The sequence below is a fragment of the Biomphalaria glabrata genome, chromosome 12 (genome assembly GCF_947242115.1).
Source record: "Biomphalaria glabrata chromosome 12, xgBioGlab47.1, whole genome shotgun sequence".
Classification (NCBI taxonomy): Eukaryota; Metazoa; Mollusca; class Gastropoda; family Planorbidae; genus Biomphalaria; species Biomphalaria glabrata.
The window spans coordinates 27,125,203-27,567,254 of NC_074722.1; the positions used below are offsets into that span (position 1 = coordinate 27,125,203).

A 442,052-nucleotide genomic window follows, 5' to 3' on the forward strand; every position below is an offset into this window, starting at 1 on the left:
ATTATCTGATTATCTCTTGGAAATGAGATGAAAGCTTTACATCAGCTGTGGTAGGAGCGATGTCGCCCACACATGTTATTCTCTTTCCATGAAGCTGATGTATCCAAAGCAACGATAAGAACTGATATAATTTCAAAGTAGTCCGAGTAGGGGTTTTGGTAGACCTAACCCTTCATATTTTTAAGGATTCATTTCTCTTCTTTGGTAGCAAAGAAAATAATTAATTACCAGTAATAAATGAAATCATTGTTCTCGTTTTAATTGAATCATGTCTTGTGCGAGCTTAGACTTAATCTGAGAGTGAGTGTTGGAGAATTAACGTGTACAAACTTTTTGCAAGAGACAATGAATTGACATTAGCTTTGTAAAAAGTCTTAAAGTAAATAGGATGATTGTTTATACTTTTTTTTTGTGTGTGCTGAAGATAAAAAGTGCTACAGAGAAAAATGACTTGGGCTTGTGTAGTACTATGTGAACCAGGAATCATGAAAGTACCAATAATAGTGCCACGCACATAAAGTCTTTATTTTTTCTGTGTCTTTTCTGTATTTCTCTAATGGTTGAGCCGCGGCCTTGGTAAGAGTTCTCCAGTTGCAGTGGCTTAGCTAGGGTGGGGAGAGGAAGGGGGATAATTAGTAACCACCCACCCCGGGCCTCGACTTGAAAAAAAGGGGGGGCCAAATGAGTGTTTTTTACATTAAAAATTAAATATTACGCAATATGCAGGGGCCCCCAAAGAGGTTAAGCCCCCCTCCCACAGGCTTCCAAATGATGGCAAATTCCTAGCTACGCTTCTGTCCAGTTGTCTCTATTCGCAACCATATTTTGACAACTTTAAGTCTGAACAAAGTCTGTCCACGTTTCATAATGACCTGTTTAATTAAGACAATAAGACAACAATGCACCAATATTCTGTAATATCTCAACTCAGATTCCCCCGGCAAAAAAGCGCTGTGACATTCCAGTCTAGAAGTGAAACAGTGCGTTACTTAGTGTGACTCAGTTTCACGCGAATGTATGTCACAGTGTATACCTCCACCTCTCCCCAGTTTATTTAGCCAAAGAAATCGTTGGAGCAGACCCTGCTTTCTTCATATCTAAACTTCGAATCTCAAACTGGTATCTAAAAGTCTTATCTCAAACTGGCATCTAAAATTCTTATCTCAAACTGGTATCTAAAAGTCTTATCTTAAACTGGCATCTAAAAGTCTTATCTCAAACTGGTATCTAAAAGTCTTATCTCAAACTGGCATCTAAAAGTCTTATCTCAAACTGGCATATAAAAGTCTTATTTCAAACTGGCATCTAAAAGTCTTATCTCAAACTGGCATCTAAAAGTCTTATCTTAAACTGGTATCTAAAAGTCTTATCTCAAACTGGTATCTGAAAAGTCTTATCTCATAACTGTTATCTCAACATTGTATATCAGATGCGTATCATTACCTCGTATCTCAACCCTATATCTCAACCCCGTATCGTTACGTCGTAGATTTGTCTCGTATATCATCCACCTATCAAAATCTCGTATTTTTTCTTCGTATATCGCAATGTCGTTTCTTAGTCTTCTATTCTGAACCGCGGATCCCAATTTTTTGTTAACCTCGTATCTCAATCTCGTATCTCAATCTCGTATCTTAACCTTGTATCTTTAACTTGTATCTGAAGACAGATATGGAAACGATCGCTATATATTTTAAATTATACCTTAAACCAAGAACGAAATCGTACCACTAAGAATGAGGCATAAATGAGTTAATGCAACATGCAATACAAGCAAGAGATAGACAAAGTCGTGATTCACTGCAAGATATACACCAGGTCTCTTCCGACTGACAAGCCAACAATCATAATGATTTGTTCCTAGCCGCCATGCTTTATAAAGCTCTACATGTGTCTCTGTTAGCAAAGAAAGAGAAGAAAAAAAAAACCTACAAGAACACAAAAATCGTTCATTTCGTTGGAAGCATAAACTAAACAAATAGATTTATTTATTTGGATTAACACTTCACACTGATTTCCCTCCTTAGACAGGGAGATAATTACATTATTGTATCTACTAATGTTTCTCTTTGGTTGAGTTACCTCCCCATTCCCGGACCAGCTGATGGAAGAAAATCGATTGCAACAGAAAAAGGATTGAACAAAATAAGATTTTTAGATAAGCAATTGAATAGTGTAGCTCTCTTTCTGTCTCTCTGTCTCTCTCTCTCCACTAACACATTTTTTTAAACCAAGTAGCCCCTTAAGTATTTTTCCATGTACCTAACTCCTCCTCTCCCCCCTCCCCCCTTTTTTTTCTTTCACCAAATACTCACTAACACACCAGCCCATGCACACATACACTAATGTTTCAAAAGTAATTCTTGTGAAAATGTTTAATAACTCTCTCCAGTACCTGTATTTTCCGACCAATCTGCACAACCCCCCCCCCCCACCCCAAACCCCTAGAGTAGGTCCGCTTGTTTGCAATGAAAGAGACTGCTAGTTTGTTTTATCGAATGGATGAACCAAAAAAATGGCATGTAGTGTAAGAAAGACAGAGGATTGTCTGTATAGGTTTAGACATTGGGGCTTAAATGGAGGCTTTGGAGCCAAATGACTCTAGTACATATGGACACTTCCATACCCACCCTTCTCACTTTTATTAGCCGTTTATCATTTATCATTCTTTAACCCCTTATCTCCCGCCTTTGTCCCATTTCGCTCTTTTTTGAGTACCCTTTTCCGCCCTCTTGCTTCATCTGTCCACAACAACCGTATCGTCCTTTCTCTGTCTCTTCCTTTCTCTGTCTCTTCCTTTCTCTGTCTCTTCCTTTCTCTGTCTTTTCCTTTCTCTGTCTATTCCTTTCTCTGTCTTTTCCTTTCTCTGTCTCTTCCTTTCTCTGTCTTTTCCTTTCTCTGTCTCTTCCTTTCTCTGTCTTTTCCTTTCTCTGTCTCTTCCTTTCTCTGTCTTTTCCTTTCTCTGTCTCTTCCTTTCTCTGTCTTTTCCTTTATCTGTCTCTTCCTTTCTCTGTCTCGTCCTTTCTCTGTCTCTTCCTTTCTCTGTCTCTTCCTTTCTCTGTCTTTTCCTTTCTCTGTCTCTTCCTTTATCTGTTTCTTCCTTTCTCTGTCTCGTCCTTTCTCTGCCTCGTCCTTTCTCTGTCTCTTCCTTTAACTGTCTCTTCCTTTCTCTGTCTCGTCCTTTCTCTGTCTCTTCCTTTCTCTGTCTCGTCCTTTCTCTGTCTCGTCTTTTCTCTGTCTCGTCCTTTCTCTGTCTCTGCCTTTCTCTGTCTCTTCCTTTCTCTGTCTCTTCCTTTCTCTGTCTCGTCCTTTCTCTGTCTCTTCCTTTCTCTGTCTCTTCCTTTCTCTGTCTCTTCCTTTCTCTGTCTCTTCCTTTCTCTGTATCTTCCTTTCTCTGACTCTTCCTTTCTTTGTCTATTCCTTTCTCTGTCTATCCCTTTCTCTGTCTCTATCTTTCTCTGTCTTTTCCTTTCTCTGTCTCGTCCTTTCTCTGTCTCTTCCTTTCTCTGTCTCTTTCTTTCTCTGTCTCTTTCTTTCTCTGTCTCTTCCTTTCTCTGTCTCTTTTTTCTCTGTATCTTCCTTTCTCTGTCTATTTTTTTCTCTGTCTATTCCTTTCTCTGTTTCTTCCTTTCTCTGTATCTTCCTTTCTCTGTCTCTTTCTTTCTCTGTCTCTTCTTTTTGGTTTCCCCCACCCCTCTCCCTCCACACACACACAAGTTCTTGTTTTAATTTTTGTGAGCAATCGGTCTTAACACACAGAGAATGAGAGAGACAAAGAAAGAGTGAAAAAGAGAAAGAAAAAAAAGAGAAAGAAAGAGAAAGAGAAATATAAAGAGAAAAAAAAAGAAATACAGAAAGAGAGAAACAGAAAAAATAGTTAAAAAGACACAGAAAGATAGGGAAAGAATGAGAAAGAAGAAATATAGAATAAAAAAGAGAAAGAGAGAAAGATAGAGAGAAACAAAGAAAGAGAGAAAAGAAAAGAGAGAGAAAGAAAGAAAGAAAGAGAGAAAACAATAGTAAAAATAGAGAGAAAGAGAGAGAGAAAGAGAAAAAAGAGAAAGATTTAAGAAATAATTATAGAAAGAGAAATAGATTAGTGGCTTAGTGGTTAAGCGCTTGGCCTCTAAATCTGGGGTCTTGTGTTCGAATCTTGGTGAAGACTGGGATTTTGAATTTCGAAATGTTTAGGTGCGCCCATGAGTTCACCCAATTCTAATGGGTACCTGACTTAAGTTGGAAAAGTAAAGGTCGTTGTGCTGTCCACATGACATCCTGCTCGTTGACCTTTGGCCAAAGGATGTTAACATCATCTGCCCTATAGATCACAAGGTATAAAGGGGGACATTACTATTCTCCTGTAGGTCGTTACCTAGAACTGACTGCATGGAAAGTTACGAATTAAAGATTATCGTGACAACATTCCCAAGAGCCAACTGCAACGCCAGACAGCCACCAAGAGATTTTTTTGTCAAAGTTATTATAAAACCTGGACAAGAGTATAATCAATATCCAGCACAGAACACTATAAGTGTACAGTTACTACATGACTACCACTAAATACTTTTGTCTGAGAGAATCAACTTGTGTTGTCAGTTTATTGAACTTCTGGTTTCAAGCAAAATTACTGAATACAAGTATATCTATATTTAATGATGTGCGCCTAACGATGACTATTCAAAAGTCATTAAAGTATAAATATTAAATTATAAAACATATATTATAAAATGACCATCCTAACGACCGACCACATTTACTTTCCCCAATGTTTGGTGGACTCAAGGGCGTCCTAAAAATCGCGAAATTCAAAATCCCAGTCATTACCCTCTCGGTTCGGTACCACTGTGCCACAACGCCCCTGAACCTAAGCATTAAGAAAAACTAACAAAAGAAAAAGTACTCAATCAACAGAGCTAAGAATATAGTAACACAGAAGAACTAACTAGCTAGGTCTTTAGAACTAAGAAATACTAAACAGAAGAACTAACTAGATCTTTAAATCTAAGAAATACTAAACAGAAAAAATAACTGGGTCTATAGAGCTACGAAATACTAAACAGAAGAACTAACTAGATATTTAGAGCTAAGAAATACTAAACAGGAGAACTAACTAGATATTTAAATCTAAGAAATACTAAACAGAAGAACTAACTAGATGTTGTGTTTTTAAAGACAAACTTATAAAATTCAATAGCTGATGATCCACTCCACGTACACTTAAGATAATGACTCTTTAATATGAGATTTTAAACTGGTCCGTTATTGAAAAACCTCTAGTGATACTTTCTGTGTTCAGGGGTAGGGGAGTGCTTATTGTCTATCATATACGGGCGGGTAATTAGGCCAACAACTCCTCAAGTTAAACCACTTAGAAGTCACAATGATTGTCTGGTATTAAGTCCGACAGCAGCAATAATATCTACATTGCAAACACTCAAACATACCGGAATACACACAACTTGATGGGAACAATGGGGTTTGATACTAGTTAGAGAAAACATTTTGGTCGTTGTACTGACCACACGCTGACCTTGTGACTAATGGTCACACATACGGTTAACTTTGTCTTTATTTCATGATGGAAAGCTCGATCTCAACAAGAGAGAAAAAAAATCTGCTGCATTATACGTCCTCGTAGGTTAAATAGAAACGCCAATTGGAAGGTACATCTCCAACATCTTCTACATGGTGCCGCCATAGCCTGTATACAGCAAGAGATGCTGATGTGGTAGATCTAACATCAACAATTCAGCTTCCTGCCCCTACCCTCCTCCCTTCTTGTTGTTTGTATCTCTCGCTATCATGTGGCTGACCTACAACACTTATCTTGACAAAAGAGGTTAAAAGGATGTTGCCAAACTACACATACAATTTTAGGCACTTCACCCCCCCCCCCAGCACACTCTCTCTCTCAATGTGGCACAACACATGCGTGTGTGTGTTTCTCATTAGCTTGTGCTTCTTAACGCATCCAATTAGGCCAGGCTTGTCAAAACAAGGTCAAGTGACTTGGAACCCGACAATTTATCACGCGCTGCCCCCCTTCCCTCCTCTATTCTTCTCGTATTTCTCCCCTCCCCCCCCCCCCCCCATTCACAAAAAAACGAAATATACAGAAGTAAGGAGTCAAGTAGTCCCCCCCCTACCCCCCAGATAGCCCTGATGTCTGACACGTTGGTCAAGTCTCATTGCAGTCTGGCCACTTGTCCTGAGCTGAAACTGCATTTATAATCTGTGCCTAACACAGAGATTCTTTTGGTGCAGGGCGACCCGGAAACAGTGTTGAACCGAAAGGCTATATAGTGCAACACAGGACCGCTGAGTGCACACGGAGATGCTTGGCCTAGTCATTTAATATGAGATGATATAGAGGTATATGTATCATCTCAAACTATTTGCATTTCGATCTAGAACAATTTCGGTGAGCATCGTTTATTGGGAGATGGGGAAACTAGGGTTGGTCATTGTTCTTGAACTCTTTCTCTCCGTAATTATTTACCACATTCTAGTGGAATCAACGTTGGTATTGTCCGTTAGGAGAGAAAGAGTTAAACATAAGGAGCATCTTTCAACTTTGTCAACACTGACGCTTCTCATTTTTAGATGCACAACTTACGACCCGCGAGCCATATCCGGCCCGTACAATTTTTTTCGAAATTTGTTTTATTGTTCACCAATATGGCATGTTTAAATATACAAAAAAAAAATGTCGGGGTGTGTGGTTGGAGTATTGCATCGGCACATACTAAAAAGATTCGGTATTTCTAGTTTCAAACCAATAAAAATATAGAATATAAATAGTTTTTTTTCCGATACAAATCTTCAATGTCGTAAATCCCGAATAATGGTGCAATAAAATTTAAGATAACACAACAATGAAGTCCAATAAGTATACAAGTCGTAATAAGCTAGAGTGACACATTGACATTGACATATTGAGAAAAGATAGCTAAACACTACAGCAGTATTTTTAACACAAATTTAGCACGTTACCCAAACCTTACGTATCAAAGATTTCACCACAAATATGTGGATAAAAAGTAAAGCAAAGTACCCCTTTCAGACCTTGCGATCTAAAGGGCAGATAGCCTAGAGGTCATCTGTTTCTGTGGCCGACGATTAACGAGGGTATCATGTGGCCAGCACAACGACCAACCACCTTTACTTTTCCCATTAGAGCTGAGTGGACTCAGAGGCGCCCATAGATCACGAAATAAAAAATCCCAGGTTTCGAACCCGAGACCCACCTTGCCTCCTAATATGTTGCTATAGTTATATAATTACAATATATGTACAACAGTAAATGACTGGGCCTTAACTCTTTCTCTGCTAACTGACGATACCAGCGTTGATTCCACCAGAAAGTGGTTAATAATTACGGAGAGAAAGAGTTAATTAATGTGATACAGACTGTAGGGCTAACAAGGAAGAAAATGAAAGGTGAAGAGAGAGTTGAATGGCTGCCCCAATGATCCAGTAGTTTTCAGAACAGGCAAAGGTAATCACACCTGAAAGCTTCTCTTTAGTGATCGGAGCTGGCCGTGTAGTTTGGAAAACAGGATTATATTTAGGACAAGAGCAGGTTTGACCTGGTTCATCTTGCTATGCATTATCTCAAATTACTTACATGTGATTTTGGCTGTTCATTTTCCTTCTTATAACTCCCAACACTAACAGCTGCAAGCCTAGAAGATCAATCCTAATATTGTTTCCCTAAGCTTGGATATTTAAAGCAACATTTGACCATCTTTATACCTTGTCACCTAGACCTTGCTAAAGCGCTTTGTTATGAAAACTCATCTATAGCTGCTGCACTTTTTATAGGAATAATGAAGGAAAGGGGAGGATGTAAGTGTACTGACATTCAGTGGACATGTCATTGGTCATTTCATATGACTAATGTCATGAGTGAGTCACTCCGTACACCAAGTTTAACTTAATAATGAAACACTTGATTCTATTAGAACCAATATTTATAGAGTTTTAATTACATTTTTTAAGATCCAAAGCATTTGCTAATAATTAAACATATGTTAGTGGGCTTATTATTAGGAGTGTCATCCAATCTCTCATATAGGCTGGTGGGGGCATTTTTAGTTTTAACTCTTTATCGCCGTAATTATTTACCACATTCTGGTGGAATCAACGTTGGTATCGTCAGTTAGGAGAGAAAGAGTTAATAAACCAGTCCGTTATTGTTTTGATGACACGTGTTTGATGTCTCTTTCTCTCTGTAATTATTTGTCCACGTTTCGACGAAATTCTTCATTTTGCTCATTACTATTTCACTACCCTGTTAAGATTAAGCTTGAAAAACTTTTTCTTTCTTTTTTTTATTAGAAAATGTTTTATTTGATATATAATTAAAAGGGAATGCATGCTCATTTTATAGAACACAAAGTAAAGTTTATAAAATCAAACATTAATTAATTTAATGAGGTCAAATTAACCATGGTATCGTAAATTAGGAGAGAAAGAGTTAAAACCACGGGGTTATTTATATATAATTGTAGGATTAAAGGTATCTTTGGTTCACGATAGAGCCACAACAAGAGAGAATAACTGACAAATTCTGTTTGCATTGACAAACGTTCTGTATCGCATGGGCAGCGTCCCAAGTGACTTCATCAAAAACGAAGGATTACAACATGGCCAGTAATTGCCTGGCGATTTCAATGAATCATTGGGGCTCACTGGGTCCAGTGCTTGGAATATTCGACGGGAGATCGTTACTGGGTCAAATTATACGTTGTTAGGAATTAATTAACTGTTTTTTTCCATAGACTCGGTCAGTGTCATATTATGACCTTTCCATATTTGGGAGGGAGTAAATGGACAAGAATGGGATTTCTGCTTTGGGTATTTGTTTTCCATGGAGGCTAATAAATATGCGTTTGAATACATAAACTATTGTGTGTATCCCGTGACACATGTTTTGAAAGAAAGGTGGTCTAGATCATGGTCTGGATGTGTATATGTGTTAGGCCAAAAACAAGTAACACAAAATAAAAAAAATAAAAAAAGACAAGTCCACCTTTATCAAGCTGATGACTTTTTGTAAGAGCGATAACCATGCTGTAGATATCTAATGAATGATGGATTAAAAAAACAAAACAAGATTACAAACACAGTTTATGTGTATTAAGTTTTTAATGTAAAAAGCATTCATTTGGGGCCCCCCTCAAGTGGGGGCCTGGAGGGATTTTCAAATTCTCCCCCCCTCCCCCCACCCTAGCTACGCCACTGGTCTGCTGCTATGCCGTCCGTGGAAATAGGTAAGTCCATTTGGTAGAAAAGTGAGGGACATCACTGACCTACATGCTCAGAACAGTTGGACTTATTCAGTGGTGTGTGTGGGGGGATGTCTGTGTGAAAGAAGGTGTGATGGTCAAAGCATAAGTGTAGGCGAGGAGGGGGCGCAGAAAAACAAAAAGGTAGAATACCACGAGGCGAAGTAAGATGAGCTCAATTTTTAAAGGTTTGAGAAGCTCCGTGTAGTCTCACACTAAACGACCTGGCAACCTCTCTCTGGCTGCTTGCCAAATAAGAGATGCAATTGTAAGATTTATCCATTACAATAAGACGATTCCAGAATGATTGAACACAAAGGAACGTCCACACACACACACACACACACACACACACACACACAAAAGAATCGTTCGACGCAAAATGCGTTCGCAGTCTCTATACCAAAACCAGTTCTATCATTAGTCAGTCCAGAAATGACCGAAGTCATGGAGAAAACCCCATCAAAGGTTGGAAACGTGTGCCTCCAGCGGGAGCGCCCAATGCAATTATAAGGGCGCTGAAAAAAACATTAAAAGAAAATAGTACCTGAGGTACTAGAGGAAAGGAAAGAACCAGAAAGTTCTGAGGGTGCCATAGTTATTTTGTTAAGACATTTGGCAGGAGAATTCTTTCAGTTTATTTTACACATCAGCAAATGTAGGTAGAAGAGACTGTTAGACTCTAGACTTTATTTCGTATGTTTTATAGAGACGTAAGGCTATATGAGTCGCACTCTACCCAGCAGCCATTAATTAGGTCAGGAAACTACTCGTAGTCAAAGACATTATTTATAATAGTTCTATCTAGCAAATAATCCATTTTTATTAACAAAACTAATTACAAAAAAAAAAAAAAATACTGCAAAAACAAAAAACAAAGCTTAAATGAAGTGTAATTGTTTCAATTTATTTGTATCAGTCATTTATAAGTACTTATAATTACTTATATACAGTGCTTTTGTTTTGTAAAAAAAAAAAATAGGTGCCGGTACTCAGTGATTAGGTGCCGGTACTCAGAAGTTGATTGCCTAACTTTTAACTACAGAAAATTAATAATATACGTTAAAATACAAGAAAAGTAATTTTTTTTTTTCAAAAAGGTGCCGGTACGCCGTACTATTGAGTACCGTCACAAAAAAAAAGCCCTGCTTATATAACTTATAACTTATTTTTTAGATTAACGAGTGGTATTGGTCTGCGTGAGCCAATTATCACTTTAAAAATGCTTTGCGCATGCTGGAGGCAGACGCAGACGGCGAAAAGAAAATCTTAATCGACCACCGGTGGACAATGGTTATTCTTCTCCTAGATGTGGCAAAATATGTAGGTCACAGCTGGACTGCGTATCCACGGGAAATTCTGCACTCCTAACTAATCTTCGGACTCGAAGACAAGCCTTATTATTATATATTACACCGCTGAGGTGGTCCCTAGTAGTCAAACTAAATTCCCATTGATAGGACCAATAAAAATGATCTAATTACCAAGTGAAACGAATATCGCTGACACAGTCCGACACTCCTAGTGCTATTATGGGACATGATTTCATTAAAATCGTTTTACTGTTATAAAATACTCTTCTACTCCATCCGGCCATTCCTTAGTCCATTTGATATTTCTCAATGGCAAGATAGTTGGACTTCAAATCTGGAATCAAAACAAAAGTCTTTCGGGTTTAAATTTCATATGCACCCATGCTTGCTTAGCTCTATTTAAGATATTACAAGATCTTTTACTATGTACATAAACTTTCATTGCCAATAAAACACACAACATAAGTAATGTGATGGTCCTCTGAAACCGCAGGGGCTCCAGAGTGTTTCAAACTATCGGTATTATTCAAGGATTGTTCACTGGTCAGGGCGTAGATCTAATTGAAGGCAGGAGGGCTGCTGGTCGTTCATAGTTCAGATAGATAGACAGACAAACAGACAAACAGACATACAGATAGATAGATAGATAGATAGATAGATAGATAGATAGATAGATAGATAGATAGATAGATAGACAAACAGACAGACATACATACAGATAGATAGATAGATAGATCGATAGATAGATAGATAGATAGATAGATAGATAGATAGATAGATAGATAGATAGATAGATAGATAGATAGATAGACAGAAGGCTCAAAAGTAAAGTAGCAATCATACATAAAACACTAAACCATAATCTTCAAATACAAAAACAAAATTTAATAATATACTCTGAAAGACACAAAGACAAAGGAACATTCCTCATCCCATATGCTAGGACAAATTTGTACAAATACTCCTTCTTCCCTAGTGCTATTAGAGCATGGAATGGGTTGCCTGAGCTAGCCAGGTAAACCAGTGACTTGGCAGAATTTAAGTCATTGGTTAATATGCATGACTAAATGCATGACCCGTAGGACGTAATCATCTTCTTTTTTGAAGTAACGTCTGTATTATATAAGATAAGATAAGATAGATAGATAGATAGATAGATAGATAGATAGATAGATAGATAGATAGATAGATAGATAGATAGATAGATAGTATAAAAAGTAAAACAAAATAGTGAAAAAAAGAATTTAGAGAGGTTGTGAGAGAGGATATGAATAAAATGAAAGAAAGAGAGAGAAAAAAAAAGACGGAAAAAGAGAGAGAGAGAGAGAGAGAAGAATAAACAAATAAGTTCTACTTTTTAGTGATTTGTATTTCGTAGTCCGGCCTAGGCTTCTAGCCAGTTAGTCGATTGGATGTTACGCAGAGTTTAATGGCGCTGAAGACAGGAGGGAGGGCGGCACCCAGAGCACGATGTCTCTTTCAATCATTCACACGCCACTGCCTTCCAGGGGTAGCAGAGAGTGAGAGACTCCGACAAATAAGGAAGAGGGGAGGGGGACTTGGCGAGACACTTATTTCTATTGGGATTGTCGTTGTCTTCATAAATCATTGGCATTCCGTGGACACGGGAAGTTGGGGTGGAGCAGACGAACTCGGGTTGGCAACATAGTTGCAGTAAAGGTGCATATATATATATATATATATATATATATATATATATATATATATATATAATATATAATATAATATAATAATATATATATATATATAATAATATATATTGTTTTTACTATAAATCATTCGTGTATTTAAGAATAACCTTTTAGTTAATTGGCTTTACTTTTTAATGCAAGGATTATACCAACTCACTCTGTCTGTTTATCTGTCTGTCTGGTAAAAAGTTTGTACACATTATTTCTCCCACACCTAATCTCGGATCAAGCTGTAATTCTGCACAATTTTTTCTTTCACCTAACAACACAAGATTCAGTTTAAAAAAACAACAACAATTATTCAATCAACTATTGATAATTAACTATTTTGTTTGGTGTCGAACAAGGGAAAGAAATTGTACTTGACTGATGTGGTGATATAAGTTGAATGAGTCCCCTTTAAGCTATGTAGGAAGATATAGGCGGCCACGTTAGAGTTTTAAAGTAAAAAAAATGTATAAATATAAAACCTTCTATTTTCATAAGCACTTCCATGACACAGTGGTTAGTGTGTTGGCTTGAGGAGCATTAAATTGGCATGAGCCCTACAGTTCCAACTTTTTTTCTTTCTTTGATGTTATAAATGCTTTTAAAATGAGATCACGGTAACCTTCACACAGATATCCCTTCTTTCTCCCACACCTTCTCAGCTGGTCCAGACAAGTGATAGGATCATAGTGCATTGAGACAAGTGATAGGATCATAGTGCATTGAGACAAGTGATAGGATCATAGTGCATTGAGACAAGTGATAGGATCATAGTGCATTGAGACAAGTGATAGGATGATAGTGCATTGAGACAAGTGATAGGATCATAGTGCATTGAGAAAGCTAAAAACATGAATTTGCGTTAAACCAAAACAGTTCTAATTGGACAGATTTATTATTGTTAGCCTAGATCTATTACAAATTTAATAATATGGCTGGTAGAAACTAATTGATATAATTATTATTTGTTTATTTTCTCAAGTTCTCCAAGCGTCCCGAGAACTTATTTTATCTGTTTATACCACAACTTTACTGTTTAGGTTAGATGGCTAGATGGCCATTGGTTAGGAGCTGGTGTACATTGATGACTATAGACCTATTACTCAGTAGTGAGAAGCAGAGATACTGCAATGTGTGTTCTTCGATGACAACTTGGTAAATGTTGCCAATAACACAGAAATTCCAACCTGTTTCTTTTATTGTGTAACATGTCACGAACTTGTGTCAACTAAGTTAAAAAAATAGATCTACACGAGTTGAAACTCTGTCTTGTCCTTTTTTGTTCTATTTCTTCATCTTCTCCATATGCGCTTTGTTACGCACTCTCTGCTCTACTCTTTCTTAGCTTTTTTTTTTCTTATCCTCTCCTCCCTACTTTGTGTCCTTCCTCGCCTGTCCTATTTTTTCCTTTGTCGCTCCCTCTCTGCCCAGTAATTTTCCATTGTCCTAAACTCTCTGTCCTAATGTTCTCCTTGTCCTAAACTCTCTGTCCTTTGTTTCCTTTTTCCAAAATCTCTGTCCTAATGTTTACTTGTCCTAACTTCTATGTCCTTTGTTTTCCTCTGTCCGAACCCTCTGCCCTATTGCTTCCATTGTCCTGTTTGTCCTAATGTTTCCCTTGTCCTAATGTCTCTGCCCTATTGTTTTCTTTGTCCGAACTGTGCCCTATTGTTTCCATTGTCGTATCTTCTCTGCCCTATTGTTTATTTTATCCTATCTCTCTGCCCTGCTAATTCCTTGTCCGACCCTCTCTGCTCTCTTGTTTCCTTTACCATACCTTCACTCTACTACCATCTCCATTATTCTACGTTCTCCGTCATTCAGTTTTCTACTTTCTACCCTCTCTCTCTCCCAAAAGACCTCCTTGCACTATCCACTCAGTGCACTAAGCTTTGTCATAGAGTCCCTGCTACTAATGATATTTTCAATTTATTGTAAGTCTCATAGACTGCATAACAGAGACGTCAGATCATATTGACTTTGAACAATACTTTTTATTACTATCGAAAATGAAACCTGCCAATTATGCGTTTATCTCCCAACTCTACTCTCAAAGAGACATCACCTTTTATTAATAAAACAAACGCGAGAAAACTTTCTTCAGTCTGCGGTAATCCGAACAAGACAAGCCAAGAACCATCACTCTATGGAATACAAGTTGTGACATAAGCAATTCAATTATCTCCCCTAACTCCTTAATTCAAGCAGAAATGCCATTTCTTTCGGGCCCTAAAGAACAATAAAATAAAAAAAACGGCAATTCGTGGTGGGTAGAAACTCATTCCATCGCCTTCTGTAAGAAACATTTATAGCTCGCACGTTACAGTGCGTTCCTTTTATATATTGTCTGATTGATTTTTACAAGGAAAATACTTTAATCTTGCCAGTGGTGGGACGCTGGATTCATATCTACACTGGGAATAAAGAAGCAATAACGTCTGACCGGAGTCTGGGTAATAATGGATTGGCTTAGGTCGGTACATACAATAGTGTTTTCAACATACACACGAGAGTGTAACAGAGGCGTTTCTGGTGGCCCAGTGGCGAGGAAGTCTTCACTCCCACCTGGCTTATGTCGCTATCTCTTCTTTGGAGACAACCCAATTCCGACCAATGTGTTGTTGTATCAATAGGTCAGAAGGAAGGAGAAACAGAAATTCTCAAACTAGATGGAGGGTCCCCGTTACCCTTTGTACTCTCGTGAGCTACACTCCCCCTGTAGCAATAGCAAACTATATCGTAACAGTTGAATTCATTCTAGAGACATGAAGTTGTTTTTACAAAGCTTACATTAACTCCCTCTGTCTGTCTGTCCGTCTGTCTGGTACAAATGTTGAACACGTCACTTCTTCCAGTTCCCATTCACTGATTCGGCTCAGTGTATGTTGCATGTGAATTACATTTGAACTAATGAAATAATTAAAAAATTAGTGAATTATAAAGTGGTAATTAATTGCGTTTGAAAAGGGAAATAGATCGTATATCTTTACTATAAAGTAGAATGTGAGGTGTATGTATGTTACTTATAGACATCAAAACCGCTTGACCAATCTTGATAAAACTTGGCAGGAATGTTTCTTGGGTACCAACTTAGACCTTAGTGTATGTATCGTAGCCCTAAAACAAACTTAAGACCCTAAAAAAAAATAAAGTTGTCCGACTCTATTACAGCTATAGTATTTTATGGATCTAGGCCATGTCTACAATGTTGACATGAGAAAAGATCGAAAGGATTTAGTCCTAGATCTAATTTTAAGAAATACACTTTGCGCAGATAGTTTTTTTACTTTGACACATGAAAATACAAAAGAAGATCCATTGATTTCATTATATAATAAAATTAACCTTCAATTTTGTGTTTCAAAAGCATTTTTTGCATTAATTAGTTCGTTATATCTGTGACTACAGATTTCCTGGCGAACATTCTTTCATTATACAATACTGTAATGAATCGCGTACTAAAAATTAATTCGTTTAATTGTTTACTTTATAATCCCATCCCTAGATCTAAAACTCTAATTCAACACTAAGATGATAAAACTTCTCTTCGCACAGATAGTTTTATACTTTAACACATGAACATACTAATTATAGTCCATTCAATTCATATTTTGATCAAATAAACATTCAAATTTGGTTTTCTAAAGCATTTTTAAGAGACTACATTCGTTTACAAAAGCTGCGAAGCCGAGTTGAGATAGGCCTAGATCTATATTCATTCATGAATCGCGTACTAAACATTATTTCGTTTAATTATTCACTTTATAATCCCATTCATTTAACAAAGCTATCGTTCTTTTCGTTTTTAATAGATATGAATGTATCGGTTTCGGGTAAACCCATTTTCGCAAACCAAATTTTATATTCGTAGCGAAAGAGAAAAAACTTGAAAGGATCATTAGCTAAGTTTAACATACATCTAAATCCAATCCACTAGATTAGTAAACACAAACTTAGACCCGCAGGCCGCGGGTAATGTCAGGCTAGTATATATATATATATATGTATGTATGTGTGTGTATGTGTGTGTTTAGAAATGTGCAGTTCTACCCCTTAGATAAACTTTGTTTTTATTTGTATGTATTTTTTTGATATTTTTTTTTTTTTATTATTTTCCTTTCTTCTTATCTATAAAAACCTTTCGAGGTTAGAGCCCTACAAATTAATTGAAAGTGACTACAAAATTAAGAAAAAAAAACATCCTGTCCTAATAGTCTCTCTATATTGTATTAGTGGTATAAGTTTCGAGGTCATGGAATTTTTTTATAATACACCATTTTAAGTTTGTCTTTAAAGCGTTTTTGAATATTGTGAATACTTTATAAAATAGACTCTAAAAATGTACTTCGTAAATGTGACTGTGTACCACACAGCTATCAACAGTTTCCTGGTACAAATAAAATCTTCCATACAATTCTTTGCTAAACTTTAGCACCTATGACATGGACGTTGTAGATTTAAAAAAATCTTTTCACAATAAATTAGCCCCTAACTTTTTTCCAGTCGTCATATGTAGTTTCACATATTTAGCACCATATTCGTTTTCAACGTATTCATATTAAACAGAAAATTATTTAACATACACTGACATATATAACATAATATATGTAGCCCCAATATGTAGCACCAATATTTAGTCCCCTATTATTTAGAACTCATATTTTAGCCTTTTTTTTTGGACCCCATGTTTAGCTCCCACGAAAACAGACACAAAAATATTTAGTCTACGACTTTACCGTATATCTGAGAACATTTTGTATACAACCTTTAACTTTTACAAAGCCTCACAAGTCCCCTAGCTTACCAATACTCCAGAGGGAGATAGATCGTTTTAATTTTTTTCAACTCAATCTTGTACTTTTAATCAAACAATCGAACACTGCCAACTAGTAATAATTAGAACTAAAAAATCAAACCCTTATTATATCTTTTGCGTTACAGCAGTTCCTTTAAAAAAAAATCATTACATCCTAATCCTATGCACGTGTTAAACAAGTATGGACAACATGATTAGAGAATTTAATCTCTGCTGGTCATTGGTTTTCCTGGCTGATTCAGGCAACCCGTTCCATGCTATGATGATACTAGTAAAGAAAGAAAACCCTGTATTTAAATCTTTCACTCATTGAGAGATTCTACATTTACCTGTGACCTTCTGAAAACAGGTACATCCAAAACAAACAGGTTCTTCAGCAGACGAAAACAACAAAAATCCAATTCCCGAAAGAATGAGTAGAACATAGAACTTCACAAAACTTTACTGAACTCCTCTTGCGGAACAAACTTCACTTTTTTTTTCCCCTTATTTCTAAAGATCTACATTGACTGTACTTTATAATAATCACTAGAATCAAAGAGAACATGAAATTAAACAACATCAGAGAAAAGTGCCAGACTCCAGGCTCAACATTTTTTCTCTCTCTCTCTCTCTCGCTTGTATGTGCGCGCGATGTACGCGATATAAACTCAGTACTGACTCCCAAGGTTTCGAATCGCCGCGTTAGACCTCACGTACAGTTCTCTTACACTAGCTCTACGCACCACTAGTTTACCTCGGGCTTTCGAAGCCACTTCGCTCAAACACACACGCACACGAATCTTTACTCACGCGGGGCTGCGCCCTCTTTCACCCCTCCCTTTTCACCACCATTCCCTTTCCCATTTCTTTCCTTCCTTATCGTATCGTCCCGTCCCGTATAGCGCTCGCCGATTCAAGACCTCGTGTTCTTTTTTTTTCTTCATGAATTCGGATACGATGGTTAAGCATTGGTGAAACAGAAAGAAAATCTGAAAGAGTTGAGTGGATCTACAACTTCTTCTTTCAATGCTCAAGTTGTTTGTTTGTTTTTTGTCCCTATATTTTTTGCTATATTGGTCTGCTTTTATTTTGTAAGCAATTTTTTGTAATTTACATGTCTATCTATTTATCTCGTAACACTATCGGCAACCATTTCGCGTATTTGAGATTTTCATCGCTAAACTAAACAAAATCAAGGACACTAAAAATTAAGATTTCAATGACTTGGCTTGGATACCTATGAAGGGGGCTCGAGGTTCGACACCCGACTTCTGCAGAGTTGTGTTTACTGAGCGCCTAAAGGCAGCACGGAAAAACCTTCTCCTAGATACCCCCGCCCCCCCCCCCCCAATTGGTCCACAAATGAGATTGGACCAAAGTGCTCTGAGCATTGCTATAAGCATGAAAGTAGCGCTATAGAAAAGCTTTATTTTTTTTAATGTTACCAACTATAAAACAAAAATGAGTTACAAAGGGCAGAGCTTTAATAATTTGATTTCGCGGTTCTAAAGTTTACAAAAATTATCATATACCTTAAAAAACAAAAGCTAGAAAAAAAAAGTTGTTATTCATTAAGTAGTTTCATAAATGGCGGGAAAACTATAAATAGAAAGCTTTTTGGTGGGTCTGGTCTCTGGTGTACAAAGTAAAGGCAGTTTTGATTAGCTAGGTTTTTAAACCCAAGTCAAATGTTGCTGTATGTGCACTTTCCAGTGATATGACTTCATCTACTTAATAAGTTTGAAGTTCAATGTAGAGTCATTGAAGTTTTTTAGTATGTCGCCAACTTCTCAAAAAACATTTTTTTCTCCATCTATGAAACTATCTATAGTTGAAAATCTTTGTAAGTAGCATTGTGATTCGCTATTAACAAGGAGCTCTCAGCAATTTGATAAATAGACTTTAAGGAATACCCAGAACCTTATTTATGTCTTAATAACAAGGTATATTTATCTCAGAGGGTGAAAATGTCGTCTTGAGGTTTGCCCTTATACTGAATCTCTCTAACTTGTTTACAAACAAATGTCGAATGTCACGTCTCTAAAACTGTTGCGTCATCAGTTTCTGTGCTTAACACAAGAATTTCGGTTTGAGATTATATTAGTAAACGTTCATGATTTATCTGACATAATCAGCACGATTTGAACCCGTCATATTTGGTCAAATGTTGGGGGTTATGTTTGTTTGGTCCTATTGACTGAAAAGTTTCCGATGTAACTAAGGGTAAATTCATTACAGTTATAAAAAAGGTGAAACGCCTGTTGAAAGAATGTTGGGGTTTGAATTGAAGTCACTGAGAAACAGAAGGACATTTGTTTGTTGTAGTTTTGAAGTGTGGGATTTATTGGTTAAATTGTTCACCATTTTGTCCTTTATTTTGTTATTACACTAGTGTTTCTACATATATACATCTGTCAGTACTGCATAAGACTTTATTCTATTTCTGTTTACCAAGCAAAATTTAAAAATCCTTTTTAAAACAAACAAAACTTACCTAAAGGGAAGAGCTCAACAATTATAACTACACCATGACGGTGACATAGAATATGTTTCCCCTTTTCTATAACAAATGGAACAATTTATTACCAATAATTAATTGACTAATTGTTTTTTTTAATTGATTCATATTTGGTTAGGTACAATAAAAATTGTTTAAGGTTTCAACTTGATCTGTGGGAGAAATAAACCTGTACAATTATCTAAGAGGACAAAACTCCACATATTTAGCCATATATGTGAATACTGAATGATTAATTTTCCTTGTTGGTTTCAAACTAAATAATTAATTACCGGTAATTAATTGACTATTTTGGTAGATTTTTAAAAATTAATTTATTGTCTTTGCCAATGAATAATTGTGTGCAAAGTTTCAACTTGATCTGAAAATGGGTGTGGGGAAAAAATATGTTTAAAAGTTCAACCAGACAGACAGATAGAGAAAGTAATACGGCTACAAAGGTTTAGTTGAACTTTCAGTCTGGGGATAGAACCCAGCAATCAACCTATCAATATACACCAGTCTAGGAACCCAGCAATCAACCTATCAACATACACCAGTCTAGGAACCCAGCAATCAACCTATCAATATACACCAGTCTAGGAACCCAGCAATCAACCTATCAACATACACCAGTCTAGGAACTCAGCAATCAACCTATCAATATACACCAGTCTAGGAACCCAGCAATCAACCTATCAACATACACCAGTCTAGGAACCCAGCAATCAACCTATCAATATACACCAGTCTAGGAACCCAGCAATCAACCTATCAACATACACCAGTCTATGAACCCAGCAATCAACCTATCAATATACACCAGTCTAGGAACCCAGCAATCAACCTATCAGCATACACCAGTGTAGGAACCCAGCAATCAACCTATCAACATACACCAGTCTAGGAACCCAGCAATCAACCTATCAACATACACCAGTCTAGGAACCCAGCAATCAACCTATCAACATACACCAGTCTAGGAACCCAGCAATCAACCTATCAACATACACCAGTCTAGGAACCCAGCAATCAACCTATCAACATACACCAGTCTAGGAACCCAGCAATCAACCTATCAACATACACCAGTCTAGGAACCCAGCAATCAACCTATCAACATACACCAGTCTAGGAACCCAGCAATCAACCTATCAACATACACCAGTCTAGGACTTCTCATGTCTTTAATAATATCCAAAAGTTTTTTAGCTAGGGGTTTATGCCGACATTGTTTAATAAAAAATAATTTTTCAATTTACGCATCGCTGAATTGCTTGAATCTTTGTTTTTTTCCCCAGTGTCTATGATTTGAACTTAATATGAAATATCAGAACTGACCGGAGCATTCAAACAACATTTAAGGAAAGTGGCTGTTCTCACCAACAGAGGTCGACTCGTGATGAAGGGGCCTGGCCCCAGGGAGGATGTGTCAAAACTGAAGGGTGAGCTGCCCTTAGAAAAATGTGTCGAGGTAACTGAATACTGGTAGTAAGTCAACATATGGCATTACGTTCTTAGCCCTGGAGGGAGAGAGAGAGAAAGAGAGAGAGAGGGAGAGAGAGAGAGAGTAAGTTAGAGGAAGAGTGTGAGAGTAATAGAAAAAGAGAGAGAGAGAGGGAGGGGGGGAGAGAGTTATAAAGAGAGAGAGAGCAAGAGGGAGATAAAGGGAGAGCTAGAAAGAGTGTGTGAGAGTAAAAGAGAGAGAGAGAGAGAGAGCAAGTTAGAGGAAGAGTATGAGAATAATAGAAAAAGACAGAGAGAGAGAGAGAGAAAAAAAAAATAGAACGAGAGCGAGAAAGAGAGAGTGTGAGAGTATAAGACACAGACAGAGAGAGAGAGAGAGAGAAAGCGAGAAAGAGAGAGTGTTGAAAGTAAGAGTTAGAGGAAGTGTGTGAGAGATTAAGAGAGTGAGAGAGACGGGGAGAGAGGAAAGTGTGGGTGAGCGCAAGGGCTGTGAAATAAAAATACGTGAAAAAGAGAAGGGCTTACTTCCAGGAGCGTCTTCGGAGCTCATACAAAATTATTAATCATCACTTAATATAATGAATTCTTACACACATACACACACATTCTCGCACACTCGTTTACGCACAAAACACACACAGATCTCCACAGGCACGTTTATACATATTACACTCCCCATTAGCCAGTTGCAAGTCCACGTTGGTAGGGAAGGTGATGCGGAGTGATACACTTCAAAGTTTCAGACTTGACCGCTGTGCTATGTTCTAGTTCGGATGATGAAGAACCTTTTGTCACAGAAAAGACATTACACAGAATAAGCCTACGCCGCATAAACAGTTCATATCAATTTGCATTTTATCGTGCATTATTTCAAGATAAGATTATGTAGATTGTGATATTACACTTGGTAAATAAGTATTAATAGTTTGGCATGGAGTAAACTCCGTTTTAAGCCGCCTCTTTCCCCGCCCACAGGGTAAATCGTCAGGTGGGTTGAAGAATGGTTGTAGAGAAAGAAATAGAGATTGATTATAATGGAAACAATTACATGCCTTTTGTGTTTTTTTATTTTGGTACACCTGAGTTTTTGTTCTAATTTCTCCTGGGCTGCAATGCTACGGTGGAAATTATATAGACTTGCTACTTCAAAATATCGATTTAAAGTTGGTAAACATAATATGCATAAACATTGAAATATATTGTTTCCCTTGACTTCAAATGTTATTTTTATCAACCCTTTAAGTCTAATCTATTTTTAGACGTCAGCTACAGGGAGTCAGTCTGAAAAACGGGGATTTCCGGTAGCTTCTCGGATTCATTTTCTATAATTGAAGCTCAGTAGGGGCGCGGACCATGTCAGAAAAAGGATAGAACATTAAAAACAAAAAGAACCAGTGCCGGCGTATGAAAGGTATAACCAGGCATTAGCCACGTATGTCGGTTTTTATCTCGAGCCCATGTCTCAAGTTTTCGAGATGCGCAGAACAGAAGGAGAAAACGTAGAGAGTTTTTTTCTTTCACTTTCATACAAACTGTCACCTTGACTTATGATGGTCTGTAAGGGGAGGGGGTGGGGGATATACGAAATTTATGGGAGAAGAGGGCGTAGAAAAGTCCAGTGTCGGCGACATCGGATACATTGCCGCCAAAGTCGGGTGCTATCTTCCTTAGGGCGAAGCCAGATGGAGCGAAGGTGGAAGGGGTGTGTGGTTGTAGTTGTAACAGTTGTAGTTTGATAAAATGAGCATGGTCTACCTTTTACATCAACTTACTAATACAGACTTGTGACAGGAGAGAATCTCATTTGAACAACATTTGCTTACAACCAAAAACTGCAGCAAAAAAAAATATTTTTTTTTTATTTTTTTGGCAAAATATGTAGGGCACAAATGGGTCTTGCGTAGTAACGTAAAACTGTGCACTCTTTCTTATTCTCTGGACACGTTAACAGGCCTTCAAAAATAGTATTATAATTATTATTGGTTTTTATTATTTGTTATTATTATTATTATCGCCCGCAAATAAGTCATTCTCTAGGATCTATATTAGTTAAGGATTAAGAAACCATTGTGGTCTCCCTTCAACTGCCCCAAACCGAGACCAATCTTCACAACGTCACAACCTGTGGGCAGTTTAGACCAATAGCTCGTTGCCATATCACAGGTCTGTGCCTGGGACATTAAAGGTGCCCCTGAGTTAACCCAACCAACTCTAATGAGTACCTGACATGAGTTTAGGAAAAGTAAAGGCAGTTGGTTGTTTTGTTGACCACATGATATCGTTTGCCCCATAGATCGCAAGATCTCAAAGTTGTACCAAACATTTTTTTTACTTTAATGGATAGTCAAAAGTTTGTCAACACTTAGTGTGCAATAATTTAGAACAGACCAAATATTAGTATTTTCTCAGCCTTATCTTATCTTATATAATACAGACGTTACTTCAAAAAAGAAGATGATTACATCCTACGCGTCATGCATTCAGTCATGCATATTAACCAATGACTTAAATTCTGCCAAGTCACTGTTTTCTTGGCTAGCTCAGGCAACCCATTCCATGCTCTAATAGCACTAGGGAAGAAGGAGTATTTGTACAAATTTGTCCTAGCATATGGGACGAGGAATGTGCCTTTATCTTTGTGTCTTTCAGAGTATTTTTTAAATTTTGTTTTTGTATTTGAAGATTATGGTTCAGTGTTTTATGTAGAATTGCTACTTTACTTTTAAGTATTCTATCCTGAAGGCATTCTAAATTTAGTGATTTTACTAAAGGTGTTACTCTAGTCAAGTGTGAATATTCGTTTGTTATGAATCTCACTGCTCTATTTTGTGTCTGATCCAGTTTCTTAATGTTTTCTTGAGTTTGGGGGGGGGGGGGGGGGTCCCAAACAGAGGATGTATATTCTATTATTGGCCTAACCAACAATAAATAACATTTTAGTTTTATGTTCTTAAATGATTTATAGAAATTTCTTTTAATAAACCCTAATGCTTTGTTTGATTTTCTGATAGTCTCATCAATATGGGGATTCCATGACAGTTTTTCATTTATTATAACACCTAGCCTGCCTAGCTCGAATGGGTATTATCTCAGCCTGCCTAATTCGAATTGGTATTTTCTCAGCCTGCCTAATTCGAATGGGTATTTTCTCAGCCTGCCTAATTCGAATGGGTATTTTCTCAGCCTGCCTAATTCGAATGGGTATTTTCTCAGCCTGACTAATTCGAATGGGTATTCTCTATGCCCTTTTAAACTCTAATGAGTATTTCCTTAGACTGTCTACTGAAAAGGGCAATGTTTGAATAAGTCTTTGGACAAAGATGGTTTGTGGATGTGATGTCTCATTCTGAATAAGGGAACGACCGGTGTTCACAGTGCTGGAATTACCTATAGGTGACAACGTCTATAGCCTAGCGCCCTAGGCCGTCAGCTTGCTTGGGGGTCTCCTCAATTTCTCGGATATTTTCAATCATTTTGATGACAGAGCAAACGAATTTTAGTCTTATGTTGATTATAAAGAGGGTCCCATATCTCAAATACGGTTAGGACATTATAAAGTCTAGATCCGGCCCAGGTTGATCATCATGATGGTCACACAACACCATCGTACACATCTAGCCACTGATAGAAGGATAACGTATACTTTTTAGAAGGTTTAAAAAACTTATCTGCTAGTCATGGGTAAATCAGCTGCCTATCTACGTAGATATATGGAGTCATGGAAAGTTGAATACATAGGTACTGGTGCCTTCTTCTAAGAGCTTATCTCTAGTTACACCGTTACTTCAAATAAAATAATCATGTAATCATGTAATCATGTCTACATCCTCCCTTTCCCCTTCCTTTTTTTACACAAGCTACCCTAGCCATCCATTTCTAAAAATAGATCATTGCCTCTACAGAGCAAGAGAGTGCCGGTGCTGGAACAATATTTACGCAGACGGCGGCGTCCGCGCTGCCCAGGAACCTCTAATGGTAGCTTATTTTTTCTTACCCACTTTCGCCGGTGTCAGCCAAGACAAGCCAGGAAACCTGCTGCCAATACAATGCCCCAAAGCTGTTTGTACATGGCTCCTGGCTCGGCTCCTCCTGCTGATGCACGATACTAGAAATGTAGGAATGGAATCGATTCGGATTCCTTCTGTTCTGTAATCGGTGAAATGATATAGATATTCGAGTTTCTTATGTTGATGGCCTTATTCAGTTCTCATTCCTTACGTTCCTATATGGTCTAATCTGTCCAACAAAAAAAAAAAAGGATGTAAAATGAACAAAAGAAAAAAATGAATAACTTTTCAAAAAGAGTTAGTGCTTCACAACAAACTCATAGGTTGCCCCCTTCCGAAGGGTCCTCATTGAAATGGAAAAAGGAAGGTTTCAATATTTTTTAGCAAGAAAATCAGAAGATATGAACTATAGTCTTCATTGGTGGTTGTCTTAAAACCTTGCCCTAATAAACTCCTAGTCAGAAACAGATGACCTTAACAGCATCTGCCTAGGAGTTCGTAAAGTCTAAAAGAGGAATTTTACTTTAATTAGTTGTTAGTTTTTCTCCTTAAATACGTCATTGTGAATTTAGTGTAATGGTTGCACTGCCTAATCATTGTCATTCTGCACCATATAACTATTGGTGCAGATTTTCAAGAACCGATTCACTGCCTCCCCCCCCCCCCCCAAAAAAAAAAAATCGAGTACTATTGAACTGGGGCCTCTGACTTCATTATGAACTTTCAAGGGGCCGGATAGCATCTCTTTACGGGCTGGATATGGCCCGCGATTCGTAGTTTGGCCATGGCTATGCTAGAGAAAATGATCTCCTGAAGTTTCAGCATGACGCGTTGTACTGTCCGGTAGGCGATGTCTTTATGGAAGATGCTCTGCTTCCTCCAGCGGATCAATCTTTTCGGTGAATTTACTCACGCTTTATCATAGCAATAGGAATAGATACGTTGATCCATGAATTTTACTTTTTTTTTCACGTGGCGCGATGCTACTGCTCTCCCCACTCTAGCCGGCGCCTTCGACATAGGGGTCACGGAGGACACGCTCTAGCCCTCTGAATGGGAATGGGGCGGTCCTATTTCTATGGATTAATCATAGCTTTTGAACAAAATTAGTTGAATATCTGTATAAAATAAGGTACTTAATCATATTTGATCCCATTTGTATATTATGTCCCACCACAATCTAATCTCAAATTTTATCAGTAGTAAATATAAAATGGAAAATGGTTGTACCAGGTGCGAGGGACGATACATGCAATCGCCCCCCGCCCATCGGACAAACCAATATTTTTTCTTTTTGTATTTTAGTTAGGAAATTACAAAATTAAAAAAATAATCTGTCACTAATATAATTTATATATGGCTATAAATTAAACTTATATCAAGTCGCCCCACCCCTATTCTTTAATGCCAAACCAATCATTTGCAGAAATTATAAAAATGAGCGAGGATTAATCATTTTCACTCTACCGCCCCTCCCCTTTTAGACAAAAACATGACGTTTTAAAAAGAAATAGTCAAATTTAGCGACAGAGTGTATGTAATTGCACATGAATTTATCATAATTATTTTAAGAAAGTCTTTGTTTTTGAAAATTTAGAATTCATACGAAATGTTTCAATATAAGCTTAACAATGAGATGAGTTCTGAACCCAAATATTATTTCCTAGTTGCCTTTTTCCAACCTTTACTCAATCTGATATTTTTCTATTGTATAAATTATAGATACATTTGGAACTATAACTCACAATTTATGCTTGTATCCTAAAAATGCAAAAAAAAAAAAAAAATTGAGTTCAATCTAATCGGTCCACTTAATTTCTCCTCACACTTCCGAATTTTTTTTTATTTTTTTTTAGAGCTCTGAATTCTAGTTCTGTTACAAAACGAAGGTATAAACAGGCCTATTGAACAAAATTGTAAAAAAATATTATTTTTCGAATATATTTTTTTTCTGCGGTGATCCTCAAGGCCTTAATCTAAATCTGTGGGGTATCTGATCTTTTCAAGGAACAAATTGGTTGCATTTGCAATATAGTAAGAGCCTATAAACTATGATAATATTAAAAATATTAGAATATTTTTCAAGTAAAACATTATTCAAAATGTTCTTGAAAATTAGATATTATTTAGCATCTTTATTTTGATGTCGTATGCTGACCAAAACAGGCCTACTACAAGAGGTCTCGCTTAATTTAAAGATAATATTACGATAAATACGACATACTTACGCTACTTGTGTCTCGATTGTCAGTCACACATCAGGATCGCCCATGTCCCCATGTTAATTTATTTTAGTTAATTTAGCCTGCCGTTTTTAATAGGATGGACAATGAGATGTAGCTGTCAGGAGAATATGTTTCAGCAATGAAGAATGCAAGAAAACGCTTGACGTCGGGACTTTGATTTTTTAAAATTCTTATATATATATATATATGCTTAAGCATTGTGTTTCCTGGGGGTTAGGGCTAGGGATTGGAAGAAAATCACCCCTCCCCCACTGCAAAGTTCTGGATTGGCTAGTGCTCTACAGGGAGTTAGTGATGGGATTATAGAGTCTACACTACAATCTGCAGTGGGCCAGTGTTGTGCGTACTAATATGTTGTGTTGGGCTTGTGAGACCGCAAGTTGAAGAATGCTTACTTGACTACCAACATAATATCTATATTATAATATTTGTTGAATTCAATAATTTATTATTGTATTCATTGTAAATAACGTCATCCCAGTAAATAGTGGTGACCCGACAAAATAGCGCCGACAAAATAGCGCGGACGATATATATAAAAGTACCGAATTATTTAGTAATTTAATGTCCTGGGTAGCATTTTTGTTGATGTCTCTATCTAAATATTAATAGATCTGAATGTATGCCATATTTGTAGAGAACGAGAGTTCTTTAAATTTTATATCATTTCCGTGTTTCACCAATGTTTAAAATGCATAACTTGCTAAAAAATAGGATTTTGAAATGTGGTGACCCCGTTCAAGCAGTGATGGAATCTCTACGTGATATTTCCTACAATTTAACTTTGTGACAAGTTTGTGTGTGTGTGTTTGTGTGTGTAAATCTGACAAGTATCTTTGCCTGTTTTCAAAGTATACTTTTGGAATATAAATGATATATTTTGAAAATATTCATTTTAGCATATTATAATTTTTGCTTACTGTTTGCATATTTATTTTTTAAGATATAAATGACTGTAAAATAATGATAACATTTAAACAAAAAAATATTGGCTGTGTTCATATTTTAAGTTATCAAAAGTAGTTCTTTCAAAATGACTGAAATATATTTTTTACTGCGCTATTTGTCGGCGCTATTTTGTTCGCGCTATTTTGTCGGCGCTACTTTGTTCGCGCTATTTTGTCGGCGCTACTTTGTTCGCGCTATTTTGTCGGCGCTAATTTGTCCTCGCTATTTTGTCGGAGTACCGTAAATAGTATAATCATAGGCCAATCTAGTCTATTATTTATTGTATGCATAAAGGTGCATGTTGAATGTCTGAGGCCTGGGTAAATGAGCTTCAAAGGCTTAAAACGCTACCCTGACAAGCAAGACCCCCGAACGCACCATTTCCATCGTTTGCATGACTAGTTGTATCTTCGAAATCGCTTCTGAGCACCATGCAGTGGTTGTGGGTGTGTTCTACTCTCTCGAGTTTCGTGTAGTAGAGTCGCCATCTGGGATCGTGGTTCAATCGAATCCTAGTGAAATAGATACCTATCGGACTACTGACTACCGCTACATAGCCCGAAGTCGTTTAACCTTGGGCTTCCTTCGTGGAGTCGTCCTTTGTTGCATCAGCTGATTGTAAAGCTTTATGCTTGCTCATGTTCACCAAACAAATAACATGTAGATCTACTTTCACCTTCATCTTCACCTATCCTTTAGTATGTTGGACCGTTGGGGGACCACACAAGATTCGTCGACCGTTCTTCTCCATTCCTTTTTGCTTTGGATAGAACCTCTTTGAATGACAAGGCCCAACTATTCTTTAATGCTGTCTTCTTATCGCTTTCTCTTTCTGCCTCTTCTTCTCTTTCCTGATACTGCTCCCTGAAGGAAGGTATTGCGAGCCCTGAAGACCTTGTTTGCGTTTTTGACAGTAGTTAGCATGTCATCGAGGGTTCCAATCCATGTAGTAACCCTGCCTGTAATCTCTTTACATTTCCTAAAAAAATAGTGTTTTTTTTTCTATATTAGCTTTTTTTTTTGTATTCATGTGGGCAACGCCTATGCTTGTGCATCCCCCCCCCCCAACTAGAATAAAAACCTTTTACGATCCAGACGCTTGCCCAACGAATAAAAAAAAACCATTCCTTTTGTTTACATGTAATGTCTTTGAGTTCTCAGCAGAGCCTCAGTTGCGCAATCTCATTCCTTTGGAAATCTCCGAATCCAAATATAGCCACCAATTAGGAAGTCCAAAGTCCAACATCACGTGAAGCAAAGTTCATTCCAAAGTTTAAAGCATGGACCAATTTCTTTCCTCTTTTTATTGTTAAGGGAGGAAGAGGGAGGGCAGAGGTTAAAATAGAAATGTTCCATGTTCTAGATCTTACAAATAGATGGGCTTTTAGTTCCACTCCCCCCCCCCTTCCCTCTCTTTTGCAAACGGTTTTGGCTAATGCCAGACTTTACATGCTTTTAATGACTGCGGTCAATGTAAAGAGTATGTGTTAGTGTGAGCGTGTGTGAGAAGTCGTATGGTGTTCTATTTATACATTTCACGTTCAGCGTCATCAAGAGACCAGCGGTGTGTGGATGGAAATATAACATGGGCGAGGACACATAAACTCTGTTTCTTTGAAGAGAGACAGACAGACAGAGGGAGAACGAGAGAGAGCGAGAAAGAATGAGTGAGAGAGAGAGAGAGAGAAAGAAAGAGCAAGATAGAGACAGAGAAAGAGAACGAAAGAAAGAGAGTGCCAAAAAGACAGAACGAGAAAGAGGGAGAGACAGGATGACGGAGAGGGAGAGAGAGCGAGGGAGACAGAGCAAAAGAGAGAGAGAGAGAATGAGAGCGTTTCTATGGAGTCTTGTAAATACAAAGATTAAGATGGTCAAGGAGAATTATAACAAAAGGTAACGCCTTTTTCATATCTTCAACTCTCAGGAGCTGTTGTTGGACTACTACAGTAGTAGAACGACCATTGTTCATCTCATAAATAAATTTGAATGCCTAGGCGTTGTCGCCCCCACACTGGTCTCGCCCCCTACTCTCCACACAGCTGATGAGTCCAATGGCAGGCACCCAGTAGAGTTTGCAGGTCGAGGACAATCTGCAACACCATCCCTTATTATACCAAGCGTTTTTCTATTCATTTATAGTTTCTGAATGTCACGATAAAAAAAAAACGGAAACAAGAAGATAGAAAAAAACAAGATTACACAGAGTTTGTGTTATCACACAAACTCAGAGGCGGCCCCCATCGAATTCAGACTAGAAAGATATTCAAGCCATTGTCATGTTTTGATTGTTTCGTGGGCCGCTAAAAAAGGGTAACGACCTGAATTCAAACTCATGGTTCAAGCCGTCTCAGGCTGCTCAAGCCTACACGGTAACCACTCTGCTAGTGGAGAGCTTATGAACATTGAAGATTGTATAGTTATCTTTTGTTTCTATAGTCTCGACCTATTTTTCAGGCTTGTGTTCACTAATACTCAGACGAGACCTATAAAGGGAACTAATTCAGCTTATACTACCACTTCACAAATTTTCCCTTGTTTGAGATACCAAACAAAATAATTAATTACCAATAGTTGATTAACTAATTCGTTAATTTTTAAAATTGATTCTTGTGTTGTCAGGTAAAAGAAATAATTTTTCGAAATTCCAGCTTGATCCGAGACTGGGTGTGGGAGAAATAACTTGTACAAAATTTTGACCAGATAGACAGACAGACAGATTGAGTTGATATAAGCTTTGTATAAAGAAAATAGCCTCCTTTCAGTTTTAAATCCTTTTATGCGTAAAAATGGCCATAGCACATACACGCAGGCTCAAGCTCCTGATCACACACACACACACACACTATAAATATTTATAGAGGACACAGTAAAGACCATCAAAGGAATCCAAGGCTGATAACCCCCAACTGTGTATCAAAAGTAACTGCTGCTGACCCGAGTAAAAAAAAAAAAGGAAAACGACTAGGCTTTGTAGTTAGTTCCTGATTAGCTAATTGATTTTTTAAAACTTTATTCGACTAGTCAGGCCCTAGTGCTATCTACAGAGCTGGAAGTTGGAAGTCAGAGATTAAAAGAATGATACATACAGAAGGGGGAGATCACTCAAGAAGGTCATACTAAAATTAAACCTATAAACGAGACATTTTTTTGTTTTTGATCATGTGAAAATAGTATGGTCAAAACCAATCATCAGGGGAGAGGCATGGTATGAGAGATATACAGGGAGAGGCATGGAGTGAGAGAGATACGGGGAGAGGCATGGAATGAGAGAGATACGGGGAGAGGCAGGGAATGAGAGAGATACGGGGAGAGGCATGGAATGAGAGAGATACAGGAGAGGCATGGAGTGAGAGAGATACGGGGAGAGGCATGGAATGAGAGAGATACAGGGAGAGGCATGGAGTGAGAGAGATACGGGGAGAGGCATGGAATGAGAGAGATGCGGGGAGAGGCATGGAATGAGAGAGATACAGGAGAGGCATGGAATGAGAGAGATTCGGGGAGAGGCATGGAATGAGAGAGATACGGGGAGAGGCATGGAATGAGAGAGATACAGGGAGAGGCATGGAGTGAGACAGATACAGGGAGAGGCAGGGAATGAGAGGGATACATGGAGAGGCATGGAATGAGAGAGATACAGGGAGAGGCATGGAATGAGAGAGATACGGGGAGAGGCATGGAATGAGAGAGATACAGGGAGAGGCATGGAATGAGAGAGATAGAGGGAGAGGCAGGGAATGAGAGGGATACATGGAGAGGCATGGAATGAGAGAGATACAGGGAGAGGCATGGAATGAGAGAGATACGGGGAGAGGCAGGGAATGAGAGTGATACAGGGAGAGGCAGGGAATGAGAGAGATACAGGGAGAGGAAGGGGAAAAAGTTGTAGAAATTGAGAGGAAGAGAGAATTAAGAAAAACATTTTAAAAATACGTTTTAAAGACAAAGCTTATATTTAGCGTAGGTGTACTAATTACTTTGGATCAGTCATGGAATTAAATTTGTAATAGATCAAGATTAACAATAATAAATCTGCGCGATTATAAATATTTTCACCAATAGTTTTTGTTTAGCACAATTTCATGATTTTAGCATTCTCAATACGCTATGATCCTATTACCTGTCTGGACCAGTTGAAAGGGGTTGGGGGAGAAAGAACGGGGTATCTGGGTGACAATTTTTTAAACGCATTTATAAAAAAAAAAAAAGACGAACGATCTGAATTAGAACTCGAGGGCTAAAGCCTTTCAGCCAATACACTAACCACTCTGCTAGCGAATCGATTATGAAAACAGAAGAATTTAAAATTATCTCTTGTTAGCTTCAAACTTTAAAACGTCGACATCCAAAGCATAAAGGGGGCTAATTCAACAATAATAAGTAAACTTAACTATTCTAGTTTTTTTCTAATTGTAACAATATTACCGGAAACTAGATATATATGACTAGAGTAGTAATGTAAGGATTTAAAAAAAAAACTAACTTTTATTATAAAAGTTTAATTTTTTGGTAGAATGAGTAAAATATTATGGACAAGTGAGCCAAACAAAAAACCGAAATACAAAGGAGAAATATGAAAATAACTCATACGTTGCCCCCTCACTCTAAGGGTCTAAGGTGTAAAAGGTTTCACTATGGTCAGCACTAGTATTACAAGCTATGGAAGCTATGAGTCACTGCCCTATTAACATCCACACTATTACGTCCCACCTTATTTAACAGTCGGGAGAGGGAAGAATGTGTTAACGATCAGTGTAGTGTTAGGCCGGCTGACGCAGGATACCCGCAGGATACGGAAACATTATTATTGTTATCTTTATTCAACTAATAATGGATGGCTGCCTGGTCGTGCGGTTTGCGCGCTGGACTGTCGTTCGGATTTGTCGAGGGTTCAAACCCTGCCCGCTCCCATCCCCCGTCGTCCTGCGGGAGGTTTGGACTAGGAAGTAAACTATCTTCAGCTCTGGAGGAACGTCCGAAACATGTCAAACAAACCAATACCTTCATGGAACCTGAAATTTTCTGGCTGGAAAGAACCTGGACACCGATCTTGATAACGAAAGTGTTTCCGCTTTGATGTCAAAAAAAAGTTGAGACACTAGAATTACTTTCAATAGACTGATTGAAAAGAAGCTTTGTCATTGATCTTGTTAGTACATAAAACAAAAATGAAGGGAGTCACTTTATTCATTGAGTTTCTCAAACATTAGTAATACTTTCGATTTTTACTTAATGGATATTTAGACATTGGCCTGGATTTATAACAACAAAACTAATACAAGCCATTTTTTTTATTGTTCATTAAAGAAACAACAAAGGAACCCCTTTGTCCCCCATTTTGTCGTCCAGTTTTTCTACATTGGGTGAAATTTAACCCAAATTATTTGTATTCATGAATAAATCATTATATAGAGAGATGTAGATCTATATACGAAACGTGAATAACCTCGTTGGTGACGCATGTTTTATTTTTATAAAGTTGTCTGCGTTTGCAAAGGCGAATAATATTCCACTTGGGCGACACACCTCAGTAAGTTCCGCCTGATGCGTCCTTCCCCCCCCCCCCCCCTTACAGCATCCTGTAGTGGTCACTAAACTGGAAGAGTTACAATTATCTAATTAAAGCAGCTGACCTTTCTCAGGATGCCAAAGAACCAGTAAAGCCACGGTCTTGTATGGTTGGAGTTGAAGTGTTAAGATAAGCCCCCCTTCCCTTCCCTTCCCAAAAAAAATAATATCGCCAACACTAATAAAAAAAAGTACTAAATCATTCTACTGACAGGATTTTAGACAAGGCACATATCCTACTATTGGTCTAGTAAGAGTTAAAGTAAAGTGACCCTATCAGACCATGTGGTCTATAGGGCATATGATGAAAAGGTCATCTGTTTCTGTGGCCTAGACTTAACGAGGGTGTCATGTAGCCAGCTCAACGATCCCCCCCCTTTACTTTTCCCCAACTAATGTCAGGTGTCCATTAGAGCTGGGTGGACTCAGAGATACCCTAAGGATCCCGAAATTCGAACCCGGCATCCCCACATTTTTTAATTAATTAGTTGAAATTTCAGTTAATAAACCCTGATGCTTTTATTGTATTGCAAAGTTAGTTCTTCTATAATAATGAACATTCTGCACTTTAGATAAACCGTATTCTCTTGCCCTGGAAATCTGTGAAGTCGGCTGATGTACCGTACACACTTTTCAGTGTTGTTGTTGCTCGTCGCCTTAGAGTTTGATGTAATGATTCAAAGATTTGATTTTGTGAGACACAAGTCTAAGTGCTTTAAAGCACGCTGTCAAGTGTATGAAGTGTATGAACTAAATAACATTCACGTTACGACCTGAAAAACATCATTCAGCTGAAGACAGAGATAACCTCAACAGACACACACATACACACTTGTTACGTTTGACTAGTTAGAGTTTCACCCTCGTACGGAACATGGCCATCAAAGAATATTAATTAAAAAGAATGAAAATATAATTTACATTTATAGCCACTGAAAAAAAAATTCGTAGCATCTAATAGCATCCCATCTCATAGCATCTCGTAGCATCTCATCTGTTAGCATCTCGGAAAATCGTATGCCATCTCGTAACATCTGGTTGCATTTCATCTCGTAGCATTTCGTAGCATCTCGTAGCATCTCATTTCGTAGCCTGTCATCTCGTAACATCTTGTAACGGTATCCTCTCATCTCGTAGCATCATAAAATCTCTTAGCATCTCATCTCGTAACATTTTGTAGCATTTTGTATCTCGTATCTTCACATAACATATCGTAGAAACTCGTAGCTTCTCATCTCGTAGCATTTCGTAACATCTCGTAAGATCTGAACAATGACATGCAACGTCACAACCTGTGGGCAGTTTACACCTAAAGATCGTTGCCACGTCACAGGTCTAAATTGCCAAGCGGTTGTGACTTGCCGGGTCAGTGCTGAGGCCTTCTATAACGGATGGTCTCGGACAGACAGACAGACAGACAGAGTTTATATAAGATTTTTAAAAATAAAAGAGTAGTCCTTATTTTAACCATCTACTACAAACTACAAAGGAATATTGCTAGAACCTTTGATGTAAATAAATGACCACACCATTATCGACTCGGGGCTTAAGTTAGAAGTCACAGAGTAGCAATTCATTACAGAATAGTAGCAGTCCCTTTCACCTTACCTTCACCTATTTTAAAACATATACTTTTATCCTGTACATCGTTATTATGATGATGAAAAAAATATCATAACATATAAATAAAAAAATGGAGATTAGAGATGGTAGCGGGAATATCAATATGCTAGTTACAGTGGGGAAATTAGCGCTAGACTAGAACAGAGAAACGAGGTGCTAGACTAGAACAGAGAAACGGGGTGCTAGACTAGACCAAAGAAACGAGGTGCTAGACTAGACCAGAGAAACGAGGTGCTAGACTAGACCAGAGAAACGAGGTGCTTGACTAGACCAGAGAAACGAGGTGCTAGACTAGACCAGAGAAACGGGGTGCTAGACTAGACAAGAGAAACGGGGTGCTTGACTAGACCAGAGAAACGAGGTGCTTGACTAGACCAGAGAAACGGGGTGCTAGACTAGACCAGAGAAACGAGGGGAGACAAACTAGTGGTGAACTTGCACGTGCTAGTAAAACATTGTTTCTATTAGACGGTTGAAGAGTCCACAGGTTTTAACAATTTCTGAAATCAGTTATGAATTTAAAAAAAATAATAGAGCGAAGAGGATTTTTTTAGTAGAAAACAAATGACTTTTGGACAGTTTTAGCTAATTAAGTTGAAACAAAACTGCAGCGTGTTGACGAAAGATGTGCAGCCAACACTTCCAGAACAAAAAATGAAAAGGACTCGTTCTCGCTGTAGAGCACAACATCTTCTCTGTCTGGCGGTGCGTAGGTCTAGGTAATAATCTCAGTTATGATGCACCGTGTTTGTGCACGAATGGACAATGTCCTGAGGCAGGCTTATAGCTCGTTTTACCAGCTCCAGTTGTCTGGACTCAGTTCAGTCACTGGATTCAACTGGGAAGGGGCGAGAGAGTGAGGCAGATACAGCGCAAATCTCCATCACGTTAATAAATTTTCATATATATATATCGTTTTAATTCGCTTGTTAAGATATTTGAAGATAGAGACAGATAAATGACGTAAAATATGAATTGGCGTGTTATTGTTTGTTGGTGGACAAGGTGGACAAAGGAAATGTTTCAGGGACACCCCCAAAGCTTCTCTGAAAGCCTCAGCATTGACCCTGCCGCCTGGGAGCCTGACCTCCGTGACTATGTCGAAGGTGCCTCTGGGAGACGGAAGCATATGGTAGAGCATCATTGCGCTGCGCTGTGAAAACTGGCGCACAAATTGCTGAGGACAAGAGAACAGCGCTGACAGAAGAGAAGAGTCTGAGAAAAAAAAAAGCAAGGCCAATGACATTAGCTTAAGCTGGAATAACCTGCCCAGTATGCTACCGAACATTCCAGGCTCACATAGGTCTCACCAGCCACATGAGGAGGCACACCCCAGTCCAAAACTCTCAGCCCCCAGGATGACAAAAGTAGTCATCACCGAACCACGATGGACGAACTATATATATATATATACAATTTCAGACTAAATTTGTTAGAAGACCATTGTTTCTTCGATTTGGTGATTTCTAGTCTGATGATCAATGAATTGTTCATAAAGTACATTACTGCTATCGGCGCTATATGAATTTATTTGTTGATTTAAAATATAGATACAGAACGGTTTATAATTCTTTGCGTTTTTTTTTAGTATTTCATTAAGGGCCACCTTATTCACTTCACTTAGGGCCTCCCTACTTGCTTCGCCTAGGGCTTCTAATTATCACAGGCCGACTCTAATGACAATAATGTATAAAAGTTATTTATTAAAATAACAAAATAAAATTCTATAGCAGGATTTAACTTTTGAAAAAAAAACGCATAATTAACTTTTTGAATACACTGATGTTTTTCAGTATTTTTACAGATTTAGAATTTAACAGTTATGCTTATTATGTGTTTATTGGAATGATAATATAGCGCACTGTGCATCCTGTAGCCTGAAAGATTTATTACACAAAAGTAGTTGACTCATGCATGAATAAAGAAGTTACAGTCGATTTGCATCTTTGTACTTCCATTTTTCTTGGATCGGAGTTAGATAATTCCACGCTCTAGTTTAAGCTTTAAAAATACTTTTAATGAACACAACAGCAAACATTAGACAGCCCGGGGCTGTCTGAAACAGCATACAATACTTGGCAGAAGCGTGCTGGATCGGCTAAAACACAGCACAGACCACCGGCAAACGTGTGTACCTACGTACCGACAGGTAAATACAGGTAACTGGCAAACGAACAACTTATATTATGGAATTTTTTTATTCCTTGAAGGAAAAAAGCTTTACTCGAGTGATCCCCAATGAACCCGGAGTGTCCATTAAAGAGGTCACGATGGAAGTTCTTTCTCTGTAAGAGCTGAAAGGAAACTAGACAACGGCGAAGATTTGAACCGGTGCCAAACAAGTGCGGGATAAAAGAGAAAAAAAAATATAGCTTCCAAAGTTCGCTGTAACTTATCATATTATCCAGTTATCATAATATCATCAATTGTGTGTGTGTGTGTGCGTGCGTGTTTTATAAGCTATCCGTTTTGTTAATTGAACGAAATGATATAAGGAGAATAGAGCGACTGATAGGTACAACTGGTCCATGTTACAAAACTAAATGATATAAAGAGAATAGAGCAACTGATAGGTGCAACTGGTCCATGTTACAAAACTAAATGATATAAGGAGAATAGAGCAACTGATAGCTGCAACTGGTCCATGTTACAAAACTAAATGATATAAAGAGAATAGAGCAACTGATAGGTACAACTGGTCCATGTTACAAAACTAAATGATATACGGAGAATAGAGCAACTGATAGGTACAACTGGTCCATGTTACAAAACTAAATGATATAAGGAGAATAGAGCAACTGATAGGTACAACTGGTCCATGTTACAAAACTAAATGATATAAGGAGAATAGAGCAACTGATAGGTGCAACTGGTCCGTGTTACAAAACTAAATGATATAAGGAGAATAGAGCAACTGATAGGTGCAACTGGTCCATGTTACAAAACTAAATGATATAAGGAGAATAGAGCAACTGATAAGTGCAACTGGTCCGTGTTACAAAAATGAATGATATAAAGAACAAGTGTATGAATAGTCATCGTAATATAACAAAATCCAGTGAGAAGGGGGGCTTAAAGGTAAAGCAAAAAAAGTAATGGTAAATTAATCTAGGCCTTTATTTGCTGCCCTATATTTGTTTAGGTCTATACCATGGTGAAGGGGCACTGCAGCTGATTGGTAAAGCTCTCCGGCTCCAAACCAAGGAGTCTGGAATAGGAGTCGCAATGAAAATTGGAACTTTTTATTTTAGTACTTTATTGGGGCGCTCCAAAGTAACCCAACTGTAATGGATGCATTAAATTAATTAACAAAGGTAGGGGAAGGAAAGGCGATCGGTCATTGTGCTGGCCACATGGCACCCTTGTTGACAGTCAAGAAGAACTATATATTAGCTTATCATTATCTGTACCGTGGACTGCTAGGCGTTCCCAGTATAGACGAACTCATGGAAAACAAAACGTTTCTACTCTCTAAACATATCAACAGTTGGTCAAGATCTTTCAAACTGTCTGTGGCATTTTACGTCTCGAGAGATGATCTTTCCATTTGCAACTTCTTGTGTGACTAAAGAGGCCAATCCTTGATACACTGCTGCGGTCACAGGTTGGGCATACGAAATCACCAGGCGCCGTTGCATTTTCACAATTCTTTCTACTTTGTTGTGTATGGCATCTGCAGTCCGGGACACTTCCTTTATGCTCGGTCTCAATGTGGATTTATCTATAGGCCTTCATTGCTGCTGGAATCAGTACACTTTTATTAAAACCCCTTCCAGGCCAGAATCCTGTTGGATTAGTAATGGCTTTGATTTTTTCAATGTCTAATGGTTGTATCCTATTATAATTGTTATTCGATCATGAGTACTATACTTAATGTTATTTTTTCCCAGTGGGTCATTCTTAACATGAAATTACTATGACTAGATTAAAAGTGTGTTTTATTTTTAAGTTACTTACTTTAAGTTCTTTCTAGTTTTTTTTTTTTTTTTTTTTACTTTGAGTAACTTTTAAAAAAATATTAAAAGAATCTTTAAAAACAAAAACAAAGCTGATCTAAGGGGAAGAACCGAAAAGTCAATGTCATTTATCTTAGTATTGCAGGAATGATCTCCCTTTTTTTCTATATAAGCAACATTAATTAATTACCACTAATTGGTGGGTTATTTTATTGCTTAATGTATTGTCAGCGGCAATAAATAATTCTGAAAAAATTCACCTTCAATAAAAATTGGGTGTTTGGGAGAAATAACGTGTACAAAAATTGTACCAGACAGTGTGAATTGATATAATCTTTGTTTAAAAAAAGGAAACCGTCGCCTTATTATACCAGCCCCTGACTTTGAAAAAAAAATGTTTTGAAAAAAAAAAGCTTTGCAATAATAGTTCGACAATTTTCAGAGATTTACTCTATAAATAAACTGTCTGAAAGTACCAGCAAGAAAAAGAGACAGACAGGCAGACAAAGAGATAGAGAGACAGACAAAGGGATAGAGAGACAGACAAAGAGACACGGAGTGATAAAGAGAAAGAAGAAATCGAGCGAGCGATTCAATGAGGTAATCAAAGTCAAGCGATGTTATGTCTATGCATTTATATGCGTCTTGTGTCTATGTATTTATGGGCGACCTGTGTCTATGTCTATTTATGACTATTTGTCTTCTATTTTCACAGCCACATACTGTAAACGTTCAAGTGCCTTGGGGAGATAAATGTCACTCTAGCGAGGTAACCAGCGGGAAGTGTACAATATCAGGCGAATTGAGACAAGACGAGATTTCAAAACAACTTTTCAAAACTTCGAGAGGCAGACTTGGAACGGGGCTTCTAGCTGATATCGACCTATCTCCCAATATGACCATGCCCCTACTGAGAAGCCTTTTTATTAAGATATCGACTTCACTGATGACTGATTGCTTCTTCAAAGCAAAAAAAAAAAAAAAAAAAAACAAGAAAAATTTTAAAATACTTTTCTCCAAGGTGAAAAAATACAGAACCACTACCCTATTTCTCAATACTTCAAGGTTTAACTCCTCTTTTGTATATAAAACCAAATTAATTAATTAACACTAATCTATCAGCCAATTGGTTAATTTTTTAAAATTAATTTTTGTGTTGTCAGATAAAAGAAATACTTGTGCAAAATTTCAGCTTGATCCGAGACTGGGTGTAGGAGAAATAACGTGCACAAACCTTTGACCAGACAGACATACAGATTGAATTGATATAAACTTTGTTAAAACAGAAATATTCTTGCCGTGACAAAGTGCAGACTAATTGAGTGCTTCGCCATTATAAATGAAACTCGAATATAAGATTTCTGGATCTTTATATTGGAGATATTTTAAAGTGTTTTTATCAGTATTAAATTGTCCGTTTTGTTTCGTTTTTCTTGATTATTGTACTTGTAAACTTGCAATTAAACTAAAGGAAAAGAACTTAACAACTCCAAACGATGGCAAATTCCTAGCTACGCCACTGTACACAAGTAGCGTAGAAGAGTTACAATGTCAGCACTTCAGATTCCTTTTAAAGTAACAAAACAATTTCCTTAATGGTAATAAAATATACAGAAAAATCTCTGTTATTTGATTTAGTCTCCCATGTTGTTGTTGTTTTTACTATTGATAGTAAATAGTTATAAAAATGTATTTAAGAAAAAAATACGTCTTGCATATTTAATTCTAACAACAAAACGGTTTGCTTTCAGAAGATGGGAAAAAGTCATTGCACCAGAGCTTTGCGAGATGAAACATATCATGGAATCGGATTTTCATATTTTAAACAAGTTTTTGAGATCTTAACGTGACAGACAGACAGACGGACAGACCACACAAACGTAATAGCGAATTTTCCTTTTTCGGGAGCCGATCAAAATTCTTTCTGTTAATGTTATATAAACCCAAATGTATAATCTGCAATAAGCCTGATATAACAAATCGTGTTAAATAAAAAATATTAGACTCAGCTGTATAACAACGGTGTTACTATAAATAAACCGTAGATAACCAGGCCGTAGTTGAGTGTGTATTGTGGGCGTAGGGTAAGTTTACAAACATAATACAGGCCTTAAGAAACCTAGAAAACACCCCGACCCCGACCTCCCCATCGCCCAAATACTCACCTGCCGTTTTGTTGAGAAGAACACATCCTGTGGACAATGCATCCCCTGAACATCCCGAGCTGATTGGCGTGAAGCAAAGCGTCTTGAAACTTTAATTACATTTGTTTGTGATGCTCAGAGATTTGTGTGTGCGTGCGTGCGTGGGACTTGTTTTCTGTAGGCGAGCAGTGTCGAGTAGTCTCGTACTCAGTCAAAACATTAAGTACAGTGAATAAGTTTTCTGTAGGTGTGCAGTGTCGAGTAGTCCGTTGCTTGATCATAACATTAAGTACAGTGAAGAACAGATCCCTTTTAATCGTTCTCAGTTTATTGAATGGATGGCTGGAGGTGGAGGCGCGGTGGCTGAGCGGTAAAGCGCTTGACTTCCGAACCGAAGGTCAAGGGCCGGAATCTCGGTGAAGACTGGGATTTTCAATTTGGGGATCTTTGGGTGCCTCTTGTGAGCAACAGATGACCTTTACATAATCTGCCTTATAGACCGCTACCAACCGCCTTTACTTTTCCCCAACTATGTCAGGTACCCATTAGAGCGGGGTGCACCCAGAAGCGTCCTAAAGATCTTGAAATTAAAAATTACAGGATTTGAACCCCTCGGTTCATAAGTCAAACACTTTACCACTCAGTCACCGCGCCTCTTCCTACTATTTAAGTCTAAGTAGCTTTAAAATCAATGAGTCACACAAAATCGTCGCCGAGACAGGCATTGCCCTAAGTTTTCTTTAACTCATTGGGTGGAGAGCGCTGCACGTCGATTCATACGGCGCCTTCGACATTGGGGTCACGGAGGTCACGATTCATACATACCAAGATTCAGACGTTCATCCACCTGGCTTTTAGATCAAACCTTTTCTCATAGTAAGAAGAGCTCAGATCCAATCAAGTTAAATGAGGAGAGTGATACTGAAACATTTCAGGGCAGAAAAGGATGTAGGTTTTTGATGGCATTGATCAGCCTCGTGTCTAGCAAGCTCGATGTTTTCTAGCGGGGCCCGTTTTGTCCACGCAAAATAGGTCACCTTAACGATGAATCGTCACTAGGAAGACCTTTGACCGTTCTAATGTATTAGAGATGGGTAGACTCTGGTAGAATCGCATTGGTGAAGACGCATTGAAATGTTTTCGTCAAAAGAACTTAATGTATTGGCTTTTTTCCCCCTACCCCTCTTGCGGAACCGGTCTGAAAGTTCCTTACAAAATGAGGCGACATCATTTACTTGAACTATTTAATTTTTGAAACATTGGTCATGTCTCCAATTTTACTTAATAATAGGACGCGTGGTGGCCGAGGGCTGAAGCGCTTGGATTCCTAACCGAAGGGTTTTGGATTTGAATCTCGGTAAAGACCTATTTTTTTTTTTAATGTGGGATTTTTAGAGCGCCCACGAGTCCACCTAACTCTATTCGGACATAAAAACAAATTACCTCTGCATCATCTGCCCAACATCTCGAAACGTTTGAATTGGACAATTTACGCGGTTTTTTTTTTCGTTTTTTTTTTTTACTAATACTTAAATATGAATTTATAACTCTGATTCAAATTTTACAATTTTTTAATTATTTTTTTTTTTTGTAATTAAAAGAAACAACATTTTGTAAAGGCGATTGGTCGTTATACTGGACACATGACATCCTTGTAAGCCACGGGCCACAGAAACAGATGACATCATCTGCCCTAGGCCCTAGACACCGAATGGTCTGACAGGGAGACTATTTTTTTTTAGTACATTGCCCTCCCTTGCTTTCCTATCTTAGTAGTCAATATTATTCTAGTTACTAAACAATCCAAATAACTTGAAGCATACAATAACATCTCAGTAAATAGACATGTCAACATTGCAATTTTAGTACATTTTTTTTAAAAGGGAAAACATGTACACATTTGATTGGATATAGAGTCATAGTCTCTAATATAAAAGCATAATAAATGTAGGGTCACGCTCTTTTTTCACAAATTCCATTCCTGGTTCTCACGAAAATGTAACGACAGACAATGTTGTATTTTGTTGAACATAGCGCCTTAGGATACAAACATTACCAGGAACAAAATAAGCTATGTTAATTGTAGTGCGCGTCACTTCCCAGGAAGACGCTCTCTCTCTCTCCCTCTCTCTCTCTCTCTCTCTCTCCCTCTCTCTCTCTCCCTCCTTCTCACTTTTTTTTTTTCTCGCTCTCTCTGTCTATATTCTCCCCCCCCCCCTTTTTCCAGTCCGACCTCATTTGACTTCCAAACATTTCCTCAATAGTTTTTCGGAGGTTTTGGCGTATCCCTCGACACAGCTTTCAGGCAATTAAACTTCTGACACCTAACAGTGGAAGTTTCGGCGCCCCGCTTTCTCCACCGGCACCCTCCCTCCGCCCGTTTACCGAAGATACACAAGAATATAACGGTAGTGATTACAGGAACAAATAATGGCGACAATTACACCCTGTCGCCCAAAAGGTCAAACTTGTTGAGCTCTGCGTTGGCTGGTCCATAAGGCTGAAGGGTCATCGTGTTTTTGGTCTGGTTTTTCTCTAAACAAAAGGTGACTGCATGGAAAATGCTAGCTTTTAGAAGGGGATGGTTAGTGGTCAGGTTTACTTACATGTATTGTTTTGGACATAAGATGTTTGGGACAGTGTGACTTTTTTTTTAACTTAACTGTTTTGGACATTTAATGTTTTTGACATGTGTTGTTCTGGACATTCGATGTTTTGGACATGTAATGTTTAATGTTTGGAAAATTTATTTTTGGCATGTTATGTTTTGAATATGTACTATTTCGGACATGTGATGTTTTGGACAGTGCATGTGATGATTCGTACATCTATTTCTTTGGAAATTTGATGTTTCGGAAGTAATTTATTTTTAAATACAAAATTCACGGTAAAAATAAACCAACAAAAAAAACAAACAAACATTAAAATATTTTTTTTCAAAGATAATACTTCCTTTATACAACTTATAGCGCGATATTTTTTTCTCTTAATAGCGAATAAATGTTAGATTTAAAAAAAAAAGGAACACTTTACCTCCCCCCTCCCCCAACAATCCAGGGAGAAAGAATCCTAGTTAGGTGAATGTATCGATCTACTACACTTTATAATATTCCAATGATAAGCCTTTAGATCTTATCTTACAAGTAGATACGCAAACGTTTGTTGAACATTTCTTTATTTAGCTCTTGAATCAATAATTTCTTCCATCCGGGAATTCAAGAACGCGATAGTCCTTTCGAAACCGATGTTTGATCTAGATCTAGTGCTCAAAACCAAATTTACATTTCTATTTTATACTTTGAAAAATGAAATGGTCAAACTAGTTTTTTTCCCCCATTTGGTCGACGAGCCAGTATTTTTTTTTTTCAGCGATGTACATCCACTGTTAAATTTATATGAAAATCGTTAAAGCCGTTTTTGAGATCAGCGTCCAGGTTCCAGCCTCCAGACTCCAGCTTTCATCCTTCATCTTCCTGGTTTCATGAAGGTAATGTAATAAAAGTCTCGAGAACCATTTCCTTAAAGCTCTTCTTTTAGAAACAGTTGCCCTACTGATGAACCAAGAAAAAGAAAAAAAAAAAGTTCCTGCTTCCTAAGTCAGATCTCCCAACATCATTCCATAGCTCTACACCAAATGAAGAGCGATCGTAGACTGTAATAGTAAATGTAGCTTTTCAAACTGAGTACATTAAACTTTTGAGTCTTTTTTTTTTAACACAAAGATTGAAATTTTGCTAAATTTTGTGTACACAAAATTGGCGCAATTTTGATTTTAGAGGCGTCGCTGGGAAGGGGAGGGGTTTGATGAGGAGGGGGGGGCTGCACCAGCTGACACCTATCACAAAGCTTTAAAAGCAGAAACAGTTTTGAAGAATTGCCAATAACTAAATTACCGATTATTTTACTCAAGTTTCAATTAACATATATTTTATTGTGGAAAAAATGTAATAGTTGGTTGGGCATTGGATTGACAGCTTCACGCACCGGGTATCACCGACACTTGTGATACCTCTGCTTGGTCTATAGAAAAGTACGATTGTCTTCCTGTGCTCTTAGAATGAGACTGTATAGATCTTTAATCCTAAAATCAAGTTATGTTTTTAGTTAAGGCTAAACATAACAAGAATTCATAGCAGAACTGTAAGACTTCAGTCCTAAGGGCGGAATACAACCCAACGTGAAAAATAAACTGGCACTACGAGTCGCGATAAAAACCTAGAACTGACCTGTGGCAGTAATGCCACACACATATCTTCTTGGCCATGTTTACAAATCCAGTTGACCACCGGCTAAACCCATCCGGAAGATCGCACACGATAAACAAAACATGAAAAAAAAAAATCAGAGATCAAAGACGAGAGGAACCGGCACAAAGTCTTTCCAAGCGGAGTGTTTGTTTTCGACTCCTCAGGGCAACACAAGTTGGAGGGGCGGTTGTATTGTGTCCTCCTAGCTCCAGACTAACCCCCAACACTCAGATAGAAAAACACAACAGCGAGAAAATCGGTCTGTGAGCCTGTGTGTGTGCGTGTTTCGTTCTGGACACTGGCCAGTGACCCTGATGTCTCGAGAATAGATTCAGATCATCACAAAGAACAAGTATTCGTGGCTTTAAAAAAAAAGGGCATTGGAACTGAATGGTAACATAGAGGGAAAAACAAGAGAACTTAATCAGGCTTGAGACACGAGTACATCGACTACCATCAATTACTTTATATTGATATTCGATTGCTGTATTTCAATATGCAAATCAAAACAATTCGATTTAATTGTTCTAGACTAAAGATTTAAGATCGTATTAAGTAAAGTAAAGTTTCCCTTTCAGATCTTGAGATCTATGGGACAGATGATGTTAAGGTCATTTGTTTCTATGGCCAAAGGTTAACAAGCAGGGTGTTATGTGGCCAGCACAACGGCTAACCGCCTTTACTTTCCCCGACTAAAGTCAGGTACCCATTAGATTTGGGTGGAGACACTCATTAGGGTGACCCCTCAAGTTGGGACCCGAAGGATTTTCAAATTTGCATACCCCTCCACTCTAGCTACGACACTGATTATCATTATTGTTAATATTGAACGTTTTCAATGTAATGATTGTTTAAAGATATGATTCAGATTGAGCTTGGCCTAATGAATGGGATATAATTATAATCTAATTATTCTAATTAATAGTTTAACAAGGGATAAAACGGTTCGTGAAAGACCATTCTCTCTTCCATTGCCTCTAGAAAAATATGTAATTTCTCATTCACGTGACTAGATTTATATAAATATTTCTTATAAAAATTTCCATTAACATAAGAGGTAATGTATAAGTTGCATCTAAATTTTTGCTAACTGGAAAATAAGGCGTATCGGAGTTTAATTATCTTTTCTAGTTTTTTACATGACCAGACATACGAACAGACGACACAATACTAAGAGCGGAATGTTACCATTCATGGAGGCCAATAAAAAGGATGTAAACAATTCTTAATTTTTAAATGTTTTTATATGCTTAATTTTGTTAACCAGATTTTAAACAAATTGTTTTAAACCAACAAAAAAACAAATTATAAACATGCACAATTTACAGACCGAGACTAGAATTATATTTATAATTGTACATTGACAACACAGTAAAGAGTGTAGTGTCACTGCTTTAATGTCAGTGACCATTGCTAAGCACGTAGAGCCTATGGTTAGACTATGTTACAAGATCGTCAGATCCTGCAAGACACTAGAGGCACAGCACCGAGAGAAAAATTGTAAAATAATGAAGATTTAGGAAAAAAAATGATAAGATTAACTGACGTGGCTAAAGAACGGACAGGGTTTAACAAGGGTGAAGACCAGTGCGAGACAGGAAACAGAAGGAACTTGTCAGTAAGTTTAGAGGTGAGCAAAATAAACTTAACAGCAAAACTCACTTTGATAAGGTTTGCAAATTCAGGTCTAAAAAAAAACAACAATGTCATAACGAGGAAATTTTAAAACAATTTTAAAAAAATGGAGGGTTTCGAAATGAAAAAGAAATAAATTAAGAATTATTCATTTTGTAAAAAAATACAACAGATCTTTAAAGAAGTGTAGGGAAGCATCGTTTTTAAAGTGTTAGCGACAACATCAATGATTCGTCGTTTTTTTATGCCTCTTACCTACACCACCATCTTAACATCACCATCCTTACACAACCATCCTTACACCACCATCCTTACACCACCATCCTTATACAACCATCCTAACACCACCATCGATATACAACCATCCTAACACCACCATCCTTATACAACCATCCTTACACCACCATCCTTATACAACCATCCTAACACCACCATCCTTATACAACCATCCTAACACCACCATCCTTATACAACCATCCTTACACCACCATCTTTATACAACCATCCTTACACCACCATCCTTATACAACCATCCTAACACCACCATCCTTATACAACCATCCTAACACCACCATCCTTATACAACCATCCTTACACCACCATCCTTACACCACCATCGTTATACAACCATCCTTACACCACCATCCTTACACCGCCATCCTTATACAACCATCCTTACACCACCATCCTTACACCATCATCCTTATACAACCATCCTAACACCACCATCCTTATACAACCATCCTAACACCACCATCCTTATACAACCATCCTTACACCACCATCCTTACACCACCATCGTTATACAACCATCCTTACACCACCATCCTTACACCGCCATCCTTATACAACCATCCTTACACCACCATCCTTATACAACCATCCTAACACGACCATCCTTATACAACCATCCTAACACCACCATCCTTATACAACCATCCTTACACCACCATCCTTACACCACCATCCTTACACCACCATCCTTACACCACCATCCTTATACAACCATCCCTACACCACCATCCTTATACAACCATCCTTATACAACCATCCTTACACCACCATCCTTATACAACCATCCTAACACCACCATCCTTATACAACCATCTTAACACCACCATCCTTATACAACCATCCTTACACCACCATCCTTACACCACCATCCTTACACCACCATCCTTACACCACCATCCTTACACCACCATCCTAACACCACCATCCTTATACAACCATCCCTACACCACCATCCTTATACAACCATCCTAACACCACCATCCTAACACCTCCATCCCTACACCACCATCCTTACACCACCATCCTTACACCACCATCCTTACACCACCATCCTAACACCTCCATCCCTATACCACCATCCCTACACCACCATCCTTAAACCACCATCCTTATACAACCATCCTAACACCACCATCCCTACACCACCATCCTTATACAACCATCCTAACACCACCATCCTAACACCTCCATCCCTACACCACCATCCTTACACCACCATCCTTACACCACCATCCTTACACCACCATCCTTACACCACCATCCTTACACCACCATCCTTACACCACCACCCTAACACCTCCATCCCTACACCACCATCCCTACACCACCATCCTTTTACAACCATCCATACACCACCATCCTTACACCACCATCCTTATACAACCATCCTAATACCACCATCCCTACACCACCATCCTTATACAACCATCCTAACACCACCATCCTAACACCTCCATCCCTACACCACCATCCTTACACCACCATCCTTACACCACCATTCCTACACCACCATCCTTACACCACCATCCTTACACCACCATCCTTATACAACCATCCCTACACCACCATCCTTACACCACCATCCTTATACAACCATCCTAACACCACCATCCTTACACTACCATCCCTACACCACCATCCTTACACCACCATCCTTATACAACCATCCTAACACCACCATCCTTATACAACCATCCTAACACCACCATCCCTACACCACCATCCTTACACTACCATCCCTACACCACCATCCTTACACCACCATCCTTATACAACCATCCTAACACCACCATCCTTATACAACCATCCTAACACCACCATCCCTACACCACCATCCTTACACTACCATCCCTACACCACCATCCTTACACCACCATCCTTATACATTCATCCTTACACCACCATCCTTATACAACCATCCTAACACCACCATCCTTATACAACCATCCCTACACCACCATCCTTATACAACCATTTCACCATCTTTCCACCATCCTTACACCACCATCCTCACAACACCCTTCCACCACCATCCTAACACTATCATCCTTACACAACCATCCTTCCACCATCTTTCAACCATCCTCACACCATCCTTACACCATCATCCTTCCACCATCTTTCCACCATCCTTCCACCACCATCCTCACAACATCCTTACACCACCATCCTCACAACATCCGTACACCACCATCCTCACAACATCCTTACACCACCATCCTCACAACATCCTTACACCACCATCCTCACAACATCCTTACACCACCATCCTCACAACATCCGTACACCACCATCCTCACAACATCCTTACACCACCATCCTCACAACATCCTTACACCACCATCCTCACAACATCCTTACACCACAATCCTCACAACATCCTTACACCACCATCCTAACACTATCATCCTTACACAACCATCCTAACACCACCAACTTAACACCACCATCTCAATAATCTCCAGGAAACCTGGGATTTTAAAAACTATTGGAACAAAAGAGAAATGGACAAGCTCTCAATCGAATCACAAGAAAGACGACTCCTATTATAAGTTATCCCAACGTGATCAACGTCTAATCCTTTCTCCTCTAACCGGACAGACCAGAATGAGACAGCATGTGTTCCGGAAGCTTAGAAATGGAACTAGCGAGATCAGCTCTTTTGGAATGTCACCTGAGAATGCTGACCATATTCTTCAAAACTGTATTCTTTATTAAGAGGGCCGAACAAAACGCTGGCCCAAAACACCAAAATAAAAAGAAAACTAAGCAGAGCTCCCTGATTTGGAAACCACTGCGCAGTTCATCTCATATATTGGTTTAGTCGTCTGAACACTCCAACATAAAAATGAGAACGAGGAAGAAGAAGAAGAAAAAACTATTGAATGCGACCTTCATCAATCAGACTCATTTCAGCCGGAGGGAACATTCCAGACGCTCACCTCCACGAAGCTCCCAGGACAACCCAGACTGGTCACATGCCGGCCACATGTGGTCATTCTGTGTGACTATAATGGACGCTAACTGGTCGAACCATTCTGGTAGTTACCGTAGTGGAATTGACCTGAGATATATGCTGTGGGTCGTCGAGTACAAAGCCGTTACCTGACACGCTCAGAACGACCCAACAAGAAGCGACCAAACCAGAAGCTAAGTTAGAGATTCACAGTTAGTTGGGTTTTTAAAATATTTTTTATTCTTTGGCACAGACAAAGACACTCTATCTATCTATCTCGGATTCTATCCATCCATCATCTATATATATATTGTTATGGCACGATAAGGAATTAATTATTTGTTTCGGCAATAGGGGAAAGTTTTGACTTGGTGACGATGACGTGATAACACTTAAAAAAAGACAGAACGAAACAGGAGTCCATATAAGTAAGACGCTTTCATAACAACATAGAAATAAAGAACATTTCATACACGGCTAGAAGTAGGTCACATTTGACTGTTCCCTTCATGATTATTAAACGTGTTTGATGGTCAACACCGAGTCGACTACCTTTATTGATTGTTTCGGACTTTCGCTGGTGTTACTGAATTATTTTTGCGCATTACCAGTTCGTTGTTTGTATTCGACACCGCGGAAGCGCTTAACAATATGTAAGTAACTTGTAAGTAAAAATGCATATATGTTTTTAGAGTACTACTAAAAAAAACAACCAAACATCCAGAAAATTGATAATTATTTTTTACTACATATGTTCAGCATCTCACAAACTGTAAATTTACATTGAATTACGAATAATATCAGACGATTTATTAACTCCGAGTAGCCCACGATATCAATTAAACCTTTCAACTCAATAAAGCAAGACGCACTTACTAAGAAATATTTGTAACATATGGTCGGTTAAGAACTACCCCTCACTGAGCGCGCGATTCTCCAATTAGTTTTGGCCTTCATAATTTCAAACCTACTTCTAGTATCCGGAAACATGGCTTTAGACTCACTGGACTTTATTCTAGACGGAACAGATCTCAAGGACAGCAAAAAAAAAAAAAAAGTTTGTGAAAGTCTGAACTTAAATCACTGCACGCCCGTTCTGCTACAAGATCAACTACAGAAGAGGGTGGGGGTGGTAAAAGGAGGTACTCGGAGGTAGAAAGGGAGGATCGGGAATATGTTGATCTATGTTTCTTTTTTTTTGTTACGGATGAATTCACTTCTCTTTTTAATAATCTCATTTCTAGTTCACATTTCCCGCGTCGTGTCTAAACATCAACAAAGATTTAAACTCCACCAATAAACACCAAAAGTTTAACAACAATATTATCCTAAGATTCCAAGTTTTTAAATTTTCGTTTCGTTCATGTTTATTTGTTCCGTGTTTCAAACCGAAAGTGGGTTCGTTTAAGTTTACCTAAAGGGAGGTGACTGCGATAATATGGATCAAGATGGCAAGGGAGACGATTAGGGTATTTTGTTGCTGCCGTCATAACATGGTGTCATATTAAGTCCTCAAACACCGGATTTGTCTCAAAGCCAGGTATGTATGCATGACTGCATATGCATTTCGTTTAGTAAGGATTGCTACTTAAAACATTGCAAGTACACAAAAACTGAAAGGAAACTTCCAACAAATGCATAGTAGTTTAAAGAACATCATTCGTTTTTATTGAGATATATAATGCCAGGTCCACAAAAATAGCTGTAGATGGTGAAGCAACCAACCACATTGGCTATCACCAACTCATGTTAGTCCCCAATTACAGCTGTGGTGATTCAGGAGTGTCCTAAAATCCGGAAAATCACCGAGACTTGGTTTCGACCTCAAAACCCCTCGATTTGAAAACCAAACGTGTATTTTTGTATAGCCTTAAGCCGTTCTAATCTTGAGACTATTACCCTTGGACCAGAGCGAGGGCCTGCTATGAAATACACAGATTGTCAATGTCAGTTTGTGGTTTGAATGACTTCAAATTATTAACTCTTTCTCTCCGTAATTGTTTTCCTCGTTTCGGTAGTATTGTTTATTTTGCTTATTTGTATTTCACTATTCTGTTATGATAAAACTTCAATAACTTTTTTTGTTTGTTATCAGAAAAATGTTATATTTGGTATTGAATAATAGGAGAATGCATAATCATTTTAAACAACACAAATTAAAGCTTATAAATTTAAAACCAATTTAGTTTAATGGGGTTGGGGGGGGGGGGTCAATTCAACGTTGGCATCGTCAATTAGGAGAGAAAGAGTTAACTAACGTAATAATGTGTTGCTATTTATAGGGCTTTGGTTGGATATTAATCAGCAAGGCAAATCAACGACTCAGCAGATTTTAAGTCAGTGATCAACATGCATAAAACATAAAATGACTAGGACGCAATTATCGTCTCTTTTAAAGTAACGTCTGAAATTTATAAGATAAGATATGAATTTTACGAAGAAATAAAAATGATGCGTAAACTATGCCTGTTTAAGATCAAGAGTGTCTATACCAAATTTAATTATAGAAGATAACATTTCGGAAAATCAGACCAAAGCTTTCCAAGTATGGCTATTTGGCTAGAGATTCTTTTCACATAGATATATACAGATTGTAAAATCTTTAGGAAAATCGTTAGAGCCGTTTTAGAGAATCGTATCAAGATTACAGATTTTGTCAATAAATTTGCAAGCTGAATAAAGGAATGGTAAAAATAAAAACAACTTTTAAAACACACACATGTACAATCAGGCATTCCTTAATTAAAGACAAATAGCAGGAAGTATTAGAACTACGAAAAGCTTTTTTTAGTTTAATGATCTAATTAATAAGTATTTTGCTAAATCCCAGTTTTTTACTTCAATAGTCCTAATTTAATGTCTAATTGCCAACAAGAAGCTAAACTTGTCTATTGTTTTAAACAAGATGCCAAAACTGATAAATTAAATGGTCCATAATTTCAATTTGATTATTGTTTCTGAATATCGGAATCTTGTTTGGACTAGCAGGCTCAAAGCTTTACATAATAATAAGGTGTTTGATTCTATTTACTTAGCATTGACATTTAGGAAAATTATTGAATTTAGAGTAGAGAATTATTTAGTTTGATTTTTAGATGGTTGTACAATACTTCAGCAGAATTCCAGAAATGGGGGTTGGTGATATTTGATATTGTGTTATCTGTTATATGATTGATGAAAAGAAATGTGTGTTTATTTGTGTTTATATATTTATGAAGAGTATATATGTATGGTTATGCATGTATGTATGTGTAAGTATATTTGTGTATTTACTTTTATTCCCGATTAGCCCTTTATTAGTTGTTGAGATGCCATTCTTATATCATATTTGTGGCTCTTGAAATCCATCACATCAAGAGGCATATAAAGCCCCAAAAAGAGGCAATGAAAAGAGGCCTAAGGCTCAAGGATTCCTATAATGACAAAGCTAAAACTGAATAGCGCAAAATTCTAAGGTTTCCTTAAATTAAAAAAAAAAAGTAATATTTTGAGCTTGATTTTGCGAGTCAAACATTTAACGTAGTTCGCACAAATGTTATCGCTGCAATGAAATTGTGGACTAGGTTTTAAGCAATACCCAGAGATGAACATTCTATTCAGCTCCTTTTTACCTGACACAACTTGGCGGTAACATAGTAGTTTATATGATCTCTTTGCTCAAAGTGGTTTCGTTTTTAGATTCTGTAGTAGTCGGTTTGTTGTGTCTGTTGAATAGTTAGTAACTAAGCTTATCACAGATAGTTCAAGTTCAAGAATTTACATTTTTCTATTAGAATTCGGCCACAGTGATGACGATAGAATGTTATATCTTATGAATAATAATCAATAAAGCTTGAATAAAAACTTACACATTTGTTATAATGATAGGCGTCCATCAACACTAATTATAGGCGCTTGCTTTACAATTATCCATTTCAGTTTTCCACACAACACTAAACAAATGGACGACCAGGTCAGTCGATTAGCATTGTCTTCCTTACCTGAACCCATTAGAGGGAGATGTGGGGAGTGAGGGGAAGAGGGAGATACTCGACCATCTGGTCGTACTATCTTGACCTCTCCCTCTCTTAGATAACGGGCCTGTAAGGACTTGTGACCAGTGTCCATGCTTGTTTCCCCTGTCTTCCATTTCTCCGGTGATAATGTTCTTAGACAGGGTTACGGTGAGGATCAAACGAAGTCTCCAAGTTTGTCAAATGATTTATGACAGAAAATTATCTTTCCATTTTTTTTTTCAAGTGCTTAACGGCAATAGAGTTACAGCTTGGGTTATAGGCTCTCAAAAAGTCAGAGGACAAAAGGAGTTGGGCGTTAAAAAAAAGCCTTATTTTATTTTCTCAATGTAGATGTTAATGTTAAAATGTATTCTTTTTTTATAATACCGACGCTGATTCTCCAATACTGTTCTAACGATTTTCCTTTGAATTTAACAGTTGATGCATATCGCTGAGAAAAGAATTAATAGCTCGTTGGCCGCATGTGGAAAACACTAGATTGACCGTCATTATTTTTTCTAAGTCAAACATAAATAAATGTACATTTGGCTAGAGGCCAAATCTAGGTCTAGACTGACTAGAGCCAACACAGCTTAGTCAGCCGTATTACCGTACTTGTGCGATAACAGTTAATTTAATTTAATTAATTGTTTTTAAAAAGTTGCTTCTATTTTTACGTAAATCTAATATAGATCTCTAGATCTAATAGTAAATCTAGAATCTAGACTAGATCTTAAAAATTTTAAATGAGAACGTTGGGTCTAGTCTAGACCTAGATGTCCATATAACAAACATACCAATAAATAATAGCATAAAAAATGCGGAAGTTCAACTTTAAGGCAATCAAGCAGCTAACTATATCACCCGTTCGATGCCCGAATTGAATAAAATAGTTTTTTAAAAATATTTTTATTTCATTTGAAGTTTAATGATGAAGGTATTGTCTTTTGAAAAAAAAAATTTTTTAAATGTTTTTCTTGTTTTAAATTCTTGAGAACAAAGGGTATAAGTCTTGTTAGTGTATATACAGTGGATATTTATTTGTTGAAGTTTTTGAGCTCAAAGTATATGGATCAATTATTGTGAGAATTGAGGTGAACTGGGGAACATTTATTTTTGAAATGAAAATCTTGGGTTCAAACTGCTCTTGAACGCTCTTCAAGTGTTTACTTCCTGTCCACCTAGCATAAAGGTTTACGCTTTAATTGAGCAACAAATAGGCAACAACAACAATAGCTTAGGGCCACCACTTGCCTGGGGGGGGGGGGCAATCAAATATTTTTTTGAAGAAAAAGCAAACGAATAAATTGTCTCATGTTGATAACAAGGGGCCCAATATCTGATGTCTAAATCCAGTCTTGAATTTAAGCCACCATGTAAGAAGTCCACCAATATGACCCTTCCATCAGCATAAAAAATGTTACTCTCATTACCCTAATTTCTTAAGTTTTCCTTTTAATTGGTAGAGCCCTGAACGACTGTATACATAAAACTGTGTCACTGACCTGATTGAATTCAGTCAGACAGAAATTCAACGAATTGACTTTAAAACTCGTTACATCCTCATAAAAGATTTAAAAGTTAGCAAGTCTGTTGTAGTGTCACTGTCGAAGTGTCACTGTCGTAGTGTCACTGTCGTAGTGTCACTGTCATCGTGTAACTGTTCTTGTGTCACTGTCGTAGTGTCAATGTCGTAGTGTCACTGTCGTAAAACCACTGTCGTCGTCTCCTGAAAAGCAAAAAAAAGTCAAGTGATGTCCATACATATCTTTGTCAGGGTTCATGAACTGTTTATTAACACATAATACAATATAACAACATACAAATTCTTACAAATACTCCTTTGTTAGTGCTATAAGAGCCAAGATAAGCAATGAGTGGACAAAGTTTAAATCTGTAGTAAACATACGACAAGATAAATACATGGATAACCTAATCATGTGCACACCCAGGGGAGCATAGGGCTGCAGCCACACCTCTCCACCAAACTCGGTTCTGAGCAGCTTTCTTCATCTGCTCCCATGTCATTCCATCCATTCCATTCCATGTCATGTCACCTGTTTCTTTTGGCCGACCCTTAACGATGGTGTCAAGCGTCCAGCACAGTGACTAACCGCCTTTACTTCCCTAAAGTATGTGAGCTATTTATTAGAATTGGAATCCAGAAATCCACAGTACAAACAACGACGAGACCACAGCTAAGTATTAGAGTCCTTTTCATACATACACTCACGTGGAAGCATTAGTATAACAAGCAAAATACAAAAATACTTTTGAAAAAAAGGTTTGTATAGGCGAAAAAACTGCGCATTTACAGCCATGGTAAAAAAAAAAGTAAAGTTTCCCCTTTCAGACCTTGTGGTCTATAGGGCAGATGATGTAAAGGTAATCTGATTCTGTTTATTATTTACAGCCATATTTTCTCAATACTGTAAGATTGATTTCTTTTATTAAATATCTAACAAAATGATTTAATTACTACTAATTGATTAATTAATTAATTTCTTTTTTTTTTTATTGATTCTTGTTTAGCTAGGGACAATATAAAAAGTTGAATAATAAGTTTCAACTTGATCCGAGAATGGGAAGTTGGGGAGGGTGTACAAAATGTGTGCCAGACAGACAGACAGACGGACGGATGGACAGACAGACAGATGGCGGACAAGCAGACACAGACGGACAGACGGACAAGCAGACACAGATGGACAGACGGACAAGCAGACACAGACGGACAAGCAGACACAGATGGAAAGAGCTTTGTAAAAATGGCCTTAATGTTTGATCTATTTTTACCTATATTTTTGTACACACTAAAAAAAAAAAATCCCTTCTCAAAGAATCTACACCCAACAGTTCACAGGAATCAATATGTAATAAACAAGTGTGACTCCAGAAATAAAAGAAACCTTTCCCCAAGGTAATAGATCTTTTTGTTTATTTTCGTTGTTTTTTCTTTTGATGGCAATATAACAACGAACTGTTTCTTCTCTTTCTTTACTCAGAAATCAGAACACGTTTTTACCAAACTGTGGGGGAAAGTGAGTTATTCATGTGAAAACGACGCGCAAGTTTCGCTTAATGCGTGGTGACCTCTATAAAGTGCGCCGGCCTACGGCGCACGGTCAATTAGTCGCAGCCTATAAATAACTGATTCAACTGGCACTGAGGCTGAAAGGGTGGGGGGGGGGGGGGGGCTGGGGGTATCAGCGCGTGAAGACAAAATGGCGAGGAAGTAAAACATTTCTAAATTGGTCAATGTTTGATGTTTTGACAGAGACTGTTTTTACATTGATCTTACATTCAAAACATCGTTCTATTTTCTTTTCTTTTTTTTACAAAGCTAATAACAACTCACTCTGTCTGTCAGTCCGTCTGTCTGTCTGTCTGGCAAAGGATAGTACATGTTATTCTTCCCACGCTCAATCTCGGATCTAGTTGAATGTTTGCACAAGTATTTCTTGAATCTGACAAAACAAGAATCAATTTAAAAAAAAAAAAAAACAGTTAGATAGCTATTGGTAATTAATTATTTTGTTTTGGTATCAAACATGAGAAAAATTTTGTACTTAGCAGATGTAGTGGTATAAGATCTCAGCCTTAAAGTAATTTTGTAGTTTCTGTAAGCAAGTTGTTACATAGTTGTATTTACATATATACTTGACATACCTTATGCTCTGTAATAAATATGTGCAGTGGAAATCTAATCCACCATCGTCTGTAGCCAGACATGCACTGTGCATGTATGAGCGGCCACTTCGAAGCTATTAGTCTTAAGTACTTGACCAGGTGATGAGATGATTAAAAACACTTCACACTTCTGACTGGCAGTGGCCTGATGACGACATCGGGACACTTCATTTACTCACAGTGATGCGCGCGCATCTAACACCGTACTTACAAGTAGTTGCAAGCAGCTGGTATTGAACCATTTCCCAACTTTGTGTCAGGAAACATTATTGCAAAGCAGTGGCGAAGCTGGGGGGGGGGGGGAATTTGAAAATACCCTCGGCTCCCACTTGAGGGGGGGGGGGCTCCCAAATGACTTTTTATTTACATTAAATATTAAATATTACGCAAAATGCAGGGGCCCTCAAATAGGTCAATCCGCCCCGGGCCCCCAAATGATGGAAAATTCCTAGCTACGCCCCTGTTGCAAAGGTATATGCATTTTTAAAAAATCTTTTTCATAAGCTTGTTGTGTTGATCACAGTCTGAAAATGCAAACTTAAACTGCATGGCCGTATCGTGAGTTCCTCAGGGCTCACAAAGAGACCTTCCTGCAGAGAAAAGAAGAGGCGCTTTATTAAATCTGGCAGCTTTTAAGAAGGATAAAAGCAGTTATTAAGTTTTGCTGAACTAATGTAACTATTTGTAGTTTGTTCTGTTGTTAATTTGATCGAAATTTAGCACTTTAAAATATAGAATAGTTGCAGTGAAAAGTGGCAGACATAGAAAGCGATGGGAAGACAGCATCAAAGAATGTAAAACCCGATCTATTCTAATCAAGAGAGTAATTTAGAAAGTCGGCCGACATATCATGCGTGGTGCCCCAACTGTGCATCAGAGACAAATGGAAAGTTGAGGATGAAACAGGTCAAAGTTCAACGTCCAATGTGAGGTAGATCTAGCTAGATGAATGGATTGCCAGAACATAAGCTGGTAGGAAAAGATGAATCAATGGGCTAGCTGATTTTAAACATCAGATTTTCGTCAGGAGAATCGTAGAGCCTTCATTGTACACAGTGGCGTAGCAAGATACGCGTACTCTGAGTTGAAAAGACAAACATTTACGAATCATAGTGTCACGGTCAATTAAAAAAACAACAACAACAACAAAGAAACATTATTATACATGTAGGCTACCGTTAGGGGAGCGCTGGCTGAGTCATTAAGCGATTGGCTTCCGAACCTGATGTCCTGGCTTCGAAGACCAGGATTTTGAATAAATGTACTTTTAGGGCGCCCATGAGTCCACACTACTCTAATGGGTACATGACTTTAGTCGGGGAAAGTAAAGGTGGTTGGTCGTTGTGCTGGCAACATGACACCCTGCTCGTCAACCGTTGACCCATAACATCATCTGCCCTAGAGATCACAAGGTCTGAAAGGGGAACTTTAGTTACTGCTTAACGTACAAAAAAAAAACTATTGCAAATATTGCAAGGACTAGGCGATGGGTGCCGGGCCTAAATCGCTTTAAGAGCATCTGATATAAGTGAGTGAATGTGAATGTTCAAAGTCCGCGTGATAAAATTGTCTAAACAAACCACAGAAAAAAAAATAGTTTAACATTTCTGGGTATTCCAGTCACACACATTTCCTGGCACATTTCATATTTATAGAATAAGTTTTTATTTATTCTCCCGCCCACTCACCTTATCTCCTCGAGACTGCTCAGAGCAAAAATTATATTGTGTTTTTTTTTATGAACAAATACCCAGAACATAAGTTTTAAAAACAAACAGTCCATAAAACTGTTTCCAAGTCCTTAAAATTGTTCTTGAATTTTTATTCTGGTACGATCTGAGAACAACTTCAGCGTAAGCTAAACAGTGGGCCCCGCTTGAGTAGAAACAGACTAGTCCAATAGATGGCTGCTCGTGTGGTATGATCTCTGGAGTCTCGTCTCGATTGTTAAGGGTTCAAAGTTCGAATCCTACCCGTCGTCGTTTTTCTTCTGCTCTTACTTTTGTTACTGTTGTTACTATTGTTACTATTGCTACTACAGTTACTGTTGTTACTGCTGTTTATGTTGTTGCTGCTGTTACTGTTGTTACTGTTGTTATTATTGTTAGTACGGTTACTGTTGTTACTGCTGTTTATGTTGTTACTGCTGTTACTGTTGTTGCTGTTGCTGCTATTGTTACTATTGCTACTACAGTTACTGGTGTTACTGTTGCTACTGCTGTTACTGTTGTTACTGCTGTTACTGTTGTTACTGCTGTTTATGTTGTTACTGCTGTTACTATTGTTACTTTTGTTACTGCTGTTAATGTTGTTACTGCTGTTACTTTTGTTAATGTTGTTACTATTGTAACTATTGCTACTTCTGTTACTGCCTTTACTTTTGTTACTGTTTTAATGCTGTTACTGTTGCTATTGTTGTTACTATTGTTACTATTGTTACTGCTGTTATTTTTGTTACTACTGTTATTTTTGTTACTGCTGTTACTGTTGTTTCCATGTAAACTGAAAACAGTAAAGATTACAGGAACTCTGTGCAAAAGGGTACGAGTCGATAAATAAAAAAAAAACATCAAGCGTTTTTTTTTAATTTTTTAATTGATAATTTTTTTTTTGGTAAATATTTTGTCAATGATAATTTTTGCACGTTTTTGCACTGCAAGTTTTCTAAGCTATTCCGTTTTGTTGAAAAAATGAATTGAATATAAAGGAAGCATTAGGCTTCTACTATGATTGAAAACTAATTTAAAAACAAAAGGGGCAACTAGTGGTAATAAAAAAAAATAATATGAGGATAAACTGCCACTTATGGAGATATTGTTAATATTTTAGCTTAATTCTTTTCTATTTTAGTTGGCAAAAGTGGATTTTTATTTACCGTCCTTTACAATTTTTTTTAAATTTATGGTGGAAAAATTCCAATAATTAAAAAAAAAAAACTTAAATCTAGTTGTAAATACCCAGCTAAATGCGAGTAGTGCGTTCTTCAGATAATAGCTCTCATTTCTTTGCTTACATTCCAAGGGACTGAACTGTGACTGGAAAGGTTGACTCCAATGTTTACGGTTATCTGCCCGCGTCGGTTATCAAAGCTGTCCTCCCGATCTTTCCGCGGCCGACAGATGGCTGGACGTCCAACATGACCAGAGATGATCTTTCGCAGGCCCCTGGGTCCTCGTCATGTCATACAATGTTACATCTGTGCGTGTATCTGTGTATATGTGTGTGTGTCAGTGTGTGGTGGTTAAAGGAAGGGGGGGGGGAGATATGTCCAGAAGGCATGGGGAGGGCGGGGTGCAGTGAAGATTTAAATCTGGCGTAAATTGTGTCTGAAGAACTAGCAGATGCTGGAGTAGCCCGTGCATTTCTTTTCTTACTTTTAATGAGAAATTAGCTTAACCCTGCAGGCTAGTCACGGTATTTTCTTATCCCGACTCATCACAGCAGTCAATTCTGAAAATTTCTATGATATCCAAGTTTCAGCGAGGTTTGGGCCACCTTTCTTTTTTTTTTTTCAAGCAGGAAATGGGGTCGGAAGATAAGATCTTCCGCAATTATTGACTGTCCTTAATACACTACGAATAAATTAAAATTACAAATTTAGTAAATATGTTAATATTTTTTAAATTTTTTTTTTAAAGGAAACCTCAGAATTTGCGCTATTCAGTTTTAGCTTTATCATTATAGGAATCCTTGGGCCTTAGGCCTCTTTTCTTTGCCTCTTTTTTTTTGGGCGTTATGTGCCTCTTTTATGGGCCATCTTGCCTCTTTTGTGGGCTTTTTTTGTGTGTAAGTTATCATAATTCACAAGTATTAAATCATAAATAATTGAAAAGTGATTAACCTAAAAATATAATAATAGTAATAGAAAGATTATTTAATATCAAAGACATACTACCTAACCAATGAACCCCCTAAAGACAGAAAAATGATACAAGTATACTCTACTCCAGGACAATCAACACAATATCAGATATCCCTGACCCCCAACACCCTATTTCTGGAATATACATGAGCATTGTGCAGGTATATGATAATCAAACAAGATAATTCGCAGGCAATTATGCAAATCATGCTTACCAAATGAATATTTAAGACCTTTGTCCTTATAGATAAATTTTTCAGGTTCTAAACTAGCTCTACGAAATTTGCATTTCGTTGGGTTGATTGCCTTGGGTTTACATTCTAATATTCGACAGGGTTTTTTTGTTTAATTTCAGTCCACCCTATCTTTTCCCTTCTATAATAGGTGATGAGTTGAACGCTTGTTTCTACAAAGCTTATATCAACTCACTCTTTCTGTCTGTTTGTCTGTCTGTCAGGTAAAACAATTGTACACTTTTTTTTCTCTTTCATCCAATTATTTCGTGTACCTTGCAAAACAAGAATCAATTTAAAAAAACAACATTTAATTAATTAATTTCTAGTAATTAATTATTTTGTTTGTTACTGAGCAAGGTGAAGAAATTGTACTTGACAAATGTGTTGGCATAAGCTAAATTAGTCCCCTTGAGACGCCTTGAGAAGGCTTGAGCCATGAGAAACAAGGTTGTTGTTTTTTTCATGCATTAAAAAGCGATCTCCGTAACATTCACGCGATTTGACCTTTCTCCCCAGCTAGTCCAGACAAGTGATAGAATCATAGTGCACTGAGAAAGCAAGAAGCATGATTTTATGCTAAATAAAAATATTTGTAAAAATATTTCTAATAGTTCAAATTTATTATTGTTAGTCAAGATCTATTACAAATTCAATTACATATGACTGATCCAAACTATTTAGTACAATTGCACTTAATATAAGCTTTTTTTTTTAATAATATATTTTTTTTTTCATGTTCATTCTCGTTTCTCGCTATGATAAAAGATAATGATAGTATAGTCAAGTTATCTCTGTTGTATTAACATTCATAAAATCAATACTATTATATTCCATCTACGTACACATAGATAGCGTTCGTGTCGACAGGTAGACATTCTAGTTAGAGTAGACATTTTGTAAAGGAATAAAAATTTTGTTTTTAAAAATATGTTTTACATTTCTTCAGCTCCGCTCAACTCAAGGCAAGCCAGTTGAAGCAATTAAATATGCTGAGGTCAGGTTCTGGATGGGGTTTGGAGGTAGGGTGAGGAGGGAGGGGGGGTTGCATATAGACAACTGGGAATAATTAAAGATCTGAGGGTCTGGGATTCTGGTTTCGGAACCTTTGCATGCTTAAGGTATGGTCATAAAGTCATCAAAGACGAATGAGAGAGGAGAGAGAGAGAGTGAGAGAGAGAGAAACGGGGGATTGTGGGTATCTTGGTTTAACAGCTTATGTAGTAGATGTGTGCGGGTCGTAGCTTGATTTTAGGCTGTAGCTGTTTTTTTTTTTGGCTGTGTGGGTTGTAGCTGCGTCTTTTGGTTGTAGCTTTGTGATTTAGCTAAAGATGTGTGCTTGGGATGTAGTTGTATGTTGGATCGCAGCTGTATGTTGGACCGCAGCTGTATGTTGGACTGTAGCTGTATGTTGGACTGTAGCTGTATGTTTGGGCTGTAACTGTATGTTTGGGCTGTAACTGTATTTTTTGGGTTGTAGCTGTGTGAGTTTAAGCTGTGCTTTTGAAGTGTAGCTGTGTGTTTGGGCTGCAGATGGATACTCTCTTATAGTCTCTATGTAGCTGTGTGTCTGGGCAGTAGATGGATGCTCTCTTATAGTCTCTATGTAGCTGTGTGTCTGGGCAGTAGATGGATGCTCTCTATATAACTGTGTGTTTGGGCAGTAGATGGATGCTCGCTATATAGCTGTGTGTTTGGGCAGTAGATGGATGCTCTCTATGTAGCTGTGTGTTTGGGTAGTAGATGGATACTCTCTATGTAGCTGTGTGTTTGGGCAGTAGATGGATGCTCTCTATATAGCTGTGTGTCTGGGCAGTAGATGGATGCTCTCTATGTAGTTGTGTGTTTGGGAAGTAGATGGATGCTCTCTATATAGCTGTGTGTTTGGGCTGTAGATGAATGCTCTATATGTAGCTGTGTGTTAGGGAAGTAGATGGATGCTCTCTATGTATCTGTGTGTTTGGGCAGTAGATGGATGCTCTCTATGTAGTTGTGTGTTTGGGAAGTAGATGGATGCTCTCTATATAGCTGTGTGTTTGGGCTGTAGATGAATGCTCTATATGTAGCTGTGTGTTAGGGAAGTAGATGGATGCTCTCTATGTAGCTGTGTGTTTGGGCTGTAGATGGATGCTCTCTATATAGCTGTGTGTCTGGGCAGTAGATGGATACTCTCTATGTAGCTGTGTGTTTGGGCAGTAGATGAATGCTCTCTATGTAGTTGTGTGTTTGGGCAGTAGATGGATGCTCTCTATGTAGCTGTGTGTTTGGGCAGTAGATGGATGCTCTCTATATGCTGTGTGTTTGGGTAGTAGATGGATACTCTCTATGTAGCTGTGTGTTTAGGCAGTAGATGGATACTCTCTATATAACTGTGTGTTTGGGCAGTAGATGGATGCTCTCTATATAGCTGTGTGTTTGGGCAGTAGATGGATGCTCTCTATGTAGCTGTGTGTTTGGGTAGTAGATGGATACTCTCTATGTAGCTGTGTGTTAGGGAAGTAGATGGATGCTCTCTATGTATCTGTGTGTTTGGGCAGTAGATGGATGCTCTCTATGTAGCTGTGTGTTTGGGCAGTAGATGAATGCTCTCTATGTAGCTGTGTGTCTGGGAAGTAGATGGATGCTCTCTATGTAGTTGTGTTTTTGGGCAGTAGATGAATGCTCTTTATGTAGCTGTGTGTTTGGGCAGTAGATGGATGCTCTCTATATAGCTGTGTGTTTGGGCAGTAGATGGATGCTCTCTATGTAGCTGTGTGTTTGGGCAGTAGATGGATGCTCTCTATGTAGCTGTGTGTTTGGGCAGTAGATGGATGCTCTCTATGTAGCTGTGTGTTTGGGCAGTAGATGGATGCTCTCTATGTAGCTGTGTGTCTGGGCAGTAGATGGATACTCTCTATGTAGCTGTGTGTTTGGGCAGTAGATGGATGCTCTCTATGTAGCTGTGTGTTTGGGCAGTAGATGGATGCTCTCTATGTAGCTGTGTGTTTGGGCAGTAGATGAATGCTCTCTATATAGCTGTGTGTTTGGGCAGTAGATGGATACTCTCTATGTAGCTGTGTGTTTGGGCAGTAGATGAATGCTCTCTATGTAGTTGTGTGTTTGGGCAGTAGATGGATGCTCTCTATGTAGCTGTGTGTTTGGGCTGTAGATGGATGCTCTCTATATAGCTGTGTGTCTGGGCAGTAGATGGATACTCTCTATGTAGCTGTGTGTTTGGGCAGTAGATGAATGCTCTCTATGTAGTTGTGTGTTTGGGCAGTAGATGGATGCTCTCTATGTAGCTGTGTGTTTGGGCTGTAGATGGATGCTCTCTATGTAGCTGTGTGTCTGGGCAGTAGATGGATACTCTCTATGTAGCTGTGTGTTTTGGCAGTAGATGAATGCTCTCTATGTAGTTGTGTGTTTGGGCAGTAGATGGATGCTCTCTATGTAGCTGTGTGTTTGGGCTGTAGATGGATGCTCTCTATGTAGCTGTGTGTTTGGGCTGTAGATGGATGCTCTCTATATAGCTGTGTGTTTGGGCTGCAGATGGATACTCTCTTATAGTCTCTATGTAGCTGTGTGTCTGGGCAGTAGATGGATGCTCTCTATGTAGATGTGTGTTTGGGCAGTAGATGGATGCTCTCTATGTAGCTGTGTGCTTGGGCAGTAGATGAATTCTCTCTATGTAGCTGTGTGTCTGGGCAGTAGATGGATGCTCTCTATGTAGCTGTGTGTTTGGGCTGTAGATGGATGCTCTCTATGTAGCTGTGTGTTTGGGCAGTAGATGGATGCTCTCTATGTAGCTGTGTGTTTGGGCAGTAGATGAATGCTCTCTATATAGCTGTGTGTTTGGGCAGTAGATGGATACTCTCTATGTAGCTGTGTGTTTGGGCAGTAGATGGATGCTCTCTATATAGCTGTGTGTTTGGGCAGTAGATGAATGCTCTCTATATAGCTGTGTGTTTGGGCAGTAGATGGATACTCTCTATGTAGCTGTGTGTTTGGGCAGTAGATGAATGCTCTCTATGTAGTTGTGTGTTTGGGCAGTAGATGGATGCTCTCTATGTAGCTGTGTGTTTGGGCTGTAGATGGATGCTCTCTATATAGCTGTGTGTCTGGGCAGTAGATGGATACTCTCTATGTAGCTGTGTGTTTGGGCAGTAGATGAATGCTCTCTATGTAGTTGTGTGTTTGGGCAGTAGATGGATGCTCTCTATGTAGCTGTGTGTTTGGGCAGTAGATGGATGCTCTCTATATGCTGTGTGTTTGGGTAGTAGATGGATACTCTCTATGTAGCTGTGTGTTTAGGCAGTAGATGGATACTCTCTATATAACTGTGTGTTTGGGCAGTAGATGGATGCTCTCTATATAGCTGTGTGTTTGGGCAGTAGATGGATGCTCTCTATGTAGCTGTGTGTTTGGGTAGTAGATGGATACTCTCTATGTAGCTGTGTGTTAGGGAAGTAGATGGATGCTCTCTATGTATCTGTGTGTTTGGGCAGTAGATGGATGCTCTCTATGTAGCTGTGTGTTTGGGCAGTAGATGAATGCTCTCTATGTAGCTGTGTGTCTGGGAAGTAGATGGATGCTCTCTATGTAGTTGTGTTTTTGGGCAGTAGATGAATGCTCTTTATGTAGCTGTGTGTTTGGGCAGTAGATGGATGCTCTCTATATAGCTGTGTGTTTGGGCAGTAGATGGATGCTCTCTATGTAGCTGTGTGTTTGGGCAGTAGATGGATGCTCTCTATGTAGCTGTGTGTTTGGGCAGTAGATGGATGCTCTCTATGTAGCTGTGTGTTTGGGCAGTAGATGGATGCTCTCTATGTAGCTGTGTGTCTGGGCAGTAGATGGATACTCTCTATGTAGCTGTGTGTTTGGGCAGTAGATGGATGCTCTCTATGTAGCTGTGTGTTTGGGCAGTAGATGGATGCTCTCTATGTAGCTGTGTGTTTGGGCAGTAGATGAATGCTCTCTATATAGCTGTGTGTTTGGGCAGTAGATGGATACTCTCTATGTAGCTGTGTGTTTGGGCAGTAGATGAATGCTCTCTATGTAGTTGTGTGTTTGGGCAGTAGATGGATGCTCTCTATGTAGCTGTGTGTTTGGGCTGTAGATGGATGCTCTCTATATAGCTGTGTGTCTGGGCAGTAGATGGATACTCTCTATGTAGCTGTGTGTTTGGGCAGTAGATGAATGCTCTCTATGTAGTTGTGTGTTTGGGCAGTAGATGGATGCTCTCTATGTAGCTGTGTGTTTGGGCTGTAGATGGATGCTCTCTATGTAGCTGTGTGTCTGGGCAGTAGATGGATACTCTCTATGTAGCTGTGTGTTTTGGCAGTAGATGAATGCTCTCTATGTAGTTGTGTGTTTGGGCAGTAGATGGATGCTCTCTATGTAGCTGTGTGTTTGGGCTGTAGATGGATGCTCTCTATGTAGCTGTGTGTTTGGGCTGTAGATGGATGCTCTCTATATAGCTGTGTGTTTGGGCAGTAGATGGATACTCTCTATGTAACTGTGTGTTTGGGCAGTAGATGGATGCTCTCTATATAGCTGTGTGTTTGGGCAGTAGATGGATACTCTCTATGTAGCTGTGTGTTTGGGTAGTAGATGGATACTCTCTATGTAGCTGTGTGTTTGGGCAGTAGATGGATGCTCTCTATATGCTGTGTGTTTGGGTAGTAGATGGATACTCTCTATGTAGCTGTGTGTTTAGGCAGTAGATGGATACTCTCTATATAACTGTGTGTTTGGGCAGTAGATGGATGCTCGCTATATAGCTGTGTGTTTGGGCAGTAGATGGATGCTCTCTATGTAGCTGTGTGTTTGGGTAGTAGATGGATACTCTCTATGTAGCTGTGTGTTTGGGCAGTAGATGGATGCTCTCTATATAGCTGTGTGTCTGGGCAGTAGATGGATGCTCTCTATGTAGTTGTGTGTTTGGGAAGTAGATGGATGCTCTCTATATAGCTGTGTGTTTGGGCTGTAGATGAATGCTCTATATGTAGCTGTGTGTTAGGGAAGTAGATGGATGCTCTCTATGTATCTGTGTGTTTGGGCAGTAGATGGATGCTCTCTATGTAGTTGTGTGTTTGGGAAGTAGATGGATGCTCTCTATATAGCTGTGTGTTTGGGCTGTAGATGAATGCTCTATATGTAGCTGTGTGTTAGGGAAGTAGATGGATGCTCTCTATGTATCTGTGTGTTTGGGCAGTAGATGAATGCTCTCTATGTAGCTGTGTGTCTGGGAAGTAGATGGATGCTCTCTATGTAGTTGTGTTTTTGGGCAGTAGATGAATGCTCTTTATGTAGCTGTGTGTTTGGGCAGTAGATGGATGCTCTCTATATAGCTGTGTTTTTTGGCAGTAGATGGATGCTCTCTATGTAGCTGTGTGTTTGGGCAGTAGATGGATGCTCTCTATGTAGCTGTGTGTTTGGGCAGTAGATGGATGCTCTCTATGTAGCTGTGTGTTTGGGCAGTAGATGGATGCTCTCTATGTAGCTGTGTGTCTGGGCAGTAGATGGATACTCTCTATGTAGCTGTGTGTTTGGGCAGTAGATGGATGCTCTCTATGTAGCTGTGTGTTTGGGCAGTAGATGGATGCTCTCTATGTAGCTGTGTGTTTGGGCAGTAGATGGATACTCTCTATGTAGCTCTGTGTTTGGGCAGTAGATGGATGCTCTCTATGTAGCTGTGTGTTTGGGCAGTAGATGGATACTCTCTATGTAGCTGTGTGTTTGGGCAGTAGATGGATGCTCTCTATGTAGCTGTGTGTTTTGGCAGTAGATGGATGCTCTCTATGTAGCTGTGTGTTTGGGCAGTAGATGGATACTCTCTATGTAGCTCTGTGTTTGGGCAGTAGATGGATGCTCTCTATGTAGCTGTGTGTTTGGGCAGTAGATGGATACTCTCTATGTAGCTGCCGTGTGAGAGCCGGCGGTACACCTTACTCCATATACTAGTTCTATCTTACATGACTATGTTTCGCTTGTGGTACCGTACTTGTCCTTGTAATTAAGTTTAGTCATATGATAACATGGGCGTAACCAGGAGAGGGGTTGGGATTCAACCCGCTCCCCGAAAAGACCCCTGCAGAGGGGGTCGAAATTTAGTGACTGACTTTTTGCTTTGATTTTGATTATTTTAGGAGAGATTTTAATACTAAACCATCACTTTCCCCAGGGCAGCCAAGGAGGTTTTGAGTTTAAAATCCCCTACAATGGGGTTTTCCAGTTAAATCCCCCTCTTCTATTCAGTAAAACTATTTACACTATATCTTTTTATCCTCTTCCACAATTCTAGGATCTGACAAGTTATCAAACCAATCTATCACTTTAAAAAATATCACAAAAAAGTTAACGTTTATAAAACAAAATTAACTTATATTATTTAAATATACCAAGAAGCTTACACTTTACTATCTACCACACTTTCTCTTTTTATATCTCCACTGCATGTTTTGCTGGTCTACACTCTGCTATGGCAACATTCAAATAAAAATACGTCCTTATTTACACGGAAACCCCATCATCTCTTTTTAAATATATACACATTCGTTCTTAAGTCTTAATGTGTGCTAAATCCTGCTTGCTGTTTCCGCAACCGCCCTCTATTGGCTTCATTAAGTCCGAGAATCGACATGAATCCGGTAACACTTCAACTCCAGACACTCAGATCGTCATTAAGTGTTTTAGTTTTACTAGCAGCGATTCCATTTGGAGGGATGGTCTTCACCAAGTGATCACGTGTTTCGGCACCTGGTCGAAATTGTGGCTTGTTGGAAAAAAGTAATATATTATTTGCTGTGAGCGGGTAATAGTCTATTTATGGACATCTTGTGGCCAACTGTAACATTGGAGTCATGTGGACAGGCAAACTGTAATAACTGGCAACATGAGGCCAGCTGAGAGAGAGAGAGAGAGAGAGAGAGAGAGAGAGTATTATAGAGCGTCATGTGGCAAAATGATTAATTGACATCATGTGGCAACCTGTAAACTTGGACGTCATGTTGCGACCTGTAAATTTGGACGCCATGTGGCAACCTGTAAATTTGGACGTCATGTAGCAACCTGTAAACTTGGACGTAGTGTGGCAACCTGTAAACTTGGACGTCATGTAGCAACCTGTAAACTTGGACGTCATGTGGCAACCTGTAAACTTGGACGTCATGTGGCAACCTGTAAACTTGGACGTCATGTGGCAACCTGTAAATTTGGACGTCATGTAGCAACCTGTAAACTTGGACGTCATGTGTCAAACTGTAAATTTCGACGTCATGTGGCAACCTGTAAACTTGGACGTCATGTGTCAAACCGTAAATTTCGACGTCATGTGGCAACCTGTAAACTTGGACGTCATGTGTCAAACTGTAAATTTCGACGTCATGTGGCAACCTGTAAACTTGGACGTCATGTAACAAACAGTAAACTTGGACGTCATGTAACAAACAGTAAACTTGGACGTCATGTAACAAACAGTAAACTTGGACATCATGTAGCAGACTTTAAACTTGAGCGTTATGTAGGAAACAGTTAACTCTATGCAGCAAGCTGTAAACGTGGGTGTTATGTGGCTTTAAAAAAAAAAAAAATAATTGAAGTACGGTCGGGGGCTATGCGATTGAGAACTCGAAATCCTCTCAACTTATAAGAACTTTTTCAAATTCAGGGATGCACTGAATAGTGTGTGTTTATTTTTGTTTCTAGAATAATACACCGTGCACGTTGGCGTGAATTTAATAAAATAAAATAAAAAAGGGTGAAAAACTCAACAAAATAAAGACAGGACATCCAATCTATTTCTTTGTTAAAACAAAGAGAGGTGAACACCGAGAGAAGAAACATTGTGACGGCCACGAGTTGAACTTGTTGGTGGGGGTCAGAGATGAAACTCAAATAAATATTCTAAAGAATGTGGTTAGTTTATCAGTGTCAGCAGTGTCTTGAGATCACTGGGAAAATAAACAATGCGTCAAAATGCCCTGGCTTGCACGGCTTTTGACTACATCATCTGCTTGTTTGGAGATTGTCTAGGCTACTCTGATAGCCTCAAAAGCAAAAACTGTTGTCGGCTGATAATGAGAGGATAAATAAATTTAATGCTGCCTGGTTTACGCTACCTAGCGCCACCCCCCCCCCCCCAACTACTTTTTTCCCTCATAAACTGGGTAGGAACACCGAGGGGAACAACTCAGTATCGCTAGTAGTGTCGTAAGTTTTTACACGGTTGTCTTTCTTAGTGCAGACGTTTATATATAATTTTATTCATAGCCCAATCATGCGCGACACCACACAAAAGTCATGGAAAGATAGCTCTTTTTATTTCGGCAAGTCAGTCTAGAGTTACCCCTACGAGGAGACAGAGAGCGCGGCTCAGAAAAAAAAAGGGGGGGGGGGGAAACAAGTAATCTTTCTCTTTGTACATTCTTTATATTTGACTACATTTATGTGTGTATTTTTTTCACATACGCCAATATCTGGTGTCATTAAAATAGTTGCATGTGTTTTTTGTAGCTTTATTTTGATTTTGCCCCTTCGTATTGCCCTTCGTTCCCTATCCATGGCCACGGCTTCACATAAATTTCGTGGAGTCAACAGGTCGTTCAATGTAGTCAAAGTTCTTGCATCAGGTAAACTGTTTATTTCTATCAGTCGCATATTTCTGGAAAAATGTCATCGACGAAACTGTTGCTCTCGAACTTCGTAAGATGGCTGTAAGCTTTGTTTGCGAACATTGGTATAACTATGGCGACGCCCTATCCATAGTTCTTACGGAAGCACAGTCATACACTCTGCTCGACAATACGCTGCCTACATAAATACTTCCGGCGTTTATGGTGGCGAGGCTGAAATTGTGGCCGTGTCTCAAATACTTCCCGCTACTATCACTATACACTTCCGAAAACGCCGCATGACTCTCCTCGAGTTTACAATCCGGGTCAAAGTCTCTCTATATCCCTGCTCTTTAGCGGTTGCATTCACCGCAACGTACTGGAGTGTAAAACTATCGCAGCTGTTACCTCACAAACTTTCCTTATTCCCCGGATATCACTGACTTAATCAGATTTAAAAGTTGCCTTTTACCTTTACGCGCAGACAATTCCATGTTAGATTAGCTTTTGCCATGACAATTAATAAAGCACAAGGCCAAACGTTCAAAAAGATATGCCTGTATCTTCCAAAATCTGTTTTCAGCCATGGACTATTGTATGTTGCTCTCTCCAGAGTTTCTTCTTTTCATTCGCACAGTGCATGCTACGCCGTGGGTCGACTAGTTGATTAATAATTGTTGTCCGCAACAAAAGATGGCCTTTACATCATGGGACAGATTAAATTATTCTGAAAGGGAAACATGAACATTTGGAGGTTTTAGGGTGTGCTCAATTGGTCACTAACAATCTGACAGTTAGGGAAAGTAAAAGCGGTCGGTCGCTGTGCTGACCACTTTAAAACCTCGTTAATCGTCGGCCACATTAATAGATAGCCTTTTACATCAGGGCCTGCTTTAAGTATAGGCAAACAAGGCAGCCGCATAGGGCCTCCGATTGGGTGGAGGTCTCGCACAGTGCTAAAAAAATATTTAGAGAAACAATTGCAAAAGATTACTATTGGTTTATTAAATACTTTGCATTTCAATACATATTATTTTGCACACCATATACTTGGTGTTGGTCGTTGTGCTGGCCACATGACACCCTCGTTAACCGTAGGCCACAGATACAGATGACCTTTACATCATCCGCCCAAGGTCTGAAATGGGAACTTAATACATCAAATAGCTTGTATGTTATAAATGATCGTCCATGTATGAAGATCTGCAATACATTTCTTTTTGTCTTTCCCAACTAACAAAGTATATACCATACGTCTTGAATACGATTATTGACTTACATTTCTTTTATCAGGTTTAGTTCTATTTAATTTATAAATACAGCTTTTTATTTTGTGAGTTTTACTTTTTTTGTAGATATTATTTGATTATAAATTTGCATAGCTACAAAAATATAAATACAGAAACAACTCATATAATCGAGCAAGAATAACATATTGGGATTACGCTGAAAGTGGTAATGATATATATATATATATGTATATAGGTTAGGGTGATATATATCCAAAGCTTACAACAGCTCTGGTAAATTTTTATTCATGCTATTTCTACCACACCCATTCTAAGATAAACTTTACACAATTATATGTTGTACCTAACAAAACAAGAGTACATCCAAAATAGCCCACATGATTTCAATTTGATTATTGCCTATGAATATCGGAATCTTGTTTGGACTAGCAGGCTCAAAGCTTTACATTAATAATAAGGTGCTTGATTCAAATTACTTAGAAATGACATTTAGGAAGATTGTTAATTTTAGGGTAGAGAATTATTTAGTTAGATTTGTAAATGGTTGTACAATACTCAAGCTGTATTCCAGAAATGGGGTTGGTTGATATTTGATATTGTGTTGTTTTTAGATAGACGAAAAGAAATGTGTGTTTATTTGTGTTTATTTGTGTTTATATATGTATGAAGAGTATGTTTGTATGTTTATGCATCTATTAATCAATGTGTAAGTATATGTGTGTATTTATTTAGCTATTTTATTACCTATTTATTAGTTTTTGATGTGCTATTCTTATATCATATTTGTGGCTCTGAATAATCCATCACATCGGATAGTCTCAGTATCTATTTGGTATGTGGGTGCGGTCATAATAATAATTTTATTTATAGAGCGATGTTAACAAATAAAATGTAGGCTCAAGGCGCTGTAATAACATTACAAACACAAACACGACAATAGAAATCAAAAACTAATCTAAAAAAGTTTTAAACAAGTAGGTCTCATGCATGTGTTAGTGTGTAAGTGTTGGTGTATACTTGCTTTTATTTATGGTTGGTTATCCTTTAGTTGTTGATATGCTAATCCTTGTATCATTTTTCTGTCTCTGATAGTGTCAATAGTTTTAAAGTATGTCTTTGCTTTAAAATAATATTTTCATAACTATTATGTAAAGTAATGAAGTATAGGTTAATCATGTTTCAAATTTTCTCTTTAATTCTTTATGATTTAATATTTGTAAACTGTGAGACCTTACAAATAGAAATTAAATTTAAAAAAATGAAAATAAAAAGCCCACAAAAGAGGCTGGAGGGCCAAAAAAGAAGAGGCATATAAAGCCCAAAAAAGAGGCAAAAAAAAGAGGCCTAAGGCCCAAGGGTTCCTATGATGACAAAGCTAAAATTGAATTGCGCAAATTCTGAGGTTTCCTAAAAAAAAAAAGAATTATTTTTTGTTTATTGTTTATTATTTGTGGTATCGGAAATGGAAACAAATGCTACTAATTGAGAGATATGACTGTATATGTGGTTATTTCCATTGTAACACTTGGTACACTTCTTTTCTTCTCTTTCCTATTCTCGGATCAACTTGAAATTTCGCATAAGTATTAATAGTCGATAGCAACCCATTAATCAATAAAATCAAATTAACCAACTATTTCATTAATTAGTGGCAATCAATTACGTTTGTTTTCATATAGAAAAAAGGGATCTTCTTCCTGCATTAATGAGATATATGGAAGTGAGCTTGGGAATAGCTTTTTTTAAAGATATATTTTTACCTCGTTTTAAAACCAACTCTGTACAAATATATTTTATACATATGCCCAACCTGCGACTATAGCCACACGATAAGGATTGGCCTCTTTAGTCACACAAGAAGTTGCAAAGGGAAAACGTTTGCCCTCGAGATGTAAAATGTCACAGATCAGTACACATATTTTAGTTCGTCGTGAAACTCATGTGGAAAGTTCCGCTTAAAGTTTATAAGTACATCACAGAATCTGAATACAATGCCACGATGGATGGAACAAGCCTCCATAAAATAGTATAACGCTTCGAGAATACCACTTCAATTTGGGGCCACATAATATTATGTAGAGATGGCAGATGAACACCCTACTGATTATAACAGATATATGATCTCAAATTGGAAGAAAAACTTTGTAAGATTTAATAATTAAAACTTATTTTATTATTTGTATTACAATTTTTAACAAAATCCTTATTACAACATTTATAATAATAATAGCAATAAAAACAATAAATAATAAGCAAAAAATAAATATACTAAAGTTTCTGTATCTCATTTGTGACGTCAGCAGACCTGCCACATCATCAACGTGTGCAAGCGTAGATACATTTAAGGCAACTACAATTCATTTTTCTTTCTCCCAATCCGCGCAACGCTAGAGAACGACCATTAGGCCTTGTTTTATAATAGAGTAATAACAATAACAATAATAATCATAATAAAATAATAATAAAATAACAATACTAATCCTACATTGTTAAAACTCTACAAATGTTTACAATCATATTTGCCTTTTTTTTTTTTTTTTACTCTGTCTATAACTGTTGCATGGCTTCGTTAGACGGCTGGCACACTAACAAGTTGGAACAATCAAAGGCAGAACTAACCAGAAACTTCGCGTACCTTCGACTGCTGAGGATCTGTGCGACTTTGATGGCAGAGAACATCTGTGATTTGTTTTCCCAGGCTCTAGAGAATCGTTCTGTCCCGTTGGTATCTGAGTAGAGAATACACGCAAGAAAATATTTTAAAATCCTTTTTAAAAAAAAAAAAGCTTAACAAAAATGGAAGTACCTCGTCCTTGTGGCTATATTTACAAATAATGCACAAGTTATTTCCCTAGTGGATATAAAACAAAATAACGAACTGCCAATAATTAATAATTGACTGATTGAGTATTGTTATTTATTGAGTCATGTTTTGTTAGGTATGATAAATAATTGTTTAAAATATCAGCTTGATCGGAGAATGCGTGAGGGAGAAATATGGTTAACACTTATTTAAGGGGACTAAACCCAACAAATGTAGCCAACTCTGTGAATATTGAAGGATTAGTTTCCCTTGTTGCTATTAAACAAAATAATGAATTACCAGAAATTAATGGTCTAATTGGTTATTTTTTTTTTTTTAAATTGATTCATATCTTGTCTATGCCAATGAATAATGGTGCGAGAATAGGTGTGGGAGCAATAACGTCCTTACCAGACATACAGAGTTGATGTAACCTTTGTAAATAAGACCAAGCAAGCTAAGACTTAACATTAATTAAATAAGACATAAACTAGAAGAAGTGTCAAACATTACAAACTTAATTAAAGTTAAACATGTAATTTTAACAAGTGTTGATATTAGTGTATAGTGAAAGCGGCTTTTAAAAAAAATTATAATTTCATCACATGTGCTTTGTATCACAACATCTGTTTATGAGAAACTGGACATGAGATGGAAACACAGCAAGCCAACATTTCTACAGGCTTTCCTAATAAATAGATAGGAGTGTATATGTATCATCGCTGTCATGGAGTGAGTGTGAGTGTGTATGTGTGTGTTTCTATGGTGACGGTGAGAAGACGTTAGCGATTGGTTGGTGACTATGCAGTGTGAATGATGCAAGACAAGCGGCCCTGTCGTCAGCTGACTTGTGTACGCAAGGATGAAAGAGTGTAAAAACTTGTTTTTATTGCGAGTTAGTTTTGTTTAAAATATAAGTTTATTTAATTTCAACTTAAGTTTGTCTATATTGAAATAACTGTTAAATGTACTTGTATACACAAAGAAGTTAGTCCAAGTTGTTTCAAGTTTTATAAGTTGTAATATAATACGCCTCCAGTGGCTTAGTTATCTACCAGCAATCTGGTACTGTTAGTCTACAGTTGTTATGGCACGATTAGGCGCGAAAAGTTATTTGTTTCATAAAAATGGAAAGTTTTGCTTAGAGACTGTCACGTGACTATTAAAAGCAAGACTAGGATTGAGAAAATTTGTAGTGAAAAGTAAACAGAAGACTTTTGACAGCTTCAGAGTAAGGTGGGCTTTACCTACACATAACACAGCGAGGAGGCACCTAACAAACAACAATCCTCTCATCGTCCATCCTTTAATTTCCTTATGGAGTAATAGGCTTCAGGAAAAAAAACAAACGCCTCTCTCTTGCTACTCTTTTTAGTTGCCTCCCAGTTTATCTGCTTTCTTATCTACGTTAACACTGCTCATTGTTCATTTCGGTCTTTTTCTTGCCTTTGTGCCAGGCGGATTCCAATCCTAAGCCTACCAAGCTCTGTTGTTGGCATCTTTTCCTAAGGCGTGGCTACTCCGTGTATTTATATCCATAACAAACACTTAATTGGTAGAATGTAAATGAAATGCTTGACACAAATCATAGACCACGCGAATTAAGTTGGCTAAGTGGGCTAAGTGATTAACGTGACACGATGAGTATCTTATCTAAGTCATTCAATGATTCAGGAAGTCATTCTATCTAGATTTAGTAGTCCCGTGTAGGCCTACATAGAGACGACATCACTGGCATAAAAACTGTTGGGTCACATAGTCTGTAATAGCGACGTATTTAAACCTACAAGTACAACTTACCAAAAGTGCTTATACTAAAATTAAAGATGGTAGACGGTCTGATGAGGCCTCCGGGAATAGCCATGCGCACAGCGAAACATCTGGCAGAGCAGGAAGCCTGGCAGTCCACTCTGACTTTACAAACACTGTCTTCTGCACTGTCCGAGGCTAAAAAAGAAGCCAAATATAAACTTAAAAAAAACGTAATGGTCTTACTGAAAGTCCCATCGTTACAGAAGGCCACAATACTGACCTGCGACGTTGCAACCTGTGTGTACTAGAGACCGGTTGCAAAAAAAGAAACGGTATTCATTCTAGAAGACTCTACTAAGAAGATGAAACAAGGTCTTCTTCTTCTTCAATTGAGCGTGACTCTTACTAAGGTCTTTACATCTTGCGAACATTTTATATTTCAAATCTCCTAATGGAGATTTTCGCGATAGGCAAATTAAAACAAGAAAAATATTTTATAAAGGACAATAGCTCCTTTATACAACTTTTAGAGCAATTATTTTGCTTTTTTTTTTTTTTTTTTTTTTTTAAAAGGATTTTAAAACATATATTGCTTGTTCGTCACATATAGATATCTAAGACTGTTGACCATTTACTTAACACTAATGGTGATAGCATTCTATTGTTTTTTAAGGCTAATATCTTCATATATTATACTATCAACGTCCTTTCGATTGAGTAATTGTTAGTATGCAGAAAAGAATTCACCACATTTATGTTAATAGAACGTAGCTTAAGGCAAAGTGAACATTAAAACCGACAATTCGAAACAATATATTGGACTATAAGAGAGATAGGAACGGGTTGCCTGAATCAGCCAGTCAAACCCCTGACTTTGCAGAGTTTAAGTCTCTAATTAACATTCATGATTATATTTATCACCTCATTCATGATGCCCACGGAGTGCCTGATTTTTCAATTACGGATATCTATGGTATGATACTCCTCCAAGAGTGATACGTCGGAGTACTCCAGATTGCTACATCGGTCTAACGGCCGATGCATTAAAAACTTGAGTTCAAATGGTTAATACATAATGGGGAAGTATGATGCCCCTCAACACCCAATGCCCTGTGCGGCACGCACCACCCTCACATTGCTAGGCACGACTCTGGCTATTGTTCCGTTCAGCCATTCGATACGTGGAATCCTAGATCTAGGAAAGGAATGTTCTGTCTTTGTACTCTCGGGGGATAATCCCACATACCAATTGATATAGACGGCATTAGACGGACATACTAATTAATATAGATCGACATACTAATTAATATTGACGGACATACTAATTAATATAGATCGACATACTTATTAATATGAATGGACATACCAATTAATATGGACGAACATACTAATTAATATGGACGGACATACCAATTAATATGGACGACATACTAATTAATATGGATGGACATACCAATTAATATAAAATGGACATACCAATTAATATGGACGGATATACCAATTAATATGGACGGACATACCAATTAATATGGACGACATACTAATTAATATGGACGGATATACCAATTAATATGAATGGACATACCAATTAATATGGACGAACATACCAATTAATATGGACGAACATACCAATTAATATGGACGGACATACCAATTAATATGGACGGACATACCAATTAATATGGACGACAATTTAATTGCTATGGACGAAACACTGAGTCTTTTCTGTAAGACATGTATTTGACATTTCCGCTGATAGACTGACCTGGGTATGTGACGTTACATCTCGGGTGTCTGGGCCTGGCACACAAGGCATCGCTGTCAATCTCACATGGCTGAGGTACTGGGGAGACAATGTGATAAGATTCATAAGTGAAACTAAAACACACAGGGGCAGACAAACCATGGTTGAAAACGATAAATTGTGTGTACAATTTTAAACAAATCATTTCAAATAAAGGAGACATGCCTTTGAAATATAAAATGTTCGCAAGATGTAAAGACTTCTAAGAAGCTTAGTAAGAGTCACGTTCAACTGTGGTACAGTGTAGAATTTACTTTGCCTTAAAATGAAGATGAAAAATATTCCTTGTACGTTGTAACTATGTGGAGGTTCTATATTTGTTGAGGTAGACAATGGTAGTCGAAAATAGTGTATAAATTTTGTACAAACAAACATTATCTTATCTTATCTTATCAAGTCTTTGAATTTAAACCAGAGTTTCTAGGATCAAATTATTCTCTAATCTGTAATAGTCAATCAGAAAGCATAGACAAGGGAGAGCACTATCTTATTGTTGTGAGATATTCTTCTCAACTGATTGCTTAGTAATTGGAAAGCAAAACTTTAAAGTCCCTCTGAGAACACCAACAAAGTAAACAAGTAAATAAATATTAAAAAAAAAAAAGCTTATCTAAAGGAAGATCTCGTCCCCCCCCCCAACTATATCAATCACTAATGTAGAAGTTATTTCCCTTGTTTGATAGCAAACGAAATAATTAATTACCAATAATTAATTGAGTAATTGTTGATTTTTTAAAATTCATTTATGTTTTGTTCGATGCTATAAATATTTTGTTTAAATATCAACTTGATCGGAGAATGCGTGTGGCAGAAATAGCGTTAACAATTATTTTAGGGGATCAAACCCTACTAATTTAGCCTTATCTGTGAATACTGAAGGATCAATATCCCTTGTTGGTATCAAACAAAATAATATTAATTACTAATTGATTAATGTTTTGTAATGATTCGTGTCGACGCAAATGAATATATGTGTAAAGTTTTCATGTGGTCTGAGAATGGGCGTGGGAGAACTAACGTGTACACACTTTTTACCAGACAGACAGACACAGTGAGTTAATGTAAACTTTGAAAAAAAAGATATTTATTCCTACTTTCTGTTCAAATATTAAAGTAAACTAAACATTCACCTTTTATTTGTCATTGAAAAATAAGAAAAACAAGTGACTATAAGGATTGAATACACAACATTAGGGTTATTAGCACGACGCCGTCGGCACGCTAGCTACTTAGCTAACTGATCATACTGAACAAAAAAAGTTCAACATATATTGATCTAGATTTATAAATAACATCTAATAACATCTAAATTATTCTAAATGATCATAAAATAACAACCACCTTTAATTCTCATTTTTTCCACATAATCTTAAATAATAACATTAGTTGAACTATGAATGAAGTTTTCTTTTTCAAATTTAAATAAAATGTGTTGTCACGCATCATAAGCTTATGTGCACAATTTCATCTCGAAGCTATATCCATGTGTAATTACAATGTTTCCTTTGTGACTTTCTAGGACGAACGTTTAAAGCTAATTCAAAATAAAGTTCCCCTTTTCAGAACTTGCGATCTATGGGGCAGATGATGCTAAGGTCATCTGTTTTTTTTTTTGTTTTTTTTTTTTTGGGGGGGGGGGGGTGGGGGGTGCAAACGATTAACGATCAGGGAGTCATGCAGTAGCGGATCCAGAACTTTAGAGTGAGGGGGCGATTTTTTTCAAAATTCTAAGCTAACGGCCTATGCATGTGCTCGTACAGCACATATATAATCTAAAAATTGTTACAAATATAAATAATTGTTATATATTATTAACATAGATAATACATTCGTATACAGTTGTGTGATTTCTTTACTTAAATTCATCCGCCCTCCCCATTCGGGGAGGGGGGGCGGCCGAGTAGGCGAGGCGATCGCCCCTACCGTCCCCCCTGATCCGCCAGTGGTGTCATGTGGCTAGCACAACGACCAACCGCCTTTACTCTCCAAAACAAGTCAGGTAACCATTAGAGTTGGGTGGACTCAGGGGCGCCCTAAAAATCGTGGAATTAAAAAAAAATTCTAACCCAGGACTGTAAAGGTGGAGTTTTTCCCATTAGATAACTTTGATTTTTCTTTTATATTTTTTTTTAATAGAACTTTTCAAAAATGTTGCTTGTTTCTAATGTATTCATTTTCTTTGGTAAGTTTTTGTGTCGGAATCGTCTTTTCTAAATCGGGATACGCTTAAAGTTTATTGGATTTTACACCTAAAATGTCTTACTCTCTTGAAATGGCGACAAGTTTCGCTTCTTCTCAGACTGTAAAGCGATGCTGTCCATTCCTGGATCATAGCTCTGAAAAAAAACAACATTTCAGGAAATAAATTTTAAATCTATGAAATAAAGGGAATATGGTATAGAGAACACAAGAGTAATGGATTTATTACCACGGTAAAAAGTTGTTTTTTAGTAATTAGTTTTGTGTGTCCGTCAGTCTGTCCGTATGTCCATTCGTCCCGTTTAGATCTCAGAAACTAGTGGAGAAAATGAAAATCGGACCTCATAATATTTTAGATCATTCAAAGTTCTGATGAAACGGCTACTTTTTCTTTTCCGAAAGTGAACCATCTAATTTTTTAAATTATCTATGCAAGCAGATTTTTCAAAAAAATACCGATGACACCACTTTTAAATGAAAACCTTCAGGGAAGGTTACCCGACACTGTCTGGGAGGTTTTCATTCTGTTTTTAGGTGATCAGTTGGATCTCTACTCTACTTTCTAGGTGATCAGTTGGATCTCTACTCTACTTATTCCAGAAGAGTTAGAAGAGTGTTATCAAAGACGAAGTGTTGTCCTGTTTGCTTTTGTGTGGAAAAAAACGCCAAAGAATTGTTTACAATTTTATTACTTTAAACGATCATAACAAGGCTTAATATAATATGGCTTAATATTCCTGGTCCATTGGTCCATTGGTGACTTCGATGGGGGCCGCCTCTGAGTTTGTGTGATAACGTGAGTGCATTGTTACACCCGTGGAGTCTGGAAGCGCATGAGACGCCCTGACCGCACTTCCCCGAGGTGGAGGCAGTCCAGGCCTGAGCCTGAGCAAGCTATTATAGCACAGTGCAGGACAGGCCACTGTCCTGTTGGCTCATATTTCTCAAGGCTATGGCCAAATTTTGATTCACGGTGCCCCCGCTGCGAGGAAGAAGAGGAAACCGTGCATCATATTCTGTTTGACTGCCCCAGACTTGCTGATCTCCGTCTCGACAGGTCCTAACCCAAAAATTCTCGACCTGTATGGTGACGTGTACGCACTACGAAAAACAGCAGGGTTTCTGTCCGGGGCTTTTGCAAGAGAGGATTTGAGCCTCTAAAGCACTCAATCAAACGGAGTTTGATGATGATGATTATGATGATCAATAAACTGAAAGCAACATTATAAGTTGTAGTATTTTATAATTGTGTAGATCAATGTCTAATTTACTAGCATATGAAGCCCTATTGCTAAGTATTGCTCAAGTATTGCTCAAGTATAGCATGGAATGGCTTCATGAATACAGTGGACTGATAACTTAATAACACCATATCGCGTCTCGTACATGTTTATTTTAAATTATTAAATGTTTACGATTAAAAATTTATAAACTGTTTTTCAAAATATTCATTAATTAAATCTAAATCTACAATCTGAAATCCATTTTTAAGATTTAAAATTAAGGAGAAATTCAAAATATTAAAAAGAAATATTTGAATGAGTGTTTGTAGCCAGAACTTTGCAACATCTAAAGTATCCTGACTTTTCAACATCTTTTCAAGTTTTTGCACTCTATAAGAGACTCACTGACGTACGGACGGACAGACAGACCACACAAAACTAATAGCAGATTTTCTAATTTCGGGGACCGCTAAAAACAAAGTTAAATAAAAGACTAAACGGCTGGCTTCATTATAAATAGATTTCTTATATTATCTTATTATATTACTAAAACACCGCCCTGTCACTAGAAGACAAACATTGCAATTAAGACTTACTTGGTTATCTCTGTCATTTTGAGCATCAGAAACTTTAATGTCTTCCCTAGTGACACGTGACTTTAGTGGACCACTTTTGTGACGCCATGATATCGTGGACAAACGAGGATAAAACCGATAAATATCTAGATGAAAAACAAATTTTTTTTTATATCTATATAAGAAGTAAAATACAACAATGGAAATCGTTACATAAAACGTTTATATATATATTTTTTCGTTTTTACAAAGCAGTAATGAATCCCACATGCCTGTCTCATACACATTTTGAACACGTTATTTCTCCCACTTCCCATTCTCGGATCAAGTTGAAACTTTGAGAAATTATTGATTATCGGAGAAAACACATGAATCATTCAAAAAAAATATTAGTTAATTAATTGCTGGTGATTAATTATTTTGTTTGATTTCGAATTAAGGGGAATAAAATCTACTTAATGAGATTTGTGGATGTATATATGGATTTAATCCCCTTATTACGTTCTGACACTTTCTTTCTCCCACTTCCCATTCTTGGATTAAGTTGAAATTTTGCGTAATTATTCATATTCAGGACCTGGTCCTGGCAATGCTTCTTATCCCCAATCAGGCGTCCGGGTGAAAACGCTCGTTAAAAAAAGAAGAATAGCCCGACTGAGAAGCAAAATAAGAAAGCCAAATGGAACCGAGGTCATTGCACTGACAATGGGCGGTTTCCATGAAACACACCCGCATGGAAACTGTGGTATAGAGGTAAAGAGACAAGGAGAGTGTCTCCTCGGGATGCTCGGCCTTTGACCTAGTATCTAGTCCAAATTTGTAGGATAACGCCTTCCATCGACCTAGAGTTTCAAGAGACATAGTCTCAACCCTAATGACAATTACAAATTTGATAGGAGCTTGTTGTTATCAATCGGAAGTTAAATTCTACTAGGTTTAATCAAACTCTACTGGCAGCATGACGCAGTATGTCAATCAACTGCCACAGAAACTCTATAACGTAAAAATTTAGATCCAGAAAATTCTTCAATATTGTATTCTTAGGAACATCGTATCTAGAATGTACATTTATGTTGTTAGTTGGTCGTCGATTTGTAGCTCCATCAAAGTAGTATTACTAAACTGATGTAGGTGTATCAAATTTTTAGTGAAATAAATTTGAAATGACTTGTACAAACTATCACCCATGTGACTTATATACATACATTATGACAGACCAGCTCAGGATTTCATCAGAAATACACTATTAAAAAACAACAACTTTGTTTTCCTTGTAGTTACCTTGGAAAGACACACATACACTCCAAAACTTAAAAGATCACGATTGTCCGAACATAAATTATGAATATCACTAGGTAACCGTTCACATTCTCTAAGAGGCTGTAAAATTCAAACCAAACAAACCAAACAAACCGAAGCTTCCAGAATGATCTATCAGGAGAGGGATATATAAAAAAAAAGGAATAAATTGCAAAGCTTTCTGAAAGACAATGAGATAAGGTCAAGTATTCAGTTCTTTTACTATTCAAGTAAGTAAGTTCCCCTTTCAGACCTTGCGATGTAAAGATAATCCGTTTCTGTGGCCCACGGTTAACGAGGGTGTCATATGGCCAGCACAACCGCTTTTACTTTCCCCAACTAATGTCAGGCACACAAAGAACCGAAATGTTTGTTTCCCATGCCCTTGTTATTGTTTATTCTACAAAACAACAAGTTCAAGTGGATTAGTTTTAACGTTTTAAACAAATGACTAACGTGAGCGAATTTAATTAAATTCTAATAATGTACATTCTCAAAAATGTTCTTCTTCAGCATTGCAATTTTCTATCCAATGTCTCCAAGACACTCCAAGACACTCTGACACACGGTGCAGAACAAAGTCTCATCTTCATCCATGTTTGTGACTGTCAGATGAATGTCATCTTTGAAATCCTTTCTTTCTTTCTTTCTTTTTTTTTTTTTTTTTTTTACCAACCTTGTTCTTAACAACATCCCCCCCCCCTCACCAAAAAAAAAAAAAAGAAATCAACAGATGTTTATGTAAGTTAGATTTATACTCTGAGGAATGTTTTGGTATTGGTATTATTAACCAAGCAACTTCAACCATATAAAAGATAGTTTAATACAGTGGCCTAAAGAGGGATTTGGGGGCCCTGTGGGTTTGGCCTCTTAAGGGGCCCCTGCATTTTGACATTCGACATCATGACATGAGATGACGTACTTAATAAATGTATGACTTATGTATGGAATACATGAAATATAGTCACTAATTTACATAACAACATGAATAGCAAGATAACACGGCATTACCTTAATATTTAATGTAAAACAAATTTCGGACACTCATTTCGGGGGGGGGGGGGCATTTCAAATTTAGACCCCTCCCCCTCCCTCCACCATGGCTACGCCACTGATTTAATAACTGTCAACCTACTTTTGTTCCATTCTTTATAACTCCAAAGTTAGATATGTGTAATAACTAACACATAAATTTGGTTCAGTTAGTTAATCTAAAATACAGCTGCACAGGTACAGTCTTTGATATACCACTTTCTTAAATACAATTGTTCCCTAAAGAGTGAACTTATGGGTGATCACGAGGAACCTATCAATCAACGCTCCTTACTATTGCGTCAAGCAACATAACTTCTTATTATCTTACCAGGTGACTGTTGTAGAATGGCGTGCAGCGAATGGACCAGAACTGTTGCCGTTAAAGACACAGAAAGAACACAATAGCAGAGAACGGCCATGACCTTCACACAATATGACAGCGCCTGCCCTGCAGAACACCTCTTAGCTGAAACGAATGGTCAGAACAATGATTAAAATGTGTTAGCCAATTAATTTAACTGTATTGATAAAAAAAAGTATTATTTTAAGATGCGAAACAATCATTAACATGAATTTAAAAATTAACGTCCCCCTCAGACCTTGCGATCTATAGGAAAGATGATGTAAAGATCATGTTTCTGTGATATACGGTCAGCGAGGGAGCCATTTAGCCAGCACAACAACCAACCGCCTTCGATTCCCCAATTTTCGTCAGGTATCCCTTAGAGTTGGGTGGAATCAAGGACGTCCTTGATATTCAAAATTCCAGTTTTCCCCAAGATTTGAACCCGAGATCTTTCAGTTCGGAAGCCAAGCGATTTACCTCTCAGTCACTACGCCCCCCCCCCTTTTCCTAAATATGAAATTAGCTAGATCAAAAATGTGTTTTACCAATGTATGAGTAGGCCTACTTTGCTATTTTAAGTGCCATGAAATAACGTCATCATTTTTTTATCATAATTTAATGTTTTTTTTTCCAAATCTCGTTTAGATGGACATAGGTCTTCTAACTACATATTACATATGTATGAAATCAATAACTTTGACCATGAAGCTATGAACGAAAAAGCATTAACGCATCAACTAAACAACATTAATGTACTGATTAAACAGAATGAATATACAACATTAAATAGTACCTCTACAGAAGGAGATCCAAGTCTGTACAAAGATCAACTACCAAGGCACGCGAGACCAGCTCCTTCAACAGTCACTGACCAGTGTCCAGCATACACATCTTCAGCTTCAGTTATATACTCGTCTGCCTTTTTTCCCCCTCGGCGTCAGGGAGCATTTGACACTGTGAGACAGATAAATGAAGTCTGTCCACCAGGTTTTCTGAACAGACTTAATGACAGGAATACTATCTCATCTTTGTCATTTCTGGAAAACCACATTCGTATAACCATGACATAATGGCAGTTTAATGACTGTGTTTGTATATGTGTGTGTGAGTGTGTGCGTGTGCCAATTTATTTAAACAAAATAAAAATTCATCTTTTTCAAATAAAAACATTTTCTTATGTAAAATTTTCTTCGAAGAAAAATGTTTTAAACATTTCGTGACTGAATAACAAGACGTTGTAAAGACCAGGCTTAGACTCCTACTTAAGCATCACACTTGTTAAGTTTATCTGAATCTATGGGGGAGTCAAGGGAGGAATGTTATGATTCAGTATCAATGCGAGCTCACAGCAGCTTGCTTAGTAATTGCAAAGAAGTATGAAGTTGTTCTTAATATCATAAATAACAATTTGTATGATTCACTAAGACTAAGACTAAGACTGCTTTATTGATCCTTATGGAAATGTGTTGTGATTACAAGGACTCTTTTCTCATATAAAGACAACACAACAGAAACATTCACATAAATACAACAGACACAACATAAAGAGTTCATTGAGCGACTACATATATCTTGGTCCTTTTCATGTTTCTTGATCAACATGTGGCGTTGATAAAGCCTGACCGAATAAGGAACGAACGAGTTTTTGTACCGCTCTGTTTTTGTCTTGATTGACAGCAGTCGCCCACTTCGCGACGACCTGACGTAGTTCTGTGTGAGCGGGTGGCCGTTGTCTTCCAAGACTTTTTCATCTTTTCTTAAACATTTTTGTTAAAAAGTTCCTTAAAAAATGGTAATGTTGTGAGTGTAATTTTAGATGCCCTTTTTATGATGTTTTCTAGGCGCAACAGTTTAGATGAACCGTTGCCTTGCCAACAAGTTATTCTGTGTGTTAGCAGATTTTGCAGTCGCGCCGTAAAAAGTATTTTGGATCTTCTTATTTAGTTTAAAGATATTGAGTTTGTATAGAAAAGAAAAGTCGCTGGGCTGTTTGCTTTTTCAGAGTTCCAAGGTGGTCTTCCCACGAAAGCTTGTTATCAATAATGAGCCTAGATATTTATATACCTTCACTTGTTCTATAGATGTAATGTTTATTTGCAGTTTGTGTATCGTTTTGTTTTTTCTTTCTGAAATCTATTATAAGTTCTTTAGTTTTTGTGACATTCAGTTCTAGAAAGTTGTCAGTGCACCAGTTTGTAAACTCTTCTATCGAGCTTCGATACTGAGTTTCGTCTTCTGAAATAAGACCGACTATGGCAGTATCATCAGCGAATTTAATAAGTTTAACTGAGTCTTAGATGCTTCTTATGTCATTAGTGTAAAGAGTGGACAGTACAGGAGAAAGTACACAACCTTGTGGAGCGAGCGTACATAGTACTTGAGTTGAAGATTTGGTGTTGTTGACTTTAACATACTGGGGACGTTGGGTTAAGAAGTTTAGAACCCATGCTTGTACGTAAGGGCTTACATTTAAGTTACTCAGTTTGTTTATCGTTAGATGTGGCTGTATGGTATTGAAAGCCGAGGAGAAGTCTACAAATAGAACTCGTGCATATGTTTTGGGTATATCGAGATGCTTATCAAGCTGGTCCAAAAGCAATAGAATCGCATCCTCAGTTCCCCTAGCTTCTTTATATGCAAATTGGTGAGGGTCTAGGCTGTTTATTGACTTTTGCCAGAAGTTGTTTAAGCATATATTTTTCTAAACATTTCATAACTATAGGTGTTAGTGCTACTGGGCGGAAATCATTTAAGCTATCTATTTTTGCTTTCTTTGGTACTGGTACAATCTCTGAAGTTTTCCAGATGTGTGGATTACGCACGTTTACGAGTGGTTAAAGATGTGAGAGAAGATAAAAGAAATTTGTTCCGCACATAACTTGATCAGCTTGCCACTAATTTTGTCTGGTCCAGAAGCTTTTGTTACGTCTACTCTTTTAAATAACAAGGTCACTTCATCTTCAGTTACAAAATTGACGTAGGGCTCTTGTTTTCCTTTGGACAGAGTGTTGAAAAGTTCTTTGTGTAGATCAACAAAACCTTCTTTGTCGAAACGAGAATAAAAATCATTTAGCTCGTTGGCGAATTTCTCCTCATGATCCACTGAAATTCGTTCTCGTTTTGAGGTGCACCGGTTATTTTTTTTAATCCTTCCCAGCATGCTTTGAGTTGTTCTTGGCAAAGAAATTCTCATTTTTTTCTTTGTATGTTTTTTTCCCTTCAATTATTGCTTTTCTCAGTGTAGTTTTAGCATTTATGAATTCTTCTTTGCTAGCCTTATACTTTGTTTTCTTTTCAGTAATAAGGTGTTTCATTTTTTTTGGTCATCCAGGGCTTATTGTTTCCATAGACTTGTATTGTTTTTGTTGGAATTGTTAACTCCTCTCAGAATGATAGATACGAGTTAACAGTTTCTGTTAGTTCGCTTATGTCTGGACAGTTCTCAATAAAGATTTCCCATTTAGTTTTCTCAATGCATCCTCGTAGTTTTTCCACAGCCTCTTCAGACCACATCTTGACCGTTTTTATAACTCTCTTTGTAGTTTTAAGAGAAGGTTTGTAATTTGGTATAAGATGCAGTTATACACGGCCAGATTCTCCAAGTGAGAACAAACTTTTACATTTGTAAGCCTGCTTAATGTTTACGTAGCATTTGTCGAGCGTTCTACCCTGCCTTGTGGGGAGGGAGACGTACTGGCAATAGTTTGACAGTGTGTTGTTAATATTCAGGTTGTTGAAATCTCCAGTTACGATACAGAGTCTGGGTGTTTTGATTCTACATTGTGAAGCACATCAAAAATTACGTCCGAAGCAATCGCTGTGTCAGCCTTCGGTGGTATGTACACAACAATAGCACACACCTGTGTGAATTCTCTAAGCAAGTAGTAAGGCCTAAGTGTGACGCACCTAAGTTCAATGCTAGGGTCACAAATTTTATTCCTGATGTTTACATTCTTGGCGTTGCAGTATTCCTTGTTTATATAGATTTCGTAGCGGTAGCGTTAAATCTGGATAGCTCTCTCTAGCTTGGTTACAATCTCCGTACTGTCGGTAGCGCCAAATCTGAATAGCTCTCTCTGGCTTGGTTACTCACAATTTCCGTATTGTGGGTAGCGCTAAATCTGAATAGCTCTCTCTGGCTTGGTTACTCACAATTTCCGTATTGTCGGTAGCGCCAAATCTGGATATCTCTCTCTAAATTTGTTACTTGCAGTTCTCCCATTTCCCTTTGTTAAAACTGAATCATCCTCAGTTTCTGATCCATACAAAACATTTCGATACTTGTACTAGTCCCTAACGTACTTTTTCAAGGGGGAGTTTCGGCATTTGATCTTTTCTGAAAGTGATGATTTTTTAATAAATCGAATCTTCACACAAAGTAGGTGCTAATAAGTCAGAAATTCCCAGCAGTGAAAGAAATCGCACAGACAAACGCCATCAAGGTATGTGTTTAGATTTAATCATTACAACTCAAGGATCGAGGTTCTGCTGGTTCTTGTCTGAACATGGCCAACGTGAACACATGGTAGACAAAACTGAACTCTCGGTAAGTGTGTACTACTTTTTACAAAGCTTATAACAGCTCACTTTCTCTCTCTGTCTGTCTATCTATCTGTCTGTCTGGTACAAAGTTTGTAAACATTGTTTGTCCGACATCCGACCTCTGATCAAGCTGGAAATTTGCACAATTATTTCTTTTACCTTACAACAAATGAACAGTTTACATGTAGCTGCTTCAAAGTAACTTTATACAAACAATAGATCACTATACGATCTTCTCCATTTTCATAGGTGCGTCACTAGCAAGGTGGTTAGAATGTCAGCTTGAGGAGTCTAGAGCCATGAGTTCGAATTCAGGTCGTTACTCCTTCTATTCGTTTTTTTAATGCTTTAAATAAATAGAATACGGTAGAAATACCAGCCAGATATTCTTTTCTTTCTTCCCGTTTCCCAGCTGGTTCAGACAAATGATCGGATCAGAACGTAGTGAGAAAGCTAAAAGTATGAAGTTGCGCTCAACATAAACAATTGGTCAAAATATTTCTAATCGACAGATTTATTGTTGTTGGTCTAGAAGCCTAGATCTATTCCAGTTGAAATTACATTTAATTACTGATCCAAATTAATTGATATAATTAAACATTATATAAGAATTGATTTATAAAAAAAAGTATTTTTTTAAAATGATTTCCAATTGAATATAATTTAGCTGACAAGAAAGAGGTGCTCGGTTATTCTGGTACAAGATTTGGGATGTAATATCTTTCTCCTATCTTTAATTGAATGTTGTGTTTGAGCAAGGTAGGTCTATATTCATTCTTAAATCCATTTAGTTCATTCTCCCTCTTATGCAATATTAAATTATGGGAGGTAAATATAACAATTTAATTTTTTACAATCTAACAAATAATTAGCTTCAGTTTTTTTCTAATATAAAATTATAATTTTTTTTATTATTATTTATTATTATTAGTACTTATTAAATGAGTAATTTAAAATATAAAAATATATCTGAATATTTATATTTAAAGTATCACGCTCAAACTACTTAAAGTACATTACATTTTGATATAAATTCAAAATTCTAAATTATAGTGTTATACAGCCACTGTAGTAATGCTGTTCTAACTTTTTTGAAACCCTGAAACTTAAGTTTGCATTGATTCCATAATTGATTGCATTGAAATGATATAAATATTAAAAAAATAAAATCCTCTAGAATGATTACGAAAGGGTTGTTTACCTTTCAAAAAGAAAACATTTCTTGTCAAAATGTTATTGTAATTATTTTTCTATTCAACATTCTAATTAATTTTTCTGTTTAGCCTAGAGTAACACCTTTAGTAAAATCACTAAATTTAGAAAGCCTTCAGGACAGAAGACCCAAAAGTAAAGTAGCTATTCTACATAAAACACTGAACCTTAATCTTCAAATACAAAAACAAAATCTAATAAAATACTCAGAAAGACACAAAGATAAAGGAGCATTCCTCATTCCATATGCTAGGACAAATTTGTACAAATGCTCTTTATTCCCTAGTGCTATTAGAGCATGGAATGGGTTGCCTGAGCTAGCCAGGAAAACCAGCGACTTGGCAAAATTTAGGTCATTGGTAAATATGCATCACTGAATGCATAGCGCGTAGGACGTAATCATCTTCTTTTTTTGAAGTAACGTCTGTATTATATAAGATAAGAAGATAAGACAGTTTTTTTTTTTCCTCCAGTGATAGTTATTGCTATGATTGACAAGAATGTCACCGTGAAATCTATTCCTTATCATGTATATAAGTATTGCCCAAACTTGCTGATATACCAACTAGAATGGTTTTGTTTCGCCGCTATATGTTACACAACTTTATTTACTTTCACTGTGTCGTTAACGACTAAGTCAGACTAAGACAAAGACTAAGACTGCTTTAGTGATCATTTTGAGAATGTATTTAGTGATAACAAGGACTCTTTTTATCAATGGAAGACGTTACCAACGTAAATATAACAGACATAACATACAGAGAAGATTTATGAGTGACTACACACAGAATACTTGAATCTTTTCACGTTTAGTCAAAGAGTAGCGGAGAGGGTGGCGGTTGTCTTGAAGTATTCTTCCGACTTTGCTGAGACATTTTGTCTTGAAAGTTCATTTAGAATCTGTAGTGTTGTGCGTGTGGTCTTGATGCACTTCTTATGAACTCTGTACAGGTCCGGTTATAAGTAAACGGAGGTCCGTTCACGTTAGCGACAGTTTTAATAAAAATTAATTTAGTAATAATAAAACTTATATGTAGAAGCATATCAAATTTTAGAAGAAAAAAATACAATGCTTTTAAATTTTATATAATTTTTCTTCTTTAAAAAAAAATAATTAAATATGCATATTTAAATTTTTAAAAAATATATTTTTTAGATGACACGTTACCATGCCAACAAATTAATGCACATGTTAGCAGATTCTGCATTGTCGTAAAGTAGAAATGAAGCAAGATGTTATTTTGTTGTTTGAAACAGTTTAAATTTGTATTGAAAAAATAGCCGCTGTTCGATTTTCTTTGCCAGAGTTTCAAGATGATCTTCCCACGAAAGTTTATTGTCTATAATGACACCCAGATATCAGAATGAGCTCATTTGGTGCTCTGCATATTATTTATCTGCAATTCAGCTTTCAGTTGTTTGTTAATTTTGAAATCTATTATAAGTTCTTTAGTTTTTGTGACATTCAGTTCTAAAAGTTGTCAACCCATTAGTTTGTTAGCTTCGATACTTAGTTTCCTGGAATAAAACCGACAATGGCAGTATCATCTGTAAAATTTAATGAATTTAGCTGAGACAACAAATGTTATTAGAGTAAAGAGTGTACAATTTAAAGAACAATGAAAGATGATGATCGCTGCAGACTTTTATTTGAAAAAAATAATCATAAGCATTCTATGAGAATGACCAGTGTTGTTAACAATCATGTCCACTATTTAGAGCTGAACTTGCCTAAAACACACTATTTATTTGAGACCACAGTGTGAATAGTGACATCGCAGTGGCGTAGCTAGGGTGGGGTCCAAATTTTGAAACCCCCCGAACTTAGTTTTTTACATTAAATGTTAAATATTACGCCATTATCTCATAACATGTCATGATGTTAAACGTCAAAATGCAAGGGCCCTTAAAGAGGTAACCCCCCCCCCGGCCCTCCAAATCGCATTTATTCTTAAGATAAAAAAACTTTATAATCCTACAAGTGTTAACTGACTCTAAGAAGAAAACTAAAAATATTAATAACAATGCTTGCTAAAACAAATCTCTTTCTATCTTTGTGAATATATTTTCTGTTTCTTTTGACAAAACGTCTATACCTTGACTTAGTCTACTTCTTGGCTCATTTAGTCCTAGAAACTTTTGATCCATAAACTTTCTAAATTTCTCATAAAATCTTCATTCATAATCATCAGGGAAGAGGGTGAAATTTTGTAGAATCTTTTATTTCAGCAAACTAGACAGTGTTTTTCCTCCATCACCGGGATATGCTCAAAAGACGAACACTCTAAGTCTTGACTGGAACCCACACAGACTGGGAACGTTCGCGTCTTTCTTAGGCCTTCACTTCTAATCCTAATTTTCAGAGGCTCCAACATAATCTCTCAAAACTGGAAGAGATGTGTTGAAGTAGGAACTGTTCATCAATCGAATGTTCACAAAGTCAAATTCTCGTTTAAAGACTTTTTAATAAACATTTGTTGTAGTCGAGTTGTCCAGAAGATCAGAAACGTCTTCCACATACAACAGACCTGAAAGACAAATACATTTCAAAGTATTTCATTAGTTGAAGAATGATTTACAAGCTGGAATGTTTTGGAAAGGAATCATTTTATTTAAGTAGACCAGTAGCGTAGCAAGCTAAGCCTACAGGTATGACCATAGATCTAGAGAGTCCTAAATGCCCTACATTACGGACAATTTCCTGAAAAGACTTTTGTCACCCACTTGTACGCCTTGGTTGCTACGTCACGGTTGATGACACTATCTCTTAAGTCTTACCTGCCCAAGCAGCCGTCATAAAACACGCCAAACAGCCTGCAAGCCATGACATCAATATAATTTTTGATAGAACCTTTAGATAATTATTTAAAAAACTCATCTAAATGCTGTTTTAGATTTGTTTTGTAATTATTTAAGTATAACATAAGCGAGATAAGAAAAATGAGAAGAATGAAAAAAAAAAGGTCCATGAGATAAAAGATTGTCGCTTCCCGAGTGAAGGTGCCATAACAAAAATTGCTTCCATTATTTTGAATCAATCACGCGCAAAATATATATAAAAATCACTTCTTTTTTTTTTAAACAAAGCTTATATAAGAAGCAAAGAAATGCACAACTGCGCTCTTATTTCTCAGTGCTTCAAGATTTAGCTCCCCTTTTCTATAGAAAACAAAATTAAAACATTAATTACCACTAATTAATTATTTTCTTTATTCATTCGTGTATTGTCTTCGACAGTAAATAATTGTGTAAAGTTTCGACGTGATGCTAGAATGGGAAGTGACAGAAATGACGTGTACAAACATGTGTACAGCCAGACAAACAGAGTGATTTCATATTACAGTTGTATTAACAAGACACAATAGCAGAAAGTTATTCTCATGATCATGTTTTTGTTTCTTGGTTTCTAGATGGTGCGGTGAAGTGGAAAGTCTACCAACAGTACCGCCCCGTCCATTTCATACTGACAATTGAGTCTTGTTTTTCTTTAATAAGGTCCTAGCAGCGTAACATGCTCTCCTGCGTTTTGATTCCTTAGCATGTCAAAACAAAATGAGCAGCGATGTGGTCAATTGCCACCCACGTCAAGGAAGATGGACTATCGTACATGTCATACTGACCCAGACGAGGGCCAGGGCAACGGCAGCAACAGGTGTCACTTTGCTCTTAACACAAAACAGAGATACAGATGGTATCTTTCTGGAGATAGAAATTTAGCTTTTTTTTATCTGCAAAAAGGCGCGTGCCTATGATTAATCTAAATTATTCAGTCATTCGTTAACGCTGAATTGTGACAAGATTATAATTCAATGATTTTTAATGGCGTCAATGGTTTAGCTGGTTTTAGCAACTGGTTGTCATTGTGGGTAGTACAATTAATGATGCGGCTTTACTGAGACAAAAATTTTAAAAATTAAAGAAGAGATAGATACAATGTTTTAGATCTCTCACTCTCTCTCTCTCTATATATATATATATACAGATAGATAGATAGATAGATAGATAGATAGATAGATAGATAGATAGATAGATAGATAGATAGATAGATAGATAGATAGATAGATAGATAGATAGATAGATAGATAGATAGATAGATAGATAGATAGATAGATAGATATGAGATAATGTGTAAACGATTTGTACCAAAAAGAGTGAACTGATATAGGATTTGTAAAAACTTCAACATTGATTTGTTTTTCCAGGATGCAGCATGGAAAGTAATTTTCATAAAGATCTTTTTTTTTAATGAAAATGACATATTTAAGGGCTCTTACCATTTTTTTCTCTGGGGCCATAGCAGAGAGCCCACCAAGAGACACGCCCACGGAAGTTGGATTGGAGAAGCCACACAGTGCGTACATAGCAACAATCTCTGAACGTTTCTGCAAATAAAATTTTTCGGGTAATTAGATCGCTTTCACCCACAATCTTAACAGAGCTGACACACATACACAGCCGATAGGCTTCAGTAGACAAATAGATGACACACATACACAGCCGATAGGGCTTCAGTAGACAAATAGATGACACACATACACAGCCGATAGGCTTCAGTAGACAAATAAAGGTTCTATATATATATATATTTTTTTTTTTTTTTTCATGTTATTGTGGTGTCACTGATGGTCCTGGAGAAGGTGCACCTGTTTTTTTTTCCCTTCTGTAGTGTGCGAATACTTTTGAATTTGTGCAGAAGATTCTGTACACAGAGAGGGAGGACTTTGAGGGTTTGTCAGCTGTTACGAAGCTGTGCACAATACTAAAGATACAAAGAACTGCCATCGTTTACTTTGGCCATCCTGGCGTTGAAGACTTCAAACCCATGAGATAGATATACACGTATTGGGTCATTGTTTTATGCTTAGAAGAGTTTAGGTTACCGTGATCACACGTCCAGCTTTGACCATCTCCGACAGCCTCTGGTAGGCCACAAGTTCATTCACGAAGGTTTTCAGGGCAACCACCTCACCGATCACCTTGCAGTCGTGCCACGGTACTCCCAGAAGATAGACCACTGGCATTAGCGGGTAGGCGATAATTCCCTATAATGGACACAAAAAAAGTGCAATGTCTTATTAATACAGTAAAGCCCATTTGTTTGTATGGCCGGCGGTTAACGAGAGTGCCATGTGGCACCCAGCCACACTCCTCTTATAGTCTATCATAGTCTAATATTTCTCCTGTTTATTGAATATTCATAAAAGATAGGCTTCGTTTCCCTACAACTATTTTCAACATTAAAATCCTAAAGTTGATTCGGGTCTAATACTAGTAGACTAAAATCCTAAAGTTGATTCGGCTCTAATTGGCCTTCTTGCAGTTTGCGTAGTCATGTCAAAACTCATTTTTTAACTTGTAAATCTTAGACAGTGCTATTTATTATTGCTCTAATTGTAGTGGCGACATTTGAAGCCATTATTTAGCTTTCAGTTTGTTGACTGTGACAGTATGACGAGTAGAGGCAAACAAACGTTGACGCTAGCTTCGAATCTTATTGCACATGATTCACTAAAAGTTTTATTGTCGCTAAGTAGAGGATCTTCAATCTTCATTGTTAGGAGTTAGTGTTATCCATCATATTTTACATCTCTAGAGACGAGTTAACTTACATCTCAAGTGACAAGTTAACTTATATCTCTAGTGGCAAGTCAACTTACTTACATCTCTAGTGACAAGTCAACTTATATCTCTAGTGACAAGTCAACTTACATCTCTAGTGGCAAGTCAACTTACATCTCTAGTGACAAGTCAACTTATATCTCTAGTGAAAAGTCAACTTACATTTCTAGTAGCAAGTCAACTTACATCTCTAGTGGCAAGTCAACTTACATCTCTAGTAGCAAGTCAACTTACATCTCTAGTGGCAAGTCAACTTACATCTCTAATGGCAAGTCAACTTATATCTCTGGTGGCAAGTCAACTTACATCTCTAATGGCAAGTCAACTTACATCTCTAATGGCAAGTCAACTTACATCTCTAGTGGCAAGTCAACTTACATCTCTAGTGGCAAGTCAACTTACATCTCTAGTGGCAAGTCAACTTATATCTCTAGTGACAAGTCAACTTATATCTCTAGTAGCAAGTCAACTTACATCTCTAGTGGCAAGTCAACTTACATCTCTAGTAGCAAGTCAACTTACATCTCTAGTGACAAGTTAAATTACATCTCTAGTGGCAAGTCAACTTACATCTCTAGTGGCAAGTCAACTTACATCTCTAGTGACAAGTCAACTTACATCTCTAGTAGCAAGTAAACTTACATCTCTAGTGGCAAGTCAACTTACATCTCTAGTAGCAAGTCAACTTACATCTCTAGTGACAAGTTAAATTACATCTCTAGTGGCAAGTCAACTTACATCTCTAGTAGCAAGTCAACTTACATCTCTTGTGGCAAGTCAACTTATATCTCTAGTGGAAAGTCAACTTACATCTCTAGTGACAAGTTAACTTAATCTCTAATGGCAATTCAACTTACATCTCCAGTGACAAGTTAACTTAATCTCTAGTGGCAAGTCAACTTACATCTCTAGTGACAAGTTAACTTAATCTCTAGTGGCAAGTCAACTAACATCTCTAGTGACAAGTTAACTTAATCTCTAGTGGCAAGTTAAATTACATCTCTAGTAGAAAGTTAACTTACATCTCTAGTAGCAAGTCAACTTACATCTCTTGTGGCAAGTCAACTTATATCTCTAGTGGAAAGTCAACTTACATCTCTAGTGACAAGTTAACTTAATCTCTAGTGGCAAGTCAACTTACATCTCTAGTGACAAGTCAACTTACATCTCTAGTGACAAGTCAACTTACATCTTTATTGATAAGTCTACTTACATCTCTAGCGACAAGTCAACTTACATCTCTAGAGGCAAGTCAACTTACATCTTTAGCGACAAGACAACTTACATCCCTAGGGAAAGTTAACTTACATCTATGGTGAGACCCTCTATGTTCACCAGGCTTCCAAGGTAAGTTACCACAGCATTCAAGAAGGCAAACAGACTTAAGAAAGCGATCAGGGCTGCAATGACTGAAGCAATGATGGACACCGCATCCTGGGCTCCTGTGATGGCAGCGTCCACCACATTTTCCGTGCGCTTGCTGCAACAGGAAGTGTAAACCTAGTCAACAAATAAGTTCTTGCTTGGGGAATAAGTTAATGTGGCCAACACTTTAAGGAAATACTTTAGATCTAGATCTAGACCTAGTTCTTTCTCTTTTACTTTGAACAATTATAATGGTTAAACTAGAGTTCTCTATGCGTGGACAACGAGCTACTAATTGTTTTCTCAGCTATATACAAACACTGTTCAATTTCTAGGAAAATCCTTCGAACCGTTTCTGAGATCAGCTGTCCACCCACCCAGGTTCCAGTTTCAATGAAAGTGTGACTTGAATAGAGGTATTGTAAAAAGTAAACAAAACTTAAATCGTCAATAAGAAAGAATATTTAGTTATTTGCTGACTTACGAACTTTTAGAGTTGATGTCCCGTAAAGTCTTGGTCTGGGAGATTTCCGTTTCTGGACATATCAGTTTTGATATGGCCATACCAGCAGGTGCCGACATCAAGACAGCTGTAATGATGTCAGTGGAAGACATCTTTAGAAAAAAAAAAAGAACACAAACAATTTTAACATTGAAGCAATTAAACCTAAAAGAAGATGTTTAAACTAAGTTTGTACTAGTAGATAGATAGATAGATAGATAGATAGATAGATAGATAGATAGATAGATAGATAGATAGATAGATAGATAGATAGATAGATAGATAGATAGATAGATAGATAGATAGATAGACAGACAGACAGACAGACAGACCGACCGACAGACAGACAGACAGACAGACAGACAGAAAGAGACTACTAAACAGCATGTATGTTATTAAGTATTTCTAAATGTTGGGCTCTGATTGTTTTAATGTAAACATATATTTTTGTATATTTCTTCATATCTTAGCATCAAACATAAATGCTGACTAGGTTAGTCTCTAGCTAGGTTAGTCTCAAGCTAGGTTAGTCTCTTGCTAGTTTAGTCTCTAGCTATGAGAGTCTCTTGCTAGGTTAGTCACTAGCTAGTTTAGTCTCTAGCTAGGTTATTCTCTAGCTAGGTTAGTCTCTAGCTTAGTTAGTCTCTAGCTAATTTAGTATTTAGCTAGTTTAGTCTCTAGCTAATTTAGTCTCTAGCTAGGTTAGTCTTTAGTTAGGTTAGTCTCTAGCTAGGTTAGTCTTTAGCTAGGTTAGTCTGTTGTTAGTTTATTCTCTAGCTAGTTTAGTCTCTAGCTAGGTTAGTCTCTAACTAGGTTAGTCTCTGGCTAGGCTAGTCTCTAGCTATCCAAACACTGAGACAACATTCTATTTCTCTCTATGTCTTCTGCTGTTTTCTTCCTACCCCGTAGGTGACAAAGATGGAGAACACATCGACGGTGACCGAAGCAAATCCTGCCGTTAGAATGGCGAAAAACTCGGATCGTGTCATCAGATGGAGAAATGGCCGAATGGTCAGAGAGGCTTCTGGCTGAAGAAAAGAGTACAACAAAATATAAGATGACAATCAGAATTTTAACAAAGAACAAGCCAAATATAAAAACGGTTTAAAAAAAAAAAGAAAGAAAGCTTATCTAAGGGGAATAACTCCCCATTTATAGCCATGTATCTCAATAATGTAAGAATTATTTCCCTTTTCGAACTCGAACAATCTCAATTAATTTACTAATCAATATGTTATTTTTGATTGATTCATGTGCTGTCTTCGTTAATAAATAACTGTTACGAGAATGGGAAGTGGGAGAAATAACGTTCTCGACAATTGTACCAGACAGATTGAGTGAGTTGATAGAAGCTTTGTGAAATGTTGAATTCATATGTGTGAATACATTCATTCTCCATTGAACATTTACATTCAATACGATTGATTCAATGTTATATTTCAGCTCATCCGTTCCTCCACACCCATACATATACATATTAGCACACACTCACACATCTAAGAAGTAGAGAACATAAAAGATTCCTCCCCCGTAAGCAGAAAATCTGCTTCTAGTTTTGTGTAGTCTCTCTGTCTGTCTGTCACGTTTAGATCTTAAAACTAGAACCGCTAATGTAAATCTGATTTCACCACGTTTCGCTGCTTGGGATGTGCAACTGAATTCATCCAATGACAAAACAGGATTTACATCGGTACAAGGACCTACACAACACAAGTAGTCCACACTCTCTAAAATTACCTGGCCTAAGAAAATACACGCCGCAGTGCTTGTACTCTCAGCAGCAGTCGTTCCCATGGTGACAGACATTGCATAAGCTATGCAGTCGATGATCCATTGCATGGCGCCAAAATGATAGAGTATGGACATCGCTGAGCTTATGAAGATCAGGGTTGGCATCAACTTTAATTAAAGTGATGATATTAATTAAAAATAAATACTAGGGTTAGGGTTTGTATTAGGGTTAAGTCGCCGAACAAAACAATGTTCATTAAAAAATTTAACGGTTGAGAACGTTTTTGCAAAGGAATTCACAAAACATTCGCTGAAAATCCTTTCCCGCAGCTTCTAAAAAGTCCAATTAATATCCCAACATGCATTATTTCAATATTGACTATTTCAGGTTAATATGAACACAAGGACGGATCCAGCCAAATCTATCGACCCAACCCTCAAGTTTGATGTGGGCTCCGCACTTTACACACATATTTAAGACTTCTGCCTCACACACACAGGGATGTATTTAGACTTGAAAAGGCCCTAAGCTTTTTAAGATATGGGACCTTTTTTGCGGGCCCTTTATAAGTCCAGATATTATGTGTTAGGGCTAGATATTTCTCGGGCACCTAAGTTATAGCTAGGTGTTGCCTAAGGTTAAATCCGGCCTTGAACACACACAAATGCACCGTGCCAATGCGTTTTTAGACTAAAATACGATGAGATGGAAAACTTTCTCATAAACCTGGACATTTTAACTAATATTTTAGAAGTCTTTTCCGGCATCCGGTATCAAGCGCTCAGTTTCCGGACCGCTTGTTAAGTTAGTTTTATTTACAAAGCTTAAATAAACTCACTCTATCTGTCTAGTAAAAACATTCAACAAGTTATTTCTCCCACACTCATTGTTGTAGAAAGATAAAACTTTGCAAAATTATTTATTGGCATAAAAAAAGACACGAATCAATAAAAGAAAACTAAACAATTAGTCAGTTAATTGCTTTTGTTTGATACTGACAAAGTAAATTAATCCTTCAGTATTCACAGATATAGCTAAATGGATAAGAATTGGTCACCTTAAATTATTGTTTACCTCATTTATATATATATATATATATATATATATATATATATATATATATATATATATATATATATATATATATATATATATATATATATATATATATGAGAATAAAAAAAAGTAATGAAAAAGTAATGTTGAGGCCTTTCTCTGTAAGTTTGGAGTCTGGGTGAACGCAGTAAGCTTTCCAAGTGGGGTTTGGGGCGTTTTCTTGCATTCTTCACTGCAGTAACGCATTCTTCTGACCTAAAGCTCATTATTCATCCTATTAAAAAAGGACCTTTTGAATAATGTTTTATTTGAAAAATATTCTAATATGAATTTATAGGCCCTTAATACATTGCAAATGAAACCAATTTGTTCCTTGAAAAAATAATATACCCCACATATTTAGGCTATGAGGATCGCCGCCGAAAAAAAAATTCGATAAATAATATTTAAAAAAAATATGCTTATTTGTAAGTGATACATTTTGTTCAAAAGCCATGTTTGTAACTTTGTTTTGTTACAGAACTATAATTCAAAGTGGGAGGAGAAATTAAGTGGACCAATTAGATTCTACTTTAAATATTTTGCATTTTTAGGATTCAAGTATAAATTGTGAGTTATAGTCCCAAATTTATTTAACTAGAAAAATATCAGATTGAGTAAAGGTTGTAAAAAAAGGCGACTAGGAAAACATTATTTGGGTTTAGAACTCATCTCAATCGTGACTCTTATACTGAAAAATTTCGTTTGAATTCTAACTTTTCCAAAGCAAAGTCTTTCTTAAAATAAGTATGATAAATTCTGTCGCCATATTTGACTATTCGGTTTTAAAACGTCATGTTTTCGTCTGGAAAGGGAAGGAGCGGTAGATTGAAAACGACTAATCCTCGCTCCTTTTTATAATTTCTGCTAATGATTGCATTTGGCATTGAAGAATAGGGGTGTGGCGACTCAATGTAAGAATTTAATTTATAGCATTATAATAAGTGACAGATTTTTTTAAATTTTGTAAATTCTTAATATAATACAAAAAGAAAAAGTATTAGTTTGTCCGACGGGCGGAAGACGATTGCATGTATCGCCCCTCCCACCTGGTACAACCCTTTTTCATTTTATATTTACTAATCATAAAATTTGAGGTTAGAGTGTGGTGCGACATAATATACAATGGGTTCACATATCAATATGTAGCTTATATTATATAGATATTCAACTAATTGTGTTCACAAACTATGATTTCTCCATAAAAATAGGACTGTCCCCCCCCCCCCCACTCAGAGGGCTAGAGTGGGAAGGGCAGTACATGCAATCGCACCCTACCCCACCGAATTGGCCAAGATACCAGAAGGGGAGCGACATAATATAAAATTTATATATTAATTCATTAATTTTGTTCACAGACTATGATTTGTCCATAAAAGTAGGCCCGCCCCCCCCCCCCCACACTCAAAGTGTTTAGGTGGGAACGGTAGTAGATGTATTGCTCCCCTCCCACTCAAAGTGTTTAGATGGGAACGGTAGTAGATATATTGCCCCCCCCCCCACTCAAAGTGTTTAGGTGGGAACGGTAGTAGATGTATTGCCCCCCCCACTCAAAGTGTTTAGGTGGGAACGGTAGTAAATGTATTGCTCCCCTCCCACTCAAAGTGTTTAGGTGGGAACGGTAGTAGATGTATTGCCCCCCCCACTCAAAGTGTTTAGGTGGGAACGGTAGTAGATGTATTGCCCCCCCCCCCCACTCAAAGTGTTTAGGTGGGAACGGTAGTAGATGTATTGCCCCCCCCCACTCAAAGTGTTTAGGTGGGAACGGTGGTAGATATATTGCCCCCCCCCACTCAAAGTGTTTAGATGGGAACGGTAGTAGATATATTGCCCCCCCCCCCACTCAAAGTGTTTAGGTGGGAACGGTAGTAGATGTATTGCCCCCCCCCCACTCAAAGTGTTTAGGTGGGAACGGTAGTAAATGTATTGCTCCCCTCCCACTCAAAGTGTTTAGGTGGGAACGGTAGTAGATGTATTGCCCCCCCACTCAAAGTGTTTAGGTGGGAACGGTAGTAGATGTATTGCCCCCCTCCCAACCCAATCGGCAACAGGTAACGACATAATATAAAGATCGGTTAAAATATCAATAACAAGTTTTAATGATTCTGTAAGCAAGATGTGATTTCTACAAATAAATTGGACCGCCCCCCCCACTGGAAGGTTTAGGGGGGGGGCGATTGATGTCATTGCCCCTCCCGACCCCACCAAATCGTCCAACATACTAGAGGGGGGGGGGGAGAAATAATAAAAAAAATAAGTTGAAATATATGTAATAAATTCGTACACAAATTGAGTGAATTCTATACTAAAATTCTTCCGCCCCACCCCCATTCGGGGGAGGGGGGGGGTCGGCCGAGTTGGGGGGTGAGGAGGAATCGCCCCTACGCCCCCCGGTTCCGCCAGTGTAGCGGGGTTTGAAGATAAAAAATATTTCTTCAATATAAAAAAAAAATTACTCACTCAAAATGCTATGAGCGTTTAAACCCCCTTAATGCTAAGAAAAAGCCCTCTTCAAAATAAAAAAATAAATAAAAAAATTTTACACTATAATTCTTTAAGCGTAGTCAAGCCAATAGGGGGTTTTGAGTTCATACCCCCCCTCCTCCAGATGGCTTTTTTTTAAAGTTTAAAACACCCTCCAGATGATTTTGAGTTTAAAATCCCCCTACAGAGAGTTTCGAGGTTGATAACCTCTCTTATCACTTTATTCTAAAGCAAAATACAGTCAACAAATTTCAATACCAGAAATAGTGCTTGGTTCCGCCCCGCGCTGACTCCATTGCTGGCAAGAACGAGGAGTCTACAATTTTTCCACTAACTCAAATAAGAACCTATTCTAGAGTACAATAAGAATCCGAAAGAATGAAGGTTCAGAATGTAATAAACATTAATTATGTACACACATACATTCACACACACACATATATTTTTTTTTCTCGGGGAGAAAAATCACCCCAAACCCCCCACCCCGAAAAAAAATCCTGGCTACGACCATGAAATGGAAGGTTAGTGTTTACATTAGTAGACGATTTGAAGTTCTTTTTCAAGGATACATTTTACGCTATTTAACTTATATATATACTTTCAAAATAATATTATGTTTATATCAGCATGGAACTAAGTAGTATTTGATATACTGTTAGTTAAACTAAAGGATATTTAGCAAAGGTAAGTTCAATATTCTAATTTTAATCCTAAGTAGTTCATTAAAATTAACTCTACTAAAGTAAATCCAAAGTTAGATAGAGTCTTAGAATAACGTCATTTCTGTAATTTCGTTTCTTCAGTAGGTTATGATAGCTATCACCACGATAGACTAATTTAATGGTAAATCGTTAACAAGTTTGTAAATATCACGGATTGAAGGGTCATTACAATTATAAAATATATTGTCTGATAATTACAGCTTTAAAAGTTGTTGTGTTTAATTATATGTTTATTTAAAATGATTATAGCCCTATACATATTTCTTTTAGAATATCATATGAAAATGAGAATCTTCTAACTTAAAGATTTAAAAATACACATTTTAAGAAACGAATTTACGGTTAGTTTATAAATTTATATTTTTTCTTATTCATTTTTTTATTACCTCCCTCTAATTATGGCACATATGATCAAGGGCTGGTCTGGAACTTTTAAAAAGCAAAAGAATTTTAAAATGCGCTTAAAAAAATAACAAACCCTATATAAAGGAAATAACTGTACATTTATAGCCACATCTATCAAAGTAAGATTTATTTTCATTAATCAATATGAGACTAAAATAATTTATTACCAATAATTAAATGACTAATTGGGGAATTTTAAAATTGAATCATGTTTTATTAGGCGCAATAAATAGATGTGTAAAGATTCAACTTGATCCGAGAATTTGTATGGAAGAGGAAAACAAACGTGTACATTCATCTAAGGGGACAAACCCCACATATTGAGCCAAATGTATAAATGCTGTGCTGAAATATTGATTTCCCTTGTTGGTATCAAACAAAATAACTAATTACCAATAATTAAAAGACTAATAGGTTAATTTTTTTGTTGATTCATATTATATTAGATACAATTAAACAATGAGTGTGGGACAAAAACAGGCTCAAAATGTGGCCCAGACAGACAGACAGATAGACAGACATCGCTATTTTTTTTTAAAAAGGGCCGAGTGATTTTAAGTAAAATTCGCACCAGTATCTGTACTGACATGGATATACGGACATATTGATTAATTAACCCCCCCCCCCATCTCAAATAAATGAGGGCCTGTAAATTGAGTGAAATTGCATCAATTATTTAGCAACTATCTTGTGATTTATTTTAATTTCTTAAATATTGACCATATACTTGAATCGCCCATTTAGTATATTTTCCTTATAAAACATAAGTAATAAATAACGACTCTTATTAATTAACTTCTTTGTTTATTTTTCGATTGATTCATGCATTGTCATAAACAATGAATAATTGTGCAAAGTTTCAACTTGATCCTAGACTGGGAATTGGCAGAAACAACGTGTAAAATATTTTGACCAGACAGACAGACGGCTTGACAAATACTAAAATTATTGGAGATTTTCAAACATGGCGGAAAAACTATAAATAGCAAGCTTGTTGGTGTATCCGGTGTACAAATGACAGGAAGTGTTGATGAGCTGGATAATTGTCGGGCACTTTGTATCACTGCGGAATCACATTTTCTAAGAGTTCCTATTATCAGCACTACACAACTTCACTATGGCACTTGTTGTTTTTTGAAAAAAGCAATTAACTTGCGGTAATGAAGATTTAATACGAACATCATCTGCTACTCATTGAGATATTCTTAAAATGTTAGCAGAATCCTTTTGTAATTAGTTGGCCAACGTGGCTTACAGTTTAGCCTCCTCCTTAACGTTGCTTACAGTTTAGCCTCCTCCTTAACGTTGCTTACAGTTTAGCCTCCTTAACGTGGCTTACAGTTTAGCCTCCTTAACGTGGCTTACAGTTTAGCCTCCTCCTTAACGTGGCTTACAGTTTAGCCTCCTTAACGTGGCTTACAGTTTAGCCTCCTCCTTAACGTGGCTTACAGTTTAGCCTCCTTAACGTGGCTTACAGTTTAGCCTCCTTAACGTGGCTTACAGTTTAGCCTCCTTAACGTGGCTTACAGTTTAGCCTCCTTAACGTGGCTTACAGTTTAGCCTCCTTAACGTTGCTTACAGTTTAGCCTCCTTAACGTGGCTTACAGTTTAGCCTCCTTAACGTGGCTTACAGTTTAGCCTCCTTAACGTGGCTTACAGTTTAGCCTCCTTAACGTGGCTTACAGTTTAGCCTCCTTAACGTGGCTTACAGTTTAGCCTCCTTAACGTGGCTTACAGTTTAGCCTCCTCCTTAACGTGGCTTACAGTTTAGCCTCCTTAACGTGGCTTACAGTTTAGCCTCCTCCTTAACGTGGCTTACAGTTTAGCCTCCTTAACGTGGCTTACAGTTTAGCCTCCTCCTTAACGTGGCTTACAGTTTAGCCTCCTTAACGTGGCTTACAGTTTAGCCTCCTTAACGTGGCTTACAGTTTAGCCTCCTTAACGTGGCTTACAGTTTAGCCTCCTTAACGTGGCTTACAGTTTAGCCTCCTTAACGTGGCTTACAGTTTAGCCTCCTTAACGTGGCTTACAGTTTAGCCTCCTTAACGTGGCTTACAGTTTAGCCTCCTTAACGTGGCTTACAGTTTAGCCTCCTTAACGTGGCTTACAGTTTAGCCTCCTTAACGTTGCTTACAGTTTAGCCTCCTTAACGTGGCTTACAGTTTAAGCTCCTTAAAGTGGCTTACAGTTTAGCCTCCTCCTTAACGTGGCTTACAGTTTAGCCTCCTTAACGTGGCTTACAGTTTAGCCTCCTCCTTAACGTGTCTTACAGTTTAGCCTCCTCCTTAACGTGGCTTACAGTTTAGCCTCCTTAACGTGGCTTACAGTTTAGCCTCCTTAACGTGGCTTACAGTTTAGCCTCCTCCTTAACGTAACTTACAGTATAGCCTCCTTAACGTGGCTTACAGTTTAGCCTCCTTAAGGTGGCTTACAGTTTAGCCTATTTAACGTGGCTTACAGTTTAGCCTCCTCCTTAACCTGGCTTACAGTTTAGCCTCCTTAACGTGGCTTACAGTTTAGCCTCCTTAACGTGGCTTACAGTTTAGCCTCCTTAACGTGGCTTACAGTTTAGCCTCCTTAACGTGGCTTACAGTTTAGCCTCCTCCTTAACGTGGCTTACAGTTTAGCCTCCTTAACGTGGCTTACAGTTTAGCCTCCTTAACGTGGCTTACAGTTTAGCCTCCTTAACGTGGCTTAAAGTTTAGCCTCCTTAACGTTGCTTACAGTTTAGCCTCCTTAACGTTGCTTACAGTTTAGCCTCCTTAACCTGGCTTACAGTTTAGCCTCCTCCTTAACGTGGCTTACAGTTTAGCCTCCTCCTTAACGTGGCTTACAGTATAGCCTCCTTAACGTGGCTTACAGTTTAGCCTCCTTAAGGTGGCTTACAGTTTAGCCTATTTAACGTGGCTTACAGTTTAGCCTCCTCCTTAACCTGGCTTACAGTTTAGCCTCCTTAACGTGGCTTACAGTTTAGCCTCCTTAACGTGGCTTACAGTTTAGCCTCCTTAACGTGGCTTACAGTTTAGCCTCCTTAACGTGGCTTACAGTTTAGCCTCCTCCTTAACCTGGCTTACAGTTTAGCCTCCTCCTTAACGTGGCTTATAGTTTAGCCTCCTCCTTAACGTGGCTTACAGTTTAGCCTCCTTAACGTGGCTTACAGTTTAGCCTCCTTAACGTGGCTTACAGTTTAGCCTCCTTAACGTGGCTTACAGTTTAGCCTCCTTAACGTGGCTTACAGTTTAGCCTCCTTAACGTGGCTTACAGTTTAGCCTCCTCCTTAACGTGGCTTATAGTTTAGCCTCCTCCTTAACGTGGCTTACAGTTTAGCCTCCTTAACGTAGCTTACAGTTTAGCCTATTTAACGTGGCTTACAGTTTAGCCTCCTCCTTAACGTGGCTTACATTTTAGCCTCCTTAACGTGGCTTACAGTTTAGCCTCCTTAACGTGGCTTACAGTTTAGCCTCCTTAACGTGGCTTACAGTTTAGCCTCCTCCTTAACGTGGCTTACAGTTTAGCCTCCTTAACGTGGCTTACAGTTTAGCCTCCTCCTTAACGTGGCTTACAGTTTAGCCTCCTTAACGTGGCTTACAGTTTAGCCTCCTCCTTAACGTGGCTTACAGTTTAGCCTCCTTAACGTGGCTTACAGTTTAGCCTCCTTAACGTGGCTTACAGTTTAGCCTCCTCCTTAACGTGGCTTACAGTTTAGCCTCCTTAACGTGGCTTACAGTTTAGCCTCCTTAACGTGGCTTACAGTTTAGCCTCCTTAACGTGGCTTACAGTTTAGCCTCCTTAACGTTGCTTACAGTTTAGCCTCCTTAACCTGGCTTACAGTTTAGCCTCCTCCTTAACGTGGCTTACAGTTTAGCCTCCTCCTTAACGTGGCTTACAGTATAGCCTCCTTAACGTGGCTTACAGTTTAGCCTCCTTAAGGTGGCTTACAGTTTAGCCTATTTAACGTGGCTTACAGTTTAGCCTCCTCCTTAACCTGGCTTACAGTTTAGCCTCCTTAACGTGGCTTACAGTTTAGCCTCCTTAACGTGGATTACAGTTTAGCCTCCTTAACGTGGCTTACAGTTTAGCCTCCTTAACGTGGCTTACAGTTTAGCCTCCTCCTTAACGTGGCTTACAGTTTAGCCTCCTTAACGTTGCTTACAGTTTAGCCTCCTTAACGTGGCTTACAGTTTAGCCTCCTTAACGTGGCTTACAGTTTAGCCTCCTCCTTAACGTGTCTTACAGTTTAGCCTCCTCCTTAACGTGGCTTACAGTTTAGCCTCCTTAACGTGGCTTACAGTTTAGCCTCCTTAACGTGGCTTACAGTTTAGCCTCCTTAACGTGGCTTACAGTTTAGCCTCCTTAACGTGTCTTACAGTTTAGCCTCCTCCTTAACGTGGCTTACAGTTTAGCCTCCTTAACGTGGCTTACAGTTTAGCCTCCTTAACGTGGCTTACAGTTTAGCCTCCTTAACGTGGCTTACATTTTAGCCTCCTTAACGTGGCTTACAGTTTAGCCTCCTCCTTAACGTGGCTTACAGTTTAGCCTCCTTAACGTGGCTTACAGTTTAGCCTCCTTAACGTGGCTTACAGTTTAGCCTCCTTAACGTGGCTTACAGTTTAGCCTCCTCCTTAACGTGGCTTACAGTTTAGCCTCCTTAACGTGGCTTACAGTTTAGCCTCCTTAACGTGGCTTACAGTTTAGCCTCCTTAACGTGGCTTACAGTTTAGCCTCCTTAACGTGGCTTACAGTTTAGCCTCCTTAACGTGGCTTACAGTTTAGCCTCCTCCTTAACGTGGCTTACAGTTTAGCCTCCTTAACGTGGCTTACAGTTTAGCCTCCTTCTTAACGTGGCTTACAGTTTAGCCTCCTTAACGTGGCTTACAGTTTAGCCTCCTTAACGTGGCTTACAGTTTAGCCTCCTTAACGTGGCTTACAGTTTAGCCTCCTCCTTAACGTGGCTTACAGTTTAGCCTCCTTAACGTGGCTTACAGTTTAGCCTCCTTAACGTGGCTTACAGTTTAGCCTCCTTAACGTGGCTTACAGTTTAGCCTCCTCCTTAACCTGGCTTACAGTTTAGCCTCCTCCTTAACGTGGCTTATAGTTTAGCCTCCTCCTTAACGTGGCTTACAGTTTAGCCTCCTTAACGTAGCTTACAGTTTAGCCTCCTTAACGTGGCTTACAGTTTAGCCTCCTTAACGTGGCTTACAGTTTAGCCTCCTTAACGTAGCTTACAGTTTAGCCTCCTTAACGTGGCTTACAGTTTAGCCTCCTTAACGTGGCTTACAGTTTAGCCTCCTTAACGTGGCTTACAGTTTAGCCTCCTTAACGTAGCTTACAGTTTAGCCTCCTTAACGTGGCTTACAGTTTAGCCTCCTTAACGTGGCTTACAGTTTAGCCTCCTTAACGTGGCTTACAGTTTAGCCTCCTCCTTAACGTGGCTTACAGTTTAGCCTCCTTAACGTGGCTTACAGTTTAGCCTCCTTAACGTGGCTTACAGTTTAGCCTCCTCCTTAACGTGGCTTACAGTTTAGCCTCCTTAACGTGGCTTACAGTTTAGCCTCCTTAACGTGGCTTACAGTTTAGCCTCCTTAACGTGGCTTACAGTTTAGCCTCCTCCTTAACCTGGCTTACAGTTTAGCCTCCTCCTTAACGTGGCTTACAGTTTAGCCTCCTCCTTAACGTGGCTTATAGTTTAGCCTCCTCCTTAACGTGGCTTACAGTTTAGCCTCCTTAACGTAGCTTACAGTTTAGCCTCCTCCTTAACGTGGCTTACAGTTTAGCCTCCTTAACGTGGCTTACAGTTTAGCCTCCTTAACGTGGCTTACAGTTTAGCCTCCTTAACGTGGCTTACAGTTTAGCCTCCTCCTTAACGTGGCTTACAGTTTAGCCTCCTTAACGTGGATTACAGTTTAGCCTCCTTAACGTGGCTTACAGTTTAGCCTCCTCCTTAACGTGGCTTACAGTTTAGCCTCCTTAACGTGGCTTACAGTTTAGCCTCCTTAACGTGGCTTACAGTTTAGCCTCCTTAACGTGGCTTACAGTTTAGCCTCCTTAACGTGGCTTACAGTTTAGCCTCCTTAACGTGGCTTACAGTTTAGCCTCCTTAACGTGGCTTACAGTTTAGCCTCCTTAACGTGGCTTACAGTTTAGCCTCCTTAAAGTGGCTTACAGTTTAGCCTCCTCCTTAACGTGGCTTACAGTTTAGCCTCCTTAACGTGGCTTACAGTTTAGCCTCCTTAACATTGCTTATTTTATTTTGTGTCATTTGTTTGTTATATCGACACAAATAGATGACATCAGGGCGACTTGTTCTCGGGTTCAACGGATGGACCAAAAAAAAAGAAGAAAGGACGCTAGAAGGTCAGCACGCACTAATGTCCAGGCCAACGGACACATATGTTCGTTTGTCATCCAGGTCAGGTGTATTGCAGGTGGACAGAGAGACGTAATTAGTTACAGTTGACACTGTAGTTGTGATCATCAGTCTTCTGTGTGGCTAGGTCAAAACGACACCATTGGCCGAAATTCCCCATCAATTTAAGCATAGCTTTTAAAAGTTGTATTCGTATTGGTTTGTCTGTGTAACTTCATAAGTAAGATCAAGTGTTGGGAAAAAAACATACATTTTGGATGATTATTTTAAGGCCTTCAATAACTCAATTTCAATTTACCTTTATATATATATATATATATCTTGTAAGTTAACGCTGCATCAGCTGCTTTCAGAAGAGGGAACTGCTGTCTGAACGACGTTTTTTTTCCAGCCAGAGTTAATGCCAGACTTAATGTAATTTTTAGGAGATGATTTATAGTCACTTCTCGACTGAAGTGGGCCACAGAACTCATTACTGTACTTTTAAAGAAAAACGTAAGTACGTATGTACCTTCAGAATTGTAACTCAACTCTTATTTTATATGAGTAGCGCCCAGAGGAAACATCTTTCCCACAGACACACAACAAAGAAATAGACATAGAGCTGCAATATGCATAACTCTAACTTTAATGTCACGTGATCTACGCGTGAAGGTTTGCAAAGAAATGTAGTCAGAATTGTTTATATGTATTACACATTGGCTTTTACTAGCTTCGAGTTTATACACAGTTTATATTCATCTTTTTTAAAAACTTTACATACACAGACACAGAATTTACCTTGAAAACGAAGAAAAAATCTTCGTATTTTTCCCCGAAGACAAAGGTCACTCCAGCCAACACGTAGTTCAGAAATATTTCAAACTGATGACCAATGAAGCGAAACGCCTCAGCGCCAACGGACGTCCTGAGTACAAAAAGCCCAAGTAGCATCTGCATACCAAGCCCCCAGATCACAGGGCGCCAGTTGATCTTAAAAAAAGAAAATATCAAGTGTTAGTGTCACATAATCTAAAAGTGGAACTAAAACATTATTCTTTACATGTGTATAATGCACATGTATCTTTATAGGTTTATTGTGTTCTTCATTTTAGTGGGAAAAAGAGTGGGTTGTAGCTTGAATGCAGAGAGAAGGAACATATTTTATTGTTATTTAAAAACAAACAACTTTAATATCAATTATCTACAACCAATATGAAAGAAATAGAAATAAATTTGCTAGCAATTGTGATAACTTTTCAAAATATAATTAATGCGATAGAAACAAATCGACAGGTAAAATGTTCTTATTATTTACACCAGGACAGTCACTCACAAGAACACATACGTGAAATTACTGCATTATTTATAATACAAGGAAAGGTTGGGGGATGGACACCATTGACACTTTTGACTTTTTCATAACTTCACGAGAATGGACTCGATAATATGTTCTAAGGGAGTCTTTGAGCGCTTATTCTGTCCATTGGTTAGATGCCAACTATCCAACATTTCCTTGGAAAGCATATCTTTCATTTAACTTGTGATGATGGCAAAAATTTTAAAGGAGATTTGGGAAGGAGTTGGCAGTTTTTGATAATTAAAAGCTTGAGTTTTAAAGAGTCTCGACATGTATGTTTTATGACTATCTAGAAAGTATAAAAGTCGTAATACAATAAAAGTTGATGACAGGAAGCTTTAAGTATCTGTCAGGACGGACTTCTGGTCAGCCTGGGTCTTCTGTGTTAACTGTAGAGGGGAAGACGAGCAATTCAGGTTGTTGACTTCAAAACTGTTATTGTTTTGGATTGTTTTACTGTTTGAGATGTTTTTTTGAATAAAGTAGAGTGGTTTTGTTCCTAGTCCAGGACAGTTGGACTTTTAGTTATAGATAGAGTTGAAGGTAGACTCTAATTATTTTCTGTATAGTCATTGTTCAGTCTATGGGATATTGAGCTGTTATATTTTAATTGATACTGGATATTTCATTTTTCAGAACCGAGCCTGCATGATATTACTGCACATGTAATAAACATGTTATATGTCAGTGAATTGGCATTCTAAATCTTTATTCTGTCGTTAAAAGTGTCATTACGGTATTGCCTAGGACTTGGGTACATTTAGTAATCAGCATTGAAGAACATGTACGTATATTAGAGAAGAAAACAGCCTTGACAGTATCCTTTATTATGTACTTCCTCCAGATAATTAATCGAGAAACCGCAAACTCTCAAAAACAAAACTTATGACGCCACAGTTGAAGAAAGAGAAGTGTATAATTAATGTTTATTCACGTTTAGTTGGGAATTTCGGCGCTCGACAAGACAGACGACATCTTTCAGAGATAGCGAATAAACATAGTTTTTTCTTAATTAAAGGGGCCATCTTGTACTTTACACTAACCCCTAGTTAGAAACTTAGAATCAGTCTGGGGTGTTAGCTTGCAACATTTAATTATACGGAGAGTAAGTACAAGACACCATTTACTCGTTCACCCATATTTACACCTTGATTTTTATTTTTCAAAATTCATTTTTTTGTCATTTGATGTACACAATTCAACTAATTCAGCTGAAGAGTACAGAATCACAAAAGAGATACCGCCTTGACGAGAACGTAGCCGTCAGGATTTGTAAAATCTTGTCTAGCACCCTTATCTAGAACCTGACGACTTGCTAAACGTGTTCAAGCAACCAGCTTATATTGATACTATTAAATCAGAAAACTTAGAACCTGATAACTAAAGTACCCTAAACCTATCGAAAGATTACATAAAGGTATCAGCATACTTTGAACCTGTAAATCAGATCCTATCTACCAGGTTGTTTGAGCCATTCAGCATAATTAGAACCTATAAACCAGATCACATGAACCTATCGACCAGATTGCTTGAAACTATTAGCATAATAAGAGCCTATAAACCTGATTACAAATAGCATACCTTGAAATCTAAGAATCAAAATCCTTTGAATCTATCCAAGAGAATTATTTAAACCTATCAAGCAGCATACTTTTAAACTAATACATTGCATATCATATTATAAACATACCTAACAGCATAATTCGAAACTATCCAATAGCATACTTTGAATCATTGAAACAGCATACTCTGAAGCTATGGAAACAGATTACTTAGAACCTAAGCAAACATATTTAGAATCAATAAAATCGCTCAAACAGCTCACATCTGACCACTTGACATGCTTACCTTAGGACCAACAACCAGTTTACCTTAAACGCATCAACTAGGTTCATGGGCGTAGCCAGGGGGGAGGGGTTCAACCCCCCCCCCCGAAATGAAATTCCCCCCCGCCCCGAAGGGAACGGAATTCAGTGACTGATTTTTTGCTTTCATTCTGTTTATTTTAGGTGAGATTTTAATACTAAATCATCACTTACAAAAGCAAAGCACAGCGAATAGGGTTTTGAGTTTAAAACCCTCTAACAGGGCCTACCACAGGTCTTGAGTAAAAAAAAACATCAGAGGGTTTTGAGATAAAAATCCCTCTACCAGGGGGTTTTGAGTTTTAAACCCCCTACCAGGGGTTTTGAGTTTAAAACCCCCTACCAGGGGTTTTGCAGTTAAATCCCCCTCTTCTATAAACAAAACTAAAAAAAAATGCAAACAACAATCCCCAAATTCCAAGAAAACAGCTGTAACGCCTCCAAAAATTACGATAAATCCCCTCTCAATATAAAAAAAGCAAATTACACACTCAAAATTCTCAAAGGGGTCTTGAGTTTAACCCCGACTTCCTCCACTTGGGGTTTGAAGCTAAAAAGTACCTCTTCAATATAAAAAAAAGCAAATGACACACTATAAAATCTATGAGCGTAGCCAAAGGGGTTTTGAGTTTAAAACCCCCTGCCAGCGGGGTCTGAAGCTGAAAAATACCTCTTCAATATTTAAAAAAAAAGCAAATTACGCACTCAAAATGCTATGAGCATAGCCAAAGGAGGTTTTGAGTTTAAACCACCCTTTAGAGGGTTTTGATGCTAAAAAATACCGCTTCAATATAAAAAAAAGCAAATTACACACTTAAATTCTTTGAGCGTAGCTAAGCTAATGAGGGGTTTTGAGTTTAAATCCCCCTCCTCCAAATGGCTTTTGTTTTAAATTGAAAACCCCTCCAGATGGTTTTGAATTTAAAATTCCCCTACAGAGCGTTTTGAGTTAAAAAACCTCTCTCTTCAATATTATTTTAAAACAAACTAGTCACCAAATTCTATGACCGTAGCTAAATGGGGTTTTGAATTTTAAAAAACTCCAGAGAATTTTTAGTTTAAAACCCCTCAACAGATGATTTTGACGATAAAACTTTCCTTTTCGATATAAAATCTAAAGCGAAATACAGGCATGTAATTACAAGAGCGTAGTCAAGAGAGGTTACACATTTCTACCAGTGGCTTGGGCTCCATTAATAAAGTCTAAATAGTCATCTGCCGAAATTGAAAAACACTAAATGTGGCTCAACAAAGATGGCTAAGACGGATTTTAGGAGTCAGTTATAGAGATCGGGTCTAACTCAAAGAAATCATATGCCGAACTGGGAGTCGAACCCTAAATAAGGTTGTGACAGAGCGTCGCATGAGTTTTTGAGCGACATGTTCTCCGACAAAATGAATTACGCAAAATAAGAGTTGCGAAACACCTTGCTGGAAAATGTGCCGAACGGCGCGAGAGGGTCTAAGTCAGTAAAAATAGCACATTAGGTTTTTGAAATAAAACTTTTTAATAGCAAGATCTTGAACTGTAGATACCTCAGAATATGCATTTTGTTGGCTTTCAATACCAGAAATAGTGCTCGGCGGCGGGGCTTCGCCCCGCGCTGGGAGAGCGCTGAGAGCTCCCCCAAACCCCCTTGCTAGCAAGGGCGGGTAGTCAGCGAGTTTTCCACTAATTCCAGGAAGAATCTATTCTAGGGCGCAATAAACGTCTTCCGAAAGGGTCAGAATGTAATATAATATAATTTTATTCCGCGGGATCCCCCCCAACCCCCCCCCCCCCCGAAAAAAAATCCTGGCTACGCCCATGAGTCTAGGTTACCTTTCAAATATCAACTAACTTGCCTAGCATCTATCAACCAACTTACCATGCAAATATTAACCAGTTTACCTTGAAGCTATTGATGGGAATACCTCTGTCAACCAGTTTACCTTGAAGCTATTGATGGGAATACCTCTGTCAACCAGTTTACCTTGAAGCTATTGATGGGAATACCTCTGTCAACCAGTTTACCTTGAAGCTATTGATGGGAATACCTCTGTCAACCAGTTTACCTTGCATCTATTGACCTGCATATATTGTACCTATTATATAGCTTGCATTTGCACCTATCAACCAACTTACCTTGCACCTATCAACCAACTTACCTTGCACCTATCAACCAACTTACTTTGCACCTATCAACCAACTTACCTTGCACCTATCAACCAACTTACCTTGCACCTATCAACCAACTTACTTTGCACCTATCAACCAACTTACTTTGCACCTATCAACCAACTTACCTTGCACCTATCAACCAACTTACCTTGCACCTATCAACCAACTTACCTTGCACCTATCAACCAACTTACCTTGAACCTATCATAGGATATGCACCAACAAAAGAGGACGATACAAAATAGCCCCAGCGCCGGCTTTAAATTCTCCAAGTTGGAATAGTTCTTTACGACAACATAAGTGAGCATGGCTCCCACACATAGCAAATAACACACACTGAAAAAAAATGTAAAGAAAAAAAGGTTCCCCTTTCAGACCTTGCGATGTATAGAGCAGATGTTTAGGTCATTTGTTTATTTGGCCAACGGTTAACGAGTGGCCAGCACAACGACCAACCGCCTTTGCGTTCCCAAACTAAAGTCAGGTACCCATTAGAGTTTGGGGGATTTTCAAGAGTATTATGAATTATCTACTTTGATAATTGGTTACTGATGACTGTAGACCAGTAGGGAATCAGCGAAATTATCATTATTGATAGGTCGCCTAAAGATAGTTTTGATTTAGTAATGGGAAGACAACATCAAAGAATGGACAGGCCTTCGCTGAAAGAGATTCTATCCAAGCCAAAAGACAGCGTGGAATAGAGAAAAATGGTCAACAGATTTTGAGTGGTGCCTAAAGGTTCAACAGACAAAGGTGATGGTGAGAACATGAGGTAGTTTGACCCGCTCACTCTGAAAAATGTTTCTGCATCTTTTAATTTCTCATTGTAGGTAAGTTAGAAGAAAGTTCAAAACATATTTTCTTATGTTTCTTACAATTTTAAAATACTATTCATTGATTTCAAGAATTGTTTGATTATTTACGCTGAGGTTGTCATTTGTAGTTCAACCAAATTTGTATTTGATTGGATCAATAAAAATTATCTTATCTTATTATTTGAAAATTAAAATTGCACTTAGAAATTTAGAATAGGATAAAGACATATGGGCCTATAAATGTAGTCTTTAGAAATACTGTTGTTCCTTTTGTTTATTTTTTTTACAAAGCTTATATCAACTCACTATGTCAGTCTTGTAAAAAATGTGTACACGTTATTTCTTCGATACCCAAACTCGGTTCAAACTGAAATTTTGCACAATTATTTCTTTTACCTGACAACACAAGAATTTTTTTTTTAAATTAACCAATTACTTAACTACTGGTAATTAATTATTGTGTTTGTTATCTCAAACAATGGAGAGAAATTGTACTTGACTGAAGCTGAATTAGTCCTCTTTACAGGTTGCCGCTTTAAATTGAAACAACCAATATATAGCTATACAATCTTTTCTAATCGCAAGTACCTCACCAGCAGAGTTGTTAACACGTCGGCCCGATGAGGTGTCAGCCAAGAGTTCGAATTCAGGTCGTACCCTCCCCCCCCCCTTTATTTTTTTTTGTAAATGCTTTTAAAAACCAAATAACGTCGAAATCCACACAGATATCCCTTTCTTTCACCACCCTCCCCAACCGCAATTGTCCCAACTGGTCCAGATAAATGATAGGGATCACAGCGTAGTGAGAACGCTAAAAGCATGAAATAGCGCTAAACAAAAACAAATGGTAAAAAATATAATTAACGGCACAGATTTAGTGTTGTTGGTCTAAATTCTAGATCTATTACAAATGTAATTAAAAGACTGATTTAAACTAATTGATAATGAGATATATATATATATATATATATATAGATAGATAGATAGATAGATAGATAGATAGATAGATAGATAGATAGATAGATAGATAGATAGATAGATAGATGATAGATAGATAGATAGATAGATAGATAGATAGATAGATAGATAGATAGATAGATAGATAGATAGATAGATAGATAAATTGATAGATACATGGGTACATAGATACATAGCGAGGTATAGATTTATGTATATGCAGTATATTCTACAAGTTTGTATATTAAACATGTATTCTTTTTAAAGTGAAAAAAAAACGACTTACATTTGAATCGCTCTCCTTTCTAATAAGTTAGATAATTTCAAACTAAAACGCCGCAATCCATCACTGACACGTGACCACTTTCTTTTACTCTCTGATGACGCAAACGTCCGCCAAAAACGAAGCCCGAGTCTTTTTGTTACTATGACAACAGCGAGCAGAGTCAACACAAGGAGAGGGATGGCTTGTTGGAAATTAAGAACCAATGCCGCTGTAAAGTAGGCGAAGTAGCCGAGGATTGAGATGATTACAGCGACAAGTTTCAGTGTCTCTCGATGCTTGAAGCGCCATGAAGTTGGAGACCTCCGAGACGTCACATCTGGAGGCACCTCGATGTCAACTACCGCCACCGAGACGTCTGTTTCCTGTGTTGTCTTTTTCAAGTCGCTCGTGCAGCCGAGTGTCGTGGTTTGTGCGATGCCAGCCCCGCTGTAAATATCTGTGGGCTTGTGTTGCTCTTTTAAAATGATGTCGTGCCGGAAGTAATTTAAAGGTAGGACTCCATTGCGAGTCTCTTCGTTAGGTGTCTCCATTGCACTAGCCTATATCACCTTATAAGTTGTTTGGAACATCGAGGTAGAAAATATCTGCCCAGAGGCGACTACTAAAGCGTATTGATAGGCCTATACTAGGTTCTAGTGCAAATGAAGCAGGTACTCATTCTCTAATTGCTATGTGTTAGTTGTTAACTAGGAAAAAGAATTTTTAGGTGATATGATTTTCTTTATAAACACTAGAACGATTTTTAAATTCTGGTAAGTGGGGGAAAAAAGACAATTTAACATTAGCTTAGTAAAGATTTAAGATTAGCTTAGTAAAGATTGAAGATTAGCTTAGTAAAGATTTAAGATTAGCTTAGTAAAGATTGAAGATTAGCTTAGTAAAGATTGAAGATTAGCTTAGTAAAGATTGAAGATTAGCTTAGTAAAGATTTAAGATTAGCTTAGTAAAGATTGAAGATTAGCTTAGTAAAGATTGAAGATTAGCTTAGTAAAGATTTAAGATTAGCTTAGTAAAGATTGAAGATTAGCTTAGTAAAGATTTAAGATTAGCTTAGTAAAAATTGAAGATTAGCTTAGTAAAGATTGAAGATTAGCTTAGTAAAGATTGAAGATTAGCTTAGTAAAAATTGAAGATTAGCTTAGTAAAGATTTAAGATTAGCTTAGTAAAGATTTAAGATTAGCTTAGTAAAGATTGAAGATTAGCTTAGTAAAGATTGAAGATTAGCTTAGTAAAGATTGAAGATTAGCTTAGTAAAGATTGAAGATTAGCTTAGTAAAGATTGAAGATTAGCTTAGTAAAGATTGAAGATTAGCTTAGTAAAGATTGAAGATTAGCTTAGTAAAGATTGAAGATTAGCTTAGTAAAGATTGAAGATTAGCTTAGTAAAGATTGAAGATTAGCTTAGTAAAGATTGAAGATTAGCTTAGTAAAGATTGAAGATTAGCTTAGTAAAGATTGAAGATTAGCTTAGTAAAGATTGAAGATTAGCTTAGTAAAGATTGAAGATTAGCTTAGTAAAGATTGAAGATTAGCTTAGTAAAGATTGAAGATTAGCTTAGTAAAGATTGAAGATTAGCTTAGTAAAGATTGAAGATTAGCTTAGTAAAGATTGAAGATTAGCTTAGTAAAGATTGAAGATTAGCTTAGTAAAGATTGAAGATTAGCTTAGTAAAGATTGAAGATTAGCTTAGTAAAGATTGAAGATTAGCTTAGTAAAGATTGAAGATTAGCTTAGTAAAGATTGAAGATTAGCTTAGTAAAGATTGAAGATTAGCTTAGTAAAGATTGAAGATTAGCTTAGTAAAGATTGAAGATTAGCTTAGTAAAGATTGAAGATTAGCTTAGTAAAGATTGAAGATTAGCTTAGTAAAGATTGAAGATTAGCTTAGTAAAGATTGAAGATTAGCTTAGTAAAGATTGAAGATTAGCTTAGTAAAGATTGAAGATTAGCTTAGTAAAGATTGAAGATTAGCTTAGTAAAGATTGAAGATTAGCTTAGTAAAGATTGAAGATTAGCTGGAGAAATCTTGCACGAGAGGAAGAACAAAAGAAGTGGTTGTAGTGGTGTACGTTGCAACTTTAACCCTATCCACATGAATTATTATCCGATTCTCTTCCCGGGCTTGCTACCCTGCCTCATAGTGGCGCCCGGGTGGAAACGATCGTAGGAGGAAACGATTAGGCTAAAGGGTAGCAAAACAAGACTCCTGTGGGCGGAGTTGTAATAAAGCTCCCACAACCTTGTCACAATCCAGGCGCTGTTCCTCAAGGGGCCTTACATAATAAATGGCGTGACCCGCACGGTTAGCCTGTTATAGAAAAGAAAAATGGCGGGGGTCTTAGTAGATCTTTACTCGGCCTCTTGCCGCGAGTCTGACCCACCCACCAGACAAAACAGTGTACACTGTTTTCATACAGGCCGGTGAGAGGGAGCTCTTGTTCACTTTTGCTGGCCTGGAGTTCCAAGAGCCGAAGGCTCAACTCTACCTAACAGTTTAAGAAGAAGAAAAAGAAGATCCGATTCTCTTGGGGTATTTCGTGGCTTTCTCTGTATGTATTTCCTTACAGCTAAGGTATTTTTTTTACATTCATTGGGAATCTGTTGGATACAAAGAAAAAGTTTAATCAGAATTACTTATTGCCAAATAAAAATCACAGTGGCGTATTTAAATCAAACCTTTTGACTGCGAGCTTTATATTGAGATCTAGTTATAGCCTTAAAGTTGAGTTAATAACATGGTAATTTACTAATAATTGTATGTTAATTTAGTATCGTGTAACATTTCGACCAACAGTTCAACAAAATTGGACCTGCGTTGTATTTAGATTTTTAAAACTAAAGATCACAAGAGACAATACAGTCACAGAATCCTATAAGGCAATCGTTTTCTACAAAGCTTTTATTCCTTATCTCAACTCACTTTGATGAGTTTGATCAAATTAAAACTTTATGTCTTATTAATTGTGCTTAACATATATGAATTAATAACAAATAACTAATTAATTAACTAATTAGTGGTAATTGATTAATTTTGTTTGATATTGAAAAGAGGAAATTTACAATATTGAGAGGTATGGCTGTAAATGTAAATTTCTTTTTTTTATTTGCTTTTTTTTTAAGGTGTCTTGTTTTTAGATTTCTATAAGTAGAGATGTACCCAAAAAAATAGTTTCAGAAAATTTGAAAATATTTGAAAATGAATGTCATACAAACTGTCAGACATATAACATAACCTTGTAAATAGTGTGGATCTGTTTTAAATGTCAATCAACAATTACTTTCTTACAAACACTAAACACCAGTGAGGCAGAACGTGGCTTACTTTTCCAAAGCTGTATCAGCTAGTGTCATAAAACCTAGTCAATAAAACTGTTGCTACAGCCAATCAGAAGCGAGTGTCATTAAATCCAGTCAATGAAACTGTTGTTAGGCCTACAGCCAATAAGAAGCAAGTGTCATTAAATCCAGCCAATGAAAACGGTAATTAAGATGACTCCCAAATAGATTTCAAAAGATCCCTGATGCTTCCATAGAATACGTAATGTAAGGCTTATTGACTAGATATCTTCTTATTGACTAGATATCTTCTTATTGACTAGATATCTTATTGACTAGATATCTTCTTATTGACTAGATATCTTCTTATTGACTAGATATCTTCTTATTGACTAGATATCTTCTTATTGACTAGATATCTTCTTATTGACTAGATATCTTATTGACTAGATATCTTCTTATTGACTAGATATCTTATTGACTAGATATCTTCTTATTGACTAGATATCTTCTTATTGACTAGATATCTTCTTATTGACTAGATATCTTCTTATTGACTAGATATCTTCTTATTGACTAGATATCTTATTGACTAGATATCTTCTTATTGACTAGATATCTTCTTATTGACTAGATATCTTCTTATTGACTAGATATCTTCTTATTGACTAGATATCTTATTGACTAGATATCTTCTTATTGACTAGATATCTTATTGACTAGATATCTTATTGACTAGATATCTTCTTATTGACTAGATATCTTCTTATTGACTAGATATCTTCTTATTGACTAGATATCTTATTGACTAGATATCTTCTTATTGACTAGATATCTTCTTATTGACTAGATATCTTCTTATTGACTAGATATCTTCTTATTGACTAGATATCTTATTGACTAGATATCTTATTGACTAGATATCTTATTGACTAGATATCTTCTTATTGACTAGATATCTTCTTATTGACTAGATATCTTCTTATTGACTAGATATCTTCTTATTGACTAGATATCTTCTTATTGACTTGATATCTTCTTATTGACTAGATATCTTCTTATTGACTAGATATCTTCCTATTGACTAGATATCTTCCTATTGACTAGATATCTTCCTATTGACTAGATATCTTCCTATTGACTAGATATCTTGTTATTGACTAGATATCTTCTTATTGACTAGATATCTTCCTATTGACTAGATATCTTCCTATTGACTAGATATCTTCAAACTGACTAGATATCTTCCTATTGACTAGATATCTTGTTATTGACTAGATAACTTCATATTGACTAGATAACTTCATATTGACTTTATATCTTCTTATTGATATCTTCATATTAACTAGATATTTGTATGGAAAAACATTTTGATTAAAATGAATAGATCATTAAAAAAACTGAGTGATAGATAGATAGATAGATAGATAGATAGATAGATAGATAGATAGATAGATAGATAGATAGATAGATAGATAATTTATACAAATGCAATATATTCTACAAGCTTTTCTATTAAACATTTAATCGTTTTAAAGACAAAGTGGCAAATGACTTACATTTGAATCGCTCTCCTTTCGAATAAGTTAAGATAATATCAAACTAAAATGACGAAATCCATCACTGACACGTGACCACTTTCTTTTAGTCGATGGTGACTCAAACATACGCCAAAAACAAAGGCCGCGTCCTTTTGTTACTATAACAACAGTTAAAACCATAAGACAACGGTGCAACAAATCGCTATCATCATGAATTCAGTATCGTTTGTATTCAAGTGTGTACGAGGCTCATGATTTTTGTCAAGTCTAGACTCTTGCTTCTGCAATTGAGACGTGGTTTATAATGCAAGGTCAATGTTCGGCTTTATCACTTCGATAACTTTCAGAGGAGGCGCTTGGTAAGAGGCGTGTCAAAAAAGAAGGGTATTTGTGGCTTCGGGGTACAGTAAAGGATAGTTATGTAAAGTTCCCCTTTCAGACCTTGTGGTCTATAGGGCAGATGGTGTTAAGGTAAAAAAAGAAGGGTATTTGTGGCTTTGGAGTACAGTAAAGGATAGTTAAGTAAAGTTCCCCTTTCAGACCTTGTGGTCTATAGGGCAGATGGTATTAAGGTCATCTGTTTCTGAGGCCTACGGTTAACGAGGGTGTTATGTGGCCAGCACAACGACCACCCGCCTTTACTTTTCCCCAAGTATAGGTCTGAAAGGGGAACTTTTATTAGACGTAACTGTATCAATTAGATTGGATCAGCCATGTAATTAAATCTGTAACAGATAGTTCTTATCAAAATAGAAGGTTTTATGGTTATGTAGTGTTACTTTCAAACTTTTAAGCAGCGACCTAATTCTCTACACAAAGTATAAAGGGAACTAATTTAAGTTATACCACCTTGACTGTCAAGAATAATTTCTTTCCCTTGTTCGATACAAAGCAAAATAAGTAATTACCTATAGTTAATTAAACAATTTTTTTTTAATTCATTCTTTGTTTTGTCAGGTGCAAGAAACAAAATGTGCTAAATTTCAGATTGATCTGAGAAAGGATTAGGGAGAAATAACGTGTACACACTTTTTACTAGACAGACAGAGTGAGTTGATATAGGCTTTGTAAGAATGTAATGAGGAAAAAAAAAGTACTAATTGACATTGTCACATCTTATCATATGTGTGTGTGTGTATTAGCAAGAGAGAGAAAGAGAGAGAGAGACAGGGAGAGAGAGAAAGAGAGAGAGAGAGAGAGAGAGAGAGAAAGAGAGAGAGAGAAAGAGAGAGAGAGAGAGACAGGGAGAGAAAGAAAGAGAGAGAGAGAGAGAGAAAGATAGAGAGAGAAAGAGAGAGAGAGAGAGAGAGACAGGGAGAGAGAGAAAGAGAGAGAGAGAAAGAGAGAGAGAGAGTTGCTGGCTTGTGTATAAGTGTGTATGAAATCCAGTTGACGTGTGAAAAAAAAAAACCCAGCTGATTCCTGTGACTTGAAAGTGTGAGGTCAAGTCGTTTCTTATCTAACTGGGTTGATATAGAGAGGAAAGGGGCGGCCATATAACTGCTGAGACCCTATGCACATCACACATAGCTGTCTACAGCATGACATGACATCACCCTCAACTGTTTTTGGAAGGATTTTCATTTGACTTTCATATTTAGGGTTGGGCATTGTCTTAAACTGGGTCAGAATCATATTTCATTCTTAAATGGGCGTCATTAAAACATCTTTAACAATCATTAAGATTGGATTACAATTTAAAGATATGTAATTGTGATATAAACATTAAAATACTCCTTTCAGAACTAACGTTCTGATCTCATCTGTGTTTATGGCTGTTGATCGTATTCTTTTCGACCCGCCCCAGACAGGTCTTGAAAAGCAGAAATTCTCGGCCTGTATGGTGACATGTATGCGCTATGCAAGACAGCAGGGTTTCTGTCCGGGGCTTTTGCAAGAGAGGATTTGAGCCTCTCAAGCCCTCACTCAAATGGAGTTTGATGATGTTTTACGATCTAAATACGACAGACCGACAGACATATAAACACAATACTAATTGCGTCTTTTCTTCTTAAGTGGGTCACTAAAACAAATTCAGAAGGTACGCCTATGTATGAACTACTTAAAACCTTAATAAGTAACATTATTATTTTTTAAAAAGACTACTCCTCCTCCTCTAACTGCAACCGCAATTTCACAAATTTATCTTAAAAATCAAAATTTTTAGTCCCCCAACCCCCGAAAAAAATTGTAGTTACGCCCATGCATAAGTCTTGTTTTGTAATTCAATTCCAAACATTTCAAATATGGTATAAAAGAATCAATAACAGGATATGCATATAACTTACAAGAGTAACAATTTTAACATGAAACATCTAATACTTGCCTTCAAAGACGCCCACGACTCACCCCGCCACTACAAAAATTGCTCCCAGACTAAAGTTATGAAATAGCTCTTTCCTCAAAGTCTTAAAAAAAAAGTGTCCAATGTAAGAGGTCCAAATTAATCTGGTAAAAAGGTATACGCAAACATTTAGAATTGTCAAGCAAATGTCTATCATCTCATCTCAGCTCTGCCTGTGGTCCCTTCTTGGGCATAAGCCACCAACAAGCTTGCTCAAGGCGTCTCGGTTCTGGGCGAGTCTCTCCAACTGTCCCCATTTCTTGCCCATCTGCTTGGCATCTGCTTCGAAATCTCGGCGCCATGTATTCCTGGGCTGTCCCCTTTTACTCTTTCCTTGGGTGTTCCATGTTAGGGCTTGCCTTGTTATGTTGGATGCAGGTTTCGAAGGGTTAAACCTATTCATCTCCAGTGTCTCTGCGGATATCTACTTCAACGGGCTGCCTTTTTGTTCTTTGCCTCAGTTCATCATAAGAGATCTTGTCTGACCAGTGGTTGAATACCTGGTGCTCGTTTATGGTGGTGATGGTGGTTCTCCACTTATTTTTTAACTTCTCAAAACAAGAGTGACAACTCACAAACCACTTTGTCTAGTTTAATGTAAAAAACTTCAACGAGTCTAGTAGAATCGTTCAAAAGTTAAGTGTTAAACAGAAAAACAACTATAAACCATGTAAATATTTTTTCTTTTGTCATAAAAATAATACAATAGACGTCACAAATTAATGGCAATGTCTTCGATTCCAAACAATAAGGATGAGTGCAGTGTTTCACATAAATATGCAGACCCCGTTCCGACCTGCAAACTTTCGTTCCTCTCATGAAGACAAAGCCATTGTACGCTGTTTGTGTATATGAGCTCCGATATATATCTTATGCGCCTGTCTTCAATAACGGCTTTTCTTTGAGTCTCAAATGTTTGTCCCGCAGTTTTTGTGAGAGCCTCCCAAAATAATTATAAAATAAATCCTACTTTTTAATAGAACATCTTAATTTCTTCTTCAAACTATTTGCATATTATCAGTTATACTTGACAACTTTTACAGGCTATAATAATCTCTATAATTTCACAACCTCTAAATACCATAGAGCAGTGTTTCTCAAGCTTTCTTCTAAATGGAACTCTTCGTTTATTCTGAGTATTCAACGGAACACCTTGCTTATTTTTTTAGAGAGATTAATTCACGTGGTGGCCAACTAGTTAATTATTCCAGTAGTTCGTGGACACACCTATTCCGGCCTCTCGCAACACTCAGGGTTCCGCGGAACACAGTTTGGGATGTAGAACAAATCTAAAACTATTTACATGTTCATATTTACTGTTCAAGCTAAAGATTGGAATCGAACCCATTTGATTAATTTTATGTTCGATTCGATTACAAGTATGGTTAGGGTTCGAATCGGTCAGGCCAGATCAAAAGTTGGGGTTAAGTTCGAGGTTATAAAACTGTATGGCTCCTTTGGCCCCGGAAGACAATGGATGCGTCCAGATGAATCACTGGTACTGGTTTCGTCTTGAGACGAGGCAGAATCTGGAGTGACTGATCAAGTCAATTCTGGAGCGGTAGAATTTGCCACAGTTCGTGCATCTTTATACCTCTGTCCTTGGGCTAGCTGATAGGGCAGCTTTCTTCTTCTTTCTCTTGACAGATGTAGCTTCCTTTCTTTTACTCTCATCGAGATTCGTACCAGCACACACAGTCCATGTTGTCCGGTCTTGGGCTATTTATTAGGTAATAGCAAAACTAAGTGAATGTAATAAGATTCAATTCAATTTATGAGTTAAAACAATTTTGTATACCATATTACCTATTACTACAAACAAATCGCTGATCACGTAAAAAAAAATGCTTTAACAAGGCTTAATAAGTATTGAAAGTTGTTACAAAGGATGAATAAAAGATTTTTCATCCACGCTGGACAGGAAAGCTGCCTTAATAAAGCGTACTGTCACTGTCACCAAGGGAACTTAGAGCCTTTTCAACAGCTAAGTTCAGATTACGACCTGCACAGCCAATTCTAACATTAGTTAAGATAAAAGAGCTTCATATTAGCTGTGGGCTAATGACATTTCGACACGGAGACGTCTGAGAGCTAGGGTGAACAGCACATTATGTAACGCATGTATTGTTAATACAGGAGGGGGCCACAAGGGGCTTTGACATAGCCATGGGTAATTAATTTTAATTGAAATATCCTCTACTTGCTCAGTGATCAAGGTAGCACATAAATAAGTAAATTCTCCCAGTAGTGTTAGTGTTACTAACCTTTTATCTTACATTTGAAGGCCCTCTTACTGGCCAGCACACATTTCGCGTTTCGGAGCCTAGAGGTGAGAATTGTGTGATCCATAGCTAAGAGTTTTTAATATACCCCCCCCCCCAGGTTTTCTTTAACACCAGAGACAAGCAAGTACGTTAGCGTTATGGCAAAGTCATAAAAACTTCACAAAAGATAAATATGTTAGTAATGACTTTTAGAGCTTCGATTGTAGGTTATCATATGTCTGTCTACTGTGTGTGTGCGTGTGGGTGTGTGTGTGTGTTCTTGGTCGTAACAGTGAGAGAGTCAGAGAGTGTGATAGAAAGAGATGTGTAGGCCGAGTGAAAGAAAAATGGAAAAATTAAGATTCAGGCTTCTTTTTTTTTCTCTCGGACTTTTATTAGAGGGAGGCGTGTTGGGGCAATCACTCGGCTTCAGAACAATGGGGTCCCGAGTTCGCAACTCGGTGAAGGCTGAAATTTTGTCTTACAGAATTTAGGTCGTGACACTCTCGTTAACCGTTGACCAAAGAAACACATGACCTTTGCATCATCTGCCGCATAGATCGTAAGTATTTCGAACCCGGTATTACCGGTTTGGAAGCCAAGCGCTTTGCCGCTCAGCCACCGCGTCTCACATTTCATCTTAAGGATATGTTCAGAATAAAAGATATTTTATTTTTATGACTAGCATTTATTTACTTTTCTATTGCGTATTTCATCATATGTGATAAAAGGCGAGATGGATCATTGCAAACATCGCCCGGACCCGGTACAAAACCAGTCACGGCTACAAAACCAGTCACGGCTACAAAACCGGTCACGGGTAAGCAGGTCACAAGATACAAAACAAAAAGAAAGGCATTTTCATTAGCAGTTACTAGTTACTACCATGAAACAGTGAACTTAAAAGGAAGGGGATTGTCTTCTTCTTTGAAGGGACGTCTCTAATTTATAAGAGTAGGTAGAGACTCTAGCCGTATTAGCGCTTGCAGGTCCTTGGGCATAATTTTTGGGACTTGGAAACCAAATGTGAGTCACTTTCTATACATATAACAAAGTATGGGTTAAATCTAAAAGTGGATGGAACCAGTCATACCGTCGCCCCTGTTCGCCGACAGTTTGGCTTTTAAGCTAATGTGATTACTGCGAGAAGCAGCCATGGATCAACCAATCTGTTAACAGGCAAGGAAAAATATAATTCAATGCTTCTCTCCCTTGCTTTCATCTATTTTTGCTCTTCCCAGTTTAAAAAATAGAACGTTTAATTATAGATCACGTGACAAATGTTGTCACTGTGCGATACATTATTTCCAAATGACAATCGATCATGGCTTTGCAACTTTGCATCAAGTAACTGAGACTAACATTCTGGTTTGGTTTAGAGACACATTCTATTTTTATCTTAATTCGTCTTGTAAGTTACAGACGTTTTTTTTTGTTTTTTTTTTTCATAAATAAAGATTATTATGCCATTGGACTTCTTTATTTTGCTTTCTCATTTATAATGCTGGAGGGCTCAGGTGACTAGTCCAATACATGAATGAGCTGTAGTTTGTCGAGTAGGCAGCCTTCATGTAGTTTTTGACGGCTGGGGACGACACTGAGAAGGGTGTGGTGGGTGAGAGGGCGAACGACCGCAATAACAGCCGTAATGATCAGGGAAAATGGAAACACGACAAACTGTTGACGACAATTCGTTCACCGACAATTTGTTCATGACTGGGCTGGCCTCATGTAATTGGAGGCCCTAGGCGAAGTGAATAGGGGGCCCCAAATGAATTACAAAAACTTAAAGTTAAGACATACGCTATGAGTTAAAAGCCTTCGCGCATCTATATCTACATAATAATTATAGCTTTTACACAGCGCTACTTTAATGCTTAAAGCATGCTCAGAGCGCTATGGTCCAGTCTCATTTGTGGGTCAGTGGGGGAAGGGGGTATCTGGGAGTAGGGTTTTCCGAGCTGCCTTTAGGCGCTCAGTAAACATAACTCTGCTCGAGTCGGGTGTCGAACCTCGAGCCCCCTTCATATGTAGCCAAGCCAAGTTCAAGCGTACTTAGCATTTCGAATGTGCTTCATGGACGATTCATGATCATTAGACTAGACACTTCACCAAGGGAAGGAACACTGGTCTTCTATACATATATAGTTTAACAAGTGGATCTAAATATTTGTGAATAAACCTTGAAACATAGAAGAAACTAAGAGATAGGCTAGGAGGCCCCAGGCGAATGCCTAGTTTGTCTGTGCTTAACTTCGACCCCGTTCACGACTATTCGTTCATCCGACAATTCTTTTACCATACTAATTGTTCGCCGGACAATTCATTCACCCGACAAATGGTTCACCCGAAATATCGTTCACCGACAACTGCCTCACAGACAACTTGTTCACCGACATATGGTTTGCACGACAAACGGCTCACTGACAATTGATTCACCAACATATAGTTCACCGATTAATCGTTCACTGGATTGTAACATACTGTTAATATTCTTGTTGAGTGTTTAATTGGTTTAATGTTCATCATATATTCCTCATGTTTTAGAAAAAGTAACAAAAAAACTCGGATTAGGCCCAAATCTTGTCTCGCTCTAGCAATAAAATTATTTTGGAAATAATTGCAACAAAAGTTTTAATGTATCAATGCCCAGTATGTACTTTTAATGTAAACAAATTAAACACACCTCCCCGGGCATACTACACTACCTCATTGTGGGGCCCGGGTGGAAACAATCGTTAGAGGAAACGATTAGGCTAAAAGATAGCAAAACAAAGACTCCTATGGGGGTGCCTTAGGGGGGTGCAAGAGCATCCTCATTGCATTGTGCGGGGATGTACAGATCCCACAACCTTGTCAAGAATCCAGGCGCCGTTCCTCAAAGTGCCGTTGCATACATGTCGCGTCCCGCACGGTTAGCCTGGTGTACAATAGGTCAATGGGGGGTGAGTCCGGAGAGACCCTTGTCACTGGAAATGGCAGCGTCAAAAAAGACCCTCGGCCAGACAGAACACACTGTTCAATCAGGCCGGTGAGAGGGAGCTCTTGTTCGCTTTTGCTGGCCTAGAGTTTCAAGAACCTTTGTCTCAATTCTACCTTACAGTTAAAGAAGAAATACACTTCCATTGAACGATATTAATCACTAACTGCCCAAATTATTTATTCAATAATAAAATTATCAATGTATTCAATAGATCCAATATTCATTCACAAGATTAAAAAAAAACCCACGGTTGTTCAATGTCTGATATTTAACCTTTTATTTCTGTCTTTTAGTCACTTCAAACATATAAACTATAGTCAATATACTCTGAATATTTGTTTTAAATATACATGTGCATTTTATAAATATATTAGACATATAAGTATAACAAAACGAGTATTAAAAAACGATGAGGACGCAAATATATATAATGAATTAAAAAATTCACATAGAATATAGACGTTACTTCAAAAAATAACAACAGATGATGACGTCCTACGAGTGACCCTTGGTCAATCTAGTCAAGCGTGTTAATCAATGACTTCAACTCTGCCAGGTCGTTGTATTTCCTGGCTGATAGCATATATGCATATCGTCCTTTTTTTTAATGTCTGCATTTATACCTTAACAAATATCAACTTTGTCATACATTATTCGTGGGATAATTCCATGGCGTGGATACTAACACTGAAAATACAAGCAATACTAAGAAAGCTTTGCTCAACACTAGGATAGCAATTTTCAGTTATAGAGACGACTGCAAATACTTTGTATATAGAATCTAAATATGACATAATATTTAATAATTGGGGGGGGGGGTAGGGGGCATTAAAAAGATTTCGTTGTTGAAGTGGAGTAAAAAGTAGTTCCCCTTTCAGACAGGGGCAGGTGATATAAAGGTCGTCTGTTTCTGTGGGTGGACTCTGAGGCGCTCTAATATTCCCTAAATTAAAAATCCCAGTTTTCACCAGGATTCGAACCGAGCATCTTACCACCCAGCCAACGCGCCTCAGGTGGAGTAGCTGGTTTAATAATATCTGAAAAACGTGAAGACAGAGAAACATTTTACATTATATCAAATGAAAAAACCTACCAAATTTCTCATCCAAATTGTAAGCACTGTTGTAAACAAATTTTAATATATAAAACAAATAAATATATGTCACAAAATATAGAACGTAAGTATAATCTGCGTGTAAATTTGATGAATGTGAAAGTATTCATGTGTACACGTTCACTCACTTCGTTCTGTGACATAGACTTCTATGATTAAACTGTATACCATTACAAATAACATAAAGATGAAAGTTGAAGTTCTAGTGAATTAAATGATTACATTATTCATACGGAGTACTTTCAACATGTGAAACCCAATTATAACCAACAGAACAAAAAAAATCTTTAAGTCCTGAACTCTCGCACAACCGTGTAAGGGACATAACAAATGCAGTGTAAGGGACATAACAAGTGCAGTGTAAGGGACATAACAAGTGCAGTTTAAGGGACATAACAAGTGCAGTGTCAATGGTCTCAGGCCAGTGTAGGTAAGATGGCGTGAGTCAAAAGGGAAAGCATAACCAAAGAACGTCGAATACTCGCATAGACATCAGTATATGAAAAATGGTCAGCGTCTTGACCACTAGTTCTCAATCATTCGTGATTAGATTTTAAAGAAAAAAGTTCTCCTTTCAGACCTTTTGATCTGCAGGGCAGCTGATGTAAAGGTAATCTATTTCTGTGACGAGGGTGTCATGTGGCCAGCACAACGACCAACCGCCTTAGCTTTTTTCCCCAACTAATATCAGGTACCCATTACAGCTAAGTGGGCTCAGAGGCGCCCAAAGATCCCGAAATTAAAATTATCAGTGTTCACGAGGATTCGAGCCTAAGACTCCGGTTTGGAACCCAAGCGCTTTGCCACTCAGCTACCGCGCCACCTTAACATCATCTGTCGTATAGATCGCAAGGTCTGAAACATATCTTTCGTACTGTCCTTTTAAAGTAATGTCATTTTCTCATTTAACTGTCAAATCAATCGACATAAAACAACTGTTTGTGATATTTTATTTTTTTAGGTCTATGGAGTCACCTGTGAGATTGCTTGGTTTGGCTTCAATAATTATACTGAATTCAAGTCATAATAAAATAGTTTTGTCTTCTCTGCATTAAATGTTTAACACAATGAAGGTGCAGGCGTGCTAACAAAGGTCAAGTAAATTCTGTCCAAAACAATGTTTGTGTGTGCTTTCAACCTAAAACAATCAAAAATAAAATACTCCCCCATGTCCACCACTTTACGGCTCCGTGGGTGATTTGGCCGCTTGCTTTTTCTTCTCCAGCGCCTTCAGAAGCTTCTCTCTCTTCTTCTCCTCTTTGGCCAGACGCTTCAGTTCTTTCTGGATCGCTTTCCTGACGACGTAGCTCCTCCAGAAGGACTGGATGGTGATTACCTGCGTCAGGAATCTCTTGTCCTCCCTCAGGTTCCACTCCTGCTTTCTCCTGGCCAACAGCCTCTCGTCCATCAGGGCCATGTACTCTTTCTCCAGCTCAGCAAACCTGTCCTCCGTGTCGGCCAAAATTTTCCTCTCTTCACAGTAAATGATCTCTAGCTTCTCAAACTCATCCTGAATGGTTTAGTAAAGATTGTATCGTTAAAGTGCGAAATCTGGTATTTCATAGAATGCATAAATTTGCACTTTTCCGGAAATATATATATACAGGGCCTGTCCTACAGTTTGCGGGGACCTATGAGAAGCGGATTGCGCGGAGCCCAGTCTGGGTAGGGATAAGGATAATAAGTGAAAATTAAGATTTTTTGTTAGAAAATAAATTCGTCTTTGCATTTAATTCATACATTACTAAGTGCAAAGCACTATCAAATTAACTTTACGAGCAATCTACAATTGAGGGTAGATTTGCAACATAAAGCCGATAAACATTTAGATCTGACTTTTTATTTACTATCGACTAGCAAAATATAGCTTTGATTTTTTTTTAAGAGATCGAGATAAATTTAGATGTATATTTAAATCCCGTTGACTATTACAGTAAATTAAGTATTGGAACTTACTGTCTTTTGTTAAAATTCGCCCCATTATTTTTATTAAATGAAAGCTGACAATGCCATTTTTTTAATTGCGAGTAGGATTGACGTTTTCTATATTGAATGACACACCAAAATTACAATTTTGTCTATTTTTCAGAACATGTTTTGAGTTTTCAGGATATTTTAATAATTTCAGGAGATTTTCATGACTTTTTTTTCGTATACTTTGCAATTTCAGAAGATTTCTAAGGGTTCCTGGAAAATCAGGAGACCGCGGAAACCCTGTCATAAGTTAAAATGATTTAATTTAATAATTTACAACTAGAGTTAGCGCGGGGCCTATGAAAGTGCGGGGCCCACTGCGGCCGCATAGGTTGCAGTGCCCTAATTCAGGCCCTGTTTATATATATTCTATTTCGTAACCAAGTAACTTACAGTGGAACTAAAATGATTACTTATTAATCTAATCTAAAAAAGAAATATAACTGATATTATGACAAGTTATACATCTAACATATAATTAGAACAATTCAAATCAAATGAAAGATGCATTTCCAAAAACACACAGGATTCTTAAAAACCACTGTTACATCAGATCTGAACGAAGTCTCCTTAAACTCCTTTCCATTAGGACTAAAACAGAAAGATTTAAAAACTCCTTTATCCCATTTTCGGTCAGAGTGCTGATTTCAGTTTCAAGCGAGATTATGAATTCATGTTAAAAAATTATACCCATGCCAGTATTAACTCTTTCTCTCCGTAATTATTTTTCCACGTTTCGGCGGAACTCTTCGATTTGCTCATTACTATGTCACTCCCCTGTTTGAGCTTCAATCACTTGATCGTTTGCAATCGGAAAATATTTAATTTGGTATAGATTTAAAGGGGAATGCACGCTCTTTTTTTTTACATAACACAAAGTAAAGTTTATAAAATCAGACATTAATTTAATTTAATGAGGTCAAATCAACGATGGTATCGTCAATTAGGAGAGAAAGAGTTAAAGATACTTACCATCTTGTTTCCCATCTCTGTGTCATATTTTTTGATCAACGTCTCTAGCTCAGTTTCAAGTTTGTACTTATCCTGTGGGGAAACAAAAAAAAGTTATTTAATTTAATCTAGTTATCATATAAAAGTCCTGTCTAGTTCGATGTTGCAGGTGTTTAAGATTGTTTTTTTAATATTTGGTATGCGAGTATACATAGATCTACATAATTAAGCATTTTTCTGTTTAATTATATTCGTGGCTTTTCACCTTTGACCGGCGGTCCCCCATCAACCAGTCGATCATTCCATCACATCTGTTTTCATGAGAGACGACCCGTTGTGAGGGCCGAAAATCGAGCCCACGAGGGGGGGGGGGGGTTCCACGGTGTTCCTATAATGTACCGCCACTAGCTAAGGTAGGGTCATCCCCACTCGTATGATCCTTGCAGGGGAACGGTAAAGGCAGATGGGACTCATTAGTGAGCCTTTCTTACAGTGTGCTCACCCAGTTAGTCTATCCAAAGGGACATTCCAACGGGGTACCACGCTAATGGCTGGTGTATAAGCGACTGGAATAGACCAGACGAGGAATATGTCTTCTTTTTTTTTTTTTTTTTTTTTTTTGGGGGGGGGGGGGTTGAGGGGTTCGTCCATTAGGCAATGACCTAAAATGATTTGACTTTGTTGTTTATCAATGTAATATTTTCATTCATCAATCACAAACTCACTCAGAAATAACAGAAATCTTTTCAGCTCTTTGTCAGTGACACTCTTTTGGCCTCATTTATGAGCAGACTTTTGTCTGTTCAAGGCTGCTCGAAAAGAGGGCAAAAATCTGCTACTTGAATGGACTCTAAGATCTGCAACTTTTGTCGGTCTCATCCTCCCTTTTATCATCCTCTGGGCACGCAGGTGTTCTGGTAACGTAAACCCCCATCCTATTTTTACAAAGCTTAAATCTACTCACTCTGTCCCCTGTCTGGTACAAAGTGTGTACAAACTATTTCTCACAGACCCATTATCGGATCAATCCGAAACTTCGCATAATTATTCATTGGCATAGACAAGACACGAATCAACAAAACAAAAGAAACCAATTAGTCAATTAAATTACTGATAATTAATTATTCTGTTTGACACCAACAAGGGAAACTAATTCTTCAGTATTCACAGGTATAACTAAATGTGTTGGGTTTAGTCCCCTTAAATTATTGTTAACGCTATTTCTCCCTCACCCAATCCCCGATCTAATTGACACTTTAAACATTTATTTATTGCACCTAAGAAAACATGAATTTAAAAAAAAAAAACAATTAGTCAATTACTTATTGGTAATTAATTATTACGTTTGATATCGAATAAGCAAAATAAATTACATTATCGATAGATATAGTTTAATGGCGGAGTTCTCCCCCTTTAGATAAGCTTTGGTTGTTTTTTTTTTTTTTTTTTTTTTAAAGGATTTTTTTTATTTTACTTGTTTTTTTTTTTGCTTTTTTTTTTCCTTCTAAGGTTTGAAAATTGCTTACAGTACGTAAAGAGGCTTCGTCTGCTCTGTGGGTCTTGGAGATCTCTTCCATTTTGGACTGAAGGGCAGCAATGTCCTCGCGGACCATCCTGGTTCTCTGTTCACTGTTCTTGCTACAGTTGAACTCAATCTTCTCGGCATTTCCCAGCGTCCGTCGTATGTTCTCATTAGAAAAAGCTTCAATTTGCATAATGTCTGTCTTCAAGTTCTCAATCGTTTCCAGCTTTGCTTGGAACTAGTTGAAACAATAACAAATTTAAAAAAAAAAGACTTTTCTAAAAAAAAAAAAAAAAAAAAAAACTAAAAAAGTATGAAGAATAGGAGACGTGGCGGTAAAAGCAGTGGGGGCGAGGTTAATCTTGCGAGGCTTCATTGAGGCGGGAAAAAAATATTTGTTAAAAATAATGGAATGAAACAGTCAAATTTGTAATTTTAATTAGTCACTTAAGAAAATATTTAAAAAAAAATAATAAACTGAAATTTCCTTCTTTAAACTCTACCGAAATCTTTTATTCAGCTATAGAGGACTAGATGTTACATCGACTATAACGTTAAAACTGCATAGCTTAAAGTCTTTCCTGACCTGTTATAATTCAAAAATAATTTTCTTTTAGTTTTACATTAGAAGAGTTCTTTTCCACATTATGCATTCTATAGCTACAATATAAAAGCTTTATAAATCTACACTGTTGTCTATATCCATGAACACAAAGTTTTTGTATGTTTAATCCATCTGCTTCAGCACCTTTAAATTATTCACTAAGTTAAATATCCTCTCCGATAAAATTTTCTATCATGTCGCCGGTTGATGTATGACAGAACCTTAAGATAACTGACGTGTGTTAAACGTTACAACAGGCTTAGGAGATATGTAAAGAAAAATTAGTATAGTTTACCCTACAAATCGGTGTTTGTTTCTGACATATGTATGGTGTAGTGAATTATTTTGATTAAAAGTTGAAGTATTGGAATCAGGTAATTATGTTTTACCAAATGCATTTATTTTAAGTGATGGATAAATCTTTAAGACGCGCGGTCCCCTAACCGCGAGGCTGTGAGCAGTCGCCCACGCCGCCAACGCCTTGTGCCGCCTCTGGGTGGAAGTAAGGGGCAATAGTTCCTTACCTAAAACTATGGAGAGTTGATGAAGGAAACCATACAATAGAAGGTGGATCACAAAGGAGTAGGGGCAATGGCATAGCAAGGGCAGATGATGTAAAGCTCATCTCTTTCTATGGCCAACGATTAACGAGGGCGTCATGTGGCCAGCACAACCACCAACCGCCATTACTTTTCCCCAACTAATGTCAGGTACCCATTAAAGCTGGATGGACTCAGAGTCGCCCAAAATCCCGGAATAAAAAATCCCAGCCTTCACCAGGATTCAAACCTGCGACCTCAGTTAGGAAGCCAAGCGCTTCACCGCTCAGCCACTGCGCCTCCCTCAGTCATTGAAATATGTAGTTTATGCCCCAATGTTTTATATGTTTTATTATGCCGAAGATCCTGAAATTAAAAATCCCAGCATTCACCAGGATTCAAACAAGGGATCAAGGTTCGGAAGCCAAGCGCTTTACCGCTTAGCCACAGAGCCTCCATATATATATATATAGTTAAATGAAAATGTCGGTAAATCGTATATTGCAGACGATCATTTAAAAAATATTACTTTTGTCAGTTGATCCTTTGAATGCATACATTTAGGGTCATACTGCACTCATCCACTGTACATCCAGATTAGAACATGAACATATCTTATGGCTTCTTAATTTGTTATTGAATTCAATGAGAATACCTCGTCGTCCATCTCGCTCCGAGCGGTCTGTAGCTCGTCTTCCAGCATGGCTATATACTTCTTGGTCCTCTCTTCCCGCTTATAGACACTGTCCAGATACTCCATCCTGGTCTTCTCTTCCTCAGGGGACACCAAAAGCCTCGATTTCAAAATACCTCCCAGCTCGCGCATGAGCTCCAGAAGCTCTACGCTGCGAGGGTTGCGTACAATGGTGTACTTTCCGAGGGTCTTGGACGCCATTGGATTGGTGGTGAATAGGCGAAGTACATTTTTAATCGAATGCACAACCTGTTAGAAATAAATGATTTGACGTTTAGGCTTAAGTCCAGCATCAATCAATTGGTCAACCATCCTTCCATCTATATCTCTATCTCTCTATTTCTCTCTCTCTCTCTCTATATATATATATATATATGTTGTTTTTTTTTCTCAATATATATATATATATATTTATTTCTCTCTCTCTCTCTCTATCTATCTCTCCATTTCTCTATCTATCTATCTATCTATCTATCTACCTATCTATCTATCTATCTATCTGCATTTCGGTCTATCTGTCTTATGAACTTTCTATATACGCATCCATATATCTAACACCCTAAAATGCCCAGATTGGTATCAACTAGGAGTGCACTTGATAGTAGCTCCAGCCATTTTTCACTATCCGAACCTATTTGGCTCCGGCCGAATATCACTGCAAGATAGTTGGATAGTAAAAAGTACACAGTAGTACCTACTTTTCTATTAATATGCGTGAAGTGGACGTGATTTTCTTTATGTATGTTATGGAATGCATTAAAGTTTATAGTTACAATAAAATAATGTGCTTAAAAATATAGGAATATGAACCAAACAATTTTATTATAAAGCCAAGGCATGTTAATATAAATAGAAATGAAACTTTTTATTATAAATGCGCATTACATACTTAACAGTAATGGCTGGCTTTTTTTTTTTACTTTGTCTTGACCTCTGAGAGTGCTAGCGACTACGTCACGCTGACCATGCGTCTGTTTAGCTGTGCGGGTATATCTCAAAGAGGTAGAGATGAACAACTCTCACCCCCTTTTATTTGTTTAGTCCATAACGTTGAGTTCATAGATTGACAGGTGACCACATTAACCCAGGAAGGACGTATTGTCTGCATATTGATACTGAGGTAACTGGGTTTGTTTACTTGGTAGTAAATCTTAATTAGGGGGGCTGGACCCCAAGCCACGCCTCTACACGGGTAACCGTTACGCTGACCAGATGTTTGTCTAGCTGTTCGGGTGTATCTCCAGAGAAAGAGATGAACAACGCCCACCCCCTTTTATTTCTCTTGCCTATAATATTGAGTTCATAGATTGAAAGGTGACCTCATTAAGTCAGGACGGATGTAGTTTGTTTACTTCGAGGGAAATGTCAATAAAGGGGCTGGACTACAAGCCACACATCTATACTAGTGCCGAGTTTGCTTACCTGGAGATAAATCTCTAGTAGGAGGCTAACCACACCTACATGAATGACCCTTTCTACACGAACCATCAGTATACTACTATATTTCATAGCCCAGTAAACCATGAACTAATTATGTAGGTAAAGGTACAAGGCTCAGATTTGTGTAAAAGACACTGAACGAGACTGTCTTTAAAGGGGGAGATAAACACCCCTTATCCTTACTCCATTTGTTTATGTCAGTAGCCTAATAAGGAAGATATTTCTTTCATACATTCTTGCATAATAAAATAAAACAAAGATATACACGAGTGTGTGAGTGTATTGTTGCCTTGTATTAAAACCTTTGGAAAGAAAGTTACTTTCATGTTTTAATTCTAAAGACGTATTAAAAAAGGGAAAACCTTACAGCGAAGTTAAAATCACATAAAAGAAATTGATCCAGACAACCACATTTGGATGCGCAAAAGAAATTTGCAGAATCAATGAAGAAACACTTGACCTCTGTAGCCAGTTCACATGCTTGACTGACCATGCCGATGTGTTATTTTCTTGCTTGACCACTCAACACTATAGCGTATGACAAAGGAATAAACACGCGTGAAGGTCATCAACATCCTCAACCTTACACACTACACTAGGACTACATGTTTAGGCACACTATATCTATATGACTAGGTTGTTAAAACATGTTGGACACACAGCAACTTTATTTATTTAGTATAGAGGGTGTGGATAAAAAAAATGCTATCCGGTGCCCCCCTAGTATCAACACTATTTTTAAAAAGCTTCTGGTTCTCAACCGCTGCACTATTGAGGTAGAAGCTCCGCCAACTTTCCTTAACAAAGTAAAGCGATAATTATATTATGTTAAACAACTAGAAAGAGATGTCTAGCTATAAAACACACACACGCACACACACACTCCTGCACACACACACCTGCACACACACACCTGCACACACACACACGTTGACTAACTTTTCTAGAAATCTGTGCCAGCTGTTTAATCAGCTCTTCGATCTGCGGCTCGTAAATGGAGAGCGTGATCTCCAGGTCCATCATGTCAGTCTTTGTCAGGGTCTCCGCGGAGCGGAACGACAGCTTCGTGTATCTCCTTTCCATGTTCTTAGTGCTGCTCTCCTGGCTGTCATCGTTGATGACCGTCACGTCCGACAACTCTGAGAGCGCAATGTCCCCGTTGTCGCCAGCCGTATTGCTGTCCTGAGCATCGCTTTCCGAGGCTTGATAGCTGGGCTTGTCGTCCATGGTTTCAGGAATGAGCTTTAGGATCCCAGGCTGGTCTGTCGACTTAACATTCAGCATATCTCGCGTTTCGGCGGAAGGTTCCTCGCCGTCTTCTTCTTCTTCCTCCTCCCCATCCACCATCATCGCGGCTTCCATATTTATCGAATCGATGTAGTCGAATAAACTTTGCTTCGGGTAGTTTAAGTTCAAGATCGAAGCCTGTTGGTGATCCTCTGCACTGGCTTTCAGCATCTGGATACGTTCGACGACTTTTGCCCTGGAACTTATCAGATGTTCCAATCGATGCCTGGTGTCTTTATACGCCGACTGGATCCTGCAGTGGCGCTCGATGGCCTCGATGAGCTCCGGCCCAAAGGCAAACCTTAGAACGCTGATGTTTTCAATCATAAAAGGCAGCGCTGTTACAATTTCCGCCCGCCGCAAAGCTTCGTTGTAGGCCGAAAGAATGCGTATAGCGTCGATGGACTTCAACAGTCTACCTTTGGTCTCATTCTCTTTGGCATTGACCGTTTTCTTTCGTCCCAGCTCGAAAACTTGCTTAAAGGCATACCTACTAGAATACGTGCGTACTGATTCGTTGAGGCTGTTTCTTTTATTCTTTGAAAGGCCGATAGAGCTGTGGTATTCATTCTGGTCTTCCATCTCATGGAAAGCCCTGCGTCTGTTATGTCTTAGTCAGATCTATCCAGTCAAGGCGAATTATAAATGTTATTTTAATTAAATCTGTTATAAAGTTGTTAAATTAGACAGTATTGTAAATCATTGTTTTAGTCATAAGGGTCGATATTCATTGCTTTGTTTATATTACGTCCATTTCCGTTTCATTTTCCGGTTTGATTTTTAAAGCTTGTTTTGAATGCTTGGATATATCTGTGGTTTCGGTTTATTTTGTAATCGAGATTATTTAAGAAAAGTGATCGCATTGACGTCATTCAGTTCAATAGCAAAAGAATCTATTGGAGATTTTCAAGATAGATAAAGAATGTCGAGAGCTCTAAATTGAACTTCGATGCAGCAGACTAAATAAAAGCTTCAAACTGAAGAGCTCAGACTATTCGATTCTAAAATAATAATAATAATAAGGCTTGTCTTCGAGTCCGAAGATTAGTGAGGAATACAGTATTCCCCGTGGCTGCGCAGCCCCAGCTGTGAACTAATCTAGCCTACTATATATATATAAGCTAAAATACGACTGATCTATCACGAGATCTCAAATAAACAATCGTAGGCCTACATATCCGCTTCAAATTTCGTACACAGGTTCCTTTTACCCCTAAGAACGCTTTTGACAAATGCGCAACCTGACCGCCACTATTCTCGAAAACCGCAAGCTCTATCAAGCCTTTGTAGTTTGTTTTCCAAAAGGCCGCACGCAGTCTAATTAGAAAGAATTTCTAATCATGCGATTAATACTTTCTTTTTCTTGAATATAAATTTGTCGATGAATTGACCGTCGTGTCTTTCGATGCATTCACTCAGCACGTCTGCGAGGAAGCCTTTTTATTGTTTACAATCCAACGAGCCGAATAGATCTTCTACGAGTGGCAAGCTGTGCATAGCTATCCAGCCACTTTTTAAAGCAGGAATCAGCACGTTTGGTGCTGCTCGGTTGTAACAGCATTGACTTGAAGGAGGCTATGACTATAGGTCTTAGTTTACGGGAATGCACATTCTTCTTAGGCATTCTGGATTTTGACAGTCTAATTCCAAAGAATAAAAGACAAACCCCTATTCAATAACATTGAATTTGTTTATATTCACTAGCATTGAATTTGTCTATATTCAATAACATTGAGTTTGTCTATATTCACTAGCATTAAATTTGTCTATATTCAATAACATTTAATTTGTCTATATTTAATAACATTGAATTTGTGTATATTCACTAGCATTGAATTTGTGAATATTTAATAACATTAAATTTGTCTATATTCACTAGCATTAAATTTGTCTATATTCAATAACATTGAATTTGTCTATATTCACTAGCATTGAATTTGTCTATATTCACTGGCATTGAATTTGTCTATATTCACTGGCATTGAATTTGTCTATATTCACTGGCATGTGTGACCAACCAGTCCAACTTGTGATCCCGAATCTCAAAGGCTGACAAAAAACCCAGTCTATGACATTGAATTAGGCAATATTCACTGGTATATGCGACCAGCTAGTCAAGTTGTGGCCTTTGAAAAATTTACAATGACGTCATTTGTCCACGTCTTCGCTTATATTTCATTTAGGCCTACACTGTAGAAATATTAAGTTCACATCATCTCTGAAACATCTTTATGTGGGGAGTCGTTTTTAACTTATCGATTAACTTCTTGGAACCATAGCTCCCCAAGCAAAGCAATCTCGAAGTCCTAGTCAATGATGGTATCAGCAAGCTCAAGAGCTTTGTTACCGCATGACTGATGAGTGTTTGGGTGCACAAGACTGGATGATCTAGTTGTCGAGAAGGGAGTAGTGCATGTTGAAGACATTGTCCAGGTTGTACACACTCTAGGAATAATGCCGATTTCTGTCACAACATGAGTTTTGATAGCCAATGTTCCCAACCTAATTTAGGTGATAGCTTGATCTTATTTGAACAATTAGCCTAGTATTGATTGTAAATCTAACACTAATGCCATTATTTGTATCAATCAATGCAAGCAGTCGCGTAGATATAATGGGGAAAGGGAGTCAAAATTTGAAAATCCCCCCGAGCTCCCAATATTTGCCCCCCCCCCCCCCCAAAAAAAAAAATGAGTGTCCGAAATTTGATTTACATTATATATTACGCCATTATCTCATGTTGTGATGTCGAATTTGAAAATGCTGGGACCCCTAAGGTCAAGCCCCCCCCCCCGGGCTTCCAAACCCCTAGCTACGCCATTGAATGCAAGACATAGGCCCTATTTGATCATGGTTAACATACTGTTGGCAGGATTTTTTAAAAAGCCGAATTTCTTCCACCTCCTATGCTTAAGGTGGATTTGTAAAATAAGGTGGCAAGATAAAATATCCAATGTGCAAGTGTTTCAGACGCCTCGGCTGGCTTGGTCATGTTCATATAATGCTACAAGTTCGATTCCCACAAGACATTCTGTATAGTGATCTAATAGAAGGCAGGAGAGCCGATGGTCGCCCACTTTTAATGTAAACTGATGTATGCCAACGCGAAATAAGGCTCTTCAAAATCGACACTAACAGTTGGGGGAAAGTGGCACAGGATAGAGCCACATGGAGAGCAAGCATAAAGGAAGGGCCCTGTATTACAAAAGGCTTACACACCAGAAGTAGAAAGAAGGGTGAAAGAGCAACAGTGCCTGGTGATACAGATAACCAACCTGTGACCGCAGCTGTGTATCAACGATCAGCAGCTGTGTATCAACGATCAGCAGCTGTGTAACAACGATCAGCAGCTGTGTATCAACTATCAGCAGCTGTGTATCAACGATCAGCAGCTGTGTAACAACGATCAGCAGCTGTGTAACAACGATCGGACCCTTTCGTCACATGAAAAGTTGCAAAGGGAAAAGATGATCGCCCGAGAAGCAAATGCCACAGATATTAAAATGTATTGAGTTTTGGCTTCCAAATTTAGGAAATGAAGTATTAGACACTGCCTCTGAATGGCTAAACTCTCACTATCTGTAGAGAAATAAGTGTTAATTTTCTGTACAGGTAATTTTAAGTAGCCACTACCTTACTCTAATTAGAAAATTGTTTTCAAGGATCATAAATGACAAAGAAGAACACCTGTCATGTTTATTTTGTAAACAAATCAAAACTGGTACATTTGAATTCAGAGTTTCACAGTTTTATGAAGTTTTAATAAAAATCACAGAGAAATGAAACATTTTTATTTTTACAAATGTGTGATTATTACATGCTAATACAATAAATTAACTCCCTTTAAATATAAAATATGAATTTAAAAAAAAAACAAAACGTTACACGTTACACAAAGCACGACAAATACATTGTCTTTCATAATTTAAGAAAACAATCTTCCCTGACCAGTAAACAGTAATCATTCCTGGAACATAACGAAATGTCATATAACAGATAACAGTACTACAAATAGTACAATAATTAAAAAAGAAAGCAAATATCAGAGTACAATATATTAGCAACAGTACTGTTGTTACTGATATCTAAACTATGCATGCATCTTTAGCCTTTGCATAAATGTGTTTCAATAAATTGATAACAATTAAAAAGTGGAAATGATTACAGAAACTATTCTCAGGCAAAAGAAATTAACAGCCAAGCTATCCTCAAACCATATTTGTAACTATACAGAGCTTAATGGTAATGAATTACTTTATTGAAATGGCCACAATACATTAACTGTATTGTACATCAACTGTATCATTGTAAGAGCACTACAGTAGAACCCACTTGGCCCTAAAATATTTGGCTATACCAAAAAAAAGGCAAACTGGAAAGATTGCCCATATCCAAAGAGGACAGGCTAAAATAGGCAGTAATAGCAATAACAAAAGTTATTTATCCAATAATTTATATAGATAATATTTGGTTTATTTTACTATTTTTTTTAACTAAAACTGATCCTTATAAAAGTAAACATTCTTAAATACTCAAATAAATCACTAAACATAATTTTTTTAAAGACTATTGCTCTTTGTGTGTAAAAAGAGATTCTTACCAGACGGGTGTAGGTGGATCAAACTAGTGACATGTTTTAAAACAATTTATCACAAAAATCATATATACTTGATAACATAGAATCCAAAAAACAAACCGATATGTCCTGAGTCTTCAGTGTGTACTGATGACAAAAATTATTTCTTTTTACCTCCCTTTTTCCCCCCTTTCTTGGCTTTTGCCTTGAGTGCCTTGCGGACTTTGTAAGACCTCCAGAATGCTTGAATTGTAGTGGCAGCTTTTACGACCAGCTCTAGTTCTCTCTGGGCACGCTCTAACTTGCTCCTGGCCACTCTCCTCTCTTCCATGATGCTCAGGTACTCCTTCTCCAGGGTGGCAAATCTCTCTTCCAATTCCAGCAGCTGTTTCTTCTCTCCTGCATACACGGCATCTATTTCTTCATATTCATCCTGAGGAGAATTTTTTTTTCTGTAAGTTTTTCTCAAATGATGCACAGTCCAATTAAAAGACAAATTTGATTACTTTTTGATAGATTAAAATGTAAATAAGTAGCCTGTTGTGGACTACTGACATGGACAAACAAGGTTATGTCTATCTATGATTCCAAAACACAAGGGATTGACTAACACATGAAAATACATATTTAATAAGATAGTCAAAGTAAACTGACAACAATGCTGTAGAAAAACAACAATACAGGCTAAAGAACCACAACTAACCAGAAAACTGCATCATACTATTACTATATATTTTAACGCAACAACAACATTGTCCCATGGACCATAACCCAACCCAAACAAACATATGAAATCATAGCAATTGAACAAGCCCTTATCCTACTGTGGTTCTTTTAAGTAAATAAAATTTATTGTCAGAACTATGAGTTATAAAACATTAGGCCTTAAATTGCATGGCTGAGGGAGGCACAGGGGCTGAGCGGTAAAGCACTTGGCTTCCGAACGAGGTCCCATGTTTGAATCCAGGTGACGGCTGGGATTTTTAATTCTGGGATTTTGGGCGCCTATGAGTCCACCCAGCTCTAATAGGTACCTGACATTAGTTGGGGGGGGGGGGGAGTAAAGGCAGTTGGTCATTGTGCTGGCCACATGACACCCTCGTAAAACCCTGGGCCACAGAAACAGATGACCTTGACATCATCTGCTTTATAGATTGCTAGGTTACAAAGGGGAACTTTTAAAGAAACAAAAAATGTTCTCATTGCAATAACATAACCAAGGCGTAATAATAGTAATTGTTGTAAATAACAACTCTAAACTAGGGAGAGCCAGATCAAAAAGGAATTAACTCACAGAACATTATTGGAGCATAGGAACAAAAAACTATATTTTTTTTTTAATACTTCAGTTTCTCACTCAATACAGTCTATAACAGAGCCCAACCCAACAACAAAATCTTTGAAAGCCTAATCCCTCTCTGAAACTGATTAGGGAGTAACTCTACTAGGGTTGGAGAAATTTAGGAAAAGTGAGTTTTGAATATTTATTGATAAAATGTATAATTATAAGGTTAAATGTTCTCAGAATATCAATATTTTATAAAGTTTATTTTTATACTTTTTATCCATACTCAGATTAAGCTTAACAAAAAAGACTTTCTTGAGTAATTTTTTTTTATTTATTATACTTTTGTAGCCAACTCATTTTCCTCTAAAAATCAAATCAAATATGTTAGTATATTTAAAAATAAATTAAAAAATTATGCTACTTTTTGTAAATCTATCCCCTTGCACATTTATGTTTGTCCCTGAAAACTTTTTCAATCAAAACAATATGCACTGAAAGAGCTATAATAAAATTGTAGTTACAATATTTGTGTTGTAAGTCTCTATGAACAATTTAAAGCAACACCAAATAACATTTGATGAGGAATACAATCTATATATTGGAACATCCAACTAGAGATAAATAAACTTTTTTGACAATGGGCACATTTTTCTTCCTGAACAGGAGTCTCAGAGCAAGTAATATTTATCTTGAAAGAAATCTATATATTGGAACATCCAACTAAAGATAAATAAATTTTTTTGACAATGGGCACATTTTTCTTCCTGAGCAGGAGTCTCAGAGCAAGTAATATTTATCGTGAAAGAAATCTATATATTGGAACATCTAACTAAAGATAAATAAATTTTTTTAACAATGGGCACATTTTTCTTCCTGAGCAGGAGGCTCAGAGCAAGTAATATTTATCTTGAAAGAAATATCAGTTATTGTCTACGATAGAATAAATTAACAAATAATAACAAGAAAAAACTAGTCACCTGTCTTTCTCCAAGCTCCTGGTCATATTTCTGAATCAGTAAATCCACCTCATTTTCCACTTTGTATTTTTTCTGTCCAAAGAAATAGATTCATTGCAATGCAACTTTAACAGTTACTATATGTGTTAATTTTAATTAGAATAAGGTTCCTATCATTCATTCATAAGTCGTCCTTCAATCTTCATCATTACACTATCCATCTATTTTGTATCTCAATGTAAAAGCCTATTCACAAATTCACATACTCTGATTTGCTTATTTGTTTTTCAGACCTTAAAAATAAAAAAAAAATGTATCTTATAAATTACAGATGTTACTGTAAAAGAGAAGATATTTACGTCCTATGCAAATCCATGTGATGCATGTTAATCAGTGACTTTAACTCTGCTATGTCATTGGTTTCCTGGCTGACTCAGGCAACCCACTCATGCTCTAATAGTGATATGGAAAAAGGAGCACTTGTACAAATTTGCACCTATAGATGTATAACTTGAAAGCCTGTTATTGTCACAGACTAGACCCATTTTGTGTCTCATTCATGGTTTTGCGTCCATTAGCTAGTCAGAGTCCCACCTGAGAATACAATGACTGGACAATCATTCCCACAGGCATAAATCTTAATTGAGTCTTATGGCAGAGATGAACAATAGTATGGAATCACCAGGTATAGAACATTATCCCCCACTCCTTTGACTTTACCTCTCAAATCAGGTCAGACCATGGATAAGAATGTGATGCTGAATGTTTACATAGATGGAGGTTATACTTCACAATTAGCAGCAATGACCATTAAAGGAGGTCTTAGTTACTTTTATTAGATACTCCACATCTGTGACTCACCATCTCACATTTCTGAGTCAGAGTCATGAAGACAAGAGAGATAGATAACAACAGCTAAAGATAATAGTTCTTGAAGAATGAGACATATGCTAATATTTTGTATATTTTAAATTTGCAAGAGATATTGTTATTTGACTTTTTATATATATATATATTTATATATTACAACTTGCCGAAGCAATGACACTATCAATTTCAAAGAATTTTGTCAATAAATAAATATCCATTTGAACAAATAAATTAAAAAAATTGGCCAATGAGGTGATTCAGCTGAGAACATTTGGCATTAATAGCGCAACACTCTATCAACTTTTCTGCCAGTTTTAGGAATTTCCAGGCTTCCAAAAAACTAACTTTTTCTTAGTCCACAAAGAGAGTATTTAATAAGCTAAAAGTAGGAATTGAAAAACCAATGTTGTATCTACAATTCTATAATTATTGCCACCTAAGCAATAGGGCCTATAATCATCTCTTATAATGCTAACTAAAAATAATTATTGACATACAGTATACTTCAAAAAAGTAAAATATGGTTGTTTGCCATAAGTCAGGAAAGGAATAGTTTCAATATTTTTGCACCTCGTACTTTAATATACTTTAAGAAAACCTACATAGTGTAATATACTACTATACTTGGGTAAAATCTCTACCTTAGATTAAATACAATACTTTGGTTAAATCTCCTCCCTAGACTACCAGTGAGAGTTTGACAGAATAAATCGCTCCACCTGCCTACAAAAAATCAATGTCTACCAAACAGTGGTTCTCTTAACCCCTCTATATAGATCTGAAACATGGGTACTATACAGAAAGCAACTAAGACTAAGCGCTTTCACCAAAGATGCTTGTGCTCCATCAAGGACATATGGTGGCAAGACCGCATTACATGTCCTTGCAAACACCGGTATGGACAGTATAGAGGGACTTCTTATGGTCTGACAGTTACACTGGGCAGGGCACGTATCCAAAGGCAGTCTTTTTTGGTGAGCTAAAAGGTGGTCAACATAACAGAGGTGCGCCACAGAAATGCTTCAAAGACCAGCTTAGGTGCCAACTTGCCTTAGCTGACATAGAAGAGAGCACTTGGTTGCATGCGGCCTCAGAACGAGACAGCTGGAAAAGAAAATCTAAACCAACCACCTGTGGACAATGGTTATGCTTGCCCTGGATGAAGCAAAATATGTAGGTCATAGCTGGGGCTGCACAGCCACTCTTTGGACTCGAAGACAAGCCTTATTATTATTAGACTACAATACTTTGTAGATTTGACAGTTTGAGAGGGATATGACCTACATAGTGTAATATACTACTATACTTGGGTAAAATCTCTACCTTAGATTAAATACAATACTTTGGTTAAATCTCCTCCCTAGACTACCAGTGAGAGTTTGACAGAATAAATCGCTCCACCTGCCTACAAAAAATCAATGTCTACCAAACAGTGGTTCTCTTAACCCCTCTATATAGATCTGAAACATGGGTACTATACAGAAAGCAACTAAGACTAAGCGCTTTCACCAAAGATGCTTGTGCTCCATCAAGGACATATGGTGGCAAGACCGCATTACATGTCCTTGCAAACACCGGTATGGACAGTATAGAGGGACTTCTTATGGTCTGACAGTTACACTGGGCAGGGCACGTATCCAAAGGCAGTCTTTTTTGGTGAGCTAAAAGGTGGTCAACATAACAGAGGTGCGCCACAGAAATGCTTCAAAGACCAGCTTAGGTGCCAACTTGCCTTAGCTGACATAGAAGAGAGCACTTGGTTGCATGCGGCCTCAGAACGAGACAGCTGGAAAAGAAAATCTAAACCAACCACCTGTGGACAATGGTTATGCTTGCCCTGGATGAAGCAAAATATGTAGGTCATAGCTGGGGCTGCACAGCCACTCTTTGGACTCGAAGACAAGCCTTATTATTATTAGACTACAATACTTTGGTTAAATCTCCTACTTAGACTATATGCAATACTTTGTTTAAATCTCCTCCTTAGACTACAACACTTTGGTTAAATCTTCTTATTGACTTTGATTATGTAATTTTTTTTAAAAAGTTCAATTTTAGTTGTAATTGGACACTTACTGCTCTTAAATCTGCTTCAAACTCTCTGTGCTCAGTAATAGAGCTATTCAATGCAGATTGCAAAGCATTGATCTCTGACTGGAGCTTTTGGCTTTTCTGCTGACCATTCTTTGCATCAGCCATCTCTTGTTTTTCTGCCTCTAAACGAATACGCCTGTTATTTTCATCTGAGGCTTTCTCAATGTTGTGAAGCTCTGTTTGCAAACGTTTGATAATTTCATTATGCTTACGAATCTGAAATGAATTAAAATATTAAACTTAAAAACAATAAATTGTAGAATAGTTCAATAAAGCACATGAAACAAATAATTGTTCTAATCTAAGGGCACAGTCTAATTAACTTCTCTTACTTCTTCATCTCTATCCTCAATGGCTGTCTTTAAATCTTTTTCAAGTTTTTCAATAACTGTATAATGATGTCGTTCTCGTTTTGAGATCTCATCTAGATAAGCCTCTCTTTCCTTTTCTTCCTCTGGATTGGTCAGAAGCTTGTGCATTAGTATGTCCCGGAGTTCTTGCATATTGGAAATTATTGTCTGTCCACCTTCATTCCTTTCGCAGCTTTCGGATATGACATTTATTGCAGTAGGATTAAGATTGAAGAGGCGCAGAATATTTTTGCAAGAATGACTAATCTGGAATGGAAGATTAAATAAGATTGTTAAATCAATCTTTAATAGTAAAAAGTAGATTTTTTTCCAGAAATTATATTTTAAATGCAGAAATGCTTTCAAAAGATACAGGCAATCATTGACCTAAAACAATATAAATTGAGAAGCTACTGAGATAATACTGAAGGGGACATAAGAATTGATGAAATGATTTGAGTAAAACGTTAGACACCAAGAAGAAGAATTAAATGAGAGGTCAAGAGATTGTGTTTATGTAAGTTTTCAAATGTTTCTTCAGAAGTGGAGATTTTTATGTCATGTCCTAGCCCATTAGACCTTTGGGCCAACTCTGACCAATAGAATTGGTTAACCTGGCCCACCACATGTTTTGTAAGATAAAAAAGAAATTACACAAGCAAAGTTCAAATTTTTGGCTGAATCAGGCAATGCACCCTAAAAAATAACAAATCTGTGAGATCATATATTAGTTCAAATTTCGTATTTTTATTCAAGATTCTAGGATGCACCTAGTGCTTGAATTAAGTAGTTGTGCTGAACTGAACTGATTTCACTTTTATTCTGATGGGTAAAATGTTCATTTGAAAATTTGTTAATCTGATCAACATTACACAACTCAAACTCATTAAGATATGTGCTATATGTTTCTTGATTAGGAAATATAAAATTAAAACTTTTTTATTTTTTAATTTTAAAAAAATCAGAATGATATTTTTATCATAATATATATTAGCTTCATATAGATGAAGGCATGATACATTTCTTTTACAACTTCTTGAAGTGTAGTCCCAATCCTAGGAATAAATACAATTATAATGCAATTAAATTTAGTGCCCGAAAATATTATTTATTCATTGAATATTGTGAGGATTAAATTTCAGGTGTGTAATGTTTATTTATTAAATTCAAACTATCTATTAGAGATTCTACACACCTGTTGTGCTACAAGGCCAAGGTTTCTCATAGTCTCTTCAATGCGAGGCTCATAGTCAGAAATAAAAGAACGATTACTTTTTGCAGATGATGACCTTCCTTCTTCTTCATCCTCTTCTCTAACCATGCGCTGAGTGTTGTCTGCTACATCCTGCTGTATATCACCTTGTATTGAAGATTCTACTTCTGTCAAAGCAGAGGGCTCAATGTTCAAGTTCTGATAATCATCACTACCATTTAAAATATTTTCTTGTGAGATAATATTTTTCTTTTCTTCTTCTTCTTTAGCTAAGGCTATTTGTTTTAGTTTTTTTGTAATTTGTTTTTTTCGTTTAGTTAGCAGAATATCCAAATTATTTCGAATTTCTTCATAGCTGCTCTGAATGTGGCTATGTTTCTGCAGCAGATCCACTAGCTCAGAACCTAGAGATATTCTAAATCTATCAATATTTTGTAAGATATATGGAAAAGCAGTTACGATTTCCGCTCTTTTAATAGTATCTTCAAACACTGCCATAATTCTTTGAGATTCTATAGCTGAGAGCTTTTTGCGTGTTGGTTCTAGGGCTCTAGTAGGATCTAATTTGATAGATTTAGTTTTAATGCGTAAAGGTAAGTTAGCATTTCTCTTGCCGTCACCGGCTATCGTTTGTGTAGTTAACTTTATGTGCACCGTTGGCTCATATGTAACCTCGGTCAAAGTCTGACTTGACATTTTAAAAATTTAGATCTAGACTCTAGCTAGATATCTAGATCTATATATAAGGTACTACTACCTTATATATCTATAAATAAGCTAGAAAAGAGGTTTTATAAAGCAGTTAGATCTAGATCACGATGAGCAAAGATTGTAGAGCTCTAAATTATATTTTGGAGTTTGAATCGATTATCTTAAACAATGTTGATCCGTCAAACATAGATGTATTTGTTGTTGAATAAAAGGAAGTCTCTTCTCCAAAACAATAATAAACTGCTTAACAACAAATAGATCTTTACTTTAAATTATATTGTGATCTTATGTAAATAGAATAACTATTTATCAATCAATGTACATTAATGATTAAAAGTAAAATATTTTCAATATAAATTATATATTAAAAATTCATAAAAATATTATTTACAAAATTGGAGTGTATTAATGCGCATTATCGTAACGAGGGAACTAACAGGAAGTGGTAGCTGAAATCTATTTTTAAAAAGGTCAACTTTGTTTTTATTTGGATTTAAAATGGAAGTAGATTTATGTGGCGATTGTCCGCTCATCGAGTGCACGCCTAGGCAGAGGGTTCGGACTACTAGTGGCACCAGCATAAGTAATATTTCAAGAAATAATTACTAATTGAATTAGTTATGTTAATATTTAAAAGGCATGGGCATTAACTTAATCTTAAATTAACCGTTAAATTAATAATTAAGTAGATCTACTCTACACTCTAGATCTAGTCTAGAGTCTAAGTCTAGCCCTAGGCACTCTAGTCTCTACTCTAGTCTCTAGTACTAACTAGACTCTAGATCTAGTAGTAGTCTAGTACTAGTTACTAGATCTAGTTAGTAGTAGTAAGTAGAGTTCAGACTCTATAGGACTCTCTTAGTCTCTAGTCTCTAGTAAGTCAGTAAGTAGATCTAGATCTAGTTACAATTATAAACTTATGACGTTACAAAGTAAAGTAGTATAGTGACTCTATTGTCACTCTATAGAGTATAGTCAGTATAGTGAGGCCAGTAGGCTTCTTTAAATATTTATTGGACCACCCGCCTTTACTTTCCACATCTAAAGTCAGGTACTCATTAGTTTGGTGGACTCAGGAGCATCCTAAGAATCCCAAAATTCCAGTCTTCCCAGAGATTTGAACCTCAGTTCAGAAACACTCAGCCACAATGCCCTTAGGTTAAGAATGTACTGGTTTAAAAAATGAAATTATCTTTGTTAAGATGAAAGATGCTGTAAAATGGCAGAATGAATTCAGGCTATGGAACGGTAGTCAGCTTCCCCGGTGTAACAAAAAGAGACAAACTGGTAGGTCCATATGAACAGCGTATTCAGGAAGGAACTGCGGCATCTGCCAATGTAATCTTTTTAAGACTCACTTTCCTGCCTGCAAGCTCTCAGGAGTTCAGAGATGTGCCTTACCCAACTGGCAAAAACAATGGCTTGTGTGGACCACTTCGAAAGGAAATATCAGGTATGTATGGTGATGCAACAGATTCCCTCAAACTGTGGAATAAGAGGAAACAAGAGTTCACGCAGTTTGGCAAAGGTTGGAATGCTTCTAGACCCACCAGAGAAGCTGCAATCATTCAAGAGTGCAAAATCGAGGCTTTGTGAATGGATCAAGTCCAAGTTTTACAAAAGCTGGGACCGTTGTAGCATGGTATCGTAAGTCTAGAAAGTTCTCAAATGCCCAAACAGGAAGGACAAATGGCAGCAGCTAGACAGAAAAGGTCAAGGCAATTTTGGTATAATTTTGACCTGGGCATTGTTCGATATGAGCCTACTTCACTAGGATCCGAGAGAATCACTATCCCAGATGTGGACATTGTCACACGGAAGACAGAACAGTAGAACACATCCTCTATGATTTCAGGGTTCTCAGAAACATGTTGGAAGATATGACTAGTCTTGGAACAGATAGAACTTATGCAAGTGGGGGTCTCGCTCTGTACGTAGACAAGCGAACCCTACTGAACATTGCCAGATACCTGGACGTGCTGTTAGGGATTAATCCCAGTACGGAGTGTTAGTGCATGGAGGCTTACAAGTGGTATAAAAAAAAGTTCATAGCTAGTATAAACTACTAAGACTTACTCTCGTACCTCCTTTCTCTAATTTTGAAAGAAACAAATCTAGTGAAGTTGACACAAGTGAACTAAGCGCAAAAAGATATATCTGTGTAACAATTACTGTTTTCAATAATTCTCAATTTAGCATCAACTTGACTTAAAATTCTTGCAAATTCACTGAAGTAATAAAACCACAAACTAATGCTTTTTATTTATTCTGTAGTTATACTGTTACAACTTTACACTGATATATTTTTACACTGATACAATTTTATGCTAATACAATTTTACACTGATAAAACTTTATACTGATAAAACTTTACACTGATAAAGCATTGTACTGATTCAGCTTTGTACTGATACAACTTAACTTTTTATTCTATCAATTAACTTAACTCAACAACTCATAGGAGACATGGTGGCCGAGCGGTAAAGCACTTGGCTTCCGAACTGGGGTCACTGTTTAGAATCCTGGTAAAGACTGGGATTTTTTAATTTTGGGATCTTTGGGCGCCTCTGAGTCAGCACAGCTCTATTCATTAGTTGGGGAAAAGTAAAGGCAGTTGTTCGTTGTGCTGGCCAGATGACATCATTGTTAACCGTGGGCCACAGAAACAGATGACCTTTATATCATCTGCCCTATAGATTGCAGGTCTGAAATGGAAACTTAAACAACTCATAGACCCAAACTGCTCAAGGACCTGCAACAGCTCAAGGACCTGGACTAAATAACTTTCCCATAATTTATACCTTTTAAATCTTTTCTGGAAATTTTAGAAACTTCTGTTCCAAATATTTCTATTAGCTAACCCCTTCTAGAAACCAGATTTGTGACCTCCTACTCTGGTTATTTATAATAATTAAAATGTGCTTACTCTGAACTTTCTTTTATCTGACCCTGTTTCTAGAATAAGGTAGAATGAGGTCACAGTACTAATTCATGACAATCTGCACCACACAAGAGTAATAATCAATGAAACAGTAGATGTAGCTTTTTTTGTCAACGTTAATCACAAAATGAAGAGAAAATATTTTTTAGACCAAATTGTTAAGACACTTAGTTGAAAACAATACAATTTTCAATTTTAAAATAAATTTCTATGCATATTATTATTGAAACCACCCTAAGAAAAAAAGTTAATAAAAGTGTAACAATTGATGACATACAATTATTAGTAATACAACTGTCATTCTAAATAGGTCATCTTAAAAAAAAGCTTGAAGTTAGATAAAAGCTAACAGTTTAAAAAAATTATTCAAATCACTTGTCTTGTACTGTAGACATAGATCTAGATTTCTTACATGTGAATTGCAAACTTGATTAAACTGTCTGCATAATTTATATTTTTGTTCAGTCCTTTACTTACTAATTCCATATTATTGTCTCTGATATAATTTATCCATTTAAGAAAATTGTTTAATTTTGTTTTTGTCTGTATACTGAATGAAAAGTTGAGCTTGGTCTCTTTCAATCAGGACATTTTTGATAAAGAGATGACATTGCTACTGATCATGTGATAAAGTGATATCTCTGATAATAGGACAGTGCTCGTTTGGGTCAAGTGTGTTAAAAGTTTTTTTTGAAATTATCATTACCATTTTTTTACCTGTTTGATTTGGTCTAATTTTGATTGGGAGTTTTAAATTCCATAATTGATGATGATGTTTTTTTTTCTTTCAACATTTCCATTGCTTCTGTGATAACTACATTTCAAGTATTACTGGCAATGTGTTAGTCATTGAACTGAACCCTAACTAGTGAAGATACAATGGTAGTCAAAAGAATGTTTCACTTGTCTTGTGGTTTTTACTTCAGAATGAAGCTGTTTGGTACAAAATAAAAAGGCCAATGATTTGTATTATTATATGTCAGGAACGTCTTCTTAAATGTGCTGCTGCAACTCTGTAACCAGTTTCTAGCTATGTTTTCATAAACTAAAAGCTGTTCATCTTTTCAATTGTGTTAGTGGGATGTTAACTTCAAATGATGAATGTATTGAGATGGCAACTGTTGTCCTTGGTGAGTTCTCAGTTAGTAAATGTTAAACTATAAATATTGTTTCACTATTGTCTCTTTATATAGTCAACTCCTGTGTTGTAATCACCCAGCTGCTATTTAAAGAGTCAAATTAAAAACACTTTACTTTTAAGTTACAGTCATTGTGTTTTTAAAACAATGTCTGAGTCTCATTTTTTGTTACCTTCAGCTAATAACTTTGTGATGGCTGACCAGTGGGAAGCGTGGTCGAGAGGCTAAGTGCGCTTGATCTTAGCTTGTCTTGGCTACCTAGAAGGGGGCTCGAGGTTCGACACCCAACTCGGGCAGAGTTGCGTTTACTGAGTGCCTAAAGGCAGCACGGAAAACCAACTCCTAGATACCCCCTCCCCCCCACCGGTCCACAAATGAGATTGGACCAAAGCGCTCTGAGCATGCTATAAGCATGAAAGTAGCGCTATATAAAAGCTATAATAATAATAATAATAATAATATTCTGTTCAATTACTCTTACATGATTTCATTTAATAAAAGGAAACTTTCTGTTTTATTTTGCATTTGCTTTTTGTGTGGTCAATGTTGAGGTTCCACTTGAAGTTGTTGTTGTGTTTTCCATCTTTATTTCTCAATTTTTATATGTTTATTTTTGGATTATTTTTGGATTAAACCTGTTAGAGAATGCAACTGTAACAAATGCTATACTAATATTTTTTTTAAAGTTATAAAACTTTGAAAAGGAAGACACTATTTACAAATAAAATTATGGTTTCACCAAAAAATCTAGTACAAATAAAATTTTACAATAACTTTGAAAGACCCTGCTTACAGATTTTATGTTATTAATTAAAATTTTGATTTCTTACTATTTAAGAACTTGATTATAGTACTTTTTTATGAAATTTCATGATGTCAAAAACCCTTTTAGGAGACAGGAATTTTTTGTTTTGTTTTAATAGAACTCCCCTGAGACCACCACCAAGCTCTACTATTTACCAACTTGAGTTGTACAAAATTATGTAATTCTTCTAAACACTTTATATTCTTGTTAGCATAGATATGAAAAACGAGATAAAAGCCTGGGTATTGTTTATGGTCGGAACGATGTCGCTCACACAGCAGTTCTCCCCCTCTACACGCAGCTGATGTGATGTTCCCTTGTTAGCATATATGGCTACACAAATTAGTAGACTTTAAAACAAACCACCTCTTTTCTTCTTGAGTAAAAAGAAAGTAAAGTAAAGTTACCCTTTCAGACCTTGTGATCTATATGGCAGATGATGTAAAAGTAGTTTATGTGGTCCACAGTTTACGAGGGTGTCATGTAGCCAGTACAACAACCAACTGTATTTACTCTTCCCCAGCTGGGTAGACTCAGAGGCACCCTAATAATTCCAAAAGTAAAAACCACAGAATTCACCAGGATTTGAACCTGTGACCTCCAGTTCAGAAACCAAGCGCTTTACCACTCAGCCACCGTGCCTCCATCTTTTTGAGTCATTGATGGAAATCATTTAAATATTTAGTGCTCAAAAACTTTGATCAAACAGTCAAAAGAAAAAAAAATTATTCTAAAATATGATCATTTTATGTATAAAAATTAAATGTTCCTTGTAAAGCTACGGTCTGCGTGCTTTTTCAGTTCACGGACCAAAGGTTTGGAACTCACTCCCCATTGATCTCAGACAGACAACATGCTATACCACTTTTAAGAAGAACATTAAGACCTACTTGTTTAAGACTTTTTTAGATTAACTGTTATTTTAGCAGTTGTGTTTATGTTTGTAATGTTTTTACAGCGCCTTGAGCCTACATTTTGTTTGTTAACAGCGCTTTATAAATAAAATTATTATTATTAATTTTGTATTTGCAGTGAATGATGATTACTTAAAGATAAGATAAGCTGGGGTATTTCTTTTCCCTGTTGGTTTCCTTGTAATCTTTTAACTATGGTTTTGGGCTATTAAATCGGGCTATCCTTTATTGCTAACCCAATCCATATTTAAAGATTGTAATCCATGTGACTAAAGCTATTTAGTCTCGCCTACTCAGAATCAGGAAGCTAAACTATTTCCTCTGACAGCTCTGTGACTGTTAAGTGGCTCTCATAATTAGCATCAAAACATAATTAGAATTCTCACACATAGGGTAACAGATCATGAGCCTGCAGATCCTAAAGTTAGCTTGGGTTAAAATTTAATTTTAATGTTGATGACTTGACTAAAAACAACATCTCGCCTTTTAATTGTTATCCCTGATTATATTGGTTTGGTGTGGGGGAGGGATATGATGGGCTTCTCACACAATATAAATGGCTAAAATGTCAAACTTTTACTATTTTTTTGCTATATTCTTTTTCTGAAATAATTGGTTTTAACAATGGAGAATCACATACATTTATTGTGGATGTTGTAGTATTGTCTCCACAATCCTATGATTTGAGGGTGTCTATAAATATATTCCCACTCATTACTTGGATACTGAAGAAACACAGTGCTGAATATATTTTTCTTGGGTTTCCAACGCAGTTGAATAAAATGAACCATCCAATGAGATATGAACAGTAACTTATAAATCATTTGTACCATGATAACTTGACATGAAGTATTATAGTTGAAATAAGACAGTTATGATACAGTTGATCAATAATAATCCATCAAAGAATAAGCACACTGAATATTTTACTTGTAACAATTACTAACGACAACTCCAATATCTACCTATATGTTCCTTCAATATTGCTGTACAAAAATTTTTCTGGATTACTTTGGTCACTGTTAGTAAATCCTTCAAGTTTCTTAAAGTGATCTAATAATTGAGCCAGTTTACTTCCTCTGGTCAGCTGCTATTGTTTGCTGTCAAGCGCGACATATACACACACATGACATGTTGACATTTCTTTTCTTTTAAATCATTTAAGCCGTTTGAAATTTTCAAAGTTTGAAATGTATTAGTGGGTTTGAAAGGGACAATATTCTCATGATGGTATTTACTCTTGTTTCTTACCAAGTTTATGTACAAAATAGTGACACTGTCAGTTTCCATGGGGTCACTGTGATGTTCAATAAATCGATTCAAAAAGAGTAATCATTTAGTTTAATATGTAGCGGCATCGATTAGAACCATGCAATGAAAAGCAATCCTTTTTTGTCTAGTTATTAACCATTTTATTACCTAAAACATCTGAACATTTTTGTGTGAATTGAAAGTGATATCTATAACTTAACGCCCTTGTCTTGTATGTGATGCAGCTGAAACCTTAGAGTTTTATTTTCTTCTCATTGTGTCCTCTAGATGATTCAGACCTGGACATAGCCAATGAAGTGGGCAACATGGGACAGGACATTCCTGACCCTAATGCTTGCTTCAATCAAAAAGTTCGGGAACAGAACAGAAGGAAACAGTGGCAGTTGAACTACCAGGAGGCAGCAATTTACTTACAGGTAAAGTGTCCAACATTTTCTGTACACAGAGAGTCATTAATATAAAGATACTAGCCGGATATGACCCGCGGCCTGTGGGCCTTAATTTGGGTATTACTGATCTAGTGGACTGTATTTAGATCTATTTTAAACATGGCTAATGTTCCCTTATCAATTTTTAAAAAAATATTTTGCCACTAAAATGAAAGTAGGGTATGAAAATGGGTTTACCAGTTTAGCCATAATATTGATATCAAATATAAAATACTGTGAAAAAGGGTTTAAAGTTTTGCCTTTAATGGAGATATATTTAGGTATTTTTATTTTTTAGGGTTTTCCGGTTGTGGGTGAGGCATTATACATACACTACAGTCTCCACCATGATCTAAGGAACATTTATGCCAAGTTTTATCAAGATTGGTCAAACGCTTTTGATTTCTAAGCCAGACTTACATAGATATATACATATGCCTTACTTTATATATTAGATTGATAATATTGAAAGAAAGAGAAAACATAGTGAATAAATTTTTTGTTTTCAATATTGAACCCAAATTTTGTTCTTCATTACATCACCTCCTTTTACAAAAACAAGTTATGATGCAAAGCTGTTACAAAAAGATAGAATAACATTTTAGTTTTTTAGAGGAATCTACTTTTGCATTATTCAAGCTGAAAATGAAAAATATGTCTAATTTATTGTAATAAGAACATTAATCAATTATCTTTCAGACTCTTAGCATTTTTGAATGGTCTTTCCCTCATGCAGAAAAGTATCTGGATAATTAGAGAGCAAATTTGTTAGTTTTTTTTTTGTGTGACTTACTAAACTTGGTATATTTGCCTTCAGGGAGGCTTTTTAAAAAGTACTATCTTGCCCCATTCCAATTTTTGATTTGAATGTGAAACCCTACTGACAATGTGCTAATTAGTGATATATTAGTTTGAATTGAATGAAATATTTACAAAATATCAAACAAAATAGTTGGCTTTGACCTTTTTTTTCATACAAAATAATATAAATCAGGGGAAGTTACCATCAACATAAGTGTTGTAGAGCTAGAGCTAGCATTTTCAGAATCCAGGAGTCAGTTAAAAAATTATGTCGCCTTATAGACTCCTTTATTTATTCCAGCATTATGCTGCAGATGCAAGCAATGCCAATCTGGTAACAAAAGTCCTAAACTCTGACTGTTCTAAATATCTGACTCTCAATTTCTTGGGAGTGAAAACAACAGAAGCCAATTTATCTGCTGTAATTTCATTTCCTAGGAGGGCCAGAACAACGACAAATTCTACACACATCCCCAGAGCCATGAAGCTTTGCCCGCCTATCAAGTAGCCCACAACCACTGGTTCTACATGTTAGACATGTTTGCTGCTTTGGTGGTGATGCTGCTAGCTGCATCTGAGAGACCTGCTGTGGCCTATTTTGAATTGCCAGTAGGGGTAAGTCAGTTTGATTTTTTAAAATTTCAAGTTAAAGTTATTTATAGTGCAGTTTTAAATGCATAGCTGAGTAGCATTTTTATACACAGATATATTGAGCTAATTTAAGTTGACTGTTCCTTGTTTTTTGTCTATTTCATTAGATAGACAGTGTTTTTATCTATACTTACGCAGTTGATTCTCTTTGAACTGTTGGTATCATCTGCCTTTGATGGATGACAATTTTTTGTATTGAATATATCTAGTGTTTCTTTTTCAACCCATAATATCACTCATTATACATTTTTAATGTTTAAGTTAATACAGTCAGTTAAGCTGAAAATCATGGATATCAGTTTCTGCTCCAGATGCAGAGAAAGATTGGTCAAATGTATCAGTAAATGACATTTGTTGGAAAAATGAAAGGGGTTGATGGATCTGCTGACCATACAAGACTCTTAGTAAAACTATTTGCCACTTTAAAAAAAAAAAAGAGCATTTCACTGCACATGGCTTTAAATCTCTTATTCTCAAAGGAAACTTTACTTTTAGTTTTGGTCAAATGTATTTTTTTTTCAAAGCTTTGTGTTTTTGTTTTTTCCCCTAGATCCATGGCTCATTAGAGATGCTTTGTCTTCTCATCTTGAGCTTAGACCTGGGAATACGTTTCAAATGGCTCAGATTGTGGGGGTTCATCAAGCATAGAAGAACATTATTTAAGGTAAGGGACTTTTATTTTTCGTGTTTAATCATTCTCTTTATGAAATGCAACAAACCCAAAGAGAACTTAGGAAAACTAATAAGGGTCACATGGGAAAATAATCAAAACATCCAACACCCCCTCAGTCTGTAGGATTCAGTTATTAGACTGGCAAGGATTTGTTAAAAGTTTTCAATAATGAGTTTTTAGCAGATGAGGATGATAAGAAGGCATATTAGTTTCCATTAAATATGCACCTCAGAACTGTGAAGCATGTATATACATTTTGAATCCTTGTATACATTATGTTATTTTATTTACCCTTTTAGCTTTATTTAAATATTACATGAATCATTGTCTGCTCATAAAGGCCATCTTGATCCTGCTCATGCTTGTCGAGTCCATTGTGGTACTTGTTAGACAAACCAACCACTTCCGTGTCACGAGAGCTCTGCGACCATTGTTCCTGTTGCACACCCACTACTGTCAAGGTGTTCGCAGGTGAATACTTTGTTAAAATTAAAAGATAACAATGAGATAGAGCACATTGAATAATAAATGACAACAAAAACAAAACAACTAAGAAATAGTGCCATTGGAGCATGGAGCGGGGGTTAGCAGAAATTGGCCAGGAAATCAAATTAGCAGAATTTAAATCTCTAATTAACTTCCTTGACTTGCTAATAATCTTTTTTGAAGGAATTGACTGTAAGAAAAAGACAGGATTATATTTTTCTTATAAACTATAGACATTCCTTTATAAGATTATTACACAGCAATCATACACATCATCATCATTATCTTTCCTTTGCATTCCATGTAGAACATAGGGCCTTAGTAAAAACATGCCACTCTCCACAGTCTCTTGCTGGTTATTTAATGGCTTCGCAGCTCTTTCCTGTCCTCTCAACTTCATCTAGTACACTGCATTGCCACATTCTTTTTTGGTCTTCCTCTACGTCTTGTGCCCTTGTTTCTCAGACATCTGTCAATGAAGGTCTGTACTTTTTTTGCTGTTGCTTCAGTTGTTCTCCATGTTTCAGAACCATACAGTAGGACCGCCTTTACATTAGAGTTAAGATTCTTATTTTAGTTTTGTTAGAGATGTGGGGAGATTTCCAGGTTGGTTTTAGGTGTGGAAATGTCTGACGTGCTAGGTTTATATGACGTTTAATGTCTTCATCTTTTCCACCTGAATCACTGACTACATACACATACAAGTTAAATTACAAGAGCAATAAATTAAATATGTAATCCTATGTTATCACTTAAATGCTTGAGAAATAAATGAGAAGAAGGTCTTTGAGGAGACCAAGAGGCATAGAAAATAAATCAGGAGAAACAAAACAGCAATGTGCATGCTGGTTTCTCTCTAAAAATAGGAATTCAGCTTTTTTGTTAGTGTAACATCATATTTGGTGTTCACTTAGTTTCAGTGTTGACTCTTGGTCATTAATGTTTGTGTGTCTCTTGTAGAATCACTCGCCAGATCATGCAGTCTATGCCCCCGATTCTGGACATGATTATTTTGCTGCTCTTCTTCATGTTGATATTTTCCATCCTAGGTTGGTATTGAAGGGTTTGTGTCAAATGTGTGTTGCAAATGTTTGTATCATTTAGTTAGATGCAAATACTTTTTAGGCCTTCTATGTATCTAAAATAAAAATGTATTTTTTTTAAGAGCTTGAGAAGACATTCTTGCTAAATGTATATCTACACATGGACAAATGGAATAAGTGAATTGAATTAAAAACAACATGTGTACGTTTACACCTAGGAGTTTTCATATTTTTCACCTATCAATTTTTTTAAATTAAGCATTAAATATTATATTTTCAATTATGACTGGATAAGTTTATGCAAGCATCAATTTTGTATCATTTTGTTTTGAAATACTTGCCTATTTGCTTCTCATTCTCACTAGAAAGATAATGTTGGTCTAGCAACCTTTTTTTGTGTTGCTTAAAATATAAAGCTTAACCATTCAGTTTGTTCAAAAAGTTAAAACTTTTTTTTTTGTGTTGCTTAAAATATAAAGCTTAACCATTCAGTTAGTTCAAAAAGTTAAAACTTTTTTTTTTGTGTTGCTTAAAATATAAAGCTTAACCATTCAGTTAGTTCAAAAAGTTAAAAAACTTTTTTTTTTGTGTTGCTTAAAATATAAAGCTTAACCATTCAGTTAGTTCAAAAAGTTAAAAAACTTTTTTTTTTGTGTTGCTTAAAATATAAAGCTTAACCATTCAGTTAGTTCAAAAAGTTAAAACTTTTTTTTTTGTGTTGCTTAAAATATAAAGCTTAACCATTCAGTTAGTTCAAAAAGTTAAAAAACTTTTTTTTTTGTGTTGCTTAAAATATAAAGCTTAACCATTCAGTTAGTTCAAAAAGTTAAAACTTTTTTTTTTGTGTTGCTTAAAATATAAAGCTTAACCATTCAGTTAGTTCAAAAAGTTAAAAAACTTTTTTTTTTGTGTTGCTTAAAATATAAAGCTTAACCATTCAGTTAGTTCAAAAAGTTAAAAAACTTTTTTTTTTGTGTTGCTTAAAATATAAAGCTTAACCATTCAGTTAGTTCAAAAAGTTAAAAAACTTTTTTTTTTGTGTTGCTTAAAATATAAAGCTTAACCATTCAGTTAGTTCAAAAAGTTAAAAAACTTTTTTTTTTGTGTTGCTTAAAATATAAAGCTTAACCATTCAGTTAGTTCAAAAAGTTAAAAAACTTTTTTTTTTGTGTTGCTTAAAATATAAAGCTTAACCATTCAGTTAGTTCAAAAAGTTAAAAAACTTTTTTTTTTGTGTTGCTTAAAATATAAAGCTTAACCATTCAGTTAGTTCAAAAAGTTAAAAAACTTTTTTTTTTGTGTTGCTTAAAATATAAAGCTTAACCATTCAGTTAGTTCAAAAAGTTAAAAAACTTTTTTTTTTGTGTTGCTTAAAATATAAAGCTTAACCATTCAGTTAGTTCAAAAAGTTAAAAAACTTTTTTTTTTGTGTTGCTTAAAATATAAAGCTTAACCATTCAGTTTGTTCAAAAAGTTAAAACTTTTTTTTTTGTGTTGCTTAAAATATAAAGCTTAACCATTCAGTTAGTTCAAAAAGTTAAAAAACTTTTTTTTTTGTGTTGCTTAAAATATAAAGCTTAACCATTCAGTTAGTTCAAAAAGTTAAAAAACTTTTTTTTTTGTGTTGCTTAAAATATAAAGCTTAACCATTCAGTTAGTTCAAAAAGTTAAAAAACTTTTTTTTTTGTGTTGCTTAAAATATAAAGCTTAACCATTCAGTTAGTTCAAAAAGTTAAAAAACTTTTTTTTTTGTGTTGCTTAAAATATAAAGCTTAACCATTCAGTTAGTTCAAAAAGTTAAAAAACTTTTTTTTTTGTGTTGCTTAAAATATAAAGCTTAACCATTCAGTTAGTTCAAAAAGTTAAAAAACTTTTTTTTTTGTGTTGCTTAAAATATAAAGCTTAACCATTCAGTTAGTTCAAAAAGTTAAAAAACTTTTTTTTTTGTGTTGCTTAAAATATAAAGCTTAACCATTCAGTTAGTTCAAAAAGTTAAAAAACTTTTTTTTTTTTGTGTTGCTTAAAATATAAAGCTTAACCATTCAGTTAGTTCAAAAAGTTAAAAAACTTTTTTTTTTGTGTTGCTTAAAATATAAAGCTTAACCATTCAGTTAGTTCAAAAAGTTAAAAAACTTTTTTTTTTGTGTTGCTTAAAATATAAAGCTTAACCATTCAGTTAGTTCAAAAAGTTAAAAAACTTTTTTTTTGTGTTGCTTAAAATATAAAGCTTAACCATTCAGTTAGTTCAAAAAGTTAAAAAACTTTTTTTTTTGTGTTGCTTAAAATATAAAGCTTAACCATTCAGTTAGTTCAAAAAGTTAAAAAAACTTTTTTTTTTGTGTTGCTTAAAATATAAAGCTTAACCATTCAGTTAGTTCAAAAAGTTAAAAAACTTTTTTTTTTGTGTTGCTTAAAATATAAAGCTTAACCATTCAGTTAGTTCAAAAAGTTAAAAAACTTTTTTTTTTGTCGTGAAAAATACTAGCCCTTTTGGTTTTTATTTTAACTTAAATATTGGCCAAAATGCGATTGATGATTGATGTAAATATTTATTGAATAAATTTTAAAATATATAACTATAACTTATCAACTTTCTTTGCATTAAAAAAAAAGTTAATAGTCCTTATTTCCAGATTGTACTTGATCAGGGCCTTCAAGACGTCACATTCTTATCTTATTAATTACAGACCTCACTTCAAAAGAGAAAATAATTTGCATATTGCTAGAAAGAAACACAATAAATAAATGGGATCAAACCATAATTAACTAAACAAGCTTAAATTGTATAGCTATGCATTGTGGGGAAAAAAATCAAATAATAATAATCATATTTTCATCTAGTTAAGAAAAAAATCTTACAGAAGGAATATGTCTTTAACTCTTAAAGCAGAAACATAAAGCAATAAAGCAACCCGTAAAACACCATTAAGAATTGTTCAAATCTGCATATCTCTTGCTTCAGAGATTGTCTTTTTCTTTTACAGGTTTTTATTTATTTTCTGGTATTAAAACAGATACAGTGAGTATTTTATGTTAAAATATTATTATTTAAGCTTTGAAATAAATAATGTTTCTTTTGATAAATGATTTGTACCAGTATTTTAAATTTATGAGAGTTGAAATTTGCTTATTGTCTAAAAATAGACTCATTCTCACTTTGCAAAATCGTGAAACAACCTCCATAGTGTAAAATCTACAAATGCATTTATGTTTTTATTTCTGCAGAATTTCAAAACCATCCAGAGTAGTTTCATTAGTTTATTTGTTCTTCTCACAACTGCCAAGTAAGTTATTGCTTTGTTTTTATTGTTCTTCAGTTATTGCCATTTCATATTCTAAAATATATCACATTCAATGAAAGTTTACTTTTGTCATATAGGAATTATGGTTTCCCTTACATCGGTACAGAAATATGTATTAAGTGAAACATTATCTTATAAGTGGCTACATTGAAATTTCAGTCTTGCAAAAACTAGAGGAAATATTATAACCTACCTTTTTATGAACTTCTATTCTATTCCTATTTTTTCTTTAATGTTCCAACATTGAAGACAAGAGCAGCACTGGGATATACATCAAAGTCTTGAGTTAGTGTATAAGTCCCAAGACCCAGTGTTAAAATCCTGTGCCAGGTTCTCTAAAATGGTCAATTAAAGATCAGCTGTATGGTTACTGTAAATCTTTTGGTAAATAAATATCTTTAAAAATCAATAAGTGTAGAGATAACATCCCAAAAATGTCAAAGAAAATGCTCTTTGGCTTTAGATTTTAGGAGGCAAGGTCAAATAATGGAAACAAAAGAAAATGTTGCAGAGCATAGAAAACATACCATTGAATAAGTGACTATTTTTTGACTTTTTCGATTCCCATTGTTAATACTTATTGCTTCTATATTAACTTTGGCAACAATCAAACATTTCCATTAGCTTTTCTTAATCTATGAAGCTTAGACATTGAAATGAATAAAGTGTAAAGAGATAAGACTTTAAGAATAATTATAATAAGGAAACGTCTTTGAGTCTGAAGATTTAGGGAGAATTGGGAGAATTTGGTATTTCATCTGGCAACACATATCCGTCTGTGACCAAGATATACAAGAATAGTCTTAGTCACAAATTAGTGACAACATTCTTCCTTTATAGCATGAACAACTCTTCAACTCACTGTTAGTGATCTTCACATTAAAGTTAATTTATCTTATGATAAAATATTTTTTTCTATGCATTTATATTAAACAAATGACAGGTAAACTAGAGCATTGTCTGATTTGATTATCCAACTCATACCATCACCACAATGGAAGAGAGTTGTATGGTTTAGTTATTTATTCTTCAGTATGACTATTTCAGCTATCCTGATGTCATGATGGCAGCTTACAATGAGTCTCGCTTCTCTTGTGTATTTTTCATCATCTATTTGTCACTAGAGTTATACTTCCTGATGAATCTTGTAAGTATAATTGGTTTGTATACAAAAAAAAATAAAACAATGCTGATTGATGTTAAGTTATTGCAGTTTGAAAGAACTGCATAGAAATTTCTTTAACTACGGGTTTGACTGGATAGTAGCTCTGGGTCCAGCAGAATATCCAACCATTTTTCATTATAAGGGGGTGATGCGGTTGCTGAGTGGTTAAGGGTTTTTGCAAACCTGGGGTCCTCCTGGGCTTGAATCTTGGTGATGACTGGATCTTGCTGAAGACTGGGATTTTGAATTTCTGTATTTTTTGGGTGCCCCTGAGAGCACTCAAATCTATGGGTACCTGACTTTTGTTGGGGAAAGTAAAGGCACTAAAAAGGCTGTTGTGCTGGTCTTATGACACCCTGCTCATTAGTCCTTAGCCACCAAAAAAACATCTGCCCTATAGATTGCAAGGTCTGAAAGGGGAACTTTTACTTACTTTTTTCATTATCTGCCCATATTCGATTCTGGATGAATATCACTGCAGGATAGTTGGCCAGATAGTAAAAAGTACATCATAGTACCTAGATTTCTATTAATATTTATAAAGTGAATGTGGTTCCTTTAATTTCTGTTATTGAATTTATTAATGTTTATATTTTAACTAACTTATATGAATATGCACCAAACATCTTTTATTTCTAAGACAATTTTGTATGATTACCCTAAAAAATGTTGTCTTTGTAATAATCTTCAGAAACAACATGTATTTTATAACAAAAAAAAATCTTTATTTATAGTATTAAACTTTCATGGATGATCGTATATAAAAGTTAGAAGTAGTAGCCTCATGTAGATGATGGCATGCTTTGTTCATTGCCAAGCATATGCTGGTTAACAGTTAGGGAAAACACCAGAATATGACCAATGGGTCCTGAACAAGATACAAGTTTAAAAATTCATAATTAGACATTAATGACATAATGTTTTGTTCTAGCTTCTGGCTGTGGTGTATGACACTTTCTCCAACTTGGAGAAATCAAAGATCAGGTCATTGTTCTTTCACAAGAGGGAAGGTTGTATGCATGCCTTCCGGTTGTTGGTTACACAAGCAGTAAGTTTGTTTTTTCTCTGTTTGTCCTTATGTCCTAATGTTTAATTTTTAAAAGACTAGTTCATTTTTGTAAGATGGAATGCATCTAATAAAGTATCATACTATTTTACATGTAGGACTTGTTCGATGTTTAATTGGGGAAATGTAAAATTGTATAAAAATAATTCTCTTCACAATTACTTTCAAATGGTGAACAAATCTCATGAGCTTGTTAATAGATAATACAATGTGATATTGAAGTCCTGGCCAGCTTGCAATTTTTATTTTAAGTTGCTTCTTCATTAAACCACAGTATAAAAATTCTAAGTATTGGTTATTAAACACAAGATATCTGCATATATTTAAATTTTTTCCCCTATTAACTATTTGCACATATAAAATTGAACATTTTTGACATTCAATCACAAAGCTCCCCAGATCCTTTTTATGTTTTAGTTGAAATTTTCTGTTTCAAGCTATCGCAACAGGCACATCATTAGATTTGTAATGCATAAATATTTTTTTTCTTTTAGAACCACTCAGGTCTTTCTGTAAAACATTTCATTGGAATGATGGGATACTTTCTTCCTAAAAAGAGTAAGTTGTCAGTGTCAGTGGTAAAAATTTTGTAATAAAAAAAGTTTATGTTTGTGTCTCAACAACTGCTTCTTCTGCAAATGGACGAATAAATCCTTTCTGGCATAACACAAAGTGAGCGAGAACATGTGACAGTGTGACTGCTTAGTTTGGAAGCATTATACCACTCAGCCACCAAACTTCCACAGCCAGTGCATAAGTACAAAATTATCTACACATTACTTACCCATTATGTTCAAAGGCAGTAGGATATGGTGTTGACAGCTAAGTATAGGGTGTCAGGATGTTTTTTAAACTTTCCTATAAGAAGTGCTCATCACGTCTCATTTAGAATGAGAATAACAGCATAGTGATTCTTTTTTAGTGAAGATCAGATGTATTGTTTCTGTATTTTTTTTAAAGAGTTTTTGAGTGAACATGCCCCAACCCCCTGTTTTGAAGCCAGCTAACTGGGAAATCAAGTATTTTTTTTAGCTTTTTTATATTCTAAAGGTATTAAAAGTTTCTTTTTTTTAACTAGACATATTGTTCCATTTTCAAAGTTGTTTCTTTATTTATAGGTATTAGATCTTTAATTTTTGTTTTTTTCTGAAATTTTTCTTATTGCCACTTCACATTACTTAAATATTTATATCTTTATTTTATTAAACCTTCACCTAGCTAGTATCTTTAAACTTGATCTTATAATGTACCAGCAACAAAGTCATTAAGTATTGATACATTACACAGTCAAAAATTTTATAAATTTACACCTTAGGTTAGTAAAAATGTAAACCATTTTTCTTTCTTTGTGATATTCTATAGGGCTGTTGATATCTATGGCATATTTGTGGCCAATGATTAACAAAGTGTTTATGTGGCTCATACAATGATCAAAGACATTATTAATTAAAATCTGAGGTACCGGTTGGGAACTCTTGGTCTTGATAAGGATTTCAATCCAAGAATTTCAATTACAGAATACAGTAATTTAATAGCATTAGTGATTTGATCTACCTTGTTTTATAAGGTTTTACAAAAATATAGGTTTGAAATATTGTCTGCAAAGTTCTGAATTGTATTTTCTTGGTCAGGCAAGAGAGACTACTATCTGATGTTCAAAGCACTGAATACAAGTAAGACAGGAATGATCCAAATGGAAGAGTTCTTTAATATATATGAAGTTTCTCGGTTGCGATGGAAGGTAAACAATTACTCTTTAAATTAATTCTTTTTCCAAACTCATTTTTAAGCTAATTATCTAAAAACTTTTTGTGAAGGATTGTCAATGTGTTTTCAATGATGTTTTCAATGTAATTTCCCCTCTTCTGGCTACTTTGGAAGTTATGAATGAATAAGAGATTTTATGACCAAAGTGTCCTGATAATTGTAATATCATATTGGCCTTGTTATCATATTGATATGTTATAGACACATATTCAGTAATGGTTTAATGTTTCACCTTTTTTTTAAGTTACAGAGAAGCAAATTTATAGGGTAGAATTTTAAAAAATGTATTCTACTTTAGTCTTAGCTTTTTAAGATCACTGTATCACCACCAGTTCTTAACTTTTATTTTTTTTTTTACAAAAAGATTATTAATAACAAATTATTCTTATGTTTACCGCAAATGCATAATTCTTGACCACTTCTTTTTTTTCTTTTTGATATTTATTTTGCTTTAGATTTTGTTTTTATTGAAACTTATTAAGCAAGCTAATTGAATTATGTTAAATTTTCATTTTACATTTAAAGTCATCATGATTGATGCACAATTTTGTTTTCTGTTCGCAGCTAAAAAGTGATGTTAGTCTATGGTCATCAAATTTTAGACATCCATGCAACATTATTTTTAAAAGTCAGTGAACTACACATACATATATAAATAATATACTAATGATAAATTTTTATTTTCAATATTTTTGATTCACTTTATTAAAATTAAAATTTAGAAAATTTCACTGATTTATAATTGCAACATTATTATTATTTTTTTTATATTTTTTTTGTAAAGGTTTGAATTGGCTAGCCAATTGGAAGTATCTGGATTATTTCATATGTATGTAGTCATTTACCAAGTGTATATAAAATACTAATCACTTATTTATCTAATAAAGTAAGTAAAGGTACCCCATTCATTACACATGATCTATTCAGGCAGATGATGTTAGCTCATATAAGTTTTTATGGCCAATGATTAATAAGGGTATCATGTGGCCAGCACAATGATCAACTGCCTTTTATTTTCCCTACGATTGTTAGGTACCTATTAGAGTTGTGTCAGGGGGGAGTCATAATTAAGAATCTCAATTTTTAAAATCTCAGTCTTTGAAACTGAAGACCCCATAGTTCAGAAGTGCTTTTATACTCAGAACCCCAATGCCCCTTCTAATAATTTATGCTACTAACTAATTTTTTTTTTAAATAATACTTCTGATTAGTGCCATCTCCCCCCCCCCCCCCCCCCCACCTTTAAAAAAAAACTAATACTTTGTACAATTCATTTTTAAGTTAAAGAAGTAGCCTAGAACATCATTATTACTCCCTAGAAACTATATTAATTATTTATTCCAAAGCACTTTATAGTTAGACTTGTGTGATCAATTGTTACAGATTTTGTTATTGCTGGCAATTTTTTGTGGATTCTGATAGAAACAGCAAGAATTTCCTGTGAGTATTTTTACATTAAGTTGAATGATCCAATTTGATCTAACCTGTGCTCTAACCCTTGGTTCTACTAGGTCATGAAGTCACCATAATTGAAAGAATTGGAATCCTGTCTTAGTGTATATATTTTTGTTTTTGTTTCAGCTGATGGGACCAATGTTGAAAGCTATAACTTTACCACTAGTTGGATCTCTATATCTTTTATATGCAGTGAGTAATTTGTAAACAGTCTTTTAGTCAATTTATAACAAAAAGCCTTGATGTTGACGAAGTAAAAATAGTTGATTTTCACAATCGTTAAAATCATTTTTTTTTAAAGCTGAATATGGACATTTTAAAATTATAATGATTATATATTTGAACACATTTTAACTCAAAACTTTCTGTTTATTTTTTTTTATTTTTTTTACAAACCACTGACAAACAATAATTGTGCTAATTTACAAATACTTAATTATAGATTACATTGGTTTAAGAAAAATAAAAAACTCAGTGCAGCACTTTATTTCTTGTCTCCACAGTTCATTTCTTTAAAAAATGTGAATTTAATTTAGACAACAATTAAATTGGGCTCAATATGTTGTTGTTTTATAGCTTAGATTTTTCTATGCTATAGTAATTGTATTACATCCTATATGATTTCGAATTTTCAAACTATTAGTTGTAAGTAAAAAAAATTATTCCATTTTATATAAGTTTACTACTGGAGTAGTATTCTGATGGGATTATATTAATAAAATTCTAAGATGCATTAACCATGTGCTGACTTTAAACTAGCATGTAGCTTGAAATTTATTCTCCAACAGTTTATTCTATTGAGGCTGTGATTAAAATATTAGGGCGTGGTCCTTATGATTACTTCACCAGGGGATGGGATTTGTAAGTACTGCTTTTGTTATTCATCATTTTTTTTATAGTTTCTTTTTCTTGTTTTACTATTATAAAAATATAACTTTAAGAATGGCTTAGAGAAAGAAAAGAAAAAATTAAATTTAATTAAATTACTCTAGAAACTTGAATTAATCATTGGTAAAAGTGCATTTAGAAGACCACTATTCTTTCTGCCTTCATCTTAGTCTGACACTGCTAACCACAATGGAGTTTTATGTTTTTTCATGTCCTTTGCAGCGCCCCTTAAGCCTTATTGATTATTGTATTATGTGTTCTGCAGTTTGCTCTCCAGAGAAGAAAACTATTAAATAGATTTATTTTTGCTTTTTTTTTAGGCTAATGGTGTATATTTTTTCTGAATAATATTTATATAATATTTGCTATTTATAAAAAAAAATTTCATGACCATTAATGATGTTTATTACTTGAAATTATGGTGAAACTTTTAATTCTGCACCTAGCATCATGTTTCAGGGGTTTAAAAAAATCAAGCTTTAATTTTTAATATTTGTACATTCGATCACATTAAAAAATGCACCAGAGATAACTACAAAGTTACCAGAGTGAATACGACAAAGTTACCAATGTGAATACCCAAAACTGTTTTGTTCATTTTTTTTTTATTGTTTGCTAGGGGATATATAGTAAGACAGATGAAAAACACAACTTGCATACTTTGATGGTTATTTGTATCGAATTAAGCTATAAATCAACTAACTCACATTGCTGCAGTTCTAAGCTAGTACTCTTTTTTAGTGGTATTTGAGAATGAAAAGTATTTATTTCCCTTTTGCCTGTATTCTCTGCTATTAATAGGAATTGTTTCATTTAATGTTTTCTTTTTTTCCCAACAGATTTGATTTTTTGGTGACTCTGGTCAGTGTTGTGGGTGTCTTTGGAGAAATTTTTGAGAACTCTTTTTATTATGTGATGATCTTGAGGCCTTTTCGACTTCTCAGGTATATCATAGATGATAATCTGTTTTTCTCTTGAAGATATTTCTGTTTTTCTCTTGAAGATATTTCTGTTTTTCTCTAGGTAATGTATGAAAACAAGGGAAGAGTATGCTAGAAAAATAAAATTTTGAGAACTTTTTATCTATGACTCATTCCAATCATAACTGTCAGGGCTTGGTTTTAAGTAAACTGGGTTGTTTTTTGTTTTTTTTTAAAGGTATTTTTTTAATTCTAAAACTAGCTAAAAATCTGAACTACTTTTGTTGATATTCTCTACTTTTGCTTGTAGTTAAACATATGTATGATGGTTTATCTTGTAGAGCCCATTTCTCTTATACTCCCATCCACATGCAATGCAGGTAATGGAGACATTTCCTCTGGTTAGCTCTTTTTTGTTGACCAAGAGTAATATGACTTTTTGGTGTCTGTGGTATACAACACTTAGTTCTTGGGTGACATTTACCAAATTTCTCTGTATGAACTTCATCATAAAAAAATAGTGAAGTGAGCTGATATATATAGGTTAGGGCCATAGAATTGTTCTTTGCTACAAAGATATGTTTAGCCTCAAGTAGACTTCAGAACACTAGCACTAGCTCTAGAAAGAGATTCTTAATGCAGCTATTGCTTAGTATAATCACTCAACAAAATTAGGCTTTAAGTTTTTTTTAGCTAAAAAAATTTCAGCCATAGTTTTATATTTAAAAGTAGGGCCTACTGTCTCACAACTTAATTTTTTTTTTATTTTTTATGTCATTCGTTGGATTGGCATTTAACTAAATTATTGTCTTCTTTTTCCCAGACTTTTTAAATTGAAAAAAAGATATAGAGATGTACTTGGAACTCTATTTGTTTTGTTTTCCAAACTTATGAGGTGATTGTTTTTGTTTTATTTATTGTTGAATGTGTTTGGTTTTTTTTAGCTTTTAACCTTTTAGTCTCTTTGCGCACAAATAGGGCCTGATCTAAGTGTGGCGGAGGTCAGGGGCAGAATTTTTTGTGGAGCCCCCTACACTTTTTTGAAAGTTTTAAAAGCACTAATAATAATAATGATAACAAAAATGCAAAGCTGCTGAACCAACAAAATATAGATTTTTTTTTTCCATTGTGGGGGGGGGGGGGGGGGGGCCTTTCTTGTGGAGTCCCCTGGGCTGTGGCCTCACAAGCCTTCCCTTAAATCCAGTCCTGCCCAGGCACCTGTTTGATTCAAGAATTCTAGATTTACTTTTCACTAAATTAGATCAAACCACACTTGAGAATTTCAACTTAGGTTTAAAAACTAGAAGGCTTACAATTTTTACAAAGCTTATGTCAACTCACTCTGTCCGTCTGTCAGTGTCTGGTAAAAATTGTTAATGTGTTTTCTGTCAATAACAGAAACTAAACAGTTAGTTAATTGAATAGTGATAATTAAATTATTCTGTTTGATGATGAAAAGGGTAATAATTTTTACAGTATTGAGATATATGACTGATGTTTTTCCCCTTAGAAAAGTTTTTTTGTTGTTTTTTTTTATTTTTTTAAAAATGTATTTTGCTTGTTATTTGTTGAGCTAAATTTTAACTATTTGTCTAATAAATACCTCTCACTTGCATATTTCAGCTTGGCTATATGTATAATAATTGTTTATTACTTCTATGCCATAATTGGAATGGAATTCTTCCTCGATACAGACTTAAAAGATTGTTGCCAGTAAGTATTTTTTAGCTTTTAAAAAGTAAGCTAATTTTAAAGTCCTGTTGTTAACAATAACATTTTGCTAGCTCTACCATTCCTTGTTACTAGATATACTAGATTCTAAAAAAAAAGATAAAATATATGTATACACACACATCTGAATAATAAAATAAATAGTATGATTATATTCTACTGGTTTTAATATTGATGTATTCTAGTTTGCTATTAATGGTAAAATCAAATAGATTTTTGAAACCTTAGGAACCAAGAAGAACTGCACAAGTTAATAAACACTATTTATTGCTGATGTTGACTTTTTATAACTCCCTTTGGTCCTAAGAACTTCAGTGCTTAACAAGAAACAGAAAGCATTGAAGATTTTACTTCATAAATGTTGAATGCTTTCTTATCTAGAAATACAAGCGTGGAGTCAGCTTATGCTTACAAGAATGGAACTGCTGCAACTGGCTACTACTACATGAATAACTTTGATAACATATTTGTATCTGGCGGTAAGTTGTAGTGTTAAAGACTAATTAGATCCTATCAGGAACGTTACTTTTTTTTTCAATTAGATTACAATGTAATTTATTAGTTAAGTGAGCATTACTTTTTTATAGATGACTTTTTGATTCTGTGGTATTCGTTGTTTTTTTTTTTAACTTTTTATTTTGTTGTTTGATTTCTTTCTTCAGTGACTCTGTTTGAGCTTACAGTTGTGAATAACTGGTTTATCATAATGGTGAGTTGATTGTTGTCTGGTAGCAAGGGGAAACCATGTTTTTATTATTACAGTCATGTTTTGGAGATAAGTTTTTCTTCACTCTTTTTCACCCTAGCCTGTAAACTGTTGGTGCACCCCATGTGTTCTTTCAACAACTTATTATTCTTCTCTGCCATACTTTGATATTACATCAGATATTAGGGGTTGAGTGGTAAAATGCTTGATTTCTGACACTAGCAGTCTCAGGTTTAAATCCCAGTAAATACTGGGTTTGAACTTGGGGAGTTAAACTCAACTCTATTTCAACCCTGAAATACACTGGGGCAGTAAAGGCAGTTGTTGCTGTGCTGGCCATATGACCCCTTTGTTGACTGTTGACCTTTAGACAACATCGTATTCCCCCCATAGATTGCAAGGTATGAAAGAGAAACCTTAACCTTGTACTAATGTTTGTACTACTTTTTTCCTTAAGTGTCTTCTTCTCATTAATACTTTGGGATAATTTTATTAGTTGCGCTGCCAGCACTTAAAAAGGCAAACATTTCTTTACCCTACTTCAGAAGAGCCTTTTTATTCACGCATTAACCATATTTCTATTTCCATCTTATGTCATTTTATTTCTCTTGCAGGAAGGCTACGCTAATGCTGTCAGTCAATGGACTAGGATTTATTTTATGAGCTTTTACATTGTTATGATGGTAAGGGATTCAATGGTCAAACATGTATTTAAAAACTGTAACTTAGTGTCTGGTTTAAAAACCTTTTAAGTAATCTGTATTTGTATACGCCTGAATTATATGAACTACCTGTAGTTTTAAATGTGTCAATTTATATAATATATATATACATACATATATATATATATATACATACATATATATATATATATACATACATATATATATATACATAAATATATACATATATATATATATATATATATATATATATATATCCTCCTTTGTGGTCGAAGATGAGCCACATTGCTCATATCCTATGAACTTGAAAATGACTGCAAAGTCCAGTTCTCACTTTAAAAAGCCGGCTGCATATGTTGTAGGTTTGGTCAGTTTCAGATTGGCTTGCTTTTTCTCTCAGCTTTTTATTGGTTCGGCACTCTTTCACGCTGGCCACTCGCCTTGTTTCATATCTTGTGACTCCGACACTCACTGGAGTTAGAAGTGGCTAGTTTAATGTAAATAGTTAGTTAGTCTATTTGATCATTTGTCTGAATAGTATTTACTGTGTATATATTTATTGTTTCAAGTTTAAGTTTAAAAGAAAATTATATCTACACTGTATTATTTTATTACATCTTAGTAATGCTTGCCTTATATCAACGGCACCTCTGACTTCGCATGTCAGGTGAAAAGAAGAAGAAACAATACAAGTCTTATCTCTTCAATTATCTCCTGACAAATGACATGCTTGTTTTCAAAGAAAATTTGTGTTTTTTTTGTTATTCAAGTTACATCTAATGTAGATGTTAAATGATAAAAGTTACTTATTGGACTGTTTTTAAGGTTAATAACATCACCAAATGTTTCATAATCTGCTTGACTGTATGTTACAAGTGTTCTGTTTCCCTGTTTCCCTCTTAGTTTTTTTTTTATCTTGACTCTACTCTTGGTGGTTTCTTTCAAAGCAAGACTAGTTCAATCCTGTTTTTTTACTATCTGTTGATTCTTTTGTCTGGCTCTTTTTAATATTCATCATATTTACTGGTACCCATTAATTCTTCATGACAGAGTGGCACCTGAACACTTGTTGTTGTTGTTTATTTTTACAATACCTCTATTCAAGTCAGTTGTAAACAAAATGTGTGTGTGTGTGTGTGTTCCATCTAGGTCGTGATGAACATTGTTGTGGCCTTCGTCCTTGAGTCTTTCATCTTCAGGATCAACTACCGCAGACAGATGCATTTAGATGACATTGATGGTATGTTAGAACAATACTTTTTTTGCGTTGTTTCTTTTTTGGTAGTGTTGGTGAAGGCGAGTTAATTTGTTTATCTGATTCATAAGTTATGAGGGTGTTATGCATACAAGGCCATGACCAACTCCACATGCACATTCAGACCCCATTAGGTTCACTCTTGACTGAGTGATCTTAGGCTTTTTGGGATCATTCTAATGCCTCAACAAGCTATTGATCATTGTATTAGTTCTTTACCCACTTTGTGGACATTAATGTTTTGATAAGATTTATTTTATGTTAGTATGGTATGCTTTTTAATATCAGCTGAATGTTATTTACTAAGACCTGGTCAAACTGATCTGTAAGTCTATTCATCAAAGCTGCTCACCCCCCCCCCCCCTTCTTAAATAGTGATATCACAGAGTACAGCTAGAACTAACTGAGAATAAACCTCTATGGTAAAATAAAGGAAAAAAGTGCTTGTAAATTTAGGCCTGCTTTAGGCCACTGTAACCTATGCAGCCACATTGGACCCAGCATTTCCATATGCCCCTAAAATCTCCTGGAAACTCATAAAAATCTCCTGAAAAGTAGACAAAATTATTATTTTAGAGTGCCAATCTTATGTGTGATAAAAAAAATGACATTGTCAGCTTTCATTTTATTAAAATATGTATTTCAAAGACAAATGTATTTTTGAAAACAAAATCTTAATTTTGACATTATGCTTATCCCTACCCAGACTGGGCCATTTCTCATAGGGCTCTGCAATTGTTAGGACTGGCCCTGCTCATATTGCCATGCACTGGAATAAAAAAAAGTATTGGAAATTTCCGTTATAGGTCTCTCTACTAGTTAGAGAAGTTTTGTGTAGTGAAGTTATATCTTGCCCCTAAGCTTGTGAACACCATATAAAAATGGAAGACTATCTAAGAGTCATCTAGTTTAAGCTAATATGAATAAATTGGATCAAATGATATAATCTAGTGCTTCTCCATTATAATTTGGATCAGCGTATTTATTTATTAAAGTGTTCTGAATTTCTTTTCTTTTATATGCTTGTGCTTTCTTTATTTGAAGTCAGTCACGTATTTTATATGAAAACTTGGAGCTGTATTATTGCAACAGAAATACTCTCATTTAAATAAAATAAACAACTCTACTGTTTAACTTAACAAGTATGAAGTCAAAGTCAATTATTGTGCTGTCACTGCAATATGATGTACATTGGTCACAGAAATAAACCAATAACTTGCCCAGTAGTTCTTTAAGTTTTAACTTTTAACTAAACCTTTTGTCTGAAGCTTGTCTGTCACATCATACATTTCATATGGTGATAAAAGTGTTGTGTTGTTAACTAGTTAAGTTTAGCCTGCCTCTTCCTTCCTTAGATCATGGTGTCTACAAAGAAGAAATAACTCTGACAGAATCAGAAATGCATATGGTGACTTCTCTGGCTGCACCTTTGACCGGGGAATACATTCGATCTCAAGGAGAGCCTGTAAATATCTTTTCATCTTCACTTGTGATCCTTCATTACAAGTTTTTACAAAGCTTATATCAACTCAACTCACTCTCTCTGTCTGTCCGTCTGTCTGTCTGGTAAAAAGTTTGAACATGTTTTTTTCTCCCATTTCCCATTCTCGGATTAATTAAAACTTTGCACAATTACTCATTAAACCTGACAAGACACGAATCAATAGAAAAAAAATTAAACAATTAGTAAATTAATTGTTGATGATTTATTATTTTTTTGATTTTGATTTTGAAATAAGGGGAATAAATGCTACTTAATGAGAGATATATAGATTTAGTCCCCTTATTTCTTTTTGACATGTATTTTTCTCCCACTTCCCATTCTCGGATCAAGTTGAAATTTTGCATAACTATTCATAGTCAATAACATTACACGAATCAATCCAAAAATTAACCAATTAGTCAATCATTTAGTGCTAATTAATTAATTTTGTTCTATATAGCATAAGGGAGATAAACCCCACAATTTTCAGATAAATGGCAGTATTTAGCTGTCTCTTCCCTTGGATAAGCTTTGTTTTTTTAAAGTATTCTTTTTCAATTGCTTGTTAGTTATTTTACTTAATTTAGTTTAATATATATCTAAAAATTAAAATGTTTTGTTTCATATAATACAAAAATTTTTATTTTTATATTTCAATACAAATGGTTTTGCTTTCTAAATCAGGGGCCTTATGTTTTCCGAGGTGAAGGTCACAGAACACGTGAGGATTTCAGTCTACGAATGTACCATGAAGAAGTTGAGGTACTAATTATTTGATTTCATTGTGTGAAAAGTTCTTTTACAAAAGACATTCTCGAGATAACAAAAAGATAGGAACAATGGCATCTGGAGGCCAGTAATAGTATATCAATCTTAGGAAACCAAATCAAAGATAAATAGACAATAATAGTTTTGTTTTTACTTAATCACCAACCATGGTAAAAGCTGAGGGGCTTAATCTACTTTTGTGATGTTGTGGAAAAGATCATTATTATGCTCTTTTGAATCATCTCTTGTTATAATGCTATGTATCATGTCCTCTAGAATCATCTCATTTGTGGGTGGCACTGAACCAGAAAATTTATTTTGAAGTCTGTAAACATTATCAAAGGGGCAAAATCTAGAAACGGGGAAGAGATTTGATTTGTTTAAAAACATTTTTGTGATTACATATTGTGATGTAGAGTTGTGGCATTATTGTTATTGGAATTATTAGCTAAAGCAGTGTTTCCCAAACTGTGTTCTGCGGAACACTATTATTCCACAAGCCCTGTATAGGTGTTCCATGAGCTATTGGAATAATTAACTAGTAGGTCACAATGGGAGTGAATCTCTCTAAAAACAATAAGCAAAGTGTTACGCTAAATACTCAAAGTGTGAAAAGTGTTCTGTTAAGGAAACATTTTGGGAAACACTGAACTAAAGTATTCAGAATTTCTATTCTTGGATTGTTTCTGTGATTGATTCATTTCCTAGTTTCATCATAGTTATCAAAATATAATGGTAATACAGTTTTGTTTTTAAAACATTTTTTAAAGGCTTGGTCTAAGGAGTTTATGGCCAACCGCCATGAAGTTGTCAATGCTATGCAAGCCCTGAGAAATCGAGAACGTCCAAATACAGAACAAAGGGCTGATAATGCAGACTTGAACGATGTTTTGTTTCCACGGGATGTCTTCCCCTCTACAGAGATCCTGTCAGATGTGTAGATGTGTTCACAAGAGACATTTCTTATTAAATATTCATCTAGTAGAACATACATTTTGTAAAATTGTAAATTACTTTTGTGATTTTTAAACATAAAGTTAAATCCCTCTGTGATTTTTTTGTTTAGAAAAATGGTTTACCGAATTCAGAGATTTAAATCTAAAGAGTCGGAATTTAAGGATATTTCCTACAGCATCTATAATGTACTCTAGATATAGGTGCCTTGAGTCACATGGCTCAAGCTGAAGTCATAAGCATTTTGTATTCAATCCTTCAAGTAAACTACAACATGTTCCTTTGCCCTAAGTGATTGTATTGATCATTTTGGGAAACTGGATATTGTTATCATTTTTTAACATGTATTGGATCTATTAGAAGTCAAGTGGATCCTTGTATATAACTGTTTGAAAAGAAGGCTGTTTGAGACTTCTATTCAAACATTTTGTTAATCGAATTTGAATAAAAATAAAACAATTACCTTATGTTGAATAGTTTAAGCGTATTCAATCAACAATCAATGTTATGACTTGTGGTTCTCCTGGTCCACAAATCTTAGCTTACCTCACAACAATTGACACAATTATTTCAGTTTTAAGTCATTCTTCACTTTTGACACATTTTTTACTTTCACATTATCATTATTTTGAGAAAGATAAAGATCTGCTATTTTATTGTCCGTATCAGAAGGGAGATAATTGTGTCTTTATTTAAATTTTAGTGCTTTGTATTATTGTCCAAATCATGACAAACTCCACCCCACCCCCTCCCTTTTCCTTTTTTTCCCTTTACATCAACACCACCATTTTCTCCAGTTCTGCTGTATAGACCTTGTTTTATTTAGTTGAACGTTTGGGGGAAGAAAAGGTTAGCTTTTACTTTGTCATGATTGTATTTAGCCACATTTGATAATCAGCTCTTCATCTTTGGAGATTGGGGTGGAGTAATTCTAGACTTTCCTTGATATTTTTAGGTGTTGGTAAATGAACATTTTCAGGTATGATGAAAAGGACTTTTCATCTGTTCATATTGTCTTCCTATAAAGTAAAGCAAAGGTAAAGAGAGGTTTTGAGAACAGATAAGGATTTGTGATTAAGTTGTCTTATTGTCTGACCTTTGCATCATCTGTCCTAAATATTGCAAAGTCTGAAAGGGGTAATTTGCTTTTTTTTACTTAACATGAAATGACCTTTAACATGAATTTACCTTTGTGGTCATTCATGAAATTTTTCTTGAGTGTATTAAAGAATCCTAGTTTGGATTTGTTTCAGCTTTTGATTATTTACTGATGATAAGTGGTTAGTGAAATTCTGTGTTAGCAATTTTATGAGTGAAACTTTTCGATCAGCTTTTTTTCTTCTGGTTCTTTTCTTTTTCACATACTCCGTTCAGGGCTAATGTTTTTGTGATACTAGTTGAGTCGCAAGCTAAATATATTTCTTCATTCTTACTTAAACATCTCTGATTTTGACACTTTTTTTGATGGTGTTATACATGGAAATATAAATCCATCAATATTGTTATAATAATGTTCAAATTGATGTTGCTGATTATAATGTTGGATGTTTTCATGATGTTAATTTTAATAGCATTTAATTAAGGTTTTAATACCATTTAATTAAGGTTTTAATGGCATTTAATTAAGGTATCCCCCCACATTTGAGCTAACAAAAATTTCTTCACTTCGAAGCTGAGAATCTTATTATTTATTAGCCGATCTTATGTTTTTATTTTAACATCATTTTAAATTACAATGTAATGAATGAATTCCATTTTGTTTTTATAATAGAGATATTTAGAAAGGATTTTAATTTATTTATATTCTAATTAGCAAGATTGTGGCATTAGAAAATTTAGATTGGGTGTTTAAAAAGTTTATATTCAACTTAACATGGCATAATACATCTTAGTTTAAGTTTTTCCTTAAGGCTAGAACTTATGTTTCCAACTGTTGATACAATTTCTTTACAGGGACTCATTTATTTTATCTCTGATGTGGACTCACCTTAATTGAATTGTTGATAGTACTGTTGATTATGTCAGTAGTATTGTTGATTATGTTGATAAAATTGATAATTATAATTCATGTCATTAATGTTGACACTATTGTTAAAGAAATCCTGCTCACATCTTTTAAGGCCAAATTTCATAATGATATTGACAGTGTTATGATGTTGTTGGTCAGTAGACTTAATGACAAAACAAATGACCAGTCACACTTAAACATATAACCAAAGACAAGCAATACTTTTGGTCCTATTTTTACCTGGTTATTGTACACTTTGTATTTTTAAGGTCATGTCTCAATGCTACAAATAGTACAAAAATTGAAGTCAAGTGTAAATGTACCTGGTAGACTTATTTCTTCCAAACAATACAAGCAACAGAGTTGTTCAAGCAATATACTGCTAATCCTCTTAAATGGTTTGTAGTTTTCAAAAAGGAACTGATTTTACCTTTCATTTCCTTACTTCTGTAATCTACTGCACACTTTGCTATTGTCAGCTGTATCCTCATTCCTACACCAATAGTCAAGTTCATGATGAATTTCAAGAAATAATAAAAATGTTTTATAGATTTAATAGACATGCAACAAAGTTTGCAGATTTTGTAGCACTATCTCACTGAGCATGGCGTCAATATGTACTTTAAAAGCATCAAAAACTTCTAATCTCTGTAACTTTAAGATTTATTTATATCAAATTTATTTGACAATCATCTTGAACGAATGCAATGCTAAACAAAAAATTATTTGAAAGATTAAATGACAAATAGGGTTTATGTTAATGGTGTTGAGAGATTTGCTCATTTTTTGTTCTCCTGTAGGAAAGTTTGTTCATTTCTTGTCTGCTATGTCCCATGAACAAAAGTATGTGAACAATGTTTGAAATTTTCATGTATGCTTATGACTGTTCATACAGATGTAATACCTGGTATGTACTGTATATCATATGTTTTTTTGTTGTTGTTTTTTTCATTGATGCCCTGAAAGAAATGAAAAGTATTAATACAAATATCCATTTTTTTTTAAATCCATACAAAAAAATCTTTGACAAAAATGTTTCATGATATTATTGGCATTCTGACATGTTGAAATCCTGTGCTGATAAAAAAGCTACTTTATACAATTAGTGATGACATTCTTAATACCATTCAAGTTGTTATGTGATGTTGATAGACTTAGTTGATGCCTATAGAGCCTGAGCTATGTCTACAAGAATTATGTCTACAGATTTAAGACTCTTTGTTTCCGGTGAGTTCAAGTGTGATATTGATATAATTAAATGTGGCTATGTGTGTACCTCCCTTTTTTTCAGGGAAAATAATGTTAACTAGTATAGGAATGAAAGATTTGGAAGCAAAGGATTAAAAACCAAAGTTTAGATAAGCATGTTTGTATTTATTTTGTTAAACAAAACTCTATTTTGAACTAAGCTCAACTTAAACTTGTTAGTTCATCATATTATTCTTTTTAATTAGGGAATAGTTTAGAATGCCACTTTTTTGGATTATCTCATTTTACTATTTTTGCGTTAACTCTGGTGTTTGTAATAATAAAGGGGAGGCAACCTAGTTGGGGAGGAAGAAAAAGATTTGTTCCTATACTAAATTTTATCTGCTTGGCTAAACAACTTTATTCATTTTGTTTATTCTTTACTATTTGTATTAGTGAAAGTATTGTCATTGGATTAATGGATTATATCATATATACACCAGCTGGATATGACCCTCAGGCCTTAGTTTGTGTATCACTGATATCTAGGCGACCATTGATATCTAATATAAAATACTATGAAAATGGGTTTATATGATTTGTTTCTTCTTTAGTAAAGATTAAAAAAAATTTCTAGGGCCTTCCGGTTGTGGGTTAGACATTAAAACATACACTACAGTCTCCGTCATGATCTAAGAAATATATCTGCCAAGTTTTATCAAGATTGGTTAAACGGATTTGATTTCTGTTCAGGCATACATGCATACATGCATATATGCATATGGCTTACTTTATGCTTTATATACATACATTCACACATAGATAGAGAGTTTAGTGACATGTTCTTTTGTCTTTATTAGCCATTAACCAATCTCCCTATAACATAATTCTGTCTTTTTTTGTCTAAATATTGACTGGTCAAAGACAACTTTTTGCAAAACTAAATGGGATATGTTTGGTGGTTCTGTTTAAGTAACAAGTTATCCCCTCAATATTGTATTGCATCAAAGGACTTCTGTCTTGTTCCATAACACCTACATTATATTTCTGATATACAATAGGATGTTTTATTACCTGTCTCCCCTGATAACTTGACAACATAAGTGTATCACGCATTATCCATCATGTTTTCAACTATATTTACTATAAATTTACATCCAAACAACATGGAATGGAAAACTGCATGAATGTAAATGCTTTCATTTTTTTTTTGTGTATCCACTGAATAATTTATTAACAATGTATTATTTTATCCAGTTAACCATATACATATATATATATATATATATATATGTTTCTGAATGAATGATAATTTGGCCTGTAATTTTTAAGTTTTAGGAACTTGTGGGTGCCTGTGTTCCCAGTGCCATATGTTCTGTGTTAGGAGATTTGTGATACTTTGTTCTATACAAAATATTCATTTTAAAACTGCTTTTTACTGATGTGATGTATATGCACTGGGAAAAAGGGATAGGGGGCCTATTTGTTAACTTTTTTTGTCTAGTCCCAATGTTAGCTTTAAGAAGTCTGTTGAATTCAGTCAGTAATTTACAAGATGGTGCAGATATTTTAGTCGTTTCATAGTTGGCAGAGATATTGATTATGTACTTTTACATGTTTTGACATTTTGTTGTATAGCTTTAATTTTTTTTTTTTTCTTTTCAGTTGTTAATTTATTGGTATTGATTTCTCTAATATAGTTGACCACTCTGTTGTACAGTTGTAGGGCTATTATTTTTTTGTTAGCTTAAAATCAGTCTGTCTTTTATTTGGGGCACAGTTATTGCAGAAGTCATTTCCTCCTGCATCAAACTTTAAGAATAAAGCTTTGTCTAGATTACTCTAAAAATTGTAAATATTGTTGCTTATGCCAGTTGAAAGTTGTAAGATATTTAAAACCAAAGTAAAACTTTTAGATTTTGTCAATTTATTTCCTTTATCTTAACTCTCTTCCAATTATTTGAAGGTAGACACTCCCAGCAAGAAGTAAAAGTTGTTAACCAAATGGTAACATGTATTGGTGTAATGTTATTACCCAATTCCCTAATATCACAAAAAAAAAACACACTCTAGAGGTTGGAAAGATGTTGAATAGATTTGATGTTGTCATTGTTTAGCACAGACTTGCTGATATGTCTCATTATTGAAATAAAATAAAATGAATGCAATAATTGTTGTTGTTTTTTTTTTATATTTGACACTTAATATACACTGATGTCAAAGAAAACTTAGCTTAATTCATACTTTTTACAAAGCTTATATCAATTCACTCTGTCTGTCTGTCTGGCCAAAAGTTTTTACACATTATTTCTCCAACACCCAATCTCGGATCAAGCTGAAATTTTTCACAATTATTTCTTTTACAATACAAGAATCAATAAAAATAATTAATCAATTAGTTAATTAACTATTGGTAATAAACTACTTTGTTTGGTATCTCAAATAATGGAAAGAAATAGTACTTGACTGAAGTGGTGATATATACTGAATCATTCCCATTTATAAATTATCGTCTGAGGCTTATTTTCTGTGACATTTCACGTCTCGTGTGATGATCTTTTCCCTTTGCAACTTCTTGTGTGACTAAAGAGGCCAATCCTTGATACACAGCTGCGGTCGCAGGTTGGGCATATGTAATCACCAGGCGTCGTTGCATTTTCACCCTTCTTGTTTATGCTCTCTCTCCATGTGGGTCTATACAGTGCCACTCCTTCCCAGCTGCCAGTGTCGATTTTGAAGAGCTTCATGTCGCATTTGCATACATCCGTATACCGTAGACGTGGGCGACCACGCCGACCAGCGGATCTCCTGCCTTCTATTAGATCGCCAGACAGAATGTCTTGAGTCTTGTGGAAGTCGACCTACTGGCATTCTACGAACGTGGCCAAGCCAGCCAAGGCGTCTGCTGCTGATAACAGAGCGGATGTCCTGTGGAAGTCGACCTATTGGCATTCTACGAACGTGGCCAAGCCAGCAAAGGCGTCTGCTGCTGATAACAGAGCGGATGTCCTGTCACCCTGCTCTTCGTATCACTTCCTCATTGGTTATTTTATCTTGCCACCTTATTTTAAACATCCGCCTTAGGCATCGGAGGTGGAAGACATTCAGCTTTTTTTCCTGCAATGAGTAGGTTGATCATGTTTCACTTCCGTATAGCAAATTGCTCATCACACAGACTTATGCTTTAGTATTGTTGATCAGCAATATGTTGTCCCACACTCTTTTCTGCAATCGTGACATGGTGACCATTGCTTTGGGTTATTAAAAATTTAATTACATGACTGATCCAAACTAATTGATACACTTAATATAAGCTTTTTTTTTAAAGCATTTTTTTTTGTTTTGTATTTTGTTTCTTTCGATTTGATTATCTCAGAATCTCTAAACAGAAACTTGAGGAAGGCTTTCTACAAATAAGCAATGCTATATCCAATGAGAAGTGGTCAGATATTTCCCGCCTTCAGTTGACAATGCAGCCCACATTTCAACAAACTCTCAGGTTTCACGTATTTAGCGATGCTTCCATTCAAATCTCGTCTTCTACTCCAGAACCTCAAAAAAAAACATTCAGAAACTGGCGCAGATACAAAATAGAGCAGTGAGATTCATAAGAAACGAATATTCACATTTGACTAGAGTAACACCTTTAGTTAAATCACTAAATTTAGAAAGCCTTCAGGATAGAAGACTTTAAAGTAAAGTAGCAATTATAAATAAAACACTGAACCATAATCTTCAAATACAATAACAAATTCGAATAAAATACTGAAAAAGACACGAAGATAAAGGCCCATTCCTAGTTCCATATACTAGGACAAATTTGTACAAATACTCCTTCTTCCCTAGTGCTATTAGAGCATGGAATGGGTTGCCTGAGGCAGCCAGGAAAACCAGTGACTTGGCATTGGTTGAAATGCATGACTAGATGCATGACGCGTATGAAGTAATCATATTATTTTTTAAGTACGCCTAACGTCTGTAATTTATATGATAAGATAAGAATGAAACTTTTCTCGGCAGGTTCAAAGACGCTAAAAACAGCGAAGTTGGTTAACTAGAATATATTTAGCGAAGTTGGTTCCACAAGTTGTAAACCCCAACATCCAGTGGCGTAGCATCCATGGCGCGAAAGGATTCAATTCAAAATGACAAAAGGGTTTAAATCTAGTTACAGTAGTATGATAGGCCTATTAATTAAAGGAAGGTAACTCTAAAACTGTGAGCATAGCGTTTCATTAAATTTTAACGTGGCGGGATTTGTACAATAATAATAATAATAACAGTAATATTGAGAAATTAAAAATAAATGTAAACTTGTTCTTTTATATAAATTATGTTTGTATTTGTTTTTATTAAATTGTTATTATTTTCTTTAATATTAAGGTGTATATGAAACTGTTGTAGATACATGAATTAGTGTTATGAGATGATAGAAAATATAAATCCAATATTCATCAATAAATGCTGGCCTTATATTTAAAGGTTGTAAGCATTTGTCACTGTCATATATGCATCGATTTAATCTTTGGTCTTACAAATTTTCCGTTATCCCTCTGTGGCTTTTAATAATAATAATTTTAAAAAAAGTATCATCGTTTTCTACGAGAGGAAATGTATCTACAACAGAGAACTATCCTCGATGTCTACAGTCGGAAAGTAGGACTACCAAATGAACTAGGAACAATTTCTGGGGGAAGCTTGATAATACTTGTCTTGAGAGACAATGTAAAACCTTTTAAACTACTGAATACAAATGTTTAAAAAATACAGTGTTGGACATAAAAACATCAGAGCGATAGAAATTCACGCTGATCTTCCAGCCGTTAAACGCACCGACAAAAACATTTAGGATTGTGTTTCCCTGGATATTTTTTCTAGGCTTCCATGGAAACTGGAGGCGGCTGCCTTCGGAAGAATCCCTGTTTCATCGTTTGGCATGTGTTTAATACATGTGTTCGTACATGCGTCTACAACAGAGAACAACAGCCTCGATGTCTTCAGTCGGAGAATAGGACAACCAAATGAACTATAAACAATTTCTGGGGAGAGAAATTTGAAATTTGTTTTCTTTGTTTTTGACGATGTAAAAACTTTTTGAACTACTGTGTATACACATTTAAACAAAATAATTAAAAACTGATATTTTTCAGAACAATAATACAAACAGGCCATAGACATAATTAAATATAGACCGGAGAAAGGAAATAACTTCATGTAACTTGAAAACATGTATATCTATTGTTGTCGGATTTCCGAATTCTGAAAAGTTGCATCATCTTCAGTCTTAGAGATTAAACAAAACTACACAGCTGTATAATAAAGTACACACAATTGCAAGTCACAAATTTTCGTTTCATAAAACTCTTTTATCGGCCAGTTTATATTTATTTATGTCTATGAAACGGGCATTTAACTGTGTACAAACATCACTAAGCAACCCTTGTTCCCAGTGAAGTGGAGATTATAGACATTCAGACAGAACGACAGCAAACTCGGAAGTTGAGTAAAACAATGTTAATATAACCAATTTTTCGTGGGGAAAATGGCATTTGGACTTCACAGTATCCACTCCACATAAATCGAAACCAAAGATTGTGGAACATTTAAGACATTTTTAAAATGCAGACAACTTTAATAACCAAAAAAAGTGACAGCATCAAGACAGACTCCTGAACACTTTTTAATAAATTTTTTTTTTGGTAGAAATAATTTTGTTTGAAATTCAACAATTCATCCGATAATGAAAGGATATTTATATTTATATTTAAAATAATTGGTCGTGGGTTGCCTGAGGAGTCAGACAGGAAAACCAACGACTTAGCATAGTTTAAGTCACTGAACAACATGCGTGACTAGATTGACACATGAAAAGCGTCGGACGTAATTATCTTATTTTTTGAAGTAACGTCTGTAATATATAAACAAAAATATCAAAAAATTTTCAAAACATTTAATAATTTATTCATTTCAAACTGCTATTGTGTTGTTTATAGTTTTCAGAAGACTATAAATAGAATACATGACGTAATCCTACGCAAGTTTACATCAAGTTTTCTATACGCTATCAAACGTTATATATATGAAGAGAATTAGGCTGATTTGCCTTGAGATGGAGTTCTCTTGTTTTACCTTGAGATGGAGTTCTCTTGTTTTGTCTTGAGATGCAGTTCTCTTGTTTTGTCTTGAGATGGAGTTCTCTTGTTTTGCCTTGAGATGGAGTTCTCTTGTTTTGCCTTGAGATGGAGTTCTCTTGTTTTACCTTGAGATGGAGTTCTCTTGTTTTACCTTGAGATGGAGTTCTCTTGTTTTACCTTGAGATGGAGTTCTCTTGTTTTACCTTGAGATGGAGATCTCTTGTTTTACCTTGAGATGGAGTTCTCTTGTTTTACCTTGAGATGGAGTTCTCTTGTTTTACCTTGAGATGGAGTTCTCTTGTTTTGTCTTGAGATGGAGTTCTCTTGTTTTGTCTTGAGATGGAGTTCTCTTGTTTTGTCTTGAGATGCAGTTCTCTTGTTTTGTCTTGAGATGGAGTTCTCTTGTTTTGTCTTGAGATGGAGTTCTCTTGTTTTGTCTTGAGGTGGAGTTCTCTTGTTTTGTCTTGAGATGGAGTTCTCTGTTGTAGTTTTCTTGCCCCAGTATTGAGGACGCAGGCTTGGGACTCTGCAGGAGTCGAGTCTAATTCGTAGGCTTCGTATGGTAGTGGACTATCGTCCATGACGTGGGTGTGGGCGTTGCGAGCTTCGATTGACTGTGGCAATGAGATTAAGGTGTGCTATAGTTCATTTGCATAATATGTACATCTTGTATTTGCCTTGTACATACTATTACTATGTATTTATCCTTCATGTCATAATATTCATACATTCATTAAACTGTTGAACGCGCTCTCTTGTGTTAACTCATGCAATTTAACGTGTCATTATTATTAACATTGTTCATGTTGAACAACTTGTTGTTCAGTTGAATGACCTGTATTTGATGTTCAGTAATCCATAGTTCTAAGTTCTCTTATTCATTGTTTGGTTTGTACTGGGGGGGGTGGGGCGGGCATGTAAATCATACACAAGATGAGCCTGAAAAACCTTCCTGACAGGGGTTTCAAACCATCAGATGCCTCAGACCCATGTCTGAAAGGGAAACTTTACTTACTGCCTCAGTGCAACCAAGGAGGGGGCGTATTGAGCTTAAAATTCCCTTCCAAGAGATTTTAAGGCTAAAACCCCCTTCAACTAAACAAATAAAAGTAAGCAAACTACAGTCACCAAATTTCATGAGCGTAGCCAAAAGGGTTTTTTGTGGTTACCCCCCCCCCTCAAATACAAAAACAAAAGCAAATCTATAATTACCATTTACCATTTTCTACCAGTCGTTGGACTCCATTAATTAGTGAATAGCAGCTTTGGTTTTATAATTTTTTAGCGGTTGAGTAGTAGGTTAATGCACTGTAGATACTTCAGAATATGCATTTTTTAAAGCTTAAAATACCGGAAAAAATGCTTAGATCTAGGGCTCCGCCCCGAACCCCACTGGCGAAGCTCACAGCGCTCCCCCAGACTTCCTTGGCTATCAACGGCGGTGTGTACTGTCATTCCATTAACTAAAGGAAGAGCCTATTCTAGGGCACAAGAAAACGTCCGAAAGAATGAAAGGTCAATATGTAATGAAGATTAAATACAAACACACACACTAATATATATGTTGCGGGGGGAGGGAGGAGAGACAAAAATCCCTTGCTACAACATATGACATGCTATTTGTGGGCCGATTTATACGGTAATGCCCGGACCGATTTTGATACCCAGTCCGCCCCTGACTCTATGAATTGATAACATACCAGAAGAGGTTCTTACTAAAGTTGTATTTATAGTATTGATTTAACCTATATCAAGTCGTGTAACACACTACATTCTGTGCTGCATGTTATTGTAATAAACCTATTGTGTCAGCTACACGAAGATCTGCTGAATCATTCACAATTGATGTTTGATGCACGGACTATACCGGCACGGCCATAAATCTTGACGCAGCCTACAAATATAAAGCCCGAACCCCACTGTCATACATAGACACTCAGAGACGACAGCTAGAAGTTATAGTTATAATGCTAATTATGTTCGTGCAAATGCTTTAAATGTAAAAAAAAATGGTTCTTTGATTAAACTTCAATTTTGTATTGTTTTGATAACATGTCACTTATGAGGTATATAGTAGACAAGATAATATGTGGGTCCTGAGCGTTGTGGATTTTACAATAAAACAAATCTATTTGTATAAATGCATGTACTTTATTGATAAGAAAAGGTATTGCAATAAATAAAGAAATCTATACAAACAAAGGCAATATATAATGCAAAACAATTATAATAGCTTAAACTGCCTTAAACAAAAAGAAGTCAGACAATTAGAAGTGCTGTTAGACATTGCGGGAAATCAAGAGAGCAGAAATGGGGCGCATATCTTCCTCAATAGCTTCAAATAGTAGGGCGTATCAGTATGGGCATCTTTAATTTAAATTGAAGCATTGCACCTTAACTCAATTCTTGTTTTAAAAACCCTTATAGAAGACGTCTAGTTTCTACACTAATCCCCATTGAAATAAACAGTCGATCTCAAAAATCAAAAACGAAAAAAAATGGACGGGAAAAAGTGCAACGACATAAATATTGAAATAGACTTCTGCACTTTACAATTCATGATGTCATCATTGCTTTAAGAAGGGTTAACTTTTAGCTTTTTACTTATTTTCTTTAACTGACATTTTTGTTGTAATGATTGAGACAGATATTGCATACAGTAAATACAATTATTCATAATGATTTGAGAATCTTCTTGACTTGATTGCTCACATTGACACCTCGTAGCTTCCACTCCAGTGCGCAGAAGTCAGCGCATTCAATCATCTCTTTTTGGAATTCAGTTCGATCCCAAGTCTCTGCAGTGCTAGGAAAGAAAAAAAATTGAGATTTTTCATACAAATAGTTTTATAAAGTATTCTACTTTTTATTGACACTTTTATCTTTAAAAATCTCGATTCCGTTTATAAGTGATTTCAGCAATAAATAAAAAGAGAGAAATAGAAAAGGAAAAAAAGAAGAGAGAGTGATATGAAAACATGTGGTGGCAGTATAATGGAAGCTAAAGAACAAGGTAAGAAAATGAAAAGAAAAAGAATGGGATCTTTAAGTAAATAGATTTAAAAAAAAAAAAAAAAAAAAAAAGCAATGAGGAAGAAGCCATATTGAAAGATCACTGTTGCCAAGTAGATAATGAAAAATATCTTGTGCTACAAAACGAAAGTGTTTATGAATGGGAGTCTACTCCGCTGCCAAATTCATAGAATTAGTCTACAATTTATTAAAGCCGTATTCTGTTCACCAAATACTCAAAAAAAGGTATTGGTTTTAGGTTACAATATTTATTTATAAATTTTCAACATTTTTATTAATGTAAAATGGTATGATTTTTGTTAAACCTTGACGAACTAAAACTAAAGTGGAAAGCAAAGGAACAAATGTATGCATCTCCGTCAAGTGTGTGTGTGTGTACGTGCGTACTTGCGTGCGGGCGAGAGAGAGAGATAGAGTTAAAGGTACAATTGTAGAATAGTGAAATGGCGATGAGTCAAGTAAAATATCTTTTTAAATAAATAAATGTAACAATCAAGAGGTAAGCGTACAAGTTCTAGATTAGTGACACTACATTGTAATCCAAAAAGTCCTAAAATTAAGGCCTACACAAAGTAAGGGTAGAGAATACGCTCTGCCAAGGCCGCTATTCCAGAGAAGAGGTCAAAGTCCACCTCGGTCTTGTCGTCCACTTCTAGAAGGTCACACAGCTGCTCCGCCTGGTCGTTGTCCATAGAGTTGATGAGCACACAGGTCAGTGCACTGCACAAGGAACTCTAAATAAGAACAGAAATGGCAATTACATTTAGCCAACACGTTTGGGCAAAACACACTTCATGGATATTGTAAGAGTCTGCGAGCTATATATGTATACGGGGGGGGGGGGGGGTCTTTTGGTTAGCACGTTGATCTTTGCCAACGTCTCCGGAATATACAAACAGACTGAACATAGATACTGTAAGCATTTATCCTATCGTAAAACTTATCATAACACAGTAACCTGCATAATTATTTTAAATTACGCTTATTATATAAATGAAACGGTAATTTTAAAAAACAACTGAGAACAGACAGCTTGGAAGAAGGAAGCGGCTACAATTTTGTAAAATCAAAAACTTCGAAGGGTTGGATTACACCGCATCACAAGTTGTAGTTTAGGCTTCGCCGTAATTAGATGAGAAAAACTACAACTAGAGCGGGCAGTAGAACCCCTTTGTAAATTGTTCATTGGGACACTAGAATTAGTTTTATTCTATATATCGGTGAAAACAAAATTGTGAGAACATATTCAGGGACGACACTCTGTCCACATACACCAGTCCATGTCTTAGGTTTGAATAGTTTAACATTTGAAATGGAAAATTTCTAACAAGATAGTAACTATTCGTTTATAGACATCTACTTGGGGAAAAAATACCTGCCCAAATGTCTACAGAAATGTTTTATAGGTCTCAGTTTAAGGGGTTAAGTATTTTAGATGTAAAATAAAGTTCCCTTTTCAGACCTTGTGGTCTATAGGGCAGATGATGTAAAGGTCATCTGTTTCTGTTGCCTACGGTTCACGAACGTGTCGTTTGGCCAGCACAACGACCAACCGCCTTTACTTTTCCCCAACTAACGTTAGGTACACATTAGATTAAGGTGGACTCAGAGGAGCCCGAAGATCCTGAAGTTAAAAATCCCAGTCTTCACCAGGATTTACCGCTCAGCCTCCAAGTATTTCAGATATGTGCTCATAATTCTTTCTCCTTACAGGGACCTATTAAAGCCTTCATCATAACGCCCCTGTCAAATGCTAATGCAAGTTTATTAAGAAATCTTTCAACAAAACTAGGCATCCTTTTATACTAAACTTCAGAACACAAGAGCACTCTTGACTTTATTTTCAATGCTATATATCTAGGAGACTTGCAATGTTCCTTGCAACATACTTTGGCTTGTAGTTCTGACCATATACATGAAGGAAGACGATGCTCTTGGTCATATACATTCCAATGACTAAATAATGGAAATGGCTTTGGCTACATATAGAGAGAGAACATATATATATAAGATATAGAACATATATATATAAGATATAGAACATATATATATAAGATATAGAACATATATATATATATATAAAGGTCGAACTCACTTTGCCAAGAATAAAACCTTTCTTGTCTCTATAGTCTTGAAATGTCTTCGTATACAAAAGTTTTCTTCTTGGAGTCACTACACAGTATTTCTTTAAGTAGTCTTGAGGTGTTAAGTCTGAAAGTAGAAGAAGGAAATACAAATGTATCCACTAAACTGCGTAGTCTGTTAATATTGCTGTAACCCTGCCTTGCACCAGTGCGTATGGTGTGTACGAGCGCACTATTGAACCAGAATAGGAAGACACTGGGATAGAGAAAGGACAGTGGATCAAGTGATTAGGGAGAGTCTGAACTAAGGAGACATCTTTTGTGCTGCATGAAGGCTGTAATAGGGACCTGGAGCGAAGCAGGGAAGGCTGTCGTTGGTCCGTATTCAGGTTTGTTGGAGAAAGGATTGGTAGAATTAGGAACCAGAGACTCTTTAGATGTAGAAGGATGTTATGTGTCTGTCCTGTTGAATAAACACATTTATTTATATACTGTAGAACTTCGTTGAGTTGCCTGCCTTAGATTTACAACAATATATACGTAGGCAAAGCATAAAGGACGGATCAGGGAGTGTAGATGGATGGTGAACATATGCGAAGAGCTAAAAACGTTGCTGCGTCTGCTGATTGCAGTTACATAACCTGTGATGAAATACCAAATGGCAATCTAGATACGTACATATTTTGCCAATAAACAGAAAAACTATTTATCTGTTTTATTCAAATTTTAGTCTTTTAAGATGCTTTATAAAATGTGCCTGGTTTTGACAGTCAGTGTGTGGAAAGTTATCACGACAAGATAGTATAATTTGGATCATATCTTCTGCACCTCAGAGCAGTGGACACCAGGTGGGAAGAGGCATTGCTGGAATCGTATCAGTATATAATTTGGTAATCCGAAATCTTTCGGTGCAATAATTTACAGATTTAAATAAACTTTTACAGGTTTAAAAAAATCAAGAATAAAAATGTCTAATAATCTTCATAAATTATTTAGATAATTAAATCAAATTTTACTTAGGAGAGTTGGATACTAATATTTATTATCTTATGCTACTCCATTAACCATTCAATGTCCCCATACCAGATAACAATCATTTAAATGGCTTCTCCCTATAAAGTTGCTTCCCCTTGCTATATTATCTCCCTTTTCGATGTCTCTTCAAGCAGAAAATGTTCCAGAAAAAGATATTCCCAATGAAATCAAGTATAACTCCCTGGCGTCTCTACTATGTCCAAACAACATTTGTAACAAATCATCAGGAGAGTAAATGTAGACGATACCCACTTTCTAATTCTCTCATGTCCATGGGGAGCTCGAAGCGACTAGATTGCAGAGTCAGGACCATACGGTCATTCAGGTTGGCTGGAATCGGGACCACGTTTGGAACTGCATTCTCCATCTCATCTGGCTTTGTGTCCGTCAGGTCGCCGAAGTCATAAAAGTTGTACACTGGTGGGGGCGGAGCTTCCTGGTTCAATGAAACAAAATACTTTGATAGATTTCATATTGTATATTGACAAGAACAGTAGATAAACATCATTGTATGGATATGACCCAGTAACGTAGCAACCAAGTGGCGAGGAGCTCAATACGACCTTCAGGGTAATAGAAAGATAATCCTTTATTACTTTTAGTGTCAGGAGTGTCAGGACTCCAATTGTTGATAGAATGCGTTAAAGTAGAGTGTAATAACATTATTTATTGGAAGGTACATGCATTGATAATTATATAAAAATGTGTATATACATTCAGACAATTGTTTTGAGATGGTGGTGAACCTGGACACAAAGGTACTTTGCTGCGCCACTAGATATTACGCTATGAAAGTCATATAATAAGAATCGTTAACGCATTTTTGTTAAATCTATAAATCTTTTGTTCAGTATTAAGGTAAGTTATAGTGGGTATAACTCAGAAGACAACAGAACTATCTGATGGTACCCTGAGAACGCAGTTGAGGTGACTGTGCGTTCTTCAATACCTTTAACAGCGAATCTCAAACAGAATCTCCAGAAATAAGAATTTAACTTTATCTATGAATTAGCTTGACAGTAGATACCAAAATTGCAGTCTGTACTTCATTGATCCGGGGAGGGTCAGCGAGTGAATGGTTTATTTGGGACTTGTTCCAGGCGTGCGATGGCTTCTGCGCTAATGTTTGATGGACAGTTAAGGACGGTACTGAAGTGTTCAGCCCAGCGAACAAGTATATCCTCCTTGTCTGTGAGAAGTTTGTTTCCATCAGCTTTTGATCCGACTATAAGGTATTGTATTTTTTACTTGATCTGTATTCAATCGTGTGTGTGTGTGTAAGTTTAAACGACATTTTCAAAGGTTAAAGAAAAAAAAGTTTTCATTGAACACAGGTGAACAAACCAAGACTTGTTTACTTGTTAGGATCAGCTGGCTAGCAGAAATATAAAGAGATAAAGTATTGCGGCTAGATAGAATAAATGTTGCATTATTCTTACGTCCGTAGTGAATTTATTTAGTGTTTATTATTGCTTGGGTTTTTCCAGTGTGAGCGAAACGCTTCCCGGTAGAAATGAAAGCAATCTGGATTTATTAATTTCATCACAAAATAAAACATTCATGTTTCAAAATGGCATCCTTGAGGTACAAAATAAAATAAATAAATAAAAATAAAAGTCTACCTTCATCTTTTCTGTCATAACAGGGGCGGCTATTTGTGTCCTGTTTTTCTTTGTATGAACGCCTTTTGATTGTTTCCCTTGTTTGCCGCCATTGACTGAAGGCAAGTCTGGCACATTTAGATTGACAGCTGTGAGGGCATCTCCGTCGGCCTGTGGGAATCTATTCAAAGTCACAGACACAACGCACAAGTTAATTTAAAAAAGAAGATAGCTTTGTAAAAGATGGCATTTAGAAGGGTAGTCACAGATAGAAAGTATTAGACTCTAATAATTTATAACATTTTTAAGAACTTTGGCAATATTTTGAAGCCCGGCGGGCCGGTAGCCAAATAGGCCGGTAGGATCACCGAAAGGGTTGCATGGATGCTACTAAGGAAAGTATTAAATTTAAGATTTTATAATATTCTCTAATAAAAGGGCCCCCCTCTAAGCATCGTGTTTAAAAAAATATATTTTACAGACTCGATAGTGTAATACATTTAATGAAACACATTTTCCGAATTAATGTAATAGCCTACATCTGTAGACAGTGCTACTAGTAGGCTTCATTCTTTTAGGCCCTACATACTTTGCGATGAAAAAGGAGCATAAGGCATACATTTCTTATAGTAGAGTTCACTGTATGCATGCGTTCAGTATTCATACCTTATCAAACTTAATGATTTTGAGGACTGATAGGCCTAGAATTGGATGCCCATTGTATAATATACAATTTACGGGCTGGATTGTAAAGAATTGTCCGGGCCGATTTTGAAACACAATCCGCCCCTGATTAGGGCTTCGCGTTGCTTGGCAAAGGACTTACAATATTCTGGTTTGCTTATACAATGTTGCATGCTGAGTGCAGCTGACTCGAAAGGGCGCCCTCGAGTTTGTGTAACTTTAACTCCATTTATTTTCCTGCATAACTTACTGTCCGTCTTTTAAGTCTGCTATGAGCGTGGATTCTCCGCCATCTTTTTCCTGATTACTTCCGTCGCCATGTTTCTTTTTCTTTCCCCTTCTCTTTCTACCTCTGGTGCCCGAAGATTTCCCTTTCTTGGGACAAAGTCGTCTGCTTGTAGCAGACGTCAGCTCAGCTCTAGCGACATCTTTTGTAGTCTTGGTGGTCAGCTCTCGGACAATGTCAGCCATCTCCTGAATTAGACAATTTGATTAAGAAGTTAGTGATGTGGGTGGTTCTGAGAAATATCGAACCTTTTACGTAAGAAAAATCAGGAATGTCGAAACTATTCAAAAGCTTTATATTACTCCTGCTGAGACATTGCCTTAGAGACGAATGATTCATATTCATTAATATTCGCCCACGTAACTTCTAAAATATATACCATGGATAGATAGATAGATAGATAGATAGATAGATAGATAGATAGATAGATAGATAGACAGACAGACAGATAGACAGACAAACTGACAGACAGACAGACACAGACATATAGATAGATAGATAGATAGATAGATAGATAGATAGATAGATAGATAGATAGATAGATAGATAGATAGACAGACAGACAGACAGACTGATTGATAGATAGATAGATAGATAGATAGATAGATAGATAGATAGATAGATAGATAGATAGATAGATAGATAGATAGATAGATAGACAGACAGACAGATAGACAGACAAACTGACAGACAGACAGACACAGACATATAGATAGATAGATAGATAGATAGATAGATAGATAGATAGATAGATAGATAGATAGATAGACAGACAGACAGACAGACAGACTGATTGATAGATAGATAGATAGATAGATAGATAGATAGATAGATAGATAGATAGATAGATAGATAGATAGACAGACAGACAGATAGACAGACAAACTGACAGACAGACAGGCACAGACATATAGATAGATAGATAGATAGATAGATAGATAGATAGATAGATAGATAGACAGACAGACAGACAGACAGACAGACAGACAGACAGACAGACAGACAGACAGACAGACAGACAGACAGACTGATTGATAGATAGATAGATAGATAGATAGATAGATAGATAGATAGATAGATAGATAGATAAATAGATAGATCAGTGATTCCCAAAGTGGTCTATTTAGACCCCCAGGGGTCTACGAAGACTTCCAAGGGGTCTACGAAAGCTAAAAAGGGAATTGGGGGTCTATGAGATGTGCAAAGGGGTCTACGATAAAGAATCTCAATTCAACATGTCGTGACTTTAATTTTTACAGTTGGAATTTTTTTTTATACACACATTTAGGCCTAAGATTTGTACCTTGAGAATTCTTTAAAACTTTTATCCTGCTTATTGAATGAAAAATAGTTTTATTTAATTTAATAACTATATTTAAATAATGTAGTTTTGTTTAGTTATAACTTTAACAATAATAAATGTAGACTGTACAGCGTTAAGTATTTGAAATTGAACTTCATTACTTCCCTGTCAAACAAGCGAGTGTTAATGTGCCTTTTTATGATGCTATGAAACCAATTAAGCTGGAGGATCATTTGAGATGATGCTCCCTGATAAAAAGATAAAAGTTTGCAAAACTTTCAAACACTCAAAGTTGAAGTTCAGAATACACCCACAAAATCTCTCTTTGACCTGATATTGAGAAGATGATTATAGTAAAATACTGAAAACCTCACATGATAGGCAAATTATTGAGTTTACCAGCGGTTGAAGAAATTGTAAAAACTCTTACACAAACTTATATCATTAAAAGAATCTTATGTTTGGGTTTTGTGGCCGTTGTCTTGTTTTGGGCCTTTTGATGAAAAATGCAATTTTATAGACATAGTTGGCATTCTCTGGTGACACTCCAAAAGGACAAATTTCAACGGTCCGAATTTTGAGCTTCCGGAACATATGTTTTCTCATTATGATGTGTAGGCCTACGGTTCTTTTGTGAAAAATTATAGGTGGTCCTATAGGGATAGTCTATTAAAGGTGTCATCTTTCTTGTATATCGAATGAGAGCTTGTCCATTTCTCGTTTTTACAATTCACTATTAGTTTCTTCATTTCTTCCTGATATAATGCGATGTTCAAGTGTGTATTTGTTTTCTCACATTTGGCAAGTGTGTCAGCCTTCTATTTCTTTCTATTTAAACATTGGAGAACAGTGTTCTTGCTATTGTTGAGCTTTACAATGTCACATAATATGTTTTGTACAAAATCTTTTGGATGTTCCTTCAGATTATGTGGATAATTACATCCTAGCCCAAATCTCCCAACGGGAGATGCGATCAGGCAAGGTGACCACCGAACGTCAGTCCAGCATCATGAGTTGTTTTATTTAGGAGGCATCAGAGTTTGTCAAGCTTTGAAGGACCATTTTTATATTGGTCAAGAAAAAATGTAACTGTTTGGTGAACTTTGCTGATTCGCTAGCATGGTAGCTGTTAGCTCCAATGCTCGTATTTCTTCTCTGTGGTTGTCATAGAGCTCATTAGTTATAATGAACTTATTTTTTTAATTATTTTTTCTCCATTGGGCCATTCAATGAGTATTCTAGCTCCTCCATTTGTGGGGGCTTTCTGAGAACCATCCATGCAAACTCTGACCCATTGGTTGTTAGGGCAATGGATTTGTAGAAGAGTTCACTAAATTCTTGAGCTCTGTTGGAATATAGTCAAATATTTCTTTCTTCTTATGTAAGTCTTTGCAAACGACATATTTCTGCAATCAACATATTTCTGTAGACAGCTGGCTGAATCAACCTTGTCTGGTAATGATGTATTTTTTTTTATTCAAATTATCATGGCTCAAGAAATCTACGAAAAAACTGCTCTTTGTGAAAACTTTTACAATGATACTTAAGCACATTAATGTTTAATGTTTTGAAGAACTACTTCATAAAATAACAAATCCCTATATAAAACATAATCTCCGTAGCAACGGATGGTGAGCTTGCAAACCTTTAAAAACAAAAAGTTTCCAATGTGTTTAGAGATTGTATGCTATATGTATTAACTGTTATATAATGGGTTTAAATATGAATTTTGTTAATACATTTATTTTAAAAAATTAATTCAACTTAAAATGTAGTTTTAAATTACTTTTCACTCCTCGTGTCACTGATTAGAAATTATTTTAAACAAAATGTGTAATTTGAAATTGGTGAATTTTCAAAAATTCAATATAACTTAAGCAGGGGGTCTACGGAAAACCAGAAAATATGTCAAGGAGTCTACGAGACAAAAAAGTTTGGGAACCACTGAGATAGATAGATAGATAGATAGATAGATAGATAGATAGATAGATAGATAGATAGATAGATAGATAGATAGATAGATAGATAGATAGATAGATAGATAAATAGATAGATAGATAGATATTTTTTTTCAGAGATTCTTTCAGAGAGAATTATACTTTTTTTTCAAACTGGTTCACTCCTACAAGAATCAAACAAAATTACAGTCTGCAATATTACACATAAATGTAAGTGCTCATTTATTTCTTCTACTGCAATACACCCAAAGCAAGTCTATAAAACATGGACGAAGGGTGTTTAAAAGACATGCTTTTTTTGTTCTCGTAATATTGATCATGATCTTGACAAAGATCAATACGCAGCCGTCACACCCGATTGACAGGTCATAGTGCTCAGGTGGGTGATCGATATCTCTACATCAATTAACCCCCAGGTGCAGACAGAAACATGGTAACTGATGAAATGTGTTGATCACGTCACCCCATGCGTGACACTGATCACAGAGGGTGGTGAAATAGTGGGAGGAACGCATACAAAGAGGGCGGTGGAGGTGTAAGGCACAGACCACTTAGTATCAGATTGTCACATTAGGTATAATTGTAGAGTTTATGTTAAATGTTTTTATCTAAACACAATCTTACTGAATGTTTCTCTCTACATCTAAACATAATCTGTTAAATGTTTTCATCTAAACACAATCTTACTGAATGTTTCTCTCTACATCTAAATAAACACAATCTTCTGTTTCTCTCTGCATCTAAACATAATCTGTTAAATGTTTTCATCTAAACACAATCTTACTGAATGTTTCTCTCTACAACTAAACACAATCGTATAATGTTTCTCTCTACATCTAAATAACACAATATTCTGTTTCTCTCTGCATTTAAACATAATTTTACTGAATGTTTCTCTCTACATCTAAACACAATCTTATGTTTCTCTCTACAACTAAACACAATCTTATAATGTTTCTCTCTACATTTAAATAAACACAATGTTATGTTTCTCTCTACATCTAAACACAATCTTGCTGAATGTTTCTCTCTACATCTAAACATAATCTGTTAAATGTTTTCATCTAAACACAATCTTACTGAATGTTTCTCTCTCCATCTAAACGTAATCTTGCTGAATGTACTGAACGGAATAATGTTTGATGATCCCACTTTGGCTGTGATAGTTTGTAAATTTACACAACACTTCTGACAAAAATCACGGTCCCGAGGACGACGGGACATAACTTAGGTTATGTTAACTTGTATGTGATACGGAGTTTCATATGTTTATCCTGGTGTTAACATACAGCTTTTATTTATGTCAAGAATTTCATGGTTGTATTAAATAAGAAATGTAATCCAACCAAGACAGTAAAAATTCCAATAAATAATATCCCATTTCATCAATATCGGGGACTCTCACACTAAACCCTGGTCACAGTAATCTGCTATTGTTTGATTTCCTAGAGCAATAAAAATTCGATAAGAGAGAGAAAGAAGATAAAGCGATATGAAGTAATGTGGAGGTGATATAGTAAGGAAATTAAAAGAGAAGATTGGGAGAGTCAGACATACATGGACGAACTAAACAATGTCAAGGAAATTTTATTTAAAGATGACTGCAGCCAAACAAATAATATAAGATTATTTTGTGCTACGGGGGTGCGGTGGCTGAGTGGTTAAGCACTTGGCTTCCAAACCTGGGGTCCTGGGTACGAATCTTGGTGAAGACTGGGATTTTGAATTTGGGGATTTTTAGGGTGCCCCTGAGTCCACCCAACTCTAATGGATACCTGATTTTAGTTGGGGAAAGTAAAGGCGGTTGGTCATTGTGCTGACTACATAACAGCCTGCTCTTTAACCGTTGGCTAAATAAACAGACAACTTTAACATCATATTCCCCATAGATCGTAAGGGGAAACTTTACTTTGTGCTAGAAACAAAAGAGATTAGAACATTTCGTTGTACGTACGTCTATTTTATTTCTGGAAGATTCCACTGGCTCTATGTCAGGACTTGGTATTCTAATGGGCGGTCTGTGTGCTGGGAAAACAAGAAGCAAAAGGATTCGGTTAATAACTAGCAATATAAAGTATGTATCAGACAAAATAATTAATTACCAGTAATTAATTGACTAATCGGTTACTTTTTTTTTGTTATTGATTCATGTTTTGTCTATGCCAATAAATAATTGTGCTAAGTTTCAGATTGACCCGAGCATGGGTGTGGGAGAAATAACGTGTACACATTTTTTTTTACCAGACATACAGACAAACATACAGACAGAGTGCGTTGATATTGGGCCAAAGCGTTTTAATAAAAAAAAAATAGTGATAATCGCAATAATCAGAAAGTTATTTAATATTGTAAAAATTTCAAAAAATCTAATGGAAAAAAAAATATAGCAGTCAATGATAAGCTAAAGTTTTACAATAGATCATTAAGAAAAACAATTTAAAATCCTTTATTTTTTTGTTGTTGTTGTAATTATTAGATTCTAAGTCTTGATATATACGAGTATAATTTATAATTATCAAAACTTCGTAACAATGTCTATATCTAAGCTCTACATATTATTTTTGTTCTTAGCCGTAAAGCAATAACAAAACATGACTTGCGTACACTAGAGGCTGAAAGAAAAAAAGGTTATACAAATTCTACATTCCAGATTTGAAATATCTTTATAGCTCTGAGTGCTGTGCTACTTCAAGAAACAACATTTAGTGATTCAAACTTTTCGAGAACACAGAATTTATACTCTTTCATAATTCAGAAGTGGCAAAACTGAGGATATTGAGTCTGAATTGTCAGCTAGGATGTAGTCAGTTAACCCGACTATTGAAATACTTTATAAAAATGTCCGCTGGCTTGATAGGTTAATGCCTTGAAATATTACACCGTCAACTGACCTTATCATTCAGTGTAAAAAAAAAGTTTTACAACTGGGTTTAAAATTAGCTTTACAATTTGTTATGTTTACATGAACGCATATTTCGAACTTTGGACGACTGCCTGGTCGAGTGATTTGTGTTCGGGGCATGTCGTCTCGATGGTCCTGGATTCGAACTCCGCCCTCTACAATTCCACAAAACACATATAGGCCTATATTCTATGTTGTTGAAGGCATAGCAATAATTACACACCAAACTAATGGACAAAAATATTTTTTTCTTTGCATAAAACATGTTCCAACACAAACTCACATACAAAACATAGAAATGTATCGGTCTTCTTAAAGACATTATATAATAAACATTTATAATTTGACTTGAACATTTCGCGCCAAAACATCCCGTGATAAGAATACCTTCACCCAAAAACGGCTGCGCCATAGACTTATATATATGGGAAAGGACCAATGGCGAACGCTTTTGTGCCAGTTTTTAGTTTAGAATTTATAACTCCGCAATAGTTAAACGTATTTAATAAATGAAAACATCTGCGGACTCCTCAGCTATTGGGCGATAAAACTAAATTTGACTCTTTTTTCCATATCAGCTATTAAATTTATAATTCAAGTCAACTTGCGGTAGGGGTCGGACCTAATCAGTGAACGCAATTTTCGCGGGAGTCATAATGAGCGAAAGGCCGTAAAAAATAGCGAAATAGCATGTTAAAATATAGGAAATTATGCTTCAATTAGTTCTATCATTTAACTTCTTCCATGAAGCATTATAACTATTGTCCTCCTTGTGGCATTAGGCCTAAATTTGTTTTCACTTTTCTCGTTCTCCACATCTCCTTTCTCTGCTTGGAACTGATGTCTATATACGAAACTTGCGATCAATTTTTTTTCTTAAAAGAAAGAAAGAAACTACAAAATTCTATCTCGCCACCTTCCTATAGGCTATAGTCGTACTACTCTCCATTTCATAAACTCTTGTTACTGCAACTATTTTTTTTTAAGAACTTATGTTCAGTGCACTTAATCAACTCGATCTCCCCCCCCCCCACACACACACACGCTGATTGACCCAAAGGCAGATCCCGAATGCGATGGATTGATGATGTATGGAGGCAGATCTACAACAGCTTGGGTTTCGGACATGGAGACGAAAGGTTCAGGAGAGATCTTGTAATTTTATACATGTATATTATATGGTAACTCTTATATTTATTACTAAATATATAGTTCGCGTTTTTTTCGATCCTGAAATCGAATATTTTTTTCCTGGAAAACTCTTGGAAATTTCCTGAAATCCAAATCTCAGAATGGTGAGGGAACCCTGTAAAATGAAATCTGCACTTCTTTTAAACATTTATACACAAATTAATAGGCCTATCATTAATTAGTAACAAGAGGTTAACCAGCCAGTTAAAAAAAGGAGGACGGCAAAACAGAGGTCACCCCCCCCACCCCCCGTATAAGCCGTATAGGCCTAAGCGCTGTTAAGATCAATTGAAGCGTCATTTCACCTTCACTGGCATAGAGGAAAGTAACTGCCAGCATATGACCTCTGAGAGACTGTTGGAGAGCTGCGAGTCAAACATTTTAGACGGAAAGAAAATGCGGGAAAATATGCTGGTCGCAACTGGGCGTAGTCATGTGAAACACGTAGTGATGCACTCATCCTTAATCTTCGAAATCGAAGACATTGGGTTAAGGTTAAAAATAGGCCTATTATTTTAATATTTCAGTTTACAAACAATAACAATAGATAAGACAAAAAAAAACCAGATTAAATCAGTAACTAAATTATTATTAATGGCTTTTAAATTTAAGCTTATAATAGGGGTTTCGCTGAATAGGTTTTTAGTTTAAAAGGTCATTTTGCGCGAACACCCCATAATATTTTTTTTCGAACGGAATGAATAGCCTTAGCTATTCTAGCTAACTATTTCCTCATCTATTTAGAAGCATAATATGCAATTTTTTTTCGGCCGATGTCCATTGGTGCTTTAAAATCGCCTTAAGTTCGGACCTATACTCGTTTATCCGGAAACGTTTTGAGAATGAAATTTCCATACATGTCAACTTTGACCTTCAGCTATGCTTTATTTTATGAGGGAAAACAAAAGCGAATATGTGGGAAATGTAGAAAAATGGAGTCTTTGTAATGCCATTTTATTAGTTCTGCAGTTACTTTTCAAATAAATAAGAATGGATTAAAATTACGGGGAGGTGTTCGCTTTATATGCCATTTCGCTGATGGGCCTTTCCTATACTACTCTACACTGGTCATAAGAATTTTTAGCACTACAAAAAATGTCGTGAAACTTTTTTACAAAGTTGTATCAATGCGTTGTTTTGTAAAGTAGTTAAAAGAAGTAAAGTTGTTTTGTTTTTCAACCCTAACCTATGTAACATATAATTTAGTTTTTAGATCTAGATCTAGTAATTGAACATAAAAAAATAAGAGAACTCTCGCCTCATAATTATTATTTTGCAATTTTTAGATACATAATCTAGAAAGATCTAGGTAATCAATCTATTTAAATGTACATAAGATGATTAAAATCAACAGACATGAATTATTTCGATCTAGGATTTTTGAAAAATTATCTCAATGGAAACAAACCGGAAATGGCTTTGTTTCATATATTTGCGTGAATATCCGAGAAATGATTTTGCATTATATCTAAACTTTGCAAACTAAAGATCATTACTTTTCTAAGACAGAAAAGATTGATTGGGGCGACTTCCCTTAGAGCCTGAAAAAAGAGTTTACGTACATAAAAATCTATAAATGTAAAGGTCTGTGAATCGATCAATCGCGGATAAGAATTTATTTCCGGTTTTCAGTCTAGATATAATAAATAAGTCTTTGGGCTACGCTAATACGGCCAGTTGGAAGTATTTACATTGTTTTCAAAAGATTCCGTGTAGAAAAATACAAAACTAACTAATAAAATAAAATACACAAGAAACTTAATTGCGTGTATAAAAATCAATGTACTAGAAGCCTTAGTCTGGGAATAAACATGTATTATCATTAATATAATTCTACTTATTATTTTAAAAAAACACTACAATACAAATGTTATAATGCACTTTTTTAGTAAGTTAATTTGAGCGAGTTTGTTAGAAATTATATTCCATCTGCGTCTAAATTACAAATGTATATTTAAAAAAACAACGAATTCGATGTAATTACATCACATTTGTTGTTAAAAAGCTGGGGTTTCTTTCTACTCCCCGTATACAGTAATCATTTAATTAAGAAAGTATTTAGTGGGTGCTAATAGTATTGTGTTACTGCTGCATACGTTTTTGGATTTTATTTAGGATAAAAAAACATAAAATCACAAACTTCCTTTGTAATTATTTTAATCACAACACTTTTTTAATTATTAAAAATAAACAATGAAGGTTGTGTGTTTTTAATTTTTGGTGGCTAAAAAAATTTTCATTTGTTCTAATCTGAATGGTAATAACAGAGCGCTAAAGATGCCAAATTATAACGTATTAGTGTTTTATAATATAAAATAAGATAATGTATAGACAATTAGACATGCATGCATTATTATTTGGAAAGCATATTGGCGTGTTAGGTCATTACCATCCCAGGTCTCGTAAGATTCAACTTCTGCGACTGATTTCTCTGATGTCAAATCTTTTCTGCCTTCCGTCTCCGCATAAGTTAGGTCGAGTCGACCTGTGAACACGCCGCTGTCTGGACCTACACAAGATAAGTCTTGCCGGCTTGTGGATCCGCCGTTGTCAACCCCTACTATACAATAGTATTATTAAGAGAAAAACTATCGAGTCGAAGCATATTTTCTTTGTTTGATAGATGACACAAATGCTAAAACCTAATAAAATACTTAGAATGGCACAAAGTTAAAAAAAAACATTCCTTTTCCATATGCTGGGACAAATATCTACAAATACCCCTTCTTCCTAGTGCTATTAGAGAGAAAGTTTCACATCCTGAAGTAGAATATGGGGTATAAAAATGTAAATGAGAGACTGACAGAGAGAGAGAGGGAGGGAAACTGAGAGAAAGAATAGAAGGAAAGACTGAGAAAGAAGAGACAGAGACTGCGATAATGATAAGAGAAGGAGAGAAGGGGAGGGAGACTGAGAGAGAAGAGGGGGAGAAACTGAGAGAAGAGAAAGAGAGACTGAGAGATAGAAAGAAGAGAGGGACTAAGAAAAAGCCACTGATAGAGAGATAGAGAAAGCGAGACAGACTGAGAAAAAAGGAGAGAGGACTCGAAAGAAACATAGTCTGAGTAAATTAGACAAAGAAACTTAGACAAAGAAACTTAGACAAAGAAACATAAACAAGACAAAGAAACTTAGACAAAGAAACTTAGACAAAGAAACTTAGACAAAGAAACTTAGACAAGGAAACAGTAGGCCTATAGAAAATGACTTGAATGATAAGTCCACTTAAAACGCTATATTTGTTGAATACTAGAGGTTGAGAAAGCTAAATGTCAGTACCATTTATTTCTACACCTGTCACCTACTCTGTTTCAAGTTTAGAAGTTTATAATTCAATACAAAGTGTTTGTACAAAAACATACATACGTAAAATGATTAAAAACAATGCAACACAAAAATTCACACAATGCGTATCAAATATACTTTGTACTATGTATAATGTTCACTCTTTGGCCACTATATATGCTGTGTGCTATTTATACAAGTGCAGTATATACACTCACACAATCATTCGTGAACTCAACAAATGGAAAGGGCCGATTAAAAGACACACAAAAATACAGTGCAAACAATCTCACACGTGTTTTAGTAAGGTGCAGTCAGAGGTGTAGCTGACTTTTTACCTAATGGGAAGCGTGGTCCAGAGGCTAAGTACGCCTGAAATTGGTTTGGCTTCGCTACCTATGAAGAGGGCTCGAGGTTCAACACCCGACTCGAACAGAGCTGTGTTTACTGAGCGCCTAAAGGCAGCACTGAAAACCTTCTCCCAGATACCCCCCCCCCACTGGTCCACAAGTGAGATTGGACCATAGCGCTCTGAGCATGATATAAGCATGAAAGTAGCGCTATATAAAAAGCTATAATAATATAAAAATTATCGAAACACTAAAATAATTCTTACTACCCACCCTTAAAGAAAAAAGCAGCTACGCCTCTGTCTTAACTGCACTTACTCTATATATGTTTATATTCTGTAGTAAAGAATGATACATGGCATAAATAACAAACTGATTCTGTAAGCACAAATACTTCTCATATGATTATTTTATGTATTGATGTTATCATTAGCTGTACATTCCATTAATATTTGCTGGCATCATACCTGACAATCTGGACATCTGAGATACCGGTTCATTGTCCTGCTCAATAGGTGAACTTGACCTACTGTTCACATGGCCACTTCTTAATCTCCCGCTTCTCCTGTCCGAATTAAAAGGTATAGAAAACGTCAGCTTACTCATCGTTCGACTATGTAGTGCACGGTTCGAATCTCGTCGATACCACAACACACCCAACCTTAACCAACATCCGCTAAACACATTATTGGAATGAGCCAGTGGAAATCTTTTTTAGTCAGAACAATGAAACTATTCGAATGCTGTCTTCGAAATTGTGTAGGTATAATGTCGTAAAAGCTTCAAAACACATTCATCTTTTTGCGACAATCGTATCGTACGTTCAACTCTAGAGACGAACTTTCTACATCAGTTCACTTAAACGAGGAAAGATGGAGAGAGAAAGAGAGCATTCTGGGAAGCTACAACTTCCGCTAATGAATAAACAACGACCAAAAGTCATTGGAATGGTGCAACTGTGTATACCACAATGGGATTAGGGTCAGAAGTCTGACACTCGAAAGCAATGACTTGAAACTTTTGTGCAATAAAGATCAATGAGATGTGTTCGGGTCAAAGCTTCTATTGGCAGTGTAAATATTTGAGAAAAGAAAAGTGAATCATAGGTGGTTCCACAAAAATACAGTAAAATCTTCATTTTTCTAGCCAAATATAATCAAATATATATAAATATAGCCAACAACTTTTGAAACGATTAAAAAGATTTAAACTCTAATGTTCATTATAATTATTCATTGAGTAGCAAACGAAATGCAAATATTTGGATCCGTAGTTGTATTTGAGGCAGAGTCAATGAAACCTTTCTAAATGAACTTCGCTTAGGTAAAAAGTTGAAATGATATTTTTAAAATGGGAAATCATCTTAATATCATAGAAAAATCTTAAAACAGTGGAATTATTTTAGAACAATACCATGGTCTAATAAACAAGTATATGTTCCAAAGAGTTGAAGAGTTACAGTAAAAGAGAACGATTTCAACCTCGTTTGTTTGAAGAGTTCCAAAAGGGGAAGTTGCTTGTTTAAAATTCAATGACCTCGAGTAGGAGCGAAAATCAGTTTGAGCTTTGTGAGTAAAAGGTGAGCAGGAGGGGGGGGGGGAGGCTCTACATTTACACGCAAACACGCAAGCACACTTTTACAAAGAGAGAGAGAGAAGAGGAAGAGTGAGAAAAGAGGGAGAGAAAGAGACAGAGAGAAAGAGAGACAGAGAAATAGAGAAAGAAAGGGAGAGAGAGAAAAAAAAAAGAAAAAGTGAGAGAAAGAAAGAGAAAGAGAGTGAGAACGAGAGAAAAAGAGAGAATACGAGAGAGAGAGAAAGAAGTTTAATGAGCCAATGAGAGAGAAATAAAAAGGCAGAGAAATAATAAGTCACAAAATGATGTAACTAATATATTAAGAGAAATAGAAAGAAAGAGAGAGAGAGAGAGAAAGAGAGAGCGTTCGATGGGGTGAATGAATGACAGAGAGAAAGAGCAAAATGTACATTTTTCATCAAATTTTTTAAAAGGTTTTTCTACAAATAGGGAAACGTCAATCATACGTTTAGGTTTTAACATGCGAGATTTGAGAAAGTGACTTTTAAGTTGCACAATAATGAACAATGAGATGTGTTCGGGTCAAAGCTTGTACTGGCAGTGTAAATATTTGAGAAAAGAAAAGTGAAATAAAAAAATACGGTAAAATCTTCATTTTTTCGAAAACAAAAAGCACTACAAGACACATTTAATATTTCTCATTTCGATAATAATGATAATAACAATGATAATAATAATAAAAATAATAAAGTTTTTAGGACGCAAACTTATTTTTTTTAAATTCATATGCGTGCTTGGTGCATCACAGCCTCGTTTTGTTTATTATTTAGTTTGACGTAAAACCTAGAGATGGAGCTTTTCTAATTGTTTACCTCAGCAGGTCAATATCCGAGCCTAGGGGCGAGGGCTCTGAGTTGGTGATGTAGCCATCGTCAGCCTCGTCCTCATGGTCTCCACCACCTCCGCGGCCTTTGAGGGTGATGCCTCGTACAAAGTGGCAGTAGTGAGGTAAGTAGGCATGCTTTGGATGCAGAGAGAACTTTATTTTTAACAAAGAAAAAGAGAGAGAGATAGAGAGAGAGAGAGAGAATGTATTCACTATGAAAGAGATCATGTCAAGATAACAAAAACCTTCTCCCTTCTTTGAGGCAGATCTGAGTCCACCCCGCTCTAATGAGTATCTGACATTAATTTGGTAAAAGTAAAAGCGGTTGTTGGTTTTGTTTGCCACATAACACTCTAGTGGGCCACAGAAACAGATCATCTGCCCTGTTATCCACAGAAATTGATTGTCACCCTTGCATGGGGACGGCAAAAGAAATATTTCTGATAGTCAGTGATCATAAAATACAACATAATATGTTCCACGTGTCCCTTAGATCGTACATGGAACACTAGGCTTTAAACGGGAAAAAAATTGAATTACTAATGAAGTGTTATTTCTGAAATTTTAATGAAATTTGTTGACACGCAGCACAAGTTTAGGTGCGATATTTGAACTCAATAGGAAACTACAAAATGTCAATAGAATTAATCAAATTTTGTTTTTGTACTATGACCTGGGTGTCAATGAATAGTAGCAATTGAACAAGTCTTACCTGTTTAAATGCTGTAAAATTTTGCAAATCTTGTCTCTGTAAAAAGGAAAAATGAGTAATTGTTAATTAAAGAAAAAAAAATCAAAGTTTGTAAAAAGGCAATATAATGCAAGTTCTTATATATTATAATGACGAGAAAGACTTATCAACAACCTTCTGAGGGGGTGAGACGCGGAAGTTTCGAGTAATTGCCTACTCCTTGAATACGTTGTTCTTGTTTATGACTTATGAAAGTAATTTTTTACGAAATTCGACAAATTCGGCCTCCCAAGCATTTAGTTACTACAGATTCCTCCTCGCATCCTTTGGCATTGGTCTATTTAGCTACAACAGACTCTGCATCGACTTCTGCGGCATCGGTCAGTTTGTACGCTCCCTCGACTCGGCTGGAAAAAATAACAACACATTCACAGTGTGAGGCACAATCACCAGTGTGTTTTATCTGTCTTTGTTTGGTCCCTTACTTATAGCTAATTTATTTAGACTAAGTCAGTCAATTAATACTAAATTACGTCGAGCCCGTATCTAATTTCCTACGAGTTATCATAAGACATTGTCTTCACTTCGGAAGATTAAGGATGAGTGAACCCAGTTGAGACTTGCATATTTAGTCAGATCTGATGCAGATACCGGGAATCTATTTAAGTTTTAGTTTATCTTTGCGCCTGTCTTGGACAACAGCCTTTCTCAGAGCCTCAGATCTCTATATCACGACCTTCGTTGGTCTCTCTCAGAGACTCTCTACTGCGTTCAACTATGCCAGTGATGGCAAAATATACAAGCTTTTAGACTGAAATTCGTGCAATAATTCGATACGAAAAAAACAACATAAAATGTAGGCTACACATTGTAATGACTATTATAGTGTTCCACAGTTATACATTAATTGGACCAGTATCAGTCAAATAAGTGAACTACGTATCAGTGATACTTATGTTTCACAGCCTTTATAAATTGTTAGAAATACTAACAAGGGAATTAAGTCCTTGAACCAAAAATTCTTTAAAGTTCTCAGTTTTAATCCCTGTACATTCGATTTGATTTGCTTTAGCTATGTTGTTGTAAGTAATGCCGTTGGGTCATTAAAAGTGATCTGTTGCGCATCGCAAGTGATCTGTTGACCAGATTCATCCATTTGGCTTTGTTTTGTGTAATCCAAAAGATTCCACCCATGTAAGGCCTCTTCGATTTTATTTTTCCTTTCCCTTGCATGTTCTACTTCTGACTGATATCCGATGTAGCCTTATCCCACAAGTTTATATCATTGTGAATCTAAGGATTGTGTCAACTCCTATGAAAGCGATCTTCCTATTTAATGTCTGTTAGACTTATAAAAATAAGTCATGCACTTGACCAAACTATTAGTCTGTTTAAGAGTCCACGATAAATGAACCACAGGCTCACGTATCAGGTGTATCTGTAAGGTTTAGGAAATGTATTTGTCAGGGGAGAGGAAACTAACTTGAATTTTGCAAAAGAAAGTTTAAAAGTAGTTTTAACATCTGGTTGGTCATGTTTCGCTCTGATAGGACATAATATTTGTTTGATATGTGTTGTTGTTTTTGATCTTAACATAACACGAAACTGACATTTGGTCATGATGTAAGACGTATTATCATTGGCGTGTACGACAAAAGTGTACGCAAGTAACAATCCAATAGAGTTCTATTACACTTTTACTGATAAATGCACATTCCTTGTCCCTTATGCTAGGACAAATTTGTACAAATACTCCTTCTTCCCTAGTGCTATTAGAGCATGGAATGGGTTGCCTGAGCTAGCCAGGAAAACCAGTGACTTGACAGAATTTAGGTCATTGGTTAACGTGCATGACTAAATGCATGACGCGTGGGCGTAATCATCTTCTTTTTTGATGTAGCGTCTGTATTATATAAGATAAGATAAGATAAAAATAATTAGATTTGACAATAGATTTGAATATTTAGAAGCTAGTCTGTGGACATGTCATATCTCTCTCTCTCTCTCTCTCTCTCTCTCTCATAAAAATGTATTGTTTAAAGTTCTATGACTATCTTTGCACACTTTCCAGCACTTCTGGGTTCTCTAAGCTCTTTCACTTGTAGCTATCATTTCGTTGGCAGCAATACCACTTCAATTGAGCGTCCTTGACATTGTATAGTTTACAGTGAAACACCTCCAATAGAATTGTATGTATTACACAATTAACGAAAGCTTATTATCAATCATTTAAACACAAGTTTTGGTTTACCAAGTGTGAGCCGAAACAGGACGCTTTGGCGCAGAGGCCGTTTTGTTGCAGCCGTTTTGGCGCGAAACGTTTTGATCATATTATTTATGTTTATTGAATAGTTTCTTTCAAAAGAATTAAGACTTACCTGTGTTTTATAGGTGCGGCTGGCATAGAGGAAATGGAATATCAGCAGATAGCTGGAGGGTTCCCTAGAAGTTCGCTGGACAGACGGGAGATCCAAGGAAGGGCCCTTGTGGACGACATACGCAGACGACGAAAAGAAAACGGATGCGACAATATATGTCAGTTATATGTGTGTGTCGTGGTAGCGTGTCAGTTATAAGTGTGTGTCATGGTAGCGTGTCAGTTATAATGTGTGTCGTGGTAGCGTGTCAGAAATAACTGTGTGTCATGGTAGCGTGTCAGTTATAATGTGTGTCGTGGTAGCGTGTCAGTTATATGTGTGTGTCGTGGTAGCGTGTCAGTTATATGTGTGTGTCGTGGTAGCGTGTCAGTTATAATGTGTATCGTGGTAGCGTGTCAGTTATAAGTGTGTATCATGGTAGCGTGTCAGTTATAAGTGTGTGTCGTGGTAGCGTGTCAGTTATATGTGTGTGTCGTGGTAGCGTGTCAGTTATAAGTGTGTGTCATGGTAGCGTGTCAGTTATAATGTGTATCGTGGTAGCGTGTCAGTTATAAGTGTGTATCGTGGTAGCGTGTCAGTTATAATGTGTGTCGTGGTAGCGTGTCAGTTATAATGTGTATCGTGGTAGCGTGTCAGTTATAATGTGTATCGTGGTAGCGTGTCAGTTATAAGTGTGTATCGTGGTAGCGTGTCAGTTATAAGTGTGTGTCATGGTAGCGTGTCAGTTATAATGTGTATCGTGGTAGCGTGTCAGTTATAAGTGTGTGTCGTGGTAGCGTGTCAGTTATAAGTGTGTGTCGTGGTAGCGTGTCAGTTATAATGTGTGTCGTGGTAGCGTGTCAGTTATAATGTGTGTCGTGGTAGCGTGTCAGTTATATGTGTGTGTCGTGGTAGCGTGTCAGTTATATGTGTGTGTCATGGTAGCGTGTCAGTTATAAGTGTGTGTCATGGTAGCGTGTCAGTTATAATGTGTGTCGAGGTAGCGTGTCAGTTATATGTGTGTGTCGTTGTAGCGTGTCAGTTATATGTGTGTGTCGTGGTAGAGTGTCAGTTATAATGTGTATCGTGGTAGCGTGTCAGTTATAAGTGTGTATCATGGTAGCGTGTCAGTTATAAGTGTGTGTCGTGGTAGCGTGTCAGTTATATGTGTGTGTCGTGGTAGCGTGTCAGTTATAAGTGTGTGTCATGGTAGCGTGTCAGTTAAAATGTGTGTCGTGGTAGCGTGTCAGTTATATGTGTGTGTCGTGGTAGCGTGTCAGTTATATGTGTGTGTCGTGGTAGCGTGTCAGTTATAATGTGTATCGTGGTAGCGTGTCAGTTATAAGTGTGTATCATGGTAGCGTGTCAGTTATAAGTGTGTGTCGTGGTAGCGTGTCAGTTATATGTGTGTGTCGTGGTAGCGTGTCAGTTATAATGTGTATCGTGGTAGCGTGTCAGTTATAAGTGTGTATCATGGTAGCGTGTCAGTTATAAGTGTCTGTCGTGGTAGCGTGTCAGTTATATGTGTGTGTCGTGGTAGCGTGTCAGTTATAAGTGTGTGTCATGGTAGCGTGTCAGTTATAATGTGTGTCGTGGTAGCGTGTCAGTTATATGTGTGTGTCGTGGTAGCGTGTCAGTTATATGTGTGTGTCTTGGTAGCGTGTCAGTTATATGTGTGTGTCATGGTAGCGTGTCAGAAATAAGTGTGTGTCATGGTAGCGTGTCAGTTATAATGTGTGTCGTGGTAGCGTGTCAGTTATATGTGTGTGTCATGGTAGCGTGTCAGTTATATGTGTGTGTCGTGGTAGCGTGTCAGTTATAATGTGTATCGTGGTAGCGTGTCAGTTATATGTGTGTGTCGTGGTAGCGTGTCAGTTATATGTGTGTGTCGTGGTAGCGTGTCAGTTATAATGTGTATCGTGGTAGCGTGTCAGTTATAAGTGTGTATCATGGTAGCGTGTCAGTTATAAGTGTGTGTCGTGGTAGCGTGTCAGTTATATGTGTGTGTCGTGGTAGCGTGTCAGTTATAAGTGTGTGTCATGGTAGCGTGTCAGTTATAATGTGTATCGTGGTAGCGTGTCAGTTATAATTGTGTATCGTGGTAGCGTGTCAGTTATAATGTGTGTCGTGGTAGCGTGTCAGTTATAATGTGTATCGTGGTAGCGTGTCAGTTATAATGTGTATCGTGGTAGCGTGTCAGATATAAGTGTGTATCGTGGTAGCGTGTCAGTTATAATGTGTGTCGTGGTAGCGTGTCAGTTATAATGTGTGTCGTGGTAGCGTGTCAGTTATATGTGTGTGTCGTGGTAGCGTGTCAGTTATATGTGTGTGTCATGGTAGCGTGTCAGTTATAAGTGTGTGTCATGGTAGCGTGTCAGTTATAATGTGTGTCGAGGTAGCGTGTCAGTTATATGTGTGTGTCGTGGTAGCGTGTCAGTTATATGTGTGTGTCGTGGTAGCGTGTCAGTTATAATGTGTATCGTGGTAGCGTGTCAGTTATAATGTGTATCGTGGTAGCGTGTCAGTTATATGTGTGTGTCGTGGTAGCGTGTCAGTTATAAGTGTGTGTCATGGTAGCGTGTCAGTTAAAATGTGTGTCGTGGTAGCGTGTCAGTTATATGTGTGTGTCGTGGTAGCGTGTCAGTTATATGTGTGTGTCGTGGTAGCTTGTCAGTTATATGTGTGTGTCATGGTAGCGTGTCAGAAATAAGTGTGTGTCATGGTAGCGTGTCAGTTATAATGTGTGTCGTGGTAGCGTGTCAGTTATATGTGTGTGTCGTGGTAGCATGTCAGTTATATGTGTGTGTCGTGGTAGCGTGTCAGTTATAATGTGTATCGTGGTAGCGTGTCAGTTATAAGTGTGTATCATGGTAGCGTGTCAGTTATAAGTGTGTGTCGTGGTAGCGTGTCAGTTATATGTGTGTGTCGTGGTAGCGTGTCAGTTATAAGTGTGTGTCATGGTAGCGTGTCAGTTATAATGTGTATCGTGGTAGCGTGTCAGTTATAAGTGTGTGTCGTGGTAGCGTGTCAGTTATAAGTGTGTGTCATGGTAGCGTGTCAGTTATAATGTGTGTCGTGGTAGCGTGTCAGTTATAATGTGTGTCGTGGTAGCGTGTCAGTTATATGTGTGTGTCGTGGTAGCGTGTCAGTTATGTGTGTGTGTCATGGTAGCGTGTCAGTTATAAGTGTGTGTCATGGTAGCGTGTCAGTTATAATGTGTGTCGAGGTAGCGTGTCAGTTATATGTGTGTGTCGTGGTAGCGTGTCAGTTATATGTGTGTGTCGTGGTAGCGTGTCAGTTATATGTGTGTGTCGTGGTAGCGTGTCAGTTATAATGTGTATCGTGGTAGCGTGTCAGTTATAAGTGTGTATCATGGTAGCGTGTCAGTTATAAGTGTGTGTCGTGGTAGCGTGTCAGTTATATGTGTGTGTCGTGGTAGCGTGTCAGTTATAAGTGTGTGTCATGGTAGCGTGTCAGTTATAATGTGTGTCGTGGTAGCGTGTCAGTTATACGTGTGTGTCGTGGTAGCGTGTCAGTTATATGTGTGTGTCTTGGTAGCGTGTCAGTTATATGTGTGTGTCATGGTAGCGTGTCAGAAATAAGTGTGTGTCATGGTAGCGTGTCAGTTATAATGTGTGTCGTGGTAGCGTGTCAGTTATATGTGTGTGTCATGGTAGCGTGTCAGTTATATGTGTGTGTCGTGGTAGCGTGTCAGTTATAATGTGTATCGTGGTAGCGTGTCAGAAATAAGTGTGTGTCATGGTAGCGTGTCAGTTATAATGTGTGTCGTGGTAGCGTGTCAGTTATATGTGTGTGTCGTGGTAGCGTGTCAGTTATATGTGTGTGTCGTGGTAGCGTGTCAGTTATAATGTGTATCGTGGTAGCGTGTCAGTTATAAGTGTGTATCATGGTAGCGTGTCAGTTATAAGTGTGTGTCGTGGTAGCGTGTCAGTTATATGTGTGTGTCGTGGTAGCGTGTCAGTTATAAGTGTGTGTCATGGTAGCGTGTCAGTTATAATGTGTATCGTGGTAGCGTGTCAGTTATAATTGTGTATCGTGGTAGCGTGTCAGTTATAATGTGTGTCGTGGTAGCGTGTCAGTTATAATGTGTATCGTGGTAGCGTGTCAGTTATAATGTGTATCGTGGTAGCGTGTCAGATATAAGTGTGTATCGTGGTAGCGTGTCAGTTATAAGTGTGTGTCATGGTAGCGTGTCAGTTATAATGTGTATCGTGGTAGCGTGTCAGTTATAAGTGTGTGTCGTGGTAGCGTGTCAGTTATAAGTGTGTGTCATGGTAGCGTGTCAGTTATAATTTGTGTCGTGGTAGCGTGTCAGTTATAATGTGTGTCGTGGTAGCGTGTCAGTTATATGTGTGTGTCATGGTAGCGTGTCAGTTATAAGTGTGTGTCATGGTAGCGTGTCAGTTATAATGTGTGTCGAGGTAGCGTGTCAGTTATATGTGTGTGTCGTGGTAGCGTGTCAGTTATATGTGTGTGTCGTGGTAGCGTGTCAGTTATATGTGTGTGTCGTGGTAGCGTGTCAGTTATAATGTGTATCGTGGTAGCGTGTCAGTTATAAGTGTGTATCATGGTAGCGTGTCAGTTATAAGTGTGTGTCGTGGTAGCGTGTCAGTTATATGTGTGTGTCGTGGTAGCGTGTCAGTTATAAGTGTGTGTCATGGTAGCGTGTCAGTTATAATGTGTGTCGTGGTAGCGTGTCAGTTATATGTGTGTGTCGTGGTAGCGTGTCAGTTATATGTGTGTGTCTTGGTAGCGTGTCAGTTATATGTGTGTGTCATGGTAGCGTGTCAGAAATAAGTGTGTGTCATGGTAGCGTGTCAGTTATAATGTGTGTCGTGGTAGCGTGTCAGTTATATGTGTGTGTCATGGTAGCGTGTCAGTTATATGTGTGTGTCGTGGTAGCGTGTCAGTTATAATGTGTATCGTGGTAGCGTGTCAGTTATAAGTGTGTATCATGGTAGCGTGTCAGTTATAAGTGTGTGTCGTGGTAGCGTGTCAGTTATATGTGTGTGTCGTGGTAGCGTGTCAGTTATAAGTGTGTGTCATGGTAGCGTGTCAGTTATAATGTGTATCGTGGTAGCGTGTCAGTTATAAGTGTGTATCGTGGTAGCGTGTCAGTTATAATGTGTGTCGTGGTAGCGTGTCAGTTATAATGTGTATCGTGGTAGCGTGTCAGTTATAATGTGTATCGTGGTAGCGTGTCAGTTATAAGTGTGTATCGTGGTAGCGTGTCAGTTATATGTGTGTGTCATGGTAGTGTGTCAGTTATAAGTGTGTGTCATGGTAGCGTGTCAGTTATAATGTGTGTCGAGGTAGCGTGTCAGTTATATGTGTGTGTCGTGGTAGCGTGTCAGTTATATGTGTGTGTCTTGGTATCGTGTCAGTTATATGTGTGTGTCGTGGTAGCGTGTCAGTTATAATGTGTATCGTGGTAGCGTGTCAGTTGTAAGTGTGTATCATGGTAGCGTGTCAGTTATAAGTGTGTGTCGTGGTAGCGTGTCAGTTATATGTGTGTGTCGTGGTAGCGTGTCAGTTATAAGTGTGTGTCATGGTAGCGTGTCAGTTATAATGTGTATCGTGGTAGCGTGTCAGTTATAAGTGTGTATCGTGGTAGCGTGTCAGTTATAATGTGTGTCGTGGTAGCGTGTCAGTTATATGTGTGTGTCGTGGTAGCGTGTCAGTTATAAGTGTGTGTCATGGTAGCGTGTCAGTTATAATGTGTATCGTGGTAGCGTGTTAGTTATAAGTGTGTGTCATGGTAGCGTGTCAGTTATAATGTGTATCGTGGTAGCGTGTCAGTTATAAGTGTGTGTCATGGTAGCGTGTCAGTTATAATGTGTATCATGGTAGCGTGTCAGTTATAAGTGTGTGTCATGGTAGCGTGTCAGTTATAATGTGTGTCATGGTAGCGTGTCAGTTATAATGTGTATCATGGTAGCGTGAACTACTGCACTCATCCTAAATCGAAAAGAATGCCTTATACACTTCAGATCAGAGACTTCCAAGAACATTTATAAAAATAAGATCGGAAGAAGCCCATCGAATTAGACCTTTTACAAATAATTTTCATTAGAAGGTTACTTTGCCAACAACTTTAAAATAACAAAACGTAAGTTACCGTTATTATTTTATTTTAATTTATTATCTTTTTTTTTTTTTTTTTTTAAAGGAAACCTCAGAATTTGCGCTATTCAGTTTTAGCTTTATCATCATAGGAATCCTTGGGCTTTATGCCTCTTTTCTTTGCCTCTTTTTTGGGCTTTATATGCCTCTTTTATGGGCCATCTTGCCTCTTTTGTGGGCTTTTTTTTTTTTTTTTTTTAATATGTTTTTATTTGTAAGTTACCATAATTCACAAGTATTAAATCATAAACAATTGAAAAGTGATTAACCTAAAAATATAATAACAGTAATAGAAATATTATTTAATATCAAAGACATACTACCTAACCAATGAACCCCCTAAAGACAGAAAAATGATACAAGTATACTCTACTCCAGAACAATCAACACAATATCAGATATCCCTGACCCCCAACACCCTATTTCTGAAAAACTACATGAGCATTATACAGGTATATGAAAATCAAACTAGATAATTCTCTACCCCAAAGTCCATTATTTTTCTAAACGTTAATTCCAAGTGATTAGGATCAAACACCTTATTATTATGTAGACATTTGAGCCAGGTAGCCCAAACAAGATTCCTGTATTCGGAAACAATAATCAAGTTAAAGTTATGTATCATTTTATTTTTTAGTTTTGGCAGCTTGTTTAAAATAATAGACAAGTTAACATTTACATAATTGCCACAGTTTGCTTCCAATAGGTCCATTACAGTACTTCTAACTTGAAGGAATAATGGACATTCCAAATACATGTGTTTTTCGTTATCAGCATTTTCAAGGTGGCATAATATACATTCACGGTCATTTGCCCGTCTTCTAACCATAGGGGTCATCCCAAAGATAAGTCTATAGCTAATCTCTCTAGCTTTTGGTGGGATATGTTTACTGTGTAGGTTTATGAATGTGTCCTTGAATTCTGTCACCCCAAGAACTCTCCCCCACTTAATCCTATTCACTAGGCTTTCCTGTAACAGCTTTTTAAGTGTTATGTATGATTCTTTGGTTTTGTTGTGTATTAAATGTTCATTACCAGGTAAAACTCTTGAAATAGATCTGTAAAATGGATGAGTGACTGTACCAAAATAGTGAGGAGTATCATTGTGTATTGGAAGAAGACTACTTAATCTTAAACCATAATAGTAAATTGTCAAGGGAAAGTTTGTTGGGTTTCTAACTACTTGACCTACAAATTTTAGCCTTAGTGACTGTATTTTTGTTTTAACATCTTGCAAGTTTATCCCCCCATCCTCTTTGTTTTGAATGAGTGTAGTGTGCTTAATGCTCCTAATAGTGTTTTTAAATATAAAGCTTCTAATTAACTTGTTCAGCTTGTTTATGAATTTAGGAGGTGGCTCTGTAATGTTAGCTAAATAGACAATCTTTGGAATGACCAAACTATTTATCAATACAGCTCTACCAAATATTGTAGAACCTGTGTGCTGATAACGTTTAATTAAGTTTGAGGCTTTGACAAAAATATTCTCCCACTGGTCTTTACAATAGAACAAAGGATTACAGGTATAGACAATACCACAAATCTTGATTTTATCAACAATTCTGAAAGCGCAATTCTCTTTGAATTTCCATTTCCCTAGTCCCATTACAGAGGATTTATTTATATTTATTTTTGAACCACTAGCTTCTCCGAAAAGTGTAAACTTCTTTAGTATATTCTCAATATCTTGCTCTGAAGATGGAAAAAAGGTTGTATCATCCGCATAGGCTTTGACTTTGATGGTTGAGAAGGAACGACCCGGTATATTTATCCCAATAATGGATGGGTCAGATCTTACAGATTCCAAGAAGGGTTCCAAGCAAAGGATATACAAGAAGGGGGATAAGGGACAGCCCTGTCTGACAGACCTTTGTATGAGGATACTCCTACTGAGAGAATGATTAATTATCAATCTACTTGTTGCATTGGTATAGACAAGCTTTATATATCTGATTAACAGGGAACTTATTTTACATTTCTCAAGCACCTTGAACAGGAAGCTATGGCTTACTCGGTCAAAGGCTTTTTCTTGATCTACAGATAAAAGAGACACATTGAGGTTTTTATCCTTACTGTACATGATAAAATCCCGTAAAAAATGCGTCATGCCGTCAATGTTTCTGTCCGGGATACAACAGTACTGGTCATGTCCGATAAGTTGGTTTATGAGTGGTTTCATTCTTAGGAAAATCATTTTTGTGAGAAGTTTATAGTCCGTGTTGAGAAGTGAAATGGGCCTATAGTCGCTAGGTGAAGTGTTATTTTCAGATTTCTTAGGTAAAAGTGTGATGTATGCTTCGTTAAAATTTGGAGGAAAATGTCTCAGTTTAATGGCGTCGCTATATAGTCGCAGTAAGAGAGGACCAAGCAGGGGGAAGAAGGTTTTATAGAGTTCAAATGTTAAGCCATCTGGACCGGGTGATTTATTGTTCTTAGTCGAGTCCAGGGCAGTCCTGAGTTCGTCTAGCGTAAATGCACTCCCTAAAAGATCTTCATCTGTCTTGTCCAGCTGGTTGCAAAATTTTAGAAAATTATCTTGAGCATCAGTATATACTGGCTCTTCACTGTATATAGTAGTGAAGTGTTTTGTAACAATATTCTTAATATCTACATAATCATCTACTTTATTCCCCTCACTATCTATGATGTTGCTTATTATTTTACTTGATTGTACATTCTGTTCAAACGATAGGAATAGTTTACTAGGACCTTCATTACTTAAGTAATTTTTACACCTAATCTCAGCACCCCTATAAGTATACTTGTTTAATTCCTCTAGTTTTAAAAGAGTTTCTGTTTTAACGATTTCATCATCCGTGTGTAATAATGTGTATTTGAGTTGTTCATATTCTTGCCTCCTACGTCCCTGAGCTAATGTAGATATTAACTGGCTTTGCTGCTTGATAGAACTTTTTAGGAGAGGCCATGTCTGTGTTAAATCGAAATGTGGATCTTGTATATCTTGTAAGTAAGAATTTAGATTAGTAGAAACTAACTCCACGAAAAGGGGAATTTCCAACAGAGAATTGTTAAATTTCCAGTGGGATGACTTTCTTTTAATTTCTTTGTTTTTTATGTCCAAAGTAACTAACACCGCTTTGTGGTCTGTGTATTCTAGTGTTTCTTCCAGATGTGACACCCGACTTATATAGAAATGATTAGGAGCATACACTCTATCTAAGCGCGTCGAGACGGGGTATGACCTATGCACCATGGTGGTGTCACGACCCATAGGTTCTAGTGTCCTGTAAGCATCAACTAAATTTAAATTCCTCTCTATCTCCTCTAAGAAATTAAGATTCGGAAAGGTTTTACGAGAGGGAGGACCCACTGCCAAAGTAGTCTGTTTATCTAATGCAGAAGTTATGTAATTGAAATCCCCCCCTATGATAAGCGTATCCTCTCTATAATTATTGTTTAGTATATCGATTAAATTTTCATAAAAATCCTGTTTTTCCGCGCTCTTTGCTGGTGCGTAGATGTTTGCAAGTGTAAATGTTTGATTTCCTGATTCTACTCTAATGATTACTATTCTTCCCCTGGTGTCATTAAATGCATGCACTACTTTAAACCTTCATTTTTTTACATACTGGAATATATTACCCATATCAAATTGTGTTGCCAAAGGGTTTTTATAAACAAATAATTTTAGTTTGTAATTTGGTTTAGGTATATATAAATATATGTATAAAAAAATGTGTACTTATTTTTTTTATTATTTTTATATTATATTGATTAATCACCCGCCTTATTAATATTTTTAAAAAAAAAACTGCGTGAATAGTTTATTTTAAAAATTAAACTTTTGACTTTCCGAAAAGAAAAAAAAAGTTGCCATTGTCCCGAATCAGAAACCCAATTAGTAACGAACCATGCTGAGAATTACTCCCTTAGAGCACGGAAGAGGAAGCGGGCAGTGAGTTGTAAGGTCGCCTTCTCCCCGTACAAGAACAGACCTCTTGCCACACATGGACCAGTACTCTCTCTCTCTCATTTCCTTGTCCCAATCGTCCCTCTTGCAGAGATCGGCATTCAGAAAGAATGTGCTCTATTGTCTCGTCGTCCTCGACGCAGTGGCGGGACCATGTGTAGTCATTTTCCTTCCACCGTCCAAAGTGCGCGCCTATTGGACAGTGCCCGACTCGGAACTGGGCTAGGACATCCTGTTCCGCACAGCAGAGCTCCCAACATGCGTCCTTTCGGTCTGGTCTACTCAACTGCTTATGAAGCTCTCGGCCCTGGTCGGAAGCGTCCCAAAGTGTCAACAAGCGGGTGTCGGCTAGGGATCGTACACTCGCAAGAGTGCCGTTGTCCCAGAACTTTGAAAGATATAAAATACTATATTATATCAGATTTATACTTTTTCAGATCTTAACGAGAGGAAAGGAGGAACGGACTGATGGACAGACAGACCACATAAAACTAATAGCGACTTTTACCCTTTCGCGGGACGCTAAAAAACAGAACAGCATAGACGACTCGACTGTAATAAAAGTACTCTGCGAAAGACTGATGCAAAGCTCATGCTTCGCGTTTGACCTCTACAATTTAGAAAAGGTTTTAAGGGGCAAAAGATAGTTATAATCATTGGGTAAACAATTGCTAATTTTTGAAGCTATTATTTAAGCAAGTATTTCAATCAATTTAAACCAGGTCCGTTATGGTGCTGTGCAAACATCTCGTAGTCATGCTTTACACTGACATCCCAACAGGGCCGCCTCTACCTATTGTGCATAGAGTGTATTGCACGCAGATGGCCGACTTTAGGGGGCGGCCAAATCATTATTCCAAGGTTACAATACAAAAATAGTTAAATAAAAATTACTTAAATATTTTATATAAGTTCTAATTATTCTATTATCCTTTGAAAATATAAACGATAGTCGTACATAAGAAATTATTTTGGAACCTTGAACTAAAAAAAAAAAAGAGAAGCGTTCTAGGGATTCCCATGTGTTTTTCCATAAGCACCTGAACATTTCTGGCCTTGAATTATCGCGGGTTGTTTTAATAATTGTTTTGAGTCGACCAGCCCGCACTGTAAGTAGATCTATTATCGGTATTTAAAAAGTCAATTTTCACTAGGGGCGAGGTGCTAGTTCCTCTTATGTGGAGTGGGAGGGCGCAACATCCTGACAAAAAGTGGTGTTATGGAGTGTGTGTGTCCTAAGCGGTGGTGAGAAGCGGTTAAGCGATTGATTGGTGGTTATGCAGTGACAATGATGAAATTATTGAAATTACTTAGTGCAAATGTGAGACGTTCTTAAGACATGAAAGAGTAAAGACTTTTTTTTTTGTTGTGAGCTAGATTTTGTTTTAAATATTAATTTGTTCATTACTATTAGATCTTTATCTCAAGTTAAATCGTGAATTATAACAGTTCTATTGAGTCTTTGTTCCCAAAGACGAAGCTATTTAAATTTTATTTATTTTAAAAAATATAAAACGCCGACATCGGTTCAGTTGTGCTAGTTGTTTGGAGCTACAAGCCAACAACCGAGTAACAACCGGAAGGGGGAGGGGAGCGGCGAAAAAAAAGTTCAGATCCCTTTCTGACTTGAGCGGAGGACACCTACCGTATCTTCAATTCTACCGCCAGGAAGAACTTTTTACAACGCTTACAAATTATGTAGGCAACACTATTTCCGAAAAAAAACCACAATGTTTTAGTGAAATTTAACGACGTTAATTTGGATTCTATACACAGTGTTTCATTAATATAGGCTAGATAAATAATAAAACCTTAAAATTGTGACTAAGTTTTTTTCTTTTCCATTACATTCTTGAACAAAATCACGGACCTCACTGTGCTACATCGTTACTTTGGGCTCCAGCATCTAAGGGGGGCTTGAACGAAAATGTTGTTATCTTGGGAGTCACCACTCGGGAATGTGAGAAACACTGCTTTACTATGTTTTACTTCAATTCATTGTATAAGTGACTTTTACTTTGGATTATTTATTAAACTCAAGAAAAATACTCAGCGCTGAGTCGCTTCATTTGTTGGATAAATTTGCAGGCAACTCTGAATCCGTGTATGTCAGTTGATTGTGGATACAATGCATCTCTCCAAAATACAATCGTGATAATTATTATGAAAGTTTGTAGAACGTTGAAAAAGTTCCACTGTCAATGGCTTTTGTGTTTCAAGCTTTTTTTTTGGGGGGGGGGGGGGGGGATTGTACTTTAACTTTCAATAAAAAACAAGTTAAGATATCCAAGTCCAGACTATATAACACTGGTGAGCATTCAAAGTTATCGAGAAACTGTACATAGATCATGATCATTTACACTGTTGTGGGCGAAGTGGGCGACTGCTGTCAATCAAAACAAGAACAGAGCGATACAAAAATTTGTTCGTACCTCACTCGGTCAGACTCTATTACCGCCACTCGTTGATCAGGGAACATGAAAAGCACCAAGATGCCTGTGTGTAGTCGCTGAATGAACTCTTCATGTTGTGTCTGTTGTATTTATGTGTATTTTTCTGTTGTGTTGTCTTTATATGAGAAAAGAGTCCTTGTAATCAAAACAAATTTCCGTAAGGATCAATTAAGCAGTCTTAGTCTTAGTTCATTGTAATATACCCGCCGCAGCTCACCAATTATAATCATCGCAAGTACAGGAGCATAAGCGAGTAGTCAGAACGAGATCAGTTTTTGAATGTTTATCACAAAGAACCAAGATGTCATATTTCTGAATGCACGCATTTCCGACATTGTACCTATTGCATGGTTTATAGTTGTACTTGAGGGATACAAAAGAAAAGGAAAAAATTTAATGGTCTAAAAAAAATGGATTTAAATCAAAGGGCACTTTTGGGAAAGTGTTCAGCTCAGTCTTAATGAAATTTATTTTCTAAAAAAAAAAAGGGGGGGGGGATGGCATTTTTTTTTCATTTCGCAGGCAGGCGGCCGCAACACTCGCTGCGGCCCTGCATCCCAATGCATTTTATCTTGAAGCTATAGCTATAAATGTGACATAGTGTAGCAAGAATCAAATATTATTCTCCAAGTTCTATTTCATAAGACTTAGTTTATTAAAATCTCACAGAAATCCCTTACCGTGACTGGGGCAGTCTGTGGTCGATGGGAATCTATGTACTGTTTGACCTGTGATCGCGATCTTGCCTGACCACTGTAAGGCCTTTTAAGAAAATCAGCGCAAAGCAAATTCCGAGGTCTAACTTTGAGATCGATTGATGTCCCTTTACAATGTAAAGAGTTGGGCATGTCAGGTCCCTGAACTATATAACTTGGAATATTGCACGTACTGCGTTTGTCCAGAAAGTTGGATGTCCGACTTCTTAAATCTAGAGACTCAGTGGACAACACTTCGTCTTTTGTGGTTGCGGTTTCTGATGAATGTAAAGGCTTTACACTGGTAGCTGCTAGTTCAGTAGAAGTTGATAGTTCACTATTAGCAGAGTTTACTTCAGAAGTTTTTGGTTGAACAGGCTCCTTAAGTTTGTCGCTAGCATTCATATGTAAAATTCTGTAATTATTTGTAATATTTTCCTCAACTACTGAGGTTTTCGAATCGTCATAGGAGGCTTCTAGTGCCTTTGCAAATATTTCTTCATCTGAATTTTGTAGTTCATTTGTAAATATTGTGTCAATAGAAGCATTTAGCTCATCTGAGACTTTTATTTCATCAATAGATTTTAGCTCATCTGAGGCTTTCAGTTCATCAATAGAGTTTAGCTCATCTGAGGCTTTCAGTTCATTAATAGAGTTTAGCTCATCTGAGCCTTTCAGTTCATCAATAGAGTTTAGCTCATCTGAGGCTTTTAGTTTACTAGAACCTTTTACTTCGTCTAAAGATTTGAGTCCATCATTTGTTTTAACATCATTTATAGAATTCCTTAAGTCATTAGCTTTACATTCCTTATAAGAAGTCGATGCAGTTGTAACCAGAACTGCAGACTTCGCATCAATATTTGTCTCTATTTCATCCTTGTGACTATAAGAAGATTCATGAATGTCCCAATCTGATTTGTTTTTATGAGAACCTGACATTTGATTTTCATGGTCTTGATGTAACTCTATTGCACTAGAGTTGTGAGTGTTCTGATCTGGCTTTGACTTTCTGTAGCCCGTAGTTCCACTTTTTTGGCATTTTTCATCGTTAGTTATGGAATCATTGATAGCATCGTACATTTGAACATACGTTTGTAAAGCCAGTTCCCGTTCTGTTCCCATCTCCTCATCATAAGGATACATTTGTGTGGGGAGACAACGAGAGGCCTGATCCAGTGACGATGATCTAGTTTTTCTACGAATGACTCTGTCAGCATTGGACCAAGCGCTTCTTGGTCGACCTAGGGGCCTAGTGATATGATCGCTTGCAGAGGAAGGTCTCAAATCAGAGTTAATATAATTCAATGAACAATTAGAACGCGATAAAACCCCTGAAATTTTCATTGGCTGGCTGGCAGGGTTTCTGTAAAGGTATTGAGAACTGCTGGATTTAGGAAGGGTTGCAGCTGAAGTGGAGGATTGCATGTATTCATGCAATGATGTATTCATGTTCTCTACTTGACCAAAGTCTTGACGGCAAACTCTGAGTTTACACGTATCTGAATTCCCCATGGATGTAACGCGAGAGAATCTGCCAGACTTGGGTCTGGTCATACCCGATCTTTCACTGCTGCTGCTTCGGATAGCGTTTGCCGCCTTTTTTAACCCTTGAACGATGCTTTGCCGATGACTGAGCTTGACTCTGTATCCGTCAGACAACCACGGCACATCCGAACTTAACATCTTGGATCAAGTGTCTTTTTTGTTCTCAAAAGTGAAACAGTTATAACCAATATATTATAATAGGTCGTTAGTTAGATTTCACCTCATTGTTTGTATATCCTTTATGAGCTTTTTAATAGAGTATATCCATCTATTACTATCAAACACTTTAATAAAACTGTTAAGTCAATCAATGACTAGCTAAACACTATAAAAATATGAGCAACACTTCAACGAAACCACTTTATACATGAATATGTTTTTATAACGAACGTAGACTTGAGCCGATTAGAATAACAAACAGGTAGTTCTAATACTTCAATAGATACGTAAACTTGCACACGACCTTAAAGCTATACAGAAAACTAAAACAAGAAATACAACTTTCGTTCTCTAAGAGCCACAAACACACACACACATACACGCATGCACACTTTCTCCCCTGCCCAATGCGAGTCGAACACTTGTTTGGGTCTAGTTTCTCACGAACGCCCTGGGAATAAAAGTACGTGTCAAAGGCTCGATACGATTGCTTGCATGACTCCTGTCGACATGATCGTAGAATCAATCTTTGAATCACGGCGAAATGGAAACCCAATTACTCCCCCCCCCCTCTCTCCCCTTCACACGTTTTCTACACTTCTTTTTCTTTCTTAAGCAATTTAACCCTTTACTTCCCCCCATCCACCACTTGACCTCAACCAGCCTGGTCAAACAACAGCGGCGGGCACATTTCATTACCTCAGAGATGAGATGATTGTTAAATGTATGGAAGGTTTTGCACATTTCTGCATCAAGGGGCATGAGCATGCGCAAAACTGATCCAACTGAGGCACACGATTAGAAACAAATCGAAATCACTTGAATTATTGTATGTCTTAAAAAGTGTGGCGTTCTGTACGCATTTATATTTGTTGACCTCGTGGACAACTTTGATCAGACTTTTGGTATTATAGTCATTGAGTACAATAAGACAGTGGGCTGTTTGGCCGAGTGGTTAAGCGCTTAGCTTCCGAACCTGGGGTAATTGGTTCGAATCTCGGTGAAATTTGAATTTCGGTCATTTTTGGGCGCCCCTGAGTCGATCCAAGTCTAATGGGTTCCTGACATTAGTTGGGGAAAGTAAAGATGGTGGGTCGTGCTGGCCGCTGACCACATGACACCCTGCTTGTTAACCCTTGACCATAGAAACAGATGACCTTAACATCATCTGCCCCATAGATCGTAAGGTCTGAAAGGGGAAACTTTACTTTTACTTTACAATAGGACAAGAAGTCATTGCCAAATTAAATTGCATGGTACATTGTACATTCAGCATGCGCGCAAAAAAACAAAATGTCACAGACCACGTGTTGAGATCTCTTATGTAAAGTGATACAAAAAAATGCCAAGATCAAATAGTATCTTTTATTTAGCTTCATTGGTTTTGACTAAACAGCATCAGAGTTTGAACACTTTTTTTTTCAAATTCTTGGCTTTCTGGCCACCTCAGGAGACGGATTAGAGTCAGGTTCTATTCTTCGTTGTCAACGGGGCATAACTAATGTCATCAGCACTATAGCCCAACTTCTTAACTCTGTTAAACTAATCTCGAATACCTAAATGTGCTGTGTAAATTCATGAGCTCTCAATGTCCTTGTGGGTTATAAAATCTATAAAAATGGAAAATCTCCATTCGATTCTTGGGCCCCCCATTTCAAACATATTAATCATTTACTTAAGCCACTAGTACACAGTCGACTATCTTGATCTAGTTCCCAAATGTTGCAATCGGTATGTTCAGGCCTAAAGAACTATAAGAAAAAGTCATACAGCTCAATTGACGGGCTACACTTACACATGTACACTGAACGACACTCTATTGTATGGATTAGCTTGATTGACGTGTGATTATTTCAGAGTGAAATATAATTATAGAGTTAGTCTCGCCCCGTACAACGACAAACAAAGGGAGATAAGTGGTGACTGGGCGTGTGGGACTGTTGAACTAGTAGGTATACGTACGTAATGAATAGATTATTTACTCCATAAGAGATATTGGAAACAGAATCAGGACATTAACAAGAGTTCGATCTAAACTTTTAAGAATAAGTAAACATGAAATAGCACATTACCCTAATACTTAGTCTTAGCACATTACCCTAATACTTAGTCTTAGCACATTACCCTAATACTTTAAACAACCCTAATACTTTATACTTACCACATCATCTGGATGATTAATACTCAGTACAAAACTGTAACAAAACCCTAATAATTCATACCTTGTCCACAGGTCTAATAATGTATACTTATCACAGAACCCTAATACTTCAAGTTTAGCACATAACCCTAATACTTTAGCCTTTGTACATAATCCTTTTGTCTTCAACGTGCTAATAGAAGATGTAAAAATTAAGTTCCACTTGCAGACTTTGCGGTCTATAAGGCAGATGATGTAAAGGTCATCTGTTTCTGTGGCCTACGGTTAACGAGGGTGTCATGTGGCCAGCACAACGACCAACCGCCTTTACTTTTCCGTTACAAATGTCAGGTACCCATTAGAGCTGGGTGGACTCAGAGACGAAGATCCCGAAATTTAAAATCCCAGTCTTCACCAGGATTCGAACCTCGGTTCCCGGTTCGGAAGCCAAGCGCTTTACCGCTCAGCCACCGCGCCTCCCAAGGATAGTTGTAACGTAGGCCTAAAGTCTTAAAACAGCAAGCCTTAAACTGTTGACGACTTTTAATGACACAAAAAGTGAACATTTATGTCACTATTAACAGTTGCAATAAGATACAGCTTCTTATGAAAAATGAGATTTCCAATTCAAAGTAGACATTTAATATAAGTAGTTTTAACTGTTATCATTAATGACTACATATTAGTATTTTATATTTCATAACAATATATAAAGTTATAAAGAGTTTCTATACATATTCACATTTTCATTTGAGTTCACGATGTTTTAAATGCGTCTCTTCTCCTTTAAGATGAACTTTCTCATCTGGAGCATATCTAAGAGGACCTCCTTAAATTTGGAGCTCATGTGGAAGTAGACGAAGATTGTGACTGTGGAGTTGATGGAGCCAAGGGCAAAGAAAACGGAGAACGTGGAGACAAACAGATTCTTAAAGCGCCCGGTGATGTTGTAGTCGTCCACAAACAGCATGGCCAGAATGCCCAACACTCCAGGGAATGCGCAGGCGATGAAGATGACCGCGATGAGGGTGATCATCTTGACCAGCTTTTTATCCCTGGAGGAGAAGGACGTGTTGTTGGAGGCTGAGGAAGAGGCCTTCCTCCATTCCGACTTCCTCACGAAGCTTTGAATCAGCCCGACGGTGAAGACGACCACCAAGAAGAAGGAGGCTAGCTGGACGAAGACGTTGAAGGACAGCGAGAAATTTTCCAGCTCGTGACTTTCCGGCCACGCCAGGAGACCGACGAGAGTCAGGTTCAAGTCCTCGTTGTACACGGGGCCTAACTGGAATCCAACAAAAACCGGAAGCGTGCTTCCAATCATGACGAGATAGACGGAGACATTTACAGCTACAGTTCTGCCCGGGGTGAGAATAGTTTTCACTTTCAAGGGCAGCGCGACGCAGAGGAACCTCTCCAGAGCCACGTACGTGGTCAGACAACCGGAAATGCGGCTGAAGCAGACGAAAGGCCAGCCTACAGGGAGGTAATCCAAAGCCTGGACTACCTGCATGCCATGAACCGCCTCAATAAAGGCCGGGTTGTAGATGACGCTGAAGGCGACAAGCATAAGCAAGATAATCAAGTCGGCCACGGCCAAGCTGCACAGAGTGATGTTGGTCGTCTCAAAGAAACCCATCTTGAAGAAGACGCTTACGTTGATGACGTTGAAGAAGACGCCAAATAGACTCACGATGCCAGACAAAATTCCGTAGACAACAAACGTACAAATCTGGGTATCATTGTCGGTTAGCATATCACCCAATATCTCAGCGACAGAGACGTTACCGTCAGAAAGCATGTTGAAATAGGAAAATATAGTTTGTATTGAACTAAGATATACGTAACAGAAAAGATTTAAACTTTGGTTTTACCAAATAAGAAAGGTCTGATTATTAACCACCTCCTGTTTATAAATTTAAATGATGAGTATGCATTATGTGGTTGATTCTGATTAACTGATTAACATGACTACATTGACACATGACATGCGTAGTACGTAATAATCTTCTCACTTGAAGTAACGTCTGTAATTTATAAGATAAGGTACGTAAGATCGAAAGCTTATGCTGGTGTTGTGCTGATTAGCAGTGAAAGAACCACTGTTAGTTTCCAGCTCCCGTTGGTTCCACGTTCCATCCTATCTTGTTGAGATCAAACTTCTGCTGAAGTAAAGTGTCAATGGAAATGTTTTGTTTTGAAAACTGTTTTTGTTTAACAAGGTTCAAAGTAAAGAGACTGCAAAGTCTGCTGTGTACTGTGAAACATCGATGTTACTGTTCTGTTTTGTTTATCTCTTAACAATTTCAGAATTGTATCCTTACAGGTATATTATAGCTTCAAGTTCGAAGACAACGAAACATAACATTGCTTAACTCTTTCTCTCTATAATTATTGACCATATTCTGATGCAATCAACCTTGGTATCGTCAGTTAGGAGAGAAAGAGTTAAGACAGTTTCAGATGGGATGTAAGCATTAGTTACAGAAAAAATATCTTTTAGGTCACTTAGGCGTCAAATGGAAGTCTATTCGGTTTTGTTTCTGTTGTAGTTCAAATGACAAAAACTCTCATATAAATCATAAATTGTAAATGGAAACAAATTCTTGTTCCTGACATCAGTATATAACACTGTAGATCAAGCGTTATATGTTTTACAACGGATCCTTTTATATTGTATATATTTTGATCGTTCAATTGATAAAGGTCAGTAAATATGAACTATAATTAGACTGTTAACGCTTACTTATAATTTTACACCGGTTAGCAATGACTCATATTTGTTGTCCATTTCATTTTTTTCACCGAAACTTTACCATTCTGCATATTTAAATAATAATTAAAGTACTCAACATGAAAAGAACAAGGCAGTAGCTTTCGCCTCTTTCAAATGATCAATGAAATACCGTTATCAGGGATTTTTGTCAACCAGACCTATGTTGATACAAGGTCCTGTCATCTGGAAGACCAACTAGAAGAAGTAGCGTCCTCTCGTTATCGGCTCGAATGGGGAACCAATTAGAAATAGAGTTCCCAGATTATGTCAGGAAGACTCACAAGAAGTCATCACCAAAGGTTGTCGTCGTCTATTGGATAGTAAGCAAAGTCTTCTTCCATTTAGCACCCAATAAATAAAGACATTTGGACGACATGTCACACAGCGAGTGTTGCTTTCAATTGAAATAAACGTTCATTCATATTTAGAGTGCCTCACAGTGTGAAATATATATGTATATTTTGGAAGTCACCCAGTCCCTTAAATACTTCTAACGACTTTACTGATTATCATTGGAGAGTCTTATAAGCTTATAAGTTGTATAGATACAATTTTTATGAGAATTCTATAGTGAATTTTTTTGCATTTATAAAATATATGATTTCTAGACATGTTCTGTGTCATAACAAACTTAGAAATATGTTATTTATAACTCCTCTAGAATCATATGTTCTCTCTCCCTCTCCACCTTACACACACACACACACATTTTCGTTACAGTTTTCAGATGCTTAATAAATTCATGTAATCAATAAAATCATAACTGAGAATAGTTCAACGGAATGAACCAAAAATTTTGAGAATCAAAGAGCAAGCAAATAAAAAAAAATGATCTCAAAACACAGTTATAACTTTTATCACAATAAGATAACCACACACGCTTGTAACAGGCAGGCCGTACAAAGACAATTTTTTTTAAACCTGCAATTTCTTGTAATTGATTATCTCGGTTTCCTATATAAATCTTTAAACCTCCCCCGAGTGTTTGTTAAAGCGATTGAGTGCAACCTATCATAAGAGTCTAGGACGTAGGACGTAATTATTATTTTTTAATTGCTGTTAAAATAAACGTTTGCAAAGTGTTATGCAAATTGTTGTACACCGATTAATTATTGTATTTTGTACTTCGTCAGGCATGAGCAGCGAACAAAAAAAAAAGTGTTTGCGCATGTCTTGAGAATACAAAAATGTTGGCGATTATTGTATTTTTAAAGAGAATATTGAATTATCTTTTTTTTTTAAGTTCACGTAGATTGACCTTTCCAAATTGTTCAGTTCAGAAAGAGGAACAACACGTAAAGAGGATAGAATTTGTTCGTCATGATTCAATGCACTTGAACACTTTGCAGAGTAGTCTTTTCAAATGTAGGAAAAATCATTAAAAAAATATTTTATGTTGCTAAATTATTTAGTGGCCACATTTCTTGGATTTCTTTTCAACATCTGACACCGTTTTCTGTTTTTATTTTTAAAAAAAAAGGAGAGCACACAAAATGAAATGCAAATTCGGAAAATGAAAGAAGAAAGCATCACAACAAAGACTCGAATTAGGGGCTGAGTCACTATGACAATGGTTAATCTATAAATCCATATCTAGTAACCAGAGATGAACTCTCATAAGCAACAACATAGAAAGAACTACTTCACTCTTAGGGCTCTGCCAAGAAACTGGACTGTACTAAGTATCTCCAATACCTATCTAGTGACCTTTTCAGAAACGTGCCCACTACGTTCAGGGAGCTCAGGGACACTCGTACATAAGCAAAACCGTTTCCTTTGACTCCATACAAATGACAGCACAGGACAGAGTAGTTGGGAAGAAACTATTGCTAATATACTCTAACGGGGCAATGTCTCATTCTACACTGTTCAATGATAGCCAGCCTGAAAGATCCAGTAATTTTCACCTGTCAGTTGCTTGTCCAAACGGTCCTTCCAGTTTTACTGTTGGCGGAATAACACTTCCACGATTGACGACAAAAAGGCTTTAGCTCTGTCGACTTCCAAAGACGTTGTAGAATCTCTTGTGTTAAAGTGCAAACGTCTTTGTCAAACGACGCATTACGTCACGTGAAACAGCCTCTTAGCTTTACAGGGCAAGAAAAGGGAGAGAATCATGTTGATCAACCATTTCATAAAGTCTTCTAACTTATGTTTTATTTAAAGTGACTACGGTTTGGCAGTTGTCCTCTGTTCTAAAATTTGAAATTTTTGCAAGGTCAAATTTAGTTATGTGGAGGTCCCTACACCTTTCGAAAGGTTTATTATAGCACCTCTTATGAATGCTTTCTTATATCTAACAGCATGTCACATTGTATACGTATTTGAATTTTTTTTTTAATGTACATTTACGAATTCTTGAAAGGTGAGGCCCTTTGTTTACGCACTGATGTAATTCCGGAGCTGAATTTACATATTACGAGCATACTACAGCGGACACTTCTTAATCAAGACATTGTTGCCAACTGTAACTGGTAAGATAGATAGTGTTGACGGTAATCATGTGAAAAGTATCTGACCTGTTGAAATTCGGATATATTTTTATCTCCTTTGAGGAGGCCCCCTTCTTATGGATCCTTCCCCTATAACCGAGCCTGTATCAATGGAGTCTTTAGAATGATCAGAAATGAAAAGGTTCTGTTTTAAAATGCACACATTATAATTATTTCTAATAGCAAATACTTGTCACTCAAGTTGCTACTTGACAACCAAAGAAGATAAGTCATGAAATACCATTATTACCTAAGATTTATATTAGAACCTCATGATTTTTTGTTTTTAACTACTAATATTGGACATTGCCGCTTTTACTGTTACTTTCATGAAATAGTTTGTATTTTGGTTAAAATCCATGGCAGAAAAAAAGAGTTTGTGTTTAGAAGTTTTGTTTTTAAGGATAAAAGATTTTTCTTATTTAATTCAAAGCTTGTTCCTTGGAGGGGGGATTTCGGTTAAGTGATAAACTGTTCCGAAAATGAGAACTCTAAGGTTCGAATCCCACGAAGGCTTAAATTTTCAAATCGGAATAATATTTGAAACATTCCAGCGTCCACTAAATCCTAGTGGTTACCAGACATTAGACTGGGTTATTTTCAGCCATTTTGTTATTGTTCTAGCCATGCGACATTCTTGATAGACAACGAGATTGAAAAACGCTATGTCCTGTGTAGTAGCTCATATGCAGTACTAGACTCTAACTTTAGTTCATTCTGATAATTTTCTACCAAACTTTTTTGCATTTAATAGTGTAGATTATAGTGTAAAACAATACTGTTGTAACTCTCTAAGGCAGGCACTCAACGAAAGACAGTTCGGCAACAGTAAACGATGTATTTATTTAATCTAACTAGCACAAGCATCAACAAATAGTAATAGTTACTAGTTAGACTTGGACGTCTGCTATAAAGTCACAGGGAGTACTATGTCTTAAGTTCTAAGAGTCCTACTTCATACCAGAACACAGAACAGACCACCGACACACTTCCCAGTGTCGCTCCAGGTCTCCCACACAGTTTCCCAGTATCACACAGGACAGCACTCAGCACCAGACTGTTCAGACTCCCATGACTTCTAGCCGGCTCACAACAGTCCTTCTTCCTGTCTCTATATGTCTTTCACTAGTCGTGTTCAGTAGTGCTCAGATGCGCACCATTAGTGTAGCGCGGGAGCATGGTTACAACAATACCATAAACAAATAAGCACGTCACTTATGTTTGAAATAAAACTTTAATTGATAAAAAACAATGTAAGAGTTGTATGGTAACTAACATTGTAATTAATTCATTCTATAATATATGTGTATATTGTATGTGTAAAACTTTATTGTTTGTATCGATTGTAGATCACCGTTTTAAAAGAAAAGCAAAATCAATTGCTACTTCTTTAAAATAAAATACACGAATTATGAAAATATATATTTCAAACCATTTAAAAAACAGCATATAAATTATTTTCACAAACTTAATTTGGGATCACTACAGAGAAACGTTTCATAGCATCGGGGCATAGATAAGAAAACAGACATGTTAGCATTGGGGCGTACAACAGAAATTAGAGGTCATAGAATTGGAGCGTACATAAGAAAACTCAGGGCTTAGCATTGATGTGTACATTGGAAAGCAGAAGTCTTATCTTTGGGACGTACATATGAAAACATGCGTCTTAGAATTTGGGCGTACAACAGAAAACACAGGTATTGTCTTTGGACGCACATAAGAAAACAGACGTCTTAGAATTGGGGCGTGCAACAGAAAACAGAGGTCTTATCTTTGGACGCACATAAGAAAACAGACGTCTTAGAATTGGGGCGTGCAACAGAAAACAGAGGTCTTATCTTTGGACGCACATAAGAAAACAGACGTCTTAGAATTGGGGCGTGCAACAGAAAACAGAGGTCTTATCTTTTAGGACGCACATAAGAAAACAGGTTTTAGCATTGTACCGAACATATAAAAAACAGAGGCCTTATCATTGGAAAGTAAAACAGAAAAAAGAGGTCTTATCATTGGAGAGTAAAACAGAAAACAGAGGTCTTATCATTGGAAAGTAAAACAGAAAACAGAGGTCTTATCATCGGAAAGTAAAACAGAAAACAGAGTTCTTATCATCGGAAAGTAAAACAGAAAACAGAGGTCTTATCATTGGAAAGTAAAACAGAAAACAGAGGTCTTATCATCGGAAAGTAAAACAGAAAACAGAGGTCTTATCATTGGAAAGTAAAACAGAAAACAGAGGTCTTATCATTGGAAAGTAAAACAGAAAACAGAGGTCTTATCATCGGAAAGTAAAATAAAAAACAGAGGTCTTATCATTGGAAAGTAAAACAGAAAACAGATGTCTTATCATTGGAAAGTAAAACAGAAAGCAGAGGTCTTATCATTGGAAAGTAAAACAGAAAGCAGAGGTCTTATCATTGGAAAGTAAAACAGAAAACACAGGTCTTATCATTGGAAAGTAAAACAGAAAGCAGAGGTCTTATCATTGGAAAGTAAAACAGAAAGCAGAGGTCTTATCATTGGAAAGTAAAACAGAAAACAGAGGTCTTATCATCGGAAAGTAAAATAAAAAACAGAGGTCTTATCATTGGAAAGTAAAATAAAAAACAGAGGTCTTATAATTGGAAAGTAAAACAGAAAACAGAGGTCTTACTTATCATTGGAAAGTAAAATAAAAAACAGAGGTCTTATCATTGGAAAGTAAAACAGAAAACAGAGGTCTTATCATTGGAAAGTAAAACAGAAAACAGAGGTCTTATCATTGGAAAGTAAAACAGAAAACAGAGGTCTTATCATTGAAAGTAAAACAGAAAACAGAGGTCTTATTATTGGAAAGTAAAATAAAAAACAGAGGTCTTATCATTGGAAAGTAAAACAGAAAACAGAGGTCTTATCATTGGAAAGTAAAACAGAAAACAGAGGTCTTATCATCGGAAAGTAAAATAAAAAACAGAGGTCTTATCATTGGAAAGTAAAACAGAAAACAGATGTCTTATCATTGGAAAGTAAATCAGAAAACAGAGGTCTTATCATTGGAAAGTAAAACAGAGGTCTTATCATTGGAAAGTAAAATAAAAAACAGAGGTCTTATCATTGGAAAGTAAAACAGAAAACAGAGGTCTTTTTATTGGAAAGTAAAACAGAAAACAGAGGTCTTATCATCGGAAAGTAAAATAAAAAACAGAGGTCTTATCATCGGAAAGTAAAACAGAAAACAGAGGTCTTATCATTGGAAAGTAAAACAGAAAACAGATGTCTTATCATTGGAAAGTAAAAAAGAAAACAGAGGTCTTATCATTGGAAAGTAAAACAGAAAACAGATGTCTTATCATTGGAAAGTAAAACAGAAAACAGAGGTCTTATCATTGGAAAGTAAAATAAAAAAAAAAGAGGTCTTATCATTGGAAAGTAAAACAGAAAAATAAATGTCTTAACATTGGGGCGTATATTATGGATCATAAGTTAGGCATTCATCAGATGGGCATTACGAAAACACAGGTCATAGCAAAGGCTCGTGGGGAGAGGGGGGAAGCGTACATGAGAAGACAGAGGTCTCAAAAGTGGGACATACATCAGAAAAATGCCCTTTTTAGTGAGGCGTACGACACAAACAATGACAAAACAATTGAATCTTAGCCGGGAAGTCTTTTTATTTTTCAGAGAACGAAAGAGGGGACATTAGAAACTAAGCTGCAGGTAGCTAGTGTAGCGAGCAACCAGGCTGCACCCGTTAATAAAGCAGCACCAAACAATAAGAAAGGAAACAACTACCAGGTTAGTGCATTCGATATATCTGTCTGTATAACCGTCCAATAACCAGTATAAGGTTACTGTTTACTATTAAGAAAACAAGCTAAAAAGTGAAACGTCACAACAAATTAAAATTGTATATTCGCATATTTAACAAAATTGATTCACGGATCGAATAATAAATTTAAAGACATTTTTTTTAACAAAAATAATTTCCCCCGTGTTTTACGTGTTTCGAATGTTCCATAAGGTTCATCCTAGCCGAAACCTCCCACAGGACGAAGGCATAACATTGGAATAACATTCGTGGATCTGCAGAGCTGTTGTGATACAGAAATCTAAAAGCCCATTTCATACGTCCCATTCTATGGGAGGCTGAAATATAAATTAGAACTAGGTAGATGACGTAGTTTTGGGATATTTTCACCACAAATATCAGAATTTATAAACCACAAACAAGTAAAAACTACAATTGGAACTGCCGCAGTACAAAATAGATGGGGTTACCAATGCACAATAGTAATAGTAACTGTAAATAATTTGATGAAAGAGATAGTACTCATGAAAATGTAAACTGGAGCCAGATTGAAAAGAGTTACCTTTAGTACTTCATTGTACCTTGCACTGCAATAATGTATTTAACTACAAGACCACGGCTGTTGTAAAGTGGAGGACCAATCGACCTAGAGATTAATCACGAAAATAAGAAAAACATGGCTATTGTTTTTCTCTTAATAACTAGATCTATTGAAGGTTAGATTTTAAAACAAAATATAAAAAATTCTTTGCACTTCAGTGAAGCCAACCAAATTAAAGCAAAATAGAGTTAAAATGTTAACACTATCTCAGTACATAGCAGCTCATCTGTTATAAACTCCTCCTTATTACTGCTAATTAGTTGTCCTTTTGTTTTTAAATAACTTTATAGTCTAATGCTTTCTCCATATTGAAAATATTCTGTGATTCAAAACGGAAAAGTTTAGCACATGTCCATTCTCCAGTAATAATAATTCAATATAAGAAAAAATATCAAGGACATTTGAAAAGATCTAGCTTTATCTGCACTTCCTTCAGTTCGCACACCGTATACATCGGAAGTCGGGAGAGCTATTTATAGTTTTTGCGTCATTAGTAAAAATTCCCAATAACAATCTTGTGCTTGTTGTATCTATACTATAAAGTAGAATGTGAGGTGTATGTATGTATGTTACTTATAGACATCAAAACCGCTTGACCAATCTTGATAAAACTTGGCAGGAATGTTTCTTAGGTACCAACTTAGACCTTAGTGTATGTATTGTAGCCCTAAAACAAACTTAAGACCCTAAAAAAAAAAGTTGTCCAATTCTATTACAGCTATAGTATTTTATGGATCTAAGCCATGTCTACAATGTTGACATGAGAAAAGATAGAAAGGATTTAGACCTAGATCTAATTTTTAGAAATACACTTTGCTCAGATAGTTTTTTACTTTGACACATGAAAATACAAAAGAAGATAAATTGCTTGTATAATATAATAAAATTAACCTTCAATTTTGTGTTTCAAAAGCATTTTTTGAAATAATTAGTTCGTTATATCTGTGACTGCAGATTTCCTGACAAACATTCTTTCATTAGACAATACCGTAATGAATCGCTTACTAAAAATTAATTCGTTTAATTGTTTACTTTATAATCCCATCCCTAGATCTAAAACTCTAATTCAACTCTAAGATGATAAAACTTCTCTTAGCACAGATAGTTTTATACTATACTACTAATTATAGTCCATTCATTTCCTATTTTGATCAAATAAACATTCAAATTTGGTTTTCTAAAGCATTTTTAATAGACTACGAGAGCTGCGAAGCCGTGTTGAGATAGGCCTAGATCTATATTTATTCATGAATCGCCTACTAAAAATTATTTCGTTCAATTGTTCACTTTATAATCCCATTCATTTAACAAAGCTATCGCTCTTTTCGTTTTTAATAGATATGAATGTATCGGCTTCGGGTGAACCCATTTTCGCAAAACTAATTTTATTTTCGTAGCGAAAGAGAAAAAAAACTTGAAGGGATCATTAGCAAAGTTTAACATACATCTAAATTCAATCCACTAGATTAGTAAACACAAAATTAGACCCGCAGGCCGCGGATAATGTCAGGCTAGTTAAAAATAAATAATACTTCGTACCAAGTCTCAAAGACACTTTGAGCATTCAATGAAGTGAGATAGACACATTGAGCCGGGAAATTGTTAGCCCGAATATGGAGATGAGATGCTTCATCATGATTCAAACATGTATATATAATCCTTCATTTTGGATATTAAAGTATCGAAAGGGGGAAAGCTTGGCCCTCAAAACTATATCTATCAATGATGTACAAGCTATTTCCTTTATTCGATGTCAAACAAAAAACATAATTATCAATAATTAGGTACAATAAATAATTGTCTAAAGTATCAACTTGATCGGCGCATGCGTGAGGCAGAAACGGTGTTTACAACTATTTAAGGGGACTAAACCTAGCAAATTTAGCCACATCTGTGAATACTGAAGGATTAATTTCCTTTGTTTCTTTCAAATAAAATAATTAATTACCAGTAAGTAAATGAATAATTGTTTACTTTTTATTTTAATGATTTATATCTTGTCTATGACAATGAATGATTGTGCAAAGTTTCAAATTGATCGTTGTGTATTACGTGTAAACACGTTTTACCAGACACACAGACAGAATTATAAGCTTTATAAAAATCTTTGGATTGCATCATTCCCAAATTAAAAGCAAGAGAATCTGGTATCACACAACAATTTGTCCAGATTCAGCGTCATCTCTACAGCAAATCTAGTTGTTGCAGACAATGGAATAACAAGGGTGTATCTCATTTCCATTTCGCTTTCTGATAGCCATCGACTACATCATGAAAAAACAAAATCCGTAACACATGTAATGCACAAACCCAGGTAACGGTTATAGTAAAACGATATAGTAATACTCAGGAACACATTTAAGTGAAGAGATAACAGAGATCCTCCATAGATGCGCACTCAAAATCGACCTCTTCATAAACCTAGATAAAACGAAAGTAACACGAATTGTCTACAGGTCACCCTCTACCCTCAAAAACATTGGTCATGCTGAGCTTGAACACATAGAAAAGTTCACCTATTTAGACAGCGTCATCACAAGCGATGAAGATGCACATTTAGATGTTGCATGTCGGATAAGAAAAACAGGAGCCTTGCTTGAAAAACATCGGCCTTTCAGGGTAAACAAATCCAATAGCCCGGAGACTAACAATCACCAACTCAATACAATAATTTTCCCAGCGGCCAACTTCGACGTGGAAGTCATTCGTTAAGGAATGTGAGTTATTGTTAGAATTTCAATGGCAAGATAATGGCAGTCGAGATAAAATTCCATAATTGGTTTAACAAAATGTTAGCCATCGTTCAATATACCTTCCCACTTTGAATGCTCCTTGAGTCTCAGCATAGACAGAAGCACATCTTTGAACCTCGAGCTCATGTTGAAATATATAAATATTGTGACTGAGGAGTTGATGGAGCCGAGGATAAAGAAAACTGAAAACGCGGCTACAAATAGGAATTTCTCACTTCCGCTGACCTTGAACTCTTTCACAAAGAACATGACCATCGTGCCTATGACCCCGGGAAGGGAGCAGGCGATGAAGACCACGGAGATGAGGATGACGGTTTTGACCAGCATTTTGTCTCGCGTGGACAAGCTGTGAATTTTCGAGGAAGAGGACGAGGAATTCCTCCAGCGGGATGTCTTTTTGAAGGCTCGGATGAGGGCAACCGTGAAGATGGACACTAGAGTGAATGAGGACAACTCCACGAAGACATTGACGGATAGAGTGATGCCCTCGAGGAAGTCGCTGTTGGGTAAGGCGACGAGGCCGACCAGGGAAATGTTTAGATCAGGTCTCCACCTGTCGCTGATGGTGTTGGCAACAAAGGCCGGACAAGAACTGAGAACCATAACGGCATAGACCATAGAGGATGACAGGAAGGTTTTCCTGGGCGTGATCATAGTCTTAACCTTAAGTGGCAAAGCCACGCAGAAGAACCTCTCCATGGTGACAAGGGTGGTCAGGCAGCCAGCGATCCTGCTGAAGAGAATGTGGGGCCAGCCCAAAACCACGTAATTGACAGCGTCGATAATATCCAGGTGGGGCGTGGCTTCAAGAAGAATAGGGTTGTAGATGACGCTATAGCCGATCATCGTCAGAAGCACACCGATGTCCGCCACGGCCAGGCCCACAAGGGACACGTTGCTTGATTCTTTAAATCCAAGCTTGCAGAAGACTATAACGATGACAAGATTGAATATAACACCTGGGATGCTCACGATGCTTGACAGGATGACCAAGTTAGCTAAAGTAAACTGGTAAAACATAGCTTCCGACATCGATCCAGCAGTCTCTTTGACTCCACCCACAGTCAACGATGATTGGCTATTATTCATGTTTTAGATGTATGGCTAATGACTTCGAATTTTAAACTTAGACCTGTTTCTCAACTTTAAGTGTACATGTGCGCTTTATATTTTGGATGCTGCTTCATGATATAAGGGAGCCAATTGCTTATAAGGAAGGCTATTGAAGGAACACCCATTCTAATATAGACTTAACCCAAATAGAGGTGATATGCCAACTAAAAAATATTTTGCGCTGTAGATTCTTAATATATCCCAATCGGGTGAAGGTTACTGAAGAAACACCCATTTTAATATACACAAACAGAGCCGATATGACAACTAAAAATACTTTGCACTGTAGATTTTGATATATCCCCATCTGAAAGTAGGTAAATGTTTTCATTCAGAATTTAAAGCCTTGGAGTTTCAATTCTTTTAGCCTATTCATAGTTAAAATATTCACACTGAACATCAGAAGGTTTCTTGGTGCAATCCAGTTTAATTTGCTATTTGAATAAAGTGAACGGTCAGGCGACATCTTGCCGTCATAAGTAGGTCATTTCACGTCCTTATTTCTTAGATCTGTCTTAATGTGTAATTGGCGACCTGACAAGAGCAGATTTCAATAAATGTCATCGACATTCTTTTTTACCTGTATGTCATAAAGTCTTGATAATTATATTTTGTACTATCATTTTTCAGTACATTATGAAGCCTGCATGTTTTCAAGAACATATAATTAAAACTTTACACCCACCTTTTTTTCCCCTAAAGCACTGATAAGGTGTGCCATTACCTAATGCCTATCCACTAACTAATGATAGGGTAACAACTGTGAAATGAAACAAAGGTACTGATTACAACGTTCATTAAACAGACTATAATATCAGCGTTTGTTAGGTAGATACGGCGAATAGTAACATTAGCGTCTTGCACAATGTTACAAATTTTATAGATATAATTACACTGATAAAGTTATTTTTTTCAAATGATAATCTATACTTCTGCTGTGTTGACACTTGACGTCGCTTGTTAATTTTGTACCAAGCTTTCGTAGTTTTTAAGTAATTGGATAATTGCATGGCCTTCCCTTGTTTCTTTGACTTGTTTTTCTTATCTTATCTTATATTAACGATGTGCCTACTTGGTTTAAGTTCTGTATTATTTAAGCAAACATTCAGCACCTAATTAAATGAAATCAATACTCGCCCATCTTTGTTCAAAAACAGAAGCTATGTATAATGCTGAGCAGTTCAATCAATGCTCCATAGGCGTAGTGTTAATTATATAGTCTAGATTTCTTGTATTTTGTGTGTGTGTGTGCTACATTTTGTTCAATTACTCGACTTAGCGATGACGTTCATGTATGGCTGACAAGCCGTGAAGTATGTGCTCTGGACGGTCGTCTCGATGGTCGTTGGTTCGAACACTGATCCCCGTTATACTTTGCCGTCCTGCAAGACATTTGGCCAAGGCGCTAGGATATAATAATCTTCAAATCTGAAGGAACAACCAAAATATGTAAATCAGAAAAAACAGTATTTTTTTTTAATATATTGAAGCCCAAATTAACTCAAGTTCGACCTTTTTGGCGCCAAGCAACGAAAAGAAATTTTGAATCGATACAAAACGAAAAAAAGCAAGAACAAGAAAAGCATTTAAAAAAATACTTTTTTAAAAATACAATAGCTCCTTTATATAACGTATAATAAGTCTTGTCTTCGAGTCAGAAGATTAATGACTATTGCAATTTATAGAGCAGAACGTCAGCATTGATTAAATGTTCTTTGTTTCCTATAGATCTAAAGCGATTATTTCGCATAGATGTAGATTACATTGAAAAACAGGTTTAGAGCGTCATCCAGACGTAATGTTCATTAGCAGACGGTGCGTTAAATTATTTTTCATTTATTTAACTCTTGAATCAATAATGCCTTACTTTCGGAAATTCCCGAACGCGATAGTTCTTTAAAAACCGAAGTTGGATCTAGATCTAGACCTAGTTTAAAAAAAAAATATTTAATTTATTTTGTTTCCTTTGAAAATTATAACGTTCAACCTAGTTTCCCCATGTGGCCAACGAGCTAGTAATTCTTTTCTCAGCAATAGACATTAACTGTTAAATTCATAGGAAAATTGTTAGAGCCGTTTTGATATCCGTGACCCAATCCCACCCACCCCCTCCATGAAGTTCTGACTTGAATAGAGGCCAGTAATATGAAGGAGAAGAAACATCTGCTTAACAAGACTGATTCGGTTCAAGCTGCTCATGCTATATTTAGAACAATGGTTCCCAAACTTTTGGGGTATTTAGCGGAACACTTTGCTTATTTTGTTAAAGGGATTAATTCACATGGTGGCTTACTTGTTAATTTTTCCAGTAGCTCCTAGTCAGGCCTCGCAGAATCTTTTAGATGTTTAGGTCATATATATGACTTTCAAGGGAGAGTACTCATGCAAAGATTAACTGGAGCCTGGGGAAGAGGAGTTGCTTCCCCTAATATGTCTGATCTGATATTATTGTAAAGGTTAGCTCCCCTTTTAAACCTTGTGGTCTATAGTGCAGATGATGTAAAGAGCATCTGTTTCTGTGGCCCACGGCTAGCAAGGGTGTCATGTGGCCAGCACAACGACCAACCGCCTTCACTTTCCCCCAGCTAATGTCAGGTACACGTTAGAGCTGGGAGGGGGGGGGGGGAGGGGCTCAGAGCAGCCCAAAGATCCCGAAATTAAAAATCATAGTCTTCACCAGGATTCGAACCCTTGACTGCCTATTCGGAAGACAAGCGCTTTACTGTATGTGTAAACGCGTAGAAATTTAGACCAAATCTTTCTGTCTTTTTTATGACTTTCGTAATTGACTAGGCTTATAGGTCAAATGTTTAACTCCTAAGTTCCTATCAACCCTATTTGGATATTTATTTTTGTAAAATGTTTGACATGTTTGAGATGCTCCTTCAGATTTGAAGATAATAACATCCTAGACCAAACCTCCCTCATCACGACGGGGAATGGCAGCAGGCAGGTTTCGGTCCGGGGGTCCATCGAGACCACCCGATCCGAGATCACCGAACGACAGTCCAGAGCACATACCACACTATCAAGCAGCCATCTTTCATCTCTATGCAGTTATTTTTCCCCGCTCGACATTAAGCATGTGCTTTGATTACTTTGAAGTTGGTTAAGTCTTGATTTAATGAAAAGAAATCATTGCAGACTATTAAATAAACTGGAAAGAATTTTAGATTCAATTTTTTTTTAAAATGTACATTTAATCAGATCCTGTAAGGAACAGTACCAGGGAAAAGGAGGACAATATTAAGGAATGCAGGCCTGCCTGTGGTAGAGACTCTAATGCTGGCTACAGAGAAGAATTGAAAGAGATGGTTGTCAGATAATGTGTGCTGCTTTGTTATTTAAACGTTAGTCCCTCCCCACCCCCACCCCCGACGCGTAAAGTGACACGCTCTTTCCACTAAGATTGGTCTTAGGCGACTTCACTTCACAGCCTCTTCCAATGTGTTGCTCACAGAATTGGGCGCCAAAATCCTCAGAAAGTAAATTTTCCTTAAAAAGTTTTCGGACATTAGTGAATACTTATTTACAAATTTGCTTTTAACAGGCCACTCTTAGCAATTTTGTTGTTGTTATGATACGATTAGGAATTGGGCGCGAAAAGTAATTTGAAACTTATTTGTTTCATTAAAAAAAAGGATTCTTTGTTTGACTTAGAGACTGTGACGGGAGTGTTAAACACAAGACAGCGTCGCCTCCCTTTATATTGTCATTACTAAGATATGAGATTTTTCTAAAGATGGTCAACAAATCTTATAGTAATGACAGGACCGAACGACAAGATTTTCTTTTCAAAGTGAAACATAATACCTCGTTCGTGACTTGAAGTGCTTAGCATTTACTTTACGACCTTATAAGTAAGTGTTGGCTGAGTTTACGACAATCTTAACACAATAAAGTAAAATTATAGCGCCCCCCCCCTTCTTTTTTTTACTTAGTTCACCCGCGTCAGACACTGAATCACCTAAGAGAAAGATTAACAAGAGGGAGAACGACAAAACCATGGTTAAGTTGTTAATCTCAATCAATAAAGACGCTGTTCAACTTACAACGATCCACATAGTCACAAACGCGACGGCTGAGTGGCCTGGGGTCCTGGGTTCGAATCTCGGTGAAGACTGGGATTGTGAATATCGGTCCATCCAACCCATATGGGTACCTGACTTAAGCTGGGGAAACTAAAGGCGGTTGGTCGTTGGCCATAGAAACCTTATCATCAGCCCCATAGATCGCAAGGTCTGAAAGGGAAATTCTTTTACTGTTTAACTTTACTAGTACAATTAGCCATGTCGGATATTCTTAAATACAACGGTGGTTGCTGTTTATGACATCTGTGACCTCATACTTATGGTAAAGTAAAGCTCGTTTATGTTTGTAAAATGTTGTACGTATTTTGAATGTTCCTCCAGAGTTGAACTTAATCGACTTCCTAGTCCAATCCTGCCACAGGACGGAGCGGGATGGTAGCGGGCAGGGTATGAACACTGGACCATCGAGACAACCGAATGACCGTCCACGACAAGGCCTTTAGTCACAATGTTGTTGCTGTTCTTAACTCTGTGATGGAGAAAAGTAAGTTCCTTGAAAACCACACGGCCTAATCCAGAAAATGATGAAGTCTAGAAAAACTAGCGCTATACTTGCTAAGAAGATTTTTAAAGCGCAACATCTTTGATTGCAGAGCGATGCAATGTTCTCTCTTTCCGGTTTTTTACAAAACTTATATCAACTTACAAAACTGATATCAACTTACTTAAACTGATTAATATTATTATAGCTTTTATATAGCGCTACTTTCATGCTTATAGCATGCTCAGAGCGCTTTTGGTCCAATCTCATTTGTGGACCAGTGGGGGGGGGAGGAGGTATCTAGGAGTTGGTTTTCCGTGCTGCCTTTAGGCGCTCAGTAAACGCAACTCTGCCCGAGTCGAGCCCCCTTCTAGGTAGCCAAGACAAGCCAAGTTCAAGCTCACTTAGCCTCTCGACCACGCTTCCCACCGAGACTGATATCAAATTACTCTGTCTGTCTGATTAAAGATTTGTACACGTTAATCTACTACACCTAATGTAGCATCATGTTGCGATTTTGCACACTTATTTCTTATACTTAATAAAACAATAATCAATGTTTTTTTTTTAAATTTGGTATATTTTGGTACTTAATATTGTTTTGCTTGGTATCGAGCAATGGAAAGAAATCGTACTTGAAAGAAGTGGTGGTATAAGTTGAATTTGTCCCCTTTAGGAGACTTGAGCCCTGAGTTGTTTTTTTCTATGCATTTCAAAAGTGATCACGGTAACATTCACAGATACCCCCTTATTCCTCCCCCCTCCCTCTCCCAAACTGGTCCTGACACGTGATAGGAGAAAGATAAAAGCAAGAAAGACAAACAATTGGTAAAAAATATTTCTAATCGCTCAGGTTAATGTTGTAAGTCTAGAACTCTAGATCTATTAAAAATTAAATTACATGTCTGATCCAAACTAATTGATACAATGACACTCTTTTTCTTGTTTACGTTCCACCAATGCATGGTGACCATCATCTAGCTTTCGCTCAGTAAATCGTTACTGTGTGGGTTTGGTTCGAGTATAAGAAACGAATAGTTAGGGCAATATCGTTCGTCCATCGTGGTTACATGATGACCAATTTTGCCATCCAGGGGGCTGAGGGCTTTGCACTGGGGCTTTGTGCCTCCTCATGTGGCTGGTGAGACCTATGTGAGCCCGGAATGTTCGGCTGCACACTGGGCAGGTTATTCAGCTGGAGCTAGTGTCATTAATCTTGCTTTTTTTTTTCTCTGACGCTTTTCTTCTGCCAGCGCTGTTCTCGTGTCCTCTGCAATTTGTGCACCAGTTTTTACAGCGAGACGCCATAGTGCAACAATATCATTGAGGGGTCAGAACTATGTTTGATATCAACATTGTTTTTTTTAAATCTGTATCTATTTCAATTACAATATCATACAAGATTAACAAGTTAACGGATTTCCCTAGAAATAAACATGTCTGAAGTGTGCAGCAGTAAACATTATCTAGAAATTTCCTTACGGATAATAAAGATTATTATTATTATTATTATTATTAAAAATGTTATATTGTTCATGAATATCTATATTGTTCATGCATTATACCCGCTACACTTAAAAAAAACAACACATTACGAATTCATTGTTGCAATTAAAGGAGCATATGCAAATTGGAGGAGTGGAGATCAGTTTTTAAAAAGCATGAATCAACTCACTCTGTCTAGTACAATTTTTGAACACGTTATTTCTCTGACACCCAGTATCGGATCAAGTTGAAACTTTACACATTTATTTGTTATACTCAAAATTGCAAGAAAATTTTTTTTTTAAATTAACCCATTCGTAAAATTATTGATAACTAACTATTTTGTTTGTTACCGAAAAAAGATAAATCAATGCTACTTCTAGAGAGATGTGGCTCTACGTAGAGTTATTTCCCTTATTATGTTTTGTATACGTAAAAATACCAAAGATAGTGAACATTTATTTCATGACTCAAACAACTTTTCATTCTTTTAAAGCTGATTTGTACACGCTGAACGACTTCCAGTGTCAACTAGGAGGATGTATCCATGAATGTTGTCAATTTGTCGTCCAACTATGTGATTGAGGAACTGTTGTTTCGTTTATGGAGCAGTTGAATTATGGATTTTAGCAAATTGATAGTTAGCAGTGGGACTGGCTATAAGGGCATTTGGGCAAATGCCCGGTGGGCCGATACCTAAATGGGCCGGAAGGCCACCGAAAGGGCCGCATGGATGCCACTATGTATTAAATTGACAAAGGTTTTATAATATTCTCTTATAAAAGCGGCATCGTGTTTAAAAGAAATCTCTCTACAGTGTAATACTAATTTGATCTAACACATTTTCCGAAATAATGTCATAGCCTACATCCATAGACAGTGTTACTAGTAGGCTTCATCCTTTTAGGGCCTACACACTTAGCGATTAAAAAGCAAACATAAGGCCTATATTTCTGATAAAAATATAGAGCTTATTTTATGCATGTGTACAGTTATCGATACTTAAACTCAACATACCGATTTTGAGGACATACATGCCTATAATTGGATGCCCATCATATTATATGCAATTTATGGGCCTGATTGAACAGAAATGCCCGGGCCGATTTTGACACCCAGTCCGCCCCAGATAGTACGGAACTGAAAATATTTTTTTAGGGATTGTGCCTAATTTTAGTTTTTCGGACATCTATCGCCGGACATTCATTTTTCTTATTAGCATTAGGGGTGAACTCTTTGTCCAATTTTAGGCTTCTCTTTTGGATTACAATGTACTAAAGGAAGTGTTGAAATCAAAGGTATTAGAATGGAAATATTCTTGTTTATTTATTGGCGTTAAAGAATTTACATAAAATTTACATTTCTGATTAATTCAAGAAACATAAAGTCTCCCTTTCATGTAAGTAAATCTACAATGTAACATAGCACTATGCTATTCACTGTCAGGTTTACGAAGCGGTTTCTACTTGAAGATGTTTTTCATGCGTTTTATTTGAATTCGTTGAAGCGCTCGGAAAAAAAAATGTTTTTCAAGATTCCAGCTCAGTGTATATCTAGATCTAGATCCACATCTAATAATAAGGCTTGTCTTCGAGTCCGAGGAATGCAGTATTTCCCGTGGCTGCGTAGCCCCAGCTGTGGACACAGTCCAATTTCAGACTCATCCCACGATGTGAAGCTAACTAAAAAATATTGACCTACATATTTTGCCAAACCCAGGGCAGGCACAATCATTGTCCGCAGGTGGTTGATTTAGATTTTCTTTTCGCCGTCTGCGTCTGTCCTAAGCAGCGGATTTTCTTTTGGTTTCAAAAGTGTATCGCTTTGTAAGTGACCTTCAGCTGTCTCGTTCTGAGGTCAAGCCAGGTGCTCTCTTCTATGTCAGCTAAGGCACTTTTGCAACTATTCATAGTCGATGACAATACATGAGTCAATGAAAAAAAAAATTATTTGACCAATTAGTGGTAATTATCCGAGAATGGGTAGTGGGAGAAATAACGTGTACACAACCCAATTTTTTTTTTTTTCAATCAAAACACTATTTAAATTATTTCAAAAACCTTCTTTAATCCTGAAGCTGTTAAAAAAATGTCCAATTTAGATTAAAGTTATCCCCCTCCTTGTTTCCTCTCCCCTTTCCTCAACGTAATCCTCTACGACAACTAATCAGGGTAAATCTTATTTCCTTATTTGCGTAATCTTATCAAGGGCGCTAAGTAAACTCTGGCCGAGTAACAACGACAGATAAAGGCGACGATTGAATTGAGCTTGTTCGGTATTGTTGTAAGATTTGACTGGTTAGTACGGAACTCGTTAGTGTTTGGTTGATTCTGTCAGGTTGGAAATCTTGCCGTGGCAAGAGGTGTTGATTGGTGAGCCATTGTTGCTATAATTGATAGCCAGTGGGGGTAGTTACTAGTTTGTGTTTAGGGCTTGGGGAAAAAAAAAGAAAGTTCTATGTTTATGTGATATTAAGTGCACATTATAATCCAGCAGAGGGCCTCAGAAGCCAAGGTGCGGTTGTTACTGGGAGAAAAAGGGTGAGGAAATGGTATGAGACAGAAGCTTCGATGAGAACTATAGATATCCGCTTGGAAACACCGCAGCGACGCAGGTACCAAGCTAATGTACGAGGGCAACCACCACCACCCAAATTAAAAGAGACTTTCAAATCAGTAAAGTTATGATGATGATAAAAGTGATGTAAATCTGTATTCACTACCCATGGTAAATGATTCGCCTAACGACTGCCCACATTTTTTGCCTACACAAACCATTGCATTGTGGTTAACACATCTTGGAGCCCAAAGAAAAAGACCTTACTTATATTCCATCTCTCTCTCTCTCGCGCGCGCGCGCAAGCTCTCCTTTTCTTTCATTTTCACGTTTTTTAGCTTAGGAAGTAAACTCAAATAAACAAACCATAAAATAAACATAGGTGGAGTTAGAAAGCTTTGACTGCTGCCTATTACATGTCATGTTTATTCATCATTGGATTCCGTAGTGCTGATAATTCGAAATAATAAACATATACTTTTTAGAAAACAAAGTTTTTTCATCACTTCCTTTCTACAACACCAGAACATTTAGCTATTTCTAGGTCGTTTCTTTTCGCCAGAGAAGATTCTCTAGTAGACTGAGAAGTGATGCAGCAAGGCTAAAGTAGTTTTAAGCGGGCGTAGTAGTTGATTGGTAAAGAATTTCCCTTCCACAGCGGTAGATCTGGGGTTTGAATCTCGACAAAGACTGGGATTTTTTACTCCAACTCTTATAAGTACCTGGCATTAATTGGGGAAAGTAAAAGTAGTTGGTCGCTGTTAACCGTCAAACACCAAACTCTGAAATAGGTCGTTTTTAACGCAATTCTTAGTGCGTTCTAAGTCAGCTCTTTGGCTATTTATGGGAAACATGTGTGAAAAGTGTTTTCAGTCGTGTTTTATGAACTATCACTGGCCAATGAGATTCCACGACTAGTTTATCGCCGGCCAATGAAATTCCACGACTAGTATATCGCCGGCCAATGAGATAACAGAAGTAGTCTATCACCAACCAATGAGATTACAGGTGTAGTATATCCATGTTAGAGATGGTGGGATTAGGACACCTGGAAAAAAGTGTAAACATTCTAATCGCACAAAAAAAATGCATTATAAATGTGATTATTCTTCAGGTACCAGGACGAAAATTTGAACTAACCACTATTTCTTCGCGAAACACTAATAGGGAACCCTACACTAAAGATGGGGGCACGGCGGATGAGTGGTTAAGCACTTGGTTTACTAAACTGAGGTCCTGGGTTCGAATCTCGGTGAAGGCTGGGATTTTGAATTTCGGGATTTAATCGGAAAGTAAAGGAAGTTGGTCGTTGTTCTGGCCACATGACACCCTGTTTCTTAGCCGTTGGCTACTCTACAGATCTTACAATAATATGTTTATTGCTTTTATTTACCCACATGTGATGTGTTCAGGTAATTACGTCGAATTAAGTTCCAGCTACCCAATGCCTACAAATTATTACTAAAAAGCTTTTCTTTTTCCCTCTAGAAGCTTTCTGTGTACTAATCCTTTGTTAGATGAACTTGTAAAATCGATTTGATTTAAGTTACGTCAAATGGGGGAGACCAGAGTCCTGGTGATTGAGTGGCAAAATTCAATTATCTTGAGCGCCAAGAGTTGACGAGCTGTGGTCGTTGTTATGACACACCAGGTAACGTATCAGAGTCTCCTTAAGACAAGTTGATCCGCTAGACATACACATTAATCAATACGTTAAATGCATTGATCAGAGGACTGGTGGGGGGAGTTGGGGTGAAGTTGGGAGACATTCATGTCGTGTTGAACAATAGGAGATCGAGGTTTCTTCGACCGGAACAAACATTGATTTGTGTTGATTGAACAACATCGAACAGCAATCGCAATCGAAGAGAAGGATGAAAGAAGAGGGTTTTTTTTTGTTTGTTTGTTTGTTTTAGAAAAGGGGGGGGGGGGAGAGAAGGCTGTTAAATATAATAAAGGCTTGTCTTCGAGTCTGAAGATCAATGAGGAATGCAGTTTTTCCCGTGGCCACGCAGCCCCAGCTTTGACCTACATATTTTGCCACATCTAGCGCAGGCATAAACATTGTCCGCCGGTGGTCGATTTAGATTTTCTTTTCGCCGTCTTTCCTCGGCAGCGGATTTTCTTTCGTTCTCTAGTGTATCCTGCGGCCTTTGTAAGTGATCTTCTGCTATCTCGTTCTGAAGCCGCATGCGACCAAGTGCTCTCTTTTATGTCAGTTAAAGCAAGTTGGTGCCTAAGCTGGTCTTTGAAGTGTCTCCGTGGGGCACTTTCTGTTACGTCGACCACCTTTCAGCTCACCAAAAAAGACTGCTTTTGGCATACGTTCATCCCCCATACGGTATACGTGCCCTGCCCAGCGTAACTGTCGGACCATAATGTCTGTCTATACTTTCTATACTGGCGTTCGCAAGAACATCGCTGTTTGTAACGCTGTTAAATATAACTATCAACTCCTTCGTCCAAAATTTCAATTATTTTATCTTGAATTATTTCAACTTGTATTCTTCTCTATTCTACCCCTTCCAAACACTTTTACAAAGTTATATTTTATCACCTCCTCCTTTCTAAATATGTATTACCCAACTGTGACGCGTTTTTAGTGAGAACATTGTTTTTTTTTAAGTGCAACATTTTGTTTAGGGAATAGTCTTTAATAGTCTATATACTATTTCTAGTGTTTGGACCAAGTTAATAGGCTATTTCTAAACTTTTGATAATCACTGTGATATAATCTAGACAAGTAGCAACTAATAACGTGCACAAACTTTTTACTAAAAGACAGACAGACAGACTGACAGACAGACAGAGTTGATATAAGCTTTGTAAAATCAAAACCCTCCAAAACAAAAATAGAGTACACATTTACTTGTACATTGCTATGCACATTTTTGAAAACTTTTCTGTCGAATCAGAGGCGTAACTAGGAGTTTACGTTCGTTTGGGGGGACGCGAGGGCTAAACCTCTTTGGGGGGCCCCTGCATTTTGAGTAATATTTAATTTTTAATGTAAAAAATACTCATTTGGGGCCCCTCCGGGGAGATTTTCAAATTCTCCCCCCTCCTCCCCCACCCTAGCTACGCCACTGTGTCGAACGTACTGTTATAAGTCGACATAATTAGCTTGGCTACCCATCAAGGGGGGTTCAAGTTCGAATCACAACTCAAACTGAGATGTGTTTGATAGCTTCAGATAAAAGCAGATAAAAGCACTTAGCGGTTCCTTCCCTTGGATAAGCTTTGTTTTTAAAAAGTATTCTTTTTTTTTTTATTGCTTGTTTTTTTTTACCTGCACTCCATATTCGTATGTCAAAACAAAAGACATAATTTTGGTATTAAATTGTACAGAGCTCAAGTAGATCAGCTCAAATAAACAACAGGTAAGCCAATAGATCACATGTCCAGACACTCATTCTTTTTTACCTGTCTTTCAGTGAATCAAGGCAAAACAATGTGACTTTAACGACTTCCTAGAGTTCGAAGTTTGGAATAGGTTTATGAAAAGCGTGTGTTTTAATACTACACCAGCACACGTTAGTTCATTTGTTGTTTTTTTTTATTCATATAAATTTACTAGAGTATGTTGTTTGGTTGCGCTTACAAAGCTTATATCAACTCACTCTGTCTGTCTGGTAAAACGTTTGTACATGCTATTTCTCCAGCCACCAATCAAGTTGAAACTTTGCACAAATATTCATTGGCATAGACATGACATGGTTGATTAAAAAAAAACAACCATTTAGTCAATTAACTTCTAGAAACTAGTTATATTGTTTGATACCGACAAGAGAAATTAATCCTTCAGTATTCACAGATATGGCTAAATTTGTAGGGTTTGGTCACCTTATATAATTGTACACGTTCTTGCTCCCACACCCATTCTCAGATCCAACTGAAATTTTAAACAATTATTTATTGTACCTAACAAAACATGAATCGATTTAAAAAAACACAATAAGTCAATTAATCGATTATATCGAATAAGGGAAATAACTTCTACATTATTGAGAAATGTACTTGTAAGTGCGGAGTTCGTACCCTTATGTGAGCTTTGTTTTTTTTTATATTTGAATGATATTTGCGTGTAAAAAAAAATTAGATGTAGAGCAGTAACGCTCAACCTTATTCGATCTACAGGCCCATTTAAATTTCCGACAGATATGTCGCTGACCCGGATAGCACAGCGTCATGGGCCATATTGAGTCCACAGATTTGACTGACAAAATGGTCAATAATATAAACAACCCTTCAGCATTATAATATTTCCTTAAGAAAAATAACACTTTATAATGTTTACAATGGGCGTAGCCAGGATTTTTTTTTTCGGGGAGTTTTTTTTTTCGGGGGGCCTTTTATATATATATATATATATTGGGGGAGAGAAATCCCCCCCCCTTAAATAAAACCTCCCCGAAAAAAATCCTAGCTACTATCTATCTCTATCTATATCTATCTATCTTTCTATATAGATAGATAGATAGATAGATAGATAGATAGATAGATAGATAGATAGATAGATAGATAGATAGATAGATAGATAGATAGATAGATAGATAGATAGATAGATAGATAGATGTGTATGTGTTTGTGTTTTGTGTGTATACGTAATCAATCTTCAATTCTGACACTTCATTCTTCAGGACGTTTTTTGTACCCTAGAAAAGTGATTCCTGGATGTAGTGGAAAGTACAATAGAAACCCCGCACTTGTCAGCTAGGGCGACTGGGAGAGCGCTGTGAGCGTCCACAGAAAGGCCCTGGTCGCAGCCCCTGCGCCAAGCATTATTTCCGGTATTTGACACTTAAAAATGCATGTTCTGCTACTCTTCTATAAACAAATTGTAAATCAAATGTCAAATATGCAATTCACTTCACTTTATTAATGGTGCCCAGCGACTGGTTGAAATTGGTTATCTATATTTGTGCTTTAGTTTATAATTGTAGGGATGGGAGGTTAACCACAAAACACTATTTGGCCACTGTCATGGAATTTAGTGACTACAGATTTTTGTCTTTTTATTGGAAACTGAGTTTTAACTTCAAACCCCTTTGGCTGCGCTCATTGAATTTGTTGACTGCATTTTTCCTTCTAAAATTTTTTGGAGAGGTTTTAACTTCTCAGTTATTGGCGTTTCAAAATAAGTGCAGACTTAAGAATCATGAAATATTGTGCAGTTTAAATTTCTAAGAAAAAAACTAAGAATTTAAAGTTTTATGTTTTGGGCCAAATACGAGAGAATAAACATACACATGCACTTAAAGACACATACATACCCCAGGATAAATAAAAATGTTTCCTAATTTAAAACTTACCTTCTGCCACTTTGAGAACATCCAGCTGAAAAAGTTTCTCTCATCCGGACGGACTGCAATATATCTAGACGGGACACGAACAAGCTTTTCATGACAGTTCGGACACATATCCGTTTCTTGAGGTGTTTGCTCATTACTTGGGGAGTCCCATGCAGCAAATCTCACAAGTGAACGAGAATTGTGGTCCTTGTCTTCAAGGGTCAAGGAGACTCTTGAGTCCAGCATTTTGCGTTTGAAGTCTTTTAGAGATTCGCTGGCTGGCCTTCTGTGTTTTATGGGATTGAATTGGTGAAAGGACTCAATATACTCAGGCTCTACAGTCTTTGACAAAAGTGCTGCCTTCTCGTGAGAAGTCTCCGAGTGGGATTGGACGAAAGCACTATTTGTTTCATGCTGTAATGATGTATCACCGGTAACTGTTATATTAGGAATTAGTTGAGGTTTGGCCACATCATCCCCGCCTTGGGTTATGTGGTCATCCAAAGCCGTTGATGTGTCCGTGGAGTCACCCCCCGCCCTTGTAGACACATTCGTGGTATTTTCAATTAAACTCCCCCTTCTCTCCGGACTCCTAAAAAGTCTTGCTGACTTTGCCCTCTCTAAGTTTGTTCTTCCGTCGCCTCTGCGAACAATGAGGCGCACACCCTCAGAATGTCTACGTCTATCTAAGAGTGTTGAGCCTCTATCCATCCTTGGATATACTGTGGATCTGTGAAAGAGGTTTTCTTTCATCTCGTCATGTGTGTCCACTTCTTTGCTGACCTTCTCTGGGACGATCGTTGGCGTATTCGTAGGAGCAAGCTCATTGACGCTAAAGGTCAGGCTACCCGAGCGCTTTGATCCAATCTGATCCCGCCCTCTTCTGATATCGTAATTTGTAAACGGACTCTGAGGCCTTAGAAGTAAAGCCGTCTTGTTTCCTTCAAGATTATTGCTCGCAGATACCTTTTGGTGAAAGTTTGTAGCCAAAGAAGGAAGGTCATTGACCTTGGCTTCTTGACGCCTTCGAAGGACGTCAATGATTATTTTCTCGTGGGGGCCAGAGACTTGAGCATCAAACTCACGAGGCCCGAACGTGTTGTCGCCAAAGTGAAAGACTCGAGCTTTGCTGAGGTCGGGTCCAGGAATGAGGTCAAGTTTTGGAATGTTACCATAAGGTGGACATTTGTTTATGTCAATTTTTGTTGGGGTAGTAGGCCCCACATACACGTCTTCCAGCCCATTCATTGGTCTAACGTAGACGTCACGTGTGTTTGCGTCATAACCACGCCTCCCTTGGGTATACATGTTACTATAACTCTTTCTTCAAGTTGTTCTGAGAAAATAAAAAAAAAAATGAAATGTAACAAATTTAAGTAACCAAAGCCTACTACCAGGATAATGTAAAACGCTTGGGAATTGATGACACTGATCTGTATGTTATGAATGCGGGGTGAGGTGTGTTATGGTGTGTTTTTTGTGTGGTATTTTGTGTTGTGGTGGTTTGTGTTGTGGTGTGTGGTGGTGTGTTTTGTTGTCTCAATTATTTCCGTTCCATATTTTAATATTCCTATCTACGTCACAGTTACTAAGCATCACTAACTAAATACAAAAATAAACAAGTTCTAAGTTTTTGCAGGTGGCCGAGTGTAAAGCTCTTGCCTTCGTAACCGAGGGGACGAGCTCGAATCCTGGTGAAGCCTGGAATTGTTAGGATTCCCTTGACGGTTGTGCTAGTCACATGACACATGTACTAAACCGAAGCAGCTTTAAATCTTAACCCTTATATCTCAAAGTCTGAAAATGGTACCTTAATATTTCAATAAAATATAGAATTGAAAAGGAGGCGCAGTGGCTGAGTGGTAAAGTGCTTGGTTTTCGGGTCCCGGGTTTGAATCCTGGTGAAGACTGGGATTTTTAATTTCGAGATTTTTTTTGGCGCCTCTGAGTCCACCCGTCTCTAATGGGTACCTAACATTAGCTGGGGAAAAGTACCGAGCGTATAAATGTATGAAAGACAGGGTATACAAAAACAATGTAAAACTCCTGCCTCTAAAAATAAGATAATACCACAGAGGAAATTCAAACCTTTTTTCTGGAAGCTAGTTTTTGGCACTTTTCTAGATAGCTCTTCAAGGAAGATTTTAATTGTCACATAGACCAAACGACGTATCCCCCTTCCGGTAAATAATCAATATTGTAATCCGTGCATACCTTTTTCCTATAAGTCATTAGTGACTGAACTGATTGAGGGGAAGGGGGGGGGGTGTTCCTTATATTTAATCAATGGTCGGGACGTTAACACAGCACATTAAAAGCTTTAGTTCCAGCACTAACCACTCAACCGTGTCGATGACTAAATCAAATGTCAGAGGCCCGTTGTTTGATTGGGGGGAGGGCAGGCCTTTACAATCAGGTCTTTGCGTCGCCGGAAAGTCCCAATTTGTTTTGTATTGTAGCTATTAGCTGATGGATCGGTAAGGAACTATTAGCTGACAGAATTCAAAGAACCATTAACTATGGGATCGGTAAAGAACTATTTACTGATGGATCGGTAAAGAACTTTATTTATTTACAGATGGATTTGTAAAGAACTTTATTTATTAACTGATGGATCGGTAAAGATTTATTAGCTGATAGATGGGCATGGAATGTTTTTCTTCTGTTTACAGATGTCACATTATCGAAGCTTTTTACTGTGGGGTTACGGGATATCTCTAAAAGATTCAAATCCAAGAGATTTTGTTGAAAATCATAGGCGCAATCCATAAAACCATTTTTTATCAAACATAGTGATACGTGAAAGGATATACTCAACAAGTAATATCCTTTTGTTATACATAAAGTCCAAGTTTATGTACGAATAATATACAAAACAAAAACATTCGATTTCTATTAGTTATGGTTTCTATTAGTTATGGAAAAATAAAGAAATAAAATTAATTGGCCAGTATGGGGATTAAACCCACGCCATTCGCAGTAATTGCGGACGCTCTATCATCAAAGCTATCCAAAGACATTACTTTGTGCTTAAGTTTGACAAAAATGAATCCGTTTTTTACTTGAGTTTCCGACCAACTTCCAGCATGTTCCACCATGAAGAAAGTTGAAGCTAAGCTTTAGGAATTGTAAAAACAACAACATCAAAACATAAGCAAGCACGTCGCAATGCTTCAAATATTGGAGAAGTTTAACCATTACAGTTTAGAGATGCCCCAATAATCGGCCAGCGCGTTATATCCGGCCCGTAACTGGTACTAACCGGCTCGTAACGACATACCACCCGGCCTCAAGAAACGCCTGCCCACACTGTTAAATGAAGCCACAGAGGCTCAGACCGTTTGGACTTAACAATTTTTACAAAGCTTATATCAATTCACTCTGTGAGTCTGGTAAAACGTTTTAACACGTTATTTCTACCACGCCCATTCTCGGATCAGAATGAAACTTTCCACAACTATTTATTGTACCTAGAGAAAACACATGATTCAATTTAAAAATTAACCAATAAGTCAATAGTTATTGGTAGATACTTATTTTGTTTGATATCGAAAAAGGACAATAAATATACTAAATAATTAAGGTCAAATGTGGAAGGCTTCTAAGAAGAGTAAAAGAAAGAAAGAAAAGGGGATTTAATTTTTTTTCAAAAATCTAAATATTGTAAAGCAAGGTATAAAAAAAACACACAAAAAAAACGGCCAAAACAACTTGCACTTATCTAGAAAACAATTCGAGAAACGTGCACTTACCTACAAAACAAGACCATACTTCCCCCCTAAAAAGAGTATTAAGAAATTATTTCTATTTGCTGGCACCGTGTGATCTCTAGACAGGAAAGTATTAAAACAAATGGACGGCCTGGCAGAAGATTAACACAACACAAAGCTGCCAGTGGGCCAGACATACAGTACGGGGTGGCAGGTTGGGGGGAGGGGGGAGGGCAATGTTTCAGGCTTCAGGTGTGCATAGTGCGAAGCTAAGAATGACATTTAATTTATTTGGATATGACTAACAGCCTTCCCACCCCTTCCAAGATTTAATTTCAGTTAATTGAAATATAGTGGGTCTAGCTAGAGAGCCGCGTCAAAGGGCCAGCTGAGCAATTTAAAAAGTAGGATAATTGAATCACACAAATAAATACAATTGTTTGAGATCAATTATCAATGTAACTATTTATATAGTAGTCTATGCACGTATGTATCTTTAACGTATGTATGTATGTATGTTTGAATTTATGTATGTATGTATGTATGTATGTATGTATGTATGTATGTATGTATGTATGTATTTATGTATTTATGTATGTATGTATGTATGTGTGTAAGTATGTATTTATTCATGCGTGTATGTATGTATGTATGTATGTATGTATGTATGTATGTATGTATGTATGTATGTATGTATGTATTTATGTATTTATGTATGTATGTATGTATGTGTGTATGTATGTATGTATTTATTCATGCGTGTATGTATGTATGTATGTTTGAGTGTATCAGTGTGTATGTTTATATGTATATAAACATTTATATATGAGAGAGTGTGTGTGTATTTGTGTCTAGTATGTATGTATGGTTGTGTGAGTGTGTATTTATGTATCTTTGTATGCACATATGTATGTATATTAGTCTATATGTATTGTATAATTGTGTGTGTATATGCATATGTAGTATGCATGTGTGTATTTATGTATGAGTATATTTGTGCGAGCATGCGTTTTATGTTTGAGGAATGTATGTATGTAGAATCACCCCAATCTCTCTGCCTTGCGGCTATATCCGAAAAACTGGAAAGCTTTGCGAGTTAACCTGATGAAAAAATCGGAAGCTAGTCTTATACTTCATGCAGTAGCTTTCAGCACATAGCACATTTACATTTAATAAATGTATGTTATACATTTGGTATATGTATATTATTTATTCATTAATTGATTTGAGAAGATCCCTTTTAAGCATTAGGCACAGGCTGAGGTTAACTGGGTGTCACAATAAGATTAGGTCCACAAATTGCTTGAAATCATAGCCTAATGACGATGTGTGAAAACTTCGCGGTATAAAGTTTTTTTTTTTGTTGTTGTCTATTTTTGTATGTTTTAAAACTTACAATTGAAACGAGGTTTGTATTAAAATTATTTTTTAAAAACAACATTTGAATCAGTATTCTATTCCATGAGTTAGTTAATAAATGGAAAATCTATTTTATAATGATCCATTGATACTTTTTCAATAGTTATCTTAGATGCACTTTTTTTTACCAATGCGCGAATCTATGAATGAAGCTTGATTTATTAATGAAGAAGCTTGTGAACTTTTTAATTAGACTTACTTCCCCTTTCATTGAAAAGTGGTGTAATTTTATTTATTTTTTTTTTGAAAAATCTGCTTGAATATATAATTTAAAAAATTAGATGGTTCACTTTCGGAAAAGAAAAAAGTAGCCGTTGCACCAGAACTTTGAATGATCTAAAACAGGGGTGGTCAAATTACGACCCGCGGGCCACATTCGGCCCGCCGGAGTGTTTTATGCGGCCCGCCGACACCTACAGAAATCAGGTGTGCCCACAGTACATACATATTAAAATGCAAATATATTAAAAATAATATCTATATAAACTATTGAAACTGTTTCATTATAAAAAGTGTTAAGTAAACTAAGATTAAGCTAATTGGCTATACATCAATACACTCTGTCAAAGACACAATCTCATGCTAGTATTTATTAAATGCTATGAATATATGTGTTAAATATTGAATATGCTTGAAACAAGATGGCAAGTGTAACAACTGATGGAGTTCGTGCTTTGAATATAAAAATAGTTGTTGTTTTATTATTATTTTGTATATATCCCAACCATAAACTTTAAACAGCAAAGTTTGCACAAAGCTGCATATAATTACACATTTCTATTTGGAAAAATTTACATAGTAATAGTACTGGTTTCCAGATCTGGCAGTTCTCCAAATAGGTTTTGTTATATGGAAGGGCTTCGGGGTCTGAGTGTTGTTCGGGTCCCTTGTTTTAGTATGCACAATGGAAGAACATGGTCATCATAATCTGGTGATGTTTAACCATGACAGGCTTAGCTCGTCCCGACATTTAACTTTCGGAACATATATTGTCTCATTCAGTGAATAAACATTTTTCAAAAACCTAAACAGGTATAATCACTGCTCGAAGTTGACTGACTGTTATTTGACAGCAGTCACAAGGGCAACAACTAGTAAGCTAGTTCCACAGTTCCGGAACATTATGCACGAGTGTAAAAAGTAAAATACTGCACAATATGTACAACTGCATATTTGCGGGGATATTGTTTTTATAAAAAGACAACTTTAATTTTTTTTAATCGTATATGCGGCCCGCCATTCCCATTTTTGTTTAAATGCGGCCCTCGATGCAAAAAGGTTGCCCACCCCTGATCTAAAATATCATGATGTCCGATTTTCATTTTCTCTCTTAGTTTCTGAGATCTAAACGGGACGGACGGACAGACGGACGGACAGACAGGCCACACAATACTAATAGCGTATTTCCCCTTTTGGGGGCCGCTAAAAATGAGTGTCGAGTTGGTGTTGAGGTTGCCCCCAAGACTGAGAACTCAGGACAAATCATCAGCTTTTGGCTCTGTAGACAAGTGTTCTACCCACACCACCACGGCTCAGTCCAGCAGCAAACGCTTCCAATGTCTCCTTTAAAAAGATTGTTTTCCATGATGCAATAGTCTACAACTCTACATTTATAAATAGAAGTTTACGCCTTTGGCAGGGGGAGATAACATCTTTTTTTAATATTCAGAATAAGTTCAACTGCCTTATTTCCCTTCTTCTCATTTACACATTTTCGTTTCGAAAAAAGTTCTTTTTGTTTTGTCTCCCTTACCTCTAACTTACCTCAAGTCTAACTTACCTCAGGTTTAACCTACCTTAGGTCTTAAGGCGATGGTAGCTAGCAGGGAACAAACCGGTACTATTGAGATGTGCAACGAATGGCTGGTAACGGTACTAGCTCTTCAAATCATCTTTACGACAATTCAATGCTTAAATCCTTCTGAAAATACTCTCATTGTGTTAGCTGTAGTGCTCAGTTACATTCTTGTGATAACTACCGCTATATAAAAGAATATAAGCGCTTGTCTTAGGTGCTCACTTCTAACCTGTTTGGCTAGTCAACCTGGCATTCGGTCTATAGAGATATTTATACGAATATACCATGATCCATTATTTCCAGGGTCGGATTTGAGTATGTGGAGTAAAGTTTCTAATACGCAGAAATACCGATAGGCCTATATATATTTCCTCGGGGATGTAGCCCCGCCTGCCCTCCCTTAAATCCGGCCCTGATTATTTAAAATATAAATCTCCTTTCATTAAATATCGGATGTAACAGCGCTACATAAAACCAGCTCATTATTATAAGAGTTTCCGTCATTGATGACTTCATACTAAGCATAAGTTTGTCATTAATTAGAATAGCAAAAACAAGCAAAAAAAATGAATTTAGATCTAGATATTCTTTTTGAAAAACATACTATCAATTTTTTGTAAGCCCAAAGTGAATTATTTTTAGATCTATGTCATTAAAAATAAACAAAAAGAATAATTGCTTTGCTCTTTACAAAACGCTGAAATTAGAACTCTTTAACCATATTAAGCTGTGAATAAGTTGGGTGGTTTGCAATTTCGTATCTTTGTCTTAAAGTTTATTCCAAGTAACTATTATCCAGGTAAGAACCACTCCTGACATAACATGTGCTTCGAACCAGGCTTAGTTCCACACCAAATGCCTAAATGTCCCCAAAAATACAAAGTGAGTTTATTGTGATTTTGGACGATTACAAAAACATGATGAGAAAAAAATGTTGATGGTGTTCCAAACAACATTGACAATAACACTTTTCCTTTCGATAAAAAGAGACTTCAACGGTTGTCGCAGTTTCTTCAGAAGCCTCCAACGTATGAAACAAGGATCCGTTGAGCCCTTGAGTTTTATAAAAACAAATTCGCTAGAATAATCAGTCTCGAATATCACCATTTTAATTCGCATATTTCTGACGATTGTGGTAAGTGTGGCTACATGCAAGCGAAATAGTTCTTAGCTTTAGTCAATCCAGAATTACGACACACTCATTAGGCAATTTTGTCTATTGAGCAAAGGCTGGTTTCAAAAATGATTTTGAAAAAATTATTGATAAATTATTAGTAAGAAAGCACTAAGATTTATATGTAGTAACTTTTTGTAAAATTGATTTTTTTTCTTCCGAATTAGCAATACTTGAAAATCGAATACACATTTCTTTTGGAGAAAAAAAAAACTTTATTTTTTCATTCTTTTTTTTTTGAGGGGGGGGGTGGAAGGGGGGCATTATGAAAGCCTACCGCAACGGGCATCAAATACTCTAGCTACGCCACTGCATAGGAGAAATAATATACTTTTCGTCCAAGATGAACACAAAAGCTGCCTTTAAAGTACGCATACTGTAACCGTCAAAGGCGGATTTTAGAGCCCTTTCAAAAGCTAAGTTTAGATTATAAACTACACAGCTAATTCTACTATCAGTAACAATTACCACCAAAGTGTCATACTTCATCGTCTTAGGAAGAAGATTTTTTTTTACAAAACTCAAAAACTTTCTGTCTGACCAAAAGTGTATGCACCTTATTTCTCCGACACCCAATCTCAGATCAAGCGTACATTTTGCACAATTATTTCTTTTAGCTGACAACACAAGAATATTTTTTTCAAAAAAAGTAACCAATTAATGAATGAACTATTGGTATTTTTTTAATCTCGAACAAAGGAAAGAAATAGTAATTGAATAAAGTGGTGGTATACGCTGAATTAGTCCCCTTTATACGTCGTCGTCTGAGGCTTAGTGAACACAAACATAAAAAAATAGAAACAATAGGTAGCTATAAAATCTTCCAAGTTCATACGAGTGGTTACCATATTTTTACTCACTCTATCTGTCTGTGTGTCTGTCTGTATGGTAAAAGGTTTATACTTGAAGAAACAATAAATAATAGTAGAGTGGTTACCGCGTTGGCTTGAGAAGCCTGAGAAGGCTTTAGCCTACAAGTTAGAATTCAGGTCGTTCGCTTATTTAAAAAAAAATGTATTTAAAAAGTGATCCCCCAGAGATTACGTTCTTTCTCCACCTTTCCCACTGGTCCCAGACAAATGATGAGGTCACAGCTTTCCTATGACATTTATAATAATAACTCGATAGAATCTACCTTAGGTCTCGATACGTCTAGGTATCCCTGGTTCAGTTCTAGTTAACGAAATAAAACAATGAAACATATAAACTTTAATCATCTTTACTGCATATCACACACGCTGGTCTCTGTCTGACAACAAAACACGCTTCCGGTCATTTGCGCAGATTGTAAAAATATATTATACATACATACACCCATTCATCCGTGACAGACGGGATCATAGCGTAGGGTCCAAACTAATTGCTACACATTAATAAACGTTTTGTTATTGTTTTTAAGTGGTTTTTTTTTTTTTTTTTTTTTATTTTGTTTGTTAAGAATTTCAGCTGTTTTTGCTTTTAGACTCAAAATAAAATGAAATAATTCAAAACACTTGCTTATAACTTAATAATTGTTGTTAATGCGATGTGAAATGTATTTTATGGATGTGCAAATTACTAAATATCCTTTAAAATATTATTGCTTTAAAAAAAAAAAGACAAAAAAAAAAAAGACTGAGTGTTGATTTAGTGACGCGGTTGCCCCCAAGTCCGAGAACTCGGGAACAAATCATACAGCTTTAGGCTCTGTTGATAGTGACATCTCCTATCCACATCACCACGGCTCAGTACACAGAAATCTTTCTATTTTGTTTATTTAACGTTTATATAATGTGGGTTTTCCGTGGTGCAATGCCAACATTTATCTAAAATTAGAAACTTACTGCTTAGAAAAAGGGAGATAGCTTTGTTTTTTAAAGCCGATAGAAATAAAGACTAGATTACCTCCCCTTTGTTTTTGGAGTCTTTTTTTTTTTTTTTTTTTAACTTTTAGAAACACTTTGAAACTTGTCTATATTTATACATGTATGTCAAATGGGGTTGTGGGGGGGGGGGGGGAAGGTCTTGTCATGTAGTTTAAATTAAATAATCGACAAGATAATTACTTTTTTTTTTTTTTTACATTTGTAGGCACAGATAAATTTAGGCTATTTTAAGTGCAATTTCATTTTTGAAATAATGAAATCATTCACATCCCAAACTCGACACTTTGAAGATTGGACTGGATTATAATTACATGTACTTTGGGTATCGATATGTAATTCACTATTTGATTACAAGTATTATAGTAGTATTTTATGTTTTTCAATGTTTTCTTTTATGGTGAACTGCTTCAAGAATATTATTCTATATTCTCACTATTATGAACAGCTTCTATTTTCGTCAATAACATGATTGAAATATCTCTCGCTTTCATCGAGTCTTTTCATTGTCAAACTGTTTATAGTTTATATCATTGCTGCTTACACTAGGCGTCAGCAGCCATGGGGTAGACACCGGTTCGTAAAAAAAACTTTAGTACAGATATAATTCCGGGAGGGACGGAAATTATCAACTCTCTCCAAATAGTCCCCGCTACTAATACACCATGTCGGCTCGATCTGTGGACCCATAACGGCTGCTCAGCCCTTACTCTATCGCCTCATGTCCTTATCGCTAGCTTAGCACTTTACACAAAGGAACTAGTGTCTAACTTGTAAATTCTATGACAAGGGCTCTCAACCTGTGGATCGCGACCCCCTAGGGGGTCGATTGACGAATTGCCAGGGGTCGCCTAAGACCATGGAAAATATGGATTGTTTTTGTCTATTTTTCTTTTGCTGTGTGTGTGGGGAAAAGGGGGGTCGCGGCCGAGTGGGGGATTCTAAAAAGGGGTCGCCGAGCTTAAAAGGTTGAGAACCGCTGTTCTATGATATATTCGTCAACTTACAAACGACATAAGATGATAGTTGGTAAGTAGCGTTATTATTACCAAACTCCGAGTGCTGACTTGAAAGACTCCAAACCTTCCTATCTAGAACTCTGGTGCCTGGACCGAAACAATCGTGTGCAAGGCAAGTATTTCATCAACTAGGTCTAGGGGCATGTGAGTTCCAGGACTTCAGAATTCAGCAAGTCTTGTACAGTCGTAAAGAATACAAGACACATTAGGCTAGGGAATATAGATTATATGGTTGAGCGTACAACATCTTACGACAGACGTGTCCCCGTGTAGAATTTCAAGCACTGCTAGGGCCGATTCTGTCGTGGATTAAGCTATTTGACCTACGCACTCGAAGACTCCAAAGCTTATAAACACATCTTCATTGATCCAATCACTTATAATTGAGGTCATGTGGAATCTAATTGGTTCTAGTATTTACATTTTTTTAACCGTGCAGTTTTGATTTTATTTTTAAATAACCGGTACGGGAAGGGGCGCAAATCTGGGAGGAATGATAGTAGAGGTAAAGGATTACCTGAGCTTGTAATTGATTACCCATGCGTAGTTATCATTAATGTCGTCTTCAAATCGGTCATCGCTGAGCGAAATCAACATGTGGATAGTAGATCGTGTGTGTGTGTTTGTGTTTAAGGCAAAGCTTTGAATGTTCAACTAGTCAGTGCCTGTATATAAATTAATATCATAGTCTTATTAACTTGCTCCTCTAAACTGTAGTGTTGCATGCTAGACTCTAAACTTATCCTTCAGTTAGAACATTTGCTATATATCCTCTCTGTTGTCCAAAGCTGCTAAGCCACAGAAAGCACAACAGCAGGGTGGGATTTGTTTTCATTCAATGTGTTTTACGAATCGCCAAAATAAAAAATTGTTCCAACAGATCGAATTCTTTGTGATTAGTAGATTTTGTTTTTTTCGTTCTCATAAAAAAGGAATGGCATATGTGCCTTTACATTCAAGTGTGTTTAACATCAAACTGGAAACTCGCTCCATCTGGTCAAGATGCTAATGAGATAACTCAGACAAGTAACCTAGATCACGTTTATAATAATAAGAATTATGCATCAGTGGAAGGCTGTTTTTAATGTGTTTTAATTAAATTATAGCAGAGTGAACAAACGACGTGACTAGTCCTGCATAGTTTTAAAGCACGTTAAAATTTTCTAAATTTTTTGACGCACTAGTCTTGTAAAAACGTATTCTGTGAGCTGATTTTTCTGCTTTGCTTTTGCTGTTGCTGCAGTTTGTGTTTTGTTTTTAACTGCTTATTAGAAGGAATATCTCACTGATTTATTTGTTTTAGACAAGGAAACTTCGAGATCTAAGTTTAGTTGGCAAGTGATTTTTTTTTATGTAGCAGTCGTTGACATCTGTTGCGATGGAGAGTGGGAGATGAAATGATACAGAAGTGATTCTAGTCCACGGCTGTCTTTTCCGGAACTATGGTAAAACCTACAAATTATCAGCACACAATGAATATGATGCCAACTTTAGAACCTAGAGAGTCTAGTGAACGCGATAGTCGCTACTATGTAGAGATTGTCACGTCGCTGCCACCTTACAAGAAGCATCGGACATCGTTACATATTAATTTACTGATAAATGATCAGAAAAGAAATTCTCCGGTGATCGTCTTCAGGTATGGAGAGAACAGATTTCGAGTCTGTTGGCACATGACTTTGAGGGTAAGTTTACTTTGTGCTGTGTTACTCCCTGGGAATCAATACTAGCCACAGGGCCGGCCTTAGGCCACTGCAAGCTATGCGGTCGCAGTGGGACCCGCACTTTCATTCGCCCCGCGCTAATTCTAAGTGTAAATTATTAAATTAAACCATAATAACTTACACATAATAACAGGGTTTCCTGCGGCCTCCTAATTTTCAAGGGCCGCCAAGAAATCTCCTGAAAAGGCAAAAGAAACAAAAAAAATCCTGGAAATCTGAAATTATTACAATCTCCTGAAAAATGGACAAGATTGTCATTTTTGGGGTGCCAATAAATAAAAACAGCATTGTGAGCTTTCATTTTAAAAAATTTGATTGCAAAGACGAAAGCATTTTCTAATTTAAAAATCTTTATTATCACATTATGCTTATCCCTACCCAAACTAGGCCTCGCACAATCCGTTTCGAATAGGTCCCGCAATTACTTGGGCCGGCCCGGACTAGCCATATAACATGTGCTCTTTGACCTCCTCATATGTTCAATATATACAGTGTAATAGTTTCACATTACCAGGAAAGTGTGACTGTGATATTTTTTAGAAAACCAATGTAATTATTCATTAATGTTGTTACCTAAAACAAGTAGATTCAATGACTATAGATCCCTCACTGCAAACTAGTTTTATTTGCAACAGAGGCATATACCAAGAAAAATAGTTCGTACAAATAACACTGTTGATTTTATTATGTGATGGAAGATAAGCCCAATATTATGTATTATGTCAAGAAGATAAGAACAATCTTATTTTTCAGTCAAGGCGACGTCGCGGTAGAAACATCGTTTTCCAAATATCCGAAGTGAGCTATGAAGTTCAAATCTTCGTTTTGAAAAACTGATTACATGCAAAGCATAATTAGGTTTACCCTCTGTTTACATTAGCACTGTGTTTTCTTTGCATTAGGCCGGTCCTTGTGTGAAAACATCCTGTTTAGCTTTGATCTACATAAACGTATATTGTTTATTGTGTGTGTGTTTATAGATCTCAAAGTTACCGTTTAAGTAACATCTATAATAGCGAATTCTAAAGGGCCCCATTAATAGTACCATAGGTTCAGTCTCTATCTGCTTGCATCTGATAGCATCGTACAGATAACAATGTAGACGTATGCTTTGCATAATGTATTACATTCAATTAACTTGGTTCGGATCACCGGGACCTGAACTTTAACCCTCGACAGACCGAAATAGTCAACCAATGAGATACACAGGTATCAACCGCGACGTTCCATTAAAAGATCTCTTCTTTGAAGCGTCAAATATCAATCAATAACCGGAGAACCTCAAGTTCGATTAAACACATAGACATGTTGCCTTCAGTTCTATGCATTCTTCTCAATCAATCAAAATGTATGATATATAATTTATAGATTCATGCATGATAAAGGAATGTATAAGAATTAAAGTGGCCGACTGCTTAGGTAAAGTTCTTCTTTCAGACCTTGCGATCTATAGGGCAGATGATGTTAAGGTCATCTATTTCTTTGGCCGACGGTTAACGAGCAGTGTGTCATGTGGCCAGCACAATGACTAACCGCCTTTACTTTCCCTAACTAAAGTCAGGTATTCATTAGAGATGGGTGGACTTAGGGGCGCCCTAAAAATACCGAAATTCAAAATCCTGGTCTTCACAAAGATTCGAACCCAGGACCCCAGGTTCAGAAATCAAGCCATTGCGTCCCTCTGAGACTGATTATATTAATTTAAATAAGGCATTTTATGTACGCTCTTTTTTAATCTCTAGTTTGTGAGTCCTTAACGTATTGTTTTATAACTGCAAATAATAATTTCAGACGGCTGCTTACTAAATAAATAGTCGATTTTTATTAATATTTTTACAATTAATTTTGTATTATTATTATTTTTGTTCTATAAGCTTGTGTCCCCTTTCATATTTTAAAAAAAAATAGAAACCTGCCTAACAGGAACTTTCAATTCTAGGGTACTCCATTTCATTCTCCAATCTTCTGTAAAATTTGAATGTTCAGGAAACGAATCTATAAGTTAACTTCCTGTTTACACATCTCGCGAGACACTGCTGCGTACACCACTGGACGTTTTGTTTGTTTATTGTTGTTTTGTTGATACCATGGTAACGTGTTACATACAATGTTGTGTGCACCTGAAACATTTCCCCTTTGAGAGCTTTACATATCTACAGTCACATCGTTCGATTTATCATTGATTTAATGTTCTTCCAATTAGAGGCCCATACATGTTTATTTTACAAAAATCTCTCTGTCACACACACTCACACACACTCACAAACGTGCTATAGTTTAGACGGACAGAAGGACAGACAGACCACTCAAAATTAATAAATAATAAAATTATCAGAAACACAAACAAATAAAAACACATTTCTTATTCCATATGCTAAGACTAATTCGTAAAAGTGCCCTTTCTACCCTGGTGCCATTAGAGCATGGAACGGGTTGCCTGATTCAGCCAGGAAAACAAATGGCTTAGCATAGTTATTATGAACATGCACAACTTGATTGGCACACGGACGTAATTATCTTCTCTTTTGAAGGAACGTCTTTTGATTGATAAGATATAAGTAGATCATTCTTCTGCGAGTTAGTATAGCCACGCCCTTGTAACATCAGTACAACGAAAGCAAATGGTATTTTTAATTCCTTCGCCTCGTCATCATACTGGTTGAACAGTGTCTACACACTACACATGCATATATTATGTGCAATGTCCCGCACCTGTGACGCGAATGTTTTCTCTTAGTATTAATAAACATGTCTCTAAGGAAAGACAGATGCAGCGTCCAGATATCACCAAACACCCTGATTAATACTTACTACTTAGTAACGGACGCTGGTAAATGCAATGTCATGGGAAATACACTGAAACGTGCCAATTTGTGTGTAGTATTGGATACTATCGGATCGAGAATGGGAGAAAAGCGTGACGAAACGTAATAAGGGGGGATAAATCCATATATGCATCCATCTCACTCATTAACTAGCACTTATTCCCCTTATCTTAATATCAACCAAGTAATTAATTACTGATACATAATTTACTAATTGATTATTTTTTTTTTAAATAATAGTTTTGTTAGGTACAATGAATAATTGTGCAAAGTTTCAGCTTGATCCGAGAATGGGAAGAGGGAGAAAGCTCATGTTTAAACATTTTACCTGACAGACAGAGTGAGTTGATGTAAGCTTTATTTTTAAAACAAATCAGTTTACTAGATGCTACTTAAGCCCCCTTTCAGACCTTTCTGTCCATGGGCCAAATGTTGTGAAGGTGAACTGTTTCTATGGCTGAAGATTGATGCTTAATCTTGCGGTATGCGCGCTGGACTGTCGTTTGGACTTCTCGATTGTCCTGGGTTCATACCCTGCCCGCAGCCATCCCCCGTCGTCCTGCGGGAGGCTTTGACTAGGAAGTAAATTATCTTCAACTCTGAAGGATCGTCCGAAACATGTAAAACATTTGACAAACAAACAGATAAACGAAGGTGTCGATATGACCTACCGGATACAGGGTACTCATTGAGGTTGTCTGGACACAGGGACATCTTAGAAATCCTGAAGTCTAAGAGTCCAGCGGTCATTTAGATTCAGCTTCCTGGATATATGCCTCAGACATTATTTAAACACAATTTCTTGGTATTAGTTTACGAGACTAGAAACGCTAGATCAGGTTTCTCTTACATTTTTAGAATATGCAAAAAAATGCAGATTACAAATATGTGATTTGATTTCCTCGGAGATAAATAGTTTTTAAAATATAAATTTTTAAGTTTTATTTCTTATTACCATATATTGTCATTGGAAATATGCCATTTTGGTTTTAAGGCTTAATACTAGACTATCTCCCTTGAATTACTTGCCAATTTTTTTTCTATTGCTGTTTTGTCTTTCTTTCTAGCAGCTATTAGATCTAATATTAAAAATCATTAAAATGATAGACACAACTTCATCAATTTATTATTAACATTTTTTAAGACCTTCATTTCAGTAAATATACTTAAAAATGCATAAGTTGACAGCATAAGAACAGAAATCTCTTTTTAAAAAGTTATTGAAAAAAGAAGAAACATTAAAAATAACATGGTGGTCAGTACATGTATCTGGGCATCTAAATTATTACCCTATTCTTCATATTTTATATAATATGGACTCTATGAGACCTAATTTGTGGTGCTTGTTGCATTCAAGAGGGTCTACAACTATATATATAGAATCCTAAATGCTGCTGGCAAAATCATTGGCAAAAAACAAACCCCATTTGGTCAGTTGTTTGAGACAAACATCTATAAAAAAGCTAACAAGATCCTCGAAATAAAGAATCACCCTTTGTGTCAGGATTTTGTGATTTTACCATCACAAAAGAGATACAAGACACCGATAGCAAAGACAAACAGACACAAACACTCTTTTGTTCCCCTGGCAATCAAATCATTAAATAAGAACAATCTGATATAAACTTTGTCACATGTAAATTATGAGTGAGTCTGGTGTGAATGTACACTTTGGTTTCTTATAGTTATAATGTTTTTTGTTTGGTGTAATGCACAAATTGTAAGACAAATTTCCTTACGGATAATAAAGATTATTATTATTATTATTATTATTATTATTATTACAGTGCTTTTCTTTGTAAAAGAATAGGTGCAGGTACTCAGTGATCGACTACAAAACTTGTAACTACTAATAAATTAATAATAAACGTTAAAATGCAAGAAAAGTCATAATTTCTTCCCCACATTAAAAAAGGTGTCGGTACGCCGTACCGGTGCGTACCGTCACAATAAAAGCACTATATATATATATATATATATATATATATATATATATATATATATATATATATATATATATATATTATTAATATTCCAATTCAGAGAAAAATTAGGGTTTTTATTACTGTATATCAAACGAAAGGATAGCGGTCAACAGGGACCCATCAGACATAGACTCTAAACTACCGCGCTCTAGTTCACACAATGAGTAAGGATGAAACGTTAGTAACTTGAGCCCAACTAGCGGAAGTAGTCAATTAGTATTAATGACCCAAAGTAAGTAATGAGGGGCGGGGTCTGGGGGCCACGTCGGGAGGGGGAGATGGCAGATGCTTCGAGAGATGAGTCAAAGAATGAATTGAAGGCTACTTAATGTGAGTCACACGCTTGAATGGAGAGAGTGAGACGGAGAGAGATATTACCGTGTGACAGGGGAGGGGTGGTTGAGTGTGTGTGTGAAGTACTGGTGAGAAGAGGGAAGGGGGGGAAGCATTTACGTGAGCTATTTTGATATTTCAAATGTTGCTGATGGCACGTCTCAGATAAGATAGTGACATATAAACAGCAGGGGAAATTTTCGAAATGTAATATAGAGACACCATTGATGTCGCTTATAGGGTGTGATTACATCACAGAACGCCATTTAGAGAGAGCGAGGGAAAGGGCGTTCAGTGGTATAGGGCAAAACGCCCTCTTTGTGGCTTTATAATCACTGGCAAAGATTTGAACAAAGTCCTTTGCCCTGGTCATCTTGTAGGACAGTTTCGCCTTACAAACGTAACCTTATAAAATTAGATCTCCATTTTAGAAAGAGGAGGTGGGGGGGGGGGGGAATCTTTGCCTCAAGCATCTGAAAAAGAAATGTGTGTGTGTGTGTGTGGTCTCTCCACCAGAACAAAACGTTAAAATACATATGGTATTTTATTGGCAGGTTAAGAATTTAGAAATGTGGGTCAAGCCGACGTGTTTTCGAGTGTATTTAAAGTGTCCATATCTATGTGTTTATTTTCTTCCTTACTAATGTACACTGACCTCTACTTACCGTCACGTGGTATTTGAAGTTAGCCAACATAAAACTACAGGCAGACTGAAGGGGAATAGGGAATGAGATGTCACGGTGTGGAGGGAAGATGAAAAACAAACAGTCAGACTATTTGATGAAAGTACTTCGCTAGCGCAATAGAACTCAAAGCCAAATTTTATGCTGTAAAAAAATATATTTAATGAAATATGTGATGGAGAAAAAGTCTCGTCAGAAGTCCCTTCTACTGTACTGTTTAAGACTTGAGTGTGATCTAAATTTAATGGGTTAAACATTTTAACATAATCTATACATCTTTCTTTTCAAAATGACTTAAACTAAAAACAGTAACGAAGAGCTCTCAGCAAGGTTTTGGGACAAACATTTGAGGCCCAAAGAAAAGCCATTTTCTAAGACAGGCGCAAGAGACAAAAAGAAAACTTAAATAGACTTCAGGCGGAGTTTTTATCTGCATCAGATGTTGAAAATATGTTTGGTTTACATGTTTTGGGTGTTCCTTCAGAGTTGAAGATAATATACTCCCTAGTGCAAACCTCCCTCAGGACGACGGGGCATAGCAGCGGGCAAGGTATGAACACGGGTCCATCAAGACGAACGAACGACAGTCTGCGCGCATACCGCAAGACCAGGCAGCCATCCTGCAGGTCGCAACTAGATTCGCGTATTCAAGTGAAACAATGCATTTATCCTTAATCTTAGGAGTCGCAGAAATTGGTTTAATGTTTGTTTAATGTATTTTAGCATATTATGATGTCAACAAGAACGTAGAGATAGAATGTGATGCAAGTAAAGATGGACTGGGAGCAGTATTACTCCAGGAAGGTCGTATAATTGCATACGCATCAAGAGCTCTCACAGATATAGAAACAAGATATGCTCAAATTGAGAAGGAAATGCTCTCAATAGTGTATAGTACAAGCAAATTTCACTGCTACATATTTGGTAAAGAAGTAACAGTTTATAATGATCACAAACCTCTGGAGCAAATCTTCTAGAAACCTCTATTGTCAGCACCAATGAGAATACAGAAGATGCTAATAAGACTGCAGTGGTATGATCTAAAAGTCTGTTATAGAAAAGGCAAGGAAATGTTAATCTCCGATACACTTTCTCGTGCACATCTACTAAATACTGATACACAGACATGTGAATTTACAGATGATTCAGTGCATATGATCTCTGTAAGTGAATCGAAATACATTGAAATTAAAGACTGTACAAGCAAGGAACTTTCAATGCTTCTGGAAGTAATTATGACTGGTTGGCCAGACACAAGAAGCGAGACTCCAATCGAAGTCAGGCCATATTGGGATTCAAGAGACCAGTTATCAACTTCGGATGGTATTATATACAAAGGTCTGAGAATAGTCATGCCACCAAGCTTACATAAATACATGCTAAATCTGATTCACAAGTCTCACTTAGGAATAGTCAAGTGTAAGCAGCGAGCCAAAGAAGTCATGTATTGGCCAGGCATGAATGCAGACATTGAAGTGACAGTTAGGGATTGTAGCAGGTGTGCTGAACATCAGAATCAAAATGTGTCAAAACCGCTAATACCTACCAAGACACCAGACCTTCCATACAGCATGGTTGGGTGTGATCTGTTTAACTTTGAGGGTAAAAGTATGTTCTTCTAGTTGACTACTTCTCAAAGTTTATTGATGTCAAAGAACTGTCACAGGAAACTACATCAGATATCATCGAAGCAATGAAGAGTATATTCGCATGCCATGGAATACCTAGAAGGTTAAGGTCAGATAGCGGGCCACAGTTGGCTTCAAGGGAATTCCTGAACTTCTGTAAGTCATACGGAATAGAGCATGAAATGTCGAGTCCTCATTTTCAGAGTTCTAATGGTGAGGCTGAAAGAGCTATTCAAACAGTGAAGAAACTTTGGAAGAAAAGCGAAGACAAATTTCTGTCGCTATTAGACTACAGAACTACTCCACTGAGTAATATTAATTTGTCGCCAGCACAATTACTCATGGGACGCCGACCCAGAAATTTGTTACCTTCTAGCGAGGAAATACTCACACCTAAGACACCAGATCTCAAGGTGGTGAAGAAACACTTTGACTCCGAGAAACAGTCTCAGAAACATTATTATGATAAGAGGAAAGGAGTTAAGAGTCATAATCCACTACAAGACGGAACGCAGTCAGAATGCAACTTAATTCTAAGTGGAAACCAGGAACAGTAGTTTCGAAGCATTCTAAGCCTAAATCATATAATGTCAAAAGTGGAAATAAGGTCTACAGAAGAAACAGAAAACACATCAGAAAGTCTTCTGAGAAAGCAAACAGATTTGACAACAATTATGACTTTCCAGATGACATCTCAGAACAACCAGAACCACTAGATCTAGAGAGTCCAAGATTACAAACTACACTAGATTTTGAGCCGCCACTACACACTGCTTCTTCTAACACCGCTAGACCACATGAACCTTACGTAACACGCTCAGGCAGAATAGTTAACAAACCCAAGAGACTTGATTTGTGATGAACTGAATTAACTTTTTAGTTGACTAGTTTGTTAGTTATTCTGATAAATAGATTTTCTGAATTAAAGAAGAGAGATGTAACATAATAGTATTATATGTACATTTGCACACTAGCGCGTCAGTGCAACACCGCTTGTGTTTACGTAATAAATGGAGTTTCTAATATGTCTTCCCTCTTAAACACTAGTTTGTTATTTGTGTAATACAAATATTCTACAATCCCAGAGATAGGGCTGAAAGAAACTCCGACAGCGAGTGACAATGTCAGTGACTGTGTTGAGTTTCAAAAAGTGTATGTGTATGTACACTCAGGAGTCAGGATCTCATAAAGTCAAAGATACCTTCACACCCTCTCCATAACCCTCCCGCTAGTCCTTCATGTGAGAGAAGGAGAAATAAAGATAAAAGTTATCCATTTAAGACATCGATTTATAAGGGGAAGATGATGAAAAGCTCATCTAATAGCTGACGGTAAACGAGGGTGTCATGTGGCCAGCACAACGACCAACGTCCTTAACTTCCTAAACGTACTTTGACTTAGCGCACCAAACTGCTGGTAGAAATCTAAACGCTGTTTGTGTATTATATTTTAGCTTATAAAACTTGAAATAGTTCAAATAACTTCTTTGTGGACAAAACTAAATGTCACTTTTATTACAAAAGAGTCAAATTTGACTTGCGATGAAATGAAATGAACTTTTATATAAAAACAAATCTCACTCTCAAAACACGTCCCTACACTCTTGGCATTCTGAAGACGTCTGACCTACTTAACACAGCTTATGACATGGCCGCTTATCTTGCATCATCCAACAAGACTAGCATTAAATTAATGCTCTCTCTCTCTCTCTCTCTCTCCCTTTCTCACTAACAATACATACTCCCTTTCCTTAACCTAGGAAACACACACACACTCCATAACAGAGGTACTCATAAGAGATGGACTCCGTATCGTCCTGTCAAACTGGAGACCCCTCTGATCGCAGGGCAAGCTTTTTACCACTCAGCCACCATGCCCACACAGAGAGAGGAATATACCATAGTATTAAGACTGAAGTTAAACAAAAAACAGCAACATATTTTTTTTATGGTTATAGATGGTAGGGCCTACCATTCATTGGTATGGGTTGATGGATAGTTTGGAATATAAGGCTGGTTTGGAGTGGATGGAGTACTGGTGTGGAAATTTAACTCGAGCGCTTTTGTTTTTTGTTGTTTGTTTTTTTGCTTCTCAAAATGATAACATATCGAATCGGGATCAAAATACAGGGCCTGGCGGGTGATTTTTTTTAAAGTTAATATAAAACTATTGACCTGGCGAGATGGTATCTATTGATTAAGTTGGTCCGTGACGTCACACGGGCGTTGGCCAATGCATTATGTCTATGCGCATCAACATCACCCACTTCAGCTCTTCATTGAACTGTGTTGGTATGTTCAGCTCTTCATTGAACTGTGTTGGTATGTTCAGCTCTTCATTGAACTGTGTTGGTATGTTCAGCTCTTCATTGAACTGTGTTGGTATGTTCAGCTCTTCATTGAACTCTGTTTGGTTTGTTCAGCTCTTCATTGAACTCTGTTTGGTTTGTTCTCAGCCAGTGCTCGTCCCTTTCGTTAGAAAAAAATAATAATGTACTTCATATGGGAACGTTGTGTCGCAATATACTTATCTTTTCTTATCAATTACAGACGTTCATTCTTAGAAGAGGATAATAGACGTATGCATTGCAATTACTACCCTATGCCACAATGAGGCAAGTTGACTGGTCGAGTTGTAGGCGCTTAGGACTAACCTCATGAAGGTCCCGGGCTTGAGCTCGCCCCCTGCCATCAATTCCGATAATAATAATAATAATAATAATCTTTATTGTCCGTACGGAAATTCGTCCTACAATTTCTGCATTACACAAAACAAAACATTGTAACTACCAAAAACAAAATGTACATTCACATCAGACTCATTCATAATTTATATGTGAAAAGTTTATATCAAATTGTTTCTATTGAATGATCGGAAGTCATAAACTTATAAAACTTATAATAAAAACATTTACAATTGTTTATGCCTCATTTTTTGTACCTGCAACTATCAGATTATTTCCGTTGAACCTATAGTTAAGTCCGATGCCTGGCCTTTTAATGCCTACTTCAGAGTGTGCATCCTGGGGAATGGGGAAAAAATACATGTTCTACCTCTGCCATTAAGGAATTGATTTGTGAATGAGAGACTACTCTAACTACACCATGTTTCAGATAGACTTGATTACTTCCCCTTAACGACAACCGTCTATCTTGGTCTACTCAAAATGAATGACTTCACGCTCGAACCATTTCCGTTTTTTTTTCCCTAACTTTCAATTTTGCTTAGAATAAACTCCCTGTAACGTAATGGATTTCTCCCCTCACCGTCTTTTGTTGTTGATTTTTTTTCCAAACATTAAGTATTTCTTCATTCTGAACTGTCCATGGGAATCTCTGAAGAAGGTGTGTCATTGCAAGCCACGCCCCTTACTCGTGTGTGTGTGTGTGTGTGTGTGTACGTGTGTGGTAATTTAGTGTGTAGAGAGAAGCCTCAAGTTGCGTGTCATACTATGCACGAAGACAGCTCCTGAACATACAACCTTTTGAATGAATAAAAAAAAATATAAGGGGGAGGGCAGAGAGGGGGAGATGCCGCAAAGCTTATACAAGGATGAATGTGTTCATACATTTACCCTAATATAGGATTAATATTCATATCAATGATCTCACAATGTAGACATCATGCTGGGCTTAACAGTGTGCAGCCAAACAAGGCGCTCTGGGGGGGGGGGGGGGGTGTTAAGTTTTCTTATAGAGTGCCAGGTCCTGTTTCTGGTTGGGTGGGTGGAGGGGGGAAGTTCGAAGGTATAACACCTCTCTCTCTCTCTCTCTCTCTCTCTCTCTCTCTCTCTCGCTCTGTCTCTATTTTGTCTGTCTATCTCATTCTCTCTCGCTCTACTTATCTATCTATCTATCTATCTATCTATCTATCTATCTATCAAACTATCTATCTATCTATCTATCTATCTATTTATATATATATATATATATATATATATATATATATATATATATATATATATATATATAAATGTGTGTGTGTCTGCCTCTCCCTTTCTGGGTCTCTATTTCTGTGTGTCTCTATTTCTGTCTCTTTCTGGAACTTTCTGTCTGTCTGTGTGTGTCTGTCTGTCTGTCATAGTATAAAGAAGTCACCCCAAGGGCTTGACGGCAACCCTTTATCTGGATGCGATGACAATGGCTTCAGCTGTGACTTTCTAAGTTTGAGGTCTTCGCCTTTCCGAGTGTTTTATAATATATGTTATGATTGTATAATAGAAGTGAATGCAGTGGTGCGTATTCTATGACATAATCTTTAGGGCATGACTCTAAATGATATTAATAATGAAATGTGTGCGTGAAACAAAGAAAGAAAAAGAGACAGACACAGAGATAGAGAAATAGATAGGAAGAAAGAGAAAAAGAGATAGGAAGAGAGAGATAGGGATAGAGAGAGAGACAGAGAGGGAGGGAGGGAGAGATTCATTATAGAGAAAACATTGCTTTAAACCTTCTACACTGGCTATATGCATATTTCACATATGCTAGATCTGTGATTGTGTAGGCTTATATCTGCTTATGCATCCGACAAGTCGTGCTTTGATTAAATTGGGGGTTTCCTTTTTAAGTGGCTTGATTCTAAAAATAGCGTCTATAACGTCAGTGCAAGTGTGCCGGGTGATAAGAAGTTGTTGTCTAGATTTAGATTTAGTAGACGATGTAATCAGATGAAGTGTTTCTTGAAGTGGAGAAACTGGGGTTAAGAAAATGTTAGGGGGGGAACGCTAAACGGAGGATGGACAACTCTTTGGGATTGGGACATTTCAGCCAGGCTATACCATGTCTACACAGACTACAGTTGATCTTTATAACGCATTTGAAACAAGATTACAACAGGTGTTTGTGTTTTACATAAACTCAAGAGGCGGCCCCCATATGTCCGCCCATGGATCAGCGTTGAACAGACTGCGACCAAAGATAACTAAATCGTTTTTAAGTTTCTAATATCCGTTCTTACTTTTATTGTTATTACAAAAAGACTTAGACAGGATTAGTAAGCATACTGTCAAAAAACGCAAAGTATAATTCTACGATCATATAATAAGGTCCTCAGGGCGCGCAAAAACTTTCCTTCAGGGGAGATTACTAGAAAACAAAAGATGCAGACAGAGAAAGCGTTGGATAGACAACGTAAAGGAATGGACGAGCCCGCCATTGAGGGAGGTTCTGTCCAAGGCAAGGCAAAGGACTTAGAAATGGAGAAGGATGGTCAAGAAAACTTGTATGGTGCCCCAACGGTCTAACAGACTAAGGGATAGGTTGAAGGTGAAGTCGCTACCACTTAAATTGAGAAAGTGTGTCAGTATGAAAAAGTTGCAGACCTTTAACCCCTTCAAGCTCCATTTCATCTACGTTCATTTGTATTTAATCTAAATATAGTTGCAGTTTAGTCTGACCACTCGTTTTTTTTTGTGTGTATACTATATAGTGACACTGTACACTCAATTCTTTATGGCGTATGTCAATAATTAATCTCTGCTTAAATACAGTCTTCAGAATGCACGACTCACCTTTCCTTTAGTCTGCCTACATTGTACTATTTCATTGTCGCTCAGAGTTCCTTCCCCATGCCATAACATAATCTGTCGAGAGCTATATTGAAGTCAATTAAGTATCCTGAGATTTAAGACTTGTTCTATTGTGCTGCGACGATACCTAAAATCCGCTTGTTCATCTGATATTATTGTGAGGGCTATCAGCTTTAGCCGGTTTAATATAACTTTTAACAGTACTTTGCTGGGATGACTTATGAGGCTGATGATGCGGTAGTTTCACAGAATTGTAAATTGCCTTTTTTTTTTTTTGGAAGAGTGAGGATGAGTGATTTAGTCCATGGCTTGGTCCATGTTGAAAATCTTTAAAAGTTCGTTTGTCATGGTTTCTCCTCCAGTCTTTAGAAGTCCACTCCGCTGATGTTCACTTTGTCAGTGCTTTCACTACAGATGCTACTTCCGAGCGAGGAATAAGATATTCATCAATGTTGGATATTAAAGGACCTTTAGTAACTCGCATCTTCTGAGATTTGTACACGACTCCACTCTTTATTTATGGAAAGAATTTCTTTTAAAATAAAAGGAAGGGATTCAAATATTAAAAAACAAAAACAATTTGCTATCGAAACTACCAGTTAAAGTGCATTACTGCCCTTTAGAAAAAAAAATTATTTTACTGAGTTATTCAAAGCTTATATCAACTCACTCTGTCTGTAAAAAGATTAAATATGTTTTTTCACCCATTTCCCGTTCTCGGATTAAGTTGAAACTTTACGCAATTATTCATAGTCGATGACAATATACGAAGCAATAAAAAAAATTAACCTATAATTTAATCAATTAGTACTTTTTAATTAATTTTGTTTTCTGTAGAAAAAGAGGAGCTAAACCCTGCCATTTTCAGAATAAGGGCAGTAATTAGCGGTTCTTTCCCTTAGATACGCTTTGCTTTTTTAAAAGTTTTTTTTATTGCTTGTTTTATCCTATAATTATAACCAAACAAAAAAAAAACAGCTTTATGCATCATATTCTTGTCAAGCTTTTGTGTTTAGAAGAAAGTCACTGCCTTTAAGAGTTTAGAGCTCTCAAGTGAAGAAACTTAGAATAGTGTTGTATACCGTGCACGATTGTTTATTATGTTTTCTTGTTATGAGAACTATTATGCTTGAAGAATAAGCTGTGTGTACTATTATTTGCTGTCGGTGTGTTTGTGTTTCAAGATTAACATTTCTATATAGCTCTGGCTTTTTTTTTAAACCTTTGCATTTCTTTAGCTACAACGACATCTAGGTTTTTTGTTATTGTTGTTGTTGCAGTTACTGTTGCTGCTAATGTGGTTGTTGTTCCTGTTGTTAGTGGTGTAGCTGCTGTTTCTGCTGCTGTTGCTTCTGTTATTGGTTTGTTGTTGAGCCGTTGTTCGTGCTAATGTTGTTGTTATTATAGGTGATGTTATGATGTAGCTGTTGATGTAGTTGTTCATGTCGCTTTTATTGCTGCTGTTGTTGTAGTAGCTGCTGCTGCTGTTGCAGTAACTGTCGTTATTTTTTTTAAGCCGCTGATGTTGTGTTGTTGTTTTGCTGTTGTTGCCGCTGTTCCTATTGCTATTGCTGCTCCTATTGCTATTGCTGTTCCTATTGCAATTGCTGTTCCTATTGCAATTGCTGTTCCTATTGCTATTGCTGTTCCTATTGCTATTGCTGTTCTTGTTGTTGTCACAATTGTCATAGTGTTAATAAATGTTTTTCGTGCCTTAACTTCAACAAAAGGGGGCGCGGTGGCTGAGTGGTTAAGCGCTTGCCTTCCAAACCTGGGTTCGAATTTCCGTGAAGACAGGGATTTTAAGCTTCGGAATTTTTAGGCGCCCTTGAGTCCATCCAACTCTAATGGGTACCTGACCTTAGTTGGGATAGTAAAGGCGGTTGGTCGTTGCGCTGGCCATATGACACTCTGCTCTTTAACCGTTGGCCAAAGAAACAGACGACCTTAACATCATCTGCGTATAGATTGCCTGGTCCGAAAGGGGGAATTTCACCTTAACTTCAACAAACCCTGTTCCTGCCTAACTTTTAAAAATAGATTTACACGTCGTCCTACTCAACGATAGGAAATGTAGAGAAAGCAAAAGATAAGTCCAATTTCAAGGTCCTCTTTTTGACCTACGCCGCCTTCCCCCAAACACCCCTCCCCTACACTTGAATGCACAAGAGGTTTGAAAAGAAGCGATGATTGATTAGCAGATTAGCACAACCATTAATTGACAGTGATTTATTACTTTGAAAAACTTGATTTGCTACTTAAGATTTCTCTGTAAGATTGTTCCAGGTTTAGTTTTTAGTTCTTAAGTAACATACTTGGCTTCTAAAAAAGAAATTTGTATGCACTTGAGTAAAGTTGTATTAAGTAATTTATTATATTTAAAATTGTCTATCAGTGAACGCACATACATCTACTAGCCCATGAGCACTTCAATTGAACTGTTGATAGAATCTTGTCTAGTCGTGCCTCACAATGGTCGGCAGATTCTGCTCGCAACCATCCCCCCGTCATTCTGCAGGAGGCGGAGGTTTGGACGCAATAGTATTTTTTTGTGAAACAATGTATTATTTTGTTGTCTTATAATGTGGCCTGCATAGACATAAATAAATATAGACTGGCCGATTAAAGAGTTTTATGAAAAGAAAATTTGTGACTTGCTATTTTGTGAACTTTATTATACAGCATTTATGAGCAGTATAAAAGATAAGTATTCACATCTATTTCAGCCACACACCTATATATATTGTAAATAAGGAGGCAGTGTAGTTTTGTTTAATCTCTAAGAATGAAGATCATGCAATTTTTCATAATTAGGAAATCCGAATACAATAGATATACATGTTTTCAAGTTACATGAAGTTACTTCCTTCAGCCAGTCTATATTTATTTAAGTCTATGGTGACCTGATTTGGAGGCCAAACAATAAAAAGCAATATTTCCGGTGTAAAGAATGCGGAAGTATTGATAAGCGGAGTATGGTTTTTTAATAGAAGTGCGATGTCATGGACAACATTGAAATCTTCAAAGTTGATTAAATCTATTTGGGGATTTTTTTCTTCAGATGAATGCACTAACTTATAGTTGTATACTATAGCAAAAAAATGATCATGCCAACTTGATGTAATAGGCACACTAAGATCTAGAAAAGGTTTGCATATAGGCAATAGCTCAGAATTTATTTTTTTAAATTTTATACTGCTCATAACTGCTATGTAATACATGGAGCAATACAGCCTGGTGAAATCTATTCTTTTGTCCCAGTTATATATATATATATACAGAGGCGCGGTGGCTGAGCGGTAAAGCGCTTGGTTAGTTAGGGAAAAGTAAAGTCGGTTGGTCGTTGTGCTGGCCACATGACACCCTTGTTAACCGTAGGCCACAGAAACAGATGACCTTTACATCATCTGCCCTATAGACCACAAGGTCTGAAAAGGGAACTTCACTTTACTTTATATATATATATAGGTCTGTGATTTTAATACGCCATAGTATGATCTCTGGGCTCTTGTCAGTCTTGTAGAAACAATGGGCTGATTTCTTTAGCTCGTAGCACAACGAAAATTTTTAAGATTTAGTTTGCAACTTTCAATATGGCTACCTTAACCTTGTTTTTCTTGTCTCTATTTATTTCAAAATGTTGACACTACTTCCTCTGTTCCGATTCTTACGGGTTTTCTCCACGTCGTTTTCTCTGTCTCTCTTCCTGTATGAAGTTACTGACAACCGGAACGGGGCTGATTAATTAAAGAGCAGTTTTTAGTGGGGGAACTTCCCCGTTCATGGTTTCTAACATGTTCATATTGGTGTTTTATAAATTATGCTTATAAATAAATAAATGCTAAATCCTAAGTAATGGAATGTTTGTGTGTTCAGGATATGACGTAATTGTTTTTGCCCTTAAATGGGCGGGGCTTCAAGACAGGAAACACGTGGAGCAATGAGGAGGGTGCGTGATAGGGGGACTGCTTGAACTGTCATAAGTCGTATTGCATGTTGTTTAAGATGCATTTTTACAAAGACTTCTATCAACTCTGTTCGAGTTGGTCTGTCTGGTACGAATTTTGAGCACGCTATTTCTCCGACTTCCCATTCTTGAATCAAGTTGAGACTTTGCGTAATTCATTGTTCCTAACAGAGCAATATTAAATCCAAAAAATTAACCATCTAGTTTACTAAAGAGTGGTAGTTAATGAACTTTGATTGATTTTTTTAAAAAGGAAAATAAAACTTACAGTGGTGAGATATATGACTGTTAATTTGGAGTTGTCCCCTTATATATAGCTTTTTTTTTTTTTTTTAAAGTTTGTTTTTTTCTAAAACTAGGTTTAAATTTGAACTGCTTTTGTTGATTACTTACATACATATATATTATTTATTAGTATGATTCATCTCGTAGAGCCCCTACCTATGATATTCCCAATACACATGTCAAAGAGACATGTGCTTTGGTTAGTCTTTGTTCCAGGTTATTGCTTTTATACCTTACTTTCTCTTTCTCTCTCTCTCTATCTCTCTCTTTTTTCTCTCTCTCTTTTTCTCTTTCTCTCTTTTCTGTCTTTCTTTCTTTCCCTCTTTCTATATCTCTTTCTCTCTGTTTTTCTCTCTTTCCATTTCTCCCTCTCTCTCTCTCTCTTTCTTTCTTTCTCTCTTTTTTTCTCTCTCTATTTCTCTATCTATCTCTCTTTCTCTTTTTCTCTTTCTCTCTTTTCTGTCTCTCTTTCTCTTTTTCTGTCTTTCTTTCTCTCTTACTATATATCTCTCTCTCTTTTTCTCTCTCTCTCTTTCTCTCTTTCCATTTCTCCCTCTCTTTCTTTCTTTCTCTCTCTCTTTCTCTCTCTCTCTTCAGATAGTGGGATCTAGGGATGTCTTCCCAGTAGTCAACATCGATGTCCACCGGAAGTCCCGTTTGATTACATCTACATATCGGAGGTGATGGCAACATTTTTGTGTGTGTTTCTATTGCAGGTTGTCCATAGAGGATGACCTTGGGGATTCGTTTGTCCTCCATTGGGCGGACTTTACCGAACCACAGCAGGCGGCATTGCCTGAATACTTTATAACACAGCATCAAAATATTTACCATCAAACGAGACGTGTTTATCTAGTTTGTACCACAAGATCCAAAGACCCAAAGATCTAGATTCATAGGTTTGACATAAATACATTTTTCCCAGAGGTCAAAATAACTCAACTAAGGCAATCAATATACACTTATAATATTTGTCTTGTTTCATGTTGACATGATAACTTAGTTGCAGTATAGAAATAAAGTTTCGCTATCAATAAACTCATATCTCGTAGTAACAGAACTTAGGTAGCAGGTTTCTATATATTATGATTACACTTTTATCTCCCCACTTAAATATATATATATATATATATAAATATATATATAAATACAAACTGCAAACCTGCCTCTTCCCCAGTCTCAAAACCCGTCTGTCCTGTCTTCAACTTTTTTCCCACCGATTCAAGTGTCTTAAAATATATTTCTTAAAATCTTTACGTTCAAATAGCTGACGACCACTTCACTAGGCACGGCACCGTTACTGCATGCTTGTATTGTCTGGCACTCGAGTTCTACAAGTGTTATTCATGCCAGCCCGTTTCATAATTTTCATTTTTCTAAACCTCCGCCACAACACCCTATAGACAGCCATTCAATGTTTTCATTTCCTTATCATCTAGATTTCTGTTTACTCATGGGGGGACGCGCTAGCACCTAGCAGTTCTGATACTAAAAATTTTTTCACCAACTTGAAAATTCATAATATATTTAAACCCAGAAATACATCAGAAATACACAGAACTTGTTTGTTTTTTGTTTGTTTGTTTTGTCGTTGTTGTTGTCTACAAGCATTAAAAACTGAAAGTATAAAGATTGGTGGCGTAGCAAATATTGAAGCGAAGGGGTTTATTGTATCCGGGCACATGACTATACGTACAAGCATTTAGTGACATGAAAGTATTACTCGTAAGAAGTAAAAACGGAAGTGAAGAGAGTCCATAACCTATACAAAAAGGTGGCATTACCATTAGAATGTATTTTGTTTAAAGTTTGGTAAATAATGGGTAACTATTTTTGTTTTGTTACACTAAAATTCATTCTCTTTAATTTGTGCTCATGTGTAATCTATCTTGTTATGTCATTGATGAAGATGTTTTGCTAATTACAGATACTTAACCAGTTAATACAATTAGCATAATGGTTGTCAGACTGCCCCTTATATCCTGTTATTGTTTAAAGTTGTTTGCAGGTAATTAATTGTAATCTCGTTGTAAAACTCTGAATTGAAAGCATTGTGCATGACCTCTTATGCTTTGCAAAATCTCATTGGTCTTTATTACTTTTTTTTCTTGGAACCTAGATGGTATGTGTGGCTGGGTGAAGTAAACCACTTGGCTGCCTGTCAATGGGGTTCGAGTTTGTATCCAGACTTGAGCTGAGTTGTCTTTGTGGACACCTTCTCCCAGATACCCCCCCCCCTCAACCTCACGGGTCAATAAACCAGATCGGACCAGAGCGCGCTGACCATGCTTATAGCATCAAAGTTGCACCATATAAAGTAATTTAAAAAAAAGAAAAGCATTTACGGTATCTACATATAGACGTACACTGTCTAATGCTGTGTACACACTATAATGATATGAATCTTCCTTTTCTTGAGGGTGGATCATTTTAATATCGCTTTATATTCTTCTGGAAAAAGTTCTGGTGTGTCTAAATGTCCATTAGCGCTGATAGATTTAGACTTTTAGTGCATTCTTTGTCCTCACCTTAACACAGCGCCTTAATGAATAGATTACAAGAGCACAAGTTGGTTTGTGACAATTCTAAATGAGATCCATATGTCTCTTTCTAGTGTCCTTATTGTCCTCATGTTGGCTTTCGATTTATGCTAGCCTAGATGAATAATTTGCATACCTAGAACTTGGTAGAAATACCCAGTTATGCCAACCCTGCACACGTTTTTTAAGGCCATAAAACTACAAGTTTCTCTGGCGGTAGTCTCGCTCGACAGACGATGAAAAGAAATGTTTTATCTTTAATGACGACAATTTATAATCTTGTCAACACGACCAGCCAATCGACAATAACTGATAAAAGCCGTACATAGAAACTGTAGAGCATACGAATGGGAACGGAAGGTTCTCAAAGTGTACAACTGCAATACATTTGAACTTTATTCAAATGAGGGTGTCTTTCTTTGGTGACTTTTTCTTGGCAGTGAATAAAATGGGCTTTTAAAATGGTATAGGTATAGAGAGAAAGAAAGAGAGAGAGAGAGAATAAAAGAGAAAGAGAGAGAGAAAAAGAGAGAGAAAGAGAGAGAGAAAGAGAGAGCAAAAGAGATAGAAAGATAGAGAATGAGAGAGAATAGAGGGAAAGAGATAGAAAGAGATAGAAAAAAAGAGAGAAAAGAAAGAAAAAGAAAGAGAGATAGAAAAAGAAAGAGAAAGAAGTGAAAAGAGAGAGAGAGAGAGAGCATCCACTTTTCAGATGCGATCTCACTGAAGCAACAAAGTTGTGTAGCCGTCACAAGGACCGGTCTGAGGTAATTTGAGGCCCTATGCGAAGTGAATTCGGTGGCCCCCAAATGAAACAGAAAAATAAAAAGATCGAAAAATTAAATTCAAACCTTTCTGAATCTTCTGAACGTCAATCTAAATCAACAAATAAACTAAATTCATATAGCGTGATTCCCGTACCGTTCCGTATGGTATCTTGTATTAAAGTAGAGACTCAGAGCGAGGCTAGCAGACGAGTCATAGAGTTCTGCTATGTTTGAGATTTGATCCAAGTTTCGCATTTTAAATTTTTTTGGTGTCCTGTTCGAGGCTCTGCCGTCATGAATGAAAGTCAGCAAAAAAAAAAATAGCACAGGTCCGAAACAAAATGGAAGCATCATTGGTTTTGAAAACGTAAATATTCGGGTCCTTGATATGTTAACATTCCGTCTGTGACATCCACATAAATGTGTTTCTCCAATGTGATCCGACATTAACTTTGCTCAAACAAAGCCAGGTTTGTCCTATCAGAGGTCAGGGCTACGTCATGAAAGGGCGGCTCTTTAAAACTCCATCAGAAATACAAATTTAGGCTACGTTAGCCATATAATTTCTCGAGACACTGGGAAAAAAATGAATTAATTTTAAAATGATTGTAACTTAACTTCATTGAGGAAGAGGTTGTTTTTATTTTAATTTTAAAATCAGGTTATCAAATGAACAAAATGGGTCATTCCGAATCAGTTTGAGAACCATTGCAAGACCTCCCTGCCCCCACCCCTTACCTATGTTTGCATAGCTTTGTTGAAGTACACATGCTTGCTTCTGATTGCATGACGGCTCTACAGTTTGCTTTAAATACACCGTTTGGAAGGTTTTGAATGTTGACATTGAAACAAATTTAGATTTCTCGGATTTCGGCTGGCAACAATTCTGTTTTGTTGGTAAGACTTGGTCTTGAAAACTCTAGAAACATTTTAAATCAATGAACGAAAGACATAATATATACTACATTAATTATTCTATGCTTTAAGAAAATTATTTTTGTTTAGTTACTTTTTTTAGTGTACCTCTATTGTTTAAATGCTATGGCTCTAGAGGAGCGCTTTAGTTGATTCTGGAGAGGGACTTGATTCGTTCTTGATTCTTTAAAATTTAATTATTTTTTGTTGAGATCTCTAGCTTGTGCATATTCATAGACTCATTCGAATCATTCCTGATCTATTTCGTGCTATGTATGAAAGTTTTAGCTCTTTTTATTCATATTACTGACTGAAACTGAATAGTGGAAGATTTATGGCTAGAACTGTAGAATATCTCAAACTCTCTTTACTCGACACTTGTACACTCTTTCTAAGACATTCTTTCTATGACTGTCTTTATAAGACTCTATTTATATGACTCTCTTATTATTGCTTTCTTTATATGACTCTATCAATGACTCTCTTTCTATGTATCTTTCTATGACTCTCTTTCTATGACTGTCGTTATAAGACTGTCTTTGTATGACTCTCTTTGTACGACTGTCTGCATATGACTCTTTTTCTATGACTCTCTGCATATGACTCTTTTTCTATGACTCTCTGTCTATGACTCTCTTTTCTATGACTCTCTTTCTATGATTCTCTTTATATGGATGTCTTTATACGGTTCTCTAAAGTTGTCCCTCTTAATATGACTCTCTTTATATTATTCTCTTTATATGATTGTCTTTTTTTTATGATTCTCTTAAAATGGCTGTCTTCATGACTTTTATTATATGACTTTATTAATCTTTATATTCGACTCTCTTTTCGTGACATTCTTTATAGACTTTGTGTACAGTCTTTCAGCTACCATATACATATATATACATATATATATGTTTCTTTCTCACATAACTTTATGAGCATTTTATTAAACCGAATTGTGGTTTTCAGTAATCTTTTTAATGTTTCAAAGTGAAACTCACTCTGTCTGGCCAATCTTACCCAGGCACATCTTCCACACACATATGTGTAGCACTTGCAAGCTATCGACAGAAAACATTTTTTTTATAGGTGTTATGTCTAATTACAAAATGGCTTTCACCAGAAAGATGTGCAAAACTTATTATTGATAAATACGAATTATACTTCTGGGTCAGGGAGCAATATGTACATATGCTTGTGCGTGCGTGTAGAGGTAGACACAGCTGTACGTGGATGTGTGTGTGTGTGTTTTTTTCTGGTTCTGGATTTTGTGGACCAGTGTGTATAGAGCTATTTTTATTCCACCTTTTATTTGCTGCCCTGCAGAGTGACGAGGTGAAAAGTGCATTGTTTTGTTTGTCCAACACACAGTGACTTTTAAATGCGAAATGCATTATGTACAAGCCACTGTGTACTACATCACCTCCCCTTGAATGTCACGTAGATTTGGTTTGGGACAGCTTGCATAAAATGATTTCTGATAGCTTTATGGAGCTAGAAAGCAATGTCATGCCGAAGCCAAACACGAATCGGGAAAATGCTAAGAGTGACTCAGCAGCTATTTAGTTAGTTGAAATAATTCTGACTCTTGATGATCCGACTGTTACGGGACCGGAGGGGCGTCGGATTACCAAAAAAACGTCAGATCGCAAAAGTTTACTTGTACTTCAAAGACGTTTATTGCATATGTCAAGAACATTCTCTATCGTGTAATAAAAAGTTCTCTTAGACCAGTGTTTCCCAAACTTTTTCCTTAATTGAACACTTCGCACTTTCTGAGTATTTAGCGGATCTCTATTATTTTTTTAGAGAGATTAATTCACGTGGTGGCCCTGTAGTTCATTATTCCAGTTGCTCGTAGAACACCTATTTAGGTTCCACGGAATGCAGTTTGAGAAACACTGTCTAAGACTTTCAATGTTAAAAAATAAACTAGATATTAAAAAGAAAATTTTATAGATAAAAAATTACAAAACACATGTTTCCAGCATTTACATACTGTACTAAAGTACAATTTAAGTCTACTTACAAAATATATGTACTACAGTATACATCAGTTTACATACATTTACGTCAGTGCAGTGTCGGATTACTGACTGTGTCGGATTATAAAAAGTCGGCCTATCAAGATTATTATTTTAAAAGTTATTGTTTGCAGTAGGCTTAAACAGCATTTCGCTATTATGTTTGCAAAAAGAGGGCAAGCAGAGTTTCTCAGCCATAAAACGAACTGATATTTTCCCCTGACCTAACAAGATCTAGTAGCTGTTTTCTCCTGTTTTAGATGCAATGCACCTTCTAACTGCAGAGTGACTAAGTTAAAAGTACGTGGTTTTGTTGCTTATTTGGAGCCTTCGGAGTTTGTTCTCCATGCCCCAGTCTACTTCAAAGCACACATTTTTTTAATGGATTTTATGTAGCGCAACCTTCATGCTTATAGCACGCTATGGTCCAATCTCATTAGAAGGGGTATCTGGGAGAAGTTTTTCCCGTGCTGCCTTTAGTCACTCAGTAAACACACTCTGCTCGAGACGGGCGTCGAACCTCTAACCCCCTTCATAGGGAGCCAAGTTCAAGTGTACTTAGCATCTCGGCCACATATTATTATTATTATTTTTTATTATTATTATAGCTTTTATATAGCGCCACTTTCATGCTTATAGCATGCTCAGAGCGCTTTTGGTCCAATCTCATTTGTGGACCGGTGGGGGGGAGGGGGTATCTAGGAGTTGGTTTTCCGTGCTGCCTTTAGGCGCTCAGTAAACACAACTCTGCCCGAGTCGGGTGTCGAACCTCGAGCCCCCTTCTAGGTAGTCAAGCCAAGCCAAGTTCAAGCGCACTTGGCCTCTCGACCATAGATAACCCATAATATCATCATTGTTTTTGTCTGGTCTCTTTTCTGAGAAAAAAACACACACTTTTCTTCATTTATTACTTCAGCTGTTAATAATAATCAAAAGATCGTATGTTTAGGTTCTATTAACTGACTATTTGTCCTTCTTTTATGTTTGAATTTTCGCAATCGATTTTTCCAGCACTTCTATTCATCCAATCGTTATTAAATTGTGCATACAAGCTCATGATCGATGACAACACATGAAAGAATAAAAATTAATTAATTAATTATGTTTTTACAGAGAATATAGACTGATTTTTACTACCAGAAATGTTTTGGCTAAATTTGTTGTGAGACCTTGCCAAATTTATTTTCTAATATTTCAATATAAGCGTTGTATTTTTTACAACAATTTATTATTAAATCGTACGTTCAAGTTTTGTAAATATCTTTAATTCTACCTCTCCTTTTTTAAATCGTGTTAACTAATGGATTGAATGTTTTATTTTAATTAGAGACTAGATGACTCTTAATGTGTTTTTATATGAACAATCGTACTTTAAATTTATTAAATGCGGAACTATAATCAATAGGTACTAAAGTAAGTAAAGTTCCCCTTTCAGACCTTGTGGTCTATAGGTCAGATGATGTAAATGTCATCTGTTTCTGTGGCCTACGGTTAACTAGGACCAACCAATCAATAGGTAACTAAAAATAATGAAATAAACATTTTTTTTAACCTTTTACTGTTGACCTAAATTTCTCACAAAAAACTTCGATTGGTACTAGACACAGCAGGCCACGACTTCATATTTCTGTGCAAATGGTGTTATAATTTGTAGAGCGTTGTTTTCTTCCATCAATCAATTGATTGGAGAAAAAAATGTAACACTCTAAAAAAAAACAAAAAAACTGCGACTGTTAAATCAATGAGATCAACATTGTTAAGGTGAGCATTTCAGATCGATTTCCACTCTCACGCTTTCAGTGTTGAGCGAGGTGAGTATGAACTTGACAGTAGAAAGATGTGTGACTTTATGATATAATTTATGTCCACTTAATTCAATCTTATTTTGTTTTAGTTTTAAGAATAGCTTTATTTGATCTCTGACGTCCGTTTGAACTTTTTTTCAGAAAGCTTATATCAATTCACTCTGTATGCCTGTCTATTTGTCTCTCTGTCTGTCCGGTACAATTTTGGATACATGCTATTTCTCCCACACTGATTCTCGGAACACATTGAAACCTTACACAATTATTTGTTGTGCCTACCAAAGCATGAATCAATTCAGAAAATGAACCAATTAGTCAATTAGTTATTAGTAATAAATTATTTTGTTTTGTGTCGAAAAAGGGAACTAAATACTACTTATTGAGAGATGTCGCTGTATATGTGGAGTTATTCCCCTTTTAACTTTCCTTTCACGTTTTTCTCCCACTTCCCAGTCTAGGATCCTGTGGAATGGATAAATTAATTTTAAAAATTAACCGATAAGTTAAAAATTAACCGATAAGTTAATTAAGTGGGAATGAAATATTTTTCTTATATATAGAAAAAGTAAGCTTATTCCTGCAGTATTGAGATATATGTCAGTGTCTATTTTTTGCGGTTCTTTCCCATAGATAAGCTTTGGTTTTTAAAAACAGATTTTTCAAATATTTTGTTTCTTCGTATACCTGTTGCCTTCCAGTCCTTGGATAGACCCTTTCGCAGTTGCCTTCAATCTCTGACCAAATAGTCCACCTACGCTGCTTCTCAGCTTGCTGAACCGTCCCAGATTGATGGTCCCTTGACTCCCTTCTATATATTTATAGTCTATGCGGACCGAACCAACCTGTAGTAAAAGTCTAGTTCTGTTTCTCCTTTCACTTAGCTCTATAAGCTTCTTGCTCACCTAAACAATCTGTTTATTACCAGTGTTGACCAGTTAGCTGAAGCGTACCTTAAGCATCGGCGCAGGAGCAAAGCTAATATATAGATATTGAAGTTGGCTAGGCTTGGCTACCTAGAAAGGGGCTCGAGGTTCGACACTCGCCTCGGGCAGAGTTGTGTTTACTGAACGCCTAAAGGCAGCACGGAAAACCAACTCCTAGATACCTCCTCCCCCCCCCCCCACCGGTCCACAAATGAGATTGGACCAAAAGCGCTCTGAGCATGCTATAAGCATGAAAGTAGCACTATATAAAAGCTATTATATATATATATATATATATATATATATATATATATATATATATATATATAAGTTGGATTTTATTATGTGTAACGGTATAGGAACCACTAATGATCTCTGGAAGTAGTAGAAGCAGTGTTGAAAAGATCCTAACCCTTCAGGAAAATACCACCCTCCAACCCCACCCCCAAATGGAAATACTTGATAATAAATCCTTAATGGACGATCAATATGGACGTCATCGGTGAACCAGACGTCAAGAGTTCACATTGTCTTGAAGCCATGAATAAACCTGCTGTAATGGTCATAAAAGAACTTTTACAACGAAAGAAAGCACGTAGAGAAACGAGAAGAGAAAGGAAGGTTGCGTGTGACCGAGAGGAGACGACAAGTATCATCAAGTCTTGTATTCAACTTTCCTGCTAAAACTGAAACTCATAAGTCTGTGCCTCTACAATAGATGTGTGCTCCTCCCTCTAGACTGTGTCTAAGCCCCTACTCTAAGCCCATGTTGATCGCAGAGATACTGTTCTGTATACTCCACCATTTTCCCTCTTTGCTAATACTATAATGAATCTCGTTCTTCTTGAGGGAGAGGTAAATACTTGAATGCCTGCCTTTTATGCCCAGACGAGTTAAATGAATATTAATACGATTCCCTCACCACTCTCTCCTCCCCTCTTTTCTCTCTCTCTCTCGTCCTCTTTTTCTTTTCTCTCTATCTCTCTTTCGTCCTATTTCTCTCGTCCACCTCCCACTTTTACCTTTCAAAATGTTTTTTCCCTTAACGAAAACCACGAGAAAACTCCCAGGTCAGTGTTCAAGCAGTGATAGGCACGCGCGCACACACAAGACATGCCCCCCCCCCACCTCCGTCCGCGACATAGACAAACACATACGCACACTTAGACACACCTTTAAACCCCGCGCTCCCCAGCCCACACCATCCGAATGCTCATTCCCGTTTCCTGTAATTGCTTTTAAAAAAAAAAAAAAAAAGAGTCACCCACCATTATCCTTCTGTTAACACCCATTTAAAGTGCCGGCTCTACGCGCCAACACATTCAACGAGGAACAAGACTTTTAAGTCTGCTTACACATTACACATGTTCCTTGTGCTGTTGACCTGTGTCAATTCTCAGTCTTGAATTTGATCGCTTTTTAGCAAGTTACTCTGTTGGAACGTAAAAAAAATATGTTTTTCTGTGATCCCATGGGATATTGAATTGTCACCGTGTAAGTAGCCTACATGTTATTGTATCACGTGTTTAACTCTTATTGTTATCTCTTGTGTTACCTTTTTTTTTTCAATGAAGTAGCAGACGTTTAGATTTAGCTTTTAGTCGCCAGGGCAAAAGTTATCTTATAACGTGAACTCCTTTGATGACTGTCACCAAAGGCCGATAACTTAATCGGAGACTTATATTTTGTTAGCAGGTACGGTAAATGGAAACATTCCCCAAATATATGGTAATACAGGCCCACTGTACTCTTTATTTCAATAGTTGGTTGGCATATATTGTCTACAGTTTTAATACACCGCTAGACTCACACTGTTCTACTATCTTTTCAGTAAACTTTCCATTATCTGTCTAATTTTTAATATTTAATACATATCGTCTCTTTCTCTCTCTCTCTCTCTCTATATATATATATATATATATATATATATATATATATATATATACGGAGAGGGACAGAGCCAGACGAATAAAGTCAGTATTACACTTCGATATGGTGTGCATATCGAAAAATCGAAAAAACAAACAAGCAATAGAAAAAAGAATACTTTTTAAAAAACAAAACCTATCTAAGGAAGAAGAGCTAATTACTGCCATTTATCTGAAATTATAGGTTAAGCTCCCTTTCTGCATTATAAAATTAATTAATTAGTGCTTAATGATTCACTAGTTAGTTAATTTTTGGATTGATTCGTGTATTGTCATCGACTATGAATAATTAAGCAAAATTTTTACTTGATCCGAGAATGGGAAAGGTGTCAAAACGTAATATGGGGATTAAATCCATATTTACATCTACATCTCTCGTTAAGTATCATTTCGATATCAAACAAAATAATTATTCACCAACAATTAATTAACTAATTGTTTTTTTTTTATTGATTCATATCTTGTAATGTTCAATGAATAATTGTGAAAAAAGTTGAAACTTGATTTGAGAATGGGGAATTGGAGAAAAAAAAATGTTCAAACTTTTTACCGGACAGACAGAGTTGAATAAGTTTTGTAAAAAGGATTTTTAACTTTTAATACATTTTTTACCAGTTCATTATTTTTTAGCTTACTTAGCGAATTATTTTTGTCAGTCTAAGTCTTAACTTCTGTTAAGGGACAATTTAAGTTTCAATATCACTGCCTGGTATGGCAATCTGAGCATTAAAAATAAAAATAAACTTTACAGAATCCTCAATGCTGCTGGCAAAATCATTGGCAAAAAACTAACCCCATTTGGGCAGTTGTTTGAGACAAACATCTATAAAAAAGCTAACAAGATCCTCGAAATAAAGAATCACCCTTTGTGTCAGGATTTTGTGATTTTACCATCACAAAAGAGATACAAGACACCGATAGCAAAGACAAACAGACACAAACACTCTTTTGTTCCCCTGGCAATCAAATCATTAAATAAGAACAATCTGGTATAAACTTTGTCACATGTAAATTATGAGTGAGTCTGGTGTGAATGTACACTTTGGTTTCTTATAGTTATAATTTTTTTTGTTTGGTGTAATACACAAATTGTAAGACAAATTTCCTTACGGATAATAAAGATTATTATTATTATTATTATTATTATTATTATTATTATAATGACAACTGAGCTTTGTCTGAGGTCATCTTATCTTGATAAAAAATTGACCACACTTTGATTACATCTTGACCAAATTTTGATCACATCTTGACCAAATTTTGATCACATTTGGACCACACTTTGATCACATCCTCATCATACATTGACCCCCCCCCCACCTTGACCATACTTTGATCACATCTTGACCACACCTTGATAACATCTTTGAACATACATAGACCACATTTTGAACATACTTTGATCACACGGTTTGATCACATCATAACCACACTTTGTTAACATCTTGACCACAACCTGATCACTTTTGACCACTTCTTGACCACACATTGACCAGTGATTTTATTGTGCCTATTTCATTCCTTTCTAGCTCGCGAAAAAGGGAGCATGGCCAACGTACAAGACGTAATGACGGGTAGCTATTGTCACAAAACTACCTTGTGGACTTTTAGTTTCTTCATTGTGACCTTGTGGAGAAGATGTTCGTACAGTCGCTAAATAAAATGATGGCTTAGAAAGCACCTAGAGCAGTGTTTCCCAAACTGCGTTCCACGAGACCTTATTAGGTGTTCCACGGGGCATTAATAGGTGTTCCACGGGGCATTAATAGGTGTTCCACGGGGCATTAATATGTGTTCCACAGGGCATTAATAGGTGTTCCACGGGGCATTAATATGTGTTCCACGGGGCATTAATATGTGTTCCACGGGGCATTAATAGGTGTTCCACGGGGCATTAATATGTGTTCCACGGGGCATTAATATGTGTTCCACGAGGCATTAATAGGTGTTCCACGGGGCATTAATAGGTGTTCCACGGGGCATTAATAGGTGTTTCACGGGGCATTAATAAATAACCTCTCTAAAAAAATAAACAAAGTGTTCCGCTAAATACTCAGAATGTGCGAAGTGTTCAGTTAGAGAAAAAGTTTGGGAAGCACTGACCTAGAGAAAAGAAAAACGCCAAAGGAAATGACCCTGTAGTAGCCTACGTGAATACATTGAGAGTCCCCGAAGTAACAGCGCATATTTTCAGCTGAGCTAACTGTATTGATCCCTTACCATAGCGGTAGGCCTGGGGTTGACACTGAGAGGCGGGAAGGGGGAAGGGTCCTACCAACAGCAGAGTTCAAATTGTGACAAACACAGTGCATTGTGTGCTGCCGTCTCTAGGCATGTTTGATTAACTCCTGAACGACTATACTATCTTTATTTTGCCTTCTTTTTTTTTTTTTTTATTCGCTCAAGTCCGTGCGTTCCGTAGTACTTTTTTAAAATAAAATCTTGCCGAAACACATATACCTTTATTCAAGGGCAGGATGGGTGTTAAGATCTTTTCTGACATAAGCAATACAGCTCACATAGTGTCTGCCATTTGTATCTGTCCTGTTTTAGTACAGTTCCCCTTTCAGACCTTGTGATCTATGGGGCAGATGATGTAAAGGTCGTCTGTTTCTTTTGCCCGCGGTTAACGAGAGTGTCATGTGGCCAGTATAATGACCTACCGCCTTTACTTTTCCCCTACTAATGTCAAGTAACCATTAGAGCTGGGTGGACTAAGAGACACCCTAAAGATCCCGAAAGTAAAAATCTCAGTCTTCACCAGGATTTTAACCCAGGGCCTCTGGTTCGGAAACCAAGCGCTTTACCACTCAGCCACCGCGCCTCCCTCACAATATTATACAGCTTGATAATGCATGGAAAACTTTTAGGATCTTATGCAGTGCAAGGTAGGCCTTACTGTCATTCCAAGCGGCCCATTCGACTGCGGCTCCAACAGCCCGTTGGATGCCCACCCACTGGGGCATTTGCTCAAATTCCCACAGGATCAGTCCGATACTTACCTTTACACAACGCAAACAAAAGTAGGGACCCGCGTGCCACAAACATACAGCATCTCCAATTCATGCAAATATACGTTTGCCTCTTAGGTCAATAATGTTCAAAGTTCATTTTAGTTCAATAGTCAAAGTTCATTTAGTTCCATAGTCAAAGTTCATTTTAGTTCAATAGTCAAAGTTCATTTTAGTTCAATAGTCAAAGTTCATTTTAGTTCAATAGTCTATGTTCATTTTAGTTCAATAGTCAAAGTTCATTTTAGTTCAATAGTCAAAGTTCATTTTAATAATAATAATATAATAATAATAATCTGTATTCTCCGTAAGGAAATTTGTCTTACAATTTGTGCATTACATCAAACAAAACATTATAACAATAATTTAAACTACTGTTTAATAGTCAAAGTTCATTTAGTTCAACAAAGTTCACTTTAGTCGAAGTTCACAGTCGAACTAAAAAATGAAATGGCTAAATTTTAGGGGAAAAAACGGAATCCTGTTGGTGGACCCTTTTTACAAGCTTATATCAACTCACTCTGTATGATAACAAATGAATATTCACATTTGACTAGAGTAACACCCTTAGTAAAATCACTAAATTTAGAAATTCTTCAGGACAGAAGACTCAAAAGTAAAGTAGCAATCATACATAAAACACTGAACAATAATCTTCAAATACAGAAACAAAATTAAATAATATACTCTGAAAGACACAAAGATAAAGGCACATTCCTCGTCCCATATGCTAGGACAAATTTGTACAAATACTCCTTCTTCCCTAGTGCTATTAGAGCATGGAATGGGTTGCCTGAGCTAGCCAGGAAAACCAGTGACTTGGTACAATTTAAGTCATTGGTTAATTTGCATGACTAAATGCATGACGCGTAGGACGTAATGATCTTCTGTATTATATAAGAAGATATACAACTTTTGAATGTTATTTCTCCCACTTCCCATTCTCGGATCGAATTCAAACTTTGCACAATTATTTATTGTGGAAGAGAACAATAAATTTACTTAAATATTGGAAATTAATAAATTTTGTTTGATATCGAAAAGGGAATATAATTCTTACAGTATTTAGATATATGGCTGTAAACATGGAGTTATTCCCCGTATTTAATTTTTTATTTTTTGTTAAGTATTTTTTTTAATTTTCTTGTTTTAATTGTTTATTTGATATGCTAAAAACCAAATCTTTAATCGTAAATAAGATACAAACAATTTTTTAAGATATCTTTTTCTTTTAAAGAAACTATTATCTCTAACTAGTCGAAATGTTAAAGTATATCATTTGATATGACTAAAAAAAAATCAAGCCAAAATCACGACATCTTAAGCAGCGCTCAAGTACAAGAACAGACACTTTTACGACTTCATCCAACGTGTACTGTACACTCTCGTAAACCTTTTGTTTTCGCCTAGGGCTAGGAGTAAATTATGGAGATGAAAGGGAGACGTCGACACCGTTGTGTTTTACATCAGGAGGATTTAGACAAATAACTATTACAACAATACCCCCGTCTTATTAGATCGCCTTGGAGCAGGTAAAATTAGAAAAGGTTCACACCAGTTCAAGTTTGTAGGGCAGGTGAATTCCTGCCCATTTTGGTGATCTGGACAACGGTTTAGAAAACAAAATGTTGCTCGGCTACCATGTCACATTTCCAAACATTTTGTGACATTGTTTTGGTCGTTAGGCAAGTTTGCTTGGTCTCTGATTCACTGGCAGGCGGTGTCAAGATTGTTTGAGTTTGTTTTTTTTTTTTTTTTTTGTTCTCGTTATGGCTGGCCTTCTTTTTTTTTTTTTTGTTGACGATTTCTCTGATCTCCTGGTGATTTCTTGTTTCTTGTTCACGCCCAAAAGGGAAATAGCCGCTTTTAGTTTAGTTTTGTGTGGTCAATCTGTCCTTTCGTCTGTCAGTCTCATTTAAATCCCAAAAACTAGAACAGATACTAAAAATCCGATATCGGGATATTTTAGATCTTTCAAAGTTCTGACGTAAAGGGCTACTTTTTTCTTTTCTTAACAGGAAAACTTTAATTTTTTAAATAAACTATGAAAGTAGTGTGCTTTTTTTTTGTTAACTACACCATTTTTACAAGTATTCAGTATAATAGTAAAAATAAAAAAAGATAGGAAAGAGTATATTAGTAAGAAATGTGATTTCTCTGTATAATAAAAAAAAACACGATATCAAACGTTTTGTTTTTTACTATAAATAATGTTATAAAATATTTAAATTACTAATTTCTTTTCTGTTATACAAGCTACTTATATTTTAAATAAAATGTTTACTTTTGTTTTAAAAGATAGTTGAATTAGTATCTATGTAGGTCGCATGAGATTTATAACAAAAATGAATAAGCAGACTATGAGCAGCACAAAAAAAAAGTGCAATGTACCTCGTATATTTAGACAGTGAACCAAAGGGCAAAGTTTCTTCCTTGGGGACTTGAATGAAAGATTGACCCTTTAGAAAAACAACTATTAGATAATCATTCAAGGGCTTCGGTTAGGCCAGGTTTAAATTGAACCATTCCTACATTCATATGAATATTAACAATGGAGCAAGATTCACATTTAGCCCGCATGGGGAACGACCGCATGCCAAAGACGATCTCCTTCTGGGAGCTTACAGGAGCACGGCGTTACAGAGATGCCCCCCCCCCCCCAATAGAGGAAAGTAGCTGGCAGCAGATGGCCTCTGAAAGAGACATTCTGAAAGCTTTCCAAAAGCCGCCGGACACTTTTTTGAGAAATAAATATAACCCCCAGCGGACAACGGCTATGTCTGCACCAGGTGTGGAAAAAAAAATATACAGGTCTCAACTGGGTTTGCATTGTCTTGTGAAACACTGCACTCATCCTTCATCTACGGAATTGAATATATTTCCATCATTAATAACAAATAATAACATTAATAAATCTACGTATCCTATGGTATCATGGCGTTAGTCGAACTAACAAACTTATAACTGGCAACCCTTTCGACACGCACACTGTACACGTCTCTTCTTTTTTGTATCGACGGAGATAGGGTTGTAGTTGTTGATAGGGTTGTAGTTGTTGATAGGGTTGTAGTTGTTGATAGGATTGTAGTTGTTGATAGTTTGCAGTTCATAGTTTCTGATATTCATGCTGAAAACACTGAAATCTGCCTTTTTACCTGTCTAGGTGGAACACTTTGGAGCTGATTCTGGGTTTGTGTTTCCACATAAACTTACTTTGTAAAAATGATTTCTTTTTCGTAAAAAAAAAATGGTTATTTAATACTTTTTTTTCTTTGCACTTTAATTTTCTATACCAGGCCCAACTAATCCAGCACAAAATAACTAACCATCTTTAAACTCGACCAAACAAGCCTCGGACTATACAACTTACAATCTTTCATTTCTTCCCTTCAAGTCAGTCCCGTTCAAGATGGTCCGGATGAATGAATAGTCGATCTTAATGATATGCAGTCTCCTTTTCATTCATAAACTGACGTCACACGCTGTTTTATCATCCATTCGCTCCCATTCCACTCCAACACTTAAGTATCAGAACCGCCCACTTTCACTCAGCGAGCTTTTTTGTATCCCATCTCTCCAAGCCGTTTATTTGTGTCTCTCTAACAGAAGATTTTTGAGTTCATTTATATCAAGAAAAAAATGTGTTGAAACCCATTGCTACGTAATTTTGTTGATAATGATCTAATCTATTCCAGCTAGATACAACAAGTTAGAGTGTATATGTTTTTCACGTTATTTTTCCAATCCCCAGCATTTGCCCCTTTTTCGATGTAAACAAAACCGAATTTAATGAAATTAAAACAAGGTTTTGTGGCCTTTAAATCACTGTTTGGGCCCCAACGACATAGCTATTAGCCTGCCACGTTGTGTGTGTGTGGTGTGTGTGTTTTGTGGTGTGTGTGTGTGACTAAGTCTTTGTACACGTTCGTCCAGTCTGTTATCTCGCTTGCCACGTTCAACGAGCTCTGCTTATCTTGAGAGACTAATTTGACTAACTCGCCAGAACTATGTATAACTTTTTTTTTCTCTCTCTCTCTCTATTTTCCAGTGGGTCAGATTATGCTGTCATGTTCTAGCCGCACTACTTAATCATATATTTCTGGGGGGGGGGGGGGGGGGGGGGAGATTAAATGCCGAAAGATAAATTAATAAACAATTTGATATAGGCCTATAATTACACGTTGTTTCTCTTTCACAGAATGTATAGATCTACATAAAAGATAACCTCTCCTAAATTATGGACTTTTTAATGCAAAGACTCCGAGTAAATTATTTAGAACTAATTAAGCCAAAAACAATAATGTCAATTTGTAAACATCTCGAGAGACCCATTGATAAAAATATAGTCCTGTGCACTAATTGCTAATTTATTTCTGATGGTTTCTGAAAGTCTATAACTTTCAATTATTCAAACCGGTAAAAAAAAATCTTTACTTAACAATAACAAGAAAAACATACAAAAATACTTTTTAAAAGCAAAGCTTCTATTAAGTGTAATTGTAGCAATTCAAGTCGTTAAATTTTTTAAATTCATTATAAAAAGCGATCACGTTAACATTAACACAAATACCCACTTCTTTCCACCCCACCCCCCTTTTTTTCATCAACTGGTCCAGATAAGTGATAGGGTCATAGCGTATTGAGAAACCTAAAAGCATGAAATTGCGCTAAACAAAAACTATTAATAAAAAAAAATTCTAATCGCACAGATGTATTGTTGTTGGTCTAGAATCTAGATAGACTAGATCTGTTTCAAATTTAATGACATGACTGATCCAAACTTTTGATACAATAACGCTTAATTTAAAGCGTAAGACGTAATCGTTGTTTTTTTTTTTTTTTGTAAGTATCTAACATCTGTATTTGATAAGAAAAGAAGATATAAACTTTGTGTTTTTTTAAGTACTTATACTATATATTTTTGTTTCAAAGCAACTAGATGAATGGAGAGCTGTCTTCCTTTTACATACCCAGGCTCTTCAGTGTTGTTTCTCTAAGATATCTTAAATTTCCTTCCAAGTGATTTCAGTGGCGCTAAGGATGGGTGCGGACTTTCGGACTACGAGTGACGGAAGCCGCCCCTGTCTCGGCACCAACATGTCATATTTCAGTAATATGCTGAATACAAGTACAAGAAAACCGCCATTTTTATTTCGCTGCAACCCCAGCGCCCTCTTGCATTCCCCCACTCGGCGTTCTCTCGCACCCCATCGAGCTCTAGCGCCGCTACTGATTATAAAGTTCGACAATTTGCCACTGTATGAAAAAGTAGGGCGCCTACTGCTTATTTTGAGTTTTTATTTTAAAACATCCTTTTACTATCACTTATAACTTTAAACTTTGGTATTTGTTGCTTCTCTATCAGTTTATTTTAATTTTTGTTTGTTTTTATACTGTGACGTACCGGTACTAAAACAGGCCTAGTTATTTATAAGCGAAGCGTGCAGACGTCAACCTCTTCTAAAAGCGTATAAACACGTCAGCATTCAACGTTGAAAATAGTTGCGAGTTATCTAACTTACTTACAATCTTACCGCTAGGTGTAAACATTTATGTTTTCATCTTTGACATCAAAACACTCTTTAATAAAACTTGAAGTAGAAATAGTATGACCTTTGACCCGAGGCTACGTTTAGGCTCGGCAACCAAATTCATCCCATCCTAGAGTTGTCTTTATTGAGAAGGTTAACATGTAGAAGGGAGCAAAACACGATATTGCAAGCAAATCTGTTTTAAATTGAAGAAAGTTTTGTCAAGTACATCGCTCCCTTAAATGTGCTATTTGAGATTGTCATATTTGTTGGCTAGCCACGTCCCAAAAGATTATTTACTAGCAGTTCACCCGTCTCTTGTTTGGTATAGTAGAAGTAGTGTAATGAATAGGTAGCGTCATCTCTTCATAATGTTGTTCCTGATTGCGTCTATCACCAATTACTTCACCAGCGTGTTTCTTAGTACAAAGTTTATTTTTATAGCACTTCTACTATATATGGGCTATATAAATGCTATTATTATGACTTGTTATACGAAAATCACAATTACACTGCCCACATAGTGGAGATTTTCACGATTAGCTTAATAATGTCGAGGATGCTAAGTTAATCATCACTGTTGCCACCATAATAAAATAGAATTGAGCTATAATTTTAACAATATCTCATTGCGTTGCAGTTTATCCACACGGCTACTCTCTTTTTATTTTCTTACCGCTAGTAAGTTGCCCATTTGGTTTTAACTACGTTTTCAATCATAAAATGAATATCTAATGCTTCCTACATAGTGAAATGTTTTGTTTTACAAACGGAAGAACGTGTATGATTCTACGGTGCTTTCAAGTGCAGAGAGAAAGTATCAACAACCTCTGAAATGCTTAGCTTAGCAACACTTTATTTTGTACACCGGATACACCAAAAAATTAGCAGGTTTTTTTTTCTTCTGACATATATAAAAATCTCCAATACTCTCAAGCACATCAGGACCAACAGATCATTCTGTGGTGGTATTATAATTCCTAAAGATTTGGACCAAGTGATAAGAAAGTGGCAAGGCTCTGATGAAAACGTTAACATTAAAGACGTGTTCACTTTAATTCGTCTGCCTGTTTGAATTTATAATTTCAGTTCTTTTTTTTTTTTTTTAACTCCATAGCGCCCTAAGCTTGAAGCAGATTTGAAATCTCCAGTTAAAATTGAGTTTCAATCTTCTGAACTGGTGTACTCTACCAACATGGTTGTGGCGCCAGAGAAAGTGGCGGAGACTGTGGCAGTAGTGCCACGACCTGGCTACGAGGAGACTTCAGTCTTTAGTTTGTTGGAAGTGTCCGATCATAGGTAAGTATGTCTGCTTAGTTCTTTAACTCCTTTTCGGGCTCGTATCTACCTTAGTCTGTTAGGCTGTATTAGACGATTGAGCAATATTTTGTTTTCTATGTTTCAGACGTCATAAAGAGGAAGTCACATTTCAGCCAGTTCTGCATCCTGTCAGATACGCCGATACCGCCTATGTCTATCTCAACAGTACTAAAAAGCGCTTTGTCAGCAGGACCTTCTACGAGGCTAGGATTAGACCACGTAGTTTCTCAGACACCACGTACACATTTCCCAAGACAGCTGACCACTTCTACGTCAGCTATCTGGACGTCCACAATCACGAGAACAGGAAGTGGTACAAAACGAGCGTGGAAGTCAAGGCCAGGAAGTTCACAACCGAGCACATCTTGCGACCTCCTGGCAGCACTCGTACAGATTTCTTGACCAAGACTGTCGTCCATTCGTCCACACATCCGAGTCAGAGAGGATCTGGCTTAGGTCTCGATCATATCCCTAGCGGGGCTTCGTTTAACACATCTAACGAAGTCTACGTGAATGGGGCGAAATTTCAAGAGGAGTATGACCCGGGGGCTTCACAGATATACATCCCCAAATCTCTGAAAAGATCACTCGGTGAGCATTCATTGCTCAATGGGGACATAAAGCTTCAATTTGGAAAGAAAACTCTGGACTTTAATATGAATGATCCTTTGTTGGACTTTTCGGATGTCTAACGAATTAAAACTTTGTAACAAACAATGTGCTATAACTTATTGTGTAAATAAACTTTTAGATTAGCTTTAGACAACAAGAAACATGCATTTTACCCTTTTAACTGCCGCAATATTCTTACAGAAGTTACGCTTGCATTGCCATTTTTTTAAATATTAGTCAATTCAAACCCGGTCTCTAAGGGAATAGATTAGCATAGAGATTTTTTACAATTTGCTTAGCCTCGCTTCGGTCAGAGGTAACAAGCTAATCAAGGGAATAACAGATGGTCTGTGGTCAAGAAAGCCTGTGACTTAAGAAATTGCTAATACGAATTCTAAAACTATACTTTTTAAAGGGGGCGTGTGTAAAAGTCAAACATAACATGAACTTAATAGAAGTTATGTTTTATATAAATAACTATACATAATTATGACATATTATTTTTACATAATGATTATAATAGACGTGATAAAGCAATTCTTGTGTTTGAGTGATGTATATGTTTCTAGTGAGTTTCATACTTACTGAAGACTGTGTCATTTTATGTTAGGTGAAATGTCAAATACCTGGATACGAGTGCAATTGGCCGAAGATGATGTCTCCCTAAGTTTCTAATTCCTTTCGTTGGTCAGCCTTACTTTGGATGTGTAGCACGACATGTGGTCATTTTGTCTTCATCGCCTTTGTTCATTCAAGAAAGACATTTATTTTTTTCGATTTTTCGCAGTCAAAAGATTTCCACAAAAAGGAATGGGGGGAAAAACCGAAAATCTCAATGGATCGCAAGAGCTACCTTGGCATGCAGAACCTCGTCAATAGCTGCACAATCTCGTTATCTTTTAGCTTTACCGAAATAGATCTATACATTAATTACATTTCATACATTTAGTCATTAATGATTTTGTTAAATTCCTTTTCTAGTATATTCTATGTTGTTGAGTCGAATCTTTTGTGTATATATTTTTATTTAATTTTTTAAATGTCGATATCTCAATATATTTTTTAAGTCCCCCAGGGCTATTAGATAGCTGTGCAAATTTGTATATAGGCCTGTAGGGAAAGTCAAAACTGGCTTTTTTTTAAATTTTATTTCTGTATCTATTGTGATGTATACTAACGCTGTGTATGCTATAAACACGTAAGGTTTTGTGATATCATGAGAGAATGGCTAACAAAATAAAAAAGTCTTTTGAAAATTGCAAAGATAATTGCGTATTTAGTTATTATAATCAGTGTGTTTATGAATAAAGAACTGTCATTAATGAATGAAGGGAATTAACCCATTGAAGTGTCTTACCAGTTGTTTACATCAAAGATTAAGACTTGAAAACAAGAACAATTATCTTTTCTTCCTCTCACTTCCGAACTGCCTTCTTTTTTTTTTCCCTCATTGAAATTCTATTGTTATAAACTTGTATTTTTGTATGTATGTATGTAAATACATGAAATGAATTTACCACGTGTTTTATTGAACAGTTATGTGCTTTTACTAATTGTTTTCACTTTGTTTGATAGATAGTCCTATACTACATCTCTCATTCTATCATATGGCTACTTTGTTTTGCTTTAAACGAATCTCGAGACGAGGATCCTAGCTATGGAACAAAGATAGTACAGAAGGATCGTAAGTATGACAACATCCGCATCACAAATGAAGAGATTAAAACAGGATTCATACAGCAGTTACACTCCACGATGACGAAAGAATTGCACCAACCATTTCACATAGACTAATGTTGTTTATTTGGTTTCACTAATTTGCTAACGCATAGTCAAAGACCGAAAAGTAACGAATGGAATTTTTTGTTCGTTGATAAACGTTGTACATTAGAAACAGTGATCGATACATTTAAACATGACATGTAACAAAATTTAATAATAGGAGCACTAAAGCTGCCTAGTCGTGTGGTTTGCGCGCTGGACTGTCGTTCAGATTTATTGATGGTCCCGGGTTCAAACCCTGCCCGCTCCCATCCCCCGTCGTCCTTTGGGAGGTTTGGACTAGGAAGTAGATTATCTTCAACTCTGAAGGAACATCCGAAACATGTAAAACAAACAAATCATTTTTAGGTACCATCTACTCCCAATAACTTTGGTACCTTAGTGCTGCTATTATTATAAATATGTTACATGTCATGTTTACTCATTGTTTTAGTAATAAAATAAAAACTCCAATTATGTTTCATTAGTTTGATATATACATGTAACAATGTAACAACTGCTGTTATCGATTATATCTTTCACACTTATTAACGGTGTTAAAAAATGACATCATTATATAGTGTTTGTAAACTCAGTAGGCATTGTATACTCTTAAAAACTCAATGGCTTTATTGGCTTCAAGTATTATTGAAGTAGATATCTTTCAGAGACGCTGGAGATGGATAGGTCACACCCTTTGCAAGCCTGCATCCAACACAACAAAGGAAGCCCTAACCTGGAGAAAGAGAGAACGGCACAGGAATACAAGGCGCCGCGATCTGGAAACAGATGGGCAAGACATGGGGACAGCTGGAGAGACTCGCCCAAAACCGAGATGCCTGGAGGAACTGGTTGGTGACCAATGCACCAGTAGGGACCACAGGCAGAGATGATATATAATGAGATGATTATTGACCACAGAAGATAATGTATGCGCTTAATATGAACTCACCGGAAGATATTTCTAATTTGAAAGAGACATTAACCATTAAAAGAATTGTTAATGTGATACGTAAGCCAAAACTTTCCCTTGTTTTTCTTCTTCTACACTGTTCACTCTCTACTCTTTTTTCTTTCTTCTCCATCTCTTTCATTTCTCTCTTCTCTACACCCCTTCATCCTCCCACCCTCTATTTCTCCTTTAAGCTACCGGCTACTTTTCTATCCTTTACTGAAGTCAGAAAATTAGCTCCAAGTTCGTGGCTCGTATCGACACCAGCAATCGATGTCCTTGGTCTTGTCAAGAATTCCAATCAATATCGTACAAAGTAATCGATACGCTCATCAGCAACCATGAACTAATCAGATCTGCTCCTTCCACATTCCAATTATAGGCTCTATGCGACTGGCAAATTCAACAGGAGAGTATACAGTATTTGCACACAATTAGTAAAGAATTTAAAAGCGATGGTAAGACAACATCAAAGAATGGACATGCATGTCATTGAGTGAAATTCTATCCAAGGCCAAAGACTGAGAGAAATGGAGAAAGACGGTCAACAGATCGTGTGAGGTGCCCTGCGGTTTAACAGACTAAGGAATAGGTGAAGGATATTCTTATTAATAGTAAGCTGTGACACAGTGTGAGGATCCTGTCTATAGCTAGAAAGAATATCTTAAACCTTTTTTAAGTAATTTGGTTGTTTGCAGTTTTTTTTAGCAACGCTTTACGTCGATGGTGGTTGTAGAATAGTGAGTGTAGCATTTAGGAGTGATTCATCAGATGAATAATCAAATGTTCTGCTGCAAAGATGGCATCAGACCCAGCCTTATGCATCGGGGAACTAGACAGCCGATTAGGGCCTTTGATTGGTTGGCGGGGGGGCAGGGGGGCTTGCACAGGACTAAAAATTAGATGAAAACTTGCGAGACTTGGATCAGATCTCAAACATAATAGAGTTTGAGTTTTGAGTTTAGGCACATCGGCACAATTTAGGCTATGTCGTGCCCGTCAAACCTAGTAGAGCACTATGACTCTATGTTTACTAGTCTAACTCTGACTCAACTACGGAAATTGCGATATAGGAATTTCAACTATTTCACGATCTAGATATAGGTCTAGACACAGATATGTTTTTAATAAATTGTGTAATTATATATATATTTTTTTGTCATTTAGAGCCACAAAATTCATTTCACCTAGGGCCCCCTCCAATTACATAAGGCCGGCCCTGGTGACATGTCCTGGGAGAGCAGCAGGTGTGAGGAGTTTAGCTAGTGAAAGGTACAACAACACCCCGACAGTGGTTACTGCTTATAGGAAACGCATGATATTGTTACGAATCTCACTATCCAGGCTCTCTGCAAACAGCACCATACATCACCAACTTAAAGAACTTGACAACTCAGGGCTCCAGAGTAACGTAACACTTTAATAGTTGAATAAATAACAGCCAATACTGTACAATTGGCAACACGTACACTGTACAAATATCTCTCCGATAACACCGTACCGCCCTATCAACTCTTGCACTGGCCTCTCCGTCTCGTCCCGGGCTTGCACTGGGTTCAACAGTTCAGGACTGACTTCACACACTTGGGCTCATTGTGTCGGACTCGATCACAGACCAAGATTAAGACGTCAGTCGTCTCAACTGTACTCGATAGTACTCCGCACTGAACCGTCGTGATGCTCCGTACAGAACCACACCGCTGAACTGTGCTGTAGTCGACCGGACTGTAGTGAACCGGGCTCTCAACCCCTGCCGTGAACCTTGCTGTATTGAGCCCCTTTTCTCAACCGTCTTGACTGCGACACCTCCGCTCTTATATAGGGTCCCTACTGGCCTTCTCGAACCGGACAGAACGTCGCTCGACGTTTCTAGGTGGTCAGATGACTACAACTCTCGTGACGCCCCTGAGCTCTGTTCACGATGGCGATCCTTCCCGAACCGTCCTATTGACACTCGACTCGGCTGACCGTCGTAGCTCGTCACGGTTGACCGCTCGTCTAGTGCTGGCCTGGGGCGATTTGCGTCGGCTGACTACATACACACACCACTACCCCCATCTGTGCCACCACCAGGTTTATAACAATATCCAGGTGGTTACTGATTTACTTAATATTATGACACTGAGAGAGTCGTTGCTGACTTACAGAAAATGTATGACATCCATATATTTCGTAAAAATACTAATTATTTTCCCATTAATATTATATTCATATAATTGATGGATGAAAGAGACAATAACTTCTCATGAGAAGTCAATTAACTTTTGTGATCCCTTGTAACTCGTTGGACATGAAGAAAGGGAAGTAAATGTCTAAATAACAAGTTAATAGTGGTTAATGCCCTTCGACCATTTGTGAAATTTTAAAAGCCTTTTCAAGAATATGAATTAAATCTCATAAATCTAGAATCTAGACAATGTCCATGTATGGGAATATTTGTTCCATGTATTAACTTTTTCACAATATCTTGAACAAAGAAAAGCGCTGTTAACACCAGCGATCGATGATGTGAATTATGATACATAGGCGACATCTAAAGAAAAGTTTAGCCTGCATTTTTATTTCTTTTTTAATCTAATTATAAAATTGTAAATAAAATACAAACCTATGCCGAAAATGCCCGAATATATTATCTTTCAACAGTTTTGTGAAACAAATAAAGAAAAAAGTGTTAGACTTGTTGTAAACTGGAGTTCGTTGGATTTCGAAAGGGGGTTGTTTTTTTAAGCTCTTAAACACAATTTTTTTTTTTTTTTTGAAACAGGAAGATTCAACGGTTGGCTGTGACTTAAAGCAGGCTAAAAAATTGTTTTAAATGGTAGGTATCTAACGCAAATGAATTAAACCAACCCCCGACTGCTAGGAAAGAAATGCGCTTTAATTAATTATATAAGATTTTCTTTTATCGAGATATTAAATCTATTTTACAATCTCACATTGCTTGTTTGTTGACAAATGAATTACTGCCTAAGTACACCGATATCTAAGCCATTCACATAACAATGCTCTATAAAGAAATGACGATTCTCCTCTAGGATGTTAACAAAAATAAAAAGATTTAATATAAATGACAATTATTAAATATCTGTTAATGGTGTTCAAATTGAGTTGCAGGAAAAAATTTGATTTACAAAATTATGCCTTCAGTAAAAAGAAAGTTGGCATAGGAGGTACAACAGAGATGTGGCTGCATTTGAATGTTTCAGTAAAATTCTCAACTTGTGGCCAAAATTGGAATTATGTTTTAGCTTTTCCTTCAATATACATGGTAAACCTTAATGAATAAGCAAAGAAATAGACTGGATGTAGCCACTAGAAGAGAACTTTGCCTTTTTTTTCCTAATTTAAAGCTTGAAGTGTCTAATATTGTCAGACTGCGGGAGGCACAATGGTTCCCATAAACTTAATTTCATTTTGTATATAATTCAGCAGCAATAATTTCAGGATACGCGAGAACATGCGCAACAAACCTGTTTTATATATGGCTTTGTAAAAAAAAAAAAACTCAAAAGTCTTCGTTCCTTTAGTTCCATGGATTAAACATCGAAACACGTTAAATGGGTCTAGGACTTTTAATAAAGCAACAAACCAATAGGTGTTAAAAAAACAATGGATCACTTAGACGTTCGCTGGTAATGTTTAACATGTTCAAAACCAAGGCTTTCGTTCAGGGTGGTGGGGCAAGAGAAGAAATACTGTACCAGACTTAGTCCGGTCGTAAGGTCAAAGGTAGCATTTAGTTTAGGGTAGCATTTAGTTTACACAACATTTGCATTAGGATAGCACTAAGTTTAAAGTAGCATTTAGTTTAGGGTAGCATTTAATTTAGTTACATTCAGATTAGGGTAGCACAGAGTTTAAGGTAGCATTTAGTTAAGGGTAGCATTTAGTTTAGAATATAGGCTAGAGATAGGTTACATTTAGTTTAGGGTTTCATTTAGTTTACACAACATTTAGTTTAGAGTATAGGCTAGATATAGGTTAGATTTAGTTTAGGGTTCCATTTAGTTTACACAACATTAAGTTTAGAATATAGGCTAGAGATATGTTACATTTAGTTTAGGATAGCATTTAGTTTAGGGTATAGTTTACACAACATTTAGTTTAGGGTTCCATTTAGTTTACACAACATTTAGTTTAGAATATAGGCTAGAGATAGGTTACATTTAGTTTAGGATAGCATTTAGTTTAGGGTAACATTTAGTTTACACAACATTTAGTTTAGACGTCCGGCCTAAGGCAGCAATTAGTTTAGAATATAGGCGGAGATAGGTTACATTTAGTTTAGGATAGCATTTAGGTTAGGGTAACATTTAGTTTAGAATATAGGCGGAGATAGGTTACATTTAGTTTAGGATAGCATTTAGATTAGGGTAACATTTAGTATAGAATATAGGCGGAGATAGGTTACATTTAGTTTAGGATACCATTTAGATTAGGGTAACATTTAGTTTAGAATATAGGCGGAGATAGGTTACATTTAGTTTAGGATACCATTTAGATTAGGGTAACATTTAGTTTAGAATATAGGCGGAGATAGGTTACATTTAGTTTAGGATAGCATTTAGATTAGGGTAACATTTAGTTTAGAATATAGGCGGAGATAGGTTACATTTAGTTTAGGATAGCAGCATTTAGTTTAGAATATAGGCGGAGATAGGTTACATTTAGTTTAGGATAACATTTAGATTAGGGTAACATTTAGTTTAGAATATAGGCGGAGATAGGTTACATTTAGTTTAGGATAGCATTTAGATTAGGGTAACATTTAGTTTAGAATATAGGCGGAGATAGGTTACATTTAGTTTAGGATAGCATTTAGATTAGAATATAGGCGGAGATAGGTTACATTTAGTTTAGGATAGCAGCATTTAGTTTAGAATATAGGCGGAGATAGGTTACATTTAGTTTAGGATAGCATTTAGATTAGGGTAGCATTTAGTTTAGAATATAGGCGGAGATAGGTTACATTTAGTTTAGGATAGCATTTAGATTAGGATAACATTTTGTTATGGGTAGCATAAAGTTTAGTTTAGGGTAGCATTTAGATCAGGTAGCATTTAGATTAGAATATAGGCTAGAGATAGGTTACATTTAGATAAGGATAGCATTTAGTTTAGGGTGGTAGCATTTAGTTTAGGGTAGCATGCAAATTAAAATAAAGTAGCCTTTAGCAAAGGGTAGAATTTAGTTTAGAATATAGGCTAGAGATATGTTACATTTAGATTAAAGTAGCATTTAGTTTAGGGTTGCGTAGTATTTAGTTTAGGGTAGCATTTAGTTAAGATAAAAGTAGTATTTAGCTTAAGGTAGTATTTAGTACAGAATATAGCCTAGAGATAGGTTACATTTAGTTCAGGGTAGCATTTAATTTAGGGTAGCATTTAGTTTAGAATAAAATAGTATAATAATAAGTTCCAAGACTCTTCAAGTAATAAAACACTCTCAGGTTTTGCTCTACAGATAATTTAATAATATAACAAGTTACTAAAACATTAACATTTCATCTTTCTTCCTGTCAGTCCCGTTCCGCTTCATCTTTTTAACCTTCCTTCCATTTAATACACAAATTCGCACCTTTTTTCCCATTCGCACCATGCTGCGCTACGAAGGTCGACATATAGAAGGGAGCAAAACACGATATTGCAAGCAAATCTGTTTTAAATTGAAGAAAGTTTTGTCAAGTACATCGCTCCCTAAAATATGCTATTCATAATACATATAATTGTTGGTTAACCACGTCACAAAAGATTATTTACTAGCAGTTCACCCGTCTCTTGTTTAGTATAGATGAAGTATCGTAATGAGTAGGTAGCGTCATCTCTTCAAAATGTTGTTCCTGATTGCGTCTATATACAATAGCTACACCAGCGGGTTTCTTAGTACAAAATTTATTTTTATAGCACTTCTACTATATACGGGCTATATACATGCTATTATTATGACGTTATATGAAAATCACAATCACACTGCCTACTTAGCGGAGATTTTCACGATTAGCTTAATAATGTCGAGGATGCTAAGTTAATCATCACCGTTGCTACTATAATAAAATAGAATTGAGCTATAATTTTAACAATATCTCATTGCGTAGCAGTTTATCTTCGTAGCTACTCTTTTTTTTTATTATTACTCTAGTAAGTTACTCATTTGGTTTTCAATATGTTTTCAATCATAAAATGAATATCTAATGCTTCCTACATAGTGAAATATTTTTTTTGTACAAACGGAAGAACGTGTATGATTCTACGGTGCTTTCAAGTGCAGAGAGAAATTATCAACAACCTTTGAAATGCTTATAACTTAGCAACACTTTATGTTGTACACCGGATACACCAAAAATTTAGCAGGTTTTTTTCTTCTGACATATATAAAAATCTCCAATACTCTCAAGCACATCAGGACCAACAGATCATTTTGTGGCGATATTATACCAAGTGATAAGAGAGTGGCCAGACTCTGATGAAAACGTGAACATTAAAGACGTGTTCACTTTAATTCGTCTGCCTGTTTGAATTTATAATTTCAATTCTTTTTTTTTTTTACTCCATAGCGCCCTAAGCTTGAAGCAGATTTGAAATCTCCAGTTAAAATTGAGTTTCAATCTTCTGAACTGGTGTACTCTACCAACATGGTTGTGGCCCCAGAGAAAGTGGCTGAGACTGTGGCAGTAGTGCCACGGCCTGGCTACGAGGAGACTTCAGTCTTTAGTTTGTTGGAAGTGTCCGATCATAGGTAAGTATGTCTGCTTAGTTCTTTAACTCCTTTTCGGGCTCGTATCTACCTTAGTCTGTTAGGCTCGTATCTACCTTAGTCTGTTAGGCTCGTATCTACCTTAGTCTGCTAGGCTCGTATCTACTTTAGTCTGTTAGGCTGTATTAGACGATTTAGCAATATTTGTTTTCTATGTTTCAGACGTCATAAAGAGGAAGTCACATTTCAGCTAGTTCTGCATCCTGTCAGATACGCCGATACCGCCTATGTCTATCTCAACAGTACTAAAAAGCGTTTCGTCAGCAGGACCTTCTACGAGGCTAGGATTCGACCACGTAGTTTCTCAGACACCACGTACACATTTCCCAAGACCGCTGACCACTTCTACGTCAGCTATCTGGACGTCCACAATCACGAGAACAGGAAGTGGTACAAAACGAGCGTGGAGGTCAAGGCCAGGAAGTTCACAACCGAGCACATCTTGCGACCTCCTGGCAGCACTCGTACAGATTTCTTGACCAAGACTGTCGTCCATTCGTCCACACATCCGAGTCAGAGAGGATCTGGCTTAGGTCTCGATCATATCCCCAGCGGGGCTTCGTTTAACACATCAAACGAAGTCTACGTGAATGGGGCGAAATTTCAAGAGGAGTATGACCCGGGGGCTTCACAAATATACATCCCCAAATCTCTGAAAAGATCCCTCGGTGAGCATTCGTTGCTCAATGGGGACATAAAGCTTCAATTTGGAAAGAAAACTCTGGACTTTAATATGAATGATCCTTTGTTGGACTTTTCGGATGTCTAAGGAATTAAAACTTTGTAACAAACAATGTGCTATAACTTATTGTGTAAATAAACTTTTAGATTAGCTTTAGACAACAAGAAACATGCATTTTACCCTTTTAACTGCCGCCATATTCTTACGCGCCTATTGCCATTTTTTAAAAATATTAGTCAATACAAACCCGGTCTCTAAGGGAATAGATTAACATAGAGATAATTTTATAATTTGCTTAATCTCGCTTCGGCCAGAAGTAGCAAGCTAACCAAGGGAAGAACAGATGGTCTGTGGTCAAGATAGCCTGTGACTTAGAACAATTTCATTCCTTGACGAAAACGTACGAAATCGCCAACACCTATTCTAAAACTAAACTTTTTGAAAGGGGAGTGTGTAAAGTCAAACATAACATGAAAGTTATAAAAGTTATGTTTCATATAAATACCTGTACATAATTATGACATATTATTTTTACATAATAATTATAATAGACGTGATAAAGTAATTCTTGTATTTATGTGATGTATATGTTTTCTAGTGAGTTTCTTATTTTAGACCAAGTGTGTCATTTTATTTTACATTTAATGGTTTTTATGTTATGGCAGCATTGTATCCATAGTTTAGCCCTAAAAGTTAACACAGGCAAACAGATCTATTCTATGCAATTGTAACTTTTTAAACTTGGACTGCCTTTCTCAACAAGTCATTGCAGTGACGATGCCATCTACCAAGGTTCTGGAGTTCTTCAGGTCTGGAACATTCTGCAGTAGCGTAGGAAGAAACAAAGCCTTCCTCTGATTTTGTTTCATCCTTAGTTCTGGTGATCCATTTTTGCATGCTCCCAAAATGTGAAATACCTGGGTACGAGTGCGAATCTTTGTCCAAAGATGATGTTTCTAATCGTTGTCGTTGGACAGCCTAACTCTGGATGTGTAGCATGAAATGTGGTCATTTTGTCTTCATCGCCCTTTTCATCCAAGAAAGACTTTTATTTTTTCGATTTTTCGCAGTCAAAAGAGTTCCACAAAAAACAATGGAGGAAAAAAGTTGAAAATCTCAATGGATCGCAAGAGCTGCCCAAGCATGCAGAATCTCGTCAAGAGTTACCCTAGCATGCAGAATCTCGTCAAGAGCTGCCCTAGTATGCAGAATCTCGTCAATAGCTGCATAATTTCATTATCCAGACTTGTATTTATACCCTTAGCTTTACCGAAATAGATATCTATATATCATAAATTTTGTCATTAGTGATTTTGTCAAATTTCCTTTCTCAGTTTATTCTATGTCGTTGCGTTGAATCTTTAGTGTCAATATTTTTATTGAATTTTTAAAGTAGCGATATCTCAATATATTTTCAATTCCCCAGGGTTATTAGATAGCTGTGCAAATTTGTATGTAGGTCTTTCTGTAGGGAAAGTCAAAACTGGCTTTTAAAAATTCTTTATTCATCTGTATACTTTGATGTATACTTACGCTGTGTATGCTATAGACATGTAAGATTGCGTGATATGAAAGAATGCCTAACAAAATTTTAAAAAAGTCTTTGAAAAATTGCAAAGATGATTATATATCTAGTTATTATAATCAGTATGTTTAAGAATAAAGACCTGTCTTTAATGAATGAAAGGGAAATAACACCTTGAAGTGTCATAGCAGCTGTTTACATTAAAGACCAAGTCGTGACGACATGTCAAGTTATCTTCTCTTTCTCACACTTCCCAACTGCCTTTTTTGTTTCCCGTTGAAATTCTATTGTTTTGTATGTATGTATGTAAATACATGAAATGAATTCGCCATGTGTTTTATTAAACAGTTATGTGCTTTAACCAATTGTTTTTTTGTTTTGTTTGATAAATACTTGTATACTACATCTCTCTCTCTTTAATGTGGTCTCTTTGTTTTGCTTTGAACGAATCTTGAGAAGAGGATGGTACTGAAAGATCCTAGGTATCACTTACAAAGACCGCATCACAAATGAAGAGATTAAAAACAGAATTAATACAGCAATAGAACCCCACGATGACCTGGTAACCACTGTTTAAAAAAAGCAAAACTCTTTGGTCGTATAACAGGTCCTCGCAAATACCTTCCATTCAGGGAACAGTACCAAGACATTCTGTATGACTATCTAATAGAAGGCAGGAGAGCCGCTGGTCGCCCACTTTTACGTTATACGGATGTATGCAAACGCGACATGCTCTTCAAAATCGACACTAGCAGCTGGAAATAAGTGGCACTGAATAGATCCACATGGAGAGAGAGCATAAAGGATCTCGGATTGCAGATGCCATACACAACAGAAGCAGAAAGAAGGGTGAAAATGCAACGGCGCCTGGTGATTACATATGCCCAACCTGTGACCGCAGCTGTGTATCAAGGATTGGCCTCTTTAGCCACACAAGAAGTTGCAAAGGGTAAACATCGTCTCTTGAGACATAAAATGGCACAGAACCAAGAAAAAAAAGGGGAGGCAGACAGAGAAAGCGTTAAAAGAATGGACAGGCCCGTCGTTGAATGAAATTCTATCCAAGGCAAAAGACGGAGAGGAATGGAGAATACGGCCGACAGATCTAGGGGATAGGTGAAGGTGAAACAAATTAATATTAATACATAACTTTAACTGTTGTATACAGTTTTATTTTTCCTACTCTCAATAACCTTGGTGCCTTAGTGCTGCTATTATTATTATATGTTACATGTCATATTAACTCATTTGTTTCAGCAATAAAATAAACACTCCAATCATGTTTCATTAGTTTGATACATAAATGTAACAACTGCTATTATCAATTATATCATGCATGCTATTTAACAGTATTTAAAGAATGGCATCATTATACAGTGTATTATAAGCTCAGTGGGAATAGTAGGCCTATACACTTTGAAACTCTATGGTTTATTCGCTTCAAGTATTATTGACCACAGAAGACAATGTAAGCGCTTAAAATGAACTCAATGGAAGGGTATTTCTAGTTTAAAAGAGACATTAACCATTAAGAGAATTGTTAATAGGATACGTAAGCCAAAACTTTCCATTTTCTTCCTCTTTCTCTACTGATCATTCTCTACTCTTTTCTTTCTTCTCCATCTTTTTCATCTCTCTTCTCTCCACACCTTCTTCCCTCCCTCTCTCTCTCTCTCTCTCTCTCTCTCTCTCTCCCTCTCTCATTTAAGCTACCGGCTACTTTTCTATCCTTTACTGAAGTCATAAAATTAGCTCCAAGTTCGACACCAGCGATCGATGCATTTGGTCTTGTCAAGAATTCCAATCAATATCATACGAAGTAATCGATAAGCTCATCAGCAACCATGGACTAATCAGATCTGTTCCCTACACATTCCAATTATAGGTTCTATACGATAGGTAAATACAATAGGAGAGTATACAGTCTGTGCACACAATAAGTAAAGAATTTTAAAGCGATGGGAAGACAACATAAAAGAATGGACAGGTCTGTCATTGGGTGAAAGTCTATCCAAAGCAAAAGCCAGAGAGTAATGGAGAAAGACGGTCAACAGATCTTGTGTTGTCCCCCAGCGGTTTAACAGACTAAGGGATATCTTTAACATTTCTTAGTCAAAAGTTGTTTTTTTTTTAACTCTTAAGCCAAGGGTGGGCCAGGGTGGCTATGGAATAGTAAGTGCAGCATTCAGGACTGATTCATCAGTTGAGTTATTCAATTGTCTGGTGCCAAGAAGGCATCAGGCCCGGCCTTAGGCATAGGCGAACTTGGCAGTCGCCTAGGGCCTTCCAATGATGGTGGGGGGGGGGGGCTTGCACAGGACTAAAAAACTAATTTAGATGAATAATTGCGATCTCAAACATACTAGAGCACCGTGACTCAATGTTTACTAGTTTAACTCTGACTCTACTACGGAAATAGCGATATACGAATTTCAATTATTTGTCCATTTAGCTATATACAGTTATACACAGACATGTTTTTAATAAATGGGGTAATTATATTTTTTCACTGTTTCTTTTTAATTTTTGTTTAATATCATTTAGAGCCACCTAATTCATTTCGCCTAGAACCTCCAATTATGTAAGGCCGCCCCTGATGGCATGTCCTGGAAAAGCAGCAGGTGTGAGGAGTTGAGCTAAGGGAAGGTACAACAACATCCCGACGGTGGTTGCTGCTAATAGGAAACGCATGGTATCCAGGTGGTTGCTGCTTTACTTGATAGTATGACATCGAGAGGGTGGTTTCTGACTTACAGACAATGTATGACGTACACATATTTCGTAAAAATACAAATTATTTTTCCATTAATATTATATTCATATAAGTCATGAATGAAATAGACAATAATTTCTCATAAGTCAACGAACTTTTGTGATCCCTGGATATTAGTTGTATCTTGGAGGACATGAAGAAATGAAAAAAGAAACGTGTAAAGGGAAGTAAATGTCTAAATAATAAGTTAATAGTGGTTAATGCCCTTGGACCAATTTATACATTTTGAAAGCCTTATTAAGAATATAAATTAGATCTCGTGAACAGAAAATATAAATCTATAAACTTCTAGAAAATGTCCATGTAGGGGAATATGTATTCCACACTAAATCTACACATTCAATTTACTTTTTCACCATATCTTGAACAAAGAAAAGTGCAATATAATTTAATACAAATTTAAATTCTACATTAAAAGCCAAAGAATGTCTTTCTATTCATAAAAGTACTAAAAAAAAAACTAAATAAAAAACACCCCCCTCCCAGAGTTGAGCCTAGTCCTCTGAAAGTAAGTCAGTGATGAAGTAACAACACATGCTTACATGTTATAATCATTATAAAGCTAATAAGGACTGCACTTATAATTAAAGATTTAAAAAGAATGCTTAAAAATGGTTTAGGAATTAGGATTGATTTTCACAAATTAAATAAGTGGATGAAATTAAAATGTAATTATCAAGCTTTTTTTAAAATTATAATTGAAAACAAACACACTTTCAGCAAGAGAAGTCTTCACTTTGTTGTTTACAACTATGTCAATATCTTATTTACTTCATGACTCTACAACCCCTTTGTCTCCATACACTGGGGACTAACATGGCTCCTTATATTGGGTACTGACATGGATGATGGCTCCTCATACTGGGTACTGACATGGATGATGGCTCCATACACTGGGCACTGACATGGCTCCTCATACTGGGTAATGACATGGATGATGGCTCCATACACTGGGCACTGACATGGCTCTGTAAGTACTCCTGCCAGATTATTGATGATGTAAAGGTCATCTGTTCCATGGCCAATGGTAAAACCAAGATGTCATGTGTCCAGCACAACACAACATAACTTTGCCCAACTAATGTCAACTACCCATTAAGGTTTTATAAATCTTGAAATCCTTAATCCCAGTCTTCACAGAGATTAGACCGCAGCAACTCTCGGTTCAAAAGCCGCAACGCTTTACCAATAAGTCAGCATGCCCCGAGTTGGATATCTTTTCATTGTTCTGTAAAAGGTGTGTTTCTGTGAGTTTACCTAAATGATGTAGTCATTCTGAATTGTCTGTAGTCTGTTTAATTTAATACCCTAGAAGTTGATTCCAAAAGCATAGTTGCTTGGAGATTTAATAACTTGTCTAATGAATTATAACCCAATATTTGTGTTTCAATGTCATTCAGGTTCCTCCCCCCCCCCCCCTCCCTTTTTACTTGTCCACAATCAATGGGGTTATATTTGTTTACAATCAATGTTGTTTTATTTGTATCTGATTGTGTTTTTAAAGAGTAAATCTCTGACTAATGAATTAATTTTGTTGACAGAATTTGGTGGGGGCTCAACAATTTGCCAGATAAACTATTATTTTAATGACCAAATTGTTAATTAAAAGCTTCTCCAGAAAATATTTATTTTAATGCATCTTTTTTTTTTTTTAAGATTACCATTATATTGCACTACAGGTATAGAGTTAAGTCTATTTAGATTTCAATCTAGAGGTGAGTTAGATGTGCGGCGAGTTAGATGTGCGTAAAGGTAAGTATACACATGAATCAAGTTTAGAGATATGTGAAGTGTTATTAACAATGCTGAGCATTCCCATTTTTGTTGAAAGGTTGTTTTAATAATTTCTTTTCGAGAAAGTTTCAAAGTACTGCATGTTATAAAGTGCTATGACTAGATCTGTTGGTAACATTTGTGTAACTAGAAAAAAAACAAGATTGATGTGTCAAATTCTAAAAATTGATCTAAATACTGTTATAATAGTTATACAAAAGCTTGCATATTTAAAACAAAGAATGAGTCTTATATTTGATATAACATGGTTTTAATTTTACTAAAATATCATTGATAATCTGTATACTTGTTTGCTTGACCATATGCTTTATCAACTGGATATTTTTTAGCATTAGCAGCCATTTTTGCAATCACAGCTTTTGAGAGATCGATGTGACATCTGCTGGCAAAGTCTACCAGATAAATAAATATATCACTGATTTCTTCCCCCACATGTTTGCGTTCATCTTCTGTGAGCTCTGAAAAGTAAGACATAAATTATACATTAGAATAAATAAGCTAGGTATATAAAGAGGTCAAAGGTTAAAAGGCTATAATAAACAAATTTGTAGCTACTGACTGTCCCAGTTAGCTTTTAGTGAAGAATTTATTTGTAACAATATACACAAATTGAGAGCGCCGCTTTCTTCTACTTTTAATAACATTATTTCTTCTGTTGGAATTTTGTGTAGTATTTCTTTTCCTTGTCGCTTTATCATGATATCTTGTGATGTCATTTGTCAGCTCTTCGTTTGGGTTGCATTTTCGCATCTTGTACTTGAGACACAAGCCATACTTTAGTGGTTTTGAGTAATCTTTGTTTTTTAGCTATTGGACAGCCTTAGCCAAATTGTCTTGGCTAGGACTCTTCGACCTCTGTTTAGAGTAAGATTTATTTTGTTATATTGTAATAATATTCTTTATGCATATTTATTTGTATTTGAAGATTTAGATTAGATGTTATTTTTTTCTATAGGGTTTCAGTGTTGGAGTTACCCATTTCAAAATTGAGTTTACTTTGTTGACAGTGGTGTTACCATTGACTGTATGTCATTGTTCGTACTGATGTACAGTATTTCATGACAGTCCTTAATTGCTACTATCAAAGTTAGACCTAACCTAGAGACAAATATATTATACAGCAAAAAGAAACACAATTATTCTCTTTTACCTTTACCTATCACTTAGTCTGTTGGACTGTTAGGGCACCATTTGTTGACAGTCTTTCTCCATTCCTCTCTATCTTTTGCCTAAGTTAGAATCTCTTTCAATGGCAGGCCCATCCATTCTTTTATGTCTGCCTCTTCTTCTTTTTCCTGGTACTGTTCCCTGAAGAAAGGTCTTTGCAAGCCCTGAAGATCTTGTAATATGGCCATAGAATTTTAGCTTGCTTTTTTTTTTTTATTATAGTTAGCAGGTCATCATGGGGTCCAATCACTGTAGTAACCCTGTCTCTAATATCTTGGTTTGTGATGCAGTCTTTGAATGTGATACCTAGGATCGCTCTGTAGCATCTCAATTGCATTGCTAGGATCCTCCTATCTAGCTCTGCAGTCAGTGTCCATGACTCACAAGCATATACAAATGTGACCATGACCAGGGAGCGCATCAGATTTTGGTGCTGAGGGCTAAGCCTTTGTCTTTCCATAGTATTTTAAGTACAATTATTCTCTAATACTCACTTATTATAATTAAAAGTATACTTAGCTACCTAGACATCTAAAACATAAAATAAAACATGATTAAAACACTGATGCTGTCTATAAAAGTAATGTCCTGGATACTGTAGTTTCAAATGTAAGTACCAATGAATATAGTGAACAATGTGACCCAAAGAGAAAAAGAAAATCTTAAGTGTTTGACTCTTTCATAGATATTAATTTTCTTGCCTAGCTAGTGTTACACTGATGTAACATGGTTTTCAAGTGGTAGGAACTCTAATTATGGCTCAACTGACACTAACACTAGCGTAATGTGAATTGGCTGTTTGACTGGAGTTCAGAGATGTAATTTGCAACGTTGAATACTTTAATGGCACAATCTTGATATGTGAAATAAACATGCACAAATAGGTCTTTCAATATAATGAGACATTTATGCAGATGAGACAGTTATGCAGATGAGACAGGATAAGGTAATAGAGTTTTATTTCTGCATACTCCATTCAACACACAGACATTGTAAAAATGTTTGTAAAATGTTTTACATGCTTCAGATGTTCCTTCAGAATTGAAGATAATCTACATCCTAGCCCTAACCTCACACAGGATGATAGGGGATGGCAGCGGGCAGGGTATGACCCTTCGACCATCAAGACAAAACAGCCCAATGCACATATTGCATGATCAGGCAGCCATCCAAACACTGATGTTTTTAACTTCCTCTAATAAAAATTAAATGTCTTTATCCCAGGCAATCTTAAGTCAAATAATAGAATTCATGACTTGATACATTTTCTTAGGGAAAAAAAGGATTACCTGGTAAACCTTCTGAGACTTCACCTTTCCACTGGCTGAAAATAAATAATTTCGAAAGATGAATAATGAAAAGATATAGGACACCTTAAAGTCTTATAATGAGCATCAAATTTCATTTAGGTGAAAAGAAAAAGACTCACAAAATTTCTGATAATTCTCCAAATTCACCCACCATAGCTAGAAGAACATTTCGAGGACTATGAAATTGATCCCAGTTTCGTTCTTTGATGAAGTTTTCATTCATTTTACGTCTAAAAAAAAACAGCATTATATTTAGAAAAAGCAAATAAAGTTGAAAAAAAAATTATATGTTTAATGATTTACAGACAATCTTTAAAAAATCACATCCTTTTTTTTTTTAATTTTTACTTTATATGGCTATTGTCTAAGTCAGCTCAAGACTACTATGATTTTAGTATGTAGGACTAGATGGTATGGCTTTCATAATGACTTTAAGTCTTTTTTCCAAAATTAATATTTAATATATATGACAAGAATAATTGCAGGCATTGTTGAACTTGGGATCATCATAGTCAATGCCCCAAATGCATAAATAAAATTGACATATATCTGAAATTGTAAAGCTGTTAAAAAAGACAATACTCACAAAACATCTATAAATAAACAACAAATATAACTACAGTGAATAGTCATGGAAAATACTGCATTCCTCATTAATCTTTGGACTTGAGGAAAAGCCTTATTACTGATGTATTGGTGTACAAGAGTTGTGATAAAATGTAAATTCCCTACAAAATTTTAGACCTTTCATATAGTTTTTTTAACAAGCACAACTCAAGAGAATGCATAACTTTTCCTTATTTTTCTTATTGGAAAAAAATAAAAAACTTAGGTAGATTGTACATCATTGATATTAAGATCTTTAAATGCGAAAACAAAACAAATAACCGAAAAAAGGTAAATTCAGGTCGATCTAATAATATTTGGTTTTCATTGCAGTATTCCATGCTTGAATGGCAATCAGAAATAGTTTATTATACATTTTCTATATCCTTGTTTTGTTGAGAATTAAATCATTACAAGTTATGATTTAATCTGACATCAGCCATTACTAAATTAATTGTTTAACATCAAATTACCTACACATCTTCTAAACTCAAGTCAGAGAATTTCAAAGATTTATTTTCACAGTCTTGACTTCCACAACATCCTTCTGATAGAATGTCAGGTTCTACATCAACTCTGGGTCCAGTGACAATATTTTCCATCATATAATGTTAAGCACCAACTCTGTTTTGGAATGAAAACAAGTGACCAATAATTATTTATGAATAAAAAATGGTGATATAATACTGAAATTAAATTTAAATCAATGTATAATTTTTGCATCATAACAGAACACAACAATATGAAACTTGTAACACATGTTGGCACTTTTGGAGTGTCACCACAGAATGCTGATGTCCTTCAAATTCAAAGCGTCATACACTCAAATCACCCTATAATGTTTGTAGTAGAAAAACTATAGATCTATATATGATAGCTCTGGAAACTACAGTGCAATTCATCTCATATATTGAAGTCACTTGAACCCTCTATTCTAATAATAGGCTACATATCAAAATAAGAAGGCAGAAGAAAAAAGTTTAAATATAAGAAAGTATTATTGAAGAGAATAGAAACAGGATTAATACAGCACTTGGACCCCACTATGATCTGACAAAACTCTATGGACATATAACAAGAAGGTCCTAAAGGGCTTGCATAGACCTGTCACCTTCCTTCAGGGAAAAAGTCTTCAAAAGTACCTGGAAAAAGAAGAGGCAGACAAGACAAAGTGATGGGAAGACAACATAATCATAAAGTAATGGACAGGCCTGTCATTGAGAGAAATCCAAGGAAAAATAGAGAAATGGAGAAAGACAGTCCACATAGATTATCTTTAACTTTTTCATTATCATTAATATGATGGTATCTTGTGTGGTGCCCAAGGGCCAAGGCCGCCAACAAAGGCAAAGAGGTTCAACAAACTAAAAAAAAATTAAGTAAAGAAGCCATTTAAGATAAGCTAACGAATGTGAAGTTGATTATCATTATGATTATTGAAGCTATGAGCAGTTGAGAAGAGTTATATTCTAGATTTACAATATCTAGATTTATACCTGCCACAAAACTTTTTTAAAAAGGGCTCTGTTGCATTAAGTGTTGCTTGACAATTTTATCTTTCGCGGAATCAGGCTAAATTAGTAAAAATAGTTGGCATGTATATTCAAGCAGTTTTGAGTCCCTCTTTACACCACCTACCTATATATATATTTTCATCCACTTTGACGTGTCTTTATCAAGGGATATAACTTGAAGAAACAAAAATCAAGAGGAAAGACCAAGTTATCTATCTTAGCAGGCCTTATCATAGATTTTGAAACATTTTGTGTTGAACGCATGAATCAATATTTATAGAATGCAAATGAGTTAATATTAAAGTCGCCAGACTTTTCCTTAATATAATAGCTGATTCTTTTTTGGTCTTCTCTTTTCAGATTGACATAGTTAATTTTTATTTCATACAGTCGTGAGGCCGTGTTGCATTAAGCGCTTCTGAATGTCGTCGCGCTGGGCCCGAGTAAATTATTGCTTCTCACGGTAGTTAGTTTGATCTTACAAACGTAGATAATGGACGATTTCTTCTAGACAGTGTTTAGGGCTAGATTCTATAAACTTAAATAAGGGCGGCATGACTAAAAAGTTTTGTTGTTGTTTTTTTTTCGATTAAGAAAAGTAAGAAGTGTCTACCACAACTCAGCTGTAGGCCTAACCTATATAACATTATTTCATCGCAATAATTCATTTCATGCATATTCAAATACAACGTAGTGCTTAATACTAACGTCAAATAACGCCAATGTCTGAGACATGGGTATTATACAGAAAACAACTAAGACTACTTAAACGCTTCCACCAAAGATGCTTGAGCCCCATCATGAACATACGGTAGCAAGACCGCACTACAAACAGCGATGTCCTTGCGAACGCCGGTGTGGAAAGTATAGAGGAACTTCTTACAGTTTACAGTTGCGCTGGACAAGGACATGTGCCAAAAGCAGTTTTTTGTTTGTTTGTTTGTTTGTTTGATTGCTGAAAGGTGGTCGATGTAACATAGGTGCCCTACGGAAACGCTTTTAAGACCAGCTTAGGCGCCAACTTACTTTAACTGACATTGAAGAGAGCTCCTGGTTGCATGCGTCTTCAGAACGAGACAGCTGGGGGTCACTTACTGGGGGACACATTTGAGACCAATAGAAAATCCGCTGCCGCGGACAGACGTAGACGGCGAATAGAAAATCTAAATCGACCACCAGCGGACAATGGTTATGCCCGCGCTGGATGTGGCAAAATATGTAGGCCACAGCTGGGACTGCCAGGAAATACTACATTCCTTATTAATCTTCGGGCTATAAGAAAAGCCTTATTATTATCATATCTTATATAATACAGATGTTACTTCAAAAAAGAAGATGATTACGTCCTACGCGTCATGCATTTAGTCATGCATATTAACCAAAAAATTCTGCCAAGTCACAAACAAAAATAATTAAACATTTCGGGGAGTATCATTTTTTAAAAATTGAACGAAAAACACAACAAACATAAACAACAGAACATAACATAGGCCCTACATATATTGAAACTTATCACATTTAAAAATCAACATTCAATAGTTCATTAAAACACATAGTCATTATTATCTAACTATAGGCTATTATTGCCAATAGTTGCACCCTTGCACCTAACTGTGGCCCGGTTCGTATTGCCAGGGCCGATTTAAACATCTAGTCTGCCCCCCTGGCTATATTGTATCCGAGTAACAAGACCGCAGGAACAACTTACGTTGTTTTTGTACCCAAAGGGTCAAAGGGCCTAATTAACATAAACAGTTATGAGTGATGCACCTTGCAATAACGAAACCAAAGTGGGGAAAATATTGAAATGATAGTTCTGAAAAACGTTTTAAGATTAAAACTTAAGATAATTATCTCAAACCATAAACTTATTATAAAAGACCAATTTGAATATACAACGCTTTAAAATTAAAATGTAACTAAAAAACAATAATTATAAGAGACAGAATGATGAACGAACGTAACATAGCATAGGCCTATATAGCCTACAAGGAATTTAGAATAATGGAGTTTAAAAAAGAAGTAAGGTGATCTTAAAGAGATTCTTTTATGCTGCATACTAGAGGCTTTTTTTAATAGAGATTTTGGATTTCTATAACTGTTGCTCGAACAGGGTTTCTGTATTACAAATATGTAGGCCGCAGTAGGCCTTTATATAAAACCCCCAGAATAATATTGCTACGTTGACATGTGTCTACTGTCCGTTTTAGGTAAATGTTGGTGTTTGAAGTAGTAGCCTAGATATAAGCAGATAGAGCAAATGGACGTCCCCCTTAGATCACAACCCAGTTAGTCAATCACATGCTCTTACAACTTCAGCTCGCCACTTCTGTGTAGCCCTAATGATCACACGCCACAATGATGTCACGTTTTGGTTCTTGTTTCCGTGTCAAATGTAAGTTGACCTATATTCACAATTACAGAGAAACTTCACGGTCATTCTCTCATTGCTGATCCCATGTAAATCTTGTCAGATATGAAGTCTAAACTTTGCATTACATAGGCCAGGGGGTCCCGAGTTCGAATCCTGGTGAAGACTGGGATTTTTAATTTCGGCGCCTCTGAGTCTACCCAGCTCTAATGGGTACCTGACGTTAGTTGGGGAAAAGTAAATGCGGTTGGTCGTTGTGCTGGCCACATGACACTTTCGTTAACCGTAGGTGTCATGTAATAAGATGAGAGAGAGAGAGAGAGAGAGAGAGAGAGAGAGAGCGGGCCGTGAATTTTCATTGTAGCAGATACACTAATGTTACACTTATGTTAGGTTGATCGTCAAAATGTGGCCCGTTTATTGAAATAATAATAAAAAAAAAAGAATGGGTTTGTTCCGGCCATAATAAACAATATAAAGCCTAAGAACAAATCCTGCCATACTAAACAATAAAAAGCCTAGTAGGCTACTGCTATTTTAATTTTATAGATCTAGATTTAGAACAGTTTTTATCGAAATTTCATCGGCTAAAATTGATAATAAAATTGAGGTAAAACTTTACATCGAAGGACCATTGATATAGAGCAAACTATAGATCTAGACGCTGAATTCTTTGTAATACTGAAGTCTACTTGATATCCAAATCTAAATCTCTATATTAATATTAAATTTTCAAAGTTTAAAGGGCTTTGACGACTTTGTAACGATAGCAGACTATGCAATATAATAATAAATCAATGTCACAATTTGTAACCTCCGGGAAGGCCTGTTTTGTTTCCCCGTATTTAGTTTACTGCTAAACTGTGTTTGAAGCTTACACCAATTTGTATGTATTTGTATGGTTAACAAAAAGAAAATAGAGCGAGAACTTATCGTTGACATCTAAATGTAGATTATCACTGATTTCTATTATTAGATATATTCAAAATAAAGCGTTAGGCAATGCATCTATTGGATTAAAAAATATATTTATATTACTGTAGATCTGTGTTCAATTTTTCAAGTCGAAGGCGAACGAATTTATGACAACACTTTTCACTGTTGCCATACCAAACCTAATTTTGGCTATTCCAAGAGCGACAACTCTGACATCACGAGACCGACTAAACAAAATATTAGCGAACCAGAAAAGATTGTCTCGATCGATGGATTCATGAACTAGAATCTAGGTTGACGTGAGCGCATATATTTATCACAACGGACATGGAATTCTGCTCCACCATTTTCAATGGATGTCAGACGATGCCTCTTCAGTGCTAGAATCATGGCCAGTGAAGAAATTCAAGCGATATCTGTCACAGATGTTTACGATCAGGCGGCAGGTATCGCCCATGAATTTGATAAATTAATTCAAAATTATGGAAACGACTCTGTTACGGAGTTGATGCCTAGAGTTATCAGGTCATTGGAACTGTTAGAAACGTTGGCATCCCGATATGAACATGATGTGGAAGAGATTAACCAACTGAGATACAGAGTAGAGAAACTTGAGACAGAGAAAACAGAAAAGGCTCAAGAAAGAGCTAAATTTGACCAGGTTTGGTAGCCTCCTTAGCTCCTATTAATAATTATAAATTAATTTTACTAATTTAAAATTCTAAATATAAAGAATAGATTAAATGGTTAATTACAACTTAATCATAGATCTAGATCTATAATCTATACTTAATACTACTAACTATACTATAGTCTATCTCTATAGGTATAGTAAAATTAGTATATACATAATATTTATATAGTCTACCTACTGACTACTGCCACTATTTTAGTATCTAGATTAGATCTAGACTATATAGAATCTAGAATCATAGATTCTAGACTATAAGTATAGAGTCTATGTCAACTTTATGTCTATACTATTGTAATTCTATAAATAAGTGAATTAATTAATTCAGTGCTTTTCAAACTGTGATTACATCATGTACAAATGTACATACGACATACACATTTTAACATATATTACAGTAATTACACATCTTTACAATATTTACATGCCTACCACTGGTGGTACTTCCACCAATCAATGTCTTGATCTTTCCATATTTCCTCTTTCAATAAAGATTTAAATAGGTGTCTACTTAAATCCAAGTTAATCTCTAGAGGATATATAATATATTATATATAGAATCTATATCTATAAATTTGAACAATCTAGAGTCTAGAAACGAAGTAGTAATTAGACTTTTTGTTCTAATTTTCACGTATGTAGTTAGAGACAGAAAATAAAGAAATGATACCAGCTTGACAAGCCACACCTGGCTTTTCACAAAATACAGCAGTTCAATTTATGGTTTGTGTTTTTAAACATTTTTTGCTGCATGTAGTCCCATCAAGATGGAAAAGTCCATCATCAAGAAAGTGCCCAACACAAGGAAAATAAAGTGGCAGTTTGAAAAACTATTTTAGTTTCCGGTAATACTGAAGCAACATTCAATGACTAGCGAAGAAAAAAAAAAAGAAGAATGGTAGACCAAACCGCAAGTACAATGAAAACTATTTGCAATGAAGTGTTTTTTAAAATTACGCTCTAAGTGACAATATTCATCAGCATGTGTTTATTATCTACTATGAAGTACTATCAACCAGTGTATAAAACCATCCTTACTTCAGCAGTTTTTTACTAAGTCAAGATAACAAATAGCTATTGTCATTTTTGCCAGCTGGAAGGATGAAGGTTAAGAAAAACAACTATTATTCCTAACAAGGATTTCATTTCAATATCTATCACTTCAACATTTTCATCATTCAAGATATATATTATAAAAAAAATTGTTTTCAAAAGAATACAGTCATTAAACAGTTTATTGATAGTGATATATAGTACATAATCAATATAATGGTCTTCACAAAGTGGTACTTGTTCAGAAAAAAGTTTGAAAAGCACTGATGTATTGTTACAGTCAATGCCCAGCTTGTGTTGTGAATGTGGCATGGTGTGAATGTGGCATGGTGTGGCTTCATCTAGTACACTGCATCACCACATTCTTTTTAGTCTTCCTCTAGGACTTGTGTCCTTAGGGTTCACTCTATGGCCTGACTAGCTCTGTTGTTGGTATCTTTACTTTACTTTACTTTACCAATCTATCTCCACTTTCTCTCTAAGATCTGCACCTCTATATTTCTCTGTCCACCTATCGCTCATAGTTTGGTGTTTTCTATTTTATCATTCCAGTGTATTTTTAAGATATTTCTCAGACATCTGTTGATGAAGGTCTCTACTTTTTTTGTTGTTGCTTCAGTTGTTCTCCATGTTTCCGAACCATACAGTAGGACTGCTTTGACATTAGAGTAAAAATTTCTGATTTTAGTCTTGTTAGAGATTTCCAGGTTGGTTTTTAAGTTTTAGCTGTATAAATGTCTGACGTGCTAGAAGTTAAATGTCTTCATCTGTTCCACCTGATACACAGGCTACATGCCCAAGGTATATAAAACTATGTACTTAGTCGATGGTCTGAGAATCCAGTTCTGTATTTCCATTTTGTTTTTTGTTTATTTTGATAACTTTTGTGTTTTGGTGGTTTATTTTGAGGCCTACTCTTTTTCCTACTTCAATTAAAGCTGTAACCTTTTCTTGCATATCCTGTAGTCTGTGTTATAATAAGTCTATATCATCTGTGAATTCCAGAACTTCTAGCTTTTGTGTGAAAGTCAGTTGGATTCCTTTCCCTGAATTAGAGTAAGCTTCTTTTGTGACCCAATCCAATATAATACTGTTGTGACTGGAAATTGCCACTGTGGGCTACTTGGCAGGTGAAACCATCATAAAAGTTTTTGATTATTGTTATTACTTTATTTGAGATCCTGTAATGTCTCATTACTGTCCAAATAGACTCTCTGTCGATACTATCTAAGGCCTTAAAAGGGTTCTTTAAACATCTTATTGCCATAGCATGAATTTAAGAGCATAGTTTAGAAATCTGCATCACATCTCATCTATTTCCAAATAATAACTACACTTAAAGGAAATACATCAATTACTCGACCAAGGATTAACTTGTAATTTAATGGTTTATTTGCCAACTCATCAATAAGTCTACAGAAACAGAACATTTTGAGAAAATCAAAGTTTACTCTTACTATAAGAATTTTACGTGTACTGCCTCACTATTAGTCTTCAATACAAACTACACAAAGGTGCTATAAATATTTACAATGACTAGGCAAAAATTTACTTGTGATATAAGTTTTTAATATTTTTTTTTTAAAGTTTACATGATAACCTTACTATTCAGATTATTTACACCTCATGCCTTACAATATTCACACTGCCAGACAATAGTTTAATCCTTATTTAAACAGTTGATGCTCCTATATACTAGATTCTTAAAGGTGTACAATATAGATTAACATTAGTAATTGAATGAAATCTTCCTATTGGGTTAAGAGATTTAATTCCTTAAACCGCTATCTAATGAAACTTACATCAAATGTAAAATAGAAAACATGTCAACTATTCCAAATCACTCAGCAATAGCGACTTTCTAGACATAAATAATTTACAACAAATTTTTTAATGCAAATAAAAATTGTTTAAACATAGTTCCTTCCTTATGACTTCTGAGATGCAGGAATAACATTCTTAGGTCTGTCATGGATGTCAATATTAAGTTTTAAAAATTACCTATAACCATGGACCTCAACCAGATATATTTATAGGAAAGGATTGTCAAAGTTGGTTTGACTAACATAAGCTGATCAGGCCACATTGTTCTACCAGACATAGTTTATAGCTATACCAACATGGCTTTAGGAAATATAGATCAAGTGAAACACAACTAATAGGACTAATTGATGATTTTTCAAAAGGTTTAGATAATAGTGAGCAAATAGATGCTATCTTATTAGATTTTTCCAAGGCTTTTGACAAAGTCCACCACCATAGTTGCTTAAAAAATGAAAATATTTTGGCATTCATGGTCCATTGCATCAGTGGATTAAGGATTTTCTGATAGGGAGAGAACAAACTGTAATAATAAATGGCTCTAAATCAACACCAATAGCAGTAAACTCAGGTGTGCCTCAAGGAACAGTCTTAGGTCCACTACTATTTTTTAATTTACATAAATGATTTACCAAATCGCATTAGTTCAGGAACAAAAGTCAGATTATTTGCAGACGATTGCATAATATATAGAACAATAAAAACAACACAAGATACAGAAATTTTACAAAGAGAACTAGATGAATTACAAAAATGGGAATCAAATTGGAGCATGTATTTCCACCCAGAAAAATGTCAGTTATTAAGAATAACAAAAAAACTAAAACAAATTAATTCCACTTATCTTATTCATGGTAAATCAGTAACACAAGACTAAAAACGCAAAATACTTAGGTGTTATAATAAATGAAAAACTGTCATGGAATCCCCATATTGATGAAACTATAAAAAAATCAAACAAAGCATTAGGGTTTATTAAAAGAAATTTCTATAAATCAAATAAGAACATGAAATTAAAATGTTATTTAACTTTGGTTAGGCAAATAATAGAATATGCATCTTGTTTGGGACCCCTTAACTCAAGAAAACATTAACAAACTGGAACAGACACAAAATAGAGCAGTGAGATTCTTAACAAACAAATATTCACATTTGACTAGAGTAACACCTTTAGTAAAATCACTAAATTTAGAAAGCCTTCAGGATAGAAGACTCAAAAGTAAAGTAGCAATCATACATAAAACACTGAACCATAATTTTCAAATACAAAAACAAAATTTAATAAAATACTCAGAAAGACACAAAGATAAAGGCACATTCCTCATTCCACATGCTAGGAAAAATTAGTACAAATACTCCTTCTTCCCTAGTGCTATTAGAGCATGGAATGGGTTGCCTGAGCTAGCCAGGAAAACCAGTGACTTGGCAGAATTTAAGTCATTGGTTAATATGCATGACTAAATGCATGACGGGTAGGACGAAATCATCTTCTTTTTAGAAGTAATGTCTGTATTATATAAGATAAGATACTTTATGATCATTCAGGATTCCAATGCTAAAGAAATATCTTAAATAAAAATATGATGTGTTGAAAAATTACTAATACATTTTTTTAGTTCAAGAATTAAATGAAAAAGAAAAGTTCTTTGCGATAATGCATTCATATTTTGTCACACTTTTTAGCCCTCCTCTACTCAATCCACACTATGAGCTAAGCTCATTCCATGTTTATATGGATATAGTCTAGGCATATTTAAATATTTTATTTTTTTACTAAAAAAAAAAATCAAGTTAAATGTGTCTAAGGATACATTTGTAGAATATTTGTGAACATAGCCTGCGTAATAAATATCCACATCTTTTATTAATGTGGTGTGGCTGAACCTAGTATGTATTATGAATATCTGCATCTTTTATTAATGTGGTGTGGCTGAACATAGCCTGTATAATGAATATCCACATCTTTTATTAATGTGGTGTGGCTGAACCTAGTATGTATTATGAATATCTGCATCTTTTATTAATGTTGTGTGGCTGAACATAGCCTGTATAATGAATATCCACATATTTTATTAATGTGGTGTGGCTGAACATAGCCTGTATAATGAATATCCACATCTTTTATTAATGTGGTGTGACTGAACATAGCCTGTATAATGAATATCCACATCTTTTATTAATGTGGTGTGGCTGAACATAGCCTGTATAATGAATATCCACATCTTTTATTAATGTGGTGTGGCTGAACATAGCCTGTATAATGAATATCCACATCTTTTATTAATGTGGTGTGGTTGCTTTCATTATTGGGTTATGTTAGTACTGTAGTAGACAGTTGTTTTCTTTTCTTTTCAATACGAGTCCAGCAAGTAGCAGTTGTATTTCATAGACTAGTAAAGTGGTGTCTTGCTTGTTTAGTCAACTACCAACTGTATGGCTAAGACCAACTGCCTTAATTTACACACAATTTTAGTGGAAAACTTTCTTTTGATGGGCTAACAGCTTAAATAAATGAGCTTGTGTAACTAAAAAACCTGAATATTTCAAGAAAACCAATAATAAATTATAAATTGAATCTTTTAAATAAAATGCATTTGTCCACCAATAAATAACAGCATAACCTGTGGATCAACAACATTAATAGTTTAAATCTGTCCAACCAGGAAATAAATTCTTTCTTCTGTTCACTTTGCAGGAGGAAGTTTAAACTAGCGGAAATGAAACAAGGTGTATTAATTTTTTTTCTTTTTTTAAATACTCTAGTACTTGTATAAATTGAAAAAAAAACAAAAAAAAAACTTATCAAATTTCTTTAAAGGTTCCTTATTATATTTAGTATAAAAAATAGTGACATTATCTCTAAGTGAATGTTATCTAGATCCAAGTTGTCATGGACATAATGTAGAGATGTTTATGTGTTTTAAAATGTACACAGGTCCAGCTTTATTATGAAAGAAGCTCATGCCTCTCTGACCTTACAAAAACAACACTTTGTTTTGTTTGCAAATGGGAACATATGAACTCCTAGCTGATCAATAGCATATGTTTGCCTAGTCTTATGTGTTTTAGCCTGACTGAATGAAGAAAAAAAAAAGTGTGTGTGTGGAGGGGTGCCAAATTGTTTTTTTTTTTTGTTCTTCAAACTATGTGATGAAAAAAAAAAAGTCAAAACTTCATGACAAAAGTTCTTGTATATAAAGCATTAGATTTTATTTTCAAGTGGAATACTTGCCATTATATGCATATTCAACTTAGAAAAAAAATGCTTTAAAAAAAATAGAAATTTGTGTGTAATGGAATGCAACTTTACTACTATTAATTTTTTTTTCTTTTGCATCAAACCTTTGGAGCTTAAAGCATTAAATGTATATTTACAGATTTAAAGAGGCAAATGTTATGTGCTCTTTGTTTGGCTTCGGACACGACATGGCCTAAATTGTGCCGATGTGCCAAAAACCCAAATACTTTGTTTTGCTTAATATTTCAGTATTTGTCGGAGGTGGGCACTATTACTTTATTGATATGCTTTTAAAAAAACAACCTGCCAGGTATTTTTTGTTTAGTATAAGAACAATAGCCTTGAGAATTTTGGTTTGAAAGCTTTCTGTGAGATACAGTTGTATATTGTACAGTGACCTAATTATTGACATGGTAATTACATGCTGTCAACATGCCATTTGGTTGTCTTCAAGCCAAGGTCTCTGAGTCTGAAGATTACATAGAAGTGCTCTGTTATGCATGGCTATGCAGTCCTAAGTCTACATATTTAGCCACAATCACTTTTTACTTCTTTTCACACTGTATTAGAACCATCACGATTCAGCTACTTTTAAGTTCTCTTTTGGTCATCAACACCTGTCTTAGGAAGTAGATTTCCTTATAGTATAAAATGTATCCTGCAGCTATTTCCCTACTTATAAGTTACAGATGTTACTTCAAAAAAGAAGATGATTACATTCTATAAATGTCCCTGTGTCAATCTAGTTATGCATGTTAATCAGTGACTTAAACTCCAACTGTATTTTTAGGAAGATGTCAGTTAAAGCAAGCTGATATCTGAAATGTTTTTTTAAAGTGCTTTAAGGGAACACCTCTTTTACATTGTCCGCCTTTCAGCTTGTCAGAAACAACTCCATAACTTTTAGTTAAACAAACTGTATTATGACACAGTGGAATTTTTGAGTGAAACTTTACTATGTTGACAAAAACATTTTTTTTACAAAGCTTATATCAACTCACTCTGTCTGTCTGTCTGGTAAAAAGTTTGTACTCATGATTTCTCCCACACCCAATCTTGGATCAAGCTGAAATTTTGCACAATTATTTTTTTTAACTAACAACACAAGAATCAATTTTTAAAAATTAACCAATTAGCTAATTCACTATTGGTAATATATTATTTTGTTTAGTACCTTGAACAAGGGAAAGAAATAGTAATTGACTAAAGTGGTGGTATAAGCGAAATTAGTACCCTTTTTAGGTCGTCATCTGAGTCTTAGTGAACACAAACCTGAAAAATAGGACAAGACTATTGAAACAATAATAACTATACTATCTTCCATATTCATGAGCTCTCCACTAGCAGAGTGGTTACCGTGCTGGCTTGAGAATCCTGAGAAGGCTTGAGCCCTGAATTCGATTCGGGTTGTTCCCCCTTTTTTAAACATTTTAATTAATGTTTTTTATTGTTAGTCTATATCTGTTACAAGTTAAATAACATGAATGATTCAAACTAATTGATACAAGTACGTATAATCTTTGTTTTGTTTTTTTAAATAATATTTTTAAAAATATTTTCTTGTTTTTATTTTTGTTTTGGGCTTGGTGAATACAAAGATGGGAGTAGGGGTAGAGTGATATGCACATTATTTCTAATGATGACAGAAATGATGAAGCAGATTCATATGCACTGGTATGTCATCAGGATTGACCTACATTATGATAATGCTATCTGCATTGAACATTTGATAAGGGCCCATTTTAATAAAAAGTGATGAGTTATTGATTGCATGTTACTTGTGTTCTTGCCACTCTGTATGAGAACCATCACAATAATGTTACTTTTCTGTTCTCATTTCAATGCAATTATGATTTTATAGATTTACTTACATACAAAATTCTTTGACACAAACAGTGTTGAAAATATAACCTGATTTTTAGTTGGTTAAAACACAATGTATGAATAAAATAAATTAATTAAATTAACAATATAATCCTTTCACTAGATTCACATTTAACAAACTTTTATAGTAATTTTGACTGCACTTTATAAAAGTTGTGCACTTTGATCACTTCATCAAAGATCATCACTCCAACGTAAATTTTCTACTATCTTGAGACAAAAATACTTTTAGTAAGGTACTAAAATCTTTATTAAGAGTGGTGGTGGCTGATTGGTAAAGCACTTGGCTTCTGAACCATGGTGTACCAGGTTGGAGTTCTAGTAAAGAAAGACTGGAATTTTTAATTTCAGGATCTCTAATGGGTACCTGACATGAGTTGGGAAAAAGTAAAGGTGGCAAGTCGTTGTGCAGGCCACATGACACCCTTGCTAACCATAGGCCTTAGAAACAGATTACCTTTACATCATCTGCCCAGATTACCTTTACACCATCTGCCCCATAGATCGCATCAATTAAATCACATCCACCTAAATTTACCTGACACATTTTGTTTGTTTATTGGTGTAGGACAGTATTGGTAATGAAAATAAACATTATCATATAAACAATTAAAAAAATGTATAACTGAAGAAAATAAAATGCAGAACCAAAACAAAAATGTCTGCATGTTGATATAAAACACTCAATAAAATACTTGGATATACAAACTGGCCATTAAAAAAAAAAAAGCAAAGTTTCCACACATAATCTTGAAATCTGAAAATGCTATTGAAATTTTTTTATTCATTAACTTCAAGATGAACTGCAGCATGCCAACTAGTCTTATTTATTCTTCATAACATTTTGTGCTTGATCTTCCAGGAGTTGGAAGCTATTGAAGAAAACTGGCAGTCGGAGGTGAAGGAGCTGCTGGAAGTTGTGAACAGGCTACAAGATGAGAACAAGAGACTTAAGGACAATGCTAGGAGTGAGAAGCATGCAGCAGTTGCAGAGTTTGCCGCCAAAAGAATAGGTGAGACCATTCTATCAATAATTTACAGATGACCTTTGAGAATTAAAAAAAGATTCTTTGGCATTTTATTGTATATAACTGTTAACTTTGACAATGCAAGTGCAACTAATTCAACATTGTGATGGTAAGGTTCTTAGAGAACTTTATACATAATCATAACACTTTAAGTTCATTTTATTTTATTTGGTTGTAGAGAAGGTCATCAGTAGGTTGTTGACCCTGTGATTGCTTTTTATTTGGGATATAATGTGTGTACTAGAATAGGGTATAGTGACAGAATGGTTAGAATGCTTCATTACTATGCCAAAGGTTTTGGCTCAAGCCTATTCTTTACACCTTCACCTATTCCTTAGTCCAGTGTTTCCCAAACTGTGTTTTGTGGAACCCTAGTGTTCCACAAGACCTGTATATGTGTTGCATGAACTACTGGAATAATAAACTAGTAGGCCACTATGTAAATTAATCTCTCTGAAAAAATATGCAGTGCTACGCTAGAATGCAAATTGTTCCATTAAGAAAAAAAGTTTAGGAAACACTGCCTTAGCCTGTTCGACCATTAGGGCACCACATAAGATTTGTCGATCGTCTTTTGCCTTGGATAGAACCTCTTTCAATGGCAGGCTCATCCATTCTTTTATGTTGTCTTCCCATCGCTTTCTCCTCTTCTTCTTTTTCCTTGTACTGTTCTCTTAAGGAAGGTCTTTGCAAGCCCTAAAGACCTTGTAATATGGCCATAGAGTTTTATTTGCATATTCTAAAGACTAAAAAACATGGATTGGGAATAGTGAGGGCAATTAGCTGTTGTTGGTCACAGAAACATGAAGTCTCTACAAGTACATTTCAGCCCTACAAGGGTTTAAAATGGATCATTTATCAGTAGATGTTTATATTGTTTAAACCTCTGAAGAGATATTCTTAGTTTTATTATTATTCTTTATGATAATCTTCACAGAGGCTGAAGAAGAAGAAATCAAAGTTCTGACCAAGTTGAAGGAAACTGTAGATAAACAGAGAGAGGAAATTAGAGCCATGAAGAGAGAACTCGGCCAGAAGGGAGTAGATTGTGATGCAGTAAGTAAATGCTTTTTTCATAGATTACTAACAGTTTAGTGGTGGTAAATTGAATTTTGGAACAGGGGGGGGGGGATAAAAACTATAATTTTGGTGTAAGGTAATATACGAACGTTCTCTAATGGGATGTTTAAAGTGGAAAGTAAGAAATATATTTTAATTGTCTAAAGCTGCAGGCTCAGCTGGAGAGAATCGCTAAAGTCAATGCAGACCTGAGGCGTAAGAACTCAACCCACAAGAAGCAAGCCAGAGCCCTGATAGAGGAGAAGGTCGACCTAGAGACACAGCTTCACACCAAGGATGCAGAGGTAGAGCATATTAAAAAGATCATGGTGGAACAGGAGAAGTATGATGAGCAGAGGGCTGCGGTGAAGGCCGTTGTGGAAGCCAGTAAAAGCATTGAGGAAGAAGAAGAGGTGAGTATTTGGAAAGAGCTATTGGCTAATCTTTTTATTATTCCTTTGGACTTTCAGGTCCCACATTTTAATCTAGCTCGCTGCCATCCCCAGATTAGCATAAGGTATGATGGACTAGGATGTAATAATCTTTATTTCTGAAGAAATGTCTGAAACTGTAAAACAATGTCACTGTATAAAATATACATGTTTTATGCGGTGAGCTGACTGGTCATCTTTAGTGACTACTTTTAGAGCATTCAATTTTTTGATAGCATTTTGAAGGGATGTTTACTAAACAAGTTTTGAAATCCCCTGATGGATGAAGTTACTATTTAGTGATTGGCCATTTTCTGAGTTTCCCATGCTTATTATTTAGTTAACTGTCTACTGTTTTAACATAAACTATATGCAAAAAAAACTATATGCATATTTTTTGCTCCTATATATTGTCTTTTTAAAGAACTAAAGAGAATTTTACTTCTATTTATAGCTAAAATTTCATGAATTTTATAGTTGTTATTCTATCCCCTTATGAATGTTAATGATTCTGACATTTGTCCTTGATGAACTGCTCAGTCAGGAGAGACCTGCAATGAGCCTATTAAGCAACAGATTTCTAAGGCTACCACAACAACTTCAGCCACAGAGACAGAGCATGTTATGAGTCCAGGCAGTCCAGGCTTTGACCTGGAGGGCAAGCTGGTGATTGACCTCAAGGATCCTAACCGGCCAAGGTTTACATTACATGAGCTCCGACAGGTAAGGTTTTTTTTTTAAATTTTGGCCCTGTTTGTGAGATTTACAATAAGGCTGACCTTGCTTTGCATACCCTTTATCTCCCTTTTCACTGAGTGTTGATGCTGATTATTTCACAACTTAAAGCTCACTGTCTCAGTTCTTTGCTGTTCTCAGGGAATCTGCTAAGGATAAGCGTGTCCAACCCTATATACCATCCACTCATTTTCTTTTCAGTCTTCCTCTCTTTCTTTCACCTGTGTGCAATGTAGGAAAGTTTGTGCAACTATATATTATTTGAAATTAGACATATTTTTCTTAATTTTTTAAAAATTCTTTACAAATTATTGTTCTGTATTTTAAAAAAATGTATTTTTTTAAATTTAAGATTTAATTTTAGCAGCCCCCGAAAGGGGAAAAGATGCTATTAGTTTTGTGGGGAATGTCTGTCTGTCAGTCCATCCCATTTAGATCTCGTTAAATAGAAAAGATATTGAAAATCCGACATCATGATATTTTAGACCTTTCAAAGTTCTGATGCAACAGCTACTTTTTTCTTTTCTGAAAGTGAAAAATTTAATTTTTAAATCAAATATGCAAGCATTTTTTTCATAAAAATACACCATTTTTACAACTGTTCACTAATAATAGTAACAAATACAGGAGGATATTTAGTAAGGGAAATGACTATTTACCATATTTGTAACACATTTATGCAAATGGTTTTAGATTTTTTGTCAAAAAATTTTTTTTACAAATGTATTGCTAAGTTTTGTCATACTAACTACTACATTTACAAAAAAATGCTTACCATTTTTTTGAAGAGAAAAAATGTATTTAATATGCATATAAGTGGAGCATAATTTAAAACCAAAATCAATAAGTAGTGTTTCGTATTATCGCGTGAACTGCCGGGCAATGCCTTATCTATAAGACACCTAATTAAGGATTTTTATTTCTTTTTTATGAAATTTTTTTTTTAAATGAGGCTTTCATTAAGAGTTTGACCCTATACAAAACAATTAGGTCAATAAGGTAATCATTATATGACATCAGTTAGGCCAGGTTCACATCGAACTTCACCTTCACTTTCACCTATCCCTTGGTCTGCTGTACCGATGGGACAACACACAAGATCTGTCAACTCTCTTTCTCCATTCTTCTCTGTCATTTGCCTTTGATAGAATTTCATTCTGAAAATATTGAAAACTGCCTTTTTACCTGCCTGGGTGGACCACTTCGGGGGCCAATTTTGAGTTTGTGTTTCCACACTAACTATCTTTGTAACCTTGTTGTAAATTCCAGGTTATGTCCATCTTGTTAGGTAAATGTTTTTAAACCTGGAAATATGCTCCAGTGGGTTAAAAATAAGTGACTTACTTTTTGACTTTCTTACAGACTTTTTACATTAGTTCTCTATGAAATATTTAAATGTTTACAAAAGCATTTAAAAACAAGGCTACCCACAGAGTCCTTGTCTCTGGTGCGCTGTTAGTGATTTGACATTAACCTTCAACTCTCCACTGCATTTCAAAACACATAAAGAAATAGATCAATACCGACAATTACCATAAATACAGCGTGATTCATCCATGCATAGGATAACAGGAACATTGATCTGTAACTAACACATCACTATAAACAATTTCAATTGGTCTTCTAGCACAGCTGGGGCTAAGACACACATCATTAAAACTCTTATATATAAATGTAAAATAGTTTCCTTGGGAATTAAGACGGAATAGCAAATTTGTGTGTGGGACAAAAAAAGGAAAAAAAACAAACTAGTATAAGAGTTTGAAAAACAAATTCTTTCAAGATCATAGAATAAAGGCTTATTATAAGATTGAATATAGTAGATCAATATATGCAGCCAACAGTATTTTTCAGCATAGGCTTAATTGACCTTAGAGATGGGTATGGGGTAGGTTGTTTGCTTGGTGTGTTGAGACACCTTTCAAAAGTGGCCTGTATCCAATGACACAAACAATTGTATTCTTTAAATCTAACCTTTCCCTTCATTCACCCACGTCTCTTTAAAAAAAAAAAAGTTTTTTTTGCCCTTCTAAAGTTTAAAAGTTTTCTTTCATGTGTTGCACAGCACCTTCCCCATTCTTTGTCTTGTAGATATTTGTCACAATTACGTCTTGTTCCTTTGTTCAACAGGTATGGGGCTGTGTTTGAAACATGACCTTTGACATGTCCATGTTAAGCTAACTCTGAGGCTCTGTTCAGTACACTATTTAAAAAGTTGGGAGGGAGGGTCAGCTCAGTGGCAAACTGCCTTTACTGTTTTTCTCTTCTGAACAGCTGTTACCTAACCTGTATTGAAAGTTCTCACATCTTAATTGAATACAAATCCTGATAGAAAACTGGACACTAGTGTTCTGCTACTAATTTCACCACACATTTACAAGGTTTAGTCATTGTGCAAACTTGGCCAGATGTGGCCATTCAAATTTCTCTTTCTCTCTCTCTCTCTTTTTCTGTCTCTCTCTTTCTGTCTCTGTCTCTCTATCTCTGTACCATATGAGACAATTATATGCACATGACACTGTTAAAGGGATTGTTAAGAATTCTTATAATGAACAGTTGTGACCTAATTTTATTGGATTATTTGTCTGAGGTCATTGTTGTGACAGGTGGTTGTAAAGTAAAAATGTCTTGAGGCTTACACATAATGGAGCTATGAAAAAAAAATTGACATGAGAGCTACGTTGCTGGCTATAGCATAGACAGGTTCAATTATTTTTTTTATTGTAGATGAGGTGGCTATTTGTGGGACCCAGTGGTCCTGGTTGAATCCTAGTGTTGCACTGGGATTTGAGGATAATAAAATTTGTCCAGCTCAAATGAGCATCCTATCAATGATTGAAAGTAATCCATCTAACATTTTTCGGACATTCCTTGTAGTATTCATTTATACATTAATTAATCCAATTAGAGGTGATGAAACATGATTATCTTTTTCTAAATTTATTCTCCATGTGTTGACTCTATTAACATCACTCTATTATTTAATATTAAAAATTAGTTTAAATCACCAATTTGCCAGAAAGTGGCAATGCAGGGAGCTTTCAAACCTAAACCTTTTTGTACAAATAAACAAATTGAAGCAAAAGAATCATGATCATTTAAGAGGCCAAGAAATAAAAATCATTGTTTAACTAGAATTTATTTTGAAGCCAACACAAATAGTACAATGATTGTTGGAAGAAATTCTTGAGTAGTGCTTGGCAAAGAGAACTTCAAGTATGTCACAAAATTATTTAAAAATTGATCTAACTTAACAATACAATTTAGTAATAGTGTAACTGTTAAGCCAAACAACACTTAATCACTAATTCTGATACTAAATCTTACTCTAATTCAGTTTCATAATGCTAACCCCAATGCATAATGGCATCAATTCAATTAAGATATGAGTTTGTTTGTGATTTAATGTGTGTGTTTCACCTCTTAATTTTAACCCTTTAAATTAATATCAACAACAACAATGATGACCAACTTCCTATTGTCTGCCTTCTCTGTTTTCATTTGTTTACATCATCACATGAAAGTATTCACACAGAGCTTAACATTTAAACCTTAAGAAATGTACCAAATCTCAAACTATGGGCTCATATCTAGTTCTATTTGTGCGGCTACTCCTTCAATAAAAGAGTTTGCTTAATTCACCTTTGAACTGTATATGTCGTCAGGTTCTGATGGAGAGAAATGAGTTGAAGACAAGGCTGATAGAAGTTGAAGATGAGTTGGCTCACTATAAGCCAAGGTATGTGCTTGCTTTGGTGTTTAAAATCTCTTGGGCTGCTAGTTCATATATTTAAACATATGTTTAGTCTACAAACTAGTGAAACTTAGCTAGGAGATATTGACTTAGAGACATAAAAAATTGTATGAGAAGTTTGAAGCTCTAAAACCTTGCATCCATTATACTACAATATAACCATTAGTTGTGTTAAGTTGCAATAACATCCATCTAACGAGTTCAATACATAAATAGATATATAATATTTAAAAAAAAAAACACCTCACTGTAGGAATTTCTATTAACCCTTAAAGTGCTGATCTGTTTTACAATGAGTGCATACTAAATGGAATTACAATTCTGATGTTTAGAGGCTAAACTACCACACGCGTTTTGAGGGTTAATGATAGCAAATGAACTAAATGAAATGTAATGACATGGTGAAGAGTAAAATTTTACTTTTTAAATATACACAACTACTCCTCCTCATGAAGTTGGTTAAGGATTTTACAATAACTAAAACAAAAAATATTTAATAGTAAATTATCTATTCAATTATAGTAAATTCAAGTGAATTAATCATTTTATGAGCATGGGCTATTGCTTCATTACAAAGTCTGTTTCTTACTAAGAATTCTAATTTTGCTTTGCTACTTGATGTAGAAATAATAAGCATAGAAGTAACATCTCAAGCTCTAATGAGAAATGACACTATTGACAGAGCTTTCATAGATCAATAATTTGTTGTTGTTGTTTTTTTTGACAGTATTCATTTAAATAAAAGTGAAAGCTCATTGTTGACATGTGACGTAGCCACATTTAAATCCCCTACAGCAACTCTTTCTACTTTCTATTGTGCAATGAGAACATGCCATTACATGGCTTTAGCATGTAGCAAATGTAACATTTGAGCTATATAAAATATTGTTGATAATTTGAATGAGATGGTTATGGGTTAGCATTATTTAAAACATTCTTTTTGGCTTAATTATGAAGTTCAGTTTGGAGGGTTCTTCTTTAGTACGCTTTAATAATAATGCTAAGTTGCCATGCATAAATTTTATTTTCTTATCACTAGACAAATCATTAATGCCAATAGGTTGCTTTTATTTGACTTACTAATGTGTTTTATTCTTTGAAAGCCTGATTGAACTGTTAGACCAGTTGCTTTCTAACTCTTTCTTTCAACTTCAAAACCTGAAAACATTTAAGTTCAACATTAGTCTATTCTTTGTATCCTTGTGGTCATAAAGTCAAAGTGTAAATTATAATTGACTACATTGTTTACTGCTGTATTTAACTGCTTGGCTGCTGCAGCCATTGCCAAAAAAGAAATGTTTGCTTAACTAGTTTGTTTTCAACAAATGAGAACAAAATAATAAGATATTTTATTTGTCTTGTTAAATATATTTTCGTCCAAAAACAAAATGGATACAGAATGAGCCTACAGTATTATTTTTTTATTTCTTATTTCTGGAAATCCACACTGAAAGCTTAATCAGTTCCTTGACATTGATGATTAAAAAACAAAATAAGGTAAACATCATGATATGATACACTGGAACAGAAAACTGCTAACAAGATTTTAGGTACAACAATGTAAAACTTAGTTGGATTGTGAATTGAGTTGAATTTTTGACTCATTTAAAAAAATTAAACATTTTAAATGTGAAGTTGTATTTCTATGTTAATTGAATAAATCATCAGTTATGGTTCAAATTGACTGAACCAAAATGTTCCCGCAACACTTGGACCCCATGAAAAACAAGTGTGGTTTCAGTTTTGTTTTTAAAGTTGTATTTGTGTATTTATGTTATGCTCATTCTGTATTATTTTATTATTACAAGTTTACTTTCTGAAAGGAACTAGACAATATAACATTATTTAAAACAAAAACAACAGTTTGAAAACTTGGACTGCGAATGATTCTGTTGCATTTCTAATTGTGCTTCCTTTGCAGCATGATGTAATGTTGGCTTCTATATCATGATTATACTTTTTTTTTTTCTCTCTCTTTGGTTTGTTTATGTTTTCATCTCTGCTCTATCTCGTCCACTTTCATCTTCTGTTGTCAAATACTAAACCAATTCCAGAGAGGATTCCAGCGCTCAGAACGAAGGACGTGACTATGATGAGTAAGTCTTTTTTTTTTTATTTGAACCAGTTTTTCCGGCTAGCTAAAAGTGCATAGCATATAAAAGCTAAGGCTATTTTTGCTTCAAAAACTTGTTTATTTGGCTAAGCTTTCTGAGAGCCTGTGGGAAAAAGTTTGGAAAGTTATCAAAAGATCATGTTGGTTAATATAATTTATGATGCATTTCCATAAATAAAACCCTTCACTAAATTAATGCCAATAAGTTAATAAATTATAGTAAACAAGGAAGAGGAAATGGGACTTTAGAGCATTTCTCAAATTGTTAATTAAGTTTAGAAATAAATTGGCTTAACATTAATCAAAAGTTTTTTTAAACTCTATACCATTATTAGACAAAAAGAAATCAACATTTAATATGTTGTTGTTTTTTCTGTAGTATAATTTTTTTTTTCCAAAACTATATTTTAAATATTAAGAAAACATGGTCATCCTTCAATCAAAACATGCCTGTAGGATGTTGGTCAGTCTTAGCACAACCCTGTGTTCCTTCATCCCAAACAACTCGAACTTCACTTTTTACCCTTCAGTTTTATTTGACATTTAATTAACACACTTGACTGTTTTATTTGAGATTTTTAAAAATGTTTCTAACATTTTTAAAATTATAAACTAATTACAAAATAACTATCAAAATTTTTTGGGGATTTTGAAAAATACTATAGCATGTTTTTTTTTTTTAACTGTTAGTATTTTAATATTAACCCATTAGCTCTTATGACAGTTCAGAACGTTTTTTACATTATGTGTCTAACATGGGCTGGAACGTTGTGACACAATTATTATTTTCTAAACTTTCTAGATATAGACCTAGATCTAGATATTTTATCTAGACTAGACTCAAGTATAGCATTAAAAAGTTTAATGTCATGCACCATGAAATGTAAATCTATATTTAGAATTAAATTCAGATCTAAATAGATAGTTGTAACTAGATCTAGATCTAATAAAGAGATGTATTGATCTTCTTTCTTATCCTATATATGGAATCTAAAATTTAAAAAGAAGGCAAAATTGGCTGTTCTAACTTTATATAGATCTAGGTTTAGGACAGAGGCTACAATGCCATGGGATTGTAAAAAATACCTTTAAATAGCCTTTGCACATTAAAGCCAATCAACTGCTAATGAAGCTGCCTCTTGACATAGATTTGATTTTTTTATAAACCACCAAATTCAGGAGAGAGTTCTTTAGAGATTAAAGTGATAACTCATTCAGAGAAGATCAGAAGTTTTAATGCCAGAATTGGTAGTTGAGTTTAAACTGTCTCGTAGCATGACAAAGGGAGTCAAACAGATGTTCCCAGACTCTAAAATTACAGAAAGTAGGCAGATCTAAAGCTACTGTTATGATAACTACTGACTTAGCTAGGTTCCATTACTTATGAAATCCTTGAATCAAATAATGAAATCTGGGATACTCAAGGCTGAGTGTGTTTACAAAGAAAAGCTTTTTCTTATTCAGAAAAAAAGTTAAATTCTTGTTTCCTTGCACTCTTCTTCAAAACATCTGTTTGTTTTATGAAACAACATCATGCATCAGAACTCAAAATAAATAAATTTGTATTACAATTACAACAGCTAGGGGGGGTTATCATTTATCTCTATTCAGCAGACTCAGATCTGAAAGAAGAAAATCTGGATTATTTCAAAATGTGATAAATTATTTCCAGTGCTTGCATACATTGTAAAGAAATCACCCATAAACAAAACTAATTCAATAAAACTAGATTCACTGGTCCAGCCAAGCAAACCGTTTCATGTAGTTTTAACTCTGAATTCACTTCTAACATTCAATTGTTTATAGTTGGCCTCAAAGGTTTCTGGATGAAATATATATTTTACATTTTGTAATTCAGGATTTCAAGTTTTACTGAGGAAATAATTTCAAATCATGTCATAATGATGTATATCATTATTATAAAAACACTTTTGTTTGTGTTATCCTTATATCCTTGAGATCTATCAGATAGTAGGCATTTATGTTCATTTATGACATTTTCCATCTGTCTCAATTTCTCAGTGTTACCTCTCTACCTTATGTACTGCTCTATGTTGTCTAGTATAAGTATTCCCCTAAAATATGTTATTTTCAATTTATAACATTGGTTAAATTTTGTTGTATTAAATTGTGTGTGTCAATTTTTTTCTTTACCAGCCAAATGTGGGTCTAGTAATTAGCAAAGAAATTTTTTTAAAATTGAGTTGTGTGCAGATTAACTGTACAAATTATCAAGGCTTAGCTGTGTATGTGTGTATTTAAGCCTTGTATAATCGGCATTATGTATTCTAAACTGTGTCTCATTTTGCTAACTTTTTCACCTAATTTAGAAAGTCTTCCTACACCGGTGAAGAAGTTCTAGTATATGGTCCCATCAACAAGGAACCAGATGAGAAAGTTGGCATCAAGAAGGAATCAGGCATCAGAAAATTGTAAGTTAAATTGCTTATAGGAGATACTAATTTTTTTTAAAAGGGGGGTAAGAGGTATCTTGATAGTTCTGCTACATCTTAATGATAAATAACTGTACAGTTGGCCAAAGCTTTAGTAGCATGCAGTCTGTGCATTATTTGTGTATAGATTTGAGTTAAGAAAATATGAAATGTTGGTTATGAAGACCAGTATGTGTGTTTGTTATGGTGAATGAAGCAATTAAATGTTATGTTTATTAATTGACTAACTAATTGGCTCATGAACATGTAATGTGTTTCCATATTAATTAAAAGGAATTTTAGTTGACTCTGTAGAGTTATCTAAACACATCTTCTTAAATGCTAATAAAATTTAGCTCAACTGGTTGGGAGGGAAAATGTAAGGAAGGAAGTGCTGAATATTCCACAAAGGGAAACTTAATTTGTTTAAACCACTGGCAGATTATCATCTTCCTTGACTTAATTATACCTTTTATTTCAACAACTATTCTGGCTGTTTCATTGCTCTACACATTTCTTTCTATAGTTCTTTTACTAAGAGTCATGAGTTAGTACGTGGGATAGCCGAAATCTTTTCTAGGTGAGGTTGGCCAGCTTACAGCTAGATCTAGTTTCAGGAGAAGCGCTTCTTTTTTTTTTCTTAATTTTTAGTTAGCATGCTTTATATTTTTAGTACTTTGCTTATCAGTTTATTTCCAATTTCCAATGTGCGGTACTTTAAAAATATTACGTCCTAACCAAAAATGTAACTGGTTGAATTATATTTATCTAACTAATATTAAAAATAAGTGCATTAACTCTCGCTTGATATATTCTCAACTTCAATTCAGCATGAAAAAGAAATCCTACATGTTCCTTTGGGGATAGTAAAATTAAGTTTGAATTTTTAAAAGCAAATATTGTAAACATATTCTGCTGGCTGACAGTATATGAAATTATTTTTTTAAAAAAATGTTTTTTTGTTTGACCATTTGTCTGTCTGTTTACAGAGTCTTTTGTTTGAATGCAATGTACACTGCAAACTTTTTAATAGCGAACTGATTTTGTTAAAAACTTTCTTGCAATACTTGCCATGACCTTTAACATTAAAACCACCCCCATCTCTTACTCCAGCTTTCAACAAATTTTGGACAACCTGCCCATCCAGCTGGATATATGACTGAAATGACCTGTAGATTGACGCTGTACGTTGGTCACTCCATATTCATTTTACTTCAGTTTCTAGCGCTGCCTATAGTTTTGTGAACAGTGCTATTTTCAGGGCTTGACAGGGCAGTGCAAACAAAAATGTTTTGTATTCTGTTGCTTACTGTTTAGTAGCTGTTTAAAGTTGTTTCTTTTAGTGAGTAGAATGCATGATCAACTGCACATGTTTTCTTTTGTGATATTAACATTGTAACACTCAGTGGCCCTTGTACAAGGAGGGAAGGGATTAGCTCATGGTGATGATCGGATTAGCTCATGGGGGTAAGGGAATTAGCATATGGTGATGATTGGATTAGCTCATGGTGATGATTGGATTAGCTCATGGGGATGATCGTATTAGCATATGGTGATGAGATTAGCTCATGGTGATGATCAAATTAGCTCATGGGGGTAAGGGGATTAGCATATGGTGATGATTGGATTAGCTTATGGTGATGAAAGAGATTAGCTCATGGTGTGACAGGATTAGCTCATGGTGATGAGGGAATAAGTTCATGGTGGTGGTGAAAAGATTAGCTCATGGATTGAAAGGATTTATTCATGGGGAGAAGGGATTAATTTATGGGGTAAGGGGATTAGCTCATGGTGTGAAGTGATTAACTTGTGGGGTGAAGGGAATAGCTCTTGGGTCAACCACATAATTGTAATTGCTAAATACATATTTCTAGCTAACAATGCTTAATGTAGATGGGAGGCCAAGAAATGTTTCAGAGATTAGCTAAATGTTTAAAATCATGATGGGAGAGCATCACTGCAGAAATGTTAGTGACCTCTAGCAGTCTCCATTACTAACTTTTCCTTATTATGTAAGCACTACATAGATCTTTTTCTAATGCAACTTGAATTGAAAATCATGTTTTTAATTGAAATGAAAGCCTTGCTAATCTAGAACTAACTTTTTAAATATAAGCAAGTCTTTTTTTTTTCTGGCTAATCTCAAGTGTTCTTTTGTTTCTTTTAAGTTAAACAACAAAATTATCCAGACACCTTTAATAGGCTCAAACAATTGAAATCCATCAATGACTTAACCCAGCAGACCATTCACTTCAATCTTTTGTGTTCTTATATGTTGACCCTAACACTATAGTTCCATGTGTGTACATAGCAGTTTAATTCTGTAAATGTTTATTTCTATATAAACCAATCAACGTATAGCAATATTGGTATTAATGTTTGTTTGTTTTCCTATGACAATTTTTGTTTTTGCTGCTTGTCAAGCCCTGTTCAGTCAAATTTGCATGTACATTTTGTATCAGTTTTGTGTGCCATTTATTTTCTAGTTGTCATTCCTGTATGGCTAAACATAGTCTGGATTGGTCCACTATTTAAATCTTTCATTGTGTTTTCAAAGTGGAATCTTCATTTTGATGAGTTGATTCTTAAACACAAATTTTATTTTTGTGTTAAAGGATTTTTTTCTGTCACATTCTAAGAAAAATGGAAATTATTGAAATTACTATGTTTTAATTTTTTTTTATTTTTTTTTCTGAGTGTAATTATTGTGTGGTGACTAAGTGGTAAAGCACTTGGCATAGGTTTGAATCCTGGTGATGTTTGGGATTTTGAATCTTGGACATAGAAACAGATGACTTTTACATAATCTGCCCTCTAGATCGATGAGTCTCAGGGGGGACTTTTACATTTTTCATAAGTTATATTATGAATGGATTACTTCTAAATACTAAGTTTAGTATCAGATTTGATAGCATTGACCTATTTAATGACATTGGATCTGTTTTTGATCTGCTTTTCTCTACTTCTCTATTTCTATTCCAATTCCATGTAAAGTTTTCATTACAAATTGTTTGCATAACCTGGTCATCAAAAGATATTTTGTGTATGTCAGTTTTAACTTTTGATTTTTTAGTGCCTGTGTCCTGGTTCATGTCTTTTTCTGAGCTAAGTTGTACAAGATTTATATCTGAGATTTGATATATTTCCTTAAGTTCACCAAAGTTTGTGTGTTTGAGAAGGGATCATTTCCAGGGCTTGAGAAGGTCTAATCCCCTTCACTTAAGGTATCAGAAATACACTTCATTATACAGAAACCAACATCATGATATCCTAATGATTTAGTAACTTTTTTTCTTGACATTTTAAAAGAAAATAGAAGATAATAGCAGTTATTTTGTTTGTTATACTTTCCATTGTAAAACATTTGAACATAGAAAAATGAACTCCATAGTCCTTGTGAGCCTTGCAGCCTTCTTTCCTGTCTGGGGCTGTCTAGGAACTAGTTGACACAAACAAATGTTGAAGGTTTATATATTTAGTGTCATTACTATGGTTTAGCCTTTCCTGAACTTGTATCTGAAAACATATCTATTGTTGTTGTTCACACATCTTGAAATACTTGAATATAATCTTGTCCTGGAACTTTTGGGTCAGAACATTGGGGGGGGGGGGGGGGGGGTTAGATTTTTTTTTTCAATCCATGTAATATTTGGATAGTGAAATGCTCTTTCAATGAACCCATCTGAAAGTCCTAGTTTGTGTAACCCTCTCTTATTTTGCTTTGTAGCCTAGCATTTATTTATTTTTTTTCTTCATCTTTTTGCTTTGCTTGCCACTGTGTGATCATCATGCCTTGCTTTCAATCTCATTTGATTTTGTTTTTCATATGCAGATTTCTGCGTTTGTTAGAGGCAGGCTTTGAGGCACTAGTGGGTTCAGATGTGGAGGAGGAAGAAGAAATATCTGAGCTTCCCATGTACACTGTTAACCACCGTTTCCCCCAACCCAAGTCCTACAACAGCAACATGAGAGAGACAAAGTTGTAGTTTTCTCTCTGTCTGGGTTTATTTTCTCTTGTTGTCTGCAGGGAGGAGGGGAGGTAACTCACTTATATTTTAGTTCTTTTCAGTTTCTGGTCTTATTTTTCATCTTTTGGTTGCTACTTTTTTCAAAAATTCATTCTCTTTTAGTTTTATTCCTCAATTACTCATTTGCTTTGGTTTTGTTTTTGTTTATTTTTTTCTGAATTGCAATTTGATTTTTTCATATCTGGAAATATTCAATTTGCATCACATTTCTTGATTTGAATGTTAAGGTGGCACATTTTCTTTGTCCTATACAAGCCACATCTGAATGCTATTTCTTTTCAATCATTATTAGCATTTTTTTAAAAATATCTTCTTAAAATTTTGGTCTGTCAGTGATGAATAGTTAACATTTTGGTAGTTAATAGATGAAACTTTCGTATTCATGCATTGATTATACATTTTATAAATTTTGAAGAGGCATGGAGAAACCTGGAGTAAATTGTCTAAAATTAGCATGCTTTGCTATTACAACAAAACACTCAAACTTTATTATATCAATGTACATAAGTGTGTTACAGAATGGTGTAAACTGCTTAGCTACCGGTACCTATCAAGAGACTTGTTTGAATCCCAACTTGAGCTAATTTGTTTTTGCTGACACCTAAAGACAGAATACAAAACCTTCTCCCATTTCCCTCTTCCCATAATTCCAGAAAATAAAGTAGGTTTAAACCTGTGTCCTTATTTAGACCTGTTCTATTCTCTGACTTTATCATATTGGCTGGAATGAAAATTGGTAACAGCTTATTTGGGAAAGCAGATAATGATGTGTCTTTTAATGTGAATGGAACTGATTCAGAGTGGAATTCTCTGTGTTCATCTTCTCCTTAGAAATATTTGGTTCTTATTGCTTCAGATTGTGAGTTTCCTTGCAGATGGGAATTAGACCTCACTAATGGTAGAGTTGACCTTTATAATTTGTTAAAACAATTTCTTATAAATTGAACAAAATGACATTTCATATCGCAAGGTTTGACTGTGTATGTTAAAACAATATAATAGAGATGTATATATAGTACATGTTGTTGCATGCAGTTGAATAGCCAAACACTAGAAACAAATCCTTTAAATAGCAGGGTCAAGCCTAACAAGATAGAGAATTAATAAAAGAGATTCGTTAAAAATGTTTCAACTTTGCATTCGCTTTCATGAGGAAAATGTGGAAGAGTAACATCAGCTTCCCAGTAAAGTTAAAACTGTATTCTTTGCTAGTAGTCTCTATACTTCTACATAGTTGTAAAAGTTGGACGCTGAGGCTGAAAGTAGAATCCACGCCCTTTTATATTAAATTCTATAGAAAAATACCATAGATCAGGAAAAGAAGACTAACGAGTTTGCACCTTTACAAGTTAACACTCTTGCTGGGGAAAAAGGAGAAACTCCTCAATACTGTGAAGAATGAAAGCTGAGCTGGTTTTGTCATATTGTAAGACATGCAAAAGTCTTGGTTCAAAGTAAGTGGAGTGATCATAAAGAGAAGGTCATCCAAAGAAAAGTTGGCGAAGAGACAAGCTTCTCTTGATATCCTGCTGAGAACAGTGGAGGGCTTTAGTTAGTGAACTGTCACAGCACCCTAGTAACAAAAGTCAAGGGAAGATGATAATGATATTTTCTTGAGAGATGATAAAATATTTTTCACAAGTATTTGGGTTAAAGGAATTTTATTTGCATCTTATTATTTGCTTGCTGTGGCTAAGACAGGGCACCCATCAAAAGCATGGCTTCTTTCATTATTCTCATCTTTAACTGTGTCTTAAAATCAGGTATAGGATAGATGTCTCAACAAGTTGTCAAAGCTTTTCTGTCAACTTTTTCTCTTCTTAGGTCTGCCAGGTTTTGATTCTCCTGGTAACCTTAGGCCTTGATATGACATGTTAACTTAGGCCTTGGTATGACATGTAACCTCAGGCCTTGATATGACATGTAACCTCAGGCCTTGATATGACATGTAACCTTATACCTTGATGACATGTTTTATGTCTTAGTTGGGATAACAATGAATCATATCACCATTTTAAAAAAAAGGGAGATTGGCCACAAATGGGTTGAAGATGTCCAACGGCAGGTCATTTACATTCTCTTTACATTATTTAGACTACTAAAAACTTATTAGATTTAGGGGAGAGAATCAGATGGCAGCCTAGTTGTATGTTATGTTCGCTGATTGCGATGGTCCAGAGCTCAAACCCTGCATACTCTCTTCCCCTTCCAGCCTACAGGAGGTATGGGCCATATTTTTCATTTCTGAAGAAACAGACTGTCTGAACTGTATAAAACAAAAACCTGCCACTGCATCTATTCATTACTTTGTTAACTTCATTTCTTTTAGGAGGACCCTTGGTTGTAAGACTTGATAAGAAATGAGGGGCTGTTACATCCCAAAGCTTGCCTCTAGACAAAACTAGTAGACTCATTTACGTTATTTTGCTTTAGTGTTTTACTTTTGTGTCTTCAATGTCATGTTTTTTGTTTTCTATTGATATGGTGTAGATAGGGTGATATTTCTTTCACTAATGTAGGTTCCCATAAAAGATAGATGGTGATGTCAAATGTGAAGATCAAAGCTACATAATTACCAAGATTTTAAAAGTGAATTTTATTTCTCCTATACTTTCTAGTACTAATGCAAATGACACTTTTCTAGCCAATGTTTTTTTTTGTTTCTTAGATTAATCTCTTGAAAGGATTATGTTAAAAGCTAAAACAAAATGCTCTTCTCCACTCACACAGCACTTGTTTTGTTTTGTTTCCATTGAAACGTTGCTGCTTCTTCATGTGTGGCTATTCAATTTTTTTTTCTTTGCTAAGTAACTAAGTACCTTGTTATCATGTTATTAATAATACAATGAAGAGCATTTTGTAAATATTTTTTTTCCCATCTAACCTATATGCGGTTTCATACATGATTTTATGCACCTCACTTACAAACAGATTTTCTATTATTTATCACACTCAGTTAATCATTTGAAAATAATGATACATGATAATTAAGAACACTTACCTTGAATAGTAACATCTCATTTGTCATTATAGTCATACAACTATACTATACTATATAAAATAAAAGGAGAAGAAAACTGATAAACTTCTTTGTCAAACTTGAAATGCTAATTCTTTTTTGATGGTTTAATGTAATAAATATAATTACTAAGTCATATATTTCATAATTAATTTTTCTTTAATTCTAGTACAAACAATTTTTAAATATTTTTTTTTCCATTATTTTTTTTTCAGCTTTGGTTTTTTATTTTCGTCGGATGGCTTGGAGATGAAGGGTGGTCAGCGGAGGAGGAACACACTGAGGCCGTAGTTATGGAAACACAGTCAGGAACATTCCAGAACCATCACAGAAGCATATTAAAACATACGGGTGAGAAAGATTGGAGAACAGGTGGCCTAAGTCATGAGGACTTTGGTTACGATATCCATGGTCAAAATCATGACGATGGCTTTTTTGAGACCAGCAGCTTCGGAGTGCCACTAGAAGATGCCTTTCCTGTCATTGTCTGGGATAAGTGATAGATAATAATTATCAATTAATGCAGAAATTATCTTTTACTTAGCGCATAATAGTGTTAGTATTTGCATAGTTTGTTTTTTTTATTCAACAAAATTGTCTGACATAAAAATTAATTATTTCATTATTTTATTCCTTTTTAATTTTTAAATCACTTTAAGATTGTAAATCACTATTTCAATATTTAAAAAATAGAGCTGTGCACATATTTATATACCGGGTGCATTTTGAACTTTTTTTTTTTTTTTTAGCTCTACCATATTTTAAATAGTTATTTTAAAAATTGAAAATGATTACTTTTGGCCTGACACTGTACATAGAGATATTTACTTTAGACAAATGTATACTGCAGTTCACATCTAGCTGTAATAGGTGTTGAGGTAGACTCTTGAGTGTCTCTGACTGTGTTTGGAAATACCTAACTCTTCTAGACTGTGCAATAACATTAGATTCAGGAAACTCAATTTGATGGTTTTAATGGGATATTTCTGTATGATTTTTAGTTAACTGGACTATTACAAAAGATTTAAAAAAAAACAACATATTTTAAGTAGTCTAGTACATGTCAGAAATGACACCCTGGACACTTGCTTAACTCCATAGTCAAATTGTGAGTTATTTGTCTTTATTTCAACCCTAACAAATACTGGTACTTCTAGGTCTAGTTCTAACTTTTTTATATAAAGATTCAGATTAACTGCATTTAAAATGTGAAGTAATGATTGTGGTCTTCTTCGACTTTCATTAGCTGTGAATAAACTATTTAAGTAGTTAACTATTTTTTTTTATGTTAAAAGGTAGAAGATTTACTATATCAGCTAGCTGCTTAGTTCAGCCTCTGCTGCTGTAATATATAAAAAAAAAAAGAAAATTTTCTATTTGTAGTGTGAACCCTTTCTCATACATAACACTTTTTACAATAGACCCCTTGTTATTAATTGTATTTGAGCAATAAAAATTGACAAAAAAAATGTAGTGCTTACCATCAAAAAAAGATTAATGCTTTTAGATTAAAGTCAACTTATTTGTCCTGAAAGACCGTTTCAATTTTTGTTCTTGCAGTTATGCACTAATTGTGTAAATAGTGAAGTAGTATATATTTTACCTTAGCTCAGTTCAATATGTGCACAATTAGTGTCCAGAATCACTGTAAAGCCCCTGAAGGCCATCAAGGGTGTATGTTTGTTAGGTGTTTAGGTTAGTATAACATATATTTTTTTAAAGAAACGCTAATAATATTCAACAAATGGTTCTTATTTGACCAGTATTTAAAAACCACTTTCATTTCCTCCTATAACTGGCTTGACTAGTTTCACTCATGAAAGTGATAGGCTTTATTCAAATCATTAGGAAGATAATCTTTCTCTCTTTTCTGGAACTCATGGTAATCTTAATGTTGCATGTTCATTCCTTACCGTGACATTCCACTCATCCTATCTTTACATTGGTTCTTTTTAGAATCAACAAAGAACTTCTAGAATGACATTATCTTAATTTCATTAATACTGATACCTGTATTTTGCTAAAACAAATTCCCCATTTCTGTCCCCTTAAGTCATGATGTGTTATTGTCATGTGGGAATTAGCACATCTTCTGACCATGATGACATCAAATTGAGTCATAAAAAGGTCTTTAAGCCACAAAGGGGTAGCTCTACCCATGTTAGTTCTTTATTGTTATCACTGTCAACTTCATGCTTCCACAATACACTCTGTGTGTTTCTCCTCCACACACTGATGATTCAATGTGCTGTGCTGCTTTTTTTTTAATGTAAAAATCCTCATGAAAACTATTGCCAACAGTAACTGTTGAAACTATTTGGAAATTATTTTTGTGTTTGAGTTCAAAAGGTTGACATAGTTAATTACTGATTCAGTGCAAGATTATCTGGAACGGTCTTCCCCGCCTAAATGAAAATGTTGGCTCTAAGATTCCATACATATTGCAGCTCTTACTGGGTTGAGTGAATATCAAAAGAAAAAAAAATAGTATTGAAAGATTTTTTTAAATCTCTTTCATAGTACGGGGTACTAGAAACAAAATGAAACCAACAAAAAAAACAACACTTTTTGTAGACTTGGTATTTAGAAATGTTTTATGTGTATATACACAGCCATATTATGTTTTGATATCTCCAGAATTTTTTTAACAAAACATTTTTTTTTGACTGTATGATTAAAAACGCATTTTTTGTTTAAGAGTTAAAGGAAGCTCTTAATAAATGAGCCATGGGCACTATTGTCTATATTAGCTTTTTTTTTTATCAAAGTTATGATTTGTGGTACATTTTAGATGGATGACAGTTAATATTTTTTGTTATTGTTCAAAGTGTAATTAGTGTTGATGTATCATTCATTCCCTTATCCTCTTTGATTGATTCTGTCTTTCATCAGTGAACTCCCTTGGTGTGCTGTCTTTCTGCTGTCTCCTCACAAGTTTTTTTGTTATCTCACAAGTATCAATCTATTTAATTTGTAACTTTAGTTTATGCATTTCAAAATTACCCAGGCATTATTTGGCATCAATTCTGCCCCCGCCTCAATAGCTGTGTGTTACCCAGAGAACTAAATTGACTGGTGAATTCAAACCAACTAGCTACACTTTGTGAAACTTGATTTGTTTTAAACTTTGTTAGATTGTTGGACTGTCTCCCGTCATCCAAGTTAGTTCTCTCATTTACTGGGTAAAGTATTTAGGTGAGCATATGACTCTTGAAATTGAATTCCCTTCTGATCATCCAAGATGTTGGCCATCTTCTCAGTAGAGACCAGAAGAAAAGCTCTTTATGGAGCATTCAGTTGAACTTAAAGATTCTCTGCCAGGAGACAATACACTTCTATGTCATGGAGTCTTAAAAAGTTTGAGGTGGGAATGAACAAATATCTGGTCCTGTGGTTGGTGAATGGAGTTAATTGTTTTAAGGTCACACATCACCAAAGTCTGTGCAGCACAAACAGAAATGTGTATGTCGCTACTTTAGAATTTTAAATGTCTTTTGTTTTGAGATTTTGATCTTGAACATTTTGTTTTAACAGTTCATCGACATAAAAATAATGGAACATAAAGTTTAACAGTACATTGTATTCTAGCATTAGTTTTGTGTTTATGGCTGCATTGCGATTGTGAATTGTTTTAATGCTGTGAACAAATTTGGCTGTGATCTGACCTCTGGTCAGTATCTGACCTCTGGCCAGAATGTTTTAAAGAATGTTTTAGTAGGTTAAATTGAAATAAAATTTTGAAATGAGTTGAGTATTTGATGTTCAACATTTTTTTGTTGTATGTAATATTTTTATTATAAAACAGCTTTAATGTAATCATTTAGTCTATTTGATAAACGCTACTGGTTGTTAAATTCTTAGACACATTTGAAGCTTTTTGTTATACAAGTGATAAAAATAAAATTTTTAAACTTTGAAAATGTATCAAGCTTTTTCAGAAGTGTAGTTTCAGGCAGTCCAATAGGGAAAGATTCTTTCATTATATTCTTAAAGACTTAGTTGTCATGTGTACAAGACTAATAATTGTTGTTATCTCACCTGTGTGATGATATTTGTTTTTTTGGCCTATCATCTAGAACTCTGTAATGATGAATGGGTGAGCCTAAAATACAAAACTAAGCTGATTCTGTTTCCTCTGTAAACATTGGCCAGACTTTTTTTTTCTTTACCCAAGAGAAATATTTTTCTGCACTGAATAATAATATCAATCATTATACAAAATTATTAAGATTCTCACTTAATTTGTATTTTAATTATTTATCATTATTGTCAGCTTTTTTTCATTTGTGTTTGCCTGTAATATTCTTGAAGCTAATTTTGTAGTGTGATTCTTCATTATTTTAAGTTGTTTTCAGAACATTCACTGGATAACAATAAAAAATTTTAGTACTTTAGGATACTGGAGTTGTAATTGTAAAACATCTCTGTGTTAGAATAAATAGAGGCAGTTGTTTTTTGTGGGTTTTTTTTTTAAGGACTCCCTTGCAAAGTGTTAACCTCCAAGACTAAGAATAATTTTCTAATTTACTGGGCTAATGTACCAAAGTGTTTAGGAGAGCATATGACTTGAAATTTAATTTCCTTCTGATCATCCAAGTCGATGATAAAATTTCAAAGCTGGGGTCAGTGTTGTTAATCATTCAGGTCATAGGATTACATTAACATGTATTAACTTGTTTATGATTAACAAACAATACACTCCAAGGATCTAGATCTATAGTTTCACCAAGACAAACTTGTAGTTTTATTTACTTAGTGTTTACCTCATCTATCCATGTACAAACATTGTTTGGATGTAAATAAAAACATTTCTTTTTATTATTTGTACTTGTTTTTGTCATCCTTGCAACATATTGCCATGTTTTTATGGGCAAATACACAAACTAGGTTTATATCTCATAATTAAGTACTGAACAAACAAAAAATTGCTTATTTGTTTGAATGACTGGACATGCAGTACAGATGACCAGATTTTTGTGAAGGTTTATTTTCTTGTCATTAAAAATAAAATGTTGAATAAAGTATTTACTGGCATTCTGTTTTTATTTGGTCAGTAAAGTATGAGGGTTAATAAGCCAGCACAGAACTGCAATAGTTAATTTTTTATAGCCAGTAGATTCTATTTCCCATCTCCCCAAAAAAAAAAGGGAATAGCTAGTTATTGGCTTGTAATCTGCATGGACCTGCATTTCTAGAGAATCTCTATTATGGCTAAAAAAAGAGAGATTTCAAAACTTCTTTATTCCACTTTTAATCAGTGTTTCAGGGTTACTTGTCACAAGAAGTACAGAGAAGTCAGGCGCTGGTTGTTTGTGAGGGTAGATATATACATTTATATCCTGTGTGAGTGTGCTAACCCTGTTAGCATTTATATCATTGTTATGGTAGTATTGCTACGATGGACAAAATTGTAAAACTAAATTTTCAATGTTTGGATCAATAAAAATATCTGTATTGATACTAAGCACATCTAAAAGCATGTAACACAGAAGAGTAGGTTAGGCAGACTTTAGCTGAGAAACTAACAATGATTATGATCTACCTCTTGGATCAAGTAATGGGTGTCTAACATTCAAAAATTCTCATCCAAGAAAATTATATAACATCAAGATTGGAGTGTTGGGAGTGTCTACCCTATTTAGTATTGTAAATAATTGATAACATCTTGGTTGTTAGGTGTGATAAATTCTACATTTATTTGTTGATTTCATCATTGGTCTATTGGTTAAGTGGAGTTATGACCCTTTTGTTTTAGACCAAATAGTAGGTGTACTGTAGAAGTCAGTTTCATCATTTGAAGTAAATCTAATAGTCTTAACATTTTTTGGTGGTTTTATTTACAATTTATTCTAGCAGTTTTATCAAATTTACAGATCTATTTTTTTTTAATTAATTGCCAGTGTTGAATTCTTGCTAGACAAACCTTGTTTATTCCTGTATGTTAGGAGTTTACTGTAAGACCTTAAGAAGTGCCAAGGCAAAGTGTTTTCACAGCTTTATTGCATTCACAAGTCAGCATGAATTAAGCCTAATCTTTGTATTACTGGAGGATAGAACTAAAGATCTTGTGAAGTTTGCCAACAAAATGACTTCCAGTTAATCCTAAACAAATGTTCAACTTATTTGGAACCTGAGTTCTATGGCTGCAAGTGAGACCTTCCTCAGATATCTATTCAATTTTTTTTTTTAAATTAGATCTAATCTTAAGATTCTCTTATGTCTTTTTAACATAACTTTTTATCATCACTAACTTGATGAAAATGACAAAAAAAACACCAGCAAAATTAAAAAAAATACTTAAAAAACAAAGTTTATATTGTGTGTATCCAGGGCTTTTTTTTGTGACGGTGCGCCAGCACCTTTTTCAATGTGAGGACAAAATTATTACTTTTCTTGTATTTCAACGTTTATTATTAATATATTAGTAGTTAAAAGTTAGGCAATCCATCAGAGTACCGGCACCTATTTTTTTATTTACAAAAAAAGCACTGTGTGTATCCATTAGTTTGAATCAGTCATGTAATTAAGTTTGTAATAGATCTAAACTAACCATAATAAATCTGTGCTACACTATTAGAAATATTTTTACTATTGTTTTCGTTTAGGACAATATCATGCTTTCAGCTTTCTCACCATGCTATGATCCTATCACTTATCTGGACTAGTTTAAAGAGGTGAGGGAGAAGTTATGGGTTATCTGAGTAATAACTTTCAAAAAAACATATTCATTAAAAAACTTAACAACATTAATTCCAACTCGTGTGCTTAAGCTTTCTCAAGCCAATAACCACTCTGCTAGAGAAGAGCTTATGAGCATGAAAAATGTATAGTTCATATATATAAATATTGTTCACTAAGCCTCGATGTATGTAAAGGAGACACCACGTCAGTCAAGTACAGTTTCTTTCCCTTGTTCAAGATATCAAAATAAAATAATTAATTACCTATAGTTAATTAACTAATTGGTTAATTCTTTTTTAGTGATTCTTGTGTTGTCAGGTAAAAGAAATAATTATGCACAATTTTTTGCTTGATCAGTGATTGGATATGGGAGACATAATGTGTATTGGTACCAAATTTTTATCAGTCTGTGTGTTGATATAAGGTTGACTTGCAAATAAAAATGAAGTCCTATTTATGAAATGTTAATACTTGAGATGAATTCTAGTGTTTTAAATTACATATATTTAATGGCTTCTTTTTAATTTACAGAGTAGGGTTAGATCTATTATATAAAGCAACCTTTGAAAACTTATTGTCGGGAGAATTAAGGTTTGTAGTAGAACAGATCAAGAATTGAAAAAAGTTTGTTCACTACTCACCACAACATGGATTGTCAATAAAACTGTAAAAAGCTTCATCTTTTCATATTTTTATTGTACATGATGTCAAGAACAATTTGCCCAATTCACAAAAGAAATGAAACAAACAAATAATTTCAAAGATGGAACTAATACAACATTATATACATATATACCTTCACATGTTGTGAGCCTTTCAGCCTGAGCTCCAGTGACTCTTTCACATTGGCTCCAAATTAAAAATATATTTACACAGAACAAACTAACAATTCATTTAAAAAACTTTCAATAAAACTTGTACAAAGATCAAATCTTAAAAAAATATAGACATTCATACTTTCAACAAAAATAAATCAAATCTGAAACTAGCCAGCATTTCTTCCACAACATCATGAGAACTAACAGGAGCAGTGTTAAGTTGGACATCGTTTAGGCTCTGAAAAGCAGGGTACCTGCGTCACAACAGCAACTATTTGTCGAAGCAATGTATAATTCTATTTGAAGCCTATTTGTATAGAATTTGTTATTCCAGAAAATCAACATCCCACATATCTTGCTTCATCCCATCAATTAGATTCTTCTGGAGTACAAAAGAAGTACTCCACTTTCAGTATGGGAAAACTGATTATAGTGGATTTGTTTAAGATCACATTAACTATAATTATTCATAAGAAAACACTGCAGGCCTTGCCTCAATATATTCATACTAGTACTTTCCGAATGAACCAAACATTTATTCCAAATAGACATTCATATCAGCACAAACAAGTTTCTCTCTCAAAACCTGGCTGGACAAGACACAAACTGAAACAAAAATTATGCAATGCAACTATTTACACTTACATCATATTAAAGTAAAAATGCAAATACCTAAGAATGGTCAGGGGTTAAGCGCCCCTACATTCACTGAGCTCTGATTGGTTTATACATTAAGGAATGAACCAAAGTTACCACAGACACACAAAAACATACATACACACAAATACATACATACTGTTGTCAAAACTCTGAAATGTGTCTCACACTCAATATTTTATACACACACTATTGTCAAAACACTCAAACTACTCAATATTCTACATACACACTATTGTCAAAACACTGAAATGTGTCTAACACTCACTTCCCATTGTTTCAACACTGTATCAAATGTTTGGCACACTTTAAAAGTTAGTGGAATATACATTTATTGCTACAGGCTCATAGGAACAAAAAATGTTTAATAAAGATCTTTTGCATGTGTATTGCATGTCGTTCATTTTAGAATAAGGCAATTATACAACACACACACACTGAATGACCACATACACATTTTCAAATGACATTTGTTGTGTGGTGGGGTCATAATGAGGCAATAAGTACACTACAAGATGGTGAATGGATTCTACATTGATCAAATGCATTCAACGAAGTAGATATAAATTAAAGGGAAGATTATTTTATACACTGTCATAGGTCATTGTTAGACTAAAGCATCAATATGAGAAAGTACAAATAAATGAAAAGGGAGATTATTTTATATAGTCATTAGCCTGTTTGAATCAAGTACAAAATAATCTAGAATAGCACCATACCATCAATGGCAACTTTCTTAGCAAACACACAATCCCATTCATTGCACCACATCATCTTGTGACCTCTAGATTCTTGGTGACATAGTATACACTGAATCTATGTATTAGCTCAAACACACACTTTGACTCAAGAAAGAACCAATTTAAAAGCAACACTTTCTTTAAAGAGCCAATGTTTCATGTCCTATTCTGGAATTCACATAAATGACAACAAATTGTAATATTTGACTGACATAATCTGATACATCTAGACAAACTTCAACGCACAAACTGAATAATTAACTTGACATAAAATGTGTCAAACTTTTTTGATTGCAAAATGGATGAGAAACTATTTATAAATGTCAGATGATTACATTCTAGACAACATGGCAGTTCGATAATGTACAAAACTAGAAGTGGAAAAAGACAACACAATAATGAAAAGAAATGATATGGTCAGTTATTTACCATGAAACTTTACATTAACTGGTACACTATTTTCATAGGCTGCATTCGCACTTGGTTTAAAATGAGAGTATTGACTATTGAAAACTAAACTTGTTTAATATTAGCATCTCTCCATAGAATAAAAAGTGGGCTGCAGCTTAATAAGAAGCCCAATTGATTTAAGAAAAGTTGGCTATTTCTTTAGCTGCATAAATCTCAAGAGACAACTCAACATAACCTATGAAAATATTACCTCTCTTATCAACACAAAAAATATTTCAATCCACAGATGTGGAGAAACTACTAGATCTTTATTAATAATAATAATAATAATAATTTGTTATAGCTCTTTTCCACATTAGTCATAATATACTTAATACTAATACTTCAACATAATAATGAAACAATATTTTTTATAGATATTATAATTAATTATAAAGTCAGAGCTCTATTGAACACCGGGTCAATATTATTCAAAGGGAATCATCAGTCCATAGCAAGCAGAGACCTCACAATGTTGAACTCTGAATACACCTTACTAGTCTTAGGGGCCCTAAGCAAAAAAACTTCTTCAAGTGTATGAAATTTTCAAAAAGAGCTTCAATGACCATACAAATTACACTCTATACATTATTTAAATGGACCTCATAAACCAGGTATTTCAAAACAATAGAATAGTGAAAACCATTCGGATCAGATCTAGGGTAATATAACACACTTCTTGACATTCACTCGTATTTTCATGGCCAGTTATTTTTTCTCTCTATATTCACAGATAGTTTGAAAGACTCAATACATTAGACACAAACAAAACAATGTTATGAAAGGAATGAAGCAGATAACTTTACACATTGCACAGGGGAGGAGGGGGGGATGCCAATTATAACTAGGCTCAAAATTAAAGGCATGATCTTGAATTGCCAGAAGGGAACTCTTACCAGCTGAGCTGAAAAGACATTAATCTTTCCAGGCCATTGATGGAAACACATGATAACATGTCACCCATTCTAGCATTAGGGTCAGAAGTGGGACAAAAAATGCATGTTTTCATATTGGCTTAAATGCGTAAGAGGATGTATTTATTAATATCTTATTAAGCCAGTGATTGATAATGACCACAAACATTGGGAAAACTTCACTAAAACTGATGTATACTTCTTGCACCATGAGACCATTTTGATTGATACAAAGAGCATTAACTATCCCTATTTCAAAGTATCTCAAAAGCTTAAACCATGGGACTCAATATTTGCCAGAATGGGTCATGTCTGAAGATTTAAAATCAAGGCAGCAAAAAATGTTTCATACCACAACCTTCTAAAACTTGACAACAGAAACATGTTTAGAATAATCTCAATTTTTTTTTACATGAAAATATTTTTTTTTTGGTTTCTCTAAATTAAAATTGACAACAACAAAGACTTGCAGTGCCTCAACAATCAAAACTCAATGAGCTAATTATATCCTTCAAATGTCAAATGGCCACAAAATGGATTATATATGTATTTTTGGGGGGGATTGTGAAATGTTTCAGTTATTTGTTTCATCAATGTCTATCGTGGGATAAAGCTGCTGCTTAGCTAAAGTAATGCTCATCTGTTTGAAAGACAATTGGTGTTTTACTATAGATACTGGATTTCAAAACTCAAGAGGTCTTAAGACAAAGAAAAATAAAGGAAATTTTACTTTTGATAATATTTTTAGAGTGAGCAAAGAATCAAAAAACTAAATTGTTTTAAGTTAATATTGTCCCCAAACAACCTATGAGAATAATATTAAGCTGCATACACTCAGAATTTCTCTGTCAAATATAAGAACTCCAGTTTAAGTTGTAAATGACCTTATTCCATAGTTTTATATATATACTTCTAAAATAACCATATCTATTCATTTAAAAAAAAATAATTATAGTTAGAACTATTTGAATAAATAAATATTTCAGTACAAAAATGTAATCTGTTAAGCATTCCTTAAACAGATTGAACATTCCATTCAGAGGAACTATTCAGAATGTCTAAGCTCATTGGCTTAGTACAGCTGAGAGTGAAATGGGGGGGCCAGACAAAAGGTATCTCTAATTAAAGATTAGCATAATGTACCAAAAAAAAAAAAAAAAAAAAACATAAAATCACCAAACTAAAGTGGGCATACTGAGCAGTTCCTGAGGCTCACTTTCCTCAGGGGGGAGGGTGGGCTCACCCCCATTAATGCTGCTGTTGGCAGTGCTGGTGCTGTCACTGAGACCAGAGGACAGGGATGGCATCAGAGACCGACTGTAGCTGTTGCTGCCAAGAGTGTTCCTGTTGATGTTGTAGTGGCTGTTGTTGATCCCTGGAATGTAAGGCTGGTAATTGAAGGGGTTGTTGTGCTTCTCTGTGTAGGTTTTGGCAGAGTCCTGGCTCAGAGATCTTTCCAAAGCCTGGACAGCATTCTGCGGTATCAGACTCCCTAAGACAGAACAACATTTTACTTTAGTAAAAGTATTTTGTTTTTTTCATAGCAACAAAACATCTTGTATCAGACTTGCAAACATTAGAAGTTGAACTGAACTGTTTTTATCTTACATTTTACATTAGTATTTAATGACTGACAATTATATTAAGATATTAGTCCTCTAAAAATATATTAGGGCTGTGATGTGCTAACAATGTTAGAATATAGCGTTAGAATGGTATATCTTATAACAAATGCTGGTACTTTTAACTGGAACCCTAGGTTTTCTTTAGGTATAAGTCAAAATCTTATCTAGTAAAGAGCTCAGACCAAGGAACGCTATTTTGCCAAAACAAAAAAAAAAACATAAATGTTGGATGACTCACCAACTATTCTTTGGTTGTCCTCAGTTCTCAGACGAATGATCTGCATTCGCGAGGTGGCACTAAGTCCGACCAACACACTCTCAACTTTGCTCCACACACTCAGCACAGAGCCACTCAAGACATAATAAAAACGTGTGCGCAAACCGAAATCACACTGCTGACCTGTAGCTGCCTTTCGACAATTGCCGCGCCTGCAGAAAGCAGAAAAAAAAAGCATTAAAAATTTTTTTATAAACAAAAGTTTTATATACTACTATTTTATAAAGCATGTGAAATTATAAATGACATAAACAGCTGACATATTTTAATTAACTATCCTGATGTTTATATGCTAATGTATTCAAAAAGGCCAACATGCCTAGACAAAACATGACAATTATGAAAGGAGATAAGTCAGAGGAGGACAGACTTACAAATACTTGTGACTGCAGCATGTTTCAGACACAATGTACTGATCCTCCCACAAGGGTTGGGCCACATCAGGCAGGCACTTCTTATACTTCTTTTTGATCTCTTCCAGTGTCTCTGGCCTGGTCTGCAGTCCAGTGTTGGCTCTGTACACATTGAACATCAGCTCTTTCTTCTTATTCTTGCCATGGATCACAACCAGCACCACAGTCTTCTTGGTCATTCGGTCCTGAGAGATAGCAGTCAACTTTACACAACTGTCACACTTGGTGAGATTGAAATAATATTCTACTAAAAAATTACAAGCCTAGATATATTTATTTCAAACCTCAGGTATAACAAAAGCTACTTCCTATTAAAATATTTTCCTAACATATATTAATAAAAATAAAAAAGTTAAAAAAAAAAAAGGGTTTAAAAATTGATTCTGCTAATACACTTATTTTTCTTTGCAGTGGGAACGAAGAGAACCCATGAGCACTCTGTGTTAATGTTTAATAACCAACCTGTAATGAACAATAAAAGCCCTCATCCATAGACTGACATCGCCTCCACAATTCAATGGCAGAACTCCAGGGCATGCCCCTTTCGACAGCAAACTTGGTCAGTTCAGTCTTGGCTGTGTTAGTTTCAGTGTTGCCTACAAACACAATTGTTTCTATCTTGGCAACTTTTTCCTGACCAGAGCCCAAGTCTGAAAGACATCATTGGAAAAACACTTGTTAAAAATTCTTAGTATAAATTGATTTCAATGCCAGCTAACATAGCACATGATTTTAGATAAATAACAAAAATTTAAAAAAAAAAATTCAATTAAGTAAATGCTTAATTAATTTAAATTAATCTATAGCGCATTTTCTTAAATGTGTGAAACAATGTATAATCTTCATTTAGAAATTAAATTTATAGGTCTAAACAAACAGATTAACATTAAGTGAAAATGTAAAACAACTGCATATTGCTAAATATAAACTGTAATAAAAATCTGAATCAAAACATGTCACTAACCCATAATGCCCATATCCCATCTTCCATTGCGTTTGGCTTCAAGGATGATGGAGGTCAAGGTCTCTGTAAAGTACTTGAACAAGGCATTCTGTACTGCCACCTTCATACCCAGGATACGATTCAAGAACTTTGAAATGTTGTTGAAATCTGTAATGACACATTCCAATTAAAACAGGACAAAGAGATTTTAGGGACTTATCATCTACCACCTAGAAATATACCGTTACCTTTCTCCAATGTAGCAACTCCAGTCTTTTCATCCAAGTTGATCATACCAACACCCACTAAACTTTCTTTCACATCTGAAGAGAAATAAACAATTGAAAAATTTGAGAAGGGATGAAGTTAAAAAAACAAAACAACTTGATATAGATGATGGAATTGAAGACCACATCTGATTACTTTGCAGATAAGTGATGAAAATATTTTGTCAAATAACATACTTTGAATCTGATATATTTAACAGTCTGTACAACACCATATTGATTAAAGATGCAGTAGAAAAAAAAAAAAAAAGTAAGACTGTAAGGACTAGTTTAGGTCTAAAAAAAATAAAATAATGTGCAGGACAAAAAGTATGTTAGGTAATGCCAAGAAATTACAAGACAAAGAAATGTTTAATATTTATAAACAAAATTACAAGACAAAGAAATGTTTAATATTTATAAACAAAATTATAAAGTCCAAAGAGAACTTTCTAAAAATGTTTAATTAGCTAGAACACAACTAACTACACAGTTAATAACAGCTTTTACACAGTTCTTGATGCTGATTATAATTGTAGAGGACAAGCCAAATAATAAGTCTTGGCCAGAAAGAAAAAAAAAAAAAAGACTTTATATAAAGATTTATGATTTTTATACACTTATTACTTTATTTCATCACCAGATAGGTAAAATACCTTTGAAAAAATCCCCTTGATATGTTTTAGGTGGAGGTACTGGCTGAATGTCTGACTGAATGTCCAGAACTGATTTCATTACAGTCTCCAGAGCCATTCGACCATACTGAGAAAATAAACATTTTAGTGTCAGTAGCGAATACAAATCATTTGTTGATTTAAAATTGTGTTTAAAAGTTTATTTAAAAAAACTATAAAAATAGGTGAATTTCTCAGCAGATAAATTAACTCATCACACAAGGGACACCAAATATGCTTTTCAAGCTCATCTAAGAGATTATGTAATATGGTTTCATCATTGATGCCAATAGATTAAATCCACAACAGACTCACCTTATTATCTATGTTGAACCTGCTCAAATCTCTGGTCTCAGTAGCACGACGATCACCATGAGTCAAGGCACCCTAAACAAAACAATATGTAACTTTTAATTTTTTGGAGACATTTTACGCAATAAAATGACCACAGACAATGCATGCTGATGATAATAGAATAACTTTAACAAGCAAAATATAAAGAAATATTTTTTAAAAACATATTTAAGGGGATATCAATACTATTATTCCTTTTCCCTAAATCAATATCAAAATATTTAAATAATAACCACTAATTAATTAATTAATTGGTTAATTTTTTTTATTGATTCATGTTTTGGTAGGGACAATGAATAATAATAATAATAAAGTTTAACGTGCTTCGAGAGTGTGAAATTGAGAAATATGTGTACAAAAATTATACCAGGCAGATTGAGTTGAAATAAAACCTTTGCAAAAATGTATACTCTTGTTAGCAAAATATTTTTTGTTAAACTTCATTTATTAGTCACTGAACATCCTTAAGAAAACTTATCTAAAAAGTAAAGTTCAAAATTCAACTTACCAAACTTTCTAAACGTTTTGCCACAGTGGAAGCAAACCTTCTTTCTCCAGCTAACTCGGAAATGAGGAACACATATTCAGGGGCACTAACCTGATTGGATCTGTGTGATCGACCTGTTTTCAAATATTTTAAACATTAAATTCCATACATCACACACACACACTAAAATCAGCCATGCTTAAATTTCTCTGAAAAATGAGTATTGTTTCCACTTACAATTCCTTTTAAAAGATTCAATGAGACAGTAAATGTTCTGGTATTACATAAAATCAACAAGTGCATCTGTTCTATTAATGACCCAGAAATAACCCGGGCAAAACTCTATAGCATGCATCATACTGCATACTAACCAAACTGTTGGATAGCTCTGTCTGCACTCCAGGGCAACTCTAAGGTGATGTGAACTCTTCTTCTCTGGTTCACAGCCCTCCTATCTGCCTGCAGGGAAATACCCGAGCTGGCTGCCTCAGAAATAATTGCAATGAACTGGAGAAAAAAAATTTAAAGCATCAATAACCAATAGGAACACGCACATATTAATGGAAGTAATTAAACATATTAACTAAATGAGGGTAATAAAAAAAACTATGCAAACATACAGACAAAAGAGGCCTAGAGTCATGTTGCACATGACATATGTATCAGCGCTTGAGAACTATGTAATGCTTATTATGTTGTCAATAATATTCTGTTTCAACTATTTTAAATAAAAAGAATAAGAGATTATAATTGACTTTTTTGTAAGTATTTGTATTACTTTAACCAGGCCTCTTATATCTGTATACATACATGATAGATAGACTTTTATTAAACTTGATAAAAATGTCAGATAAGATTTCCACCTGGTTCTTACCTTTTCACCATCCATAAATCTCTGTTTTTCTGTCAAGTTTAAGATCTCAAGAGAAACATCTGATTCAGATCTTGACTCAAATTGAACACCATCATTGGTGGACACGACCCGAGACTTTCGCCCTGTCATCTGTTACACAGAAATAAAAAATTTGACATTAATTTGATTTGTAGTCTTTGCTCAAAAATGTTTAAGTCTACAGCGAGGATAACTTCATTACTAATGCTAGATGAGACAGCCAAGAGTGTGACTTTACAGTCTGTTGTAGTTACTGCAATTTTTTTGTTCCTAAATAAGCGTAGGGCCTAAAAGTTTAATTTTGTAAATCAATTTTTTTAATACCACAACATGGAGATTTTTTTATCATTTCAAAAGATTTCACATTATCATTTCAGGGGATTGCCAGGAGCCCCTGGAATATCAGGATAACAAGGACTATGATATAGATGAAATTCATTTAACTAATTTTTATTTAAATGTATTAGTAAGATGTTGCTTTATTTTTATTTTTGCATTGTTTTTAACCTGAAAAAAAATAAAAGATTGCAAAATTTCCTGAAACTATGAAGATATTGACATTATGTGCTTAGAAAAGGTATATTTTCATCATTCATGCCCATTTAGTTTTTAGTTGGGTCATAAAAATATTTGTAACTTAGGTAACTTAAAACATAGCACACACACATATATACAAATGTTATAGAGGACCAACCTCAGCCACATTTTCAGGACCACCAAGTTCATCAATGAGCTGATCCAAGGTGTTGGGTGGAAGTTTCTCGCCCAAATATTCAATACGAGCCAGAAGTTCAGATTTCATTGCACTGGCCTTCTCCCAGTTGTCAGAGTCTAGAGGGACAAATATTAAATCAACAATGATCCATTTGTATAAGTGTACGCTACTTTTTAAAGTAAGAGTTGCTTTTTAATAAATATAAATTATTTCTGGTTAAGAAAAACCCTTCCCAGGCCCTAAGCAAATAGGGATTAGCCCGAATTTAAAAAATCCTAAAAAATATTTATTTTGAAAAAATAATCAAATTTAAGATCTAATATATATCAAAAAAAAAATAAAAACTTAAAAAAATAGAATGATATGTCTAGTTAAAAAAATATATATACTTTTAATACCATTAGGATATAAAAAAAGCTTCAAAATATCCATTTTCCCACGTGAGGGTTTATACACTGGGGCTATGGGTCTGTTTGTTTGTAAAATTATTTAAGCAATAACAAATTTTCCTGATTTTGTATTAAAAATAGAATTGGTAATCTCCAAAATGATTTGTAATCACGCTTGCAACGAGACTAGAAGAAATCTTCTGTTTAAAAAGTTTAAAGCAAGTATATTGAATAGGGGATTTTAGAAACGTTCTATAACAGTTTAGGACTAAAACAGAAAAACGTTTCCAACTGAAGAAATAGCTAATTAGTTTTATTTTCTTCCTTCCCTAAATGTTATTACTTTCTTCAAATTGACTCTTCAATAATTTTCCATTTAACATTTTTGTTCAATGTGTTAATAATTCTTTTTGTTAAAGCTTGTTTCCTAATTCCTCATTCTCATTTATTATGTTTATGTTCAGATGACTATATATACGAGATGAACTGCACAGAGGTTTCCAAATCACGTAACTCTCCATATAGTCTACATGGGTGTTTGGCTGCAATCAGTATGAGTTTCTAGACTATTCATCCTTCTTTATGAACACATTTTTAAAACTATATTCAATTTGAATCATAAAATATTCCATAGATCTAGTCAAAGTCTAAGTCTAGATCTATTTGACTGGTACACTAGCTGTAAATGTTCCTTTTCAAATTCATCCAAAATTAACTTAATCACGTCTTACTTTAATTCCATACAAAATGTAAAAAATCAAAAAAATATTACGGAAGTTAATCAACAAGGTAGTGTACGTACTAGAAGTGGACAAAAGTAAACGAGTCCATCAGAATAAGGAAAAAACTTTGTCTTGAGTGACAACAACAACAAATGTTTCAAAACTTACGTCCATTGAGGGAGCTGCTGACTGATTTACTTTTATTCAATAGACCAGCTTTGGCCAGGGCCTTGTCAAACTCAGCATCTTCATCATCACTGTCTTTCTTAGAATTCTTGTCTTTTTTCTTTTTCTTCTCTTTCTTTTTTTTCTTGGTGCTTTCTTTTTTCTTCTTCTTCTTCTGACACCAAGGATCATCTAACAATAGGAGGACAGCAATAACTTTAACTATCCTATTATATTACAATTATATACAGTATGCTGTCAGCTCTCATTAGTGTTCAAAATTAAAAACAGTTGCTTACATGCTGTCTCAGTAGGTAGCAAAAAGTATACCAGAAGGTTGCTTACAAAAGCCACATTTAAATTGTCATACTTCATGATGAGGGGATTAAAAATAACTGTAAACTTAATAAAATATGCACCAGTTATGTGCATACATATAATAATGCTGCACTATTTATGCACCAGTTATGTGCATACATGTATTGTAATAATGCTGCACAATCTGTTTACTAAGTATCGAGGGAAATTTTTTCCCAACCTGTTTTACCAGAACCAAAACAACTCTGATAATCTTATTACTTCCTTGTACCATATTGGGTAGGGTTGGGAGGTTTCTAGTGCAAGGGGTCATCAATATGGATTTTTGGGAGAGGAGGGGAGGGGGAGATAAAAAAAAAATTATAACTAATTTCACAAGAAATTAAAAGTTGCTTGTGAGCCAGAAGGTTAGGCATAACATAATACAAAACATTTCATGCTTAACACAAATCATTTGCACAGTTATTGCAAAAGAACATTTTCTTTGAGACAAGTCAAACATATTTCTTTTTATAACATCACAATCTTGTGCTAGCTACATTAAAAAAATGAAAAAAAATTTCATGACCAAGAAATAGACTCAAAATAAAAAAAACTGTTTAAGAAGACTCACCATCATCACTGTCCCAACCATTGGCAAATGGATTGCGTTCTTCACCATCACTATCAGATTCACTCTCAGAGGATGACATAAAGTCAATGTCACTGATATCAGAAGATGATTCATTGCTTTCTGGATCACTGCTATCATCGCCTCTCTTCTGCCTTTTGCTTGGAGGCTCATCTGAATCTGATCAATATAATAGAAACAGTTACGTTGGAACTTAAAATTTAATATCAAAATTATTTTGTCTTGTATATTTTCTAGTTTGATAATAGTTTGCCAATAACTTTATAATACATTTAGGTTGGTTACAAATCTGAATTTTCTTAGTGCCTTATATAGGTTACAAATCTTTACAAATCTCTAGCAATTGAAGTATCAATCACGCATATTTGAATGAATATGAAAAAAAAAAATGGTTTATATGGATTTAAACATGTATATTAACTTAAATAATGTTTTTTAAATTTATAATAGACAAACTGGTTGCTCTTCGAATTAAGAATAATCATTTAATGCTAACCTTTATTTTTCTTCCAACTGTTTGGAGAGTCTCTCTGTTTGTGACTGTTGCTGACCTGTTTAATAATGTCCATGGCTCTGCCCCTGGTGGATGCTGGGAAATGTCGCTCTACCAGAGACTGGAACACTCCTCTGTTGAAGGAAATAATTTCTTTTGTCACCATGGCAACTCATACAGCAACAATAGGAATAAAAACGATAATGTGAAGGTGGTCTACCGATGTTAGGTAGGATACTAAATTATAATTGTTTTCCTCCCATAAAGACATAAGACACAAACTTCACTTACTAGAGAACATGATTAGATGTACTCAGCACAAAGTGATCAACTTACTTGGCAGTGGAGACAAAGTCTGTGAGATCTCCTCCAGCTTCCTCCACTTGCTCCATAGTTCTGGCCTCACCAGTAGACTGGAGGCCAATCACCACACACTGAAAGGTAACAAAAATCAATATTAGAACCTTATATTAGCTAACCTTGTTGATGGCTTTTAAATGTACAGGAAAAGTAGAACTAAATCATAAAAAGCTGAGCTATAAATATTTTTTTTTAGAATATATGTATCATATATAAATATTAACTAACATATATGGACTAAACAAATACAAAATAAATAAAACCTTATTAAGGAACTTTATTTATACGGTGAGGAAATCAATACCTTTCCATTTTTCACAGCGTCCCTGGCCAGCTCTACACAGTGGTTCACTTTTGATGAGATACACAGATATTTGAAGAACCTTTGGTGAGCAGACCAAAACTGACCCCACATACTTTTTTTCATGCGATGCTCTGCTTCAATTAATTCAGCTGCCTTTTGGAACATTTCTCTGGCTTCCACCCACTGAAAGATAAAAGAAGACAAGTTATCATTTATGTTTTTGAGTTGAAGTAAACATTCAATAAACAGACAAAGCAGCAAACGATTATAATAAACTGAGAATAAACAAGCTCCAGGTGTACTGATACAATAGGCTGGTGCGTAGAAAACTGGAATTTCTTTAGATTCTTTTAGATTAAAAACTTTAAGCAAATTAGCTAGGAGACTGAAATAATGGACAACAGATGCTTGGAAATAGACATAGTGATATAACAGGCTGGCGAACAGCAGTTAGCGATAATTAGAAATTTCTTTAGTGACGTGACAGTAAAAAAATTTAACACAGATTAGCTAGGAGACAGAATGGACAATAGTAACGGGACACAAGGGGGCCATAAAGCATGTTCACTACTATTCAAGTGAATTTAGCTTTCCCTACAACAAGTAGTGTTTCATTTCATTTAGAAACAAATTAGAAAAAAAATGTAAGCATAGAATGACATTAACCAGTTCTTTCAGTCACTGTTGGAAGTTCAAATATTTTGTCATTTATAGCCCATGACAAGCCAAACAAACACAAGGACATTTTTTCGACTTACCATTTCCACTGCCAAGTTGTAAACTTTGATGAAATCCTTCTCCAAGGGAATCTCATCAATTCTAAAAGTAACACCATGAAAACTTAGTTGTCTGGCAATGTACATTCCTCTGAGCTTAGCATCCATGGCCACCAACTCCATAGCACCAACACCCCTGTAATGAACAAGAACATAAAGTGAAAATTGCAGAGTACATAATTACATCATTAAATTTACTTAATATAGAAATATTTCATTATCATAGAGTACTGAAATTTACAAACTTAAGTATCCTTGACATTATTATATCAATATGAAGAACAAAAAATAAGTTCATGATATAATCTTAAGGCTGACATATTTGTTAAAGGAAAACCTGATTTAAGATAAGCAAAAGTTGATAAGACAAAGCTTAACATAAGGTATTAACAGATGAGTAAAGGTGACTCAAGAAAATTTTTTTTTAATATCGTTGAGGTTTATAACATTAGCAATCTTCAATGCAGTTTGATACCAAAAGCTGCTATCTTAAAACTCTTACCTTCTTTCCACAGCCTGGATGAAATCATTGAACTCATTAAATGGTGTCCCTTTCCCCCACAAGCCAAGCCTAGTCATGTACGCCATGTTCTTAGGCTCCGAAGCTCCTGTAGCTGAGGCATATATCACTCGAGCTAGCGGCAAGCGGTTCTGAAGTTCCAAAACAGTCTGGCCAGTTTTGGTGGGTTTGCTAGAACCAGTGGGACAAAGATTCTTCGCTTTGTGACATTCATCAAATATAATCTGATTAAAGGATTAAGGCAAATAATATTATTTTGTATAAAATAAGCTACGCATATCGAATACATTGTTAGAGAGGGTGAGAAATGGAGGAGGGGCTTCCAGCTTTCAACATACACTAAAGATAATCACATTATATTAAAGTACTTATTTTCATTTGGCTCTTGAAGGATCATAAAGAAGTTTGTCTTCTGGATCTACATACAAATCTGATGAAATATTACATTCAAATTTGGCTGGACTACTTCTTGAAATAAACCAATCATAATTCCTTCTGTTAGACTTGTCCATTGTGACTTGGCATGCCTCTAATTACTACATTTGACTCCATTTCTTAAGTAACAAATTGTTAATCCATTAAAGCAAGCAATAATTGAAAAGGATACCACACCATCAAAGTTGCTACCAAACCACTTGAGCAACTGTTTCATGCGGGTGTTGTATTTGCCTTCTGCCTGACTTTCACCAATCAGAGAGGAGTAAGTAGCAAAAATGACGCCCTTCTTGCAGCCATTTTCTTTAGAGGACAGCTTGGAATAGTATTTAAACTGAAAAACAAAACAAAAAAAATGACTGTGAAATCTAGTCCATTATGTTTGTGATAATGGCCTACAGAAAGGTTTGGAAAAAGTGTTTTCTACTAGCATGCTCATTAGCTTTAAAAAAAAAAAAAGGCAGCAGATGAGAGGTGTACTTACTTTGTTCAATGGATAAACCTCTATGTGGTGAGCTCCAATGTCTCGAAGATCTCTCTCTGCATCCACTTTTAAATCATTAGAAACACTCAGCCTAAAAATGAATCAAAAGCTCAACATTGTTGTTGCCACCTACAATGAGCGAAAAGTCGATGCTTCCTGATATAGGACTAACAACATAAGCTTACCAAAGTGCCCTTTTTCTCCTCTTCAAATAGTTTTCAAAGATGATGCCAGCAATTGTTCTGCCTTTACCCACACCAGCACCATCACCTGAGAGAGCATACCAATATATTTTTTAATTAATGTAGCTTTGTCAAATTAGGTCAGAAAAAAAAAACAACAGAAAAATCAGAAATATTAAGTGTATTGTTCATCAGCATTATTTAGACCATACAAAAATTTATTCAAAATACTTGTAGTAAAAAACGTTTAGATATCACAATGTTAATACGTCTAAAATGTAATAATGATAATGTCTCATATTTTTTAAAGTAGACCTATGTGAGCTAAAAAAAGCTATACATATTCAGAGGCTTCATTTTAAAGCCATGCGCTTAGGAAACATTAAAATATTTTCTAAAATTTGTATACCATATTTTCAGGCATATAACCCGCAGATTATACAAGCCTGTTTTTTTTTGTTTTTTTTACAAATGTATGGCAGCTGTGCTGGGTATACAAAGGTGCAGGTTTACTAAATTTATTTTACTCATAAACAAAGCATAACAGAAAGTATGAACATACCAGTGGGTCTTTATACCCCCCTATAGTTTAGTGTGTTATAAAATATACATTGGAAAGTTTTATGAACATCTCATAATAAACCTCAACAAAACAAATAGTACTGATGCAGCAGAAAATCTTTAATATACCAGTAATCAATTATGACAAGTAAATAAGCAACTTAACAAATTTGCTGATACTGGCATTGTCAAAACATTCAGGGTATGTAAGGGTGCGGGTTGTACAATTTTCTTTTAACTTTTTTTTTTTGTAAAATGTATGGGCTATATGTGTGTGTGGGTTATGTGCGCATGCAGGGTATGAGAACGAATATACAGTAAGTATAAGTTTGCACAGTCCTTCGTAAGGCTGCGCTTCACAAATCATGCAGTGAGGAAGGCCCTCATCTTTACTATTACTATAAATAAGGAGTGAGGTGTGAAAAGGTTAATATCTTTTGGGTAGGGGTGAAATCAGCACATTTTAATCTTTTTTTTTTTTCACTCAATACCATATGCCAGTTATGTGATGAAAATCTAACAAGAAACCTATAGGTATGTATTTACCAACAAGAAAGCCAGCTCTCTGCCCACATGGCAATATAGTTTCATGCCTCTGGCAAGCATATGTTATGGCTTCCAGCTGAAGGGCAGATAGCTTGCCATCATCATCAACACCCTCATCCAGAATACGTAATTGATACTTGACATCTGGGGATTCCACACTTGACAATGAGCTGGTCTCCACTACAGGGTCAGGGTGCTTTTTGCCAAAGTTTACTGAAAAAAATACATGTGAAAATACTTAGGACTTTTAAAGAAACAAGAATAAGGCATAGAGTGCTGTAAATGGGGAAACTATATACCAAAAAAAAAAAACCAAACATTTTGTGCTATGCATAAAAAATATGTTGCTGCACATAGTTTTAGCTAAGGTACAAATCAACTCACATTTGCTAGGCTTATATACAGCATATGTTTCTGCATGTCCCAGTTCTTCAACTTCCTCTTCTATCTCTTCCTCATCCCGTGGTACTTGTGGGATTTGACTCATACTACGCTGCAAATTCTAAGAAAAAGAAAAGTAATAAATGAGCAAACTTTTTTTATAGTAAAAGCAAAGAAAAAGTGCAGGAACACAGTGTTCAGTAACAGAAGGAAACAAAGTGCTAAGATATTAAAGGTCATAGTCAGTGCTCTAAGATAAGATTAATTAATTCAAATTTAGAATTCATAAAATGTGAAAAAACTACAATTTACTTTTATAATTTAACTTGGTAAAAATTGTAATTATTTGAAATTACACACTGGCATTCTTTGAAGCAGCTTAATAATACTAAAACAAATATTTAGGTGGCATCGGGGTTAAACATTTTTAAAATTTCTTCCGAGATGATATACAAGTTTTAATTCCTGCCACCTGGTAAAATTTCATTACAGTTAAGAAATTTTGTCAGCCCTGCTCAACTAGTCATAACACTATAAAATACAATGTATGTATTATAGTTAAATACTAACAAATATAAAGCTTTCATTTTTCAACAAGTCCTTTTTCTTCTTAAATCTTTGGGGGGGAGGGGGGTGCAAATGTAGGCCAGTATGTGAAAAGTTCTTACAAGACAGTCAACTCAAGTTAAAATAATAACTTTGTCTTAGCTTTAATTATGAGATACTCAGCTCAAAAGCTAAGTCTATATTAGACTCAGCCACACTGATGAAAATATTGATACAAAGTATTACGCTTTACTTTCTTGTGAAATAATTGTTTTAAGTTGAGTTTATAATGTTGAGATATAATGAATATATATTTTCTTCAACTTTCTAAAAGTTGATTTGTCAGCTTTAATGCTGTTATAGATTTGTTGGGCTTAATTATAAGGCTTCAGTAGACGCTGGAAATAATTTAAATATAATTGCACAGTGTTAGCAACAAATAAAGCATTAATACATTCAAGGCATTAGACATGATTTAGTAAATTTCACATTTGTTAGGCATAGTTACACTGCAGGCTAAGCTTAGTAAGCACATATAATTGTTGTGTTAGCACAATATAGCAGTATTAATTACTTTCAAAACTAACCTTAGCCATTCGCTACAAATGAGGAGTATCAGAAAAGGTAAAAAAAAAAAATAATAATAATGTTTAAATAGCACACAGGTAAATGAAACAGACTAAATAACTTTTGTATATAAGTGTCACTACCTAACTACACAACAATGTGTCACTTTGTTTTTAAGTGCACCAATGTTACAAGTTTTATGGTCAAGATTGATAACATGAGAGATTGCAAAGTTATAAGCACAATCCCACAACAAAGTTATGTAATGAGAGCTATACGTCTACATATTGGAAATTCATTCATTCACAAGAGGTGTTGTCTAGCCAATTGCTACACTACAAGTTATTTTAAGTAACATATTTCCTTTTAAATAAACTACATAAACTAGAACTAAAAGAGGTCAATGAAATAAATGCAATAAAAAAAAATAATAATGAAGGGTTAGTTGACTAAACTTATTTAAACATGTACACGAAACAATCAAAAACGTAAAATCTAACAAAAACAGGAAATGAGTTTATAAATACTAATTAATCATTTAAAAGCTATGAAGGATATTTTGAAGCTGATGGACATAACATAATCTGCAAGCAAAACAAGGACTAACTCCAAAAGCAAGTTCAGGGTGAGCAAAAGAATAAAGACATAATCTGCAAGCAAAACAAGGACTAACTCCAAAAGCAAGTTCAGGGTGAGCAAAAGAATAAAGACATAATCTGCAAGCAAAACAAGGACTATCTCCAAAAGCAAGTTCAGGGTGAGCAAAAGAATAAAGACATAATCTGCAAGCAAAACAAAAGCAAGTTTTGGGGAAGCAGAAAAAAAAAGAATAGAGGTATCAGTAATTACCTGTGCACTGCTTACTCTCCTGATTATGCTAGGCTCATTCCAAGGTTTAGTCAGATTGCTGAGATCTTTACTGGACATTGACATTCTCATATGGCCAACATTGGCCTGTCATAGAATGGTAATAGAAAGTGTGATACAATCTCATGTACAGTATCTTTTTACATTATTATAAAACATCTAACATCTACTGCTCTTATCAAAAGTATGTACTACTAACTCTAATAAAAGACAATTTTTTAAGTTCATCAATAGTGGATTTCAAGCGTGCAACCAACTTATCAACTTATGCTAAGCTAGGTGATATGCTAATGCTTTAATTTTTACTCTTTCCAACAAAATACTAATTTGAAGATAAATAATTGGGTGCACTCACCAAGTCTGCCACTGTTGGAATGTTGATCATAGGTGTCTGTATGGTAGGCAGAGAGCCCATAGTCCCAATAGTCCCATTAATACTGTTTCTCTGAGATGGTGTGAAGGGTAGCTTTGAAATTTTGGTGGTAGCTGTTCCAGGGGAAATGAGACTGGATGGATTGTGCAAGCAGTGACTCTTCAGGGTGCTAATAATTGGATTGGGCATAATGAGAGAGTTCTTGTTAACAGTCTGGGGTGTGAACATGACAGGAGGCAGTTGTTGAACCGGTGGTGTCGGCGGTCTGGTTACTACATGAATTGTGGCCTGAAATGAAATCAGAATTTTATTTTTAACAAGAAATCCATCCAATAAAGGCATTTAAAGAAAATGATACCGTATCGATGTGGTGTACAATTTATCATGTTTTATACTTGGGATTTTCTTTTCCCTTAAAAAAAAAAGCATGATTTACTTTGCCTTCTCCTCCAGGACCTGGTGTTGTGTTTACTATTATTCTCGAGCCATTTCTTAAGTTGGGCAAGGAGGTGACAATTTTTGTGATATCCTCTGTACTAACAGGCTTGTTTCCACGAGTCGTTACCTTTAAAACCTGCCAAAAGTACATAAAAAGTGTAGGGACAAATTGGATAAATATAATGATACAATCCAAACTGAAGAGTATGATTATAAAAAATATTGTATTGTATATTGTAACACAATGGGAAAAATTACAAACTATTTTAGAAGAGAAAGCTAAATCTACATACATACATACAGTCAGCCTCAACAATATTTAGCATAAGAAAGTTACAAGTTACTAGATACAAATATAATAAATTCTGTGAAAAATCTCTTCATAATCATAACATTCATTTTTTCTTACCTGCCCCTGAGACATGCCATTGCCAAGTGAAGCAGCAGGAATCCTAATGATATTCCTGGTTGTTCTGCCATCCATAGCTGAAATTCCAAGACTTGCTTCACTCACTGGTACTGATTCTGTTAGAATCTAGTTAGAAAATAGTAACAGTATAGGTCACAAGTGTATTAAATAATGTGATGTCATAGCTACACTCAGGTTAAGAGAGCAGAATATGTACGGATGGTCCTGAAAGATAAATAAAATTTAAGAGAAATTTCTGGATGACATACCAGATCAAGAACATTGTCCAGTCCATATATGTGAATCAGTCAGATTAGCTAGTTTGAAAGATATACATTGTTAGATAAGTTAGACAGCCACTTGGACCTCTAGAAAAGTCTAAATGGTATAAAAGGGCACAAGTTTGCTTAATCAAGTCAAAGAGCCAGTCATGTCAGTTAGTTGTGCTAACATTCAACCAAATTAATTTTCATTCTATAGTGTAATTATTACTGTGATTTCTAAAGTTTCAACAATGAATAAGTTGAAAGGATCAAACAATCTCAACAAATCACTGTCTGATTTTCAGAGTTAAAAAAACATACATACACATATCTCATTAAGTAGCATTTATTCCCCTTATTTTAACACCAAAGAAAATAATTAATCACCAAAAATTAATTAATCAATTGAGGTGTTTTTTTTAATTGATTCATGTCTTGTCAGGTTTAATGTGCAAATTTTAACTTGATATGAGTATGGCAAATGGCACAAGAAATTATATAATATAATTTAGATCTATTAATAAATAATATCTTGTTTAAATATTACAGATCATATTCATAGAAATATAGATTATCTAGACTATCTAGATGGATTATGATTATGTCTAGAGTGGATTCAACAAGGAAATCCTATGCCAAACTGGGAGTCGAACACTTAGTGAGGTTGTGACTGAGCGGCGCATGAGGTTTGTGGGACATGTTCTACGTCAAAATGAATTACGCACACCAAGAGTTGCGATAACATGGAAGCCAAAACGAGGAAAGAGCAAACAGGGAAATCCTCGTATTACTTGGCGACACACCTTCATGGAGGACCTCAGAACAGTGGACACCAGGTGGGAGGAGGCTTCAGACATTGCCAGTGACAGATCTTTATGGAGACAGCTTGCCGCCCAATGCGCCAAACGGCGCGGGAGGACCTAAGTAAGTCTAGAGTGGATTCAACCTAGATATTATATTATATAGATCTTAAAGATTCATTTCTTTCAAGATACCAGAAAAGAGTGAGGTAGTCATTGCACATCTAGATATATCACCTAGATCTAGAATGATTTGATCTAGACAGTAGATCCTGATTTATACCACATTATTTATTTGCATCTCTAGACATAAAGACTAGATCTGAGTATTACTGAACCGCTGAAAAATCTAAATTTACCTAGAATACTATAGATCATCTAATCCACAAGTACAACTATTCAAGATCTATACATAGTCTATTCATGAAACTAATCTAGATCTAGTTAGATTAAATCTAGAGCTAGATTAGAATGCTGAGCTTAGAGGATCTATCTTGATCTAGAAATCTTTCTAGATGTAGGCTAAAATAAGTGTTTTGTATCGATAGTGCTTAAACATTTTTCATTAAAATGAACAAAGGAATCAGTGTTTGTTTGTACTTTAGCTAAATAAATAATTAATTTTTAATGAACTTGAAAAATAAGTTATGTTACGAAGTTGCTACCTGCCAACGCACCATTTACAACACTCTAGATTTCTTCAGTTAATATGCCATCATGAATCAATCACCACACAGATGAGGGTATAATGTCTTTACAACCAACACCTTTTCTGTTTTGATTTTTTTTTACCATAGGAAGGCTTATAGAGAACACTGTGACTAATCCTAAGATAGCTTAGAGAAAAGAGAGAGAGAGAGAAAAGGGATCACCAATGTGTAACACGACAGGCATAACGAATACATATTCTGCGTAATGGTAGGCAGTTCTGCACTCCATTACATTATAACATAAAAAATTAAACTATTGTATTCTCATTCCCTTGCTTGTTTTTTTTTTGTTTAATAAATTCAGCCATAAAATCTGAAAATGTAATAAAAACTCAAACAAAAATGTAAATGCTAATAAGACTACATGTTGGTTATTTAAATTTTAGAATAAGCTGGCTACGAACCTTCTGTTGTTGAAAAGTAGGCTTTACGGACTGTGTCCTCACTACTGAGGTTGGAGTCCTTATTATCCTAAAAGACTGCACGCCTTGAGGAGCAGCACTCTGCTGCAACTGGCTTGAAACAAACTGTGACGTGGTCACAACAGACTGCTGCGGCCGAATGTGTGGTGGGTTAATTATAGTCATTGGCTGGTTAGATTGTGCAGCTGGCTGTACACTGTACTTCTGTGTATGGTTCGAATAATGGAGCAAGTTTGTTGACCCCACACCATGTAATGTTGGGTCAGCAGAAAGCTGCACTGTTTGATTTTCAGGTGTATCCAACACTTGAGATTGATCCTATAGAAGATAAAAAAATAAATCAGCTTGAAAAAACTTGTGCTTAGTATTCAAGTTTGATGCTGAACCAAAAACATTGTTTTGGGCAACTATGACACAAATGTGTTAAAATTAGTGATAACAAAAATCACATTGCTCTTTAGTGTATTATGAAAAGTTTGAAAAAAAATTACTTAATTACCTCCAAAAAATATGCATCATTTTGGTTAGGGTCAGCAGTTCCATCATCGAATTCGCTAAAGTCAAAAGCTAAGTCATCGCCTGAAATTCCTGCTCCATGTAGAGCAGCTGATATAAGGTCAGGAAAAGCGTCAGCTGACTGAGAAAATTTTTTTTAAAGAATAAGCAAAGCAGTTTGAAATTCCTATAAAATCCTACTATTTAACCAACATTAAGCAAAAGGAACATTTCTATTAACAAATTTAGAGCGTTTTTTACATAATCCTTGAATATTTATAAAAGCTATAACTTAATAACAAGTCATAAGATATATTATTGAAGCAAAAAAAATAATTAATAAATAGATCTAGTAGTGAACTGTTGATCTATCAGTATCTGTCAAGGAAATTTGTGTGACATAAAAATTAAACTTTTATTTCATAGTGACTGAGAAGTAGGCAAACAGCATTGTGATGTATTATTGGACTATAAATATATAATTCTATATTATATTCTAGATCTAAACTTCTAGAATGTCTAGATAAATCTATGTAGAGTAATTCATAATTATGTTTCAATTAAAATTCAATCTAATCTAGATCTAAATTAAAATAGAGCAATAGAGCCACCTTTCCATATATAATAACAAGAGTCTATAAATTTTATATCTAGATTATATACTGTTTTTACTCTATTGACTAGTCAGTAAACCTGACCAATCTTATTATAATTTGGCATTCAGATCTAGCATAATTTACTACTGACTACTGATCTGGTGTAGAATATTGACTAAATCTACAATTCTACTCTAAAAGTAAAAGATAGATTTTAGAATCTAGATCTAAACTATCTCTTTTTAATTTACTGAGTATCTTCACAGATCATTTTACCAATTCAATAGATAAAATATAATTATGATACTTTTATACAGATGTGAGATGTAGATCTGGAATTTAGAAATCTAATGATCTAGAGTCTAGAATATAGATGTACTAGCAACTAGACTATCATGACTATCTAATAAAAAAAAAATACTATCTATAAATCATCTAGTAAGACTAGTAGAGTGAACTAGAATGACTAAATTATAGATGTCTAGGCTTGATAGTCAATAATAGAGATAAGATATTAGATCTAATTAAAATATTATTCATTATTATTGAATTTTAAATGATAGATCAAGCTAAACCTAAAGTTCTAAACTAGATCTAGTAAATGTTACTAGAAATAGAATTGACAAAATTGTTACAGAACTGAGATTGAGAAGTCATAAAGTTGATAAAGATGATAAGTGAAGTCTGAAGTGTTTACAAATAAATCTAGACCTAGAATAAAATGATCTTTAATTAGACTTTGCTTTATAATTTTCATTTATCGTTTTTTTTTTATTATAATCATCATTAAAAAAGTCATTATAACCTGCAATACTAAAAGTAGTTAAAGTTAAAACTAAAAGTCACAAGTCACAGAAGACTTGACGAGTCGAGATTGAGAAGTAACTGAAGTTCATGATAGTTCATCATCAAGAAAACCACACCACGTTGTAAAAAAAAACATTATCTTTCGCTGAAATCTTATTTTATACCATTTTAAAATGTCTTATTCAATTAAAATAACACATAACACTTATTATTGTGCAACATTAAAATAAAGTTAATCAGTACCGTTCCTTCTGTTGTCATTTTTTGCGGAGATATTAACGAAGTCAACCTTCCCGATATTTGTCGGCCATTGCCTATTTTTACCCATGAGTCAACGGGGTTAACTTATTGCGCTGGAAGAAAATAAAAGCCAAACAAATAAAAAATGTATCGAACCCTATATTACTTCTTATTGTACTAATTATTATTTGTATTAAATAATTTTAGTGAATCATATTTATTTTTATCGATTTTCTCTAACAGATTTTTTTTTACAGAAAATAGTATTATAACCGATATGCTTTTGTTATTTAGTTAAAGACTTTTTACAAACTGGCATAAAAGTAATGTCCTTCACCAAACAAGTGTAAAAAAAATTATTATCTACCTTTTCATGTTGACATTGTTCATATATCTATATATTATGTACATGTAGTTATCTACAATAGTATCACTTTGTCACTTATTATTTCATTTTTAAGCGTAGATCTACAGAATGTTTTTATTTGATCTAAGTTTATAATATAAATGGCAATGACTTCGATTCCGCCCTCGGATGAGTGCAGCATGGCTACGCAAACACAGTTGCGACCTGCATATGACACTCGCTTTCTTCCTTAGTGCTATATTATTAGAGTATGAAATTGGTTGCCTGAATCAGACCAAAAACCAACGACTGGCAGAGTTTTAAGTTATTGATTATGATGCACGACTAGATTGACCTAGGGACGTAATCATCTTTTTTAAAATAACATCTGTATTTTATAACATACGATTCTTTTCCATATCTGAAATGAATGCTGTCAGTTCGGTTAGGTTAGCAGTGACAATAAAGGAAAGAAAAGACAAAGCTAGAGCAGCATTAGATCTCATCACTCGATACGTATCACTAATGTTATTTAACCTTGGTTATGCCAATAATAGAATATGCATGCTGTGTTTGGGACCCCTCAACTCAAGAAAACATTAAGAAACTGGAACAGACACAAAATAGAGCATTGAGATTCATAACAAACGAATATTTGGGATACAAGACTTAAAATAAAGTAGCAAACATACATAAAACACTGAACTATAATCTTCTTATAGGCCTACAAAAAAAACTAATAAAATACTAAGAAAAACAAAGATAAAGGCACATTCCCCGTTCCATATGCTAGGACAAATTCGTACAAATGATCCTTCTTCCATAGTGCTATTAGAGCATGGAACATATGGGTTGCCTAAGCTAGCCAGGAAAACCAGTGACTTGGCGGAGTTTTGGTCATTGGTTAATATGCATGATGCATAGGACGTATTCATATTCCTTTTTGAAGTAACGTCTGTAGGCTATTATATAAGATAAGAAGAAGAAATGAAAGCTGTCAGTTCAGTTAGGTTAGAAGTGACAATAAAAAAAAAGAAGACAAAGCTAGAACAGCATTAGATCTCATCACTCGACACGTATTTAGATCAGCTTCTGAACCGGGAGTCCCGTTTTATGAGACAGTATAGTTGATGAGTTAGTGGCGTCACGGGGGGGGGGGGGGGGGATTGCGGTCCGCACCGGGTGACACCGACCTAGTGACGCCACTGTGATGAGTTATCGAAAGTTTCACAAACAACAAGCCAGTCAGATATAATAGTAGTCGCTAGAATAATAGATTCAAAATGTTTCTGAGAGCCGAACACAATTATGGCCTCTTTAAATAAATCTAGCCTGATGTCCTATCGGATTTAATTTAATTTTTCTTTAATGCTGAGTACAGTACTTTCGTAATCATAATCTTACATCAATCAAACCAAATTCGTTTATTTTGTAATTTTTTTTAGTTGGTATAACCATCAGAGACGCTAAAGTTCGCATCCTTCGCATCCAAAAGTTTTACCAATCACCCCCGGTAATAGGAATAGGAGACGGACCAGAAATACATGGCGCCAAGATTTGGAAGAGGGTGGGCAAGACATGGGGTCAGTTGGAGAGACTCGCCCAGAACCGAGACGCCTGGAGGAGGTTGGTTGGTGGCCTAAGACCCTGATGGGATCACATGCAGAGATGAGAGAAATTTAGCTGGTGCTTTATTTATCACAATATAAATTTTAAAAAAAAGGCAATGTCTTCGATTCAGAAGAGTTTCACACGACTTATGCAAACCCAGTTGTGACCTGCATATTTTTCCTCATCTAGTGCAGACAATTGTGATATCAGCCGAAAGGGTGATGACAATTTTAACTGATCTCGCAGACATCTTCTTGACCCTGAACATTCATAGGAATGATTCTCATTTCCTGTCAGACGTATGTGTTGCATCAGACCAGCAAATCATCATCCAGGATGGAGACTTCGATGATTTTTTTTTTTGTTTCCCTTTTAATGAATCTCGATCCTAACAGCGCAAGAGAATTTGTAACACGTTTAAAATAATGATAAATATACAATAATGTGTATTATCATTGAGGCAAATAAATGTAATTAGTTGTGCATTATACAGAACAAAACATCATCCGATTAAACTAATCATAGGAGCTTTTACTGTTCATGTGTAGTGACCAATCTTAGGCCTTATTTCACTGAAATATTAACTATGAAGTTTACATCAAAAAGTTGGTAGACAGGTTTCTGCATTTCATGGCGAAAAGAAACGGCAACGTTGTAAAGATACACCGTGTGGTTAGGAATGAAATTAATCATAGGAAAACAGGGCTCATCCAAGTTCTCTCTCTCTCTCTCTCTCTCTCTCCTCGTAATTTTTCGTTCATTTCATCTAGTTCTATAAGGTCATACAAGATCATGCATTTGATTAACGTGTGGTTCATACTTTGAGGAGGCATGGTGGCTAAGTGGTAAAACTTTTGTCTTCCGAACCGGTGAAGACTGGAATTTTTAACTTCAGCTTCTATGCAATGTGTGCCTCTGAGTCCACCCAGCTCTTTGGGGAACCCGACGTTAATTGGTCGTTTTGTTGGTCACGTACATGACTCTGTGTGCCACAGAAACAGATGACTTTTACATCATCTGCCCTAAAAAGAACTTTAACAACCACCACAACTACTAATTTAATTAACATATTTATCAGACTTTTTGAAGTAGTTCAGTCGTGCAAAACCAAAAAAAAAAAAAAAAAAAGTAGGCGTGTAAAATGTTCTTCAATATTTGTAATGCATTAGGATGCTGCTCATTAAGTAGAAAGAGAAACGCTTTTTTTTTTAAATTTTTGAAATAAAAATTCACAGATCTCGAGGAGTTCTGTTCAACAAGTAATAACTTAAGTTTCATATGAACAGGATGGATTATAAACAATTGAACATATTCCTAACTGTTCACGAAGGAGGTTGTCAATCAAATTTCTCATCTTTCTGTTCTGAAAATGATGCAAATCTGCAGTTATTTGTATTAAATAATTTATATTGATTCTTGTTTCTTTTTTTTTCTCACGTTCAGCATTAAGTTAATGACTTCTTATGGTCCGATAGCCACGCTGGACAGGGCACTTATCCCGTATGGGGGACGAATATATGCCAATCTTTTTTGAAAGGGGGTCGGCGTAACAGAGATGCCCCAAGGAAACGCTTCTTCAGAATACTAACGCGATGCTTTTAAGTCTCTTAGGAAAAAATGTGCTATTCTACTTTGTTACAAAGGCATGTTTTAACCAATAACGTAGAGATTTTGTATCACTTGATGCTTCGTACTAAAGCCATAATGAATACACTAATTGGAATATTAAATATCTGAACGTAACCATTTTAGAAGTTACACTGCAAAGACTTTCTTCCAAGCCAATAGTAGCCCAATAGTTTTACACAAAAGATGCAATGTAAAACGACACGACGTGAGCTGTGGTTTTTCTACACTGTTGTGGGGACTTACGAGACTTTCTAATGCTATTCTAATCGCCATGTCTTCTTCTTATCTTATATGATACTAGACGTTACTTCAAAAAAGATGATTACGCGCGCCCTACGCGTCATGCATTTAGTCATGCATATTAAAAAATGACCTAAACTCCATAAAGTCACTGGTTTTCCTGGCTAGCTCAGGCAACCCATTCCATGCTCTAATAGCACTAGGGAAGAAGGAGCTTTTGTACAATTTGTCCTAGCATATGGAACGAGGAATGTGCCTTTATCTTTGTGTCTTTCTGAGTATTTTAAATTTTAAGTACAATTACATTGAGAACTAACAGAACGAAAAAGCAACTCTTCAGATTTATAGTCTTTACCCGATCGTTCATTTTCGTAATTACAAAAATATTCCCCAAATTACTCGAGTATATCCTTCCTTAACAAACTATTCAACCGAGCGAGCCTCGGCCACCTGTTACTTTATTTCAAACACTGACCTATGTCAATGACTCCATTGTATTGCGAAACGAAATATGCATATTGGTAAAAAACTAGGAATGCATTTTAAAAATAAATGAGGCCATTTAGCTTAGGAAGCGTACGATGATTCGATTGAAGGTTGAGTAGATATATATTATTAGATCAATTATTATGATTATCTAGAGCTAGATCTACATTAAACTAGATTAAGGGTTAAATTTAATTAAATTAATTTCACATAGAACTAGACTAGTAGACTATCTATTCAACTATTGTATATGAATAGGTTTAACTCAACTTTAACTTTGACTTTAATCTTTACTTAAAATTTAAATAACTTCTAAGCCCAAGCCATCAAGTATGATCAAGCTAGAATTAGTTAATTAGTAGAATAGAATCTATGTTGTCAAATTTAATCAAAGGCTTTATGAACTGTATTGAATGAATTCTATCAAGAATAATCAAGATGGTATCTTTTTATTTAGGGTCCCTGGAGTCTACCTTGATTTTGTAAAAGTATTATAATTATAGAAGTTTTAGAAATGGCAGAATTAATGGGTGCTATTTTCTATATTAATACTAGATCTATATATACTAGATAGTATTTCTTAATATGTTGGCAGGTATAGATACACACAACAATTATGAAAGATCAAGACACCAGTAGAGGAAATGAACCACTGTTTTCACTAAGCAAGCCAACCATGACAACCACAAGAAGTAAGATTTATAAATAAAAAAAAAAAATTAAAGTGACAAACTTAGTTATTAAACCAACCTTGCGTCTTTATAGCATGTCAATGTGACAAAATTTGATTTAATTTTTGTATATTGTTTTTTTGACAAGGGTATTGCAAAGTTTGTGCTAGTCTTTAAACTTGAAGGTTGAAACATTCTCATTCCACAACCTGATTGATAGGACTGTTCAATGACATCTTTTTTTTTTTCTTTTGCCCGAATAGCAGAATTGATAAGTCTATATATATATAATATATATATTATTATCACCACCTCACTGGCATAAGATACCTTTCTCATAATTAAGAAAAATTATGAGAATCATCTTCTAATTGATTAATGAAAAACAATAACTGACAGACACACAATCCTGAGACATAAATGAAGTTTGAAGCTTTTAAAGTCAACATGGCATGTAACATATAACGATAGCAGCACTAAGGAACCTAGGTTATTGAGAGTTGAAGGTGAAGACAATATGGCGAAACAAAGAAAAGCCCCTAAGAAAGACTCAAACCACAGACCCCCTGACATGGTGCTATCGCATAGCAGCGACCAGTAGAACATTTACTTTGGCCATTCAGATCTCCAAGACAAGAGCTTTCAAGTCAATATTGTTATATGAACTCTGCACCACCACACAGTGTCACATGATAACATATCCCTCCCAGAGTCTACCCACATCCCTTTCCATAATTGTCCTCACATAAAATACTTTATTCAGGGTCAACACATATTGGAGCCTGAGCCTTCTTCCGAAGACAAAACAAACCCCAAGCCTTTGTTTTGATATTCAAATGCTCTAAATAGTTTAAGCAACATTAAGTTTCCTTTAACTTTGGTTATTTAATTAATAAAATGTGTTACCGATTGCTACAACAAATGAACAATGCCAATCTCAATTTTTGGTTTGAACCAATATCAATATAATCTTGCCTATTACCATTTTTCTAATACATTGTGGTTTCATCACTAATGACTCTCAAGATTTGACCAATGTCTTATGAAATGCAATGTTATTTAATTTACCTCTAAAACTGAAGTTAGGGACCTGTAAAACTGAAATTGGGGCCCTGTAAAACTGTAGTTGGGGCCTGTAAAATCATAAATATAGTTTTACATAGAATTTCTGGCAAATATCTTTTGTATACAATGGAAATATTGCTGACTGATAAGTGTTCTCACTCACCTAATCTAAAACTGAAACTGTAAACAATATTTTCATTTACCTATTAGATATTTTAAAATGCACAATGATACTTATATCATTTTAATAGATGACAAAACAATTTTTCAGCAAAGAAAAATAAAGAAACGAAAGAGAAAAAAGTTTCCCCATTATATCCACCCACTCCTGACTCTTCACCATGTAGTGTGGAGGAAACAGAATCCATCACCCAAACTGAAATATTATCAACTACAGATAAAATCATGAATAATAAGGCTTTGCCCAGCCCGCCTATGACAAAAAGGGACACTCCAGCAGCGGCTGTTTGTTCTGCCGAGATGAAACCACCCATCACCACACCTGAAGTTACCAGCTCTGGTGATGACCCAGCTGACAAAAACGAACCATGTGTGAATATATCTAAAGAGTCTAAATCTGATATGGGCTCAAGAAAACAACGTCCCATCAATAAAACTGTTGGCAGTGTACCTGAAGCAGTCTCTCCATCAGTCCCAAAAGAAAAAGTCAGAAGAGCAGTTGCCAGCTCTGATTCTGGACAGCAAACTGTAAAACCAAAACCTGCTCGTAAAAAGTTAGTTGTTTTTTTTTTAATTAATCATATGATTGAAGTATGCCTATAATTCATGCGCAAGAAAAGTAAATTTTTAAAAGATATATTTTCAGAAAAAAAATAAATTAAGAAGACCATTTGTTTTGTGCTTTAAAAACATTTGGACAGACAGACAGAGTGAGTTGATATAAGCTTTGTAAAAAACAATGACATTTTGTTTCAGAAAAACCCAGCCAGAACAAGTTCAAAAAAATACTATAACCAATTACTATCAAGTTCGGCGCAGTGGCAGACAAACTAAATCTGAAATAGAGGTTTGTACTTCTAATTTCCATGAATGAATCATTATTCATTTGAAATACATGTTTGTACATGTGTCTATGAGTCTTGTACTTTAAGTGGATAATGCATTTAGTGTTTTTGTGTCACAGAAAGTCAAGCAGCATCAATTAGAGCAGCAGATTTTAGGCCACTGTGAAGATGGTTTGGAGGTAAATAATTTTCATTTCAGTTTTATTATGTTAAAAGAAAAGAGACCAAAGAAAATTTGAGTAGAAGTATGGAAAGTGTAGGTCTAACATTTCAGTCATCTGAATAGGTAAAGATGCTACAAACAATAAGACTCTCATGCTGTTGGTTCTTACTCCAAAGGGATCCAGAGATCAGAAATGTTCAGGGTTCCTGTGGCTACAGAAATTCCTCGAGCCACTGGAAATCTACTAAATGATGAGATAGACATAAAAAAAAATAAAAAAATCCTGAGAATCTGAAATACTAAAAAAATAAAATAACATCTCATTAAAAAAAATGAAAAGCTCCTATTATGGGTTGCCATATTCAATATTCAGATGGTTGACACATCTTGTGTGAGGCCCCAACGGTTCAACAGACTAAGTAATAGTTGAAGGTATGCAAAACCTTTAACCTCGCTCTTAACATGATTTAGAAAATGGCATTGTCAGCGTTCATTGAGGATTTTTAACCCAAAAAGTTATATTTGGTGCATGCACAATACTGTGTCATTGTCATCTATTGTGTTTAAAAATTACAATGATATCTAAACTCTAGATGTAGATTCCAATAATCTAAATCTAGTCCTAAACTTTAAGATCTCTAGTTCTAGATTTTCTAGGCCAGATCAAAGTTATAGATAAAAATATGATATGATTAAGCCAACTTATTTTAGTAACTGATGCATTGATCTAGTTCTTTTGTTCTCTTTAACATCTAGCTACCTAATAGAGCTTGTTGAATTCTTATGTCACCAACTAAGAGTCCTTATCTTTAACAGGGTTTGAACTCTTCTGTGACCAATCAATTTATGACTTCCTCTAAACTTCAAACAATCTATTTATATACATACAAAAAGCTTGTTAATTTTATGCAGAAAAAGTCTAGGTCAAGCAATTTTTTTTTTTTCGACAGATAAAATACTTTGAGAACAAAGGTAGAGGAGTTATAGCTACAAAGAACTTTCAGAAAGGGGACTTCGTGGTAGAGTACGCTGGGGACCTGATTGATCCAGAAACAGCAAAGTTGCGAGAAGAGAAGTATGGGGAAACTCCAGAAGTGGGCTGCTACATGTACTACTTTCGCTGTGCCTCTAAACAATATTGGTAGGTTGAGCAATGCTGCTTAGTACTTAGAGTCTTATGCTGTTGTGAGCTGCTTTTAAAAACAAAGGTAGTGTGATAATCCAAAATTAACACATTCAGCTTCAGAAAGGTTGATAGTCCAAAGGTAACACATTCAGCTTTAGAAAATTAGAGTCTCAAATTCATATTCTTGTGAAGGCTGAGATCTGTAACTCAGGATTTAGGGCATCCATGAATGTGTCCAATTTCTTATAGGCACTTGACATTAGTTGGTTAAGTCTTTTCAGAAGCATTGTTCTTCATTATTACTGACATAACCTAATTATGTTTAAAATATCCACCAGCACCTTATTCCCATGTTTATATAAGAAGGTTCCAAAGGACTGTCAATGCCGGGGGTGAAAGTGGGGATAAGCACCCACTTTCCAAGAAATGCTCTCATGGCTTGCGTCTCTAAATGCCTCTGACAGTCAAATCCAGCTCCTGGCCTTCACATGTGATTTTCTCAAAAATCCGGCGGAACCTGTTCTTACAAACTGACAGGAGAAGGGATGAAAGGCGGAACACTGGCGCCTTAAAACCAGTTTAGCTTCGTGTTGATGGGGCACGTCAGCCTAAATAACGCAACCCATCTAGGAGAAGGAAAACTCTGACTCCAAACCTCCACTCTGTGGCGATACTCCCCCGTGTGGGTATCGGGGCTTGGAAATGACCAAGAGAAATAAATAACCCCACTGCCTTTCCACTTGCATTTCACTAAGTGAATAATAGTGGACCTTCCCCCCCTCTAGGTGCTTTTTGACAGAGGTCTGGATTGCACTACACCAGACGGAGGTCCTTGTCTCACTACATTCTAATACTAGACATAAACCCAACATGAAGTGTTTTTTTTCTAAATCTGGTGAATGTGATATCGTGAAGGGGCCTGGATCCAGGATGTGACGATTCCACAGAGCATACCCAGGGCACAGTCCACTTAAAGCTTTCTACTGCAGAAAAGTTCCATTTGGAGAGCTCTATGGATGGCGGAGAATGGACCATTGGCCAACCCCACCTTGTCCCATGGATATTCCGGTTACAGTCTTCAGACCTAGATGTTTCCTTTTATGTCAGTATTGGAGAAAATTGCCAAGACCGAAAACTCCCTTAAAATGCGGGGACTATATATTTATATATTAAAAAAGCCTGAGGAAACACCCAGCCTACACTAAATGCCAAGGAATTTAACGAAAAATCCATACGAGCTCAGACGTCGCCTCGTAAAAGGTCTGCGCATGGCAGTTTCTTCCAGGACTGCCTGTGATAAGTCAGCTACTGGAAATAAAAAACAGACTAGCAGCAAACACCTAAACCTTTTGCAACTCAACATCTTAGGCCTACAAAACAAGACAACAGAACTCCAACACATACTCAAGAAGCATGATATACACATAGCGCTACTGCAAGAAACACTACTGCCCAAGAAAAAAATAAACATCACAGGCTACACACAGTACAGATGCCTTTGCACCAAATGCCAGGGAATTATGACCCTCATAAGAAACGACACACAAGCCACAGTAAAACAAATACAGAACAATACAGACATCGACACGCAGGAAATACTTCTTTGGAGAGGAGGAACAAAGTACACCATCAAAAACTACTATTGCCCACCATCATCAACAGCAGAAATAGACATACAACTACCACACTACACAAGGACAATAATAGCTGGTGACTTCAATGCACACACACCTTCCCTAGGCTACCCACACTACAACAAGCGTGGCAAAGAAATAGAGGATGTAACAAATGCCTCTAACCTACACCTTCTGCAAAACAAAACTACACCTCCAACTTTCCTCCACAGAGCACACAACACAACTAGCAGACCTGACCTAACTTTTATCTCTACAGACATTACCGACTCTTCTAAAATAACAGTACTTGAAGACATAGGTAGTGACCACAGGCCTATACTCCTCAATATCGGAACGCCAGGTAGATACCAATCCAACAAAACAACTAGATGGAACTATAAAAAAGCTAACTGGGCAGCTTTTTCACAAGAAACAGACACAAGACTATCAAGCGTAATTGAGACAGACATCAATTCAAATACACAACTATAGTCTCCAACATCTTACAAGCAGCAAAAAAATACATCCCTCGAGGCCAAGTTAAGAAATACAAACCTTTTTGGACACCTGAATTAGATAAATTAGTAAAAGAAAGAAACATGGCCAGGAAGACTATAGAAAAAAATCCTACTAGAGAGAACAAGACAACGTACAACAAATTGACAGGGCTTATAAGATACAAAATTAAAACAGAAAAAAAGAAAAAGTGGACCACAACATGCGAACAACTAGATCTAAACAAGGATGGTCGAAAGGCCTGGACCCTTCTGCACCGGCTAGCAGGAAAGAAACAAATAACAAACCCCCAACCTATAAAAGACACTGACGACATAATAACAGAAAACCTTAAAAAGGCTGAAACCTTCAATAAATATTTTGCCAGCATTAACAAGTCAAAGCCAAGAAAACAATTGGACCAGGCCTTCAGTAATATCTTAAAGAAAGAAGAAAAAGCTCCAACAGTCAACTGTCAGATCTTTGACACTCCCTTCACTCTACATGAGCTCAATACTGCCCTAAAAAGCCTCAAGTCAAGAAAATCCCCTGGACCCGATAAAATAACAAATGAAATGATTCGGGGACTAGGACCACAGGCCCAAAACTGTATACTTAACTTTATCAACCATACATGGAAAACTGGAGACATACCACAGGAATGGAGAACCGCAAACATAATACCCATCTTAAAGAAAAATAAACCACCTGGAGACCCAAAAAGTTATAGACCAATCTCTCTAACATCCAACATTGGCAAAATGGCAGAAAAAATGATCAATAACCGACTTTATTGGTGGCTAGAAAGTACTTGCTCACTCCACAATGCACAAGCTGGCTTCAGGAAAGCAAGTAGAACAGAAGACCACCTCTTTCGTTTTATCCAGGACACAGTAGAAGGGTTTCATGAAAACAAGCACACTACAGCAGTATTTATAGATTTGCAGCAAGCCTATGACAGAGTGTGGAGAAAAGGTCTATTTTTGAAGATGAAAAAAATGGGCATCCATGGAAAAATGTACAGCTGGATCAGAGCATTCTTAAAAAACAGAACCATCCAAACCCGATTCGAAGGTGCCATCTCTAGTCAAAAAAGTTTGGAAGAAGGACTACCACAAGGTTCAGCCCTTAGCTGCACTCTCTTTCTAATCTTCATGAATGACCTCCCGGACCTCATTTCGGTCAATAAGGCACTTTATGCAGACGACCTTTTAATTTGGACTACAGAGAAATATCCAGTGCTGACTAGATCCAAACTAAATAGAGCCCTCACAACTATCTCCACATATTCAAAATTATGGAAAATGGAAATAAACAAAGAAAAGTCAGTTTATTCAATCTTTAGCCACAGCAACAAAACAGCAAAAAGAAACTACATCCTAAAAATAGACTCTCAGACAATAAATAAAGAAGAAAATCCAACATATCTTGGTGTAAAACTAGACCAAAGACTGTCTCTAAAACACTTTATGGCAGATTTAAAAGAAAAGGCATCACAAAGATTAAACATAATAAAACACCTAGCAGGAACATCCTGGGGAGCTGAAAAGAAAACCTTAAGACAGTTATACACTGGATATGTCAGATCTGTAATGGATAACTGTCTCTCCATACAAGTAGCTGCCAACAAAACCTATCAATCATCATTAGATACAATCCAAAACCAAGCCTTGCGGTTAATTAGTGGAGGTATGAGAACTACTCCCACAGCAGCCTGTGAAATAGACTCCAATATTGAACCTCTTAAGTTAAGGCGCAACAGAGCAGCATTAGAAGCTATTGAGAGATACAGAAGGTTGGAGGACGATCATCCAAATAAATTACTAACACAGAGAAATAGGAAAAACAACCAAAAAAAGCAAAGGACTCTGATCCAACTTACTGACGAACTAGCCCTAAAACACCACCTACCCAATAACAGAGAAAAAATTAGCAGGTTTTCAAACATTACACCCGGACTAAACTACAAACAACCAACCATCAAAACACATTTACTAAATAACACCTTAACAAAAGAATCAAATCCACTGGAGCTCAAAGTAGGCACGCTTGAAACAATCGAAAGCTATCCAAAAACAGCTATCCATATTTATACAGACGGATCGGCTTTCAAAGCTACCATCAATGCTGGTCTTGGTGCCTTCCTGGTCTTCCCTAAAAATAAACACTTTGAGATAAGCGCACCCTGTGGTGATTACTGCTCAAACTTCCAAGCCGAAATTGAGGCAATTACCATAGCACTCCAGACAGTAGAAAACAAATTATATGAAGGAGTGCAACCACCATCAGATATTGTTGTCTTTACAGACTCCCAATCTACTCTGGAAGCACTTAACAGCAGCACCTCAAACAGCCCAAGAGAGTTGACAACACTCAGTGTGATAATCCACCAGATGATATCAAAATTAAATATCAATATTATACAGTGGATCCCTGGACACATTGGCATCATGGGAAATGAAAAGGCAGATAAGCTATCAAAGGCAGGTTCAACTATGGAACAACCAGATAGACCTGTTAACTACCTCACCCTAAGGTCAATGTTAGTCAACAATCACAAAGAGGAGTGGCTCAACCAATGGGCATCAGGAAACACAGGCAGAGCCATGTACAGAGAAATGACTACGCCTAACAAACTGGACAGTATTAACTTCCTCCCCCGCAAAGAACAATCTACAATCTTCCAACTAAGAACAGGACACACACCACTATTAAATTACCACCTGAACAAAATAAACTCCACACAACTACCCCTTTGCAGACACTGCACCCACCCCTCTGAAACCGTAAACCATATCCTCTTTGAATGCCCCTCCCTAATCCACCTTAGGCAGACCCTACTTCCACTACAGCCCAACATAACCAACACCCTGTACGGCAGTGCTGAACAACTGAAGAAAACAGCACACTTTTTTTCCTTGGCACAGTCTGCAAAAGAGCTCACAGCTCAGCAGCAATAAAGCTGGCTAGAAGAAGAAGAAGAAGAAGAAGAATATAAGAAGGTGGACCCAAGCTCCACTGTAATGCAAAATGAATGACACATTACAGTTAAAAACTAGGAATGCATATTAAAAATTATGCCATTTTGTATTTGGCTTTTTTTAAACTTGGTTTTGAGTAGTTTTAGTTCATCAAGAAATAGAATGTTGATCTACTTTGTTTTATTGCTTTAGGATCTGGTCCCATGATATTCATTTTAACCACAACCATTAACCTCTTAAAGTCTATGCTATTTCAGTTACAGAATATTTAACATTATACAGTATTATTGGAAATGTTATATACGTAGGAAATACTGACATACTTTGAAATAATTAATTTATGCGATCAGACAATGTTGATTGTCACAAATTTACATATATCAAGCAATTTTTTAGGAGCTATAGTTCTTTAATTCCTATTGACTGAAAAATTAAACATACCATTTACAATTTGATATAATGAAGTCTTTAAAAGTATCTTAAACCCAATTTGTTTCTCAACCTCAAATATTTTTTTAGCATTGATGCCACTGCTGAATCACAATACCTGGGCCGTCTTCTAAACCACAGCAAAGCAGGCAACTGTTGCACCAGGGCTGTAATGATCGACAAGAAGCCTTACCTTTATTTGGTGGCCAGCAGGGACATTCTGACAGGAGAGGAGCTGACGTATGACTACGGGGATAGGAGGAAGGAGGCAATAGAGCAGCACCCATGGCTGAAGTTATGAGACTCGTAGGAAATAATATTTTACCATTTTATTTATTGTACAAAAAGTTTCTGTTTGTGACTGAGTAAGAGTTTGCGACTGCGTAATAGTTAATTGTACAGATATTAGAATATCACAGAAAGACAGATCACACACTCATGGTTGAAGTTATGAGATTCTTAGGAAATTTTTAAACCATTTTATTTATTTGTGTTAGGAAGAAAATGTATTTTGTATGTGGCCGAGTAAAAGCTAATTACTGTATAGTTTGTACCAATTAAGTAATTTATTGATAGAGCGGATCCTGTTTAATTATTAGATTGTTATATGATTCCTTACTAAATTATGTGCATAACTATTTTAACAGCATTCACCATGTCTCAATGATCTATAAATTGCAGTTGCCTAGGCTTAAAAACACAATGTATTCTGAACTAAACACTTTATTCAATTCTAAACAAATTTTTTTTGCTACAGCATGTGTGTAACGTTCTGTGAATACAATCATAAGTAAGGGAAGTAAAATGTTCCCGAATTGTGAAGTGTTAACAAGTGCATTGAAAGCCTCATCTGTAATTAGCGCATGGATCATATCAACTTTGTTGTTCATTACTACAGTGAGCTGAATGTTCTTAGCTGCTGTATTCATTGGCCCACTTCAGTTGTAAGTCAGCGATGGCTCATTTCGTGGATCATTTTCCTTCTATTTGAGAGAGGCATTCTTGTTCACATTTTTTCTTATGTGAAAGAAGAACCTGACTTTGCATTGGAGGTGCCAGTCTTTTTCTAATTAGCTCACTTTCTTGTCAGCTAGTGGTACTTCACTGTTCATTGCCTGTCTTGCTACCACTTCTTTTCACATGGTGTGGCTACATCTATCCAAACATTTACATCTATGTCTACGTCTTTACATGGTCTAAGATTAAATGATCACCTTTGATAGTCAGATGCAGTTACCTGGTTATTAGCATGTGTTTGTCTAATATGATTTGAAACACTGGTAATTTGCCAACATTGAAAATTGTAAAAATATTTTTATTTCATATTACTAGTTGTTTATAAACCCCAACCCCTTTTTCTAATAAGGATGTCCACCAACCACAATATGTCACCATTCTACACCTATCTCTCAGACTTAGTCGGGGCACCACACAAGATCTGTCAAACGTCTTTCTCCATTCCTCTCTGTCCTTTGCCTTGGATAAAATTTTATACACTGACCGACCTGGTCATTCTTTGATGTCTTCCCATTGCTGTCTTCGTCTTCTTCTCCATTATTCACTGAAGTTAAAATTTTAAGTTCATTATTGTCTTTTTTTTTAATAGAATTTCAGCATCATAGGCAGTGCTTTTTTTTGTGACTATACGCACTGTAAAACCTTTTTCAATGTGGGGGAAAAATTATTACTTTTCTTGTATTTTAACGTTTATTATTAATTTATTAGTAGTTAAAAGTTAGGCAATCAATCATTGAGTACTGGCACCTATTGTTACAAATATTGCTGATATTATTTTGACATTGTTTGAAGTTATGAGATATACTTTTCATTTTTGTTTTGTTAAGCCTATGTTGACATTTGTATAAATAATGTATTAATAGATCAGTAATCAGTGCAATCATATCTTAGGTTTGGATAAACAGTAGAATGATAGATCAACTAGATCTAACTAAACTTAGCTTTTAATGATGATTATGTATTATATTACAGCTTTGGAATAAATTATAAAGCGATCACAAGACATTGTTTATAAATCTTGCGAGAGACTGAAAAGAAATCCACACTTTTTTTTTTTTCAATTAAATTTGGAAAATAGTATTTGTTTGCTCATATTTAAACAAGTTGAACAAGATATTATAAATGGTGATGTCACATGTCCAGTTAAAGATGGGTCTTTGAGTGACAGACTTGCCTGTGATTAATACTTTGAACTTTTCATTGAAGTTTATGAACACTGAAAGTCTTGTTCATTCAATTTTTTAGATATTTTTGAAATGACAACCAAATATATATTTTTTTAAAATATTATTTCCCTTATCCATCCACATTTAATTTCCTGCGATGGTTTGTAGTTAAATGTAGCTTGGAAATATTGAATTTCTGTTTTCTAAGATTATTTTTTTTTTAGGTATCAACGTTTATTAACTTTGATAGACAAACATGGTTTCAGTACAATTTGATAAAAAACATGGTTTCTGTAAAACTAGATAAGCATGGTTTCAATAACTTACAATTTGTGTGTTGCTTATGCAATAACTGCAAAACTATTTTCAGATGTTTTCGTTATCAAATATTCCTATAATAATAATGTCAGTAATAGGGATGTTCTGTTTTTTTTTAATCTATTTATTTGAGAGAGTTGAATCATTTTCTAAATTCTTGCCAGCGTAATATACTTGGATTCAGCTTTTCAGTTCTATCTGCTCCATCCATCCCATGGTGGGCTCTGGCCTGCTTCAACACATCCTTCCATTTAAATCTCTCTTGAGCATTTTCTAAATAATGCTATCTGCTCTATTCTACTACCATAACTTTAAAGTGAAAGTTAATTTTGAACATTGCAAAATTTTTATGTTCATAAAAAAAAAAAAAAAAAACTAAGCAGATGACACTTTGAGATTTGAATTGAAATGGATATGTTGATAGAGATTTAAGATTTCCCTGGCCTGTAATATTTACTAGAACTTTGGTTGAAAAAATAAAATTGACTGGACTGCATATCTGCAAAGGAAGCACAGCTCTCTAGTTATACACATACATTATATTTATAGTGAACTATTGTGTGAGGATGCATGTGATTTTGATAGTAATCTTGGACTAGGGTTACAATGTATGTTTTTAATGATATAATGTGGTACTAGAATGAATGTCTTTAATTGCTCTACTTATCTGTTCAATTGGTGAGGGTTAAGTTGTGGTAAATCTGAGCTTTGAAATAGATGAATTATCAGCTAACTGGTTGTGTGGCCTGCACTCATTTTGTAAATATTTTTACATTTCTAGGAGTAAACAAAATAAACAAAAAATAACAAGTATAAATATTGTATCATAACAGCTTGAGTTGACAGTTCTCAGAGGCTAGGATTTTTTATTATGTAACTAAAAGTAAAGTAAAACTCCTAATTGTCAGCTCTACAATCACATGTGATGAGGTTACATGATTGGCTACACTAATTGAATTGTTATAACATGTTCACTGTTTTCATTAGAATTATATGGAAAAAAAATTATTCTCTAAATTAAGCAACTAAATTTTATCAAGCATGGTCGAAAAGCTAAGTACGCTTGAACTTGGCTTGGCTTGGCTACCTATGAAGGGGGCTCGAGGTTTGACACCTGAGCTGAGCAGAGTTGTGTTTACTGAGCGCCTAAAAGCAGTATGGAAAACGTACACCCAGATACCCCCCCAACTGGTCCACAAATGAGATTGGACCGTAGCGCTCTGAGCATACTAGAGGCATGAAAGTAGTGCTATATAAAAGCTATATTTTTTTTATTAAATAGAAACTAATCAAATGACAAGGCTTTCATTTCGTCACTAAGAGATAAACCATAGTAATTTTATGACTGAAGGCTGCCAGCAAAATCTGTTTTATTTGAAGCACAATAATACTTTTTAAAAATGTATAATCTACTTTACACTGTTCCATTCAAATGAAAGTAATGCTTTAAACTCAGCTTATTATGTCATTTATGGCATAAGGTGATTAGCTTAGAAATTTGTTATTTTAATCTGTTTAATACATACATGGCTTAAATGAATAAATGTTACTCAGGAGTACTCTAGATGATTATACCTACAAGTTGGCAGCAATGACATCATATATCTATTTGTATATAGTTTTCTTTGTAATTGGTGTTTTAAACAATGTATCCCAATCGTATTGAGTAACTCTAGTTGTAATTCAATGTGTGTACATAATAGTTTTAAATAAACTTGTTGCAAGCATACATGTTTAATGTGTGGGCACTGTTAGTGAATAATTTTTAATCAGATTTGTAAATTTGTAAAAAAAAATAAATACATAAAATATATACGTGTGTGTGTGTGTGTGTATTGAACGTGAGATTTATTTGTGAGATGTTGTTAGTGGAGAAACATGACCAACAACAATAATTATAAATAAAGTTGTGTGTGTGTGCACATTACAATTTTGTTTTGTTTTGTTTTGTTGTGTCGTATGTTAGAAAAGTGGATAGTTTTTTGTTTAATATTTATGGCCAATGGATGTGGGGTGGGGTATGTGATAGACTGACTGAAATATTTCTAAGTCACAGCTCATCCATTTTCATGGGGTCAGTTCCTTTAGCACAATGGATTTAATACAGATAACTTAAGGATTTCCTTTCAAATAACTAGAACTACGAACATGGCGACGCAGAATACTAGAGAAAGCCGAGAGGACAAGGAAAGAGCTGGGAAGCCATACAAAAAACTAGCAAGAGACTGTGCAAAGTGGCGTGTTTTTTTACGGAGGCCCTATGTTCCTTGAGTAACTCAAAGGAAAGACGATGATGTATTGGAGATATTCCACTGAATATCTTCAGTTCTGACTGCTGGCCTAAACTTATCTTTTCACAAGAACAGTTAAAACTTAGTGAGAGGTCAATACATACTTCTTATCTGTACACTGATAATTAGTAGCTAATACTTTGTTAACAATCAACTCTGTTGTCGAGATTAGAGGAATGAAGCTTTATTTCGTACATAATTACTGTAGGCTTGGACATTTCTTTAGGTATGAAACAAGACCAAATTTGTTGTAGTAGGGGGAGCAGTAGCTGAGTGTTTAAGCGCTTGGTTTCCGAAACTGGGGTACTGGGTTCTAATCTCGGTGATTTTGAATTTCGGGATTTTTAGGGCTTCCCTGAGTCCACCCAACTCTAATGGGTACCTGACTTTAGTTGGGGAAAGTAAAGGCGGTTGGTCATTGTGCTGGCCACATAACACCCTGCTCGTTAACCGTTGGCCAAATAAACAGATGATCTTAACATCATCTGCCCTACAGATCACAAGATCTGAAAAGGGAACTTAACTTTTTAAGAAAGTGAGGCGCGGTGGATAAACGGTAAAGCGCTTGGCTTCCGAACCGGGATCCTGGGTTCGAATCCAGATGAAGACTGGAATTTCGGGATCTTCGGGCGCCTCTGAGTCCACCCAGCTCTAATGGGTACCTGACATTAGTTGCGGAAAGTAAAGGCGGTTGTTCGTTGCGCTGGCTACATGACACCCTCGCAGGCCACAGAAACATGTACTTTACATCATCTGCCCTATAATCACAAGGTCTGAAAGGGGAACTTAGAGCGCAAGGTCTGAAAGGGGAACTTTTTACTTTTATTGTATAAACTGGTATTTTGGCATCTTTATCGGATTTAGATCAATCTGGGGTGGCGATTGAAAAATTGATACACTTAACATATTGTGCAATAATTTCAATAATGCTATGGATAATTTTTATAATGTGAACTTGTGTTATTGGAAGTGGGTTTTGCTAATCAAATAAAATGAATAAAACAACGTTCCGGAATGACAATCTTCTTTTACACAAGTGTAACTGACGTAATAGATAACAAAATATTAGCTCCCTTGTCAGGGGGAATAACTCAAGGGACAACACATTAGACTCCACACTTGCATGTAAAATATGTTTCTGAAAAGTACTCTTTCCAATCTTTCTATTATATTTATGTCTCTCTCTCTCTCTATCACAAACACACACGTAGACAAAACACTCACAGCAGACGATTAAATACAACTGACTTGTCTTCTTACAAAACTGATAAGAAACCAAAAAAATGATACAACAGATCCATTACAGTTTCAACAAGCCAAGCTTTTGTATAGGCGAGTGATGAGATAACCCAGTGCCCTAATTAATAAGGTGGGTAACTCTTTTTACATCAGAAAATAGACACGCCTAAGTAGAGAGTGTAATAACAATATCTCGGCTTCTAATATCTACGTCATGTAATCCAAACAATCATGTTGCCACAAGTTCTACACATGCGGTCCTAAGAAAAAGGTAGCCTTAATTTTTACGCATGCGGTGCAAACAAGAAAGTTGATCTGTTTTACACATGGTGTACAATGTGTACAGATATTTCACAATTGCAGTATGAAACTAATTGTGAATATGATTCTGTATTTCTAAACATTAGGTATTGAGACTCATTCTCGGTATCAACCACAGAAATAAAAAAAAAAACATATGACAATCTAATTTTAAAATAAACATCACTTATAACGTGTGGTCCCCGATTATACATTAAAAAAATATTCTATAGTGAAAACATAAGTATAGCTTATCAAACATTCTGGATTAGCGACTACACTTTATTAAACAATTACGTCCCTTTGGCTATTTTTAAGCCTACAGTTGTTACTAGAAATGAAAGTGAAGCAGAACAATTCGTTTTGCTCTTTTAATACCCTTAACCTGTCCTACCACGTGACTGAATGATACGCTGCCGAATTCCACAATAAGCTCATCCAGGACAACTCTTTGAAAATTTAAGATGTTGGGCATTATCAAAGACATCACCGAGTTTCTTTTTTGGACTTCAGTGTGCTAGACACTTTTTTTTAGCTCTGTTTTAAACATTTATGTAACTTATGGTGATCCATTGAGAATTAAGGGGATCCTTTGAAAACTATGGGGATCCTTTAAAAATTATGGCAATCCTTTGAAAACTATAGTGATCCTTTGAGAACTATGGGGATCCTTTGAAAACTATGGGGATCCTTTGAAAACTATGGCAATCCTTTGAAAACTATAGTGATCCTTTGAGAACTATGGGGATCCTTTGAAAACTATGGCGATCCTTTGAAAACTATGTGACCCTTTGAGAACTATGGGGATCCTTTGAAAACTATGGCGATCCTTTAAAAACTATGTGACCCTTTGAGAACTATGGGGATCCTTTGAAAACTATGGGGATCCTTTGAAAACTATGTGACCCTTTGAGAACTATGGGGACCCTTTGAGAACTATGGGGATCCTTTGAAAACTATGGCGATCCTTTGAAAACTATGTAACCCTTTAAGAACTATGGGGATCCTTTGAAAACTATGGGGATCCTTTGAAAACTATGGCGATCCTTTGAAAACTATGGGGATCCTTTGAAAACTATGGGGATCCTTTGAAAACTATGCGACCCTTTGAGAACTATGCGATCCTTTGAGAACTATGGGGATCCTTTGAAAACTATGAGGATCCTTTGAGAACTATGAGATCCTTTGAAAACTATGGGGATCCTTTGAAAACTATGGGGATCCTTTGAAAACTATGGGGATCCTTTGAAAACTATGGGGATCCTTTGAAAATATGGCGATCCTTTGAAAGCTATAGCTATTCTTTGAGAACTATGACGATCATTTGAGAATTATGGCGATCATTTGAGAATTATGACGATCATTTGAGAATTATGGCGATCATTTGAGAATTATGACGATCATTTGAGAATTATGGCGATCATTTGAGAATTATGACGATCATTTGAGAATTATGGCGATCATTTGAGAATTATGGCGATCATTTGAGAATTATGACGATCATTTGAGAATTATGGCGATCATTTGAGAATTATGACGATCATTTGAGAATCATGACGATCATTTGAGAATTATGGCCATCATTTGAGAATTATGGCGATCATTTGAGAATTATGACGATCATTTGAGAATTATGGCGATCATTTGAGAATTATGACGATCATTTGAGAATTATGACGATCATTTGAGAATTATGGCCATCATTTGAGAATTATGACGATCATTTGAGAATTATGACGATCATTTGAGAATTATGACGATCATTTGAGAATTATGACGATCATTTGAGAACTATGACGATCATTTGAGAATTATGACGATCATTTGAGAACTATGGCGATCATTTGAGAATTATGACGATCATTTGAGAATTATGGCGATCATTTGAGAATTATGACGATCATTTGAGAATTATGACGATCATTTGAGAATTATGACGATCATTTGAGAATTATGACGATCATTTGAGAATTATGGCCATCATTTGAGAATTATGATTCGTAATAGGCCTACACAAACGTAATAGTTTAAAGCCAATTAAGAAAAAAAGTTAAGACTTGAAATTAAATAATACTAAAACACACACATACATCTAGATCTCGAAGACAATTTGTTTTTACTACGAATACGAAGTCGATACAATGTGTTGCAGGGCTACTGAAAGAATCGTTCACCGGTGTAGGGAAGAGCTATTGTGAGGCAACTGAAAACAGAGGTGAAAAATTTGACACGGAATTTAACAAGTAATTCTGATATTATCTTTAAATGTCTTTAAATTCCCCTTCAAAATCCACCTTTGGCAGACCCTACTACCACTACAGCCCAACATAACCAACATCCTGTACGGCAGTGTAGAACATTTGAAGAAAACAGCACACTATTTTTTCTTGGCACAGTCTGCATAAGAGCTCACAGCTCAGCAGCAAAAAGCTGGCTAGAAGAAGAAGAATCCATAAATTTGATTAAAGTCTGAGAACTAACAGTCCGTGTAGTGTGACAATTGAAAAAAAAAACAACAAAGATATTTTCCTTGTTTACTGCTTTTTTTTTTATAGGCTCAAGATTAGTAACATATTTTGTTACTTTAAAACACCTGTCAATTATTGTTGTTTTTAAAAATAAAGTTACCGTTAATTTCATATGTAGGGCCTAAAGTTCCTTTCTCTGCATTAAAAAAATACATAGGCCTTTTCAAATTTAAATTTTACAATGATTAACGTGGTTCCATTAAAACTCTCTATGTAAGTTGATGCACATCATTGCAGTAGTTTGAGGACCTCTCTGGTAGCACATTGTCTTAGTCACAGCGCCTTTCGCCCTAGCTGCATGACGGAACAGCCCTCGTTCCAATTAAGTCCTACTACAGTCCCAAGTTGGATGGACAGAACTTTGGTCAGCACGTTGGAATTTCAATGCAAGTGTCGAGTAAGTTTTCGCATGTTTTTTAATTCGTCCAAGTTCATTGTTCATCTCCCTGTCTATCATTTAACTCTTTGTCTAGATGAACTCACAATGAACAGATAGTCTACTAATAATCTGTCATTTAACTCTTTGCCTACGTGAACATACAATAAACAGTTAGTAAACTTAGTCTATCACAACCAATAAATATTTTGTTGAGGAATTTACGTTTTCGCTTTGGATTTAAAAATGGATGAAAAGTCAACAGGGGTCTAAACTATATAGATCTCGATCTCAACATAAATTATGCCAAATAGAATATATTTATAAAAGTAAATTATTTTCATTAATATACCGGCTTCCAAAAACCTTACGATTCTCTTTGATGAAAGTTGTAAACATGTCGGCTTTGTTCACATCTGTCCATAGTTTGGTCGGACATTTTTTTTTTCATTACTAGGCCTATCAAGCGAGACTAAATGACGCTTTTGGAAGGGCGGCCTTAGAAAATTGGAGGCTCTAGACGAAGTGAATTTGTTGGCCCTAAATGAAATTTAAAAAAACTAAAAAGGAACACCTAAAACAAAATTACGCGATTTATATGAAAAAAAAAAACTGCTTTTGTCTATATCTAAATCGACAAATAAATGAAATCCATAGGCCTATATGGCATTTTTCAAAGTAGAATCCGGGCTAGACTAGTAAACATAAAGCTATACTACTCCACTATGTTCGAGATCTGATCCAAGTTTTGCAATGTTTTCTCTATTTCTGTATAATAGTCTTGTAATGCAAGATCTAGATCTACATAAATAAAAGTCAGAATTTAACTTTGCTGAAGGATTAGCTATAAATATTGTTGGCTTTCACAGCAAGATGCCTAGTATTAGTGTTCAGCTTGCCTACTTTTCAGAGAAAGTTCATTTAAGCACTAAATAGTTAGACCTCCAGTTTTTTTTAGCACTACTACTAACTAATTTTAGACATGCTCCTTCAAGACCTGAACATTTTAGAAAATCCGAATCCGTTAATTTTTTGTTTTGCAATGCGTATGGCAACTGCGCTGCTGTTTAGTTTAGCTTATGTTTTTCAATTTGATTTTGACTTTAACAATTGATAATTATGGCTGGATTAAATGTTCACTATAAATAGGACTAAGTGTTACTTAGGGACAATTCGTAGAATTGTTTTTAGAAAAGATCGTACCACAAAAAGATGATCTAGACTCATAATTTGCTAGCGTAGGCTATTGAACATTAGTTTATTATGTAATAAAAAAACACTATTATTCTATTCATAAATTCTTTATTTTCTATTTCATGACTATTATTCCAATTCCAAAAAAAAAAAAAAAAAAAGCCTTCCTTTAAAAACAAGAACAACAAAACTAATAGAGTGATACAGCTGAAATTGAAATGATGATCGATATCAGGATCAGTTTTTACAAAGCCTATATAAACTCAGTCTGTCTGTCAGTCTGGTAAAAAATTTTGACACGTTATTTTCCCGATACAATATCTCCGATCAAGTTGAAATTTCTCACAATTATTTCTTTTACCTGACAACACAAGAATCAATAGAAAAAGAAACCAATTAGTTAATTAACTATAAGTATTTTGTTTTTGCTTGGTGTCTCGAACAAAGGAGGGAAATTGTACTTGACTGAAGTGGTGGTATAAGCTGAACTATTCCCCTTTATAGGTCGCCGCTTTAAAGTTAACTTGAAACAAACAATAGATAAAATACAATCTTCTATTTTTCATAAGCAACTCACTAGCAGTGGTTAGTATGTTGGCTTAAGCCATAAGTTCCAATTCAGGTCGATCCCCCCCCCCCCTTTTTTTATATAAATACATTTTAAATTAAAAAAAGAAAATACGGTATCCCTTTTTCTCCCCCCCCCCCCCCCCATTTACCCAACTGGTTCAGATGTGTGATAGGGTCATAGAGCATTGAGAAAGCTAAAAGCATAAAAAAATGCACTAAACAAAAACAATTTGTTGTTGTTGGTCTAGATCTATTACAAATTTAGTTACATGACAATTTACACTTCGTATAAGCTTTTTTTTTTTTTTAATATTTAAAAAAAATGTTTTTCTTGTATGTTTTACGTTTGATAAGTTTCTGGGGCGTTCCATCCGAAATGAAAGGGACCATCGTGTTGAATGTCCGGAGAGCAGAGCACACCTTCAGCCAGCCATCCAGTTCTAGGAGCGTCTTGTGTCTAAGGCGGACACAATTTAAAACATTTCAATTACACTTGCTGTGATTTTTTAAAATATCAATTTGTACATAAAATAGTGGCTGAAATGGAATCTACAACAGGTACCAGCAGCCATATCGATGCAAATGATTGCTATAGTAGGCTAGCAGCTTGCTTGACACAGGTAATGCTAACAGAAGATGTCATTTAGCGGTTTCCTGACTTAGCATGACTCTAGTCTAAAAATAGTTCAGCAGATGTGCAGCTTCACGGGTTTGCATACAATTAACTTTATCTCTGCTCGGATTTGTTCTACACACAATGTACAACGAATATTAAAAAAAAAAAAAAATTAAAATGTATTGCTGTGTGTTAGTTAATGGTCAAGGGCAAGAACTGTGTCAAGTTTGTTTTGTATTTTTTTGGTCTAAAGGATTTCCTATTTACTGTTATCAGTAGATGTGTGTGTGTGTGTGTGTGTGTTTTGTGTTGTAAATATGTAATATGAAATGAAATTATTTGTTTGGCTGAGAGAGACAGAAATAGCCTCTACTTTGGAAGTAGCAATGAGACCTTTTTTTTTCTCTATTGATTTGGCATCTATTTAAGCTTTGGGAACACTCGGATATTGCGTAACACCAAAACAAATTTTTAAAATCCATTTTAATGTATCGTAAGCAGAACTCTATACCCCCTTTCCCTTTCCGTAGAGTAACATAACTAAACTATTTGAGGGATTGTGGGCACGACATGGCCTAAATTGTGCCGATGTGCCAAAACCCCCAAAATATCAAATATACTAGAATATTTACAAAAGACTTATTTATTCATTATAATTTTCCCAGATAACATTTGGGTTTTTTCCCTACAATACTGTCAGGCGGCCGCCGGATAACTCTTGGAGTTAAGGGAAAAAAAAGTGGGGTATTTTTTCCGTTAAATTTTTAAAACTCTTTATCTCATAATCGACGATACCATCGTTGATTTTGACTTCATTAAATTAAATTAATGTTGAATTTTTTAAACTTGACTTTGAATTATATAAAAAGAGCATGCATTTCCCTTTAATTATATACCGAATACAATATTTTCTGATTACAAACAACAAAGCTATTGAAGCCCAATCATAACAGGGTAGTGAAATTGTAATGAGCAAATGACGAATTTCTTCAAAACGTGGTAAAATAATTGCGGAGAAAAAGAGTTAAACATTTGGTATAACCCTTTTGCGAAAGTCAAGTGACCACTGAGCCTGTTAATAATAACAGTTTAATTTATAATACGCTGTTAACAGATATAATGTAGAAATTAAATACACTGATAACAGTACAAACATAAACACGAGAGTTAAAATGACAAACAAATCTTGAAAACGTTTCATTTCAATTGAATTTTTTTTTACGTAACAAATCATCAGACCTCCTTTTCCCTATGTAACAAATCGTAACAAATGTTTATAACCCCCTGCCCTCCTTAGTTGTTACGTCATATCCAAAGACCAAAAGTCCCCATTTGTAAGGATCCTTATAGGCCTACCAGTCATGTACCCTAAAGTTCATAAAATTGTCTGTTTCACATAGAGTTAAACATTTGATCTCACTTTTGATATTCTATTTTACAGATGGAGCCCTAAACCACTTATGGAGTACCCAGGAAACGGCTAGAATTGATGTTCTTTTCAAAAAGTTCTAGAAAGGCATCCTCTGGTCAACATGATAGGAAATTGGGTTTCCCATAGATCTACGTCAGTTCTTGGAATTCGCACACCTACAGGATAATTATTCCTGCAAAATTTCCTTTCAACTTCTATAGAATTAAAGAGTTCAGTTTTTCAAACAACTATTGAATCTAATCTCATCATTTTAGATTACAAGCATTAAACAAAGACGAACAAATATACATGAGCTGCAGGTATACACCTAACGCCAACATGAGTACAAGCACTAGATTTGACTATACAATAAAGATAATTCTGTTGGGAGACCACAGTGTTGGCAAGAGTTCTCTCCTCACACATTTGGCGGGAATTCAGGACGCTAAAGACATGAGTTACAGGTGTTTGAACTACAGGCCCAACAGTCACGTGGAACTAGCCATGTGGAAAAATGGGAAGAGAGTTCTAGTAAGGATAGTGGACACCGGAGGTGAGTTAACCATGCAAATATTTTGCTAAACTTATATAGTAGTATAGGCATGGTGGCTGGTTCCGGGTTCTAATCCTGGTGAAGGCTGGGATTTTATTTTCGGGATCTTTAGGGCGCCCCTGAGTCCACCCAGCTCTAATGGCAACCTGACATTAGTTGTGCTGGCCACATGACACCCTCGTTAACCGTGGACCACAAAAACAGATGGCCTTTACATCATCTGCCCCTTAGATCGCAAGGTCTGAAAGGGGATCATTACGTTATATGTGGTGGCCGAGTGATGAAGCGAATGGCCTCTCAACCAAAAGGAAATGAGTTCAATCCGAAGCTTTATTTTAAATTTTGGTCTTCATATAGCGTCCTTGATCTCTCTCAACTCAAATGTGACTGACATTCGTTAACGGAGAAAAGAAAGCTGATAAGAGAGAGAGAGAGAGAGAGAGTGAGTCAGAGAGTTGGCCATTACCAAGCATTTACAGCCTTAAATTCACAAAAATGAATAAATTTATCAGCATTCTAAACAGTTTTGATCCACCTCTTCACATTCTTGTTGGCTCCACTTCCACTTCCACTTTTTATTCAACAACGCCCATAAAAATCCCTACATTGAAGGGAGAAAACTTCAGCCAACTCCACATTAGTGCACGAAGGACTTGAACACGAATACCGGAAGCAAGCAAATAGCAGAGAGGGTGGGAAATCAATTAATGGACTAAAAAAATATATTATCAGAGGTGTCACCACCCAACGACATATACACCACGGCTTGTTATTGCATTGTGCCTCAGCCTGAGTCGGTTGTTATTTCTAGTTATTTAAGTATGTTGGACGGGTATATAGTTTGTAAGAATTAAGTTTAATCATTCTATGGCTTTCATTGGTCAGCAAAAGATATCTTCTGGCATAAATATTGAAATCTTACATGTAATTAATGTAAATTTTGTAGAACTGGAAAGTAAATAAGTGGCCATTAAGATTTCTGAAGATTGTGATGTTATTTCATTTTTCTGTAGATGAAGGAATTGTTACAATGTGTTAATCGAATGATATACTTGAATATTGTAGAGGAATTTTCTTCTTGGCTAGTTCCTAGAATGGTGCTGATGCTTAATAATGGGTGCAATTTTGTCAATTAATATAAAAAAAACTGTATTTTTTTGTTGTCGACTATTTTAAACTAATTGTCTTGAAATGAAGAAGAAATGTGTAACTTAATTTAATGTGTGGTTGAAATAAAGTCCGAAATGGGAATATTAAAAGACGTATGAAGAATTCATCTGGAGTGGAAAATTGGAAAACAAGAGCTTCCGGCTACAAATACCAATAGAATAGCTATTTAATATATGTGTATAACATTCACTCAACCTATGGAGTCAACATTCTTTTTCAGAAATTAGCTTTTATCTTAGCATTTTTTGATACGATTAAAATACTTTTTCGTTCTGAATATATTGCCACTAGAGGCGCAGTTTAAGATCTTTTATTTCACCTATCTTTACTTTTTTTTTGGTGGGGGGGGGGGGGGGGGGAGGAGATGTACAAGTAGGCCAAAGATACACAAGAGTAGTAGGCCTATCTTTAAACTAAATTGTAACTAATTAAACCTTTTCATTAACAAAAGCATAACAAGTTAGCATAAAGTGTTATGAAAAAAAAAACGCTCTTCTAAAAAAAGCCACTGTGTGATTCAGAATTAAAAACAAGAAGAAAATGTCAGTCGAGCGATCACAAGATGCCAGACTCACTATTTAGAAGAGAAAAAGAGGTTCATTCTTATGTGCATTCAACTCCTACTGGAAGCAATTATTGATGTAGCAGATAAATTTGGAGCTATCCAATCAAAAAATTCTTTAGTTCAACAACCAACAAATGATTGTAGATGTCAGTTTCAAAATATTGGCGTAATCAGGCGTATATAAACATTTTTCAAAAGGCGACATTCAAACAGAAATACCATGACGGAGAAGGAATTTAAAGGCAACAAAAGTTATTCTTAAAGAAAATAAAAGTTGACATTTGCATGATTCATATGCCACTAAAACCTAACAAAATATTTCTTAATCATTTAACAAAGCCTTCAATCGTTTCTTACCATCTGCATATCTATGGCGTCTCATGTAAAAACATTTTTTGAGACAAAGGAACAAACGACAGTTTCACAATGGGGAATTTTTATTAAAAATGAGATCGTTAAAGACATTAACTGATGACGTTTTCAAGTTTGAAATCCAGAAAAAAACAACAACTGTGTAATTTACTTACGTTTGCATTTTGAAAAATTGAACTATAGATTAAAGGCAATGTCTTCGATTTAAAAGATTAAGGATGAGTGAAGTGTTTCACATGACTATGCAAGGCAAACCCAGTGAACTGTAGATAAATTGCAATAAACAACTGAATTTAAAAAAATTTAATAGACATTCATTTTATAGTTTTTTGTTGAACAATCAAATAGCGTATGTAATTATAAACGATATGTATTACAGCGCAACAAACAAAAGAAAAAAAAGGGGGGAGGTTACACCCTGAGTTGACCTCACCGGTTGACACCCACCCTAGTGACGCCACTGATGTAGAGTAGTACTTAATATGAAGTATATAACTGTTTACTCTCGTGCATGATGTTCCGGAACCATAGAACTAGCTTACTAGTTGTTTTTTTTCTTGTGACTGCTGTCAATCAGCATTGACCTGTTCTAACACTTGATACTTTTCAAACAGAAATTTAAAAAAAAGCTTGTTCGCGGATGATTGTAGTTCCAAATAATGTGAAAGTTTAGCAGCAAAGTTTTTTTTCAATGCGGACATACATCTCTTGGTAGCAATGAAACTCCCGCGGAAGAACTGACTGAAACTTCTCGTTCAGGTCATAATTTGCTTGGAAGTATGTCCTCTGGAGCTGAAGCACCTTCTGCACTAAATAGTGAGCTGAGGGGATTATAAACTAGTTCCAAGCTCTTGACGTCTTAAAATTTGCTTTTAAATTCCACAATCAAGGTATCCTAATAAAAATCTGTTTTTCACTTACTGGCCTCAAGAAATGGAAAAGCTTAGTTTGAAAAGATTTAAGATACACATACATTACATGTGCAAACAACCCATTGCAATACTTCCGATGATAAACATGAAGTCTTTCTTCAACTCTTCTTTAGAAATATTAATAACAATAACAGTCTCAGTCAATATCCTTCAAGGAACCTAACAATTTCCAATTTCTTCCTTGAGATTCCATGTTCTTCTAATACTAGGCCAGCGGATACTACTTCTATCAAATATTGGAATGTTTTGTTTCCAAATCTTCAATTACTTTCGGAACTGCCAGTCAGGGCCGGCCTTAGTGAATTGGAGGCCCTAAGCAAAGTGAATTTGGTAGCCCCAAATAAAATAGAAAAATAAAAATTAACAGCGAAAAACTAAAAGTATGTAACTTATTAAAAACCTGGTGTACTTCAACAATAAATTGAAGATAAGTTTCGCTATTTCGTCTCTCAATTTGATAAAATATAACCTTTATTGAAGGCCCCAAACTCTTGTAGGCCTTAGGCAGCTGCATAGTTTGTCTATGCCTAAGGCCTGCCCTATGCCAAAAAAAAAAATCTTTGTAATGTCATTACACATTCGTATTTGATAGTGAATGCAGCTGTGTGTAAACTTACCCGTTATGAGTTTATGGTTGGGAATGTGTTCTTTATTTAATTACAAAGCCTGTTTTTCTTAAAGCATGGGAACTATCAGTTGTTACCCTCGCAATCTTTCACAAGCGAACCCTAGTCTTTCGACATAGTTCTTCATAGCATTAGATAAATACTGGCCTGAACTTGCCTTTGAATTTTTTGAATTATTGCAATTTAAAATAATCTTAGTTTACGTTTAACTTTTTAGAATGACGTTTAGAGACAATATTTTCTTTAGCCTCTTCATTGTAAGTGATAAGAATCAAAAGTTTCAATAATGTCTATAGTTATTTACCATTATTTATTTTTAATATATTTTCATATTTATATTTGTATAATGTGTGGGCACCCCTGATTTCTTTAGGTGTCCGCGGGCCGCATAAAACACTTCGGCGGGCCGCATGTGGCCCGCGTGTCGTAATTTGCCCATCATCCATTCATTCTGAGATTTAAATATTGTGAATATTTTAGTTGTATATTTTTGGTGTTGTTTATTTGTTAATGTTGTTTTTTTTTTATAAATTTGCTAGTTGTTGTTATTGTTTTTGTTTGTTTGCCTTTGTTGTTGCTGTTGATGTACTTGTTGTAAATGTTGCTGTTGCTGTAGTTGTTGACCATACATGTTTTGTTTTACTCCAAAAAAAAAAAAGGACAAGAAAGATTTCGAAGCATCACAGCGTCTTTCTACCGCGGGACTCAGGGCTGCCTCTTGATGTTTGACGCAGAGAAGATTGATTCCTTTAGGCACGTGTATACCTGGTGAGTGGATGCGTAGCACACATCAACATGTAGGTAAACAGCCAGCAGTGGCGTAGCTAGGATTTTGGGGGGGGGCACTTGAGTGTTCGAATTTTTATTTTACATTAAATATTAAATATTACGCAAAATGCCGCACCCCCCCCCCCCCCCCCCCCCGCAAAGACGTCAACCCCGGGACCTCAAATGATGGCAAATTCCCAGCTATGCCACTGACAACAAGTGATGTCGGATTAGGACAATCATTCCCCATTGGGATATACGGGCTACTGGGTATTCGAAACACTGATAAAAAGTGATGTCAGATTAGGACAATCATTCCCCATTGGGATATACGGGCTACTGGGTATTCGAAACACTGATAAAAAGTGATGTCAGATTAGGACAATCATTTCCCATTGGGATATACGGGCTACTGGGTATTCGAAACACTGATAAAAAGTGATGTCAGATTAGGACAATCATTCCCCATTGGGATATACGGGCTACTGGGTATTCGAAACACTGATAAAAAGTGATGTCGGATTAGGACAATCATTCCCCATTGGGATATACGGGCTACTGGGTATTCGAAACACTGATAAAAAGTGATGTCAGATTAGGACAATCATTCCCCATTGGGATATACGGGCTACTGGGTATTCGAAACACTGATAAAAAGTGATGTCAGATTAGGACAATCATTTCCCATTGGGATATACGGGCTACTGGGTATTCGAAACACTGATAAAAAGTGATGTCAGATTAGGACAATCATTCCCCATTGGGATATACGGGCTACTGGGTATTCGAAACACTGATAAAAAGTGATGTCGGATTAGGACAATCATTCCCCATTGGGATATACGGGCTACTGGGTATTCGAAACACTGATAAAAAGTGATGTCAGATTAGGACAATCATTCCCCATTGGGATATACGGGCTACTGGGTATTCGAAACACTGATAAAAAGTGATGTCAGATTAGGACAATCATTCCCCATTGGGATATACGGGCTACTGGGTATTCGAAACACTGATAAAAAGTGATGTCAGATTAGGACAATCATTCCCCATTGGGATATACGGGCTACTGGGTATTCGAAACACTGATAAAAAGTGATGTCGGATTAGGACAATCATTCCCCATTGGGATATACGGGCTACTGGGTATTCGAAACACTGATAAAAAGTGATGTCAGATTAGGACAATCATTCCCCATTGGGATATACGGGCTACTGGGTATTCGAAACACTGATAAAAAGTGATGTCAGATTAGGACAATCATTTCCCATTGGGATATACGGGCTACTGGGTATTCGAAACACTGATAAAAAGTGATGTCAGATTAGGACAATCATTCCCCATTGGGATATACGGGCTACTGGGTATTCGAAACACTGATAAAAAGTGATGTCGGATTAGGACAATCATTCCCCATTGGGATATACGGGCTACTGGGTATTCGAAACACTGATAAAAAGTGATGTCAGATTAGGACAATCATTCCCCATTGGGATATACGGGCTACTGGGTATTCGAAACACTGATAAAAAGTGATGTCAGATTAGGACAATCATTCCCCATTGGGATATACGGGCTACTGGGTATTCGAAACACTGATAAAAAGTGATGTCAGATTAGGACAATCATTCCCCATTGGGATATACGGGCTACTGGGTATTCGAAACACTGATAAAAAGTGATGTCAGATTAGGACAATCATTCCCCATTGGGATATACGGGCTACTGGGTATTCGAAACACTGATAAAAAGTGATGTCAGATTAGGACAATCATTCCCCATTGGGATATACGGGCTACTGGGTATTCGAAACACTGATAAAAAGTGATGTCAGATTAGGACAATCATTCCCCATTGGGATATACGGGCTACTGGGTATTCGAAACACTGATAAAAAGTGATGTCAGATTAGGACAATCATTCCCCATTGGGATATACGGGCTACTGGGTATTCGAAACACTGATAAAAAGTGATGTCAGATTAGGACAATCATTCCCCATTGGGATATACGGGCTACTGGGTATTCGAAACACTGATAAAAAGTGATGTCAGATTAGGACAATCATTCCCCATTGGTATATACGGGCTACTGGGTATTCGAAACACTGATAAAAAGTGATGTCAGATTAGGACAATCATTCCCCATTGGGATATACGGGCTACTGGGTATTCGAAACACTGATAAAAAGTGATGTCAGATTAGGACAATCATTCCCCATTGGGATATACGGGCTACTGGGTATTCGAAACACTGATAAAAAGTGATGTCAGATTAGGACAATCATTCCCCATTGGGATATACGGGCTACTGGGTATTCGAAACACTGATAAAAAGTGATGTCGGATTAGGACAATCATTCCCCATTGGGATATACGGGCTACTGGGTATTCGAAACACTGATAAAAAGTGATGTCAGATTAGGACAATCATTCCCCATTGGGATATACGGGCTACTGGGTATTCGAAACACTGATAAAAAGTGATGTCAGATTAGGACAATCATTCCCCATTGGGATATACGGGCTACTGGGTATTCGAAACACTGATAAAAAGTGATGTCGGATTAGGACAATCATTCCCCATTGGGATATACGGGCTACTGGGTATTCGAAACACTGATAAAAAGTGATGTCGGATTAGGACAATCATTCCCCATTGGGATATACGGGCTACTGGGTATTCGAAACACTGATAAAAAGTGATGTCGGATTAGGACAATCATTCCCCATTGGGATATACGGGCTACTGGGTATTCGAAACACTGATAAAAAGTGATGTCGGATTAGGACAATCATTCCCCATTGGGATATACGGGCTACTGGGTATTCGAAACACTGATAAAAAGTGATGTCGGATTAGGACAATCATTCCCCATTGGGATATACGGGCTACTGGGTATTCGAAACACTGATAAAAAGGCATGCCAATGTTACACAATTATAACATCACATTAATGATAGAAATTTGATTTGAGATATTGAGCAGGGCAGTTTATTCCTTTGCTTTATCTTCAAAACAATATTTGGGCCGCCCCCCATGTACCAGAACGTTGCTTATGTTGCCTATAGGTAAATCCAGCACTGGTTTTTACAACCCTTCCCTACGACGTCGCCTCTGACAAGAGCTGAACCCAGTGTAGCGAATTGTAAAGCTGCGGACACAAGCACTTTATTGTGTGTTAACCATCTGAGGTTCAACATCTTCTGCGTGCCAGGGTCCAAATATGGATCTAGGCACCACCAGGGCAAGGCCTTGAAACCACAGTCTTAATATAGATATAGGTCTTACCAACACCCACACTCACACTCAATGCAGTATTAATCAATCTTTAAAAAAGTCAAAGTCATGTTCTACTATTCTACATGACTGGCCCAACAATCATAGCAATGCAATTTGACATTCGTAAGTCTGAAAATGTAATGACATTTAGCCGATGCGCTAACTACATGACACAATGACTCAAAGAACGCTAACCGTTGGCTCCTGAAACAAGGGATTTAATTATCTGCCCTTGCCAATGCATCTCGAATAAGCACTGTATAAAATATGCATCGTACTTCCTTAATGACGTGACAGAAATAACATCAAGCTCCGCCCCCCTGAATACAAGTATTTGTTTTCAGTAATGCCAATGCATTTCCCAATGAGTTGATTCATTTGTTTATTTAAACACCAAAGAGTCAACCACTTTTTAGTTTTGGCAGATAAGGCTAAGAACAAATGTAGGGACGAGGAGACCACATGGGGCATAATAACAGTCTTCCTTGGACCATCTTCAACGATCGTTAGGGCCCAAATATATACACTATCCCACGAAGCAACGGAGGCCCTTATGTAAACTTGTAATAAAGGCGGAAGTCATGCACACATTGTAAGACAAATTTCCTCACGGACAATAAAGATTATTATTATTTTTATTTTTATTATTGTTGTTGAAAAACCACGTGATGAAATAAATATTTAACAAAAGACGAAGGGCGCATGAATATTTGTTTATAAAATTATACATTGACATCAGTCCTACTATTGATAAACATTTGTCTAAAGGATAGTAGTTGAAAATCACATTTCGATTTGCAGCCCCCCCCCCATTCCCCCCTACATTACAATGACTTAAAAAGTGCGTGTGTGTTTTTGTTTAAAAACAAAAGAGTGGACACGGATATCGAAAACGGCTCGAACGTTTTCCAAGTAATCCAAGTTTTTGTACATCTTTTGGAAAACAAAGGGACATCCTTGGCCTCAAACGGAAAACTTTGGTTCAACCGTTATAATTTTTTCAAAATATGTAATAATTAAATCTGGTCTGGAGGTTTAGACCAGTGTTTCCCAAACTGTGTTCCGCGGAACACTAGCGCTCCGTGAAGCCTGAATAGGTGTTCCACGAACTACTGGAATAATTTAACTAGTAAACTATCACGTGAATCAATGTTAGCAAAGTGTTCCGCTAAATACTCAGAATGTGCGCAGTGTTCCGTTAATGAAAAAGGTTGGGAACACTGGTCTAGACAATCTCTAGCTTGAACACACGTACGTCAGCGGGTATTCCCATATGTATTCATTAAAGAGTTAAATAAGTAAATAGACCTTCAGGAACATTTTGCTCACCATCTACTAGTTCTGAATCTATATGCCCATCACCAACCTAGAATCTAATCTTTACTACTGCTCTTTAATGTTACCAAATTAAAAGTAAAGTATTCCCTCTTACAAAATAGCTTCAGCTGCGTAAAGGAGGAGTCTTAAATAAAACAACTTGTTACAAATATTTGTACTTGTTTTTAAATCCCCAGGCACGCAGACCTGGAGACCTACACCAACAAACATCCGATGTCGACATTTCTAGTTGGGGTCAACACACAATCACAGTCCAAAGAGGTGAGTAGGAACAAGAAAACTTAAATGGCCCGGGAGTTTAACCCCCATCAGTCAGAGGCGTAGTAAGGGGTCGGAAAGGGGGGCAAAATGCCCCGGGCGCCATAGACGGGGGGAGGGGGCTAAAAATTACATTTTTGTAGATATTATAGTTATATAACAATTATATTGTTACGATTTTCTCTACCAGGCCTTCTTTAAACGCTGCTAAACACACAGCAAATCTAACACAAGAACTTGACAACAAGAGTTTCAAATAACAATGTGGCGGTTTAATGACAAATACTTCATCAACAACCAATAAACACAATTGGCTACACTAACTTCAAATGCTTTCTTGTACACAACAGAACTGCCGAATAAACACTACAAGTCTATCTAGCTCGTACAGCTACATTCTCGAGGACTCACATGGTACCGCACCGTACTTACTGCCTTGCTGTCCTTGACTGTCCTTTCTTACACATTGTCTCTCGTCCGTGAAGGCCTTCGATCACATGACCATAACACGGGTCATATTTGCGTGTAGTAGCAGTAATGTCCCTTGTTCACCAGCGGTTGACCAGTGTGATTCGCCATAGTCTCGTGTGTCCGTAGGTCACTCACACATTAACCCTATCAGTCCGCCACTGGAGTTACAACAATATTATTATTAATACTTTTTATTTAAAAGTCTATATTTCTATGTGATGCTCATGGAAATGGGGGTGGGGGCGCCTATGAAGTACCTTGCAACGGGCGCACGTTTTGCTCACAACGCCTCTGCCATTAGTTGTGCCTTATTCATTCAGGAAGCCATTTTTTACACTTCCCTTGATGCACTGCTGTTTGTTACAGTTTGTTACAGTTTGTTACAGTTTGTTACAGTTTGCGCCTCCAAAATACAAACGGACAAAAGAGAAACACAAAGATCTAGAATTTTTCTTGTGGTGTTTTTTTTATGCGTTTGAAAAGTAATTCATTAATATTCTCAACCCTGATACTCCATTCATCCCTTTTAATAATCTCACTAATTACTTTACCGGAGGTTTATGGTCTTTTCATTAGAAACAAAAACACTCATTTGTTATCATGTGAAAATACTTTTCATAGCGAGATTCGATATATTAGTTAACAGTTTTGCAGCGGTCTCTGTGCATTGAAATGTAAAGAAAGAACATCCCCAATGTTAGTAGATATGAGAAACAAGATCCCCGTGTATACAAATGTAGAGAAAGAAGATCCATGTAACCATGTTAATATGTAAATGTATAGGAAGAACATCCCCGTGTATGGAAATGTAAAGAACACAAAAACATCCCTGTAGATTTACATGTTAACACAAAAACATCCCTGTAGATTTACATGTTAAGCCAAAAACTTCCCTGTTTTCCCCAGGTGACAACCGAGCAAGCGGAGCGTCTGGCCACTCAGCTGGAAATGCAGTTCCATGAACTCTTCCTGAACAAGAAGTCCAATGCGGTGGACATCATCCACGCCATGCTGGACAAAATCATCATTCATGCTTCGCGGCTGCCTTCACTGACCATTGACCTCATCCCCCAACAGATCAGGCCTCTGTTCGCTGACCAGGCAAGGAGATCCACAATTTTGGATCAGTCTGAGAAGAAAATATTCCAATGTTCCTGCTGACATTTGCATTGTAGTGCCAGATCTATATCTAGGTGCAAACAAATGTAAAGACTAAGATCTAGATAGAGGTGCAAACAAGTGTAAAGACTAGATTTAGAGGTGCAACCATGAAGGTACAGTTTCTGGGAAAGTATCTCAAACATTTGGACGAAAATTTACGAACTGTAAATTGTGTGTGTGTCTTAATTTCTAGTGAATTAAGCCATCACAACGAAGCGTATTCCAAGATTACCTCATAAAATAAATGTATCTTAACATATTATTTTTCTTTCATTGCATTTACTTGAAGGATTTTACTGTTTTTACTTTACACATTAGTTAATATTTAATTAGTTAATAGCTAGAGCATGAGTAACTTATTTACAGTGCCGTAACTAGACTTCAAAACTTCCTAAGCTATTTGAGATATGGAGACCCAATATTATGTCCAGATATTATGTCAGTGTTGTGTATTTCTTGGGGGCTCAAAGCTATTGTTTGTGCTGCTTGTAGGTAAATTATAATTCAAAAATGAATAGCTCTATAATTTTAACACTATCACAGTGTGTAACAGTTGATCTTTGTTTCAAATCTCCTTTATTAGATCTAGTTAGTTGCCTATTTGTTCTAAGTCAAAGAGTGCAAATGTAATGCTTTCTATAGAAGCTGTGCAGAGAAATCTCCAATTGATATTAAGAAAAGCTTCTATTGTTTCTATGAGATTTAAAAATATTTATTACTCTTAAAAAACTATTTTTTTGGGGTCCGAAAATTTCACACGTCTGCTGCAAATACTTTTGTTTTATGGAAAGCGTTATTTACACCGCCTCGTTTTAAAATATTTAAGCAGACGAATTTATTGACATTATTTTTACGCCAAGAGTTTGCCTAGCACTACTACTAAGCATCACAAGTAAAAAAAATTCTGATATTTTTCGGCTTTAAAAAGCGAGGCTTTCAAAATGGGACAAAACATTCATCTACATCCTTTTTTGTGTGTGTAAAGAGTTGATTTCTTGTCTCTACAGCATCCAGTGATATGTTCCCCTGATAATCTCGTTCCAATTTTCAATGATGTTCATCGGAGTATCTTTGTTGTCCAGTGTTCAGTGATGTTTTTAAGAGTATGTCTGTTGAAAGTTCAGTGATGTTCCTCAGAGTATGTCTGTTGAAAGTTCAGTGATGTTTTTAAGAGTATGTCTGTTGAAAGTTCAGTGATGTTCCTCAGAGTATGTCTGTTGAAAGTTCAGTGATGTTCCTCAGAGCATTTCTGTTGAAAGTTCAGTGATGTTCCTCAGAGTATTTCTGTTGAAAGTTTAGTGATGTTCCTCAGAGTATTTCTGTTGAAAGTTCAGTGATGTTCCTCAGAGTATTTCTGTTGAAAATTCAGTGATGTTCCTTAGAGTATTTCTGTTGAAAGTTCAGTGATGTTCATCAGAGTATCTTTGTCCGGTGTTTAGTGAAGTTCCTCATAGTATCTCTGTCTAATGTTCAGTGGTGTTCCTCAAAGTAATTTTGTTCAGTGTAAAGTGCTATGTTCTTCAGAGTAGTTATGTCCAACGCTCAGGGCTATGTTCCTCAGGGTATCTTTGTCCAATGTTCAGTGCTATGTTACTCAGAGTATGTCTGTCTAATGTTCAGTGTAACGCCCCTTCAAGCATCTTCGTTGGGTGTCCACTCTAGCGCATACATCTTTAAATCCACGTTTCAGACTATGGCAACACGGCACCAACTAACGCTCCAATTCAAGCTTCAACTCTTTAACATCAAGAGATAGCGTATTTCACCAGCTCATCATCGTGCCTTCTAATGGCATAGACCACAACCAGCTTCCTCCATGCGTCTCGGTTCTGGGCGTGTATAGGCGCAACCAGAATCCCCCAGGCGTCTCGGTTTTGGGCGCGTATAGACCACAACCAGCTTCCTCCAGGCGTCTCGGTTCTGGGCGTGTATAGACCGCAACCAGCTTCCTCCAGGCGTCTCGGTTCTGAGCGTGTATAGACCGCAACCAGCTTCCTCCAGGCGTCTCGGTTCTGGGCGTGTATAGACCGCAACCAGCTTCCTCCAGGCGTCTCGGTTCTGGGCGTGTATAGACCACAACCAGCTTCCTCCAGGCGTCTCGGTTCTGGGCGTGTATAGACCACAACCAGCTTCCTCTAGGCGTCTCGGTTCTGGGCGTGTATAGACCACAACCAGCTTCCTCCAGGCGTCTCGGTTCTGGTTCTAATGTTCTCTGTCGGCACGTGAATTTGTGTTTTTGAAATATTCTTTATCAATTTTAAAAGAAGAGAAAGTTAAACATCCATTTTTTTGTGTGTAAAAATCAAAGCTTATATTAAGTGTAATAGTATCAATTAGCTTGGATCAGTCATGTAACTAAATTTGTAATAGATCTAGGCTAGCAATAATAAATCTGTGCAATTAGAAACATTTTTACCAATGGTTTTGTTTAGCGCATTTTCATGCTTTTTAGCTTTCTCAATGCGCTATGATCCTATCACTTGTCTGGACCAGTTTGGACAAGGAAAGGGGGCGGGGGAGACAGGGGTTTCTGATCGCTTTTTTAATGCCTACAAAAGTTGTTCGACTAGAATTAAAACTCAGGGAAGAGTTCAACTTATACCGCTACATCAGTCGAGTACAATTTCATTTCCTTGTTTGATACCAATCAAAATAATTAATGCCAATAGTTAATTAACTAATTAAAAAAAAAAGATTCTTGTTTTTGTCAATTACAAGAAATAATTGTGCAAATTTTCAACTTGATCCAAGATTGAGTGTTGGAGAAATCACGTGTAGGCCTACAAACTTTTGACCAGACAGAAAGAGTTCATTGAAGCTTTAGAATACAAATTGAATGCTTTTTTTAGTTCACGACGTGAATTTAATGTGCCCTTTTCGTTATGTCTGATTGGCTTTATTATTGTCAGAGTTCTTTTTAAAAATACACTGTGTCTTATTGCTTTCATTTAAATATTATAATCATATCTCTTTTCTTTATATTTAAGTCTTTACAATTCTTTGTTATATATTGAACATCCCGGTGATATAACTGATGTTTTTTTGTGTGTGCATATAATATATTTTGAATTTTGTATACATGAATGAAATCAATAAAGACTTCCAGATTTGAGTCCCTGTGTTTGTCTTTTAGCTTTGTTATTGGTTGTTCTCTTTGTCTCATAGCCCAGAGACTCCGCTCTTGAACAACTGCAACTTTAGTTTAGAAAGCATTTCTTGCATTCAGTGAATTTCAAAGTTTGTTATGAATATTAAATTTCGTTTGAAACAAACAAAAAAAAAAACACACCTTTCTTTTGATTTTGTGATCATATAATTTTTTATTAGGGTTAACTTTTGGGGACATACACATTATGTACAATAATAGTTATTTCAGTATTTTTATTATTGCAATCTTTTTACATCGCTAGTAAGTATAGTTCAGACCTTGCAATCTAGTAGGCAGATGATGTTAAGAACATCTGTTTCTTTGGCCAACGGTTAACGAGCAGGCTATTATGTGGCCAGCACAACCATCAACCGCCTTTACTTTACCCAACAAAAGTCAGGTACTCTTTAGAATTGGGAGGGCACGGGGGTGCCCTAAAAATCCCGAAATTTAAAATCTCAGTCTTCACCGAGATTCGAACTCAGTACCGCAGATTCGGAAGCCAAGTACTTAACCACTCCACCACCGCGCCCCTCATCGCTAATATGTGTTGCAATAAAATAAACCTAACCAAACATGACCAATGATTATGACTGACGGCCTGTGAACATCTAATCCTGTGAATGAATGGACAAACCCAACAAACAGATCATCATTCATTTCTTGATGACAGGGAAGTGTTTACCAATGCTTTCGAGCACCTGGTGTGTGTCTTAACTAGGAGAAACATGTGGAATGAACGGGTATCAGATAACAAAGGAACACCCACGCTCCATCTCTTAAGCCGTCCAAACCACGGCTACGAGACACTCATACCAGTATACATTTATTATTTAATATACACACTCATCAATGTTTGAAATAAATCAAGATTTCCACACATTTTCAAAATAAAACCCACACACATATTTTCACAATAGGACCCACACACACACATTTTCACAATAAGACCGCCACACACACTTTCAGGCTTTAACCCAGAGACGCACACAGACACGTGATAACATTTCAGCGTATAACTCGCATGAGTGCATTGCTATCCCATTATGATGTACATGAAAATACAAAGATGGATTTGGGGTTTTGTGAGCTAGAAATGGATTATCAGAAGGAATCAATGAACTCCTTTGTCCCGTCATTGTTCTTTGAGATCGTGTTAAAAACATAGGCAGACTTGAAGAGAGCCAGTCAATATATTCTTTAGGATATCAAATATTCAATACATATTGTAATTTGTCTGCCTGTCTACACAAATTGTAACGTGTCTGCCTGTCTCTCTGATATTTATATAAAGCAAAAGCGTTTAACCATTTATTTCATGGAACATAACACGAACATGGCTTAGATCGTTGCGGAGGCTGACTCACGTATTACATATTAGACCTCCTTCCAACACCAGTGGGGTGGGTGTGGAAGTGGGGGGGGGGGGGGGGGGTTACGACTTTTCTTCTAGTAATAATGAAAAGAAAATTATAAATCAAATTGGAAGAACTCTTTTGTGTGATCTGTGCTGAAAAAAAATTGTTTTGAAAGTTGTGCACTTTCCTGGTAATATAATTGAAAACGAGGCTGTTGATGGGGCGGTCGTCTGCACAAACAAGAAAGTGGAGTAACAGGAAGCTTCTCATGTTTTTCTTACCTTTTTTGTTGTCTGGTCTGTCTATTTACTTTTCCGCTGTAATAAGACTATGCTAAGTCCCCGAATATCTCTTCCCGCGTCCTGATATAAAAGTAAATCAAATGTATTCTGTAAAAGAACAGCATAAAAACAACAATACATTTGTGAAAAAAAAAATCAAACGATGTTTTTCAATCAATTTAAGCGATCTTTGACTTTTTTTTTTTTCGGTGCATGGGTCAGATGTGGGCAATTTCTTTTCTACTTGACCCACTGCCGAGGGAGTGATCGTCAGCTGAGCTCCTTTCCCCCCCCCTTTTTTTTAAAAATGTAGTTTTCTCAGACACCACCCGCTTTATCCGATCTTGTCTACCAAATCAATCGACAGAACGTCGCCTCGACCGGAAATTGAAATGGGACTGGAAATGCCGCGAAACGAGGAATTAAGGGCTCGGACATCACATATCGATACTCAATCTTAGCGCGATACCGTCCGTCAACCGTTTTCTCCACTCTCTCTCTCTCTCTCTCTTTCTCCCTTTTTGTTGAGACAAAAGATGGCGGGGAAGAGAAAGGGAGAAGGGAGGGCAATTAATTTCATTGTTTAGTTAACACATTTTCTAATGTACCTATAGACATTAAGTGGGTCAACAAGGCCTGGTTTCATTTCACGTTATATCGATTTTGTCCTCTAGAATTAGCTTGGTAATCGAAGTCTGATGTATCGAATACGACCTATCACTTTAACACATTATTAACCCATGGGTGAAATAAAAACTCGAAGGGTCATTGAAATGTATCTGGATATTAAAAGTGACAACAAATAAATACCCCCCCTCCTTTTCCCCACAGCTTAAAGTTAAATATAGATATGTGTTCATACTCTCTTTCTCTCTCTTTTCTTTTCTAATGATTGTATAGCCTCTAACCTTATAAATCGACTGAATAAACTACTATGAAATAGTCTTTTTCTTCCTTTCTTTCTTTTATGTAGAGGTTACGATTTTTTACAAATGGTGTATAGATCTGTGTAAAATTCGTCCAAGGGAAAGGGGCGGGGGAAGAAAAAAGAATTCTGTAAATGCAGTCCTATGGGACATGTTCCAGAAATGCTTAAAATAGTTCAAATTTGAATATTCATTTGATTTAATCAGAAGCAGAAAATAAAATATTCCAGATTTCCCCCCCCCCCCCGGTCTTCACAATGTAGCTGATTTTAAATAGTTAAAGTATTTCTTTATTAAAAGAGACTTTTTTTTTTTGAAATTCAATTTTTTATGATTCAAACGAAAGTTTTACATCTTTATTCTGACATGTTCACACCTTGATCAAACTTGATATTGTATGAAATATTCACAGTCACCAAAACTTATAGGACTAGCGTTTGTTTCTTACATCTGATTTGAAACGTAATCGACAGACTATTTGGAATATCTGAGACCAAAATAAATTGTTGGTGTTTATTATTTGGATCCAATTTCGATGACATGTGAGGGAGGGGGGTATTCTGTGTAAAAGTAAAGTTCCCCTTTCAGACCTTGCGATCTATAGGACAGATGAGGTTATGGTCATCTGGGTGTCATGTGGCCAGCTCAACAACCAACCACCTTTACTTTTCCTCAACTAATGTCAGTTACCCATTAGAATTGGAGGACCTAAAAATCCCGAAATTTATAATCATTTTCTTCTCCCGGATTCAAACCCGATACTCCTCTGTTCGGAAGCCAAG

At 35.9% G+C, this 442,052-nt stretch overlaps 16 protein-coding genes and 1 long non-coding RNA gene across 36 annotated transcripts in view; 8 read left to right on the forward strand and 9 right to left on the reverse strand.

Annotated features, from left to right (window-relative positions):
* Positions 1 to 17,852, reverse strand: part of LOC106072064 (ficolin-2-like) — a 160,956-nt gene extending 143,104 nt beyond the window's left edge. The window contains exon 1 of the mRNA XM_056005129.1: positions 17,449 to 17,852. The gene's annotated coding sequence lies outside the window, so the exon portion shown is untranslated. The remainder of the gene's footprint in view (positions 1 to 17,448) is intronic.
* A 57,602-nt stretch (positions 17,853 to 75,454) lies between these two features.
* On the reverse strand, positions 75,455 to 82,039 carry LOC106061722 (uncharacterized). Its single transcript, XM_056006630.1, has 4 exons — positions 81,929 to 82,039; positions 79,627 to 79,704; positions 77,910 to 78,056; positions 75,455 to 76,035 (listed from the first exon to the last, which is right to left on the reverse strand). Exons 1-4 carry the CDS (start codon positions 81,984 to 81,986, stop codon positions 75,854 to 75,856), a joined length of 465 nt encoding a protein of 154 aa, XP_055862605.1. The 5' UTR covers positions 81,987 to 82,039; the 3' UTR covers positions 75,455 to 75,853.
* A 4,296-nt stretch (positions 82,040 to 86,335) lies between these two features.
* Positions 86,336 to 87,460, forward strand: LOC129922089 (uncharacterized). The gene is made up of 2 exons (XM_056006629.1): positions 86,336 to 86,474; positions 86,988 to 87,460. The coding sequence occupies exons 1-2, from the start codon at positions 86,414 to 86,416 to the stop codon at positions 87,410 to 87,412; spliced, it is 486 nt and encodes a 161-aa protein (XP_055862604.1). The 5' UTR covers positions 86,336 to 86,413; the 3' UTR covers positions 87,413 to 87,460.
* Positions 87,461 to 94,297: 6,837 nt separating this feature from the next.
* On the reverse strand, positions 94,298 to 124,931 carry LOC106058023 (sodium/nucleoside cotransporter 2-like). Of its 2 annotated transcripts, none has more exons than XM_056007094.1 (13): positions 124,651 to 124,931; positions 122,302 to 122,413; positions 119,814 to 120,499; positions 117,947 to 118,088; positions 113,168 to 113,359; positions 101,320 to 101,481; positions 100,485 to 100,610; positions 99,565 to 99,695; positions 99,024 to 99,195; positions 96,977 to 97,138; positions 96,371 to 96,478; positions 94,875 to 94,947; positions 94,298 to 94,624 (listed from the first exon to the last, which is right to left on the reverse strand). In XM_056007094.1, the coding sequence occupies exons 3-13, from the start codon at positions 120,341 to 120,343 to the stop codon at positions 94,560 to 94,562; spliced, it is 1,863 nt and encodes a 620-aa protein (XP_055863069.1). In that variant the 5' UTR covers positions 120,344 to 120,499; positions 122,302 to 122,413; positions 124,651 to 124,931; the 3' UTR covers positions 94,298 to 94,559. The 2 variants fall into 2 exon arrangements, with proteins under 2 accessions (XP_055863069.1, XP_055863070.1); XM_056007095.1 differs by having other exon boundaries at positions 119,814 to 120,562.
* Positions 124,932 to 134,455: 9,524 nt separating this feature from the next.
* On the reverse strand, positions 134,456 to 143,133 carry LOC106073130 (dynein regulatory complex protein 10-like). The gene is made up of 5 exons (XM_056007059.1): positions 142,001 to 143,133; positions 139,583 to 139,870; positions 137,789 to 138,022; positions 136,284 to 136,355; positions 134,456 to 134,847 (listed from the first exon to the last, which is right to left on the reverse strand). The coding sequence occupies exons 1-5, from the start codon at positions 142,928 to 142,930 to the stop codon at positions 134,518 to 134,520; spliced, it is 1,854 nt and encodes a 617-aa protein (XP_055863034.1). The 5' UTR covers positions 142,931 to 143,133; the 3' UTR covers positions 134,456 to 134,517.
* Positions 143,134 to 146,643: 3,510 nt separating this feature from the next.
* On the reverse strand, positions 146,644 to 157,966 carry LOC106078393 (dynein regulatory complex protein 10-like). Of its 3 annotated transcripts, XM_056005914.1 has the most exons (7): positions 157,825 to 157,932; positions 157,333 to 157,405; positions 153,678 to 153,862; positions 152,465 to 152,749; positions 152,115 to 152,348; positions 149,190 to 149,261; positions 146,644 to 147,357 (listed from the first exon to the last, which is right to left on the reverse strand). In XM_056005914.1, exons 3-7 carry the CDS (start codon positions 153,801 to 153,803, stop codon positions 147,085 to 147,087), a joined length of 990 nt encoding a protein of 329 aa, XP_055861889.1. In that variant the 5' UTR covers positions 153,804 to 153,862; positions 157,333 to 157,405; positions 157,825 to 157,932; the 3' UTR covers positions 146,644 to 147,084. The 3 variants fall into 3 exon arrangements, with proteins under 3 accessions (XP_055861889.1, XP_055861887.1, XP_055861886.1); XM_056005912.1 differs by lacking the exon at positions 157,333 to 157,405 and having other exon boundaries at positions 157,825 to 157,966; XM_056005911.1 differs by lacking the exons at positions 157,333 to 157,405; positions 157,825 to 157,932 and having other exon boundaries at positions 153,678 to 154,629.
* LOC106073131 (two pore channel protein 1-like) lies at positions 154,888 to 187,658 on the forward strand. Of its 2 annotated transcripts, XM_056005910.1 has the most exons (28): positions 154,904 to 154,989; positions 158,174 to 158,477; positions 161,745 to 161,893; positions 163,145 to 163,321; positions 163,908 to 164,021; positions 164,371 to 164,501; positions 165,477 to 165,565; positions 168,544 to 168,578; positions 168,785 to 168,843; positions 169,909 to 170,008; positions 170,958 to 171,074; positions 171,587 to 171,650; positions 172,724 to 172,833; positions 173,424 to 173,487; positions 173,644 to 173,688; positions 174,243 to 174,299; positions 174,441 to 174,506; positions 175,103 to 175,175; positions 176,042 to 176,146; positions 176,946 to 177,017; positions 177,746 to 177,835; positions 178,235 to 178,332; positions 178,516 to 178,562; positions 179,174 to 179,242; positions 180,392 to 180,482; positions 181,853 to 181,962; positions 182,665 to 182,742; positions 183,519 to 187,658. In XM_056005910.1, the coding sequence occupies exons 2-28, from the start codon at positions 158,429 to 158,431 to the stop codon at positions 183,687 to 183,689; spliced, it is 2,430 nt and encodes an 809-aa protein (XP_055861885.1). In that variant the 5' UTR covers positions 154,904 to 154,989; positions 158,174 to 158,428; the 3' UTR covers positions 183,690 to 187,658. The 2 variants fall into 2 exon arrangements, with proteins under 2 accessions (XP_055861884.1, XP_055861885.1); XM_056005909.1 differs by lacking the exon at positions 158,174 to 158,477 and having other exon boundaries at positions 154,888 to 154,989.
* A 7,476-nt stretch (positions 187,659 to 195,134) lies between these two features.
* On the reverse strand, positions 195,135 to 266,577 carry LOC106073134 (uncharacterized). Of its 4 annotated transcripts, XM_013233614.2 has the most exons (13): positions 266,463 to 266,577; positions 262,732 to 264,046; positions 215,879 to 215,914; positions 215,153 to 215,301; positions 213,212 to 213,309; positions 211,499 to 211,669; positions 206,971 to 207,041; positions 201,720 to 201,943; positions 200,807 to 200,966; positions 199,437 to 199,620; positions 198,161 to 198,276; positions 196,633 to 196,799; positions 195,145 to 195,838 (listed from the first exon to the last, which is right to left on the reverse strand). In XM_013233614.2, the coding sequence occupies exons 2-13, from the start codon at positions 264,016 to 264,018 to the stop codon at positions 195,706 to 195,708; spliced, it is 2,796 nt and encodes a 931-aa protein (XP_013089068.2). In that variant the 5' UTR covers positions 264,019 to 264,046; positions 266,463 to 266,577; the 3' UTR covers positions 195,145 to 195,705. The 4 variants fall into 4 exon arrangements, with proteins under 4 accessions (XP_013089065.2, XP_013089064.2, XP_013089067.2 ...); XM_013233611.2 differs by lacking the exons at positions 262,732 to 264,046; positions 266,463 to 266,577 and adding an exon at positions 231,423 to 233,466 and having other exon boundaries at positions 195,135 to 195,838; positions 211,499 to 211,666; XM_013233610.2 differs by lacking the exons at positions 262,732 to 264,046; positions 266,463 to 266,577 and adding an exon at positions 231,423 to 233,466 and having other exon boundaries at positions 195,135 to 195,838.
* On the reverse strand, positions 236,032 to 237,935 carry LOC129922086 (QRFP-like peptide receptor). The gene has a single exon (XM_056006611.1). The coding sequence runs from the start codon at positions 237,080 to 237,082 to the stop codon at positions 236,048 to 236,050; it is 1,035 nt and encodes a 344-aa protein (XP_055862586.1). The 5' UTR covers positions 237,083 to 237,935; the 3' UTR covers positions 236,032 to 236,047.
* An 8,578-nt stretch (positions 266,578 to 275,155) lies between the features above and the next one.
* On the forward strand, positions 275,156 to 315,533 carry LOC106073135 (uncharacterized). Its single transcript, XM_056006279.1, has 3 exons — positions 275,156 to 275,377; positions 313,202 to 313,383; positions 313,490 to 315,533. The coding sequence occupies exons 1-3, from the start codon at positions 275,165 to 275,167 to the stop codon at positions 314,094 to 314,096; spliced, it is 1,002 nt and encodes a 333-aa protein (XP_055862254.1). The 5' UTR covers positions 275,156 to 275,164; the 3' UTR covers positions 314,097 to 315,533.
* A 4,579-nt stretch (positions 315,534 to 320,112) lies between these two features.
* Positions 320,113 to 321,720, forward strand: LOC106060804 (uncharacterized). 2 transcript variants are annotated; one of them, XR_008773865.1, is made up of 2 exons: positions 320,113 to 321,523; positions 321,574 to 321,720. It is a non-coding gene; the product is annotated as an uncharacterized LOC106060804 (long non-coding RNA). The 2 variants fall into 2 exon arrangements; XR_001216505.2 differs by having other exon boundaries at positions 321,627 to 321,720.
* A 1,539-nt stretch (positions 321,721 to 323,259) lies between these two features.
* On the forward strand, positions 323,260 to 325,025 carry LOC106053029 (uncharacterized). Its single transcript, XM_056007118.1, has 2 exons — positions 323,260 to 323,464; positions 323,645 to 325,025. The coding sequence occupies exons 1-2, from the start codon at positions 323,361 to 323,363 to the stop codon at positions 324,249 to 324,251; spliced, it is 711 nt and encodes a 236-aa protein (XP_055863093.1). The 5' UTR covers positions 323,260 to 323,360; the 3' UTR covers positions 324,252 to 325,025.
* Positions 325,026 to 330,484: 5,459 nt separating this feature from the next.
* On the reverse strand, positions 330,485 to 338,393 carry LOC106053030 (dCTP pyrophosphatase 1-like). Of its 4 annotated transcripts, none has more exons than XM_056005292.1 (5): positions 338,263 to 338,393; positions 333,817 to 333,963; positions 332,853 to 332,963; positions 332,713 to 332,747; positions 330,485 to 330,714 (listed from the first exon to the last, which is right to left on the reverse strand). In XM_056005292.1, exons 2-5 carry the CDS (start codon positions 333,942 to 333,944, stop codon positions 330,524 to 330,526), a joined length of 465 nt encoding a protein of 154 aa, XP_055861267.1. In that variant the 5' UTR covers positions 333,945 to 333,963; positions 338,263 to 338,393; the 3' UTR covers positions 330,485 to 330,523. The 4 variants fall into 4 exon arrangements, with proteins under 4 accessions (XP_055861267.1, XP_055861268.1, XP_055861265.1 ...); XM_056005293.1 differs by lacking the exon at positions 338,263 to 338,393 and adding an exon at positions 337,847 to 337,979; XM_056005290.1 differs by lacking the exon at positions 338,263 to 338,393 and adding an exon at positions 334,836 to 334,986.
* A 119-nt stretch (positions 338,394 to 338,512) lies between these two features.
* On the forward strand, positions 338,513 to 370,470 carry LOC106073136 (RILP-like protein 1). Of its 9 annotated transcripts, none has more exons than XM_056005281.1 (10): positions 338,513 to 338,821; positions 347,710 to 347,860; positions 348,813 to 348,931; positions 349,102 to 349,347; positions 349,906 to 350,088; positions 353,766 to 353,839; positions 355,909 to 355,950; positions 358,298 to 358,399; positions 358,926 to 358,979; positions 365,662 to 370,470. In XM_056005281.1, exons 1-10 carry the CDS (start codon positions 338,513 to 338,515, stop codon positions 365,735 to 365,737), a joined length of 1,356 nt encoding a protein of 451 aa, XP_055861256.1. In that variant the 3' UTR covers positions 365,738 to 370,470. The 9 variants fall into 9 exon arrangements, with proteins under 9 accessions (XP_055861256.1, XP_055861261.1, XP_055861255.1 ...); XM_056005286.1 differs by lacking the exon at positions 358,926 to 358,979 and adding an exon at positions 359,513 to 359,583; XM_056005280.1 differs by lacking the exon at positions 358,926 to 358,979 and adding an exon at positions 362,232 to 362,438.
* A 2,332-nt stretch (positions 370,471 to 372,802) lies between these two features.
* Positions 372,803 to 397,237, reverse strand: LOC106070333 (protein strawberry notch homolog 1-like). Its single transcript, XM_056005908.1, has 31 exons — positions 397,156 to 397,237; positions 395,514 to 395,651; positions 394,997 to 395,332; positions 392,820 to 392,945; positions 392,409 to 392,546; positions 391,955 to 392,260; positions 391,582 to 391,686; positions 389,623 to 389,740; positions 389,239 to 389,451; positions 388,135 to 388,219; positions 387,950 to 388,040; positions 387,638 to 387,799; positions 387,013 to 387,254; positions 386,493 to 386,646; positions 385,735 to 385,917; positions 385,407 to 385,504; positions 385,074 to 385,204; positions 384,560 to 384,736; positions 383,632 to 383,820; positions 382,332 to 382,468; positions 381,620 to 381,748; positions 381,117 to 381,252; positions 380,767 to 380,879; positions 380,220 to 380,291; positions 379,887 to 379,992; positions 379,213 to 379,287; positions 378,986 to 379,132; positions 378,484 to 378,671; positions 377,983 to 378,206; positions 377,570 to 377,760; positions 372,803 to 377,198 (listed from the first exon to the last, which is right to left on the reverse strand). Exons 1-31 carry the CDS (start codon positions 397,171 to 397,173, stop codon positions 376,879 to 376,881), a joined length of 4,848 nt encoding a protein of 1,615 aa, XP_055861883.1. The 5' UTR covers positions 397,174 to 397,237; the 3' UTR covers positions 372,803 to 376,878.
* Positions 397,238 to 401,484: 4,247 nt separating this feature from the next.
* Positions 401,485 to 411,805, forward strand: LOC106070335 (N-lysine methyltransferase KMT5A-A-like). Its single transcript, XM_013230213.2, has 7 exons — positions 401,485 to 401,574; positions 402,060 to 402,156; positions 403,472 to 403,934; positions 404,137 to 404,227; positions 404,345 to 404,404; positions 405,339 to 405,529; positions 411,126 to 411,805. The coding sequence occupies exons 2-7, from the start codon at positions 402,081 to 402,083 to the stop codon at positions 411,334 to 411,336; spliced, it is 1,092 nt and encodes a 363-aa protein (XP_013085667.2). The 5' UTR covers positions 401,485 to 401,574; positions 402,060 to 402,080; the 3' UTR covers positions 411,337 to 411,805.
* Positions 411,806 to 420,125: 8,320 nt separating this feature from the next.
* Positions 420,126 to 438,663, forward strand: LOC106061372 (uncharacterized). The gene is made up of 5 exons (XM_056006999.1): positions 420,126 to 420,291; positions 424,092 to 424,614; positions 428,939 to 429,047; positions 433,844 to 433,928; positions 435,303 to 438,663. The coding sequence occupies exons 2-5, from the start codon at positions 424,371 to 424,373 to the stop codon at positions 435,555 to 435,557; spliced, it is 693 nt and encodes a 230-aa protein (XP_055862974.1). The 5' UTR covers positions 420,126 to 420,291; positions 424,092 to 424,370; the 3' UTR covers positions 435,558 to 438,663.
* The last annotated feature ends 3,389 nt before the right edge of the window (positions 438,664 to 442,052 follow it).

Excerpts from the sequence above, each read along its gene's own strand:
- LOC106061722 (XM_056006630.1), bottom strand. The coding sequence starts at position 81,986 with ATGGACAGCATCGCTTTACAGTCTGAGAAGAAGCGAAACTTGTCGCCA. Across the intron at positions 79,705-81,928 it reads CTTGTCGCCATTTCAAGAGA|TACCTCAGCCATGTGAGATT; the intron begins GTAAGACATTTT and ends TTGTCTCCCCAG. Across the intron at positions 76,036-77,909 it reads TTTTAGTATAAGCACTTTTG|ATACCAACGGGACAGAACGA; the intron begins GTAAGTTGTACT and ends TTCTCTACTCAG.
- LOC129922089 (XM_056006629.1), top strand. The coding sequence starts at position 86,414 with ATGACCTTCACACAATATGACAGCGCCTGCCCTGCAGAACACCTCTTA. Across the intron at positions 86,475-86,987 it reads CCTCTTAGCTGAAACGAATG|ATGGACATAGGTCTTCTAAC; the intron begins GTCAGAACAATG and ends AATCTCGTTTAG.
- LOC106058023 (XM_056007094.1), bottom strand. The coding sequence starts at position 120,343 with ATGGAGACACCTAACGAAGAGACTCGCAATGGAGTCCTACCTTTAAAT. Across the intron at positions 101,482-113,167 it reads ATTTTTTCTTCGTTTTCAAG|TTGATGCCAACCCTGATCTT; the intron begins GTAAATTCTGTG and ends CTTTAATTAAAG. Across the intron at positions 94,625-94,874 it reads TATGACGGCTGCTTGGGCAG|GTCTGTTGTATGTGGAAGAC; the intron begins GTAAGACTTAAG and ends TTTGTCTTTCAG.
- LOC106073130 (XM_056007059.1), bottom strand. The coding sequence starts at position 142,930 with ATGGAAGACCAGAATGAATACCACAGCTCTATCGGCCTTTCAAAGAAT. Across the intron at positions 138,023-139,582 it reads GGAGCGAGATGGACGACGAG|TTCCAAGCAAAGCTGGAAAC; the intron begins GTATTCTCATTG and ends TGTTTCAACTAG. Across the intron at positions 136,356-137,788 it reads ACGAAGCCTCTTTACGTACT|GATAAGTACAAACTTGAAAC; the intron begins GTAAGCAATTTT and ends GTTTCCCCACAG.
- LOC106078393 (XM_056005911.1), bottom strand. The coding sequence starts at position 154,391 with ATGTCAAGTCAGACTTTGACCGAGGTTACATATGAGCCAACGGTGCAC. Across the intron at positions 152,750-153,677 it reads TTGGCCTTGTAGCACAACAG|ATTAGTCATTCTTGCAAAAA; the intron begins GTGTGTAGAATC and ends CTTCCATTCCAG. Across the intron at positions 149,262-152,114 it reads TTGAAGCAGATTTAAGAGCA|AAAAAATACAAAGTGGAAAA; the intron begins GTAAGTGTCCAA and ends TTCTTTGGACAG.
- LOC106073131 (XM_056005909.1), top strand. The coding sequence starts at position 154,905 with ATGGAAGTAGATTTATGTGGCGATTGTCCGCTCATCGAGTGCACGCCT. Across the intron at positions 168,579-168,784 it reads CTGGTATTAAAACAGATACA|AATTTCAAAACCATCCAGAG; the intron begins GTGAGTATTTTA and ends TTATTTCTGCAG. Across the intron at positions 179,243-180,391 it reads GCTTTTACATTGTTATGATG|GTCGTGATGAACATTGTTGT; the intron begins GTAAGGGATTCA and ends TGTTCCATCTAG.
- LOC106073134 (XM_013233610.2), bottom strand. The coding sequence starts at position 233,120 with ATGTTAAGTTCGGATGTGCCGTGGTTGTCTGACGGATACAGAGTCAAG. Across the intron at positions 207,042-211,498 it reads ATCTTACGAGACCTGGGATG|CACACAGACCGCCCATTAGA; the intron begins GTAATGACCTAA and ends TTGTTTTCCCAG. Across the intron at positions 196,800-198,160 it reads AAGGTTTTATTCTTGGCAAA|AGTTCCTTGTGCAGTGCACT; the intron begins GTGAGTTCGACC and ends GTTCTTATTTAG.
- LOC129922086 (XM_056006611.1), bottom strand. The coding sequence starts at position 237,082 with ATGCTTTCTGACGGTAACGTCTCTGTCGCTGAGATATTGGGTGATATG.
- LOC106073135 (XM_056006279.1), top strand. The coding sequence starts at position 275,165 with ATGAATATGATGCCAACTTTAGAACCTAGAGAGTCTAGTGAACGCGAT. Across the intron at positions 275,378-313,201 it reads GTTGGCACATGACTTTGAGG|CGCCCTAAGCTTGAAGCAGA; the intron begins GTAAGTTTACTT and ends TTAACTCCATAG. Across the intron at positions 313,384-313,489 it reads TTGGAAGTGTCCGATCATAG|ACGTCATAAAGAGGAAGTCA; the intron begins GTAAGTATGTCT and ends TCTATGTTTCAG.
- LOC106053029 (XM_056007118.1), top strand. The coding sequence starts at position 323,361 with ATGGTTGTGGCCCCAGAGAAAGTGGCTGAGACTGTGGCAGTAGTGCCA. Across the intron at positions 323,465-323,644 it reads TTGGAAGTGTCCGATCATAG|ACGTCATAAAGAGGAAGTCA; the intron begins GTAAGTATGTCT and ends TCTATGTTTCAG.
- LOC106053030 (XM_056005292.1), bottom strand. The coding sequence starts at position 333,944 with ATGATGGAAAATATTGTCACTGGACCCAGAGTTGATGTAGAACCTGAC. Across the intron at positions 332,964-333,816 it reads GACTTGAGTTTAGAAGATGT|ACGTAAAATGAATGAAAACT; the intron begins GTAGGTAATTTG and ends GTTTTTTTTTAG. Across the intron at positions 330,715-332,712 it reads AGTCTCAGAAGGTTTACCAG|AGCTCACAGAAGATGAACGC; the intron begins GTAATCCTTTTT and ends CTTACTTTTCAG.
- LOC106073136 (XM_056005280.1), top strand. The coding sequence starts at position 338,513 with ATGGATGTCAGACGATGCCTCTTCAGTGCTAGAATCATGGCCAGTGAA. Across the intron at positions 338,822-347,709 it reads AAAGAGCTAAATTTGACCAG|GAGTTGGAAGCTATTGAAGA; the intron begins GTTTGGTAGCCT and ends TTGATCTTCCAG. Across the intron at positions 358,400-362,231 it reads GAATCAGGCATCAGAAAATT|ATTTCTGCGTTTGTTAGAGG; the intron begins GTAAGTTAAATT and ends TTTCATATGCAG.
- LOC106070333 (XM_056005908.1), bottom strand. Across the intron at positions 385,505-385,734 it reads ACGCTGTGAAAAATGGAAAG|TGTGTGGTGATTGGCCTCCA; the intron begins GTATTGATTTCC and ends GTTACCTTTCAG. Across the intron at positions 385,205-385,406 it reads GACTTTGTCTCCACTGCCAA|AGGAGTGTTCCAGTCTCTGG; the intron begins GTAAGTTGATCA and ends TTCCTTCAACAG.
- LOC106070335 (XM_013230213.2), top strand. The coding sequence starts at position 402,081 with ATGAAAGATCAAGACACCAGTAGAGGAAATGAACCACTGTTTTCACTA. Across the intron at positions 403,935-404,136 it reads CCAAAACCTGCTCGTAAAAA|AAAAACCCAGCCAGAACAAG; the intron begins GTTAGTTGTTTT and ends ATTTTGTTTCAG. Across the intron at positions 404,405-405,338 it reads ACTGTGAAGATGGTTTGGAG|ATAAAATACTTTGAGAACAA; the intron begins GTAAATAATTTT and ends TTTTTTCGACAG.
- LOC106061372 (XM_056006999.1), top strand. The coding sequence starts at position 424,371 with ATGAGCTGCAGGTATACACCTAACGCCAACATGAGTACAAGCACTAGA. Across the intron at positions 424,615-428,938 it reads AAGGATAGTGGACACCGGAG|GACAAGAAAGATTTCGAAGC; the intron begins GTGAGTTAACCA and ends AAAAAAAAAAAG. Across the intron at positions 429,048-433,843 it reads TTTAGGCACGTGTATACCTG|GCACGCAGACCTGGAGACCT; the intron begins GTGAGTGGATGC and ends TTAAATCCCCAG.